Raw genomic sequence first — 576,716 nt, forward strand, 5'->3', positions numbered from 1 at the left:
GGCTCACATATTATCATTTGTCAAAAAGATTCTTTTCCAAACTGGTTTATGGAGGCTCAGAGTTTTAAAAATGGTTTTTTAATTTTATTTTATGTGCATTGGTGTTTTGCTACATGTATGTCAATGTGAGGGTATTGGATCCTCCTGGAAATGGAGTTAGAGACAGTTGTGAGCTGTCATGTGGGTGCTGGGAATTGGGAAGAGTGTCCAGTGCTCAACTGCTAAGCCATCTCTCCAGCCATTGGAAATTCTTTTTTTTTTTTTTTTTACATTGACAAAATAGACACAAATAAGTTTTTTGTTTTGTTTGGTCTTTAAAGGCAGTCTTACTCTGTAGCCAGGCTAGACTAAAATTTACTATGTAGCTACTATTTCACTCAGGTTAGCTTTGAACTCACAGCAATCTTCCTGCCTCAGTCTCTCCATTACTGGATCACACGCATGAGCTTCCAAGTCCAGTGTACAATTAATTTTTAAAAAAAAAACTGTCCTTCAGTATTTTCTTTGATCTTATTCTTGGGTTTATTCATCCAAACTCTCTGAATTATTTAAAGAAATAATCCATCCTCTTATGTAAATTTGGCCCCAACTACACACCACCAGGAATCAATACTGACTGTATCAGTAGTTTGTAGCCACAACCTGTGAGACTAACATGAAATTGTTCTGTGTAAGCAATTCTGATTAAAGTGCATGTCACCTTCTGGGAGGGGAGACAATATACCCTCAGAGGAGGCCAGAACTTCCTTCACACAACTGGAAATACACTCTTACTCACACCCACACAGCTTATAAAAAGATTGAGTTTTTTTCCTTTAAAAAAAAATAAAGTCTAAGTTTCTTAAAGCAGAATCTATTATCTGCACAAAGGCAATCACTCAATTTAATTAGTTTAAGTACCACAACATTCTCAATGAATCAGCAGCAGGCATATTTTGCGCGAGTCAGATGCATTTGGGCAACTGCAGGCAAATGAGGTCAGAACCAGCACAAGGTGTCCCGGTGCAATCAGAGAACCCAGCAAACCGAGCCCACAAAGAAGCGGGTCAACAGCCCAGCAACGCGGGACAGCATACCAGACTTTCCTCAGTTACCTCACAAGCTGCTTAGCTAGTTTCAGTAAATAACAGCTATTTTGTCCCTGGGAAAATGTCCCTTCCATGCCTTAGCTAGCTACCCTGGTTGTACTTTCGTCATATTTCTATTACCTGCACAAACATGAATAACTCAGCAGGGCTAGCTTGATGACTATGAAGATATCACAAAATGTTGTCTTTAAAAGGGAATCGGTATGACTGTGAGAAAGAGAAAAAGGTTTTGATTTTTTTTTAAATAATTCACACTGATTCTAATAATTCCTACACGTGCAGGAGCCAAGCAAGAGACAAAGCAGAATTGGAGCGAACCTTCTTCTTGTGGAAAGAGATTTCTTAACAGTAAGTAGCTACTTGGGGGGTAAGGGTGGGGGTGACTTACCTGTTGTCGTCTCCTTTAACCAAAGGTGTGTTCTTTCTCCGCTGGTTTATCCCTTGAAGAACCCAGTGACTTGTCCCACAGTCCAAGACTGAGTCCTGAAAAACTAGCCAGCCCAAAAGAAGACTGAGGGGAAAAAACGCTTTTCCCACTCTGCTGGGACTAGCCAGTAGCTGAAGTCATACAGGAAACGGACAGAGTAGCTGCAGCTTCTCCTTCAGTCAGGATCAGCAGGGATTGGAAGTCGCCTATCTCCCACCCGGACTTTTGTTTCGAAGTTTTTTCAACTGTTGCTAGGTGTTGTTGGGTTCTGAGATTAGGTTTCTCCTCTGCTGTTCCCCGCACACTGTCAGCGCAGTGACTTTGTTGGGGCGCTGAGCTGTGCGTGCTATATTTAACCAGTGTTCTCAGCGAGGCCAGCCTGTCAACAGCTGAGAAGTTTGCAGCCGGCCCTGCTCAGTTCCTAGGCAGCTGGGTTATCAGTCCCACATCCGCGCTCACCCCGGAAAGATCCCGGGGAAGCCGGCAGACCCTTTTAAGGACCTCTGCTTATTTCACAGAGGTAATTACTGTTTGCAGACTGCGAAGTGGGACTTGGCTTTTTAAATCTGAGAAGAAACAGAGCGGGAGTTGTCTTGGGCAGAGCAATTTCCCAAGGCAATAGTCTTCTCAGACTCTTAGATAAGTGTTTTTTTTTTTTTTTTTAATGCGTTAATAGTGTGCTGCAACGGTTGAGAAAAATCACAGTAAGAGATCATTTCCAAACAGCTTTCATCATTGCAGAGTTATATTTATAGCTTGATCCCTTACTCTTAAAAGATGTGTCCTGCTGCATATATAAGTGTTTTTCAAATAAGGCTACCGTACAGGAATGTCGACAGCGCTAGGAATATGAAAGTCAAGGCAGGAAGGAAACTCTTACTATTTCCACTCAAGCCATTCATTCAAAGCAGCACATGGCAAACACCCCAGAAACACCAGGACTGGAGACCTCTCACTAGTGGTTGACAAGCCTGAGTCACCATTAACCCTCCATCCTCCAAAGCCAGTGAGCAAACACTGCCAACCCGAACTTCAAGTCTCGAGATGTTTCCGCTACTTCATTCTGTAGCATAGAAAAGTACGAGCCTCCCAGGTTTAAGATCTATAAAATATGTGTGCTTAATGCTCTAATTTACTATGTACATACGGGAAATTAATGGTGTTCAGGGCTGCCTCAGAACCTTCCTCGAATATTGCCCTGACAAAGCTCTCAACAATATCCTTTTTAAATTTTACATGGTCAGGCTCAGTTTTTCTAGGTCTGAAGTAACGGTTAAGTAAAGGGGAGGGAGAAGTGGGGGAGGGAGCAAGCACACAGGTGAGATGGCTCAACAGGTAAACCATGAACGAACGCTGGACAGGTAACCACAGAAAGATGGCAGGAATATACAAAGTTGCCCTCTGACCTCTACATGTGTGCCCTGACACACATGCCCACATGGCATATACATACATTGACAATAAATAAATAAAATGTTTAAAGGGAGAAACTGCAGTTAAGCTTTTGTGTGAAAGTAGCTGTCTCTTGTAGAATAATAATCGATACTTCATTCACAGTCCCTACAATGGACTGCCTAGTCACAGTCCCTACAATGGATTGCCTATTCACGGTCCCTAAAACTAAATTCTGATATAGGTGGTAATTATGAGACCAGGCTATAGATGATTCAGAACCATCAGGAGAGCAATGGTTGTTGTTGTTGTTGTTGTGTGCCTATCTGTAAGAGCCTAGAACATTCAGGCAAAAGAATAATGGGGCTATTTCCTCCACAAATATCCATAAAGAGTTTTTGGATTTGTTTTGTTTTGTAGTATGGAAAGCGAATCCCCTGCTGTTATTATTTACCTTAGTTTTTGGATTAACTGACCACTATTGCTATTAGTGTTAAACAATGTGGCAGTAAGCCAAAGCATGCAGGATGTGACTTATAATCAGATACTGTTGCCACCTTCAAACTATGTTCTTTTAGTTTTTTTTCTCCTGAGACAGGCAGGGTCTTTGTAGTGCTGACTGTCCTGGATGTCTAGACCAGGATGGTCTCTGACTCACAGAGCTCTGCCTGCCTCTGCCTCCTGAGCTCCTGTGTGCTGGAGGGAGAAGTGAGCCACAGCACCCAGCTGACTAAACTGTTCTTAATTACACTAGGCACACAAGCATAAGTGATTAGTATTCTACACACAGTACATGCTCACAGGCGCTCTGTGTGTGTGTGTGTGTGTGTGTGTACCATGAATTCATTTTGAAGGCTTTCCCCTCAGGAACAATTATTCAGACTAAAGTATTTCCTACATAACCCACAGAGGGAGCAGTGGCATTAAAAATTACTAGAAATTTGTGATTTGTGCACAGTCGATGAGGACCTGACTTTCGGCACACAGTGCTCATACGTGACTGCTCAGCTGCATCCTTTCCCACAGTCTTAAGTGGGAGCACTCCGGGAACCTCTTGAAGAGTGAGCCTAATTTCCCAACTTCGAGAATGACTCACGAGGAAGACTTTTTTCGCAGATTGCTATCATTTGGAGAAAAGCAAGTGAATGAAGGAGCCGTCAGCAGACTATCTCTAGATCCATTTCTAAGACCTAATCTCCCCCCCTTGTTTATTTTAAAAATCATAGTGACTTAGTGATTTTCAAACATGAAAATGTATTATGTTCTCCAATACACTGGTGACTAACTGATATGTTTCCCTTGACAACCTACAGGACTAGAGAGGTTTCATTCATGTTCAGTTTTCCATACAGATTCTGCCCTGTTGATATTTAGTGCCCAACTCTGAGTTTGCATATCAGTAGCAGAAAATATCTCTTCTTGTTCCTTGCTGAATATCCAATTATATCAGGGAATTCACTTTCTATAATACAAAACAAATCCAAAAACTCGTTATTTGTGGAAGAAATGGCCTTATTATTCTTTGGCTGGAATGTTCTAGGCTCTTACAGGACAGTGGGTTGTTTCTACTCTTCTTTACTGCATTGTGGAGCCCATCCATAAACCAAGTCTACAGAGGTGACATGATACATTCCCAGAGTTCTCTTTGGCAGTTTTCAACTTGGAACTGTTGTGTGTGGTATGGATATTGGGAGTGTGTATATTTTTCAAAGCGATCTCTGCCTTTGTAAAAAAACAAACAAACAAACAAACAAACAAACAAATCAGTGCACTCCTGATGGTTCTGAAAAGATTTTTCAAAGAAAAAGGAAAGTTTAGAGCATATGAAAGTGCTTCCAGGCTCTGTACACACAACCAGATCATCATTAGGCACAGATGTGCATGATGGGAGGAAAGGAAAGTGTTCTGCCACAGGCCTGTCCTTCCAACACTTGGGAGGCTAAGGCAGTGGGATCAGCAATTCAAAACCAACCTTAGTTTGAGGTCAGCCATGGCTACCTGAGACTTGTCTCAAAACAATCACAAAATAATAACAATAGAAATAATAAATAAAATGAAAAAAGAGACTCTCAGATTATGAATTAAACCTTTTTAATGTTACTTAAATTCCCTGCAAAAACAATAGATTTCAGGATTAAAAACAAACAAACAAAACAAGCAAACAAATAAAAACCTTTAAGTCACCACGATGGTCATTTTTAATTGTCAGCATGACCCAGTCTAGAGTCACCTGGAAAGAGAATCACAACGAAAGACTGTCTAGACAAATTTGCCCTGCAAATGTGTATGTGGAGCCGGGCATGGTGGCGCACGCCTTTAATCCCAGCACTCCAGAGGCAGAGGCAGGCGGATTTCTGAGTTCGAGGCCAGCCTGGTCTACAGAGTGACAGCCAGGGCTACATAGAGACACCCTGTCTCGAAAAAACAAACAAACAAAAAACGTGTGTATGCATCTGAGGAAGATGTATAAGAAAGGAAGCCAGTAAACGTATCCCTCCATGGTCTCTGCTTCAGTTCCTGTCTCCAGGTTCCTGCCTTGAGTTCTGTGCTAACTTCATGATACACTATAAGCTACTCGCAGAAATAAACCCTTTCTTCCTCACCTTACCTTTGGTCATGGCGTTTTATCACAGCAATAGAAAGCAAACTAGGACAGCCACAGAAGACGGGGTGGGAAGTACATGAGTGTAGCATGTCTCCCCGCCCCCATGGCTCTCCCCAAGCTGCGGTCTGCCCAGTTTCCTGAGGTTCACAGCTGCCTGTACAACATCTTGCAGTTCCAAGCCATCAGTCTTCATCATCATCTTCATCTTCATCCTGCGGGGTGACTAACCTGCAGAGACTGGCTACCGCTGGCTCTAAACCCCTGGCCCCAAAAAATGAAAACTCCAGAGGTTTGTAAATTATCAGCCAGATTTATAACAGCAAATCCTCAACCTCCAAAATGCCCACACAAAGAACTCTAAACTCAATTTTATTGATACAAACTGCACACCTAGATTGGACAGATGTGCCCTATATTATTCAATCATCTATCTGTGAAATCCCCAATTACGTATGGCTCCTACAACTACATGGTTCCGGCTCATCATCCTCTCCTATAGGTTCCATCTTGTCTCATCTCTGTCTCAGTCTCTGACTCTCTCCTGTTCCCTCTTTAAAACTTTCTGCTCCGCCTTCTTTTTCCACTCCCCAATCATAGACCTTATCTGACTAATTAAGAGTTCACCTGGCCTCACTTACAGACAGCAATCCACACATGAGAGCTGAAAGACTGGTAACAGGCTGTGAAGCACCACTCTATAGTCTTGATACAACCATTGTAATCATTAGTTCCCATGAACTGTAGCTACCTACACTGAGCCCCCACAATGCCAGCCCCACTAACAATCAATCAGTTAAAGACCAGCGAAGGGCTCTTGAACCATAGAATATCTTTGGATTCTGGGAGGCAGAAGAACCCCAGCGTTTAGTTGCCTATCTTCTTCTGAGTTGACCAGGTTTCGATAAATAGCTCTGAAATCCTGGTCACACAGACATATGGGCCTGGTTAATCTTCGTAGATCAAAAATCAGACAGACAGGCATGTGCTTGAGAGAAGGAGAGTAATTCGTGGGCAAGGAAGGGTGAATTGGGGAGTAGGGGAGTAGGAACTGAGAGTGGTCTGAATGCAAAGTGTACTTACGTGAAATTATAAAAATATGCATGTAAAATTAAATGTATATCCTGGAGTTGGGCATGGAGGTATACAACTTTAATCCCAGCGTGTGGAAAGCAGCAGAGGTGTGTGTGTGTGGGGGGGGGGGGGGGTCTCTGTGAGTTTGAGTCCAGCCTGGTCTACATCGTGAGTTCTGTTGAGGACAGGCAAGCTATACTGTGAAAGCCTGTCAAAAAATATATTCTAGGCTGAAGAGGTGGCAGCAGGTATAGATGCTTATCATGGAGACTGACGATCTGTGTTAGGCTCCTGGAACCCACCACATGCTTGAAGGAGAGAACTGACTTTAGTAAGTCATCCTCTGGCTTCTCACCTGTTCTGTGGCATAAATGCACATGCATAGATAAATAAACATAATGTTTTCTTCTTAAAGTCTCGAGGATAGAGATGATTTCAAAGTTAAGAGCACATGCTACTGTTTCAGAGGACCAGAGCCTGGTTCCCAGTATCAGGCATCTCACCTGGAGAACTCTAGCTCCAAGAGATCAAACCCCCCTACTTCTGCCCTCCGAGGGCACACACACATACATATGTGCACGCACATACACACACACACATGCACACACATGTGTACACATAAACATAAGTAAAAGTTTCAAAATCGAGAAAGTTTTCTTTCTAAAAACAAAAAAGAAAGAAGAAAACGATCATCTTTGGAATGCTTGCTGAAGCTGAGCGGCATTCTGAGCACTTGACATGTACTGACTCGCTTAAGTCTTACGGCAATCTTACAATGTAGGAATGATTGCCTGCATGTGGTAGGCAATGAAACCTAGGCACAGGGACACAAAGCAAGGGAGCCAAGGTCACAAACCGGTCATTAAGTAGTAGAACCAGTACTTACATCAGAGAATATGGCTCTGAAAATATGTGTTTTGAACTTCTTGGTTCCCTCCTGTATTCAGTAATTATAGTACTACAGTCATTAAGTACATGATCTCTGACAGCCAAACCCTATGGACTTTACTATCTCTGAATATATATACTTTTAACAACAACAACAACCAAAAAAAAAAAAAAAACTGTTTTGTTTTGTGGTACTGGTGTTTGAATCCAAGGGCACAAGTGTTAAGCAAGTGTTCTATCCTCAGCTATGTCGCAAGCCTTAAAGAAGGACATTCAAAACCCCACCGCTTGGGAGACAGAAATCGAGATAATTTCATTAAAAGCATAGTTTTAAAAAAAATTAAAAGCCTCGCTGTATCCCTAGTCCTGCTGAAGACCAAAGAAGAGAAACTGGACTGAAAAGAAATACTTGCTTTAGTTAAAAAAAAAAAAAAAGTGTACGTATGAGCTATTTATTTAGCACTTTCTCGTAAAAGAGCAATTCTGAATGGCTGGGGGATGAGCCCGTTTACTGCTCAGGGAAATTCTAAAAATGTCTTTTAAAAATTCACTTTGGAGCCGGGTGTGGTGGTGCACGCCTTTAATCCCAGCACTTGGGAGGCAGAGGCAGGTGGATTTCTGAGTTCGAGGCCAGCCTGGTCTACAGAGTGAGTTCCAGGACAGCCAGGACTGCACAGAGAAACTCTGTCTCGAAAAAAAAAATTCACTTTGGGTCTGTGGTTTGATAAAAATTGAAAGCCGTTTGTGAGCTCTGTGTTCATAAGCAAAACCTCACAAAGACACAAACAACAACAACAACAAGAAAAAAAAACAAAGAGGCCTTGGAGAGAAATTAACATTTGGTTATTTGGTGTCAGAACAATGCTGGGTTGTTTTCTTTTGTTTTGTTTTTTTTTTTCCTCCTGGATATAATCAGGTTTTCCATTTTCTGTTAATCTGGTTATCATTCTATTAAGACTTTACAGAACTGGGGGCTGGAGCAATGGCTCAGAGGTTAGGAGCAAGGCTGCTTGTCCAGAGGACCAGGTTTCATGGCAATTATCATCTGTCACTCCAGTTACAGTGAATCTGACTTCCTTTTCTGATTTCTATGGGCACCAGGAACACATGGGGTGCACATACATGCATGCAACCAAAACACTCATACACATAAAAAATAATTAAGATGATTTTTAAAAGAGGTTACAGAGAGATGGCTCAGAGGCAAAGGCACTTGATGTCGAGCCTGGCAACCTGAACTTGATTCCCTAGACTCACATAATGGACAGAAAGAACCAAATAAAACCCTGGTTGCCCTCAAATCCTTTTGTTCTCCTACCTTAGTCTCCCAAGTTTAAAAAAAAAAAATGGGGAAGAGGGCAAGAATACAAGCAAGCAAGAAAGCAGTGCTGGCTGCCCTTGCAGAAGACCCAGGTTCAGTTTCAGCACCACGTGGTAGCTCTCAACTCTCCTTAAGTCCAATTCCAAGATGTCTGATTCCCTCTTCTGTCCTCTGTAGCATGTGGCACGCACACACAGTACACATACATTCAGGCATATATACACTCATATACATACAGCATGTATCATTTAAAAGAAACAAAGATGCACAAGAGCAAGAAAGGAAGGAGCATGAATGCTGTGATAGGATCATAGTCTGCAGTCACAGATGCCAGCATCCCACTGTCAAGGAGCACGGACAACGTTCTCCAACCTATGCTTCTGCTCCCTCTCCTTACACCACAGCCACGCCCCTCTCTTACTCAACACTCTTAACTGTAATGGTTTGCAGTTGCTATTGCTCCCAATTTTCTGAGGCAAGATCTCACTATATATCTCAGACAGGCCTCTGTCCATCCTCTGATCTCCTGAGTGCTAAGACAGCAAGTGAGCACTACCATACCTTATTCAATGTTTTTTGAAAGAAAGTGGAATTTGTAGCCAGACTTTTGCTACTTTGTGAATTCCTCTTTCTTCCACCCTTCTCCACCTTTTTAACTTCCAACACTAGGAGAAAAAAGGGATGGGGTGGGGGGCGAGGGAGAGGGTAACATTATCTTTAGACTACTTGCTGCCGATTAGGGGTCTTAAGTTCCTTGGTGCAAATTTGATCTTTGCAGTCAAACTATCTAACTTATACCTACTTAACAAACCACAATCAACAGCAACCAACCAACAGGAACCAACAACAACCAATTACAAACATCCACTCCCCAAGCCTTCCTGGGTCCTAGCATTTATATGCCCTCTGAAAAGTCCCAAGAATTCCAAATGTCAAACAATCACAGAAACTATCTGCAGCTGACAAAATCACACCCCTACTAAAGCACGAGGCAAATCATAGTCAGCTGCTGCAGACAGTCTGAAGCAGCCCACATCCCACACATGGGATTAAAATGAAAACACATTCTTATAATACGTGTGTGTGTGTGTGTGTGTGTGTGTGTGTTTAAAGAAACCAAAATTATAAAATTGTATGGGCACTCTCTAGAAAACAGAGAAACAAATCTGAAAACTGGGAACTGGGTATACAACTCCACATAATGATCATAATTTTTTCTCCACAGAACACATAGGTTTCTATCAGAATGCTATACAGATACCTAGATAAACTCAAACAAATAAACAAAACAAGTTTTGGCTTGGCTGAAGGTAGAGCCATTAATATTTCTGATTCTGAAGTCAGGCAAAGCTAGCTTGAATGTTCAAACTTCACTACTTGTGGTGTGCATGAATTTAGCAAATCATTTTCTCCTAAGCCTTATTTGCATATTCTATTAGATGAATAAAGAAACTTAAGGTTGTGCACTATGATGCTATCAGGAAGAGGTAGGTTTGGACAGTTGCAAAATTGCGTACTCTGTAGCTTTGAGAATGATATTTATCTACATGGTTACAATAGGCATGTAGATAAAATCTCTCAAACAAAATGTTGTGAAAGAATTCAGACTCAAAAAGTACACTGTGTGACTTCATCCACATCAAGCTCACAGCCAAACCATGAGAATCTGCAGCATGGGAACAAGGATGCATAGGGCCATTGGAAGGTAGAACACTGCTGGAACTGGCCAGGAGGAAGACTCACATGAAAGACTCACTTCTTACATATTGCAACCACTAAGATTAATCAAAATAATTCATGCATTTTTCTGTTTACAGGCTTTAATTCAGTGAAAAAAAAAAACTCAGACACATGAATACCTGTAGATACTTCCCCTCTAAAAAACTCAGAGGAAACAAGATTTTTGTCTGAGATTTGCTTCTGTTTTATTTTGGGAAGAGGAAACAAAATGGCCACAGATGCAGAAGGCAAGAAGCAGCTACCCAAGATGCTGCTCAATGGGCTCTCATGGGAACTTTAGGTTTTCTCTGATATAATGCAACACTGTTGGCACAAAAGTACACAGTCAACAAATGTTACTTAAGTATAACATCATTATGAATATCAGAGCTGGGTGTGGTAGTGTACAACTTTAATCCCTGCACTCGGGAGCTGATGATGGGAAGACCAGGGGGATCATCCAAGGCAATGGAGTATAAAGCCAGTTAGTCTCAAAATAGCTGATAACACATATATGTGTATATATGGGATGGATGGATAGATAGTAGATTAAAAACATTTATGAGCTGAACTCTGTATCTAACAGAATCCTTCCACAGAACACATGTGAAATTTCACTAGTGTCATGAGAACACTAAAAGAGAATTAGATTTATAGTATTAGTAATACACTACTAATAATTGAGATTTAAAAAGAAAGAGAACAAAAAGGGAACTGGAGAGGCCTGCCTGAAACAGTTAGTTTACAAGTTACTGGAAAAGATGCCTTTCCTATTATTACAAAGCTCATGAGCAAATGGTCTGCCTGTTTGAAACTACAAAGAACACTGTCAAGGGACTTAGGAAACGGGGGGGGGGGGGTTGGCCGGGGGGGCAGGGTGTGGGGGGGGGGGGTGCGGTGAGAGCTGCTGCAACCCTGCTTGTGTATCAGCACTGTGGCCACAAGATCAGACATTCAAGTGAAAACAGGGGAGACGCCTTCTGAACATTTGAATCTGGCATTCCTCTTAGAGCTGAGCAAGCCTTCTTGAGCTCAATATTTGCATTTATCTTATTTCCTTTCACCTAAGTTAGGGGTTTACTGCTGTTATCAGATACCATGACCAAGACAAGTCTTACAAAGAACTTGAACTAGCTTACAGATTCAGAGGTTCAGTCCATTATCATCAAGGTGGGAGTATGGCAGCGTCCAGGCAGGCATGGTGCAGGAAGAGCTGAGAGTTCTACATCTTCAGCTGGAGAATGCTAGCAAAATACTGGTTTGCAGGCAGCTAGGAGGAGGGTCTTAAACCCCACACCAACAGTGACACACCTATTCCAACAAGGCCACACCTACTCCAACAGGGCCACACCTTCTAATAGTGCTACTCCCTGGTTCAAGCATATACAAACCATCACACCTTTTTTCTGAAAATGGGGTAGCAAGTCACCTTCTGATGGAAATGAAACCAATAATCAGGAATAGAAGCTTGTTTCTAAATGATCAGAGAACTTTGTAGCTCTGATGTTTTCCTCTTGGTAACCTGTCTTAAGGACTACAAGGCAGTCCACAATGTATTGGAAGAGAAGGTTCTCTTTTTTTTTTTTTTTTTTTTTTTTGGTTTTTTTGAGACAGGGTTTCTCTGTGTAGCCCTGGCTGTCCTGGCACTCACTTTGTAGACCAGGCTGGCCTCAAACTCAGAAATCCGCCTGCCTCTGCCTCCCGAGTGCTGGGATTAAAGGCGTGCGCCACCACGCCCGGCTCGAGAAGGTTCTCTTAAAGCCTTGTGCTAACTAAGTATAATACAAACAGACACATGGACGTTAGAATCACTCAGTAGAGTGAGGCAATAAAAAAGTAAATAAAAACTACAGAACAGTAAACATTTTAAAACAAAGTTGGTCTCTATAATCATGAGTTTCCAGATGCTTCTTAAAAAAAAAAAAACAGTACAGGCTGAGGATGTAGCTTAATGTGCATTCACACACACACACACACACACACACACACACACACACACACACACACCTGTGCTACATACCTTTAATCCTAGCATTTAGGAGGCAGAGATATGTGAAGGTCAACACCATCCTAGGCTAAATAGTGAGTTCCAAGCCAGCCTGGGATACATGAGACCCTATCTCAAAAATATGATTTTTTTAGGCCTGGAGAGATAACTCAAATTGTAAAATGTTTGCTGGGCAAACATGAAGACTTGAGTTTGATACCCAGAATCCACATGGTGCAAAAAGTCAACAGGCTTCTGCAAGTTGTACTCTGAACTCACACACATACACACACTCAAATGTGTGCATGCCCAAATGCACATTTGTGCGTGCATGCATTAACACATACACATAAAATTAAAATAACAATACAGGAGATTATCGAGTTATTTAGTGAATTGGAAAGAACTGCACTGAAAGGTGGGTGAGAGTGGTGGGTAAGAAAACACAATCAAACAGGTGACTGTGGCATCCATGAGGAGTTAGGAACAAACATATATGCCTTTTCTGTGTGTGCACAGTGTTTCTATAGAAATCCCTGAAAGTGCTGGGGTGGGGTGGTATATATCTGAAGTACACGTACCATAACAAGAACAGAAGATGGATATCTCTCCAGGGCTCTCTAAGCTTCTAAACTCCATATATTCACTATACTTCATGATGAGAGAAAAGATCACTTATTTCTCACTGGGGAATTTGTCAGTATTTAACATAAAGGTTCATACTTAGGCCAGGTGTGGCTCTTGTCTGTTATTCCCACACCCAGGAGGCTAAAGCACAATTCCAGCTCCAGGCCAGGCTAAACCACATAAGGTGAACCTGTCTCTAAAAAGCAAGGCCTCACACAACATAGCTTACCTTTCTTGTTACTACTCAGGATTTCAATGAGTTTGCCTCTGAATAATGTAATTAAGAAAATGAATATCAATATTTTTCCCTGGTGTGGGTCTGGATTCAAGTTCACTAACTTATCCCTCTCTTATTGGGTACTTCTGTTGTCTGAGGTAATCTTGCTGTATTCCTCTGGCTAGTCTCTGCCTCCCACGTACAGGAATTATCAGCTGGCACCGAGAAGCCAGGTTTATCCTCCCAACCATTTGCTCGCAGGAAAAAAAAACGAAAAGGTTATCTTACAGTTTTTGAGGTTTTTTTTTTTTTCTTTCAACAAACTAAGCTTCCTTAGATGGCCACAGAGTGTAGGTTTTCTGCTCTTTTATCTCCAATGTCTTAATTCTCACCTCCCCTGTGCATTTCTGCCATGGCTCCTACTGTGACATTTTCTTCTAAGCCATGAGCCATGTATGGGATCTACACAGAAATTGTGCATGGTGTGGGAGGGCATATTTTCTCCTTTGGGGTTTACCTAAGGGAAGGGTGTGGTCATTCTGCTGCAGTTGACCTTAGGAGGATGAGACATTCCTTTTCCTTTTCTTACTAAGAGCTAGAACATGACATCACTATATTAATATGTCATGTGGTTACAAAGACCCCACTAGTGCGATGATATTTCCCCAGATATTTCCCAGAGTTTTACCTCTGGGGCTCTCTCCCCTCCTCTCACAGCCTCTGCTTCTAGTTGTGTTCTTGTGGGTGACAGGACACCAGTGCCCTGAGCTTAAGGAAGCAGCAGGAGAGGGCCACGTGGACAGCGACCTATAGATTCAGGCCAGCCAATTTTCATTACCTAAAATGTGTTACTTGTTATAAACTTTGTTTTTAACATAAACATCTTTGTTTGCAAAGCATGTTTCACTGCTTAGGTCTTTCTACATAATTCTAAACTGTTGAAAACACTGTCAAATACACGAATATAAGAAAGGACAAATGTTTCCTTTTTTTTAAAGTCGCTGACTTAATTATCTGTAGCTTTGCTAAAGAAGAAAAGTATGTTACAGTTTCAGGGCCAAATTTTTCTTGTTTATTCCTCCACCTCCCTCTAAAAAAAAATACTATTTGATTCTTTTGTGTCTCTGAATGCTTGGAAATCCAGTCATCTGTAAAACGAGTGCATCCGAGTGTAAATTGACCCACGACGTGTGTCAGAAAATAAATCTACACATTATGGAAGCGAAGAGGCTTTATCCGCACACCGACACTGTACAGCTTCTGATACTTAAATAAGTGGATGAGAACGAGAGAACCCGCCTTGAGGAGAGGCTCACAGTGAGTGGAGTCAGGAACACAGCTCAACTCAGTGTCAGCCCAGATTCGCTGACAGGACAAATCCAACACCGGATCAGCTTCCGCTAAAACAACGAAAATCCCACATTGTCTTTTTGCGAGATTCAACTAAAATCTGCTTTAGAAATTACGTCATAATAGGTGTGAACACTAACTTAATGCAAGGCTCTCAGATGAAGTGCTTCTGAGTCGAGAGAAACCTCACCATCCAGAAGCTACTTGGCAATGTCCGGAAGCATATTTCACATGGAGGGTTGGGTTGGCATCCAGTGCTAGGACTGCCCCCAGAGAGGAATTACGCTGCCCAAAATATCAGTAGTGCGTGGGCTGATGAACTTTGCACTAGAGGACTAAAGTAGTAATAATAATAATCAGACAAAATGACCAACAAGAGTTTGGAGTCTGACAGCGATAATGAGACAGAGACATTAAAAACCATTAAGAACCACAAGATATACAAATAGGAAGTTGCAGCTAGGACTTGAAGGTAGAGGTCTTACCTGGCATGGATGAAACCCCAGTTTGATCCCTAATACCACCATCAAGGAGGGGAAATGTTAAGCAATATAGAGATTTTAAAATTACTTTTAGCTTTAAGGTTGGGGAATTTTTAAGAAAAAAAAAGTTTACTATCCATCTTAATTTTTGTTTGTTTGTTTTATTTTGTTTTGTTTTGTTTTGTTTTAGTAAACTTAGATGTGAGTGGGGGAGGGTGTTGGGAGTTTTTGTTGGTAGTGGTGATTTCAATGGTGGGTTTGGTTGTTGTTTGTTTGCTTGTTTGAGACAGGGTCTCCCTACATAGCTCTGTCTGGCCTGGAACTTGCTATATAGACCAGACTGGTCTGCCTCTGCTTCCCTGGTGCCAGGATTAAAGGCGTGCACCGCCCGCACCAGGCACAGTTGGGTGGCTTTTTGTGATGGAGTTTTGTTGCTTATCCTCTTTTCTGGAACTCACTATGTAGTCCATGTTTGCCTCAAATTTGCAGTGATCGTCCTGCTTCTGCCCCTAGCTCGTGCAGTCAAACAAGCTAGTGATATCTGTAGTTCTTTTTAACATAAATAAACTAAATAAGTGCAGAAACATTTACTCTGCTCTAAAATAGCACAGGATTCTATGAGAAATAAAGGCCAGCAAATGAAGCCCTGAGTTCTGTTCTAGCAGTACACACTCATACTCACACACTCACACACACACACACACACACACACACACTCATATGCCCAACATGTGTGCACACAAACATAAACACAAGCACTCACACACACACATGCACACTTACACAACACACACATGCATACTTACACACACATGTGCACATACACTCACACATGTGCACATGCACACACATACACACATATGCACACACTCATACACATATACACACATGCACTGACTTACACCCACACCCCACACATATATGTGCACATATACACACACATAAGCACTCACACACACATGCATACTTAAACACACCCACACACAGGTGCACACTCACACACACTCACTAACACACACGTGCACATACACACATGTGCACATACAGTCACACACACATGTACTGACTCACACTCATACTCCTACACACACATGTGCACATAAACTCACTCACACATGCACTGACTTACACTCACACCCCCCACATTTGTGCACATACACACACAGGTGCACACTCACACACACACACACACACACACACTCACTAACACACATGTGCACATACACTCACACACACATGTACTGACTCACACTCATACACACACACCCAAGTACACACACACACACACATAAACACAAGTATTCACACACATGCATACTTACATACACCCACACACATGTGCATACTCACACACACTCACTCACACACATGTGCACACACACACACACACACACACACACAAACAAGATTCGAATCTCAAGCTCAAATCTCTGGATAGCATTGGGATCTTTGTACTAAAGGAAGAATTACAATGATGAAGACAAGAGATCAAGAAGGATGCCTGCCGACCTTGCTTTAGTTTTTATGGGGTGGGTAACACTAGCATCCCTTCTCACAGCCAGATTTCAGCAAGTTTGGTGACCTCATAAGCATCACCATGCTCCCCGTGCAAGACACTGTTGTAGGGAATTCCTCCTTGGTAAGTGGTCAGAACACCTAGTAGAAGACAAAGAAATGTTGGCTTTCGTTTTGGTTTGTTTTTTAAATTTTACTTATTTTTGAGCATTTCATTCTTGTAGAAAGCAAAACACGATCTGTCTACACTCATCTCCTTATCCAGTTTCCCCGCATCATCCCACCTCTCCCCCTCTGCGGTACTGGATTTTTGTCTGTCCGTCTGTCTGCTTTCGAGACAGACTTTGTCAATATCTGGACTCTGGATCCTCCTGAGGTTACTACATCCAGGCAGATGAAAATATCTTTCAGATGCTCAGAACCGTGTAAGAGTTGTGTCTCTTCACGGATGACCCTGGAAGTTGTCCCACCACAGGGCTCCCACCCTCCATCCTTCTGCACTTCCTTGGTGTCTCAGGTCTTTCTGTCCTGAGATTACATTTCCCAGATAACAGCTGATATTAAATAACCATCACTGTCTTGGTTCAGCCCTTGCTCACTAGGGTACCTGAGCACTAGTTGAAGACATCTGCAAGAGAAACTCTACTTTAATTTCTGTCATTCCACAGAAATGGAAAAACGGCTATGCAAATTGCAGATGGACAGAGGAATTCTGGCTGAAGCAATAATCTGCCAATGGGCTGCATCGTGGGAGATCACAGAACCTTCAGGAAACAGCAAAGATGGCAACGGAGTCCGAAGTGCTGGAGAGGTTCGGAAAGCTTGAGCCCAGTGATGCAGAACACTCTTAGACCTTGATCTGACCCACAGCCCTCTGTATTTTGTAAAGTTTCTCTATTTTGGCTGAATTTCGACATTTAGTTGGTTTACACAACGAAAGTAGCTTGTTTGTCTACATGCTTGCCCTCCCCAGCCTCATAGCTGATTCAGACGTAGCCTGACTCATCAGTCACAGGGCTTGAAACGTGACCCTTTGCTGACCCCTAGAGAAAGAGACTCACACATACATTGTACCACATACCTGAACTCCACTCAGAGCCAATGCCATACTGCTGTTCTTTGTCTGTGGTGATTTTACCTCTTCCAGTAAACACCCTATCTCAAGAGACAATTCACCTCTGTTTTTCCCTTGAATCCCAAACTCACAACCTTTCCCAGCAGAACAGCGTCCAGTGGGAATAGAGAACAGGACCAGTGACAGTGTCCAGTGGGAATAGAGAACAGGACGACTGAACTCCGCTAGCAACTGCTCGGTTGCAAGTTCCCCTCCAGAAATTTTGAGAACGCCTGGGTCCTTTTTAATGTGCAGGGATAAGGAGAAATCCAACACAGAACGTTAATCCTTGAGAATACCTCCTGGTCACAATGCATCGTCAAGGTCACTTTGTTACGAATAAAGCCTGGATTGTTTGGGGAGGGTCACCCAGTCTTTCACATACAAAATCAATATGCCTTTCTACAGAGCTGTTTAATACATCTCTTGCTGCTCAGGCCAATGCCCAGACAGGAAATTTTCTAAGCGCCAGAGGAAAGGCAGTGCCCCCTCTTCCCTATGGGAGAGTTCCAGCTTCGAGAAAGTTGCCCAGACTTTCCCTTTGACAAAGAAAATCCACATCAAAGGAGGTGGAAACAATGGTCCTGTTCCCTCAAAGCCAGGCGTTCAATCTTGTTGCCTTGCTAAAGAGACTCATGGTCTTCCTTCCTGTTCTTGGACCATATATCCTTCAAGACTCACTGCAAAAATCTGTTGGGGAATATGGTGCCCATGCCTGTAATCTCAACACTTGAGGTAGGAGGACTGTAGAAATCTGCCGGGCAGCCTTCAAGGAATGTATAAATGAGAAGCAATGTAAAGGAGAGGGATGGAAATAAATCATGTGTTTCTGTTAACATATTAGAAGCTATCCATCCTTACTCATATTCTGTCAACAGGAAAATAATATTCAAAACTAATATTTTTGACAGAGTCTTTTTTGTTGTTTGGTTGGTTTCAGATGCCATCTTACTCTGGCCAAGACAAACCTAGAACTTTTGTTTGGGGATAACCTCAAACTCACAGCAAGTGCTGAGATTTACAGTTATCTACCACCAGGCCCAGCTTCTATGTGGTGTCTTTTAAAAACAGATGTAGTTTTCATGATATTTAAGTATGTGTGTCTGTGGAGAGGTATATGCACAGAGTGCAGGTTCCTCCAGATGCCCAAGGCTGCAAATCCTCCTGGAGCTATCGGTGGTTCTGAACTTCCAACAGGAGTGCTGGCGACCAGACCTGGGTTCTCTGCAAAAGCAGTAAGAGCTCTCAGCCACTGAGCCGGGCGGGTCCTCTGCCCTTCTGTGACCTCATAAACTTGTTGTCCTTAGGGTGAAGTAGCTAGAGATATTTTATAGAACTAGCTGTACTCCTGTGCAATTTCCTTTTGTTAAGTCCCATCGAAGCTGAATGTGTAATAGCAGCTCTATTTCTGGGAATATGCAATTGTGTAACACAAATTCCCCAGAAGCTATCTTGGAAACTCTGGGATTCACGTTTAAAGAGAATAGTTTAATGGATGAATAGAAATGTTTGTAGCATGTTGAACTTAGTCTTTTATTCCTTTCTGAATAACATGGGTACGTGTGTGGGATGGGGTGATGAGATTTGCCCTCTCCATCCACTATGCGATCCTGCTTGTAGATATTTTGTAGTCTTTGAAAGGCAGTTGTCCTCCAATTGTTCATTATGAACATTTCAGAGAAGCTCTGACATTTGCTTTCAGTTTATTAATCATTAAAGTGAAATAAAACCTTTCCTGGGAAACTCCACCTGGCTTTTTCTTGGTATCTGCATGGCCTGAACTCTCTGCATTTGTACGCTTGTTCACTACTGTTTGGAAACTGCACATTGCTGTATAGAAGTTCTGGTTAGACTTACTCAAAAGCAGAGTAACAATATACATTTTGTTGCTATTGCCTAGCACCATTAAATATAATAAATCCAATGGCAAGCCCATTAAAATGCATCAGGAAGTTGACAATCCCTGCTGGCTATTGGAAAAGCATTTCATACCACTCTAAAACATTAAGGACTCACAGTTCAGTTTGAGGAACTCTAAAGAGCAATCAAAGCCCTAAGTGGAAATATGATAGATAATAGTTTTTGGCCTCTCCGTAGTTAAAAAAGAAATCACAGAACCATACAACATTGAGAACAAGGCTTTTAGAGCTGTGGAAGTTGCCTTCAGTTTCTGAAGTCTAACGATTCTGACTGTCTTATGAATGGCAGCTGTTGATTCAGCTTACCAAGAACGTGTAGGTCATATATAGTGAATCAGAAGTTCAAAGTCATCCTTGGCTAGATAAAGAGTTTGATAAAGGCCAGACTGAGCTACATAGACCTTGTCTTTAAAGAAAAAAAGCCACAGAAATAAAAGAATAAATCATTAGTATCATACAGCCCTTGTGCACCATGATCAAGGCTTTTTCTTGGGCATGGGAAGAATTATGTTATGTCTCACTTCTACAAATATCATCTAGTGGATTTCACAAACATAATCAGAATTTAGCCAACTTGTAATCAGAGCAAAATAAAATAATGTAATGATAAAGAGCCAGAAGCACTTGTATTCAATGCAGGAGCTTTTAAGGCAGAGAATCCTTCTCTGAAGGGTCTGGATAAATCAGTGATACAGACAAAGATATATGACATACATAAAATGGAAACTAGCCAGTTTTCAATTATGCACAATTATAACAGAAAATATATAGTGATTAATACACACCAAGAAAATATTCAAATATATATTATACATTAAAATCTCAACCATCCCAAACTTTTATACATCACATATTAACTGAAGACAAAGGACCTAAAACAACATCTTATAAGTCACTTGCCTAAAAATCATTTGGTTGCTCACAAGGTGGTGCCACATACAAACTGTTGTCTAAACAAGAGGGTCTGTCCTCCATCAGAACAGCAAGCCGTGAACCACACATTCCTCTATGGCTGTAGACTGCAGGTCTATCACTAGTATCCCATAACTGATTAAAAATCACAATCCTGAAATACAATTCTAAAGAAAATTAGAGCCAATTACATAAACCAGTTACATAAGATGAGATAGGTAGGTAGATAGATAGATAGATAGATAGATAGATAGATAGATAGATAGATAGACAGATAGATAAATAGATGGACAATAGGCAGATAGTAGATTCATAGGTGAGAGAAGGGAATGAAGACATTACTATGAAAATTGGTCCATAGAATTATAGAAGCAGGGACATCTCTGATTTGCTGACTGAGGTAGAGAACTGGAAAAGATGGGGATGTAATTCAATCCCTAGTTCTAAGAGCTAAATAGTGGGAAAGAAATACTGTAAGCCTGGCCCAGGTCCAAGTTCTGAGAGCTAGGAGCATTTTCTGGAAGGAAAAGATGGACGCTCTAGTTGAGGGGAGGGGCTTCCCCTGAGCTTTGTCTCTACGGGGGCCTCATTATATGAGATGGTGCCCACCCACGCGGGCTGAGGGAGATCTCCTTTACATTTTACTGACTTAAATGCTAATCTCTTCCAGAAACAGCCTCTCAAAGACAATGAGAAATAATGTTTTCCAGATATCTGAATATCCTTTAGCCTTGCAGTTCACATGACTCCTCTCCTGGGAAACGTAAGACCCCCATCAAACCTATAATGTTCTATTGAAGGCCCACATTCTTGAAGATCTTTATTCACCATCTCGTTTACTTAAATATAGGGTGGGCAAGCAGTATCTGATTAAAGTATATATTTAGATAATATATTAGGGTTATAGCTCTAAAAAATAGACTATGTGCATATATTGAAGACCTTCAAACATTGAAGTTTTTGTTCTTGTGTTTCGAGGAAAAATCTTATACCAGCAAGGCTGTCCTGGAACTCACGAAGGTGGCTTCTGATTCCTGATCCTCCTCACCCTTCCTGGCAGGTCAGGTTCTGACTTAATGAGATTACTGTGTTTGGAAGCATGGGACACCCTAAAGTGCCTTCACTCTTGGTGCACCTCTTTTTTTTTCTTTCTTTTTTTTTTTCAATGAAACAACAGAAGCTATTCTGTTGAGTAGAGGAAGGGGGAAATTAGGCAAGCCTCTATCTGAATACTTCCTCTAACCATTTAAACCGTTAAGACATACAAATACACAAAAATATGTGTGGAGTAGTTGCATTTCTTGGCAAGAATGTGGTTGGGTGAGGACGAAAGAGGAGTAGAAGCCTAGAGTCTCCACGAGTACATAAGTAGCTATGGACCTTGACTTTAGTGGGAGGATGCCTGGCAAGGTGACAGGTTCATACTGTCCCTCCTTCTGGAGTAAGATTTATAAGAACCTGATCCAAGCCTGAAGTAGATGCTACAGAACAACATACAACAAAGTGGTTCAGAGTGACTGTTGTTTGCCCAAAGCCTAGCTCAGTTTTGTTACGCATTCTGTTACCTAGCTAACTAATACTCCCCAAATTCATTGCAATTGCACACAGCTCTGTGACTAAGGTCTGTCCTTCTAAAGAGAAGGCTTTTTCTTTTTCTTTTTCTTTTTCTTTTTCTTTTTCTTTCTCTTTCTCTTTTTCTTTTTTTTTTCTTCTTTTTCTCCTTTTTCTTTTTCTTTTTCTCTTTCTCCTTCTCCTCCTCCTCTTTCTCCTTCTTTTGGTTTTTTGAGACAGGGTTTCTCTGTGTAGTCCTGGCTGTCCTGAAACTCACTCTGTAGACCAGGCTGGCCTCGAACTCAGAGATCCACCTGCCTCTAGAAGTCTTGTGTGCCACTCGAGATCTAAGCTCGAGATAACAAGAACAGGTTCCTCTCTGTTCTCTTCTCCTTCCCACTGACTGAATCTTCCATATGGGACATTGTATCTGTCCCAGCAATACACAAGCATTGTCCTGGTAGATGCAGCAAGGTAGACGGAACCCAGGTCTCTGAATCGCCATGTGGAGCTGATCTGCCCTGCAGATCCAGATCATTGTATGCAGACCTTTTATTCTTTCACCACTGTACACAGGGTGTCAGGTACAGTGGCTTAGCCTTAGAATGACAAACCTGGAAGAGGAAACATGTTATGAAGGAAAAGTTATGTGTTTCTTTAAAGTTTTTTTGTTTGTTTGTTTTTTGTTTTGTTTTTTCGAGACAGGGTTTCTCTGTGTAGTCCTGGCTGTCCTGGAACTCACTTTGTAGACCAGGCTGGCCTTGAACTCAGAAATCTGCCTGCCTCTGCCTCCCGAGTGCTGGGATTAAAGGCGTGCGCCACCATGCCCAGCTAAAGTTTGTTTTTTAATGCAGGTTGGTTATCTCTACTCTGAAATGCTGTGACTAAAGATTTCAGGGTTTTCTTTTTTCTTTTTGGAATATTCATATATATGTAATGAGATATTTGGAGGGCAGAACCCAAGCCTACATATAAAATTCATTTGTTTCATGGGCATCTTAGACCTTAGCCTGAAGGTGATTTTATTCAGTGTTTTTTGTTTTTGTTTTTGTTTTTGAATGTCTGTTTTAACTTGCCACATGGGCAGATGTGGTAGCCTGTCAGTCCTCTGGTGTTTGCACATCTGGTCCCAGCTGGTGGTGAAGTCTGGAGAAGTTAAGGAAACTTTAAGAGGTGGTGGAGCCTTCCTGAAGGAAGAATGTGGCTGAGGGTGAACTCAAAGGCTTTAGAGCCCAGCGTACTTGCTTTCCGCTCCGATCCCCATGTTTGGATGCAGGATGCTCAGCCAGCTTCTATGTGCTCAGCCAGCCTCTGATTCCTGCCTTCTCTGCCTGTTGCCAGAATGGACTCCTCTATCCCTGTGGAAGTCAAACCAAGCCTTTTCTCCCCTAAATTGATTCTTCTCAGGATAATCTGAGCATCAGAGGCAGACACTGGAAAAACACAGATCTTAATTTTCCTTAGCTCCTTTATATTCACCGTCCCAGCCACCATTATACTAGCTAATACCATGAGTGGACAAATTTAATTTTCTAAGTTAATTAACTTGACAAGACTTCGAGTCAGAATGAGAAACAATGCCAGTGACTCCTAGAAGTTTCTACGCCCTCCAAAACAAGTGGACATCCCCTCCCCCCAAAAGTAGATGCTTTCCGTTTTCTATGGCGGCAACTCTCTGTCAGTGGCGATACTGGCAGTTTCATAGGAATTTAGACAAAAATGACTGTGTTAGCCTAGATACATTGCACTAAATAAAACTTCTCTGATCACGCTTTTGTTTAGCAGAACTTTTTTTAAGCCTGGAAGGGGGAAAGAGGCATGGTCAGGACATTTGCTAACACGACTTTATTTTACATTGTTTAGTCAGTCAACTCTTGGCCAGGGCTAACTCTGTTGAACAAGCCTACTTAAGATGATCCACATCCCTTCCTCCAGACAGGATCCTGGCTCTATGCACTTCCTGTTGAGATTGTGGAGAGAATAGAACAGGTAACTAACTATACGTGGAGATGTTAGTAATCCATAATAAGGCATTAAGGGCACAGCTTCATATAGGCATTTGAACAAAGAATTTAGACTGGGTCTATGGAAGGCCAAGAATTTTCATTTTAGGATTTTAGTGATTAGTGAGCAAATAAAATTTAAAGAGACTTCTTAAAGAGATAAAGTTACCTATCTTGTGCTTTTTGGTTTTATATTTTTAAAAACACGTATTCTGAGAGGACAGGAAAAATCTTTATCCGTACTGCACTAACAGTTTCATCTATACAACACTTCATATTTTAAGGTAATAACTTGGCTGGGAAAACCCTGTGAACCTGTCACACCTGGGGAATACTCTGTGTTAAGATAATGACCACAGAGCCAGGAGAGCTAGCTCAGTGGTTGAGAATTCCTATTGTCCTTCCAGATGACCCTAGCTCTGTTCCAAGCATCCACACTGTGGCTCAGAACTACCTGTAACTCTAGCACAGGGGACCCAACACCGTCTTCTGACTTCCATGGGTACCAGGTACTCGTGTGATATACATACCTTCAGGCAAAACACACATACACATCAAAAGATGATTTCTTAAACAGCACGAAAGCATGTCAACATCTTAACAGGGTGGGAGACAGCTTTGTGTTTATGCCTTAGCATCTTCTAATAGAATTTAAAGACTATATTCCCAAGAAAACACTCATTGTCACTCACATTCAGCCCTGGAAACTGCATTCCTCCTGAGATCAGCTCAACTGTGTAATGAGATCTTAAGCTTTGGCTGTTTGAGGTAAAGGACGCTCGTGGTCATGTCGGCTTCAGCTGAGTCTGTTGGGCATGGGGAGGCTAACGCCCAATTGTCTTTAGCCGTGTCCTACGTGGTTCCCAGCCTCACTGATGGCAGATTTTTGTAAGGAACACTGCATCACGCTAAATCTGAACATGGATGAAGACCAGAGAGTCAGAGAAGCCGGACATCCGAATGTCTTAAATAGACACACAGTTTAGTTAATATAGTTATAGTCAAATGACCCCTATTTACACAGACTCCTACTAAAACACGGTGTGCAGGTTACACACTCACTCAACTAACAAGCAGAAGTAATGACGCTGGAACACACTCACCTAACTTAAAGTAGTATACATGCAAATTTCACATGATTAAAAGGACCTAGTCAGTCTCCAGAAACACATCATGATTTTCATCTGTCCAATGAGATATATAAAGATACTTAAACTTTAATTAAATAATGAATATTTACATACTAAAAAAGCTTTTGCCTTTAAAATCTGCCTATTTAGCCTCCGTCCCCCATTTAACCTTCTGCAGCATATTCTTATTTTAAATTTTCAAGATTAAGCGCTTTTCCTTGAGGACGACACCTGCCGAGCTGAGCCTTAACACAGGTGCTCATTCTGCTGTGCTGCAGTGACAGCCCGTGAACACATGGGGGAGGGGAGGGCTGAAGTTCTCGGTCTGCTCCGCACATTTGATATTTACAAGCAAATGTTAGGTCCTGCTGGATTTTCAGGGAAAAAAAAATCCAAAATACTCTGAATATTTCTGGAAAATTAAGGTTATAAATCATAGAATAGTAACACAGAATTTTTATATCAACAAAGCTGGCTGACGCACGTGTGTCCCCTCTTCTTCAGCGTGTATGTGAGATACACTATAATAGAGATATAGTTTAATATAAGCAAAAATTATATTTTAATTTTATGCTTTAAAATGATCATCTCAGCTATTTTGTGGTATTATTCATTCAACATAAGTCTAAAAGATTTTAACTGCCTTAATGAAATTGCAAATTTTCCTTCAATGTATGATGAAGCTATCATAAAGTATGTATTAAAGATTAGGGTCTGTGAGTCTGCTTCCTGGGCAAAGGCACCTATGAGCAAACTTGGTGACCTGAGATTGACCTACAGAACCCACACAAAGGAGAGATGGGCTCCACAGGGCTCTCCTCTGAACTCCACCAAGTGTTCTCCTCCCCCCGCCTGTCCCCCCACTCTCCAAATAAAAAATTGTGTGAGAATAAAAGCATAATTTTCTTAGAAAACTGGTGTATTCTCATGTTCACAAATTCTCCATATTTTGCGAGGTTGCTGGCTTCTTTGTTGTTTTCTGATTTTTGTTTGTTTGTTTGTTTGTTTGTTTGTTTTCGGGAGGGGTTGTTTTGTTTTGTTTTGATGCAAGGTTTCACTATGTTGCCCTGTGTAGTCTGGGATTCCTCCTCCTACTGCCTCCTCAGTGCTGGGATGAAGGTTATACCATGTCCAGCTTCAATGGTTACTTTTTCATTACATTATTCTTTTACAGTTATTGTCATTCTTCTATCAAGAAGAGGTTTTTCCTTCCTCCTCTTTCCCTTTCTTTTGCTTTCCTTCATTCTTAAAAACAGGGTCAATTCAAGCTCTCCTCAAATTCCCAACTCTCCGGCCTCAGGCTTCTAAGTACTGAGCTTGCAGGTGGGCCTGTGCCACCTCACCGTGCCTTTCCTTTTGAGTACCACTCTGGTGCCTTTGTGTCTGATGGGCTATGGTTCTTTGGTATTTGTAGGTTTTTGTCCCCTGCCCCTTTTGGAGGTAGGGTCTTGCTCTGTAGCACTGGATGATCTACAACTCAGTACGAATACCAGGCTGGCTTCGGGTTTGTGGCGATCTTCCTGCCTATGCGTCCGGAGACTGGAATTATAGGCAAGAATCACAGCCTAGTTTCCCACACTTTGGAAGAAGCTTGTAAATTAGCCAGCCTCTGTGAAGAAGAAGCCCTCCAGGGACACTTCCAGGGGAGGCGCATCTCAGCCGCACAGCAGTCCTGTCCTCAGTTGCTCTCTGCATGGGGGAGTTCTGACCACTACTGACAGCATTGTTATGTTTTCAAGTATCTAGTCTACCATCGCATAATCCCCTTCCCCATCTCATTTTCTGCCTGAAAGAGGGCAAAAAGCACGACAGACAACTGATGAAATTTTATTTTCCCTTAGATACATTTTAATAATGGATTTTTTTCTATATTCGCGTTCATTCACATATGAGGTTAAAAATTAAGGACTTTTCCAAAAGGAAAAAAAAAAAATAGATGTTTACACCAACACACACTAGTGCTCTAACCTGAATACATTTGTCCATCAGTGGCTGGTGTTTGAGCGCCATCTGGTGGCTACCTTGCTCTCTGCAGCATAGGATTTTATCAGCTATGACAATGGCCCATCAGCCTGACATAACAAATACCCAATAGAACACCTGCTTAGAAGCTATATAGAATGCCAAAACACACAACATGACTACATGCACAACACATGCTTTGAAATACATAGGTGGTTCCTTTCTACTATGCTCAATTACTCTCTAATAATGAAAACATTGAAAGTAAAAAATCCAGGGGCTGGCGAGATGGCTCAGTTGTTAAGAGCACTGGCTGTTCTTCCAGAGGTCCTTGGTTCAGTTCCCAGCACCCTCATGGCAGTCTCACCCAGACATGCAGGCACAACATCAATGCACATAAAAAACAAATAAAACTTTTAAAAAATAACATAATTTTTTTTTTTTTAGAAAATCCAAAATGTGACTATAGCTCAGTTGGTAGCATGCTCGCCTATCATGCATGAAACTCTAGACTTCAATACATAGTAATATCTAAAATGGGACATGGTGGCACACATCAGTAATTCCAGCACTCAAGATTATAAGGATTGTAAATTCAACGTCATGCTGGCTACCTGATGAGTTTGAGGCTGCCCTAGGCAACGTGAGACCTGTCTCAAAAAAGAATCCAGTAATCCTCGACTAATTTTTAAAAGTTAAGACAGAAACAAATTTCTTCATGGCATTTTCATAGAAATTTTGTTCTTATGTGTGCCGGTCCCACTGCTCTTCCCCGCCCCCACCCCACTCCCTCCCTCCTTTCTTTTGCTAATCTCTCTCCTCTACCCACAGTCTCCGTTCTGCTTTCATGCCACATGCATTCTATTATTCTCTCTCTCTCTTTTACCCCCTCTAATCTCCCTTAAGATCTCATCTTCCAGTCGGAGGGCAGCGGGGTTAGAGGGCAGGGGTGTGGCGGGTGCCAGACTGTGGCTGCAGCTCACCTCTAGCTGCTGTGCAAAGGCCTCGTCCTCACCCTCCAGTCCTCACTGTGGCCTACGGGGTCCCGGAGTGGTCCCACTGCTCCAACACCCCAGGCTTAGTGCCCGCAGACAGCGGGAACCTCAGCAAGCACGTGTGGACTTGTTACCAGGACATGTCTAGGCTTGGTGCATGACATTCTGCCCCGAAGTCTGCAGCCTCCTTAACCTAGCAGCCATCTACGCCAACCGTGACAACAGTCAGAGTAACTTTGAAGTCTGTGGCTCTGACTATGACTGCACACTGACGCAATATGCAGATGTGGTTCACCCTGAGGTCGTCAGTGTCTCCCGGAACATCCTGATAGATCCCCAACGAGGATCCGGAAGAATGACAAGGACCCCAGCTTTGCCATCCTTGGCCTTTTCACTTTGACACTTAGAAAAGTTCTCTGATGAAAATTGATGCTTTTCATTATGTACAACTGGAAACAACCTATAGAGACCTCCAGCCTGAGCTGGATGAAGTGACTGACCTTATACGGTGGCACCCAGCATTTGCCACTATAACATATGCGCGGCTTTACAGCAAGGGCCCATCCATCAAGCAATTCATGGACATCTCATTACCAGAGATGCCACTGCTGTCCTGCATGGTAAACTACTTTCTGGGCCACGGCCTGGAGTTTGACCAAATACACCTGCCTCTACAAGAATGTGAGAGATGGTACCCAGAATGTGCAGGGCCTCCTGAACCCACGGATTGAGCGAGGCACGGCAAAGTACATCCTGAGAGGGGATGAAACATTTGCAGTCTTGAGCTGCATGGTAGCCGTGTATAAACAGTTGTTCCTCATCACAAAAAGTCCCTTCAGCTTTGTAGACAAAGGCACACGGTACTTGTTAGGTCCTGATTGGCCCCAACACTTCGATGTAGTCATCATGCAGGCAGACAAGCCCAGCTTTTTCGCTGACTGACAGAATCTTTTTGGAAAGCTTTATGAGAAGGGATCCCTCCCCTGGGACTGTGTCATTTGCCTGGAAAAGGGCAATATCTATCTTTAGGGAAACCTTTTGACTTTCTTTGTCTGACAGAACGGCAAGTGCTGCGTGTGTTCGAGTTTGGTGTCTACCTCTATATTAACATGGCAGATCTCACGCTGCGACCTGGCAGGCACCCAGGAGCCTTCATCTCTGAGATAGATCGTGAGATCTGCATCATCAACACACAACAGTACGTGCACTGGTTGGCCACAGGTGCTCACTGGTGTGTGTGTGTGTGTGTGTGTGTGTGTGTGTGTGTGTGTGTGTGTGTAGCATGAGAACATAGAGAGTGTATGGAAAGGTCAGAGGACAACTTTGTAGAGTCAGTTCTCTCCTTCCCTTTTACATGGGTTCTGGATGGGTCTCTAAGCTTCCCTTTTACATGGTTCTACATGGGTCTCTAAGCTGGGGTGCAAGCCATTTCTCCAGCCCAGACTTCTTAATCCCACGTGTCTTGTTTGTCAGTTCTGGAGAGGGTATTTGTGCTATTGAAGTCCTTTACAGAAAGCCGTTACCTATGCCTATATCTTTTATATTTTACCTGTTTTCTTCTAGCATTTTCATTTTCAACTCTTATTTTAAGGTTTTGGTCCATTTCAAAATGATTTTTATGTGGAATGAGAGGTGGGGTCTAGTGTGATTCTTCTAAGGTGGATGCCCAGCTTCCCCAGAACCATTTGAGGAAGAGGCTCTCTTAGTCCAATATATGGTTTTGCAAAATCTTTCTCCAAAGATTAGGTAGCTGTTATCATGTGGGTTTACTTCTGAGTTCTCTCTTCCACTGGTCTACAGGGTTTGGGGTTTTGTTTTTGTTGTTGTTGTGGTTGTGGTTGGTTGGTTTTTGTTTTATTTTCTTATTTTTATTTTTGTGCTAGCACTATCCAACAGTCGGCTGTAGCAAGATTTTCCCTGTCCAATTAATGTAAATATTATTACAACAAGAAGCCTGTGATTGGACAGGGAAAAGGGAGGCGGAGCTAAGAGTTGCAGAGACGGGAGCGACACAGGAGAAGAAGAGGAAAATGGAGGACGAACAGGACAATTCAGATTCCATGTGGCTTTATTTTTTATCATTTTAGAGAGAATTTTTTGGTTTTTGCTCGCTCGGGTCAACCCCACTCGCTCAGGCCCAAAGATTTATTTATTATACATAAGTACACTGTAGCTGACTTCAGACACACCAGAAGAGGGCATCAGATCTCATTACGGGTGGTTGTGAGCCACCATGCGGTTGCTGAGATCTGAACTCAGGACCTTCGGAAGAGCAGTCAGTACTGTTACCTGCTGAGCCATCTTGCCAGCCCTCCGTGTGGCTTTAAATAGCCACAGGTAGCTGTAATATCATATAGGGATAGAATAATTGAGATAACTTGTCTAATCTAGGTGGGCAGCTTGTATCATTATCAATTGGCTCTGAGATTATTATGTGGGCATTTTGTGAATTGAGAATTTATTGGTATATTAATCTGACTGGTTATATAATTATAAGCTTCAAGAGTTTTGTTTTACAGGGTTACTGGGATTTGGGAGCCCTGACCACAGGGGGTTTATGGCTGAGAAGGGACGGTGGCTAGAAGACAAGCGAACTGGAGCTGGGAAGACCATGACTGGTCGCTGCTGAGGCTAGCCTAGAGGCAGAGGCAGCGGGATGACCTCAGGGACAGAGAGTAGCTGCGTGAAGCATGGGAACTTATGGTTCTTCTTTATTAATTCCCGCAACAGTCTCCTCATAGAAATAATTTGGTATCTCCTTTCCCCATTTCTTTCCTACCTGTGCCTTTTCTATTGATATGGCCTGTGATTATTTCTGCTGTTTATGTGCTAGATTATCCTTGATTTGTTTGTATACGTTGAACCAACACTGGTAGGAGGATTGATGTTAGCTCTTAAAGGTTTAATAGAATTCAGTGCTGAGTCCATTCTGTCCTGAGTTACTGCTCAGGCAATTACACTAGGTTCCTCTCAGGAGCCTAGCAAGTACTTAGGAAATTAATTACTTCCCACAGCCACATGTGCCAGCAGCTGGGTGTGGGGCTGCATATAAAAAGACTACCTCTCTCTCTCTCTCTCTCTCTCTCTCTCTCTCTCTCTCTCTCTCTCTCTCTCTCCCTCCCTCCCTCCCTCCCTCCCTCCCTCCCTTCCTTGCTCGCTCTCCCCCAGTGTTCTCTCTCTGTGCACCCCCCACTGCCCACCTCCCCACCCCACTCCCAACCCCTGTTTCTCTGCCCTCATGACCCCATTCTATCTGCCTCTATCCCTTCTCCAGGTCCTCACTGCCCCTTTATACCAGACCTGTTACATGACACAATTTCTTAGGGGCACACTTTGGCATGGGCCTGCCCAGTACCCCCTCGCTCCACTATATTTCACAACATGCTACATGTGTCTGGGTGACCCCAGAGGCCAGAAGATGGTGTTGGATCCTCTAGAGCTAGACTTATGGGCAGTTTTGAGCCATGTGAGTGGGTACCTGGAACAGAACTCTGGTCCTCTGTAAGAGCAGCAAGCTCTCTTTACTGCTGAGTCATCTCTCCAGCCACCATTCACTCTTTACATGAGTGTGGAAATTTGTTTCTTCTTTGCATAGATGAAGTTTTCCTCAATACTCACTTTGTTTTTTCAATTCCTTTTTATGTCCTCAAATTGATAGGTAAGAAAGTTAAGACAAACATGCAAGAAGGAGACCTTTTTCAATTTGGTTTTCCCAAGTGAAGTACCACATCAATTCCACAAACTCTGTGATCCCAGTGTTATCCAAAGAATGACACTCCGGACTCAAATAATATAAGACACAAAGAGTGTTTATTATGCAGAAGTCCAGTGTGCTGGGGTCTCCTCATTACCAATATAGAGAGACAAGCAGGTGAACTGGAAGGCTCAAAGGCTCAATTTAAAGCACACTGGAATTCTGGGGCTTTACCTAACTCTCTCTAGGCATTCTGAAACCATTATCAAGGTGTGAAGGCTGGACATTGTTGAGGAATTCCAGGGTATTGTCTTGCTCTATCTCTTAAGGACATTCCAGAACTATTACTGGGGTGTGAAGGCTGGAGCCTGGGGTTTTTCCTAGTAGTAACCGACTTTGTCTCCTCAACTGCCAATTTGAAGTCTGTCATGGAATTGGTCTAGCCTTCTCAATAACACTGTGAGCAACACTGGGCAACAGGGCAACATGAGGTTCTGACTCTAAGCAACAAGAGCTAGCAAAGTCCAGATCTACTGATTTCTTTCCACTGAGCATTGGGCTCTGTTCTTCTGTCATTTGGAAATCAGAAATGAACTGGGGCTTTTGGGGCATAGCAACTGCTGTTTCCAAAAGTATACAGTTTCCATTTGTCCATCAAGTGAACAAAATTCCCTATTATTCTAACAGCATGGGGTGCTTTTCTACCCCACTGTCCCCACAGACTCTGAGTCATGTGTGTCACCCACAGCTCAGTTGTTCTTGTCCAGTTCTTCATCACTACCAAAGCCATTCCATCATTGGTTCCCCTATCCAGTTCAATTGGGTAATGAACACAGGAACACACTCACATATTTTCTAGGTAAATAATTTACCACTGATAAGTTCCCAGCCTTTTAAATCTTTTTTGTGTTGAGTCAAGATCTAATGGAAACCACTACAGAAAACCACACTGTTCAGAGTGCATAGATCCATTGATTGTGAGTGCCCAGCCCCAGCAGATACACCTACAACAGAACTCCTGTGCCTAAGGCTGTAGAAAAGGGCAGCAGAAAGATTGTAAGAGGCAGAGGACCAGGAATTCTGCTGTGAGACTGTATGTCCTAGACTACACACATGCTACCTCAACAATATGGCTGCCAGAACAAGACCTAAACAATGCCAATACCAGTAGACATGCTAATGGAAGGAGGAAATCTCAAAGACCTACAAGGAAGTGATGACTGAGAAGAGAGAGAGAGGATTATGTCTTCTGAGGGATGAGCCCCCCTGATTGCTTACTCAATATGTAGTGGTCAGCCTGAAATCGTACACATGCAAGCAACACTAAATGGATTTGGCCGGTTGCATTTATATATGTATGTGCATATTCATATGTAACGATAATAAAGAAAATAAGGCCATCCATTTGAGAGGGAATGAGAAAGTTAGGGAAGGGGAACAAAGGGGAGAAATTATTTAATTACATATTTAAAAAAATAGTAATTTTTGATCCCCTATGTCAGCTTCCTGTAGCAGGGATTACAGGCCTGAGCCTCCTATATGCAAGTTCAAGGCTAGCCTGGGGCACACACACACAACACACAAAAGCTAATGTTTCCAAAACAAAGTTGCTTTGGAAGCATGAGGATCTGAAGTCCATCTCCTGAATTCACATTAAAAAAACAAAGCAAATCACTGAGCAGCTGATGCACACTTATGACCACTGAGCGGCTGATGCACACTTGTGAACACTAAGGGGTCGGTCACAGTGATGCACACATGACCCCTGCACTGGAGAGACAGAGGCAGGTGGATCCCTGGGGCTCACTGTCCAGCTGGCCTACTTTAAATTAGTAAACGCTAAACCAATTAGAAACTCTGTTTCAAAAGTAAGGTGCAGACTGGAGAGATGGGTCAGAGGTTAAGAGCCATTTGCTGCTCTGGTAGACCAAGGTTCAGTTCCCAGCCCCTAAATAATGGCCCACAACTGTCCTTAACTCCAGTTTCAGGGAGCCTGCTGCCCTTAGTCGCCTCTGTAGGTACCAGACACACATGCACTGCACTTACATACATTAAAGCATAAATGTTCATACACATAAAATATAAATAAATTAATTAATTAACATTTAAAAATAAAGCTAATTCGCACCTGAGATTTTCTTCCTGCCTCTACGGCATAGCATGTCCTTATATGTGCATCTGCAGAGCACAAAAACTTAATTATTCTGCTCTTGATGCTGTATTTCCTAGAAACAGATCTTAAATGCAAATATTATAGAATAAAAAATTTCAAACATTATAAAATCGGTTTGGAACTCCTGGGCATGTACCCAGAAGATGCTCCAACATGTAATAAGGACACATGCTCCACTATGTTCATAGCAGCCTTATTTTTTTTTTTTTTTTTTTTTTTTTTTTGGTTTTTTGAGACAGGGTTTCTCTGTGTAGCCCTGGCTGTCCTGGAACTCACTTTGTAGACCAGGCTGGCCTCGAACTCAGAAATCCGCCTGCCTCTGCCTCCCAAGTGCTGGGACTAAAGGCGTGCGCCACCACGCCCGGCTCGCAGCCTTATTTATAATAGCCAGAAGCTGAAAAGAACCCAGATGTCCCTCAACAGAGGAATGGATACAGAAAATGTGGTACGTTTACACAATGGAGTACTACTCAGCAATTAAAAACAATGAATTCATAAAAATTCTTAGGCAAATGGATGGATCTGGAGGACATCATCCTGAGTGAGGTAACCCAATCACAAAAGAACACACATGATATGCACTCAGAATACCCAAGATACAATTCACAGACCACATGAAGCTCAAGAAGAAGGAAGACCAAAGTTTGGATACTTTGGTCCTCCTTAGAAGTGGGAATAAAATACCCATGGGAGAAGATACAGAGACAAAATGTAGAGCAGAGACTGAAGGAAAAACTATCCAGAGACTGCCCCACCTGGGGATCCATCCCATGTACAATCACCAAACCCAGACACTTGTGGATGCCAACAAGAGCTTGCTGACAGGAACCTGATATAGCTGTCTCCTGAGAGGCTCTATCACTGTCTGACAAATACAGAGGTGGATGCTCTCAGCCAACCTTTGGATGGCGCACAGGGTCCCCAATGGAGGAACTAGAGAAAGAAACCAAGGAGCTGAAGGGGTTTGCAGCCCCATAGAAGGAACAACAATATGAGCCAACCAGTACCCTCAGAGCTCCCAGGGACTAAACCACCAACCAAAGAGTACACATGGAGGGACCCATAGCTCCAGCTGCATATGTAGCAGAGGATGGCCTTGTTGGTCATCAATGAGAGGAGAGGCCGTTGGTCCTGTGAAGGCTCTATGCCCCAGTACAGGAAAATGCCAGGACCAGGAAGCAGGAGTGGGTGGGTTAGTAGGCAGGGGGAGGGGAGAGCAGGTTTTTGGAGGAGAAACCAGGAAAGGGGATAACAGTTGAAATGTAAATAAAGAAAATATCTAATAAAAATTGGTTTGCGGGAGATTATAGGTCTACTTAGTAGAATAGCACATAGTTATCAAAATGTTTATGAACACAAAGCTGAGCATAGAGGCCCACAACCATAATATCAGCACCTAGGGTCAGACACAAGAAGATTGTCACAAGTTCAAGGCCAGCCTGGTCTGTAAAGCAAGTTCCAGGCCAGGTAAGGTAGGGAGTAAAAACCAAACACAAGTTATCAGTACACATGGACCAAACCTAAAAAAGAGGTCATGCGTGCAAGAAGAGAAAGGCTGATTTGTGGTGGTACTTGGGGGACATTAAGTTGAAGTTGTTGTTCAACAAAAATGAGGCAGGGTTTCACGAAGCCAGGGCTGACTTCAGACTCATTATGGAGCCGAGGCCGGTCTTGACTCTTTATCCTCTGGCTCTGGCTCAGGAGCACTAGGGTGGCTGGTGTGCTCCACCATGCCTGGCTCCAGGACTCGGTGAGCACCAGCGTTACCGGGTACCAGTTGTGAGGCCTTCCATTCCCCTCTCCTTGCAGGCTGTTCCCTCGGGGTACAATGAGAATAAGCAACTGCTTTCTATGCTGCTGCTGCGGGAAGTGAGCAGAGCATTTGACACGGTGCCTGGTGCTGAAGAACAGCCGAGAACGCATGTAGGATTCCAGATGTTAGTCTCTGTATTTTTAAACCGTTTCTGCCTTGTTAGCACTAATTCTAGCCACATGTTCAGGATGAAGGCATGCAATCTCATGTCATCATCATGATCCCAAAGATCTGAAAAGACATCTCAGTTCTGAGGTGAATGGTTTGAGGAACGATAAGTGCACAGGTTGCATCTCTTCATTTTCTTTTAACCAAGGCATACATCTAACTGCAATACCAAGTAATCGCATTCAAACCTCTGATATCAACTTCCAAATCCCAAACTGAGCTGCATTCACACAATGCACGTGTATCAGGGGTCTCTAATGAACCAACGGCAACAACACGTTAGAGAAGCGATGTGACGTGAAGACGTGGAGACTCACCACAGCCACTGTCACTGCCTTCCAGAAGCTTCTGGGCATTGTAGTTTGCGAAAGACTTCGAAGACGGAAAATTGAAGACGTTGTTTCTCTATTTTCAGGTCTGTGGCTGAAAATTGTTTTCAAACGTTTCTCTTTGGTTAGCTCAGAGGCAAAATAAAAAACGGAAGTGTGCAAACATCTCCCTCACGTTGGCGGTGTCTCATTATACATTAACCCTATCTCAAAATGCCGCTCTAATTATACATCTGTGGGGGAAGGACCGTCATCCAACAAGGCATGCTCTTTATTTGGTCAGACAGGAGATGGGGGGAGGGGTGCTTTGGGAAGGACTAGAAAGACAATTTTTGTTTTCCTAGTAGTGGGAGTCAAGTACGCACTGAGGAAATATTTGTCATGCCTGCCACATTTTTGTCATAGCCTTGTCTAACAGAACCAGGGGCCAGCGTAGATGAGAGAAGAATGGCTGCTGTGTATGGCAGCGGGAAGTCGCCCCTGCTGCCTGACTCTCCTCCTTCAGGACTGCCAGGACAATCTTTGTAAACACAGCTTTGTAATCCTGAGTGTAACTCAGGATTTCTTTTCTGCTTGTTTGCTTGATGTTTATTTTGTTGTTCTTGATTTTCTCTATTTTTGAGACAAGGTCTCTTGAGGTAGCCAAGACTGTCCTCAAACTTAAGAACCTCTTGAGTGCTAGGTATACAAGTGTATGCCACCATACCTAAACTTCACATTTCCTTGAAGTCTTTGTATACGCTTTTCACTCATCCTTTCCAACCAGCCTCCAGGTTTCTCCTCCCCAAAGCTCCTGTCTTAGTTAAGGTTTTGCTGATGTAAATAGACACCATGACCAAGGCATCTCTTATAAGGACAACATTTAATTGGAGCTGGCTTACAGGTTCAGAGATTAAGTCCATTATCATCAAGGTGAGAACATGACAGCATCCAGGCAGGCATGGTGCAGGGAGGGGTGCTGAGGCTTGACATCTTCATCTGAAGTCTGCTAAGAGAAGACTGGCTTCTAGACAAGTTGGACAAGGGTATTAAAGCCCGTGCGCACAGTGACACACCTACTCCAACAAAGCCACACCTCCTAATAGTACCATTCCCTGGGCCTAGCATATGCAAACCATCATATTCTACTCCCTGGCCCCCATAGGCTTGTTCAGACACAAGAGTCTATAGAGGCCAATATATATAGTAAAAAAAAAAAAAAAAAAAAAAAGTACATTTATTCCAACTTCCAAGGACCCCATAGTCTATAGCAGTCTCAACAACATTAAAAGTCCAAAATTCAAAGTCTCTTTTGAGATTCATCCAATCACTTAACTGTATTCCCAAAGCAAGGCAGGAAGCTACAACTAGGCTTCACCAATAGCCTCTCATAGGCTCCCTTCATAGTGCTAAGTCTCAGCTTCTTTACAATGACCCCTTCAGTCCTTGGCCATTAACTGCAACTGAGGCTGCACCTTCACCATGGCCTCTCACAGTGTCAAGCCTCAACTGCTCTCCATGACCCCTTCATACCTTCAAAACCAGTACTACCTGGGTGATTCTTACACATTACCAAGTCCAGCCTCAGCTGTCTCTGGAACACAGCTCCTTTGTGCTCTCAGAAAACACTTCCCAGATTTCATCTCAATAATGCTGGTCTCTCCTTAATCACCACTAATTTTTTAGCTCCAACTAACCAGTATCAGTTGCCCCAATAGTCCCTTCTATTCCTGACTCTTAAAGCCACAGCTACATGGCTGAAGCTGTGGAGTTGTTCTGCTTGCTGGGGTTGGAACATGCTCTCCCCTCTTATTCTATTACCAGCTCTTTGTTTTCCCACTCCCTCACTTCATAAGTTTGGCTGTCCTGTAACTTGCTCTGTACATTATCTTGAACTTAGAGATCTGCATGGCCCTGTCTCCTGGGAGTAAAGGTACGTACCACCATGCCTGGACTTAAGCTTTTCTTCACCTAGAACTTGGCTTTGTCTCCTGGGATGAAAGGTATGTACCACCATGCCTGGATCTAAACTTAGCTGGCTAGGATCTTGCCCCCAAATCACACTCCCTTAACCTGTTAAATCCTATAACATAGGATTCGGCTCCATCCTACTTCCTGGTGCCCTTTATTACTTGGACCATATATTTTATATTTTTCCTTTCTAAGCTTGCTGCATTTGTTCAAATGCTCTTCATAAGACTTAACCAAAGAACAAAGTCTATGATGGACTTTTTTGAGACTTCCTTTATCAATGCAATTAATATAAATCTACTTACCTTAGCCTCAGGTAGACTCTTCAGACAAGGGCAAAAAGCAGCCACATTCTTCATCAAAATACCACAAAAAACAGTCTCTAGGACACATACTGAATTCTTCTCTACTGAAACCTCTTGGGCCTGGTCTCCACAGTTTAAATCACTCTCAAAGAACAAAGTCTTCCATATTCCTAGCATAGCCCATTAAGCCCCACTTAAAGCATTCCCCCACTTTCCAAATCCAAAGTCCCAAACGAAACCATGGTCAGGCCTATCACAGAAAAACCCCTGATACTAACTTCCCACATCTACAGTGACACATCTATTCCAACAAGACCACACCTACTCCAACAGGGCCACACCTCCTAATAGTACCATTCCCTCTGCCAAGCATATACAAATCATCACGGCACCCTAATAACACGGCACCAGATTAGCTCAATCAGACTAGTCCAATCCTGTCACTTTTGTACCTTGGCACTGCTTACAGTTTACCTACATCTTCATTGTCTCTCAGCATACAACATGTGGTCGTCTGAATGAGAATTGTCTCCCATAGGCTCAGGTACTTGAACATTTGGTTCTCGGTTGGTGATGCTGTTTTCTGGAGGAAGTCCATCACTGAATGTGGGATTTGAGATTTGAGAGATCACAGTCTTACTTCAGGTTCACTCTCTGCTTTGTGTCTAGTGTTAAAAATGTGATCTCTGGCTGGGTGTGGTGGTACACGCCTTTAATCCCAGCACTTGGGAGGCAGAGGCAGGTGAATTTCTGAGTTCGAGGCCAGCCTGGTCTACAGAGTGAGTTCCAGGACAGCCAGGGCTACACAGAGAAACCCTGTCTCAAAAAACCAAAAAAAAAAAAAAAAAAAAAAAAAAAAAAAGTGATCTCTGGTCTTTCTGCTTTGGCCCCTGCTACCATGCCTCCCCTGCCTTACTGGACTCTCCCTCTGGAGACAGAAGCCAAAATAAACTGTTTCTCCCAAAAGTTGGTTTTGGTCATAGTGTTTTACTTACATTAAAAAAAAAAAAAAAAGTGATGGGTACACAGCACAAGCAGTTCCTCATTTGTGAAAACTCTTCCAGACATACTTACCATCATCTCTGCATGCACCCAACTCTTGCCTGAACTCTTTAGCTTAGTCAATACTCCTTTGTACTTCTGAAATTTCAAGTCTTAAAGATAAGGATGTAGTCGGTGGTAGAGCACTTGTCTAATATGTCCATTTTGACCAAGCCAGCTCAGTTACTCAACAGATTCTCCAGCACAGGAGCAAGGATTAAAAAGAAAAAGGACAATTAGACAACATTGTAGCATGACTCCAGCCAGTTCTGAGGCTAAGGCGGGTTTATTTTTTCCCAATCTGCTTTTATACCATTTTAATTACATGGAAGTATTAAGGTCAGTTCTAGGTTGAGGAACAAGCAATACATTCGACACAAATAGTCAAGGAACAAGCAAGGCAATAAACAAAGCCCTGTGATCACTCCCACGATCACGGTTTCTAAGGGATTATCAGGATGACCAAGGTATCTGAGCCTACTTCCCTGTCCTAGCCCAAAGTCAAATTCTTTCCCAAAGCCTATTTCTTTGTTTTAGCCTAAAATTAGATTCCTGTCTGAGCTTACTTTCTCGTCATGGCCAATATCAGATTCCTGCCTGAAGCCCATTGCCTTGTCCTGGCCCAATGTCAGATTCCTGCCAAGAGCCCCCAAAAGCTCTCCACAGTCCATGCTCCTGTTTCCACCCTTGTGTGCTATGTCTTTTTCATGCTACATCTCTTCTGGTTGCTAGAGATAGCAGCCATTGTATCATAGGAACAACAATTATGAGTACCATTGTTGTATATTGTTTTAGTATTTGCGATTAGTCATTTCTTCCCCCTAGCAAATATATTTACAAATCCCCATTGACTTTGGTCTTGAATATATTACTTTATACATGGGATATTCACTATGTATCATTTCTAAACAGAAGCTGTTAGACACATACAAAGATTCACAGAGTCCTCTGGTTCCTGTACCCTCTACCATAAGAAAAACATGAAAAGGACCAAGAGTGTAGTTCAATGGCAGAACATTGCTTAGCATGTGCAAGATCCTAGATGTGTTCTTCAATGCTAGAGGGGGAAGGGAAAGAGGAATGAAGAAGGGAACCCCTGAACTGAACCCTGAAATAAAGTCTCACATATAAGCAGTTTAGAATTTCTGATGGGCCTGGAGAGAGGGCTCAGCTGTTAAAGACTCACTGTTCTTCCAGAGGACCTAAACACAGCTTCCAGCATTGTGTCAGGCAGTTCACACCTTCCTGTAACTCCAGCTATGGAGTATCTAAAGCCCTCTTCTGGCCAGCAGCTACCTGCAATCACAGGCACTCATGCCAACTCACAGACACACAGTTATATACATATACAGAAATAAATCTTAAGGAATCCTGGTGAAGTAGTGAGACATGGAATAAGAAAAGCCAATGGGATAATCACTTTCCAACTGGGAAAACAGGCTCAACTGCACTAAGATAACGTCTGGAAAAACCTAAGTAAGATCTTACGAGGCCTAACCCTTTCTCAAATAAAAAGTCATAGTCCTTACAAGCTCTAAACAAAACAATAAACAATGAAAACAAGTAAAAGCAGTGACCTGAAGTCACTGCAAAGTGAGCAGAAAGCATACATACTCTAAACAATTTACGTCTAAAGACCAGAAGAAGGTGAGTTTTTCCCAGCTCTAGGTTTTAGTCTGAAGCTCATGTATAAGCAGCCCCATCCCATTTAACTGAAACTAATGGAACTCAGTTTTTCTGCTTAAGAGAATGAAGTTCAGACCAGCTACAGACCCTGGAAAGCATCTAAAGAGTCAAAGAGGAATCCAGGAAGGGAGATGCCTGAACTGTGTTTATAAATCTACCCAAGTCACTGTCCTGAACAGGAAGAAAGCCAACTAGCATATCTCCCCTAAGGACCAAAAGAATGGATGGGCATCTGAACTGTGGCCAGAGAGAGTTCGCCTAGGCAATGTTCATTTCTCACCTTTAAAAACAAACAAACAACAAACAATCTTTGGAGAAACAGAACGTAGGCTTTTAACTACATAACATTCAACAGCACCCAGGATGCTCCACCTGTGAGAACCCAGAAAATGTGGCAATTTTCAAGAGACAAGACCAGTAGCCAAGACCAACTCTCAAATAATCCAAAAAAAGATATTTGTAGGCATGGATCTATCTATCTATCTATCTATCTATCTATCTATCTATCTATCTTCCACAATTAAAGATCAAACGCAGGGCTTTGCACTTGCTAAACAAGGGCTCTGTTATCAAGTACATACCCAGCAGATATCAATTTTCAAACTCTGCTCGGTATAATAAAAGGAGATATGATTCTATTGATGAAAACATAGAGGAATCTTAGTAAAATATTGAAACCATGAAATCAAGAGAAAGTTTTGGGGGTTTTGTTGAGGCAGGCTTTCACTTTGTAACCAGGGTATCTCAAAATCCACTGTGTAGCCCAGGCTTGCCTCCTGCACACACATCTGCCTTGGCTGCCTAAGTGCTGGAACAGCAGGTGTGAGCTGCACTGTTTGCTTCAAAAAGAAATTCCTAAACGATAACGATTAAAAAAAAAAAAAAGCAAATTTGAAACTAAAACACCTTGTGACTTAACAGCAAATTAGCACTATTTGAAAGAACCCACAAGTTTAAATAATGATAAAAATAAAATGAAAAGACAAACAGGAGTTGATAGAAACTATCTGATCTGGTAGATAGGTTGTTGTTGTTTTGTTTTGTTTAGATTTTGAAATATCATTAAATTGGTGGAAGAATAATAGAGGGTGCTATTCTGCATGTAGTTAGAGTGAGACTAGGGACAAAAATATTTAAGACATCATATCAAAAAATTAAAATTTGAGCCGGGCGTGGTGGCGCATGCCTTTAATCTCAGCACTTGGGAGGCAGAGGCAGGTGAATTTCTGAGTTCGAGGCCAGTCTGGTCTACAGAGTGAGTTCCAGGACAGCCAGGGCTATACAGAGAAACCCTGTCTTGAAAAAAAAAATTAAAATTTAGTGGGAAATAATGTGTAGATAAAGTCAGGATGTTTGAAGATACTTACAAAGGAAGCTACACTTGGATACAAAACATTTCAGCTGATCAAAGTAAGCTCTTAAAAGCATCCAGAGGGCTGTAGAGATGGCTCAGCGGGTAAGAGCACTTACTGTTCTTCTAAAGGTGCTGAGTTCAAATCTCAGCAACTACATGGTGGCTCACCACCATCTGTAATGAGATCTGACACCCTCTTCCAGTGTGTCTGAAGACAGCAACAGTGTACTTATTTATAATGATGAATAAAACTTAAAAAAAAAAAAAAAGAAAAAGCATCCAGAGAAAAATGCTGCATTGTGTGTGTGTTCAGATTCTCACAGATTTCTCATCCAAAACTATGGCCATCGAAGCTAATGAGCTACGAAAATGGGCTGGGGAGATGGCTCGGCACTTAGGAGCCCTTGGTGCTTTTGCAGAGGAGCTGCCTTTGGTTCCAGCACCCAACCTCCTGGAATTTTATCCCCAAGGGATCTGATACCCTTTTTGGCATCTTCAGGCTCATGCACACATATGGATACATTTAAGACCACTCTAGCACATACATATAAAAAGTTAAAAAGTTAATAAATGCATAAATATCTTAAAGAAAAAAATAAATGTATCTCTGTAGTTCTTGGGAGAGAAAGATGTCAACTCAGAATTCTGCATTCAAAGAAAGGATTCTCTCATAAGCCTAGAGTCCCAGAACTTGGAAGCAGTAGAAGGAGAAATAGGAGATTAAGGTCATCTTTGGCTATGGAGCATGTTCTAGGCCAGTCTGGGTTGCATGGGACCCGATCTCAAAACAAACAACAAAAAAATTATGGTATTGCAATCAGGATATTAAAAAACAAACAAACTTAAGTGTCAATCAAACGATCTGAAACTATGGGTGTGATGAAGGGAAGTCTGCAGGTGGACAGGAATAGACCTGGAAACTCAGCTCACCCCAGCTCTTTTGTTACTCATAAAGGAATTTGGTCCCAAAGCTCTGCGTCCGCAAAGATGGAGAGTCTTAATTCTTATTCATTGTCCAGGGCCCTATTGATAGGAAAGAGATTCTGTGTTCTAACGTGTTAGTTAGTTAACAGCTGTTAGACTATCGAGACGGGTCTCAGGTAACAGAAGGTAGGAGTTGTGAAGGCCCGCTGCTGTCTGTCCATGCGTCTCATCTCCGCTGGGTTTGTGTCAGTCTGGTCTTCCTCCCTTCGTCTTTCAAATCCCTTCTATTGGCCTTTGCCATAAAGATCTTTCCCAAAGCAAAGCATACACAGCCTTATGTTTTTAATTGTTCCTTCTCCAGCAAACAGGGAAGCTTTGCTTTTCCTTATGTTTTTTTTTTCCCCATACTTCAACAGAAGTACTGGGCATGACTCTAATCAGTGCAAATGAGATGGTGTGTCCATTGCTAAACCAATTACTTAGGAAATCTAATATTCTGATTTTCCAGTTAAATCATATTCCCATCCTGGAACACAAAGTGAAATCAATATTACTAAGCTCCAGAAACAGACTCTGGTCCCCTGTGCTACAAGTCCTCCTGCCATCGCTGCCCTGCTGCTGCTGTGGCAGGGTAATTCTGTGCATGCTGAGCCTATCCCACTCAGCCACTCTGGGTAGGTGATTCTCATCCCAGGACGCTTCTCTAGCTCTCTGCTTTCTGTCTGCAGACAGGCATGCTTCTGCTCCACCACACCCTTCCATCATGGTGTTCTGCCTCACACAGTCCCAGACCCACAATGAAACCAGCAACTGTGGGCTGACACGGTGAGTGGAAATAAATATTTCTTCCTGTAAACGGCAACCTGCGGTATTTTGTCCGAGGGGAGGAAACTGACTAGAACGCCCAGATAAGCCCTCCTCTGGTTAAAAACATCTCCTATGGAATTAGCATGCTGAGAAAGGGTAAACGATCCAATGGTTTTATATGTACTGCTTTAAAAGGAAGAAGAATCAGGGGCTGGAGAGATGGCTCAGTGGTTAAGGGTGCACACAGCTCTTACAAAAGGACCCAGGGGTTTGGCTCCCCAAACTGGCTTCTGGTTGTTCATAATTGCCTCTAACTCCAGATACAAGGAATCTACCACTCTCTTCTGGACTCCACATGCACTCCATTCATGGTCACAACCCTACCACAGACACAGAGATACACTTAATTACAAATAAAAAAATCTTTTGAAAAAAGTTGATGGTACATGCCTTTCAACCTAGCATTTGGGAGGCATATGCAGATGGATCTTTTTGAGTTTCAGGCCAGGCAGGGATGCATAAGGAGGCCTTTAAAAGAAAAATAAATAAATAAAAAGCACAAAAGAATCAAATCAAGTAGTGATATTCATCATATTCATCTAAATTGAAAAATTAATCTATACAAGAAAAGTTAGTGATTGTACTAAATGTGTTATTTTTACTCAGCTATTTCATTGTCTTCACACTCTGTCAAACAAATGAAACATACCTCCCCCATATGTCCTTGGTATTATTCATACTAAGCAAGCTTTGCTGCACTCCCACAGGCCTGGGAGTGTTAGACAGTAGGTAACACTTATGGGACAAGTGGGTCAATGCACACTTTTGACTCTGATCCACGCATATCTGGCAACTACACTAGCTCAATGGAAGCTGCAATACACCAAACCATTTTTGTGGTATGCTCAGATCTCAAATATGAAAAGACCACAAACAAATTTATAAAACATTTGATGTGTCTATATACTACGTGTGAGCTCATTAGTTAAAGGTGAAAGGGGGACTCTTTCTTGACAGTGACAACTGCTGAATTTATACCTTGTTAGTATAATGAAGACAAAAATATCAAGACCAGTATTGGATTAACAAGCTTCCATAACTTTTGCTAATTCTTCAAATACTAACTTTTGCTAGGTTCACTGCTTGCACTGAGTTGACACTGCTGCTGTCTGTGGGGCTGACCACTGGCAGAGGTAAGTAGACTGAGCCCCTGGTAGGAGTTGCGTTAACAGATGCTTATCCTACTTATTGACTATATCGCCTGGGATGGCCTTGAACTTGCTGTGTAGCTAAAGATGGGGTTAAGCTTCTAATCCTTCTGCTTCCACTCCCAAGTGTTGGAGTTACAGCTATGGAACCTGACTACACCTGATGCTTTTAACTTTCAAAGTCTAAGTTGGCTCTCTTGGTCTTCTTCGAGGGCAGGAGGAGATAGGAGAGCAGTTATCACTGGCCACTTTAAGTGCCCATCCCCACCTGACGCAGCAAAGGCATGGAGCCCTTCAACACTCAGATTAGCTTAAGCTCATCCACTGTGATGATCCCCTTTCTCTCACATCATCAGTCTCCATTCTTAGCTGCCCAAATCTGTCCACCATGCTTCAGGTACAGCTTCTATGCCCACACTTCTTCAGGCATGATCCCCCGACAGCTTGCACTCCAGGAAGCATTTGGCATGCCTTCTACCACTGATGATTCAGCATTTCTGGGCTCTGGGTGTGGGCTGTGGATGTGGGCTGTGGATGTGGGCTGTGGAGAGGCCTGCAGAAACTGCAAGTGCCCAAATCTAATTATTTCTTGGTTTTTGGTTTTTTTGGGGGGGGGGGTGGTTGGTTGTTTTGTTTTTGTTTGTTTGTTTGTTTGTTTGTTTTTTGTTTTGGTTTGGGTTTTTTTTTTTTTTTTTTGAGACAGATTTTCTCTGTATAGCCCTGACTATCCTGGAAGTCACTTTGTAGACCAGGCTGGCCTCGAACTCAGAAATCCGTCTGCCTCTGCCTCCCAAATGCTGGGATTAAAGGCGTGTGCCACCACCGCCCGGCTCTAATTATTTCTGAAAACTTTAATTAATATAACTGAAAGAACAAATCTTGGGATTTTATCTGGGAACCTTCAAGTCTAGTATATAGTAGCCTCAAAGAGATCCTAGTAATTTATCTTTCTGCGTGGTACATGTGTGCATATGGACATCCATGCATGTGACTGAAGGTGTGTGAGCGCCATGTGGTGTGCAGTGGAGTTCAGAAGACAGACTCTCTTTGCTCTTCTGCAGCAGGTTGGATTGTGAACTTCCAGGGATAGTCTTGTGTCTATTCCCCCAGTTCATCACATGAGCACAGAAATTACAGTGTTAGGCCATTGTACTTGGCTTTGCATGGTCCTGGGAACTTGAACTCTGGCCCTAATGCTTGCTCAGAAAGCACTTTACCCACTATGCCATCTCCTTAGCCCAATAATTGTATTTTTCTTTTATTTAGCAAAAGTCAATAGATGTCAGAAAAAGTCTGGGTTCTTGGTTAAGATTGAATAACAGCAGAGCAGGGAGCACAAGAAGCTGCAAGTCGCCGGGCGTGGTGGCGCACGCCTTTAATCCCAGCACTCGGGAGGCAGAGGCAGGCGGATTTCTGAGTTCGAGGCCAGCCTGGTCTACAAAGTGAGTGCCAGGACAGCCAGGGCTACACAGAGAAACCCTGTCTCGAAAAACCAAAAAAAAAAAAAAAAAAAAAAAAAAAAAAAAGAAGCTGCAAGTCAATGCTTGGCTGGATATTTAATCAATGACAGTGAAGTATTTTAAAATAGACACCAAATAACATGACCGTACCAAACCTTCCCCTCTTAGTAAATGAAGAGTGTGGTTTTCTATTTTTAAAAGGACATATAAAATCAATATAAATTACAGAAAACTAGAAAAGGAATATGTAAAAACTTAGAAGCTGGGCATAGTGGCACTCACAGATCTACAATCCCAGCACGAAAGAGGAAGATCAGTTCAAGGTCACCTCTGTTACACAGTGCGTCTGAGCCAGCCTAGGCCACAAGGGCATCACTGGGACGTCTGGATGTTTAGAGTGTGTCTGTCTCCAGGCCCTTCGTCTCCCTCTCACCCTATTCGCACCATCCAGGAGGGGCAGCTTGGCTGGCCACAGCCAGTAGGCCAGCTTTGCTCTGCACTCTGCATTGCAAGGACACACACAGCCAAAATAAAGCACAGACAATGACTCTGGAAAAACAGAGAGCATGAGATAAAGGGAGAAAGTCTGCTCTCCAGGCAGATTGCACAGAATAGAAGGATAAAGGGCTGTCATTATTTTTCAGTGCTGGGGGTTGTGCCCAGGGCTTTGCACATATTATACAAGCTAGGCAAGCACATGCTTTGCCCTTTTGTGTTTTGTTGTTATTGATAGTCTCTTGCTTAGAATAGTCTTGAATTCATGATATAGCTCTGGTCTGTCTTACTTTTGATTCTCTTGTTTTGGCCCCTAAGCTTCGGTTATTAAGCACATTCCTGGATGTAACACTTCATAAGGTAGATGAAGGCCCAAGTCAGCGGGGATGGGGGGTGGGGGGTGGGTAAGTCCATCAAAACTGAGCAGTCTGCCAATGTGTTAAACTATTGTGTGCATTCTTTCCAGATTGGTGTGCCAGAACCAAATCCACTCCCAAAGTTTCGCATCCTAGAATAAACACTTCAGAATTGGTTGCCTTTTATACTCCTGCTCTTCAGAAGTTTGTGATGAAATTCTTAAGCCCTTCATGGTATGTAGTACTACATAAATTCAGACAGTAATTTGACACTAAAGCTCTAGGTTCAGTTATTTGCTTGTTTTACCAAAATATAAGAGATTTACAAAGCTTTAAAGCAATGCAGTTCGCACAGTATTTTTTGACATGGCCTCACCCTGGCTCAGAACTGATGATGTAACAAGGCTATCTCTGTAGTCAGAGAGACCTCCACCTGAGCTTCCCCAGTACTGGGATTAAAGACATGCGCCACGATTCCCAATACACTTCACATAATTTTAATGTTTTCATTATTTTACTGCGTGGGGTCTGGACAGGGGCTTCACATACATGCTGCAGTGAGTATGTGAAGGTCGGGTGGTCACTTTTAGAAAGTGGTTCTCTCTTTCCACAGTGGCTTCCAGGAACTGAACTCTGGTTGTCAGATTTGCTGCAGCAAGCATGGGTTTTTTTTTTTTTTTTTTTTTTGGTTTTGTTTGGTTTGGGTTGTTTTTGGTTTTGTTTGTTTGTTTTAAACTATTGAGCCATCCAATAATTATATATATATATCATATATATAGTTATATAATTACATAGTTAAATAGTTATTTAGTTATTTGGTGTTACATATAGTTATATATATCCAAAAGTATTATATACTTTAAATTTAATTAATTTTATTAAATATGTTACAATCAGTTCATCATTGCTACTTCACAAAAGAATCCATTGATTTTCATCTGCAATACAATAAATGTTGCTCAATAAGACCTTTGTAAACAAGAGCTCTTCAGTTACCCTTCCATGTTTTGGGATGTAGCTGGCTGTGGTGGCACAAGCCTACAATCACCACACCCAGGTGGTGGAGGCAAAGTGCAATGCTGTCCTTACTACATAGGAAGTTTATGCCAGCAGAGGCAATGTGAAACTCTGCTCTAAGGAAAAACCAATATGACCATCTGGATGGTTCATGCAATCACTTTCTAGGCAGAGAGAGACAGGTGCCAGCCTGAGGTAGCATAGTGAATTCCTATTTCAAAAAATATTTTTTTCTAGGCAATAAAGGGGTGCTAAGACCAAAGGACTTGAGAATATCTACAATGCAATAAACTAGTACCTAGCTTCAGCAAATAAATAAACACAACAATTCCACTTCTCTACCACCTATATCCACAGAACAGCCTCACTCACCTACATTATTACTTTTAGTTACTTTTAATTAAAGTAGTCAACATCTGCTTCACGTAGAAGGTAGAGAAGAGAAAAGTGCTTACCAAAGGGCAGACTAGCAAAGCCAACAGGTGCACACTGCATAATCCCTCACAACTATACACATCCCTCTCACATCCTGGAATGGCACAAATATAAATATGATGTAAAATGATCAAGATCACAGCCCTTCTATATCACATGCTAAACATAAGAAGAGCACAGAAATGCAATATTTAGTAATCAAAATCGCAGGATTGATTACTCATATACTAAGTATTAATTAAAGATCTCTGTGTTATGGTTAATATCATCAACTTCATAAGATTTTGAATTGCCATGAACATAAACCTCTAGGCAGCTCTGTGAGGATTATCCAGATCAGATTCACTGACAAGATAATGAAATACTGATTAGACATATACACACAAAACAAAAACAAGAACAAAACCAGAAAATACTTACGGAGGGAAGTGGAAAGATCTCTAAGACTATTAGGTTGGAGGTGTAAGAAGCAGAGATAGCCACATACAGATAAGGCTCAGTGTGCTAGTATAGAACACACATGTGTTGCTGTCCATATGAACAGTCTGTTTTTACATTTTAAAATTCAATTACATTGCTTCTTCAATATTTTTTTTTGGCAGGGTAGGGGACTGGAGAGATGGCTCAGCGGTTAAGAGCACTGACTGCTCTTCCAGAGGTCCTGAGTTCAATTCCCAGCAACCACACAGTGGCTCACAACCATCTGTAATGGGATCTGATGCCCTCTTGTGATATGTCTGAAAACAGCTACAGTGTACTTACATACATAACACAAATAAGTCTTTATGAAAAATATTTTTAATTTTTTTGCTTTTGTATGTTTGAAACAGGGTCTCCTATAGCCCCACTGGTCACAAATGCACTATATCCTGGGATCACAGGTATGTGCCCATATGCCAACATGGGTATCCTGCCCAGGCACCTGGGACCAAGCAACCATGGAGAGAGTTTTCTGAGACCAGGAACAAAGTGAACCTCCTTTGATAGTTCTGGCGGGTATGTGGTCACAGTAACAGAACTAACTGACTCATCTTCCAAGCTGGTGCCAAATACAGTTAACCTGAACATATCAGAGAAAAGAAAATATCCCTTCTGATTGATCTCACAAACATGTTCTCATGTTCTCAAAAGCCTTTAAACAGAAAACAATCCTTAAAACTCAAAATGAAAAACGCTGACACCATTGCATACACTAGCAAGATTTTGCTGAAAGGACCCAGATATAGCTGTCTCTTATGAGACTATGCCGGGGCCTAGCAAACACAGAAGTGGATGCTCACAGTCAGCTATTGGATGGATCACAGGGCTCCCAATGGAGAAGCTAGAGAAAGTACCCAAGGAGTTAAAGGGATCTGCAACCCTATAGGGGGAACAACATGATGAACTAACAAGTACCCCGGAGCTCTTGTCTCTAGCTGCATATGTATCAAAAGATGGCCTAGTCGGCCATCACTGGAAAGAGAGGCCCATTGGACTTGCAAACTTTATATGCCCCAATACAGGGGAATGCCAGGGCCAAAAGAATGGGAATGGGTGGGTAGGGAAGGGGGAGGGGGGTATGGGGGACTTTTGGAATACCATTGGAAATGTAATTGAGGAAAATACGTAATAAAAATATTAAAAAGTAAAAAAAAAAAAGGAAAGATGAAACAGAATGAAACACACACACACACACACACACACACACACACACACACACAAAAAAAAAAAAAAAACTCAAAATGAACGCTACAAGAACTCCTGAATTAACTAAGGTAGTCATTCATGCAGCACAACTCTGACACCTAGTGGTGAAAGTTGGATATACACACTGATGGAACCTGCACTGGGGTCATGTTTCTAGGGCAAGTCTGACAGACACTCACAGCCTCAATCCCTGTGATCTTATCCTTAAAGCCAACCCAGTGACTTAGTGTGAATGTTCAGGCAATTTGACTGGTGAAATTCATCTTTCAGTAAGACTCACTGACTTTCAAAGTAACATCAACCCAAGATTAATCCCAATAGTATATCAAGTAATATCAAGAGTTTCCTTGTTTTTATTTACAATTTTGAGACAGGTTTAATGAACCTCAGGCTAGCCTCAAACTCTATGGAGTGAAGGATAACCTTGAACTTGTCACCCTTCTATCTCTTGCTTCTATATGCTGGAATATGCATGTGAATGACACCACACCTGGCTTACTATCAGGTTTTTTTAAATACCTCAAATGCCCCCCAGTAGGAGTGCTTAGTAAACTATGGAACTTTCCTATAAAGTGCAGTGAGGCGGCTGGAAAACTGTAAGCTCCACCCCAAGGAGAGCAGAGCATCTCACACACAGTGGCTAAATGAATACATTCCAAGAGGAAGGAAGGACAAAGGAGAAGGGGTGGGGACTGTTTCCGTGTTCTCTTTAAGATAAACATTGCTAAACGGAAAAGATACAAAATCCTAGTCCAGTGTGCTGTCTAAAGGTTAGCAGAGCATAATTCTTTGATCTGCACGTGATCTCTGGAAAGTCATGTAAAATCTGATAGCCGTGTCTGCCTGAAGGAGGGAACTTGGGAAGCCAGGCAGAGGAATGTAGCTCTAGCATAATAAACAACATTCGCATTAAGAATGTCGTCCTGACGTTTCTGACTGTGAGGTAAGGAAGGTCGTAAAACCATTTGGGGTGGGAAGCAGAACTTGATGAACCATATCTGTAGTCTTAGCATGTAAAAAGTAAAGGCAAGAGGATTCTGAATTCAAGACTACCAGGGCTTCTTGAGACTGTCTCAACAAAACTGAAGACAGGGAAGGAGACATTCTGGCAGAAGAGGAGGTGTTTTAGTTTTCTTTTTATTACTGTGGGAAAAAACCACTGGCCGAAGTATAGCCAGTGTAGACTTTTGGTCATTTTGTGGGTCCTCTTTTTTCCCCACCCTTCCAATCCCCTTACACTAGATAGGAGGGAAGAAAGGATAGAAGGGAAAGGGGCAGCGTTATCTTTAGACTACTTCCTGCTGATTAAGGGCATCAAGTTCCTTGAGACAAGCTGGATCTTTGCTGTCAACATATTTAATCTCTTTTTATTTCTTCTTTGCATATAACTACGTAATAAACAGCAATTGACCAACAACACACACAGCCTCTCAAGGCCCTGGCAATTATGTATGTTCCCTCTGAAAAGTTCCAGAATTCCAAATATCACACACCTGCCGAAACTATCTGCAGCTAGAGCATGAGGCAAATCATAGTCAGCTGCCGTGGACAGCCTGAACCCTTATCCCACACCTGGATATGTTTTGTTTAAAACAAAAGCATATTCCCATAATATTTTTTAAAGAAACCAAAATTCTCACTACACTAAAGAAATATAGGTGGAAAGGGTTTATTTGACTTATATATCCTGGGTCACAGTCCACTGAGGGACGCCAAAGCAGTGACTCCTTCAGAACAGGATCTGGAAGCGAGAACTGAGCCCATGGAGGGACGCTGCTTACTCACAGATTCATCATGGCTTGCTCAGCCTACTTTATGTCACCCAAGACTGTCCCCAGGTGGCACTGCCCTAGTGACCCTTCCATGTCAACCATTAATCAAGAAACTACAGACTTGCCTACAGGCAACTCCAATGGGAACATTTTCTCAATTGTGGTTCCTCTTTCTGGAGGAATTGTAGCTTACAAAAAACCAACCAGGACAGGAAGCAAATATATAAAAATAAAAAATCAAGATGACTAATTGTAGCCGGGCGGTGGTGGCGCACGCCTTTAATCCCAGCACTTGGGAGGCAGAGGCAGGCGGATTTCTGAGTTCGAGGCCAGCCTGGTCTACAGAGTGAGTTCCAGGACAGCCAGGGCTATACAGAGAAACCCTGTCTCGAAAAACCAAAAAAAAAAAAAAAAAAGATGACTAATTGTACTGGCTAGTTTTGTGTCAACTTGATACAGGCTGGAGTTATCACAGAGAAAGGAGCTTCAGTTGGGGAAATGCCTCCACGAGATCCAGCTGTAAGGCATTTTCTCAATTGGTGATCAAGTGGGGAGATCCCCTTGTGGGTGGTGCCATCTCTGGGCTGGTAGTCTTGGTTCTATAAGAGAGCAGGCTGAGCAAGCCAGGGGAAGCAAGCCTGTAAAGAACATCCTTCCATGGCCTCTGCATCAGCTCCTGCTTTCAGACCTGCTTGAGTTCTAGTCCTGACTTCCTTGGTGATGAACAGCAGTGTGGAAGTGTAAGCTGAATAAACCCTTTCCTCCCCAACTTGCTTCTTGGTCATGATGTTTGTGCAGGAATAGAAATCCTGACTATGCACTAATGATTGTTCATCTTAAATTATTGAGTTAATTTATATCTCAGTCTTGAATTCAACCAAACCTATGAACTAGTATGGAGGTTTAAAACATATTTTCAGACATTTAAGGGCTCTGTATATTAAGTGGTGCTGTGTAATAATTTCTCCTAACACCTAGCATTTTATTTTGTATTTTTTGCAAGTTTGTTTTGTTTTAGCCATAGAATCTTTTAAAAATCATATTGTTTTGTAATGCATGCATATATCCAGGCTATTCCTGGATATCATCTTGACTATATCTGTAATGAACTACAATCCAGAATTGGAGGGCTCATCTTGATCCAGATCCAAGTTTCTGACCTGGATCTTGGCATGGAGATCTTGAGGCATAGTGGCCATGAAAAGCTTAGTCCCAGGCAAGGTAGTCCACACCTTTAATCTCAGGAGACCGAGGCAAGATCTCAGACTTCAAGGTCATCCTGGGACAAAGCAGGTCCCAGAAGCAGGTGTGGTGGTACACACCTTTAACCTGGGCCATACCGTCTGCTGTAGATCTGCATAAGGACATTGGAAGAAGGAAGATTCATTCTTCTTTGCCTGCTTGCATTTTCTTGCCTGCACATCTGTTGGAATCTACTTCTACACAAGACCAGGTGTAACAGCTCTCTTGAAGGAACTGAGCAACTACTGGATTCTTGGACTTCCCATCCACAGCTGCCCATTGTTGGGTTAGTTGGACTACAGACTGTAAGTCATCACAATAAATTGCCTCAATATAGAGAGACATTCCATAAGTTCTGTGACTCCCATGACTAATACAATGGTTTGCTTGTCTGTTTTTATCAAATCCACCCCTCATTTCTTCCCCTCCAATTTCTCCCCGTCATATAGCTGAAGCATCTTATGCTGTAACCCTAACTGGCTTTGGAATTCATCACCCTCATTCCATGATTCTTTGCAGTTGGAGATACAGTTCGATTCCTAGAATGCTTATCTAATATGTACAAGGCCCTGCTATGTGACTGCATGCCTATAATCCCAGCACTCCAGAGGTAGAAGCAAGAGTATCAGGAGTTCAGGGCCATTCCCTACTACAGAGTAAAGGTGGGGGCCATTTAAAAAAGGGGGCTCTAACCATCCTATCTCATAGTTTCACATCAGTAGGAAGTATCAATTTAGGCTGGCAAGATGGCTCAGCGGGTAAGAGCACTGACTGCTCTTCTAAAGGTCCTGAGTCCAGATCCCAGCAACCACGTGGTAGCTCACAACCACCCATAATGAGATCCGACACCCTCTTCTGATGTGTCAGAAGTCAGCTACAATGTACTTATGTATAATAAAAAATTAATCTTTGGGCCGGAGCAAGTGGGGACTGAGCGAGCAGGGCTGACCAGAGTGAGCAGAGGTCCTAAAAATTCAGTCCCCAACAAACGCATGAAGCCTCACAACCATCTGTACAGCTACAGTGTATTCACATCCATAAAATAAATACATACATCTTCTTTTTAAAGGAGTATCAATTTAAGATTTAATGAAAGTATATGTAGAATATTTACATATATAGTAGCATATGTCAGCTAAAGTCCTAGAAGATTTGAACATGTCTTAAGAAAGGAATCTTGGGCCGGGCTTGGTGGCGCACACCTTTAATCCCAGCAGAGGCAGAGGCAGGTGGATTTCTGAGTTCGAGGCCAGCCTGGTCTACAAAGTGAGTTCCAGGGCTATACAGAGAAACCCTGTCTCAAAAAAACAAAAAAAAAAAAAAAAAAAAGAAAGAAAGAAAGGAATCTTGGGTAGAAAAAGTGGCAAAAGAGCAGGCTGATGGTTTTCTTGTAGTTTATGGAACTATTTGATCTTATGAGTTACTATGTATATTGGTGATTTAGTCATTTAAAAAGACTTATTTATTCTTATTCCATATGCTCGAGTCTCCTGCTGGCATGTGTGTGTCTGTGTTCCACTTAAGGACAGTGACTGAGAAAGGCAGAGCAAGGCATCATCCCCTGACACTGGAGTTACAGGTGGTTCTTAGATGCCTGCCGTGTGGGTGCTGGGAACTGAGCCTGGGTCCTCTGCAAGATCAGTAAGTGTTCTTCTGAGACATCTTTCCAACCACTATGATTTAGATTTTCAAAATAATTTTATTTTATTCGTTAAATACAATTTTAGATTCAATTCAATTTTACATTCAACATCAATTAAGTAGAACTAATGTTTTCTGATAATTTTGTTCCATTGTAGAGATTATTGACTTTTCCACCTCCCTCTCTCCCTCCCTCCCTACCTCCCTTTTTTCCTACCTTGCTTTCCTGTTTTCTATCTTTCTTTATTTCTTTCTTTCAACAGAGCCTCATATTGCCCAGGATGGCTTCAAACTATATAGTCTAAAAAGGCATTTAATTAAATGTAATGAAATATGATATCTTATGGAAAATTAACTTTTTTCCTTTTTTTAAAAAATAGGGTCTCACTATGCAGTCATGGTTAGTCTAGTACTTGCTATGCAGACCAGGCTGGTATAACACTTACTAAGATCTGCCTCTCTCTCTCTCAATCTCTGTCTCCCAGGTGCTAAGATTAAAGGTCAGTGCCATCATGCTGAAGCTGGGAAATTATCTTAAGCTACATTATATTATTTGAAGTAAATTCCAAATGTGACATGAAGTAAATCCCAAATTTAACATGATCAACTGTTTCTGGTTTGGAGTTCAGGAGGGACAATGAAGCAGGTTATTCCTTGGGGTAAGAGGCTTTTCTAAGAGTTATTAATTCTGTCATGGTTCAAACAAAATAAAGGAACTTTTAATTCTATTCCTGACTTTTAATTCTATTTGGTGAAGAAGGAGACGTGGATATCCCTCTCACAGCACTTTCCTACTGGACCATGGTAGCATCATCAGGAGGCAGTTTCGGGTAGAAGTTTTTGAGAATACTGCAATATGTCTTTTGGCAGTGTCTTGGGAAAAAAATGGTTAGTCTCTGGGAAACAAGACTGACTAGGCAGTTAAAAAGATAAGGCTTAAAAGTTGAGCCATTTAAGTTAGAGTCCAAGTCCATATATAGGTTCAGTAGAGGAAGTCAGCCAACAGCTACATGGCAAGCAAGCAGCCATGTGGCAGAAAGCAGGGGGACCTCAGAGAATGAGTGAGAAGGCCCAGAGAGAGGGTTAGGGAAAGCATGCAGAATTCACAAGAGAAGGATCATTCCTTAATGGCCTCCAAACCTACTAATATCTGTGTGGCTACCTAACAATTTTCCCTTAGGAATTGGTACCCTAAAATTATTTTGCAAATGGATGGCAAATCATGCTAGCTGCTTCTACCTGAAACCTGGCACAGAACGGTTTCAGATGGTCAATCCAACCAAGGGAGATGGAGTTGGAACATTAGAGGATCATCGGAGCCTAGACCAACTGTAAATGGGATCAGATAAAATTAAGACAGCAGTTGAGCACACAATGTCCTGAGATTAACAGCATGACTACTAAGGTTATAATAGGCACAGTCCATTTTTACTATGAAGGTCTAAAGATCTAATTTCAAACATGTTGAAATGTGTTTGGCATAGTCCCAGTCTTATGTTGACCTTTTAAAGCAAAGGAGGATTATCAGGAATATACAAATAGTATTTTGTTTACAGTAGAAAAAGCATGGGAGTCTAACCTGATCACAGATGGGGAGACTAATTACTCTACTTGATACGCCAATACTCAGGGCTTATGTAATGGAGAAGCCTTCATGGCCTAGGTCAACTGTACTTTTAAAATCTAGTTTAGTTTTGTTGCTGTTTGTCTTATATCATCAATGTTTTAATCTTAGGTTGTACTTCCCTTCTGAGCGTTTACAACCATGTGGGCAAATGGAAGTGCTTCATGAAGTGGTAGCAACCATCACACACACACTGTCTTTAAAAGTGATTATTCTGAGGGGTAGAGAGACAGCTGAGAGGTTAAGAGGACTTGAGTTCAGTTCCAAGCACCCAAATCAGGTGACTCACAATTACATGCAACAACAACTCCAAGGGATTTGATAGTCTTTTCTGTCCTTTGGGGACAACTATACCCATGTTGTTCTCTCTCTCTCTCTCTCTCTCTCTCTCTCTCTCTCTCACACACACACACACACACACACACACACACACACACTTGTAAAATTTTGTATTAAATCTTTAAAAATGTTTAACAATATGAACATAGTTGGCTCAGAGGATTTGCTCTTGTTACTGATACACAAGCCAAGCTTTAAACTCTTTCCTAAGTGAAGGCTCAGTGAGGAAAAAATAACATCTAATAGTTCTTCCCTCGAGTGTTGATCTGTGTGGTGAGGCATTCAGTGTGTCTGTTTCTTTTCAGCTGCTTGGCTGCCAAAGCTGGGAGCAGGGTCAGTCCAACGTCTCTATAAGTACGATGACCAATGTGTAATACATCTGCTTCAGGGAGCTTTGAATGTCACATCTCCTTTTTCTTCATCTTGTAGTTGACACCTTTCACCTGTTTGTGAATGGAAAATCTTTGTTTTCCTCAACTTTTTCCAGGCCTAACAACAAAATGCACAGACTGGGGACTGCCCAGCTCTTCCAGAAATATGCTTCGGGGAGCCAGCTGTCAGAGCTGAGAACAGAACGACTCTGTCTTTGTAGGTTTTTTTATTTGGCCTGGTGCAGTGACAGGTGTGAGCACTGTGACCTCCACATAGCCTGAAGCTGGCTGAACCAGACCTTGACTTTGCTGCCACTAAGGAGATTACCTAGGGTGGAGCCTGTCTCCCTAGATCACTCTATTGTTCAGCCACTGTCCTTGCTGCCTGCTGGGAAACTGCCTAGCTATTCCGGACACTACACCCTATCCTGCATGTGGTCACCTGCAGCTGGGCTCCAAGGATGAATTGGCGGGAATGGGCCTCCCCCCTCCTTTATAAAGCACATCTGCCATTAAACATTTGAACTTTGAACAGACTAGTATGTCTTGGTTCCATTATTTCTCAACCCACCTAGGTTCCCTCTTTTCTTTCTGCTCCAGTTTGCCTCCCAGGCTTGAACCCAGACATGAGAGCCGCAGGCCAGCCCCAACAGAGCACCAGCCTTCTTCCCTCTTTTATAATACATCTAAGGTTGTTCCTGCTGCCTTGGAGGAGGATGCAAGGGGGGGCCTGACTGCAATATCTGTCACCTCATTGATCACCCGGGTTTATTTAGATGTTCTAACTCGATAAGCAGTGACTCGTTCCTCCCTCACACGCTCTTGGCCAAAGAGGATGAAGAGCCCACATAGATGAAGGTCTCAGTCAGTCGTACACAAGTAGCTGTGTATCCCCAGTAGAATCTCCAAACGAGCTCTCATCTCCTTGGATGTAACAGAATCTTCCGTATATTTAGTGTGATTGTTTGAATAAGCAAAGTCCACTCGTGGGCGCATACATTGAAAGATCTGTAGCTTGTGGAGGTTGCGGAACCTTTAAGAGATGGAGGCTTGTTCAAGGAAGTATATCGTGGGGGGAGGAGCACACACTCTGAGAGTGCATAACCTCGCCCCACTTCTGCTTCATGCTCTGCTCTGTTGTTTGCCATTGAAGAAAGGATCTCAGCTTCAATCTCCTAGTCCACAGTGTGCTGCCTTGCCACCATGAGCTCTTCCTGTGGAATCACAGGCCAAAAACCCACTCTTTTCATCAGTTGTTCTTGGTCATGATATTTTATCACAGTAAGAACAAACTAGCAAATACATTTGGACATTGTCTTAATTACTGTTCTATTGCTGTGAGGAGACACCACAATCAAAGCAACACTTACAAGAAAGTATTTAACTGGGGAACAGCTTACAATTTCAGAGTATTAGTCTATGGCCATTGTAGTGTAGCTGGGAACATGGTGAGGTGGCAGACAGTCAGGCACAGTGCTTGAGCAGTACTGACAGCTCCCTCCCCCTCTCCCTCTCTCTCTCTCTCAGATTTATTTATTATATGTGTATAAGTACACTGTTGCTATCTTCAGACACACCAGAAGAGAGCATCAGATCCCATTACAGATGGTTGTCAGCCACCATGTGGTTGCTGGGAATTGAATTCAAGAACTCTGAAAGAACAACCAGTGCTCTTAACAGCAGAGCCATCTCTTTAGTCTAAGAGCTCACTTCTGATCTGCAGAAACAGAGAAGAAGGGAGAGGAGAGGAGAGGAGAGGAGAGGAGAGGAGAGGAGAGGAGAGGAGAGGAGAGGGGAGGGGAGGGGAGGGGAGGGGAGGGGAGGGGAGGGGAGGGGAGGGGAGGGGAGGGGAGGAGAGGGGAGGAGAGGAGAAGAGAGGAGAGGAGAGGAGAGGAGAGGAGAGGAGAGGAGAGGAGAGGAGAGGAGAGGAGAGGAGAGGAGAGGAGAGGAGAGGAGAGGAGAGGAGAGGAGAGGAGGCAAGGTGATAGGAGAGGGGAGAGAGAGGGGGGGAGAGATAGGGGAGGGGGGAGAGAGACAGACTGACTGACTGTCTATCTGGTATGAGCTTTTGAAACCTCAAAGCCTACCCACAGGGACACATTTCCTCTAATAAAGTCACACCTACTCCAAGACCATACTACCTAATCCTTTCGCCAAATGAGATCCAAGTATTCAAACATAGGAACCGATGGGGACCATTTTCATTCACATCACCACAGTCGTATAGAATATTTTCTTCAAATAAAATCTATATAGAGAGACAGAGTATTTGGGGGGAGAGAAAGAGAAAGACAGATACACAAAAGAGGAGAGTGGGAAGAGAGTAGGAGGGAGCATATTTCAGAGACTCCAAATGCTTGAGTGTAGGTCAATGCATTCCCAGACAAGGTTGACCAGGTCTCCCTGACAGCCTGTTTTCATCAAGCCTCAGTAAGTCAGAACTCAAGCAAAAACCACTAACCAGAATAAAAAAACATATATAATATCTAAATGCTGCACTGGAACAATAGAAAACAGTTGTGTGAGCCATCAAATTATAGAGGCTAAGCTACTGGGGCTGGAGTTTGGAACTCTCAGGCCCTATTTAATGATCAATTCACTCTGCCTATTGTTTCTTAAAAATTCAAATGAAGACCTTGAGTGCTTCTATCCTTCCCTCCTTTCCCTTCCTTCCTAGCTTTCAGTATAGTGGGGATTTGGAGGGAATGTAGACTAGGGTACCTGAGTAGGCCAGCTTCTGGGAGGGAGCCTGGAAAAGAAGGGCCAGCCAGGGGAAGTTGATCTGTGGGGCTAGCTGTCCCTGAATGAGAAGAATGCTGAGAGATGACATAAGGAGATTAGGGGTCACTGGGGTGAGAAAACAAGGCAATCAGCTGAAATAATGAGTATTTCAATGGAAGCTGATAAGAAGCAAATGGCTCCCTGCTGGTGAAGACACTCCCATGTACAGAGGGAGAAGCCTGGATATTCTGAATGGGTGGTCAATTCAGAGGCACTGTGTTGGGGTTTCCTTCCACACGGCTGTCCTCAGGCTGTTCTTCTCAGGGAGACAGTTGGTATTTAGGGCAATGGCTACAAATATCTTACAGTACAAGAGGGCTAACTCCCTCCCCTTTGCTCTTAAAGACCACAGAACAGAATACAAAATTGAAAGAGACTTTAAATGAAAAAACTTTTAAGAAGAAAAAAAATCCAAAATGATTCCAATTTGTTCAATGCGTATATAATCATGTGTAGTACTTTTATGTGAGTTCAATATGTAATCATGTCTCAGTATTTCTCTCAGGCTATGGCAAATGTCATCTAAAATAGCCTGATTAATGCAGGGGGAAAAAACACTCAGTGGAAGTTGAAAGCAATATTCTGGCTGGAAGCAAAATTGCACAGCTGGCACCATTTGGGGGAAAAAAGGGAAAATATTTTTAAAGCCCAGTGATATTTTTAGACAGCTTTAAAAATCTAGTTTCTTTCTTTCTTTTTTTTTTTTTTAAATGTTAACTGGAAGCTTTCTTCCACAGGTTGAATAATTTCAATTTTCTAAGGTGAGTCTTACTTTAACTTTAAATAAAATAAAATGCTAACATTCTGCAGTGTATGCAAATAAGAAGAAACAGCAGTGGGGGAAGAAAAGCCAATGAATCAAATATGTTATTTTACAATTATAATCTGGGGATGGAGAGATGGCTCAGCAGTTAAAAAGACTGGCTGCTGTTGCAGAGGACTTGAGTTCAGGCTCTATTCTAAACATCCACAAGGCTCTCTGCCACCATGCTCTCTGCCATGATGATAATGGACCAAGCCTCTGAAACTGTAAGCAACTGTCTAGTTAAATGCTTTGCTCTATAAGACTTGCTGTGGTCACTGGCTTCTGTTCACAGCAATAGAACAGTGACTAATACAATGGCAAAAACCAGGGATGGTGGCTCATCCCTACAATCCCAGCCAGGAGAATCAGGAATTCAAGGTCATCTTCAACTACACTGAGTTTGAGGTTAGCCTGGAAGAGATAGAGGAAGGAAGGAAAGAAGGAGGGAGGCAGGAAGGGAGGCAGACAGGCAGCAACTGGGATATAGAAAAAGCTCAGTTGGTAAAGTATTTGCTATACAAGCTTAAGGACCTGAACTGGATCCTGAAAACTCATGTGAAAAGCTGGGTATGAACTAAATAGAGACACATTGAAACTAGCAGAAGCTATGAAACAAATGGATTTAACAGATACCATTTGCAAAACACATGAAACTCAAGAAGAAGGAAGACCAAAGTGTGGATACTTCGCTCCTTCTTAGAATGGAGAACAAAATACCCATGGAAGGAGTTACACAGACAAAGTTCGGAGCTGAGACAGAAAGAAGGACCATCCAGAGACTGCCCCAGTCGGGGATCCATTCCAGAAACAACCACCAAACCCAGACACTATTGCATATGCCAGCAAGATTTTGCTGACAGGACCCTGATATAGCTGTATCTTGTGAGGCTATGCTAGTGCCTGGTAAATACAGAAGTGGATGCTCACAGTCATTTATTGGATGGAACACAGGGTACCCAGTGAAGGAGATAGAGAAAGTACCCAAGGAGCTAAAGGGGTCTGCAACCCTATAGGAGGAACAACAATATGAACTAACCAGTACCCTCCAGAGCTTGTGTCTCTAGTTGCATATGTAGCAGAGGATGGCCTAGTTGGCCATCAATGGGAGGAGAGGCCCTTGGTCTTGCAAAGATTCTATGCCCCAGAACAGGAGAATGCCAGGGCCAGGAAGCAGGAGTGGCTGGGTTGGGGAGCAGGGCGGGTGGAGGGTATAGGGAACTTTCGGGATAACATTTAAAATGTAAATGAAGAAAATATCTAATTTTTTAAAAAAAGAAAGAAATGGGGAAAACTGCACAGATAGTGTATACCACTTTGCCTGGAGCTAGGCCCACAGCTGGTACCAAGAGTCAGTAATAGCACATGGAATAATAAATAACAAACACCAGCAAAAAAAAAAAAAAGAAGAAGAAGAAGAAGAAAAGAAAGAAAGAAAAAAGCTGGGTATGGTGATGTGAACTTGTAAACCCAGTGCTTGAAAGAGAAGCCAATGGATCCTTAGAACTAGCTTACCAGTCAACCAAAGAGAAAGCCTATCACCCCCCTGTTACAACACTTAAGATTGTTCTCCTTTGCACAGAGAGAGAGAGAGAGAGAGAGAGAGAGAGAGAGAGAGAGAGAGAGAGAGAGAGAGAGAGAGAGAGGGAGAGAGAGAGAGTTCTGGCTGGTTTTCTGCATCAACTTGACACAGCTAGAGTCATCAGAGACTAAAGAACCTCAGTTGAGAAAAATTTTCCATGAGATTCAGCTGTATTTCTCATTACATTTTTCTCATTACATTGAGGCAATTTTTCAATTAGTGATCAATTGGTGATGGTCCAGTCCATGGTGGGTGGTGCCATCCCTGGGTTATATAAGAAACTGGTTGAGCAAGCCATGAGAAGCAAGCCAGTAACCATGGTCTGTCTGTCTGTCTGTCTCTCTCTCTCTCTCTGTCTCTGTCTCTCTCTCTCTCTCTCTCTCTCTCTTACTTAAGCAGTCTTTAATAAAAGTCGTGTATAAAAATGCCTCTACTCCTGTATCTTCTACATCTTGTTTCTTCCTTGTATTTGCCCTTCTCCTTCCTCCTTGTCAGCACTTGGCTTTACTCGCCAGGATCTTCTTGTGGTCCTTGCCCAGCTTTAGCCTGGTGATAACCACCTTGCTGGGGTGGATGTCTGCATAAACAGTTGTGCCATTAGCCTTTTCTCACTGAACTTGCTTGATGTAGATGATGTATTTCTTCCTGAACACTTGGGCCACTTTGCCAATCTGCTGGCCTTTGTAGTGTTCTCGAACAACCTGAACTTCATCATCCTTTCAAATGTGCATAGACCAAACATTCTATTTGTCTCAGCTCTTTGGAAAGAGGGGACAATATGATCTTGTGCTGAATGTGAGAAGGTGCATTGAAATGCTATTTGTGATTCTTGCTTCTGTCAGAAGCCATGAAGGGATTAAATTTCATTTTGGTGGCTGAAATCCCTCCATGGTCTCGGCATCAGGTCCTGCCTCCACATTCCAGCCTTGTTTAAGTTACTGTCCAGACTTCCTCTAGTGATGGACTGTAACACCCCCAGCCTGCAGCAGGCTGATCCAGACCTTGACCTTGCTGCCACTAAGGAGATTACCTAGGGTGGAGCCTTCCTGCCTAGATGACTCTATTATTGTTCAGCCACTGCCGCTGTTCTCCTTCAAGACACTGCTACCTGATGAGAGGCCGCTGAGCTATTCTGGAGACTACACCCTATCCTGCACGTTGTCACCTGCAGCTGGTTCCAGGCTCCAAGAATGGATTAGCGGGGGATGCCCCCACCCCTTTATAAGCACAATTTTCTATTAAACATTCGAGCTTTGATCAGGAACCTTGACTTAGCTCCATTTTTCTCTCAACTGCCTAGCTCCCCTCTCTTTTCAGCCCTGGCTTTCCTCCCAGGTGAAACCTGGTCCATGTGAGCCACGGGCTCTCAACAATGGACTATGTTCTGGTAGTGTAAATCAAATAAATCCTTTCCTTCCCAACTTCCTTTTTGGTTATGTTTTATCATAGCAATAGAAATTGTAAAACAAGTCAGTTTAAATGCTTATCTCACCCTATTGTTTAATGTGCTGGGAACTAAATAAATGCAAAGATGGAGGGCATTCCTGAGAAGGAGTTTTGCTTAATTTGAAGTAGGCAGATCTACATCTAATCTGGACCTTTGAGGTAGGAAGGCATGAAAGAAAATAAAACTTAAGACCTGTATGTCAAATAGCCCAAAGAGTTGTTTGTGAGCTTTGAAACCTGGGGCTAAGAACATAGCAGACCAGGCCAGGACATGCCCAGGCAGGCCTATCTTTACATGTCCTGACTGGCCTAGTGCCTCCCTATCTCCCACCCTTCTGACAGTCTGTTGATGTTTAAATGGACCAATCATGTGAAATCGCGCCAATTCCTCCCCAAGCCCCACCCCTTTTCTATAAAAGCCCCTAGCTTCCAAGCCTCGGGGTCAAATCTACTGTCTCCTGCATGAGATACGTTTCGACCCGGAGCTCCGCCATTATGGCTCCACCATGTGGTCGACACCTCTGTCTCCTGCGGGAGATATGTGTTGGTCTGGAGCTCCGTCATTAAACTACCTCATGCTTTTACATCAAGATGGTCATCTGTTCGTGATTCTTGGGTGCACGACGAACAGAAATTGAGTGAAGGTTTCCCCACTAGGTTCTTTCAGGCACACCTTTAATCTAGGCCACACTTTCTGCTGGAAGCCTTCATTAAGACATTGAAAAAAGAAAGCTTTTGCTTTTTGCCTGCTTGCTCTCACCTTGCTAGCAAATCTATTCCTTCACTGCCGTTAGAGCCTACTTCTTCAGGATTCCAGCCTATACTGAAGACCAGCTAAGACATTCAACCTAATGGACTGAACAACTACTGGATTCTTGCACTTTCTGTTCACTGGCAGCCATTATTGGATTAGCTTGGTTGAAGCCTGTAAATCATTCTAACAAATCACCTTTCTATATAAGAGAGCAATTCATTCTGTAAGTTCTGTTACTATTGAAAATTCTAATACAAAAATAAAAACCAAACATCAAATATTAAGGACTTCTTAGGATTTTAATGTTGTGAAGAGACACCATGACCAAGACAACTCTCATAAAGGCAAACATTTAACTGGGGATGGCTTACAGAGATTCCATCCATTATCATCATGGTGGAAAGTATGGCATCCTGCAGACAGACTTGATGCTGAAGGAGCTAAGAGTTCTACATCTTCATCTGAAGGCAGCCAGGAGAATGGATTTCCATACTGGGTTGAGTTTAAGCATAGGAGACCTCAAAGCCCACTCCCACAACGACACATTTCCTCCAACAAGGCCACACATACTTGAACAAGACCACACCTTGTTCTAATAGTGCCATTCCCTGTGGGCCAAGCATTCAAACACATGAGTCTTTAAGGGCCAAACCTATTCAAACCACCCCAAGGACCTTAAGATATCAAAACCAAAGGATAAATAAAAAGTGAATGCTTGTCCAACATGTGATGAAACTTATTGATTATAACATTGATGGTAGGAGAATATTATACATATGTACCTAGAAAGACAATGATATACAAGAAAGAAATGGTAGGACTCTAATGCTCTAGGTGACAGGCATGGAGCAAAGTGGGATATATGTCATGTAAAACAAGTGAATAATCTTGTTTTTGAGATTCCCCAAAAATATCAGAAAGGAAGGAGGTCCTATCTGAGTTCATATGAATTCTGGTTTTATACATGATTAATGATATCTTTTTTTTTTTTTTCAAAAAAGGGTTTCTCTGTGTAGCCCTGGCTGCTCTGGAACTCACTCTGTAGACCAGGCTGGCCTCGAACTCAGAAAGTTGCCTACCTCTGCCTCCTGAGTACTGGGATTAAAGGTGTGCACCACCACACCCAGGGTTATCTTAACATTTTTAATTGAAAATATTTTCTCTATGTTGGCAACCTTTGTAGTAATTTTAATAGAATTCTTGACTCGGCAGGTAAGAGGCTCCACCAGTTGCTACAGTGATGGTCTCCTTTTCCTTCCACGTCTCCTAAGTTTTATTATCTTTTTAGTTTCCTTCAAATCTACCAACACAGTTCCTGATGCTTTTTATGAAGATTAAGAAACCAGTGAGGAGTCTTGAGAGATTGCTCAGTGGGTAAGAGCACTTGCTGCTCTTGCAGGACCCAGCCTCAGTTTCTAGCACCCACATGGTGGCTCACAACTTCTAACTCTAATTCCAGGGGTCCAATGCCTTCCTCTGGCTGTTTGGGCACCAGGGACACACGTGGTGCACATACATGTATGTAGACAAAACACTCATTTACATTAAATAAATAAATAAATAAATAAGGAAAAAAAATAATGCAGCCACGCAAGCCCTAAGATACCTTCAATCCCAATTCTCAAGAGGTAGAGGCAGTAGGATCTCTGTTTGTTCAGGGCCAGCCAGGGCTACATACTAATACCATCTCAACAAAAGCAGCAGCAGTAATAATAGTAATAAAAAGACACACTAAAGGTGAGGTTACAGTTCAGTGGTAGAAGGAGTGCTTAGGAAACACAAGGCTCTAGTGTTTGGTTTCCAACCTGACAAGGGACTGAGGTTCATATCTTACACACCAAAGCAGACCTGGCTTCCAGGTCTTCCCAGCATCCTTCAGTTCCTACCTTGCATACCCTGCCCCCAACCTTGAACTTTAGTAGCTGGGCTGCTCTTCCCCCAGAGGCTCCTCCCTATACAATCCAGACATTTTGGTCTCCCAGCTCTCTCATTCTCTCTTCTCCTCGTTCTTTCTATCTCTCTTCCCCATCACCTCACTCTCCCTTCCCATGGTGACTCCCCTGGCCTTATGAGGCCAGTGAACATGCTCCAAAGCAGCTTCCCAACAAACCTGCATCTCATCTCATCTCATCTCATCTCATCTCATCTCATCTCATCTCATCTCATCTGGATTGCATTGGCTCATTTCACCCTGGATGGAAAATGACTTATCAATACCCTTGTATGAAAATGTTTTTATGAAGGCTGGAGAGATGGCTCAGGGGTTATGAGCACTGACTGCTCTCTTCCAGAGGTCCTGAGCTCAATTCCCAGCAACCACATGGTGGCTCACAACCATTTGTAATGGGATCCAATGCCCTCTTCTGGTGTGTCTGAAGAGAGTAACAGTGTATTTGTATACATAAAGAAATTGTTCTTATGAAAGCCATCATTATGAACAATGAATACATGCCAATTAAAAGGGTATGGTCAGCTGGGCTCATGGGTAAGGGTTCTTGCCAAGCAAGCCTGTCAACCTGCATTCAATCCCCAGAACCCGGATGGAAAGCTAATGTGGTTCCATATATCTGCAACTCCGGGGATATTCCTTCTCTGAGATGGCAGACAATCACTCTGGAGCACACAGGCCAGCTAGCTTGGAGTACTCTGAATAGCAGAAACAAGAGAAAGTCCACCTCAGCAAGGTGAAAGAGAGAACTGACTCCTGCCCTCTAACAACCATATATTCGCTTTGGCCTTCACACCCTACCTACCTACACACACACATCCCCCATACACAGTAATAATAAAATTTCAAACTTTTAAAAGAAACAGCCAGGTGCAGAGGCCCACACTTGCAGCCCAGCACTAGAGAGACTAAAGCAGGATTACAGAAAATATGAAGCCAGCCTACATAGTGAGACTTTGTCACAAAAAAAAAAAAAAAAAAAAGTCGGATAGATGGCTCAGTGGGTAAAGGAGCTGCTTTCAAACCTGACAACCTGGGTTCTATCCCTAGGACCTCCATGGCATAAAGAGAAATAACCCTCACAAGTTGTCTTCTAACCTCCACATGTAGTATGCACCACCAAATAAATTAAAATTTATTTTTTAAAAGAAAAGGTGAAAAAAAACTATTGGGTATTGATATAAAATTCAGGAGACTGGGGCTGGAGAGATGGCTCAGCAAGCAGTTAAATGTGCTTGTTGCTTTTGCAGAGGACCTACATTTTGAGCATCCACATGGTGGCTCACAATCATAAGTAACTAAAAAGTTCGTGGTGGTTCTGTATCAAACTCCCAACCTCTCCTCATTTAACCTCTGAGGTCTAGGATTACAGACTTCATTCACCATACTGGGTTCTGTTTGACCTTTCTATTAGTTTGTTTTATTGGTTTGTTTTATTTGATTGGCCTTTTGAAATAGTCCTTTAGCTACACTTGATTGAAACCTGCAATCCTTGACACTCTGGATTCTGAGACTAGAGCATTGCCAATTCAAAATCTGCTTGGGCTATGACGAAATGAGTTCAAGGCCAGTACGGGCAACTTAGTGAGAACCTATGTCAATGTAAAATGTCAAAGCCATTCCTGACTGGCAGGCCTATAGTCTGAGCACTCTGGGGGTGTACTGGCTATTTTTGTGTCAACTTGACACAGCTGGAGTTATCACAGAGAAAGGAGCTTCAGTTGAGGAAATGCCTCCATGAGATCCAACTGTAAGGCATTTTCTCAATTAGTGATCAAGGGGGAAAGGCCCCTTGTGGGTGGGACCATCCCTGGGCTGGTAGTCTTGGGTTCTATAAGGGAGTAGGCTGAGCAAGCCAGGGGAGGCAAGCCAGTAAAGAACATCACTCCATGGCCTCTGCATCAGCTCCTGCTCCCTGACCTGTCTGAGTTCCAGTCCTGACTTCCTTTGGTGATGAACAGCAGCATGGAAGTGTAAGCCGAATAAACCCTTTCCTCCCCAACTTGCTTCTTGGTCATGATGTTTGTGCAGGAATAGAAACCCTGACTAAGACAAATTGGTACCAGCAGAGTGGGGTATTCCTGTGACAACCTGACCATGTTTTGGGGAGGACTGTGGAAGGACTTTGGAACTTTGGGCTTGAAGACCCATTCGTTGTTAAGAGCTCTGTCAGATGTTGTGTAGGAGCTTGGAAGATAATGCTGAGAACAGTGCAAAAGATGGAGGCCTGGTTTGTGAAATTTCAGAGGGAAAATTAAAGACTCTTTTCAGGGCCATTGCTGTTTTTATTGTGAAGATTTTGTAGTTCTGGTTAGCTGGGGCTGAAGAATCAGCTGTGATTAACAAGATACCAGAACTACTAAAGCAAAAACTTTGCATTACTGGGACTATTGATGCTGATTAGCTGGAGCTAAGAAATTAGCGGTGATTAAGAAGAGACCAGCATCGTTGAGGTGACATCTTCTGGGAAGTGTTTTCTGAAAGCACAAAGAGGCTGTGTTCCAGAGATAGGCAAGGTTGCACTCCTTCTGCAGTGGGACTTGGTAATGTGTAAGGGTCACCCAGGTGGTACTGGTTTTGAAGGCATGAAGGGGTCACATAGCAGCTCAGGCTCGGCACTGTGAGAGGCCATGGAAGGCCATAGGTGAAGGTGCGGCCCCAGTTGTAATTGAAGGCCCAGGACTGAAGGGGTCACGCAGTGTTTTGGAGATGCCAGTACCATGAGATGACCACCAAGAGCAGCAGCAGCAGTAGAGTACAGGCATCTGGAACCCAGAGGACGACGTGTGTGCTATAAAGGGCATGGCTGGAGAAGTGACCCAAGCCCTTGGAGGAGCCCAGAAGATCGTGAGTTGGATCCCAGACGTTGGACGGTTAGAGATTGATTTTTGCTTTGATTGTGACTGTGCCCTGATATTTTCCCTCTTGAAGGAAGAAACTGTTTTAGTGGAGCCCACAGTTAAGAGACTTTTAATTGTAAAAAGACTTTGGATTTTAAAAGAGATGGATATTTTAAAGAGATTGAAATTTTAAGAATATGTAAATACTGTGGGACTTTTAAAGTTATTTAGATCTTGGGGATGAATAAGAATGTAAGGGTTGAGGCTTACTAGTGATGTGTTTGTGTGTCAAGTTGACAAGGGGTCAATTGTACTGGCTATTTTTGTGTCAACTTGACACAGCTGGAGTTATCACAGAGAAAGGAGCTTCAGTTGAGGAAATGCCTCCATGAGATCCAACTGTAAGGCATTTTCTCAATTAGTGATCAAGGGGGAAAGGCCCCTTGTGGGTGGGACCATCCCTGGGCTGGTAGTCTTGGGTTCTATAAGGGAGTAGACTGAGCAAGCCAGGGGAGGCAAGCCAGTAAAGAACATCACTCCATGGCCTCTGCATCAGCTCCTGCTCCCTGACCTGTCTGAGTTCCAGTCCTGACTTCCTTTGGTGATGAACAGCAGCATGGAAGTGTAAGCCGAATAAACCCTTTCCTCCCCAACTTGCTTTTTGGTCATGATGTTTGTACAGGAATAGAGACCCTGACTAAGACAGGGGGTAAGGGCAGAAGGATCAGGAATTTGAGGGCAGCCTGGGCTACTTGAAACTGGGCCTCTAAAACAAAAGGGGGGCATGACTAAGCACATGGGTCAGTTAGTAAAGTTCTTGTCTTACATGTGTAAAGACCTGAATTCAGATCCTGCTAAGTCACTGTTCTATGTGGTAAAGAGACACCATGACCAAGACAACTCTTTTCATAGAAAGCAATTGATGGGGCTGGTGAGATGGCTCAGTGGGTAAGAGCACCCGACTGCTCTTCCGAAGGTCCAGAGTTCAAATCCCAGCAACCACATGGTGGCTCACAACCATCCGTAACGAGATCTGGCGCCCTCTTCTGGAGTGTCTGAAGACAGCTACAGTGTACTTACATATAATAAATAAATATTAAAAAAAAAAAAAGAAAGCAATTGATTGGGGGTTTACTTATACTTTTAGGTTAATCCATGATTATCATGATAGGAAGCAGACATGGCAGTAAATCAGTAACTGAGAGCTTTTCAACTTAACCCCACCGGTGGTAGATAGACAGGAGGGAGGGAGGGAGGGAGAAAGAGAGACAGACAGACAGGCTGGGCCTTGCTTGGGTTTTTTTTTAAGATATATTTTATTCATTATATGTAAGTACACTGTAGCTGTCTTCAGACACCAGAAGAGGGAATCAGGTCACATTATAGATGGTTGTGAGCCATCATGTGGTTGCTGGGATTTGAACTCAGGACCTCCGGAAGAGCAGTCAGTGCTCTTAACCACTGAGCCATCTCTCCAGCCCCCCTTGCTTGGGTTTTGAGACCTCAAATACCAGCCCTAGCAAGGCCATACCTCCTAATCTTTCCCAAACAGTTCCACTAATTGGAGAACTGGAGATTGGGCATTCTCATTCAAACTATCACAGATTCCCAGAATCAATGTTAAAACAAAACAAAACAAAACAAAACAAAACCAAGAACCCAAGCATGGTACATACCTTTAACCCTAGGGGTGGCAAACTGGAAGGCAGGCAAAATTCCAGGTCAAATAAAGACCCTGTCTCGAATGGTGGAAGGCACCTGATGACCAGTATCTAGGTCCTCTGACCTCCACCATGTGCAGACCTGGAACCATATAAACTTTCTCCCATCCCAGACAGAAGAATAAATACAAATAAAAACAAAGGAGGTATATCTGTGTTGTTAGAGTGTTCATCTAGCAATCAGGAAGCACTGGGTTCCATCTCAAGAACTAATGAGACTCCATCTCCACATATCTGGGCAGGGAGGAGCACACTGGAGCACTGGTAGAGAATGATTAGCAATACAGATCCATATTTATAATAAAATAGCATCCTGGTTTCAGTACATGCGTCTCTTGAGAACACAGTTATCAGTCTTGGTTGTTTGTTTTCGTCTTCTTGAGACAGGCTTTCATTATTAGGATAGCCTGGAGTTCACTATGGAGAACTTCACCAGGAGTGGCCTTGAGCCCCTGGGTGGCTCTCCCGCCTCTCTCTCCCAAGTGCTGGCATTATAGGACTGCCACACCATATCCAGCTTCACGCACATGCTTCAACAATTTACATAGGCTACAAGCTATGCTTGCCACTTGTCTGCAACATTCTGAAGTGTATGCTGTGAGAACTAACAGTAATGCTTTCTGATACAGAGAAATATAATCTAATATTTAATTAATATTAATAGAATATTAATATTAATTAATAGAAATATAATCTAATATTTTATTAATATAATCTAATATAATCTGTGGAGAGTGAGCATCTCTACTTTAAATCAGGATATTAAAACTGGAATGGGTATGTGTACAGGCAGACAATTCTGGTAAATTAAGGGAATGCTCAGTTGTGTTTTATTCTACAGTAAGCATTGAGGACCTCAGCTGGGAATGGTGAGAAAGGCTGAAAAGCACAGACGTTCCACATGGTAGGACTAGAGCCAGGCCTCAGATGGACTACACAATCACCTTATATACGGTTGAGCTCTATCCCCAGCCCCCAACATTTTCTCTAATGGAATAATTTTTGGGGGGAGATTTTTTTCTTTTTTTTTTTTCTTTTTATTAGGTATTTTCCTCAATTACATTTCCAATGCTATCCAAAAAGTCCCCAATACACCCCCCCCAGTCCCCCACCCACCCACCCCCACCCCTTGGCCCTGGCATTCCCCTGTACTGGGGCATATAAAGTTGGCAAGTCCAATGGGCCTCTCTTTCCAGTGATGGCCGACTAGGCCATCTTTTGATACAAATGCAGCTAGAGTCAAGAGTTCTGGGGTACTGGTTAGTTCATAATAATGATCCACCTATGGGGTTGCAGTTCCCTTTAGCTCCTTGGGTACTTTCTCTAGCTCCTCCATTGGGGGCCCTGTGATCCATCCAATAGCTGACTGTGAGCATCCACTTCTGTGTTTGCTAGGCCCCGGCATTGTCTCACAAGAGACAGCTATATCCGGGTCCTTTCAGCAAAATCTTGCTAGTGTATGCAATGGTGTCAGCGTTTGGAAGCTGATTATGGGATGTATCCCTGGATATGGCAGCCTTTAGATGGTCCATCCTTTCTTCACAGCTCCAAACTTTATCTCTGTAACTCTTTCCATGGGTGTTTTGTTCCCAATTCCAAGAAGGGGCACAGTGTCCACACTTTGGTCTTCGTTCTTCTTGAGTTTCATGCGTTTAACAAATTGTATCTTATATCTTGGGTATCCTACGTTTTTGGGCTAATATCCCAAAATAAGTAAAACAAAACATCCCATTATTTAACATCAATTGCCCACTCATATAAGCTAAAACAACCTAACTTTTTTCCTTTTATATTTTATGGTAGTTGGATGGCACCTATTAAATTTAAAAGATAAAAGAATGGTAATAAAATCTTTGTAAATAAATGTATATTTTACTTTAACGTTTATTATTAGTGTGTATTTAGTGTGTGGAGAAGGTCAAAGGGGAACTTTCAGAGATGCTCCCTCCTTCCACTTTGTTGTAGGAGTGATGACATTGCATTTGGGCTTTTAAAAGTATTTCAGGGGCTGGTGAGATGGCTCAGCGGTTAGCAGCACTGACTACTCTTCTGAAGGTCCTGAGTTCAAATCCCACAACCACCCATAATGAGATCTGATGCCCTCTTCTGGAGAGTCTGAAGATAGCTACAGTGTACTTACATATAATAAATAAATAAATCTTTAAAAAGAAATATTTCAGGTACTACCATTTTTCTTTGTGTGTCCATGAAATGAATGTGCATGTGGAAGTCAGAGAACTAACTTGCTGAGTAGGTGTCTCCTTCCCCCTTTACATGGCTGCCTAGGATCAAACTCAGCTCATCAGGCTTGTATAGCACATATCTAGCCATATTCTACCCTTTGAGCTATATCAACAACTCTGTACTGGCTTTTTTATGTGCTCTTCCGGGATTGAATTCTGTTCACCAAGTTTGCAGAGCAAGTGACTTTTCCTGTTGAACAAACTTGCTAGCCCATGGCTAATATTAATCAAAACTGAATAACTAAGATAACTGGTTTTGTTATTAGTCATTAATCCACAAGCTTCAAAATGTATGCTTAAGGAAGGGCTAATTCAGACATAGGGGTACACACCCTATGCCATCCAGCATCAAGGAGGCTGAGACAATAGGAACTTCAACTCTACAGGGAGGCTCTGCTTCAGAAAAGGGGAGAGGGGGCAGGAAGAAGAAGAGGAGGGAGGAGGTCTGCCAACTCAGTATTATGAATATATTGAATATACAATTATAGGAGCATCTTCTAAATATAAAATTTTGTAAGCCCCAAATGCTGGATAAACATGATACTATAGATCTTAGTTGATTGGACTCATTAGGAGTAATGGTGAGTTTAGAGACTATCACTATAATATACCTGAACATGGAAACTGATTTTTCTTCCTTCCTTCCTTCCTTCCTTCCTTCCTTCCTTCCTTCCTTCCTTTCTTTCTTTCTTTCTTTCTTTCTTTCTTTCTTTCTTTCTTTCTTTCTTTCTTTCTTTCTTTCTTTCTTTTCGAGACAGGGTTTCTCTGTGTAGCCCTGGCTGTCCTGGAACTCACTTTGTACACCAGGCTGGCCTCGAACTCAGAAATCTGCCTGCCTCTGCCTCCCGAGTGCTGCGATTAAAGGCATGCGCCAACACGCCCGGCTGGGAAACAGATTTCTAATTGCAGACTTGGTATGAGAATGACTGAACTAGAAAGGAACTTAAGAGACAGTTGAAATCTCATTACCAAAGCCTACAACCAGCAGCAACCATGTCTTGGGAACTTGTTAGGATTGCAGTCTGTCTAGTCTCTCTCTAGAGGCCTTATATCAGGCACGCTGGGTTTGGGTGAACCAGTGTGTTGTAAGGAGCCTTCCGATGATGCTTTGGTCTATACTTCTGCTTTAAGGTTGGAATGATAGTGCTCCACAGACTAGCTGAAATTACTAACATTTAAAAGAAATGCAGGGTGTAGTGGGACACACCTTTAGAAGGTAGAAGCAAGTGGATCTCCGGTTTTTTTGTCTAGCTTGGTCTACATTAAGGAGTTCCAGATCAGAGCAGGGTACACAGAGAGAACCTGTCTTAAAAAAAATAAAAATAAAAATAAAAATGGAAGCAGTAGCCTTTGTCTGAGAAGACCGAGTTCTGTTCTCTTCTTCCCTCCTTCCTCTTCCTCCTCTTCTTCCTTCTCCTTCTTCCTCTCCCCCCTCTCTCCCTCTTCCTCTCCTTTTCCCTTTCATCTCACAGGCCTTGCCTTTAACTCACAGTGATCTGCCTGCCTCTGCTTCCCCAGTGTTAGAATTAAAAGGTGTGCACCACCGCACCTAGCTTAATTGAATTTTCTTAAAACTTCCTAGTTTCCCATGCTATGTATATTAATTTTCTGTTTTTGTTTTGAGGCAAAGTTTTACTGTACAGCTCTAGCTGACCTGGAACTTCTTATGTATACCAGGCTGGTCCTCAAGCTCAGATAAAACTGCCTTCCATGTACCAGGATTACAGGAATGAGTCAACATAGTGGGATAAATTACTATACCACCGAGCTGACAGCTTACCACAAATTTATCATGGCACAGTTCTGTAAGGCCAGAAGCCAACATCTGTCTCACTGAACTAAAAATCAAGGTTCTAAGTTCCTCTTTCTCTAGAATCAGTTTCTTTATCTTTGTCACCCTGAAAGCCCACCTGTATCTCTTGACCCCTAGTGCCTTCCTCCACAAAGCCAGTATGTCTATTTTTAAAACAAGAGGCATACTTTCTTTATATTTTGTGGGTCAGACCAGTCACCACACATCTACCTATTTATCTACATGCCTCAATATTATACTAAGTCATTTGCACAGACTATGTCATTCGTGTCCTTCCCCCAAGCCTTGAGTGGGCTGTATCAGACCTTATTTCTGCCACAGTTGGCTAGCCCACCTAGATAAAGTCTATTGTCTGCCACATCTGCAGCTTCCTGCAAGAAGCCACTACCTGCTGAGCAGCTGAGCTTGCTTCCCTAACAAGATCCTGACAAAGCTATGACATCCTGTCATAGTAGGGGATGGGTTCCCCCCTTTAAAAATCAGACCCTAGAATTAAAGCTGAGCCTTGATCAGAGAACTTTATCTTGGCTCATTATTTCTCTCGCCGTCCTTTCCATTCATCCCCAGCTTTCCTTTCAGGAACCCAGTAACCCATGGCCACTGGTGGCTATAGGTGGCACCCAAATGAGGGACCTGAATATGGAAAGACTGAGGGACACTGTCTTGGTAAAGCCCCACAGAAAACGGTAGAAGTTATGTATTCCACAGGGTGGTAAGCAACATACAGCACTAATGTTAGCACTATAAATTTCATCTTTTGAAGGCTGTTGATTGCAAGGGTGCAAGAAGGATACAGGCTAGATTGAGTCAGTGTTGGGCCAACACCAGTTAGGGTTTGACAGTGGAAAATGGGACTGGAAAATTTTAATCAGGCATTTGTCTGTAATCAAGAACTGCATCAGGAGGCCTAGACATTGCCCAGGAAGGTAGGTTCCAGAATTCCCACTCACTTCGGTTCTCCAGAAGCACAGAGGAGGAGGAAGTGAAGGGGAAGAGGACATTCCAAGAGGAGACACCACTTCACCACACCAGAGAACACACATCCAGCTCTTTGCCAAGGAGCCACCGAGAGCTGAGCCTGGAAGAGGGCTTCATCGATATCCACTGTCATCTGCACATGCTCTACTACAAGCTGCCTTTCAAGGGGACCTTTACAAAGTTCAGAAAGATTTATAGCAGCTCCTTCCCTAAGGAGTTTCAAGGCTGCATCTCTGACTTCTGTGATCCAAGGACACTGACTGATGGCCTATGGGAGGAACTTCTGAAAGAAGATCTGGTTTGGGGGGCTTTTGGCTGTCCCCCTCATTTTGCACGATACTATGAGAGACAAGAAAGAAAGCTTTTGCATGCCTTACGCCACCCCAAGGCTGTGGCATTTGGGGAGATGGGCCTGGACGACTCTCACAAGTGCACCACTCCAGTTCCTGAATAGCACCAGGTGTTTGAGAGGCAGCTGAAGCTGGCTGTGTCTCTGAAGGAGCCCTTGGTCATTCACTGCCGTGAAGCTGATGAAGAATTGTTGAATATCATGAGAAAATTTGTGCCCTCTGACTACAAGATCCATAGGCACTGCTTCACTGGCAGCTACTCAGTCATTGAGCCCTTGTTGAAGTACTTCCCTAACATGTCGGTGGGCTTTACAGCAGTGCTGACCTACTCCTCCGCCTGGGAGGCTCGGGATGCCCTTAGATAGATCCCGTTGGAGAGGATCATTGTGGAAACAGACGCACCCTACTTTCTCCCTCACCAGGTGCCGAGAAGTCTTTGCCAGTATGCTCATCCAGGCTTGGCCTTGCACACAGTTCGAGAGATTGCCAGGGTCAAAGAGGAGTCACTTTCCCACACTCTGTCAGTTCTCTGAGAGAATACCAGTCGCCTCTACAGTCTCTGAGCAGAGAACACGAGCAGTCATCTTCTGGCAAAGGATGACCAGTGGCCTGACGGCTCCGTCTGTCTGTGTCCAAGGTGAAGGATGTGTTGGAGATCCTGTCAAAACTCAGCAAACCAGGATGTTACCTTGGACCCTCATCACAAGACTTCACTTGCTGCTTGCTGGGTGGGTGGGTAGGTACTGTGGAATGGATTTGGGGTGAGGAGTAGTTTTGCCTGCTGGCCACAAGGCCCTAGGGTAATCAGTGAACAACAGAAAAAAAAAAAAAAAAAACATTTATGACACAGTGTACAATGAGATGGCCAGTCTGGATCCCTGCCCTTTTGGCCTGGGTTTCCCAGCAGTCTGAATAAAGTCACCTCTTTATCTGAGCCAAGAAAAAAAAAACAAAAACAAAAACAAAAACAAAAACAAAAACGGCATCAGGTGAGAGAAGTAGGGCTTGAAATAAAATAAAATAAAATAAAATAAAATGAGTAAAAAACAAAAAACAACAACAACTAAAAACAGGAGATGCTAGATATATAAGTAACGAGAGAGAGAGAGAGAGAGAGAGAGAGAGAGAGAGAGAGAGAGAGAGAGAGAGAGAGAATGGATTTCAGAGTTCTCCCAGGGACAGAAGGAAATTGGGAGACACATCCTGCTTCCTCTCTGGCCCCTACAGGAGACATTCTTAGTTCTGGTTACATCAAGTTCTCTACCCTCTCTGTATTGTTTGTGTTTGGTGCACCAATCTCTCCACATGTCAATTTGTGTCTGTTTTTGTTTCGTTGTCTGAATGACTATTCTGTATTTTATGTTGAAAAGAAAAAGTGGTTAAAACTTTATCTGCTGGCTATACATCTCTTGATTCAGTCTCAGTTTGCACAGCAAAGGCTGATTTAAGGTGCCCCATACCCTTAGCCAGGAGTCAAGCACAGCAGTAGAGGCCCTGCTGAAAAGCTGCTTTTAGAGGGGTCAACAGCTTCTTAAATTCTAAGGCAAATAAGCTGACAATTGTTTATTCTTAGAAAAATCTCTGCATTTGTGATTATTGGGTTCAGAAAATGACAAAGTGTTTTTTTCTCTTGAAATTATAGCTAGAAAAAGTAAAAATTCTTTGTTTGGTCTAAATTTATAAGATTTGTGTAGCTACTTCATTTGGTTTCTGACTGGTCTTAAAGGTATAAATATGCTCTGTGGGTCTTGGTCATAGAGTATTGGCTTATAAGTTATTGGGTATGATTAAAAAGGTGTAACATTGGTAACAAGAAAATTAGCTTAAAACTGGTAACTCGGGGTTGGAGTCATTTTAAACAACAACACAAAGCATGAACCAGCCCAGGAAACCAAGCTTCTAAAGATACTTCTAAATTGGGATAATATTTTATGTAATTCTTATTCTAGAAACTAGACTTATAAGGGATAAGATTTAAAACAATGTCTCTTTAATGACACATTAAAAGTTGCACTGTCGGGCTGGTGAGATGGCTCAGTGGGTAAGAGCACCCGACTGCTCTTCCGAAGGTCCAGAGTTCAAATCCCAGCAACCACATGGTGGCTCACAACCATCCGTAACGAGATCTGGCGCCCTCTTCTGGAGTGTCTGAAGACAGCTACAGTGTGCTTATGTATAATAAATAAATAAATCTTAAAAAAAAAAAAAAGTTGCACTGTCATGTATTCATATGTAAGAATTGGCAGCCAAACTTTGTAATGTGAAAGTGATGCTTTTGATACTGATTTTAAAGAGAATGGATTGTTTAAAATTGGGTTTTGCTTCCCAAAAGTTATGGTTATGCTCTAATATTGTAAAAGAAACTTTAAAATTATGGTTAAATTGCTAGTGTCCCGTTGGCTGCAGTTTGCAGTTTGATTGCAAGCTCAGGATTCTTAACTCACCCACATTTTGTAATTTGGATGATTGCAAGAGTAATAAAAGTTAAAAACAGGGCTGGAGAGATGGCTCAGTGGTTAAGAGCACTGACTGCTCTTCCAGAGGTCCTGAGTTCAATTCCCAGCAACCACATGGTGGCTCACAAACATCTGTAATGGGGATCCGATGACCTCTTCTGGTGTGTCTGAAGACAGCGACAGTGTATTCACATACATGGAATAAATAAATAAATAAAATCTTTAAAAAAAAAAATTAAAACAGCTGTGATCAGTGTGGGCCAGCTGCCCCTTTTACACTAGCTTTATTGGATACAGTGGTAGAAGCAAAATTTAACCCTCCAAGATTAGAAAGGAGATTTCAGTGAGAATTTATTTGGTATCAAACAGGCTCCTGATGAACTTTCAGGATTTTGTGGATAAGCTACTAAAAACAGCTAGTAAAATAGGGGTTCCTTTTGTTACACAATTGTCTTATGAGAATGCTAGTACAGCTCTCTGTGACTATCCGGCCATACAAAACAAAGACAGACTTATCTGGATATATTACTCTTTGGGCAGAAATTGGACCTTGTATAAACAGGGTTTGGCTATGGTTGCTGCCTTGCAGGGGACTACAGTATGTACAAGCAATGTTTTTACAACACCAAGGTTATGAGGAATGCTTTAAGTATAAATCATTTTAGGAAAGACTGTCCAAAATTTAGAGGCATAGACAGACAGTAGAATTGCTCCCCTGGAATCTGTCCTCACTGCAGGTGGGATAATCTTTGGACCAGGACTCAGGTAGTATGCTCAGATTAAGAAATATTTACATTTGAGTTAACGCAAAACTCAGAGCAGCCTCAGTGAGCTTGTGTGGCATTTCTTTTGTTTTACAAACCTTGCCTATGGAAGTTTTTGGGGCCTTCCCTCTCCTCTCCTCCAGGAATTATTTTTAAGCCAAAACAGCATTACAGATTTATCCAGGTTGTAGTGGCTACTCCTGGTTGTCAACTTGACTATATCTGGAATGAACTACAATCCAGAATTGGAAGGCTCACTAGTGACCCTAATCTGGAGCCTGGGAGATAGAAGTTTCTGACCTGGATCTTGATATGGAGATCTTGAAGCATAGTGGCTATGGATTTCAGAAGATTAAGACAGGGAGATCTCTGAGTTCAAGGTCATCTGGGATTAAAGGTGTGGTGACACACACTTTTAATCTGGGCTACACCTTCTGCTGGAGACCAAATAAGGACATTAGAAGAAGGAAGGCTTTCTCTCTCCGCCCCTCCTTTTGCCTGCTTGCCCTGTGGGACTGAGCAACTGCTAGATCCTTGGGCTTCCATTCACAGCTGCTACTGACCATTGTTGGGAGTTGGACTGCAGACTGTAAGTCATCAATAAATTCCTTTACTATATAGAGATTATCCATAAATTCTGTGACTCTAGAGAAGCCTAACTAATACACAGGTGTTGTTCAAAATAAAGTTTAAACTTAAGATTTATGAAAGGTCTGGTTGGAGAGATGGCTCAGCAGTTAAGAGCACTGGCTGCTCTTCCAAAGGTCCTGAGTTCAAATCCCAGCAACCACATGCTGGCTCAAAACCATCTGTAATGGGATCTGATGCCCTCTTCTGGTGTGTCTGAAGACAGCTATAGTATACTTACATATAATAAATAAATATTTTTTAAAAGATTTATGAAAGATCAATGAGGCTGTGGAACTTGTAGAGGCATTACAATCTGGCCTGCCTACTCCATATAGAATTATGGTAGTTTTGGAAGGTTGTTTTGTTGTTGTTGTTGTTTGTTTGTTTGTTGTTTTCATTTGTACCCTGATCATTGTAAAGGGTTTGCTTCTAGTGAGTTTATAATCATTGGAAAATCATTGAAAGGTTTTGCCTCTAGGAATGGCTAATTGCCTTACATTATGTGAAACAAACAAACAAACAAACAAACAGACAGACAGACAACAACAAAACTCTGCTTCAGCCGGGCATGGTCTACAAAGTGAGTTCCAGGATAGCCAGGGCTTCAGAGAAACCCTGTCTTGAAAAAAAAAAAAAAACCAACCAAACAACCAAACAAACAAAACCCTCTGCTTCAATACAAGAAGCTAGGACTTTGAATCTTGAATCTTTCACTATATATCATTTATTATATGGAGAGTATTTTATTAGCTGATCTTTCTGATGGCATCTTACTACAAACCTTTGCTCATATACAACAAGCTTTTTAAATTTTGGGGAGTAGTTGCTGCTTCAGAAAAGATTCAGAGGCAATATCTTTTTCAATATTTGGGGCCTCAGTTATATCGCAGAAAAATTGTGGTACAGAAAATTGAAGAAAGAAAAGATGATTTGCTTCAAATTATTTTCAAAAGCTTCCAGGAGATGTTCATTGGCTAAGACCTCACCTTAAGCTCAACACAGGAGGACTTAAGTCTTTGTTGGATGTTATCAAGGAAGATCCAAATTAACTGGTGAGAGACAAATAGCTTTGCAGAAAGTAGAGGAAGCTTCTGTAATCAATTGTTAGCTGTTCATTTTAGTTATTGTTACTCAATGTGCCCAAAGTAATTCTTGGGCAAAAGAAAGCATTAATGTGGATTCATCTTTCTTCATCTCAAAGTAAAGTTATAAAATCCTATTATAAAGCTGTTGTGATATTAATAAAGAATTGTAGGATAGAATCATGAAAGTATTGTGGAAAGAATGTCTTAAAAACCTGATGAGACAATTAATCCCAGCACTCGGAGGCAGAGGCAGGCAGATTTTTTAGTTTGAGGCCAGCCTGATCTACAAAGTGAGTTCCAGGACAGCCGGGGCTATACAGAGAAACCCTGTCTCGAAAAAAACAAAAAACAAAACAAACAAAACAAAAAACAAAAAAACAAAAACAAAAACAAAAAAACAACAATCTGATGAGACATCTATTCCTTGTTTCAAACAGCAATTAAATTGTTTTTTTTTGTTGTTGTTGTTGTTGAATACTGATATTTGGCCTATTGTATAGGAAACTTTTTTTTAAAGATTTATTTATTTATTATATGTAAGTACACTGTAGCTGTCTTCAGACACTCCAGAAGGGGGTGCCAGATCTCGTTACGGATGGTTGTGAGCCACCATGTGGTTGATGGGAATTGAACTCAGGACCTTCGGAAAAGCAGTCAATGCTCTTAACCACTAAGCCATCTCTCCAGCCCCGTATAGCAAGCTTTTTAGGCAAAATTGATAATCATTATCCAAAAGACAAGTTGTTAAAATTTGCTTCTAGGCAGGCTTTTGTATTTCCTGTAAACTTATGTATGCATCCCATAAAGAATGCATTACTGTATTTATAAACAGCCCTTCTATGGGAAGAAAAGTATATGTGATTGGATCACATGTCTAACCTCATGGGTTTCCCTCTATTTCAGCACAAATAATTGTGGCTGTAGCCACTGTTTTTAAAATGTTGAAAAATCAAGCTTTACTTTGTATACTGATAGCCAATATATATCAGGGCTTACAATTCCTTGAAATTGTTCCTTTTTTAGATGCTGCTAATTCTCAAATTTTACAACTATTTATTTATATACAACTCAAATTAAGAGAAAATGCTGTTCCTTTAAAGGACTGTCATTGGACATTTAAAAACTCATCCTGGACTGCCTGGACAAGATTCCTTAAGGCAATGCCACAGCAGATTTGTATCCCAGATAGATTATAGGCCTCACACAAAAACAATCTGCCATATAATCTTATTCTTTACATCATCAAAATAGTAATGGCTTGAGATAATAATTTGGTATCTTTAGAGAATGTGCATGTCAAATTGTAAGACCTGTTCTCAGTGTCCTCACTTTCTACCTGTTCCACATAAAGGTCTTAATTCTAGAGGACTTAATCAATTATTTCAAACGGACACTCATATTTCTGATTTTAGAAAAATAAAATATGTACATGTGACTATTGACACCTTTTCAGGCTTTCTAGTTGTAACTGCTTTAACAGGAGAAGCAACTAAAAATGTAATTAGTCATTGACTGCATTACTATTATTATTATTTTATGGTTGGTGTTACAAATCAGATTAAAACAGATAATGGAACTGATTATTACAGTCAAGCATTTGAGATGTTTTGTCAACAATTTAATGTTACCCATATACTGGGATTTCTTATAATTCTCAAGGACAAGATATTGTGGAACTTTAAAACAGTATCTTTTAAAAAACAAAACAAAACACAACAAACAAAAACAAAGGGGGGAATTATATCCCCGTGCACATTATTTAAATCATGCTTTTCATTTAAAAATTTTTAAATTTGGATGCCAAGGAATTCTTTGCTAAGTGTCTATAGCATCCTACAACTAGGCATATTCATGCCTAGGTGAGATGGAAGGATCCACTCATTGCCGTATGCCATGATCCTGATCAGGTATCTACTATGGGGAAGAGGACATGTTTGTATTTTTCCACAGAGTGCTGCAGAAGCTTGCTAGCTGCCAGAGTGATTAGTGACATGCTGACACAAAAGAATAATGCTGAGTCCCTACTACAGAGATTCTTAAATGTCATGATCAAGTCCAAAAATAGGGAAAGGAATAGAATTTTGCCACAAAATATTTAGATGACAATTTAACTGTGAAGCTACTCTTGTATCTGATATGTGTAAATGACAAATATTTAGGTATCTGTAAATGTATTTGTCCATGACTGATTTCCATGGGTTGTTTGGATGTTTGCATTTGGAAAAGTAGAATCTTAAGCAAGTCTCCATTCAATGACTTTTAAGACTATCATGTGAGCTTGCTGAGTGCCCTGACAATAGTGAAAGGAAAGCTGTATTGGGTGTATGTTCTTGACCCACCTTTGCTTGCTTATGTCCCAGATTAGACAAGCTGCCTTGTTTCAAGCTTTTAGACCTTGTGGGACAGAGAATATAGAGATTATGGAACTCTATAAGAGTTATAATGACTCTTTTCTTTCCTTTAATATGACCAAGTTATTCTGATTCAAATATGGACTGGTCTAGAAGTAAATCCAATATTGGAGGTTCCAATTATGAAGATAGATAAAAATCTTTTTTTTTTTTTTTTTTTTTTTTTTGGTTTTTCGAGACAGGGTTTCTCTGTATAGCCCTGACTGTCCTGGAACTCACTTTGTAGACCAGGCTGGCCTCGAACTCAGAAATCCGCCTGCCTCTGCCTCCCGAGTGCTGGGATTAAAGGTGTGCGCCACCACGCCCGGCAGATAAAAATCTTTATCAGCCAACTTAACTGCCTCTTACCACTTACTACCTGAGAAGTAACAGTTTTTCTGTTGATTCTCAAAGCCACCTCCCAGACATGGAGAGGTCAGGCTTTGTGTCTGATTGTTGCTAATTTACAACTGAATTGAGTGCCTGAGACATCCCCATAGACAGCTTTAATCCCGTTGCTTTTAATCTCTGACTTGTATTTCAAGCAGATCATACCTTCTTACAGGCTCACCTTCAGCAAAGCTCGGTTATGGCAGTTATTCATTGCTATGATGACATGCATTGAGTGCATAATGTGGCTTTGGTCTGAATGGGGAAAAGGCGTGCTATTGAAAAACCCACAAAGTGAGGACTCCCCCACATTCTGACTCAGGAGATGCGACACCCCAAATCACTCATGAGAAATGGTCTTGAAGCAAACTGAAAGAGGACTTTTTATTCCAGGTGCGCTCTGGGGCCCACAGTCGTACACCACGGAGGGGTAGAGAACCGTGGAACCCCAAGTAGTGGGGGAAGGGCATATATAAAGGAAAAAAACACAACTCAAGGGGGTGGGGAGGGCGTTATTGGAAAATACCAAAAATACCAGTTAAGAGTCACGAAGAAGTGGAAGTCACAAGGAATAATGCCTGGTAGTTGTGTGGTTATTTCTCAAGACAGTTTTCTATGAGCCTCTAACAATAGCACATTTGCATAGTGTGTTCCAGCAAGGTCAGGGTGACCCTTTTTTGAACAAACACTCCCTGAACCCAGGAAGCAAGTAGGTGGAGGAATGCCACTATCTGTTTTATGACTAGCATGTCTTGGAGCATTGAGTCACAAAGGTCACATTCTCAAGCCTAGGGCTAAAGGTCTAGTCTTTTTGTTTTTGTTTTGGTTTTTGGAGACAGGGTTTCTTTGTATAGCCCTGGCTGTCCTGGAACTCACCCCGTAGACCAGGCTGGCCTCGAACTCAGAAATCTGCCTGCCTCTGCCTCCCGAGTGCTGGGATTAAAGGCATGTGCCACCACGCCCAGCTTGTCTTTTTGTTTTTATGTTACACTTTTTCACTATGAGGGCTGGCAGTCAAAGGCCACTGATGAGTGTATGACTCTTTTCAACCTAAGACAGAGGTATGTGTTAAAAGACCGTGTTTGTTCATAATAAACACTAAAAGGCTGTGTTTGTGCAAATAGACACAAACAAGCTGCATGTGTTCTCCAGGACGGGTCAGAAAAAGTATAGACATTCAGACCTAAGCCATAATTCCCAGGCAAGACCATGGAGCATAAGTAAATCTTATGTCCCAGTCCAGCTAATTTTTATAAATAAAAAGGGAGGAACTGTGCCCTTCCACCCAGCCTTGAGCAGGCTAAATCACACCTTGTTTTGTCACAGTCGGCTAGCCCCACCTAGGTTGGAGTCTCCTGACCTAGGTGAAGTCTATTGTCCTACTCCATCTGTAGCTTACTGCAAGAAGCCACTACCTGATAAGCAGCTGAGCTTTCTTTCCTGACAAGATCCTGACAAAGTGAGATCCTGTCATAGTGGGGGATGGGTTTCCCCCCTTTAAAAATCAGACCCTAGAATTAAATCTGAGCCTTGATCAGAGAACTTTGTCTTGGCTCTGTTAATTCTCTCCGGGTCTTCTCTAGCTTTCCTTTCAGGAGCCTTCCTTAGGCAATAAAAATACAAATTGTAGCACATTATATTCATTATGTTACTTTTATGAAATCAGAATAGATTACTGGTGTCACTATGGTAAAAGATGTTTGTCTGTCTGTTGTTGTTTTGAGGCAAAGTTTCACTATTTAGGCCTGGCTGGCCTGGAACTAACACTCTTTGTATAACCAGGTTGGACTTGAACTCAGAGATAGCCTTCCTTGGCCTTCTAAACACTAGGATTATAGGTATGAGCCACTACAGTGGGATAAGATACAAAGTTATCAAATTCCTATATGAGTCGTGATTAATAAACAACTGCAGTAGAAGGTAAGTGCTCATGAAAGACCCACAATGTGAGGATTCCCCCACGTTCTGACTCAGGAGAGGCGACACCCCAAATCACTCACAAAAAATGGTCTTGATGCAAACTGCAAGAGGACTTTTATTTCAAGAGCACTCTTGGGCTGACAGTCATACACCACACAGGGGTAGAGGACTGTGGCACTCAGAGTAGCTGGGTAAGGGGGTATTTAAAGGAAGAAACCACAATTCAAGGGGGTGGGGAGGGCGTTGTTGGAAAATACCAAAAATACCAGTTAAGTGGAAAGTCTAAACAGTTTTGTATGCACCTCTAACAATAGCACCTTTGCATAGCAGGTTCCAGCAATGGTCAGGGTGACTTTTTTTGAACAAACACGCCCTGAACCCAGGAAGCAGGTTGGTGGAGGAATGTCACTATCTGTTTTATGATTAGCATACCTTCGAGCATTGAGTCACAAAGGTCACATTCTCAAGCCTGGGCCTAAAGGCCTAGAATTTTTTGTTTTTTTATGTTTCACTTTTTCATTCCCCACTTCTACTTGTTAGTAGTTCTAATCTTAGAACTAGACACTATCTTCTCCCTGATGCACTTGATCCTTTAGGGCATGGTACTGTTGTCTCAAAACTAAAAGCTGCACTGCACTAATTCTTGCTCTCTAACACACATGGACCTATAATTAAAAGGAGAAGCAAAATCAAAAGGGGACCCATAAGAGTGGAAATTAGGGTGGTCAAGAGTACAAGATAAGGGCCTTTCCACCGAGTCTCAAGGTTTTCTGCACGGTGGCGTCTAATGTAAACTGAATCTCTAACTTGGAAGAGATGTGAGGCTTGCAGGTCTCCTCTTGAGTAGGCCTTCTGGAGCTGCTTCCATGCTTGCTGTCTCACCCAGTCGAGCACCTTGAGCCTAGAGAACAAAGGCTGTGAAAGCAGCATGTCAGCACTATGTACAGAGGCAATTTTTACCAGTGGAGGGGGCCCCCCGTAGAGTAGGGGGTCAGTCCAAACTGTCCAGGGGTGTTTCTAACTCTGAAGAGCACAAAGTGTAGGAGAGCTATCCAATCATTAGTGCCAGTCTCCTCTGTCAATTTGGTAAGGGTTTCTTTAATGGTTCTATTCATCCTCTCTATCTGTTCTGAACTTTGGGGCCTGTATGCACAATGTAACTTCTAATCAATCCCCAATATCTTGGCTAGTCCCTGATTTACCTGAGCAACAAACGAAGATCCATTATCAGACCCGATTATCTTGGGTATCCCAAACTTCGGGAAGATTTCTTCTAGGATCTTGTTGGCTACCACATTGGCCGTCTCAGTCCTGGTAGGAAAAGCTTCTACCCAGCTTGAAAATGTGTCTATAAACACTAATAAGTACTTGTTGCCATATCTAGCTGGCTTAGATTCTGTAAAATCTACCTCCCAGTAGGCCGATTCCCCCTGAGCCTCTTCTCGGGAGTATACATGGAGTATCCTGCATTAGTCATAGCACAGGCCTTGCAGCTTTTGACTATTTCTTCTGCCAAGTCAGAGTCCTGTAATATAGTAGTCAGAGGACCTAACTACACTTTTAATTTCTTGGCCCCCAAGTGGGTCAAGTAATGTAACTTTGTAACATACTTGCGTCCTTCTTCCCGTGGTATCCCGAGCTTTTGTCCCCGCTGGCAAGAACACACTCAGGACAACCGGAATCTTCTGCGGCAAAGCTTTATTGCTTACTTCTCAGGAAGATCCCGACTGTGGCCTCCCTTCCCCCAGCCTGGAACCTGCTTGCTCAAGGGTGGAGCTACGGGCTCATTCGTCCTGTCACGCCTACCTACTGCTGGAACCTGCCTTTGCTACCTGGAGGCACACACGTGTTCGTCCTGCTACTGGACCCTGAGTTACTTGGCGGGATATTGGGTTCCCTCCCCCTTCCTTTATAACTGAGTGTCTGGAATTAGTAAAATTGAGCCTTGATCAGAACGTTTGTTGTCTTGGCTCCATTCTTTTCTTCCGCCCCGTCTAGATTCCTCTCTTTTCAGCCTGAACTGCCATTCTCAGTTGAACCGTTCGTGTTGTGGACTGCGGGCAGGCCGCAACAGTTGGCGCCAGAACTGGGACCTGAAGAATGGCAGAGGGATGCTAAGAGAAACGACTGCTGTGTGGAGCTCCACAAGAAAGGAAAGGATCTTCGTATAGGAGGAGCATCGGAGCAACGGACAGGTACACATGCTAGCGCTAGCCTAAAATTTCAGTTTTGTAAAGTGTTGCTGAGGATGCGGTAGGATACAAATCAAGTTTGAAGCAGTGCTGACCCAACACTGTTTCTGCTTGGGGTCAGTAGTTCGTTAATCGGAACTAGATACGGAGACAGGCGGTGTGCCGCAGCTTTTTAGAAAGCTGCTTAGGTGGAAGAAGGAAGGGTTCAAAGTCAGAAATCTTTTAGATAAGATAGATAGCTGTTGTCCATGGTTCAAAGAAGAAGAAACGATAGATTGTGGAACCTGGGAAAAAGTTGGTGAGGCCCTGAAGGGAGTTAGAGTTTGAGATTAAGCTTCAGAGGCTGAGTCTCTTAAGATATTTCCATTTTAGATAATGATTAATGTGGTTCCTATCCTAAATAGTAAAATTTAAGATAAGATATAAAGCAATGCCTCTTTATTAAAGCGTTAAAGCTTGCTTTAATAGGTATTCATAGGTATTAATTGATATCCAAACTTCGTAATATGATAGTAATGCTTCTAATATTGATTTTAACAGTGATAAATTGTTTTAAACATAGGTTTTGCTTTCCCAAAGTTGTAGGTATTATCCTAACCTTGCACAAAAACTTAAAAATTATGGTTAAAACTGCCATTGTTCCATTGACTGCAGCTTGCAGTTTGATTGCAAATTTAAGATTGATGCTCAGATTAAAAAGTATTTTACCTTTGAGTCAATACAGGGCTCTGGGCAGCCCCAGAGCGGCTTGTGGCCTTTTCTTTTGTTTTGCAAACAATGCCTAAAAAAGTTTTTCCCTGTGTTCAAGAAAATTTCTTTTTAACAGTGTTACAGATCTATTCAGATGTTTAAAATAATGCTTAAATTCAAAGATTTTTGCTTCTAGTAAACTGGTAATCACTAGAAAATTTTGCCTCTACGTATGGCTAATATAGCTTTACATTATGTAAGAAAAATGTTTATTTCTGCTTCTTTTTTTTTTTTTATTTCTGCTTCTTTACAAGAAGCCAAAAGTTTTAATCTTTCAGTATATATTGTTTCCTAATCCTAAGTGGAAAGTATTTTATTAACCAATGCTTCTCAAGGGAAGTTTACCTTAAATCCTTGCTTGTCATTTTTCCAGTTTAGACTAGCTTCTAGCCTTTTAACTTTATGGCAATAGTACATCAGAGACTGTATATTCAGACTTAGTAAAATTAGTCATTTAATAGAGTCATAATGATTTTTCACTCTTCTTCAGTGTGACCAGCCATTCTAACTCAATCTTAGACTGGTCTAATATTCAGTTCAATTATTAGAGATTCCTATATTCTAAATTACCTAGCAAAGTTAATTCAGAGCATTTCCCCCAAGGTCACCAAAGGCTCATCTTGCCTTCACCTTATTTGTCCTAAACTTTTTGCAAACTGACATTAAAGGTCAGTCTGCAGCGGAACGCCACTGGCACCCAGTTACTTCTAATTTGGGATTAACTTTAGCTTTACAATTTGCATCTAAATAAAGCACCTTGACTTCTCCAAACAGAAAATTTACATTGCTACACTCTCATTGTTTAGAATTCTTCCTTTTCTCAAGCAGGTCAATCTACATTCTCAGGTTCTCCGCCCCTAAGAGCAAACAGGTGGTACTGCTAATCTCCCTCCAAGGACATCCCAGCATGTGGCTTTTCAGTCTAAGATAAGATTTAGATTTACCAGGAGAGCTAGGGAAGTAGAAATCTCATATATATTTACAGAGATTAGTTCTTATTTTGATAGAGATGGGCTTAGTCCCTTAGCTGGCCTCTGGCTTTCCACCCTTGCTGTTACTGCAAGGTGTCCTTAGTTCCTCAGGCTATTGGAAATAACAGAGATGAAGAGGAAAGACTTTCAGCTCCTATTTTAACCAAAATTAATGGTGTTAATACTGACATAATTCTTGTCTAGGCCTTGCTAAATCTGAGGTTGACAAGTCTCATATAGAGACCGTGCATAAACTCAGAACTGCGCTACTGATTCATAATCATATGAATACAGTATGGGTACCGCTTGGCGCAGGAGATTACTGCGGAGGGAAGGTCCAGCTTGACCGTTTCTGAGTTCCCTGTGCGACACACCTGATTTGAAAGAGGTTGGTATCTGACTCCAGCTAAAAACCAAAAATACTTAAGGCTCTGCCTCCCCTCCCCAAAAGATACCAAGAGCCACAGATGTGAGTTGTTATAATGCTCACGGGAGGAATCAGGTCAATGTCCACCCAAGTCAAGGTTAAAGGCCCACTCATCTATGGATGAAAAGAATCATTTGATCACCTCTGTTAAGCATTGCCTATTTAAACTTAATTAATGGGGGGAGAGAGGTTGGAGACCTTGCTGTCGTAAGGGCAAGCCCTTCACTGCCTCCCACCCAAAAAATAAAAAAGCCAACTGGCCTTGTACTAAGAGCCAGCCAGTCTTACCCCCTTCTCCCTGTTCCCCTGCCTTTCACCCAAAATTGCGGATAATTATCAGCTCAGTGTTATTCTAAAATTGTTTAGTTAAACTCAGCCAGGGTTCCAACGCCCTACTTAAAATGCAAACAGGTAGCTACCTATTCAGCACTAATTAGCATTATAAAGTCAGAGCCTACAGCCCAGCGCTGCTATTCCATCAGTGCTTTAAAGACAGTCTTAGCCAGATACAGTTTACCATTAGAAAAGTTAGGGAATCCCACGGAAACAGGTTTTTTCTTTAGCCCTAAAAAACTCAGGCAGAACTATTGAACATAGATAATTTTTCTGCCTCAGGCCACCCCCTTTTTTATTTTTGTTTTGTTATCTAATGGGAGGAAATGTGGCCTCCCTTCCCCCAGCCTGGAACCTGCTTGCTCTAGGGTGGAGCTACGGGCTCATTCGTCCTGTCACGCCTACCTACTGCTGGAACCTGCCTTTGCTACCTGGAGGCACACACGTGTTCGTCCTGCTACTGGACCCTGAGTTACTTGGCGGGATATTGGGTTCCCTCCCCCTTCCTTTATAACTGAGTGTCTGGAATTAGTAAAATTGAGCCTTGATCAGAACGTTTGTTGTCTTGGCTCCATTCTTTTCTTCCGCCCCGTCTAGATTCCTCTCTTTTCAGCCTGAACTGCCATTCTCAGTTGAACCGTTCGTGTTGTGGACTGCGGGCAGGCCGCAACACCCGACCCCAGAAAATGGAGTCCCTTATATAGCACTCAGCCATGACATTTCAGCACCTGATGTGGCGTGACAGCTCTTGATTCGTTGCTCGCCCATCACACCACTATTACACCCCGAGAATGGGCAGTGACTAGGAGTTCACTCTCGCACTTGCGCACAAGGCTTGTTTACTAGTTAGTCACAGCGGAGGCCAGCACCATCTTATAATGGTGATTGCTCGCGCACGCACACGGCTCTCCACAGCGATTGCTCGCTGCACGGCTTTCCACACTGTGGGAGGACTAGTTTCCCTTTTTCTGTTTCTACTATCCTATACGGGGTTTCCTTTACCAGTTCTAATTTGTCCATAACTTGATAGTCCTCAGGGGTGTATCTAAAGCTGGTCTCTCTGATATCATAATACTCTTTAGGCTCCTTGACTGCCAGGATTATTGTTCCTTGGGCCGACAGTTTGGCAGTTAGATCTGCCATCTGATTATATTGCTCTGTGCAGTGGCAAAAGCATACCTGCTGTCAGTGTAAATGTTGATAGACTTCCCCTTTGCCATTCATAGAGCTTGTATCAAAGCCACAAGTTAGGCTTTCTGGGCTGACGTCCCTTCAGGGAGGCTGCTGGCCCAGATCACTTTCTTCCTGTCCACCACTGATGCTCCCGCCTTCCGCTTATCTTCAAACATGAAGCTACTGCCATCTGTGTACCAGCTCGGACTCCCAGGCCGAGGCTGATCCTTTAGATCATTTCAAGTACTAGTTTCTTCTGCTAGAATGTCAGTGCAGTGATGAGTAGTCACAGGCAGTAGGGTAGCAGGACTGAGGACAGCAGGGGGAGCAAAGGTCACTCATTCAGTCAACAAAAGGCTCTGATAATGTGTCATACAAGCGTTGGTCATCCATCAGTCACGGGGCTGTGGGATAATGCTTTCAAGAGTGTGGGGTGCCACTACAGTTATTTGCTGTCCCAGAGTGAGCTTATCAGCATCCTTGACAAGTAGAGCTACGGCAGCAATAGCTTTTAGGCAAGAAAACCACCTGCTGGTAACAGGGTCTATCCTTCTTGGATAGGTAAGCCACTGGCCTTTTCCAAGGTCCCAAAGTCTGGGTAAGGACTCCTCTGGTGACCCCTGCTCTCTGAACCACATAAAGAGTGAAAGGCTTGGTTAGGTCCGGCAAGGTCAAGGCTGGCCGTCAGTAGGACCTTTTTAACTTCTTCAAAGGCTTTCTGGTGATCTGGGGTCCACACAAACACCTCTCCTTCCTTGGTTAGGGGGTACAACGGGGCAGCTAAGGTTGCAAACCCAGGTATCCAGAGCCTGCAGAAGCCAGTGGTGTCCAAGAATTCTCTTACTTGCTGTACTGGCTAGTTTTGTGTCAACTTGACACAGGTTGGAGTTATCACAGAGAAAGGAGCTTCAGTTGAGGAAATGCCTCCACGAGATCCAGCTGTGAGGCATTTTCTCAATTAGTGATCAAGGGGGAAAGGCCCCTTATGGGTGGGACCATCTCTGGGCTGGTAGTCTTGGCTCTATAAGAGAGCAGGCTGAGCAAGCCAGGGGAAGCAAGCCAGTAAAGAACATCCTTCCATGGCCTCTGCATCAGCTCCTCCTTCCTGACCTGTTTGAGTTCCAGTCCTGACTTCCTTGGTGATAAACAGCAGTATGGAAGTGTAAGCTGAATAAACCCTTTCCTCCCCAACTTCTTCTTGGTCATGATGTTTGTGCAGGAATAGAAACCCTGACTAAGACACTGGCCTTGGTGTAGTTGGGGTGGGGTTCTGAGTTACAGTCTTTTTTTCTGGCTTCCTTTAGCCACTGCTTCCCGTCTCCAAGGGTGTATCCCAAATAAGTAACTTCAGTCTGACACAGCTGAGCCTTTGTAGCTGAGGCTCGGTATCCCAACTCACCTAATTCTGTTCAGCACATTGGTCTTCTGTTGCCCAGGTTCCCTGTCTGTCTAGGTCCTCTCTTTTTTTTATCTCCCACCACTGCAGCCAAGCTTCTAGTCAAATTTCTCTCTTGTCCACGATCCCTCCTGTTCTCTTTCTTCTGCCTCCTGCCTCTCTCTCTCTCTCTCTCTCTCTCTCTCTCTCTCTCTCTCTCTCTCATAATATACCTTCTCTGCCTCTTTCATTAGATCATGTAACTGTCTCCCTCTTGTAATACACCTTCTCTTACCTTAGCCAAATTAGTAGGCCGTTTTGCGGCACCTTGGAGACCAGGGCCTGGCGATAGATTTCAAGCTCTCCCTACCTTTAGCCATGTTGTAGTCCCAACCGAGTCAAAGGGAATCCCATGTTGATCTCATTTTGTAGCTGTGTAGGCTTTCCGTCGGCTCCCAGGATACTTTTTCTAGCCTCTAAGAGAATTCTCTTTCGCTCCTCGGTTGTGAAGAATGTCTACAGCAGCTGTTGACATTCATCCCAAGTACGCTGATGAGAGGACATAAGAGACTCCACCAATCTTGTGGGGCATTAGGGATCCTCTGAGAAAGGGGGGTAGTTAGTTTTTCCAGTTATAAAGATCAGCAGAGGAAAATGGCCAGGACTGAAGGGGTTGAAGTTTGGGTCGGTCCACCAGAGTCTGTCCGAACTCTGTGCTCTCCGGCTCCGTGTATCCTCAGCGGGTCTACCTCCAGCTGCCCTGAGGGGTTTGGGGTTCCCCAGCAGCAGGGGTTGAGGCTGTGGATAAGGGGAAGGTAGTGGACTAGGCCACTCAGGAGGCTTCTCAATCTCGGGGTAGATTTTGGAGGAGCCGATGGATTAGCTGGTGGCTCCGATTCGGGAGAAGCCTTCACTTTCCATTTTTCTTGTAACACCAGAGCACAAACACAATTTTGGGAAGCAAAACTCAATTTTAACACTGTAAACAATCCATTTTCTTTAAAAATCAACACCAAAAACATTACTTGCTACAAAGTTTGGCTGCCTGTTCCTGCACACAAACGCAAGAAGTTGCAGCCCCCAATACCTCAAAAAGACACTGCCCTAAATCCTATCTTTTATAAGTCTGGTTTCTAGGATAAGAATTACATAGAATATTAGGAGTATCTTTAGAGACCTGTTTCCATGGGTTGGTTCATGCCACATGTTCTGAATTACTCTAACCCAGTGTTACCAGTTTTAAGCCAACTTTCTGTTACCAATGTTACAAATTTTTAATCATAACCAATAACTTATGAGGCAATAATCTATAACCAAGACATATAAAACCTATTTATACCTTTAAAACTATTCAGAAACAAATATGAAATGGCTGCATACATTTGCTTATTTAAACCAAACAAAATTCTTAATTTCTCTAGCTGTAATTTCAAGAGAGGAGCCCCTTGTTACCTGATGAATCCAATACTCACACGCACAGAGATTTTTGTAGGAAAAATAGTCATCAGTTCCCTTACCTTAGAACTTGAGAAGCTGCTGGTCCCTTTAAGAGCAGCATTTACAATCAGCTCCTAGCAGGGCTTCTCCAGCCACACTAGACTCCTAACTACAGGTGCAGGGCTCCAAAGGCCAATTGATACTGTATATTTATTTTTTTCTTTTTCTCTTTCACCAAATTATCCCCAGACAGTCAGAGAGTACTGCTTTTCTCAAAACCCATTCTCTCATGTCTTAGGTGTAAACTATCTCTAGTCAGGGTACAAAGCACCTATGAGCATTACCTTCGCTTCTCTAGATTTTCAAATAGCTCTAAACACAAAACCACACAGAACAGAAGCCAACAGATCCAGACACACATGACCCTTTCTTGTCCTCCACAAGCAGGGAAAAGAATTAGACGATTTCGGAGAGGGAAGCTTCCACTTCAACAACAGAACTCGGTCCCTCTGACCGATTTCCGGAGACTACCAGGCGTTCCTGGCTCTCCCCACTTCCCAGGGCATCCCCCAGGGCAGCAGCCTGTGGTCCTCCTAGCACGTCTGCCGATCACAGTCCTCCGGTCCTTACGGCCCGAGAGGACAGTTGCAAATACAAAGTGTGCGTTTCAGAAAACCCCATCGTCTGCTTCCACTGGGACAACCAAAACCAGAGAAACCAAACTTAGGTGGATCCAAACTCAGGCTGGATCAGTATAAACTCAGGCATATTAGAATCCAAAACTCAGGCTGACCAGAATAAACGCAGACAGATCAGCATCCAAAACTCAGGCTGATCAGTGTAAACTCAGACGGATCCAAACTCAGGCTGCTCTGTGCTTCAGAAACAAAGGATGAGACACAAACAAACCAACACAACAAGTGCACGTTCGTTTCAGAAAACAGACACTCAGAACAGAGACACCGGCCGGCACACACACATTCCAGAGGGGATGCCCATACCTCCAAGTCGGTTCAGGGTGTGAGGGGTGGTTGTGATTTCTGGCCAATGCACCAAATGAAAGACCCACAACGTGAGGACTCCCCCACATACGGACTCAGGAGAGATGATACCCCAAATCACTCACGAGAAATGGTCTTGATGCAAACTGCAAGAGGACTTTTATTTCAAGAGCACTCTCGGGCCCACAGTCATACACCATGCAGGGGTAGAGGACTGTGGTGCCCAGAGTAGCTGGGTAAGAGGGTATTTAAAGGAAAAACCAAAACTCAAGGAGGTGGGGAGGGCGTTGTTGGAAAATACCAAAAATACCAGTTAAGTGGAAAGTCAAGACAGTTTTCTAGGAGCCTCTAACAATAGCACCTTTGCATAGTGGGTTCCAGCAATGGTCAGGGTGGGTCAGGGTGACTTTCTTTGAACGAACACTCCCTGAACCCAGGAAGCGGGTTGCTGGAGGAATGCCACTATTTGTTTTATGATTAGCATACCATGGAACATTGAGTCACAAAGGTCACATTCTGAAGCCTGGGTCTAAAGGCCTAGAATTTTTTGTTTTTTATGTTTCACTTTTTCACTCAAAGGGCTGGAGAAATGGGTTCAGCAGTTTGGTTCCAAGCGCCTAGCCTAGCCTGGGTATCCTCTTCTGGCCTCTGAAGTAACTACAAGAAGCAGCTTTTCCACCCTAAATGCAGGCAAAACACCCTCCCCCAAACTCACCCACTTTTTTTTTTTTTTTTTTTTTTAAAGAAAAAATGTAGCCGGGCAGTGGTGGCGTTAGCTCGACTTTAATCCCAGAATTTGGGAGGCAGAGGCAGGTGGGTTTCTGAGTTCCAGGATAGCCAGGGCTACACAGAGGAACCCTGTCTTGAAAAAACCAAAAAGAAAGAAAAGAAAAAAATGTTTATTATCTAAATGACTTGAAATTCTGTAACTCTTTTTTTCATTTTCTGCATTTTCCATGGATTTTGTTGTTGTTGTTGTTTTTGAAGACAGGCTCTTACTTTGTAGACCAGGCTGGCCTCTATCTGACAGAGAGATCCACCTGTCTCTATCCCCTTAGGGACTGGGATTAAAAACCTTCACCACCACATGGGGTTTGTAAGAAAAAAAAGAAAGCCCCTCAAATTATATCATAGTCTGAAACATGGTCTGGTATTGAGTGTGGTGTTTGAAGTATCAAACACAAAAATGACAAAGGTGTTTTCTCTCCCTTTCTCTCTCTCTCTCTCTCTCTCTCTCTCTCTCTCTCTCTCTCACACACACACACACACACACACACACACACACAGTGTCCAGGCTCAATCATATCATAAGCATGGTTTGGAAGATGGATGTGAACACAATTTTACTTTCCAAAGTGGTTGCATTACCTGGCTACATTTTTTTTTTCTTTCTTCCCATGGCACGTTTTAAATTCAGGGTCAGACAAGAACTTGGAGCGTTTCTTTAGAATTTGTGGTGCTACTCGACCAAATAGAATACCTGGCCGGCAGGCTGGCAAGCGCTCGCAGGCCGGCTCTGCCATGGGGTCCTTCCGAGGAAGGGGTTTTTGTTCGTCCCCCGCCAAGGCCGGCCAGACAAGGCCACCCCAGGCCCGCAGGCCGACAGCCCCTAGCTCGGGTTCGGCCGGAGCCGGGAGGGGGGCGAGCAGGGACCCGAAGGGAGAGAGGCTCTGGGGCGGCGGCGGGGCGGGCCCGGAGGCCGGTGGGGGAGGAGCGGCGGCGGGGCTGCTGTGGCGACCGACGCGCGGCGGTGGCGGAGACCCACCCCCGTCCACATGGACAGTCGCCGAGGCCTGGGCTGATGCTCTGACGCCTGGGCGGGGTGGGCGGGCGGCGGCGGCCACTGCTGGAGCAGCGAGGGGTCGCGGGCGCCTCACGGTCGCGGAGCCCTCGCTCGGCTCAAGCCGCTGCGGCCATTTTACGGCCCGGGACGTAGGAGGCGTGTGAGCGTTCGCTCCGTTCTCCATCCTCCGGAGCCAGCGGCGGAGCGGGGCGTAGGGGAGCGGAGGGAGCTCCTCGGAGGCCGGCGCGGCCCGGTGGATGGGGAGTCGTGTGCCGAGGGGAGCCGGGCCCGGGAAGCGCCGCCGCCGCCGCTCACGGTCCCCGGTAGGCGCCTGAGGAGAAGCAGCCCAGGCCGTGGGCCTCGCCGCCTCCCGTCAGGCCCGCTTTTGTGTGGGGGGCCCGGCCGGCGGGGAGCGCCCCTCGCGGACGGTCGAGCCCGAGGCCCGCCACCCTGCGGCTGCTACCCTCCCGACGCGCGGCCCCCATTCCCCGCCAGCACCGCGCCGGTGCGGGCCATGGAGTAAGAAGGAGGCGGCGTGGAAGGAGGAAGATGGCGGCGGGCAAGAGCGGTGGCAGCGCTGGGGCTCTTTTCCTGAAAGGTACGCTCGGGTCTCCCTCGGGGGAGAGTCGGGGGCGAAATTCGCCGACACCGGGGTGTCTCCCACCCCCGGGCCGTGATACTCAGCTCTGTGCTCCGGGTGGGCTTGGGGCCGCGGGGGCCCGGACGGTCGATGGCCGGCAGGGAACGCGCTGCAGGCGCGCCGACTTCGGGTCCGCCCGGGCCAAGGCTCGGGCAGGCCGGCGCGAGGCGGCGCGGTGGTAGCGCAGCGAGCCGAGGCCCAGGGCGGCCTACGAGGGGCGCGCCGAAGGCTTGCGCTCGCTCCCACCTCCATATTCTCGATGGGTGCCTAGTGGGTGAGGAGCAGACTGCGTCCGCGTCTTTCTTAAGCGTTCGTCAAAGTTTTCAGACCGCTGAGCTTGGTTGGAACTGGCCGATCCAAGGAGGCAGGGGGAGAGGTGGTGGTTAACACTGCCCTCTGGTTAAAAGCTCCCAGGCTAGCCGCTGTCCTCCGGGTGCAGGTTAGACCCGGCGGTGCCCCGAACTCCGGTGAGATGTGTTTGGTTATTTATACTTTGTAAAGCAGGTATGGGAGGTGAAAAAAAAAGAGAGAGAATGAGCTTCCAAGTGTCGGTTTGGAGACAGCCGGGGAAGGTAAAAGAGTTAGGGTGTGTTCCCATTTTTAGTCGCTTGTGAAGCAGAGTTAATTATTTCAGTTGGTGGACTAAGCCGGCTTAAAAGGTCTGTTTTGGTTTGGTGTGGTGGTAAATGGATAAGGATACTGGTTTTTTTTTTGCCTATGACTGTAGAGGGACCTCCACAATACAGGTACATTTAGTTGCAGTTGTGGACCGGGAACGTAAACGTTCATTCGACTTTAAATTTCCTGGTAATCGGATTTGTAAATATGTTTAGGAAAATAAGTCAGCGTTCAGTAATTGTTAAGAATAATTACTCTTTGGGGGTAATTTGCAGGGTTTTGTTTTCTAGCTGAAATATATCCAGGCCACACTTTAAGATGTGATTTAGAAATATTACAGAATTAAGAAAATGTAATTTAAAATTAAGAAAGACTTTTAGTGGTGACGGGAGGGAGGCTATGCCTTGTTTACTCCTTGACAGAGTGGGTCGTGAATGGAGACTAAGAGAAGAGGAAAAGTAATTTTCTTTATTCTTTGTACTTGAGAACAGGGAAGTGGGGGTGGGGGAGCAGCTTTCTTTATTTTTGCTGACCGGACTTTATGTAAGACGTGGGGAATGGTTGTCCTCTATGATAAGGAAAGCTAGTATGTTTTCATGACTTCATTTCATATTACCTCCATACTAATTTGACCTATTGGTAGGGAACCCCTGCCAATAGGCGGAGAGAGGAGTAGCTCGCAGGTAGCTGGTGCTTAAGCGCCTGTGTTTTCGTTTGGAAGTTGGAAATTCACCAAATGGTTTTCTGATGTTCATATTTTCTAGGCAGATGATTATACTTGTAGGTTTTTGTAAGTTTGGGGCTTCTATGGGCTTCTAATTGAGTTTAAATTCTGAGTGGATGAAACACAGCATAATACAAGCACAAAGCCATCACAAAGAGAGTTTCATTTGATTTCCATTGCTGTTAGTTTATTCTAATTTACTCCACTGTAAATGTACAGATGTGAAAGTTTGGGTTTCATCTTGTCTCATCCAGTTTTTTTTTTTTTTTTTTTTTTTTTAAAGTGAGACAGGATCACATCATGTAGGCCGGCCTTGAACTTCTGGAAATCCTCCTGCCTCAGCTTCTCAAGGATTACTGATATGAGGGTTTTAGAAATTACTATTTTTAAAACCTTTTTAAGAGCATGCATTTATTTATTTAGTTTAGTTTAGTTTGGATCTTTGCCTGCATGTATGTGCAATGTATACAAGCCTGGTGACCACAAAGTCAAAAGAGGGCACCTGGAACTGGAATTATGGAAGGTTGTGAGCCACTTTGTAGGTACAGGGCCCTGAACTTTGGTCCTCTGCAAGAGCAGCAAGTGGTCTTAGCCTACAAACTATCACTCCAGCCTCTAGGCTTACTTTTTAAAGATCCCTATATTACACTTTGGTTTTCTATGCTAGTTTGGAAAAAATGGAAGTAGGTTTTTTGTTTGTTTGTTTGTCTTGTTTTGTTTTGTTTTTAACTCATCAAATATATTTAATAGTCTAGTCTGCTTGGCTGGAATAAAACAGTGAATGAAATATTTAAAAGTCACTACCTTCATGGAACATTTAGTGAAGGAGACTGTCAACAAGTTAAAAAACCTCAATGCATTTAGAACAGTCCTATCCATGTTTCCAGAACTTCTATCAGTTTACTGAGGTTTGCTCAAACTTGACAACTGTTTATAATGCCCTGGTGCCACCTGTGCTCATGAATCTGCATGCAAGTACATGGAATACTATTTTATTTTTCTTATCAATTCATCAAATGACTCCTTTGTGCTTTTGAGCCCTATGAAAATAGAAGCTCTGTGAAAGCTATCCGGATGCTTGTGGTTTTACTATCATATTCTTATGCCTGGAACAAACTTGCTGTTAATGAATAAACTGGGTCATTACAACGTGCAAAAGGCTATAGAGGAAGCATAGAGAACAATGATGGAAACATTATTTTATGCTTTTCAAGTTAAGAAAAGTGTGACGCATGCTTTTAATCCCCGCACTCTGGAGGCAGAGGCAGGCTGATTTGAGGCTAGCCTGGGCTATAGAGTGAGTTCCAGGGTAGTTAGGGCTACATAGAGAAACCCTGTCTGGAAAACCAAACCAAACCAAACAAGAGAGAGAGAAGTGGGGTGGGGGTGGAGGGAGAGAAGAGAAGAGAGAAAAGAAACAAAAAGAAAGCAAGAAAGGTGTCCTTAAAAACAAAACAAAACAAAAAAAACCCACCTTGGTCTTGAGGCACTACTCAAAGGAGAAGACACAGGTCAGGGATTAGAGCAAACAATGGTGAGAGCAGTAGAAGCTCTGTGGTACAGGATTGTAACTATGTCTCTTTCAAAGCTGTAGGAAGCCTTTGGAGAACTTAGGACAAAAAGTATCCTGATATAATTAACACATACTGTAGTATTCGCTCAGTAGTAGAGTGCTTGCCTAGGTTTCCCAAAGCCTTGGTAATAAAACAGACAGGGTGGTGAATGTCTATGATCCCAGCACTTTTGAGGCGGAAGTAGAAAAGTTCAAGGGCATTCCTATGGGATACGTGATACAGGAGACTTTTTTTTTTAAAGGTCACTTTGGTAGTCCTCTGCAATAAATTAACAAAGGTGCAAGAATTAAAGGTAGGTGAATTCAAAACAAAACACTGTTGCAGTTTTGTTAGAAAGAAGTAAGCCTGGCTTGGAAATTGGAAAAGGAGAGTCAGAAGGCAGAAGATAGTGTGTTATAGAGTTTGTAAGATTTACTCATATATTACTCACTTAAGATGAGAGTAAGGGAAGACTCCAGGTTCATTCTTTGAGGTTGAGCTTGAGGTACTAGGAACTAATGCCATCCATTGATCCTGAGTGGACTGGGAAGGGAAATAATGCTTTTCAGGATCCCAAGTCTCAAGTGGATACCTTTGCTCTAGACTATGTTTTAACTGTAAGGGGAATTCTAAAAGTACACAATTCAAAAGTTGTGTACTTCTGTGACTTCTCTAGAGGAAAGAGGCTACTATTTATTGGATCCTTTGTATTGTCCTTGTGTTGAATTTTCTTTTCCACCTTTGACTGTTTCTTTTACATCTGTTGATATACTGAGGTCATGCAGCCCCTTCTCACTTGTGATAGACAATTTAGACAGGTTTCTCTATTCATTCAGTGTGTTTAGGAATAACAGTTGCTTTATTTACTCACTACACAGAGGCAATTGGTTTTTTGGCTCTCCTAGTAAGGAGACTAAATAATCATAATGACACATAAAATTACAACTGTCAGGTATAAGAAAGGATTTCTTCACAATAAGAATTGTATCTATCAGAGTACTTTAAAGTGTGACTAGGGGAAGGAGTGGAGGAGAGGCAGAGACAGTACAAATAGGAGGACCGTGGATGTTTTAGGGGATGAGAACAGTGCCATCAGGCAGGGGGCTCGAGTGGTGAGGCTGACCATGTCGTCATCAAGTGTGCTTCTAAGACGTGTGACTCCCATGTGGAGACAGCTTTAGTGAACCATCTGGGAGAAGATGAGTACTGTGTTTGGGCAGCTATAGCTTGCTTATTCTGCTTCCCTTCTGACATTCTCTTTCATCTGCGATACCTTCCTCACAAGACTTATATCTAGTTTGCTTTCTCATTAGCTTTTTTCTGCCATCTGAATCGCTCTGCCTATTACTTTCTTCCATTTAGAGAGAGAGAGAGAGAGAGAGAGAGAGAGAGAGAGAGAGAGAGAGAGTGAGTGAGTGTACTGGGCTTCTGCTACATATGCAGCTAGAGACACAAGCCCAGGGGGTACTGGTTAGTTCATATTGCTGTTCCTCCTACAGGGGGTACTGGTTAGTTCATATTGCTGTTCCTCCTATACGGTTACAGACCCCTTCAGCTCCTTGAGTAGAAAGTCTTATTTTAAAAATGTTTATTTTAGGACTGGAGAGATGGTTCAGTGGTTAAGAGCACTGACTGCTCTTCCAGAGGTCCTGAGTTCAATTCCCTACAACAACATAGTGGCTCATAACCACCTGTAGCGAGATCTGATGTACTCTTCTGGTGTGTGTCTGAAGACAGCTACAGTGTACTCATATAAATAAAATAAATACATCTTTAAAAAATGTTTATTTTATTTTATGTGTATGTAGTGTATATGTATATGTATATATATATGTATAGTATATATGTGTACCATATACGCACGGAGCTTGCAGAAGTCAGAAGATATATTGGGTTTCCTGGAATTGGAGTTTCTGAAGGTTTTTAGTCGAGGGAGGGTTGAGACAGGGTTTCTCTGTATAGTCCTGGCTGTCCTGGAACTCACTCTGTAGACCAGGCTGACCTCGAACTCAGAAATCCACCTGCCTCTGCCTCCCAAATGCTGTGATTAAAGGCGTGCACCACCACTGCCTGACTCTGAGGGTTATTAACTGCTATGTGGGTGCTGGAAACTGAACCCAGTGTTCTTAACTGCAGAGCCCTCTCTCTAACCCTTTAGATGTCTGTCTTCCTCCCCTCCTTTTTGTGATGCATGTATATGCTTGTGTTTATGTGTGCAAATATGGCCACATACTTGCCACAGTATACATGTAGAGGTCAGGGACAGCTTTAGGTATCACTCCATGCCTTATACCTTGTTTGAGACATGCTTTCTTTTGTTGTTTGCCAAAGCATAGGCCATGGTAGGTGGCCTGTGAGCTCTGGGAAGTGTCCTGCCTGCCTGCCTGGCTGCTGCCTGCCTGCCCATAGAAGAGCTGGGACAGTACAGCACTGGTATAGTAGACTGGATATATAGTACACTGGATAGTACAGCACTGGTATAGTACACTGGATATATAGTACACTGGATAGTACAGCACTGGTATAGTAGACTGGATATATAGTAGACTGGATATATAGTACACTGGATAGTACAGCACTGGTATAGTACACTGGATATATAGTACACTGGATAGTACAGCACTGGTATAGTAGACTGGATATATAGTACACTGGATATATAGTACACTGGATAGTACAGCACTGGTATAGTACACTGGATATATAGTACACTGGATATATAGTACACTGGATAGTACAGCACTGGATATATAGTACACTGGATAGTACAGCACTGGTATAGTACACTGGATATATAGTACACTGGATATATAGTACACTGGATATATAGTACACTGGATATATAGTACACTGGATAGTACAGCACTGGTATAGTACACTGGATATATAGTACACTGGACAGTACAGCACTGGTATAGTACACTGGATATATAGTACACTGGATATATAGTACACTGGATATATAGTACACTGGATAGTACAGCACTGGTATAGTACACTGGATATATAGTACACTGGATATATAGTACACTGGATAGTACAGCACTGGATATATAGTACACTGGATAGTACGGCACTGGTATAGTACACTGGATATATAGTACACTGGATATATAGTACACTGGATATATAGTACACTGGATATATAGTACACTGGATATATAGTACACTGGATATATAGTACACTGGATAGTACAGCACTGGATATATAGTACACTGGATAGTACAGCACTGGTATAGTACACTGGATATATAGTACACTGGATATATAGTACACTGGATAGTACAGCACTGGTATAGTACACTGGATATATAGTACACTGGACAGTACAGCACTGGTATAGTACACTGGATATATAGTACACTGGATATATAGTACACTGGATATATAGTACACTGGATAGTACAGCACTGGTATAGTACACTGGATATATAGTACACTGGACAGTACAGCACTGGTATAGTACACTGGATATATAGTACACTGGATATATAGTACACTGGATAGTATAGCACTGGTATAGTACACTGGATATATAGTACACTGGATAGTACAGCACTGGTATAGTACACTGGATATATAGTACACTGGATAGTACAGCACTGGTATAGTACACTGGATATATAGTACACTGGATATATAGTACACTGGATAGTACAGCACTGGATATATAGTACACTGGATAGTACAGCACTGGTATAGTACACTGGATATATAGTACACTGGATATATAGTACACTGGATAGTACAGCACTGGATATATAGTACACTGGATATATAGTACACTGGATATATAGTACACTGGATAGTACAGCACTGGTATAGTACACTGGATATATAGTACACTGGATATATAGTACACTGGATAGTACAGCACTGGTATAGTACACTGGATATATAGTACACTGGACAGTACAGCACTGGTATAGTATACTGGATATATAGTACACTGGATATATAGTACACTGGATAGTACAGCACTGGTATAGTACACTGGATATATAGTACACTGGATAGTACAGCACTGGCTTTTTGTGGTGCTGGAAATCGGAATAGTTTCTCATGCTGACCCATGAAGTGCTTTATCCACTGAGCCGTCTCTCCATCCCTCCACCTTATTTATTGATTTTAATGAGCCAAATGTCTTATTTGTTCATTTATTTCATTTAAAGTACACTTTGCTATCTTTAGCCTAGATTCTTTGCTATGGTCCTTAGCCATTGCACAACTGTTTCCAACCATTATCCATTTCTTGTCATCAACCTTAATTAGGTTGGTTTAATTCTTAGCACAAAGTGCTCCCACTAACTTGACATACATAGGCTTATCACAGTTGGATGTCAGTACACAAAGGTAGGCTTGGGGCTTGTCCAAGGCCTTGGCAGCTTCATGAATTCCACATGCTAAGCCATCATGGAAGAGAGAGGTCTTCATAATCTCTTGTAAGGTGGCAGTAATGTTTATTAAGTGCTAGCGGCAGTGCCTTCCTGGACCATACTTAGGAAGCTGTATCTTGGAAAAACTGCATCTAGTTTGTTTGTTTGTAAAATACAGAATCTCTCACTGAACTTGGAGCTTGTGATTCGGCTAGACTGGCTGACTTAGCAAATCCCCTCTGGGATCCTCCTGTTTCTCCCTCCCAGTGATGAGCATATAAGCATGTGCTGTTACACACAGCACTACTGATTTCTAATTTAATTGATTTGTAGCTGTAGAACATCCTTTACATAATTTCAATTAAAACATTCTTGAGACATATTTTATCTCCCATAATATATTCTGTCTTGGAGAATGTATGTACTTGAAAAGAATGCTTTTTTTTTTTCTTTTTCTTCTGTTTGAAATAGGTTTCTTTGCATAATCCTGGCTGTTCTGAAACTAGCTCTGTAGACCAGGCTGGCCTTGTTAGGGCTCAAACCCAGCACTTCCTCCATGCTGACTAAGCACTCTACCAACTGAGCTGTGTCCTGTCCTGCACTTGGCATTTTATGCAGGAGAGACATCTGAACTCTGGGCTTTGTGCTTTTGCTGCAGCACATTACCCAGCCATTTTACCAATTTCTTGAAGTACCATTTCTGCCTTTCATTTCCTTTGGAACTTTCAGCCATCCCCCTGCTGGAGTGTACTGTGTCTAGCTCTCCCTTTCTAGGGTGTGGCAGTGTTCGCACCTTAAGTTCAACACACCTAGGTTGAAACACATGGTGATGAAAGACTGCTCTTATTTTCTGAATGTTTAGTTGCATTGATTTAGTGTATAGTCAGAGGACAGCTTGGTGGGAGGGAGTTGGGTCTGTCCTTACCATGAGGGTCCTGGAGACTGAGCTAAGGTGGTCAGGCTCCCTGCCCTTGTCCCCCTTCCCTCCCCTTGTTGTCTTCTAAACCGGCAGAATGTCTCTCCATTATGCTTAGTCATACATTTATATATGAATTTAGTTTAGAACCCAGGCAATTTTTCAGTTTCACAGAGACAATACATTTTTTATTACTGTCTATTGAACTCACAGTTTTTCCATGGAGTGTGTGTGAGGCCTGTAGCTTTACTCAGAAACAAATCCCATGGTTCTTTGTTTAGTCTCAGTTTTCTTTGTTGTTTGTTTGCTTTCTGTGTTTTGGGGTGGGAGATCTCAGTAAGGAGCCTAGGCTGACATAGAAGTCAGCCCAACCCTTCTTTCTAGAAGGTGGGCATTTTATGTCACCGATCTCAGCCTGTATTGCTGGGATCAAAGGCATGAGCCTGCAAGCCTGGTCAAAGGTTTTCATTGATTTCCTTTTAGGAATTGCATCCTAATGCCTTTATTTATTTATTTTATGTATATGAGTGCTGTATCTGCATGCCTACATGCCAGTAGAGGGCAACAGATCCTAATATAGATGTTTGTGAGCCATCATGTGGTTGCTGGGAATTGAACTCAAGACCTCTGGAAAAGCAGACAGTGCTTTTAATGGCTGACTTCTCTCTCTCCAGCCCCTAAAAAAGATTTTAATTAGAAATGAATTTAGAATATAAACTTGGCAGTCAGAATGCTGGGAACTTACCCATGGCTATATTATTTAACAATTTATCTTGTCTTAGCTTTTTTTTTTTTTTTCTCAGTTGTAAAACAAGGATAACTGTTGTGTTAGTAAGCTAGTGAGCTATCTGCCAGAGCCACAAACTACTATGAAAATCAACTTAAAAAGAGAAAGGTTTGTTTGGGAATTTTGGAGTTTTCAGCACATGGTTAGTTGGTCTGTAGACTAAAATGATTATTAATATGGCGATTATTCCTTAACCAGATTTTTCCCAAATAACCATACAGAGACCTTTTAGTATTTAAAAGCTTAGGCCTTAGCTGGGCAGGCTTTCATCTAAGTTAACTTGACCACCTAGCCCCATCCAGCCATGTGGCTAGCTAGCCATACCTTCCAGGCCTGTGGTCACATGGGTCTCCTCTCATAGCTCCTAGCAAAAAGGCTTTTCTCGTCCTTCCCAGGGTACTTTTCTCCCTCCCAGGAAGTGCCGTCTTCCACTTCCTGCCCAGCTAATTGGCCATCATATTTTCTATTAGCCAACCAAAGCAGGTAAATAAGGAATGACAGACAAAATTGCACATAGCATACACCAACATTGGTCTGTAGTTTTAGGTTTCTGGTGAAGCTGTTTATTGTGATAGGAGCGCTTGGGAAAGAATGCTACTCCATGACTGCTGAGACACGAAAAATGAGGGAAGAGGGAAGTGGTCTGATACCCCCCCCCCCATGGGTTATCACTATGAGGCCTACCTTCTAAAGGTTTTATTACTAGTTGTGGTGATTTTAATGAAAATGAACATCATAGCTCATGTTTGAATATTTGTTCTCCAATTGGTAGAACTGATTGGGAAGGTTTAGGAGGTGTGGCTTTGGGACACAGTTTGAAGTTTCAAAAGACTTAAAGCCATTCACAGTGTGCCCTCTCTGTTTCCTGATTATGGATCAAGATGTGAGCTCTTTTCTCATCTGCCCCCATTCTTTTGCTCTATCATGAACTGTACCCCTCTGAGATTATAAGGTCAATTAAACAGTTTCTTGTATATATTGCCTTGATAATGGTGTTTTGTCATAGCACTGAAAAAGTAACTGAGACTTCAGTCTAGCCATCATACCTTTTACACTTGGGAGGATAGAGGATAGTTACCCACTATAGCAATTACCTCATAAGATTACTGTGAGTAATAGGAATATATATATATATATATATATATACACATGTAAAACAAACTCACTAATTTAATAAGCACCACGTGTTAGTTAATGCTATTTTTTCTTTCTTTCTTTTTTGTTTTTTGTTTTTTTGAGACAGGGTTTCTCTGTGTAGCCCTGGCTGTCCTGGAACTCACTCTGTAGAGCAGGCTGGCTTTGAACTCAGAAATTCGCCTGCCTCTGCCTCCTTGCAGAGATTAAAGGCATGCGCCACTACTGCCCTGCTATTTTCTTAACTAGTAGAAAAAATTCCCATGCTTATCTTTCATCACTCTATCTCATACATTTGGACATTAGGGATTTTTGTTTGTCTTGTTTTTAGTTTTTTAAAAATTTTAGTTGCTGATCTTGACATTATAGATTGATTGGTATAGTGAGAAAGATTAGAAAAGAAAGTTATGATTTCTTTGTGCCTTGTAATCTGTAAATTGATTTTTCTTTTTGCCATTACAAAATACGTTGAACATTTGAGGAACTCCAGATATTCTGGTTCTCTGACTCAGAGCAAGCCATTAGGGAGATTGGAATTGGAGCTTGGGACTTAATTGATTGTCACAGCTTTCTTCAGCACTTTTCTTTTGTCCTCTCTGCATTGTTCCGTATTTTCCCTTTTTTTTTTTTTTCTACAACCCTCCAAAAGGAGGAGGGGTACTATAGAAGAGAAGGAAACAGGGAGTTATAGGCATTGTCCATTGATAAGGCAGTATTGTGGGAGGGCAGAAGGGGAGGCTAAGCTTTGGAAGGACCTAAACTTAAGGACACAAGAGGGACCTCACTCAGTGGTAAGAGTGTCAGGATGCTGCAGCTGTTTGCTTCTACACAACTCTCTCTTTCCCCTAGTAGTTTTTCCAGTTGTCGGACAAAGTCATAGTGCAGTGGTCTCCTCGTATCCACGGTTTCCTTTTCCTTGGTTTCAGTTGCCCATGGTCAATCACAGTCTGAAAAAACATCAAATGGAAAAATCCCAACAATAACCAAGTCATGGTTTTAAATTGCACTCCATTCTCAGTTGTCAGGTATACTCTTGGCAGACACCTTCTCTATCTAGCCTTGTGTTCTCCCCTCCCCAATTGAGATGGAGTCATTCTGTATGTCCCCAAGCCCAGTTGTTCCTGGCTTTTTATTTGACTTTCTTACTAGTCACTTGCCTTGATTATGAGAGTGATTGCTGTGTTTTTAACATTTCTTGTGCAGTTTTATTCAATAATGACCCCAAGGTTCAAGAGTGGTGATGCTGTTGATCTGAGTTTGCTATAATAAGAGAAAAGGTCAGAATTCTTTAGTTATAAAGAGAAAAATAGTCATGTGCCGAGCTTGCCACAATCTATAGTAAGAATCAAAAATCTGAAGACAGATTTGTTGGCAATATAAAACTGTAAATGTTATAGCCACAGTGATACACACACACACATACACACACACACACACATATGAATGATTACATATATTATTATATGTAATCAACTTAGAAAAAGCATTAAATTACAGGGCTATGTCCACTGGCCTCTTGGAACGTTGTGGGTAAGTGAAGACTACTACTTATCTCAAACTTGCTAGGGACATATTTCATGAAATATAAGTTCCCAAATTCAGAACAGTTGATGAAATATAAAAAACAAAAACAAAAACCGGGTTAGGGGTGTAGTTCAGTGATAGAGTGTTTGCCCGCATGCATTTATGAGCGCCTGTGTTCTAGCATAAGCCCTGGGGTCGGTAGAGTAGGTGGGAAGATAAAACAAAGCAGCACATCAAGTCATTAGATTTACTTTGATCAAGAACTGGTAGAGGATTTTCTAAAACCAGGCAAAGAACGTGAACAGTAACTGGGTTATATGAGGGAGAGAATCTTGGGTATTTTGTGGTTATAGAGAAATGTAATTTTAGTTTCATGAATGTGTTCACAGACTAAAGTATTGCTCTATTTTCTTTATCAAAAAATAAACATTTACATAGATCTGGGAATTGAGAACGTTTAGCTGGGTGATATTGGGGGGCGGGGCATGAAACAATTGTGGGCTGATGTGCCCTGGTTTGGGTACTCTGCTCCCAGGTTGGCTTTATTCATGTATCTGTCTGTCTGCCCCCCTCCCTCTCCATGCAGTCTCTAGGCATCTTTGAGTGGTTACTTCTAAAGAGTGGGCTTAGACTTGCATGGGGAGCCAGGAGCTCCACAGAAACTGCCTTTAGGAATCTTGACAGTTCTGAGAAAGAGCAACACAGCGACTCCAGGTCGCCATTATCTGACATTTTCATCACTCCCACCCTAGTCAGGATCTTGCTGTGTGTGTAGTCCTGCCTGGCCAGATACTTTCTGTATAGCTTAGGCTGGTTTTGAACTCATGACAGTTCTCTTGCTTCAGTTTCCTGGCTTCTGGATTACATGTTTGTGTCCTTGAACCTGGTACACATTTCTTTTTTTATGCATCTATCACTGAGCTGTGATTACACACATATATAGATATGCATTCTCATATAAACTATATCTACATGTATGTAACTCTTCTGTTTTCTATTTCTTCTTTTCTGGGTTGTTTGTTTTTTGTTTTGTTTTGTTTGGAGGTGGGGTTTTACTGTATAGCTGTGGCCAGCCTGGAACTCACAGAGATCCACCTGTCTCCACCTCCTCCTGAGTGCTGGGACTGAAAGTGTGTGCTACCATACCTAGAAGCTTATGTGTTTTATAATAAAAAACAAGCTAGGTTCAGTAGCATTAGTTTCCCTCACCTGACCTATTGTATGCTCAGTGGAATGACTAGACCCCATGTGAGCAAATTTAGTTTCACTGTCCAAATTGATATTCAAAATCCTGCCTGCAGGTTTTGTTTTTTTCTAGATATCATCCTCTTATTTGTGCCCTCAGATTGTCACATGTAACTTAAAATTATAGTACTTTATTCCTGAATATTTTTATTGTTGCATAAAAATTGTTTATTCAAAGTTCAAAATTACTTACTGAGTTCTAACCTAGTGCTAGGTGATTGTCATAGTTAGCTCTAGTTTGTATACTTGATATATCTGGGAAAAGGAAACCTTAGATGAAGAATTGTCTCCATTAGATTAGCTTGTGAGGATGTCTTTGGGGCATTTTCTTAATAGCAGGTTGATGGAGGAGAGGCCAACCCATTGTGGGAAGTGCATTGGTAGGTAGGTAGGACTGTATTGTATCAGAGAGCAAGCTGAACAAGCCATGAAGAGCAAGCCAGTATGCAGCATTCCTTCTTGGTTGCTGCTTCAGTTTCCTGCCTCAAATTTCTGCCTTGGCTTTCCTTCAGTGATAAACTATAACCTGTAAGCCATTTCTTTTCCCAATTGCTTTTGGTAATGTTTATCACAGCAACAGAAAGCTAATGAAAACAAGCTGTGTTCTTAAGATTCATCTGTTTAATTTTATTAGTGTAACTGCCTTTGTCTGTCTGTGGTGATGGGTATGGTCACGTGAGTGTAGGAGCTCGTGGAAGCCAGAGGGATTGTGTCCTCTACAGTTGGAGTTCAGGTGCTTGTGAGCTGACCTATGTGGGTTTTGGGAACCAAACCTGCACTTAATCACCCAGCCATTTCTCCAGACCCTTATATCTGTATTCTGTATGCTTATGTATCTGTTATTCTGTATGGATCCTATATTCTGGAGAGTAGCCTTTGGTTGAATTTTGTGTTTTTGTTTGTTTTTTCGAGACAGAGTTTCTCTGTGTAGCCCTGGCTGTCCTGGAACTCACTCTGTAGACCAGGCTGGTCTCAAACTCAGAAACCCTCCTGCCTCTGCCTCCCGAGTGCTGGGATTAAAGGCATGCACTACCACTGCCCGGCCTGTTTGGATTTTTTAGACGGAAGATAACCCATTAAAACAATTAGTTTTAATAAATTTTTTATTTTTTGAGATTATAATATAATCACATCATTTCCCCCTCCAAACTATCCCATATACCTCCCTTGCCCTCTTTCAGATTCAACTAAATGACTTCCTACCTGTCTTAGGGTTTCTGTTGCTGTGCAGGGACACCATGACCAAGGCAACTCTTCTGAAGGACAATTTTTAATTGGGGCTGGCTTACAGTTTCAGTGGTTTAGTCCGTTATCGTCATGGGAGGAAGCATGGCAGCATCCAGGCAAATGTCACGGTGTTGGAGTTGCTGAGTGTTCTGCATCTTGATCAGAAGGCAGCTAGGAGGAGGCTTTCTCTTCAGCCCCCAGCGAAGCTTGATATCAAAACCCACTCCCACTGTGATAGACTTCTTTCAACAAGGCTACACCTTCTAATAGTGCCACTTCCCATGGGCCAAGCATATTCAAACCTCCACACTACCTATCATTAAGATTTTATCTTTTGCTTCTTTAAAAATTTTAAGTGTGTGTGTGTGTGTGTGTGTAACAGAAGAGGAAGTTGGGTCCCCCGAAGTTCCTGGTGGTTATGAGCCAGCTGATGTGGGTGCTAGGAACTAAATTCAAATCCTTTAGAAGAGCAGCCAATAGCAAATATTCTTTAACCATTGAGCAATCTCTCCAGTCCCCCTTTGCTACTTTTGTTGCATCTTTTATCCACTATTATCTCTTCCTTACAGCATTGTCATTTTGGTGGAGAAGATAGACGAAGAAAATGTATGCATTGAGCTGGAGGAATAGCTTAGTGGTAGAATACTTGCCTAGCGTGCATAAGGCATAGGTTTGATTCCCACTACTGGAAGAAACTTTGTTTAATTTCTTAAATAGTTTTGTTTAATGGAAATCTTTCCTTAACCTTTTTAAACCATAATTTCACTGGAGTACAGTGGCTATAATTTTCCACTGATAATTATCAGTGTTTTTTGTTTTTTTTTTTGTTTTTTTGGTTTTTTTTTTTGGTTTTTTGAGACAGGGTTTCTCTGTGTAGCCCTGGATGTCCTGGCACTCTCTTTGTAGACCAGGCTGGCCTCGAACTCAGAAATCCGCCTGCCTCTGCCTCCCGAGTTCTGGGATTAAAGGCGTGCGCCACCACGCCCTCAGTGTTATTTATAACTGTATGTTGACATGTAAATACTCAGGGACTTTTGAGGATTTTAAGTTTCTGCTTAGCATGCAGCAAGCATTGTGTTACATCCTTAGCACCACAGAAGCTGTACACATTGATGCATATCTGTGATTCCAGCACTCTAGAGGTAGAGATGGTATGGTCAGAAAAGTTCAAGATGGTTCACAGCTACCTAGGGAAAGTAGCGTAGGCTACAACTAGACCCTGTCAAAGAAAGAGAGAAGAGTGGGGAGGGGAGGAAAGGGAAGGGAATAGAGAGAAGCACTTTAAAGAAGGCTTTATTTTGCCTTACAGTCTGGGAGGTTTCATCATGTTCAGGAAGCAGTGAGAGCAGGAAGTGGGGCTTGGCTGTGTAACCTCAAGACCTGCCCCAGTGACCCACTTCCTCCAGCAGTATGCTGCCTCCTAATGATTCTTTAACCTTTCCAAACAGGGCCAAAGAGCTAGGAATCAAGTATGCAAACAGATGAACCTATGGGGGACGTTTTCATTCAGATCATAAAAGTTTACCCCAGGCTTCCATAGGCTTATAGCTCTCATGATGTACAGTGCAATGCCCCCATAGCCATTAACAGTTCCCAATACCATAGAATAGTGTATATACTAAGTCTCTTCTGATACTCAGGTAACAAACCCTGTATCTGTGAGCCCCCATATAGTTTTTATTTTAAGTTACATACTTTCAACATAGAATGGCATAGAATAAACCTTCCCATTCCAAAATGGAGATGTGGGTGTATAGCAAGGAAAAGTCAGATTAGAGCAAGACTGAAATCCAGCAGGGTAAACTCCAAATCCTGCAGTTCCATGCCCTGCTTCTATAACTAGTGGTAGAATCAGCTGGCTTCTGAATAGCCCCATCTCCACCTATCTCCTGCACATAACCCCTCTGTATTCCAGCTCTTCTCCTTACCCGCAGCTTTTGGTTAGTGGATTTTGATGGTCCTGACATCTGCAATATTCTTTGGTCTCCACTGCAACCTAGGCATCACTTTCACAGCTTCACCCAGGGGCCAGGTCTCTGATGCTCCCTCACATTGTGTGGGTTTTGTGGCTCTCTGGAACCATGGAGGTAGACTCCATGACCCACTCAATCTTGACTCTTTGAAAGCATGCCTGAAAAACTACTGCGTGAATGGAACATGGACAATGTCAAGTTCTGTTGCCAGCTTCAGATGGCCTCTTGCCCCTTTGGACCACAGTTATGTCAGCCTCTGTATGCTTTCCAGGCTGACTCTAGCAAAACATTTCCCTAGGTGGTAGGCATCCTTTGAGCTGTGCTTTGAGTTCAGGCTATAGGATAAGTTTTGAGATTTTACAATTTACAATGTGGAGACTTTGGTGGCTGAGATATTGTACTTGGGCCTTTCCTGTTGTCTCATGCTGAGCGAGAGGTTTCCTTTGAACACTCACAGCCACCAGTCACCTTTCAGTATTGACTCCATATTTAAACTTACACATATTCCTTTCCTTGACAGACTGACAAAGAGGAAGATAGTGGAGGAGAGAAAGATAGACACAGAAACTGACTGACTGAATACTCAAGATACAATCCACAAACCACATGAAACTCAAGAAGAAGGAAGACCAAATGTGGATACTTTGATCCTTCTTAGAAGGGGAAACAAAATATCCATGGGAGTATTTACAGAGACAAAGTGTAGAGCAGAGACTGAAGGCATGGCCATCCAGAGACTGCCCCACCTGGGGATCCATCCCATATACAATCACCAAACCCAGACACTATTGTGGATGCCAACAAGAGCTTGCTGACAGGAGTCTTATACAGCTGTCTCCTGAGAAGCTCTGCCAGTGCCTGACTAGTACAGAAGGGGATGCTCACAGTCATCCATTGGACTGAGCACAGGGTCTTGATGAAGGAGCTAGAGAAAGGACCCAAGGAGCTGAAGGGGTTTGCAGCTCCATAGGAGGAACAACAATATGAACCAACCAGTACCCCCAGAACTCCCAGGGACTAAACCACCAACCAAAGAGTACACATGGTAGAACTCATGGCTCCAGCTGCATATGTAGCAGAGGATGGCCTAGTCAGATATCAATGGGAGGAGAGGCTCTTGGTCCTGTGAAGGCTCTATGCCATAGTGTAGGGGAGTGCCAGGGCCAGGAAGTGGGAGTGGGTGGGTTGGTAAGCAGGGGAAGATGGGAGGGGATAGAGGAAGGGAGTTTTGGGAGGGGAAACCAGGAAAATGGATAACATTTGAAATGTAAATAAAGAAAATATCCAATTTAGAAAAAAAGAAAAGAAAAAGAAACTGACTGACTGACTCTCCAGGTCTTACTGCATAGCACTGACTTTGTAGACCTGTATGGCCCCAAATTCACAGTGACTGTCCTGCCTCAGCCTGTGTCACTATGTCTACTTACTCAGGTCTCTTGACAGTTTCTTAATCTCTTTTGACAGAAGTTCTAAGTAGGTCTTTTATTGAATGTGTCCTTTGGAGGCTCCTCTGATTGTTCTTGATGGCTAAATTGGCATTAGTAGTTCTAGGGGAGGGCAGCGGAGAACTGTGGAGCTTTTCCTGTCACGGTGGACGAGACACTCTGAAGAAGACATCACTATTGATGATGTAGCCTTTGGCACTGGAGTGCAAGTGTGTGCTGGGTTTCTCCACTGCCTAATTTTTTTTGTTCATTTTGCTTTTCTTTCTTCTCTTTAAATTTGGGTGGGTTGGGGGGGTGAATTAACAAGTCTAGCCTATTCTGAAGAAATTTTTGGTATGTTCATAACATGATTTTGAAAAATTTTCTAAGGAAAATGTGTCCTTTATTTGATAGGTTCTATATAACCAGTTCTGTAGTTTTGTGTTTTTAATTTTTTCTAACTTATGCATTTGTATGTGTGTATTGTGCCTGTACATGGCTCCTGTGTGTGCATTAGTTCTGAAAAAGTTGTTGAAGGTCTTAATCACTGTTCACCAGGTCTCTGCCTGAACCTGGGGTCAGCGTTTTCTCAGCTACTTTAGAAGGCACCGAGCCCCAGCAGCCCTCCTTTTTCTGCCCGCTCATGAGTTTGGGGTTACAGGGATCCAATTCTGTTCCTCATGCTTGACCAGCAAGTCCTTTTAACAACCGAGCGTTCTCTCTCGTCTCTGGGGTTTAAAAACCTGAGCATTTATTGTTGAAGTCTTTACTGGCATTCTCAGCAGTGGCTGAGTGCTGCCGGGCTGCCTTCTTTGGGTGGTCCCTTCATGAAACCGAACGGAAGGAACAGAGGTCCTTGCTGTCCTGTCTGTGTGTCTCATTTCCATGGACTCTACATTAGTTTGGCTTTCAGCCTGGGTGCTAGAGGCACACTTTTCTTCTGTACTTGTTAAGTGTCCCAGCTTAGTTTGCTTGCTGACAAAAGCAGTTTAGGAGAGAAAAGGGGTTAACTTAGCTCACAGTCACAGTCTGGGCGTGCTTGGACAGAAGGTCTAGCAGGCACTTAAAGCACCTGCTCTCATCCAGTTACGGGCAGAGAGAAAATGCTTATGCTCAGTTTGTTTTTTCCATCCTTACATAGTACAGGACTCCAAAACCGGATATGGTGCCCTCTAGAGTGGGTGGGTCCTCTCCACCTCATTTAGCACAATCATGCCATTCTCCCTAGATATTCCCATAGGCCAACTAATCTAGATAACCTCTTATCGAAACTCTTCTCAAGCCGGAAGTGGTGGCGCACGCTCGGGGAGGCAGAGGCAGGTGGGTCTCTGAGTTTGAGGCCAACCTGGTCTACAAAGTGAGTTCCAGGACAGCCAGAGCTATACAGAGAAACCCTGTCTCGAAAAGCCAAAAACAAAAAACAAAAAACAAAACAAAAAAAAGAACCAAAAAAAAAAACCCAAAAAACCAAAAACAAAAAACCTCTTCTCACAATAGTCTAGATTCTATTAGGATGACAACTAAAACTAGTGCTCACAGTAAGTCAGATTTGTGACAGGCCAGCTTCTAAAGAAGGCCGCATACTGGGGGTGTCTAATTTGCAGTGCTTTCAAATACTGATGGCCCTTTGTCACACAAAAGGAAGCTGTTTTAATTATGGACTCCTGTATCCCTTGGATCATGAAAATTCTGCTCTCACCTCTTAGTAGTTGAGGGTTTGTGATTAGTAATGCTCTGCTTGGTCTATTTGGGGTGCTGTATTAAAGTTTCACAGATTACATAGTTTGTCTTTGTTGACTTTTGGGGGTTGGGAGGGCGCTTTACTATGTAGCTAAGACTGGCTCAAACTCTCTCTATCCATAAACTTGGAATTTTTCTGTGTCTCCCAGGTGCTGGGATGACTGGAACGCAACACTGTACCCAACTCTAGATGAGTTTCTCAGTGCTAGAGGCTGAAAGTCAAATCAGACTCTCCAGAATCAATATCTGGAAGCGTCCTGCTTTCTCACAGATAGTAACTTACGTCTGTCCTGGTAAAGGGTAAAACAACATCCCTGGGTCTTTTATAGGATTGATCCCATTGCTATAGATTCTGCCCTGTGTCTCCAAAGTTCCTTCTCTTACCACTAATCGATTGGGAGTGGGATTTTAAAAATCTGAATTTGGGACAGTCCCTACAATCCTTCAGGAGATTCAGCTGGGCCTGCCTTTCTGAGGCTTGACTAGGAAAGTGTAACCTTTTCTTTTCTGTCTCTTTGTTTTGGATGCTGGCCAGAGCTAAGTAGGCTCTTTCTGGGACTTTATACTTTTCTTACTGTTTCTCTTAAGCCTGCCTCCCTGCTACTTAGCTGCTTTTCTGTCCCGTGGCTGACCTACATGCTGACTTAACTCAAACAACATAGCTTTATCCTCCTCCTTGTCTCCGTTTTTTCTTCTCTGGGAAGATGCCAAGATTTACACACAGGTTGCCTGCCTTTTATTTGAACTATGATAATTTATCCTTAAGTTGGAAGGGGGAAAATCTGAATGTTGGAGAGACAAAAACACTTAGATGCATCCTAGCCCTTTGACATTTAACCTGAAATTATTGCCTTTAGAGATCATCCTTAGAACCATGAAATTAAGTTACTTTTTTTTTTTTACAAAAATGATCTCAGGCTGGAGAGATAGCTCAGAGGTTAAGAGCACTGGCTGCTCTTCCAGAGGTCCTGAGTTCAAATCCCAGCAACCACATGGTAGCTCACAACCATTTACAGTGAGGTCTCGTTCCCTCCAATGACTTCAGGCATACATAAAAAAGGAACCCTATATACATGATAAATAAGTCTTTTTTTAAAAAACATCTTAGTGTTTTAAGTAAGTTTACAATTTTTGGCTACATTCATGGTTATCCTGGGCTGTAGCCAGTGGCTGGATACAGCTGGTAGATAGACTTTATTTTTTTACTTTGCCTGTTTGTCTTTAAGGTGCTGGAGATTGAAGCCAGTGTCTGTAGCATAGTGGGTAAGCACTTCCTCGTTTAGCCTCCACTTTCCCACCAGACTTGTAGATAGCTACCCTTTGTCCCCAGTACTCAGCTGACAAGTTTAGATCCAAGGGTAAGCTGTCACAGTTACCCTGTACCTTCTAAAACACTAGTTATAGTGTTCTTTTTCCTGTCCTTTGGGTCAGTCTGACCTCTTGTAACACTAAGACCCTGAACTTAATCTTAGCTCAAGCTCTATGAAATTAGACTTTTGTCATGTGACTCCATTCATTTCTCCCTTCTCTCTTTGTTCTGTATTTCCTAATGAGCATCTTTGGAATCCTGGTTATCAAATTAACTATCTTGCTAACACACAAGGGCTTATTCTTGTTTTTCTTTGGTTAAAACGCAGAGGTTGTTGAGTCTAACAAGTATAGTGATCTGAATATAGTTCTCATGAGAAGGAAAAAAATTAAATTAGAGGGTCTAGTACCTAAAAATCATAGTTCATATATACATGTATGCTCCTTCCCCATTTTATGTTTTAGCAACTTAAGTTTCTGTAGGGGACACACATGTGCATGTGTGCCGGTGCAAACCAGCTTTTAATTTATTTTTTTCTCTTGAAGAAAATAGTTTTTAAAAATAGAAAAGCATCAAATTAAAACAGTTTAGAATAGAGTTTGGGAAATGCTCACATTTCTTATATTTAATAGTTACATTAATGAGTACTTATTTCAGTTTGTTTTATTTCAGCTTTGGCTAGATCAGAATCTAAGAGGGATGGAGGCTTTAAAAATAACTGGAGCTTTGATCATGAAGAAGAAAGTGAAGGAGATGCAGATAAAGAGTAAGGATTTCTTCCTCCGATATTTCCTATGAATGAAACTTTTCACTAGAAAATCAATTCATATTTTGTGGAATTTTAAAATATTATAATATTTTTACAGTAAGAAAAGATGAAGCAATATTTTATTGGTAAATAATTTTGCTTATTTCTCAGTCTTGAAAATGTATGTATGTAATAAATGTTTTCTAATGATTGAAAAATGACTAGACAAGTAACTAAGGTAAAGCTCTTCCACTTTTTAAAAGGCAGCCCTTCCTGGAAACAGTTTGAAAAGCCACAATTTGTCAAGCCTCTGGATTTTGTATGAAAGATGAAGTCTTCTATTTTCTTTGTTTTCTACTTGTGAACCCCATGATCACTGCTTTGACCTTGGATCAGATTTCTACCAGGGAAAGCAGCTCCAGTCTAAATAGCATGAGTAGGCATTGTCCCATGGGGTAGAAGCAGTGTCATACTCGGTTCATGTACTTAAATAGATCCAGTGTGAAATTTCACAACACAGGACTGAGTTTTATTGTGGATTTTTAGAAATACTGTAGGCCAAATTCAGGGCTTTAGCTAGGAAAGTGATCTTCCACAGAATACATCCATTGCCTGTAATAAGAATTACATTACAATAGTACTTTCCTACAATATGATAATCAATATTATTTTTAAGCTCTTAGTTTATTTACTTCTTTTCCTACTGTCCAAAAGAAACAACCTCAGAGACATGTAAATATACAAAATTTTGGCAGGACAATAAATAAATTTTTACTGTGTATTTTTATGTTTTGGTTTTTCAAGACAGGGTTTCTCAGTATAACAACTCTAGCTGTCTTAGAACTTCAGACCAGGCTGGGCTCAAACTCACAAGAGGTCTGTTGACTTCTGCCTGCCAATGACTTCTGCCTGCCAATTGCTAGGATTAAAGGTGTGAGCCACTGCACCTATAAATATATTTTTAGAAGGTTTTTTTTCCTAGTTTTTTGGGAGTCTAACTCTGTGTAGCCCCGGCTAGCCTGGAACTTACTGTATAGCTCAGAGCATCCTGAATTTGTAGCTAAACTCCTTAGCCTCTTTAGTGTTAGACTTGTAGATTTACTTCATCACACCCAGCTTTTTAGAAAGAAATCTTTATACAAGTTATCATTCAAGTATGTTGGGTAAATATTTGAGGTATTTTGCATTCACTATTTTAAGTAATTTTATCTGAAAGAAAAGTTTGAACTGATAAATTTATTTCAATAAGATTAGTGTTTTATGGTCATGTTACCTAACCCTTTTAAAAATTATTTTTTTAAGTTTGGTATTTATATAGTTTTGAAAATGGTACTAAATATGAAATTATGACAAAGATTTTACCTTTCAGACATTTTAATAACATTTTATAAGAATTTTTATATTAATATTATTGGCATATAACATAATAATGAAATAAAACATTACATTTTTATTATAAATAGCTTGTCGTTCATTACAAATGCCTTGCATATAGCGGAATTATCTAAAAGATAAGTTTGATTTCTGTTCTGTAAGGTTTCTATGATTATCTTTTAAATGATCTATAAGGTGCCATCTTGTGCATCTCGTGTACAGACTGCATTTTTCAGTTCAGTTATGGTCCTGTTGAGATGGCCCATGCTGTTACTGTAGTAGCAGCAGCGTGGTGGCTGAGGTTCGGGAGGAGGGTTGATAGCTGCAAGGGTGATGCTGTGACTGTCCTGGTGCAGCAACATCGTGCGCTCAGTTTTCCTTAGCTAACTTTCCTTCTCTTGATGGTGCTCTGCTTCTGTAACTTCTCTGTTCAGCTGTAAAGGACAGCTGAACATACAGACTATGTATAGTCTGTAGCCTGAAAAAGGAGAGCATGTGCTCATTTAAGGTGGGGGTCAGCACACTAGGTTTTTGCCCATTTCCTAGATTTGTTAATGATTGTGTTGGGAAACAGCCACCTGTATAATGTTATGGTTATTTTCCTGCTGTTGTGGCAAGGGTGTTACAGAGAGCATGTATATAGTTACTATATGGGAAGCCTAAATTGTTCGACTGCCTGAGCCTCTGCATCAGAATTTGCTAATTCCCTCAGTTAGATGAGCTGTAAAGATAAAGCAGTTTGGACTGTGATTGTTGCTTAAGTTTTCTTTCTTTATTTTCTGTATAGTGGGGCAAATCTACTCAGTGTAGAAGATGAGGATTCTGAAATCTCAAAAGGAAAAAAGGCAAGTGTTGCTTTAAAAATTAATTTTTCTTTTGTAATACCCAAAAAAAGTTATTTAAAAAAATTGGCTGGGTGTGGTACCTTGTAATCCTGGCATTATTTAAGAGTCAATGGAGGGAGGCTTGCCACAAGTTCAAGGTCACCTTGGTCTATATGGTGAGTTCAAGGCTACAGAGTTGGGGCTGTGTTGTTTTTAAAGGATTTTTATATTTTTTACTGTAAGCATCCTTCACCCCCAGTGCTCCCCTTCCTGACTTCAGACACAAATAGTTAAGATTTTTTTTTTTAAATCTACAAATGTGTCTTAGTTACGCTTCCCATCAGTATAAAAAATCGCTAAATAAGCTTAGTAAAGGAGAAAGATTTATTTTGGCTCGTTTGTTTTTGTGCATGGTTGTCTGGGCCTGTAATGGCATTGTGGAAGCATCTGGCTTATGGAGACTCTCATCCCCTGGCTGCTAGGAAGCAGAAAAGGAGAGGCAGACCTCCCAGTAGTCCTCCAGGCCCTGCTCCCTTCTGTGGTTGGTAGTACACTATACACAGTTTTCTAGTCTTCTTTCACTTGGAGTTTGTAAGGCAACATAGAAAATAGCTCTGGGGATGGGGAGATGTCTTAGTGGGAAGTGTTTGCTCTACAGACATGAGGACCAGAACTGGGGGTCTCCAGGACTTTGTGCATACCAAGCACGTGCTCTACAATCCTAGACTAGAGCCCATAGTAACACCATGATGGTTTGGCTTGGTTTGTTTAGTTGTTTATTTGGATTTTTGAAACAGGGTTTCTCTGTATAGCCCTGGCTGTCCTGGGACTCACTCTGTAGACCAGGCTGGCCTCAAACCCAGATCTGCCAGCCTTTGCCTCCTGAGTGCTGGAGATCAAAGGCATGTGCCATCACTGCTGGGCTAGGAATGTTTTTTAAAGGAGGAAGAGGGAGGAAGATATTAAAATAGATAAGGCCAAGGTAAGATGGGTGTAAACTGCTTGCTATGCCTGTTTGCTGTTTGAAGAAGGGAACTACATACACGAAATTGGTAAATAGATAATATAAACAAAACTAGTAAACTAGATGTGTGTGTGTGTGTGTGTGTGTGTGTGTGTGTGTGTGTGTGTTTGAAGAAATTATCACTTAGAGTTGGGGCTGTGTTGTTATAACTGGAGCTGGAGAGACAGTGTGGTGGTTAAGAGTACTTGCTGTTCTTGTGGAGGACCTGAGTTCAGTCACAAGCACCCACACAATAGCTCATATAACTCACTGTCTATAACTGCAGGTCCATGAGATCCAATGCCTCTTCTAGCCTCAGGTACCAGTTTCCCACACAGTCCACCTAACATGTATTTGGGCAAACACTCAGACCTATTAAAAGAAAAGAACTGAGGACCCTAGTGTTGGAAACTATCTTGTTCAGAGAATGTACCAAAGATAGTGTGGTTAGATGTTAGGGTTCACCAGGCTCTTGTTGTCATGTGGTTATGATGATGTTTGTACCTATGACGGCGCAGACATCACCTCAGTTTGTATTGATGTAGAAACTTGGATGCTGAGGCAAAGACACATATTTTGCAGTACTGTTCTATTGATAGCAGCAAGCCTGTCAAACAGTGGAAATCTTAGTTGTTTTTTTTTTTTATTATTATTGTTTTGTTTTGGTTTTGCTTTGTAGAGAGAAAACTAGTCCAAGACCTATTATCTTAATTTTCTAAGTATTTTGGAGGAGATTCATATGAACAGAAAAATACTATATTCCCTGTTCCTTTCACAACTTCACTGTCTTTAGAAGAAAAAGACCAAACTGTTTCTACTCAGGTTTGTTCTCACCATCCCCTTCCCTGTGTCTCTAGTAGCTGTGTACCAGTTTTCTTTTCCATTCCTTTCCTTCCCTATGCTGCCTTCCCTTCTCTTCTTTCTTCTTCCCATTTCTCTTTTCCTTTCTTTGAGACAGTTTCACTGTAATAGCCTGGCCTGGCCTGGAACTCACTGTATAGACCAGGCTGCTCTTACATTTGTGGCAGTCATCTTGACTTTACTTCCCAGTCTGAAGAGTGCTGAAGTTAGAGACCATTTTCCTCTATTAACATTTAAATTGTTTGATTACATTTGTGTGTGCGTGTGTAGGTTAGAGAAGAACTTGTATTTTAAGCCTTGGGGTCCAAACTCTCATTTGTGGGACTTGGTGGTATCTTTGCCTATCTAGCCATCTAACTGGCTTTTTCAGTGTGTAGCCAGGGCTGGCCTGCCTCCACCTCATGTGCTGTCATAACTGGCTTGTTTTTTAAACTAATGAGTTTGAGAAATTGTTGGTAAATTATCACATGATGGTATATATTGACTCTTTAACATCTGTGGATCTTTTTGCAGTTAAATCGGAGATCTGAAATTGTTGCTACTAGTTCTGGTGATTTCATCTTGAAGACTTATGTAAGGCGGAACAAGACTGACGGCTTTAAAACTTTGAAAGGCAACCCAATTGGACTTAACATGTTAAGCAACAATAAGAAACTGAGGTACATTTAAAAGTTGAATAAAGTCTTTAAAAATAGAAAGATAGATGTGTAGATGCTTCACTATAGAGAAGGTAAAGAGAGTTTAACATTAGAAGCTAAACTACATTTGTGGCCAAATTCAAATTTCTTTCGAATTTGTTGGTGCGTTGCATAGATTCTTTGAATCATAAAATTTTTTTTTGCCAAGCATCTATTTGTGTGTGCGTGTGAGTGTGTCTATATGTGAATGCTGGTTAAAAATAGGCGCTAACATTCCTAGCCTATACCTTAATTTTTTTTGAGACATGGTTTCTCACTGAACCTTCATTTTACAGTTTCAGCAAATCTTTTAACCAGTGAGGCCCTTTGATCTATATGTCCTTACCTTGGCAGTGCTGGGGTCCACACGCAGTTTTGAGTCTGGCTTTTTACAAGAATGCTAGGGATCTGAATTCAAGTTCTCAAGCACTTATTCTCTGAGCCATCTCTTCAGTCCTGAATCAGGATTTTAGTGTGGGACATCTCATGCATTTTCTTTACCATATGTAGAAAATCAGTCACAATTTTAGAAGTCTGAAACCCCATAACGTAGATATTCACACCTCACTTAGCACATCTTAGTTCAGATCATCTCAACAAGGGTCTTGTTTTTCTCTTAAAAGATTTTATTCCTTTTCTTCAGATAAAATGTTCTCTTCCTAGTAGCTATGGTAGTATATCATTGTTATCCTAGGACTAAGCTATTTATTGATATCAGTAACATCCCATAAATGAACTTTAAAATTACTCTTTTGTTTCTTCTTTATTTCTATATAGATAGCTAAGTAAGATATATAAACATCAAGCAACTTTCACTTTAGTAGCAGAATTCAAGTTTTAGACCTTGGACTTCCACTCTGCTATCCCAGTTATTCTTTTCCCTTGAGGAGTTTGGAAATACTTGAAAAGATATCAGAAAGTCTCCTAGGGGACAACTGGAGATGCTTAATTGGGCTTTTTTTTTTTTTTTTTTTAATTTTAGTGTACAATTTGGGTTTGCACTCGGATTTTAGATGATAATTTTGTCAATGTGTATACAATTTTTTGCCTGTTCAAACTGTTGTCTCTCTCTCTTTTTTTACTGTGCAGTGAAAACACACCAGCTACAGCATTATGTTCTGGAACTGTGGTTCATGGGAGGCGCTTCCATCATGCTCACTCGCAGACACCAGGCATCAGAACAGCGGCTCAGAGGTGAGGGCCTCATTGTCTTTGACTGTGTGATTCCCTCTTTTTAAATAGAAGATTTCACACCCCTTTTATGGGTGGAACTTGGCAGTTTCCATTGTCTTGAAGTATATCTTCAAAATAATTCATGAGACCTGTTATATTTTATTTTATACTTGCTTTTTAGAAACTCAAATTTTTGAGGAGAATTTAAAATAAGAGCCATTTGTTGTATTACTTTTTAGATCTAAGAAGATATCTAATAAAGCCAATGTGTAATACTGACCTTACTGTACTGGATTGAACTGTACTTAGTTGGCCTAAGGAGCAAAACTAATTTTTATTATTTTTCTTGTTGTATAAGATTTCAGTGTATCAAGCAAATTCTATTAATTTTAAGTATTTGGTTGCTTTTATACATGTAGGAGTTTTCACTGATGTTGACAATGCTGTTTCATCCTTAAAGTATTGAAAGTAATGTTGGGAAAAGGTTTAAATGATTTTGAACTATTTCAGAATCATTTTTAGAATGTTATCATCTCCTTTCATTTGATTCAAAGTTCTTTGACCCTAGGAGTTAGCCTTTCGCTGTAAATACTGTATTATAACTGATAACATTTATATTTGGTGTACAATTTGGTGACCTTTATTTTAAGCTTGTTATTTATTCAAAAAATAAATAACTTTTTCAAACCTTAGAAACTTGCTATATATGATGATTATGTAGATTTACTAGAATAGATCTTTAACCTAAAATTATTAAATCTTTCTGGTAATTTAAGGTGATTTTCTCCATTTGGTTTTTAAAATGTTTCACTGTAGTTTTCACATAAGATTCTTAAGAAATTAAATACAAAAGAGAGAATTTACTGATCATACCAAAACTTTGCTTTATGTAATGTAGGGTGCACAAACAGTGCAGGCTCCCTGGCCAGCATGGGACTCTAACATAAGGATCAAGGATCAAAAGTAAGATGTGTGGTCACACAGAAAGATCCGAGTCAGAAGGCTGGCTTGTGTTTTGTTTTATCCTAGGTCTTTGCCTGTCTTGTACCTTGTATGTGTAGTGATATTTAGAAGACCTAATGATATTTGAAGACCAATGGTTTTTGGTAACTGGAATTAACTTATTTTTTTTTAAGATTTATTTATTTATTTTATGTATTTTATTTGAGTACACTGTAGCTGTACAGATAGTTGTGAGCCTTCATGTGGTTGCTGGGAATTGAATTTAGGACCTCTGCACGCTATGGTCAGCCCTGTTCTCTCAGTCCCTGCTGGCTCTGGCCCAAAGATTTATTTATTATTATACATAAGTACACTGTAGCTGTCTTCAGACACTCCAGAAGAGGGCATCAGATCTCATTACAGATGGTTGTGAGCCTCCATGTGGTTGCTGGGATTTGAACTCAGGACCTTCAGAAGAGCAGTCAGTGCTCTTACCCACTGAGCTCTCTTCAGCCCCTGGAATTAATTCATATTACAGGAGTGAAAATATGTAACCAGAGTGCTTAGGAGCAGTAAAGAAAACTTTAGAGATTCAGATGAACAGGACCATCTGCTCATGTCTGTCTGTGTAAGAGTAAACACACTTTCTATTCACTTATTTTTTATTTTTTTTTATTTTTTTATTTTTTTATTTTTTTGGTTTTTCGAGACAGGGTTTCTCTGTGTAGCCCTGGCTGTCCTGGAGCTCACTTTGTAGACCAGGCTGGCCTCGAACTCAGAAATCCGCCTGCCTCTGCCTCCCGAGTGCTGGGATTAAAGGCGTGAGCCACCACGCCCGGCTTATTTTTTATTTTTTTATTTTATTTTATTATTTTTATTTTTTTAAATTCTGTGACCTGGCTTTTAAAGGATTTTGAAGTCCAAAGTCTAGTCATTGAAAGTTCCTCTCGGTTTTATTCCTTCAAAAAGCAAAGTGATTTGTATTTTACAACATGGGTATAGATGAAGAACAGTGTATTTGAAAGACTACTATGGCAGAATCCCACCATTTACTAATGACTTTTAAGGACAGGAAGGCGGATAAATGAATCCGTATGTGGTGGGCTCTGCCTGCAGTCTTAGCACTCAGGATCCAGCTGAGGCAGACAGAATGCCATGGATTTGAGGACATCTGGGCTAGTGAGTTTAAGGCTAGTCAGGGTTACTAAGCCCTAGGTTCTATCCCCAGCACCTCTCCACCCCTAGCAAACAGAGGCTTAGGTTTGTTCAGTAGCACAGCTATGTGAACTAAGTGTGAGAATATCCCAGAGTAGAGCTGTGCTGTGCTGTGCTGCACGGACATTTAACTGTGAGTGTGCTTCAGAGGCCCCGAGCACAGTGGCGAGGCCTAAAGAGAAAAGGATTGTCTTTTCTGATTTCTCTTAAATGTTGTTGTTTTCTTAAGTCTTAATTTGAAATCTAAAAAATGTTGCCAGTTTGTTAGTTCACAGAATAGTTTTTGGAGAGTATTGGGGCTTTTATTTTATTTTATTTTATTTTATTTTTTAAGTCAGACCTACATGATCGTAATGAGTAGCTTTTAAGGAAGTTTATTACTTTAAAAAAATCTGAAAAGGGCATGAAGGAGGATTGTTAAATATTACATCAGTTTTATATCATTGGGGCAGATGATTAACTTTCTCATTCTTACTGCTATTCTAAAAGTTCTTTCTGTATTAAAGATAGACTCATGCACTACAGTGCTAAGGAAGGTAGTAGAAAAATGAACTGCAGGTCTTGTGTCTGTTTTCATTGCAGCTTCACTCTACTTTATTTAAGCAGACTTAAAACCTAGCACATTTTATAGTTTTTGTTTTATTTGTAATTTCATTTTCTGATCAAAAATTTTTCTTAGCTTTCTTTAAAGGATTGATTAAAAAAAAAAAAAAAAACCTGCCGGGCAGTGGTGGCGCACGCCTTTAATCCCAGCACTCCGGAGGCAGAGGCAGGCGGATTTCTGAGTTACAGGCCAGCCTGGTCTACAGAGTGAGTTCCAAGACAGCCAGGGATACACAGAGAAACCCTGTCTTAAAAAAATAAACAAACAAACAAAAAAAAACCCAAACCTTGTAAGGGAGAAGTAAATAAATGTCTTTAGAAACACGTTTACTGCAGTGAGGTGTGGCACATGTCTCTAATTTACTGCTTAGAAGCCTAAAGCCCTAGAATCATGAGTTAGAAGCCAGCCTTTTTTGATATCTTTTCTCACAGGCATCCTCCCACCCCACCCCCACACACAAAACAAAACATATAAAACCATACATGAAAAACTGGGTCCTAGAATAAGCAAGATTTCATTTCTAATGGATAGTCCACCTTGGGTGAAGTTTTTTTTTTTTTTTTTTTTTTGGTTTTTCGAGACAGGGTTTCTCTGTGTAGCCCTGGCTGTCCTGGCACTCACTTTGTAGACCAGGCTGGCCTCGAACTCAGAAATCCGCCTGCCTCTGCCTCCCGAGTGCTGGGATTAAAGGCGTGCACCACCACGCCCGGCGTGGGTGAAGTTTTAAAGTCCTAAATCAATACAAAAATATCAGAACTAAACCAGTGTGTTTTTCTTCCCCTTTATTTTGAAGTTTTTATTTTAAGATTTGTTTGTTTTTGTTTTTAATTATGTGTCTGTGTGAGCTATGCATCTACAAGTGCTCAGAGCCAGCAGAGGTACTAGGTCCTCTGGAACCAGAATGGTAGGCAGTTGTGCATCCCTGGCATGGAAACCAGAAGTCAAACTTGGGTTCTCTGTGAGAGCAATATCAGCTCTAACCTCAGAGCCGTTTTTAAGACTACTAGTACAGCCTTAGTTAAAAGAAACTTTTCCTTTCCATTTTGTATGAAGTGGTTCAAAAACCTGACACTTTCAAGTCCTATGTTATTAATAATAACTTCCACGTGTTTTATCTATTTTTATATATACACCCCTTCTAGAGTGAGATTTGATAGTATATACATTGCAGCTTCTTGTGAATACTTGTAAATTAGACAGCATGTGTATGTGTGTGTTGTGTGTGTATATTGTGTGAATCTGTGTGCTGCTGAGGATGGAACATGAGAGTTTTTTACTCCCACTGAGTGAAGTTCTCTGTCTCTAAAATGCAATTTCCTCATGGATAAGAAAACAGAGGTAGTAATAGTTTTCTCTTCCTACATCTCTTGGTTTATCAGGGAGAACCAGTCCTATGTCTTTATCTTTGTTCTAGCCTCTATACTTTCTGGGTTTGGACAGGTGAGTTTTAGAAACAACAGAATTCTAAACTCTGTTTACCTCTTGGGATCTATGTTTTGATGTTAGAAGTATCTCACTTAGGTGCTTAACATTTCCTGGGACTGTAGCTGAGAGAGGGGTCGGGGGAGAGGGAGTGGGAGGGAGAGAGACAGAGACAGAGACTAGTTTGTTTGAACTTGTGTGTTTATATTTCCTTGACTTTAATAGGAATGCGATATTTTCTTGTCACTTGACAGATATATTTTGTAGTGAAGATAAAGTTTCCGATATATTAGTGCAGATATATTGTTTCTTCACTGTGAGAACAGTTTTAATGTGTCTTTTGAGTGCTGCTCTTATGGAATTTACAGTGCTTTTTTTTTCTTAATTTGCTGGATTGTACTGTCAGCTTACTTGTGTGCTCCCAGGAGAGGAATGAGGTCCTGTAGTTTCAAGATTTTGTTATTTATGTCTTACTTAGAGTTTTGAACATCTAAGCCTTTCTATGTTGAGGAACATATTTTCAGAATGGGAGTTTTATTGTAAACTCCAGACTGTAGTGTAACTCTTGTGTATCTCATGGTTTCTGGAGTTTCCATGAGTTGTGTTTCTCCACAAATTTGTGATAAGAATAGGATTATAAGCCTAGGCTTTGTCTTGTGTACTAAATAAAATATAATATTTCTCCTAAGACTGTTGTGTTAAACAAGTTTTAGCCTTAAAAACTTTGTATCTGATATAATAAATTTAAAATTATTGGAATTTTTTAATAACTTCCAGGAAATGTCATTATTTCTTGAAAATTATGTCTATTGACTGTCATAAAAATAATGTTATTAAATGCTTTATAAGTAAAACCCCTTTGAGAATTTTCATGGTTTTGTGCATCCATGTTTTCCTGTTAAATATGTGACTACTTAAATTATTTTATGTTGGTGACAATTAAAAAAAAGCAATCGTTAACATATAGTATATGCAAAATATTGTTAAAACAAATTACTCATATTAATAGTTTTGCCTTGTTAACTGCAATAATTACAACTGCAATGACATATCAACAATGAAGTCTCCTCTCTTACATTTTTTTCTTTTTCATGTTTTAAGCAATCAGGACCGAAAAGAAAGGTAAGCTTAATGAAATTAGAACATGGGTGTAGCAGTAAAATATCAGCTTATTTGCTTTGAATATTACCCTGAATTGGAGTTCATCGCTAAAGCTTACTATTTAATGACAGGAAACCGATTAATAGTACATTGCTATATTTTGGTATGTGGGTGATGTTTCAGTATAATTCTCAGTACATATGTTATTGCATGGATGGTTATATTATATTAATATTATATTATGTTTATACTGATGTCTCACTAGTGTTCTTTAAAAGTAAAATTTTCAGTGCCTTAATAGTAAGGTTACATACAGTTAAATCATCAGAATCTTTGTGCCAGGAGACATGAGTAAACTAAGACACGAGGAGCAGGAGATCAAGGACAGTAGGGGCTAAATATAAAAAGCAAGACGACCTGTCTGTATCCTGGAACTCACTATGTAGACTGGGTTAGATTTGCAGTATAATTTAGCATGCTCTGTAGACTGGACTGGGGGGGAGGGGCAACTTTTTCTTACAGAATAATTCTAGGTGAAGTATGTAAATGTTGCTATCATTTGAGTGTGGACTGAATTTGTTGCCAAGTATATATAGTAAGGGGGAAAATGGTAGCTTTAGAATAGAAAACAGGCAAAGGTTACCTTAGACAGAAGGCCAAGGTAGGCCAGTGTGGTGGTTTACAACCTGTAATCTCAGGACTTGAGAGGGAGGGAGGGAGGGAGGGAGGGAGGCTGAAGCAGTAGGATCCAAGTTGTGCAAGCTCAGTCTGGGCCGTGAGAGGGAGGAGTCACAGGGATAGGTGCTTGCCAATAAGCTTGACAAACTGAGTTTGATCTCTGGGATGCAGATGGAAACATTTTTATGTTAAGCTTGAGGAATATTTTTATGCCTGCTTTTGGGGGGTGGAGCTGGTTTGTTTTTTGTTTTTTTTTTTTTTTTTTTTTGAGACAGGTTTCCCCTGGTTGTCCTGGAACTCACTCTGTAGACCAGGCTGGTCTTGAACTCAGAAATCTGCCTGCCTCTGCCTCCCAAGTGCTGGGATTAAAGATGTGTGCCACCACCACCCAGCCATGGCTTCATTTTAGTATAATTTAAGAGCAGTTTATTTTTCTTGTGTTGAAAAGCATGCAGGAAGATTTGGAAAGAAAACATATATTGTAACATATTTTAGCATTGTGGGTATTACATGATCATCATGTATTCATTCTTATTAGCAGTGCATGGTAGAAAAGAGTGTCAAATAGTAAAGAGCATACATAGCTTACTGTACAGAATATACATTTTATTTTTCAGAGTGCTTATAACTTAATAGTTGTGGACTTCTTTTAACGATATTCAGCATTTCAAAATATTTACTTTGTCTGTTGCCCATATTTTAAAAAATGGGAGACAGAGAATTCCAGTGGCAGTATTGCTATATTTGCTTCTGGCTTCCTTATTGTATCTTTTTTGTATGAAACATGTATATTTTAAGTTTAGTATAGTTAGGAGCCCAGCATACTTTTTAAGGTTGATTTTCATGCTGGCCTTAACCTCACTGTGAAGCTGCAGCTGACTTTGAACTCCTGACCCTTGTGCCTTTCCAGCTGCTGGGATGACAGGCATGAGCCACAGGCATGTGCTGCCATGCTGAGCTAAAAGCTGGGGTTACAGGCATGTGCCACCATGATGAGCTAGATGCTGAAAATGAGGCCTTTAGAAAAATGGATTTTGAACATTTAAAATTGACTCACAATTTTATACACAGTATGAACTGATCTCTACCATTACCTTTTCTTCTTTCCCAGCCTCCTTTTCCTAACAGGGTTCTCCCTACCTCCTCTCTTCTCTCCCCTCCTCCCTCTTCCTCCCTTCCCTCTTCTTCTTCTATTCCCCCCACCCCCACTGACATGCGCAGCCCACTGCATTTAATTAGAATTGCTTGCATGAGCATAGGTGAGGGATTTTTTTATTTCAGCAAGGACAACTCACCACTTGCTACTACACTAAGATACACTGCTGGCCCTTCCCTCAGTAACCATTAACTGCTCCTGGCTCCTCAAGGAAAGAGGGAGCTCCATGAGTTCTTTCCCTCCCTCCCATGGTGGAATGTTGATAGGCCCATGCTTCTGCAGGTCTCATGTAGGGAAACTACACTACTGTGAGCTCATGAGTGCAAACTGCCCTCTTATGCCCAGAAAATAACATTTCACACCACTACTCCCCGTTCTCCAGCTCTTGCATTCTCCTACCACTTTCCCCAGTGTTTCCTAAGCCCGTGTATGTGAGCTAGAGTGAGTGTGCGTGGAGAGTGCTGCATGTTTAGAGCTGAACACTCAGCAGTCACTTATTCTTAACACTTTGGTCATTGGTGAGTCTCTGACGTCACTGTTATCTATTACAAGTAGAAACTTCTCTGGACAAGGCTGGGGCCGCACTGTCCTGTAGGTACATAGTGTGTATAAACATACTGACAAGGCAGGCTGATGGGATGTTTATGTGGCAGACCATCAGCAGTAGGCTACCTACCAGGACCTGTGACCTTCCCAGTCAAGAACTTTGACCCAGTCTATAGTACCAGTGTGAGTTCCCTCCTGTGCAGAGGACCTCAAACCTAACCAGCAAAGAGTTGGGTACCCCAGTAACTTCATCCACTGTTGCGCCAGTGGGTATGTTCTGCACGGCAGATTGGCATTATATATAGCTCATAGGGTTCATAGCAAGTGTCAGTGGTAATTTTCCTTCCTAGTTAGTACTTTCCTGCACGATGACAGCTAACTAGCAAGGCTACTAGCCCTCCTTTTTCTCTGGTACATTGTCTTTATATATCCCAGATTGGCTTAGAATTTTATGTAGTTGAAATGACCTTGACCTTTTTCTATGATTTATGATTATTAATAATTGTATGTATTATGCATTTTCCTCTGGTATGGGCACATGAGCTCAGGTATCTTTGAAGGTTGGAAGTATTGACTCTTCCAATTCTTCCAGTAACTGGAGCTGTAGGTGACTGTGTGCATGAGAACTTCTGCAAGAGAAGTTAAGATTTCATGTAACTGCTGAACCATCTCTAGTCCTAACCTTGAACTTCAACTTCTGGTCTTCCTGTCTCTATCTCTTGAGTGCTACATACATACATACATACATACATACATACATACATAATTACACACACACAAACAAACTATACAGTGCAGAGATCAAACTAAGGACTTTGTGCATGCTAGGCAAACTAGCATCCATCGAGCTAAATCTCCACCTCTCTTTTCTTCATCCCATTGCTACCACTACATGAAAGGCAGGTCTTTTTCCTACCCGTACAGTTTATGTCATCACAGATTTTTAAATCTTGGTAGAGTAAAAATTGTTCACATGTTCCTGATACTGCTCTAGTCATTGTTGCTGACACACTTTGCTGGGATTCAATTCTAAAATTGTCATTTTATAATTGTGGGGCTATGGACCAGCTAATTAATTTTATTGTCCCTCAGCTTTTCATCTATAAAAATGTTGATAATGTATAGCTTGCAAGGTTACCAAGAGAATATGGAGTTAATAGTAAACTTTTGAACATTGGTATGTAGCACATAGCATTCATTGTCTGCTCATTGCTCTTACAGATACCATCTCCTTTTAGTAATATTTTCTTTGTCATTCATATTTTGAGTGTTATGTGGAAATATTAAATCCTTGAAAGTATTCATTTGTGATTTATATAATCAATGAATTACGTTGCTCTTAACTGGATAGAAGCTACTGAACACTAGTGTGAACATTTATAAATAAATAATATAGCTTCTTTAATTTCCTGCTGATGTAAAATAAGTATTTGAATATACTTACCCAGGCTTGGAAAGTATCTGTTAGAACTCCTGAGTTAGTGCTGCTTTTTCTTTCTATGGTGATTTTCTCTCAATACTAGACACAACATGCTTGTTTTTTGTTTTTTTTGTTTGTTTGTTTGTTTTTTCTCAAAATTAGCATTTTAGATTTAAAGAAGTATACTATCTAGGACATTTACTTATTCAAGTTAGGTTTATTATATGGTCTATGTTGAACCAAGGGCAGTGGCTTATAATTGTACTTCCAGCATGAAGGCAGGAGGATTGCATGTTTGAAGGTAGACTGCGCTATATAATGAGACCCCTTCTAAAATAATGATAGCTAACTGTATATTGTTTGACAGAATAGTTTAATATGTTTAGACAAGTGTATAATATCCCATGACAAGATAAGAGCTAGACTTCACTTGTTCTATAATTCATGGATCTGTTTGATACATTTTTGTAATGATAGTCTTCAAGACTAGTTTTATTTAATATTCATTTTTTTGTCAATATTTATTTTATTCATTGATTATTTTTATATCTTTATTTTTATTTATTTATTTATTTATTTTTGGTATTCTGCTGGGTAATTTGTTCAAACTGATAGTATTTTTAATGTGAATGTCATAAATTGGTTAAAAGGCAGTTTCAAGAGAAAAGGTCTAAATTTTACATTGGAGGAATAAATACGTAGCTTCCAAAAAAAAAAACTGGCTAAAGGTAGTGTCTGGAGTACCAGCTACTCGAGGGACACTTGTATTAGGCAGTTTGAGACCATAAATGAGAAAAGTGAGGCACTTATCTAAAAAACAAAAAATTAAAGACTTCCTTGAAAAACCAATAATTTGAATGTATTTTATACAATCAATTTTTAACACGACAAACTATGGTTTCTCTGAATAAATGTATTTTAACTGTTCCTTAGACTTTTCGTTTTGAAAGCTTTATTTTCTATTTAAATGAAATCATAAACATTTCCTCTTGTAGGAAAGAATACCCACCTTATGTCCACAAAGCTGAAAACAGCCCTATAATGTTAAGTCATGGCCAAGGTGGAGGTGAGTATACAATTTTGTTTGTTAACCTATGAAGGGTTTTGAATTACTGCATGAGAAGTACAAAGAGAGAGAATATAGATACTAGCTTCAGAATACTCTGGGACCTACTAGAAATCATGTTGAAAACTGTTACTTTATAACAGATTTCATATTTTTTAAAAATTTTAACTGTGATCATATATTGTCAGGGTGGTTGTACAATTAGGTGAGTAGTTTAAAATCCCTGGATTATGTTATATTTTTGTTAAAGATTGAAGTATTAAATATTAGCTACAGCTGTAAAATAGTTTTATATTTAATAGTATCAGCTTTATATTAATGCACAAATAACATGTATCAAATGTATTTCACCAACAAATTGATTTTTCCTTATATAAAATAGTCATTTTATTTATTTTAATGGGTATATGGAATTGGATGCAATGGGCTCTGTGTGGTGGTCAGAAGACAACATTTTCCTTTCCCTTGTTGAGGTAGTCTGCCCCACTGTGTACTCCAGCGTACAGGCCACTCCCTCCCCTTGTCACCCCACCTTAGGAGTGAGTGCTGGGATTACAGATGCACACACTCCTTAGTTTTTCTTTTATATGCATCCTGGCATATAACTCCAGTGGCTGAGTTTATATGTGTCCTGGCATATAACTCCAGTGGCTGAGTTTATATGTGTCCTGGCATATAACTCCAGAGGCTGAGTTTATATGCGTCCTGGCATATAACTCCAGTGGCTGAGTTTATATGTGTCCTGGCATATAACTCCAGTGGTTGAGTTTGCACTGCAAGTGCTTTTACTCTCTGAGCCATCCAGCCAGCTCAGCATCATTTCTGTTTATTGTTCTGAGATCAAGGTTTCTCTGTTTCAGCTGTCTTTAATCTTTCTCCCTTAATCTCAGGGGTGGAAGAAATTGAAAGGCATATTTTGCTAAGCCCAATCTAGAATGGATTGTTTATTTGTTTATTAGATTGATTTTTGTTAATTTTAACTCTGTGTGTACATGTGTCTGTGTGAGGTGTATGCATTTGTACTGCTGCCCATAGAGGCAGGCAGCTTCATATCTTCCTAGAGCTATAGCTACAATATAAGGAAGTTGTGAGCTGTGTAACATGGGTGCTGGGCACTTAGTCTGGCCATCTGCACAGTCCTTATATAATAGCTTGCTTAACATGTGTCCTACTTGTTTACAGACAAGCCACATCTTGATGATTCTGCATGAGAAGTACATGTTATTTGTGCATTAATATAAAACTGATACTATTAAATATAAAACTATTTTAAAGCTGTAGCTAATCTTTAATTAATATTTCAATCTTTAACAAAAACATGGTGATTCCTAATTCCAAACTTTGGTACACATGCATTGAATATACCACTGTGATAAAAAATTTTCATCCTCAGTTCTAACTCATTATCTTGTATTATTCACTTTAAATTTGAATAATATACTTTGCAGTGCACAGTTACATTAATAAATTGAGTTTAGCAATAGTGACCACCTTCTTCAACATCCATTCTGTTACACATTCATTTTTTAATCGAACACTGACTCCATTCCACTTGCTATGTTAAATACATTATATTTGTTATGTAGTTATGTCCTATTTCTTGTGGAAGATTCCTCTAAGTTTAGATTTTATACCTATATTTTGTACAGAACAGCAAATAGTTCCAGAGAAGCACTGAATTACTTGCCCAGGCTTAACCCGGGTCAAAGTACAAAGTTAGGTTGATCTTCAAAGAAGAATGTGCAATGCTATTCTCATTTGATAAATGCGTTTCCGAGAAGCAGAGTGGACCCATATTGTAGATGCATTTAGCCAGTCTGTTAGAACACCTACAGTTTATTCAACAATATTCAGTAATATCCAACAATATTTATTCAGCTGGGCATTGTAGCACACACCTTATATCCCAGCACTCTGGAGGCAGAGGTAGGTAGATCTCAGTGAGTTTGGGGCCAGTCTGGGCCCCCTAATAAGTTCAGGCTATCCAAAGCTATATAGTAAGACCCTGTCTCAAACAAACAGTCAGACAAACAAAACACCACTGAATACTACTCACTAAGGAATTAGGAATAATCTTTGATTTTGTTTGTTTTTCACTTTGAAATAATTGTAGAGTATAATAATTAAAGTAGCAAAAGGAACACAATGGTTCCTATTTATTCTTCATTCTTGCTATACCTTTTTTATTCAGTACTTGTCAAAATGAAGATTAGTCTAAGGTGTTTGCTTATTTGTTCACTGTGTGTTGTTGTTTGCTTTTTGACACAGTTTCATTACATAGTCTAGGCCAGCATAGCACTCTGTATAGCTCAAGTTAGTTCAAACTATTGATCTTCTCCCTTAGCCTTCTGAATGATGGTATTTTTGGCACATGCCACCACAGGTCTGTCTCATTTTAAGATTATTTGCTAAGCTGTTGACCTTGTTCACAAGTAAACGTTTTTCATTGATGCCTTTTCCACATTGCAATCAGTTGTATTTTAGGTTTCTAGATCATTTCCATGAGTATGGGTGAGTTGCGTTTGTGACGCCCCATGGTTTGGGTTGGGCGGTTTGAAAGCTGAAGCTGCTCCTCTGCTGGTTTCTGACAGCGTTGACAGAAACAATGCGCCTTTCCCAGTGCATCAGATCAGGAATTACAAATGCCATGTGTTTGCTACGGCTGATGTTAGTCACAATCACTTTGTTACAGTCAGAGTAGTCGCTCCAGCCTTCATCACTGTAAAATTAGCATTTCCTTTGGTTCTCAGTAAAGGTCTTTGATAATTCTGAGGTACTGCAGAACTCCTGTTCGGCCTTAACTTTTCTCTCTGGGATTTAGCATCCGTTGGTGAGTGTTGAGGGGAGGGGTGTTGAACTTTTCGGACAGCCTCACATGGCTCAGCCTCAAACTGCCCGTGATCAATTCTGTTTACTCCCCTGGACTGCTGGGATTATAGGATTGCACCATCATCCATAGCTTCATTAGTGGGTCCTGATGAGCCTGTTCCTCATTCATGCAACAGTTGCTGATTTTTGTCTAATGGTAATTTTCTGTTTTTATTTATTTTGCATTATTAGCGGTACTTACAAATTGCAGGAAAATATTTAAATTATAAGCATTTTCGGGAGAGGTGTTTAAGAGTCTCAGATCCTAGAGTGGCTCTTGTCTTCTGTAGTGGTGGGTATCAGACCTAGAGCTTTGTGTATGCCACATAAGCACTCTACCAACTGAACTTCTTCAGCCCAAGCTGTACACATCATGAGAGGAATATAAAAGTTACATTGAGATGCTACCTCTTCTCTTTAGTTATATTAGAGGTAATGGAGCCCTCCATTGTGTTAAGCAGGTAGATCAATGCCTGGTTATAGGATACTAGCAGATTGGATAGAATGCTGCATGAAAATCACATTTAATTTTAGTATTTCCTTTGAAGACTGCAGACATGTTTCTATCATAGTTCCTGGAATATTTTTGCCTTTTAAAAAAAAAATCACTGTGATACTAACAAGGTGAGGGCAGTGGAAAAAAATATTTGAGTACTTATGTTAGACAACCTGAATTTGATCTCTCATATTCTTAAAGGTGGAAGGTGAGACTTCACTACAAGACTGCCCTCCATGTGTGCACCATGGTGTGTACATGCCTGTAGTCAAACATATTATACATGTTACCACCACCACCATCAAATGAATTTAAAATGTAAATAAAAATTAGGTTCCTGACATGTAAGATGATTTAGTTTTACATTTTTTATGTTTATTTATTAGTGTGTGTGTGTGTGTGTGTGTGTGTGTGTGTGTGTGTATAGCCCAAGTATTACATCCCATGTGCAAAGTCTAGAAGATAATCCACTTTGTGGATTGAACTTCTGAGTTCAATCTCATGAACTAAGTTAATGCTCATAAGCTATTAAGTGTAAATATTTTAGGTTTTGTTAATACACATTGGATTTGTTGTTGTTTGTTTTGTTTGGTAATAATTTAATTTTTTCAAGCACATAGAATAGCCCCTATATAATGATACGATAAGCTACCCATACCCCTCTGCTTTTCATTTTGCTCCTTAAGCTTCCTTTTCATTTTGTAATATTTCTCTGAAAGTTTAGAACTAGTTGGCATTATATGCTATTGTTGAATATATACATTTTAATTACATATTTCATACAATTATGTCTTAGGATTGCAATGACAGTCAACTGATAAATCACTGCTTAATTCACATGTACAAGGAAAGTATCCTTGCATATTCACTCAGTCCATTTTATGGTTACTTAAATCCTTAATATCACCTTTCTGTCTGTGTGCAGTGACCCTCCATAACTTTGTTTTTGTTTTGTTTTGGGGGGGGCGGGGGTTGAGACAGGGTTTCTCTATGTAGCCCTGACTGTCCTGGAACTCACTTTGTAGACCAGGCTGGCCTCGAACTCAGAAATCTGCCTGCCTCTGCCTCCCAAGTGCTGGTATTAAAGGCGTGCTCTACCACCGCCTGGCTGAGCTTCCATAACTTTGGAATTCACACCTACAGATTTCAGCCACAATGATCAATTATATTTGAAAAAGGAAAATTTCGTCTGTCAAAATTAGATCAGTCTTGACCATTTACCTTCTTGTTTGTTTTAATTTACTAAATGACACTGTAAAATAGCTACTTACATAGCTTTTATAGTATATTGGACAACATAAGCAATCTAGAAATGATTTAAAATATTGGCAGATGTGCACACAATAGAAGTTTAAGTGCTACATTTCTTACAGGTGACAGGCATTGCAAATTCTAGTCTTCAGGAATCTTGTAATTAGGCCCTTCTCATTCATATACAAAGTAGAAGACAGTATGCTCAATTTAAAATGTTATGCACACTGTTATATTTACTTGTATTTTAAATAGTATTTGTATGTAAGAAGCATTTGGCAGAAAATCTGAGTGGAGTAATACACATTTCCCCTTAAAATCTAGTGAAAATTTGTTTATGAGGAAAGGATTTTTCCTTTATGTGCTTAATTGAGTTTAATTAAAAAAAAAACTGTGTAGAGTCACAAGTCTTTAAACCCAGTACTTGGAGAGCAGAAGCAGATAGATTGCTGTGAGTTCAATGCCAGCCTGGTCTATTTAGTGAGTTCCAGGTCAAACAAGGCTATATAGTGAAACCCTGTCTCAAAATAAAATAAAACAAGTTGGAAGCAGCATGTTGACTAAAGGGACGGAGGGTTTTCTTTATAGCACACTTTGTGTTAGCTAGTCTGGTCTGTCCTGGCCTTTCAAGTACTCAGAATCCATATCCTGTTGAGGGTCGTGGTTTTAGACTATTTTGCTGTAAATTAATTTTACAAGTAAGTTGTTATATTCTAGACACCTGTGTTTATGTACTGTACTGGCTGGTTTTGTATCAAGTTGACACAGGCTGAGTTATCATAGAGAAAGGAGCTTCAGTTGGGGAAATGCCTCCCTGAGATCCAGCTGTGGGGCATTTTCTCAATTAGTGATCAAGAGGGGAGGTCTTCTTGTGGGTGGGACCATCTCTGAGCTGGTAGTCTTGGGTTCTATAAGAGAGCAGGCTGAGCAAGCCAGGGGAAGCAAGCCAGTAAAGAACATCCTTTCATGGCCTCTGCATCAGCTCCTGCTTCCTGACCTATTTGAGTTCCAGCCCTGACTTCCTTGGTGATAAACAGCAGTATGGAAGTGTAAGCTGAATAAACCCTTTCCTCCCCAACTTGCTTCTTGGTCATGATGCTTGTGCAGGAATAGAAACCCTGACCAAGACATGTACTGTCTGACTTTAAAAATGTTCTCTATGTTCTTTTATACAAAGAGTGGGATAGCATAGCTCTTAGTGATCATTTGTTTAGAGATTGCAAAGTAAAGTATCCCTCAAAAATCACTAACATTTGGATGCTGTAGACTGCTATTGTTTCAAGTGTAAAACCTCGATGGTGGTTTTTTGTTTTGTTTTGTTTTGTTTTGTTTGTCTTAAAGTCTTTTATGTCTTTGGCTGTAGGTTATGTCTTCAGGTTCTGAGTTTATTATGTCTATTGTAAAGTATAAGTCATTACAAGTGACTTAGAAATATCACCCCTTCCTCTAAATCCCTCTGCCTCTCTGCTCCTACCGCTACCTCCCGGCATTGGGATTAAAGGCCTGTGCCACATACCTCACTAATTTCATACTTAAATGCATCATACAGTTATGTCTTTGTTCAATAGTGTGATAAATCCTTGTCCAGTTTTGTCTTTTGTAATTTGAGGTGTTAGAAAAATATATGACTAAAACCTGATTTCTTACAGCATATTGGCAACAATAGAAAAATACAAACAAGTATTCTATTTTTAAATGAGTGCTAATAGAAGTACAGTTTGGGTGCCATGGAAACCGGATTGCTTACTTGACCATTCAGTTGGGTGGACTTTGCTTGTACAGAGAGGAGTATATGGAAGAAAATAGAAGAAAATACTCTGGGAAATGAACCTCTGTGGAATGAAATACAGAGTCCTGGCATGTCCAGGGTCCACATGAGGCTTTGCAGTCAGAAGAGCAAAGGAAGGTGGACACAGTGGTGTGTGGTTATGCTAGCATTTGGGATCCAACAGCAGAAGGAAGCCTACACTTTTAAGGCCAACCTGGACTCCATAGTGAGTTCATACCAACATGGTTAACATAGCTGGACTTCATCTCAAAAAATAGGAAAAAAGAGAATAAAATATTCAAGTAGAACTATTTAGCAAAGTTGAGAGTAGGTCAATAGAGCAGTTATGTTAAACATACAGTTATGATTAAAGTAAGTAAGTCTTTAAGTAATAAAGACAAATCTCTTATATTTCTAGGGGAAAAATAGATATCTAGACAACTACTACCACACAGCCCACACGAGCAGCCTAAGAGTTAGTTTAGTTTATTTTCTTCTAACCCTTTGTAAATGTTTGAGTTCCTATATTTTCTTATTTCTAATGTAAGAACAGGGCTAAGTTGGAGGGAAAGAGGCATGTGTGTGGTTTATTACAGTGTTTCTGTTACCTTACTGCTCAAGTAAGTAAAATGTTGCCCTACTAAGGAAGCAGTGGAAAGGCTGCTGAGAAGGGAAAACCAGGTAAGAGTAGCTCGGGCATTATTACTGCCTTCATCTTAAAGGTCTTGTTTTTGTCTTTTTACCTGTATTGCGTGTGTGTGCATGTACCCAAGTGAGCAACTTTCAGGAGATCCCTTCTATCATGTGGATCCTGAGAATCAACTTCATGTTGTCAGTGTTGTGGCAAGGACTTCTGCCTACTAGCCACCTGGTTCTTCTTTATCATACATACTATGCACTATCCCATTTTAACTAAAATTTAAACTTGAAAACATGGAATTTAATTCTTCTATAGCAAAGATCATGAGGAATTTATTAGATTTAAATTGAGTGCTTTTCATCCCCCACTTCCTTTAGACCATATAATGAAGAAAGCGGAAGAGTCAGAATCATATGTAGACCCTGAGATTAAGAGGAAAGTCCAGCAGAAGCGGCACTGTAGCACTTACCAGCTTTCTCCTTTGTCCCCTGCCTCAAAGAAGTGTTTGACCCTTTTAGAGGTAGGTAGAAACGTTGTTGCTCTTACTAATCACTTGGTAGTTCTATTACTGTTTTAACATCCATTTTGTGACTATATATGCATGAGAGTGTGTTCACGTGTCAGGTGGAGGTGTGTGGACAGCCGTTGGGACTTGGTTCCTTTACTCTGGATCCTCAGGAGCAGACTCAGGCCTTCAGGCTTGTAGGCTTTTCTTGCCCAGCCATCTCCCCAGCCATTCACATTGTCTTTACTGCTTATTACATTCATCATAGGACCCAAAGAAATTAAGAAAAGCTATTTAAGTAAATGTTTCTGACTTAAATAAACCATTTTCTACTTGTCCAAACTACAGAGTTTTTTTTTATATACAGAATTTATCAATGCATCCCTATAACAAAATTCAGATAATTGTAATCAGCCAAAAATTAAAGAGACAAAAGGTTGTTTTAAAAAATATGTGGTTTTATTTGGTTTTCTTTTGTTTTGAGTGACAGGTTCTTATTCAATACCAGCTGACCTGAAACTCAGCTAACGTCCAGTTCATGACAGTCCTCTAGCATTAGCTCTCAAGTTGTTGATTACAGGCATGAGGTATCATATGTAGCTATTAATTTTTTAAAAATTAGCATGGGAAAAAGAGAGCCCAGTTAGTACAGGCACTCGCCAAACAAGTCTGAGGAGCTGAACCAATATAGAGCCAAATGTGATAGTCCATATGTGTAATACTGTGGCTCCTAGGGTGAGATGGGAAGCAGAGACAGGAGGGTCTAGTGTCAAAAAGACACTTTGTCTCACAATAGAAGAAAGCAAGGATTGAAACTCAAGGTTGTCTCTGACCTGTTTCTATTCATTTCTCTTATTCTTCTCTTTTCAGGTCTCCTCTTTCTTCCCCCTCTCCCCAATTTCTTCCTCAACTCCTCTCTCTCCCTCGCTCCTGCTTCCCTGTTCCTTTCTTCCATTCATACTAAGTTACACACAAAGAAAAAAGGTTTCTTTTTGGTTTTGTTTTTAATTAAAAAAAAAAAAATCTACCAAAGTAGAGGAAAATCTGGTGTTTCCTTCTGGGCTCTACAGGAAACTACACTGACACATGCACAATACACCTTACAGGAAATACTGATTTTTTTTTTTTAATTTATTTATTATTATACATAAGTCACTGTAGCTGTCTTCAGACACACCAGAAGAGGGCGTCAGATCTCATTACGGGTGGTTGTGAGCCACCATGTGGTTGCTGGGATTTGAACTCAGGACCTTGGGAAGAGCAGTCAGTGCTCTTACCTGCTGAGCCATCTCTCCAGCCCCCAGGAAATACTGATTTTTAAACTTACTTTCTGTTCCACAAAATCCAGTTCTTTTATTTTTCTCCCCTCCTTTTTGTGAACCTAGGACGTTGGTTTGGCATGCCAAGCAGGTCCTGATCACTAAATGCCTTCATTCAGATTTTGTGTGAACAGTATTCATTAGTGGGTGAGGCTTCATTTCAGGGTCATATGTTGCATTTTATTTGCCACAACTCTTTAGACTATTTCCATGTGGAATAATAATAATCCCAGCAATTTCTTTTTTTTTTTGTTTCAAATTAGCTCTGGCTGCCCTGGAACTCACTTTGTAGACAAGGCTGGCCTTGAACTCATAGAGATCCACCTGCTTCTGCCTTCCCAGTGCTGGGATTAAAGGTGTGTGCCATTCCTTCCAGAGATTCCAGTCATTTCTTTCCTTTTTTCCCCTTTAGTTTTATATTACTTTAAAAAGGAAATTGTTTTATTTCTGTGGGTGCTAAGATGTGAATTCTGGGCCAGATAATTGAGTGTCAAGTACTGTCTCTTAGCCCATAGTTAGTTCTTTGCATCAGCATGAGCACATGGATTCTTCTTTTACTTGAGTTAGAGTCTTTAACTTTCATATATTTTGATGTTCAGATGATGCCTACTATTGTTTGCGACCATCTTTTCAAACTGTCCCTGCTGTTTTTCACACATCACCATCATTCTTCCAGGGCTTCATCACTTGGTGTAACAAAGTAATCTACATTTACTGTTTTGTGGGGGATTGGGGATTTTTGTTGTTGTTTCTGTTTTTGTTTTGTGTGTATGGTTTTCTGAGACAGGGTTTCACTGTGTAGCCCTGGCTGTCCTGCAACTCACTCTGTAGACCATGCTGGTCTTGAACTCACGAGATCCACTTGCCTTTGCCTCCTAAGTGCTGAGATTAAAGGTGTATTCCACCACTGCTGGGCATTTTGAGACTTTTAAAAGAAGCTTTTTTATGCTGATGTAAAAATACCAAAGTCTTTTCTTTTGTTCTTTTGGGACATAAGGTTTCTGAACAGCGTGAATATTGCCCAAAATGTGGAAAAGAAAGTCAGACCAAATGCCAAAGTTGTGGTATTGTTTTTCATAATGATTTGCAAAGAAATTGCCGACAAGCCGTAACTTTGAATGAACCTACTGGAGCATTGCTAAGAACATCAATTCATCAGAACTCTGGAGGACAGAAATCACAAAACACAGGACTAACAGCTAAGAAATTTTATGGGAACAGTGTGGATAAGATTCCAGTTGATATTTTGGTCACCTGTGATGATAGCAGACATAATTACATACAGACAAATGGGAAAGTCATTTTACCTGGAGGAAAAATACCTAAACTCACAAACCCAAAAGAGCGAAAGATGATCGTGTCAGATTTAAACGACCCAAGTAAGTATCTTCAAACTCCAAAACCCGTGGGTTCCAGCGGCCTCCTGCCTTTGCTCCCGAGCGTTGCTCAACTAGATTAGTGCTATTAATACTTAATAGCCAATATTTTTGTTGCATAGTTTTTAATGAGTATATATACAGTTTTAAGAGGCGTCTTTTTGTAGCACATACGCTTCATTTGGGGATTAAGTGATTAGAACTTGTGCATTTAGTTACAAAAGCAATAACTGACTTTGTTCCCATTCTGCTCATGTTAAAATAATAAATGAGAAAAACAGTAGCTTGGCCCCAGTCTTTTGCTCAAGTACTAGTTATTGTGGTTTTTTTTTTTTGTTTTGGTTTTGGTTTGGTTTTTGGTTTTTCGAGACAGGGTTTCTCTGTATAGCCTTGGCTGTCCTGGAACTCAACTCACTTTGTAGACCAGGCTGGCCTCGAACTCAGAAATCTGCCTGCATCTGCCTCCCGAGTGTATTGTGTATTTTTGTCTGTATCTCCTATCTAGACTTTGTGTGTGTTCTTGGTGAGTCAGCTAGCCTGGCTGGCCAGGGAGTTCCAGGGGTTATCCTGTCTCTTCCTTCCCTACGCTGGGGTTAGAAACTACCATGCCCAACTTTTTTATGTGGGTTCTGGGGATCAGATTCAGTTCTGGGTACTTTGCCAACCAAGCTGTCTCCTAGACCTTTGTTAGTAATTTGAGGAGATAACACAAATAGTGAATAATTATAGTTAAATACAGTATTTGAGACATAGAAAAAAATCAGTGGAAATTCATGGGCAGTTCAAGCTGTGTCAAAGTACACATCCGATTTAAAAGTTAATATGTACCAATCCCTGTAATAGAGTTTTATATATCCTGCTTTCTTTGCAACAATCCTGTGAAATAGATTTCATTGTAGTCTCTGATTTCATAGAGGAGAGAAATTGAATCAAATAACCAGCTTTGAAAATCATAGCAGGCCAGTATTTGTTGTGAAACTAGATAACAAAATCAGAGATAAGTGGATATTACTATAGTACTGGCCCTCCAGGGCGAGTACACTACTCCCTATTAAGTGAATATGTATGTGTGGGGTACTAGAAAGAAAACTGCTCCTATATGTTTGTGCATTATGCCTTCTTTACCCACCTCCCCTTTCTTAATGTTACTCACAGAAGAAATTCATGGGCACTGCATCACCAGAGTGTTGAGCTGAGAATTTACTCTCATACTGGTGTACTTTAAAGACTATATGTTAGTCCAGGATATTTTTAATGTTTTTTTGTTGTTTTTTTGAATGAAGCACAGTTTGAGGTTCTAGAATATAGCAGTGAGCAAAACATTGTCCCAACTCTTATAGTTGCAAATGACCTTTTACATCAAAGAGTGTTACAACATTGAAATCAATTAGTAACTGACTGTCTCTGTGCTTGCATTAGTTTAGATTGTTCAAGAAGTGATTTTTAAGCCAATACTTTATGACAAAACACAAAGAATATTGAAGGTAGAATAGATGACAGAAATTCTTCCTAGTGTTCCTGGAGTGAGGATTTGTGATTTTACTCAGTGCATTGTGGGCCATTCTAGGATTTGGTACAGGGGGCAATAAGATAGGTGTAGTAATGAGCCCAAGATCTACGATCAAATTGTCTTACAGTTGTCTTCTTCATGTTTATAAAGCAAGATTTTATTGAACATCAGATATTGGTACAGCTTCTTCTTAGGACCAGTTATAATTTCAGTGCTTCCCATTGTAAGGGAAAATTATTTGCCACATATTTTAAATATATGTTATTTTGAACATAAATGGGATATTTTCAAGCCTTAAATATTTTGTAACTCAGAAATAGACTTACAAATATTTCTATGAGTTACTGGTATAGCTGTGTAGATTAGTGGTGATTCTATCTATTGTGTTTTATTTTTTCTTTGGCAGTACTGGAGATTTGAACCCTGGGCCTCATACATGATAGGCAAGTGCTCTACTACTGAGCTGTATCCCCAATCCTGGTAGTGGTGACTGTAAAAGCTCTAAGGCTAAAGAGTTGATTTTATATTTGTTTAATATTTTTGAAAAGAATATGTATCATATGCTTTTTTAATTAAAATCTTATTCTTTTTATGAGATACACTGGATTTTATATATATATATATATATATATATATATATATATATATATATAATTTTTTTTTTTTGTGGAGTCAATTCTTGTATTCCAACTTTACATGGATTTCAGTGGTCTAACTCAGGCCACTGGGCTTGTACAGCAAGCAGTTTTACATGCTGGGCCATCTTATGAGTTCCTCTTTGATTTGCTTTTATTGATCTCATATGAAGAAGATCTAAGACTGTTTTGGTATACTTCCTAGTTAGTATTTTAACTGGCAAAAATGAAATATAAATATAAAATTTTTAGTGTAAATTTTGACTTTTCTGTATGATTTTAGTCATTTTGTCCAGTGATGATGATGACGACGACGACGATAGGACTAAGAGGAGAGAGAGCACATCCCCACAGCCTGCCGACTCAGCATGCTCCTCACCAGCACCATCTACGGGAAAAGTTGAAGCTGCACTAAATGCAGATGCCTGCAGAGCAGAGCAGGAACCCAGAAGCAGTCCAGCAGAGCCTGAGTTAAATACCATTGTCATACCACGAAAAGCAAGAATGAAGGACCAGGTACTTTCAGGTCAAGGTCTTTCCTTTGGGGTAGTACCTCTATTTTGGAAAAGTAATTTGTTAGTGACAGCAGGAGAAGATGGCTTATTTATTAATGCATGCTCAAATACTGTTACAAGGTTGTTCTAGACCATTAAACTATATACAAAAATAAATTACAATTTAACCAGAGGCTTGAGTATAAGAATCCAATAGGAAAAAAAAGCCAGTATTATTCTTAACAAAATGTTAGTACAGGATTTTTTTATCCGAGATGTCTGCAACCAGAAATGTTTTAAATTTTAGGGTTTGTTTGTTTGTTTGTTTTTTAATTTGGAGTGTTTGCATATATACAGTTGGGTATTTGGACCTAGGAACTAAGTATAAAAGGAAATTACTTATATTTGTCACATACAGTCTATGGATTATCTTAAGTTTTGTACAGCTTTTTTGGTTTACTTGCATTTTCATTCTTTTTGTAAAATTTCTTTTTTATATTTATTCATGTGTCTATGTGTGCAAACATGCACATGAGTACAGGTGCCAGCAGAGGCCACAGGCCTCCTTTGGAGTTGGAATTGCAAGCATTTGTGAGCCCTCTGATCTGGGTCCCAAGAACTGAGCTCAGGTCCTCTGGAAGAGCAGAATGTGCCCTTAACCAAGGAGCTGTCTGTTCCATACCTCTCTGGCATCTTTGCACATGTGTGTATATGTGTATATGTATTTCTTAGCAAACCCAGCAGGCTAAAAGTTATTTTAATTTCAGTATATGTGACCATACTATATAGTTATTTATATCTTACCATATTTTATAATTTGCTTTAAAATTTCAAAACATTCAGATGAGCAAAAGATATGTAAATAAAAAGATTCAGAAAGAGAGAGTTATAATAGAAATGACATACAATATTATAATAGATTAAATGTTATCAAAAGTGAGCAAATAGGGCTGGCTGTACAAGTACAGGTGCCTGCTGACAAGCTTAATCATCTAATTCAATATCTAGGACCTACATGATAGAAAGAAATAAAACAACTCTTACACATTGTCCTGTGACCTCCTTGTGCATTGATGTTCATGTGCCCCCCATCCTGCACCCACTAAATAAATGTTTTGAAAAACTAATAACTAAAACTGAGGATAAAAAGAAAAGAATAAAGCACCAGATGGATCTAACCTTTTGATATTGTAAGGTGACAGTCACTATAAAGTGATGACCATCGTAAGATAAACTACAGAGTTCATGCTGGAGACTTAAGCAGTTGAATTGTTGTTTTAAATCTCACTCCTAATTTTAATTTAAAAAAATTTAATTGAAATTTTTTTGTTTGTTTTCTTTTCAGCTTGGTAATTCCATCAGCACACCTTTAAAACGTCGTAAAGTAAACAGTCTTGCAGCTTTTACTCACCCTGTGTCTTTAAGTTGCCAAAACTTTGACAGTGTCATTTTAAACTGCCGAAGTATACGAGTTGGAACACTCTTCCGACTGTTGGTAGAGCCTGTCATTGTAAGTATGTTTTTAAGCTGTTGCTGTATAATAACAAGAATCAGATGCCTCTGACCTGGTTAATCAGTGTATTTTAAGTTTGCTCAATTAAATTACTGAAGTTAATATTTAAAATTTCAGATTGCTTTAAGAGTATATAAATAATAACCCATTAAAAACTGGTGTCTATGTAGATAGAACATAAATTCAAAATTGTATTAGATTTACTGTAGGAAATGCATGTGACTCTTATACTTACAGTTAAGTTCTGTCATTTGGTATTTTACTATACAGTTTGGGTATCCCTTGTCTAAAAATTAGAAATTCTCTGAAGTCTGAAACTTTAGTACTGACAGGAACTTAAACTGCATTGCTGGATATGGTGATATATACTCTGAGCCAGATATGCTGCTGTATACTACCAGCCATTTTGGAGTCTTGATGGCATCAGGATCACCAGGAAGTTGGGTGTGGTGGCATGATTACAAGCAAGCAAACAAAACAAACCAACTTGGATAGTAAATGAATTTGAGGCACATTCCTCAGCCTCAAAAAAAAAAAAGTTGAGTTGGTTTTAGGGGTAGACTACCCTCAGTGATAGACCTCGTGCTTAGTACACTCAGAACCTGTATTCAGTCCTCAGTGTTGGTTGCCAGTGAAGTTTTAGATTTTGGAGAATTTAATTTTTTTTTTTTTTTAGATCAGGGATTTTTAACCACTAAAGTGTAAGAGAATATTCTGCACAAACATTTCTAAAACATGAACCTCCTTTGGTCCTCAACACTTTAGAATTTTGGTTAAGGAACACGTCGGTGTTTGCTTCTCATGTATCTATTTACTGCTGTTAGTACATCTTACTCTTCAATACCTATCAAAACATTTGCCTCCTCTTTTGATTCTCTTAACTTCTCTAAACATCCAAGATTATTTATTTATTAATTAGACTTAATGTTAAGTGCTCTCTACATTGAAATAATTAGAAAATTAAATCATTTTATAACCACCAATAATAATTCAGGTAAAGAGTGTCAGGGGTGCTAAAACCACTGCGTTAAAGATATTCACTGACTTGAAGTATCTTTGCTCAGATTATTTAGTTATAAATGGAGAAATATGGAAGCAGACCAAAAAGCCCAGCAGTCACTGCTGAGGCAGGTGATTAATAACATGAGCAGTGAGACAGCCTGGCACTTGCAGGACCACAGCACGGGGTCTCAGCACGTCACCGATGTGCTGCTCTCCCTTAGAATGGAGGGATTGCACTTGAAAACAAGGAGACCCTCTAGTGATTGTATGCTGTGTGCAACTTAGGTCTCATAAAAGCCATGTCCTGGAGAACAGAGAGGCAAGTCTGTAGTGTGGACACAGTTGGTATTTGCTGTATAATATTGACAGAGTAATGGCTGAGGGAAAGTTAAAACAAGGAATGATGGACACTTAAGTATAAACTGTATATTGAAGAAGTTCATCTTCATCTCTTAGATTTGCTGATGTTTTAGTTGTGTAGCAAATGTGCTCGTATTTAGAGGCTTCATGCCGAAGGATTTAGGGGCGAGGTAATGACTGCTGCCTGCTTTGTGGCTTTTTTTTTTTTTAGTAAAAATATAATTTATAAACAGTAATAGAGTAGATATATGAAAATATTAACAGTTAATGAATCTAGGAAATGAGTGTTCTCTGTAATATTCAAGTTCAAAATAGCAGAAGTTTTTGGTTTTTTTTTTCAGGGGATGGGGATATTTTATCTTAAATTTAAGCACATGGTATATGACTCAGTTTTCCTGCCCTTTGTATACTTATGGACCATATATACCATTTAGAATATGTAGAACAAAAATCTCAATACGTCTATCATCAACACTAATTTGTCCTTTTTTTTCTAAAGTTTTCTTTAGAGTCAATCAAGATACATCTAGATGGTAAGCTGTTTTTATCTGTTCATGCACTAAAGTTTATACTGATCCATTTCATAGTAATATTTGTTTAATTAATTAATACGTTGTATAAAGTGCTTCATGTAATTTTATTTTGCAATGCAATTAAGCCTAATATTTTAGAGTCTCCTTTTTATTTGGAAAAATTATGTTTTATTAATGCAGTTCTTAAGAATAGTATAGAGTATAGTAAATTATTAATTTTAAGCTTATATTTCGTCCATTTTTTTGGTTTGTCACCTTAAAATTTGTTCCTTTTTCATTTTTCTCTGTTTCCCTCTAGGACCAGAAAGTGATCCTGTAGAGATTATTTTAAATACCTCTGATCTAACTAAATGTGAATGGTGTAATGTCCGGAAATTACCAGTAGTGTTTCTCCAGGCAATACCAGCAGTGTACCAGAAGCTGAGCATGCAGCTACAGATGAGTAAAGAAGATAAAGTTTGGAATGATTGTAAAGGAATAAACAGGGTAACAAGTAAGTCTGTAGACAAATTACAGTTAAGATAGGTCTGCTGAATACCAGGAGTGTTGTAGAAAGTGGAATGTTTTATCAGTGCATCGTGGGAAGTAGAAGCGATGATTTTCAGGTCAGTCGGTACTTATTTCATTTGGTAGGAATGTAATCTCCTTACTGTGATGGGTACACCAGCCTCTGAGGAAAGGCCAATAGAGAGTAGAAGGGTTGAAGATAAAACCTGGGTTTGCCCATTTTAAAAGGTTGCAAAGTGGGTTAAAACTCCAAGGATCTGAAGTCTATAGCGCTTACTTATTTACTTAAAATGAATTTAACTGATATGACTGCTGAGTTAAGTTTGTCTAAGGAGCTGGGACTAGAAACTTCTGAAGGACATAGAAGAGGTCTTTATTCCTTAAATAGATGCAGTTCTTTACTTTGTGCTATAACAGCACAGCTGTTCATATACTAAGTACATTTGGGGCTGGGGCGATGCTTCGGTGGTCAGGATCACTTACTGCTCTTGTAGAGGGTATGGATTTGTATCCCAGCATCCATGTGCAGCTCACAGTTATCTGTAGCTTCAGTTCTAAAGGTGGAACACTCCTCTGGACCCTCTGTGGGCACCAGACACACAGTCCTACACAGACATACATGAAGGCAGACACACACAAACAATAAAAGTAATTTATATAAAAAGAAATACGTTTTAGCATTAATTGCAGTTGCAGCTTAGCATCGAGTAGGTGCTAATATAGCTGTCAAAATGTACACATTAGTGAACAACAGCCTCTGCTGGTACAGGTCTATTATGTAGAGATAATACTATGTGTTTGGCTTTTTCCTAACCATCCTTGGTAGAAATGCTGATTGATATATTTTAAGATCATGATTTAGTTTTGATCATTTTGGAATGGTGGTTTTCAACCTTCCTAATGCTGTAACCCTTTAGTACAGTTTCTTATATCATGGTGAACCCCAGCCATTATTGTTGCTACCGTTGTAAGTCATAATGTAAATATCTGATATGCAACCCCTGTGGAGGTTTGGACCCATCAGTTGAGAGTCATGTTTTAGAAGTAGATTGTTTTTAATAGCTTTGTTAATGATCTGGTGCCTTTGGTAATATTTCTGGGTAATACTCCTCATTTTCCAGTATTGTGATTCCCCATGTGCCAAATACTGTTACAGATATATATTCCAGAACTTGTAATAATCTAGGGAATAATTGATTGGTACTGTTATTATCTGCGTGTACAAATGCACGTGTGCGTGTGCATACACAGATATGGACTCCAGAGGTGGTCCAGCTTTTTGAGACAGGGTCTTTTACTGCTCGAGATTTAACATAAAGGCTAGCCTGGCAGGTAGCAAATCAGCAACCTGCCTGTCTCCGTCTCTCTTTATGTGGATTTTGGGAATCAAATAGAGATTCTTTCTCATGCTTTGTAGGCAGACGCTTTACCGAGAATTATCTCCCAAACCTTCTTCTGGCCTTTTTTAAAAAAGCGCGTTTCAGTATTCATCGTGTAGCCCAGGCTTTCCCCAAGCTCTTGGCAATCCTCCTGACCTCATTTGACAAGCGCTGGAATGAAAGGCACAAGTCACCAGACCCAGCACTCGTTCGATGCTTTAGAACTCTCGACTCAGTCTGTTCAGTCTCACAGCTCTATTTATTTCTTTTCAGGTTTAGAAGAACAGTACATTATTTTAATTTTTCAAACTGGCCTTGATCATCAGGCAGAGGTGGTCTTTGAAAGTATCATTACTGACATTGGTATAAGGAATAACGTTCCCAACTTTTTTGCAAAAATTCTTTTTGATGAAGCCAATAGCAGACTTGTTGCCTGTACAAAAAGCTATGAAGAGAGCATCAAAGGAAACTGCGTGCAGAAAGAGAACAAAGTGAAAACTGTAATTATATTTTAAAATCTTACCATAATTTTAATAGTTGGGTAATTGTGTTTGCTTTTGTAAGGGATCAAAACCCTGTTAGCTGGGGATCAAAACCAGGACTTCCACACTTGTTAGGCAGACACCTTGCCATGAGAGCCATACCTTCAATAACAATGAGTAATTTTAAAATGAAATGTTTAAATATTGTTCATTTTAATTTTAGACTTCAGCAATTCATTTTAAAATTAAAGAAATTTAAATTTTAAAACATGTTTTAGATCTCCTTTAGTTCCCTTTCCCACTCTGCTCTTTTCTTTTTCTCCCATCTCTCTCTTCAGACTGCATTCACTGCTCACTCAGATTGCTGCCCTGAGTCCTAGGGCTGAAGTTTAGGTCCCCTGTGTATAGTCCTATTTGTTTACCATAGCTGACAATATTGGACGTAAAGAACACACTCTGACGTTGTTCAAATCTGCATGCAGATAGACAGAAATGCCTCAAAGTTAGGCCACTCTCAAACTTTGTGGTCCGAGGAGCACTGGACCATTTGCACAGCAATTCAGTTTTGCTAGTTTTGAGATTTACTTAGTTTATTTGAAATAGATCTTTCAACCTGGCTACAATGTGGATGGTTCAAGGCATGATTTGAAAGGTTTGTTTGTTTCAGGGTCTTGTTTATAAACAGATGGCAGACTGGCAGTCCTCCCTGTATATCTGAGGTTCTGGAATTACACATGTGTCCCCCACACTCGGCTAACAACTTTGTTTTGGTTTCTGTCTATTTTTATAGCTTTTTTTATTAGATATTTTCTTTATATACATTTCAAATGCTATCCCGAAAGTTCCCTATACCCTCCCTCCGCCCTGTTCCCCCACCCACTCACTCCCGCTTCTTGGCCCTGGCGTTCCCCTGTACTGGGGCATATAAAGTTTGCAATACCAAGGAGCCTCTCTTCCCAGTGATGGCCGACTAGGCCATCTTCTGCTACATATGCAGCTAGAGACATGAGCTCTGAGGGGGTCTTGGTTAATATATTGTTGTTCCACCTATAGGGTTGCAGACCCCTTCAACTCCTTGGGTGCTTTCTCTAGCTCCTCCATTGGGGGCCCTGTGTTCCATCTTATAGATGACTGTGAGCATCCACTTCTGTATTTGCCAGGCACTGGCATAGCCTCATAAGAGACAGCTATATCAGGGTCCCGTCAGCAAAATCTTGCTGGCATATGCAATAGTGTCTGGGTTTGGTGGCTGATTATGGGATGGATCCCCAGGTGGGGTAGTCTATAGCTATTTTTAAGTTGATTCCTACTCTGTAGCTCTATATAGCTTAGGTCTTACTATAGTCTAGGCCAGCCTAAAGCTTTGTAATCTGCCTACTTCCTACCCCCACTTGAAGGGCTGGGATTAAAGGCAGGCATTAACATGCCTGGCAACTTTTTTTCCTCTTTAGTGCTCTCCCAGGTGATTATTTGGTGTGTCCAGTGAGCCGTATATGTGGCCCCAATGCACAGTCTTGATGATTGAATTAGACCCCATACGTGTAGTGGGAGGCAGGAAAGAGGAAGAGAGGAAACCTTCCTCGTTTACAGAGATTTTACAGAAAGCAAGTGCGTGGACTCAGGTTTTCCTACAGTGTTTATTTAGCTCACTGAACTGTGTGTTGTTAGCACCTGTGCCCCAGCTCCCACGACTGCTTAGCCTTTGCACTAAGTTAGGTTTCCACTGCTATCAGAAAAACTAACAAAAGAGGAGCAACTTTGGGATTTGTTTTATTTTAGCAGTTGTTCAAGTCTTGCCACTATGATTCAATATGAGTAGTAGACTTACAGAAACTAGAAAAGGCATTATAATATGCTGTCTGGAAGCTGCTAGTGAAACTAGCCCCATTCCTAGCTTTTTGTTGGTTTGTGTATTTAAGCACTATTCATACTTTTCTAGATTGTTATTTTCAGGCTTGCTTTGTTTGTTTGCTTTTATTTTTGAGGCAGGATCTTGCTATGTATCCCTGGCTACCCTCAAACTCAACTTTGGAGACCAGGCTATCTGAAGCTTCCAGTGAGCCTGCCCACGCCTCCTGAGTGTGCTTAGGTTAGGTTATATATAGGTCTGCATTTTCCATTGAAATGCTTCTTCTGCCTTGTACTTAACTCTTTTTATTAAAAATATTTCCTAGTTAACTTCACAAACTGGTTATTTTTTTCTGCCAGGTGTCATTTGAATCTAAAATACAACTTAGAAGCAAACAAGAATTGCAGTTTTTTGATGATGACGAAGAAGCTGGGGAGAGCCATACAATCTTCATTGGCCCTGTAGAAAAGTGAGCAAATGCTTTTTATGTTTTCAGTGCTTAAAAATGTCTGTTTCTGTGTTAAGTAATGTTTTCTTTTTCTTCTGTTATAGATTGATAGTATACCCACCACCTCCAGCTAAGGGAGGCATTTCGGTTACTAATGAGGACCTGCACTGTCTAAGTGAAGGAGAGTTTTTAAATGATGTTATTATCGACTTTTATTTGAAGTAAGTTAACTGACTTATTAGCAAACCTGACATTCTGCCATTGTATGTCTTTTTAAATCTTTGCTTTCTAAAATCAGACTTTTAATTAGAAATTTTTGTCACTGCCATATACTGTGACACGTGAGAAGACTAATTTTCTAATCGAGTTTCTTTCTCTAATTTTGTTTCGTCATTTTTAAAAATGAGAATAAGCTCTTCCAGAGGTCCTGAGTTCAATTCCCAGCAACCACATGATGGCTCACAACCATTTTAAATGAAATCCGATCTCTTCTTCTGGTGTGTCTGAAGTTAGCGATAGTGAACTCATACACAAGTAAATCTTTTCCGCGGAGAATAAAGGGTTATGAGAGTTGAATGAGGTGCTACATGTGAGACAGTAAGGAAGTGCCAGTACAGTTTTCATAAACACTAACTTACTATGTGTTTACTGTATGTGTAGTGAAAGGGCACATACATGAAACAAAATAAAACTCAGCCTCCTTATATCCAGGTTGGTGTTTTCTAGTTCCTAGATATTTCAGCATCTCTTAACTCAAAGCATGTTTTGAAACCTGAAAATTTAATTTAATAGCCTAGTAGTGGAATTCACTTCACACTTTGAGGGAAAGGACATTTAACTTCTGCTCCAGGGATCTGATATCCTCTTCTGGCTTCCAGTGCCACCAGCACTCAGATGCACACAAAACATAAAGTATGAGAAATGTATTTCTAATGTTGTTTTGGATAGCATTGTAGCTCAGCTTGGCCTGGATAGGAACACTTAGCAAGCATGTGTGAAATCCCTACAGCTTTTATGCCTAATTTTTCTATAAAATTATTAGAAAAGATTGTTAAAAGTCTCTAGCTTGCTGTTTTTTCTTTCTCTTTCTTATTTATTTATTTATTTATTTAAGATTTATGTGTTTATTTTATGTATATGAGGACTCTGTTTCTGTCTTCAGACACACTAGAAGAAGGCGTCAGATCCCATTACAGATGGTTGTGAGCCGCCATGTGGTTGCTGGGATTTGAACTCAGAACTTCTGGAAGAGCTGTCAGTGCTCTTAACCACTGAGCCATCTCTCCAGCCCCCTAGCTTGCTGTTTTTAAAGCCACCTGTATAAGTTCTATTGGTAGGAAAACGTGCTTTTATTCCCTTGGTGAGCTAACCCTTTATCATTATGTGATGCCCTTCCTTATCCCTGATCTTCCTTTTCCTGAGGCTGCTTTGTTGACAGTGTTGATATTTCTTTTCACTTTCATGGCAGGCACTTCATCCTTTTATTTTTAGCCCTTTAAGTCATATGTAATATTTTGGAGTTACTGCTACTGCTGCTCCTGCTTCTTTGGGACAGAAGAATATCCCGTGCTGGCCTTAGTCTTACTGTGTAGTTGAGGATGACCTTGGGCTTGTGGTCTTCCTGCTGTTTAGGATTGTAGGCATATACTACCATCCTTATCTAGGAGCTGGAAACTTGTTTATATGGTGTTTGGAGAGTAACCCAAGACTTCATACATGCTCAGAAAGCACTCTCTCAACCAACTTACCCTTGCTGTTTCTGTTGTTTGTATTTCATACTGAAACAATCTTAATTTTTTATATATCCTAAAATATTTATAATTTATAATCCTGACTTTATTCAGTACTCATATTTATAGTTAAGCTTCCAATTAAATTTTATATAATAAACCTCTGATTTAAAACATGCAGTTAATAAAAGAAATCTAGGAAAATACATCATACTTTTAAATTTTTATTTGTATCTCATATTTTGAGAAGTGAAATAAAAGGATTGTTTTTCTCATTGTTCTGTGAGAGTTTTTGTTTGTTTTAAGATTTAATTTTATTTTTATTTGTGTGTGTAGGCAGATATGTGCACAGGTACCTACTCCTAGAGCTGGAGTTATGGGGCATGTGAACCACCCAAGTAGTTGGTGGGAACTGAACTGGGGTCCTTTGATGGAAGAGCGGGAAGCACCTTCAATTGCAACCCCTTGTTTTACTTGATAGAGAAAGGATTTGGGGAGATGGTTAAGTGGGTAAGGGTACTTGCTCTGTAAGCAAGAGACCTCAGCTTGAATGTTCAACTCTTCTGCATAAGGCACATCTACCTTCATTGTCTGTGACCTCAGGGTGAGCAGAGACAAATGGACACACCAATCTGGCTGTCCAGCCATCAAGGCCATAAGAGAGTTATAGGGGAAGATTAATGTCTTTTAAAACCACAGATTTGGAGGCTGGAAAGATGGCTTAGCAGTTCAGAGCACGTGCTATTTTTGCAGAAGACCCAGGTTCACTTTCTTTTTTTTTTTTTTTTGATTTTTCGATACAGGGTTTCTTTGTGTAGCCCTGGCTGTCTTGGAACTCACTTTGTAGACCAGACTGGCCGCAAACTCAGAAATCCGCCTGCCTCTGCCTCCCAAGTGCTGGGATTAAAGGCATTCGTCACCACACCCGGCTCCAGGTTCACTTTCTAGCACCCACATGGTGGCTTACAACTGTCTCTGACTCTAGTTCAAGGGGATCCAGCATCCTCTTCTGGTCTCCTGGGACCTCAGGCACACACATAGTACACAAATAGGCAAAATACACACATACATAAAATAAAAATAAATCTTTTAAACATATGAATTTGGCTATATACAAAAAGCATGGAGTTTTCGTTTGGCTTTTAGTTATTTGATGGCAGGGGTTTTGTGGGGGTTCTACTGTGTCAGTTTTGGGCATCACACTCAGGTTGTCAGGCTCCATCCATGCCTTTATTTGCTGAGCCATGTTGATAGCCCAGAGCAGGTGGTTTTGTGCATGCATGCTTGTGGTTTTTCTCGTATTTTGGAGACAGGGAGGACCTTGCTGTGTCTACCAAGCTGGTCTCTTATTCACAGCAATCCTCCTGTTTCCGCTCTTCCAAATGTTGGGATTTTAAGTAGGGACTATCACACCTGGTTTGGCAGCTTTCTTAACCCACAAATACCTTATCCTCACCCCTTTTGAGTTGTACCTTTATTTATTTAATTCAAATTTTTGAGTTTTTAAAAGTTTCACTCTGTAGTGTAGCCTGCCTGGCATTGAACTTGGACTATAGCCTAAACAATCCCAGAAATTTCTATTTTCCTATCTGCTCTCGAGCATGAAAAAAATGTAGTCAAGAATAACAATGCCCAACTAAGTTGAAGTTTTCAAAAGTAGCTTTTGGCCAGCAAGAGCAATATGGATTTTCTTTTAGGTATAGCTCCAATCTTCTAACTAGCTTACTATGTGTTCTGTTAGGAATATTATTGCAGAAATCAATAACTGATTCAAACTGTGTGTTGAGGGGATTATCTTTTATAATGCCTTTTGTAGGGCCCCTGAGCTGCCTCAGTATAAGAATTCTTTCTGGTCGTATCCTTTTTATTGAAGCTCAAGCTTTGGGCCAGAGAGAGAGCTCAGTAGGTGATGGTGCTTGGCGTGCTCCATGCCTGCCTGCTGCCCAGAAGCCACAGTGGGAAGAAAGTACTGACTCAGCAAAGCTGTCTCTACTCATATGTTTCGGCATGCACAATAATATCTTTTTAAAACTTGAGTTTTGAAATTATCAAATGGTATAAAGTACAAGGCCTTTGAGGAGAACAGACGTCTAAGCACTTTGTATTTCGGTGTAAGATTTCACAAGACTTTCATACTATCTTATCAAGGGAATATGGCCAAAAACCTGATTCACCTAACTTCTGTGACAAGTTTGAAACATAAACAATTAAATTTATTAAATTATAATTTCCCTGGCAATATAAGGGATCATGGATGTTTGTTTATATAAGTCTCCAGCACAGTAGCAAGAAAAACAAGAATGTTTTTAAAAAAGATTTATTCACTTTACAACCCAATATCAGCCGTACCTTTCTTCCTGGTACCCCCTCATGCAAGTCTTCTCCCCATTCCACTTCCCCTTTCCTTCTGAGAAGGGGAAGCCCCTCTCACGGTGGATTCTTAAGTCTTTTATTTCATGCGTGTGAGTGTTGGCTGGCATGTTTGTATACCGTGTGCACACTGGAAGCTAGAGTTACAGATGGCTGTGTGCACACGTGACCTGACTGCTGAGCCGTCTCTTCAGCTCTGGGACTAGCTTCTTATTCTGCATAATATTCTTAAAATTCTTCTTCCTTGTCCTGTTTATGGCAGCCATTCCTTCTGAGTATCATATCGTATATATTTTATTTTTCCATTCATTAGTAAATTAGCATTTCTGCTAATTTTTTTTTACAGTTTTGAATAATGCTTCTGTGAATCTTTCTAGAAAATATTTCTGTATACTTATTTTTCTGGGTTAGAGTTTGTTTTTAAAACATATCTTTCAAGTCATAGTTTTAATTCTTAAAAAAAAAAAGACCCCTTTTATTGCCTAAGATATTTTGGGGACTAATAACATCTAGTACATTGAGTAGACTTCATTTCTAAGATAGTGGTTATGGTGGCCAAATAAATGACTATTTGTATATTGAATGAACTGTGATCTAGTATATGGTAATTGTGGGGTTTTTTTTCCTTAAAATAGATACTTGGTGCTTGAAAAACTGAAGAAAGAAGACGCTGACCGAATTCATATATTTAGTTCTTTTTTCTATAAACGCCTTAATCAGAGAGAGAGGAGAAATCCCGAGACCACTAATCTCTCGTGAGTCAGATCCTTAGCAACTCCTTTAGTACTTGATGCCTTAGTACCCGTGAGTAGTAGTTGCCCATCTCACACGAGACGCCAGGACAGTCCTGTCCCGTGGGTGAAATGCTGGAGTATTTGGGTTTGACCTGTATGTGTCCTTTCACACACATTGTTTCTAGCTTGCTTGTAATGTGGTATAAAGATTAGATATCTGTGAAGCTGTGTTCTTCAGTGGGAGATGATAAGGAGAATGGTGTGTCTGAGTCTTACATGGCTAGACTTTTCCTCAAAAATATTTTCTCAATATTTGAGTTAATTGATGCAAAATGAAAGGCTTATGGTGATAATTTAAAACAAAGTCCATTCTTGTTTCTTGACTCTCCCACTGGGAACAGCACGCAGCTGAGGTTCATTTATTCTTTATGGATAAATATACTTTTAGCTGCCCTGAAATAATCTTGCACTCGTTTTAAGGGGATAACTTTAAAAAAAGAAAAAATTCAAGCCGGTGGTGGTGGTGGCGCACGCCTTTAATCCCAGCACTTGGGAGGCAGAGGCAGGTAGATTTCTGAGTTCGAGGCCAGCCTGGTCTACAAAGTGAGTTCCAGGACAGCCAGGGCTACACAGAGAAACCCTGTCTCGGGGGAAAAAAAATTTTTTTTTTTTACTTCTATTGAGCAACATCTTTTATTACTGTTTGTCTCAAAATAATATCATTAATTATATCCTGATAATTTCAGGATACCTAGAATTCCAAGGCTGTAGGCCTAATACCTAGAACAGTGGAGCCCAAATAGGACTCCTTTGTATTTCTTCGATGGTGATGAAACCATCACTGTTGTCCTTTGCTCTAAGCGTTCCCTCAGTGATGCTGAGACAGGAAGCTTGAGCCTGTTTTGTTTTCTCCTGTTCTCTTTATGGACTGGGCGCTGAGCCAGAGCTTTGGTTTGTACTAGGCAGAGTAGTGCTCTCTACACTGAGCTGCATCCCAGCCCTTAATCTGTTTTTTTGTTTGTTTGTTTGTTTTGGTCTTGGTTCCCTGCCCCCTTTGAGACAGGGTTTCTCCGTGTAGTTCTGGCTGTCCTGGAACTTACAGAGATCCTCCCTGCTTCTGCCTCCTGAGTGCTGAAATTAAAAGTGTGTGCCACCACTGCCTGATATTTAAGCTGTACTTTTAATAAGCTCTTAGAATGACTGTTTTCTGACAAGTTAAGGAAATTTCTATTCTGCTATCACATCTGAATTTTTTTTTTTTTTTTTTTTTTTTTTTTTATGGTTTTTCGAGACAGGGTTTCTCTGTGTAGCCTTGGCTGTCCTGGAACTCACTCTGTAGACCAGGCTGGCCTCAAACTCAGAAATCTGCCTGCCTCTGCCTCCCGAGTGCTGGGATTAAAGGCATGCGCCACCATGCCCGGCTTTCACATCTGAATTTTTTACAGCTGGCATTCAGGTTTTAATTGATCAAAAGATTCAAGATTGGCACATTATCTTGTAGCAACACTTGAGTTGGGGTTGTTATGCCAGATAAATTATATTTTCTACTATTTAAGAATTTCCTAATCTTTTATCATAGACTTGAAATAGATTTTGACCACAGTTCATAATTTATGGTGTTTCTCTGCTTATTTTCAAATAGTGCATATTTTACTTGATCCCTTCCTTTCAGCTCTCAGTAAATCTTGCTTTGTTAATCATCTCAGCATAGTTCCTAAATAGCAACACTGAACCAGTTAAATGGTAGAAGCAAAAAGAAATCCAGCCAGGAGAAGCATTGAAGCTCTCTAGAATGCTGTGAAATGAACTAAAGATTCCTCCCTGCAGATCAATGATGAGGCTTCATGCCTTCCCTTCCTGACATCATCTAAGATATTCTGCATTCTGCTCATGTGTCTGGAGTGATGGCACAGTAACGAACACTTAACCGCCCTTGCGGAGGGCTAAGGTTTGGTTCCCAGCTTCAGATGGCAGCAAATGGTAACCTGTAACTCCAGTTCTAGGTACCCAATGCCCTCTTCTGACTCGGGCACCAAGCACATGAGATGTACATACATATAGGCAAAGCACTCATACACCTAAAATAATAATAATACGTGTATGTAGTTTAAAAATACTGTGTTCTTTCTTCAGCCTGTTAAAACATCAGGTGAAACTGTGTGAGGTGTTACAGCTGACTCCTCTAATTATAAGCTATAACTGTGATAACACTTGAAGGTGATTGATCTCTTTCTTACAGGATACAACAAAAACGGCATGGGAGAGTAAAAACGTGGACACGGCATGTAGATATTTTTGAGAAGGATTTTATTTTTGTACCTCTTAATGAAGCGTGAGTAAAATTCTATGTTAATGTGATGATACAGTCTTTTTTTGAATGAAGGGTTTGTTTTAAAACATCTTTCTGAAATTTGTTCTATGTATTAAAAATACTTGTGAAAGTAAACACAGTTTTCTGCTGAGTCGTAAGACAGATTTTTACAGAGTATATTGGATAGCTTATTCTAATTATATTTTATTGGTCAAAGTACAAGAAAGTCATTTTTAAAAATGATGATTGTATGATGCAAGATTGTCTGTGGAGATTACCTTGTTTAGTAGGAATCTTCGGTTTAAAATTCACTCGTATTTAACAGTAAAGGAGAAGGTGGCTGGATTTATGGTTTACTCAATTGAAAGCCATGCTATCTGAAGCAGTCTTGTAAGTGCTTGTAGTGATGCTCTGAAACTTCATTACTGTTCTCCAGTGACTCTTGACAGTGTTGATGCATCATACAGCTTTACCATGTGATTAAGACTTGAGAATTTGTGTTTTTTTCTTTCTTTGCTTTTATTTTAAAGAACACATTTGAAAGAATTTGGTCACTGGTTGTGCTCTTGGAAGAGTTTGAGGTAGAGGTGATCTGTGAGAGTGAAAAGTAGCACTCTTGTTTGGCAAAAGAGTTTTTTGTTTTCTGGCATGCACAGTGACATAGTATTGTACTCTCCTTAGACAAATTAAGAAATGCCTTAACTTTGTTCCTTTTTTCTCTCTTTATGACTGTGTGACTGAAACTGGTATAGTGTAGGGCTGTTTCTGTGCAAACATGTACTCATTATCCTATCCGTTCTTCCTTTTCTTTCTGTAAAGCAAATTCACTTTGTAATGTGAGCAAACCTTTTCTTTCTTTTCTTTTTAAATGTTGTAGTTACACGAGGATCACTTCAACACAATTTGAGGTTAATTTGAACAAGTATATTAAGATCCCCTCTTAAAATAGATTGTTTTGGGGATCTCAGTAGCAGGCTGCTTGGCTAAATTTTGGCAGGCCCTCAGTTCTATCCCAGCATTACTATGTGGTGGTGGTGGGGATTTTAATTAGGAGAGCATCTCTCAAGTCAGAGCATCAGTTATAGCTTCAAAGCACAAGTTACTTGACTGAATTTTTTATGCACAGTATAATAAAATTCATAAACAAGTTTAAATTTATTCTGCATAGAATAATGTTTCTTAGATTTATCACATAAAGTCACACAAGCTTCTTAAAAGAAAGAGGAGAGTTGTTTATAGGGTCAGAATAGGAGAGTGTTAGCGTTGGAATATAATGTAGGGCCACTATGATCATTGTCCATATCCGTAGACATCAATATGACATATACGGGCTGGAGAACTAGCAGAGTTGGGGGCCAGTCCAGAATCCTGCACCTATGAGTTGATGGGAAACAGTCTGTGAATTTCTAGTCTTTTTTTTTTTTTTTTAAGAGGTTAAAGCCACACTACTGGATAGGCCACCATTGATGTGTAATCTGCTTCATTTTAATCATGATGTTAATCTTTGGTTTTTTTGAGATAGTGTCTCCACATGCAGCCTGAATGGCCTGGCTTGCTCTCTATAGACCAAGCTCCTTGAACTCAAAAAGATCTACCTCTGCCTTCTGAGTGCTGGGATTGAAAGCATGCACCACCATACCCAGATCAATAGTATTTCTTTTTGAAGATTTATTTTTTATCTTATGAGTGTTTGCCTGCATTTCTGTGCACCACTGGTGCCCTCGGAGGTCAGAAGAGGGCACCAGATCCCCTAGAACTGGACTTTAAAATGTCTGTAAGATGCCATTGGGTGCTGGGAACTGAACCCTGGGGTCTCAGCCAGAGCAGTAAGTGTTCTTAGTCAGTGAGCCATTTCTCTAACTTCATGATGCTGATTTTCTTTAAGCCCTGTATTTTTGAAGTTAGAAGTGATCCTATGCCTCAGTATTGTTCTTTAAGTTAGTAGAAGAAAGGCATTTTGCCTAGTTTTTAAGTGAAGCAGCAGGAAATATATAATTCTCATAGTGGCATTAATAGAGAGTGGTAGAGCTGTGAGACTACACTCACCATGTTGCTTCATATTTCATAAATACTGTTTTTCAAGATTTCATGTAGTCCATGCTGTCCTCACACTTGATAATATAGCCACAGACAACCTTAAACCTTTGGTCCTGCTTTCTCTCAAGTGTTAATTCATGCCTGTGTATAGCATCAGTTTTTGAAACACACTTTTCTACTTTTTATCCTTTTTAAAACTGATGTGGAACTTAGGACTTCCTGTGTTTAGATATTGAAATAAGGACATTGACATAGTGTTTCTTCTGCTGTGGCCTGACCTAAGACCGTTGTATACTAATAACTAATTCTTAAGAATGGGAAAGAAGTTTTCATCCAGATGGCCTTTTGATTTGCTTGGGGGTGGTTTTTTGTTTGTTTGTTTGTTTGTTGTTTGTTTTTGAGACAGAGCTTCACTCTGTAGCTTTGCCTAGAATGTGCTATGTAGACCAGGCTGGTGTCAAACTCATAGAGATCAGCCTGCCTCTGCTGCCTAGTGCATCGCCCCACCTGGCACCCTTTGACCTTTTTAATACTGAGAACAAAGCCAGTATTTATGATCTTTGTAGTGAATGTTTTCAGAAGAAGAGACAATAATGTTCCTAATACTGCCTTGGAATTCATTTAGTACATACAGAAATAAAAATACAAAATTACCTAATGATGTTATGGGGTTCAGGTTAGGGATATAGCCTAACCTGAGGTAGGGTACTTACCTGATGTGACCAAGGCCTTGGGTTTGATCCCTAGTAGTGAAGAAAAATGTTTTCTAATGAGGGAATATTTTCTGGGCACCTTACTACATGACAAATATTGTACTCACCTAATTAGTCCTCTTTCATCTATAGCCTGTTCATTGCATCTATTGTTAGTAAATAAGTTATTAATGAGCGTTAGGCTACATAACTTTCTTTTTCTAGTGAACTATACTGTTGATAGCTGTAATGCCTGAAATAGCAACATGAACTTCCACTTGATAGTTAGAACTTCTTACTAATACTTAAGATTTCATAACAATAACTAGATTAGATAAGCCGTTTCCATTTAATATCCATTTCAATATAGCATAAGAATAAGGATTAGATATATATATATATATATATATATATATATTTTTTTTTTTTAATAATAAGCCTTTCTTTAACAGTCGGAAGAGACATGATAAAAATTTGGATTCTGTAAATGAAAAAATGCAGAAGATTGCGAGAATAAATTTAATACTTGTATAACAATAATTAATTATATTGTAATATAATAATAATAATAATAGGTACTATGATAACAATTAGGTACATAATGTGGCAACAACCCCACACACAAATACACACACACATACACAATTAGTGGACATTGTAGTATGTTAGCCACTGACAATAAGCAATTGAGAATAGATATAAACAATATAAGAATTTTAAAAGATCAGTATTTGTTCACAAACTTGTGGAAACCATTTCAATTGATAGCTTTTAACAACCATAATGAACTTTCCAATGGTATGTTCAGTAGTGTTGTTTGTTTTTACAGTGCACATTGGTTTTTGGCTGTTGTTTGTTTCCCTGGTTTGGAAAAACCAAAATATGAACCTAATCCTCATTACCATGAAAATGCAGTCATGCAAAAAACTCCAAGTGCAGAGGACAGTTGTGTTTCTTCTGCCAGTGAGATGGGTGCTTGTTCACAGAACTCTGCTGCCAAGCCTGTGATCAAGAAGATGTTAAATAGAAAACTTTGCGTAGCTGTGACTGATTCGAGTGCTGCACAGGAAGAAAGTGAGCCTTGTTACCGGAGAAACGCATACAGTGTGAAGTGTAGTATGAAAAAAAAAAATCATGCTATCAGTGAAAATGAAGAACCAAGTAACGGAGAATCTGCGTGTCAGGACATTTGTGATAGAACCCAAAGTGAGAATGGCCTCCGGGATGAATGCTTCAGTTCTGCACATCATCCAGGTACGTACTGATAATATTTTGAAAGGCTAAAGGAATTGAAAGTAGAACTGTTAAGGTTCTGTATTTTCTCTTACCAGACTTACTGAGGTAGAATTTATACACACACACACACAAATATATGCATATTTTGTTGCATGCACAAGTAGAAAAGGCTGACCATACTAAAAAGTACTGTATTGTACACTTGAAATGGGTGAATGTTACATGAATTTTATCACAGCTATTTAAAAACAAGACTAGGGAATAGCTCAGTGAAGAGAACACAGGCCCTGAATTCAGTCATCAGTACCACAGCATTATAAAGTAGTTTCTTTTTGAACAGTAATCTTACACATCTTAATGCGAGATGAAATAAATGAAGTGAATGGTGACTGTATGCATTGGAGCAGAGCTTAGGGCTTTATGTACTGCGCTATAGAGCTTCCAAGTGCCCCTTGCAAGTTGTTTGGTTGAGCAGACAGTTTGTTTGAGGATAGCCTCAAAACCCTAGTGGAAACTGAAGTACAAAATACTGTTTTATGTGGATTTCATAATTAACATGTCTATCTTTTCTTGTCGTTTAAATACTTGTTTTCCTTTCATATGTGTGCCCCTACATTAAGTATATCTTTATAATTAAAGGCAAAGTCTGTGAAGCTAGTATCATAGATTTTATCAGCTTTTTTGAGGAGCTCAAAGGCTCAAAAGTATGCTAAGGGCGCCTTCTAACCTAATTTTCCCATCTCTGAGAGAATGACAGACTGGTCTTATAAATAATTGTATATGAAAGATTAGGAGCTTATGAAAAATTTGTGCCTTGATTACTACCTGACTAGCTCAGTTCTATTTGGAATATAGTTCACAAGAACTATTTTAAATAGTTCACTTAATTTTAACTCTCAAATCCATGTAGTGTTCATTAGTGTTCACTAATAATGTCATATAACCTGCCACAGTAAATAAGTGGGTTTTTCAGCTGGACATGATGTAAAATAATTGACCAGATTGGGGATATGAAGCGCATGTGCACTTAAGATTTACAGTCACACTCAGAGAGACAGTGGGCTGCTGAGATGGCTCATTGGTTAAAAAGTGCCTGCCATTAAGGCTGCTAACTTGAATCCAGTCCCTAGAACCCAGATATTGGAAGGAAAGAACTGACTCCTGAAAATTATGCTTTGATCCACATACATAGTATGTGTATATACATACACAGTATGTGTATATACATACACACAGAGTAAATATATAAATGTTTGCTTCTTAATGGATACTTTTGTTTTTATTTGTTTTAAAATTATTTTTAATTATGTATGGTGTTTCTGGGTATGCGCATGCCAGTGAAAGTGCCCCGGCCCTCTAATGGACCGTCCTTATATGAGTGCTGGGAGCTGAACTGGGGCTCTTGTGAAGAGCGGTGGTATGCCCTTAACCACTGAGCTCTCCAGTCCCACTCCCCACACCCTCTTTCTATTTATTATTTTTTTGAGGCAGGGCCTTGCTGGGCACCCCTGGCCAACCTAGAACTCTCTGCTCAGACCAGTCTGGCCTCAAATTCACAGAGATCCTCCTGCCTCTGCCTCCTCAGTGCTGGGATTAAAGGTGTGCACCATTATACCCAACTAAAAAAAAAAGATACTTTTTAAAATTACTTTCTCCCATCCAAATTCTAATCAAGCTCAAGCCTACTTAACTTCTAAGTTCCAGCGAAAATTGGACACATGCAGAGTGGTATGACCATAAACTATAGTACATTTTAGATAGATTTTGAAATACTTTCATAGGTGCAAGGTAAATATTGTGTACCAATGCTTTCTATAGATATAAATGATTTGCTTCTAAACATAATATGATTGTATTGACTACTTTTTAATTGCCTTGGGATTTATACAGATGCTTTAGATTTAAACAAATATACAACACTTATTTATTTCTGAGACATAAATTGAAGAGGTTTTTGTGTGTATATAACAAGAGGGTTTACTGTTATTATGTATAGTTATTTATTGTAAGTAGTGTCTAATTACAGCATTTTGATTTATATACCTTCTCAAGAATACATTTTGTTTTGCTTCTCCCTCAAGATACCTTATTCATATTAATATTTTTAACACTTTGTAACTTTGTAACCTAGATTAAAGTAAACTTTTCTATCTAATACACCTAAAAGTAATTCTTTATGAATTTTTGAAATGTTGTACACTGTTTTAAACAATATTTGGTATATTGTTGTATTTAATATATTCAGTGTTGTATTGAAGTCTCTGAATGAAGTTTCAGAATGAACTTTTTATTTATTTATTTTATGTATGTGAGTGCACTGTAGTGTACAGATGGCTGTGAGCCTTTATGTGGTTGTTGGGAATTGAGTTTAGAGCCTCTGCTCACTCTGGTCAACCCTGCTTGCTCAGTCCCTGCTCACTCTAGCCCAAAGATTTATTTATTATTATAAATAAGTACACTGTAGCTGTCTTCAGACACTCCAGAAAGAAGCGTCATATCTCATTATGGGTGGTTGTGAGCCACCATGTGGTTGCTGGGATTTGAACTCAGAACCATCAGAAGAGCAGTCAGTGCTCTTAGCCGCGGAGCCATCTCATCGGTCCCAACTTTTTTTTTTTAAGACAGGGTTTCTCCAAGAAGCCTTGACTGTGCTGGAATTCTCTCTTTAGACCAGACTACCCTTGAAATCCTAGAGCCTCTTGTCTCCAGAGTGCTAGGATTAAAGGCACCCTTGGCTTAGAATGAACTTTTAAGAATGTCCATTTCAGTTTTATCCTAGGAATCGTTTTCTTTGGTGGTATTGACACCTACAGTTGTTTTGTGTAGTTTTATTCTGCTGAACATAGTAATATAAAACAAACTTACTCAACCCTTAAACAGTGGGAGTCTTTCTTGTTTATCACGTGACTGCCATATCAGGTTTCCTTTTTCCAATTTGTACAGAAGTAAGTCTATCTGTACTGTTCTTAGTCACCCTGCATTCTTTTCATGGTTTCATAATTTTAGTCTTTATAGTTTTATCTGTGTTCATTTTTCTATGGTTTATAACTTTTGGGAATTTATTGTTTTTTAGACTCTTATACCTTTCTATTTACTATCTAGCACCTACTACAAACATTTGACACACATCCTTATGCACACATACAGGTTTACACACATATTTATATAACTGTTTTTTCCCATAATTTTGGGGCCTGAGTAGTAGAACAGTTCAGTAGTTGACATCAATCCATGTTTTTACTTAGAATAACTCACTTTATACTTGTGTTACATGCTACAGCAGATTTTTTTATTACTAGAATTCATTTGAATATTCTGTCCTACGGGTCATAGGCATGGGAATTTTCTCATACAGTGTTTTCTGTTGTGCAGATGCCTTAAGCAAAATCAGACTAAACTATGGCGATCAGTCAGCAGATGGTGGAAAGCTGCTAGAAGATGAGCTCATTGACTTCTCAGAAGATCAGGATGACCCGGTAAATCAGATGTGTTGTAGGAATTCTTCCTGTTACAGAACCTGAGAACCAGCAATGGAGGCAGTGCTGATTCTGGATTTGGGCTCTATTTCAAAACAAAACCAGTTTTCCAGTTAGAAGTTCCCAGGATACAGTTGTTAGTGTTGGTGTTGAAACGCTGATGTAGACATTGAGTTCTAACAGTACCTGAGGAAGGTTTAATACCGACTTCATTGCTTGCAGTGGGGAATGTGTAGCTCAGAGGTAGAGGGCTTCATTACTTGGCCCTTAGTTCAATGCTCAGCTTTGAGTAAAAGAAAAATTTAATAATGTTTTCTTTCAAAATATTTATGGGCTGTTTTTGACCTTTGGTCTAACATCATCTGAGATGCTGTTAAGCATGTTAAAGTGGTAAAATTTTCAATTATGTAGTATACATAATTGTAGTGTACGTAAGAATGGTAAAATTATATTTTTTTCCACTTTTTCAGTACCTTTTTTCTTACTTACCCAGTGATTATTTTCTTGATTTCCAATTTAATGTACATATATTATAAAAACCAATAATATTTAATTAACATTACCATAGGTTATTATGGTTTTTTGGATTTTATTTGCCCTGATAAATATCATAAACACTTAAATATAAATTATAGTTTTGAAGATAATTTATTTATGAGAAAAGTTTATGAGAAACTTAAATTTTTTTCACTTTTCTTTCTAGAAAGTGTTTTATTTGTTATGTATTTTGTGTACGGGGCAGACTGCATTCCACAGTGTGCTTGTGGGAGTCAGCACAACTGCGGGAGGCCTTTCTTTTCACCATGTGCATCCTCGAGAACAAATTCCCATTTCTGATTTTATTATTTAGACAGAATTTCGGTTGTTCACATAGAACTGAAGATGCTTCATACTTTATGCTGCACAGTGTATTTTGTGTGTTATCCCATAGTTGATAGTGTAAAACTGTAAGACACTCAGATGAACTGCTCTACATAACTACAACAATAACCACAGGAGACTAAGAACTCAGTATGAGCCATGACTGTAAGCCATGGGGCCTCAATAACTCTATCTGAAGATGTAGGCTGAGGTCTGTTTAAAGTTTTGAAGTTTTTTAAGAAGGTTTTTTACATTTAAACTATTTATAGAGACTTTACCTGTTAGCAACATAATACCAATATCAGAATTTTGAAACAAATTTGTGAGCACTGATGTTCACTTTAGATGGGGATGTTCATTTGGTGGAAAAGAAAATAGCATTTTCCAGCTATGTGTTATAAGCCAAGGGATAATCCAAAACTTACTTTTATAAGATTAAGTGGAAAGGAAAAATTACAACAGAAATCCATTTTCACCATATGTAAACACCTGAAAGTTTATCTCAACAACAAAAAGGCCTTTAGATGCCAGGCTGCTGAGATGGCTTAGTGGGCAAAGCATGTGCTGCCCATGCTGACAACCTAAGTTGTATCCAGAACCCACAAAGTTGTTCCTGACCTCCACATGCACACTTAGAGTAACAATAAATAAATGGAGTGGAGTAACAGGCTGAGCTGTCAAGGTCCCCTCCTTGTAAAAGTGTTGCCACTTTGTTGGAAGGAGTTTGTCACCTGCAATGATGTTTTCTTAGATTATTGGTTCTTTTGATAGTAGATGCTTAATAATTAACCACTTGTGTGTATCAATCTTTTATAGGATGATAGCAGTGATGACGGACTCCTTGCTGATGAAAACTACAGTTCAGAAATAGGACAGTGGCATTTAAAGCCTACTGTCTGTAAACAGTAAGCACTGACTGCACCCTGGAACCCTATGATTCTTTTTTTTTTTTTTTTTTTTTTTTAAGAGTCGTAGAATAAAGTGCAACAGAACAATTCTTGCTTAAATACTCACAGGTGCTCTCAGGGTCAGGGAAAAGTGGGTATGCCATCTAGAGATCCAGCAGGGAGGCCATTTCTGTTTTCCACTTCACAGTTTTCCCAATGTGCTCCCACAGATGCATACACACCTTCATAATGAACCATTATAACTTTGTATATTGTGTTTTTGAGGAGAGAGAACCCTGTATATCAGAACAGTAATGTGAAATTGGCAGTTATGCTGTTTCATAGCTACTTTAAGGGGCAGAGGGTGACCAAAGGCACTCTTACCCTGCAGACTCTGTGTCCTACTCATTCAGAGCCCTCATAGTCAGATTTGACAGAATTCTAAGAGAGGACTTTCAGATTTGTACCCTGCCGTGCTTCATGACCTAGAGACTTCCTTATTTATTTGCATTTACAACATTCTTCTTCAGAATTAAAATTCTAAACATTAGCTCTGAGTTTCATATAATGTTTTAAAATAAAATCTTGGCTAAAAACTAATATTATGTCATAAACTAATTCTTGTGGTTACCCGTTTGATTTTCTGTAATAAGCTGTAATGAGGCTATTGGAGGCCAGTGAGATAGGCAGCAGGTAAGGACATTTACTGTCAAGCCTGATGACCTGAGTCTAATGATCCCCAGAACCCATGTAGTGGAAGGCGAGAATCAGCCCCTACAGGTTGTCCCTCCATGTGCATGCCATGGCACATACTGCATACATTTTTATTTTGCTCGAGTTTCATTACTATTCTGTAACAGTGTTTAATGTTACCAGAGATATCTACATTTCTTACGCCTGTAAGGTTTGCTTTCCCAACTTGAGTACTGAAACGAAAAATTTAATCTTATCAAAACACTATTTTTAATTTTCTTATGCACATGTAACATAATTCACATTTAACTTCTGTTATTTTTGTCCTGTAGACCTTGTATCCTCCTTATGGACTCACTCAGAGGCCCTTCTCGGTCAAATGTTGTCAAAATTCTAAGAGAGTAAGTTCAAAATTACACCCTACCTGTTTGATGTCCTTACTGTAGCTGGAATGTGTACTTATGGGTGTGTATACTCTTGGTACTGTTTGTTGTAGGTATTTAGAAGTGGAATGGGAGGTGAAAAAAGGAAGCAAAAGAAGTTTTTCCAAAGATGTTATGAAAGGGTCCAACCCAAAAGTCCCACAACAGAACAACTTCAGTGACTGTGGCGTATATGTGCTGCAGTATGTAGAGAGCTTTTTTGAGGTGAGTTTCATTTAATCATATTTGGTGAAATATGAAATATGCATTTGATTTTTCATGTGATTAAAAACAAGAAAATAATTCATAAAAATGTAAGGAACAAAAATTCCCAAGTTAGAGATCTTTTAAGATATAAAACTACTATAATTATTGCCAACCAGATCCCAGGCTTGTTGATCATCTCTGACCAACCTGTCCTGGTGTACCTCACCTGTGCTTCATGCTGCTTCATCGTCTATACACACACACACTCTCGCTTCTGAAGTCTTAAAAGCTGATATCACCCCTACTTTTACACTGAATTCTCTCTTGACCTACAGCCCTTTCCCACTCTTTCTTTGTCACTCTCTTCCCGAGCCTAGCTCTATACATACATCTTTCTCTTAGGTACTCTTTACATCCTCTTGACTCCTTAATCACTGTTCACTGAATGAACCGCCAAGTCTCTTTTAGCACCTAAAGTCATGTGTGTACATTCCTGTATTCCTGCCGCCACTTTCAAGTCCAGTACTAGTGTCATTCTGAAATGCAATACCAGAGACTCTCATGCCATCTGCTTTTCATATCGGGTTACTCTCATCAGGGTTATATTTAGTGGCTCCCTATTGCTGTTGAGCCAACGACGGAACCCTCCTGGTGGCCCATACATAGCCGAGCATCAGCCAGTTTGAAGTCACTCCATTCCTTATTGTGCCATGTCTCCCTGATGCTTCTGTCATCAGGGAGATGGCTGACTAACGTCTATACACCCTCCAGGTTTGCCGTAAACGTCAGACCCGTGGGGTTTCTTCTCATTACACATCACACTTTCCTGTTAGAATGTTTGCCAAGATCAGCTTTCTTTTTATATAGTATGGTGCTCTCATTCTTTTCTTCAGCAGGGCCTAAAAGTAAATACTTGTGTTTCCGGCTGTGGAGATTCTTATAGTTCTTAGTTCTACTGCTCTACAAACCATTTGTGAATTTGTTTGCTTCTGCTAAAATGAACTTTAATGCAAAAACGGGGTATGGGCAGAACTCTTCCTAATAACTGTAGTTTGGCAGCCTGTAATCTAGGGCAGCGCTCTTTATCTCCAGTGCCTAACTCAGTACCCTGCTCGTGGTGTGTAACAAGTGAATAGATAATGATATTTAATTTTTGACTGTTGTAGCTGAAATGAAAATGTTCCCATTACAATTTTCTAATAACCATATAATCTTTTATTTTCAGAATCCAGTACTAAATTTTGAGCTCCCTATGAATTTGGTGAACTGGTTTCCTCCCCCCAGAATGAAAACAAAAAGAGAAGAAATCCGAAACATAATTTTGAAGCTGCAGGAATCGCAGAGTAAAGACAAGAAGCTGCTGAAGGACTCCTTAGCAGAGACGTCCTTAGGGGAAGGAGCAGAGCAGTACGCCAGCGCCAGCGGTGGCTCAGAGTGACGAGGAGGCTGGGCCTGGAAGGCTCCCCCTTCCCAGTGACAGACACAGCATTTACTCTCGGGAGAGACTGTAAAGAGCTAAAGTGCTCACTACTCAGAGACTCGGGTGATAAAGCCTGTAAAAATGTCATAAGTGAGTTCCAAAGGAGTGTGTATTAAGTAAAAGTCTGTAAATATGTTAATGAGGCCAACTTTTCCAACATTTATAATTATTTTTTTCACTTTTAGGAAGCCTTTGTTATGTATTTTCTGTTAATAGTACTAAAACTGCAACTTCTAAACACAAATAAATAAAATATTTATAGGAGGAAATGATTAATTTGATATTCTTTAGTGAACTTGCATAATTCCTCAGTGTGATTTTATTTCATGGGAATAGAAGTATCTTTTGATTTTTTTTTTAACCTTTGTTCTAAAATACTCCAAAATGTGAAAATATAATTGTCAAAGACATTTTAAACTACAAATGCATCTTTAGATGCTTGCATAGCAAGAAAAATTAATCTTTTCAGTTCATGCTCTTTCATCTGTTCAAAGAACCCCCAAAGTATAACAACTATTCATAATTTTACACAAATAGTTAAACACCATTAAGGGTAATCAAAGACAATGCGCCTTGACTTGTGCTAGGGAGGCGACCCGGCTCCGGCATACCCTCAGCAACTCAGGTGAAGGCTGTCCTGGCAACGGCAGCTTGAATCTCAAATATCCAGCAGGACCTTTGCAGTTCATCTTGCAGTGTGCTGCAGCCTGGATGACAGAACTAGTTAAGGAGCAGTTTTCATCTGTGAACACGGGCTTTCTTTCACATAAGAATTTATTTTCTGTATCTTCTGCTCTTTTTCACTATTTTGTTCTCATTGTTTTGATAAAGTACCAGGATTTTTGCTTGAGTTTTTTCTGAGTAAATTGTTTTAAACTGCGAAGTGTTCTCTTTAATTGCATAGTGCAGCAGAAGCTCTCATTTTCAGTTTTCCTATTTCAGTTGAGAAGCTGTGGGGCTGGGCCTGTAGTTGGGTGATAGAGTGCAGGCCCACGGAGCAAATAAAATGCAACAGTGTGAAGCATCTGATGCTACAATTGTAATTCATGTAGAGTTCTCACTTGTGTGTGTAGAAACTATTACTTTCTCAAATGGTATATATTTCGGGTTAAGTGTAAGACTTAAAATATGTATTTTAAGCCATTTTTGTTAGTGAAGTTTTAAATGCCCATACAACAACAACAAGTTGAGAAAAAAAGGCCATTTTGTCAGCAGATACTTTATTTTGAATGTGGCCCTGTTTGGCACTGTGAGCCACAATTTAGACTGCTAATGGGTTTTAGTAAAGTATTAGGGAAGGGTTTAAGTGAGTGAGAATGTTAACAAAAGCTTGACTCTAGTGACAACTGAATTTAATATAAGGAAAAGTCACTTAGGGCTAGCAATCGTGTGTTTTCTCTTTTTACTTTGACCTATATTTCTTACTTCTGATTATTTCTTTTTAATGAGACTTTTTAGCTGCTAGGCCATATAATTAGCTAAGATATGTTTTCTAATTTAATTTAGTTAGATTCTAATTAAATTTGATTAGAAAAGTTTTCTAATTTTATTTCTAACTGAAAATGCCTACATGCTTTTATTCTCTACTGAAGTTAAGACCAAGAAAAGGGAATTTTTAAAAAACTTAATAGAATAAATAAGATTGGTAAACTTTATCTTTAAAATGGACTTTATTTTGCCAAAATTTTAGGAAACTGGAAAAGCTACTGTAAGGACAAGGTATGCTAGCACACAGCAGTTCATACCAGCTGCTTAGGGGGCTGAGGTGCTTGCCCACTTGAGCCTGGCAGTTAAAGGTCAGTCCGAAATATGGTGAGACACTGTCTCAGACAAAAACAAAGTATTTTCAAATGCTGGTGGTGTTTCTGTTTGGTTCTTGGTAGCTATATTTTATAGTGTTAGATAACTTTTGATAAGGTAAAATTATAAATTGTTCCCTGGGCTAATTCTGGTCAATATTTTTTTTTATTTCAATATGAAAAATAAAGACTGCTGTGTGTCAACTTTCTAGAGGTAGAACACTTAGCTCTTTGGTTTCTGTTCTACCCCTGTAAAGCCTTTTCCTTCTGCTGGTTATGCTAATGCCCTTGCAACATGCACATTAGAATCTTTGGAACTTTGACGACACACTGCAGAACTAGACCAGCTCTTTAGAGAGGTGCATTTGCTTGATACTTGTGTCCTCTGGTTCTTTTATAAATAGTTTAAAGCGAAGATCTCCTGTTAAAATGTGTGATTAGTACAAGCTGTGAGACAGAACTTTGCAGTCAGAAGCCTGTCACTTGACACCACAGCTGCATGAGGCTATCTAGTGACTTCGCTAATTAGATAGAGCTGCTGTATTGGTTTTCTCATTGGATAGAATAACAGTTAATCATTTTTAGAAGAGTTTTAGATTACTTGACATAAAATTTGTATGTACCTGAGCTCCTGGTAGGTTAGGAGCAAAGGAACTGTTAACCAGCCTCATCCCTTTGGTGTCACTGACTTCAGACAGCTGAGAACTGGACTGGGTCAGCTCCGCTTAAACCTGAAACAGTTAGCTTTCCTTTGCATGCTGCTTGTGCTTAATGGAGTCAATTAAATGCAGAAGGTTTTATTTGAAAGCATAAAATGATTTGCGTTGTGTTTTGTTGCTAAAATGAATTCAGTATTTTTCTCCAAGAAACCTATTTGTAGTCCCTGAAGACTGTGAAGATAGAAAGTAAATAGAACACCAGTTCTCTCAAAATTACTCTTAAGACTCAGTTGGCTGAGTCTGTTTTAGTTAGGAGTTGGTGGACTGATCTATAAGAAAGAACTAGCCTTGTAAGTGATGAGGCCGAGTGGCATCTGTCTAGAGCAAAAAGACATTGGAAGTGAGGACAGGAGGTAGGAGGACACTTACCATGACTGGAGCCTGGCAGTTCGTGTCCAGGGTCAGGTGTGCAGAGCAGCTCCAAGTGCCTTAGACAGAGCGCTCCACTGCGCTTCTCAAAGGCTGTCATGTGGTGATTAATATACAGAATTATTAAGTAAAAGCTCACACCACCATAAACTGTTGGGCCATATCTTCTGTTCCCAGATCCACTAGCGTGAACAACTTAAGATGTTTCAAGAACTAACCTTTAAAAGAAGACGATTTTGAAAAGCCGGGCGTGGTGGCGCACGCCTTTAATCCCAGCACTCGGGAGGCAGAGGCAGGAGGATTTCTGAGTTCGAGGGCAGCCTGGTCTACAAAGTGAGTTCCAGGACAGCCAGGGCTACAAAGAGAAACCCTGTCTCGAAAAACCAAAAAAAAAGAAAAAAAAAAAAAAAGAAGACGATTTTGAAACTGGTTTGAGCGTTTAAAACACAATTTTCTCAACAGTCATTTACAATTTTGAAAGTAACATGCATTGGTGACATGACATTTTATGAGAAGCTTTTTAAAAAAAAATGAAAATAACTTTTGCGAGAAACGGTTATAAATTTTTTTCACATTAATGAGTTTATTTAGGGAAAAGAGAATTGATAACTTTTGTAAAGTCAGATCCCAACAAACATCTGAAAGTAGAAATAGTAAAAAATGGAAGAGAGTGGAATGCCTGTCTGGCGGCTGAACCTCTTATTGCTGGGTTGAGCTTCCCCTAACCTCTACTCCATCTTTTACGTAGAACTAAATGGTAGGTGAGCTTCCTAATACCTAACGGCGTGGGCTTTTTTTTTTTAAAAGTCTGCAAATTTTTCTCTTTTGTAAGTGGGAATAGCTTTATGAACATAACTTGAATATTTTAAACTTGCTGAAAGTTGTTCAAATTTATAAAGAGTTATCATAATTAGCTTTATACAGATTTAATTAGATTATAAAATTCATTAAGCATTCAGTATTTTGAGCACCTGCTATGTAGTAGAGGACCAAATAGACACCATGTTCCCACTTGCCAGTGTAGCGGGAAATGCATTAATCAACTTCACAAATGAGTGCCAGCCAAACGGTGTGTATAAAGCTGGCAATCTCCAGTTCTCAGGTTGGAGACTTGCTGAAGGGTGATATTTGAACCATTGGTGTAGTCTAGGAGGAAGAGTCAAGGCTGAAGTAGAAAATCATGCTTTTGCCTAAAATGGTAATTGCTTCATTAATAAAAAAATGTACTAAGTGCTAGACATTGTTTAGAGCATTTAAAATAAACGAATTCACTTCCTTAAAGACCTTAGGAAGTTTGTGTACTGCTAGTACTTACATTTTATGAGGCAGATAGGTCTGAAGAGTTTCCTGAATGCACAGCATTAAAGTCACTAGGTTAACCTGTACTTGGTAAGATTCGGTGAGTAAGATACTGGTGATTTTCTAGAGATGCACTATCGTAGAGTCTTCACCTCTGAAGTGGGGTGTTAGGGGTCGCTCTGAAGTATGCTATTTTTAAACGATGTGTAAACATTTGCATAGTTTCTTAGCCAGCCTTATCCAGCCAAGTTCAGTGAAGTGGAAAGAGAAGAGGCTGGAAGCTGGGCATGCCGGGCCTTGTGGCCATGTGGAAGATGGTGATTACTGCTGTGAAAAGTCACGGAAGCGTCAGAACAGAAGTAACACGATCCGATGTGAATGCAGGGAAGATCATGGATTGATGAAGGGGACCAGGAGGAGTGCATAGTGAAGCCCTTAGGTCCCAAGGTGAGGCGTTGGGTAATTATGCCTGTGTGGTAGGAATGCTGGAAAGACCCGGTGGTCCCATTTGAAATGTTCCTTTTAGGAACTTTCAACAAGAACACAAAAGGCTGTTCTGTAGCCCAGTCAGAGCTTATGTTGTTTCTTAAATGATACAAAGGTAGCTCAAGCATAGACTGCTTACAGTAGAAAAGATGACTAACGTTAGCCCTTACTAACATAAAATAGGTTGTAGAGACCAAATCATTTCTAAAACTCGTGACACTACCAAAGAGATAAAGTGCATTGATTTTTTTTTTTAAACAAAGCTTTCTATTTTTAAATGTAAACTTCATGAAAGGAAGATGTAACATTAAAATAAAATCCCAGAAAAGACTGGATGGGTGTAACCCATTCTTGATCTACTTGTACAAGATGTCCAAGCTTGAAGCTACCCCTGTGTTTGCAGAGTTCCACACTCCACTCCCTGTCCCCTTCTTGTCAGCTGATTGGGCCCAAGTGGAGCAAATGTAGGTAGGTATTGGGAATTCAGGTTGAAAGTAGGTGATAATTTGCATATTGGAAGAAAAGAAACTGTGAAAATGGCAGTCTAATAAATTACCTTATTTTAAAATGAACTTTCTTTTAATCTCTGAAACAAGGCTGTATCTTGTCAAATAAACTTGACTTTGTCTCAAAATTAATGGAAAACATAAATATGAATTGCCAAGCCTGGTCCCCGGTTACCAACTCTGGTGTGCAATGTAGTCCTTAACTTGTCAGCCCTAAAAGTTACAGGCAAGAGCACCCTTGAGAACCACTGATCCGCATGACTTCCTAGTGATGTTCCAGGCAGCTGTGGAAGCCCCCGTGCACCGCGCATCCCTCGCATCCCTCCCCAAACTGCCTTGCTGAAGCACTCTATGAGTCTGTCTCCTATCAGTGTTTTATGCCTTAACTAAGGCATGTAATTAAAGTTGCTATTTTTTTATTATGCTCTGAACTTTTCTCTCCTTTTTTGTGTTTCCCCTATATTCATATTTTCTAGGCATTTATATAATAAATGTATGAAAATACAATTTTTCTTATGACACTAGGATAACTTTTATAAACCCAGAATCTTGTCTCCTCAGTGTTTCACGGAAATTACTTAGCCTTGTCTCACTCTGTTAATCATGCTAGTTTTGCCTGTGCTATGGAAACAGTTACACAACCTCAGCCCTTACTCTTTGCAAGCTGTTTCCTTTCTTTGCTCATGATAACATGTCCAGAGACGCAAAGAAGGAGGAGGGAAGCTCTGTTACTTGTCGCTCACAGACATGGGCTGGTGGATGTAGCTTCTCTGTCTTCAGAGTGGGAAAGAAAGCTGGTGGGTAGCATTGACTTCAAGCTCCCACCCAGCAGAAGCCATGTTGCTGCTATTCAGTCTAAGTCTGCACGTTCTAGCTTCCAACTGACCAGGGAAGCTTGCTTTTACAATTTCTCCAGGAGAGGAAGGATTTTTTGGTTGGTTGGTTGGTTTGTTGGTGGGGTTTTAGTTTTTTGGTTGGTTGGTTTTGTTGTTGTTGTTTTGGTGACTTCTGCAGTAGTGGGCATCTGTTTCTTGTTCTTTATTTCCTTAAAGGTGTTAACAGTTCTTTATCTTGTATGAAAAGCCCTTTGTTGTTACCGTTGCTTTCCCTTGTTGCTGATTTGAATGGTTTCCCCAGGCAATGTGTATTCTTCCCATGAGCATTCTGACCATCTACATTGCCATTTTTGTTGCATATGTATAGGGTCTTGCTCTGGAGTTCAGGGTGTGCTGCCACAGCTTCCCAGGTACTGGCATCCTAAGCTTATATAACCTATACCTGGCTGCAAATGTTTTGATATCTCTTATTTGTACACCTCATGCTGTATTTTCCATAGCAGAATTTTTAATTTTTGTATATTAATTTGTCTTTTCAATCTTGGCTAACTTGAGGGAGTACACATAGGCAAATTTTCACGAGATTTTTAAATTGTTAGTAATGAAACCGGAGTTTATTTCTGTATATGGCAAAAGCTCCAGGTGTTTTGTTTTTTTTTTTCAAGTTCTTCAAGACTATCATTTGTGCCAGCATTGTTTATTAAAAATCCTGTTTTACATGGTCACATTCTCATGCTAAATTACTGAGATTTCTAAAATTCTAATGACTTCATTAAGCCAGGTACATAAAAGGTGATGGGTGTCTATTATTGGTCAAAGAATAAGAATAAGAGTTGTAACCTCATGTTCAAATGGGGCAATCAAATGTATTTTGTTCAAAAAGTAGAAAGAAAAGAACACTGAATCAGTGAAATGAAAGTTATTTTTCCTTGCTACTCATGAGTCTTTATCATTTAAAAAGGATATGTATAAAATAAACCCTTGAGCCTAAGGGGGGGGGATACTTTCAAAGAAAAGAGTCATATCTAAGACACACAAAAGTTTAAAAATGAGGCATCAACTTCTAACACCGTGATCACAATTTGAAAAGCATCAGAACAAATTCAAAAAGTAAGAGTTTGGCTAGAACCTGCGTACTTCAAAGATGCTGACAAAAATGTCAAGAGCCTGTACCAGAAACATGTACCAAGTAGATGGATCCACTTGTTTGAACTTTGGAGGGACATCAAATTGTTCCAGGCCATAAAAGCCCTTGAAAATATTCTAGTTCATTTGTGAAAACCATCAACCTCTAGTACAAAGTTCTAGTGAAGATATCAAAAGTGAGGCAACAGGGTGAGGGTGTCGCTCACATGCCAAACATGAGAACTCTGGGCATGCTTCCAGCACTGGAAGGTGAGAGGGAGAGAAGAGAAAATGAGAAAGTAACAATATAGTAAATTCTAACATACTTAAACTCAGTTAACTTAATCTTAAAAAAAAATTAGGTACAGTCTTTTACAATTGTTCCAAATATATTAAGAAAAAAACTTTTGGGGGAGAAAATGGAGCATTAACATTTGGTATTTATTTTTAGAGCAACAGAACAAGAGCACAATGGTTTGATCCCCAGAACTGACTCCTGTGACCTCTCTGATCTCCCTGTGTATCACCTCATCCCCCACACAAAACTTCTATCAGAAGAAATATATTACCTGTATGAGAAGGTATATTGACAATTATAAGCCATAACTATAAACAATAACCCTACAAAAACAGACAATTTTTAATCAAGAAGGAAACGCTGTAGAAATGCTAACATCCTAGCAGTAAACCTTAGATCACAATTGCATTTAATGATAGTAGTTTGTAGTAGACTTAATTGAAAGTTTATACAGAAAAGACAAATACCAAAGAGGGTCCATAAAAAGAGAGGAGAGGTCAGGTTTGTCACTGAATACCTGTAATTCCAATGCGAAGGGGCCTTAGGAAGATAACAGATAGAGGACAGCCTGGGCCACATGGCAAGGATTCTCTAAAGGAATTAATTAGGTTGGCAAGATGGTTTATAGGCAGGGGCACTTGTTAAGCTGAGTCAGAACCCCTGGACACCATGTGGTGGGAGGAGAAAACAGACTCCCACAAATTGTCCCTTGACCATACATATGCACACCAAGAAACACACAGTAAATAAATGTTAAAAATAATAATGGTTTTAAAAATTAAGCAAAATCCTAAATTAAGCAAAAGAGCTCTTCATGTATGGCAAAGCCACTATGAATGGTCTACGAAATCCAAAGAATATGACATAAAAAAAGGATGTGTTAAAAGGAAGGCTTTGGAGCAGAAGAAACAGACTACACCAAAGAGAGTAATCAACTCTACACAGCTAAGAAGTGAGGCATGGGGTGTGTGTGTGTGTGCATGTGTGCGCGCGTGTGCGTGTGTATGTGTATGTGCGTGTGCGTGTGTGCTGCTTTGGGGAGAGGGGCATATAGCCAAGAATTAGGTAATTGAGGATGGTCTGGTCCATCCTCTTGCCTCCATCCCAGCATGCTGAGATTGCAGATCTGCACTAACATAATCCTTTTGCAGTGCTGGGAATCCACTGGTTCTTCAAGTATGTTCGGCAAAGCACTCTACCAACTGAACTCCATCCTAAAACCCTGGTGTGAGTTTTAGAACAAGTCTTTACTATTATTAGAAGTTCAAATGCTAATTGGTAGGTTATCTTAACAGCTTTTCAGTTTTTATTCCTTAAATATTGACTTGGTTACAAATGGATAACTTCAGAAGAAACTATCTTCTAGATACAACAACTAGTCATAATGTCCAGTTGCTATGTAACCAAGAAAGCCCAGGACAAGACTGAATTCATTAACTGGAGTTTAGTGTAGGCAATAGCTTTAGACTTGAGAGACATTGCTGGTTGACACATTTGCCCTTCTAGAAAATACAGTTCTCAGGTGATGGCAACCCCCTAGGAAGACCAATAGTATCAACTAACCTGGACTCCTGGGAGCTCCCAGAAACTAAGGCACTAACCAAAGAGCATACACAGTCTGGTCCATGTGTTGTCCCCCCCACCCCCCGCCCCCGGCATATATGTAGCAGAAGACTGCCTTGTCTGGCCTCATTGGAAAGGATACGCCTAATCCTTTAGAGCACTCAGGAGACAGAATCAGGAGGATTGCTCCAAGCCCATGGCCAGCCTGGTCTACATGATAAGTTCCAGACCATCCTGGGCTACATAGTAAGACCCTGTCACAAACAAGCCAGCCAACTGACAAACATCCATCACATGATATTACCATGCTCCAAGATTTAAATGTACACAAGAGTACAATTGATACATCCTTGCTACATAAGTTATAAAAGGTATTTCAAGAATTGTCAGTGGGCCAATGAAATGCCTCAGTGGATAAAGGCGCTTGTGGAGTAAGCCTGTAAACTGGCCTCAGATCCCCGGGACCCCCCTGAAGATGGAGAGAGAGAACTGGGTCCATACAGTTGACCTGAGACCTTCACATGTACGCTGAAGCATGCTCACACACACCACAGTAGTAAATACATGAATACATACATGTTTTTTTTTGTTTTTTTTTTAATTCTCAATGCTTAGTTTCAGTAACATAATAGAAGTTTTTGTTCTTGCTTGCTTGTTGTGTTGGTTTGGTTTGGTTTGGTTGAGACAGGGCTGCTCTATAGCCCTGGCTGGCCCAGAAGTCACTTAGGTAGATCAAGCTGGTCTCAAAGCCACAGAGATCCACCTGCCTCTGCCTCACCCGCCAAGTTCTGAAATTAAAGCCGTGCACCACCATCCTCAGCTTAGGAAGATATTTCTGAGCTCTGAGCTGGGCGGGTGGTTTATACTGAGGCAGTGCTCCCTGATTCTCCGAGTAAGTTAAATATTGTTATTGGTATGCTCATTTTTTACTGATTCTTTACTGGGGTTGTGGGGTTTGGATCCAAGGCTTTGTTTACATCAGACAAACACTTTTAACATTAAGTTACACTCCTAGCCCCATGTAAAAATCAGACAGAAAGTTTCAGTATTTCAGTGTTGCCCATTCTGGCTTCTACTCCGGGCTTAGGGGATCTTGCTGCCTCAGGCTCCTGACCAGCTGGGGCAACATCGGCACCACAACACCTTTCCACAGTTAAACACATTTCACTATGGAGAATGGTTTTAAAACATCAATAGACAAACTTCAAAAGTTTATTACACCCAGAAAATACCTTATATATATTTAACCTGAGTTAATTTAATTTGCTTCTCTTAACAAGCAAAAAAGGAGGAGGAAGAGGAGGAGAAGGAGAAGGAAAGAAGAAGAAGAAGAAGAAGAAGAAGAAGAAGAAGAAGAAGAAGAAGAAGAAGAAGAAGAAGAAGAAAAAAAGAAGAAGAAGAAAAGAAGAAGAAAAGAAGAAGAAAGAAAGAAAGAAAGAAAGAAAGAAAGAAAGAAAGAAAGAAAGAAAGAAAGAAAGAAAAAGAAAGAAAGGAAGGAAGGAAGAAAGAAAGGAAGAAAGAAAAGTGAGGCATTAGGCTTAAACCCTGGCTAGGAGCTGGAAGCTTTTGACTGAAGTGTAACATAGTGACACAATAAGGAAGCATATTTAGTAGACTGAGAGATGGCTCAGGGGTTAAGAGCACTTGCTGTTTCTACAGAGGACCCAGGTTCAAGTCCCAGAACCTACATAGTGAGTTAAAACCATCTGTAACTCCAGTTCCAGGGGATCCAACAGACACCCTCTCTGACCTCCAAAAGCTCCCCTTATGCTTACAGTGCATGTGCAAACACTCAGGCAAGACACTCACATACATAAAGTAAATATATATACCATCTGTATATATGTGTATGTAATATATAATTATATCTATAATTATATAATATCGTCTATAATAACATAGAATATATTGTAACATTGTATAATTATAATACATATTATATATATGCATACATACATACATACATACAAGCATGTGTACATAATGGGCTCTGTCCCCAGTTTCTGGCATGGAGAGTCTAGAACATTTCTAACTTTTTTAATGGTGTGACTAAAACAAACATCTTTTATGGTCACAGTTGCCCTTTTTGGTTTCCTCTACTTTGTATTTTAAAAAACGACTCTGTCAATTTATTTGTGGGATGGAAAGAATGTACAGAGATCAGACAAAACTTGCAGGAGTGGCCTTTGGGTCCTGGGACAGACAGAACTCAAATTGTCAGGCTTGCATGGAAGCACCTCTACCCCTGGGCCGTGTCACCAGCCCAGTTTCCTCTACTCCTAATCCGCTAAGGAACAAAAAGGCAGGAAGGAGCCTGTACTCTGGGGGACTAGCCAAGTCTAGCCTGAGAGGCCTGGGTGCCATAGCAACAAGCTGGTACTTTCCTTCCCTGCCTAGCAAATCAAACACAAAAGCATTATGGAAAACAGCTTTGTCTGGGGCCAGGCAGGACAGCACACATCTGTAATGTCAGTCCTGACATGACAATGTCAGTCCTCCTGAGGTGGAGGCAGGATGATCTGAACTTCTGCTTACACAGTCAGGTAAAGTCCAGCCTGGACTCTATGAGCTCTCATCTCGGAACAAATTTCCTAAACTGGTTTTAGTGTCACATGCCTTGAATTCCAGAATTTGTTTTTTTTTTAAATTTTTAATATTTTTTATTACGTATTTTCCTCAATTACATTTCCAATGCTATCCTGAAAGTCCCCCATACCCTCCCCCCCCCCACTTCCCTACCCACCCATTCCCATTTTTTTTGGCCCTGGCGTTCCCCTGTACTGGGGCATATAAAGTTTGTGTGTCCAATGGGCCTCTCTTTCCAGTGATGGCCGACTAGGCCATCTTTTGATACATATGCAGCTAGAGTCAAGAGCTCCGGGGTACTGGTTAGTTCATAATGTTGTTCCACCTATAGGGTTGCAGATCCCTTTAACTCCTTGGGTACTTTCTCTAGCTTCTCCATTGGGGGCCCTGTGATCCATCCACTAGCTGACTGTGATCATCCACTTCTGTGTTTGCTAGGCCCCGGCATAGTCTCACAAGAGACAGCTATATCTGGGTCCTTTCATCAAAATCTTGCTAGTGTATGCAATGGTGTCAGCGTTTGGAAGCTGATTATGGGATGGATCCCTGCATATGGCAATCACAAGATGGTCCATCCTTTCGTCACAGCTCCAAATTTTGTCTCTGTAACTCCTTCATATTTACTTCTTACAGCACCTGTATTCCCACCCCGCCCCCTTTGTTGTTGTTTATCTGGACTCTTGAGAGAAAGTCTCGGTCTGTAACCAGGCGGTCCTGGAACTCATCATGTAGCCTGAGCAAGCCTAAGAATAGTGGCAATCCTTGTGGGCTGGTTTTATAGAACTGAGCCAACTGGCCCGCTTTATCTTTCCGGTTGTTTAATTTTACTGTCCTTATAAGGTCATATGTGGGTCATCTTTTTAAATTAAATATTACATTCCTATGCAAATTTGAGAGCAAATATCTCCTTTACCCGAAAAAGAGGTTAATAGGAAAACAAAATAAGGGGCTGGCAAGATAGTTGAGCCAGTGAGGGTTCTTGCAGCCTAGCATGTTTCAAGGAGAGAAGCAACTCCTCACATTGTACTCTGACCACCGAGCTCTGTCTGGAAGATTCCCAGAGAAGACATGTTTCAGGAATTCAAACTGGACCTGGTGCCTCGTGCTTGTAATTCTAGCTACTCTGGAGGCTGCACGTTCAAGACCAGCGTGGTGAGTTAGTAATATCCTGTTTCAGAGAGAGCTGGGCTATAACTAAGTCCACGGTAGAATACTTGCCTAGCATGAGAGGCCCTGGGTTCAATCCATATCACCACAAAAAAAAAATGGTAAGGGAAGGGTCAGGCATTCAGAGACGACCCAACTTACTTGATGAAAAAGCTGCCTTCCACTGAACACATTTCAAATTTGTAAGACAGTAAGTAAAATTAGGGAAACTAAAAAAGAGGAAGGAAAACCAAGAAAGGAAGTAATTTACAGCAACCACAGAAATGTAGTTCCAAGATTGCCAAAAGAAAAATCTCAACTATATCAAAGATTGTAAAATAAACTAAAACCAGGGGCAGACTTATTTCTCTAACTCCAGTGCTAAGATGAGAGAGGGGGATAGAGGGCAAGCAGAACCTTTGGCTCGCCATTGGCTTACCCTGGCCAGCCATTCTAGCAGAAAGGGTGAGCTCCAGACTCGCTGAGACCCCGCTACAAAAAATAAGAGGATGAAAGACTGAAGAAGATGCTTGTGTTGGTTAGGTTTTTATTCTGTTTTGTTTTGGTCTGTTTTATGTGGGGTTTTTTTGTTTTGTTTTGTTTTGTTTTGGCAAAACTTCATGCAAGTTAGAGTCGCCTGAAAGGACACTTTAATTTTAAAAAATCCCCCATCAAATTAGCCTGTAGGCAAGCCTATGGGACATTTTCTTGGTTGATTGATAGTTGATATGGAAGGACCCAGTACACTGTGAAAAGTGTCATTACTGGGCAGGTGGTCCCAGGGAATATAAGAAAGCAAACTGAACAAGCCAGGATGAATAGGCCAGTAAGTAGGAATTCTCCTTTACCTCGGCAACAGTTCCTGCTTTCAGGTTCCAGTTTTGAGTTCCTGTGATGGATTGAGAGGTGAGATAAACCCTAAACTGGCTTTGGTTGGTGTTATACCATAGTAATACAAAGCAGACTAAGACAATGCCTAACATAGGGCTCCTACCCAAAGATATTGCAGGTACGCAGAAATAATTGGCTTTTTAAAATGAAGATCACGGTGCTGAAGAGATGGCTCAGCAGTTATGAGTACAGAGTAGCTCATAAGAGCTTTTAACTCCAGCTCCAGGGGGGAATCTCATAGGCTTATTCTGGCTTCATCAAGCACTGCATTCCTGCGGTACACAGACATATGTACAAGCACAGCGCCCTACACGTGAAGTAGGTAGAATAATAATAGTAATAGTAATAATTAATAATGATAAATTTCTTTAAAGGAAAAATGAGGATTGCTACATATTTTAATACATACCTTAAGTTTGAATTTGACATAATGATAATCTGTTTGTAAGTCAGTAGAAGGTGTTTTATTTAGAGTTGCTTTTTGTAACTCATGACATCCATGAGTCTTACCCTTTGTCCCTGCTTTAGTCTGTTTCATCTCTTTACTTCTAGCCCCGTATCTCTATGCCCATTTCTTCTTTCTACCTCCTACTGTTATCATTTTCTGGGCCACCATCACTACAGATCTTAGATAATCATAACCACCAGTCCATAGTTAGAAATCCAACAGTGAGTGGTTCTCCACTATCCTCAGTAGAAAGTCCAAACTCCTTAAGATTCCTCTTCCCCTGGACCCTTACACGCTTGGAGACTGGCTCTGTGGGTTGACGAATGCTAGGCAAGCCCAGGAAACTGAGTTACATCAGTCCTAAAACACCCGGTAAGATCCTGAATCTAACCGTCTTTCATGAACTGGATGTTCTTGTTCAATTAGCCTAGTGTTTTATTTCTTCTTTCTATCTTTTTTTTCAGGCTCTTCTCTGGTCATGTGATCCCACAGGTCACCACTGTGTTCAAGCCGACAAGCTGAGCCACCAGGTATCTGTCCTGGGAATCGCTGTCTTCTCCATGCTTAGCTGCCCAATCTCATTTCTACCCACAGCCTTCCTCCATGTCTCGTACTTTACATTCAAGTCATTCTGAAGGGCTTTTGTGTCCCCAAACACACACTCTATGCTATTTACTACACTGGAGCACAGCCAGGCTAAACCCAATTATTCCTTCAAAACAAAGCCTGCTTGTCCTCTCTAAGAATTTTCCCTACCCGCCCTGATGGTAAATCCTAGGCATAATTCAGTTCTGTTCCCATCCTTCACTTAACATCTACTGTACAAATATCTCTTATAATACATATTGTACTCTGGCCACCTATGTGCCCTTTTGTGTATTCTCTAGTTAGCCTGTACACTCGTTGAGGGCACAATAATCCTTTGGATTTCAAGTGTCGAGCACAGTAGCTTTTTCGTTAAGAAGTGCCTACAGGGCCAGAGATATAGCTCAGTGGTAACGTACTTAATGCTAAATAAATAAATAGTGCCTAGCATTGGTGTTATTATTGAATAAAGAGGAAAGGCGGACAGATGATGATTCTGGAAGCTGCATATGCTATCATCAAGCATAATGGAAGTAACTCTGTCTTTGTGACCCAAACCCATTCCATACTTACATGCCCTAAGTCTACAGCTCGATTTGACCCTCCACAGTCCCTCCTCTTTTCTAAAACAGGGTCTCGTATATCACAGGCAGGCCTGGGACGTGCTTATAGCTGAGGATGTTCTTTAACTTTCTTTTTAAAATTTAATTAAGTCTTTGGCAACTTCATACTTGTATTATGTGATTACTCTGGAGACTTTGACATTTCTCCTTCTACCCCTATCTCCTAGACTGTTAGGATCACAGACACTGTGGTTTACACAGTCCTGGGGATGAACCCCAGAGCCTGGTGCCTGCTCTCCTGGGGACGAACCCCAGGGCCTGGTGCCTGCTCTCCTGGGGACGAACCCCAGGGCCTGGTGCCTGTTCTCCTGGGGACGAACCCCAGGGCCTGGTGCCTGTTCTCCTGGGGACGAACCCCAGGGCCTGGTGCCTGTTCTCCTGGGGACGAACCCCAGGGCCTGGTGCCTGTTCTCCTGGGGATGAACCCCAGAGCCTGGTGCCTGTTCGGCAGGCCCTCTACCAACCTCTACCAACTATGATATATCCCAGCATGGATGGCAGAGGCTATCCCAGGAATTCTTTCATTTGTTTTCCTTTTTTTTTTTTATTACTTTTGTTTATTTATTTGCGTGCATGTGCGTGTGTGTGTGTGTGCGCGTGCGTGTGTGTGTATGTGCACTCGCACATGTGAAAGATCAGAGAACAACTTGTGGGAGTTGATTCTCTCTCAGACGCATCTCCCCAGGCTTAATGGCAAGTGCCTTTACCACTAAGCATACTTGGCTCATACCTCAGAAGTTCTCAACCTAAGATCTATAGATATCATACATGGGAATGCCATGAGCCCCCTCCTAACCATATGCAAATTTTTATGAGTTTTGATTTGTGTTTTCAGAAATTCATATTACAGGTTCATGAAGGGTCTGCTTTAAAGGGTCTGTGATACCAACTTCTAAAGTAATGTAGACAGAATCCCTATGGGTGTGATGCAGAAACTCATCTTTCTGTTCAAACTAACTCAACTAATGCTGACAGTCCTGCTGGCTGGCATCACCAGGACCTGTGCCCAGAAGCTGTAGGACACCATCCAGGGCTCCTTCTCTTCTTCTACTTTCAGAGTCACCAGATCCAGCTCATTACATATCCTAAATTATCCCAGAGTTGATACTTCACTGCATCTTAGGATGGCTCATCTTCTTTTATGTGAACTCCGGATGTTGTTTCTGCTCATTCCAGCCCATTCTCTGCTCCATTCCTAGACTTACCTCCTGTCAAATTTGATGATGTCACCCCCTTTACATGTCCCTGAACCTTCAGCAACTTTTTTTTTTTTTTTTTTGCTTGCTTGACCAAACTTGTCTTCGAAAATGCCTCCTACACCCAAATGTGTACTTCCTTGTAAAATAGAGTTTGGGCAAGAACCCTGCCAAGTCCTTTAGCAAAAAGCTCTGCCCTCAGTTTCTCAGCCTCCACCATCCCTCTGCTGAAGTCTGATCACCCGACATGACATGAGCTAACATGTCCTTTCCCCTGATGTCGTCTTTTAGATATTCTCTGTCTACTGACCTTGATCTTGGCTGTAAAATCTCACTTGCGGTGTGTTCAGTGCAGAGCCCAATCTCCCAGTCCGTCTACATAACTCCGTTGCCACTGTCCCTGATCCAGCCACCACCAGCATGAATATCGTCACAGTTATGCTTCAACAAATACCACTGAATATGTTTTTTTTTTTTATTTCAATGCCTTTCAGGTAACTTAAGCTCACTACTGAAAGGCACATGGAACTCTTCACAGTCCTGGATCGACTGCGTTCCTCTGTGTTCCAAAATTCAAAAGCCAGCCATGTTTGTTCAAATTTGGGAGAGTAAGGCAAAGGGGTAGAGGGGATTGCAACAGTTTGGAAGCTAGTCCAGAGCAGCATTGTGAATTACATTGGGCTACATTGTGAGACTCCATCTGACAAAAATCTTTCAGTTTTTAGCAAATGTTATAGCATTTGCTAAAAAAGGGTTTTAATTTTTGTGTACCATTTTCTCCCTTTAATAACAATTCAAAATACTGAATTTGTTTTGTTCATGTAGCACTCTCAAACACAAAGCCTCATGCATACAAAGCACACGGTCTCCTGCTAAGATACTGCACCCAGCCCACAAGCCAGAGCTGTACTTCTGCCACCTGGGCACCGTGGCGTTCACCTGCAGTTCCAGCTGCTTCAGGGCAATTCCAGAGAATCACTAGAGCTCAGAAAGTCCAGGCCAGACTCAGAAACAGAATGAGATGCCTCAAAGCAAAAGACAGAGCAAGGGCCAGAGAGATGGCTCAGTGGGGAAAGAGGCCTATGCCAAATCTAACGGCCTGAATTCTGACTCCAGGTCCTATATGGTAGAGGGAGAAACATTCCACACATAGTCATCTAACTTCCACCCTCACATTTAGCATACTCCATGTGCAAAATGAATACATTGAAAAACATATTTCAAGAAAACAGAACTGTCAGGCATGGTGGTATGTACCTTTAATCCCAGCCCTCGGGCAAGTAAATCTCTATGAGTTTGAGGCCAGCCTGGTGTACAAAGTGAGTTCCAAGACTGCCAGATACCCTGTCTCAAAACACAACAATGAAGAAGAGGAGAAGGAGGAGGAGGAGGAAAAGGAAGAAGAGGAGGAGGAGGAGGGAGAGGAGGAGGAAGAAAGAAAGGAAAAGAAAAGAAAGACAAAAACAGACTACATCCTTTTATGTTCTTGTCCCTGAAGGTTGATGTCGTGCCTGGCTCAACAAATTAATAAAAATAGCAGTGTTAAGTGTAATTTAGCATAATTACTACATGGCAGCACCATGCTAAGCCCTTTGAGAGATGATTACACTCAGGACTACAGTGAGCATTTGCCCACTAGGTCTCTGAACTCTCATCTCAGTTGTGAAGAATCTTTCGTTTTTATGTCTTGGCGGAAGCAAGAGGCCAGCTCACTTGGGAAAGTGATTTGGGCCAAAGTCCTTCTCCCTACCTGTAGCTGGAGCAGTGGCCTGGCATTGGGCCCAACCAACCTATGAGGAAACTTGGGCTAAAGGATACAAAGAGGCAGAGATGGGGACAGATGATTCACAGTAGTGTGGGCAGCTGTGGCAGCTAGCTTTGCTGATGATGGTAACGGTGAGCTCCTGCGGCGGGCCCTCACAGTCGACACGGCCGGATCTCCACTATCCTGAGATAGATAGCGCTGAGAGTTTGCTGGCTACACACTGAAGCTTGCAAGCATGATCATAGGCTACATCTCAGTGAAGCCTAAGTGGATGGGTTCAGGCTATTGCTCTGTGAATTCATTTCCTGCTTTGCTCTTCACGTGTCTGATGATTATTAACCAGAAGGCAATATTTAACTCCAACAGATTCAATTAGGAGCTTCCAGGGCAGTGGTTCCTTGAGACTTCCTTGATCTGTTTCAAGATACTGCTGCTCTTTTATGGCACCTATTTATTCCACATGATGTCGAGTTTCAGAAAGAGAAATTCTTTCAATATGTCATGTACCTTTACGATACTCAGCTAAGCCTCTCTCTCTTTAATTTTTCCTTTTTTCTTCATGGGAATAAGGCTGAGGGCAACAGGGTGGGACACTTGGAGTCCTCCTCCGATCTCCACAAGCACATGAGTCCGTGCACCAACACACATGTACAAGCACACACACATGTGCACCAACACACACAAATGAAAAGCTGAAAATCAATACATAGAGACGGGGAGATGGCTCATCAAGAAAAAGCACTCGCTGCACAAGCCTAACAATGGGAGATAGGACCGAGGTACAAAACTGGGTGCAGCTGCGTGCCTTTGTGATCCCAGCACTCCGGTGACGAGAAGGAAGGCAGAGACAGGAAACTCATGGGATAGCTATTCTGGACTACACTGCAGAGTAAATGAAAAATAGAAAATAAACAAAAAATAACCAAAGAGACTCTACTTCATTCAACAAGGTATAAGGCTAGACTTAATTCTCCATAATTGTCCTCTGACCTCCTTGGTCATGATATGGCACACACAGACCTGTAATAATACAACACATATCTCCCCACCCCACTAAGGAAAATAAACTTTAAGCAAGTAAATAAAACAGACTAGGTTTACAAAAGGCATGTGAAGGGGTTTCTGAACATTGATGGAATGTGAAACGGACTCCATAGGCTAATGGTTTTGAACTTTCTGACCCTCAGCTGGTGACAATTTTGGGGAAGGTTGTGGAAACATTAAGAGGTGGAGACTCGCAGGAGAAGGGCATCCATCACTGGGGACAGGCCCTATGGTTTTCTAGCCTTGCCCCATACAATCCCTGCCTGCAGATGTTATGTGGTCAACTACTTCCTATCCTCTTGTCGTGCCTTCATCGCCCTGATGGACTGCACTTCCTGTCTGCCCTCAAGCTGCTTCTTCTTAGGTATTTTGTCACTTAAACAGGAAAAGTAACTAGGACACTAGTTACTGAGAATGGTCTAATTTTTTTTTAACCTGGCAAGATATTACATGGATGTATCACATTGTGAATTCTCATTGTGATGTACATTCATTCCCCACTCCGTCCATCTGTCTGTCCCTCCCTTTCTCCCTCCCTCCCTCCTTTCTTTCTGTTTGTTCCATGTTGTTTAAACAGGTCTTGCTGTGTAGCCTTACCTGACCTGGAACTCCTAGTGATCTGCCTGCCTCTCTCCTAAGTGCTGATCTCAAAGGTGTGAGCCAGCACACACCTGGCTTCTTTCTGTTCTAAAGACAGGGTTCTGCTCTGCTGTTCAGTATGACCCCACTCCCGGGCCTGAGTGACCCTCCTTCCCTCTTGCCTTCTCAGTGTGGATTCCAACACTTGACCTGACAGAAGACACATTCACACTGGGGTGTGTGCCCTCTGTGACTCATACTTTTTTTTTTCTTCTTCTGCCAACCCAGAAACTTCTGAGCCCTGAAGTTTGGTTGTCTGCGAAGGCTTCATTTCATAGGTACAATTCGGTCAGTCACTAGGCATCAGTGATGACATCAGTCTCCAGCCATTTTCTCCTCTCTGGAGGTCTGGGTTCGAGACATAAATATAAGAGGAAATTCACAGTGAGAGTGACACTGGGAAGCTGGTCTGAGCTCTGGTCACTTTGACCTTCACCACAGGCATCTGGAGGGCTCAGATCACCAAACAGTGTCCAGCTCAAGGTGCCTGCTGGATGCTGTGCCTGCACTGTGGATGCTTGCTAGGTATATAGTTCTGTTTCTTCTGCTGGTCGCTTAGTTCCTAGCACGTGGCTCCTGATTTTACTCAACATTAAGTAAACATTCCCTTCAAAGCAATGTTCGCTGCTTCAGAATAAGGTCTGTTCTGCTTGCTGCCTTTGTGAAACATTGATCTGCACCTATATGAAGTCATGCCTATCGGGTTGTAGTTCCTGTGACTCCCAGGTAGTATTTTTATTGTTGTTGTCTGGTGTGTTCAAGACAGGGTCTTAATACATAGCTCTGACTGTCCTGGAACTCACTGTATAGTTCAAGGCTGGCTTCGAACTCACGGAGACCTGTCTGCCTCTGCTTTACAAATTCTGGAATTCAAGCCCTGAAAATACCAAAAAAAAAAAAAAAAAAAAAAAAAAAAGAAGTAAATATGATATCTGCATGGGAGGCTAGCCAGAGAAGAAAAATTTTTCTTCCGTGGCCCAATCCTCCAAGGGCTGAACAGGAAGTTGACGCAGGCAGGTGAGGAGCACGAGCCTAGATGGGCGGCCGTGCCACCCTTAATCCCCACAAGCGAGTTCCTCTGCAATTCGCCTGTCCCACTCTCAACTTTTCTTCAACTGACTCTTTGCTGTGGACCCTCGCTGTGGCAGTGGAAACAACTACCACTGCGAGGAAGGTAATTTCGTGAGGGGCTACCTGCAGCGAGGCTTGCAGGGATGCAGGGATGCGGTCGGAACCTCTGAGGCCCCGCCCGTCTCTTGCCTCTTGCCATTAGGCCACGCCCCTACCCAGCACTCCTTCTACCAGCCCCTTCCTCGCCGCCTCCTGAGGTCCCGCCCCTCTCAACCCTAGCTCTTGAGGCCTCCCCTTCACAGCCGCCCCGGCGCTCCTTGACTTGAGGCCACGTCCCTCCGCTCCTTCCTTCCCAAGACCCTACGCTTTGCAAGTCCTCCCCGTCCTGCTGCCTAGGACCCCGCCCCTCTCAGCCCTTCTGCCCCAAGACCCCGCCCCTGAGGCTGTCTCCGCCCACTGGCCAATGAAGACCCGCCCTTTCTTTAGCCGCCCCGCCCCACTCCCACAAAGTCCCGCCTTTGGCCCCGCCTCCCGCCCCCTTGGGCGCTCCGTAGCAGTGACGTGCGCAGGCTGGGCACTCTGCAGGGCTCTCTGGCCGGCGGGTGGAGACCGATCCCGGATCTGTCCCAGCAGGAAGCGTATCCCGGCCGCCGTCGTGCTGTCGTCTCCGGTGCTCGCTCTCGGCCGCGGTGTCGCGCTCGCTCTTCGCGCCCGCAGCCCGGCAGCCTTTCCACGGCCGCGACCCCTCGCGCACCTGCCTCGCCGGGTGAGTGTGGGCGCCTGCCCGCCTGCCTGTCCTCACTGCCTTGGCCTCTGCTCTGCCCGGCGCGGACTGGAGCTCCGGCTTCCCCTTCCCGGGCCGGCGGGGCTCCTGTCACCTGAGGAGTCCCACCCGACACTGCTAGATAGTTTTATTTTCTCCTTTGGAAACACAGTGAAAAATCTACACAGTCTAGTTTGTTGTCAGAAGTAAAGATCAATTGATACCATTAATAATTTAGCTGTGTCGAAGACCATGGTAGCATACTACGAAGCTGGAATTTTAGTTCCTAAGCGTTCTAGTATCTTGAGTGTGAGTTTTACGGATGTGTTGCTGAAAATAACTTTGTTATTTAATTCCAAAACGTCTTAAACTAATTAAAACGTGCTAGCTGTGGATTGTATTTTAAAATAGGAAATAATTTGATAAGGTCATTCTTAGATAATCTATGTCAGGAACTTTTACACAGAGATACATTTTATCCGGCATAAAGTATGTAGGGCAGGGCTGTTTAAATCCCAAAGTGGAGATACTGCTGGAGCGCTACACAAACGCTGCTCCGATTTCATATGTGTTGAATAAAACTTTAGTTTGCTCTTGTGTTACAGTTGGAGGATTTTCGAATATAGTTAGTCAGCTTGAGACTTTTAACAGCCTTTGAGGCTCGGCTGTAACACCATAAAATCTGAGTCTTGAGCTTGGTGGTGGTCATGGTCCAAAGGTTGGCTGCGGAACAGCAGCATTTCTGTACAAATTAACTCAACTTCAAGACATCTTGGCTTGTGGTTTTCCAACTGGGAAATGTTTAGTGAAAAAAAATTACCTTAGTGCTCTCTAGCATTAATTTTAGAAATGGCCACAAATGCTACAAGGGGAGCAGAGGAAGCCCAGAAACAATGCAGTTCTTCAGAACAGCTCATTGACTTTTAAATGACTGCTCATTTTCTGTGTTTGCAGTTGCACAGGAGTAAACACGCACAGTGATAAATAGAAGTCATTTTAGTCTGATGCTCATCTGCCTGTAGTGTTTTTATTTCGTGTGTGTGATCTGTTACCCATTTTTTTCCTCTTCCTTTCAAGTTTTGTATTTGTTTTCAAAAGTTACTTGTAAAAGGCAGGGACATAATGCCACCCTTAAGAAAAGACTGTTGTGATTATACAGTTAAAAAACCATGGAGTATAGATTTTTACATATGGTCTTTAGTACCTAGACACATGAGCAAGAAAAAGTGAATAACTATGATTTTTCATAGAGGCTACAACATATTAAAAACAAAGATGCAAATTATAGTCCATGGGACTTATCTGAAAGGGATTTTCCCCTGTTTACACGATCAAGTTTTAAAATAACAGTGGCCAGGAAATCGGAGAGAAGCCGAAGGCTCCTCGCTCATCCTGTTGTGACTTTGCCTGGAGTCTGTGGTGGATCACTTATTGTTTAGACAACTGGTCTGTATCTGGGTTTTGAAAGGCCTTTAGATGGTTTTAAAGATTTCCACCATGCAAGGTCTGAATAAATCCATAAGAACTCCACATAAAAAACCATTCTCTAGTTTTTAACTTTCTCTTAGTATTCAAAACTCCACTTAGGGTACAGGATTGGGAGTGTAACTCAGTGGGTAAAGACCTTGCCTTGTGTGTGTGTGTGTGTGTGTGTGAGGCCCTGGGTACTGGAGTTTCATTTTCTGTATTAGAACATCTTATTTAAACATTGCCATTTGAAAAACACATTGCAATTTGAATAAATCTCACACAGTATAATGGTGATTCCCAGAAAGAGATACTTTGTTAACAGCTTATGAGCTGGCGATTTAGTAGTGATGTGTGTGACACACAAAAAAAAAACCCTAAAGGTTTGATTTACAAAATAATATTCCAGGTTGACAGTCTTTCCTTTTATAGAGGAGAAAACAGAGGCTCAGAGAATGAATACTTGCATGTAGCTTTGGAGGGGCAAAGTCCAGACTCTGAGTACACATGGAAGTCTCTGACGGCAAAGCCTCTCACCTCCTTTCCCCAGCAGTTGTCTTGATTTCGGTTTACTTGGTGAGCTATTGAGAGCCCTTTGAAGGCCTGATCTGGAGATTAGGAGTCGGTACCCTGGGTAAACTGTGACAGGCCATGCATGGAGTCTAGAACGAACTGAGAATTCTGTCTTCTTTCTCAAGGCCTTGAGCAGTGACCCAATGCTATGGCATCACGTCTGGAGTGGTTCCAGCATGTATAAAGTATTACGTGCTTTTCATTTTGATGGGTTTATAGGAATTAACACTGCAATCTAATCCTGGATTGATTTCATTGTAGCTGAGCAGTCTATGATGTTTCTGGTCAGGATGGAACTTCGGTTTTTGTCCTTCATATGAGCTAGACTGTTGCTCCTAAATTACAGTAGCTGTCTTTTAAATGTTATTCAATTAGCTTTAACCGTAGGAGGGAAACATGCTTCGAGATTAAGATATCCAGGCCTGGGAGATGCTTAGCAGGTAAAAACACTTGTCTGGAACCCTGATGACCTTAGTTGGATACTTGGGTCTCAAGGAAACAACTTCTGTGAATTTGTCCTCTGACTACCCCACATAGGTCATGGCATATAGCCATGAACAAATGGTTGTGCTTTAAGAAATAAAAAATAGTGGTGGTGGCGCACGCCTTTAATCCCAGCCCTTGGGAGGCAGAGGCAGGTGGATTTCTGAGTTCGAGGTCAGCCTGGTCTACAAAGTGAGTTCCAGGGCAGCCAGGGCTATACAGAGAAACCCTGTCTCAACCCCCCCCCCCCAAAAAAAAAAAGATTAAGACATCCTCCTACCTCTACCTCTTGAGTGCCAGAGCTTGCAGCTCTGCCCTTCATTATGCAGTACAGGGAATGAAACCTGGTTCTGTGCTAGGTAGGCAGTTCATCAGGGGAACTATATCTTTAGCCTAGGACAGTTTATTTATTTATTTATTTATTTATTTATTTATTTATTGTATATAATTTGTGTGTGACCACGCATGGCATATTTGTGAAAGTCAGAGGACAGTTTTGCGGAGTCAATTTTTGCCAAACTCAGGTCATCCTGTTGGCCTGGCAAGTGATTGTTTTGTTTTGTTTTGTTTTGAATTTGCTGAGCCATCTTGCAACACCCCCCCCCCCCGCCCTGCTTTTTGGGATAGGGTCTCACTATGTAGTACAACCCTGACTGGTCCAGAACTCACAACCTGACTGTCCTCTAACCCACAGGGTTACATTTACTTCTGTCTCTTGAGTGCTGGAATTAAAGGCATATTCTACCACACCCAGCTTATACAGTGTCTTTTAATCAAAATGGTTCATGGCTTCTCAAAGAAAATTTACTTTATTAATTATTTACTTGTGTGTGTGTGTGTGTGTGTGTGTGTGCACATATGCATGCGTGCACATAAATATGAATGCCTGAAGAGGCCAGAAAAGGGTACCACACCCCATTTATTTTGAGCTATGGCTGGTTGTGAGCTGCTTGGCTTGGGTGCTGGGAACCAAACTTGGGTCTTCTAGAAGAACAAGTGCTCTTAACCTGTGAGCTCTCTCTCTCTCTCTCTCCATATATATATTCAAGCTTTATGAGTGTCCCTTGAGCTGTAATTCACCTAATGGAATGAAATGGCAGAGCCCTTTTGGATAGATGTGTAGAAAAGCACAGGGAAGGCTGAGCAGGGCTCACCTGGATAGGGATTTTTCTTATTGGAATTGCTAAGAGTTTGTATCCAAGGCTACTCATATTCTAATGTAAGTGAATAAAAAACCATCCAATGACTTAAATATGAATCATTAGCATTTGACAGTAACATGCTTTATTTTTTTCTTTTGGGAAGAGGTGAGAGTACAGACAATTGACAACTGATCCTAGTTAAATGACCTAAAAGTTCTATTTTTTGAGGCTTTAGGTAATGTTTAGAGGTACCGAGATTTTTTGTGTTTACAGTAATATGCTTTTATTTGTTAGTTTTTTTTTTTAGTGGGCTGATGACCTTAAAGCATAAATATTAGTAAGCAATAACATAAAATTTTGAGAAATCACCACAAATCCACCAAAATTTTCTTTGTGAGTAATGAAGCCTAGGAAATAAAACCCAAAGCACAGCTGGGCGGTGGTAGCACACACCTTTAGTCCTAGCACTTGGGAGGCAGAGGCAGGCGGATTTCTGAGTTCAAGGCCAGCCTGGTCTACAGAGTGAGTTCCAGGACAGCCAGGGCTATACAGAGAAACCCTGTCTCGAAAACAGACAACAACAACAAACCCCAAAGAATCCAACAACAAACAAAACAAAACAAAACAAAACAAAACCCCAAAGCACACCTCTGGCATGTTTAGAAATCTTGCTGGTGTTAAAAAGAGAGGAGATAATTGGCTGTGCAGAAAGCATGCGTCTGGTGAAACCAAAACACCGAAGCACATTCCTTCAGTGTATATTCATGCAGGGCGAACACTAGCACTCATGCTGACTAATGTGACCAGGAAAGCTCCCGGCAAAAACACAGGCATCTTTTGTGTGTGTATGTTACATCACTTGTTATTGTGTTTGAAAGTACCCAGTGGTTGGAGAGATGGTTCATCAGTTAAGGGCACTTGTTCTTCCGGAAGACCAGAATTCCACTACCAGCATCCTTGTCGGGTGGCTTACGACCACCTGCAAATTCATCTCCAGGAGATTTAGTGCCTTCTAACCATTGCAGATATCCATACATGTCTAGCATGTACTCACACAGACACATACAAATAAATAAAAATACACATTTTTATTTTTAAATCAGCTGATTAACCCTTACCAGGTGAGCTCTTTCGTGTGGCAGAGTTTTTGTTATAATGGGGATCTTTGGATCTGGGGATTAGCCAAGATTGTCAGATATATAGGAAGATGGTTTGAAATGGAACATGTAAAATCTACAATGAGGTTCAGTGGCGTGGGATTCAGTGGTATAGTCTTGTAGTTCAAGTACACGGGAGTCTGATGAATCACAACGATTGAACTCAGGCTTTTGCAGCTAATTTGGGAAATAAGACAAGATCCCATCTTAAAAAAAAAAACAAAAACAAAAAACAAATTAAAACCTCAAAAACAAAACAAACAAACAAACAAACAAAAACACCCTCCACCCCCAATGAGGTTTGAAATGTAGCTTAGTTGGCAGAGTACTTGCCTGGGTTGTATACAGTCCTGGATTGGACCAGCACTGTATAAAACTGGGTGTGGTAGCACCTGTCTGTAATCCCAACACTCAGGAGATAGAGGCAGGCAGATCCATTTGAGTCTCAGGCTAGCCTTGGCTATGTGAGATCCTCTCTTATCCCTCTCTCTCATTTCCCAGGTTAAAATCTGAAGGTGTTTATGTCAAAAGTGAATATCTTCCTTTCATATATATGTATATGTACATGTATATGTATATGTATATGCATATATATCTCCAAACAGACTTAAACATTTATAGGGAAATAATTTAAGTGTATTTTCCCCTTAAAACAACTTGATAAAACAGGCAGAGCAAATTTATTCTTGTTTTACAGGTGTGAAAATAAAGATTAAAAAACTTTATCCATTATTACTGGAAGTTAACTAACTTGTTTAAGGTCAGGTAGTCCTTTAGAAGCATTTCTGAGGATGGGTTGTCTCTGTATTCCCAAAGTGGTGGGCTCTCCTTGGCAATATTTCTTTACTTCCTAGTGTTAGGACTAGTCTGTCAACAAATAACTTACATTTTATAATACTTAAAATTCTGAAAAATCATTGTCATTAAACTTTGCTTCTGTTGTTGTTGTTTTAGACAGAGTTTTGACATGTATCTAAGCTGTTCTTCAGCTTGCCACTCTCTTGCCTCAGTCCCTTGTGCTGGGATTACAGGTGTAATAAAACAAAAATTGTATGTTTTTATATTAAAAATAAAGAGAAATGTTCTGGAGAATTTTGAAAATAACATTTATTACTTAGTTTATTGGTGTTTATCTAATGGTTATGACTCTTTTGGTTAGGAAACATTAATGGTGTGTGTGTGTGTGTGTGTGTGTGTATGATGGTTCCCTTATGCCTTAATTCGTTTAAAAAATATGTGAGGGGCTGGAGAGCTGACTGAGCAGTTATGAGTACTCCCTGCATTTGTAGGGGACCTAAGTTCAGTTCCCAGCACCCAGATCAGGCAGCTCCTTATGGACTTGCAGTTCCAGTTCTAGGAAATTCAGGGACCCTGTACACAAATGGCACACACACAGACATACATACAGACACAGACATAGACACACACACAGACAGACACAGACACACACACAGACACACACATACAGACACAGACATAGACACACACACACACACACACACACACACGCCTTAAAACTATTGAGTGTTTACAAGAGATCAGACACTGTTCTTGGTCCTGGGGATACAGTGATTACAGTAAGGCCAAGTCCTTGGGCCGAGTGACATTATATTGTTGTTTTGAATTAAGCTAATTATAGACTTTTCATTCCAGTATGTAATCAACAGGGCTGACTCTGACGTTGAGAAATATAGACAGTTGTCAAAGCAGTGTAATTTGAGGGCAACTGAAAGACTTATTTGCCCTAAAATATTCTCCTTCTGGAGACGCCCAGCCCACCAGGGTATAGCACTGTTTCATCTCTGCTGCTCATAAATACCAGGATGTTTCATTACTCACCACAGTATCAGGACACAAGGCAGAGAAAATTAGCAGAGCCCAGGGCCCATGTGTTGGTGTAAGAGGAGTCGGTGTAATTACATTGTAGCTATTGCTTATTGTCCTTTTGCTGTGTGCCAGATACTATGCCACAAGAGTAATTGAGGCACGTTGGTTAGTCACAGTGTCACTATTGGGGATTGGCATTGTGACTCATTTTACATATTGGGAAACTGAGACAGAGACAAGGAGTTTGCTCAAGCTCCATCTGACGTTTGAATCGGGACAGTTGAATCCCTTGCAGTAGTTAGCGTCTAGTAGGCACAGAGTATGTGGACAGAGTGCTTATACAAATGCACTGCCTTCCATTCTGTGTGTGGCAAAAGGTGGAAAGCAGAAAGCCTTGGTGAAGGAGGAAGGTGGGGAGAGGCCAGAGGGATGGGAATGGGTGGGCAGATAGGAGGGCATTCCTTGATACCTGCTTGCCCCTTAGGGTTATGCCTTCCTGTGAAAACCCCGGGGCTTCCGATTCCGAAGAGCTTTTAAACATTAGTGTTTATGGGTCACCTTCACTGGGAAGAGACCATAGGCCCATCCAAGAGGTCTTGGTGTTTGCTAATCGTTAACTCAGTGGTCAAATTAATTTGTTTAGGTTTCAGTTTTCTCATTGTAAAGTGGAGGCCATGGTGATTGCCTGCTTTTTTTTTTTTTTTTTTTTTTTTAATTGACTTTACTTCTGATTCTTCAGGTGGCAGCAGTCCAGACACAGAATGGTTCAGAATGTCCCCATGTTGATCATTGTCTCTCCTTTCTTTGGTCATGTGTATCCTTTCACCCAACAAACAAACAAATGGAGAGAGAGAGAGAGAGAGAGAGAGAGAGCTAGAGACTTGGGTAGAATCTTGAAGATGGCCCCTGTTCATTTTGAAATTACCCTGGGAGCTAGTAAAAACACAAAGGAGGTGAGCGAGGGCAGGGCCCGATCATCAGCATTTAATAAGCTTGCCTTTGATTTACTGGCATACCAACATTTGAGAAGTGCTGGCTTAAAGCTTTCTTCCTCCTGTTCTTAGGAAGTGCTTCACCAGTGAAAGCAAGTGGTCTGGATTATGCAGGAGAGGTGGGGAAAAAGGAAGTGAAAAATCCCCTACCAGAATCCTTTCACTGATCTTTTCTTTTCTTTTCTTTTCTTTTCTTTTCTTTTCTTTTCTTTTCTTTCTTTTTTTTCTAAAGCTTCCTTAAAGCTTACGGCATTTATATTGAGTCAGGGCAGTGCGGTGTTAAATTTTATAACTAATTAGATTGTAATGACTTAGCTTCGTTTAGAGTGAATTAGTATGTAACATCTAAACTGTTATAAAAATAGGAATGAAATATGCTTTCTAGGTTGTAAGGGGAAAAAAAAGCCTTAATTAGATTTCTTTAGTGTGGACTACCGAGTGAGCAGAGAGAGGTACTAGTCATAACATGAAAGAAGTACTAATAGGAAAGAGGATTTTCCTTCATGATGCAAATAACAGCAGTGCTTGCGGCAGTCAGGGAGCAAACAAGGGTAGCTAAGCATTGAGGAGCTAGCAACAGTGAGAAGACTGCCATTCTCCCGAGATCACCAGGCCTGAGAGCTGCCCTGTGGAGGAGGGCCAGTGGGAGCTGTGGCTTTGAGGCAGAGCAAGAGGAAGGGAGGTTCCCTGGCTTCTGCCTTCAGGCCTTGGCCAGTGATTTCCATTGGCAGAACCCAGCTAGGGAGCTAAGTGATGCTCTCTGCAGGCCCATCCTCCCCAGAAGAGCAGAGGGTGCAGCTGTGGGCGAGCAGATGGAGAAGAGCTAGGAGATTAATTAGAACCTCCGGGACTTTGCAGCATTCTCTCCGGGAACTTTAAATAACTTGTTGCATTGTGATACATCTGTAAGATGCTTGGGACTACTTGTATATGACGTAATGAAGATAGCTTTTTCAGTTATTTAACAAAACATCTATCTATCTATCTATCTATCTATCTATCTGTCTGTCTGTCTGTCTGTCTGTCTGTCTGTTTATCTGTCAATCAATCAATCTATCATCATCAATCTGTATTATCCTAATAAGAAATATAGTCTACATCTTTTAAAATATTTTATTAACATGTCATGGCTTTCTATGTTTGTTACATAATTTTCATTACAGGTAATTTTTCATCATTGGGTATTCTCTGTTTAGTTGAATAAATGGGTTTCAGGAAAGAAAAACACCTTTAGATAACTAAACAACACATTATTTGCAAGCAAAATCCTTTGCAGTCTGAAGCTTGTATTTCTTCTTACCTGGTCAGTGTTTGTTTGCAGCAGGGTTTCCCTGTGGAAAGTGGTCTGTCCCAGAGCTCCTGGAGTTTCTTCCTTTGGGGGGGAGATTACGGGTGGGAGCTGTTGTGCCTGGCTTTACCTGGATTTTTATCTTTGTGTGTCCTGGAGATGAAACCGGGGCCCTCGTTAAGGACACTGTTGCCCCTACTCACTCTTAATTCTAGAAACATTTGTTACTTTGGACGCAAGGATGGAGGCTACTGGAGAACGTGTCTCTCTCTCTCTCTCTCTCTCTCTCTCTCTCTCTCCATACAGAGGCTCTTAGGATACAGGTGATACCTCCTCCAAATAACAGGCGACTTCTCAGGTCCTTCCTTCTCTTGAGGGCTCCTCTGAAACAGAGAAAAGCTCTGTTCAACAGCCTTCAGAAAAGGAAGAGCCACTGCGCTAGGTATTTCTCCTGCCGCTGTGACAGAACACCGGAGAAAAGCAACTTAAGTGGGTTCCTTAGTGGCTCACAGTTTGAGGGAGACATTCCATCGTGGGGAAGACGTGGTGGTGGGGCTTGAGATAGCTGGTCACATTGCTTCTACAGTCAGGAAACAGAGGGCTGAGTGTTGGACCTCATCTGGCCTCTTCCGTTTCCCCTTTAAATTCTGCCTGAGACCCTTGGTGCCCTGTTCAGGGTGGGTTTCCCTCCTCTGGTAAACCTTTTGGAAATGTTTTCACAGACACACTCAGAAATGTGTCTCCTAGGTAATTATCAGTGAATTTGTAAATTAAAAAAAAGCTTTCCTTTCCTTTTATGAGGATGGGTGTGGGTGTCTGCATTTATTTCTGTGTACCACGTTCACTGTGTGCCCTAGAGCCAAACAGTTGTAAGCTACCATGTGGGCGCTGGGAATCGAACCCTTGTTCTTTTGAGAGCAAAACGATTCTTAACCACTGAACCATTTTTCCAACTCCCAATTTAGTCATGTTTAATGAAGGTTAGCCATCATAACCATGTTGCTTAGTATTGAGCAAATTAATCAGACAGCTGGCTATGAGAAATATATATATATAAGTTACAAATTCAAATACGAATACAAATAAAGGATACCTCTGACTGTAATTCCATAGTTTGAGGTTTTAAAAAAAATGGTTTGTTTTTGTTTGCTTATTTGTTTTTCTTTTCCCTACGGACAGTGTGATCAAAATGAGTAGGTTTGGAATCAGTTACATTAGCACTGCTCTTTGGAATTGTATATTGCAATTGTAATTTGTAGATCTGAAAGCTTTTATTTTATTTTGTTATTTTAAAGAGGCAACTGTTTGTAACAACTTCTGAAAGTCTGTTTTATTTAAAATTTTTAAAAAAAAATTGTCCTTATTTTGTTTGTGGGTAGAGTGTGTGCAGGTATTCTAGTCTGTGTATGTATGTGTGGTCATCAGAGGACAACTTATAGGTGGGGCCCTGGGATCAAACTCAGATGGTCAGTCTAAGCCACAGGCACTTTTCCTAGTGAAACAGCCTCATAGATCCATAGTGTTTATCTGAATTAGCATCCCCCAGGAGAGAATTGGTGGTATTGGTTTACAAACAGCTCTTTGAATTTCCCCCATTTAAGGACTGAGTTCAGAAAGAACTTTTCTTCTCTCCCGTTTATTTATTTATTTTTTTTATTAAATCAGACGGAACGTTTGAGTTTTGGTTTGTGGGCACAGTTTGCTGTCTGCTGTCCTTTGGGGCTTCGTATTTGGCAAAGGAACAAAGAGCATGTGTGTGCTGGTGAGGACCCTATGTGCTCCTCTGCTTTTCCTGTTCATATTTGATCTTGGAGGTTAGAAGAACAAGATAATCCAGCTGTCTGTTACGATGGTGTTCTGACTCCAGACAGAACCAGGGCTTGTCTTGGCTACTGAGATGACAGAGGAAACAGATGAGCAAAATGCATAAAGCCCATCACCAGTTATCCAAGTGGCTGATTGAGGAAGCCAATCTTATCTTAAGAGAGATTTTTCTGTTGGGGAGGAAGAATTCGGAGATGTTAAGTGAATGAGTTTGACTAGACACCATACAAATATTTTAAAACAGAGAGAAAATGTTTATTCCAACCAGAATTTGATATTCCATTTGGTAATACATTCTAATCTCCCCCTTCCCTTCCCTTCTCCTCCCCCTCCCTTCCTCCTTCCCTCCCTTCCTCCCTTGCTTCTTTCCTTTTCCCCTCCTCCTTCTGTTTCAGCAGGGAAGGCTACATAGGTTAGGAACTTAGAAATGAGCTGTTTATTTGGCAGTTTTATAATGGGCTGTTAAAAATAGAGGCTGTCCAGTGATGGTATGCACGATGTAGCCTGAGAAAGCAGGCCACTGTTTGCTAAAGGCATGTTTCTGGATCTGATCCAGGATGCATGGACTTCGGTCTTGCTCTTTAAATCTCTCATCTCCTTGGCATAGAATATTGAAATGGATCAACGTGCACTTTTGAAGCAGAAGAACACACCAGCTTTATTACTTACCCAAAGGGCAGACTGTTAAGGCTCCTAGGTCAGCTTCAGGATGTATGGTCAGCATGACTACACACTGCCAAGTGTCTGTCAGTGTGCTCGATGACCGTGATTATGATTCCCATGGCTGCTGCCCACTTTGAGGTCCCAGGCCCCCCTTTGATAGCCATGTTCCTACTGGATCTGGAATTTCCCTCGGGTTTCCATTGCCTCCCAGCTCCAGCCTCCACTGCCAGATGGTGAGATAAGGGAGGCCGGGCCACCCAGCAACGGGGCCATTTCTCTCCAGGCTTGGTTTTATACATGCACTCCAAGCATCTCCTTTAAGCAACTGTTTGAATCTTTCTTGTGTATGAATGAAATGATACATTCATTTATAATATTTGCTACTCTGAGGGACCTCTCACTTATTCCAGGGCCCTGTGGGGCTGACGAGATGGTTCTGCCGAGTAGGGAGAGGTGCTTGCCCTGCAGGCCTGGTGACCTGAGTGCAGGCCCTGGAGCCTGTGTGAGAAGGAAGGAGAGAACTGACTCACGGAGCACCCTCTGACCTGCACATAAGCACCTGGCGCCTGAGCTCATCTCCCTAAATGACACATTTCAAAAGGGAGTGACTTATTTTGTAAGGGGAAGAATCCTTTTGAAAATAAGTCATTGTTTTCTGGACTATACTAATGAAGTCCACTTTTCACACTTCATTTTTGTATAATCATAGTTCTAGCTGTGTATTCATTTGGTTTAAATGTGTCGAAGTGAAATTGGACCTCATTTCACAGTAAAGGATGGTTGCATGATAGTTTTCTTAAATGTTATTTGTTGAAGAGACACTAAAGTGTATCTCAGTAGGCTTATCTATGGTAAGAACACCTCTTTTAAATAATAGTTTGAGTTTCAGTATATAGCACGGTAACAAATTATGTTTGTCTTATAATATTCCTGAGTTTTGGGCCCATAAGATGGCTTAGTGGCGCATGCCTTTAATCTTAGCACTTGGGAGGCAGGGGCAGGTGGATTTCTGAGTTCGAGGCCAGCCTGGTCTACAGGACAGCCAGGGCTACACAGAGGAACCCTGTCTCAAGAAAAAAAAAAAGGAATAGGTTTCTGACCTCCATATGTTTAAGGTGTTATACCCTTACACACACACACACACACACACACACACACACACACACACACACACACACACACAAATATGTTAAATAGGCCAGGCATGGTGATGCTTGCCTGTAATTTCAGCAGTGAGGAGGCAGAGGTAGGTGGATCTCTGGAAGTTCAAGGCCAGCTTCACCTACATAGTGAGTTCTAGGATAGCTGGGATTATATAATAGAGACACCCTGTCTAAATAATAATAATAATAAATAATAATAATAGCGATAATACCAAAATCATTAAGAAACAAAACAAATAATAAGTAAAGCAAAAGTTTTAGAAAAGTCACGATGTGTAGAGTTCTGTTTATGCTAAAGCCATTGTTTCCCATGTCTGAAATGAATTTTTCTGAGAATGGCTAAGTTCCAGAAGATAATTTATTCAAAGTTATTAGGTTGAAAAGCAAATAATCTGTTGTCTGAAACATGCTAACATGTGGTTATGGGTAGAATATGGTCTGTCCCTAATATCATGCTAACGAGGCCTTGATCCCAGATTCTCTGCAGCCTGTATTCTGCCCTGAATACTTGACAATGCCTACTTTGTGAGCTGCTAATTAATAGATCCAGTGGCCCCATTTAGACTATGTTTTCTTCTGCCACTCTTGGCTGTTAGGGTGCCTGCCCCTCCTCCTACCCTCTTGTTGGCTCTAACTTTGCCTGTTGATCCCCCCCCCCCGCCCCCGCAATGCCACTTACTGTCTTGGGAGTCCACACTTGGCACTTGCTTCTCTCACCGTCTTCTCATCGTCCTCACGTCAAAACCATTGTCCAAGCGTCATCTCTAGCTACAATTTTCCAGGATTTAGTTCGGTATCATCGTACCAGTAAGACTGATGAGTTCTTAAAGTTTTCCACAGTCTTTACGGATTTCTCTTCTGTTTCTTTCGTGGCACCACTCCTGTTGCAGATCTCCTGTTCAGAACTTATGGCCACCCTTCCCGGCATCACTTGGTAGATTTCACTGGACACCCAGCACTGCTCTGCCTCTGGAAGACCTCCCTTGGCTTCCACACCTGCTCATCTGAGTGCTGGCATGATGACTTCCCCTGTTGGCTCTGTCTCTGTGTCTTATCCTTAGAGGGTCTACATCTAGGTGGAACTGATGCTAACAGTCGCCTGTCCCATATGGGTCTCCAGTGGCATCTCATCAATATTCTTCACAGTCCAAACTCTGGCTGGACGATTTGCGTTTGGGGGATGGCTAAACTTGGTTGTCAGTTTGACACGTCTGGGAAGAAGGAAACTCAGTTGATTAATTGCCCACATCAGATTGGCCCGTGGTCATTTTCCTGATTGCTAATATATGTAGGAGGACCCAGCCCAGTGTAGGCAGTATCATTCTTGATCATGTGATGAGCTCTGTAAGAAAGGCAGCTGAAGGTGAGCCTGGGAGTAGCTCAGTAAGCAGCGTCCCTCCATGGTTTCTGCTTCAAGCTCCTGGTGGTCTCTGATCCTACGCTAACATGAACACACCGACTTCCCCATGAAAGCCAGTTAGAACAGGTTTCAAATCCTCTTTGTTTCTCTGTGACACCCCTGCCTGTGTGTGTGGTCTAGCCCTATGTCGTGGACCTATTCCCCAGACATGTTATCTCTCCATTCTTACCCTGACTGATCCTTTGTTTGGAATGAGTCAGTCTTATCCATCTTTTAGGATTTGCTTGAATTAACTCTTTCAAAGTAGCCTTTTGAATTAGCTTAGTGGTACAGTGCCTTCCTAGGGTGTGGAAGGCCATGGTTAAATCCCCAGTATTTGAACCCCACCCCAATATCCTTTAAGAGTTTACATTTACATTATAATTATATTATGGCATCAATAACAATTATGTAAGATATGTCTCCAATCACTCACATTCTTCCTAGGAGTTTTTTCCACTCATATAAATTATTGAGACTGTCATAAAGATTGCATCTGTAGTATTCACTATATTGGAAGTTAAAGCTTGAAAATTTAGAATTATTAAATGTGCTGAACTATGGGTAATAGAGTATATTGATGAAAATAGCATTTTATGAAAATGACTTCTAAGACATGGAGGAGGTGACATTGTTTTCATCCTTGGTGAGTCTCTCTACTAGTTTAAGAGAGGCTAGCTAGGTGTCACACATACTCAGACTCCCCATTGGCTACAGCACACTCTTTCAGTTAATGTACATTACAGTGTATGTGCACTGCTGGGAAGGGGAGGGGCAGGAAGGGGAGAAAGGGGAGAGGAGGGGGGAGGAGGGGAGGGAGGAAAAGGGAAGGAAGGGAAGGGAAGAGAAGAGAAGGAAGGAAAAGGGAAGGGAAGGGAGGAAAAGGGAGGAAAAGGGAGAAAAAGGGAGAAAAAGGGAAGGGAAGGGAAGGGAAGGGAAGGGAAGGGAAGGGAAGGGAAGGGAAGGAAGGGTCTTACCTCTTCAGATAATTTTTCTTTTTGATCCTTCATCAAAACCTAGCAAGTGCTAGCTCACATAGAACAGGGCTGCCCATCAGGCTGTTTGGACTCCATATACTCTTCCCATAGGCTGATGCGTTGTGGATGATCATCTGGGAACAGGAGGTTCTACTGCATGATGTAGATCTTCTCAAGCTATGCTGTATGAACAATTGCTGTTCCCCTTCAGGGATACCTGGCTTTCACCAGTGCCGGGAAATACATCGACAAGCTTTACTCAGAACAAAGGGCAGGGAGGTGAAGGAGTTCTGAGGCTGCCAGGTCTCAAGGTTGACTGGGCATTGTAGGTCACTTTAATTTTGTCTAGTCATGAAATCAAGTGCAGTTCCTGATGCACAACACTCAAAACATTTGCACTAGGCCTTTCCTCCAGAGTGCACATGTGCCTCTGTTTCCTTCCCAGTTCACTCCACAGAGTAGTAGACACAGGTCAGGATATGACAACACGAGTTGTCACTGCTTCACCGAGGTCATTCTTACACGGAGTGTACTTGCTTTCTTGTCTCTACATGCCAACCACTGTGGGGGCCACTGCCTTGCCAACAGCTCCAGGAGTTTTAGCCACTGCACCTGCTACACCATTATTTCAGAGGGAACCCCAGGGAAGGAAGTCGGTGTACTAATGGTATTATGAGAATTTACAGTTTGACTTTGCTGACTTGAGGACGCCTCCTCAACAGAATCCCTGCTCTACACCATTAACGGCTTGGATTGTCATTGTGCTCAGAATTCATGAAGACCAGCTGCATAGTCCATAACAGTGGAACTATACCTTGCCCAGAGCTTACTTCAGTTCCTCCTAAGAGGTAGAAGCTGCAAGCTTTGAGTGGATTGATGAGGACCGGCTGCCCAGATGGAGACACACACCACACACAGACACACACACACACACACACACACAAAACCTCAGAGTTCATTTGTTTTCTATAAGAATTGTGCAATTAAAATATTTTGAGGCAAGTAACTGTAATCTCAGTACTTAGGAGGCTGAGGCAGGAGGATTGCTGTGAGTTCAAGAACAGCCTGGGCTACAGAGTCCAGAATCTTATCTCAGAAAACAAAACTAGAAAAAAATTTAGAGGTAAATTCAGACACATTTTTTTTATGAGCTGTAACTAAGACTTCCTTCCTGGACTGTAAGTAGATAGTGTCTAATTCCTTATGGGAAAGGCTTTTGATCTCTCTTATCTAGAACTAGAGGGTCAATGTCTACTTTCTTCCACCTCCATCTAGATGATGTGAATAACTTGCTATCATCAGGTGAAAAGACAGGGAAACTGAGATAATTGGAAGTTTAAGGCATAACCTTTATTTCACAAAACATCAGTGTATACCCTAGTAAAAGCAAGCATCAGCAATTGGGCATTTAAGAGAGAGGCATATGACTATACATAAAAGTGAAAATTATTTTGATGTTGGATATTTAACTCAGCGACTCACCAGGGCTAAGCACTCTATACTCTCTCTTCACTGAGTGTTTTTAAGAAAGAACTTCCTTTTTAAAGATTTATTTTTGTTTATTTATGTATGTGTGTGTGTCAGAGCGAGAGCGAGAGAGAGAGAGAGAGAGAGAGAGAGAGAGAGTGCTCAGAGCTTGTATGCCTATGGAGATCAATCAGAAGAGGCCACAGGTCCCTTGGAGATGGAGTTACAGGCAGTTGTGAGCTGATGTGGGTGCTGGGAATTGTAGAAAATGAGCCCAGCCCCTCCCCCATGGGTGATCCTGTCTTGTGCAGGTCTTTGCAGGTGTCAAGAGCTACTGTGAGTTCAGGGGAACAATCTCCACAGCTCCCTTTTCTTTATAATTATTTTTGTTTCTCATGGATTAATTTGAATGAAATCTTAGATATCATAAAATTTCATCATTCATAAGCATTTTATTTTCTTAGAAGAGGTTATGTAAACTTTTTTCCTCACTCTTCTCTTCCCTTTAAGCTGTCATGTGTTAAAGTTTTACTGCTAGCTGTCAATGCTCTAAGACTTTCAAAATGATTGTTGTAATACTCATTCCATGCTGTTGAAGTTAGTAGTCAGTAAAAGCTGCATGTGTATTTTATGTGTATCTGTACATATATGCACGTATATAATCCTAAAAATTGATGAATTCAAAAGACATTATGAAGTTATACATGATATGTATGCTTGAGTATATGAAGACTCAGGCACACCTGTACTGCAAGGCAGACCAAAATAATCTAATGCTACATATGTTATGTGGAATAATCATAAACACCGCATCTTCCTCATCTTCAAATTAGCAACCTTGAGAAGTGTGTCAAGTTGACCAATCGACCACTGCTTTGTAACATGGCTTTTCCAACATGACAGATACCTTCAGATAAGGTCATATGTCAACTGAAGTTCTCTCTCCACACACGTGGACTGCATTGCTGCAAAAGCAGTGTGCATTAATACAGTATAACACGTGATGAATATACACAGGTAATAGCTGGCATCCAACTGTCCTTGAGTCTGCTTTTCCCTTTCCGTCTATGTATCAAATTGGTATCAGAGCAACTTGAAAGTTTGAGACAAAAAGCAACAAGTTCTGTACGCTCCCCAGCTTGGCATGCATGCTCATTTGTTTTGGCTAAAATATTTATATTGAGGTTTCTTCCTCAGTTCGTTGGGTGCTGTTGTATCGCTTGTACCTCAAGCTAGCCTCGAACTCACTATGTCATTGGAGCTAGCCTTGGATCCTGACCCTTTCCTCCATCTGCCATGCACCACCATACTCAACCGAATATTATATGATCCTTCAAGTGAGACACTGAAGCTTTAATACTGAGTAGAAAAATAAAAAGAAATGAAATAGCCCAGCACTCGGGAGGCAGAGGCAGGCAGATTTCTGAGCTCGAGGCCAGCCTGGTCTACAAAGTGAGTTCCAGGACAGCTGGAGCTATCCAGAGAAACCCTGTCTTGAAAAACAAAACAAAAAACAAAACAAACAAACAAACAAAACAAAAAGAAATAGGAACAACTACTTTTACCAACCCTGATATAGATTAGAAACTATTCATAGTGTATAGTTTGGAGTTGGAGGCGTAGTTCAGTGGTTAAGAGCACTTGCTGTTCTTGCACAGGACCTGGGGCTGATTATGGAACACAACCCACGTGCTAGCCCATAACCATCGCATAGCCCAAGTTCCAGGGATCCACATGCATGCAAGCAAAACATACACACATACATACATACATACATACATACATACATACGTACAAACTAAATTGAATAAGGATGACTTTATCAGTATGTAGTCCATTTTTTATGCATAACCTTTGTTTTAGAAGACCTCAGAGTGCACCCTGGTAAAAATAGGTATCATCTCTTGGGAGATGTAATCATGTCTGAAAGCAAACATTAATTGAAAAGAATAACATGATTTATAAGTCCCATCCCTAAAAAACTGATGGAATCGTTTTTCATCTAAAAAAGTGAATTTACTTGCTCAACCATGCTATTGTCAGCATATATATATGCATATCTGCTACGAAAAAGGCAGGCAGATTGCTGCCTTGTGTGCTTTCTGTTGCTGTTTCCCTTTGAGGCAGGACCATGTTCATTACCCCTGGCTGGGCCTCGAGCTTTCTGTGGAGAACGATTGGCCAGGCCGGAGAGCCAACTGCTCCTGCAGGCTGAGTGCTGGGAATAAGATGTGCACCACCAGGCTTGGCCTTTTAAAAAAATCTTTAGTTTTAGGATATATGATTTCAGTAATCTGGTCTAGTTGGATATGAATTGATTATGAAAATTTCTCTTTATTTTAAAGAGTCTCTTTATAGCTGTATAAATCAATTTTTAGACTGTCAAAAGATTGACATTGGGAATGAGCAAAGGGTAAAAGCAAAGGGTTACTGTACAATATATGAGATACTTTGCAGTAGATCGTCATAAATGCTGTAGAGAGATATATTTGAAGACATAAATAATTTTCTTTTTCGTGTTGATAAAGGTTTATGTATTTTTGTTTGTATGTCATAAGTTATCTTGTAAAGTATCCTTATACCTTGCTTCTTTTGGTTTTTCGAGACAGGGTTTCTCTGTATAGCCCTGGCTGTCTTGGAACTCACTTCTTTTTTTTTTTTTTTTCATTTTTTTATTAGGTATTTACCTCATTTACATTTCCAATGCTATACCAAAAGTTCCCCCATACCCACCCCCCCACTCCCCTACGCACCCACTCCCCCTTTTTGGCCCTGGCGTTCCCCTGTACTGAGGCATATAAAGTTTGCAATTCCAATGGGCCTCTCTTTCAAGTGATGGCCTATTAGGCCATCTTCTTAGAGCAGGCTGGCTTCGAACTCAGAAATCCGCCTGCCTCTGCTTCCTGAGTGCTGGGATTAAAGGTGCGTGCCACCACGCCTCGCTTATCCTTGTGTTTTATAGACGTTTTTTGATAACTGTTGGTAGCATAATCAAAAAATGATTGGTTTCCACGGGTTTAACTTTATTGATTATTTGATGTCAAACTAACAAGTCAGCTGAGTCTTGATGCATGATAGGGGTTTAGTGTTGTTGACAAGATAGCATAGATGGCATCCTTAGGCGATAGGTGGAAGCCAGGCTTGGGGGTGCCGCACAACTGTAATCCCTGCACTTGGGAGCCAGATACAGGCTTATCTCTATGAATTCCAGGGCACCTTGAGCCACACACTTGAGTCTCTGTCTCAGAAAACAAAACAAACCAACAAACAAAAGAAACAAAACAAAACAAAAACCAAACCCCAAATTCAACCCAACCCAATCCAACCCAACCCAAACCAAACAAAATCCTACCAACCCCCCAATACGAAAAACCAAAAACCAAAAATAAAAAAATTCCCCCAAACCCAAAAAAACCTCAAAACAAAAAAAAAAAAACCAACCAATCAAACAAAATGAAGTCAATGTCAATATGAAGTTACAAAGCACATGCATTTAAATTGTAGTGTTTGTCCTTACAGACAGTTCCTTATAGAAGAATTCCTGTAATGGGGCCTACCCTCCTGAGTCCGTCTGGTCTGCTGAGAGTATCATACTGGTATGTGTCTCATCTGTCCGCTCCACTTTCTCGGCAACTTTTAGATAGGTTCAAACAGCTATGGTCTGCTCATTTGAACACATGACGGACACTTTCTCCACATGTTTTGTATCTTTCAACTTAAAGTTAAAAACCCCAAAGCAATGTTTATTGGTTGTTTTCAAAGAAATCATTCCTATATTTTGCATGATTGACATAGTAGCATTTAGCAACATGGCTATTGTGGTTGTTAAGTTTGTCAACTTTGTGGGGGGTGGGGGAGTTGGGGGTGGGGGTGGGAAATCACCATGGAGACAAGCCTCTCGCATGCTCCTGTGGGATTATCTGGATTATATTAATGGGACTGGGAAGCCACACCTTTCCATGAGTGTATGTGTGGGGGTCCATCCTAAATAAAAGGAAAAACAAAACAACAACAACAACAGCAACAACAAAAAAAAACGAGCTGAGGACAAGTGATTATCTTGCTTTGCTTCCTGATTGTGGTTGCTATGCAACCAGCTGCCTCAAGCTCCTGCCTCAGTGAATTCCTCACCTAGATGGACCTGACCCTCAAACTAGATAAGCCCCTTTCCTCCCTCCCTTCCTCCCTCCCTCACTTCCTCCCTCACTCCCTCCCTCCCTCCCTTCCTTCCTTCCTTTTGTCAGGTGTTTTGTCATAGCAACAAAGAAAGTGACCAGTCCAGGCACAATTGAGGTGCAGCTGGCCAGCATGCACTACATTTGCCATTTCAGGTCTGTTTGGTTTTCTTTTTGATAGCAAAATCTCTAATTTGAAATGAAGAGATAAATAAAAGGCTTCTTTGTTGAATCTACTAAAGGGTGTAGTTTCTGATCCAAGAAGTTGATTCTTGAGCAACCAGGGAAGGACAGGGTGTCTTTTAACTTGGGATGTATTCTTCAGAGATGTAAATTCCTCAGAGCTATAAGACCATTCTTTGTCATTAAAATTTAAAGAGAAAATAACATACAAAGATAGATCCTGAACAGTTACAAACGATAACAGATCTGATAGCCTGCTAGCCACACTCATGTGCTTCATATATATAGAGAGATAAGCCTGCACTCATAAATAATAAATAAATCTCGTAAAACAGACTCATCAAGTGTCCACCCTCCTGATCTCCCCATTTTGAATGAGGGAACACAAAGTCTTTACTTTTTCCTCCAATATAAATGAGAATTTGGAGCGACTTTCCAAACACTCACTGTATGGATGTGAGCACAATAGAATTCACACTTCTGCTGTCATAGGGTAGAGGACAGGTGCTGGGTTGCCATGGCTGTACTACACTCAGCCCCAACCATGTTAGCCCTTTCTTAGGTGCCTTGTGTAATGCCAGCATGTGGGGTAGGGTCCCTGCTTCCCTTCCCGTCTTGCTTTCTGCTCTTGCCTTTGCCCTTGGCGCTACCAGGAACCTGTGCATGGCAACAGAGAACTGCGCCACACCACCCAGCTTTCCCCAGTGCTGGTGCTGCCACCAGGATCACGTGTGCCAATCAGTGCTCTACCGTGTACTGTACTCCAAGCTCTTAGAACCGCAAACTTCCTGTCAAGTATAAGCAAAACTATTGGTGACCAGGATGTTTAAAAGATTCAGGTTTTGTAAATAGCTCATATTCCAACCCTTATCAATTATTTCCCCACCTCTGAAATTGTAAATTCAAATGATCCTCTTGGTATAACACTCCTGAGGAATGTAACAAACCTTCAGTAATAACTGGTAATTATCAAAACGTGTTGTCTACTGAAAGAGCTAAAAAATAGACCATATTTCATGTTAGAAATGAAAGGATTATTAACGTTATTCATAAGGTACACTCAGGTCAGAACATTAGAGTAGATGCATACCCTGGCAATGTGGCGAAGAATGGTCTTGAACTCCTGACTCCTTGACTTTTTGCAGTGCTGGGATTATAGCCATGTGCCATTACACCTGATTTCTGCATTTGGAGGCTATGAGACCTGCCTGGCTTAGAACCTGCATTGTGGATCAGGATGGCCTTAAACTCACAGATATGTCTTCCAAATTCTGGGATTAAAGGTGTAAGCCACCATACTTGGATAGCTCTGCTATTGTTTTAAATTTTAAATGTTGTTTTACGTTTTCAGGTTTCTTTATTGGGTTCTAGATGCATAAAGGTTTTGCCTGTATAGATCTCTATCTATCTGTGTGTGCCACATGCTTGACCAGTGCCTGCAGAGGTTAGAGAAGCATGTTGGATTCCCTGTGTGGGTGCTAGGAACTAAGCCCAGGTCCAAGAACATGACATGTTCTTAACTGCTGAGCCACTCCCCTGCTTCTGCTGTTTTTATCTGGAACTCTTGATGTGGTATTTCTGTAACTTTTTTTAAAAAATACTTGTTCATAAAAGTTCTTTATGTCTGACCTGTAGATATGGGCTACAATGGTCACATTGGTGAACATATATAGTCAGACCTGACCTTATATAACCAAATGTATTTTAAATCATTTACACAGATTAAAATTACATTAATTAACTAATTAATGTGCGTGTGTATGTATGTGCGCATGCATGAGTGTCATGGCGCAGGTGTGGAGCTCAGAGGATAATTTTGCAGGATTCCGTTCTCTCACTGTAAATCCTGGGGATTAAACTCAGGTCAGCAGGCGTCACAAAGTGTCTTTACTTACTGGTCTCACATTTTAAAATTCCTGTTCACATATTTGTTGGTGGAAATTATTTTGCTTATATCAGTAACCTTATTTAGATAAAGTCATTATGCAGTTATAAAAACATCTCCATTTTGACTGCTTAGATCTTACTGTAGAGAAACAGTTTGTTTTAAGGTGTTCTGAACCTTACTAATGAGTACTTACTGAGTACTTACTGCTCTGTGAGAAGTGCTGGCCAGGAAGTGGCTAAAACAAGATCACGTGGCAGAGCGCAGCCCTAATCCAGATAGACTGGAACCTGAATCCATACCGTGAGGGAAATCCGTTCTGAAGGAGTTTTGGGGTGCAGTCATCTGTGGATGGGCGGAGTTACCTTTGTCTTTTCAGTAGGAGACAGAAAGAGAATCAAGGGATTTTCTGCTTGATTGCATTGTTTTTTCTACCAAGCAGGCACTAGGACATCATGAATTTTAAAGGGACCAATGATGTATTGGACCTTTAAAGAAATGCTAGAAGCCTGTGTCGTTGTTTTGGCTGGTGCTGTAGCCCAGGACCTTCTGAGTGCTGGTGTATAGCTATCCTACTGAAGTATTCTAGGCCAAAAAAAAGTACTAAAATACTATGAACTATGTTTGTGATGTTGTAATTTAAAGTAACTCTTTCGTCAGATTGGATTTTTAAATAGATTTACTAAATGTTTTAAAGATTTATTTTTCACTCAGTTGTATGTTCAAGTGTCTGTCTGAATCTATGTGCAGAGGCTGGAAGAGGCTGTCACATCCCTCAGAACGGGAGTTTCATGGAGTCATGAGCTGCCATGGGGTGCTGGGGACTTAACGGGTCATCTGCAAAAGCAGTAGATGTTTAATTGCTGAGTCATGTCTCCAGCTTCAGATGATGAGTCTTTAAAATCTTCAACCCCATGAAGTAAGAAGTCCCCTTCTTCTGAGTGGTAAACATTCCAGGATCCCAAAGGGATACCTGAAACTACATAAACAAACTCCATATAACCAAAAAGAAGTGAGTATTTGTGGTCAGTGAGACAGCTCCACAGGTCTTGATGTGTGCTGCCAAGACTGACAACTGAGTTTCATTCTGGGATCTATATGTTGGAAGATGAGAACTGAGTCTCAAGTTATCCTCAAACCTTCATATGCCTGTGGCATGTGTGCCTACACACAAGCATATATCCTGTTCTGGATGGTTTTATGTTAGCATGATACAAGACAGAGTCATTTTGGAAGAGGAAACCCCAGTTGAGAAAGTGCCACCGGATTGTCCTATGGCCCATAATCATGATGGATGTGGGAAGTCTTACCCCTGGGTGCAGTAAGAAAGCAGGCTGAGCAAGCCATGAGGGAGGAACCAGTAAGCCGCAGCACTCCACAGTCTCAGCTTCAGTTTCTGCCACCAGCTTCTTGTATTGAGTTCCTGCCCTGATTTCAACTGAATGATGGACTGTAAGTTGTAAAATGAAACAAATCCTTTCCTCTCTAAGTTGCTTTTGGTCATAGCGTTTTATCACAGCAATAGAAATCCCACCCAAGACATACACACACACACATAGACACACAGACACACACAGACACACACACACACACACACACACACACACACACACAGAGAGAGAGAGAGAGAGAGAGAGAGAGAGAGAGAGAGAGAAAGAGAGAGAAATAAAATAGTATAATAAAAAAGAATATTTAGTAATTTTATGTAGAGATAATTACGGGCTTTTGTGTGGCCTTAAAATGAAATGCATTTTCATCTTTGTACTGGCTGGTTTTGTGTGTCAACTTGACACAGCTGGAGTTATCACAGAGAAAGGAGCTTCAGTTGAGGAAATGCCTCCAAGAGATCCAACTGCAAGGCATTTTTTCAATTAATGATCAAGGGGGAAAGGCCCCTTGTGGGTGGTACCATCTCTGGGCTGGTAGTCTTGGTTCTATAAGAGAGCAGGCTGAGCAAGCCAGTAAGGAATATCCCTCCATGGCTTCTGCATCCTGACCTGTTTGAGTTCCAGTCCTGACTTCCTTGGTGATAAACAACAGTATGGAATTGTAAGCTGAATAAACCCTTTCCTCTCCAACTTGCTTCTTGGTCATGATGTTTGTGCAGGAATAGAAACCCTGACTAAGACAATCTTGTATTATATTTACTCGTATGTAAAGAAGAGATATTGTCTTTAGAATGCTCCTAGAACACCTTCCTACATTTATTCATTACTTAATGAACTGTGTAGTTGAAAATATAGCTGTAGCTCAAAGCAAATATGTTTTTGTTGAGATGTTTATCTCTTATCTCTCACAAGTAATATAAATATTTAATTTTTACATAATAAAAATGGTTATAAATTTTGTTTTTCCATCATTAAACAAATTTGAAAACATAATATTTGCCTCTCAAATAGGTTTAATGGATTTATTAAATCTATTTATTAAATAAATTTATTAAATAGTAGCTCTTTACTAATGTACATAATTTTAATTTTTAATGGACTCCCATAAACAGCAGTGTGAATATCTTTTATTCTTGACATCTCCCCCATGCTTTCTTAAAACCTTTTAAAATGTTTATTTACTTATTTGTCTGTTTATGGAAATGCACATGCAATGTGTGTATGTGGAGTCAAAGGATCATTTGTGGCAGTTGATTCTTTGCTTTCATCATGTGCGTCCTGGGGCTTGACCTTAGCTCATCCGGCCTGGCAGCAAATGTCTTTTCTTGCTGAGCTATCCTCTAGCCTCCACTCCTTTCTTTATTGATAATTTTCTTTGATAATTTTATACACATACACACACACATACACACATACATACACACATACATATATACATACGTGCATACGAACGTACCTACATTCTGGTCATGCTCGCCCCTTGCCTTTCTCCATCCTCTTCCCATCCTGCCGCTTCCCGGCTCTCACCCACCATGCCCCAGACCCTTTTTCAGTTTTTGTTTGTTTGTTTTGTTTTTGCTTTTTGACCCACTGGGTTTTAACCGTACTTAATTGCTTAAGCATAGGCATGAAAGTACAAGAGGCAACTTGTAACTCAAGGCAGTGGGTAATTTCTTCATTCTAGCAGCTCTGCACTGCCCTTTGCTCCTCTGGGCCTCCTCGGGCTCCATGAGCCTCTGCCCGCTGTGACTGAGTATTTACTGGCGTCTTCTTGTGCCACCACAGCTGTTCCAAGGTTATGGATGCCGTGGCAGCGCCCTGTATGGAAGGAAGGCAGCTTTTGCAGCCTTCCTTGTGTTTGGGCTTTTCTGTTCTCTCTGCCCCGACTTCCTTGAACCTTGGAAGGGGGTGATATGGGTGTCCTGTTTAAACTTCAGCACTCAACAGCCACTTCTCTGACACCTTGAGCAGCCAGGAGTCTCTGCATTGCCTCTATAACATTGTGTCAAAATACTGCACTCTTAGCAGGTTGGTATTGTAACATGTAAGACTCAAGCTGGGAGAGACCATTGCAGGCTTCTCTCCCTGAGCTGCCCGTATAGTAGCTTCTATAAACATGGTTAGTCAGCAGGGTGGAAGTTTCTAGCTTAGAATAAGTTACTGCCACTCTTAGTTTCCATTGGACGTCTTCCCTGCTCTGTTAGGGAATGGTTGTAGTGTCTTATGTGACTTTTTAATTTTATTTTATTGAGGGAAAAAAAAAAAAAAGTAGCCCTGGCTAGCCTGGAACTTGCTTTGTAGGCCAGGGTATCCTGGCCTGTATGTATATAAAACAGATCTGCCTGCCTCTGTCTTCTCAATGCTGGGATTACAGCAGTTCAACTGGGCTCTTAAGTAATATTTACAATTTTATGGGGTGTGTGTGTGTGTGTGTGTGTTTTAAAGAGCATTTCCTTAGGAAAACCAAGGAAACAAATTCTTCTAATCTTTTAATCTCTCCCCCCTTTTATGAAATAGTGCCTTAAAAATTTGGGTAGATCAGGTCGTTACTTGTTTCAAATACAAGGTTATACTTGGATAGTATCACTTCCACACAGTGACGAAGGCGCCACTTTTGTATGGCTCAGTCACATCTCAGCAGACCTGCAGAATATGATCCTCTCAGGACTCAAGGCTGCGGGAGCTGCGCTGCCACTGGTAAGGTTAGAGTCTGCTTAGTAACTGGGCCCCGGTTCTTTTGTGTCTAGTAACAGGTGTGGGAGAAAGCACAGGTCACCCCTGGGTCTCCGGAGCACATACACAAGGTGCTGCAGCATTGGCTCCTGTGTGGGGTGCTGGGCTGGCCCTTGTCCCTGGGTGCTTTGTGTGAGGCGAGCTGGCAGATGGCCAGATTGGAAATATACTCTCTCAGGTTTCAAAGGTACCTGGGCTTGTCTGAGGGCGGCGTATGGGATAGCAGCACCCACGGGCTTGCTGGCTGAGAGATTAGTCTCCGTCCCTGAGAGTCTACTGCTTCTCCATTGACAGTCGGTGAGCAGGCTGCCAGAGAAAGGTCCGGATATTTGTAAACCTTCAACAGAATCCTTACCTTTCCCAGTGAGGCCATTCAAATCTTGAGCTTCTCGGCAAGGTTTGATGCCATGTCATTGTTACTAATTTTGGGGCCTAGCCTTTAGTGATGTACTAGAGGAAACATGGCCAAGTCACTGGTCATTATGTCCTTTTAAAGGGGTGACAGGAGATTTTTAGTTGAGCTGGCTAGGAGAAATTAGTTAACATTTATAAAGTATTTTGAATCCTGATATGCAAAACGTTCAGTGTTTTATATTCACAGAGTGTGTAGCCAGTCATACTGTGCTAATCAGTACTTAGTCCAGAGCAAAATTCCTTTGCTATCTGTCCTGGGCCTTGTGCCCCACCCCCACCCCCAGCATGAATACTTTGTATCAGCATTTTAGTTTGTATTTTATTTTATTACTTTATGTTTATGTGTAAGAGTGTTTTGCCTACATGTATGTACGTGCACCATATGTGTGTATGGTGCCCATGGAGATCAGAAGACGGTGTTTGATCCACTGGGCCTGGAGATACAGATGATTGTGAGCTACCAAGTGGGTGCTAGAACTGAACCTGGGTCCTCTGCAAAGCCATGAGTGCCCTTAACTGCTGAGCCACTTTGTCTCTGCATCAGCATTTTAAATACTGCCATGCTTTAAATACTTCCCTGTCAGCAGCTTTTACCTTTGTGCCTTTGGGACCGAGTACTTTTTCTCCCACACCTGTTAGAAAAGATGCTCAGTGACTCAGTGAAATGTCAACTCAGTAGCTCATCTTGCCTGAAGCTCAGTTGTGATTATAGTGTTAGTTTATTTTATAATTGCTTTTTAAAAATGTTTTCTGTGAATATAAATTCTGGGCCAGGCTGGGACAGTTAAAGTAGAGAGCTGTTTAGCTGGATGTAGTCATTGAAGGCTGCTTTCCAGCCCAGATGTAGCACAGTTATTAAAGTCTCCTTTTGGATTGTTTCTGCCTTTTTCTTGTAACGGTGTGCCTTCACCAGCCTGCTGTCCCTAAGAGCAAGAATAACTTAGTGTTCACAGTCATTTGGGTTTTATTACTATGACCGGAGGAAAAAAAATTAATTGTTACAGTGATTTTATATATATATCTATATATCTCTCTCTATATATATCTATATATCTTTCCTAAGGGGAATATCAGAATTTAATAGTAAAGATAGAGAAAGCATAGCTTAGGGGCATATTATTTACACAGACATTTTTCTTTTTTAAACAGACTTTATGCTTCAAGGGTTCAAGATAAAGTTGTTTTTGTGGTGTTTATGAGGAAACACATAGGTCCCTTCCTCCAAGTCATTTTGGTTTAGTTTTAATTAGACTTGTGTAATGAAATTACCTGAATAATGCAGAGCAAAAAAAAAAAAGAGTTCTTTGCTTGTCAGTTTCCAGAATTAGATGATTTGAAGGCTAAGACCTTGGGGGGACACTCTGAAACTTGATAAAACAATTTGTTTAGTGAAATTCGGAACAAAGACACCATATTACAGTTTGGATGCATTAGCTTTTATAGAAGTGCAGGTTTCAAAGCTTTGGGGGAAAACAACAAACAGTGAATTAGATAGAACTCAGGGACATGGGGGAGCATATCTACTTCAGGGTTAAGTGTCGTGCACTTGTGCAGATAGATTGAATCATCTTTATGTTGGTCTGCGTTTATCTTGCTTCCGTCTCACCTCCTACTTCTGCATACAAGGTTACTACTGTATCTTATTGTTGCACCCACAAGGCTTTAATTTTCTCTATAGTTCCTTACTGGTAAAAGTAGAAGAGATGACTGTTCCCTCCCTTGCTGTAGGACTCTACTAGGCCTGCCCCCTTGCCTGCTGTCCTTTGGTGCCTTGCTGTGGGCCTTTGAGCTCTCCTTCCCTGTGGCTGGTCTGGCTGGTTCCCTTTTCATCTCTGTGCAGTATCCCATCCCGAGATTCACATTACTTCCCTCCTCCCCTTTTTCCTTTCAGGCCCTTTCCATCTGTGCTTCTTTCCTTGGCCCTTATCGGTATTTTTTGTGCTTAGAATTTCTTAAGGTGAAAACAAATTCTCTCTGTTTGGCTAAGAATTCTGCCTTCATGGGCTGCTCTGAAAGCCACCCATTGCAAATGCAGATGTTCACCAGAGAGCAAATGCTAGTCTTTGATATCCCCAGCGAGCGAGCTTCTAAACCGCCTTTCTTAAGTTTTCTAGCCTTTCCCTAAGGTTTTCATTTTCTGGTCCTGCTCACTGGCCAGCAGGGCATTGTTTTGGTTTTAGGTAGGAAGCATTACATGAATCACATGGTTGGGCTGCTGAACCAGAAACCCAACCTGTAAAATTAGGACCTAAAAGCCAGCTTGTTAGATGGGAACTTCAGCATTCTCCTGTGTCTGTACTCAGGTGACAGCTCATAGGATGGAATTCTTTATTATAGTCGTGAAATATTTTACAGCGGTAATGGGGAATTCTTATCTCTAACATGAGTATTATTTAAGTATTAACATGAGTATGATTTAAGGAGTCAATCCATTGATTGTTTTGACAATGAAGTCAGGAACTGTCTGCAAACATCCTGTTCATCTCCTGTGATAATTTCTATAGTTATCCAGTGTTTCTGTGATTATTAGATAGTATCACTTAAATAGAAACACAGATACATTAATTTTGCTTTTATTTATGACTCTTGAGCACATCTCCGTAGAGAGGCAAAAATATAGGCTACGTTTTTAGAGATAAGTCTGATTTCTGCCTCACGGTTATGAGACGATTAGAAGGTTGGATATACTATTTGTTAATTATTAAACTTTATGTGTATGGATATTTTGTCTGCCTGCATGCCTGTGCACCATGTATGTGCACTGTCTGAAGAGGCTATAAGAGGATATCAGAGCCCCAGAACTGGAGTTACAGACTGTGTGAGTTACTATAAGGGTGCTGTGAATGGAACTCTTATCTTCTGGAATAGCAGCAAGTGCTCTTGACTGTTGTACCATCTCTCCAGCCTCTATTGATTGTTTTCTCCCTCCCTCCCTCCCTCCCTCCCTCCCTCCCTCCCTCCCTCCCTGTCTCATCTATCTATCTATCTATCTATCTATCTATCTATCTATCTATCTATCTATCCATCCATCCATGAGATCTCACTGTGTTTTCCTGATTGTCTGGAACTCACTATGTAGACCAAGGTAGCTTCAAACTCACTAGGGATTCACCTGCCACCCTTTCTTGAGAGCTGAGATTCTAGGTGTGAGCCGCCACACCTGGCTCTTGTATATACTTATTCCTCAGTTTGTTTTCAAACTATCCATGGAATGGTCTTTTGTGTGATGGCGTGAGAAATGTCAGTTTAAAAAGGCTTTATGAAAAGCACTGAGTGTGGGAAGGGTAGTTTAAAATAACCGGATTTGCACACAAAGCAAGATAAAAGCAGCTTTCTGTTCTGTTGAATGAAACCAGTCAGACTATGGATCGAAGCAGCTGGGTGGTGCAGAGCAGGGAGAGGGGGAAATTTGTTATTTGAGTAAAGGGGAAAGAAGAGCAGAGCACACCACTGGAGAGGGCGGCTGCAGCAGTGGCCAGCTCTGCTGCATGCCAGCAGGAAGTCAGTCTGCAGAGGAAGGTCGGGTACAGGGGGCAAGGGGCCACTTTGTAATTTAGTCATGAAAGTCCCACTGCTATTTGTTTCAACTATATGGGCTTACTCTACTTTTCAGGAAGTGTGTGCAAATTTTCAGCTACTTATCCGACCATTCATTCACTGGATTTTTTTTTTTCTCCCACAAACTCTATGCCTGGTGCTTCTAATTCAGGAACAAGGATTGTTGGAACTAACTCCAGTTGTGTTTCACAAGAGTGAGTGAGTTCAGCGATCTATGCAAGTTGCACTGATTCAGCTGACACTTTCCCCAGGTTAATGTCTTTGAGCACAAAGAAGAAAGCTTTCTCACATTGAAAAGGTTATGTGAGCAAGCCGAGAGGGAGGATCAGTGGGGCTCACAATTCTGCTGAGATGCATTCCAGTGCAGAGAACAGTGCATAAACAAGAACACAGTGCCAGAGTTGTCAGTTTAATGCATTTCCCTTCCCTTCCTTCTCACCATCCCTTCCCCCGGCCCCTCCTATACCTGAGACAACCTTTTACTGCGTAGTCCAGATTAGTTTGGCCCACACAGTCCTCTTGCTTTAGCTGGCTGAGTGCTGGGATTAGACATGTTTTAGTACCTCGCTTGGTTTTTCCTCTCTTCCTCTCTTCCTTTGCTCCCTTTCTCTTGTAAATTGACACATACTTTTAGTTTTTTTTTTTTAAAGGATGATATGACGACTTAACACATGGGCACAGAGTAATTAGCATCTCACCTTCTTAGATACAATTCTGTCTATGCCTAGGGAAACCTTGCGTTCTCTGGTTATGAAATGTATAATCATTGTGGTCTCTAGTTACCCCACTGTGCTGTGGAGTTGTCAGAACTGGTGCCTCCTGTTTTAAGTATCTTTGGGTACTTGTTCAAGCTCTCACTCTGTCCCACCCTCCCTAACATCTAGGTATTAGGAATCTGTTCTTTACTCCTGTGTGCCCAACTTCTCTGTGTAAAGATGAGTGAGAACAGGCACGATCCCACATTGCCATAGTGACAGGTTTTCCTTCTTTCTCCCCTCTGTACACTGCTCCATTGTGTGAATGTGCCACAGAAAACAAAGTTGCATGAGCTGAACAAAGGATGGCGCTTCTTCCTTAGTGATGTTTCCATGCAGGTGCAGACTGTTCCTCAACCACGTTTCCTTCTGTTATCCTTCCTGCCCGACTTTCTCCTGCCACACACCCTTCCCCTCTCCCTCGCTCCATAGACAAGAGAAAACATCAGGCTAGGATTTGTGAGATTGGCTTACTTCATTTGCTATGATAATCTCCAATTATATATATATTTTCCTGCAAATGACATGGTTTCATTTTTTTCCTTGAGGATGATTAAAGCTCATGGGCACCTAGGATACTGTTTAACTTGGCTATTGTGAGTATGGTAGCAGTATATGTGGGAGGGATTGGGTTTCCTTTGCCTATATACCCAGTATCAGAATACTGTGATCATAGAGAAGTTCTGCTTAGACTGGCCTTATTTTTTGAATCTTAACATCAGCATATGTTATTTTATTTTACTATTTATTTTTTACTTTAGCCATTCAAAGTGAGATGAGTGAACTACTACAAGAAAACAGAGAAGCCACTGGTATAGGCATTGGTATATAAACAAAGATTCCTTTGGATAAAATCCTCCCAAAGCAAAGCCAAAGCAGGAAAAACTAAGACCAATGAAATAGCATCAAACCTAGCAGCTTTTCACAGCACACAAGTCAACCACGAGAGTCAAAAGACATCCTAAAGAATGGGAGAAAATACAGCCCAACTATCATTCCTAGGGGACTAATATCCAGAGTAAGGACCTCAAAGATCATCTAGTCAACAGACAAAAAGACCCAAACTGATGCTTCTCCGAAGGACACACATACATGACTATAAGTATATAAAAACACTCAATCCTCTCTTAGAAATAAACATCCAAGAGCTACAGAGGTTTGTGAATTTTCTATCTTTGTATCTAGTGTTGCTTTAGAGCCTATTTTAATTTCTCTAGTTTGAAGTCATACGTGTAATGTGGATTTATGGAAGATTTATTATCTTTTTTTCCTTGTAAATCATCTATGTAACTGCTGGATGCAGTTATATGAAGTGTGGCTCAAACTTGTGTTTCTACTAAATACATATCCAGTTTTCTAGGCAGCATTTGATGGCAAATTTATCTTTCCTCATTATTGTGTATTGCTTGTTTTTCTTTTAAGGAGTCAGATATTCTTCATGTGAATCCTATTTTATTGGTCTGTCTATCGTACATCACCAGCACTGACTTATTCTTTACAGTGTACAATTACAACTTAGATTTCTGTCAAGTTATCCTGTAAGAATATCTTGGCAATTTGTTGACCTTGTATTCTGCATACATTTTTGAATTTTTCTGTTTTAAAAAAAAGATCGGTTGGAATTTCAGTGGAATTGCTTTGAAGCTAAGAATCACTTTGGAGGACGTGGATATATGTTTAAAACTTAAAATGATAATTTAAAAACACTTAAAGCATTTGAGAGATCCTCCTGCCTCAACCTCCAAAATAACTGAGAGCACAGCTACTTGCCACTGTGCTTTAATAAGCTAGTTTAAGAGATTATAAGCTGTGTGTTTGTAATTGAGACATTTTACTTTGTGGGCTGTGGCCTCCAAAATGAAGCAAAAATAACAAAATTAAGCAAGAGCGGGATTTCAGTCACGGGTTGGATGTGACATATTCAGAATTATGGACAGCCATGGTTCTGACAGTTCTGTGTGCTTCCATTTTTCCCTTAACATACTTTTTCATTGTTGAGGTCTTTGAGCATCTCAGTTAATCCTTTTGTGACGCTCATTTTTATCCCAAGAATCTGAGAGGAAAGAGCAAGACTGGCACATCTTCACGGTGGGGAGCCTCTCTGTACAGTGTGGCTGGCCCTGACCAGTTACCCACGCACAAAGTCATTCAGCTGCTTTGTGTTGTTGTTGTTGTTGTTGTTGTTGTTGTTGTTTTGTTATTGTTGTTTTGGTTTGTATTGTTGTTTGTTTGTTGTTAGTGAGCAGGCTGAGTATGGAAAGCTATGCGTGCTAAGGGGTTGCCTTTCTAGCAAGGATAGTTGACAGGCAGTAGTAACAGACAAGCAGGAGCCAGCAGATCAGGGATGGAAATTCAAAGTCTGACCACAGAAATGAAATCAAAGATTAGAAAGCCAAGTGGAGGACATTGCCAGGATGGTTAGAATAAAGAGAGAAACTGGATAGTAGAAAAGAGAGAGAGAGAAAAAAAAACGAGCATTAAGTCATACACATATACCACTGACATTGAGCTATCAAACGTTTGGAGAGAACAGAAGATATAAAAGGAAAGAAAGAAGTAATATCAAGACACTGCTCAGCAGACCTGAGGCTAGCCTGGGTTATGTATAGTGGATCTGTCTTAAAGATCCAAGGGAAACAAACTGAGCTGTGTATTACAATGAAGTGAAGAAAGGACTGCTGAGCTATGTAACCATAGAAGCTGTGAACACACAGGATGAAGACTGGACCCTTCAAGATCCTTCAGGCTTCTTAGTCTCAGGGTGAAGACAGAGGCTGCGCAAAGGATGGAACCTACAGGCACAGTAATTCAATGTACCACAAATACTTGAGTGCGTCCTCAAAATTCCATAGAAAAATATCTTTCAGCCCAGAGTAAATTGCATATATTTAATAAATGTGCGTATCTGTGTTCAGTCTGTCAGCTAAGTATGAAGTAGGATAAGGATTCTTTTGGCCATGCAGGGACTTAAATATGTACTTTGTAGAGAGCAAGCAGTGCAGGCAGGTCCCTGCAGCTCCACAGACCGTCCAGGAAAGGAGGATCTCTGGTTAGACAAGCTTTAACAAAGGCTATCCTTGGAATTAAAAAAAAAAAAAAGTATGTCTTTTTATTAACTAATACAAAACTAGTGTACTAATGAGGACTTAAAAGACTCCATCAGCACACGTAGTTCTGGGAAGGGGGCTGTTGCTGGGAACAGTACTTTAATGTGAGTAATTTAATTGCAGAAACAAAGCAGGCTCTAGCATTGGATGAAAAAAAAGTCCTCCTTTAGAAAGAGTTACTTAGTAGTTGTAACAGGCTCTTCCAGGATGCTAACTCCTGTGACTTGAGGCCAAACTGTAGCTGAGTTGAATTTTAATTATTAAGTAATCATTGTGTAAATAAGTCTAAGAATGGAGGAGATGTGAAACTGTAACTGAGCCGCGAAGCTGCTCCGATTCAGCCTTTGAGTTTAGCCTACCTCAGTAGCCAAGAGTTTTAAGTAAGGTTGGTAAGGTAAGGTTGGACTTTGGAGCTAGTGAGAGGGAAGTTGTGTGCAGCCGTGTTGGCAGCTAGAAATAAAGACGAAGTGGCCACAGCACAGCTAGGAAGTTTCACTGAGTCTGTGCCCAAGAAAAAGCAAGGAGGCCCCTTGCTTTTGACAGTGTGTGGGAACTTAAGCCCTTTAATCCTCAATACAGCTCTCCATTTAGCTATCACCGTGCGCCGGGGGCTAGGAAGGCAGAAGCAGCCTTGTATCACACAGTCAGATTGGATATTGTATTGTGATGCTTTCTGTTTCCGAGAAATTACCATCTCAACAGCCTTGTGATTTGATGAAACCATGGTGGTTTCCTAAGAGCTGTTATGGAGGATCGTAATGATACACACATCGTGTTCGTGTCAAGCTTTGTTCTAAATAAGTCAGGAGTCCAGGTGGCTCGCGCCACTCCTGGAACCTGGAAATACCTATTGAAGTGCTTGCTTCTTCACCTGGCTTACAAGTGGAGGTTTATGTAAGTCACTGGAAAATAAAGCAAAACCTACCACCTCACCTAATGCTGGCTCCAACTTTGTATTTTATCTGATTTAGAATCTGTTGTTGTATTTATTCCATAAGTGTTTCAATCCAGCACACTAATATGAAGTGCGATGTTGAATAACAAGCAATGTGTCTGATTTGAAGGATATTTAACTTTTAGCTCATTTTAAAATTGTGTGGGTGTGGCGGTGGGGTGGGGTGTATGTGTCTGGGGATGGGTATGTACATGTGACTGTGGGTGTCCTCTGAGGCCAGCGGCTTCAGATCCTCCTGAAACCGGAAGTACAGTACAGGTGAGTTGCCCATTTGAGTCCTCTGAAAGAGTGGTAGGATCTGAGCTCTCTCTCCATACCCTTTGAAGGAATGTCCTAATCCATTAGCTGACACCAGGCTTCAGAGGGGCTCTAGGTCCCATGTCCTGAGGGGCTCTAGGTCCCATGTCCTGGAATAGAGAACTGAGCACAGACACAGTTGCAACAGAAGCAATGACAGTTGATTAGGAAAATAACACTCTTCGGAGGGAGCAAGCCAGAAAGGCGGAAGGTTAGCTATGCAGGGCCCTCTACAAAGGAATGGTGATTCTAGACTCAGTTTGCTCAGTGTGGGTGTTAGGTGAGACTTTTCCTGGGGAGACAGGACACTCACACTCACCCATCCCTGCACACACACCCCTACTAATCCCAAAAGGGAACTCATACCAGACAAAAATAGCCATTCTGCCCACATCTAACCTCATGAACCAATGAGGTTTTATTTGTTTTAGTTTCAGGCACATATATGAGGGGTTACTTACAGTAGCCTGGACAACTCAGCATGCAGCTACATCACCAGAGACCGCTCCTCAGCATGAGTGACCAATCACAAAAGCTGCAACCCAGGGGTGGGGGTGGGGGGTCGGGGTCTCTGCATGACTTGCTGGCAGCAGGACAGCTCTGAGCCTCTCCTCCCAGGCTCCCTCCCCAGCAGCTCTCTGCTGCTTCCATAACCCCTGGGAGAGGCCTTTGTGGATTTGGTTAAGTTCCAGCTCTCCCAGATCCATGAAGTTTGTTCACTTCCTGACTTCATGAAGCTCCTCCATCATTGTTGGAGGGGATGGTGCTCTACAACAATGGAGCCTCTTACATGTAGTCCTACATACGATGTCATGTGCCACATGCGGGATCTCCATCCATACGCCGCTGTGCGTTTTTGGGATTGTGATGAGCGGCAGGCGCAGGTGGTCCTAGTGGGTTGCAGCCAATCTTGGTGTGGATTCCCAGCTGTCATCTTCACTCCTTTTGCCATGCTTTCTGTGAGTCTTCACCCCGCCCCCAATACACTTGACTCAATCCTTCAGGCTCTTTGTGGAGCTGAGAGGTGATGATCGTCTTCTGTAATCACTTTAATGCTGAAGAAGAGCTCAGCCGCCCTCTAAGGAGGCGCCTCCTGACATGTCTAGTGGCTGGAAAGGCCGATTGATCGGTTTCCTTAAAAGAAACTGACTGGAATCACCGTAGCACAAAGAGCTTGTTTCCAGATTTCATCTGATTGTGTTGACCCGCCCCAAACATCATTTCCCTGTGAGCTCTAGGCATGTCGCCTGGCATTGCTCTTATCACGTCCAGCACCATCAGGTCTTGGGCTATAGCTCCCCTCATCACTTTAGGTTGGAGTTTAAGAGTGAGATCCTTTGCCCTATTACAAAGAATACTGATGGTGCGATATTGAGAGAGTGGCAAAACCACCAAAGAACAAGTCCAAAAGGAATTAATGAGAAACTGGACTAAACACAGTTTGAGGTTGTTATAATTGAGCATATGTTATACCAACAGTGCCGAAGAATAAAAACCTTAAGTCCTTCCAAGGTTATAAATAGGACTTGTCTTTATATTTAAGAACTTAAATTATCTTGTTTAAAGATTTTGAAAAAAAATGTGTATGTGCATGCCAAATGCATGTAGGTGCCAAGGGAGGCCAGAACGGGACATGAGAGTCCCTGGAACCAGAGTGACAGGTGGCTGGTTTTGAGCCGTTGCTACAGGTGCTGGGAACTGAACTCAGGAACTCCTCTGCAGGAGCAGCACATGCTTTTAGTGACAGAGTCATCTCTCCAGCTCCTCCCAGGCCTTTTCACGCTTGCAGCTAACGAACAGCCTTGTCTCTAAGATGTTCTTGTGGTTGTGGCAGAGCTCTTAATCTAGGGTATATCCTCTGGGTTCTTTCTAGCTGGGTGAGATTGCCCTTTATATACCTTTAAGAAATGTCAGCAAACATAGCCAAGTGAAGTCTGCCTTTTTCTCCAATCGTGCCTGACTTCTACTCTAGGTTATGGAGAGTTGGTGGCTGAGTTCTACCCCCTGAATCATCATGGAGAGAGAATAGGCCTCAGCACCTCTTGAGTTGTGGCACTTTCCTTTTTTTCTTTTTAAATTTGTTAAGGTATAAGTGACTAAAACTAAACAGTTAATGTCTGTCTTTTGCAGAGCCGTGAGTCATGAAGTCCTTTAACATTATTTTTGAGGACCTGTTTTGTACAACAATGCCTCAGCTCCTGTGTACCAGGCATTTTCCATCAGTCTATACCTCCGTGGGTGGCCTGCTCCTGCGGAAGGGGCTTATGTTTAACTGTGGGCCCACTCGGCACAGCCACTTTCAGAGTTATGGGTGGGACAACCCTTGTTTAGGTGGATTTCCTCTTTGCAGAAGTCATAAAGCCCTGTTCTTACCAAACTCCACTGAGGGCAGCTCTTGACAAGTGCCCCGATTCCCCGAAGCTATGGCTGGTGTCACTCTTTAGACTCCTCGTCTTGTCTCCCTGGTTTCTCTCAGGTGGCAGGTCAAGTATTATCTCTCAGGGTGAAGGCTGTCAGGTGGCATTCATTTATTCATTCATTCATTATAATAACTTTTCCCCTTGGCCTTTTGGTCTGTATTTTATCTTTGATTTTGGAAGAGGTAAACTTAAAGTTCACTTGGAATTTCTGGATTCCACTTCTTTCTTTTATTTGGAGCATTCTGAGTAATTAGGTATCTAGCAGTATCTAACCACAGGATTTAAAAGATAACTTTCAATTACAATACACTTAATCATACACACGTGCGCACACACATGAATACACACGCTCACCTCCCCCATACTACATAACATACACATGCACCATCTTTTAAAAAGTTTCATTTTTTTTATAAACCTTATTTTATTATGACTTAAACCTGTGATATATTAATACTTTCTGATTTTGTCTTCACGTCTTTCTATTTCCATTTTGGAGCAATCTCTTACCCTTGGATAAAGATAATTTATCATCTAAGTTTATTACCTGAAAAGCATTTTCTTGTCTCTTTTAACCTTTCTAAAAATCAATATATTTTGTATATATAAGTCCTAAAAAGGAACTGTATCTGAAACACAAGCAAAACATATCAGTAACTGTCATGGTATTTCTACTTGTTCTTCAAACAAGGTAGGCTTTCAAAGGTAGGCTGAAAGCCTGGTGCCCTGCCATTGTTTTATGTTCATCTCCTTTGCTTTAGTTACAAAACCCTAGTTTCATTTTTGTTGCTGTGATGAGAGACCCTGGCCAAAAGCAACTCTGGGAAGAAAGGATTTACTGGGCTCCCAATTCCAATCCATTATTTTGGGAAAGTCAAGGCAGGAACTTGAAGTGCCACATGGCACCCATGGTCAGGAACATGTGATCACATACTTCTCAGCTGGGTTTTCACTCCTCTGCAGTTCAGAGCACACACAGTCCATGGAGCCACCCACATTCCTGCTGCGTCTTTCCACTTAAATTACCAATCAAGATGATCTCCTGCGGACATGCCCACAGGCTAAAATGGTATAGGTAATTCTTCATTAAGACTGTGTTTCCAGGTGATTCTGGGCTGTGTCAAGTTGACAGTTAAAATCAGCTATCATACAGAAAAAACACAGATAAGTTTCTGTCTTAAGTGGATTGTAAAAGAAACTGGAATCTAAATTATGTGTATGATAGAGTAAAACATATTAGCACCTACCCTTGTGTGATGTATTTTCTATGTGTGTTGATCTGGAAGCAAGGACATGTCTCTAAAATGACCACGTATTGATTCTATTGTCCCTTTTTTTTTTTAAAGTTATATTTTAGGTGTTTGCATCTTAGTTAGACACAGCTAAGATAAAGACCTTGAAAACGTGTTTGAAGAGGTAGTGGGGTGTGTATGCATGTGGGTGCAGCTGAGGTCATGGGCAGAAAGGCAATAGCTTCTTTATGTAATGCTACCACCGTGCGTTACAACTCACCCTAAAGATGTTTACGTCCACACACACAAGACACTAGTGTAAATTAAGCGTGCCAAGAATAGTAACTTAGCTTGCAAAATTTAAAAGTGAGGTAAGGACCCAGAGAATGTGCTGCCCCATTATTTTTAGAAGTTCTGAGGGTGGTTTGAGTTTTGCCCATGCTGTTTTAGAGACAGACAATATGACACAATAACAGAAACACAAAAGCAATTATCGTGAACACATATTATACAATTACATTGAGTGTCCTCAGTGGAAACAAAGGTATGAACCTCACATGTGTATACCTTTGAGATCTAAGAAAGGCCCAGGGAAGTGAAATGGACAGGAGATGAAGTTTGTTCTGTTTCTTTCCCTGTTGGAGATACGTAACAGAAGGCAGCTAGCCTGCCTAGGTCAGCTTCGCCTTCCTGAGGCTTCAACTAGCCTGCTGAAAACAGGGCAGAATTTTCCTTTCTTCCTTGAGTAACTGCTTTGATCTTATCATCACAGGTTCCTTTCTTTTGTAAATATTTAATTACATTTATTTATTATTTGTGTGAGGGGATGGGGAGGGGGGCATGTGTCATGGTACACGTGTGGAAGTCAGAGACAGCTTTCTGGGGATATTGTCTCCTACAATGTGGTTCTCAGGGATTGAACTCAGGTTATCAGGCTTGGCAGCAAATGCCTCTACTGCCAATGCAAGTCTTCATTGTTTTCAGCATGCTCACTAGCTCTGGCCTACATCTGTGGGTCTCTGCTGAAGCATTATAATCCTTTGCAAAGAGCTGGAGAAGAGAAGAGAGCAAGCTATGTTGGGACATATGGCATAGATCACCTTTCATGGCAGAGCTCTGGAATGGATGCACTTCTGTGTGCTTAGGGAGCAGCAATGAGCATCATGGGTAAAAAGCCCAGAAGGAGTAGGAGCAGTGAATATCAGAGCGGCTAGAAACAAGTGAGATCACATGGGGGAGGTCTGTCAGCCTCTGCCAAGCAAGGCTTTTATGTGAGTAGCACTATGGATGCTGTAAACTCTAGATGTGACATCACTCAGGTGATGAAGGAGTCAAATTGACTGATGTCCTTAGAGCCGATGTGAATAGGAAGGGGAGGAAGCAGGAAAACCATGAGAACCATTCTTATAATCTTGTTGAGGCTCTATGGACCAGGGCCTGGTAGGACTCAGTTACAAAGATTAAGTCAGGTTCTGGATCACATTGGAAGATAGAGGCAACATGGTTTGTTCAAGGACTGGTTATCGACGGTGCAGGTGGAAGTCAAAGATGACTGCAGCATTTCTGGTATGTGCCACTCACTGTGAGGCTGAAGCTGTCATTTTATGAGAAGAGGAGGACTGGGAGGAGAACAGAGTCAAAGGAAGATAGAAGTCAGGGTGTAGTAGGGTGACTTAGAGACAGCTGCTCTAGGAAGTCAGGCTGTAGTGGGGATAAGTTAGAGATGACTGTTCTAGGAAGTCAGGGTGTAGTAGGGGTGAGTTAGTGATGGCAGTTTTCTAGTATTGATGTAGAGCAGTCTGTGCACTGTAGTTCATAGGCGATGAGTCTTTTGGCTAGAAACTTGGGCATTAGTAACGTGTTAAAGTGATTTTTTATTTTATTCATGTATGTGCGTACGTAAGTTTATGTGTGTGTACTAACTATAAGTATTAGTACGCAGAGGTCAAGAAGGATTCCCTGGATCTTGGGTTTAGGGCTGGAAATGGAACCTGTGTCTTCTGCAAGAGCAGCAAGTCCTCTTAACTGCTGAGCCATCTCCCCAGCACCATTATTAGATTGCCATTATTGGTCAGAAATTTCAACATTTTAAGAGTAGGTGAGATGTTTAAAGCAAGAAAATGAGAATGGATGGAGAAAAAGTCCCAAGATTTCAATCCTAATGATTTCTGACTCGAGCAGGTCAGGATAACCAGGAACAGAGGAACAAATAAGGAATGAAGAAATATTTTGGCCAAAGGAGACCAATAGGAGCTGAAGTAGAGTAAAATCCACACAGTCAGATGAGTGACAACTGCTTCAAGGAGCAGAGGATTCAGTTTGTTAGATAATGCTTCATATTCATAAACTTGAAGATCGAAACTTGACCATGAGATTTAGCCATGGTCACTAGTTGTCTCGAGGCGCTGAAAATGTACACCAGACAGGAATGGGTTTACGAGAAGTTGAGCAGTGAGAAAATAGGGGCAGTGGCCTAGAAGGTTACGGAATAGCCCGATAGTAATGGGGGGGGGGAATTGACCATCTGGTGCTGGGCAAGAGGAAAGGAGGAGACAAAAGGGAGAAGGAGGAGGGAGAGAGTGAGATTGCGTAAGGTTGACTGGTATTGATGGGGTTCCCTTTGTGAGTGGGAGGGGGTAGGATAAATGGAGTGAATGAAGAGACGGGGTCTTAGAATGACCTCTTAGGATGGATGATTTGTAGTAAAAGAGAAGTTGGAATATGTGGGCCTACATCCACATTAATGAGTATACAGAGTTATGAGAGCTCGAGGATTATTTAACTATGTTTCAAATAGAAAATTTACATTTTTAGGACTGGCTTCATAGGTATCATTTCAATACATGTTACATAATGGAGTTACAGATAATTCAAATGGCCTCTAAATAGAAATTTGAAAAGGTAGTTTAGTTTTTCCTTTTGTACAGCATCTGAACATATTTGTGATGTGGTGACATTACACACACACATATGATACACATTAATGTTACACACACATAAACACATAAATGTTCCTTGTCTTTTGGATTTTATGGAGGCAATAGGAGCTAGAGTTTCTCTCCTCTAAGGCAGGTAGTAGAGTCTCTGGTCTTCCCCTGTCTTTTGCCTTAGATCTGAGTAAACAGAGTTTCTCTGGCTTACTCTGCTGTACAGCGGTAAGATGCTCCTCACCCCAGGGTATTCGGCCCTCTACACTGCTAGGAGGATCGTTGCACAAGAGGCCAGGGTGAATGCTGTAGCAAGCTGGCTGAGTTTCTCCAGTTAGTCTGTTAGCTTTGGGTCACATCCTTTAGTCTAATCATGTTTTGACTGATGGTCTTGCTGCAGTGATGCTGACATTAGGTCTCCATAAGAGCTCACCTGGTGTGCCATTTTATCTGAATCCCCCACTCTCTGCCTATGTGACTGTTGTATGTGTGTGTATTTATGTGGTGATCAGAGGTCAACATCAGATGTCTTTCTCTATTTTGCTTTTCCTTTATTTTAATTAATTAACTAGTTAATTAATCAGTTAGTGACAGAATTTGTTATTGTGCCTGGGACTCTTCAGTTTGGCAAGGCTGACCTGCCAGTGAGCTCCAGAGATCTGCCTGCTTCCCCCATCCCCTAACTGAGAGCTGGGGTTACACACGTGCACCTCCAGGCCAAGCTTTTCTATGGATCCTGGGCATCCAGACTCAGTTCATCCTCGAGCAGCAGCTCTCCACCCTCTGAGCTATGTCCTCAGACCCTTTTAATATGTTCTATAAGCCGTCAGTGTATAAATCAGTGCTCCCCTAGGTCATGTGAGCTGCTTAAGCAGATAATTGAACATGAGGGTGCTTTGGGGAATGCCGATTTACAGCCAGAATGTTGGGAACACCGTCTAAACAATCTAGGACAAATGGCATCTAAAGTGTCCATGCTGTGCCGTGTGACTCTAGGCAGGCAGGGTCAGAACCCGTGGGTACCCAGCTGGTGTCCAGTGCCACAGAATCGATAGCCCCACTGGCTAGTGGTGTGAAGTCTCTGCACCTTTTTTAGGTCATTGGAGCCTTTTGTGTGATGTAAGAAAAGAGGAGAAAAACAAGTGTAACCATTGCCACCCGATGGAGTCAGTGAATCCAAAGGCAGAGTGACTGGGAAAGAAAGAGCTTTATTGACAACAAGCTGCCTGTTGGAAGATAGCAGGCTCTTGTCTTCCAGGGACCATCTTACCCTTTGCCCCAAGGGAGAATGTTTTATAGGGACTTGCAGGGGTTTGGGTTCCCGACAGATGGGCTGCCTCAGTTGTCCATTGTCCCTAAACAAGGTCTCTGGAGTGTGGGCTGCACACATCCCCTCTTGCTCACTTAGGTCAGTGAGTGCTGTTGTCTATAGCATCCAAACAAGACACACACACACACACACACACACACACACACACACACACACACACAGCTTCTGTGTTGGCAGCAGAAACTTGTGCCTGGTTGTGCTGGTGTTTCTGGCAGAACACTCCCCAGGGGTGACCTTCTCCCATAGTTTGCAACCAGGTTCTGCTCAGAAAGAGAAAGTCTGTGCTCTTGTTAACGTGGCTGTACAGTTAATCAGTAATAGACAGACTTTAGCAAGCATTCATCCTCCAGAGGGAGAGTAGGCAGAGCCAAGAGAGACTCATGAGGACTGGAACTTGACTGAAGTGCCTTCCCGTGCTTTCTAAGGCAGTTTACAGTTTTCTGACATAGCACTTGTGGTGTATTTTTAACTGTTATGACATTAAACCAGGGAACAGTGTTGTATTACATAAACAAATCTTTTTCTTTTTCTTTCTTTTCTTTTTTTTGTTTTTTGTTTTTTGGAGACAGGGTTTCTCTGGCTGTCCTGGAACTCACTTTGTAGACCAGGCTGGCCTCGAACTCAGAAATCCACCTGCCTCTGCCTCCCGAGTGCTGGGATTAAAGGCGTTTGCTATCGCCACCATGCCCTGCCAAATCTTTTTCAAGATCGTGACATTAACCATTGACCCAGACAAAAAAACTCCCTGAAGTGAAGCCATGGAATGCAGTGATTAAGAGTCATATTTGGGGAGCTGGAGAGATGGCTCAGTGGTTAAGAGCACTGACTGCTCTTCTGAAGGTCCTGAGTTCAAATCCCAGCAACCACATGGTGGCTCACAACCATCTGTAATGAGATCTGAGCCCTCTTCTGGTGTGTCTGAAGATAGCTTCAGTGTATCCATATAAATAAAATAAATAAACTAAAAAAAAAAAAAGAGTCAGATTTGGGTCACTGTCAGCTGTCATCTTGACAAACCTAGAGTCACTTTAGAAGAGGGACCCCCAGCTGAAGAATTGACTCAATCAGGATGCCCAGGGGCAAGTCTGTGAGGCGTTTTTTCTTTTCTTTTAAATTTGTTTATTTGTTTACTTTACATCCCCATATCAGCACCTCCTTTCCTTCCAGTACTCCCCAAATGCAGATACTCCCTCCCCAACCCCAATACCCTACACCCTGGCATATCACATCCCTGCAGTATGAGGTACGTGTAAGCCATTTTAATTGCTAACTGATTTCGGAGGGACTCAGAGCACTGTGGTCAGTGCCACCCCTTTGCAGGTTATCTAAGGATGCTGACTGAGAACTAACCAGCCAGCAAGCAACATTTTTCCATGGCTCTTGCCTCGGTTCCTGCTTGAATTCCTGTTTCGATTCGCTCAGTGATGGATTGTGACCTGGCAGTGTAAGTCAGATAAACCCTGTACTCACAAGCTGCTTTTGGTCAGAGTGTATAATCACAGCAACAGAAAGCAAACGAGGGCAATCACTCCTCAATCAGTGGCCCTTTCTGCATATTGTTCTTAATTATCTCTCTTTGGACAAGTGAGCTAAACCTTCAAACCTCAATTTCTTATAAAGAGGGACAATAGCCATCTGGCAGAGATTTAATAGTTAAGTGAGATAAAACATTCACTTTTCTCGTACTGACATGCAGTCATAGTTTTAGAAGTTTCTTTGCATGCTACAAGAGAAAAATGGTAATTGTGGCTTATCATCCAGTTACAAACCCTGTGACCTACAACAGTGAGCCTTCAAGATCTACTGGAGCAGTAGTGGCACTCATGTTACAGGAATGACCAACCACCTTTAGATTGGACCTAAGATGCAGTCTACAAGATGAGTCCATATCTGACACTGCTAAAGTGATCAAGCAAGCTGGAGTAGAGAGGTCCCAGGCCTAGGGGAAAACCTAGTATGATTATTCTGCTAAAGGAACATAGCAATAAAATGACTCCAAATGAACACTGCTATGCACATAGATCAGTGCTCAACCCTCATTAAGGAAACTTGTGGTAAATGGGAATTAATAGAGAGACCCACAGTTGGATAATGTGCAGAGACGGAGAGACTTTGCATAACTCAGCCATAAAGAGAATGTTTTCATCCCTCAAAGCTCAGAGATCTATTCAGAAGGGGAGGCAGAAGCATTGTATGAGTCAGAGGTGCTGGACAACTCCAAGGAAATAGTGTCTTCCAGGTACAAAAGGACTCATGCACTTATACAAAGACTGCTGCAGCACCCACAAGACCTGTACAGGTTCCACACAGACAGAATTCTAGCACTGAAAGGGAGTAGTGGAAAGTCCCACCCCTAACCAAGGAGTTATTGGCAATTGATACTTGCTAGGAAAAGAAAAATAAGTTTTTTTCCAATGGAGTATCACTGGGCATGTCAGTCCTACTCCAAAGCAGGCCCCACCCATGCTCTGGAGTAGTTGTTGGCCAATACAAAACCTCCCTTTCCTCTGTCTATACATGTGCACTTGAGTGTGAGCACTCGCGCACACACACATACACACCCCACAGGCACACACACATATACATACATGTTTATATGTATTTATACTGCATGTATACTTTTTGTTTGTTTTGATTTTCATTTTTTGATTTTGGTTTTTGTTTCATTGAGTGAGGGTGAGAGTGACTGACAGTGACAGAGAGCAAGAGATAGAGCATGAAGAGGGAAATGGAGAGGGTCTGAGAGGAACTGAGGAGACGAAGAGAATGACAAGATGTGTTATATGAAAGAGTTAAAAGAATGTTCTGAGCATCTTAATGTAATGTCTAGGATGCAGTGAAGGGTTTGGAGTGAGTATGACTGGTTTGCTGTAATTGGGTGAACGCCAGTTGTAAGGAGAAAGCGGTTTTACTTTCTGGCTCTCTCTGATGTATATGTGAATACCCATCCTCACACCCAAGTCAGTAGGGTTTAAAAATGTCTTAGTCTTATGAGTTAGGAGAGAACTTTATTGTGTATCTGTTTTCAAGCCTGTTTTGTGATAGCAATTCATACAGGAATTTATGTCTAGAATACGATTTGTGATCTTGTCTTTGAAAACCTGTAAGAAAAGGCATATAACCAATCTTAACAATTCAGTTTGTGTAGTATTTGTAGTGATTTTTTTAATAGTGTCTGTTAGTCTTGGTCACTAGTTCTGTGCATGGTGTGGTCATGGGCTTCAGGCTCTCAGTGGTCAGCCATCAGGACCAGCACACACTGCTTGTCTGCCAGACCTGCAAGAAGGTGTGGTAGATCTCTTTTTTATGTCTCACACTGAAAAACAGTTGACCTCCATATTTTCCCATTATAATCTAAACCTATAACAGTGGCTCACACATAGTAGGTATTCAATAAATATGAATAAATGAATATAAATTCAAATTCTTTATTCAACTAATTTTCAGCTTGTTAATCTTGAGATGTCTTATTTCTTTGTCCTTATTTGGACTTAGTAGTATTTTCTTTCTATAATTAGCATATATTTTTTAGAAAACCACTGGGTTCATGGTAAATGTCAATGTTAATGTTTAATTAATGCATGAAACTATATAATAATAAAACAATACCCATATTTTCCATAACTATCTGAAAAAGAATAACCTGAAGTATTTTTTTAGGCAAGCATTTTCAGAGGTAGTTTAATATAATAATAAAGTGAATTGCTGGTGGAAGATAGGTGCATGCAACAGGCTCCAGCCACGGCCAACTGTCACCAGTGCCCAGTTTTCTCACAGTGTCTGGGTACCAGGAAGCTAATAGCCCTGGGGTACACTGATACAGGTGAGAGAAGCTGCCAGTGGCAAGCTGTGTGCCAAAGGAGCATGCCAGGGGCTGCCAGATAAAGAAGTAATCTCTTCAAATGGTAAATTTGATACATCTGTCTTCCCTTCACATCCCCTCGTAAGGTCTGCTACCACAGGGGTTGTCTCCCCTTTACCCCTTTTTCCCACTGATTATCTTCCTGTCAGACAGCAAGTCCCGGAGACCACCATTCTCTCTGTTCACTATTCTATTCTGAGTGCCCAGTTATTTATGACACATAGTAGGTGCTTAAAGAACCAGAGAAACATGTCAGTGTAAGCAGAGCTAGGAATTTCTGCTTGTTCTATGTAATGCTTCTTTCTTCCTTTTCAGTTACTCGGCTCTTTGAACCTCAAAATCCTTGTAGCTGCTGCTGCTAAATGTGTAATGTCTAGCTGAGAAAGCACGAGGCACTCTTAGACCTCACAACTCGATGCTTAGGGAGCCTTTGGAAAGTACTGGTGACATGGCTCACACTTTGTAGAATGAACCTGCACACTCTGCACACAGCACATGGACACTGTTGGTACCCTCACTGCTTCAGAGGAAAAATGTGGAAGGGATCGTGTTTATCACTCCTAACCTCCAGTAAGCCTGCCTCCTGGCTGATGCCATTGTTACCTTTCAACCCCAGGTGAAGGCCCGCCTGTTGGGAAGGTCAGGAGTGCCTCTTGCAGATTATTCAGTGCTTCTGTAGATTGCTCCTACTAGCTCTGGGAGTACTTAGTCACCAAAATGCAGCTCAGCCTGGGGCACAGCTCAGGGTTAGGACATTCACCTAGTGTGTGGCCCTGGGCTTGATCCCAGCATGGTCTACATAAATAAGCTATCAGTTGTCAGATGAGCAGTAAAAATGAGGTCGTTTTTGGTTAATGATGGTGTCTGCCAGCAGTGACTTTGGGAATGTTGCCGACCAAACTTCCATAAGGGATTCCAGCAAAGCTAACTGACTTCCTTTCCACTCTGTATTTCTGCAGCCTGTCTTCTACGGAGCTTAAGGTATCTAGGGCGGTAGTACTGGAAATCAAGGCTGTCCTGTAATGGGTCACTTTATAGAGACTTTTGTTTGTTTATTTTTTATTTTATTGAGAAAGGTCTCAGTATGTAGCCAAGGCTGGACTTGAGTTTGTGGTGATTGCCATGCCTCAGCCCCTGAGTGCTGCAATTGTAGTGATGAGCTACTGTGTCTGCTTTACAATGCTGTAAGGTGCTCTGCATATGTAAACATGCTTAGTGAGAGTGAGGGTTGGCACGAAGGGGCTCTCTCTCTTTGTGTGTGTGTGTGTGTGTGTGTGTGTGTGTGTGTGTGTGTGTGTGTGTAGGTTAGAGGACAGTTTTCAGAAACTCAGGTCTCACCTTCTTTCACCATGTGGGTTCTGGGAGTTGAACGAACTCTGATTGTCAGGTTGGGTAGCCAACACTTTTATTTACTGAGTTGTCTCAGCAGCCCTGAGAGATTTTTCTAGGAATCACTTCCCTGTAGGTTTAGGGCTGTGATGAAGGAGCAAGGTTAAATATGTGCCTTGAACTCAGAATTCCATCTTCACTTCAAAGTGGTAGCACGGTTTAAATTGAGAAAGTGAGCTGAATCGTTCAATTCACCATTCCATTTTTGGATGGGGGGGGGAGGGGTTCCTTTGTGGTGTGACTTTGTTGCTTTTCCAAATTTTTTAAAAGGATAATTAGTCCTAAATGATCACTAGTGTCCATTGTGCCATTTGTCTATGTGTATAGAACATTGCCTTCAAATTATTAGTGGTTCCCAATGAGAGAGAGGCTGTGGGGAGGGGTGGGAGGTGTGATTATCATCTATTAGAACGGTGATCTCAATTTTATGTCACTTGATCCCCTCAGCAATTCTGTAAGGTAAGCGACACTATCCCACCACAGAGATAAGGGTAAAGACAAGATCAGGGATGCAACCTGCTTAGAGGAGTCTGAGTTTCAGGCCTTGGTTTTTAAGAGAATTCAACTCTTTCTAGACTCCCGTCTCCTCTTACTCTCCTGGATGGTGTGAGCAGTTCATTCATGCACCAGTGACTGTCAAGTTGTGTATGTCATGCTGGGCCTTAGGAGCAAGCAGTCAATGGTCTGTGCCCTGATGGAATTACAGTGGCACAATGAGATGGGTGCTTCAGCAGGATTAGTCCTGACCCGAGGATTGCCAAGAGTAGAAGCAGGTATAAAGGTACACTGTAGAAGCCTTGGTAAAAGCGCTGCTAGTTTGCAGAAGAGTGGGTGGATCTGAGATGCCTGTGAGACAGAGCGTTGGTATAATCAAGGGTGATAAGAGTTTGGAAGGTGCCAGAAGATTTGAGGATGACTTCAGGTGTGATTTGCATGTTTCTGCCTTTACTAATTTGTGGAAGAACAAGGCAGGATGCAGACCAGAATAATGGTAACAATAATGTATGTGTTAGTTTTGTTTGGTTCCACTAGGCTGGTAAACACCTGAGAATCCCATGGGGACTGTAAGGCAATGTTGAGTATCGCTCACATATAAATGGTGTATGAAGCCACAGGGTGCTTCCTTCATCTAGGGAAAGCAGACACGTTTATAGGCAAGCCAAAGGCACTGTTACAGACTCACCTTCTACAGAGAATCTTCATCTTAGTTAAGTTAGATTTGAGCCCTTTCTATGTTGGGAAAGTAGCTCATTCTATAGCCTAGCATAGGAAATATTAACCACAATGCACCCTGCAAGATGACAACACCTTAGCAGCTTTCAACTGGACTACGTGTCTCTAAGAGACTCTTAGGGACTACAGCTAAGAGTCCACGTGGGGATCTTCAGTGGAGCTCCCAGGCCCACAAATAGATCAGTGTGGCACATGACCATCTGCTCTTTAGATCCAGGTGACTAGTGAAAGAATTAGGTTCCCATTGAGATACTGAAAGTAGAACATCTCTGTTTGACTTGCAAATGGAATCACACATTATTCTTATAGACAGTCCTTAAAACAAAGCATTCTGGATAGCTTGTGCCCTTTGGGCTACTCAGTAGACAGAATTATAAATGTTAGCATCTCAGGATGCCAAGAGCAAAGGAAGCCTCCTAGGAATAGTTGAAAATGGGACGTCCCCAGTGGGCGCTACCTGGAAACCATTCAAATGCAAGACAGCAGGTAAACAGTGCCTGGCCCAGTAGACCCACACAGCAGTACAGTTGGCTGTGCTGAATATAAAATGCTTTTTAAATGAAAGAAGCCAGACACCAAAGAACGCAGACTGTATGATCTCATTTATATAAAGTTCAACAGAAAAAAATCTGAGGACTGTGGGGATGATGCCCGGGCAAAGGGAGGTGTGGGAATAGCAGGGGCACTGAGATGCTCTGTGAACCGAGGACGGTGCTTCGTAGACAGTGCATTCATCTGTCCCAGCTCATTAACTTGTATAGTTAGATTTGCTCACTTCACTTCAAATCAGCAGCAAAAGTAAGAAAATGAAAACATACGCTGAGCAGTTGTGTGGGAATAAGCCTGGGGAGTAGTCCATGCCTGCCGTCTCAGGCTTGGGGAACTCATAGGAAGCCTCCAGCCCCAGACTCAGGGAACTCACAGGAAGCCTCCTGCCCCGCCTCATCGCTTCAGAATGAATCCTTTTTTTACATGCTGCGATCTGTGCGCCATAAATATCTATTCCAACAAGACTACTGAGTAACTCAGATCGCTTGCAGTGGTATTCTAAATTCCCTTCGGAGAACAGGTGGAAGCCGTGAGGGTTTCCATTCCCACACTCTGTACACTCAAGGCTAAAGCAGGGAGCTCACAGGACTTACTTGAGGGTGGAGCAGCCTCTGCCTGCCTTCTCTAAGGAGGCTTAGAGGAGCAAGAGGTAGGGAGCGCAATTGGGGGCGGGGGGGGGGGGCGGGGCGCGAGGAGGAGAAGGCTGAGGTCACCCGCAGGAGGTGTTTTTATAACTTGAGATTTATATGTGCACGTGTAAAGGAGATAGAATTTGAAACCATTTCCACCATTATTCATGTTGTTTTATTTGTTTTTTTGAACAGGAGATAGTGGATAATCTCCTTCAAAATGGAAGATGGAAAGCCCGTTTGGGCACCCCACCCCACAGATGGATTTCAGATGGGCAATATTGTGGATATTGGCCCTGACAGCTTAACAATTGAACCTTTGAACCAAAAAGGCAAGGTGAGTTTCTCAGAGAGATCTCGAAATGGGATCTCTTTTAAACACACACACACACACACACACACACACACACACTTTCCCCAAGAAAGGTAAAAATGAAAAAATATTCTTGCCATAGTGGAGGAGACAGATGTCTGGTAATGTAAATGAAGTTTTGAGATGACTTCCTTGATTAAATGGGACCTGTGTACTATGATGAAATAGGAGCCCGTGATAATCAGAAACCTAGCATTCTAAGTTGGGTGATAAAATACAGTCAGTGGCAGCAGTTTTATTCCATATGCTACACTATTAGAATCACCTGCTTAGCTGTAATGTTGTCAGTGTGTTACAAAGTAAACATGCGATTGCTGCTGTGATGTCAAGTTCTTCCAGGGGGCTTCATTTCTCCTTTTCTTCTCTTTTTCTTTCTCTTTCTGTCTGTCTGTCTTTCTTCCTTTTTTTGTTTACTTAAACTTACTTATTTACTTAAACTTATATACTGTGGGATTGGGGTAAACAACTTTTTGTTGTTTCTGTGCTTTGTGTTTTATTTTTAAATTTTTATTCTATATGTGTTAGTGTTTTGACTGCATGGATGTCTGTGTGAAGGTGTCAGATCTCCGAGATACAGACAGTTGTGAGCTGCCACTCGGGTACTGGGATTTGAACCTGGGTCCTCTGGAAGAGCAATCAGTGCTCTTAACAGCTGAGCCATCTCTCCAGCCCCAGATATTTGAGTCTTAAATCTCCCCCATATTTTTTTATGATAATAATATAAACATGCTTTAATTCTACACATTTAATATTTCATCTTTTTAAAAAACTCTTAGACATAGAGTAAGTGGAATCTGGGGAAACTGACCAGGAGTTGTTACAACCAGGGCCTCCAGTGTAGACGTGCATCTCTCTTCCACTCTTCACAAGGTTGGGTCTTTTTGGTACTGCAACCTCACAGTTTTAAGCTTAACAAATAACCCTATTAGACATTTCTTCTGACTAAATGTACGGATGTAATTTCTGTTTACTTCAGACTCTGCAAATCTCCATGAATAATTTATATTCTACTGATACGTGTTTAACTCAGGCCATATGACTGCCATCCTTCTGGGACCCTTAGAAAAACAAGATGGATCTCTCATGAGATTCTTTTCAGAGAGAACACTGTTCTGTTACTGTAAACAACCCAGGAACCGGAATGCGTAATATATACTGGGCCATGTTAGTGGAGACCAATTAAAGATGCCTTCAGGAAAGGAAAAGACAGTGTTCTTGCCTTCCCTCGTTAGCAGTGCCTGCATGTGCTCACAGTGCACTGCATAGCTAACAAATGAGTTTTTAAGAGTTCACACACAATACATTTTGAAAGCTTTCCCTTTTGCTTTAACATGTTTTATAAGCACAGTGAGCTAAAAGGCAGGAGTGAATCAAGGGCTGTACCTCCTGAGTACTTCTGTTCTCTTGTGGTCTGTCACATCTGTAGGTGACAGAATAATTCAGCTCAAGAATAAACTAAACTCAATTTGAGGGGATGTGCTTTTGTAAAGTATTTACCTATTTCAGTGTGTTCTGATCTATGTCATATTACTGTTAATCGGGCACAGATGGAGAACTGTAGAAGTGTAGTTTAATTAAATTATTTTTGGGTATTTAAGAGACTTGGTTGCCCCTCCTCTGCAGCATTTGTTCCTCATCTGAAGTTTTTCTCAGTGGCTCTAGCTCCTGCCAGGCCAGGACCAAGCCCTCCCTCTGTTGCTATGGCTGTGACAATGTTTATAGAGTTCTATGGCGTTAGCAGCTATTGCAGAATGGATTTTTCTATGGAATCATTGCTATGAATTGATATTTTCTTCTACATAATGTTCCCTCTCTGGTTCATGGTGAGCCAAGTTCACTTTTGAAACAGGGGTCTCTCTTCCAAACCAAACATGACACTGAGAACATATGCTTTAGGTTGCAAAGAATTAGCTTTCAGAGTGTTGGGTTCAACAGTCTTCCAAGTCAGGTGTGACTTTGCTGTTATTCTTTTGTAGTACCAGAAACTCCATCCAGGGCCTCACAGTTTTTACATCAGCGCTTTACCGCTGGGCTCTACCCCCAGACCACTAAACTGGTCATAACTTTGAATTGGAATGGCCTTTGAAGCCTGGGTTTTACTTCATAAACTATGATAACCATATTGTATACAGTATTCTTGCACATGTAGAGTTACAAATATTGTTTTTTCTTTTACTGGGGATCAGACCAGGGTCTTGCACATACTGAGCAGAAACGCTACCACGGAGTGAAACCCTGCATGTGTTATTGTAAAGGAACCAAACCATCTTTCCTTAAGAGTTTCATTTGATACAGTTGGAAATGTCAGCCAGAAGAGCTAATTGTAATTATTTAGAGGTATAAATTTATAAATAACTGTTAAGATAGCACGGATTAAAATTTAATTCTCTTTAGATGTAATTTGAGATCATTTGCTCTCTGTTACAAGATGCTATCTTAATTCTGCAGTGTCTCTCGGAGCATCTTAAGTGATAAATGGATGCAACTTTCTTTATGGGTTATTATTATTATTATTATTTTGAAAGAGGGTCTTATGTAGCTTTGCCAGGCCTCAACTCATTATATAGTCAAACATGACCTTGAATTCCTGATCTTCCTGGTTGCAGCCTCAAGTGCTAGGATTACAGGCATGTACCACCACACCCTGCTATTTGTGGCTTCTTTGAATTACATGGAGTAGATATTTTTATATTTTTGACATATTTTTGTATAAGAATTAACGTCATATATATTTCTCAAATAACATTAATCCTTTGTTATATGTAACTGATTGTAAATGTTTTTGTTTTTAAGACAATAAAATTGTTTATATGTAAATCTAAAATGCTTTTAGTTTTTTGGTAATTGGCATGCCCCTAAGTAGAAATTCAGGATTATTGTGTTTGTTATTTTGTTAGGATAAGTGTGTTTGTTACTTTGTTAGGATAAGTGTGTTTGTTACTTTGGCCTGCTGAGGCTGTGAGAACTTGGGTCGCTTTCTTTTTAATTGCGGTCATTGATTGATGTCTACAGTAGTAGAGGACACAGGACAGTGTTTGCTAAGAGTTGTCTTCTGAGTGAGAGCTTCGTTAAGTAGTAGAATCTGTGTTATACTCCAATAGAGAAGTCTTGTTGTGGTCATTACAGTATATGCAATCAGTTGAACTCCTTGTTTTGTTTTGTTTTGTTTTGTTTCACTATCTAAAAGTGCCAGCTGCTCAAACCTTTGTTTGCTTGTTTGTTTGTTAGACATTTTTGGCTCTCATAAACCAAGTATTCCCTGCAGAAGAGGACAGCAAAAAAGATGTGGAAGATAACTGTAAGTATTAAGTTCAAAGTTATTTCTCCCACAAAACTGTCTGCTCTTTCAGAAAGCAAGTTAGTGATTCTGTTAGTAGTCCAGAAGACTAGGTCAGAACACACAGGCTTGAAAAGAGCTTCCAGGAGCTTGGGGGGCCTGAGTTTGTTACTGCATCCCATGTGTGTTTCCCTGAAAGGCTCTGAGTGTCTCCTACTGTTATTTTACGTGTGTGTGTGCGCCGGGTGCTGATTTACTGGAAGCTTCAACTAAGTCTCTTCTTAGTAGTGTTGAAAGTCATTTCAAACCTCACAGTGGGAGGGAGTTCATACTAATTTGGAAGCTGACAGAAAGAGTCATTTAATGCCACTCTTTGGATAAGGCAAACCAATAGTAGACAAAACAAAACAACACTGCAGAATAATTTATAATTGAAAAGCTTATTTCAGAGTGTTATATGAAAACATAGTATCAATTTGACTTGTCAACACCTTAAAAATATTCTTTCAACAGGCTGTATTTATTTTTACATTTTCAATATTCAAAAGTATTTCGGTTATTTGGGGCTTTCCATCACTGTAATAGTTGATGTAATTAATTTATATCCATTAATTTACTTTAAATTAATTTAAAAAGGGGGAAGGTTTGTTTTGGTTTGTAGATTGGGAGATTTCAGTCCATGGTCATTTGCCCACACTGTGTTTGTGCCTTTGGTGAGAAGCAGTGTATCCAGGCAGAGACAAATGGTAGAGGAAGATGCTGACTTCACCGAAGCCAGGATGCAAAGAGAGAGTTAAAACAAGCCCGTGGCCTGCATCATCCCTTTAAGGCATACCCCAGTGGCTTGCCTATGGTCTTCCTCTAGGGGCCACCTCTTAAAGGTCCCCTCATCTTCTAACAGTTCCAACTGAGGTACCAGGCCTTAACAGTAAGGCCTTTGGAGAACATTCTAGATCCGCTAAACTGTAGTGGGTTAGGTGTGGTATTTGAGGATCATTTCTAGCGACCATGGATTTCCTTAGAAGTATCTAACTGTAAATACTCCACAGAAAAGAAGATAAAAAAAAAAGGTGTAGGTTTATTCTTACTGCTGTTCACCGGAGCTTATAATTAAGCCTGAACTAGTGGTGGTTCAGGGGCACTGTGGGCTGAGGGCAAGACAGTCGTGGGTCCTGATTCTGGCTTCAGTTTGGAAGCTAATGTTTCTGTAGGCCACACTGCACCTCTTTTGGGAAGCTTGTCTGCGAACTGGGAGTAATTATGCCTGGAGCTTAGAGGTGATGCATTAGCAAAATACCTGCCTCAGTAAACAGCGGCTGTTATTGTCAGGTGCAAGGATCGAGAAGTATTTTATTCTTTCCCAAATTAATAGAGAGTTTGATGAAACAATGCAGTTTTGAGCAATAATCAAGGCAAAATAGACAGGAAACATGATAGACACATATCATGTTGAAAACAGTAGAAAGTGTCTCTCTGTTAACGATTTCTCGGGGACCAGTGAGATGACTTAGTGGGTACTGGCAACTTGGCACAGGCTCAAAGACCTGAATTTGAAATCCAGGATCCACCCAGTGGAAAACCAGAACTGACTCCTGCATGCACCCTGTCTTGTCACTCTCCCAACATGTGTAAACATATCAGAAGTGTGCTTGGGTATCCGATGTAACAGCTTATCCTCTTCATGTATTAACATGTTTTGCTTAGAGACACATTCATATGTAGCTAAGCACCCTAGATCTGAGCTTCCCATTTGTCTTTTTGAATGAACATTTTGAACACTCCTGCTTCCTTTGCCATGACTCGTGCTTCCACTGTCGACCTTCCTTGGCCCCAGTGGAGTTCACTGCCCTTGTCAGGTGCTCTCACTGATGATTGCAAGTGGTGGCCATGGTTACCATGCTGAGGCTAACCGTCCTCATCATGCAGTAGCCTGTCCCAGCTTGAAGTTCCCTCTCTGAAGCCCTTGTCACTTAAGCAGCTTTGGATGTTGAGTTTAGAATGTAGTTTTCAGCTGAAGTTGTTCCTTAGTCTTTGGTCTGAGGCTTGCCATGATCCCATCTGCCTTTCCAAATGCAGCCTTTCTTTTGTGTCCTATCATCCCTTTATTCTGTATCACAGGGATAATGTAGGGACTAAATGACCGATATGTGCACTGTGTTATGAACCACATGGAAAAGGGTCAGGGGAGGCAGAGGGGTAGGGTAGGCCATGGTGGTGCACACCTGCAGGGCCAGCACATAAGAGGCTGAGGCAGAACTTGAGGACTTCCAGTTCATAAGCTGTGTAGCAGGGCCTGGCCTCAAAACCACCCACCCACCCAACCAACAAACAAGCCTATACCCAGAGGTTTTTGCAAAATATATCTTTTAAAGCATCCCCCATCGTGCATGCATGTGTACACAAACAAAAAATATATCATAATGTTCTGCCAGGTGTGCTGGTGCTCATGTTTAATCCCAGCACTTGGGAAGGGAAGGAGAGGCACATATATCTCTCTGAGTTCAAGGTTATCCTGGTCTCCATAGTGAGTTTCAGGCTAACCAGAGCTGCCTGATGAGACCCTGTCTCAAAAATACTGTTAACTCAACTATAGTCAAATCTAGAAATACTTAGAAAAGGTAAACAGTCTACATGAATAGCCCGACCAGGTAACCCTAGGGCTGGGTGCTAGAATGGGGTGGGGTGAAATGAGGTGGGGCAGGAAGTTGTTTCTGTGCCCCTTGTGGACATTCCTGGATCAAAACACCAGGAAAGGGGTTGAGACTTAACATTTCCGCTAACAAACAGCAGATTTCCCCCACCCCATGATAGTGGAATGGCCTGAGCAGGGTGACTGGAGGATCTCCTGCCATTGATGGGTTTTTGCCATTAGGGGTTTATTTGGTTGGGTGAACAGATGTCCTTGAGAAGGCAGGTGGGGAGTAAGGGCTGGGGTGAAGGAGTAGAGTTAGCAGCCACCCCCATGGCAGTGTAGGGTTACACAGCCAGCCGGCTCAGTGCATGTGCGCTGTGCTATCAGCAATTTTCTCTCAGAGGAAGCAGCTGCTAGCACGTAGGCAGGTGTTTCAGAGGGAAGTGAGATGTGGAGAGAGACTCAGCAGCATGCTGTGGATAAAGAAACACAACGTGTAGATGAGGCTTCCAGGGAATGAGAGTGGAAGAAGGTTAGGACTCTAGAATGAAGGGGACTAGATCCACAATCCATATAGTTGCACCTCTGCTGCTCAGTCCTTCCAAATCTGCTATCGGTTCAGAGAAAAGATTCAGCCCAACTGTCAAGAGCCCAAACTTAACTTACTCCTTACTCTTATTCTGCTTCCAGTGGCCTCAGAAAGCAACAGGGCCCTTGGAAAGAGAACTGACTGCATTGTCTGTGTGCAGAAACAGCACATTTCTTTGCCAAGATAGACCAGCAAGAGGCCCTTGTAGGCACTGTTGACATGTGTACTAGAGATGCAGTCACTGACGACATAGATGCTCAGTGGGGGGCCATGTGGAACAACTGAACTATGCAGCATCTTGCCCTCAAATATTTGTTTAGTAGCTAAAACCAGAAGTGTAAACTTGCTATCCTAATCCTGACAGACATGGAAAGTATCAGATAGAAGTGACAGAGAAGAGACTAGCTTTGGAAGAGGGGAGATTGGAGAAGTATCATTTTTGAGATTGGTTTGTATCCATCTCAAGCTATCATGTTGACAAAGTGACTTGAAAAGATATATATATATATATATATATATATATATATGGAAAGGATGCTGTAAACAGAGACAACACACGAGTGTGTTGTGGGTATGATAAATAGATCAGTTTGTCTACAGGTTAGATATTCGTACACGACACAGAACATTGTAAAAGTGTCCATTTGAATATATGTTTACTGAGAGTCTTGAGTAGATTTTTAAGGTGAATGTTTCTAGGTGATTGAGCCCCAGGGGTATACTTTTGAAGTGGAAAGAGATTTAGGTAAGTGCTCTGGTTTAGTCAATCTATTCTGCAGTCAGGATTGGAGCGAATAGTGATTAAAGCAATAGACAAGTAAGAGGTCACCATAACCACAAAAGAGATCCTGTGACCTCCCTCCAGTCCTGCAGCAGTGGAACTGTAGACAAGGAGGGAAACACATGCCAGGGATTCAGATTGGGTTAACATTAGTGAATTAACCATGAACCTAGCAATAGGCTATATCATTTTAGTGTTAGTCGAAGAACATTTTAGTGTTATTGGAAACTTCAAGTGGGAGACAAGAGGAGATTGCTCTGATGTTGACTACTGTTTTTAAGTTGGATAACTGATAAAATTGTGGTCCCAATGCCAACAAAGTCAGTAAGAGGAATGTTACTGTCTGCTCTAGTGTGCAGTAGAAATGAAGCACAGGAGATGGGAGTGTGCAGGGACTAAATAGAGAAGGCCCTAGATGGACCATACAGAACAGAAAAACAAGTCTAGCCGGATTCTGAACTTAACCAGTAAATTTGCTGGGTTAAGATGGCCATCATATCTCCTGGCCTGACTTCCCCTTATCAGTCACTGTGAGAACTACCCAAATGATCTGAAGTTCCCTTGCCATTCTAAAACCATATCCTTTTTTATTTTATCTGTGAGCTTCTGGATTCACATCTCACTTTGTTGGATCATAACCACCCAGTAGTTCTTTACAGTTGGTTGATGGTTGGTAACTAACCCTGCCTTCAGCAGAGTATACACTCACTGGTACTCGCTAGGTATAGCTCTCCTAGCTGGAAATGTATCATCTAAAGTTCTCACAGACATAGGCAATTAGGATTTCTTCTAGTTAAGTGTTCTACCAATTCAGTGTACCCCAAGTGGATTTGTCTTATACTAGCCCATGGGGTTTATGTGTCCTTGTATTCTAAAAGCATGGGATTAAATCGGCCCTAGTAAAGTGACTTTTAAACTGGGACCAAAGTGATTATCATTAGCATAAAGTATTTTATTTTGCCTTTTGTTTTTTAACTCTCTAATCCAAACCTCTGTCGTAGGTTCACTGATGTACTTAAATGAAGCCACACTCCTCCACAATGTCAAAGTTCGGTACAGTAAAGACAGAATCTATGTAAGTATTTGACCAGTGTCTTCAGTTTCTGTGGCTAATTGTCTCACATGTCACAGGTGCTTTTGCCCTGCTTGGTCTGCGTGTGATAAGCATGAGAGTTCTGATGTGTGCTTGCCATGTGGTGTGCCCCACGAGCCTGATACACAGTGGGCACTTAATAAAATCTGCAGAATGAGATAATGAAATCCGAGAACCAGTTAACCTACTTCAGGCTTACAAAGGTCTAATTAGAGTGTTTAAAAAACTATTTTGGAGTTTGATTTTTTTTTGGTATATTTCTATATAACTGTTTAATTTCACTCTCACACTGTGCAGAGAATTTCAGGCAGCCAATATGTATTGAAGTAAAATAAAGCCAAACTAAATGAGGAAAAATACATAAACTAAAATGGAAGGCAGTAGCTGAGAAGGTATCAGATATACAAGAAGTCTGATCACGGAGCCTAAATAATCATAGGACTTCATTAGCTCTTAGATGCTGGCCCTAAATGTCCAGATCATTAAGTACGAAGAAAGACAATGCTTTTGGTGTAAGGAGTTTGTATCAGATCATTCAGATGGATATTAGCTCCCGTGGTTTAATTATAATTATTCATTGGGCACACATGAATGAGATTTTATTCTGCTATGACCTGGTTGTAGATTCCTTTGTCAGCTGGAGATAGATTACCACACTCTGGTATCCTGTTATAAAGATGGGGCTTCATTATTTTTGAACGAAGGACGCACATGGCTTCTTTGACACTTACAAGATCAAATGACAGTCTTAATCTTTTATATCACTATCAATTTGCCTAATTGTACTTACTTAATTCTGACTAAATTACATCTAGTCTTTGCCATCTGTCCAAGTAGTGACAGCTGGGAAATAGAACTAATGTAGTCTGTTCCCAAAAGAACATACTTGTCTCCAAGCATGGGACTAGACTTCACTCTCCTGTATTTTACCCCTTAAATTCAACTAAGTAAAGGATATATTTAGGTGTGAACGTAAGTATTCTTGGGTGGAAATATTTTCAGAGGCAACGTTTATTCAGTCGATAGCTTGCAGTTGACTGTTCACTCCAGTGTTCACCAGGTGCTGTTTGAGGCACTGAAGTAATAAAGTTTTAGAACTATTAGAGAGTTTAACCAGTGGCAAGCCGGTGAAAATTAATTTGGCTATAACCAGGAGGCTACTTCTCCTGAGTAGATCTCAAGTCAAGTGTTGTCAGGGTCGCCTGAAGTCATGAGCGGTGTGTTCTTTTCTCTTAGCCAGGTTATAAAGTCATTAAATGTGGGCAATCTATAATTGCATCTGTTATTACTATAAAAGTAAATAAAGGTGTTAATTGCTATCCTGTATACATGCATGGTTACGTGAAAGAAACAATTTAGAGTAATAGTTTAAATATACTTAATCAGAAATACTATCCTCCTTCATATTTGAGTAAAACAGCAGGAAGACCTTAATCCTCCTCCTCCTCCTCCTTCTTTCTTCTTCTTTCTTCTTCTTCTTTTTTTAAGATTTATTTATTTTTATTTTATGTGTATGTGTGTTTTGCCTGCATGTATGTTTGTGTACCATGTATGTAACCAGTGCGTGTGAAGGTCAGAAGAGGGTGTCAAATCCCTTGTTAGAATTATTGATGGTGATGAGCCACCATGCTGGCATAAGGACCAAACCTGGGTCTTGTGTTTGAATAGACATTGCTGAGCCAAGTCTGCATGTAGCCCTTCTTTCTTCATTAGTCACTCTTCTACAGGAGATGTGCTTCAGGGCACTATGTGCATTCAGCAGTTTGAGAGGTCAGGATTTTACACTTCTCTTAAACAGTTGGAAAGAAAAGACTATGGTCTTGTATGCTCCACTTTTGTCAGTTTCACTAAACTACAACTCTACCTGAGTAGGAGTTTTATAAGCTCTCCTAGTACATTTCTATGGTCTTAAAAAAAATCCAATTTCAAATTTCAAATTAAAAGAAATTTAAGTTGTTCATGAAACAGTTAATCCTAGTTGTTGGCATGTGGTACTTTGCAGGACTCCCATGACTAAGTAGTTCTCTCAGCGCTAAGTCCCTCCTGAGCATTCACTGACAGGGAAGGCTCAGAAGGAGCTGAAGATCCCAAAATGCTTTGGGATCAGGTGGAGTGGTCTGAGGATGCCTGTGATCTGAATTGCTCTGTAGGACCCAGCTTGGGCTCCCTAAGTGAACTCAGCAGCAGAAGCCACCACAGGAGATTTAGACACTCAGCTCTTGGTGGTGATTTGGTGAAGCCACTTACCAGGAAGAACTATGGGAGGGAACCTTTTTTTTTTTTATTGACAAAGGGAAGTAGGAAGATATAATCTTGACTTTGAAGGTGTTGACCTTGAGATAACTGTGGAATGACAGCACAAAAACACTTATTTGAAAATCAGTATTTCTTTGGAATTTTAGAAATGGTTAGGTTCTTTAAAATCAGAAAATATTTAATATAGAGCCAGAAAGGTGGATTTCGGAGTCCTGTTTGTACGAGAATCAAAGGGCTCTGTCTGTTGAATATTTCTCCTCTTTTCCTTGTTTAGTTTTGAAGCAAAGGGAATAACTGCCAGTTTCATTTTTCTGCCTTTCCTACTTAGACATATGTGGCCAACATTCTGATTGCAGTGAATCCATACTTTGATATACCTAAGATATATTCTTCAGATACAATAAAGTCATATCAAGGAAAATCTCTTGGGACGATGCCACCCCATGTCTTTGCCATTGGTAAGTTGCAGTTTAATTCTTGTCTTGTCTTACATCATACAAATTTACTAGATTGTTAAATTTTTTTTTGAGTCTTTTAAAGGATTTAATTGTATATATTCATTGTACATGGTACTGTGTTACATAAGGATGCTTTCATGCAAGTGGGTACTGTTCATCTTCCATATGCACCCTCCCCTGTACTATTCCTCACACCCTGTATTCTCCTCTTCTTCACCCTCTTCCTCTTGTTAGTCCACTTTGTTTCCTAGACAGTTTCATCTCTACATTGATGTAATATTTACATTATGTGATTTCATGTGTCTATATGAAATCTAGGAACTGCACAGGACAGACAGGAGACTGGCACAGCTTGTTTATTTTGATATTCTCCAGTTACATCTGTTTTCCTGTAAATGATGCAATTTTGATTGTCTTTATGGCTGAAAAAATTTCCATACTACATTTTTCTTATCAATTCCTGTGTTGTTGGACACCTAGGTTGGTCCCCGAACTTAAGTATTGTGAATTGTGCTGGGATAAATATTGGTGTGCAATGACCTGTGTGGTCCCTTGACTTGGAGTCCCTTGGGTAAACACCCAGGAACAAAAATTATTGGTTTTAATTATAAAAGAGCATGCGTGCATGTGTGTGTGTGTTGGCACATGTGTCAAGGCACATTTGTGGAGGTTAAAGGACAACTTGGAGTAGGTGTGTGTGTGGAGGTCAATCTGGTTTTCTCTTTTCACCTTTAAATGTGTTCTGGTGATCAAACTCAGGTTGCTGAACTTGAATGGCAAACACTTTTTACCAGCTATCTCAACAGCTAGCTTGCTTGCTTCCTTCCTTCCTTTCATCCTTCCTATTTATTTATTTAATCTTTTGAGGAGCCATTCTATTGATTTTCCCAGAGGCTGTACTAGTTTACATCACCACCAGCAGTGTATAAGGGTTTTCTTTTTGTTTGCATATATTAATTATATATAATTTTTATTAGGGCATTTTCATATATGTGTATACTGTATTTTGATTACCCTCTTTGGTATCCCTACCATACCCACTAATCCTTGCCTGTTCTAACCACAGCCTTTGGACTTTAAGTCTTGTGTGTGTGTGTGTGTGTGTGTGTGTGTGTGTGTGATTCAAAGGGTTGAATTAGTTTTGTTTACAGGAGTGTGGGCACCTTATCATAGCTATATTTATTACTGGAGAATATGTCTCTGTCTTCCTCATCAACCATTAACTATGCATAAATCCTTAGGAAGCAGTGGGGATCTGTGAGCCCTCCTTGCTCCCTGACAGGGTTTTGACAGAGTCCGTGTTGAGCAGATAATCATAACTGCTCTGAGTTCAGGATTGGGAGAGTCATGTCATTCCTGGCAGTCAGCATTTCATTTCTCTCCTCCATCCCTTTCTGAGGCTCTGATATTCTTTCTGAACACCCCTGTGAATTATTTTTATATTCTAGGTATCAATTATTTGTTAGATATCTAGCTGGAAAAGATTTTCTTACACTCTGAAGACTGTCTCATCACCTAACATTTCCTTTGCTACTCAAAGATTATTAATTTCATGAGATCATATTTGTCAGTTATTGACATGGTTTCCTGAGCAACTGGAGACCTCTTTAAGCCCATTCACAAAGTCTTTGTCTATGTGTCTATCTTGTATTTGACCTACTTTTTCTCTAACAGTTTCAGAGTTTTAGGTCTCACACTAAGGTTTCTCATACATAAAGAGTTGATGTTTGAATGGGGCGAGGAATAAGGGTTTAGCTTCATCCTTTTACATGTGAATGAAGGGCGGCCTTTTCTCCAGTGTATATCTTTGGCACCTGCGTTAAAAAAAAAAGAACCTGGTGGTTTGTATCTGGGCACTGCGTTCTATCCTATTGACTTGCATGTCTATTTTTGTGCCTGCACTATGCTGTTACTATTATTATTTATTATTATTGTTGTTATTATTATACTGCAATACAACTTGAAATCAGGTCTCTACTATTCTTGGTTGAAATTGTTTTAGATATCTGGGATCTTTTGTTTTCCCATATGAATTTTAATAGTTTTTCCTACCTATGTGAGGAATGACATTTTGGTGGTAACTGCATTAAGTCTGTAGATTGCTTTTGGCTGTATAACCATTTTCATAATACTGGATTACTTCCACCTATGAGCATGGGAGGTCTTTCTCCTTTTCTAGTATCCTTTTCTATTTCTTCTCAGTATTTGAAAGTTTTTATTGTAGCACCTTTCACTCCCCTAGTTAGATGTTTTTCAGGGCATTTTATTTTATTTTTTTGATACAAATAGAATCATTTCCTTGGTTTCGTTCTCAACTTGTTTGTCTTTGGTGTTTACTGGTGTATATTGGTGTATGTTGGTGTAACTACTGATCCTTGTTTACTTTGTATCCCGTCAACATTTCTGAAAGTGTACCTTAGCTCTTGGAGTTTTCTGTTGCATACTTTGGGGTCTCTTATGTCAACTCACATCATCATTGTACTGGCTAATTTTGTGTCAACTTGACACAAGCTGGAGTTATCACAGAGAAAGGAGCTTCAGTTGAGGAAATTCCTCCACAAGATCCAGCTGTAAGGCATTTTCTCAATTAGTGATCAAGGAGGGAGGTCTCCTTGTGGGTGGTACCATCTCTGGGCTGGTAGTCTTGGTTCTTTCTATAAGAGAGCAGGCTGAGCAAGGCAGTAAAGAACATCCCTTCATGGCCTCTGCATCAGCTCCTGCTTCCTGACCTGTTTGAGTTCCAGTCCTGACTTCCTTTGGTGATGAACAGCAATGTGGAAGAGTAAGCTGAATAAGCCCTTTCCTCCCCAACTTGCTTTTTGGTCATGATGTTTGTGCAGGAATAGACACCCTGACTATGACAATCATTAATCTGTTAATGAGGATATACTGACTAATGCTTCTATTTGTGGCTCTTTTATTTCCTTTTCTTGTATTACTTCTATAGTCAAGGCTTGAAGCACTGTGTAGATGAGAGTGGGGAAAGTTGAAACTGTTGCCTTGGTCTTGGTTTTAGTAGGAATGCTTCCAATATTTCCTCCTAGTACAGTGTTGGCTTAGCTGTGTCACAAACAGCCATTGTTATTTTGAGAATGCTCCTTCTATGCCTCATCTATTCAGGGATCTTAACATGGAGAGATGCTGGACTTTGTCTAAAGCCTTTCTGCATCTATTGAAACGTACATGTGATTTCTGTGTTAGAGTCCATCTCAGTGATGAATTATGTTTCTCAGTTTGCATAAGTCAAATAATCCCTGGACCATGCAATGAAGCCACATTGATGGTGGTAAAGGCTCTTCTGGATATATCCTTAAATTCAATTTTCAAGCATTTTATTTATAAGTTTTCATCAGTATCCACCAGGGGCATTGGTATGTCATTTTGTTTTTTGTTGTTATGTCCATTTTGTTTGGGCTTCAGGGTGATACTAGCTTCCTACTAATAATTTAGAAGCATTTCTTCCTTTTCTGTTTTGGGTTGGTTTGTGAAACATTGATGCTACGTTTTAAGTCTGATAGAATTGTACAGTGAATCAGTATGGGCCTGGACTGTTTTTAAGTATAGAACTTTTAAAAATTATTATTTTAATCTTGATATGGACTTATTTAAATAGTTTATCTTATCTTGGCTTAATTTGGCAGTTTATCTTATATTTTAGAAATTCTTCCTTTTTTGATAAAAATATTTTAATTAATTTATTTTTTTGTTTTTTTGAGACAGAGTTTTAATTTAATACATTCCTTTTTTATTAGATATTTTCTTTATTTATATTTCAAATGTTATCCCCTTTCTTAGTTTCCCCTCCTAAAACCCCCTATCTCCTCCTCCCTCTCCCTGTTCACCAACCCACCCACTCCTGCTTCCTGTCCCAGGCATTCCCCTACACTGGGGCATAGAACCTTCACAGGACCAAGGGCCTCTCCTCCCACTGATGACTGACTAGGCCACCCTCTGCTACATATGCAGCTAGAGCCATGAGTCCCACCAGGTGTTTTCTTTGGTTGATGGTTTAGTCCCAGGGATCTCTGTGGGTACTGGTTGGTTCATATTACTGTTCCTCCTATGGGGCTGCAAACCCCTTCAGCTCCTTGGGTACTTTCTCTAGCTCCTTTATTGGGGACCCAATACTCAGTCCAATGGAGGGCTGTGAACATCCAATCCACTTCTGTATTTGTCAGGCACTGGCAGAGCCTCTCAGGAGACAGCTATATCAGGTTCCTGTCAGCAAGCTCTTGTTGGCATCCGCAATAGTGTCTGGGTTTGGTGCTTGTTTATGGGATGGATCCCCAGGTGGGACAGTCTCTGAATGGTCATTCCTTCAGTCTCTGATTTAATACATTCATACAACATATTATGATCATTATTTATCCAATTGTCCGTCTTACCCCTTTCTACATCTCTCTCCTCTCAAACTAATTCCCACCTTATTTTCATGTTTTAGTTTTTTTGTGAAGGCCAAGGCCATGTATATACAGGTTCTCATAGCTTCTGGGTGTTCATGATGACATCGTGTCACCCAGAAACAGCATTTCCTTGACTTCTCCATCTTCAAGTTCTTACAAGATTTTTTTGTCCCCTTTACTGTGACGCTCTCTGGAGCAGGTGTCACAGATGCCTTGTTTAGAGCTGAGCACTCCACAGCCACTTACTTTTAGCCTTTTGACAGGCGTGAGCTGTTACTCCCAAAAGTTCTTCTCTGGCCAATGCAGATTGTAGCAGTAGTATAAGGTATAAATATAAATATTTAAACAGCAGTTTGACTACATGTCCGTTTAGCTTAATATCAGTGTCAGGTTTCCTCATAGGATGCCATGGGCTTTTGCCCAGGTTTACTGTACCAGATATGTGTTTCTTTCCAAGGACTGAGATATGATTACCAACCATCTCCCCCATAGTTGTACCACTATTGCACCAGTGAGAACATCTTGCCTGGCAGGTTGGTATTATGGTACTCAGCATCTCCAGCCCAGTAAGGCCTTTGATGCTTTACCCCGAAGCAGCCTACACAGCACCTTCTAGCACTAAGAACTTAGTGGCCGTGACACTTCAAGCTTAGGTCGTCCAGCTCAGTTTATTTGTGCATTGCATTTCATGTGTGTGGTGTCTTTAGCAATAGAGCCTTTCTGTCTAGTTCTTGTGGGTGACCAAAAGAAATGGCAATCATTCCCATTGTCTTGGGAACCTCTTTAGTCTCCCTGGACAATAGCTCACAAGGCTCTGGGACTTGGGTTTAAAGGCTAGTAGCTTCTGGTCTGGGAGCAGCATGACTAATTCATGCAGAGTACCCTTCAGTCAAGCTTTAAAATGTCTTTTCGTTGCCTTGTGACTTACTGGGTTTTTTGTTCCCTATTCACCAAGTGTCTGTTGAGCTGACAAGCCCATTTTGTTTTCTTCATCATTTCTACTCCATTCCACTTAAACCTTCCTAGCTCTATTTTCCTATCACATTTGCTTTACTATCTCCATCTAACTGTGTGTATCATCTCGTCATCCCTCCCCCTGCCCCCACCCTTACACACACACAGTACCCAGTATACACTTCTTACGTACGGCCCTTTACTTATTCCCCGGCTTCCACAGAAGCTACTTCAATTTAAACTTAGAAATATAAAAAATTGAAGCCAGGATCTCCATAAGAGAGAACATGGAGCATTTCCATTGAGGTTTCCCATCTTAGTGGTCTATAGGTCTGAGAGTTTCCCTAGTCTCTGTTGTAATGTCTCCATTTCCATCTCAACTGTTATGAATTTTAGCCCTTTCTTTTCCTTCCTTCCTTCCGTCTGTTCTTTCTTTCTTTCTTGTTTGTTTTTTTTTTGTATTTGGTTTTTGAGACAGGGCTTCTCTGTATAGCCCTGGCTGTCCTGGAACTCACTCTGTAGACCAGGCTGTCCTCGAACTCAGAAATCCGCCAGCCTCTGCCTCCCAAGTGCTGGGATTAAAGGTGTGCGCCACCACTGCCCTGCCCCTTTTCTTCCTTTAGTTAGCTTAGCTAAGGGTTTGTCAGTCATGTTTGTTTTTTTCCAAAGGACCAATGCAAAGAATCATGTGTCAGTGGTTCTTTGTTTCTTTCTTTTCCTTACCGTTTTATTAATTTCTACCTGATCTTAACTATTTCTTTCTCTTGACGGAATTTCAGTTTAGCTTGTTTTGTTCTTTCACAGCCCCAAGATGAATTGTTATGTGTTTCTTTGCGATCTCCTTGATTAGCAGTTTTTAAAATATAAGCTCTTGAAACCATAAATTTCTATTTTAGAACTTCTTCATCATATCCCATACGTTTGAGTATGCTGTTGGGTTAGTAATTTTGGAGGTGTCAAATTGCCATTTTTTTTTTCCATTTTTGCGTTGGAGTTTTGAACATCTGGGGTTAGGTTAGGTTTATGGGGTTTATGGGGTTTGTTTGTTTATTATCTTAAACTTACCTTTTAGTGGAAATGTTTACACTGTGCTGGAGACACTAGGCTGCAGTAGGATGATGTGCCATTTTTCTTACCTAGCCTGGTATTTGGAACCAGGTGCTGTTTCCAGTAGTCCCCTAAAGTGGAATATAACCCATAGAATCAGTCACCGTAGAAGTGTAGGCTCACCATGGATGCGCAGTAATAATTAACAGTTGCCACTTAGATGCAAAGTGCATTCTAAATTAATAACCATGGTAGATAAGAGGGGAAGGAAAAGGTTCACTAGTCACTGTACACTAGTGATTAGTACCAGGCTGATAGAGAAGCGAGAGGAGGGGAAAATAAACAAGAGACGGAACAGTATAGACAAGGTGAGGGAGGTTAGGACAGCCTTGGCTACAGGGGCTGAAAAGAGGGAGGGGAGCATACCAGTCAAATAACCTAAGGGTTCCCGTCCTCAGGGGGCTGAGGTGTGCAGACCCATGCACTAGGCTAGCCCGTGCTCTGTGGGAAAGCCAGTCAGAAGGAAAACAAAAGAGGGAAAGGACAGATCATCTAAAATAAGAGAAGAGAAGGGGATAGGAGGAGGAAGGAGATGGGGAAGGAAAGACAAGAGCACAGAGAAGGCTTGCTAGAGTGACAGAGGATATTAACTAGAGAAAAGGACACATGTAAAGGGGACAGAGCTGGCTGGGGCAGAGTTTGAGTGCACACTCTCTAGTGTTGATGGCAGAGATTCTTCAGGCTCTCAGATGCCTGGCACACCTCTGGGCAGTCCTTCACGGGTCAGGTCACAAATGTCAGCCACATGCCTGGCCAGTCCTTCAGGTACAAGGTTGCAAATGCTGTCCTCTTAGTTTATTTATTTAATAAAAGACACCATGTGTTGAATACATATTTTGCAAGGCCTGTATGCCTCTTGGGTGTATTAGTGTTGTTAGGAGCATGTATCCTACGTAGGGAGGGCCTGAATACTTTGTAGCCAACTCATGGGGTCAGTCATGCATCCTTATTTATCAAATTCCTGTGCTCTCTGAGGTGTGCCTGCTCCATTGAAAGGACAACTTAAGAGTACCTTTTTGAGAGAGAGAGAGAGAAAGAGAGAGAGAGAGAGAGAGAGAGAGAGAGAGAGAGAGAGAGAGAGAGAGAGAAACAGAGATAGAGAGAGATAGAGACAGAGACAAAGACTTAATATACCAGACAACTTTTGAGTACAATAGATAGTTGAGTATGGCTTTGAACTCCTGCTTCTCTTCCTGCTTCTATGTTCTGAACATTGGGATTGACAGAATGTCACCATGTCTGGCTCTACTGGTATTTTCAGTCCTTATGATCGCTCCCATCTCAAAGGCAGTCTCTTTTACAACTCAGGGATAGGGCCACCTCACTCTTACCTTAGATATCACTTGTAAATATGTTACACGTGTAGGACTGGAACTGTTTTGTTTGTTTTATTTTGGCTTGCTTTTCTTTTTTTCCCTAAGGAAGTATTCCTCTTTGGCTGTCTTGGAACTCTCACTCTGTTAGACCAGGCTGGCCTCAAACTCAGAGATCCACCTGCCTTTGCTTCCTGAGTGCTGGCATTAAAGGTGTATATCACCACTACCCAGCAAGACTTGAATAGCAGGCTTTCTCTTTGTATTAACTTGCACCATAGCTTTATAAAATTACAGTCTTTCAAGCAATAGATGCTTCATATCATTGAAGAACCTAAGTGGGAAGACAGTGGCGTCTCTCTTGACTTTTTTAGCCTGTCATCCCGAAGAACTCAGTTCTGAGGCACTGAGGGATGAAGGAAGCAATCAGAATTGGACCTTTCATTCTACATGTATCCCTACAAAGTTGGATGTGTTGGCCAAGCCTTTGTACTTAGACATGGCTGGCAGCTGGGCATCTTTGCTGCTCTTTCTCCTTAGACTTTCCCCTTGTGCTTTTATTTTGGTGTAACTAGGCTTCACTTCTAGAGTTGATCATTGTGTACAAGCAGAATCAGCATGCTAGCTGGAAGGAGTGCAGTACCCATCTGACTCATAGTTCTCAGATGCTCTGATGCAAATCACTATATTCACTTATCAGCCTTCACGGGGCACTGTCATTAGAATCGGAATATGATGAAGTTCATCACTGGAGAAAAGTTAACAGCCTTTACCACTTACAGGGTCTGTAGAATGGCAATGTGAAGGGAGGTGTAGGAGACCTTTGTAGATTGGACAGTGGGAAGCTGCTTAGGGTGCTATTTGTCAGCCTGTGTCACCACTGAAACACCTCTTCGTGAAGAAGCAGGTTATTAGCGCACAGTCTGGGAGGTTCATAAACCATAGCAAGGCACAGACTGCAGTGTGGAGCATCTCTTGGTTGCATCCCTTCATGGCATAGAGTGATAGCTACAGGAACACATAGTTAACCTCCAGCCAGCAGTAGAGGCCCAGAGATCATTGTGGAAGAGGGGGCAGAAAGACTCTCACAGTAGAGGTGGAGGCTGACTATAAGGATGTAGTGTTTTCTGGATACAGTCAGAGATTCCAGGCTTGTTCTTTTTATATCAACCCTCTTTTGTGAGAACCCAAGGTGTCAGGTGAGAAACCACCCTCTCAGAGTATGTCTCCAGGACCTCTTAGTGGGTCCTCCTTCCCAAAGGTTCCCCTCACAGCAGCATCACAGTGCAGACAGATGCTTCAATCACTGTGGACTGATGGGAAAACCCATGCAATCCTGCTTGGAGCTTGCTCTGAGGAGGAAAACTATTTGTAAAGCTATTTTTGTTCGTGTGGGTGGCACATGTTTGGGATGAAAAATAATTGTCTTCTTGAGCCAAATTACTTTGGAATTATTTTTTTAAATGTTTGTTTTGAAAAAATGAGTTCATGATGATATTTTCAGAGGAAGTTGTGTCATGTATTTTTCTCATAGTCTCTTCTTTGTCCTCTGTGGTTCCTCTCTCCTCTCTTGCTGGTCCCCCTCTTCATAAGTTAGTCTCCCTCCTGCTTTCAAGTCACAAGAGAGAAAACACGTGATATTTATCTTTCTGAGTGTAGCTAATTTTGCGCAGTGTGAAGATCTCTGGGGGGAATGAATTTCAACTTTGTTTTAAGTTTAGTCACATTAACAGAATTAATTGTGCTGATTTTGTGTTGCCTGACTATTTATGACACATTACAGCTTCAATTATTATAGTGTAAAAAAATTGCTGAAAAATTCTATATAAGTAATGCTAAGTTGGGGAGATTTAAACCAGTTTAACTTTGTCTGTTTTAAAAATGTTGACAGGTTTATATGATTTTTTAAATTTAATGATATAGAGAGCAGAATTCCACATGATTTACTTTTTAAGTGTTTGTGTTAATGCTGGGAAATTTTATACATTGTATTTTGCTCAGATTCCTTACCCTCAGCCATCTCCTCCCAGATCAACTCCCTATGCCATCCCCACCCTTCTTTGTGTCTTCATTCTTTTCTTTGTAAGACTGCACTGAGTCCTGTTAGTGCTGCCTATACACTCATAGGTAGGCATGGGGTCATCTGCTGGAGCATGTCAGACCTACAAGGGCCACAAAAGCCAACTCTGTCTCTTCTGGCTGCCACTAACTACCTCAGCTAGGAGTGGAACTTCATGCCCGCCTCCCACCCCCAATTCCATGCTGGGTTTTGAACACTCTGAGCTTGTACAGGTCTTGCTCATGCTGCTACAACCTCTGTGAGTTTATATATGCAACCATCCTCTTGTATCAAAGCCACCTTGTCTTTATAATCACCCACCACCTTTGCTGTTACAATCTTTCTGCCCCCTCTTCTGTAGTGATCCCTGAGCCTTGGGAGGAGGAAGTTATGATATAGTTGGACTGAGTCTTATATAGGACTGAGCATTCCACAATCAATTATTTTCTGAACCTTGACCAATTGCGGGAATCTGTGCTAATCACCATCAAATGCCAAAAAAAAAAAAAAAAAAAAAAAAAAGATGTCTTGGGATGGAGAGATAAGTCAGTAGTTAAGAGCTTTGCTGACCCATGTTTGGTTCCAAGTACCCTTATGATAGCTCACAGCCTCCTGTAAACTATGATTCTAGAGAGATTTGATGCTCTTTTCTGGTCTCTGTGGGCACTGTACATATGTAGTATACTTAGTATATATTCACACAAAACATCAATACATATAAAACAAAAATAAATAGGTATTTAAAAAAGAACCTTTTCTGATGAGATTTGAGAGATGCAGTAATCTGTGGGTGTAATGAGAAGTAGTTAAGAGTTGGCTTAATATTATAGCTTATTAGCTATAATATTATTAATAGGATGTCCTATGATTTGGATAGCCACTGGTTCTTGCTCCTGATGACTGTGCCATCCATGGTTTTCACCTTGTGCAGAGGACCTTAAATCCAAACAGAAAGTGGTTGGTTACTCCTATGGCATCCATGCCACTGTTGCACCAGTGACCATATCTTACCAGGCACATTACATGGTCATTGAAGTTTGCAGGGTTCACATTTAGATAAGATTGGATTGCTAGTCTCCTCTAGTAGCATGCATAGCACCCTCCCTGCATTAGGAATGCTAGTCAGTGGGGATGAGGCTTTCCTCCAGGTCAGTACCAGCTTTATTTCTCCATGTTTTTTGACTCAAGTATATGATGCCTGTAGCTATAGGGGTCTTACTGTCAGATTTTGGAGGGTGAGCAAGAGCATTTACAACCAGCAGGTAATATTTGGGGTTTCCGGGACCTCATTGGCTAACAACTTCAATAGAGGTAACATATTTCAATACTGGGCCTTTTATTTGTTAGCTGTCGAATCTAGTAGAGGCATTGTTGTCCCATTAGACAGTGACTTCATTTAAGTTCTTTTTATACATGTCTGTTTATATCTTAGGAAGTGTCTGCAGTAGTAGGTTTTCATGACTGTTTTTAGAAAGTCTTTAGTGTGAATTATCTCTCCCCACATTCCCTCTTTTACCCCCAGCCCTCCCATTCCAGACCCCATTTAACCTTTCTTATTCCATAATCCTCCCTTTATGTCACGGCATCTTATATTCCCTTCCCTGAAAGCCCCACTTCCCGGTGGCCCCTTACTAATTTCCCGATCTCTGTGGTCATTCCAAAGGAGACATACACAGCTGAAGATTCAGTGCTAACATTTATCTGTTTATCTTTCTGGGTCAGTATTTTCTTACTCAGCTGTTAATACAATGAAACCATAAAATTTACAGGTATGTGGTTGGAGCTGGAAATAATTATTCTGTAGATTTATTTTGAGTTGTTTTTCTCTTTCACAATGGCTTTAGTTGCCAGATTTCTAATTGGAAGCTCATTCCCTCTTGCTTTTCCCTGGGGACCTCATTAGTTATGCAGACTCAGCATTTCCTGTCCCTCTGCAGAACTGCTCTGGCATTTGGGCAAGCTGAGCCAAAGCTCAGCGTGGAGACAATCTAGCTCAGTCTTGAGATGTTTGAGTTTCCTGGTACTTCTCTGTTAGGAACACAGCAAGTAAACGCTTACAGGAACCCTTTGAATAACTTTATCATTCACGGCATCTTTAGAAGTAAGGGCCCCTACAGTAAATTCTTGTTAATAACTTTGCTCACTCTGTTACTGTGTTACTTTGTCCCCAGCTGATAAAGCTTTCCGAGACATGAAGGTGCTCAAGATGAGCCAGTCTATCATCGTATCTGGAGAATCAGGAGCTGGCAAGACAGAAAATACAAAGTTTGTTCTAAGGTGAGTGTTTAGCTAGTCTGAGATGTTTTGAACAACCAGACATTATTTTCACAGTTCAAAAATACGTAACACTGAGTTTGTTGACTTACCCATTTTTGAAGTTCAGTAGTAAGTACATTCACATTGTCACATTCATGCCATTGTGTAGTCTATATTCTTCATATCACAAGACCAACAACCTCCCTGTTACTCCCCCAGATGCTGTTAACCACGGTTCTCCATTGGGTTTCTGTGATTTTCTCTAAGTACCTTGTTTAAGTGGCATTGTTTTGTATTAATATTTCCATGACTTCCTTATTTCATTTAAGCTCAATAAGTGTTCATTCATATTTGAGCTGGTTAGAGTGAATGTGGCTATGTGCGTGTGCAGCCTACACACACACACACACACACACATACACACACACACAGATTCTTGGAAGACTGAGGCAGGAAGATCACTTTAGTCTCAAGGGAATTGGAATGGAGAGAACTGAGTAAAACCCTGCCTCTTAAAAAACATACTCGCACATGTATGTTCTAGTTTGCATTAGAGTTTCCTTCCTGAAATTTAGGGCTGAATATATTTTATTGCATGGATTTATTACATTTGCTGTATATGTTCATGAGTTACATGAGTTGATAGGCACTAGGGTTTTTCCTGCCTCTTGGGTATTATGAGTATAGTGCAGTTTTGAGAGTGTGATGACAGAGTATTTAAGTAAATTGACTTTTAATATCATTAAATATCATTAATATCATTGCATACCTCATGGTATCATTTGGAAGAAACCAACAGCTCATGTGATAGCTGATCTCTACACTGTAGAAAGCTGGCTCTGATGGCTTGTTTCTCAGAGGGTTCCACAGGAGGTTAGTGCTGGCTTCAAATTCACACGGGCTTTCTATTCTCAATGTTGGTGATATGAAAGATTCTCATAATTACTCTTTATTTAGACTTCCTCATCTCTCATAAGATCCCCTTTTCTACCGTCAAATTAAACTCTCAACACTTGGTGTGCAATCATGACCTTTAAAAAGCCAAGGAGCATCCTTTCGTCTTAGTTCCAAACTTTGTCTCTGTAACTCCTTCCATGGGTATTTTGTTCCCTATTCTAAGGAGGAATGAAGTATCCACACATTGGTCTTCCTTCTTGATTTTCTTGTTTTTTTGCAAATTGTATCTTGGGTATTCTAAGTTTCTGGGCTAATATCCACTTATCAGTGAGGGCATATCAAGTGACCATCCAGAGACTACCCCACCCGGGGAACCATCTTATAATCAGCCACCAAATCCAGACACTATTACATATGCCAGCAAGATTTTGCTGAAAGGACCCTGATATAGCTGTCTCTTGTGAGGCTATGCCAGTGCCTGGCAAATACAGAAGTGGATGCTCACAGTCATCTATTGGATGGAACACAGGGCCCCCAGTGGAGGAGCTAGAGAAAGTACCCAAGGAACTGAAGTCTGCAGCCCTATAGGTGGAACAACAATATGAACTAACCAGTACTCCCAGAGCTCATGGCTCTAGCTGCATATGTAGCAGAAGATGGCCTAGTCAGCCATCCATCATTGGGAAGAAAGGCCCCTTGGTCTTGCAAACTTTGTATGCCCCAGTACAGGGGAATGCCAGGGGCAAGAAGTGGGAGTGGCTGGGTAGGGGAGCAGGGAGGGGGTGGGTATAGGGAACTTTTGGGATAGCATTTGAAATGTAAATAAAGAAAATATCTAATAAAAAATAAAAGCCAAGGAGCCTTACCATTATAGGACTGTAGTTTCATCCTGTTAATCTAAATACTGTAAATAGTGGCATTGCTGTGACAAAATGTCAGACAAGAAGTAATTAAGAGAGAAAGGGTGCAAGGGTAAAATTTCACAGTGGTGGAGAAGGCTTGTTGGCCAAGGCTGGGCATACTGCATCCACAGTCAGGAAGCAGAGGAGAGCAGGGAAGTGTTTGTGTTTGGCCTTAGCTCTTCTCTATGTGGTCCAGGACTCCAGTGAAGGAGTCTGGTTACTCACAGTCAGGGCGGGTCTTCCCACTTCAATTAACCTATTCTATACCAGTCCCTCACAGACATGGCCATGGACCTGTCTTCTAGATGATTCTGGGACCCATTGTGTTGATGATCAGTGTGAACCATTGAACATACCCAGTTTAATCTAGTGGTGAAGATATGCTAAGACCAGCACATTCTGAACTATTCTCAGAATTGTTCTTAATCTATTGTACTTCCTAGGTTTTTGGATTTTTGTTTGTTTTTCAAGTCATGGTTTCTCTGTATAACACTCTGGCTGCCCTGGAGCTCACTCCAAGACCAGGCTGGCCTTGAACTCACAGAGGTCTGCCTGCTTTTGCCTTCTGAGTGTTGGGATTAAAGGCGTGTGCCACATTGCCCAGCTCAGTTCTTAGGTTTTTCATGGTAGAGTCCTTTATGAAAGTTATCTATTTGTTATGTAAATGTATATAGTTATTAAGTTGGTTATTAAGAGATACTTACATAAATCTACTTAAAGAATCTGTTAAAATAAGAAAACAGCTTGCAAATGTAATTCCATGACATGCACATACAGAAACATAAATAAAAAAATAAAACTTTAAGAACATTACCAGTTACATTGATGATCCATGTTTGATTAGTTTGAAATGTATTAAATAATAAACATAAACTTATTGTATTCAATGTTATTGTTATTCAAGGATTTTTTTTTGTCTTGTATTTTAAATAGATACCTGACAGAATCTTATGGAACAGGTCAAGATATTGATGATAGAATTGTTGAAGGTATTGTTAATTTTTATTTATTATTGTTGGATATATTTGAAGTTGACTTTAGAAGGATCTTGTTTGTGGTCTACATTATAATGCTTTCCTCTTAGCAATGTGAGAGACCTACCTGTCTCCCCTAAACCTTTTGCTCAGATACTTCCTTCATGGTGATCTATGAACCTAATGTCTTTCTCTGCCCCGAGGCTTGTCCCCTATATGACCCTAGATCCTGTCCACTTGTCAATCAAAAGTAAAACCATTACAGTGTCTAAACATTTAATTCTTGAGGAATTTGATATTACTTGAGAATTTTTCTGTATTAATATTTCTAAAAGCGTTTATTCTAGTGTTTTTCCAAATGTTCCTCCTTGCAGAGATGTAATATGTATATTGCTTTATAATTTTTCTTCATGCCTTTCTTGTGACTTTTTTTGATGAAGTATTTTCATTTTTTTTTCATTAGCTAATCCACTTTTAGAAGCATTTGGAAATGCAAAGACTGTTCGCAACAATAATAGCAGTCGATTTGGAAAATTTGTAGAAATTCATTTCAATGAAAAGGTAAATGGAAGCTGCTTTTATGATGTATTTGGGAAGTGTTTGTGGTCTTATTAGAATTAGAATTTGTGCAGTTCTTTCTAAGATTATTATTATTGTTGTAACTATTATTGTATGTTTGTATGTATTTCCAGTGAGTATCCGGAACTTCTCTTCAGCTTAAAATTAAAATATTGGATATGGATGCATTACCAATCATAGATTTATAGTTATTTTTTTACTCATACTTGATTCTTTTGTTGTCTTGATAACATTCCATAATGTACGTGACCACCAGACACAGCATGATATATAGCTATACGTTATCTGTTGATCTATGTAGTCTGTAATGATCACATGAGGGCACTTCGTGTCTTAACAGCAGATTTTCATGGTGGTGAGCTGAGAGCTCTTTAGCAGTAGTCTGTGGGCTGCTGTAGACACGGTGTGTACTGCTAAGTCAGTTCTGGTTCTGGAGAGGCTCAGGGTGGAGATTGGATAACAGTGTTTAAGATGAAGGAGAAATACCCAAAGCTTACATTGTAGGTGTCTTTGTCTAGTATTTAGATAAATATTTTAACTTCTTTGACAAGCGAATATTTATTAGAAAAGATTAGTTTAGCATTAAGTTATATTTCAGTCCCACGGATATAAAATGTATTTTCTGTTTTGTCTTTTAGAGTTCGGTTGTTGGAGGATTTGTTTCCCATTACCTTCTAGAGAAGTCTAGGATCTGTGTTCAAGGCAAAGAGGAGCGGAATTACCACATTTTTTACAGGCTGTGTGCTGGGGCTTCAGAAGACATTAGGGAGAAGCTTCACTTGAGTTCCCCAGATAATTTTCGGGTAGGTTGGAGGAAAATAAATTTTATACCAGGTTTGCAAATCATTCTTAGTCCTAAAACTTACTGGTTTTGGAGTCCTACTTGTTTTTGTACATAACTTATGTTAAATCAAGCACAGTGGGCTTTCTGGACTTGCAGAGTTTCATCTCAAGATTAACTATGAATTGCAAATAATGGGAATGATAAAGAGAGAACCTCTGCAGGAGGACACAACATCTACCCCAACACCAGAAGTAACTGGGACCAGTGGGACCTAGGAACTCTGTCTGACCAGTGGCATGGGTTCCTTCCTGTCTGAGCCGGTGCCCTGAGCAGACCTTGGGTGCAAACTCCATAGCCAGTCCCACAACACCCAGAGGAAGCTCTACTCCCAGGCACTCTAACACACCCAGGTCCTCAGGATCCCAGGATCCCAAGAGCTTTGTCACACCAGGATCTCAGGGTTCCAGAGGCAGCTTGACTCCCAGGACCTCTGAAATACCCAGGATCTCAGGCTCATAGGATCACAGAATCACAGGATCACAGAGACAGCTGAACTTTGAGGAGTTCTGACACAACCAGTATCACAGGAAGGACAGGCTCCAGTCAGATATAGCCAGGGCAAGTAGCACTAGAGATAATCAGATGGTGGAAGGCAAATGTAAGAACATAAGCAACAGAAACCAAGGTTACTTGGCATCATCAGAACCCAATTCTCCCAACCATAGTAAGTCCTGGATATACCATCTTACTGGAAAAGCAAGATTCAGATTTAAAATCACTTCTCATGTTGGTGATAGAGGACTTTAAGAAGGACATAAATAACTCCCTTAGAGAAATGCAGGAGAACACAGGGAAGCAGCTAGAAGCCTTAAAGAGGAAACACAAAAATCCCTTAAAGAATTATAGGAAAACACAATCAAATAGGCAAAGGAAATGAACAAAACCATCCAAGATCTAAAAATGAAAATAGAAACAACAAAGAAATCACAAAGGAAGATAACCCTGGAGTTAGGAAACCTAGGAAAGAGATCAGGAGTCATAGATATAAGCATCACCAACAGAATAGATCCTAACTCAAAGCATCCAGGAAATCCAGGACACAATGAGAAGACTAAACCTATAGGTATAGATGAGAATGAAGATTTTTAACTTAAAAGGCCAGTAAATATCTTCAACAAAATTATAGAAGAAAACTTCCTTAACCTAAAGAAAGAGATGCCCATGAACATACAAGAAGCCTACAGAACTCTAAATAGACTAGACCAGAAAAGAAATTCTTCCCGTCACATAATAATCAAAACACCAAATGCACTAAACAAAGAAAGAATATTAAAAGCAGTAAGGGAAAAAGGTCAAGTAACATATAAAGGCAGACCTATCAGCATTACACCAGACTTCTCACCAGAGACCATGAAAGCTAGAAGATCCTGGGGGGATCCCATACAGACACTAAGAGAACATAAATGCCAGCCCACACTATTATACCCAGCAAAATTCTCAATTACCATAGACAGAGAAACCAAGATATTCCATGACATAACCAAATTTACACAACGCCTTTCCACAAATCCCGCCCTACAAAGAATAATAGATAGAAAACATCAACACAAGGAAGGAAACTACACCCTAGAAAAAGTTAGAAAATAATCTTTCAACAAACCTAAAAGAAGATAGCCACACAAACATAATTCTACCTCTAACAATAAAAATAATAGTACGTAATAATCACTTTTCCTTAATATCTCTTAAAATCAACAGACTCAATTCCCCCAAAAAGATAGACTAATGGACTAGATATAAAAACAGGACCCAGCATTTTGCTGCATACAGGAAATGCACCTCAGTAACAAAGGCAGACGCTACCTGAGAGTGAAAGGTTGGAAAACAATTCTCCAAGCAAATGGCCCCAAGAAACCAGCTGAAGTAGCCATTCTAATATCAAATAAAATCAACTTTCAACCAAAACTTATAAAAAGATAAGGAAGAACACTTTATACTGGTCAAAGGAAAAAAATCAATCAACATGAACTCTCAATTCTGAACATCTATGCTCCAAATGCAAGGGCACCCACATTCATAAAAGAAACTAAAGTTCAAAGCACACATCACACCTCATACAATAATAGTGGGAGACTTCAACATCCCACTCTTATCAATGGACAGATAATGGAAACAGAAACTAAACAGAGACACAGTGAAACTAACAGAAGTTCTGAACCAAATGGATCTAACATATTTATAGAATATTTCATCCTAAAGCAAAAGAATATACCTTCTTCTCAGCATCTCACGATACCTTTTCCAAATTTGATCATATAATTGGCCACAAAACAGGCCTCAACAGGTACAGGAAGATTGAAATAATCCCATGCACTTTATCAGATCATCACGGTCTTTATGGTGTGGACCACCAGGACAGATTTCATTTCCTCCAGGGCGGTCCCAGCGGTGGCAGGAGTAAGCTGGGGGTCTACATATGCCATAATTGATATTCCTTTTATGTAACATACAGCCACATTTCTATCATGTTCCCCAAATAATTCACTATAAATGGCCAGAAAGCATTCTGATAATTTCATTAGGTAGTTTGTTTGTTACTTTGTCCTTCTAATTTACTGATTGGTTGTTAACACAAAGCAGAGCTGGAGTAGCATGCATGCTTTTACAGTGGCTGAACTTTATTTTGGCATTACTTTATCCAAACTGATTTATAATTTAGAGATTTACTGCTCTAGCATATTTGCAGCAACCACTGGTATCTTGCAAAATAAAAAGCTGAAAATGCTCGACATTATCAATTTAAAAATATTTGTACACATTTTGTGGAAGCATTTGGTATAGTCAGGCAAAAAATTGTGGAGTATGACGAAAACATACAGCGTGACAATGGATGGCCAGAACAGGTACAGCCTTTTTACCACAGCAAAGTCGGAGGAAATAGCATCTTTCCGAAACCTTTAACGGTTTTCAGTTCTTGGGATTAACCCCAGGGCCTTGTGTGTGCCAGGCTGATCCTGGGTCACGGTTTTCACCCTCGGCTCTCTGGTTTTTGTTTCCTTGTTTGTTTGCTTAAGGCAGAGCATCTTTATGCAGCCCAGGCTGAACTTGAGCTCACTTTGTCGTTGTGATCTTTCCCCTTGCATCCTATGGTAATTGTACCTTTAATTCTTTGTCTCAGTATTTAAACCGGGGCTGCACTAGATTCTTCGCTAACAAAGAAACGGACAAACAGATTTTACAGAACCGAAAAAGTCCTGAGGTACAGTAGATTATATTTTGAATGAAAATCTTTACTGTAAAAAATATTGCTGAAGGATTTGTCTTTGTTTTGGAACTTGTTGCTTCCAGGTATATGTCTTAAAACTACACTATAACCCCCATTTCTCTTGTAGTGTGACACTCTAGACCTCTGTTGTATGTAGAGCAGCGGGGCTCTGGTTCTTCTTGGGCCCAAACTCACTGATTCTTCATCTTCCCTTTTGGATTCCTATGCTATGGACTTGCTTATGAGTCATCATAATTCAGGAGCATACTCAGATATTACTATTTGTAGTTAAGTATTAATAAGCTTTCCGCAGCTCTGACAAAACACACGAGCAAATCACCCGGAAGTATGGGAGATTTGTTTTTGCCCAGTTTTCTATTTCAGTTCATGGTTAGTCGTTTCTGTTTCTGGGCTGTGGTGAGGAGGAATCCACAGTAGAGAGCACATGGCTAGGGGAAGCTGCTTGCCATGGTGGCCGGAAGTGAGTGAGAGGTGAGACAGAAGAAAGGAAGGGGAGAGGATGTGTGTCAGAGACAAGATAAAGACCACAAGATAAAGACCGAACTAGATGGCTAGTTCGGTCAACCAAGTTTCCATACCTCCTAATAGCCCATCAGTGATTAATCTATTGGTAAGATCAGAGTGGGCCTGACCCAGCCACTTCCCGAAAGCCATTCCTCTGGATATTGCTGCGCAGAGAACCAAGTCCTCCACACAGGGGCCTTTGAGGACCATCCAAGGAGAAAGCATAAAGTGTGCCTTTTAATTTATTGTCTACTGAAGTAAGATTTGACATAGACTGTAAATACCTTAAGCATTCTCGTGAAAGACTGTTTACATATAATTTTGCTGTATCAACAATATATCTGAAATATATTATGAGGTTTCACATATGGTTGTCTTACTAAATAATCTAAGAATCATGTAATTATTATTTAAAACGTATTAAATGTTTAAGAATTTTAAACTTTTATAAATTTTAACCTACAGAATTCTAGTATTTTATTGTATCTAAACAACACATTTCAGTTAATAAAACTAAATCATGATTAGTTATTGGTACTAGTTAATCTTGACTTATTTTTTAAAAAGATATTTATGTCAGTTGAATAACTTTTGCTGTTAGCAGTTCTTAATGGTTCTGCACTTGCCAATCAGATGTTTTGATTTTAGTCAGATTACGTAAGATAAATTATATGTAAAATACGTTAATATAAATGAATAGAAAAAAAATGAAATTCTCATTTCATTCATGAGCACATGAGACATAGATATCTGAGTTATGCATAAATTTTATGTTACAGCCACAGCTGAGACTTTTGGAAGCAACATCAACATTTATTATAATATTTACTACATCTTGAAAGACTATGTTCTTATAAGATACCATCAAAATATATAAGTTGTAGTCTTTCCACTAAGATAATCAAAAGCCATACAAAATAACTGCAGCAGTCCTGTAGGGAAAACACACACAAAAAATGTAAAAGCAAAGAAAAGGCTGTGGGGAGACAGGAAAACATACTTAAGTCTCCAAAGAGCAGCGTGCACATGAGCGTGTGCGGCGCCGGCCAGGAAAGTACCTTCCTTCCATATTTTAGAGTGAAATGCTTTATCAGAAGTCTTATGTCACAGAGAGAATGTGCATGCGTGTGATATGTACAGGTGAACCGTGGATTAATATATTTAAATTACTTTTATCTCTTCTTTGTCAGGAGGACGAGGTGATCATTTTGACTAATTAAGCCCTTTGCTTCATTCTGTTTGGGTGTCTTTCTGCTGTGTGCAAATTTTAGGAGAATGCAGTATTTTCAGTCTGCTGTGAAGCAAATAGTTCATGAGGACTTGTTAGAAAACAGAAATTAAAATGCTGCCGACGCTCAGCTGCGAGACTAAAAATCCTGCATGACAGTGTTTCTTTCAACTTTGCATGTGGTTGTTGCCTTCTTCTCTTTTAAAGAACAGAATAGAATTTCATTTTCTAGACATTTTCCGGAAACCTGGCACATAATCAGACATTTAAAGCATCTTGTGACTAGCAGGCCACAGTTGCATGCTGGGAGAAGAAAACATTGCCCGGAAGCGGCAGACATCTCTGATGCTCGATAATTCTGATGTTGAGGTTTTTATTTTAACTTTAGCTTTAGTGCTCAAGTTCTGGAAAATTTCTAGGTGGGTTTTTCTGTGTCTAGTAACTTCTCTTTCTGTTTCTTCTCTTAGCTTTGCAGGCCTAACTTTCTTCCCCCTCCGTCTGAGTTTGCTAGATCCTAACATATGCATACCTAAGATGCAAATTCTTCTAGTAGAGAAACAGAATTTCTGTTCATGTTTTCTTTTTTTTTTCCAGAAAGCCCTTGCATGGATTCCTGGAGTTAGCCTATTGTGTAATAATTCACCTCACCTCATACATACAACATAGAGACGTTACAGGACTATTTGTCAGGCCATGAAGGCACAGTAACCTAATCTGGATTGTTTGTTAACACGGATGTAATTTGTCAGCCATTAACCTAGTTCCATGCCTATTGGAACATTAAATTCCCTATTACAATTCTTTTCACTTGTCCTGTGTTTTGCATATTTATTTTTAATTGAGAAAAAAATACATATATTTGTAACCTACCTGGGTTATTGTGGAACATTTCTTACCTTAATGACAAAATCAGATGAACACCCATTCCTACCTGATTGCTTCTTGATCAGAGGCTGTCACTTCATCTCAGCCATTCCTTCCCTTTTCACTAATTTATTCTTTCTTAACATCTTAGACTTACAGTACATTAGAGGTAGCATCATGATTTAACTACAGAACATCTTACTCCATTGTCTTAGTTGAAGTTTTTATTGAAAGGATTATAGACTCACTTGAAGTTTTAAGAAATAACACAGAGCACTCTTGCAAACACTTTCTATACCATTCTGTTTTTAAACGTGTTCAAATTTCTGTTGACAATTTTATTTTTGCATGTCATACATTGCATTAATAGACCTGCTGTTGTAGTTTTTAGTTTATTTGAACGACATAAAGACCAGTAAGTTGACACTTCTTGTTTTATAGTATGTTAAGGCAGGTTCCTTGAAGGATCCTCTATTAGATGACCATGGAGATTTTATCAGGATGTGCACAGCCATGAAAAAAATTGGTTTGGATGATGAAGAAAAACTTGATCTGTTTCGAGTTGTAGCTGGTGTCCTGCACCTTGGAAATATTGATTTTGAGGAAGCCGGAAGCACTTCAGGTTATTTCTTTAATATTTTCATTAAAGGATAATGTTTGTCCTCTGCTAGCTGTATGAGTATTCAGTGACTTGTTTATATGTTTGTCGAAATTACAACAAATTTCTGTGATGTCTTCTGATATATGGTAACTTTGACAATGAATGCTACATGGTCATGAACAAATTACTAGCTACTATGAAGTTCATATTTTAAAAAAATTTACTAGTTAATAGAGTAATTCTCTTATCCATTAATATACACTTTTAACTTTTTCTGTTTCATAGATCTAAACTTGAATCAGTTAATTGGGGTGATTTAATATAAGCAGTACATCCTTCTTTAGTGAGAGATAAAAATGTTTCTTTCTTAATGATGTTCAAAAGTATTTAAGTGCTATCAAGATAGTGCCTTTTCACTCTTAATGGTTCCATTTCTGTATAAGCTATAAGACTTTTTTCAAAATTGCAGATTTGATAACTGAGTATGAAATTGACAAGCCTCGTTCATTACCTGCTTTTATAATACAGTATTAGAGGAATATGGTACACCTATTGTCTGTGTATTGTTTATGCCAGTGTGTATGCTACAGTGGCAAAGGTGTGGTCAGTTGAGACCATGTCCCATCAAACCAAATATATTTACTACCTGCCCCTTTAGAATATAACATTTTCCAGTTTTGCGTTAATACATTTTCCTAGAAAGTGCGAGTTAAGAGTCTGCAGCACCACTTAATACAGCGGCCAATACTATGGGTTTGACTCAGATCCCACAGGTGCGTTCATTTGCAAAGTGAAATAATACATGAGTGCCTTTAAGAAGTACAATTCCTAGTAGTGGCATATGTATAGGGAAGGGACTTCCAGAGAAAGAGGGGAAGGCCACTTAAGAAACAATGGGTTGGGCTTGAGATTGTCACAGTGTGGAGAACTTCTCCTCCTCTCTCCATCTCTCTCTCTGCTCCCATCTTTCCTTTTTAAAATTTGAAGGTTTCTGTTTTTCATTTTTATTTGTATGAGTATATGCAGACTCCATGTCTTCCTGGTGCCATAGAAACCATAAGGGCGTAAGATTCTGTGGAACAGGAATTACAGGCAGTTGTGAGCTACCTTGTGGGTGCTGGAAACTGAACCTGTGTTCTCTGAAAGAACAGAACATGCTCTTAATCACTCAGCCATCTTCCCTGGTTGGAGACAGGTCTCATGTAGCCTAGACTGGCCTCAAAGTGAGCTTCTAGTCTCCCAGGCGCTGGGATTACAGATATGTTCCATGGGACCCAGCTCTGCTTAGCATTTTGAGGCCATAAGTTTGATCCCAAGCACTGGGAGAAAAATGTCTTCTATGCATTAAGATCCTTCATAGTCCTAATTGAAACATAGAGAATGATGAGGTTGGAGATGCCTCCATTTTTGCAGACATGGAACTGCATAATAGTGCTGAGCTTAGCTACCAATAAAGTGATAGACAGGAGGCCCTGATTCTACTCATGCCTGACTAGCTCAGACAATTGTCATAACTGTCTCTCATTACCTTCAGGCCACTGAGCCTTGTCATCCATGAGTGAACAGACTAAGATAGACAGTCTTCAGTGACTTTCAGGTCTACTGTCCAATGATCCCATCAATAATGTTAGATATAACATAGCGTACTGGATGATCACATGGCCATCAGTCAAATTGCTTCATCATGTGCTATCTCTTTGTATGACCTTGTCCCTCCTGTGTCTTAGTTATCTCACTATGGAGAGATAATAGTCTTCAACTTGAGTTGTGAAGAGAAGTTAATGAGTTAAGTATTTACAAAGTGTTCTGAACACTGGTGTTTGGCAGATAGTAAGTAAATAAATCAAATGAAACACAGACCGCTCTTCATTTTCTTTGACGTGAAAATGCATTGAAACAAAATTAGGTACCTGGAATATGCCTTAATAATCAGAGACTTCTAAAAAGAGGATTTGAAAAATTTCCTTTGTAAATATATCGAGACATGCATTTCATTTGTACTTTAGCATCACTACAGGAAGGGAGCTTGTGGGAGAGGCTAAGTAATGCAAAAAATAATTATAAGTATAGAATAGTGATGTACATAGGAATGTTAGAAATGGCAAGTGGTTGGAAGTGGTATGAGAGTTTCCTGTCTCTCATTACTGCCCTGAGGAAGGACATGAAGCTGTATAGAGCACCAGAAATAGCATGTGATCAGCTGAAAGGTGCCGAGAGATCAATAGGGTCATGTGACCAGCTGACGGGTGCGAGTGATCAATAGGGGCATGGCATGTACTTACTTTCTCTCTTAAAAAAAAATCCTTTCTATTGTGTGAGAAATAGAAGGCATACAGGGAGACTGAGGTGAGATAAACATTAGATAGTTTTATTATTGTTATTATTATTGTTGTTTTAATAGCTAAACTTTCTATATTAATCTTCATTCTTTTCTGTGTCCTTCCATGGATATGAAACATGTCTTGCTAACTAAAAATGAGGTGCTTGTTTTTTTTTCTTCTTCCTATAACTTCCTATAGCTTCCTATAACTTCCTTGGGTGACTTGTGCAGAAAAACTCCTTTTCTGATGCATGTTTGTAAGGCTCCCCGATGTCATAAAACTTGTTTTATTTAGTGGAAGTGTAGAGAGTACCTGTTAAGACTACCTATGTTTTAAAAATCCCATGCAACAACCTCGCATGCCATAACAGTAACAATATCACAATAAACAACATAACAGTAATAAATATGCTTAGAGAACATCTTTAAGGAGTGAGTGACATTAATGTAATATAGATATTATCTTACAGTTTTTGCCTTTTCAAGATTAAAAACTTTTTTTAAATATTGATCTGCATTATTCTTGTAAGAAATGCTGCAGTACAGTAAAAAAAAAAGAAAATGAAGAAATATTTAAGTAAACAGATGGGTTCCTGTTTTTCCCACTTGTGTATAATTTTAATGTAGATTTGTCAGACAAAGTGATTATAGTCCTGGCGGGAGTGGCAGGCAGTTCTGTCACAGAGCTCAGAAGTGAAAACTTAAGAATTATTTATTTCTGGAATTTTCCACAATAGTTCTGCATCTAGTTGGCAGTAGGTAATGGAAACTGTGGAATGTGAATCTGCTGTTGGGAAGGGTCTCTTTCCCTGTGGCTCTGTCCCAGGTTAGGGTTCCCTGTTGAACTTGTTGTAGGGGTGTCCAACAAGGACAGGGAAAAAAGTGAGCTGGGTTTGAAAGTTAAAAGCAAGCGTCATCTATCCCATCATGTTACATAAGTAAATGCTAAGAAACAACCCTAGAAGACGTCATTTACCTAGTGCTTATTAACTTCACACGGCAACATCCTCCTTAGGTGGCTGCAATCTGAAGAACAAATCTGCCCCATCCCTGGAATACTGTGCTGAGCTGCTGGGTTTGGACCAAGATGATCTTCGAGTCAGTTTAACCACTCGAGTCATGCTCACCACAGCAGGGGGCACCAAAGGAACCGTTATAAAGTAAGCTCTACCTCATTGCTCCGCACAAGTTCTGCCTTGTGGGCTGTCACGGAAAAACATTTAGATTCTGAAAACCCTGAGATTTAAGGTCAGGGTTTATGCATCATTCATTCTTTCTTGCCATTTGAATGCTCAAGCTGTGCCGGAGAGTTCAGGATTCTGGGCTTCCAACAGCTGTAGTTGATCACATAAATAAATGGGGATTCACACAGCTTGGAGTTATTTCTTGGACATATTCTCCATGACACAAGTTTGGAATTTATTAAACAGGCGAGATATGCTTTTGCACAGCTATAAAAATGTAAGTGGCTTAAGTGTCTGACTGTTTAGGCGACAGAGTCCTTTCCTTCAAAAGTTCTTTTCCATATAAATGGTGTGCACTAAAACTCTTACTAGGGAACTTCTTGTTGCTATTTTTTTTTTCATTTAGAGAAAATCACAAGTGATAGAAAATAAGGCCATAGCCACATCTTTTTATTTCTTGTCCCCTTGGAAGTATTTATTCACTTGTCTTTTGTGTGGGCACGTGTGTGATCATGATGTTTGTACATGTCAGTGGGGCAGTGTGATGTGTGTATGCACTCGGGTGCCTGTGTACTTGTGTGTGTGGAGGTTGGAGGCTGGTGTGAGTATCCTCCCCAACCATTCTCCCCCTCATCTTCCGAGACAGGGTTTCTCACGGAGCCGCCCAGAGCTCATCCACTTTGCTGGCCTGACTGCCCAGGGAGTCCTAGAGATTCCCTCCTCACAGTTAGGTTCCAGATGGAGTCTCTACACTTGCTTTCACATGGGCATAATCCCAATGTATGTCCTCATGTTTCTGTGACAGGCACTTCACCATGTGAGCCATTTCCCAAACGCCTAAGCCTTTTAAAATCAGTAACCAAGAGCTTCAGATTGTGCCAGATTGCATCGTATCGGCTTAATAGCATATATTTTACGAATTTTGGTTTTAGATACAGTAGCATGAAATTGGTTCTTAGGGTCACCATTCACAAGTACTGCAATGCAAAGTCTTTACTTTAAAGGAAAAAGTCTATTCTCCATCCCTTTCTAAGTCCCATCCTATTTGAAATATGGTAGCAACAAACACAAGTGACCTACTCAGAAAAGTATTTGGCAACTGTAACAAAGCCAGGTGTGGTGGCACAAGCCTGTAATCCTGGCGTTTGGCAGGTTGAGGCAGAAAGGTGACGAGGCCTGCCCAAGATACACAGAAAGACCTTGTCTCACAAACAAGAAAATTGCCACACATTTTTTCCTAGTGATACAGTATTTTAAGTTAATGAACTAGCCAATTAATTATTTTTCTTCAGTACCACTCATGCTGAACAAAGAGCACCCCCATTTCTATACTGCCTTATAATAGCTCTTTCATGTTTTCTGTATTGTATACACACAAACTTATAGGGAATTCTCATATAGAGTTTATTTGAGAAAGTCTTTATTTTATTTATTTATGTATTATTTATTTTTGAGGCAGGGTTTGGCTATGTAGCTGAAGCTAGCCTTAGGCTCACAGTCCTCCTGCCTCAGCTTTCTGAGTGCTGGAATTGTATGTATGTTGTACCATATCAAGCATGCTTGAATAGTTTTCTGTTGACTTTTCAACAGGGTTTCTGTGTAGGTCTGGATATCCTAGAACTCACTCTGTTGGCCCCAAACTCACAGAAATCTACCCACTTCTGCTTCCCAAGTGTTGGGATTAAAAGCGCTCTACCATTGCCCAGTCCATGCTTGAATAATTTAAAAGTCACTCAACAATGGACACTTTCTGTATTTTCCCATTACGCTCAGTACTTAAGATCTGGCCTGGCATTTGGAAAGCCCCCCTCTATGATATGCTCTTTTTTATTAGACTCTAATTTTTATGGAGGAAAACAGCTTGCATTTGTGTCTGCAATATCGAATACCATCATCCCATATAGTCACTACATACAAGAGTTGGAAAGGCAAAAAAAAAAAAAGATTTTTTTGTACAGTAGTATATTTTAATCTAATTTTAGTTCATTGTTACAGTATGTCTCTTGTAATTTTCTCCTTAATTTTCTCTGCCTACTCACCTGAAACTTGGTAACTAATTATTCAGTATAGGCAATATGTTCAGATACACTTTGACTTTATGTACGCAATAATATTTTCAGTCTGTCCCTTTAAGGACCTTTCCTTGGACTCTTGTTTTCCTAGGGTCCCCCTGAAAGTGGAGCAGGCAAACAATGCTCGTGATGCTCTGGCAAAGACTGTCTATAGCCATCTCTTTGACCACGTGGTGAACAGGGTAAATCAGTGCTTTCCTTTTGAAACATCTTCTTATTTTATTGGAGTCCTGGATATTGCTGGTTTCGGTAAGCATTGTTTCTTTTGTTAATTTGTTTTTGATTTTTAAAAAACAAACAAACAAACAAATACAACAATGTTTTCTCTAAAGCTGTTGTGGTAACCTTTCTCATTGCTATGACCAAATACTAGAGAGAAGCAAAAGAAGGCAGTGTTTACCCTGCCTTGAGGTTTCAGAGTTTTCAGCCTTATCATGGTGGAGCAGAGCTGCTCACATCCTGAAGGGCAAGAGGGGAGAGGGCGGGGGGCGGGAGAGGATATGACTATTTATGGTAGCTTTTTGATCCCCCTCTTGTTGCCTCTGGACCCCCAGCCTCTGAGATGGTACTTCTCACATTCAGGGTAGGACTTTCTATTTGGTAGCAATCTCTAGAAAGACCCTCACAACACCAGAGGTGTGCTTTAACAGTGTTCTTGGTATTTACTTCTCAGTTGAATCAAGTTGAAAATCAACGTGAAGCATCAGAAACCTTTTCTTCTCGTGATTCACTTGACATAACTTCTTTATAAGTTCATGTCTGCATTGAATTATGCAGCAGTCAGAGAAAGTACTAAAATTAAAACATTTTCATCTAAACTATTGCAGAAGTCTCCATACTCTGTACAGCTGAAGGAGAGAGAAACCCCGTAAACACGGCTGCTAAAAATAATAAAGTTGGAATATAGTTTTGGAACACATAAACTCCCATCATTGATGAGATTTCATCATCTTTAGACACTTGTTAGCATGATACACATATTCAGAGTGTGAAATTGTAGAACCTCATGGGTCTTAGACATAATTCAACCCTTAACTTTAGAATGAAGCACTATCATAGAATTCTTGGTAACAGATTAAACAGGAAGAAAATCTCCTACAGTACATAAATTTTAAATAATGTTTGTACTCTAGGTTGCGTTAGTACCAGTGTTTTAGAAACTTATGTTAGAAAGAGCTTACGGGGTTTGAGAGATGGCTCAGAGTGTAAGAGCACTGACTGCTCTTCCTAAGGTTCTGACTTCAAATCCCAGCAACCACATGGTGGTTCACAACCACCCATAATAAGATCTGATGCTCTCTTCTGGTGCATCTGAAGAAAGCTACAGTGTACTCACACATGATAAATAAATATATATTTAAGAAAAAAAAGAACTTACTAATAATTTTTTGATTTTCAAACCATAGAACATTTGCGTGTTTGGACAAGGTATTTCTGATACCTAATTTTAGTGCCTGACAGTATAAGTTTTGAGTTTAGAACATTTTGGGGACATAGAACAAACAATTTATGTGTTTTGTAAGCCCAGACAATTGTCGATGGTGACAGCTCTACTCTGGCTTTCTGTTTGCAGAGTACTTTGAGCACAACAGCTTCGAGCAATTTTGTATCAACTATTGCAATGAGAAACTCCAACAGTTTTTTAATGAAAGGATCCTGAAGGAGGTGAGTAATGATATTTAAATTTAAGGTTCACATTAAGCTGTTTACATTTCAAGGAAGAAACTCACGTTGCAATTACCCTGACTGAGGGAGCCTGACATGAGGTGGCCAGGTGGTCCAGCAAGTGCTCCCAGTTCAGCAGTTTAGCTGGAGTTTGTGGCTCCTGTAAGAGGTAATAGGCTGCTTTGCAGGAGGGAGGCCTGTGATTGCTCACCGGTGACTTTCATTAGTCTGCTCAGCTTCTGTGCTGATTTGGTTGTTTCTATTTCTGCCACTGTTAAACAGCTTCCCACTCTCATCCTTGGCCTTAACCTCTCTTGTCCTTCTCAGTGTCTGTTTCTGCTTGCTCTGTCTGCCACATTTTGTTGCCTCCCCTCCCTATGTGCATGAGCAAAGGCGCCAGTCAGGAGATTTTGAGCAGCCACTGCCCAGGAGTACCCGGGGCTAGCACTGTGCCTACTGTGCCATCTTGTATGCTACAAGCTGCTTTTGAGTGACCTGTCATTGGCCACCATTTCCTCTTCAGGAAGGAACTTCCTTCCTCTGCTCTCAGTGTGTAACTGTGGGCATGCCTGACACTCAGCATACCAAGATAGACTAGGAAAAGGTATTTAATGATTCTTTAGAGTTCAGTCAAAGCAAAGATAGCTTTGGATAATTGACTTGTTCCAAGGCTCATTATTTTCTCCCCTAAAACCTCCAGTATTTCCCATGAGTACCTTTGTTTCCTTCCTCTGTGCTGTCTGCGGTAGGTTTTGCTGACTGAAGATGCTCTAGTAGAGGAACTGGAAAGTTTTTCCAGCGCAGCCTATCCTTGTTCAGATGAAGAAGGCAGGTCTGCGGGCATCCCACGGCTTCCCTAGGCTTGACTCTTCTTTCCTGGCTGTAGGTCCACACCCTGTACTTCCTCTCTTTCATCATCAGGGTTGCCATTCCTGAGCTTTTGAGCTGTAGGTTTTTTTCTTTATTTCCATCTCATCTATTCCCCGCCCCCCTCCTCTATATTTTGTTTTTATTTTTGTCTTTGTAAGGTTTCTGGAATATCATTGCATTTGTTGATTTTTTGAATAGGCTGCAGGTAATCAGTTGTAGCATAAACAAATGAGTAAAGCAAGTGTTCTCCTGTAAGACAGTGTCTCTGTTCTGTCCAGCTGTGCTGTTAGTCCTTCCTTTGCTGTGCCACATGCATGCTTTGCCTGTAACGTGCTATAATCCGCCCTTTTCACACCAGCTGAGTCACACTCCACATAGAAAGAAGAGCCACATCAGGAGGGTGCACTGTCTTATGTGTGCTTTTATCACAGTCCTTTAAATCTGTATATGAATTTCCAGTTTCAGATTGTGTTCAAGTTGACTGTGCCTTGTAGAATGTTCAGGAACTTTCCTGGCATAGGTCATGAGAAGAAATATTTAACCATGGTGAGGGGAAATGGTAGAACACATTTAAGTTCAATGTATAGGTTACCCATATGATAAAAAATGGTTTCAAAATTATTTTAAGAAGATACTGATTTACATATAGAGAATATGTTTTTGTGGAGATATTATTGATATATCATTCTTTCTAATTATATGTATTATGTTGCTATGGATTCTTTGTACCCATAGTTGGCAGCAAGGGTCTAAACTTAGTTTCATCTTCAGGAAACCGTTTAGGGCTATACCTGTTGGTAAAAATCTTTATAGTTTAACCAGTAACTGAAATGACACCAAAGTCTGGTGGCATTTTACATTGCATGGCATTTCCATGTTGATGACTATCATGTTTGATTTACAGGAACAAGAACTGTATCAGAAAGAGGGCCTGGGTGTTAATGAAGTCCATTACGTGGACAATCAGGACTGCATAGGTATGGGTACTGGTGTTCTGCCTTTGGGAAATATGGGGGAGATGATGGACGCATTTGCTGGGAACACCACTGTGTTCAGTGGTTTAGACAGTTATTGGACTTGGGACTGTGGCGTTGGAGATGGGGTCTTTTGTAGTACGCCCTGCCAGTTATTTGTCCTCACAAGGCATCCTTCTCAGCTAGGTTGAAAGGTTTTCTAAAAGCTCTGATTATTATGATACATATTTTACTACTCTGAAGGCTATTTGGTGACCCAGGTAAAGGGGAAGCACCATGATTCAGGGAATAAGCAGATAGCTGTGTTGTCTGTTAGGACAAAGTGCACAGTTTGGTGAGGTTTGCCAGGGCCTCTTGGTTCTGTTCTCTTCTGTGGATGGCAATATCTGTCACTGACTGCAAGTTGACTTTAGAAGTTTCATGTTAAAGCTAGATAATACCATGAAACTGCAGAACAGGGCCTCTGCTTTTCTTTGAGTTTATCAATAAAAAGAAATGCCGTCCATTGCCCTCCAGCTCACTCTTTGTCTAATTAACTAATTAATCAATCAATTAATTTGTATGGATGTTTTACCTGCATGTGTGTCTCTGAACCACATTTATGCCTGGTGTCCACAGAAGTCAGAAGAAAGCATCTGATCTGGGACTGGAATTACAGACAGTTGTAAGCTGCTGTGTGGGTGCTGGGAATCGAACCCCAGTCCTTTTAGCTATCAAGCCATCTCTCCATCTCCCACCTCTCTCTTTCTTTTCTTGCCCATCCCATCTCTAAAGTTAAGTGTTGGTAAGTCTGGGAATTGAAAGTTCAATTGATAATCCAGCCACAATAACCATATTGTCTAGATTTTGACTGCAGTGTAGTGTAGCAGCCTGTGTCAGTGTAGCAGCCTGTGTCAGTGTAGCCTTTCTAAGTCTTCCCTGTTCTACCCTGCTCTGCTCAGCATCCTTTTAGCCACTGCATCTCTTCTCACCTCTGTGCTTTGGCTGTGGGGTTGTCAATCTGCCAGGAACTTCACCCCTTCTGTTGATCCATTTTCCCATTTCTGTCTTATGCTAGTTCAGCATGTTCATTGTCATTCATCACCAATGTTCAGAGAAGTGTCACATTCTGATTTATGCAGTGGGAACTTTGGCTTCTTGTTCTGTGTTCTAGAACTCTATTCTAGCTCATATAATCTATATCCATATCTGTATGTATGTATGTATGTATGTATCAAATTGATATAACTTGCTGAGCCCATTTCATTACTTGTATGTATATGGTTTCAAGGCTGACTACTTTGCAGAGGAAAACATAAGGGGCTTATGCCTAAGAGAGGCTAATCCTCTGTCTTCCAAAACTCACTAGTTGCCTATGGTTCTTTATCTAGGTGTGGGACCACATGAAATTTCCCTCGTCCACATTGATATGTCTATTGATGTTGCCATTGTTCTGGTCTTTTTATACATCCATTTATAGGAGAGACAGTTTCACAGCCAGCTTCCTGGTGTTCTGGGTCTTACACTCTGTCATGTCCTTTTGTGATGTTCCTGGGGCCACGAATGCAGGGGCTGATGAGTCACTTTCTTTGTTTCCCCCTAACCTGTATTAAAACTATGATGTTACCTTTAAATAGATACCATATTTGAAAGAAAAATTCTCCTATTTCTAGATGGCTTTCTACTGCATATGCTCATGATTATCTCTTATAATCCAAATACTTTTTGAAGCCAAAAAGTAAATATTCCTTAAAGTATTGTTTCATCACTATGAATGTTTTGATATCTTAAAATAGATTTAATCGAAGTGAAATTAGTGGGAATCCTGGATATTCTGGATGAAGAAAATCGTCTTCCCCAGCCAAGTGACCAGCACTTCACATCTGTGGTTCACCAGAAGCACAAAGACCACTTCCGGCTCACCGTGAGTCTGCCTTTCTAAAATGGGGCTTCTACAGGCAAGAGAAATCTCTAGGCTGGCAGCTGCACTAGGTTTCAGATGTTGTTAACCGCTAGAGTCATCGTTATCCAAAGACGAGAGCAATTAGATTATAGCCAGCAAACATTGTCTCTAGATGGTTATAACATTATGTGTGTGAGAGTATGTGTATGTATGTGTTTATGTGCCTTTCTCTATGCATACATATTTGGTGATAAAGTTTTAGTTGAGTGCAGCAGCTCATGCAGCCAGAGAGGGAAGTGGACACCCAACTGGTGGGAAGATTAGGTAGCATAAAGGAAGAGGAGACAAGGTGAGCGATAGAAATAGGGTGAGAGCATGCCTTTACAGAAGCCCAGGTTGCTCAGCTGCTGTTGGCTCTTGGTCCTGGTGGCAGCGGAAGTGGAGTGGTTCTCAGGGAACCTGGTGTCTGTGGCTGTGTAAACGGTTTCCTGTGTTCCTCCAACCCTGTGCCTGCACTCAGCCATTGTCTCCTGAGATAGCACACAGCTTCACCCCTGAGTGCAATAGGAGCCCGAGCAGCACAGAAACGCTGACTTCAGTTTCAGTCACAAAGGTAGATGCTGCCTCATGACGGAGAGACTAGCAGTGGGACTCTCCTCACATCCCTCAAAAAAAAAAAAAAAAAAAAAAAAAAAAAAAAAAAAAAGACACAAAAAGAAACTAGAGACACTACTTAGAATCGCTTAGTGGGAATAGGGTACCAGTTGGCAAATGCCTCCATTAACTGTGTATGTGTGAAGTTGTAAAATAGTGTACCAGTCATTGCTTTGATAGGTCAAGTTTCTTAAATGAATGGTAACAAATATGCTCACTTCTATTTATTATTAACAAAATAACAGTGCGCGCACACACACATACACACACACACACACACACACACACACACACCGGATGTTACTAGAGACCCTATTAATATGTTAAAAAAGAGGCAAGGATAATTTAAAATTTAATTTAAAAAGTTGGCAAAACATCATAGATTCCGTGGCTGAAAACCTCGTGTCTGGACCTCAGAACTTCTTATTCCATTGTCTTACAGTCTTACAAAGCCCTGATAATTATCCTAACGCACAGTACTTTGGTGGAAAGAAACGAGACAATATGTATTCTCGACAAAATGTTTGCTAATTTTAAAGCTGTGTACCTAGTGTTGCTCGTTCAATATGTGCTTGGTCATGCATGGTTGCCTTCACCAGATCAGTAAACAGAATTGTAACCAGAATAATCCCAGAGACTTGTACCTTAAAGGCAGCAAGAGAACGAGGTCTGACTGTTTTGCTCAGGGAGAACAAGCAAGAACAAAGCAATAATCCCAATTTCCATCTGCCATTAGTTTAGCTGTATGTTTTTGCAACTGAATGTGATGGCTGTTCATGGAGCACTTGGTATTGTCTGAGTGCTTTTACTTGAATGACTTTATTTAATCCTATTAGTATCCTCAAGTTACAGATGAAGGATGGACCAGGGTAGGTAAGGGACATGCCTGAGTGGCATTTGAGGACGGTGGGTTAGGGTGCAGGCGAGGTGGTGTGGCAGAAGAGCCCCCGTTCTGGCTCCTGGGTGATGGCCCTTTCTCTATTCTAAGAGCTCAGACCTGGGCTCCCATGGCTTAGTCTTTCCAGTTTAAATAATACTCTCTCTTTTACCCTGGGTTATTTTTAGAGACAGATGTGATCACACATGTGAAGGTATTTTAGAAAGTTTAAATAATTCAAATATGAGATACTATAATTAAATGTTAAGTTTTAAGGAAACGGTGTAGTTTCCTTGAAGTGGTTTCAGTCTTATTGTGTAAAATGTCAGGATGGTTGGTTTGAGACACCGGAAGTGTTTGGTGCTGATCTCATGGTGTTTTACTTGATATACTTTGGAATCATTCTCTATGAACACTGTGGGGCGAGGGAAGTTTAAAACTCCCTCCTGAGTGATTCTAGTGAGCATGAAGATTGAGCTGTAGAAATAGGTGGTTAATTACACAACAATTTTAATGTTTTATGTTCACTTTCAAATGAAGTTTTATTAAAAAAAAGATTTTATTTTTATGTGTCCATGTATGGATATGTGCACCTCATGGCAGTGCCTGCGGAGTTCAGAGAGCAGTGGTTTGGAGCTAACAGACATGGGTCCTGGAAACCAAGCTCAAGTCCCCCCCCAAAGAGCCCCACCCTCACAAATCCCTCCCCTCACTACCCTTCCCCTTTTCCTCAGAGGAGAAAGGGAAGCCCCCTTTGGGTACCACCTCACTTTGGGACATCAAATTACAGCAAGGCTAAGCATCTCCTCTTCCACTAAGGCTCAACCAGGCAGTCCAAGAAGGGGAAGGGGATCCAATGGCAAGGCAACAGAGTCAGAGACAGCCCCCAACTCCAATTGTTAGGGGACCCACATGAAGGCCAGGCTGCCCATCTGCCACAAATGTGTAGGGTGGCCTAGGTTCACCTCCTGCATGCTCTTTGGTTAGTGGTTCAGTCTCTGTGAGTCTGCACAAGCCCAGGTTAGGTGACCCTGTAGGTCTTCTTGTGGTGTCCTTGACCCCTCCAGCTTGCTCAGTCCTATCCCCCATTCTTTCACATGACTCCCTGATCTCCGCCTGATGTTTGGCTCTGGGTCTCTGCATCAGTTTCCATCCGCTGCTGGATAAAGGCTCTCAGGAGACAGTTATGCTAGGCTCCTGTCTCCAAGCATAGCAGAGTATCATTAATAGTGTCAGGGGTTGGCTGTCTCCCATGGGATGGGTCTCAAGTTGAGCCCGCTATTGGTTGTCTGTTTTCTCAATCTCTGCTCCATCTTTATCCCCGTGCATCTTGTAGGCAGGACAAATGTGTGGTTGCAAGTTTTGTGGGTGGGTTATGTCCCCCTCCCTCCTCTGGAAGACCCACATGGCTCATGTGTATATATTTTGTGCATGGTTTTCATGTATGTGTATATGTTTTGTGTGTGACATTCACACATGTGTATATGTTTTGTGTGTGGTATTCATATATATTTTGTGTGTGACAGGCATACATTGTATATATATTTTATGTGTAGTAGGCATATGTGTGTATGTTTTAAGTGTGGCAGGTATGTTTGTGTGTATGTTTTGTGTGAAGCAGGCATATATGTGTGTATGTTTCTTGTGTGGTAGGTGTGCACATGTGTATATTTTGGTCTTACACCAATTTTTTTTTCCACTAAGATACAACCAAATTTTAATTATATTCCGCAAATACTTTAAGGTGTTTTGATATTTAAAAGTATTATGATTGTGAAAAATGTGAAAGTCCCCTTATGAGTTTCGGTACTTTGCATCTGTAATTGTCTAAGGAGTCACTGACAGTCTTCTTGATAACATAGTAACTTATATGTGTACTTTCCCCTCAGATTCCCAGGAAATCTAAGCTGGCAGTCCACAGGAACCTCAGAGACGATGAAGGCTTTATCATCAGGCACTTTGCAGGGGCCGTGTGCTATGAGACAGTGAGTAAAGCATTGCGTAGGCGAAGGCGGTTGGTGTGAAGCCACCCTCTGCAGTATGGGAGTGTCTGGGTAGTTAGGCTTGAGTAGCCGTAAAAATCCAGTTCCTTGGTACTAATCACCCTTAAAGTGCTGACTACCCATGCCCTGCTGCCTTGGACAGTGTGGGCATGGAGCGTTTGTGTTTTCTCAGAAAACTGCATGGGGCAGAGTTCAGGTAGGGTATTTTTATCACAATGCAGATAGAAACATTTTATTTGATTTTTTTTTTCAGACCCAGTTTGTGGAGAAAAATAATGATGCACTACATATGTCTCTTGAATCCTTGATATGTGAGTCCAGGGATAAGTTTATAAGGGCATTATTTGAGTCATCTACAAATAACAACAAAGATACAAAACAGAAGGCTGGAAAACTTAGCTTCATCAGCGTGGGAAACAAGTTCAAGGTATTTGTGCTAAATATCTTAATTGCTGGGCTTTTTTTTTTTTTTTTTTTTTTGCCTGTATTTAAGATTAAAAAAAAAACCCACTCATTGTTTTATATTGTAAGGTAGATCACAGAAGTGCCACAGGTGTGTCTCAAGAGATGACCCTGCATTATTGATGCTTGTATGTAAGATCTAACTGTCGTCCTAGTACCTGACTGTACAGTACAGAAATGCTTATATTTTCAGGCCGTGCTCCTATACTGCATATCTGATTAATTCTCCTGATGTTCTTGCTTCCACATACTGGCCGCCTTCAAGTCTCCTCTTTCCCACCGTGTGTTTTCTGCTTCCTTCCCTGTTCAGCAGTTCTGTTTAGCTGCGGTAGTTGAGCTCGGGATGGCTAGAGAGGACTAGTTGAGCAGTGAGGAAGAGCAGGCACAGCCAGGGGCTTCAGGTAAATGCGCATCTTCCCAGACTCCATTCACAGCATGGCTGCTATGCTAAAGAACCCATCTCAGAGGACTGGTCCAGTTTGTAACTCAGAGCCTCGCGCTTCCTCTCATGGCACTGTGGGCATGCGAATGACAATAAAACTTGATTGACGCTTTGATAACATATAAAAGAGATGTGCTTTCTCTGGTGAACTTCAATTTGCTGATATAACTTTAAGGAATAATTTGTTTTTTTTTATCAGTTTTTGAATCAAAATTAATTCTTTGAAGTCTAATAAGGATTGTTTTAAAAGAAGGTGTGTTTTAGTGATAGAATGCTATTAATTGCTCATATAAAATTTAAACCTTAATAAATAATTACAATGTATAGACTAAAGAAATGTAACTAAATTCTCTCTTAATTTCCAGAAAGTATCACTGTATTTCCTATACAACTGCCATTTGAAATGTATACTTAAATATTTAAGATGATGCAATTAGAAAGTATATTTATATTTATTTAGAGCAGTGCTTTTCATTCTTCCACAATCCTTTAATACAGTTCCTCTTGTTGTGGTGATCCCACCCATAAAATTATTTCCATTGCTACTTCATAACCATAATTTTGATATTTTTATGAATTGTAATGTAAATATCTGATATGCAGGATATCTGATACATTATTTCTAAGAGAATCACAACCCACACTTTGAGAGCCACCAGTGTAAAGAGATCTGTGGTGCTTACTTTGAGAAGCAGAAAGCTTCTCAAATCCCTTTCCCATTGAAATGGGTCCTGAACTGGGCTTGGTGACACAGGCCTGTAATCCCAGCTCAGGGGATGGAGAGCTAGGAGGAGGATTTAGATTTCAAGGCCAGACTCTGGTACCTGAATCAAGATCAGCCAGAACTATGTGAGACCCTGTCTCAAAGCCAACAACCAAACAAGACAAACAAAAAGAAAACAGAAAGAATTGACATGATCCTAAATATCAAATTTGATACTAATATTTCTAAAAGCTAAGCTTTTTAAAGCGTTTTAAATGTAAATATAGAAGTCATAAAACACTTTTAGATAGCTGAATTTGTTTAAAGATGTATTAATTATGGGTTCTTACATACTCAGTGAGCAATATTTTCTATATAGTATTTTTCCATTCCAGATTAAACACTTGAAAAAAGGTTGGTTTGAAAGTAGCATGTTGGCAAGATGTGGTGTCATGGCCCCTGAGGTCCCAGGTGACTCAGGAGGCAAACGAAGGAGCATCATTTGAGCCCAGGCATTCAGGGCCAGGCTGGGTAGCATAACCACTAGATCATCCTCAGAGAGCAAAACCACATTATCTCATGTGAATGTAGTGCTAGTGTTAGTAAGAATGTACTTAAAATGATAGATAGGATAAACAACCTTTTATTTGGAGGCTTTAAATGCATTGTAACTGTTCATCTATATAACTGTTAGCTACATTTTGCACTGACTGCTGAAAATTCTCAGTGAGTGATATGAACAATACATTCCACATACATTTTTCTCTGGTTTGCTTTAAGATGAAGTCTTTTTTTATTTTTATTTTGAAACAGGGTCTCATTATGTAACCCCTGATGATCTGAAACTCACAATATAGACCAGGCTGGCCTTGAACTCTCAGAAATCCACCTGCCATTGCCTCCTGAGTGCTGGGATTAAAGGCATGTGCTACCATGCTGGAGTGGTATGGAGTCATAATAGGACTCCTCACTTTAAACATACTTCAGTAGCTCATTGAATTAAATTTGAACTGTGTAAGACAAACAGAAAGCAGACTCCTTTCCAGTCGTTTCCCACCAAGTGAAAATTTAAGGGGTTAGAGTGATGGCTTAGAGGCTGAGTGTGTACAGCTCTTGCAGGAGACCCAAGTTCTGTCCTAAGCACTCGCATCAGCATCAGGTGGGTCACATGCACCTGTAACTAGCTCCGGAGAACCCAAAGCTTCTGGTCGCTGAGGGCAAATCTAAAGATAATTAAATAAATTATGCAAACAAGGCCTGATTTGCCGAGAGCACTCCCTTCTTCTGGGTTGTGGCTTCGTGCTAATGAGCATTCTCTTCTGTCCTCTCAGCTGTTGCGCCTTACTTTTTGCTTCCACTGTTCTGACTTTATCCCCCATTTTGAGGGGAGCAAAATATCACACTTGTTTGTGGATTAAAAGAGAGTGGATTTGTAACCATTGTTTTCTTTCCAAAGAGGTTCTTGACTTGCTTTTCAGTTGTTTGAGGTACAGACTGATGTTGGCTTCTGTCAACCAGCTTTGTGCGTGTGACTGTATTCTTCAGTCCCATGACAAATCCATTTTATTCTAATATCAAGCAGCTTTGTAGTAAGAGAAGGAACTTGGATGCCTGGGCTTTGCCATTGCTATCTCCATGCTCTTAGACATATTGTTTCTCTCCCTAGATCTTAATACCTGTATAATAAGCCCAGTAATCTACTCTTAATTAGGTTCATTGTATTGCACTCTTCATCAGATTAAATCTGACAATACTCAGGAAAAGCTTTCTTAGAGCAGTGCTCCTTCACTCACAGAAAAGCATTCAGCAATGTCTACACATTACTATTAATTACAGCTGTGCTCAACACAATATGTTAATTTAAGAATTAGCATCTTAATTTGTATTTTCCAAGTAGCATAATAAGCATTTCAGCATAAAATTACTTTGTAGAATAGCAAAACAAACATGATTTAAGTGCACTGAACCAGGGCAAATTATAATCAGTGTTCTGAAACTAGAAAGCATAGTGACTGTATTCATTGGGGAACATTTTTAAAGAAAATTGTTCAAGATTTAAAAGCACTTGAAATATATAGCATTTTTAAGTAGGGAAGGGGATCTCTGAAACCAGATTAGGACAGCTGTTTTGCCGTGGTGCAGGGGCCCATCCCGATGTACAAATGGAGCTCCTTTTAAACATCTCAGGCTTCATAGCATGCGGCACGATGGCGCCTTGTTTGTCGCACACCTGGATCCTGCACTGCAGCTTTTACGCTGTGCACCTCAGGATCTGCACGGGCTTCCACCCATCGCCTGCAGAGTTGCCTTATTCATCCCATTTGTTAATGTGTCATAATTTTCAGCCCTCATTACACAAGTGTCTGTTAATAATGTAAGGTTTTGTCCTTGACATTTCATTAGCCATTTTGCATGATGCTGCCTGTTCCAGAGTTTGTGTGCAGGGAAGTTGTTATAATATGTTACATGTGGTTGTTTTTGCATGTTACTTTAGTCTAATATTGGACCGTTAATATTAATTCATCTCCACTATATGTTTTGACTTTCTGAAATAATTGTATTTTCTTTCTTTTCTAGACACAATTAAATTTGCTTCTGGATAAACTTCGAAGTACCGTGAGTATACTTAATAAGAAAGAAGGTTTTTTTCCCATCTTCAGCCTTCTGGCTCAGTCTACCTGACAGACAGTCTGTGAAGCAGGAATTATGAAGGACTTGCTTGCTTTGTCTTAGCAGAGCTTGGTAGTAGCCTTCCCTCAGTCTGTCTGTCCTTTGTGAACAGCATTTTGTCTATAGTTGAAGTATGGCTAACTCTCTACCCGGGGGCAGCTTGCCACGTTGAGGTGAACTGCAGATGCAGATTCTTGGTGCATATTATCATCTTTGAAATGGAATGGGGTGCTTCCAGGAGCAGACATGTCTTAATGTCAGAAAGGCCTTAACTTAATAAAGACATCTTTAAATGGTAAAAAAAAGAGAGAAAGAAAACAGTTTTTTTTCAAATGGTCTTTTGAAACTATTATTAGTGGTTATCCAAGGAAACATGATAACCCTGGAATAGTGGGAAGTACATTTTAAACTGCATTTCCTTTCAATGAGAAGCCAGTTTTTAGAGGACTAGAATTATTCTCAGTGCTAGATGTTTACCTGGTAAGCACGAGGTTCAGGATGTCAGTCCCAGTGCAACCCAACCCCTTTCAACCACGTATTCAGCCACACAAACAGGTAAAAGCAATTATTATAGTAACATTCTTCAGTGTGCTGCAGACAAAAATGAACTTAATATTTTTCTGTCCTTTATAAATGCCAAGTTTATCACAAGTTCATCTTTTAACAGTGTTTTATTGATTCACTCTGGTATTTGTTGTTGTTGTTGTTGTTTTTTGGTGGTGTTGGCATTGAACCCAGGATCTTGTTCATGCTATGCAAATACTCTACCACTTAGCTATACATTTGGCCCTTGATTTTTTTTTTTCTTATATTTTTGGACAGGGTCTCGTCATAGAGCTCAGGGTGGCCTCGATCTTGCTATGGAGCTCCGGGTGTTCCTGAGCTTGCAGTCATCCTGTTGTTGCCCCAGTGTTCTGGGGAGTACAGGTGTGACTCACTGTACTCTTGAGTTTTGTTTTTTTTTTTTTTTTAAGGGAGGAAAAAAAGCATTGTTTTAATTCAGGATGTTCAAAGTACATCAATCATAACAAAAGAGACAGGAGGAGATTCAAGTAGCTTTCCCCATCTTCATCCACATTCAGGAGAAATGATGAATGCATGCTGCAGCCCTGTTCAGTGTCTCCACTTCTACACTCCTTTCCCGGCTAGGGAATGGCACCGCCCACAGTGAACAGGTCTTTCTACACTAACTAATATAATCAGTTTAATTCCCCATGAGCATTTCTGGAGGCCTATCTCCCAGGTAATGTCTCCACATAATGTCAAACTGATAACATCAACCTCACAAGAGGAAAAAAAAGGGTAATGAGGAAGCAAATATGGTCAACATGTATTATATACATGTGTAAGACTATCAAAGACGAAATGAACATTTGCGAAATAAAAAGTAAATCAAGTGTTTAAAAAATTGCAACAAAAGAAGACATCTGATATCAACCTCTGACCTCCACAGATGTATATATGGGCACAAATAGCTACACACAGATACGTAACATACACACACACACACACACACACACACACGATTATTCAGCATCTCAATGCTCTTTCATATTACCTAATCTTTTTTTTTTTAATTAGGTATTTTCCTCATTTACATTTCCAATGCTATCCAAAAAGTCCCCAATATATTCCCCCTGCACTCCCCTACCCACCCACTCCCACTTTTTGGCCCTGGTGTTCCCCTGTATTGGGGCATATAAAGTTGGCAAGTCCAATGGGCCTCTCTTTCCAGTGATGGCCGACTAGGCCATCTTTTGATACATGTGCAGCTAGAGTCAAGAGCTCCGGGGTACTGGTTAGTTCATAATGTTGTTCCACCTATAGGGTTGCAGTTCCCTTTAGCTCCTTGGGTACTTTCTCTAGCTCCTCCACTGGGGGCCCTGTGATCCATCCACTAGCTGACTGTGAGCATCCACTTCTGTGTTTGCTAGGCCCCGGCATTGTCTCACAAGAGACAGCTATATCTGGGTCCTTTCAGAAAAATCTTGCTAGTGTATGCAATGGTGTCAGCATTTAGTTTTGACTGGAAAACAAACCCATGTAGAGAGAAACCCTGATCCCGGAGTCAGGCGGCACAGACCTGGCAACCCCAGCAGTTGGCAGTGTGAAGTAGGAGGATCATAAGTTTGGGGCCAGCCTGGCCTTGCATAGTGAGAGCCTGCGTTTAAAAGGCAAAATGAAAACCACGAGGAATATGTGAGTTATAGAAAAATTGTAATACCAAGGAAGGCTTATTATTTTTTTTACACAAACCACAGAGGTCAGCTTGACCCTCTTCCTTTGGAAGCATCAGCTGTCTTCAGTAGCCCGTGCTGATCCTGTTTTGCTTACTGATGAAGTCATCCTTTGGAGCCTTCCAGAAAAATCATGAATGTTCTGAGTCTCTAAAATATTTTGATCTTAAGAGCATCTTGTAAAAAAAATAGTATTGTTTTCTTTGAGAATTTCATACATGTATACAATGTATTTGATCACATTCACCCGGCCCCCTTCCTCAGGAGCCAGGCATCTGTAAACATCAGGTCTGATGAGGAGACTGTTTTATTTAATTTCCCCACGAATGCGCTGATCTAAAACGATGAGGTGGTTTGTGATTTATAGAAACATGTTATCCAAGTGTCTGTGGTGAGCATCATTACTGAAATACGTATTCAGTGTTGTAAGGTGGCTACTCTGAGGAAAAGCAGCTGTTCGGATGTCTGCTACATTATCTCCAGCCGTTTCATTGTGGTGCAAACAGTATTCTTTCTGCTTTATTCAGCAAAATATGATCACTACAGGGAAGCCTTTAAGTTTTAAAAAAAATATTGCTAAACAAGCAAAACTTTAAAAAATGCATAGTGAAGCAGTTTGGGACCTGTTTATTTTTAAAGTCGAATGAAAATACTGATTTATGTGTGAGTGTGTTGTTTGCTTACATTTTGGCCTAAATTTTAAATAGTGTTATTTTTTATTTCCCTTCCCAGCTTCTGTAGAGACTGGGGATTGAGCTCAGTGGTAGAATGTTTTCCTGAGTGTGCAAGGCCTGGCCCTGGGAAACAAAAATCCAAAGCCTCTGTGAGAAGATAGGGCTAAACATGCAGAGTGCTCTGTTTAAATGTGATGAAATAATTTGCAGGGGAAGACTTTTTTTTCTATGATTTCTGACATTCAATACTAAAATGTCATCATGCTGATATCTATTCATAATACAGACATTAATTTCAAGGGTCAAATTATAGAAGTATGACAATAAAATATTTAAGCTCCTTTATTTGTGTCATTTAACATTAGTGTGCTGTGAAAGTTGGTGGTATTCCTAGACATAGAAACATAAAGATGCTATATGTACCATCTTAAAAAGTATTTCCTATTCTTCCAGGGAGCCAGCTTCATCCGCTGCATCAAACCCAACTTAAAGATGACAAGTCATCACTTTGAAGGCGCCCAGATTCTGTCTCAACTTCAGTGTTCAGGTATCTGCATATTTTCACAGTCTGTCACAACGTGTTTAGACAAACTCACCAGTACCTTCCTCATCTTCAAGTTCAACAAGATTCTTATGTTTCCCTTAGTGTTGAATAAAGCACAGGGGCCAGGTGACCTGAGAAACACTGACTTCTAGTCTCTGTCAAGTAACATCATGGAAGGACACTCAGCTACGAACATGTTCCTGGTGAATCTGAATCTCCCTACACAGGCTGCTTCTGGCAGCTGCAGTCTGCAATAGTCCTCATTTCCCACACATCTGGGCTAGGCTGGGGGTAGTGTCCCTGATTTCTGTCCACTATTTATTGGGGGGAGAATGAAAGCAGGATGAATCCCTGGGGCTCTTTCATGAATTTAGTTAACCTGACCCATCCATCCCCAGCCCGGCTTCGATCAGTCACAGAACCCCAGGCATTGACACTCAATGCAGCTATAGCTAATGCCTCGCTCTTTCTGCCCTCTTGGTTTGGTCCAGCTCGGGCCCTGCTGCCTTTCAAACCCTGATGCTCATTCTCTGACACCCAATTCTGGTCCTCTCAGAGGTCAATTTACAGTGAGACTGAGGTCTCTTTAACTGAACTCTTTTCAGAGCGCTGTACTTGATTTTGTATTAAAGAGTCCTTCCCAGATGGGGCAAGCTTCAGATCCTGACATCTGAATCTTCTTCTAACTCTTCTCGCTGAACTTCAGCTGTTAAGAGCGTAATCCGGCGCTTTCTCCCCATCTGTACAGGGCTGGTAGGTCAGCCAGGTTGGCACTGTTTAAATTCATGGCCACTGACCTCTCAAGGCTCTCAAATCTCTTCTGCCAGGTTTCGCTGCTCAGCAGTGCTGTTTCTCTGCAGAGCCAGTCAGACCCCTCCCCCAGGCTCCCTTGCTCTCTTTAGAGCTTCTGCCAGCAGATGGCCTCTTCTCTTACCAAAGCCTTGGAGTTCCACCAGGATGCTGCCCGGTGCTTCATCCTGCCTGCATCCCCTTCGGGCCAGTCCCTGGTATAGCACCTTCCTGCCTCTCATGAGTCAGCAGTGCTGATTAAGAACTGGGCCACGGGATGGAGCACCTTTCTTTGCACTGAGACACACTAGACTCTCAGCTGTCACTCACAGCGACTTCCAGATCCTCCTGTCTTCCACTGTTCTCTCTACTTCCTTTTCTGTTTGCCACTTTGCTTTTGCCCTCCTGTTACTTCTGTAACCCTTCGAGTTACCCAGTATGGTAACCAGGAGATTGACGCTATGAGCTCTTTCTTAAGCATTTGAAATGTGGCTGGTGGGACTTCGGTAGGGGTGATTTTAAATTTTATTTAACACTAAAATATGAAACAGCTGTGTGTGCCTAGTGCAGCCAAGGACCTATGATTGCTGTGTTGGATAGTGAGGCTCATATTCTGTCTCTTTCCCGAGCCCTGTGACCTCCCACTCCGTGAGTAGTGTTGCTTCCCAGCCCAAGCTGAGCCTTCTCTCACTGGCTGTCCTGCTGCAGTCACCCTTGTGCCCTCCTGGCCCCTGCTCAGTACAATGCAGACATGTGTAGCATTATCTCTTCACAGTTCAGCTCTGACCATGTCTTTGTACTGCATACAGCCTCTGATGGCCCCTCCTGAGCTTCAGAGAGAAGAGTGGCATCCTGGCGCTATCTCTCCCTCTGGCCCCTGTGTTCCTAGTCTTTGCACACTTCTGTCTGTGCTACAGCCACACAGCCGTGCACTCATTGCTCCACCTCCCCTCCCACTGCAGGGTCTATGTTCACTCTGCTTCTTGCTGGGACATCTTTCCTTCATCTTTCCTATGCCAGCTAGGAACAGCTTCCTAGGGAAGCCAGCCTTGCTCCTGGCTCTGGCTCGGGTTCTGTCCATGGCACTGAGGTGTGGCACTTTGATTTCACAGCGACAGCTATAGATTTTATGTATACTTATATAAAATATGACACGAATGTGCTGCCTACTGTGCTAAAGACATGCCTGCTACTATAACTATTTAAAGTTTCCCTCAAGCAACTGCCTTTTGGTTCCCTCAAAATCCTGTTTTTTTTTTTTTTTGTTTTTTTGTTTTTTTTTTAGTGTGTATTAGATTAATTCATGATTGAAAAGAATGTATAGTCTATCAGATACAAAAATTTATATTTGATTGATTTAAAACAAGTACTGCAAAGTCACATAATGCATGCTCGAGGTATTTCTGCATAGAATAATGAGGGAATCTTTTTGCACAGTTAGCTACATTTATTTGAAAATCCTTTGCATATACATTACAGAGGGGTTCAATTGCTAGCATGTTCTTAGTCAGGTGTTACTTAATAACAGAGATATAGTCTGAAAGACACAGTAGTTGCATCGTATGCTGTCTTTAAGATGAGTTTTGTTACTTTGAGTGCGGCCTTTCCCTTTTAGGATTTTTTTACTGTAATATGCTGATCTCCGCAATGAGCATCTAGTGTTTATTTGCCAAGCGTGTGCAGCTGCAGTTGTGTGTGTTTAGATTGGCAGAGCATGGGCTTACTGGTGTGTTACAGGAGTCCTGCTTCATGAAGAGTGTATGTTAGCACGGTCAGCTAAGTTGTAGCTTAACAGGTGACACCATTTCATTGTCAAAAATTGTGACAGTGCCAACCAAACCTTACCTTTTTTCCCCTATGAGCAGACCTGAGAACTAAATCTTTTTCTGGTCATTCATGAGTTCAAAGCCAGCCTGAACTATGTAACCATGGGCTAGGGCTGTAGCTTAGTCCAGTGGTAGAATACTTGTTTAAGCACGTGCAAGGCCCTGGGTTCAGTCCTTGGTACTGCAAAGAAAACAGCGATGGTCTCTGTGTGTTTCTTTAATCAGCATACATTATGGGATAGATATATTTTTATGCCGGATAGATTAAATTTCAGCTCCCTAATCAATGTATTACATTCTATTTTATGGGTGTAATACAATTTAATGAATAGGCTTTTAAGTTACTTCTGTTATTGTTTTTTTCTGTTGTAAGCAGTGACTTAGTGGATATCTGGCATATGTCTTTGTCCATAAGTGAGAAAACTTTAATTTAGATTCATAAAAGTAGAGATGATACGAAAGGTGAGTCTTTTCAAGTTGCCATCTAGAAGTGCTGCCTTGGTGTCCATACCCCTCACAGAGCCCACTGAGATTCATTCTTTTGTTCAGTCAAATAGACTAGTATTCAGTCTGTATAGAGCATTGGTTTCCTAAGATTGTTTTAAAATTAAGAATTCATGTATTAAAAATTATATTCTCTTTTATAAATTTTAATTTGACTAACTGGAATTCATTTTGGCATAAGGAATAGAGTAAGGATATATTGTTATTGTTTTTGTTTTCCACATATGCTACTCATATTTTCATATTTCATATTTTGAACACTTTTAATTTCTTTAATATTGATTTAATAACCACCTCTTTATAATTAAAAAGCAGTTGCTCTTATAGCTACATAAACTCTCATGGTAATGTAGTTACTATGGTAACGTACCTGTGATGCCCATCATAGCAGGTTTTACTTAGACTTTGTTTTTGCAGTGTTAGAAATTGAAACCAGTATCCCCTGAGCATGAGAAGTGTGCCCTCCCACTGGGTCACACCCTGGCTCCCAACATAGTATTTTGTTGAATATTTCCCTCAGTGCCAGTTGACTTGTGTGCTCCTGTGTGTCAACACCAAGTCTGAGTGTGGAAGCTGTTGGGCCTTTTCTCTCTGTGATATTTAAGATGCAGATTCTAGTTTGGCCTTTCCATTTAGACTTTTTTTTTTCTGCATTAAAGACAATCATTTTAAGATACCAGTCTAGTTTGCTATGGTTAAGACCCAGACCAAAAGCAATTGGAAGAAGGAAAGTGTTTCCTTCACCTTACAACTCCGTCACTGAACTGAGAGAAGTCAGGGCTGGAACTCAAGGTGGAAACTCGGAGACAGGAATTGAAGCATAGACCATGGAGGAACACACTGTTTACTGGCTTGCAAACAAGCCTCACACAACCCAGGACTCCAAAACCGCGTATCCAATGGCAGCGCCACACACTATGGGCTGGACCCTCCCATATCAATCAATAATCAAGAAAATGCCCCATAGATTTCCCTACAGGCCAATAGAGGCATGGTGCTCTCCCTTGCCAGATGACTTCAGTTTGTGTCAAGTTGACTAACCAGGACAGATACCTTCTATTAAAATTACTATCTGGAAAGTATCAGGACAAAGTGAGGGAGGATGAGAGAGGCAGGCATTCATCTTTTGTAACTTGTGTTGCCTGCCTGTTAATGCTGACCAGAAAAGTTCATGTTGACTTGAGGCTCAGACTGACCATTTATTAGAGTTAAATTAATAGTTCATATTTATCCTGTAGACTCAGATTCTCAACCAGAGATAAGTCTTTTTTTTTCTGAGACCTTAGTAGAAGAGGTCTTATTTTGAAGCTGGGGCTAGAACCTAGGTCCTTGGGCATGCAAGGCTAGTGTGCTACTTGGTAGCAGTAGTCCCAACCCAGTAAAAGTGTGTGTGTGTGTGTGTGTATGCGCATGTGTGTTTGCGCATGTGTGTTGTGTGCACATGTGTGTATGTGTGGTATGTGTATGTGGTGTATGTATATGTGTGTATGTGGTATGTGTGGTATATGTATATCTGTGTGTGTGTCATGTGTATATATGTGGTGTGTGTATATGTGTGTGTGTGTGCATGTATGTGTATATTACACATAATATTTAAATAATAAATTTTCTTTTGCTTCATATTAGTTCTTGGAAAAATGTAGAAATGGAGACTTTTTTAGAAATTTTATTCCAAAATTAACTTTAGGACTTAAGGTGGTCAAATGCAGGACTTTGCTTTATGTACTTTTATGAAATTTAGAAAGATACAAGTCATACTGGAGCCTTCTGGATGGGCTGCCTCTGGGAAATGGTCAGCTGTGTGGATTTCACATGGGGTTTCCTTGTGACTTCTTTACATGATAAATAAGCTGGGACTTAAATAAGCACTGGCTGGAGGTGTGATTTCCTGTGTTTCCTCACTGCTGATACTCCATCTCTATAAGCTGTCTTTTCATAAATTTTCACTTGTAAAATTGATGGGTTTCTCACATGTCACCCTGGACTTCCGTACTGTGACTGGAAATTATTTGTGCTCATGCCTGTAGGTATGGTGTCTGTGTTGGACCTAATGCAAGGGGGTTTCCCTTCAAGAGCCTCGTTCCATGAACTCTATAACATGTACAAGAAGTACATGCCAGAAAAACTTGCAAGATTGGATCCGAGGTTATTTTGTAAGGTATAAGTGCTGCTTCAGTAGAAATTTCTTAACAACAAATCTTTTCTATTAATTTGTAGTCGAAACTCAACTTTTGAAACTTGTTTTTCAGGCTCTTTTTAAAGCTTTGGGATTAAATGAAGTTGACTACAAGTTTGGGCTGACAAAAGTATTTTTCAGACCTGGCAAGGTAAATATATATGACAGACTTCGTATTTATTTTCTTAATTATTAGCAATTTATATTTTTACAACATTATGTGAAACAGTATGAGATTATGTTTCTACTCACACAGGTTTCCTGTTTGGGGCTGTTTCATATTCTAGTTTAAATTACAGTTTTAATCAGTATTGGAATCAGAGGATTGTTTAATTTTTTCTTAAATAAGGACTAACCAAAATTTTCTAAAATTTTAAGTAAGTTGAAATTTTTTTCTAGAATATTTTAATAATGGGACAGTTAGACAGCTCAGCATGTAACCCAAGTGGTCACAGAATTCTGTATCTAAATTGGCTCAGACTCCTAAATACCAGGCCTATAAGCTAGTTTGGTGAGTTGTCATAATATGTTGGAGTTTTCAGTGTGGAAAAGTTTCACTCGAGTGTGGTAATATAAAGCATATGAAACTTGATTGGAGTTTTTTACTGCCTGTTGCCAGATTTTACCATGTAGGAATGTATAAACACTACATGCATTAGGTTGTTTTTTAGGCTAACATAATACTGCAGTTGTGCTAGCCACTGACTATAGAAAATTTCATAGCTAACTGTATTGTGTACACAAACACTTAAGTCTGTTCACAAGTGTTAGTAATACCAATCCCATGTTCCTAACATTTGAAACACTGACATAATGATTACATCCTTATAACTGTAAATATAATTGTTATTGCAGCTTACTAGTTGCACTAGTCAACTATCTCTAGTGTCTCAAGAATAAGGTAATTATAATAAACCTAATTTCATATTTTTTGAGCACAAGATGAAAATACACAATTGCATTACTAGTCTGTGGTGTCTATCACAGAGCCTACACCATTTCCTGTGGAAAATGAAGAGAAAAAGGAAACATAGGTGCTCATAGCTGGCTTCACATTACTTTGTGTTATTTATCATAAATTTAACATATCTCTTGTTTCAGAGCTATAGTAACTAATTAATAGCTGGATAAAGAAAGAACTTGGGTTATTCACCTCTTGAAAGATGCAAAAGAGTTGTTGAAAGCTTAAAGCAAGCAGATTCAGAGATGCATAGTCTTGTTATACTATCTTTAAGATTTTTATGGTTGAAAACTTGTTTTGTTGATTGGCATATGGCACGTTTAACACTGCAGTGTGATATTTGGTGAAGAATGGAAATAATTCTGGAATTTGATGGTAAATAGAAGAAGTATTGCATTTGCGTGGTCTATCTCTTAGTAGTAATTTCCTGTTTTTGTCTAAAGTGAGTGTTGGGAGAGACAGTACTTTTAGTGGCTCTCCTGCTTTAAATGACCTTAACTTGTTGAGCATGGACATTTGAGAAAGTGGATGAACTGGTTCAGACATGTTGGCTCCATTTAACATTTTCCCTCAAATATTTCTGCCAATTTCCTGTAATTAGTCATTTAAGAGGTTTTTTTTTTTTAATACCTATTTTTGCTGCTACTTTGGAGTAAATAAGTATTCCTTCCTATCTTCCAAAATATTGATGAGGGGAAGCCGGAAGGAAAGGACCATGACATGTAGTCAAATGTGTTTAAGTTTTTTGTATACCCTGCTAAGATATCCCTGGAATTAGCTTTTAATCATTCTCAGAAAGTTATGTTTGGGATGTGAAATCCATGTAGTTATTTTCTCTGGACTTGAACACATTTTCCCTTTAATGCTGAGATGAAGTTATCTTACTCCTAGTTTGCAGAATTTGATCAGATTATGAAGTCTGACCCTGATCACTTAGCAGAGTTGGTGAAAAGAGTCAACCTGTGGCTAGTCTGTAGTCGCTGGAAGAAAGTTCAGTGGTGTTCGCTGTCAGTCATCAAACGTAAGTATTTATTCCAGTGCTTGGGAGGCTGGGGTAGAAGAATCAAGAGTTCAAGGTCTTGGGGTTGGAGAGATGGCTCAGTGGTTACTCTTTCAGAGGACCTAGGTTTGATTCCCATCACCCACAGCCATGTGTAACTCAGTCCTAGGGAATTCAGTGACTTCTTCTGGCTTCTGCAGGCATTGCATGTATCAGGTGCTCAGGCAGGCAAAACATCCATACACATAAATGAAAAATAAAGAACAAGTTCAAGGCCTTCCTTAAATCAAGACTTTGTCTCTGTGACAACAACACCAACAACAACAACGACAACGACAACAACAACAACAACAACAACTCACCAAACTGCTTTATTTCACACCAAGATTCGTTATTTTGGAAGTGAGATAGTTTGAGGGATGTCATGGGACTGTCTCATAGATGCTAATGGGTAGCTTTGGTTCCTGCTGTGTCTGATGGAATGGTCCCTAATACCTAACGTAATATTTGTAGGCTTATTTTTAGATTTTGAAGATCTGATGACATTTACTGTCTGAGCTATGTTCTAGGGCTGTTAGTTTTACCATGCCCTAAGCAAACAGAATTTATTCTCTCCCTTTCCCTCCCGTTCTTTCCTTGATGCCCTGCACCGCCCTATTTTCTCAGATTTTAAATGAAACTATTCTCTCTCTGCCTAAATGGTATCTACCTTAGCCATGCTCAGCAGATGATCTGTTCTATCTCTGTCTCTGACCCCTCTTACCCCCAATCTATTTTATTTGAAGTGCTATGTATTGAACTCTGGGCCTTCCAGATGCTAAGCGGGATGTTGTCTCTCTTTTCAAGCCTCAATAGTTATGAAATGATGTGGGTCTCACCTTCTGATTGTAAAATCCTTTATACTCGTTGGCAGTACCTTAGTGAGGCCTCTTTCGTCACTTACATTAAAACTTTATTAGCTCCTGAAAATGTTAGCCAGCTTTCCACCCTCTTACCTTTTCTAAACCAAAAGGATTTCCTAGTTTTCCTTCAAAAGCTGGCAGAGTTTGAACTCTCAGACTGTCTTTCTGGACCGTACTGGGATTTCAGTTTATATTTGCAGCCTTTCCTGCTCCTCTGCTCTTCAGCACACTGGAGTGAGCTGAGTTTGAGTATATTTCTGACAGATTGTGACAGCTGCTTATATCTGGTCTAAAACATGAGTGAGTGCGAAATATTTTGGATTTCTTTTTCTTTTTTTTTTTTTTTTGGTTTTTTTTCGAGACAGAGTTTCTCTGTATAGCCTTGGCTGTCCTGGAACTCACTTTTGTAGACCAGGCTGGCCTTGAACTCAGAAATTCGCCTGCCTCTGCCTCCTGAGTGCTGGGATTAACGGCGTGCGCCACCACACCTGGCTATTTTGGATTTCTTGAAGGTCAGTGGTGCAAGTTTAGTGGTTGGGAGCTATGTGGGACTCAGTCACCGTGCCCCTCATCCAGACTACCTGAAATACTTTTGTGCATTAGGGAGGATTCAGAAGATGAATCTTTACTAACAGAAGAGTAAAGGAACAAAGGAACTAGGCACATTATTATTAATATCTTTTATTAGACAATAGTACATATTTATAAAAATACTCTAATAAAGAAAAAATACAAGAGAGCTGCATTATCCATCATTTTCCAAGTAAAATATGGTTTTTATTTTTTTAACCAAGCCAGCTCAGTCAGTCAACAGGTTCTCCAGAAAGGGAGCAAAGATTACGAAGAACAAGACAATTAGACAACACTGTAGCATGACCCCAGCCTGTTCTTAGGCTGAAGTGGGTTTATCTATTTATTTTTTCAGTCTGCTCTAGGTACATACAAAGAATATGGTCAGTCCTAAGTCATAAACAAAGTAGTTAAGGAATAAACAAAGCATAGGCAGGGTAGGTAAGGAGCAAACAAAGTATAGCTGGAAGGTCCCATGATTTCTGTATTCAGGATCTTAACAAGACCCATCAAGATACAAAGAACTCATTCTTCAGCTGTGTTCATCTTGAGTCTACTTCCTCGTCCTAGCCCAAAGTCACATTTCTGCCTGAGCCTATTTCTTTGTTCTAGCCCAAAGTCAGATTCCTGCCTGAGCTTACTTCTGTGACCTGGCCCAATGTCAAATTCCTGCCAAGTTTCTAGAAGTGGCCCCAAAAGTTCTCTAAAGTTTTTCATGGGATTGGTGCTTTCAACTTTATATATATATGTAGTGCATTTTAGAGGAAAGTGTATGTTAGCATTCTATTTCTGCCACACCTCCCACTTGTGGACTGTGTTTTAACAACAAACCACGCTCACTTATCAAACAGGATCTCTGTTTAATGTTAATTGAGAAGTTCTAAAAAAAAAAAAAAAAAAAACCCAAAACAACAAAACAGCAACTAAGGTCCAATCGTACTAGGAAATTCTAGGCCACTTGCAGTTGAAAAATTCCTTTACTGTAGGTCTCTTAGACACTGCACCCAGAATGTTCACCGTGAATTTATAGAAGGAAGCAAACTGTGTTTCATAAAATCATTTGGCAGGCTAATTTTTTAAAAAAAGACATAGCATTTAACACAATGGTTCGCCACCTAGGGGTGGAGTGACCCTTTCACAGGGGTCACCCAAGACCATCAGAAAACACAAGAGATTTACATCGCAGTTCACAACTAGCAAAATTAAAGTTACCAGGTAACAATAAAAATAATTTTATGGTCTGAGGTCACCACAACCTGAGGAGCTGTAATAAAAGGTCACAGCATTGGAAGATTGAGAGCCACTGGAACATTTAGTAGACATGTGGCCCAGGACAGTTGGGTAACAGCAGTGCTGCATATTGCAGAATACATTTGACATATAATGCTAGCCACATCAATCATTTTTTTACTTTTAAGAAATTGAAGAAATGGTAGATTTCCCAATTTTGATGGCTGGAATAATATATTCATCAAGATCTTATGAGAATTGCTTTGTGGAAATGAATGGGGTTTTAGTTAATGTCCTGTTTAAACCATTTTTTTCCTGTCATTTTATTTTACCCTTACACATAGTGAAAAACAAAATAAAATATCGAGCTGAAGCATGCATTAAAATGCAGAAAACCATCCGAATGTGGCTTTGCAAAAGGAGGCACAAACCACGGTAAGAGGAACAGTGACTAAACACCTGCACAGTGTCACAGTGTTGGCTGGCAGTGACGTCATAAAATCATCCTGTTTTATATATCATTTCACTGTATATATTGCATTTTCCATCTTATTTAGACTTTGTATTATCAGGTTACTTTTTAAGCTTTGGAAGCTTGACTAGATATTGACACCACACCTTTCAAAGAGATGTGGGATCATTTGAGTTTTATAAGTTGAATCCCATTTTTCGTTGTAATTGTAGCTGGCCTCCATCTTATTGGCAGTCATCAATGCTATTCATATGTGTATTTGATTCTTTTTATACTTAATGAGAGAGCTCTACAGAATAGTAGCTGATACTGAAGTCAGAAGTGGCCTGCCCTGTTCAGGCACAGTGTTTGCTTTCTACTGATGAGCATCCTTGCGAGGACATTAGCTTGTGAGGTAAATGTCTGATGGAGCCCTACCGTTGCAGCATTGACGGCCTGGTTAAGGTGGGCACACTCAAGAAACGACTTGATAAGTTCAATGAAGTCGTAAGTGCGCTGAAAGATGGAAAGCCGGAGGTGAACAGACAGATCAAAAATCTTGAAATTTCTATTGATGCTCTAATGGCCAAAATTAAGGTGGGTAATTTTAATCCAGCTTACTTGAACTTTTTATATAATTTGCCTTTTTTTTTGTTATTGGTGTTGAAATTGTATAGGAAAATATCCTTATTCAAAATATAAAACATTACCAAGTGGCTACTCACATTAATCTTTTGAATATTTGAAAAAATCATAGTAAAAAGATAAATAAAAATGTGATTTTCTAATCTGTTGTTAGGCAAAATCTTACCCTCCAGAGAATAACTAAAATATTGAACGTTGGCAAGCTTTTGCAATCATGATTCAGAGAAGGTTAATGCAGGCTCGTTTTTTGGGGTGCTTTTTCTTCTTTCTGAAGCCATTTTTTATTCTGTAAAATTTGTTTTTCTTTCTGGTGGTGCAGGGGATTGCACACAGTGCACTCAGCGTGCCCAGCGGTTGCCCTTCTACTGAGCCACATCCTTATCCCCCAGAAATGGAACTGCTAACTTATAAAAGTGTCATCATTGAAAACAGAAAGACTCACCCCAAACTCCGTGATAGTGCCACAATAAGCGCCCAGCTAGCATTCTCTGTATTTCCTCCATGGTTCCACTTTGTGTGTGTATGCTTTGTATAGCTCTCTGTCGTGACCATGCATTTCATGGGGTCCCCGCTGGTATGTTACTTGATTCTTTGTGGTAAATACATTACCCCCGTTAATTACTTAGCTGTTTTAAAAGAAGCAATTCATTTTGTTCATTTTTAAAGAAAACATGGGGCTATTTTGGTTTCGACTTTCAATTGCTTGATAATTAATGTGACTGAACACATGAAATTGTCTGTAGTACTTGTTTGTTATCATAGTTCATCTTTTTCAGTGTCTTCAATTAAGTGTTAGGGTTTCATGGGGTTTTCTCAGGTAGCATTCAGAAGTCAGTGTATGGGAGTTAGCCTTTTGTAGTTCCCGTGGATGGGGTAAATATTAGAGGTAGGAAGACAAAAGCAATCAAGAAAAGGATGAACATGCCAAGGTGGGTTCAGCTGACTTTACAGATCAAGGGTGAAATGAGTTTGTGAGGTTACTGCCGTCAATCAAAATTACCCCAGGAAAATCACCCAGAGAAGCTTAGATGTCATTTCCCAGCTGCTCCTTAGGTACTAATTGAGTGCTATAAAGAAAGAAAGCGAACTTTGGCTAAACAAGATAGTTATTCCTTAAAAGTCTTTTAAAGCTGTGTGTACAGCTTTGTCCACAGTGTTCTACAGATATTGATGGCTTGTTTGATAAACACAGAATCTAATATTTATGTGTAGAGATAGCGTTTGCAGACTATGTGAGGTAGTGTATACCTGTAATCCTGATGTTTGTGAGGTCCCTCACCTCCACAGCTAGTTCAAGGTTACCCCAGGCATGAATATATGTTTCAAAAAAGATACGAATATGATTTTGTTGGTCAATTTTGCTAGTTGTTTCTCTATATCTTACAGTGTTTTTTTTTTTTAAACTATGAAAACCCACAAATTGTTGAGTTTCTCATTGTAACTGCTTTACAGTGTACAGTTAAGCATGTCCGTACAGTGCACAGGGGGTAACTGCATAATGTTTGTGATTTGTCTTCTTAAGTCCACCATGATGACGAGAGAGCAGATACAGAAAGAGTATGATGCACTTGTTAAAAGCTCGGAAGATCTCCTCAGTGCACTGCAGAAAAAGAAACAGCAAGAGGAGGAGGCAGAGAGGCTGAGGCGCATCCAGGAGGAGATGGAGAAAGAAAGGAAGAGGCGTGAAGAAGATGAGGAACGTCGGCGGAAGGAGGAAGAGGAGAGGCGGATGTAAGGCATTTGCTTTGTTTTCACTAGAAGCCTGCAGGATGAAGGATGGTGGATGTCCTCAAACTCTCTTTCTACTTTAACCAGATGCTCATGCTTCATTCATTCATTCATTCGTTCATTCTTAATTTTTTTGTGACAGAGTTTCAGAGTGGAGCCCAGGCTGGCTGGAACGCTCATCCTCCTGCTACTGTCTTCTGAGTGAGGGTTAAACTTAAACACCAACATGCCTGGTACAAATCAACCAATTTTAGAATAAGGTCGAAAAAATTAAATGTCCATTTTCTATAGTTATATGGAATGGTTAAATATAGGTTGAATGTTCTTAATCTGAAAATCTAAAAACTAAAAATTCAAAGTCTGAAATTTTTTATTACATTTATTTGTGTGTGTGTGTGTGTGTTACTTCTTTGTCATGGTGTTATGTGGAAGTCAGATAGCAACTTGTGGGAGTTGGTTCTTTCCTACTGTGTACGTTTATGGGACTGAGAGTATCAGGCCTGGTGGCAAGTACCCTTACCCTCCTAGCCATCTAGTTGGCCCTAAAGTCTGAAACTTTCAAAGTGAGCACCCACAAACTTGATTCAGTCAATCTTGCTTTTCTTTGGTGTTTAGAGACGGCCTTGTAGCCCCGACTGATCTAGATTTTGTTATGTAAGCATACATACATGCATGCATACATACATAAGCATACATGCATGTATACATACATGCATACATACATACATGCATGCATGCATACATACCTACATATATAAGCATACGTAAGCTGAAGCTGCTGCCTCCCACTTTGTGGCAGTCCCCTCTCCACTGCCTCTCCGCACTGTGTTTACAAGCATCAGCTACCTGCCTGGACAATTCCCTTTTGCTCTAAGACATATTAATTGTGCATGTTACTAGCTAACATACATGTGTAGTTGAGGTACCTATCCATTTTTTCTCTTCACCCTATCTTTTCACCTGGCAAAGCACTATTCAGCGCCCCTGGAATCACTATTGTGTTTTCAGGTAGACTTCTCTTTTCCTCAGGTTTCACGTAAGAGAGGACACATGATTCTTGTGTTTCTTCTGAGTCTGACTCATTTCACTTAACACAGTGCCCTCAACTTCTACCTACTTCGCTGCAGACAGCAGGACTTTGTTCTTCGTCCATGGCTGAGCTCCGAGGCTGATTCTGTAGCCTAGTTAGTGTGAATAAGTTTGTCTGTAAACACGGCTATGCAGGCTGCCCTTTTATACACCAACGGCATTTCCTTGGACTGTGAACTCATCGTTACCAAGTTAGTCTCACAGGGCTCAGTGCTACAGAAGATGGTTGTATTTGCTTTATTGTGTAGGGGAGTTGAACTTTATGTCATTTGAACCAAATCGATAGTGTGTGTGGTCCAAGGCTAACATGGGTTCAGCCTGCTGTTCTCCGATGCTTGTTTACTTATGGCTTGTCTATCTTCTGAAAAATTTCATAGTCTGTTAAAACTCTGAAGAGTTCTCTCCTCTGTTCTTAGGAAACTTGAGATGGAAGCGAAGAGAAAACAAGAAGAGGAAGAAAGGAAGAAGCGGGAAGATGATGAAAAGCGAATCCAGGTGTGTGTTTATTGGGCTGCATTTCTCTCAAATAGAATCCCCTAAGCGATGAAAGAAGTGAATCAAAACCCTGGTTTGCCAGCTTAGATATCACTGATTTACCCGGGGGTTAAAGGGAGTGTGAGACGGGACATTGGTGCTGGGGAAGCTATGCTAGGCTCCTGTCTGCAAGCACATCATAGCATCAGTTACAGTGTCAGGCCTTGGTGTCCCCCCAAACCCCCAATGAGATGGATCTCAAGTTGGGCTGGTACTGCCTTTCCTTCAGTCTTGTCTCCAGTTTTTTCCCTGAAGTTCTTTTTAGACAGGAACAATTCTGGGTCAGAAATTTTGACTCTGGGTTGGCAACCCCATTACTCCACTTGAGACCCTTTCTTTGTACTGGAGGTGGACTCTACAGTTCCCTCTCTTCACTGATGGGCTTTCATCTAAGGCTACTCTCATGGAGTCCTGGGAGTCTCTGACATCCCAGGTCTCTGTGAATTTCCAGAGGGCCCCCATCTCCACCTCCTACAGCTGCATATTTTCATTAATTCTTCTGGCCCTCAGGGCTTCTTTCCTGTCTTCCCCCCATACCTGATCCTGTTCCCCTTTTCTCTAACCCCTCCCCTCTTCCACCCAGGTTCCTCCCTCCCTCTGCCTCCCATGATTATTTCCTTCCCTCTTCTAACTGGGATTGAAGCTCCCTCACTTGGGCCTTTCCGTTTGTTACACTTCTTATGGTCTGTGGGTTTTATCCTAGGTTTTCTGTACTTTTTGGCCAGTATCCACTTACCAGTGAGAACATACCATGCATGTCCTCTGGGGTCTGGATTACCTCACTGAGGATATTTTCTAGTGCCATCCATTTGCCTTCAAAATTCATGATGCGTATATATTTAATATCTGAATAGTAATCCATTGTGCAACTGAACTACATTTTCTTTATTTATTCTTTGGTTGATGGACATCTGGGTTGCTTCCAGTTTCTGGCTATTATGAAAAAGGCTGTTATGAGCATAGTGGAACACGTGACCTTGTAATATGGTGGGTATGTGCCCAAGAGTGGTATAGCTGGGTCGTCAGGTAGAACTATTTTCAATGTTTTGAGGAACCATCAGATTGATTTCTAGAGTGGTTGTACCAGTTTGCAATGCAGGGATGTTCCTCTTTCTCTGCATCCTCTCCAGCATGTTCTGTCACCTGAGTTTTTTATCTTAGCCATTCTGATTGGTGTGAAGTGGAATCCCAGGGTCATTTTGATTTGCATTTCCCTGATGACTAAGGACTTTGAACATTTCTTTAGGTGCTTCTCGGCCATTCAAGATTCCTCTGTTGTAAATTCTCTGTTTAGCTCTAGGCCACATTTTTTAATAGGGTATTTTGGTTCTTTGGAGTCTAACTTCTTGAGCTCTTTGTATATTTTGGATATTATCTCTTTGTTGGATGTAGGATTAGTAAAGATTTTTTCCCAATCTGTAGGTTGCCGATTTTCCCAATTGTCAGTGTCTTTTGCCTTATAGAAGCTTTTCAATTTCATGAGGTCCCTTTTATCAATTGTTCATCTTAGAGCCTGAGCCATTGAAGTTCTGTTCCAGAAATTTCCCCCGTGCCAATGGGTTTGAGGCTTTCCCACTTTCTCGTCTATTTGATTCAGTGTATCTGGTTTTATGTTAAGGTACTTGATCCACTTAGACTTAAGCTTTGTGCAAGGTGATAAATGTGGACCTATTTTCATTTTTCTATAAACAGACCACCAGTTAGACCACCCATTTATTGAAGATGCTTTCTTTTTCCCACTGTATGTTTTTGGCTTCTTTTGTCAAAGACTTGTTCATAAGTATGTGGCTTTATTTCTGGGTTTTCAGTTCTATTCCATTGATCGACCTGTATGCCTCTCTACCAATACCGTGTGGTTTTTATCACTATTGCTCTACAGTGTTGCTTGAGGTCAGGGATGGTGATTCCCCCAGAGGCTTTTTTTTATAGAGTTGTTTTCGCTACATAAAAAACAACACAAAAAAATTAATCATCTCACAACAAACCCAAAAGAAGATAATCACACATGCATAATAGCACCTCCAACAACAAAAATCAGTGGTCCTTAATCTCTCTCAACATCAATAGTCTCAAGTCTCCAGTAAACAGACCTAGGCTAACACACTGCATATACAAGGAGGATCCAGCATTTTTCTACATACAAGAAACACACCTCAGTGACAAAGACAGATACTACCCTAAGTCAGAGTAAAAGGCTGGAAAAACGTTTTACATGCAAATGGTCCCAAGAAACAAGCTGGAGTAGCCATTCTAATATACAATATAATAGCCTTTCAATCAAAAGTTATCAAAAGAGCTGAGGTAATAATTTTAAGGACAAAGAGCTCTGGCTAGTTGTGGCTTTCTGTGCTGCAGGCTGAGGTGGAGGCACAGCTGGCAAGACAGCGGGAGGAGGAGTCCCAACAGCAGGCGGTCCTGGCCCAGGAGTGCAGGGACAGGGAGTTGGCCCTGCGCATTGCCCAGAACGAGTCGGAGCTCATCAGTGATGAGGCACAGGCTGACATGGCACTCCGAAGGTACTGGGTTCTGGGTTGAAACCTGTCCTGGGCTTTCTTAAGCATCCTGCTTGTTGTTTCTATGTGAAAAGGACTAGGAGAGAGTCTTACTTTTTAGGTTTTGACATATTTGATGTAAAACCATTTAAGTTAGTTGGACTTACTTTTGTACTTAGTTGAATAAAACAAACGATTTTCCATTTAGTTTGTAAACTGTTATAACATAAACCCCATATTTTCAGTAATGGTTGGTCTAGTAAGAGTAAAAATCAGCTTTATTTCTGAAATTGCTTAATGGCATTGAATAATGGGTAGAAATTTCGTTTCTAAATTCTTGTTAAACACTGACAGAAGTTAGTGATACAGGAGGCTGTATTTTTCTAATGTAAGTTTTAAGCAACACACCATATGCTTAAGACAGCGAGATGCAGTTCATCTGCCCGTGCCCCAGAGTACGAATGATTCCTTTTCAAGAAGGAAAGCCTGTTTTGGTTCCTTAGATTTTTGAATTATGTCTAGATAGTATGCTAGAGTTTGGAGGAGCCTGGAAGTTCTTAATATTTTGTATCAAGATTTGGAAAAGTCAATATTTATCATCTAAGAATTTTTAGAATATATAAACAATTATCTTGATTATTCATTTAAAAAGGCAAAACAAATTTGTGAGAGGTATATGCTTTCTGTATAAGGAGAGGTGAGCATAGGCAATGTAATGTTGGTTTTTAGAAGTGTCCAGAGTACATTAAATTATAGCCACTAGATGGTGCTGTTTGCTTATAAATGGCAGCAGCAATAACATTCTGGGGTTAGAGTTTTAGCTGCAAAGACGGTTTTGTTCATTTGTCATCATAAGTTTTTCCAGGATGTGATTATTTTGAAAAGCTCTGGAGTCTGCACTGTGTATGAAAGTATATATACTGCAAATGATCTGGCTAGGACTGGATGTACAAAGTGGCTATAATAATTACATAAATGATGTATGTGATAAATACATGGCTCTGGTGTACTAAACATCTCTGAGTTACTTTTTCAGCTTGAGTTCCTGTCCAGCAACTTCTAAGTAAGACTTTTTTTTTGCAGACCTGTAGTATGTTTTCAAATATCATCTTAATCTGTTACACTTATGATTCTTGATGCAAACTGGTAACTTCAAATTGCATGAAATTATAGGGACATTAAATTTCTGTTAACACCAAATCTCACAGCATATGAATGTCTGGATTTTCTAATCTTAATATATTTTCTCTTTAATTTTTCTTAATTCTCTTAATTTATTATTTTGCAATCCTTCCAATGAATTAAAAAACACATTACAGTATTAATGATCTTATGTTGATTTCAGATAACTTGTATTTTTAAATCAACAAGTAATTAGAACAGAAATTCACACTATTGAGATTTTGACAATTAAGAGCTGGTGGTGATATTAACCAAAAAAATATTCTTTCCACAGAACTAATGGAACAAGACCCCAAATGACACCGTATGTCATTTCTCTTTGTCTCTTTAAAGATTGGTTTTATTTTTGAAAAGTACTTCCTGAATTGGAGTAAAGTTTACATTGCTTCGCTTTGCCAAAAGATAATGAAATTACTGTTTTCCCACCTTTTTTTCTTGCCTTAGGGAAGTGTTTGGTGCTCAGCCGTAGCAGCCATGACTTGCTCTGCTTTTTTGTGTTGTTGTTTCACCTTTAGTAGCGACTTGTTTTATGCATTTTAAATTCACATCTTCGTAGCAGGAGTGGGAGAGTAGATAAACACATAAGTGGAGTGCTTAGTTTCCAGTGTGTGTGATGGGAGGTGAAGTGGGTCTCCACCTAAAGGTTACATGCGATGCCTCTTTCATTGTAAGTCTCTCCACAGAGAGGAGTTTAGTAACCCTGGGAAAATAAGAGAACACATTATATACATGTATGAAATATTTAGAGATGTTTATATAGCCTGAATTTCACCTGCATTAAGCTAGTTTTTGACTGTATTAGACTTCAGCATCAAGAGCTGTTGTTTCATAAACAAGGTGGACAGTCACAATGAAGCATTAATTGTGCTGCTTGTAGTTGCTGTAGAAGACATGACCCAGGAACTGGATGTTTCTGCTTACATAGAGAATCACCATGAACACCATAGCTAGAGATGCAAACTGATCAGAGAATGTTGTCTCATGAGCTGTAATACCACAGCATCACCCACAGTTGATTCTTAAGAGTTTCAGACAAAACAAAGTGTCTCTTCTCAATTGCACAATGTTTGCATCTGCATAAAGATTATGTATTAGAAAAGAAAAAAATTGTCCATTAAAACTATGCAAAATGTGTTATTAACATGTAAAATGATTTACATGAAGAAATGTATTTGGGTGTTTGCTTTACTTGGTGTGTCTGGCAAACATGTTGATCTTATGTGTGTCAGAGGAGAGCTCCCAAGGGCAGTTCCTGTTCAGGTCAGGTGTGGTGTCCAACACCTCAACAGGCACAAGCAATGGAAGCTCACAGAATTAGTACCCCAACCCCAACCAGAGCGGGCCCTCTCTCCTGTCCCTCCATTATTAGAGCAACTACTTCAGAGTTGTCATTTGTAAGGAGTTTGTTAAACAAATACTGCCACTAATGTGTAAGGTGAAAGTGCAGGCATTGCAGGTAGCTCAGCAGAAGCAGAGATGAAAGCACATAGGTGCAGGGACCAGATGGGCTCAGTGAGTGATCTGCTGCAGTGCTGGTGAGGGTCAGGGTGGAGAGTCACTTGGTAGAGGTCGTCTCCTGGTGCTGAGGCATTTGAAGACATCTCTGTACAGTCAACAGACCAAATGATCAACAGCCTTGGAAAGCCATTTGACTCACTGGGAACCTGCTGTGAGTAGATAGATGGAGGACACTTCAGGAGAAAAGGGATGTTAATAACAGACAGGAACTTTGAGGCTGGGTGACAATTTAAATTTTTAAAATTTATTTTAAAATTTAATGTAGTATAACTTAAAACTTGTACCATTAGAAAGTTACAAAATTCCAATAAACAGATAGTATTAGGAGAGATTGACAGTGTTTTGCTGAAAAGACAATCTTATTAGATTATATTTGCATAGTTTATCCTGTGGATTTCATCTTCACGGATGAGATTCTACAAGGTAGTTTATATATATATACATATACATATACACACACACACAAATATATATATATATCCATTACATATTTAAATGCAAACCCTGCCCCTTAGTCAGAGTTCCAGCTCTTTGCAGGCACTCAGGAGACTGTATCCACAGCCAATAACTTTTTAACTCTTTTTAACTCTTGATTTGTTTTTAAAAACCTGACTGGTAGGGTTTGTGGTTGCGAGCATTGAATGAACAGAACATATATGAACGTGATTAATTATGAAGGGGAAAAAGAGCAAAGGACAGGGATGAAATGAAATAAAAAGGTGTTGATTTCTTGAGCCCAGTGAAACTGTCTTTCCGCTTCACGGAGGCTGAGATATGACAGTCTCTGGAGTAATTATGTTCTGATACTTGCACAGTCAGATTACATCAGACATTTCATATAACAAGTACTTGTGCTAATTTTTCTTCTTTTATTTTTAAAATATATGCTTTGGGTTGGAACCGAGGATCTTGAGAATGTTATCTGAGCATATCAGCTTGGTGTACCACCGTGAAGCTTCATCTAACTAATGTGCTAAGCATCTTTGGAGCAAAAATCCTTGTACAGCATCTATATCCTGCCAAGTTTCCTGCGTGCATTTAAAGCATGCTATTTATATTCTGCACATAAAAAATACCACTGAAGCATGGCCTTCATGAAATTTTATCTGAGGGTTTTTACCCAGTGATAGAGATGTGTTCAGATAACTTGAAACTCAAAGACCTCACCATGTTTTATGGATAGTTACTGAAACTGTGTCACTAATGGGTCCTTCACTAAGTAAAATGATTTTTAATAGGTAAAATATTGATAATATTGAGATTAATTATATTTTCATATCTTTTAAGCAATTTGTGTGATATGCCTTATATGTAATTGTGTTGTATTATCATTTTTTTTCTTGTAGGGAACAAATGGCCAAAGAAATGTCAGAAATTTTGAGTAGGTTAGTGCAGTGCGTTTGCAGAAATAAGTATCTATTACAAAACTAATCCTGTTTTAAAATCCCTTCTGATGATTTGGACTAGAACCTGCTGTATGAATGGCTCCCTCTCTTTTCATGTAACCTTTCTGTATGAGGAATGCCAGACCAGCACAGAAAGAAGCCATGCTCTCTAATCCCCGTTTCTCACTGAGGACACAGCTGGCGTTTTGGATGGGGCAGCTCTGCACTGGTGCTGGGCTGTGCTCTTCAGTCTCATCCTGATGGGATGAGGACATTGAAACTCTTCTGGAGATGGGGGTGCTACCTCTAGTTTGGGGGCCACTGTGCCTAGCTGAGGGGGAAGCATAGTAAGATGGGATCTTAAGCATGAACATGAGTTTAAAATCCACTGGTGCAAATGACTCTCCAGAAACACAGAGTGGCTGAGCTGTGTCTCCAGCCTTAGTCCATAATTTTTAGAAGTAGCTTTGAACCAATAATACTTTGACAATTTTAAAGTTACAACATTCATAAAAAGTGCTATTAATGTGTGGTAAAAGTCAAGTCATTTCTATTACTATTTTAATGTATTGTTTGTATGATTGTATGGTAAGGTTAATCAGTAGATTATTTTATTTTATTGTATTACTTTATCTTACTATTTTAATTATACAGAGATGGGGAGGGGAGCACTCACCTACATTGAGTTCATTTACTACTTCTAACTCCAAATACATTTTTTTAGCAAGCTTATGAAATGAAATATGAATGAAAAGATAGTGTTGTTACATTCACATTTTATTCAAGAATTCTTTGAATTCAGTTTTATCTTTAGACCTTATCAAAGCATCGCACACAGACATACATACATACATGCATACATACATACACACACACACACACACTCTACAGATGTCTTTCATATATTTGACTATCTAACTATATATTATATAAATTGGTTTCCTTTTTCAAAACAGAACAGTTTAACTCATAATAAAGAGTGATTTCTTTCCAGCTCCTTTATTGAATGGCAGTTTAGAGATGTAGAAAAGAGCATTTCCATATGTATTAAAAATAATGTAGACATTGTAGACACATATCTGACTCCGTGAGCAGATTTTACTGTACATACTCACTGTACATGTGTGTGTTCCATATGGACATTTCATACAACTATCTATTGAGAATATTTCTGCCACATCTTATACATCTTACCCACACTTTTATTTGATTTTCTCTCCTATTAATCCTTGTTCCCCCTAGACAGTTAAACTACTACTTTCATTTCATAGATACATACATGACTTTATATATCTATATAGATTCTAGAAGTCAAAACTCAGAGACAATGTGATACTGGTCTTTCTGAGACTGACTTAATTTTATTAATATGGCTATTTACAGTTATATGCATTTTCCTGCCAGTGCTGACTAACTCGGTTCTACTGATGGATGCCTGAGTTTGCTCTACAGTTTATAGTCGACTCTTTGAGCTAAGCAGTTAGGAATGAGAAGCTGTATGCAAATCCACCAGTTACGCAACTCGGTGTAAATGCAGCTTCTGCCGTATAGCTGATGTTAACCATAAGATGCAGAAAGGAATAAGTAGTTAGTTATCCTCCAGCCAGTATATTATGGTCACCATGTCAAAAGAGTTTTAAGTATGTAGTATGAAATATACCATTTTAAACTCACAATACACTCATAGGCCTTTAAAAGAGGCAAAGATACCTTATTTACTTCATTTTAGGTTTAATATTAAAAATGTAATTTCTATCACCTCAGGAAAAGGTGATGCATTTTCTTTTCTTAAAATGTCTTTCTTACATTGAAAATAAATTTTTTCCCAAGTAACATATCCTGATTATGATTTTCTGTTCTACTTCTCCCAGTTCCTCCCATCTGGTCCTCTCTGTCTCTCATTAGAAAGCAAACAGGTTTCTAAGGGATAGTAGTAAAATAAGATATAATGTAATATAATAAGATATATATATATAAGATAAAAACAAATATAATAAATAGGATAAAACAAATAATCAGAAGGAAAAGAACCCAAGAAAAGGCACATGAAGGGTGATGTAGTTTTAAAGATGCTTTTTCAATAATGTTAGTCATATAAAGTGTCTCTAGCTGGCCATTTGCTGGGTCTGCTAGTCTTTCAAAATGTAGGATGGTAAGAGGCTACACACTCATTCTTAGGTAGCATGCCTTCATTGCCCCTTTTAAAAGAAAGGTTTTCCAGGTAGAAAGTGGTAGAGGTGGGGTCGGGGTTTACTTCTTTGATACCCAAGAGGCAGGATTTTAGACCCTCAGTGTTTATTTACCACATCTGTGTTCCTTTTTTCCCCATATTTTGAAATCTGACGCATCTAACCTCTTTCTTTGTCATGTCGGGATTAGAATAAATCATGAGACTTGATTCTGAGTCCCTGTCTCGTGATCTGTATATTTCTTATTTGAATATGTGAAATTTTTGATTACAGAGGTCCTGCGGTGCAAGCTACCAAGGCTGCTGCTGGTACCAAGAAACATGATCTCAGTAAATGGAAATACGCAGAACTACGCGATACAATCAATACTTCCTGTGGTAAGTGCATGGAGAAGATGAAGGAGAGGACGAGGCTGTACCAACAGCCATTAAGATACCTAGATTGGGGTGGTATGTGTGCATGCGCATGTGTGTGTGTATATATGTATGTGTGTATATGTGTATATGTGTATGTGTACATAGTACCTAAACCAGTGTATTTGTTATTCTTTGTTCCCTTGAAAAATGAAGACATGATTTAGTCACAAACTCAAAAGGAAGACCTGTACTCCAGTTTCTTTTCTGTTGCTGTGATAAAATACCCTGACAAAACAGATGTTAGTGGAGAAAGGGTTTATTGTAACTCCTAAGTCAAGGTTACAGTCTATCATAATGGAAGACAAGGAGTGTAATGTGGTTGGTCATATCACATCTGCCATCAAGAGCCGAAAAAAAAAATGCATGCACTGTACTTACCTTGCATTTTCACTCTTACACACTCCTAGTCCAAACCCACAGTGCCTGGGCCTTCTCACCCCAATTAATACAGTCCAGTCAACCTCCCACAGATATGTCTGCAGACAGTCTAGCTTGGTGTAGACACTGCCTCTCTGAGGCTCTTTCCAGGTGACCCTAGGTTGCCTCCGGTTGACAATTAGAACTAACCACCACAATGCTGTTACTGAATGAAATGTATTGTGCCCACTTTTTACCCAGGTCACAGAAAAGGACCAAATACAAAGTATAACTTGGGTTGTTTTAATGACTGGCTCTTCTAATGCTAATCAAAATGGTTAACTACTTGACTATCTGAATCTTTTCTTCTGTGAATTCAGAGTAATAAATAACAATATAACCAAATTTTAAATTGTTTCCTCCACAGCAGAACAGTTGTATGAGGCACAATATCCAGAGTCTCACGCATAGTTATAGTCTTGTGTAAAAAACACAATGTTCAGGACACTGTCTAATAATGGAAGCATCCTAGTTGGACAGAGCTCTTGCTATGTTCTTCCTCACTGCATCCAGTGTATTATAAATGTGAAAATGTGGTCCATTTTCCCTTGCTTGTGCTTGAGCACATTAACTGTCTTATTTTTTAAAAACCTTTCTGATTCAATTTCTTCATATATAAAATACCTATGTAGTCTAGAGTTCTTGAGTAACCAACGCTCTAGGGTAGTGATCTGTGAGTGGGAAAGACCATGAAGTGCTCATGTTATCTTACTTCTTACTTTGTCCTATAAACTAAAACCCAACAACCCTTTATGCACACCGTGTTTATGCCATTGACTAATGATGTCAGATGAATGATTTAGAATGTGAATTTGTCTTTCTCTGTAATCAATAGACATTGAGCTCCTGGCAGCTTGCAGAGAAGAGTTTCACAGGAGACTGAAAGTGTATCATGCTTGGAAATCCAAGAACAAGAAAAGAAACACTGAGACCGAGCAGCGGGCTCCCAAGTCGGTTACTGATTATGGTAAAAACAAATCTGTGCTTTTCACTGTTCTAAGTATAGTACGTATGAATGCATATAGCTATACATCATGTTTTTTTTAGTAAAATAGTCAACATAAAGTTCTCTTATTGTGATCTAGTGAACATGATACAATCATCATTATCTGTCACATATAGCATTTCCTCTGGAGTAGACCTTTAAAGTCATATGTATCAAGATACATTGAATTTACTTGTTATAACAAAGTCTAAAGGTAAGACTCTTTTTGTGTATGTTGACAAAGTTGTACAATACTGAGCACATAATTACACACACACACACACACACACACACACACACACTCACACATTATATGAGGATGGCTGGCCTATATTGAGCCCAAATGCTTGCCTGGAACGTGCTTTTTTTCAGAATTGCAAAAAGTCCAAACACAAACAAAAAAGGTTCCACGTAAAAATATAAAGGTTACTATGATCGCTCTGTATGCTCACGAGCTTACATAGGAACAGTAGTATTTTTATATAGCTAAAAAGGATCTTACTTTTATTTTCTAAAATTTTCCTTATTTTGAAATTTAATCTAGCTCAGTTTTTAGAGTAGTTCCCCAAAGAAGCCAATATACTTATATTTTTAATATGGCGGTGCATTCTGGAATGGGATCATAGCCTAGAAAAAGAAAGGATTTGGTTCTGTGTCCTCCATCACCATGTCAGTTGTCCTATTTAAAAAAGTTTCACTGCAAATTTTACTTTATAATACTGTGATTTTGCCTAGATGCAGAAACCACGTGAACCAGGAAGTGGGACAGGGCAGACTCATTGGATCTGGGCAGACTGTCACATTGGCTCAGATGGTGTGCAATATGAGCTAGACTTTCAGTCCTTTGAAAAGATTTATTTTTAACTTGTGTATGGGTATTTTGCTTGGATGTATCTCTGCACTATACGTGTGCAGGCCAGAGGAAGGCATTGGATCCCCAGGAACTGGAGTTACAGACAGCTGTTAGCGTTCTGTGTGGGCTGGGCATTGAACCTGGGTCTGTTGAAAGATCAGCTGGTGCTCATAACCACTGAGCAATCTCTTCAGATCCAGCTTTTTAAAATTTAAAGCAGCAAGTGGAGTTTCATTGGATTCCCTGGTACTTTTATACCATCATAATTTTTCTTAATTCAGATTAGCATCAAGGTGACAGTAGGTTCCATATGTTCTCAACACGTGGGCCTGTGGTTTACCAATGCATCGAGTTTGAGTTCTTGGATGTAGTTTTAAATTCTCACTACTTCCCAAGGAAATAAGAGCAATATTTGATGAAATTCAGTTAAATGATAGGGCCTCAGCATTTCTCAGTTGTTGCAAGGAGTTGATAGCAGTAAGGAAGATAGTGATAGTGATTGGGGTTGAGTTTAGGCAAACTCTAATATGATATGGGACTGGGGTCATCTATAGCCGAGAGATAGTAGGTTTTGAAAGGTAGAAGCCCCAACCTTTTTTCTGTGTACTGAAAATGGCAGTAAGGTTCACTGTTTAGGTATTGAGTTTTTGCCCGAAACCGTGTTTGTTTTGTATATAAACAAACTATAAAAGACATACAAGGAGAACAGTGGGCTCTTCCTTTTAGCTGTAAATGTTCTGTGATTACCTCTACCATGACAGGTCTTCATTGAGTTGTACAGTTTACACCGCTAAATAAGCACACCATAAATGGAGGGGGCTTACAAATATCTCATGCAGTTTTCATTCAAATTTTGTTACTTTAAAAAAAAAATCTACTTTTGTCCCCAAATGAAGCAAATAACAACTTGCTGCTGTTAAGTACAGTATTATGTCAGGGAAATTTGCTAAGAGTTCTATCCAGGAGTAAAAAAAAAAAAAAAAAAAAAAAAAAAAAAATCAGAATTTTTATGCAAATACAATCAGATAATTTTTTATTTTGTCAACCTTCAGATAATTTGATTATGAGACATTTTTGTGATAAAAATCTACTTCTGCCCGTGAAGTAGTTATTCTGCTTTTCTCTGTGTTTTTTCCTCCTATAAAATTTGGTCTGACTCAGGAATGTGCTTGAGAGGAGTGGGCAAGGGCATCTGAAAGCTTCCTAGGTCAATGGTGGCAAGTTTGTGCTTTGTCGTTGTTATATTTAGAATAATTGGGATTCGTTTGAAACCATGAAATGAGGACACTCTGTGATTCACAAAAATAAAACCTGATGTCACTGAGTGCAAGAGTAATACTCTGATAAACTATGGTAAATTTCCATAGTGATGAAGAATCCCCCCCCCCCTTGAAAGTAAGAATAGGCCCCTTCCTGGCCTGGGACACGGAGCCTGCTCTCCCCTGGTTTATCATACCATTTCCATAAATGATTTTGGACAGTTGTCAATTACCCAGTGAATATTTATAATTGTTTCAAATTATGATTTTGGAAATAACTTCATTCAAATTCTTTAAAAAATGGCACAAGTTTAAGATTTAAGAAATTTGAAGCAATTAGAATATATCAACTGTGTAAAGCGTACTGTTTATTATCATTAGATAACTTTTTATGTCCCCAAATTATAAATGAAGCAGCTCCCCCTTCCTTTCTTCATTTCTCTCTTTCTTTCTTCTATGCTTTCTAAGCAACCATTTTTAAAATCAGAGCACCATTTACTATAGACAAGTCTTTGAGCTCTTTGGTATAGATAGAGTGTTTGCATGTTGTCACCACCTCAATTGATGGGATATATTAATTAGGAGAATGCTCATTTAACAGCTTTGGCATTTTTATATTTTCTTCAACATACAATATTTGTTCACAGATTTTGCACCATTTTTGAACAGTTCACGTAAGTCAATGGGTGGTAACTCATGCGCTAACTGGAAGAGGGGTTAAAATACGTCCTGCAGTACTAACTTTCTATCAAACACTGTTTTGCTACGTTGTAAGTGGACTTGGAGAACATTAAAGATGCCTGTCTGTATTAAAATATATTTTATCTTGAGATATGATACATTTTCTCAGATCAATTTTTAAAAAATATGCACACCAAAGATTGACCACACAATGGCGTCACCTGTCAGATTTCACTCATTTAAAACTGGCTGTACGCACCTCTTACAGTAGCAAAATGCTGTCTTCATTTCACAGCTGATCTAGAAGAAAGTCTAACTCTTAGGTGCTGATTGCAGAGGCTGCATTGAGATGATGCCCGTGTTTCTGTCCATGGAGATTCGAGTGCACTGTAGCAATGTGCACACATTTAATAATGACCCCTGCTAGCGGGAAGAGGGTGATAACATCTTGTGATGTACAGTCCTTCCATATCTTAGAAATTTTAGGTCACTTTTCCCTGTTCCTAAGTTCCTAGAATGAGTAGAGTGGTTTGCCAGCTGGGGTTTTGTTGAAAAGAGCTAAGAACTTCAGTTAATTTTGCCCACTTGTTGGGCCTGAGTTTTCCAAGTGCTTCTTATAATTTCTATTTTGTTCTGTAGTCTGAGGCATCGCCTCATGGGGTAGCTATCCCAGACTGGCCTCCCAGTCTCAGTGCTCTGGCCTCAGCCTTCCAAGTGCTAGGGTTTGTTTCTGGATCCCTGACTTTTAAAGGGGACGTGATTGGGTGAAAGCAGATTTTTAATCAATATTTTAATGTCTACTTAAAAAAAGTTAACTGAAGTTCTTAGCTCTTTTCAAGAAAATCCCAGTTGTCTTATTACTAGAAAAGGCTATCAAAAAGTTCGGTTTCTAAATTTTAATCAATGTGTTAACTCCAGGAGGCAGATACCTTACAAAATAAATTAGTGAATAGAAACTGTCAGGTGCCCTTGTAAATTTCCAATCACTCATTCACCACCCAGAAGGGTTGGTATTTTTAAAATATTTATCTATCCACTCATCCATCTATCTATCCATCCATCCATCCATCCATCCATCCATCCATCCGGAGGCAGAGCCTCACTCCTGGCTGGCCTGGAATTCACTTTGTAAATCAGCTGTTTTAAACTTCAAGTATGATCACTGAGTACAGTGCAGCCAAGTACAGTGGAGGGAACAGGAACAAGAGAACAGACCTACCTCTGTTTCTATGCTAAAGGCCATGCAGCTCCTAACCTCACTAACAAGGCTGGCCCTTCTTTCATAGGCTTGGGTGGTTTCTCCTTAAGTGCTTATTGCTTTCTCTGATTTGCGAATAAATAAATCTAACCTTTCAGGAGCTGTTGATGTTTCTTGAGGGTGAAACTAGAGCAGGGATATTTTCATCCTTTTGGTGTTTCTGAAAGTTCCTAGGCAAGCCACCTGCTGCGCGTGGTTTTGTTTATCAGATGCGCTTTCATCGATGTGCTTTGATTTTTCATGTCGAGGTTCTTGGAACTGCAGTAAATTGTTGTTCGACTTTCAAAGCTAGGAATATAAAGTGCACAAACAGCCTCACCTGCTCGGGGTATAAAGTCATTACTCCAGGGATGTGCTCACAAATTTGCACATAAAATAAAAGTCCAGTTATTCAGTACTGAATCGAGCAAGGTTTAGGACTAACAGAAAAGGAAGAATCATTTCTTTCCATTGGTAAGGAAGCCCATATATCCTTTGCCACTTATTTCAGTGGGTTTTCTGTCAAGAGAAATTTCATTTTGCATTAATTAATATTTTTGAGGAAAGGGTCATACTTACTATTATATGTAGGGGTTTTTTTGGGGGGGGCAACTTTCTCTAAATGTATCTGTGCTATTTTGGCCTTTAAAAAAAAAACCCAAAGTTGGTAAAAGAGGAAAATGTTGAATGGACTTCTCTTTTGGTGTAAAATATAATTAAATGGATAAATCTTTCTAACTTGAAAATTACTATTTATTTAGTTTTAGGTAGTCATATGTAAGTTATTCTCAACTTTTACCTGAAATCCTTGTAGGAAAAATAATACTAGACTACTTGCCTGCTATGTGGATTAATTTGGGGTTACTGAGAAGTCATTTGTGGGAATCTGGTAAAGGTTTTGTTGCCAGTGGTGGTGGTGGTGGTGGTGGTGATGGTGGTGGCGGCGGCAGTGGGGGCACCCATGTGTGTACCATATTTCTGTATATACACAAAGTTTTAGCATGTGTACTGTGCCTGTGCACAGTGCTTGTGCATACAGTAAGTGCACAATGCTTGAGTATGCGTATGTATACTATGCATGTGAGTACTGTGTGTGCACAATGCTTGATTGTGTTTGTATGTGTCTATTCATGTATGTATTATATATGTGTGTGTATGTGTGTGACCATGTGTGTGCACAATACTTGAGAGTGTGTTTACTGTGCATGTACCCGTGCCTGTCTATGTGTGATTTTATTCCATGTGTGTGTATGAGCACAATAACTGTGTGTGTGTGTGCATTATGCATGTGCACAGCATTTGAATGTGTATGTGCATGCACATGCACAGAGCCAAGAAACATCTTTTGTCAAGGACCGTTCTAAGAAATCCCACTCTGAATTGGATTCATTAACAGGCAAACTAATACTAACATTTTAAATTTACTAGTAGGAGCCTCTGTTCTCCCCCTCCCCTCTTTAAAATTCTTGGCGTATTTTAGGAATGATGTCTGTTTTCTTTTCCTGTGGGTGGCTGGTGTAACATTGCCTGTTCTGTGTAACAGCTCAGCAGAACCCTGCAGCTCAGCTCCCTGCCAGGCAGCAGGAGATTGAGATGAACCGACAGCAGCGTTTCTTCCGCATCCCCTTCATCCGCCCTGCGGACCAGTACAAAGACCCTCAGAACAAGAAAAAGGGCTGGTGGTATGCCCATTTTGACGGACCCTGGATTGCTCGGCAGATGGAGCTGCACCCTGACAAGCCACCCATCCTTCTTGTAGCTGGTGTGTATAATTCACAGGTGGGGAGGGACCAAACAAAAAAGGATTGGAAATCCCTAGATGAAACAGTCTGATATGTAATCAGTCAGTCATTGCATTGCAGAATTGAATGGCAGAGCTTTGCAGTTCAGTCTCATCTCCAGTTAAAGGAAGATTAACTGATTTACAGTGCAAAATCATTTTTATGCCTGTTTAGATTTTTATGTCCTAAGAAACTTGTCTTTGGTGTTAAGTGCTAAGTTTTGTATTAGCTTTGAGGGCACACAGAATTCGTATTAACCCAGATGATTTCTTCAGGGGTGGGGCTTATACATTATAAGAGTTCTTTGTGGGGGCAAGCTTAAGTGATTTCTGAAGAACTTAAGCAGATTTCGGTCTTGCAGAAATAGTTATGAGTTCTCAAATCCATGAGAATTGTTGGGTGTTCGGGAATAACACTCATAAAAATGCTGGGCAAAGATATGGTAATGTTGTGGTGTCTCCCGTCTGCAGGCAAGGATGACATGGAGATGTGTGAGCTGAATCTCGAGGAGACTGGTCTGACTCGCAAGCGTGGTGCTGAGATCTTGCCCAGACAGTTTGAAGAGATCTGGGAGCGTTGTGGAGGCATCCAGTACCTTCAGAGCGCCATTGAGAGCAGGCAGGCCCGGCCCACCTATGCTACGGCCATGCTGCAGAACCTGCTCAAGTAGACGGCAGGGTTCCAGCCCAGCCCAGACCCTCCCAGGCGGGGAGGTGACCCGAAGGTTCACCACTTCCTTGCTCCTGGTAGAAATGCCTTATGCAAAGCGAACAGATTTTATTAATCATGGATTTTGTTAATTTGTTCAAGGTTAATTAAGGTTGAGGTACTGGATTCAGGGCCTACAGAAAGAAAAGCCCTGATTCCAGCAGTGCCCCTCCCCTGCCTGCTCTGTGGTGGGGCTTTCTGCACCCAGACAGTTGCTGATACTTCTTGCTCCGCACACTGAGTATTGTCAAGGACAAGACTTTTTTTTTTTTTTTTTAAATTCAAAACATTTGACTTTTTAAAGGAAAGGATGTCACAGTGCCTTTATAACTGAGATAATGAAATCTTAGCTTAATTTTGTGCAAGAATTAAGGTACTTGAATTGATTAAGGCACAGATGTGTTTGGTCTAAAAAGCTGTATTTTGTCTGCTTTTTCACAAATCTATGGAAATTGATTTCCCCATCTTGCAGTGTGCTTAGCACCCACGATCCCCAAGTTCTAGAATTCTGGAAAGAGCCTTCATGTATGGAATGTCTTCTGTGCAGAGGAGGTGCTCAGTGTAGGCGGCTCAGACACGGGGTGCTTCTCTACAAGGCTCTGTGTTACCCTTTGGACCCCCTCTTCCTAATCCATGTTTGAGTAAAGGACGTTTGGATTCCTTGGATGACTGGAGTTTTTGATACAGCTTTGTTTCATTTTGGAAGGGATGCAGGGTTGAGGTGGTGTTCTGTGACTCTATTGGACTGAATTCCAATGTTTTTTCCACTTCATCTCAACTGCAGTCTCTCAGTTTGAACCTTGTCCAAGTTATTTCATGTCACTTAAGCTGGTGTACTGCTTTGGACAGCTCTCTTGCCCCTTTCCCTCTTCCGGGCATCTATTTTGGCCTTGGAGACATGGTAGAGCTGCTTTGTAAACTTTGTAATTCCAGAGCCCTTGTACTTAGACACAGTTGGTTTCACACTGCAGGAAACCTTTAAAACACTCCCTTTGTGTGCTGTTTACTCCTGATCAGATGTCAGCAGCTGGGCTAATATTTACAACTTTAATATTAGGAATTTAGAGACAAAAATACATCAAGGAGTTATGTTGACACCCAAAGGAGTCTTTGTATTTTAGAATACAAGTAGGAAGTAAAGCTATTCTTCACACTCCCCTTTGTTTTTAAATACCCTGATCTTTGAAATTGCAGGATTTTTTCCCCCTTAGATTCATGCTCAGAAGCCTCGGGTACTATTGTCAGAATTGCTCCTTTCAAAGTGTCATAGTACTGAAGTACTTATTTATTATGATGACATTGTGGAAATGATTGTTTTGTGTTAAGGAAATTAAGTGGCCTTGTCTCTACTAATAATTGAAAATGTGAATGAGGTTTTCTTATGGAGGCTGTCTTACTGCTTAGACTTACCCTCTGTTGGTCCTGTGATTGATTGCAGAGGTGTAGTTACTGAAATAAACAACCCGTTCTTCCTCTTTCATCGCTCACTTTTGATTGGTGTCTTTATTTGTGCAGGATACTGAGTAAGTTTTATTTCCTATGCAAAATGAATATAGTCCTTGGGAGGTGGATCTAGTGGCCTAATGCATTCTTAGTGATGTGTCCGCTTAGCACTGTTCTCTGAAGCACTTGTATACATCCTCTGGATCTGTGAATAAGCACTAGATGAAAAATCAGTCCAAAAGTGGGAATTATGATAATGACATCTTAATATTTTAAAGAATTTATAGGGAATGAACGACAGCAAAGCATTGTTGAACGTGTGGGTTTTGACTGATAACGCTGTCATCTCCAACCGTTTCCTTCCTCATTATGTCACCGTGCTGGCCTACAGTGTAGACTTTCAGATCATCTCCTGAGTTAATTTTGCCAAGCAGGAGACCTGTCCTCATTCAGGCAGGCTTGAGCTTCTGCATGTCATAGCACCCAGATCCTCCCAGGGAAACTTTAGAGCATCATTTTTGGGGACACAGCAGAAATGATGTTCCACAAGACCTTGATCCAGCTTCTCTACCCTGTTTCATGGGTTCAGGTCCACAAGGGCTATGCAAAAATTTGAGGCATCCCAGTCAATTAACTCTTCTTTTAGTCAGCCATTTAAAATTTAAGTTTAAACCAGTGTCTTGTACACAAAGAACTAATTTCTCTAATGTTTGTCAGCTCCAGTCTCTTCCACCACAGTGAGTGTACATTTAAATAGAACACAATAACAACAGCAGCAGCAGCAGCAGCAAAATGATGACCAGTGTTTCCATGTTAAATTCAGTTGTGACACAGTACACAATGCCAGCCGCACAGTTAGTGGGAAGATATGCTCTCAGCGAGTACAGGGAGTTTCTAAAGGCCTGGTATGTTCCAAAAGATTGAGCCCCTTCACTGTCACGGAGACCACCTGTGCACAGGTGTGTGAGAAGAAGCAAAATAAATGAGCACTAGTGTGCCCTAAAAGGTGACCAGGGAGTCAGGGTCTCACCCTGGCCTGTAAAAAGCCTTAGCAGGCCAGTGATCCCTTTGGTTTCACAAGCAACTAGGAAAACTGCTTAAGGCAAAACTAGGAGTTGCTTGTGAGATTTAGATAATAGAAACCACAGGCAAAATAATAATAGGAGATGTTTATTACATGTGATCTTTATTAATTGGTTTTTTTTTTTTTCATGCTCTGGATTGAACCCAGGGCTTCATACAGGTGAGGCTCTACCACAGAAGCACCTCCCTGGACTTTAGTTGGATATTTTTGGAAGACAGTTTCACTCACAGGTTACTAATGTGGTTCTCAGGGGACTCCCATATGTAGACCTTTGGTTTTTTTTTTTTTTTTTTTTTTTTTAAATAGCTTTAAAATACATGGTCCAGCAGAATAGTTATTGGACTAACCAGTCAGTTAATACTAAGTTAATGATAATTTTATTTCTTTATATGAAAAAAGTTGTAGCAAGCCAGGAAGGTCATATAGTTTTTGATACTAGACCATGAAAAAGATGTAAATGCCTTTGCTCTAGCTGTGGAGCGAAAACAGTGTTTGTCTGCTCAGCTGATCCCTGGAGACTTACAAAGGGATGTTCCTGTACCTTACTGTTTGTCCTCAATACCGGTAAATAAATATTGAGTTTTAATTGCTTCCAGAAGACACGCTAACAGTGGAGGGGAGGAGAGGGCAGAGGACATTTAACAACGAGGATAAGGATGGGCTGTGGGGACAGTGATAAGCACAAGGGCAGAGGAGAGCATTCATGGAAGAGAAGGGAAATCTGCATCTCCTGAAGACTGCATGTCAGTGGGGAAACACTCAGACACCCTCGACAACCAACACTCTTGGGTCCTTGCTGAGTTTTAAGATGTATTTGCTACAGCTTAGAAGCAGAGATTAAGGTTGGTAAACTTGGATCGTGAGTCACCTGGCATGTAGATCTTAGCATTTAAGAATGGTGCCGGTGAACTGGAAAAGACCAGGAAAGAACTTGGCATCTTTTATACAATCCGAGTGCAAGGGCCTGCTATGTCTTCTGACAATTTGGTCCAATTCAAATCAGTGTCTTGTTTCCCCAGCACTAACCTGTGTATGAAATAACTTTGATTCTTAGATGTATTCTAGGAGATAGTTAGGAAAAATTAATGCACATTGAAAACTGCATAATCTTTAATCTTAATTTTCATCAATATAGAAACTCAAAGTCAAACTACAAACAGGCATATTAATCGGCCATCTTTCCTTTCACTTCTGGAAGTTTGTCTATCTGTAATTGATAATTTTTATTCATTTCATGAAAAGTGTGTGTCTAATACTTTCCTAAAACACTGATGTACTGGAAATTCAAATAAATTGCCTTATGTGTAGAACATCCTCGTGTATTGTGTGCTTTTAATACAGGGTGCAAATTGTCACACTGTTGGTAGATTTCAGGTGGGGCATGTTGGGGATAAACCATGTGCTAGGTGACTACGTGGAGAGACAGGCACTCCAGGGGACTGAAAAGTCCTGAATCCCGACCAAAACTTTGTATGTAATCTTCATACAGGGAATAAACAGGGCTGTGTGTGAGCCACTAAACCCATTTAGACTGGAAGCAAACTGATCTTGGATATCTCAGCCCAGACTCTGACTAATCTGTGAGAAGAGAAAGCTCATAAACCTGGTGACCCAAAGAAGACTCTTCCCTAAGGTTTGAACACCAGTCTGGATAGCTTGCTTTATGAAGAGTTTTGAATCTTCCACATTCCTGGTGGGCCTCTGAGAGTGGAAGGAAGCTAGTATCTTTCTGTACTACTTTTCTTTGGATGCCAAACCGTGGATGATCCAAAGAATTAGAAGCATTTAACCTACACTGGGACCCCCCCTCCTCACTTTATATAGAATGTTTTACCAACTTAGCTTCTCTATAGAAACCTGTCCCTTAGCATTGGACTAAAATGTGGATGAGTGACCCGGAATGGGAAGGAAGGGGTAGACAGTTCTCTCTCCTTATGTAAGCATTTCACTTGCTTGTGATTGGCCTGCCGTGCTTTTACCAATTGTGCCTCCATACGGGATGTTCCAGGGATACAGGATCGGGTTGGTCAGTCTATCTTTGCTACTGTTCTCCAGTTTTTGACCTTGCCACTATAACCAGTGACATTCTTACTCCAGATAGAGAGCTTCCTCGGTGGGGAGTCTGGAGGAGGAGTAAGGATGCAAGCTCCCCATTTGAGAGACCAACAGGAAGGAATTTAAAGTCTTGTATCTCTTTTTCATGTGAGAATACCACTTTTCAAATCATCATATTCATTATGAGGAAATATTTTGATTTTGGTTTTGTAGCTTCCTTGTTAAATATTGTTACCAATATTTACTATTTCACTGTCATAGCAGTATTACAATAACCCATTTCATTTGCTCATCAAATCCATGGAGTCACTAGTAAAATATAGGTATACTTTATTATAAATCTATGAATATAGTACTTAAATTTTTAAACTTATGATATATTTTGCCCCAAATACATTTGATAATTGGATTTGGAAGAGATGCAGGGATAGGAATTTCCCATCAAGTAGCATATTAAATGCTGAAAGTATTTCATTGGTACCAATACAGATACATACAGGAGAGTGTGAAGACCTTGTTCATCATGTCATGTTGTACAGCCTCACCTCTTCAGCTTCTCAGTGACATAGTGTTTTCCTTCAGACTCTTTCTTTAGGGTGGTGAGAATCATAAGATTTTCCTGTAATGTCTATATGTGAGCCTCAGTGTCTCTCTGTCTGTCTGTCTGTCTGTCTGTCTGTCTGTCTCTCTAAAGAGCAATTCAGAAATTGTGGGCAACAAAATAATCTACTGTGTAAGCCAAGATCTGCTTGTATAAAACCAGAATGCCTAAAAACTGGAGAGAGTTGAGGGTGAGGAGGGAGAGGGAAGACACACACCTGCACACACACACACATACAAATGGGGGGGGGTGGAGGGAGGGAGAGAGAGAGAGAGAGAGAGAGAGAGAGAGAGAGAGAGAGAGAGAGGAGACTATAGAATGGAGCATACATATACTCATCACAGTGCTTGGTACTACATTCATACATAAGAGACCTGACCCTCACACAGTGATCATCCTTAAAACTAAAATATTTTCAAAATTAAGATTTAAAATTTTTTTGTGTGTCTGAGTGTTTTGCCTGCCCGAATGCATATGCACCACATGGCTGCCTGGTATTGGCAGTATCAGTTAGAAGAGGGTGCTGGATCCCCTTGAACTGGAATTATGAATAGTTGGGAAACTGCCTTGTAGGTTCTGGGAACTGAACCTGGGTCCCCTGGAAGAACAACAACTGCTCTTAACCACGGAGTCATCTCTCCAGCCTGCTTTTCCACCCCTAATTAAAAAATCAATTACTTTAAAAAATTTCGTGGGTGTGTCTGTGTGTGGTTGTGTGCCCGTGGGTACCAAGGCCAGAGGAGGGTGTTTGTTCTCTGGAGCTGGACTTACAGATGTATGTGAGCCAGTCAATGCGGCTGTTGGGATGTAAACCCAGGGCTTCTGGAAGAGCCACTTAGCTGTCTCTCTGGCCCAAATGATAATCTTTTAACTGTATATTCCAATATATAAAAGAATCAGATCCTCAATATTGTACAACCCACAAAACAAGTTGTATTTATTTGAAATAAGCTTTATGTAATAATTTAAAGAAAAAAAAAGCTAACCTTATCTTTTCTACTTGAGTACTGTCCAAAAATAGTCAAATGGGTTCCAATGATTGATTTGAGTTTTGACTAAAAATATGTGCCCCGCCCCCCCAACCAGGCTTAACTGTCATCAAATACACGACTCTGCTCTTGTTCAAGCATGCTGAGTCTCAAAGTTGATTACGTGCCTGTATTCCAATGACCACTGAATCTCTCTCTCTGTTTTTCAGAAGTTAACAGAACAGATACACCTTTTTTAAAGAAATAAAGTTTCCTTTCAACAGAGTTTGCAACATAATGCATATGATTCCAGCTTTTAATTTCCCTCCCAGTCCTGGTCTTCAAATTCTTCAAATCCTATAGCTGATAGTTCAGAATTTCTTTTCTTGACTATCTGGAAGACAAAGAGTTTTATTGTAAGAGCTCCTTTAAAGTCAAATCAACAAGTACCTCTGGTCCAACTACCCTTGGTAGAGTGGGCCTGCCATTTAGGAAACCTTTGAAAGGTCAGAATGGATTCCATTTATTCTTAACTTTATAACCCACTGGGACTGCATCCTTTCCTTTCTTAAACCTAATACGTTTCCAGGCTGATCATCTTCTGGAGGAAATCGTCTGTGCATGAATTTCACCATGTTTCTTCCCAGTTAGAGTGGACAGCATTAATCTACATTTGTTGTTGTTACTCGTAGTCTCTCTCTCTCTCTCTCTCTCTCTCTCTCTCTCTCTCTCTCTCTCTCTCTCACACACACACACACACACACATCATGAAAAGACAAGCCTCTGATATTTCAAGGTTTAATTGCTGCTTGCTTCATCCTGGATGAAACGACTTGTCTCTTAGTGTTAGCTCTATGCTCAGGAGGTTGACAGTTGAATACAGTTTTCCTTAGGAAAGTAAATCGCCTTTCAAAATAACATCAAATTTTATCAATATCAGACCCTACATCCTGTCATCACTTCGTGGCCCGTATCTCAACTTGTTCTGTTTCTTCAGTTTTTCCTGGTTTCAAAAATTCAGATGGCACAACTCATTCCCAGTGTGCAGCTTAGTAAGGATTATTCCTCCGAGTCTCATGTTTACTGTGTCCTTGATGGGATGCCAGCAGGTAACCACCCCAGGTGCAGGCCTGCGGAATTTGTTTTATTGATTATCTCTACCATGGGCAATGTTGCTTCTACCACTTGTTACTATCCAAGGCTTCTTATAATTAAAAACAAAAGATGTAATTTGGGAATAAAAAAGTCCAATCTTTTCCCACAAAGTTATTTTTTTAAAAACTAAAAGCTCTGACTATAGATATGCCCTGACTATAGAACACTTATTTCTTTTTTTTATAAAATAATCTTGTTAAAGTAATTTGTTTTATAAAAGACTTTAACTTTGAAGACTTTCTGAAGTTGTTCATGTTTCAAAAATACTGCTACTTCCACATTTTTAAAATTGTGGGTGATTGTTATTTGAAATTAACAAGAAAATTAAGCCAGGTGTGGTGACTGGTACCTGCCACCACGACAGCACTGCAGAGGCCAAGGCAGGAGGCTGTAAAGCTTGTGACCAACCTGGGCTCTATAGCCTATTTCCAAAAAGACAAAGAATGTAAGCATAACTTACATGAAATTACTCAGTTCCACAAACATTATTACTTTGGAATTTTCAGTTCTGTAAAATCACATTTGATTACTCACAATTTTTTAAAGAAAAGATTGAGAATATTATAAAACATTTAGTCTATTTCCACGACTTAATTATTTTAGGGACATATTTCAGTTGCTGGGTATTTTTCAGTCTCCATCCTTGCATCAGGGAATACCTCTTCCCACTCCCATTCAGCTCTAAAGTGTACCAAATAAAGAACAGGTGCTTTATGTAGCCCCATTAAAAAAATGTTAAAAAGCGCAGGTGTTGAACTTGTTCTATTTTTTTTTCCTCCAAAATCCAACCTACTTCAACTAACAAAGAAAGTTCAATTTTACCTTATTTTGCTGACGTAGCTTTTTAACACTAGGTTCCTGAGCTTGGTTTGTAGAGTGATCTGGTGGCCTGCAAGAAAAAAAAACAATCAGTATTATCTTCTGTTCCACTGTAGGAGTAGCCAGGCTGCTGCTCTCTTGGAGGTGAAAGCACTTAGCACAGCACCGAAGGCTCAGCCAGTGCACTTTCTCCTCTCAGATGGCTTACTTCATGGGCATGGGTCTCAGAAGGGTAGACAGAAACGCATGGTAAGGATGGGAGGGTGAGCTTGTCATGCAAAAGGGTGGTGATTGTTCAAGCCAAGCACTGAGTTGCTCTCAGAATGCTCTCAGAGCATTTTGTTCACAGTGCTATTCAAGTAAGGGTTAGTCTTAATGGCTGTTATATTATATACTTTCTCTTCATAAGATACATGTCTTCACTTTATATTTTTCATCATAAAATGGGCATAATACCTAGAGGATTTTTTCCTACTCAGGTTTCCTTATAAGTAAACATTTATTTCTCTCAATCTTTTAAAATGTGTATATGCATTTCTTTATTTATCAAGTTCTGTGACAATCAATAGTTTTGCATAGCAGATGTTAGTAACTTTCACCCACCATTCTCCTATCTTCCACCTCTTGCTTCTTTCCCCTCTGAACACTCTGAACCCTTCCATCTCTGAACAACACTATATTTCCTCACCCTCAGTGAGAAACAATCACATTTTGAGAGTTTCTCTTCAATTGTAGTCCCAGTGTATCCGGGTATGGAAAATAGAGAGTCTGACCTGGCCTAAATTTGTTTTGGGTGCACATGGGTAAGATGGGACTGTGTCCTCTGCCACATTCTTAGGGACAATCCTCTCATTGCCATGTTATGTCGTGCACAATTAGATATGCATATAGTCAAAATCAAATTCACTAGGGGATGAGACATACATGGTAGGAAAAGTAAATTATACAACCCAACCTATCAATCAAGATAGAAAAGCATCCAAACCATGCTTCTTAGCAGCCAGCTCTTCCTTTTTGTAGCTGCTATAAAATAAAGGCTCCAGGCTACAGTCAGTGAGCCTTGAGTACTCTCAGTTGTGTGACTCACTGTCAGTCTCTAATAGTTCATCCTTCTGAAATCCACTCTGTCCAGTTTACCTAGCTGCTTCTGTAATTCCAGGTGAGCGCTCATTTTCAACTCTTTTGGTAAGAGGCCAAGAACCTAGAAGTACCTGGTCCAGAGCAGTGAATAGTTATAACTATAAAAATTATTTAAAAGTAGAGTATTTGAGCCACATTTATTTTCTAGAGATGCTGAAAAACATCTTGAAAGAGAACAATTCTTACATACAGATTCACCAGCAGCGATGATTACAAGTGGTGTGGCTTTGGATGAAACATTATCTGTAGTTGGTATTATTAACCTTCTAGCCAAACTCATGAGCAACACATAGGATCCCAACTGTACTTGGACATTCCTGTCTACAGCGAGACTGAGGATCCTCTACATTCATCGGTCTTTGGAATTCTTCTGTGAGTATCACCTCTGTATTCATTGCTCGCTTTATCTTTTACTGACCACCTTCTTCCTTTATTCTTCTTCCATCATCATCATCATCATCACCACCACCACCACCATCATCAGTAGCTTGTCTACAGTATAGGCTATATTTTTCTTTAATCTTATTTATTTATTAGCCTTCTTGCCTGTGTCTGCCAGGGAAATAGTAATGTCTTCAGGGGGTGGTGTCTCATTAGGGTTGGCCTTTTTAGATTATAAAAATTTTGTTTTGTTTTATGGATAGGGAGTCTGGAGACTGGAACTGGCCAGTTTTGAACTTGCAGCTGTCCTCCTGCCTCCGTCTCTGAAGAGCTGGGCCACCATACCCGGTTCAAAAGTGATTTCTTCAGGCTTAGGCAGCTCTGCTTTTGTAAATGAGAGGCAGCTGTACTCCCCTGAGTGGCTAGTCAATCCCTCTCTTGTTGACCTGCCCTGCTTTGTCAAAGGAACTCCCTGGTGGAGAAGGGTCTCTTTTGAAGGTGGCCTTTGTTCTGCTTATCACCTCTCTGGGTGTCACAAATATTATTTCCTGTCAGTTGGCTCTCTTACTGAGAAGCCACACACCTCTGTACTTTATCATCTGTCTTCTCTTACACTTTCTAATTTCCAAAGGAACTTGATAAGCAGAATTTCAGACCCATGTGAAACCGTGTTCATGCCGTAAGTGGAACAGACATAGAGATAGCCCATGTACAATCATCAGCTTCACTTCCTGGATGCCCTGCACTGCATGTTCTTAAGAATGTAATTTGTAATGACATTTCATGGCCTCAGTAAGCTCATGGTGGACTCTTGCAGTCTTATCCAATAAGGAAACTAACTACATCTTAGAGAAGGAATATATGCATGGCCATTTCTTGACCATGTCTAACTTGATTACCAAACTGCCCTTTAAAACCATAATCTGACCCCAGAACATTGCTTCCTAGTCATGGTCAGGTAGTTATTTTAAAAGTGTTGATGCCGTAATACTCACAGCATGACTATTGTAACGAAGAGAAGAAATCTCTCTATTTTCTTGCAGATGGAGTCTTGTGAGGTAGATGGCCATGTGGTGTGACATTGGGGAGTGTGGCCATTTGAGTGAGCAAAAGGAGGATGAGGACATTAGAACTGCCTGCCAGCCATCTCACACACCAAGGCATACACCAAGCAAGCATTTGGTTGTTTGCCTGAAGGCTGTGATTGAGAAAGGCTGGCCATGCTCTTGAAAATGGCCTCACATGGGTCTCTGTGGAAGCCCTTGAGAGCAGAGGTTGCAAACCTTTTCTGTGTTTACCACAGTCTGAGGATAACCCTGTGCTTTCTGCTCTCTCCTAAGCACACATTCATGTCTGATCACATCTCCATTCCTTTCCATGCCCACTGAAGAGCTTCCCTCATTCATTTTGATTCCAGTAGAAATCAATTTAGGACACTTATAAAGAATGAACCATTCTAATCATAAAAACTCTTCTCAAGGATAAAAGAACCTCTGGTGGAATCACCATGCCTGACCTAAAGCTGTACTACAGAGCAATTGTGATAAAAACTGCATGGTACTGGTATAGTGACAGACAAATAGACCAATGGAACAGAATTGAAGACCCTGAGATGAACCCACACACCTATGGTCACTTGATCTTTGACAAGGGAGCTAAAACCATCCAGTGGAAAAAAGACAGCATTTTCAACAAATGGTGCTGGCACAACTGGAGGTTATCATGTAGAAGAATGCGAATTGATCCATTCCTATCTCCTTGTACTAAGGTCAAATCTAAGTGGATTAAGGAACTCCACATAAAACCAGAGACACTGAAACTTATAGAGGATAAAGTAGGGAAAAGCCTTGAAGATATGGGTACAGGGGAAAAATTCCTGAATAGAACAGCAAAGGCTTGTGCTGTAAGATCGAGAATCGATAAATGGGACCTCATAAAGTTGCAAAGCTTCTACAAGGCAAAAGACACCGTCAATAAGACAAAAAGACCACCAACAGATTGGGAAAGAATCTTTACCTATCCTAAATCAGATAGGGGACTAGTATCCAATATATATAAAGAACTCAAGAATGTGGAGTCCAGAAAATCAAATAACCCCATTAAAAATGGGGCTCAGAACTGAACAAAGAATTCTCACCTGAGGAATACAGAATGGCAGAGAAGTACCTGAAAAAATGTTCAACATCCTTAATCATCAGGGAAATGCAACTCAAAACAACCCTGAGATTCCACCTCACACCAGTCAGAATGGCTAAGATCAAAAATTCAGGTGACAGCAGATGCTGGCGAGGATGTGGAGAAAGAGGAACACTCCTCCATTGTTGGTGGGATTGCAAGCTTGTACAACCACTCTGGAAATCAGTCTGGCGGTTCCTTAGAAAATTGGACATAGTACTACCAGAGGATCCAGCAATACCTCTCCTGGGCATATATCCAGAAGATGTCCCAATCGGTAAGAAGGACACATGCTCCACTATATTCATAGCAGCCTTATTTATAATAGCCAGAAGCTGGAAAGAACCCAGATGCCCCTCAACAGAGGAATGGATACAAAAAAATGTGGTACATTTACACAATGGAGTACTACTCAGCTATTAAAAGGAATGAATTTATGAAATTCCTAGGCAAATGGATGGACCTGGAGGGCATCATCCTGAGTGAGGTAACACAATCACAAAGGAACTCACACAATATGTACTCACTGATAAGTGGATATTATCCCAGAAACTTAGGATACCCAAGATATAAGATACAATTTGTTAAACGCATGAAACTCAAGAAGAACGAAGACCAAAGTGTAGACACTGTGCCCCTTCTTAGTATTGGGAACAAAACACTCATGGAAAGAGTTACAGAGATAAAGTTTGGAGCTGTGACGAAAGAATGGAGCATCTAAAGACTGCCATATCCAGGGATCCATCCCATAATCAGCTTTCAAACGCTGACACCATTGCATACACTAGCAAGATTTTGCTGAAAGGACCCAGATATAGCTGTCTCTTGCGAGACAATGCCGGGGCCTAGCAAACACAGAAGTGGATGCTCACAGTCAGCTATTGGATGGATCACAGGGCCCCCAATGGAGGAGCTAGAGAAAGCACCCAAGGAGCTAAAGGGAACTGCAACCGTATAGATGGAACAACATTATGAACTAACCAGTACCCGAGAGCTCTTGACTCTAGCTGCATATGTATCAAAAGATGGCCTAGTCAGCCATCACTGGAAAGAGAGGCCCATAGGACTTGCAAACTTTATATGCCCCAGTACAGGGGAATGCCAGGGCCAAGGTATGGGAGTGGGTGGGTAGGGGAGTGGGGGGGAGTGTATTGGGGACTTTTTGGATAGCATTGGAAATGTAAATGAGGAAAATACCTAATAAAAAGATTAATTAAAAAATGTTACTATACAAAATACTTCATGACAGGAGGAAATGTTCAGGGTTTAAAAACCAAGCCGACGGGCTGTGCAGATGGTTCACAGGACAAAGCTCTTGCCATGCCAGTAGGAGGACTTGAGTTTAGGTTGCCAGAAACTCCAGAAGGCCTGGCAGGTAATGAGGTCTTTAATACCAGAGATTCTCTGATGACATGTGTCTTAGCGTTTTACTGCTGTGAACAGACACCATGACCAAGGCAAGTCTTATAAAAAAACAACATTTAATTTGGGCTAGCTTACAGGTTCAGAAGTTCAGTCCATTATCATCAAGGTGGGAGCATGGCAGCATCCAGGCTGTCATGGTGCAGGCAGAGCTGAGAGTCCTATGTCTTCATCCAAAGGCTGCTAGTGGAAGACTGACTTCTAGGCAACTGGGGTGAGAGTCTTAAGCCCACACCCACAGTGACACACCTATTCCAACTAGGTCACACCTGTTCCAACAAGGCCACACCTTCAAATAGTGCCACTCCCTGGTCCAAGAATATACAAACCATCATAACATTGGAAAATGAAATGGATGCCGTGGAAGCTTGTGTCAAGCTAGGCTGGCATAGGCAACAGTAAATAAGAGATCCTGTCTCAAGGACAGAGGTAAGGAATGACAACACCTAAGGTTGACCTCTGACCTTTAAACACATTTGATGATACAATACCTACCTACCTACCTACACACACACACACACACACAAACACAGAGAGAGAGAGAGAGAGAGAGAGAGAGAGAGAGAGAGAGACAGAGAGAGACAGAGAGAGACAGAGAGACAGAAAGACAGAGACAGAGGAGCAGAGAGGCAGAGACAGTCAGAGACAGAGACGGTCAGAGACAGAGAGAGAAAGAGTGTAAGAGAGTGAGCTGTCTATAAAACAAGTCTGCCAAGTTTCATGTTTTGTTAGAAAATTCTTACAAATTAATTCTACATAAATATGGACACTGAGAGAACAGGCGATGGGATGAGTTACAAATCGTCTAACTTTCTCTGTTAGTTTTCTTATGAGGAATGATGCGGTTGTGCTTATAAACAGAATGCTCCACATTTTACACACACACACACACATGAGAGAGAGAGAGAGAGAGAGAGAGAGAGAGAGAGAGAGAGAGAGAGAGAGAGAGAGAGAGAGAGAGAGAGAACAGGATTCCTGAGTGACCCTTGCCCCTTGCATTGCTGCTCCAGCTGTACTTGAGCCCTGATCTCACCTCTGGTTAGAAGCAGGACAGAGAAAGGTAAGAGATGTATGTTTTCATGAGGCTCCCAGAGATTTGGCTGCCTGCTGAACTTGGAGAACCCAGCTCTATAGTAACGTACGATTTCTTTCACCTACAAAAGTGGTTCCTTCTTTTTTTTTTTTTTTCATACTCACTAATAACATGCACAACACTGTGATTGTATCATTCCCAACTTCGCAAATATCACTTGGGTGCATTACAATGTATTTACCCTTAATGGTGAGGGCACCTTGAAGAAGCTCTCAACAAGCAGGATCCTGTATCAACATATCCCCCTGTTGTTTTATACACAACTTATAATATCCCAAATAAAACTTTTGTCTAGAGGAGCACATGAATTTATCCACATGGTGGCTTTCTCAGAGTGTGAGCAATGGATTTTTCTGGGTCTGCAATCTACATACTTGACCTACCTGCATGGAGTTGCTTGTCCTCGGCCGGCCACACAAGTCTTTCCAGGGGGACAGAGGTTCAGGGTCTGGTAGTCCAGGGTCCCATGGCTCTCATGTCCCTGTCTGCAGCGACACTCTGCTTCCTCTGTCCACTCATTCTTTACACACTGGGCAAATTTGCCACAGTCTAGGAGTTTGCAGGGATCCGCCTGATCAACTGCAAGAGACAGGACCGATGCTGATGAATGCATGGGCGTCTACACAGTGCGACTAGCCGCAGTCAAAATTGAGAGAGAAATGTATTTGCCATCGCCCCATTTTTGGAGTGGGCTATGCTGGACTGATTAAGCTGGAGAAAAATGAGAAACACACTTCGTATCTTTGATAAACAAATCTAGACCAGGGCGGTAATATATTTAGCTCCAACTGTAATTATGCACAGACTTCGGAGCACAGCAAAGTCATCTGGAGGTCTTGCTTAAACCGATTCCTTCAGGAAGGGAATTGTAAATCTAGAGTATCTTAGGATGCTTCAGTCTGGGAGCACACTGGCCTCATCAACCTGTGCTTGCTTGTACAGAACTGATACTGAGCCAACACCAAAGCATCAAGTGTGTAGCCATTGGATTACTGTCCTTTCTGCATTGAAAAGGTCTTCTTTTTACTCATATTACAGGGTCCATTACGTACTTAGGCCAAGAGTAGGCAGTCATGTGTCAAAACACTCTTTCTTGAAGTCCCAGAAAGTAATTTACATGGTTAATTCTATATATGGGATCCAATTTGTAGAACACTATGAGTTTGAAATAAAGAAGAATTTGGAGCCAAGTCAATCTGGTTTTGAACTGAGGTTTTAAAATGAGGGCCAGTGAGGTGACTCAGCAAGTCAAGGTACCTGCCATGAAGCCTGACTGCCCAAGATCGAGTCCCTGGATCCACATAATAGGAGGGGAGAACTGACTTTCATAGGTTGTCAGTTCTGACCTCTGCACATGCCCCAGCATACACACCCACACATGTAGAATATCCATATATGTATATATATATATATGTATACACATATATACATATATATGTGTGTGTGTGTGTATAAAATGTTATTAAAAATTAAACTAGCTTCTCTTGCATGGTTTTACACTGGGACAGATGTTTCATCAGGGATAGCAGCAGGGGCAGAGGCATAGAGGGGAAAAGAGAAAACAGGAAAGATCCAGTTAGCAAGGAACAGAGGCATGCAAATGGAAAAGATCAGAGTTGAGACAGTTAAGGCATGTTACCATCATTTGTGAATGCCATGCTAAGATATTTAGACTTAAGACAACAACAACAGCAGCAACCACCAGACACCACTTTCTCACTGCCACCTCAGTAACCACAGGGATTAGCATGGTTCAAGCAATAGGATCCACAGAGGATTTTTTTCCCAAGGAAAGACTATGATCAGAAATGTGCTTCAGAATATGTGGAATTAGAACTTGTATGTATTTAAGTATTATGATGATTTCAGAAACCCTCTGGGCCAATAGTCCCCTAGTGGGAACATTTATAGAACTCTGATTCAGCAGGATTTGCTAGGCTTTATATTAAAAAAGAGATGTGCTGGCTAAATAAGTTTAAAGAATGCTATGTGACTATTGATGAGAATGTAAATTTGTGCAGTCATTATGGAAAACAGAATGTTGGCAGTCTCCAATTAAAAATAGAACCACCCATGATCCAGCAATACCACTATTGTGTATGTACCTGTGGTGGTTTGAATAAGAACGGTCCCCACAGGCTCATATATTAAAATGGTTAGTCACTAGGGAGTTGATATATTTGAAAGGATTAGAAGGATTAGGAGGTGTGGCCTTGTTAGAGTAGGTGTAGCCTTGTTGGAGGAATCATGTCACCAGAGTGGGTTTTGAAGTTTCAAAAAAGCCCATACCAGGCCAAGTGTCTCTCTCTTTCTGCCTGCTGCCTACAGATCACAATGTGAAGAATGTTTCAACTACTTTCTCCAGCACTATACTTGCCTACATGTTGCCATATTCTCTGCCATGATGAGATTGGACTAACCCTCTGAAACTCTAAGCAAGACCTCAATTAAATGCTTACTTTTTATAAGATTTGCCTTGGTCCTAGTGTCTCTTCACTAAGACATTACTCAAAGAAAATAAAATCAGTTCATTGCAGAGACAACTGCACTTCCACATTTACTGAAGCACTATTCACCATGAAAACAACCTAACTGACCACTAACTGATGGGTAAAATAGATCACACACACACACACACACACACACACACACACTACTATTCAGATGTAGAACCAAGAAATTTGGAGAGATGATTCAGTGCATAAGAGCATGTATTACTTTGCAGAAGATCTGATATCATTTTCCATTGCCTGCACTGGGTGGGTCATAACCATCTGTAACTATAGCTCCAGGAGATCCTTTCTGGGTCTGTGGGCTTTCTGTGCTTTCTGCTCTGTCTTATAATATCCTCTTTCTCTCTCTCTCTCTCTCTCTCTCTCTCTCTCTCTCTCTCTCTCTCTCTCACACACACACACACACACACACACACACAGAGAGAGAGAGAGAGAGAGAGAGAGAGAGAGAGAGAGAGAGAGAGAGAATCGCTCTCTAAGAAAAAGTAAAAATTTAAAAGAACACACAAATTAACGAAATCCTTTCATTTGTAACACATGACTTGGAAACATCATGGAGGCACAGAAGGACAAGCTTGCATGATCCCAGTCACACACAGGTTTAAAACAATTGCTCTTGAGAGCAGAACAATGATTTCCAGATTCTGGGAATACTGAGCTGGAAATTGGTTCACAGGTGCTAAGCTCTGGTCAGGTGAGAGGAGAAAATTCTGTGTCCTAATACACACTTCTGTCATACTGATTAATAATAATGCATTTTGTCTCTCAAAGCAGCTAGAAGAGAATTATTTGGAATATTTTCATCATAAATAATAAATGTTTAAGATATATTAAATTGTTATCTGTAAATAATTGAGAACAAAATGTATATATATGCTGAACATTGTATCTAATAAATATGTACAATTATTGTATGTCAACCAAAAATAAAACAGGGATACAGTGGCATGTGTCTGTACTTCCAACCACTTGTGAGGTTTGCTCAAACTATGACTTTAGAGACCAGTTTGGGCAACACAATAGAACCCCCATCTTAAAAGTCAAAAGATAATAAAACAGAAATTAGATAGCATAATCCTACAAAATAAACATAATAGGTTCTCTGTTTTCTTTCTCTGTTCTCTTTTACCCTTCAGTACCACCTCTTTCTACTTTTACTTCTAAATCTTGTAGGCTCAATACTAGGATGTTCTGACCAGCCAGAAGAGCTAGGAAGCTGTGCAGATGGGAAGAAAATGGGTACCCTCTATTCTCCTCATTCCTGTCGGGCACCCTCTTGTTGTGGGAGGCTCTGAGACAGGGAGATGAGTGTGACTAACCTACGTGTTTGTTTGAAGCAATATCCTTAAAAAGATATTTTGGGTGTCCCAGCAAAGGTTGCTAAAGTCTTTGTGCGAGGTTGAATTTCTTGTAGCTTTCCCATCTCACGTTGGCAAGGCTAGCATGTTAAGGAATTGTGTCAAATTCCCACTGACAACCCAGATGATTTTACAACTAGGACCCACTTTAGTAAATCACAAATGCCAGCAACTACTGTGTGCTTGAAAATAAAAGTGGGATGTGTGTGTGTGTGTGGGGGTAAGGATTGCAGGCTCCACTTTCCTCTCAGCCATAGATGTTTAACTTGAAAAACTGACCAAAACAGACAAGCAAAATGCTTCCCCTCTGAGGCCAATAGCAAAACTATATTTAAAAATAATAAAACAAATATTCATATTTTATATTATTAAAATAAATAATATACTAAAATAAAAAGTATATTTAAAATAATCGAAGAGTGTGCCTATAAAATAAGTGTTTCTATTTTTACCATAATTTCCTTTTGTCTTGCCAGGTGTAGCTTATGTATTATTAAAGTTGTGCAATGCACAGGCAGGATTTGGGGCCTTTAGCCAAAGGGTGGGGGTTGGGGGGAGGTCCTGAATCAGATATGAGGGATGAAAGAAACCATTTCATAAATTAGTTGGTAATCTCATGTTGTTTATTCAGGACCAGTCAACAGAGAAAGAAAGAAACTTTAAGTCACCAAGCTTAGGTTTTGTTTGCAGTATACCCCATCCTAGATACTAAGAGAGCATCCATTTATTCGACAAATATCAGCATGGCCTTTCAAAACTTTCAGTACTAAGCATGACTAACTGATATCTATGCTGTGTGGTTTTAGGTCAACCTGACACAAGCTAGAGTCATCTGTGAGGAGGGAACCTCAGTTAAGAAATCCCTCCAAGAGATCCAGCTGTAGGTCATGTTTAAATTAGTGATTAATGTGGGTGGACTTAGTGGTGCCATCCCTGGGCTGGTGGTCCTGGGTTTTATAAAAAAGCAAGCTGAAAAAGCCATGAGGAACAAGCCAGTGCGTAGCACCCCTCTACAGTCTCTTCATCACCTGTTGCTTCTAGGTTCCTGCCCTTTGTGAATTCCTGTTCTGACTTCTTTCAGTGATGAACGGTGCTGTGGATGTGAAAGTCAAACAAACCCTTTCCTCCCCAACTTGCTTTGATCATGATGTTTTATTACAGCAATAGAAACCCTAAGAAAGTATACATTTAAGAAAATTTCACTCATATAAAACATTTACATCTCAGAATTTTGAAGACAGAGATTATCTTAGAGACCTTCCAAACCATCTTGGTCTCTTAGGGAATGAAGAAGCCATGATGTCGGGTGTTCCTAAGAGCATGTCTGTTTACACCCAGCTCCTCTAACAGGTTCTCAATTCTATCACCTTGTGGACTGTGTGACAAGATCCAGGGAAGTCACCGCCCCAAGGCAGAGCTGTTGGGATGTTTGCTAATACGGCAGATGCTGGCAATCACAGTTAATTAGTCTCACAACCGAAGAGGCCAAGACTAATTTAAGAAGCAGTCCCACAGCCCCCTTCCATTGCATTATCTTCAAAGCATTACTCCTCAGGGCTGGGGAGATGTCTCTGGCTAAGAGTGAATACTTCTCTTTCAGAAGACCAGATTTGATTCCCAGAACCACTTTGTTGTTGTTGTTGGTGGTGGTGGTGGGGTCCATATTACTTCGAATTTTAGCTCTAAAGGATCGGGCGTCTTCTGGGCTCTGAGGGTACTGTACAAACCCATACGTACACATATATGCACACATAATTAAAGTAAAAATAAAATCTTTAAAAATATTTTTTTCTGGGCATTGTAAAAGATGGTCTTATTCATAGACACATGCAAGTACATCTGCAACTTTCAAAGACTGTCAATCAGGGTGATTCTAGGGAGGAAATGCCACAGAAAAGGTAGAAAAGATTAGCTTCTTGACAAATGAAAATTTAGAACTTACTTTGTTCTTAATTGTGTGTGTGTCATTGTCCTTCTTTGTTTTATCCCTGAGACATTTCTCTTTAGAATGACGGATTCATTCCTAATTCATAGCCAAGTCATGCAACGGTTTGTCTCTTTCTTTCTTTTTTTTTTTTTTTTTTTTCGAGACAGGGTTTCTCTGTATAGTCCTGGCTGTCCTGGAACTCACTTTGTAGACCAGGCTGGCCTCGAACTCAGAAATCCTCCTGCCTCTGCCTCCCGAGTGCTGGGATTAAAGGCGTGCGCCACCACGCCCGGCGGTTTGTCTCTTTCTTAACTGTGGACATTTGCAGACAAAAATTGGTATGGATGTATGTTTTACTCTTTGCTACCAATCTAGCTGATGATAATTATCTATACATGTGGTATAGCAACAACCTAAAATTTATTGCCTTAATATTGTCCCCATGGCTCTAAAAGAGGACAAGGAGGCCTGAGGTCAACAGCAGGCTACAAAGATAAAAGAGATGCTATTTTACAGGGAAATGTCTTTAAGTCATAATTAAATTGTATGTAGAGTTGAGGGAGTGAAGTTCTCACAAGTTGGTTTGTAGACTGATTGCTCCATAATTATTTTAGCTTTTTATATTTCCCTAAATCTCTTTTAGATAGATTTTTTCTTTCTTTTTGAGAAAGGCCTCACAGTGTAGAGGGGCTGCTCCAGAGCTTACTGTGTAACCTAGATTGGCCTCACACTTGTTATATAGTCCCTTGCTTCAGACCCTGAGTACCACCAAGCCTGGTTACTCAGATTCCTTTCCTGTTGTCTCTAGAAAGGAGTTTGACAAGAAAGGCCACCACAGTCAACAGATGCTTAAGCAGCATAGTTCTGGCTCTTCTCTGGGACTTAGTGTAATTCCTCGCTAGTGGAATGACTTAATATTCTGTCTTTACCCAGTGTAGATGGCTCTCTCCCGGGGCGCACATATGATAATCTCTCAGCCCATGATACCTGGCATTAGTGATATGAGACTGTCAGTTATAAGTTAGCAGCAACTGATGGGGAGGTTCAGATTTATCAATGTACCTGGGGGATTTGAGCTAATGTTTGATATCCCATGTGGATTCTCTCCATAGGCAGAGGACACTCATGCCATTGTATAACAACACATTCTTGAAATGTCCCCAAGGATATCTAGCTATCTCAGGAGCAGAAACTCACATTGTCAAGGGCATATATATACATATACGTATATGTATATATATGTGAACCACTATGCCTGGTCCCTGTACTATTATAATTCAGTTATCAAGTAAACCCAAGGTCAACACTCATTTCTACTTATAACGTTTAGATTTCTACATCCATTAGACTACATTCTGTGGTTAGACTACAGGGTTTCTGTAGCACAAGCTTCAAGACCCTACGGAGTTGAGAGAAGCTGAGAGTGGCTAGGAGCCCACCCCGCTCCACATCAGCACCTCCTCTTACCAGCTGATTCAGGCTTTCATAAATATGTCTGTTGAATAAAGGTTCCCCCAACTAAGCAGAAGCTCAAAACGCTACCATGCTCTGCCATGAGGCAGAACATTTCTCATAGGAAGCATGGAAGCTCTATTTTCTTTTCATCTGTTCAACACGACAGCAATGAACACAGCTTGAGACGGGTGCACTGCTGTGTGTATCTTGTGAGCTTTTTGGTGTAAGCGTGCCTTCTGTATCTTGCTTATATATATTCCTGAATTGCTTATATAATGTATTTTGTATGCATTCAAAGGTCCTGAAAAGCTTTCCCAACCTGCTTGCTGAGGAAGGTACCTCCTAGCTTTCCATCATGCAGGCAAAACCACCTGAATGTCCCCTGATGCCTTGAACACTTTGAAACATTTTCTAGTTCAAGATAAAAAGATTAAGGTTCTTGGGGCTAGAGAGATGGGTCAGCTGTTAAAAGCACTTGCTGTTCTTCCAGAGGTCCTGGGTTCAGTTCCCAGGACCTTGTGGCTCACAGCATCCATTATTCCAGTTTCAGGAGGTCAAATGCTTTCTTCTGACTTCCATGGGCACTAGGGATGCCACATGCTACACGCACATATAATCCAAGCAAACATTCACATACATAAAATAAATAAACCTAAAAAAGCTTTCAGATTTTAAAAAGCATAGGGAATTTGTGTCTTCATGAAGGTTACAGGTTCTTGGTCGGCCAATACTCTCTTTTTCAAGTCTTTTTTTTTCTGGTCTCAAGTGAGTTTTTCTGCCTCCCCTGGCCTCTGAGTATCTGTCACCACCCACACCTGCAATGGTCTTCCACTGCATCCCATCACCTCCAGGACATCCTCATTGCTTCTTTAGTAGGCTGGACATTGGCTTTCTCTCTTTCTCTCCCCAGCATTTGTAACACCAGCACCTTGCCCTGAGTAGAGAGGAAAGCATCTCTTTTGGGGCCAGAGCCAATGGAGGATGTGTTTAAGCTTGTATTCCATTATGCTCTTCTTTGGGGAAATGGACAAAACGCTGGACCTTTGAAATGCTTACAGAATACACTATATAAGCAAGCCCAGGAAACTGATACAGAAAATATGCTTACACCAGAGGAGAGGGATTTTGACTGGGGGGTGGGAGAGAGGCTAATACAGAAGGAAAGGGAGGGAAGAGGAGAAAATTACACTAACGATGTCCTATATCACACAGCACACACACACACACACACACACACACACACACACACACACACACACACACACACAATTTAAGTGAAGTTCCCTTTCTCGGGCTTACAATGTTTCCTCCAAGAGCCATAGGCTATCTAATAAAAACCCCAACACTAAGCATGCGAAACTCCTTTTCTGGTTGTTGGCCTGGAGAGTTCAAGAGACTCCCTAAACAATATGGACTGTTGTGGATGCTCTTGCTTGCCTCCCAGAAGTTGAAGGCCATCCCTGTTGCTGAAGACACCACACATTTGGAGGATCCAAACTGGATCTGATCTGAAAACTTCCTCCCTATGCTTTTATAGTACCGGAAGGGTCTGTGTAAGCTTCCACGGAGAAAAGCAATCAGTAGTTCCACCCAAACCAACACACAACAACTCGTGTGGCAGGATACCCATAAGGGCGCAAAAGCAGCATTAATATCTTGGTGGTAACCAACAGCTCTCTAACTGGACTTAAAGGCTGCTTACATGGAGAAACTGCCTTGTACTAGAAACCTAGCCAAGTACACATGACCAGCGAGCCCGTGGGTCTTAGAGGAGATCCTACCACCACTGCTTTACTAAATCAGTATAATTCCCAAGTGCATCCAAAATATCTATCTTTAGATATATAGATAAGTGTATAAAGATACACTTATTTTTAGCTCTCACCCTTCATTAAAGAAAATCTCCTCAGACAGACAGAGACCATCGCAGAAATCCACAACTGATCAAAATTCAGTGAACTACTGAATTTTGTAGACAGCCTAGCCCTTAATGGAGACATCTACTGCACCATTCCTGCACTCAAGGTCCAGCAAACACCTTAGAAGAGAGGGCCGTAAGATTGTAGGAGCCAGAGACCAGGAAATCTGCTGTGAAGTTGTGTCTCCTAGAAATGACAGGAAAGCTACCCCCGTGATACTTCAACAATACCAACAATATGGCTGTTCAACAAGACAAGATCAACACCAGTTGACATGCTAATGTAGAAGGAGAAAGTCTCATGGGGGGCTCCAAGCTTAGAAAGAAAACACAAGCAACTAAGGATTTCAGAAAGTGGAGGAAAAACTGTTTCTTAAGGATGAACCCCTAATTGGTCGTCCAGTACTCAACGGTCAGACCTGAAATCATATACATACAAATTATACTAAACGGACTGAAAAAGCTGTACTTAAGCGTGCACACATGTACACCAATGACAAAGAAAAAGAGGCCATTATTTTAAAAGGAAGCAAGTGGGCACGTGGAAGGTGTTGGAAAGACGCAGGGAGGAGATGGAATTGTATTTTAATTAAAAAAATTAAAAACAGCAGCAGCAGCAACAACAACAACAAAGGAAAAAAATTAGGCTTCACCTGGGGCTGTTCAGAGCCATTTTTCCCCCTCAAAGCTATGAAGTATAGTGCCCACAAGATGGCGCTCAATAGCAAAAGAAGCTGAGAAGTAGAGCTAGAGAAACTGAAGCTCCCAAACTGAGGCGCGATGGGGAGCAGTGGAGAGATGCAGGGTCCCCAGGAGCACGCGCTGGCGCACTGGCTCCGGAATTTCAGCGGAGACAGGCTCGGGAATGCGGTGCACACCCTGGGCCATCTTTTCCTTTGCAGGTCCGCTGCAGGTGCGGTCTACCCATGGCGGCAGCTCTCGGTACTTTCGGGACTTTTCGAAGATAATTGTCTTTAAATTTAGAATACTTAAATTAGTAGACTCAAGCCGGATGATATTGGGTTCCGGATCCATACGTTTTTACAAGTATTTCTAATAGTTCTTATAATTAGTGTTAATAATTACGAAGCCTAAAGGATCATGAATCCAGGAAACCCTAATGAGTCCTGGTACTCTGTCCCCTGTCAAAGCTCAGCCGTTAGTAATGTGGATAAGTCTCTCAAGGAAAAACTGAGATGTACAGCAGTGTTCCCACCTCCTCACACAGGCCTCTTGAGGCCACCGTGCAACCTTACTGGATTGCAGTGGGAGACCCTGGAAGCAGGAGAGGCTGGGAGAACCTAGGAGGCAGGGGAGGCAGGGAGAGCCCATTTTCAGGCTTGACCAACCTTCTAAGACTTTCTTGCTTCAGGGGATGGGGAAAGGAATGTTTTTAGGAAGCACCTTGAGTTGATTGGTGTGTGGAAAGGAAGGCACAGATTGAAACTGAGGTGGGCTGATGTAAACGTAGCAGCGCAGACAGTTGGCCCAACAGGAAAGGGTTAAGTGGAAAATTATCTCAGGAGGCAAGGGACCCATGATATGACCCTATGAGACAGGGTCACGGGCACAGGAGGCAAGTCCCCTTGTAGTAGGATATATTAGGTGACATTGGGAAGTTTGGGAGTTTGGTTCCTGAGAGCAAACACTTTTTTTTCCATTCTACAATTATGGCACAATACTATAGGACATTTCATTTGGAGAAATGCAGACTTTAGTAGAATTCACTCAGGATGCAATCTGGTCAGTAGAAGGCCTTACAAGGGTCCATTCCATAGAGCAGGGAATATAGCAAACAGATCTGAATTCCGCTACTACAGTAATTGGCCATTTTGTGGCAGGTTCTTATTATGTTTCCTCCACATATTTTCTCCAATAATATAATGGGTGTGGGATTTTGCCTACTTTGTAGATTTATTAAGATGAAAAAATAGCGTCAATTAGTACTTGTGACTATGACTGGTTTTATTGTTTGTATTGGGACGAGTGACATCTGCCTCCTTTCTCAGTGGTGACTACTAAGCAGGGATCTGGCAAGCACTGCACTGTACTGTGAGAGTGAGTTTGTTGATCCACGTTTTAGCTGAAAGCCTCTTGGACGGCAGCCTGTCATTAATTCCGACATTTGCCATTTGCCAGCCTCGGGCTTTGCCTGTGTCTGAGGAGGCTTCTTAGGAATTCAAGGGGAGAAGTTATATGTGGTTTTGCCTTCTTGAGATCTTCAACCTCTGACGTATGTAAAAGCCCTCCATGCTTCTGAGGTGTCTTCATAGCCCACGGAATGAAAGACAACCCGTGCTGCTGGAGATGCGGGCAGAATACGGAGCAAACTGTGATTTATTCTGCTTTTCAGTTTATAAATCACAGAAACTTCTAACATTGGTTTGTACTTTTATATCACAGATCCATTTGTTCAGGGAGCTCTCAGAAGGGAAACAGCAAGCCAAACACCGTCATAATACTATTAGCCGTGGATTTGGTACTGCTGGAGGTCACGGGAGATCAGTTGCCGATTTGAATATGGAGTAGTATGCCCTTGGAAGGCATGTGAGAATCTTTAGGTTGGTATTGCCTCCCTTAACTTAGGCTGGCCTCACACTCACTGTGGGAAGATGCGCCAGCCACTTCAGAGGGAGAGAGAACAGCGTGGCTCCCATGACTTCAGTTGCTCCCATCCACAGCATCTCCTGCTACCATCTTCCTACCTTCCTCTCCCCGTTTGGAAGTGCTGGATTTGAGCCAGGGGCTGCGCCTCATGCTTTCGCTTTGCTGACTAGGGTTTCTCAGAGCTCTGTTTCTGGTTTTCTTGTCCTCTTGCCCTGGTCCACCTTAAGCTGCTTCTGGGTTCTGCTTCCCACATCTTGACTGCCAGGCTGGACTTCTTCCCTGACCTCTAGACAACACTCATAGGGAGTGGTCAGTTCACCTAATTGCTGTCTCATTAGCACTGGAAACACTCCCCCTCCATTAAAACAAACAAACAAACAAGCAAACCCCTTTCCTTCCTTACTCTCACAGGGTCTTATTAAATTTGTCCATTTTATATTTAAATTAAAAAGCATGTAGATGCTGCTCTTTGTTGCTATACATTTTAATCAAATATTTTACCAAAAAAATGCAACGTTTTGTGAATGAGAAGCTGCCTTTAGCACATTCAAAAAACTGTTTAGTATCAACTCTACAGACATTTTGAGTTTTCCAAAATGTGTTGAAGTTTAAATGACTCTATGTACTGGGGGAGTGTGGGCAAGAAAAAAGTAGGATATTAACATGTCCTCCAGTGGATCTGACAGGGCTGTGAGGTGACCTGGCTTCTCGCACTTTCTGCTCCCTTGAGCCAGAGCCCCCTTCTCCCTGCTCTGCACCACAGCTGCCACCACATTGGAAGAGCATCAGGACCCTGAGTCTACCAGACATGGCTGCAGTTTCCTCCCTCCCTCCTCTGTGTGGCTTGGCCACATATCAGGCCCCAGCCCCCTTTTACTCTGTCTCTCTTTGTCCCTCTGTGTCTCAAGTCTCTCTCTGTGTCTGTGTCAGCGTCCATCTATTCTGTCTGTCTGTCCCCCCTTTATATTCCCACTGTTAATATCCACATTACGCTTCCTGACAGGTTCTGGTTCTCTTGCTAGGTACTTAGCTTTTTGAGGGAAGGGTTAGCGTTAATTCCTTGTCACGTCCTGGTCTCCATAAGACTGTCTGGCTCCTGACAGACTATCCACAGTTGTTTCTGACTGTGTGGACAGCAAGGAACCCATGTCATGGTTACATTATCATTTACTTTTCTATAATAGGAAAGAAAAGGGCCGGAGGGAGGAAGAGGTTGCATAACTGCTGATAGTTTTAGAAAAATCATCCAATATTTGGGAATAGAGAGATAACTGACTGTGTGACGTTCAGAACTGTCACAACAGTGGTGGAGGCGACCAGTGCCCATCCCACTAGCTGCCTGCCCGTGTACAACTTGAAAGCCAGGAATGCTTATGTCTCTGAACCTTTCTAAATGGTTAGATTCTAAATAGTTATGTAAGTACTTACATAATATTTTCAATTTTTACTTTTTGGCTTGCAAAGCTTAAAATATTTACTATCTGGCTCCTGTAGAAAAACTTGGCTGTTGCGTGGAAGCCAGTCAAGTTGTTTGACTCGCTACTGGCTACATGACTCTGGCTTAGGCATTTTACAGCTCTGTAAAGTTCGAAGTTCAACAGACAGAGAACCATCAAGCTACAGCGTTTGCGCTTTCTGGCTTAGAGTTATACTCCTATTTTCATGTTGTCTTTTGTTCTGTTTCTATATCGTTTTTCCACAAGCTGTGCCGGCCTAATGATTGCTTAGAGGTTAAATGAAACTTTAAAGCACACACTCCCTACCTGTTCACATGGCAATTATGGATTTTATGTTTCGAGGAAGAGACTCTCCGTGCAGGTGGGAGAGGCAGGGGGCATAGGTCAGATGGTTTCGGAAGCCGGGAGGATCTCCGCAGGGTGGGAAAGCATGCCTGTGTATAGTGCTGGCTTAGGTATGACTTTTCTCAACAGGATGGTGAGGGAAGGAAAAAGGGTAGAGAGACCCAGAAGTTCACTGTTGCTACAGTGTGTATCGCTGCCCTGCTGGGAACAGGCTAGACTCATGGGATACCTTTTGTACTTTCCATGGATAAGCTCTTGATATTCTTTTCTATAGATAAAGCTAAGTTTCTATTTTCAATGTATAATGCTTCCAATGGCTCTCCCCCCACCCCCCGCTCTGAGTTTCCCCCTTAATTCTCTTTAAGAGTCTTCCCTCAGACAGAGTGTACCAGTCTCGCTGATTCCCACTGAATGCTCAGACAATCAAGACTAGAAGCAGAGGGGTGTCCTTTATTTGCCACAAATGACCTGGAATTTCAAGGGTCTTTGCTCAATGAGCACCCGCAGGCCTCTCTCACTTCACGTACTTGGACTGACACTCTCATATGTCAGCCCTGGCTTTGGATACCTGAACAGACCACACCAGCAGCTCAGCCAGGTGAATGGGAATTCAAGTCCCGTTTACAGTTGTCTTCATCCAGGGTCCAGGGACCCAAGAAGCAGCACCATCTGCTTGGTAGCAGCAGTTGGGTCTAAGAGGAGGACATTGTAATTCGCTTGCCTGTCAGTCAGCAGGAAAGCCACTACTCAAATACATCATGGAAAGGAGAAACGTGGCTTAGTCAGTCATTCTATAAAACCAGGGACAAAAGAACTGTCATATGGCTGGATCAAAAGGAAAATGATGGAGGAATCTCCTGTAGACTTTCTTTACTGCTGCAAAATGGAGACATTTATTTCTTCCTTAATCAAAAGGAGAGGGTCTGGGGATGTAGCATTGCATAGCACCTATGGGACTTCTATTTCCAGCACTACATATAATAATAAAAACAGTTGTTTATTTCCCCAAACAGGAGTTCTGATATGAAACTTCACTATAACACAACAGGACATTTTTTTTTTAAAGGAACAATGTTTTAGATTTTATGTGTTCAACATGTTTTATAAGACATAGAAATTCGTAGAACTAAGAAATGAATGCCTTTTATTTTTTATTTTTTCAAGCAACAGAGTTGAGCTTTGAGGTTTGTGGAAATCCATGTCTTTGTTCTATATTGAAATAAGGCTTCACACAGGGCGGCAGAGGTGGGTCACATGTGAATAAGGATGGTGTCTATGTGTCTGTCAATGTTTTTGTACCTGATTCCTACTTGCTCTTTCCCAATGGCCACCACTTCCGGCGACAGTCCGTACTTCTGTGTCATCTATAGTGCGAGCCTTCACAGCTCTGGCCCTCTGCAGCTCTTGCCAGCTACTCAGTTTTGGCCATCAGCCCACTCATTGGCCAGTTCATCAATGAAGAGGGGTCAGAGGTCTTTGGAGTATGTCTAGTCCTACACTCCCCTGCTCAGGTGGCCGGGTCTCAGTATGCTGAGATTTAAAGAGAATCACAGTCCTCTCCCTCTGGCACTGATCCAAGCCCACAGGAATTTTCTTGAAGTTTGCTACATAAGAAAATGACCATTAAAAGATATGTTTGAACTAAAAAGACATATTTTTGATGTCAGTGCAGTTTAAAGATGTCCTTTCTCTACAGTTCCTTTGGCCAGGGACTGTCACACATGGGCAGGCCATGCGGGGGTGTAGAGACACTTATGAGATCAGAGATGATGTTTAAGGCCTGGTGAGCCACTCTAAGGTGTGCTTGCTGGTTCCCTGTGTGCATCTGCCCTTTGTCTGTAGTGAGACTGCCCAGGATCTACAGCTGTGAGCAAGGAAGCTCACTGGCTCAGACCTGGTCCCCTCCCACCCTCCACCCCCCACCCCCCACCCCAGCTCCTCCTGTCTTCTGCAGTATTGTTGATGAGAAGGAAAACTTTTAAGTGTAGTTCAGAGCCAGGGCTTCTCCCTGCACACAAAGCAATTGGAATCTCTTGTACATGAGGAGTGCATGCACACTTTGATTTACCTAGCAGAAACCACGCTCATTTTAAAAACATTTATAAAGCAGTCTTTATGTTTTTAATCTTCCTGTTTTCAGAGCTTTTGTCTGGAGCACTGCTAATGTTTTAGCAGGCTCACCATAGCTCTTTCCTAAGCAGTTTTTAATATTAATTAATTTTTTTGTTCTTCGGTCATTATTTTATTATTTTGTGTGTGTGTTAGAAATAGGTTTTCCATCTCCAGGTAAAGAACAGAGTATGGAGAATCATTTCACCCCAAAGCTCAATGGAACAGTGCAGAAACTTCTGCAAAATCTCTCCCTGTGGACGTTCTGAGTGGTCATTCATTCAGTCGATTCAACGGTTTTCATCCACGTGTCTTGATGGACCCACTTAGTATGTCTAATTCTCTGAGGATTTCTGAGCTGCTCCTACTTAGGGCTAGAGAAAGCAGACAGATCACTTCCAGGTTTTTCTTCTCTGTTCTTCCCCAGTTGTTCCATCTCTCAAGTTGGGTTTGTACCCCACAGCACACTGGGAAGCCTGGAGGCATGTTTCTTTTAGGTAGCAGAGCATACGTTTTGGCTCTAGCGGGAACTGCAGCTGATGTTAGGACCATCACACCCCTCAGCTGCCTAGAGGAAGGGCTACACAGCACGCCAGCTTACAGGCTACCACTGAAGACAACCTCAGCTCCAATTACTTCACAAATCCCACACCTTGCTGATTTCTATCACTCTTTGTGGTACCTTGTGGAGGTCATAAATTAATAGTTAAGTTCATGATGACAATGTTGTGATCCTGACTATTAACATTTATTAGGCGACTATAATGTGTCAAACACCACGCTAAAGTCTAAAAATACCCTTTTTATCGAATCTCGTGTTCGTAGCACCACCCCTGCCCACATTGGGATACATGACGCAGTCCTTCATACCAAACTAGCATCATCTCTATGAGTTTGGCTGTGCCTGTTTGAAAATGATAAGACAGTTGGACTTGTTGGCTGTTGATGGTTCCCCACAGAAGGAAGGGTGGGAAGGGTCATGGGAGGACTGACACCTCAGTGTCAAGTCATCCCTACCAACCAGCGGCATGAAGTTCTTCGCTAATTGCATGTGACCTCAGGTAGGAGGGCCTAGAGTAGATAGGTTGGGAAAGACTTGGGAGAGGGCTCCATCTACTTGGCCATAGGGGAGTCATCATGCATTCTGGGCACAGATCTTGCACTGTGGCTGCTTTAATGACACTCATGACCCCACCCATAACCTTTACCTATTGCTCTGTAAGTGAGCCTGACAAACTCAATGGTTCGAATGCTGGTGGGTGAGACCCTCAGTTTGGTTTCGGGGCCTTAGGAGAAGGAGTTTTTTTTTTTTTGCTACATGTTTAATAAAAATATTGTAAGCATCTCGAGAAGAAAGATGGTTACCTCTGAAGAACATCTACTAAGACACCAAACACAGCCGTTAAATCAATAGGTATGCCGGACTATGAACTGTTGCTCATTAAAAAGGGGAGCCTTTTTAAGCCTTTACAACTTTAAACAAAAAAAATTTTTTTTTTGGGGGGGGAGGAAAAGATTTATTCAGCTTACACTTCCATACTGCTGTTCATCACCAAAGGAAGTCAGGACTAGAACTCGAACAAGTCAGGAAGCAGGAGCTGATGCAGAGGCCATGGAGGAATGTTCTTTACTGACTTGCGGAGAAGGAGTTTTAACAACAACATTTCACTATGGAAACTGAGCGCGTAGGATGCACATTCAGGATCGGATGGTCCAGGCCGGGGCTAAGTTGTATTTCTTTCAAACATCAGTAGCGGCTCTGGCATAGTCACGGCATGGCACTTTTCGAAGGCACTCATCGAGTGGTTACTAACGCTGAAACTCCTGTCCTCAGAGGCATACACCTAGGCTCTCTCCAGCCGGCACATTCCATGGACAGCCTTTATATTAAGTGGGCTTCTAAGGACTACCGGCTGACTGAGGGATGGAGGAAGGAAGGGGTCTGGGCTCCCGCGTCTCCCGTGCTCACTAGTTCTCCCGTCTCTTCCCTGTTAGTTTTATCATCTGACTGCAAAGAGCAGCCTCACCTGGGTACTTTCTGTGGAGGGAGGCGGTCAGTCTTTCCCAGCCATTTAGGTTCTCTTTGCTTGCTCTGGGAGCGGGGGGCGTCTAAAAGTCTTCCTTAGGCTGGTCCTGTTTGGAGGTGACTATTTCTCTGCTCGGTGCCCAAGGCTGTGCTGTCCTTTTTAATGATGCTGTTTCCCAAGGTACTGAGGCAATTTTTGTAGGATTGCTCCAATGCTTGCTCTGTCAAAGATAAATGTTTCCTACTGAGCATTTTTTTTTTTTTACTTGTATTTTTGCCCAAGGCCTTTTCCCTCTGTCTTGGTAGTTAGTCCACAGAGAGCCAGAGAGAGCTTTAAAAGATCTCCTTCACTAATTCATAGCCAATTAGGAAAACTTTGGTTTGAATCTGACTGGAAGGTTGCGTTGGCCGTGGGACAGAACCCTTCTGTCTTGCACTCCAGGGGATTAAAAACCTTCCTGCAGTTCGTTAGGAAACAGTTTTGTAGTGCCTGGTTGAAACAGTCCCCAGTTCAGCCTTGGCCCATGACAGTGGTATACTGCTTTGTTGCTGGAGCAATACTGCTTTCTGGCTCTCTCTTTGTTTCATACACATGGATGATATGCTAGGGTGTACAACTGAGAACCAACAGTATTTTCTTTGGTGATTTCTTCATGTTTGAATTTTCAATTTTTTCTTTTTTCTTTTCTCTCTTTTCTTTTTTCTTTTTTCCTCCCCCTCCCCCTTCCCTTCCCCTTTCTTCTTCTTTTCCCTCCTCAGGGTTTGGTCTCAGTGTCATCCTGAATTTTGTTAGGAAAAGACTATTCTGATAGTTTACTGCAACCACGGGCTTCTGGGAGAGGAAGACTAGATCGCTGCAGCTTCTTTTAGAAAGTGCCTTTGAATTTTAGCAGAATGTAAACTAGCTTGGTTTGGGGCTATATTTTAAAAAAAAAATTAGGACAGCAAAAGTTTAGTCTTGAGAAAACTGAGGTACTCCGATTGTGTGGTTAGAGGTGCGAGGCGCCCTTACTGTTTGCTTTTCAATGTCGGAAAACTTGAGCCTGCAGTTTGAAGACCCTCCTTCCTTAATCAGGAAGTTTGTAGCTTCTAAAAGGTTGCCTTGTTAAGTCCAATTTAATTTCAGTGTTTGACAGTTGGAAACGGAAGAGCTTGAAAACAGAACAGAAAGAACCAAAAGTTCCCCAGCTTTCTTGGCTGGCTTCACCTACCTGGTTCAATGTCGAGGGAGTAGCTTTCGATTTCCAGACTGAGCTCTTGAGCCACGGTGGACCGAAGATCCTCCAAGACCCCGCGCACAGCCTGCGTGAGGTTGTAGGGCACCGCCTTTGCAAACCGCACTTTGCTGTTCACGATCACACTTCCGTTTCTGAAGCTGAGTATTTCCAGTTGCTTAAATCCCGTAAGATTCGATCGTAGATAGGGAACAAGCTGCGAAAGAATAAAATGGTTTATTCCTAGCTTGGCCACTGCTGGACCTCTTTATGCTTCCTTTTCATGATGTGTGACCTACTTCACTTCTCCATGGGTTGTTTTTGTTGTTGGATGTTAGACCAGCACACCACAACCTAGTGATCTATTTAAAGTAATGATGTTCCTATTTCTACATTTATGCCTGCATTGAGATAGATGGACAGGGACTTTCTTCACGCCTTTTGAGAACAGATGCTAAAACAAAACAAAAAAAGAAACAAAAAAGTAAACCAATGCTATCAGCCAAATAGTGCCAGGTTACTAATTTTTTTTTTTTAAGTGACTACTCCAAATTGAGCCTAGGAGCCAAGCAACCTATGTCTTTGTAAACGGAAGTAGTCAATTTGAAATGACCCACTGAGATAAAAAACCATGAGAACCCACGGTGTCTTTCTGTCACTGCAGTAAATCTTCATAGCATGCAGGAGGGAGGGAAGTGAAAATCAGAACATTTGGGTGGGGGTTGCTGAAGCTGGTTCCACCTAGCTGGACAGCCTTCACTGAGCGATACAGTAGCTGCGTCGGACCTCATGCTTGCCTGAGCTGAGTGAGAGATAGTAAGCACAGGTGACTTCCTGGGGGTTCTTTTTTCAAACGTGATTTAATAATCTCAAAAGCGTTCTCAGGGCTTCTCGTGTATACAAGTGTGTCTTCTGTGAGCCACAGCCATTTTGAAGGTCAGTTTCCCGAACTCTTGAAACCTCATTTTCTGACTCTAGAAGTGTTCCTGAATGGCAGCTGTGTAAGTACAGCAGGCAGGAAGGTTCAAGCATCGAGTTTCCAGACCTATCTCAGTGCCACACACTCTTTCTGTCTCTGCCTCACTAGAATTTTGATTCTGTTCTTGCTTCACGAGGTACGCTGGCTAGTCACGTGAATTGGGTAAAAGCTAGACTTTCCTGGAATAGGGAATCCTCAATTGAGAAATTACCCTAATTGAGAATTAGGATGGGTCTGTGGAGCTGTCTGTATCACTCATTTCAACTAATGAGTGATGTGGCAGGGCCTAGCCCACTGTGGGTTTTACCACCTCTGGGAAGGTGGTCCTAGGTTATACAAGAAAGCAGGCTGAATAAGTCACAAGGAGCAATCCTGTAAGCCACATTTTCTAGTGGCTTCTGCATCAAACTCCTGTCTTAAGTTCCTGCCTTGGAGAGAGATTAGAACCTGCAAGGTGAACCGGTTCCATTCCGAGTTGACTTTGGCAATGGTATTTATTATAACAGAGAAGCAAAGTAGAATGGCATTATCTTGAAAACAGAATGAAACTTTATACCAGGGTTGGGAATCTGTTTCCTGTGTTCGGTCTGGATTTGTTCTACTGCTCCGCTGACCTCGTTCTTAAGCTAGCACTGCTTTAGCCTTGGGTAGGAGATTTTGGTTTTCACCCTGTGTACCTACAATTAGCAGCCTTGTCTCCAAAATTAATTCCCAGAATGCAATGGATTCATTAGTGATGATATTTTTTTCCAGTCTTCACGAAGCCAAGCCTGGTCATGTGGCCAGCTCCATCACTGCTAAGTGTGCAGGGATTGCTGCTCCTTTGCCGTGTGTTGACCATCTGCTCTCCCTGGCTTGTTCTCTTCTCTCATCTCACCAGTGAAAACAGAATGTATCAACCACTCAGCCTTTGTCTTGCAGAGGAGGAAACCTTCTTAGGGTGGCACATCCTATGTTATTCCACCTGTGGAATAAATGTGGGTCTCCAGGAGGCCATGAGAACACAGGCTTCCCACCTATCAAGAAGAAATAAACTTGACTCTATTGTCACTGTTTTTAATGCCCTTGTTATGGCAGCATGTGACAAACCCTAAGGAAGCCACCAGGGTGAGGCTTACTGTGACACTATTCCCTAAGATGGTCTCAATCCTCACCCCATGGAGTGTGTGTGTGTTTGCAAAGGAAAGAGTTTTATTTGAAAAAATGTTCAAGCCATATGATATTTTAACTTACACAAAACATATAGATTTTCTGATATTGTCAGGAATCGTGTGTAAGATATACATTGTGCATTTTATTTAATCAGGCATGATTGTTAAAGCCATCACAGGGTTCAATCTTTATTATCACACATGTATTTCTTATTATACATGTAGGAACAAAATTAAGATATGAGTTTGGGGATGCCTGCTATCAAAATGCATCCACCATGAACATCTTCTCACTCTTTATTCCAAGGATCAGAGATGCTATATAGCCATTTACAGCAACCTAAAAGAGCCTTTATTTCTGAACTCTCCTCCTCCTTCATGCTGGACAGCTTGGCTCTGTGCACTCTCTTATGCTACTGTTAGACTCCAAGCTCAGGGTTTCTGACTTGGACTATAGTGCTTCTGTATCAAATTTGGAAAAAAAAATTAGGGAGAATCAACCCTAGTGGGTAGAATTTAAGGGTAAATTTGTCACTGCAGGATTATACACATCCCCTCCCCCTGCGGCCAGACAAGGTAGCCCAGTTAGGAGGAAGAGGATCCACAGGCAGGCAACAGAATTGGGGTGGATCCCCTCTGCAGTTGGGGTGGAGGGGATGTGCATACACCAGGGGTAGGTTGTTGGAGGGGCTTTCCCTTCACAGAGGAGAAGCGAAGAGAGGAGAGAGGAAAGACTGTGAAAAGGAGAACTGGGGGGGGGGGCGGGGGGGTTGGATCTGCGGTTGGGATGTAAAGTGAATAAAAAATGAAAGTAAATAAATGAAAAAAAAATAAATGAAAAAAAAAAAGAGGACAAACTTGTTCCTCTGACTGCCCATCTTAGAATTCATTTCCTTGGTTGGAATCAGATCACCTGTGAGCTCTAAAAATGCCTTCAGCAACAGCTTCAAATGCTCATCTCCTCCTACCCTGCGTTGCTCAGGATGAGCAACGATCCTAATGTAGCCCTAAAGTGACAGCAAAAGGAACAAGGAGGCCCAGCAAGTGGAGAGAGCCAAGCCATGGCCACTCACCAGGTCTGTGAATCGTTGTTCCAGGGCTTGATACTCCAGAGAACTCTTGTTGAACAGGTCATAGGAGAACGGCATGTTAGCAACACGCAGGCTGAAGAATACCACTAGCTCCTGGCCCTTGGTGGCAATGGTCTCGGAGCTGGTGGTGATGAACTGTACTGTTGGGATGGGTGTGGTCATCTCCATGAACTGACCCGAGGCAGAATCGTATCCACTCAGTTCTGATATTTCTGACAAGGCTGGCGTGTCAGACACATCCATGTCATCTAGGTCTCGGATTGTGTCGTGGCTGCTTGTGATCAGCTCTCTGTCGCTGGAGGATGCAGGCCAATGTGACGTTCCCAGAGGCAATTGGCGGATGGTAGAATAACCGATAGTGGGGAGAGTGAGCTTGGGGATGAGTGCTGTTGGGCCAGTGGTCGTCAAGGGAGGGGGGCTTTGAGCATCTAGAGAGAAGATGCTAGGTGTAAACGAAGGTAGATTTTCGGATAGGGAAATTGAGGCTGATACAGGTGGAGACCAAGAACTGTCTTTGGAGGACATTCCTGATGCCAATTTATGTCCAATTATTTCCACCCAAAAGAGAAAACGAAAACACAAAGTTAATTAAACTTAAGGAAAGATACCACATTTACATTGAAAAATTCAATCTTTTTTTTTTGACTCAGCTTAATAGATACCCTTAATAGATACCGTTTTTATTACTAGTAGGCCAACAAAAATACAGGCTAGGGTAGTTAACATAGATGAAAAGGAATTTTTTATTAGATATTTTCTTTATTTACATTTCAAATGCTATCCCAAAAGTTCCCTATACCCTCCCCCCGCCCTGCTCCCCTACCCACCCACTCCCACCCCTTTAGCTTCTTGGGTACTTTCTCTAGCTCCTCCATTGGGGGCCCTGTGTTCCATCCAATAGATGACTGTGAGCATCCACTTCTGTATTTGCCAGGCATTGGCATAGCCTCACATGAGACAGCTATATCAGGGTCTTTTCAGCAAAGTCTTGCTGGCATATGCAATAGTGTCTGCGTTTGGTGGCTGATTATGGGGTGGATCTCCGGGTGGTAAGATTGCAAGCTTGTATAACCACTCTGGAAGTCAGTCTGGCGGTTCCTCAGAAAATTGGACATAGTACTACCGGGAGATCCAGCAATACCTCTCCTGAGCATATACCCAGAAGACGTTCCAACTTGTAATAAGGACACATGCTCCACTATGTTCATAGCACCCTTATTTATAATAGTCAGAAGCTGGAAAGAACCCAGATATCCCTCAACAGAGGAATGGATACAAAAAATGTGGTACATTTACACAATGGAGTACTCCTCAGATATTAAAAACAATGAATTTATGAAATTCTTGGGCAAATGGATGTATCTGGAGGATATCATCCTGAGTGAGGTAACCCAATCACAAAAGAAGTCACTTGATATGCGCTCACTGATAAGTGGATATTAGCCCAGAAACTTAGAATACCCAAGATACAATTTGAAAAACACAAGAAAATGAAGAAGAAGGAAGACCAAAGTGTGGATACTTCATTTCTCCTTAGACTAGGGAACAAATTACCCATGGGAGGAGTAACAGAGACAAAGTTTGGAGCTAAGATGAAAGGATGGACCAGCAATCATTTTTTAAAAGGGAGATTGGTATAGAAAGGGCAGGCTGTGCTGTATTCAAACCCAGGGAGACAAAGCATGGGACCCCGGACTCACTTTATCCAGACCTGAGATTCTACATGTATGAGATGAGAAGAGCATCAGCCAATTCGACTTTCTAGAATTACTGTCCAGGTAGACTTAGCATACCTGCAGACCAGATTAAAGAGTTACTAAGCACTAGAGTAGACTTGGACTAAACCACAGATGGCACTGGCATAGGTTTAGAGCCACACCCTCACCTGGAATTTCCAGATAACTTTCTGCAGCTTTGGTTCAGAGATTTTTATTTACTTTCTAATATTGCAAACCTGAATTTTGCACAACTGAACTTTTTTTTTTGGGTTCAATGATCACATTTTGGTAGCCTTATGACCTAAACTTCTACTAATCTATCTATCTATCTATCTATCTATCTATCTATCTATCTATCTATCTATCTATCTATATTTTTTTTTCAGAACTGGCTATTCAGATTGAATATGTTGACTGTTTGCAGACTGGTGCTGAGGATATAAAGGTACGGGTGATGTATATGTGGACTTTATATTGAACGTGCAACTTGGTAAGTATGTGATAATATTTCAAGCCTTTTCATCACTTTCACATAGGACTGCTGAAGTCCGTTCCATTTTTGGTACAAAATTAAAAACAGTAAGTATTTATGAACCAAGAAAGTAGCTATATGAACCCTTCAGATAGAGAGATTGATGGATTATTAAGGTAGTCCAAGAAACCTAATTCTGGAGCCACTGATTGCACTTAGGGGACTCAGTGAACAAAGCAGGCAATTTTCTATGATTACTTCCAGTGGCATTTTGGCAAATCCGTGGGAAAGTTCTGCTGAAACCTGCATGCTAAGTATGATGAATGGTCTGTCTGAACGTTGATAGCATCTTTGGACTTGCACTCAAATAATTTACCACAGTGCAATCACCAAAACTGAAACTCCAAGTTCTAAACAGCTCTGAGAGGCAGAATCATATCAGCTTCATTACTTTCTTAAAAATAAAACCTTGCTATTGGTTGAGTTATGCTTCCATTTCAGGGGCGGACCCTCGTCGACCCCAGCACAAAGTTCCTAGATGTGTCTAATCATAATTCAGTCAACTGCCAGAAATAATATTTGCTGACGTCTATGCTCTCTGTGCATATAAACTGAGATTTTTTAAATCCAAATCTTCATTTCCTATGAGCTGAATGCTTCTATACCTCCCAAATTCATGTGGAGAACTCTTATCCCACAATATAATAACATTTGGAGATGAGGCCATAGGGAGATAGGCATGTTGTGAGAGGAGAGCCCTTGATGGATGATACTGGTATTAGTACCCTCATCTGAACAGATATGAGAGACTCTAGAAGGCATCCATGAGCAACCCAGGAGAAGCACCATCACCAGGGATCCAGTCTGTCAATAGGAGCTTGATTTTGGAATTCTTTTGTTTTAACTTTTAAAAATTATTCTTCTTTCATATATTACAACCTGACCACAGTTTTTCCTCCCCCCCTCTCTTCCCAGTCCCTCTCTGAAGCCCTATCCACTCCCCGTCCTCCGTTTCTCTTCAAAAAAGGGCAAGCCACCCATGAACATCAACTACACACGGCATATCAAGACACACATGGCAGTGAGACTAGGCACATCTCCTTGTAGTAAGACTGGACAGGGCAACCCAGTATGAGGAAAACGGGCTCAAAAGCAGGCAAGGGAGTCAGAGACAGCTTCTGATTGCAGTTAGGAGTCTGTAAGAAGACCAAGCTACACAACTGTAACATATGTGTAGAGGGTCTAGGTCAGCTCCATGCAGGCTCTCTGATAGTTCAGTCTCTGAGTCCCTGTAGACCCAGGTTAGTTGATACTGTGGGTATTCTTGTAGTGTCCTCCCCACCCCACCTCTTCCTTGGGATTCCCTAAACTCCGCCTAGTGTTTGGTTGTGGGTCTCTGCATCTATTTCCATCAGTTGCTGGGTGAAGCCTCCCTGATGATGATTAGGCTAGGCACCAATCTAGATTTTGGACTTCCTTAACAGTAGAACTGTAGAAGTACACTTCTGTCACTTAATTCACTCAACACACAATGTTTTGACATAGCTTGTGCTAAGCTATCTGCGCAAGGCACCAGAACGGGTACATTGACAGTGTCTCAGTGCTAGCCAAGATTTGGTCTGACTTCCTTGTGCGTGCATTTGAGTCTGTGCTTCTGGGATATGCACTCTGTGCTCCTACAGATGATAGAGGCTGGGAAATGAGAGGCGTGGAGGCCCATGACGGATGTCTTGAGTGTGCTTCTCCGGGGCCAGCATCTCACCACTTGCTCCTTTCTTACTTCAGCTTAAGATCGGCTGTGCTTCATGTCCTTAGTCAGGGACTTTGTACTTTTCTCCTTCTGTGTCATCTTAAGACTAACTCTTTACATCCACAGTGAACCTACCTGAGCCATCTCAGTGGCATAACAAATAGGCATTGAAATGTAGGGCTGCTTGATAAAATATAAAGCACCAATTCAAACACTTGTCGGCTAAAAAAAAAATTACTCTTGTGTTTATGGAAAATTCAGTCTTGTCTACAATCTTTTATTTTTCTTTGCCAAATCTAGGAACCTTAATTGTGCTTTGCATTTTCTCTTAATCTCAAAAAGAAAAGAAAAAAATTAAAAATTCTTCTATTCTTTCTTTTAATAGCTCAAGACTGAATCTACTGAGGCAATAGTCAGCTCCTCTGGGGGGGGGGCGGATATTCAAATCTTGCCATGACTTCTAATGTAAGTAATTATGCCTTTACCTTATTCTTATGTAAATATGAGACATGGCAATGACACAGGTTATTCTATTATTGAGTTTGAAATGCTGCGATAGGAAGTCAAGAGCTACAACCAAGGCCACTTATTTCACTGTGAAATATGAAAAATAAAAGACTCAGACTAACTATGTTAGAGAGAGAGTGTATGGGTCCTACAAAGGGGTCAAGTGTTTGTGCATGGTGAGGCTCTAGCATAAAGCCCAGCTACAGAGAGAGGGGATGGTTATTTCCATCCCTCTCTAGGAAGGGGGATCTGTTCAAAGTCAAGGCCACAGTTAAAATGGGCCAACTCAAAGCAGATGAGCACGGGACAGCTGATACCCAAAGAGAGAGAGGCCAACAGCTGAAGGTAAGATTGTGGGAGGGTTGGGGGCGATAGGGAGTGGGGAGGGTGGGAGGTGGGCAGTCATACTGGTAGCCAGAAGAAGACAAAGGAAAAGAGAGCAGACAGAATGAGATCACATCCAACCTGTCGGGCATACACCTCAAGCATTTGCCCATTTCATGTTGAAATAGTCTAAGAAGATATTCTGTGAAATTCTTTAGATCTTCAGTTGGCACAGCCAGCACGTTCTTAGTTTTATATGAAACACTACTTTTTAAATTACAACCCCTTTCATTTTATAGAACTAGGAAATGTGTCTCTTATTAATTCATTTTAATGACTGAATAGATATGGAGAGCTTCTCTTTTGCTGGTCCTGCTGCTCAGACACATCAATGAACAAAACAGCTGTCAGTCTCCGAGAGCTCACTGCATAGTGGTGGGAGCCAGATAGACAACCCTCCAAGTAACACATCAGAAGATTCAGAATGTCGTGAATCTGAATGTGTGTGTGTGTGTGTGTGTGTGTGTGTGTGTAAGTGCTCTGGAAATAAACCCAGTGGGAGAGGAGGCAAAGGAATCAGTTGCACAGCAAATACAAAGGAGAAGGGTGTAGGAGGAAGAGCATCATGTTCAGGGGACCCCTGGCTTGGGGGGCAGTGAGACCCCATTGAATGGTCCAGTATCTGCCAATGGTCATGGTAGCTGAAGAGGGAATTCTCCTAGACATCCTTTCTTAGGATTGTTCAGTTAAAATGAGGAAGCAATCCAAGAAAGTGGGAGAAATGGTTATTAAAACAAAACAAACAAACAAAGAAAACCACCAGGGACAGCTTTTGGAAAATGGAGAGGGTACATCTAAGGAGACTCAAGACTGAATGTGGGCAGTGGCTTGCAGATGTTCACTGCTGAGCCTGTCTGCTTTTCTGAATTATAACTGAAAAAAGTGTATTTTTTTTCCTTTTCTCCCTTTCTGTCTGTTCTTTGGAAACAGGCTAAAATTCTAAGCATGATCACGCTGACACTCTAAAAATTATTACTCTGAAGAATACTCTCCTTCAGCTGCCTGCTACCCCATGGTTTCTCTTCTAATCACCAATAAAATGAACCTCAAGCTTAAAAAGAAAAAAAAAAAGGATTAGTTTTCTCTAGTACTACAGGAAGCACAGATGTCATTAAGTCCTATGACAGTGTGAAGATTTTTTACAAAATAATTTTACACCTTCATTCGTGGATAACTGGCAAGTGAAAAAAAATATCTGCCTTTACCTCTTATTTATAATGGCAAGCATTGCTGAAGAATGTATTCCAAGGCACAAGAGGAAACCTGGGGCAGAGGGATCAGAGAACTCACTGGGGGAAAGACCTGGGAAATTCTGAAGAAGTTCCGGTGAGTGCACTGCACAAGGCTGAGAGAGTAGTGTTTCCTCAGAAAGGAAAGAGTCTCTGAAACTTGAAACTGAGGTTTCAAGGCATCACCAGGTGTCTATTGATGCTACACTGGAAATTGTAGTGAGATGCTCAGGGGAACTAGCAATACATACATAGAAGGCTAACCTGAGGAGACCACGCTTCAAAGTCATGGAAATCAGAAAGTAAAGAGCAAACAGTACACTGGTGGATATAATCTGAATGCTAACGATGGATTTAATGATAGTTGTATTATTTACCGAAGGGTTGCTAGGGGAGGCTGAAGGGATCACACTGAAAGAAACTGAGATGAAAGGATGGACCATTTAGAGACTGCCGTATCCAGGGATCCATCCCATAATCAGCTTCTAAACGCTGACACCATTGCATACACTAGCAAGATTTTGCTGAAAGGACCCAAATATAGCTGTCTCTTGTGAGACGATGCCGGGGCCTAGCAAACACAGGAGTGGATGTTCACAGTCAGCTATTGGATGTATCACAGGGCTCCCAATGGAGAAGCTAGAGAAAGTACCCAAGGAGCTAAAGGGATCTGCAACCCTATTGTTGGAACAACATGATGTACTAACCAGAACCCCGGAGCTCTTGTCTCTAGCTGCATATGTATCGAAAGATGGTCTAGTCGGCCATCAATGGAAAGAGAGGCCCATTGGACTTGCAAACTTTATATGCCCCAATATAGGGGAATGCCAGGGCCAAAAGAATGGGAATGGGTGGGTAGGGAAGTGGGGGGCGCTATGGGGGGCTTTTGGGATAGCATTGGAAATGTAATTGAGGAAAATATGTAATAAAAATATTAAAAATCAAAAAAAAAAAGAAACTGAAACCATCATCTCCACTAATAGAAAGTCAACAAATGATAAATGATTTCTTTTTAAAAATGCGAGGAAGAGTGAGTGCCAAGAAGATAGCTTGAGTTCAAAGGCAACATTTTAAGGTAAGGGACCTCACAGAAAGCAGGCGTGAGATATCACACTTCCCTATGGCTTAACTTCAGAAGAGATCGCTCTTTTGGTGTGGAGGTGGTTGGAGATTTCAAGTGTGGTTCTAGAACAGAGGAGTGGCATCAGGGAGAGCCACGGATCAAGAACCCCCATCGGTCTGCTCCTTCAGGACAGTGACACAAGACTGGTGGGCTGTCAGAACGATTTTTTCTCAAAACGCTGGAAAATTGTCTAGTAATGCTTAGCAATCACCGGGCTGCTTAATTACGAAAACCTGGCGGGATCCCAGTGCTCACAGTGAACCGCGAGGCAGTTTTTACTTTTTCTGTTTCCCTGGGCTCTGAGGCTCAGCGGTAGCCTGGGAAACAGCAGCCCCGATCCTCGTACCAGGACTTAGCAAGCAGAATGGACATACTGAAGAAAAAGGAGTAATTATTTGTTTTGACCTGTCTTTTGACTCCCTGGAAGCGGGACTCAAAAGGCCTGCCTTTCTCCCTGCTAAGCAGGACTCTCCTGAGGCTGAAGTGGCTGCCTGCGGGGTGCCTGTTGAAACCACAAGGCACAAATACTAATTGCCTCTGTGTGAAGCCTTGGCAGCTGCAGGGCACAACAGCTCCCAGCCAAAACCATCGGGAGGAAAAGGCAGAGGAACAGTTGCTCTGTGGAACAGCTCTGTCCCGGTGGAGAAGAAGTTGGCTCACAGGTTTAGCGTGTCTACTCTGAGAGGACGGAATTCCACATGGGCTTCAAGGCCAAGCTTCTCGAACACAGAAACTCCAGCAACTATTTTTTTTTCCATTTATGCATTTTTTTTTCATTTAAACAATCTACATAAATGGAAAAATTCAGTGTGGTGATAACATTTTTCTGAAAAGTATCTTTTGACCCCAAAGGAAGAGTATTTTTCCCTGACCTTACAGCTAAGCTAATAAAATGCGTGAGGTTACTTGAGGCTACTTAGCCCGCAGTCCTGTGTACTTAGCTTGTATAAGTTCAATGTACCTTTAAGAGAACAATGTAACTAACTTTATTACGTCTTGGATTTCTCATGCAATCAGAGTTTGCAACTTCAGCTAAGTATATAATTGTTACATACATAGGTTACATACTTTTTCATGTGCTCCCTCACTCAAAAGAATAGTGTTTGTATGTGTTGTGGTTGAAAACAACGTATGGGCATAGGCTTATGGCGTGTGTGTGTGTGTGTGTGTGTGTGTGTGTGTGTGTGTAGTTTTGAGTCCTATTCTAGGTTCAATAAAGTAACTCCTTCCCTTGAAAAACCCCGTTAAAGATCTCTAAAAATGATCTTCAAACCTTTTCTGTATCACACTTTCTGTGCTGTTCAAAGAACACAGGACAAAGCCCGTTGTTACAGGTGGGCACACTCACAGCCCAAACACAGGCAGCAAGGACATCACACATGTATGACGGACTGCAGATAATCTAGTAGCCACAACAGATAGAAGACACAGGGAGAGGCAGAGAATTCGAATTTGAGCTTGGTCTTGGCCAAACTAATACAGCAGGCAGGTCCTGTCTTCAATATTGAACAGGGCAGAGACGCACCTTGCCTCTTCTGAGGTTTCTTTAAGGCTTCAATTAGCTCAGTTTTCAGTATTTGAAATGTGGGAGTTGGGTTTTCTCACTCACCGTACTTCAGGAGAGTCATCTTAGTTGTTATCACTAATTTGTTCTTTCATACATGGTTTGGGCAAACCAGGAATGGCTTAAGCCTGCACCCGCTGAAGGAGCTGTGGCGTTTGAACTGAAGGCAGTCCTTCTATTTCAGCCTCCCAAGTGCTGGGATTACAGATGCCCACCGCACTCCGGGCTTGCCTCCGTTTAAATGTTCAATGTCCTATCTGTGTAGATTGGGCACGATGTGGAATGATACCTAGCATTTACGATTTCTGAGTAGGAACATTTTACTTCATATTTGAATTCCTCCATTATTTGAATTTCCTCCGAATCAGTTCTGCGTGTACCACCACTTGTTTTGAACATAGTAGCAGTTTAAAAAGTTTTCAGTTATTCAACCTGTGAAGATTTTCTCGTATATATCATCGAGCTCTTTGTTAGGGTCGGCACCTCCGCGTTTACTGAAGCCAAGCTATGGAAGTAGCCTCAATGCCCATCAAAAGTCACACTGATAAATAAAGTGTGCTCTGTGCACACTTTAAAAAGTTCTGTTTTAAACTTTAAGACAGAAAATTTGCTACTGTGGTTACAGATGTGTTCCATGAAGTAAGCCAGGAACACGAAGAGTCACCTCACGATCTCACTTATATGTAGAATCTTATAGAGTCAAAGCCGTGCAAGGACAGAGAGGGAAGGTGTTATGTAGGGTTTGGGAACTGTGACATGACAGTCATTTGTCAAAGGACACGACGTTTCAGTTAGGTAAGAGGGACGTTCAGATCCAACCATGGCGACTCTAGTTAAGATTACATTTGGATATTTACCGAAAGAGTTCATTTTAAGTGTTTCAGTGACAAAATGGTAATGCATATATTAATTATTTCAACTGAACTGTTGACATGTGTGTGTATGAATATACTTAGATGTCATACTATACATGTTAGATGTATGCAGTCCTATTTGTTAATAAAACTTCTGAGCTGAGCGCCCCCATGTTCACCACAGAACGGAAATATCCTAAAATCAACTTAATAAGCTCGGGCTTTTATTCCTAAATCCTGGGGTACCCCATCCATACTTCCCTACCACGTTAGTCCCATGTCTGTAGCTAAAGGCCTGGGTGGAGGGTGCGGTGGGAGGAAATATCTATTTGACTCCTGCTATGCTGTAAATGTTCTACAAATGACTTTGGATTGCTGTCTTCACTTGTCCTCAGACATCTTATAAACTCCAAACTGATGCTATTCTCTGTACTTCTTGATGATATGAATGACTGAGTACTTGAAGTATCCGTCTAGTTATGTGTTTTTCAAGTGATCACATTTGCAGTTAGAAGATCCAGCCCCAAGGCTCCAAGGGCCAGCACCTCTGACCAGTGTTGATCAGGACAATGAGATATGCACATACGCTTTCTTTCCTTCCTTTTAAAAAAAACACGCTGAATTCTCTCTTCTAAACCATCAATCAAAAGTTAGCATTTACCCATCCCTCTCACTAAATAGAAAGGCTGGAGCTTTGGGATATTGTTAAAAACCACCGCGGCTGAGCCCAGAGCCACAGAACACCTTCTTTTCTATCTTCATTCTGACAACCATGAACTCTACTTATATTCAATTTAGAATCAGCCCCCCTGTAAGGAAACTGTGTGCATTTGGCAAAAGAGCCAACCTATGTTTTTCCTTGATTTGTTGGTGAACTGCTAATACTTTGTTTCTTCCTTGAAGAAATGAATATTTAGGGACAAATGAAGACATTGTACCATAGAATTGATCTTCGGTGAAGTCATTTTAAAGAACACAGTCATGGTTCAATTTTCTTTTTTAGTTCTAATTTTCTTTCTTTTAAGAAATATTTAAGTATTTATTTTAATTTTCTATGCATATGACTGCTTGTCTGTATGTATGTTTTTGAGCCACCTACATGCCTGGTGCCCAAGGAAGTTAGGAGAAGGGTGTTGAATTTCATGAGACTGCTGTTATCGATGTTTGTGAACCACCATGTGGGTACTGGGAATCAAACCCAAGTCCTTGTCAAGAACAGCAAATGCTCTTAACCACAGAACCATTTCTTCAGTCCCCTCTGGCTCTAATTTCCAAAGTGAAATGATCAAATATTTTTCTCTTTATTGATAAGTCCATATGCACCTAAGAACACAATGAAGATTAATAATAAACAAAATTTGAATTTAGTATCGTGAAGAACATGCAAATACAATATGGTAGTAGTCAGCTTCCAAGATGGCTACTGGCAGTCCTTTTCCAAGTGGGCCATGCCCCTCATGTCCTTCCATATTCATCGACTTCTAAAAAATCCTATGAGATGACATATGGTTCTGAGACTCAGGCATTGCAATAGATTAAATTTATCCTTGATGTAAACTAATAACCAACAGAAACAACTCCTGAGAGGAATTGTTTGTTTTGTCTTGTGGTTTCTGAGAGGTCAGTCTGTGTCACTTGGCTGCATATCTCTGAGCCAGTTGTTAAGTAGAATGCCATGGTGGCAAGAGTGTGTAACTGTGAGGGAGACAGCAGAGAACAGGGCAATGCCAGAACCCTGCTTGCTCCCCTGTGTTCCTTTATACTCCAGTTGGGTCTCTAGCCCAAGCATTGAAGGTGGCCCTTCTCCTGTCAGTTAATCCTTTCTGAACTGCCCTCACAGATTGCCAGAGATGTGCCTCAGTCTGCTTGGTGAGTCACAAGCAAGTTAAGGAAAAAATTAATTACCAGTCCTGGAGAGATGGCTCAGGGGTTAAGAGCACTGACTGCTCTTCCAGAGGTCCTGAGTTTGAGTCCCAGAAACCATCTGTAATGGGATCCAATGCCCTCTTCCGATGTGCCTGAAGACAGCTACATTGTATGCACATAAATAAAATTAATTTATTAACTAATTACTATAGGTGTAGAAGGTATCATTCTTCCATCCCTTCCTCCTGGATCAATTGTTCTGGATAAAGAGAGTTGCCATGACATGGGAACACCAAGCTGCCTGGTGGGAGGCCGTGTGACTGACTGCATCTCAGGAAGTGATTCCAGCAGTGACATCATCAGTCCATCAGTGACATGACCAGTGCACAGATATTAAGTTGTAAAAGGTGTGTTGACATCAAACCTATGGGAGGCTCCTAGATTTCCATAGTTCCAGGAAGAGATAATTTGATTCCTCTGCCGCCTTAAGCTGTAAAATCCAGAAGCATTTTATATGCAGCAGGGAGACCATTCCACACAGATGTCATTAAACCCAATGCGACAGGACTTTGTCTTGCCAGATTTCATCTCTGGCTTTTATTAAAGTAAGGAAAGAATTTGGATATAGGTTTAGAATAGTTACTTTGAAACATGCTTACACGATAGGAATGGGTTAGAATTTACGTACAATATGTTAAAATGGACAGTCCCAGCATTCTGATATCCAGTGGGGATATTATTGATCAGTTTCCTGTTTGCAGGGATGTGTTTGGAACAGGATATATGTTTACATTTATTGCTCCTGCAGGAAGGAGTATTACTCCCAGCATGGGGCATTGATCTAATCTGCATTCCAGAATTTTCCATCCCAATTAATCAGTATTTTAATCAAAATATTTTGCAATATTTTATTTACTATAGTGAAATGAGCATAAACAAGAATATGACCCAATCATACCCATGTTCTTTTCTTTTTCTTTTTTACTGAAGTATAGTATTTTATTATTTTTTTAAAAAATTTTATTCGATATCTTCTTCATTTACATTTCAAATGCTATCCCGAAAGTCCACCCCCCCACTCCCACTTCTTGGCCCTGGCATTCCCCTGTACTGGGGCATATAAAGTTTGCAAGACCAAGCGACCTCTCTTCCCAATGATGGCCGACTAGGCCATCTTCTGCTACATATGCAGCTAGAGACATGATCTCTGGGGGTACTGGTTAGTTCATATTGTTGTTCCACCTATAGGGTTGCAGACCACTTCAGCTCCTTGGGTACTTTCTCTAGCTCCTCCATTTGGGGGCCCTGTGTTCCATACCCATCTTCAAAATGGGTAATGTAGTGATACCACATGAGGAACAAAGGAAATTCACTCTGTAGCCCAGGCTGACCTTGAACATGCTATGTTGCCTAGGTTAGCCTCAAGCATTTTGTCTTAGAAGTCTGCAGTACAGGTGTGAGCCACTACTCTTCTCTCACATTTATATTTATGTGTAAATATTTTCAATATCATTGTAGATTCCAAAGCTATGAAGCATCCTGTTTCAGATGACACAATGCCACAGAAATATCTTGTCTTCACCAATGCAAGAGAAGTCAATGGTTTTCTGAAATGTTGACTTTTACAAAAATTTAAACAAAACAAAACATAATTTGTCTTTAATTTACCAATTTGCTGTATTGCTAGAAAATTCAGAGTTGATTAGGACGTTGTAACACATACTTTGAAAACTATGCTTAAGTTAAAAGTGAGCATTGAGAAAATGTGAATGCCTTAGGTGTCTAGTCTGTATTCTCTAGTGCATCTTCAAGGTTTTCTGATTGACAGGTCCAGTGCTTTCTATTGGCTTTGAAGGTATCAGAGAGAATACCTGAATAAACACATATTATTTTTGTTCATATAATACAGAGGATTTTTATCACAGGGAATATAAATCATTATTTCTCTGTAGATTTGAAAATGTTTATACATTTATTTCCACATTGATAACCGTGCATTGTTTAAATTCTCTTTTGAACTGTTCATAACATTTGTTTCCTTATTAATTCATATGTTAAATGTAACTCCCAGACCATTAATTTTCTTATTACATAAGAATGGCTTTTATTTTTTAATTATCTAATAAGTTTCTACTTTAAGGTAAGTCTAGGTGTGGGCACATGTAGTTTTTATTATCATATATATGAATGTCTGCCAAGCTATTATAAAGCAAATGAGACTAACAGATACATAGATAACAGATACGCTTCATCCAGCGGCATTAGGATACAAATTCCTCTCAGTAACATATGGAATGCCCTCCAGGACAGAGTTAAATGATAGGCCACAAATTAAGACTCAGTGAAGTAAAAATAATTAAAGTAATATATATATCTTCAGACCACTACAGAACAAAACTAAAATCATAGGAGAACAACATAAAGTTCAGGCAACATACTTTCAATTTAGCAATGGTTAGTCAAAGAAAGTAGAATGGGAAGCCACATAGATCTTGGAACAAACGAAAATGAAAATACAACGTATGAAAATCTGTGCGATATAGAAAAGACATCCTGACAGGGGAAGTTGTAGTAACATGTCTGCCGGGTAACCTGTCTGCTGTCAAAAACTAGAAAATAATAACAAGGCTAATAAGGCAAACATAAACCAAAACCAAAATTAGAGGAAAAAGCATGATGACCAGAACAGAAATTTAAACCAAGTTACTTTTTAAAAAGATAAACAAAATTTACAATCCTTTTGCTACACTAGCCACATTTTATTTCCTTCTGTTTGAGCTCTTGCCAGCATACTTCTACCATATGTATAACACGCATATGTAGTACCCCTGCAGGCCAAAAGAGCGCGACAGATCCTGTGAAACAAGAGTTGCACATAGAGGGCAGTCACAGCGTGGATGCTGGGAATTAAACACATCGAGATCCCTTGCAAGCGCTTAAACACTTTTAATCTTTGCCCCCCCTCAACCTACATTTTAAACTTATTTAAACCAATCATTTTCCAAACATGTATTGACTACTTACTACATGTCTGAATAAAATTTCAATCAACTATAAGAGCTACATTTAGAATTATTGTTTAGATTCCTAGACATAAAGTAAGGCCAAGGACTGAGTTGAAAACCTAATGAGGCCACATTTACAAAGTTTGGCAGATTTTGAGACTGATGCGCTAACTGATGTACTGCGCTAACAAAGCACCCAGTCAGGACTCCTAGTGGAGGGATAAGGACACCAATCCACCCAGAAACCTTCAACCAAAAATTTGTCCTGTGTATAGTAAGTGCAGAAACAAAGATGGAGCAGAGACGGAGGGACTGGCGCAACTTGAGATCCACACCACGGGCAAGAACCAGTCCCTGTCCCTGATACTCCATTATGCTTGCAGACAGGAGCCTAGCATAACTGCCCTCTAAGAGGCTCCACCCATAAGTTGACTGAAACAGAGGCAGACACCCACAGTCAATCATTGGATGCGGTGCTCTGGGAGTTCTGTGGAGGAGTTTCAGGAAGGATTGAGGGATTTGGAGGGGATTGGAACTACACAGGAAGACCAAGAGAGTCAGCTAACCTGGACCCTTGTGGGTTCCCAGAGACTAAACCACCAACCAAAGATTGTGCGTGGGCTAGACCTCGCCCTCCCCTATGCCCCACCCCTGTGCACATATGTAGCAGACATGCAGCTTGGTCTTCGTGCAAGTCCCCCAACAACTGTAGTGGGGGCTACCCCTTATTCTGCTGCCTGCATATGGATGGATCTTGTTCCCCTAATTGGGCTGCCTTGTCTGGCCTCAGTGGGAGATGTGCCTGATCCTGCAGTGAGTTGGTGTGCCAAGGTGGGTTGGTACCCAGTGGGGCTTCCTCCTTGTTGGAGGAGAGAGGAAGGGTCTACGAGGAAACGGGGTGCTGCAATTGGGATGTAAAGTAAATAAATAAATAAATACAAAAAAAAAAAAGAAACTTGGTAGACTACTGTTTTTATTCGTCTTTCTAAATTCAAGCTTTCTGTACATTCAAGAGACCATTAAAGAGAAAACAAAACACACTTGCGATGGAATCTCTGACCCATTTCTGCCTTGACTTCACGCAGTCATTCATTTATTGATTTAACAAACATATATTGCCTAGTGACCTTGTGTCCATAACTGTACTAGAGTGTCATAATGGCTCCCATTTTCTTTTAAGTATTTGGAACATGCCAGGCACGGTTATAAGCACTGCATATATTTAAGCAGTCTTCCGAAGAGCTCTATGATCATTTCGAAGATGGGATGCTGAAGCATAGAGAGAAGTTAGTTACAGGCCTAGGTTGCAGGTTTGAGTTTGAACGCCACCTCTCTGCACTGGGGAGGCTCCAGCGGTTTATATAACAGATGTTCCGTTTGTCTTCAGGAAACCTTCAGCTTCAAGTATTACTCACCTCATAGCAAGTCTATGAGGTTCTGCAAGAGGGAGTATGTAGGAGCTTTGGTATGTGTAAAGGAAGGTCTCTGTGATTGTGAAATGAAGTTCCCTGTTTGCTTTAGAGCATTATAAACAAAGCTGGGTGTGAGAGAAGAATTCAAGAATGCTAGTAAGTACAACCAATTGCATTTTGAAGAAAACACAAGCTGTGATCATTTGTAAAAACTGAAGCCTCTGTGCTGGAGATGCCCTCCTGGCTTCTCGAGAGAGCCTCTTCAGAAAACAGCCATGAACAGGTTGAACTTCACAGAGCTGTTTTTAAGAAAATGCAAACATTTTCTACAACTTGCAGAATTGTTTACTTCACAGAATATTTTCATAAAATCATCATGGAAAATGTTGAAGGTGTGTTTAGTGAGAGTTTTCTTAATTGCAACAATAATAGTTTACATGGACATAAGGTTGTCTCTCCAGCTCTTCAGAGGATAGCTAGTGATTTGATATTTGTGCAGTTTTTTTCTTAATTAATAGTAAATGAAAAAAAAACCCTAGCAAAAGTAAACATTTTGGAGAGACTGAAATGTATAGTTTTGGGAAGTCAGGAAGCTGTAAAGTCAGAAATGAATCAGATTTCTATGAAACCTCTTTATTAGATGTGCCTTGTGTCAAGATTATGTGCTTTCCCCGGAGCAGAGCCTGGATAGTTCGTGGGCACAGCGTTGCACTGCTGTGCAATGCGTCCACTAATGGTGGCGCTGGGCTACAAAAGAGCAGCTCATGATTAGGAACTATGGATCAGTTAGTACTGTCGCAGCCAGTTACCCGGTATGTGCCAAGGTCCTACAGCAAGCTGAGGAGAAACAGATAGGGGCCTGGCCCCATCCCAAGTGTAGTTAGAATGACATGAACTCTGATTTGAATCTGTCTCTGAAATCCTGAAAAAGTTAAAGAAAAAAAAAGTTCATGTCAGAAAAAAATTGGGAAAAAAATCATATGACTTTAAAAGGTTAGTGCCTTTTCAGTGAATGGCTGAGCATCACCTGGCAGCTTGCTGGGGACCATCTAACGTTAGAGGATGCTGTACTTTTCATGGATGCTGACAGAGCCATTTTGTGTGTCCATAATCTTAGTCTGTAGAAAACTAAAGATGATGCAAATGATTCTAGTCCATAGAGATGTGAGCAAACTTTCTCTGATGAAGATGACTTTCTGTTCCCCTGAGAAGCAGTGGTTCAAATGCTGTATTTTATTGCAGATTTTTATCGGTTTTGCACTAATTTGAATTTTTTTTTTGCCAGCATTCCTGATTGCCTCATGGATTTAGCAAACAATTTTTAAAGTGGTCCAACTAGCAAATATTCTAGTCAAAACAGGCCTTATGGTCTCTAGAACCACAAACATGCTGCTGTGATCTAACGTAGTAAAGAGAGTGTACATCGGAGGGCATAAATGACATTCATTTCTGCACAACACAAATATTTTACCTTTAAAAACCTTTTCCAATCATGTATAAATATAAAAATATGCCTAGTTTGCAGAATATACAAAGCCAGGTGGTAGTCAGAGTGTGAACATAGGGAATAGTTCACCAACTCCTTCACTTATATTTGGTCTGTTCTGCAGATTCTCCTTGAACCAAAAGTAGTATCTTATTATTCAATGAGGCAAATAAAATATCCAGCATGAATTCTTTTTGCATTTCAATGCATCATGACCATGTCTCCTTTTTGCTATGGGAGTACATCATGGTAGAGCGCTAGCCTAGCATACATGAAGTCCAGTGTTTGATTCTTAGCATCAATAAAAAAAAAAAAAAAACCTTAACACTTCCCAGAGTCAACAAACAAAATCTGCTTTGGATATTTAGAGATGATGGACCAAAAGACGGGACTTCTCTGCTCTGGGATGACACTAGAATTCTGTGACATCTTCATGAGACCATCTGTGAAGGAACTGAAGTTGCTTGCCTGGAAAGGAACCTCATATGGGCATATCTGAAAAGGTTTTCAGGTGATTCTAAGATATTGGGACTCTGAGCCTGAGTGGTTCTAACTTGTTTTTTGGTGTATCAAAGTAACTTGCTATTAAACATATAAAACATGTCTTCTGAGAGGCTCTGCCAGAACCCGACAAATACAGAGGCAGATGCTCACAGCTAACCATTAGACTGAGCACGGGGACCCCAATGGAGGAGTTAGGGAAAAGGACTGAAGGAGCTGAAGGTGTTTGCAACCCCATAGGAAGAACAACAATATCAACCAACCATACCCCCCAGAGCTCCCAGGGACTAAACCATCAACCAAAGAGTACACATGGAGAGAACCATGGCTCCAGCTGCATATGTAGTAGAAGATGGCCTTATCTGGTGTCAGTGGAAGGAGAGGCCCTTGGTCCTATGAAGGTTTGATGCCCCAGTGTAGGGGAATGCCAGGAAGAGGGAGTGAGTGGGTGGGAGAGTGCACAGGGAGAGGAAGGATAGGGGATTTGTGGAGGGTTAACCTAGAAAGGGGATAACCTTTAAAATATAAATAAATAAAGTATCCAATTAAAAAAACCATTATGACATGGAGAGAACTGACATATTACGGGTAATGTGTCTGATAATCTTAGTACAAGCCAGTAGGTGAATGATGATCTAAACAGATTTAATCATGCTTTTACAATTTTTCTTATTGGTTGGTATTTGGCTTTAAGGATATTGCTTGAAAATTAAGTATACATTTGATTTATTTAAATCTTTCAAAAAAATCCATCTAGAGACTGCCATATCCAGGGATCCATCCCATAATCAGCTTCCAAACGCTGACACCATTGCATACACTAGCAAGATTTTGCTGAAAGGACCGTGATATAGCTGTCTCTTGTGAGACTATGCCGGGGCCTAGCAAACACAGAAGTGGATGCTCACAGTCAGCTATTGGATGGATCACAGGGCTCCCAATGGAGAAGCTAGAGAAAGTACCCAAGGAGCTAAACGGAACTGCAACCCTATAGGGGGAACAACATGATGAACTAACCAGTACCCCGGAGCTCTTGTCTCTAGCTGCATATGTATGGAAAGATGGCCTAGTCAGCCATCACTGGAAAGAGAGGCCCATTGGACTTGCAAACTTTATATGCCCCAATACAGGGGAATGCCAGGGCCAAAAGAATGGGAATGGGTGGGTAGGGAAGTGGGGGGCGGTATAGGGGACTTTTGGGATAGCATTGGAAATGTAATTGAGGAAAATACGTAATAAAAAAATCTTTCTTCACTATACAAATTCTTTGAGGTGGATTAAAGACATAGTAGCAATGCTAACGACAACCTGAAGGGTTTTGATTTCCTGCTTCTTCAGAACATTCTAGAGTTTTGGATGTAAGGAATTGGAAGCGGCAGTTTACCAATCAGGCCTTTCCTTCCCTTGATTTAGTTAGGGAGGCCATGGAAGCTGAGTTTTGAGCACCTACCAGGCCAAGCATCCCGGGGAATCCCTTCTTTGCCTGATGAAAATACCAGCTGAATTTGCTTCAAGTTATGGAAAATTATAAATCAGATGCAGTTTAACACCAGTGAGTCCGTCAATTTATCAAGTGCCTACTTTATGTCCCTCATAACATTTCATAATAAAAGAGTAATTGTATTTACTAGCAATAAACTTTATTCAGTAGGTCAGCTCACCCTGTTAGACCTTACATCTTGATGAGGCCAGTGCTGAAGTTAATGAGCCCAGTGGAGAAACTGAAGTCAAAGAACTTGAATATGGAAGAGCAGGTTAAATCAATAAGAAAACCGGGTCTCTGATCCCACTCACTACACTAGGAGATTGGAAACTTGGATCCTATCTGAACAGCAGCTCTCCCAACTGTACCTACCTTGCCTCAGACACAATCACACTCAGGGAACGGGAAGGGCTTACAAAGGAGTGTCCCAAAATAATGGACATTTGAAGGAGAAGTTGGATTTGTGAATTCTAAAAGGCGCAGGGGAGAAAACCAATTCTAGCTGACTATAAATTAAATTCTAGGAAATATTTTCCTAGAAAAAGTTAATCCCAAGAATGGGGGGAACATTGGAGAAAGTGGGTGGGTGGAGAGGCACACAGAGTGGAAAGAGCCTGTCCCTATAATATGAGGTAAAGCTAGTGACACCTGGAGGCAAGCAGTGTGAGGGAGTCCTGGCCAGTGTAGGTTCCTGTTGTGGTGGCCGTAGTCATGGAAATAGGTTATATACAATGAAATCCCATAATGTTTCTCATAAATACTCTGCAGTGGGAAGAAGAATAGTTATCTTTTGCATCTTGGTTTGGAAATAGATTAATTACATAAAGTTAACAGAGAAGCTTTGAACCATCAAAGCTCAAATATACAAAGTATTACCAGGAAGCCATAATTCTTCAAGTTCTACCTCTCCTGAAAACAGATTCCTGTAGTGTCAGACATGTATTCCACTCTAGGTCTACAGATTCCAGGATGTTTCATGAGGCTCTCCAGAAGAAATCCTGATTCATAGAAAAGTGTGGGACTAAGGGGGAGGAGAGGGGTCCTTTCATCTACAATGGGAAACGTTAGTGACTGAAGCTCTGTGCTCAGGCCAGCCCCAGTCTGACCCCATGGAAGATGGACACACTTTTCTTTTGCCTACAGGTCTCTTGGTTCCTACTTCATGCACAGGTATCTCTTCATTATATTAAACTGGTAAAGACTTGGACCAGTAAGAGCTATCCAAATATTTATGTTTAATACAAAAAACAAAACACACAACACAAAACAAAACAGTGAAGCCCACAAAGGGGAAACTTTGCTCTAGAGGCAAGTCAGTTAAAAAAAAATGAATTTGAGCAGTAGCTTTGTACTTTGATGACCAAGAAATCCTAATGTGATCACAGTGAAGATTCTCTAGATACGTTCTTCCATTTGACATTTAAAATGCTTTTTATATTGGTGGATGTAATTAGAAAAAAAATAAATGACATTCTCTGCTGTGTAGCTAAAGAACTCATTAAGAAAAATGAATGTTGAAAAGAAAGTTTGACTTTTTTGGGTGTTGTCATTCTTACCTGGCAAATGTCCATCATTAATTGCATCTCTCTGGACCATAAGAATATAAGTCTCTCTTAGGAAGAAGGGTGGTATGGTAAGGTTTTAGTGGCTTTTGCCAAATTATATTTGTGAAAGATATTCATATTTCAGTCACTTAAAATTACTTTCTGCCTCAAAGAATTCTCTATCATCTTCATCAGCACCATCTATGACTAATCTATATATTCATATATCTATATATGTATATATCAATTCTAAGTTATACTATAAATCTTATAAACACATAGTATGAAGGTGTTAATATAGCATATCACATTCTAGTTGGCAGGAGCCATTGTGTGCAAAGAAAAGAAGAATGTAAGATATTGGTTTTAAAATGTTTTTAAAAGATAGTTTCAAAGCACGAACTTTTTGGGCTAGATACGGCAATAGTTATAATTGGAGCTATTTCAAACTCCGATTTCTAAGCTCTGCCCATCTCCAAGTAGTTGGCAAACGGTTTTGAATTGCCTTCAGAACACTGGATGCTTGATTAACTTCATGCATTTGATACTGGTTAACTATCCATAAAATATGATATTTCATCTGTTTTATTTTATTGAATATTTCAAAGAGTCTGCAAGATTTATTGAGGAAAATGAACTATGAAAGAATCAAAGACTAATCATGTATTAGGTCATAAAAATTTAACTCCATAGGACATATGAAAGGGTGATGGTGTTTGGTGTTTGTGTTTGTGTGTGTGTGTGTGTGTGTGTGTGTTGTGTGCATATTTCAAAAGCTGAATGCAAAAGCAATGTAAACATTTTCACCGAGGAGAAAATGTGAATGATGTAGGCAACAGCTTATTGCTGACCACACTGGAAAGAAGTTGCATCTAAACACTTGTCCTCACCTATGATGGAGAATACCTCAGTGATGGCTATCTTTCTCATCAAATCAAATGCTTCAAGTATGGTTTTAAGATAAGCTATGACACCGAGCATGGCCCCATTTTGCGTCATGAGCACTTTGTATTCTCCTCCACCATGAAAGGCACATCAGAAAGATCTCCACTGTGGACATAATTATGACACGTGGCAGCCATCTCTCTGCTGTCACCCATGCCTCCATCCATTTCACCACTCATTTACTTATTCATCCATGCGGTGGATGTCCTTGGAGCAGAGGAAAGCAAGAAAATGATGGGAATTAGTGTAAAGAGATAGAGTAAAATTGCCTCAATTCAAGGGCAGGTAAAATGGATAATCACATCAAGAAGTCGCCGGGGCTAACTGGGAACTATCTCAGTTGATTAAGCTATTTATTACTTCATCGAAACAGAGAGATTTGGCACACAGGAGATATTTCCCAGTGGGAAGAAGCAATTTTTTAGCTACTTTAGATGCATAATGGAGACAGAACACTCCTTGTTCTTTTTAAAGTTAAGCACATTTAATAAAGCGTCAGTTTGGAAGTATGATGATTTTGTGGTTTGCTGCCTCCACAATACTGGAAATGCTGTGACAGAGTCCTAAGAGCCCAGTCTACTGAAGCACCCAGAGTCAGCACATGACGCAATTCCTTATGTGGGAACTGATCTGCTCCTGACCTTAGATTTCCTCTGAGTTATTCCAGTACTTCCTCTGCCCTGCTCTTTTCTCGGGTAGGGATGTACAGACCTTTGTATTTTTTATTTTAAAACTTCTGTATAACCTGGTTCTGGGTGGGTTTGGCCAGTGTGGCTGGGGCACTGGTTGGGTAGATGCGTGCTAAGTAATTATTTTCAGAAAAGTCTATTTTCTCTAGGGTTCTCATACTGGCTAATGGTTTCAGGTATGCAGCTTCCTTCAGTGAGCTGGCCCTGGACTTTGACACTGTTCTATCATCCCTACATCTCCCTGCTTTATGTGTAGCAAAAGTGTCTCCCTCTTGTTGTCTCTGGGTAGCCCTCTGCCCCTCTTGGGTTTTTAATCCTTCTGTATCTAAGACCCCTATTTCATATGCTTATGTCTCTTTCTTGTAAATAATTTTTGAAACATTTGAAGTTGCCGATACTTGATGGCTTCAGTTTAGAAATATGCCAATCTAATGTGTGAAAAAATTTTGTTCTTCTGGTTATTTATATTTTGACTGTTATAGGTCAACTAGGAAAGGGAGCTGACATACTAGAAAGGGACTTTCAATTGCTGGTCCAGATACAGGAGTGATGGTGGGTCTAGGGTCCAGAGCTGGGCTGGTGAGGGAGCTGTGAGGTACAGTCAGGACCACATGGCAATGTAGGCTGTGTGTCAGGAAGCCAGAATTTTCCAGGTGGGATAAGATCAAACTATAACCTTAAAATAGTCTGATTGAAGTCATTAGAGAAAAGAAAATAGAACATCATGGAAACCTATTTATATCTCAGTGACTACATAAAAAGTTAATACATTTCTCACCTAAAATAATGCATTAGTGAATTATAGTGATGACTTTGCTGTCTTCGTGAATACTACTTACACTGTCATCTGGGCCAGCTTACCTTATTAACCCATTACAAAGCATCAGGAGAGACAAGTCTTCACTTCGAGAGGACAGATTTAGGGATCATGACTCAGTTCCGTTTCTATGGAGCCAGAATATATCCCAGAGCTACACGGGAAATGCGTGCTCCTGTAGGCACTCCACAAAATATCTTTCCACATTTTGAACCCAAAATAAAAAGCTAATAAAATCTGCACGATAAGAAAATGATTATATTTGAAGCCCCATGGTGCCCAATCTGTTTGCTTTCATGTCAACCCTCATGAACCTGCCTGCAGTGCCTTACGGGCCAGGAGCTGTGGGCAGATTGGAAATGAATGTTGTCATTACAGCAGGACTGTGAAGCAAACAACAGGCTATCTGTACCTAAAATATGGATAGTTTTGCAACATAATTTTTTTGCACCGATTTTATATATTTTTGAAACACTTCAAGTACAGGGGAATTATGCCATCATGCAACCTGTCCTTACCCAGTGGAGGAGTTACCAGAAACCAGGGCTGAAACATACCATTACAAGTTCATGGCTGTAAAAGGCACAAAATGTCAAATTGGGTATCTTGCCTAGACTGCGCCTCAGAAGAGCAAGTAGGAAAAGTTAACAGTGAACACAAAATAAGACTTCCCAGAGGGAAATATAATGCTTTACATATAAAGGCTACAAACCTAAAAATCCAACAAGCAGCTAAGGGAAATATGAGACACATTTTTATGTGTAACAAAATAACAGGAGATATATGTATATCCAGTAATTGTGGCTATTGAAGTAGCCATTTCTCATTGTGCCAGTAAAGATGGAGGGTCTGGTGCAGCACTGCCTTTCAGTTTCCTTTGGTTAGTCCTAATGTCCTCTTTGCCTAGCAAGGAAATGATGCCATTAGAGATGGCCTTATAGGACCAGAATCACCAAGATGAAATACAGCCAAGCCCTCATCTGATCCTTATTCCCTCTGCCATCTCCTGGGAAGATGGTGAGGGCCTTTGGACTTCAGCCTGACACTCAAGTCTGGTTGCTTAACTATACTCTTTCTCATTTCCTTGGGAAACTTACTTATACTGGATGGCTTCTTAGAGAAACTCTGGAATCATGAGAAAAAAAATCAGTAAGTTAGGGTATACAGAGTAGCAATAGGTTTGTCCAGTGTGCAAAGTGAAGGCACTGACTCTAATGAATTCCGCCTTTCCTCTATGACTGAGTGTAGGCTCTTCCATACTCTAGCTTCCAGATGAAACATTCTTTAAAAGTGGTTCTCTCGGGGTGATGCTCAAGTCACAGACAAGCCGTAGCAGCTTCCCTTCTAGGAATCATCCCCAGCATGGATGTCTCCACCATCTTGGATGCCCTGCCCCGCAATACTCACTGTTAGCCCATTTCCAGGTCACCTAGTCATGTGAAGTTTCTCTTTTGCTGTCTCCCACACCTTTGTTTCTAACATATATCCTACCATATAAAGGTCTTTGGTTATTCTTTTTTGTTAATTTTATTTTTGCTAGCTTACAATCCTTCTTTCTTCTTCCATTCACTACCTACTCTCTTAGGCATTGAACACCCGCCCCCACTTCTCCAGGATATTTTGACCATGAGAGGAATCATGCACATTACCTCTACCTAAATTTAGTACACACTAAGATGCTGAAAGCAAAATAAGGCGCAAGACATTTGCTGAGTTTCTTTCTGTTGTGCATCTGCCCTTCAAGCCCAATGGCTATCAGGATCATAAGAGCAGCTGCGATTACCCAGAGGAGACCCTTATAAGATGGGGTTGGTTCACATTGTTTCCTCAGAAGAGGGTGGGAAGAGTCATTAGATTTTTTCAGCTAAAATTTTAGTCATTTCTTACCATACCTTCCTCTAAGCGTTATGTCGGTGGTTCTCAGCCTGTGGGTTTAGACCACCTTGGGGTCCAATGACAGGGACCACCTAAGACCATCAGAAAGCACAGATTGTATGTGATGATTCAGAACAGTATCAGAATTACAGTTATGAAGTAGCAGCAAAAATGATTTTATGGTCGGGGGGTCACCACAACATGACGAGCTGTAGTAAAGGGTTACAAGCACGAGAAAGACAGAAAACCACTTCTCTACATAATTCTACCTCAGTTGCCTCAGCAGCTGCTATTATACAAAGATGGTGTCTTAGTCAGGGTTTCTATTCCTGCATAAACACCATGACCGAGAAGGAAAGGGAAAGGGTTTATTCAGCTTCCACTTCCACATTGCTGTTCATCACCAAGGAAGTCAGGATAGGAACTCACACTGGGTAGGAACTTGGAGACAGGAGTGGATGCAGAAGCCATGGAGGAATGCTGCTTTCTGGCTTGCTTCCCCTGACTTGCTCAGCTTGCCCAGGGGTGGCACGATCCACAGTGGGCTAGGGCCTCCCCCATTTATCACTAATTGAGAAAACAAATGCCTTACAGCTGGATCTCATAAGGACATTTCTTTAAGGGAGGCTCCTTTCTCTGTGATAACTCCAGCTTGTCTCAAATTGACAAACAAAACCAGTCAGTACAGATGGGACAGTTTAAGTGACGGGTGGACTTGATGCCATCTGTGACTGTTTGGAAGTCATCATCCTTGACAGGCTGAAGCTTTCTGGTGATGTTATGTTTTGTTTTGTGGGGGCAAGGTTGTAGGGTTGGGGTGTGTGTCAGTGGTCATTCACACTCCAGAGAGTAAGATTTTACCTTTACTCTAAGTAAGCAAATAAATTCATTGGTTCCTTGAGATGGACTCTGGTGGAATGGTTACTTGGTGTCTTCTTGATGCACCATCTAGGATAACTAGGTGGTTATTGAAGACTCATGAAAAACTAGTGCAACATTTTGAGATAGGATTGCTTTAAAAAATGGAAAAAATTTACAAAAAAATCATATAAAAATGTGACAAATATACAACCTTTCAACTTTTCACAGAAAGCCAACAGATCAGTGGAAAATGTGCCATCCTGTGGAATGATTGATTCAAGAAGCTAAAGAGCTGAATTTTCTTAAATCACAAGCATAGGCAGATCTTGGGTGCTTAGCACACACACACACACACACACACACACACACACACACACACACACACACTAACACAGTAAGAGGTGAAATGTTAGTTAGCTTGCTTATAATAATCATCTGACTATACATACATATGTTAATAATTATGTTTTGTGCCTTAGATATAGGAATATTTATTAAAACACCCTCTGACTCCAAACTCTGCTTATTCCAAATAACTTAACTTGTAGAGACAGATGACAATATTTGTTTTTCTCTTTATAGATACTTTTATTTGTTCTTATCCTATGAATGAAGTTTGGAGAGTTTTGGGAATGCTGACTTTGGCTGATATTTACTAAGCGCTTCATTGAAGTCCCGTGGATTAGTCCTTGTTTGAACATTTTGAAGGGATAAAGCCAATAAGTGTACAGTGGATTCTGATTGACCTGGCAATTCTGAGGACTTGCCAGCTAGCAATGGACAGCTGGTCCTTTTCTCTCCCAGTCACACCAAGTGAGAGAAGGAGGCAGATGAAATCTCATTCCCTCTTACTGTTGGCCTGACTCAGTGGTCACTGTGTGCTAAATTACCTCTGATTGGTGAGATCCACTTAAAGACAAAGATTTCATTTTCCTGACATTTACATTTTGAAAGCTGGTGGATGATGTGACCCGTGGCTTTGGGCAGAAGCACATGGCATTTGCAGGAGGTTGCTCAGTTGCCCATGTATATTCTTTCTAAAACTGACAACTGAGTTGTAATCTGTAGATACACAGGAATGAGTTTTGCCTTCTTAAAACTCCAAAAAGAAAGAAAACCATTCATGGGATTTTTGTCCATATCCTGCAACTTGCTTACAATGCTCGTGTTCTTCCCACTGTAGGATTGTTAAGAGGTCATTTTCCCCCATGGCAGTGCTGTATCTTTGATTAAAGTCAACCACATTATACATGTCTTCATGTAATCCTTCATAACAGGCCCCAAGGCAACTTCCCTTTTTCTCATGTCCTCACACAGACCTGGCCAGCTCTGGTTTAAATTTATTTTAAGCACATGTCTGGTTCTTCCTCTCCTGAAAAGAAATGGGTAAAAGAAATGCTTGCTTTCTTATCTAACCCTGATGGCATATTTTGTGCAGCTCAAGCTAAGAGATACGGGGCAGTAGTCCTTGTAGCTATGAATGTACAATGGCAGTCACTTGAGAATGGACAGATGGGGAGCAGAGGGCTACCTATGAAGTGCCATCTTTGTGGCTTGGCTTTCCTGTGGACAACTGTCTATCTCCTCGTCCCCACTGATGAGGAGGTAGTTTCCATCTTCTCTAAGCAAATGGGGTCTTTTCCAATCTGGCAAGTGCTGACCACTAACCACCATTAACGAAAAAACACCATTATCTATGACTAAGGGTGTCCCCTCAAGCAAACCTACTTGTTCCTTTCATTACATGAATTGATGAATTGTTACCTGAGTTTTGTTGTTGTTGTTCTGGTCATAGGTTTGCATATTTTCTGCTGTTGTGATGTACAAACCACCTTCCGAGTCTTACTGGCTACACTGAGCTCATTCAAGACATAATGTACAGATGGATTTTATGTATCATCTTGACTAGGCCGCAGTATATTGGACACACATATATTTGGACAAATATTCTAGATGGTTCTGTGAAGATGAGATTAGGATTTAAATTGGTGGACTTTGAGGAAAGAAGATTCCTTTCTAATTGGTTGAATCAATAAAATAGAGACTGGTGTTCTTGGAGGAGAAAGGAATTCTGCCATTAATGGGCAGCGAAGGAAGCCCATGCCTAGGTTTCCAGCCTGTCAGAGTATTATTTTTCACCGTGTTCCATTCCGTTTTACCCTCAGGGTGGGAAGAAATATGTTGTCTCACGTTTTTTTTTTTTTTTTTTTTTTTTTTTTTTGTAGGGGACCAGACTCTGACTCTCCCTTTTCTGTCCACTATTATTCAGACTTGCCTTTAGTTTATTTGAGCGCATTTAAAAATCAAATGTCTTACATCTTTCCTGTCCCAGCTTCCACCCTGCTCTGTGTTATGGTTTCAAGACAAGTCTGGGGACAAGCCCTTCTACTCTGTGTTATTTACCCACCAGGTAGTTGTCATCCTAGCTTCCCCCGGCCCTGCTGTTATCACTCCCTACTTCCTCAAAACCCAAAGCAAACTCCACTTTCTGCTTTTTAAGGTCATGCTCCATGTGAATTCTTCCTCACATGATTCTATTCTCTGCATTCTTCCCTGAAACTCCCACAGTGCTTTGTGTCTTTGCTCTTGAGACTGGTTCTACCTAGAGTCTCCTCTCCCTCTTATCAACAATGTTACCCCCCTTTCAGCCCACTTCTGTGTATCCCTCCTTGGTGTCTCTCTTTGTCACCAATTTTCCTCTCCTCTCACCTAAAGTACTATCAACATAGGCTCAGCCTATATACAGCCCTTTATGTTGTTATCACATTTCATGGGTAAAAAATCAGAATGTTTTTCACTATTTTCTGCATGTCAGCCTCCAATGAAGGCAATGGGTGGGGAATGCACTGTATCTGGTGTGAATACAATCTTCCCTTTAGCCTTTCTCTGTGCCCAGTGAACAACCAGGCTACAACATTATTATAACAAAGAGTTCTGCAGTATGAAGTTTTAGCTGGTGCCCAAATTGGGACTTTACAAACCTTTCAGACATATGCAACAGTATAATCTACTCTCTATATGGGACTGCATCTTTGATAGATGGCCTGATAGTATACATGTCTACTTGGCAACATAATGGAAATGTATTTCCTATAACATCAGAGGCCATAAACTTATGACATGGGGGTGTGGACTGTAATCAGTGTCCAATAACATCCTGATTTGCAAAGAGAAAGAGGAAGGCAGACAAGCAGGCAGGGAGGGAGGGAGGAATGGAAAGAGAGAGAAAGAGATAGAGATAGATAGATAGATAGATAGATAGATAGATAGATAGATAGAGACAGAAAGAAGTTGGGGCATGTGGAGAGAGACTGTTGATATGCCTTTATAACCTGATTATACCTGGTAGTATGAATATTCCCCGGGACATGAACAAGCATGTACTCATTTTAGATAAAGCACTCAAATCTAGCTTGCTGATCCAATGAATTCAGTTATGGTTACTTACAGGAACTTGCATGTTGGAAAAGAAATAATCCATCTCACCCCTACAACTGTTAACAACTTATATATTTTCAGGAAAGGATGAACCCCCTTCCTCTAGCATTCATTAACTGACAATATGTCCTTGAGGAAAGAGGAATCTTGGGAGCCTCCCAACTCCCACTCCATAGACCCATCCTATACAGGTCTCCTGTGGGTAATCATAGCTACCGAGAGATCAAGAAATCAATGGTTAGATCATACCCAGAAGAAAGGGTACTACACTCCCAAAGGACTCTAGTTCCAAGTTGTCACCAATGAAGTTTAATCTTCCAAGTATATATTTTGGTTGTCTGCAGATGTTCAGGCTATAGCAAAAGTGACACATTTCCTACAATATTTTCTCCCATGCAACATTGTGACACTATTTCTTCCTGAAGTTGTATGGTAAACTTTTTTTTTTCTTTAAAAAATCTCAATTTTTCAACGTGAAGTAATTGAGTAACATGTTTAATTAAGATTTCTGTTGAAATTGTCATATGGCTTAGTTCCCGCTATGCATAGATGCATGTCAGAGTTTACTTATGCAGTTACTCCCCTTAGTCATCAGCCTGTTTACCATCAAGGGATGATGCGGGGAGCATCTCAGCAGGGTTAGTCTAATTGTTTCAGTATCTCTAAGTAGGAAGGAAACAGAGGCTCCAGGGAGCTGCAGAGCTTAGTAAGGCAGAGTACAGCACTGGCTTCATGTGTGGAGAGGCTAATAAGGTGGCACATGCCTCCTGCCTCTCGTGTGAAAAGCTTGGTAAGATTGGCAATGCCTCTTGTCCAGTGTGTGCTGGGATGCTACGTGCTGAGTGTGTACGCTGACAGGGCCCTGGCTGCTAGCTAGTGTCAGATTCAAATAGGACTCCTGCAGCAAGGCTGTCCCTGAATCTGCTTCCTGTCAATGGATCCCATTCCTCTAACTGGGCCACCTTGTCTGGCCTCAGTGGGAGACCGATGCACCTAGACTTGCAGTGACCTGATGTGCCAGGGTAGGTGATACCCAGGGGAGAGATGCCTCTTCTGAGGAGAAGGGGAGAGGGAATAGAGGGAGGAGTTGTATGAGGGGGGAAGGCGGATGGGGGCAGATATTGGGATATAAAGTGAATAAATAAATAAATAAATAAATAAATAAATAAATAAATAAAAGACTCCTACAGCATATCAGCAGTTACTCCAGGAAACTGGTAGGATAGATTGCAGAAGCTAAACTAAAGGTTAAGAAGATGACAGACCTGTAACATTGAAATGGAAGCAACAAAACCAAGCTCCCTGGATTGGTGCTCAGAAGGACTAAATTAGGGTACATAGGACAGAGGCAACCCTACATATCTATAGATTTACAATAATGTCATAATAGCATTGTAAAGGTTGTTAAGAGACAGCCTGATCTCCAGGACTTTTTCTGTTCACCCATTCTACTTCCAATTAACGACTTCTTTTTCATCTTGGTCAAATAAAGGTTAAATCCATCAAAAGAATTTCTCAGAAGGGCTCCTTATCAGTCTTTCTCTTTATGTGAAAGCGAATCAGTAAGCTGGGCATGGAGGTGCTTACCTATAAATCCAGCAGCACTCAGGAAGTGGAGTCCAGAGAGTGAATAGAGAGGTCGATTGGGGACTCATAGTGAGACCCTGTCTTTAGCTCCTCCTCCAGTAAACACACACACACACACACACACACACACACACACACACACACACACACACCAAGTGAACTTCCACTGACAAAATTGAGTGGTGGTGATGCAAATGATCTTATTAGATATCTGGGAAGCAGTAAAGGCTGGAGTCTCCTAGGATGTATTTGATTGGCAGACTCCAAGGAGGCACTCTGTGTGCATGTCCATAGTGTCCAGGCAATAGCATTTGCTGGAGCTGAGCAGTAACTGCTGTTATAGGCTCTTATTTCCCACTCATGAGCCCAGAATGGAAATCCATTGAGCTAGCCTTGCTGAGTCCATTCAAGGTTCAGAATTCTCATAATGGCTTTATCTCTCAAACACCAGTCAAATCCACCTGCTTTTCTCTCCTGCCTTCTGAGCAAGTCTTTGCCACCAAGATTTTCTCCCTGGATGACTGTTAGGACTTTTTCCAATTGACTGTCTGCATTTGCCTACCTCTAACTAGTTCTCCACACACAGTCATGAGGTATTTCAATGCAAACACAATGTGCCAGCTCGTTGTGTAAAACCCTTTGATGACTCTGGACAGGGCTTGCAGGGCTCTGTGTTTCTAGAGCTTTGTCACTGTCTCACTACTTCTTCCTGACTCTTCTGGCTCACTTAGGTCTCTTTACTCTTTTCAATAGAACCCATGCTTCCTCCTTCTAGGTCCCAGTACCCCAAATGCTGTCCTCTACCCCTTGGCTCAGGTTTACCCTCTGCCTTTCTGTTATTTAAGTCAAATTTAAGCATTACTTCCTTAGCAATCAGTTAGTTATTGAGGTTGTTAATAGGGAATGTGATAGATTTTATTATTTGTCAATCATGTGCTACCTTTTATCATCAATTTTTTTTTCTTTAGAGACAGTATCTCACTATGCAATATAAGCCAGCCTGGAACTGGCCATCCTCCTGTCTCAGCCTTCAGTGCGTCAGCATCATAGTCACAGGTCACCACGCCTTCCTCCAGAAGAACTTTTATAATTAATTGTTTTATACTTGTATCTCACTTTTTGTCGTTGAGACTGTTATGTTTTATAAGTATACCACTGTTCAGTTCCAGTGATCCTGGATAACTTTTTGTCTTGGTTTCTTTTATTCTCTGATTTGCTTCCCCACTTCCTAAGTTTCTTGTGAGCATCTCTAAGATAAAGTCCTTACTATGCAATTCTTGTCCCAGGGTCTGTTTTAGGGAAACAGAACCATAAGCTATGGGGGTGTATCTGCATTGTTCAATCTTCTATGTTTGTGCTTTCTGGTATTTGAATGAGTAAATAAACACAGCACCCCTGAGAGCTGCTACTAACTAAGAGAAATCATAAAGGTCTCCTTTGTTCTGTTTTTGTATTTGTGGCTTACAGAGCCCCTGTAAAGGACTAGTCTCCCAACCTACATGGGGGAGAAAGAGACTGCCCTACAAAATGAAGGAGAAATGGCTGCATCAACAAGAGATGAAGTGTCTGAGAATTCTGTTTGATGTGTAGAACCATCTGAATTGGAGTGTGAGTGGCTCTGTCCACAGCAAGACTGTCACAGTGAGACAGTCACAGTGGAAGGCAGAGAATTCCTAAAGCCAGTGGTCTCTAGCAGCCTTTGTCCCTGAGGAAGCAGCAGAATTCTATCCTAGAAATGTGGTCTCTGTTTAGTAAAAGGTTGGAAGGAGATTAAACAGATAGCAATTCTGCTGAACAACAGGTTACAGCCTGGAAAATAAATTGGGGTTGATCATAAGCAGACTCTTAAGGAGCCTGGGCTTGGACTCGTGGGGCAGCAAGGGGTGGCCAAGGTAGTTTGATCAGAAGAAATTTATACAAGAGCATGGCTCATCCATTGGTCTACCTAGGGTGACTTCCTCCCTTTCTTATCATGTCCACCCGCAGAGAGACAAACCTCCCCACAGAAACATCTTATATGAAAGATGGTGAGGGATGATCAGGGAACCCCAGACCACTGACCTTCCCCATGGGGGTGCACATTGACAGGAGAGCAGGGTCAGAGAGGGAGATGCATCAGAGGGAGATGCTCTCAGCAGAGAGCAGAAAGTCAGAATAAGAATTTGTGTGGAAAATGCCAAATTTAGGGAAGACCACTACGTTTTGCCCTGATCTCTCCATATCTAGGTCAAATCTAGAAGTTTGGTGTTTGGGCGTACCCCAATAAGGGTACACATGATCTTATCTGAGGATGGAGCGTAATTGCACTTCTGTGCTGAATGGCTTCCCTTTCTTCCTTCAGAAGGTATTTTGCTCACAGTCTCTATGAGTAAGATTGGTTGATTTATTTATTTTTTAGTGCTTTAGATCATGTCATAGCCCTGTGTGCCCTAAGTATTCATTCTACCATTGAATTACAGCCTAGCTCCATATATAAAATTTGTTAGTCTACTTGTTTGAGAAGACTGTGTTCTCTGATACAGAAAAGCAAAAGCAACACACACACACACACACACACACACACACACACACACACACACACACAAATACACACATGCCTCAGTGTCTTAAAGTTCAGCTGAGTCTTCTTATGAATTTTTTCAAATCTCCCTATTATCCTTTCATTTTAAAATAGAGCATGTCAAACAACATCCTTGCCTGGCCTTCCTTATGGGATATTTGGATATGTGAATATATTTTTGACTGGCTTATTTTAAGTTTCATTCATTTCATGCTTTCCATTTACACTCATCAGCGTGGATGTTGTTAAATCATATGAGATGGAGCTGATTAGAATTCTTCAACATTCTTATCTTGACAAAAAGTATTTAGCAGTAAGGAATGTTGTTCAATATGTGAGAAGGTCTGTGGCCCCGCAAGCAGCCTGGCACAGAGAAGGACTGTGGTCTGGGAGGTGACTGAGTCTAGTGCTGACAGGTCCAATGAGGACAGCAATGACAAGGAATCACAAGCCACAGTCATACACCAGATACTTCTTTGCACAGGACTCTGTAAAGAAGGAACGAGAACACTTCCTTTCACTCTGTGCAACAGATCCCAGGCACACCCGGTCACTTCAACACTGTGTGGTAAATGTGGTAGGGATGTACATGTGACATTTTCTTGAGGGACCAGGGAACAGATGGTTTCTATGAACACCATCCAGGAAACAGCTGAAGACAGCTCATCAGAGGAGCTTTGGGTTAACAAAACCTTACAGGATTGGATAGCAGGTTGTTGGCTAGAAGGGTAGTCATGACAATGGATGACGTGGTGATGGGAAGAGGTATGATCAGAACTGGGGACAGAGCACCGTTTCTCAGCCAGTGATTTTGCATTGAGCATCTTGGTAGCCATGATTATTTGATGAGGGGCGGGGGACTTGCGTGCTTTCGTTCTCAGCATTCTGTTTTTTTTTCCCCCTCACTTCTGTGTCTTTCTGTGAATAAACAGGCTGGGTGTCTTTTTTTCCCTTCAGGAAGGTTTCCAAGTTAGGGTTTCCATCTCTCCTTAAGTGTTGTCATTCCTATTCCCAGCGTGGCTGGTGACAAATGCATGTGGTTTTATCCTTAATCGACAACATAGGATATTTTGCACACTGGCCCCATGGCAGCAGTACAACTCTTCTTGCTGAATATTAATAAAAAGCTCTGTTGTGAGATACAATTTTTACCTACTGATCATTGGCTGAAAGCCAGGCAGTACACACACTCTGCTCATTCTCCTGAAATCAGCCACTGCATTACACAGACTGACAGAACCTTTCCCTCCTAACTGCTGTCACGAAGTAGACTTTGGCAGTCATTGCAGCCAGCCAGCCCAGGCCATGGGGGAAAACACCTGAGGCTGGCTTCACATGCTGTGGAAGTTGATGAAAACAGGCCATGGTTCATCAGATCCAGACTGCATCCTTGATGAAGACTCACAGGAGAAGGCTGTTCCCATGCTGAAAGTGTGCAGATCTGAAGGACGGGATGGATTATATTTTCCTTCCTGCACAGCTTGCTCAGAAGCTTGGAGTCAAATCCACAATCTACCTCAGGCAAATTCAGGGAACTTTATGATCTCCATTTCCCCCTTTATTGGAAACAGAGCTTCATATAGCCCAAATTGGCCTGAGCTCCCTCTGTAGCTTTCATATCTAGTTACATTATATGCTGGGTAGCAGACCCAGGGCTTTGAGTATGCTAGACAAGGACTCTACCAACTGAGACATATTTTAGCAAACGTGATTTCCATTTCAATATGATTTTGTCTGCAGAGTCATCTGACTTCTTTAAGAAGTTATTGAGATGAAGCTCAATATAAAATCAACATAAAAATCAAGCATTTTAACGTGAATACTTAGTGGTGTGTAACATATGCACAGCGTACACTTAGTTTCAATACAGTATCACCTCAATAAAACTGTTGTCTTTTCCATTGTTTGTTTTGACTCTTGAAAACAATGCCTTATTTTTGTGAAGTAGGATTTTAACAAACGGAAAAGAACATAAAGCAAGTCTAAGTCCAAGAGATCAGGAAAACGTAGTTACAGGACACAAGAATAAATGCCAGGAGCTTGAAGACACACATGGACTATGAGAGCCAAGACATGTGTGGTCTATGAGAGCCCTGGCTAAAAACATCAAATAAAGTAGAGATGGAGAGGAATCTGTACACCAGTTAGGAAATCACCCATGACACATGGAATTGTGTTTGTTTCTATAACATGTGGTTATGGATAACCCCAGCACTATCCTAATAGAGATGCAGAGGCCTTGATTATTTATAAAGATGTACAGCATAGTGAAATAAAAAACACTTACAACTTTAGGGCAAAATAAGTTTAAAGATGATTTTTGGAAGGTATTTGTTTTAGAATCAATGAAGCACAAGTTGATTATTTGAAAATATAAGAATGGCAAACTCTTGACCAGAAAGACAGAAGAAAATAAAATTAGAGATGAAAGGAGAATATTAATATATATAGTATATAATGTAGACACTAATGGATTTCATAAAATCATCAGCTCTTAATTGAAAACATATATTCCATGTAACTGGAAAATCTAAAAGAAATATATGAATTTCTAGATACATATGACCTATCCAAATTAAACCAAATGAAACAGATCTATAACAACCAGTAATAATCTTCTAGTCGAGAAATGTCTCAGGGTTAAGAGCATGTGTTGCTCTTGTGGAGAACCAAGTCGGATCCCTAGGGCCCCTGTGGGGTTCTTCACAAATACCTGTAATTCCAGCTCCAGAAGGATTCAACTCTGCCAGCTCAAACATGTACACACATGCACACATACTCAATTTAACACACACACACACACACACACACACACACACACACACACACACACACACTCTTAAAAATGTGCCTGAGACAACCAACAGATTGGGAAAAGATCTTTACCAATCCTACATCCAATAGAGAGCTAATATCCAATATATACAAAGAACTCAAGAAGTTAAGACTCCAGAGAACCAAATAACCCTTTTTTAAAAACGGGGTGCAGAGCTAAACAAAGAATTCTCAACTGAGAAATACTGAATGGCTGAGAAGCACCTAAAGAAATGTTCAGCATCCTTAGTCATCAGGGAAACGCAAATCAAAACAACCCTGAGATTCTACCTCATACTGGTCAGGATGGCTAAGATAAAAAACTCAGGTGACAGCAGATGTTGGAGAGGACGTAGAGAAAGAGGAACACTCCTTCACTGCTGGTGGAATTGCAAGCTGGTACAACCACTCTGGAAATCAGTCTGGTGGTTCCTCAGAAAACTGGATGTAGTACTACTGGAGGACCCAGCAATACCACTCCTGGGCATATACCCAGAAGCTCAGAGAACATCACAGAAGATAGAAAGGAAGAAAGAAAGAGCAGGATGCTGGGGAAGAGTTCAGGGAAATGCTGTCTGGTAGACATGACTTGGCCATTGAGATAATGGACTCACTGTAGCTATGATGTCCTGTATAAGACCTGCAGAGGATTAAGCCAGCAGAATCAGCCAACATTTTAGCAGTTAGCATTAACTGTAATCAGTAGGGTATATAAAATAAAAAAAATAGAGGACATGAAGGTAGTAGGAGGATGTGTTGTAAAATGTTCATGGGAGTGGATGGGGGCACTTGGAAATGTGTGGGATCAAGATACCATATGTGTGTATATGTGTGTATATGTGTGTGTATGTGTATATATATATATATATATACACATATATATGTATATGTCTATATATAGACATATACATATATATGTGTGTGTGTGTATGAAATTATAAGATGATAAAGATGTTCTAAAAATTATTATTTTTACCTTATGTTCTATTTGCAGGTCTGGGTGTGGCACAGACTCTGGAGGTCAAGAGTTCATGTTTTGGAGTTAGTTCTGGTTCTTTCCTTCTGTCTTGTTGAGTCAGGGCTTCTCTTGTTACTGTCTCTCTTCACATCCCACACTAGATGGCTTGTGAGCTTCAGTGTGATTTTCTTGTCTATACCTTGCATCTCAGGCAGGAGTGCTGGGATTACACATATGAACCACTGTATCCAGCTTTTTTGTGTTTCTTTTTAGAGATTGAAATCAGGTTGGTAAGTTAGTATAGCCAGTGTTTTTCCTGCTGAGCTGTCTGATCAGACTGAAGATAATTTTTTTTTTAAATGATAAGTCTACTCAAGCCAAATACAGTGTAACCTGGAGAAGGCTTGAATGACAGTCCTGATCCTGACCTTGTGCATATCATTTCCTGTCGCTAGCTTTGCTTTTCTCATTTCAGAAGCACAGAGGCTTAACTGGATTATCTCTGGAATTCTTTTTAGCTTTAGTGTTCTGTGGTGTATTCTTGTATGGAAATAGCTAAGCAATTTGAAAGTGTAATAATGCATTTCTCATAGATACATCATAATTTTTATTTGTCTACCTGAAATGTCAATTTTATTAGAGTTCCTGATTTATAATGAGAGAAAAGAATACAGGGACGGCATTAACCATTTCACTAAAAGGTATACAACCAACTCTCAGATGAGTTTTAGGGCCAAAATGGTGGTTGATTATAAATGTCTCAATATTCCTCAGAACTTCTTCCATTGGCAGTTAAGGCTTATGCTTTTTTCTGTTTGAGTCTCTGTAACTGCCTAGATACCACAAGGAGAGAAACGATGGTGTTTCTGGGCCCACAACATGGCTACATAGTGTGAGAAAGCCCAAGCATCCTCAGGGAGAGGCTCACATGCAAAAGAGTGGGGACTCTAGCCAACAACTCTCACTAAGCAATCATTTCTCAACAATGTGCACAAGTCCATGAGAAAAATGTATCTTCAATGCCAGATGAACTCTGCTGGCTAACACACATAGAGGAGAGCTGTTCTCACCAACCACTGCTCAAAGGTTAGATGTACAGGGGAAAAGTGGCTGTGTTTAGCCCCTACCTTTAGTTTGCAACACATAACTGGTATGAAATGGGCACTTCCTTGGCAGCAATCACGTAAACTAAGTTCAGTGTGTAGAAAGCTCCGCTACAATCATGACATACATGTATTCCACAAAATCAGATTTTGTGATTATTTTCCTACCAGTTGCATACAGTTTATGAGGAAATTAGCAAGGAGGAAATATTTTATAAGGAATCCCAACTCAAACATCAACAAAACCCTTGGAAAATGCAGCCATAACACAGCTCCAGAGGCATTCACTTCTAGAACTACAGTGTGAGCTGATGAACCTCAGATCTCCAGACTTTGTGTTTCCTAAAGGATGTTTTCACCAGACAACCAATAGAGTAGAAAGGAGGATTGCCACATGTTGGAGGCTAGCCACTACATATTGCTAGCTAGGTTATATAGTAAGAACTTGTCTCTAAGAAAACAACAACAACAACAACTACAACAACAACAACAAGGTAAAGGTTAAAAATAAATATAAAAGAAGAAAAAAAGTGTCAATCAATAGTATTTCAATGTTTCATGATGTCCTTATGTGTATTTCACACTGAAAACCTCTTTTGAGTAGGTGAGGTAACCCAAGTCTGAAATCTCAGCATTTAGAAGACTGAGGCAGAAAGATTGGGCCAGCCTGAGTTACATAGGAAAATTCAGTCTCTAAAACAAATTGTAAGAAGACATTTAAAAGAGAGCCTGTTAATGACATGCAGGAATGCTATACTGAAGTACTGGTGGGTTCAGTCCTCTGTTGCCATAACCCTGGGTCATGAACTTGGATCTCATGACCTCCTCTGTCCCAATGCACCCAGTTTCCACCCCTGGAACAGATTAGCTAATGCAACTCTGGCTTTAGTGTCTTTCACCACACCCAAGAGGGGCTGCTAGGATTCCTGGGGGATTGGTAATTAGGATTGAGAGAAGGATGCTGGATTGGAGGGGATCCTGTTCCTCAGAAGGGGGGAGGGGGCTATGCAGTGGATGCTCTTCTGGTGCTGATGCTGGAGAGACAAACCTTCCCAGGGTAGAGATGACTTTGTCAGGGATTTGAGGAAGAACATTGATGAATCCTCAGAACATTGTCATCAAACATTGACTGTACGGGAGGAAACTCACCAGGCAGCTCAGATCCTTCTCTGTCCACTGCCTCAAGCCTAGGCTCAACGAAAGGAAGTTCTGGACTCAAAGTGGCATCCTGAGGAGTTAATATGGAAAGACAGATGTTGAGAATGGATGTTTCTCTGTGCATGGGAAGGGTTATGCCTGTATTTGTAGTATGCTACTTAAATTTAAGCGAAGGATTTTGTTGTTAGCATGACTTTTCTATGGAGGAAGAGCCTGGAACTATATCCTGAAAGGACCACATGGCCTGGCTTGGCAATCTAGTTCCTGATCTCTTGTTTCTCAGATGACTGGTCTTGCTGGACAAGACTAATTGATGACTGAAATACTTTGAATTGTGACAGTCATGGTTTAACTTACAATTATATCATTTCGAGCAGGCATGGAGCTTACTCAGAATTCCTATTTATGTACACTTCAGTGAAAACTTGTAGAGCCCAGACAGTGACTTAGCTTTAAGTTGAATACCAAACTTACTACTGCTTACTACTACCTTTAGTTTCTCAGACACTAATATGTGTTTATCACCTCCTCCCATAAATAAAAATTTAGGTAAGCTCTTAGGAATTAAAAATAAATTTAAAAGGACATTTCTGAGAAGCAAAGTTAAGTGTTATATTTTACTTTAATTATTCATTTTAGTTCATAATAAATGTGTTTTATCTGGCTGGATAAAGGCCCTGGCCTGTTTTTATCAGCAGGAAAAGGCACTGGCCACCAAGTCTGGTGATCTGAGTGCAATTACTGGGACTCACAGAATGAAAAGAGAGAACCAACTTCTGCAAATTGGCCCCTGACCTCCACATGTATTCTGTACCATGCCTGTGTCTCTTGTTCCTCTTCAAATAAAATTTAAAATGTGTGTTATTAAACACAGAGCACAAGCTGACTCAAAATGGAGCACATCTAACTAAATCTAAAGGAACCAAATTTTAGAATATTTGAAATGCAATTTGAATTAATTTTTATTAACACTGTTATTGGAAGAGGACTCTCAATCACAGCCTTTATACAGAAGTGGATGCTCACAGTCATCTATTGGATGGAACACAGGTCCCCCAATAAAGGAGCTAGAGAAAGTACCCAAGGAGCTGAAGGGGTCTGCAGCCCTATAGGAGGAACAACAATATGAACTAACCAGTACCCTCAGAGCTTGTGTCTCTAGTTGCATAGGTAGCAGAGGATGGCCTGATTGGCCATCAATGGGAGGAGAGGCCCTTGGTCTTGCGAAGATCATATGCCCCAGTATAGGGGAATGCCAGGGGCAGGAAGTGGGTGGGTTGGGGAGAAGGGTGAGAGGAGAGGGTATAGGGGATTTTCAGAGAGGAAACTAGGAAAGGGGATAGCATTTGAAATGTAAATGAAGAAAACATCTAAGACACACAAACACAAAAAACCCATAAAAGAATTAATATTTAACATTACAGAGAGTATGTTCTTCTACTCAGTGTATAAAACTTATTATTTGATGGAAGGGTCTTAAACAGAAGGACACAAAACTGACCTCTGTGACATCAGCAAGGGACTTGGGCAGCTCTGGTTCAGTGACAGGTCTGAAGAGTGGCCCAGCAACTTCTGCGGTGAAAAAAAAAATCACAAGGCTAAAATATTCTTTTTTTCTTTTATGATTTAGGTAACAAAACAGTTAAGGTTCTAAAATGTGGTAATAGTGAATTCCTATGGAGTAGTGTTTCAAATCACTAAGATATTGGAGTTCCAGATAATGGTTACTAATCTGAGTAATGCACTGGAGGAAGATTGTAGGGTTGCATCTTGTATGCTTATGTGATGGGAATTACTAAGAACAGGATGAAGTGGCAGGGGAGGTTGCTAATGAGGACAACAAACAGAGTAAGTAGACAGAAGGAATAAATACTAGAATTATGTTGCTCAGTGGGGTGATTATAGTTAATGATAATGCATTGTCTATTTCATAATTGCTATAAGAGAAATTTTGAATGGTCTCATCGTAAAGAAACAATAGTGAATAAGGCGATAGAAACAATAATTACACTGTTGATATTATGTGATGTACAAGTATCCAATCATAACATTGTATCTCATAAATATGCATAAGTATTATATGGCAATTAAATAATAAGAACAATTACAAAGGAATACAGTCTACAGATTTGGATCAAGTAGTGAGGCTGGTTGGCTAGGTCAGTGGGGAATAAAAATATGGCTTAGCTTGCAAAGAAAGAAAGAAATGGTTAATATTAACACTGTAATGTATAAGTATCTGTGGATACTTAGTACTACATCCTGGTTCTCAGAACACCCCAGAAAGCTTAGCAAAGACATAAACCTAAGTAAGCAGTAAATAATCTCAGAGAGGAGTCTGCAGTTGTTCACTTGTTGCTCCAGAGGCTCCATAACCCTCTTACCCCAATTTCCAGAGATGATGCTTTGCTGATCTACATCCGATAACAGAACTGCTAGAGAATGATAATTTCATGCTATCTAGTGCTGAAATGGCATTTCTACTGGTTATTAGCCTATCAGCTGTGCTTGTGAATTCCAGGCTCCAGGGCCCCTTAAGGCATCCTCTAGAGGTCCTGAGCACATCAGATTATCTAGTTTACTTCTTTGGATCCCTTTGAAGATTAACTTAGACAGATTGTACCTTTGACTCTTAGCCCTCCTCTCTAGGGTGTGTTGTACTCATGGGCAACCCTCCGGCCTAGAGGTAGCAGTGAGGTCACACTGCTTCTAGCCTTATGAGGTTGTTCTATGCCTTTGAGTAAGGGAAAACTTTCATGGACAGTCTCTTGCTCTATCAGCTCTTTTTAAATTAGCCTCATTTGAATATGCCATCTGTTTCCTTATAAAGGCTGACCTGTTTACTGGATGAAAAGATATTTGTAAGCTATGCCAGGCTAATGGGACTGTCCAGAGTTCTTCTGTCTGTCTAAGCCCTACTGGCTGAACATGGGTTGGCCTGACTGCACTGAAACTACTGGATTCTTCCAGACTTATCTTTGGTGCAAAATGATTACCAAGGTCTGATGAAGTGCAATGCAACAGGGTGTGAGGAGAGCCAGAAGTAGTATCCTACATAATGTGCTGGTCATAGTAATGGTCACTTTACAAGACTAAACTTATAATGACAATCCATCGTAAAATCATACTTAATAGCTTCTCTGTCAGAATTAGGTTAAACTCAGAACTATGGCATCAGCAACTGACCATCACTGAATGGAATTTTCCCTTCTACCAAGGACTGGTCTCCATCTAGTAGTTGTATGATAAGTTTTTTGAGGTCTGTAGCTGTGAGGTAGGTTTCTGGTTGCTTGTCTTCTATGGCTCCATGATGGATTCTTTCACTTTCAATTTTGTTGGAATCCAGAGACAGTAGATGACTATCAGGGCTTTTTGCTTCTGCATGGTCCCTCTTAAAGATGGCCATAAGCTGTATTTCTGTGGAGCTTGAACTGTGGAGAGAAGAGGACATGTTTTATCCAAAGCAATCATAAGAGACTAGAGAGTTTCTGTGTTGCTATAAGTCTTCAGGATAATTTATCTTCTTTTCTGATAGGCTCTTATAGAATTTCCAACTTAGTGGGTAGAGAGATGACTCAGTGGTTAAGAGCCTTGACTGCTCTTCTGAAGGTCCTGAGTTCAAATCCTAGCAACCACATGGTGGCTCACAACCATCTGTAATGAGATCTGATGCCCTCTTCTGGTATGTCTGAAGACAGCTACACTGTACTACATATAGTATTAAATAAATCTTTGGGCCAGAGTGAGCAGGGCCAGAGTGAGCAGGGCCAGAGTGAGCAGGGCCAGAGTGAGCAGAGGTCCTGAGTTCAATTCCCAGCGACCACATGATGGCTCACAACCATTTGTACAGCTACAGTGTACTCATATACATAAAAATAAATAAATCAATCTTTGAAAAAAATATCCAACTTAGTAACAATATTTGTCAGAAATTTAATATATGGAAAATATTAACAAATAATTTGTTTTAAAGTAGAATGTCAGCCTGGGTATTAAGTCTAGTTTGAGAGGTATGGTGAACAGGGCCCATACATACTTCCATTTAAAAAGGTATTATTAATTGTTAATTGAACAATGTTTTGGGGAGTCTTAAAAGTCATGCAGTGTCAGTCAGAAAGAGCTGTGAACTGGCACTTTTCTACAAGATACCTTCTTTAAGGTCTATGGACTAGCATGCAGGATGTAATAGTGGTACAACAGGCTATGTATGCCATAAGCAAGCGACACTTCACTTCTTAAGGCCCCTTTTCTTCCATTCTTTTCCATGAAGTATTGTTAAAATTAAAAACCTTTAAATGAAATAGAGCAAGGGAATAAAATAACAGAAGGCCTGAAAAATGGAAAGGAAGGCAGCGCACAGTCCATGAATAACTGTATTTGCCGCTCTAGTTATTAATGCAATCTCTTTCAGCATGCGGATCTCCAACAGATTCTGTACAGCTCTGTCCTTGAGAATCCAAGTGTTTCCTTTTGTTTCCTGCCATAAATCTACACAGGGAGAAGCAGAAATGTTTTTAAAGGCCTCAGGAACTGATAATGTGTATTCTTGGCAGTTCTTCAGACCACATAATCAGTCAGAGACTCCAGTTCATTATTTCACTAGTCAATTGCGGGAGCCAAAGGCAGATAGATTCTCATTACAGAGCTCTCCCAGGTACAGTGGGTCCTTTTCCCACCTCAAACTGACCTTGGGGCTGAGGAGCACATTAGTTTCTCTCCCTCAATCTAGACCTCAGTTGGATGCACTCAGGAGTCTGTGGCCAGCCAGCCCATCTCCCATTGTAAACATATGAGACATAGTTAAATCATGCTGCATACATAACACATTTGTAGTCTCCCCCGCTTTTTTTTTCTCTAATGAGAGCTTCAGGTTTTTATGGAAGGCTTTTCAGATGGTCAAGTCAATGCTTACCCACTAATATTACGTGGTGATTTGGCTAGAGATACTTTCTAAATTACTAAATGAAAATTAATTCCATTAAAAAGTACCCCAAATCACTGGCTTATTCAAGACATTACATGTAAAATTATTTTCAGAAAGCCCATTTAGACATTAGCAGAGGGAAGCATACTGTATTCCGAAAAATAAAAATTAATCAACATTACCCATCCTCTTCTTTCTTTGGTCTTCATTTCACCACATAATCATGAAAACATGCAAGGGAGAAAGAATTTTGATGAGATTTATTTAATCTCTTGGTGGATTATTTTATACACAAAAATGTTTTTACATTGTCCTTCATGTTTGTCCAAAGCTTCGGAGAAACATACAAATGGACATCAGAAATTTGGATGGCCCCTTTAAAAATCATGAGTCTCAAGAATTTGAGCCATAGTTCAAAGCTGTATGCATTTATTGTCTTCTTCTGAAGCCCGATTTCCTCAAAGAGACTGCAATTATATCCTATGCATCTTATATTTGGATGACTATTGCCAGGATATTTTTAAAAAGTACTTTGCAAACAGATTCTGTTTCTCCTGAATGTCATTAAGGGATTCGTTTATCCTCAGAGGTAACATCTCTGAGGCTGACCCCCTAGAACCAGTGTTTTGCCAATTTCTCTTTGCATTGCTTTAATCAAGTGAGGGATTGGCTCCATTCACAATGAAAACTTGCAAGAAAAACACCTACTTATTAAGTGGGTGATATGTACCCAGCAGTTTATGTGTATTTTCATTTAATGTTTAGAACAACAGAATCCTCGTTTTACAGGAAAACAAAGGCATACACAGAGGGAGACAGACTCAGTTGGGACCAGCAGAGGTAAGATTTGAACTTCGGGTTCTCTCTCCTCAACCTTGGTTTTATTTTGTTACTCTAGTCAGTGGTGTGTGCCTGAGAAAGACACTTTGATTATCAAAATTATAGACACATTTAAGAAATTAGTTTAGAATCTATATTTGGTATTCTCTCCTTATATTTCAAATGACAGTTGCTGATGAAGACAGTCTATATATGTGATGGGATTAGCATCATTAGTATTTCTGCTTAGATTACAAATTTATTTCACTTTTATGCCCTGATAAAACACTGGTTCTAGGGGGTCAGCCTCAGAGATGTTACCTCTGAGGATAAACGAATCCCTTAATGACATTCAGGAGAAACAGAACATGGACCCAATGGACATGCTACAGACTTGTTCCCCTGTTTCTGCTGTGGAGACAGAGAACCTGCTGTCTTTCTCACTGGCCCTGCTTTGTGAGAAGAGAGCTTCCCTACCAGACATTCATTCAGGGCCTGCCTTTTGCTTCTTTGTAGTTTGTAACCCATGAAGCCAAGGAGAGCGACCAGGCTTCCTGGACCAAAACCTTCTTCTTGCCAAATAAAGATTGTTTTGTTGACACTGCTTTCATAAGCAAATGGAAATCTTAAAGAAGAATTATTTATTACCACAATCAAGATATGGAGCATATTCACTGGCATAAAAGATTTATCCTGCCTCTTTGTGATCCCTCCCTTTCACACTCTGCTCCACGATCTCCGAGAAATGACTGATATGTTTTCTGTCACTGTAGATGAGTTTGTGTTTTCTGGAATTCAATATAAATAGAACAAATGCACTCTTGTCTGCTCTGTCACTCAGCACAGTTATTTTGAGGTACATTCCTGTTGTCACATATGTCAAAAGTGTTATTTCTTTGTCAAGAAAAGTGTCTATATTGAGAACATTCCAGGATTATCTATGGTTCTGTTGATGGGCAGTTAGTTTGTTTCCATGCTTTGGCTATTAAAGATAAAGATGCTATGGACATTTATGCTGCAGGCTGCAGAAATACAGTCCACCACTAGATTGAGGAATTATTAATAGTTTCCACACTTGCCCTAAAGAATGAAGTAATATTTAAAGTGGTGCTTTCATTGTTAATCCTTAAAATTGTACTAGTAGTGGAGTCCTAATTAATTTTCAGTTTGTGTTGAGAGAATCAGATGAACCTGTTCATATCAAGCAATTTATGAAGTTAGAAATAAGCTTTTCTACAAATGAGAAAAAGCAATGGCGATGGGTCTGACTGATAGGGGATGGATCATCTGTGGGCATCTGGACCCACCACAAAAGTAATGTCCTTCATAGTAAGTTTATTTCAGAACATCTCCAGCATTGGTATCAATGACGGCATATTTGTGGGCTTACAAGCATATGGCTTTTTGAATTCCTTGGCCCACATACTTTCCAGTGGACTGAAGTTCTTTATGACCAGAGGAAAATCATTGGCAAAATGTGACTGAACTTATTTTATAAGCATAGTGGGCAGAAATAGGAATAAATCCTCACTGAGACAAACAGGTGGGAAAGATTCAGTTTCCAGCCATGCCTCTATAAAAGTTTTACCTTGGAAAATTTCACCGCCCTAACATTGCGATTCTCCTCTCAAGTCGATTTTCTTACAATTAGATTTTCATTTGTCGCAGGGAGGCGATAACACGCATTTAATCACTCACCAGGAGAAGCCATTCCATCATTTCCTGAAGCTGTAGATTAAAAATGTGCTCTTTAACTGTAGCACTTTATTTATCCAGAAGACTTTGCCATCTATGCAAACGATGTGCCTATCACCTCTGATTATCCTCTCATCCGTCTGTCTTCGAGTCGAATACCGCAGTGTGGCTTCTTGACACAAAGCAGAGTGAGTTTGCTTTGGTAAATATTAGAGTTTCCATCTTTTGTCACTTTCCTTTCAATGTATTTTCCTCCTCTGGAGAGGCCTGACAGCCGGGGAGACACAGCTGGTCACGCCTCCTAAGGCCTTCCTTCCAGGCATAAGCTGCTCTTCTTCCCAAGCTCTCTTCCTGCTCGAATACCAGGTGCTATCAGGGCCGGGAAGACCCAGACAAGACTTGTGCTTCCCAAGTCATTTCCTACCTCCCCAGGCATGGTAATTTGTCCTGCTTCCACCAGGGGCGCCATGTATCCCACAGCACTGAGTACCATTTAACCATCCGAGCTTGCCGGGGAGATGCTTGAAATAAGGACAACATTGACAATGAAGCAAAAATTTATGTATTAGGGTGCTGTGGGCGAGGTGGCTACAGACAGGCTGGAGTGTGATCACACCCTGTTTTGCTACGGCATTACTAATCAAGTCTCTACTTTTTCAGTAATACAGCACTACTTTAGTCCGTATAGTAGATAAAACAAGAAAATGTGGATTTTTGCCCCTGTGGATTCCATTCCTTGCTTTTGCCCCTGTGGATTCCATTCCTTCAGTCCCTCCATTCGTGAATCAGGTCCACCTGTGTCTCTTAGCTAATGTGATTTATGCCAACGGGGATGAGATTTAGCCTTGGAGAGAATAGGAGGCGACCCCATACCAAGGCAGTTAATTGCTACTGCTTCTTGATATGTCTTTACTCTAGTGTTTTCCAGAAATTTGCTAATGACATAGCCAAGGACGACTGGCAGATGCTCTGTAGAGGGCGATATTTCCAATTCTTTGAGCAGCATTGCAGATCGGGGCTGCAGTTTCTCAGACAGAGTTAAACAACAGAGTGAGAAGGGATTTTCTAATCCTCTAGATAACGCTTTTAAAGGAGGCTACGGAAAGTGATTTTCAAATTTGTTGTTTTAAATTTAAAGTTGAGAACCTTGTGATTCTCTTACTTACCTAAATCCTAACACACGGATTTCTCCGAATCCTGGAAGTTTCTTAAATATCTTCTGCAACTGCAGAGAGAAAGAAATGTATGAAATATTCTTTGGTCCTACTGACTCAGATCTCACCAAATAACAAACAAAATCTCCAAACACTTTTGGTGAGTCAGTTAGGAGACAGTTGAAACAGAAACCTGGAACAACAAAACAAGTCAAAGTCCCTCTGTTCACAGATATTTCTGAAGCCTAGAGAGTATTTTATCAAAGCCGTATGTGAATACTTCTGAGACGCTTTAAAAGTTATGTTATACTAAATATGAAATACTTTAAGATAGTTTTTGGTGGGAACCTTTTTAAAATCTTTTTCCCCCCATTAATTAATTTATTTCACTCCACATCCCAATCGAGGCCCCCTCTCTGGTCTGTCCCTCACACAGTCCCTCCCCTTATTCTCCCTTTCCTTTCTCCTAGAAAGCTCTAGAGGAATAGGATCCACAGACAGGTCAAACAGATTCAGGGACAGGACCTATCACTATAATATACCTGAATATGGAAACTGATTTCTTTCTTTCTTTCTTTCTTCCTTTTGAAAGAGTTAATTACTGGACACCTGAACTCTCCATGAACTCTTCAGCTCAGAGTTCTCTTACCCCTCCCATCCAGAGATAGTTCCCGGAGCACTCCTGAACTTTTTACCCCAAGGTACCCCCTCCCAATTGGAAACTGCTCCAGGAACATTTTTTAGATAAGGGGTCTCCTAGAAAAAACCTAGTCCTACCCCTCCCAACTGAAGACTATGCCAAAAACATTTTTGAGATAGGGGCCTCCTGGTACTGTCCCAGAATGTTCCAATAGATCGAGTACATTGCCAAAATATAGGACACGACCCCTTGGTTATGTAAAGCCCCTTGGCAGAACACCTTGGTGACGTAAAACTTGTACTTTTTACCTGGCTATTTCCTATAAAAGCTTGTGAAAAGTTTGGGCTAATTGCCGAATCTCCTCTGCGAGTTTCGACCCCAGATATCTGGTATATGTGCTTTTTATGTTCTTTCTTGTCATTGCTGTATTAAATCTTACTCCTATACATCTTAAGTTCGGTCTCAGTGTCTTCTTGGGTGCGCGGCTGACCCGAGGCTTGAGTAAGTGCCTCCCTTTGGGAGTTTTGGAGTCTTTCATTTGGTGCATTGGCCGGGAATCAGCGCGTTTACCCAGAAGTCCTGGACCCACTCAGAAGTAAGATTTACTGTTCTGCTTTGGTCTAGTGTCTGTGTTCTGTTTACTGTGGGCCTGGGAGAGGCCATCTGAATCTGTATCTGGTGCGATCGCTGTTTTGGGTTTGCGTGACGCTCTGTGCTCAGTACGAGCACCAGAGACCGTGCTCCGGGACTGTGGGCCTGGGAGAGGCCATCTGACTGGAGACCAAGCAGGTCTCAATAGAGAGCACGGGGTGAGTAGAGACAGACGTGTCTGGTGCTCACCGTCCGATCGCCCTGGGGGACGCCCCAGGAAGACAAGGGGAGGGTCAAGGACGCTTGGCGGACCCCTCTGAAGGCCGAGAGACCATCACTTAGGTGGAAGGTCTAAGCTGGCCGGCCTTGGAAAGGCCATCTGAATCTGTGAGTTGCCTGTGGGCGACGGGAAGTCGCCGCTGTTTTTGGTTTCTTTTGTCTAAGTCTTGTGTCTGCTTTTGTCGTGTCTGCTATTATTCTAGAAATGGGACAATCTGCTGGGTGTGTAAGTGTGGAACTGCTGCATTTGTGTATTCTGAGATTGTGGGTTTAAGGGAGACCCTGGAAGGAGTGCCCAGGGTACAGAACAGTTAAAAAGACCTGGCTGTTGCCTGGCAGAGTGAAAGAGAGAGAGAGTTCTCTCTGCCAGAGCGGGAGTGGATGTGGAATCCCACCCCTATCAGGAAAAGGAGTCAATGTAGAATCCGACCCCGTCAGAAAAAAGTGTTTGGCTGGTTGTGTAAGTCCAGGCGTGGACGAGTGTGCTTGTTTGTGGCCACATGACAAGACTGTGTGTGTGTGTGTGTGTTAACCCTTTGTCGACTGTAGACTTGGACTGACGTCAGGACAGAATTTGTCAGCAATGGTTTTAAAAAGGAAAGAAAACCACCAGGCAGGTCCTCCCCAGGCTGCTCAAAAGAGCTCTGAGATTGCAGAGCTGGGCTAAGAATTTCCGGCTTTGGCAGCGCGGGTAGGGCTTTGATAGCAGCAGTGGCGCTGAGGTTCTGGCTTCTGCAGGCACGGCAGAAGCAGAGGCTGTCTGTGCCCCGAGTTGTGAGATGCTGGTAATGAGTGCAGCGGCCTGCCGGCCCCCGCCTGCCAGCCCCGGAATAGCCGTGAAGCCTGCCACAGCTGGGGAGGGGCCAACTGTGGCCGCCGTCCCTCCTTTGGCTTCCCCCTGGAGTCTGCCCGCACTCCCTTGTGTCTGCGCGCCCGCCGCGGGGCGCACAGAGAAGTTCCCCCGCCCTGCTGCGCGGGTGCCTTGCGTTTCCAAAGCTCGAGAGGCCGCCGTTGCCTCCGGCCAAGAGAGCTCCGTGGATGCCTGGGGCTCAAGCCATGCCGGAAAACAAGTAGTTAAATTGATCCTCATTTGGCTCCTCCCGGGGTCTGCGCACAGGTGCCCGCCCACACTCCCTCCCTTGTGTCCGACGCCCGCGCCGCCGCTGCTGCCCGCCCCGACCGGCGGCGGGGCCGTTTCGCAGGAGGAGGCTGCTGTCTGCGCTCCGCCAGGCCCGCCGCCGCCTCCGGGCCATGCGGGAGGACAGTACAGAGAGTAACAAGTGGTTAAGTTCCCCCTCCCTGCCAGTGTTTGTTTGCCACTCCCACATTTCCGCCGCGGCGCGCGGCGGAGACGACTCGGCGCTTGGCCCTTCCCTGTCCATTCGCCGTTACTGAGAAAATCCTGGTTAGTTTCTTTCCCTCCGCTGACTAGTATGCTCGAGTTCAGCGGGTTGCTGCGTCTGATCTGAGGACGCCACAAGGTTCCCTGGTTGCTTCTCATTTCCCTGTCCCCTGTATCCTGTCTCTTGTTAACTGTTAACAGAAAAAATTGTGTTCATTTTGAAATATCAGTGGTCTGATGTGAAAACTGCACTCCCTTCTCTGCCCCATGTGTTTTCTCTTCTCAGGCACTGCCCTGAGTTGCTGGCAGTGAATCTGTTTTAAGCTCCGGTGAGGGAGACATACAAGGTAAGGAGCACCTGACTGCCAGGCTCTGTTGAGGGTCTCGTCTCTGTGGGACTAGTGCCCCGACAATCTGACCTAACAGTAAAAAGAGGTAAACTATGAAAAAAGTTAAGTGACAGAATATAGATGTAATAATTAGATCCATTGCAGTTAAGAAACAGGAGCAAAGAGAGATAAATGACAAAGACTAGAACCTAGCAAAGTGACACTTGCTAATAATACTAGCACTTAGAGATGATCTGTAAGAAATAGGGAGCCAGAAAATTTTCAAAAAAGATAAGAGAAATGAATTGCTGGTCACAAGAATTAGGGAAGCAAGAAAACTTAGTACCTGGCAACAAAAAAAGAAAGCTTTTGGCTAAAGATCAGAGTGTTTGCTGTTGAAAAAGAAGAACACTGGGTGAGAGACTGTCCTAACAAAAAGAAGAGGAGCCCCCCTCATGATCAAACCCTTTACCTGTTCGTGGCTAAAAATAAAGAGATAGCAGAAAGGGTGCTAACACAGAAGCTGAGTCCTTAAAAGAGACCGGTGGTCTACCTGTTAAAAGCAGCTAAAAAGAGACTGTGTTTTCATATTCCTCCACTAACCAATGCAAAGCAAGTCTAAAAGGTTCCTGGACACTATAGGTCCTTGCAAACTGTGGATCCCAGGTTTTGCTGCATTAAAAAGATAAACAGCCCTTCGTATAAGAAATAAAGAACAACCTTGGATGGCCTTAGATGCTATTGAGACTGCCCTAATGTTGTCCCTAACTTTGGGACTCCTAGATGTGACTGAGAACAAAAGTATTGCCAAAGAGGTTCTTACTCAGAGATTGGGACCCTGAAAAAGACCGGTGGCATACTTGTGAAAATTAGACCTGGTGACTGTAAGATGACCTGCTTGTCTGCACATAGTGGCTTCTTGTCAAGGACGCAGATAAACTGACTCTGAGACAAAACTTGGCACATGCCCTAAAAGTGTGGTTCAGCCCCCTGACCGATGGCTGACTAATGCTCTGGAAAACATGAACTCTTGGCGCTAACCCAAGCCCTGCGGTTGGCTAAAGGCAGAGACCGAGGTGCCGAGAAGACGAAAAGCGGTGGCTCACCGAGGCCAGAAAAATACTGTGATGCTGATCCCAACCCCCACCACCCCGCGCCACGTGAGTTTCTGGGGACGGCGGGCTTTTGCAGAAAGAAAAAGTCCCATTCACCTGGACTGAGGAACACCAAAAAGCCTTTGACAGCATAAAGGCAGCCTTGCTTGCAGCCCCCGCTCTGGCTTTGCCAGATCTGACTAAGCCTTTTACCCTACACGGATGGCAGTAGCCTCATGGTTAAAGGTAAGCGGAAGGCGGGGACAGCAGTGCAGCAGTGGACAAAAAGCAGGTGATCTAGGACTTCAGCCCAAAAAGCTGATACAAGCTTTATAAATGACACTGACAGCGGGTATGCTTTTGCCACTGTATGGAACAATATGCAGACAAAGAAAGCTGTTGACATCTGCAGAAAAAGACGTTCTCAATATGGATAAATGATACTGCTCACATAGTCATCAAGAAGACTATTAAAGAAAATTTTTCCAAGGTTCAGAGTGCCAAAAGCAATAGTTGCCCAGGTAAGTCAGGGTGTGGCCAAGCATTTAGAGGTCAAATAAAAATTACATTGTGTGTATAGACCTCAGAGCTCAGGATAGATAAAAATTAGTTTAAAACTCTAAGACGGACCTTGACAAAATTAATCGTGGAGACTGGCATGGACTTGGTGTTCCTTCCCTATGTCCTATATCTTGATTCAGTTTTACTCTGTTTAAGATCCTTTATGAAACTCCTATGCCCATCATAGTCTCAAATGATGTGTTTAAACCTATGTTGTTAATAATGCTCTGTATGCTAAGTTAAAAGGGCTTGCAGGTGATACAGAAAAAAGTCTGGTCACAACTGGTTACAGTGAACGAGCTGGATATCCCAAGGACATCTCACCAGTTCCAGCCAGAGATCTGATCTACGTGCACCTGCGTCATGCCCAGACCCTAACTAAATTAGTTATTAAGACTGGCGGTAAAGACTGGGTGACCCTCCTTCCCTTTGTGCTTCTCAGAGTCCGAAACACACCTGGACGTTTTACTTCTTTGACTGAGTCTAGCAGGATATTGGATCCCTGTGTTGACTCTTTCTCACCCTCTGCTCTGTTTACCCATTTAAAGGCCTTGGAGGTTGTCAGAACAGACTACAGCAGTTCGGTCCTTGTCAGATGACATCGCACCGGCACTCTTGAGCCTCGGTGGAAAGGACCATATCTGATACTGTTAACAACTCCACGCCTCCCACGTCAAGAAGGCTCCTAGCCAGGGTAGAGGCAACCATGAAGACAACTGGACGGTGGCAACTACTGACAATCCTCTTAAACTTCGCTTGTGTCGTGGGGGCCACCCTAAGCCTAGGGAACGACAACCCTCTTGCCCCGATTCAACAGTCATGGGAAGTGCTTAATGGGGAGGGAAACATTGTATGGGCAATCACTGCAGCACATCCCCCTTGGACTTGGTGGCCTGATCTCACACCTGACATTTGTAAGTTAGTAGCAGGATCTCCCAATTGGGACCTCCCTGACCATACTGATCTTAGTAACCCACCCCCTGAACAGCGGTGTGTTTCAGGTGGAATAGGGAACATGTATGGGTGTTCAGGGCAGTTCTACCGAGCTAATCTTAGAGCTCTGCACAGTTTTATGTTTGCCCTGGTCAGGGTCAAAACAAAGAGCTTCAACAAAAATGTGGGGGGGCATCAGATTACTTCTGTGGCAAATGGACATGTGAAACGACAGGGGATGCCTACTGGAAGCCTTCCTCTGACTGGGATCTAATCACGGTAAAACGAGGTAGTGGTTATGATAAGCCATATCAAGGAGAAAGAGATCCCCATAAATATCCAAACTATGGCAACCTCCATCCAAATGAGGCCGCCATAGGAGCTTATGGGTGTGCTACTGAAAACAGCCCCCCAGGACCATGCAAAGGTAAATACTGCAACCCCCTACTTATAAAATTCACTGAAAAAGGAAAACAAAATCGTTTAAGTTGGCTTAAAGGAAATAAGTGGGGTTGGCGTGTATCCAGTCCACCGAGAGACCCTGGGTTCATTTTTACAATCAGGCTGACTGTGACAGAACAGGGTCCCCCAATAGTACCAGCTCCCCCACAAGTCCCGACTGTACCAGCTCCACCAACTCCACAGCCCAGAACAGTGAGACCTTCCCTATCGACCTTAGTTTCCCCACCGCCCCTAGATACAAAAAGCCGTCTGGTCAGTCTAGTTCAAGGAGCTTTTTTGGCGTTGAATAGGACTAATCCTAATATGACTCAATCATGTTGGTTATGCTATGACTCTAGGCCCCCTTATTATAAAGGAATTGCTCAGATCAGGACTTATAATACTACTTCAGATCATTCTCAATGCCTTTGGGGAAAAAACAGAAAGCTGACTCTGGAAGCAGTTTCAGGAAGTGGACTCTGTTTAGGCCAGGCACCTCAGGATAAACGGCACCTTTGTAATCAGACCCAGAACATCCAGCCTAGCAAAAGTGGTCAGTATCTGGTGCCTCCCATAGACACAGTATGGGCTTGCAATACCGGTCTCACTCCTTGTGTATCTCTATCTGTTTTTAATAGTTCCAAAGACTTCTGCATTTTAGTTCAGCTTATTCCTAGACTCCTGTATCATGATGATAGCTCCTTTTTAGATAAGTTTAATCATCGGGTCCGTTGGAAAAGAGAGCCCATTACCTTAACCCTGGCAGTACTTTTGGGATTGGGAGTAGCAGCGGGAGTAGGTACAGGAACCGCTGCCTTAATTCAGACCCCCCAATACTATGAAGAATTACGTACAGCTATGGACATTGATATTAGAACTATAGAACAGTCTATAACTAAATTAGAAAAATCTTTAACTTCCCTGTCTGAAGTAGTGCTGCAAAATAGGAGGGGATTAGACTTATTGTTCCTTAAAGAAGGAGGACTTTGTGCTGCCCTAAAAGAAGAATGTTGTTTTTATGTTGATCATTCAGGAGTAATCAAAGACTCTATGGCCAGACTTAGAGAACGCCTAGATATGCGTAAAAGAGAGAGAGAAAGCCAACAAGGATGGTTCGAAAGCTGGTTTAATAAGTCCCCTTGGCTTACCACTCTCCTCTCCTCCATAGCAGGACCCTTAATTATACTTATGCTTTTGCTCACTCTCGGCCCCTGCATTCTTAATAAGTTAGTGGCTTTTGTCAGAGAAAGAATAAATGCAGTGCAGGTTATGATATTAAGGCAACAATATCGGGTCTTTCAGGAAGCCGGTACCCAGCTCTAAGATTAGAGCTTGTCCCTAAAAGAAGGGGGGAATGAAAGAGTTAATTACTGGACACCTGAACTCTCCATGAACTCTTCAGCTCAGAGTTCTCTTACCCCTCCCATCCAGAGATAGTTCCCGGAGCACTCCTGAACTTTTTACCCCAAGGTACCCCCTCCCAATTGGAAACTGCTCCAGGAACATTTTTTAGATAAGGGGTCTCCTAGAAAAAACCTAGTCCTACCCCTCCCAACTGAAGACTATGCCAAAAACATTTTTGAGATAGGGGCCTCCTGGTACTGTCCCAGAATGTTCCAATAGATCGAGTACATTGCCAAAATATAGGACACGACCCCTTGGTTATGTAAAGCCCCTTGGCAGAACACCTTGGTGACGTAAAACTTGTACTTTTTACCTGGCTATTTCCTATAAAAGCTTGTGAAAAGTTTGGGCTAATTGCCGAATCTCCTCTGCGAGTTTCGACCCCAGATATCTGGTATATGTGCTTTTTATGTTCTTTCTTGTCATTGCTGTATTAAATCTTACTCCTATACATCTTAAGTTCGGTCTCAGTGTCTTCTTGGGTGCGCGGCTGACCCGAGGCTTGAGTAAGTGCCTCCCTTTGGGAGTTTTGGAGTCTTTCACTTTCTTTCTTTCTTTCTTTCTTTCTTTCTTTCTTTCTTTCTTTCTTTCTTTCTTTCTTTCTTTCTTTCTTTCTTTTTTTTCTGACACAGGGTTTCTCTGTATAGCCTTGGCTGTCCTGGAACTCATTTTGTAGACCAGGCTGGCCTCAAACTCAGAAATTCGCCTGCCTCTGCCTCCCAAGTGCTGGGATTAAAGGCGTGTGCCACCGTGCCCGGCGACAGGAGCTTTTTAAACCACAGCATTTTTATTTACATAAAATAAGTACACACTTTTTCTCTATATATCTAGTAGTAAGTTAATGATCTCTGAACTGAATTAAAGGATTTGGAAAATAAAGCGCTAAAGGTATTTTTAGATGCGAAATGGCTGATCAATTAGATTGGTTCTTAGACTTGCATAGATCTCCCAAGTTTTCTTAATTTGCACTTGTTAATGAGGCTTGCTAAGAGGATCATTTTCCTGGCTTCTTCCAGCCTCACAGCCCCATTTTTGCCCCCTGTCGTTCCGCGGGAGTGATTCTCTCCAAATCGTCCTTCATGCCAGGAGCTTTGGCTTACTTCCTCTTTTTCTTTGACCAATTAGTTTTCTTTGCTCCACCAAGTTCTTGTTTTTAGCCTTTAATTGTAAAGACCTTGAAAAATACACACCCCCAGCCTTCTCCCCTTGCTTTTTTTTTGGGGGGGGGGTTCTCTGTATAGTTCTGGCTGTCCTGGAACTCACTCTGTAGACCAGGTTGGCCTTGAACTCAGAAATCCGCCAGTTTCTGCCTCCCAAGTTCTGGGATTAAAGGCGTGCGCCACCACACCCGGCTCTTTCCTTCTTATTCTATAACCTGTCCAAACTAGCTTTCCTTCAAGACAAGCAAGTCTGAGAGGGAGGCAAAGCTGATTGGTAGAGGAGCTTGAGTAGAACAACAGGGCAACAAGCGAGGCCAGCCATGTCCTCCTTCCGGCCTCTGTGATCCTCATCCTCCTGGTAGGGAAACCTGATTTCCTCCCCTGGCTTCCGTGGTCCCCCACCCAGTCTTGAGTTCTCCACACAAGCATCGTTTTCTCCCTCAAATCTGCATTATTTCCTGACTTCTATATGCCAGGCAAGGTAATGCCAGAAATCCTAGGATACCCAGACACCTCCTCTCTTCGGCTTTCATCAGTGGTTACTAACTTCTGCTCAAATCCCACGATGCCACAGTGCCATTCCATTAGCAGCCCTACCAACCTCCTTTGCTGCACCGTTGAATTGAGTCAGTGCCCATCCCCCGATGTGGGGTGTGGTTGTGTGTGTGTGTGTGTTTGTGTGTGTTGCGCGCGCACGCGTTGGGGTGCAGATGGAGAACAGGAGTTCCCTCCCCTGTTCCTTCACCTCCTCTTCTTGGCATGTGTGTCATAAATTATTTTTTCCAAGTTCCATATTGTTGCTTTTCATCCAAAAATCCTCAGACTGGCCACACTGCCTGTGGAGTAAGGTCCAGTTCTTCAGGAAGTCTCTTAACACTCTCTCGACTCTGCACCATGCCTTACTATTCATACTTTGGTGGGTGGAATGAGAATGGCCCCCACAGGCTCATGGATTAGAATGCTTACTCTCCTGCTGATGGACTGCTTAGGAAGGATTAGGGGGTATGGCTTTGTTAGAGGAAATGTGACTTTTTTTTCTAGGAGTTATTTCTCTGGAGGTGGGCTTTGAGGTTTCAAAAGCTTGCACATCTCTGTCTCTGTCTCTCTCTGTCTCTCTGTCTCTGTCTCTATCTCCATCTCTATCTCCCTCTGCTTGCCACCAGTGAATAAGATGAAAGCTCTCAACTATTGCCTCAGCGCCATGCTGCCACGCTCCCCAGCGTCATCTTGCTGCACACCACACCATGATGGTCACGGAATCCTCCGAAAGTGTAAGCAAGTCTGTAATAAAATGTTTTCTTTCATAAGTTGCCTTTGTCATGATGTCTCTTCACAGAAATAGAAAAGTCAGATGCACTTCTTTCTGCCATTTTCCCACTGGTAGTCGGCCTCCCAGTGAACCCAAGCTGACCTCTGTCCTTCCATTAATAATATGCATCTCTTTTTCTCCAGAGCCCCCTGGATTATTTTCCCTTGGCCCACAACACAGTATCCCCCATCTTCTGCTCAGTGACTGCTTCCACTGAGCCTTTCCTTTTTTCTTTCCTTTTTTTCCTTACTGTTCTTAATTGCATTTATTATTTTTACTTATTTATTTTTTATTGTATATTTTCTTAATTTACATTTCAAATGTTATCCCCTTTCCAGGTTTTCCCCCTGGAAACACCCTATGCTATTCCCCTTCCCCCTGCTTCTATGAGGGTGCTCCCCCACCCACCCACCCACTCTTGCCTCCCCGCCCTAACAGTCTCCTACACTGGGGCATGGAGCCTTCGCAGGACCAAGGGTGAGAGCACTCCAGTCTCAGCTTCAGATTGGAGTTTCTTCTCTCTGCCAGGGCACATCTCTTAAGTGAGTCACCCAAGCTCTAGGAGATGCTTGCCCTTTGGCCTAGGGATGGAGTCTTCTTTATTCATCTTTATCTCCTTTGCTTTAGAATCTACCATATTGTCACCCACACAGAAGGAACTAAGACAAAATATTACTTGATGAGTTGAGTTCATCTTTTCATTCTCTGAGTTCATCGCCACTGAATCTAAAAAACACTGCCACTTTGTATCTCTAGCGTCAAGCACTGTACCTGTGATGCATAGACAGATAATTCCCAACCTCTTCTGGGGCTTTGGGCTGCATCATAGAAAAAATTTTTTTCCAGCAGACTGATTTACCTTTTAATTATATTTTCTTGTGCCAATATTAAAAATAGTTTTCATTTCCTGAACCTATAGGAACTCTGGTGATAAAAGTAGCTTAGTCTGGGTGGTAAGGAGATACTGTGCAGGGCTGGATTTAAATATCGGTGCTATTACTTTCTAGCTTCAAACTCCTGGGTTTTATTGCTTAGTCTCTGAGTCATGGTCTCTTGATCAAAACAGGACACTGATGTTCATGCCACAGGGTACCAGTGAGGAATGACAGACAAGTGGCATGTGCCTGGCAGACAGCCAGGGACTTTTATTATCTATCTATCTATCTATCTATCTATCTATCTATCTATCTATCTATCTATCTATCTATCTATCTATCTATTTTTTCTACTTTTCCATTGGGTGACTAGCTCCCGAGAGTCCCAATTTCCCCCACAGCATGGATTCTCCAAGGACAGACCCAACCTTTTGATAGTTTTTAAAGCAACTTAGGTGGGGAGGGCAGAATGAGGGTCCCCACTGTGATTTGGGGGTGGAGGGTGGGGATGGGGAGGAGGCCCAGGGGAATAAATTTGTGTGCCTGTAATGAGCTTAACAGAGAAGAACCAGGGGAAAGGTAGGCCAGGTTCTACAGAGCTGGACTTTATTTGGGGAGGCAACAGTTAAGGTCCTTGTACACAGGTCAGAGCTGCTGTGGTGCCCTGCGGGAACAGCTGTGGAACCCCAGTGGATTTCGGATGTGAAGGCTCAAGGGTGTGCTGCAGTATGTGTAGCAGGTTATAATGATCTGAAGTAGTCTCCTTTCAGAGACCCTAGCCTCCTGTGCAAGCAGCCAGTGAAGCATGGGAGCACTTCCATGGGAGGTGCCCCTGCTGTGCCTGGGAGGGCCTTCCTCCTCCTCTCCAGGACTATGTCACAGCAAGGCTTTAATGCAGGGGTTCTTTTTGTTGTTTGTTTCCATCCATGCCCTCTTTGTGAACCCGAGTTTGATTAAGAATCAGCTTTGCACCAGAGGGTGTATATGGTGTCTAGGGACACGATGACAAAACCCTTCAGTTAATTCCGCTAAGTAATCTACTGGGGACCTTCCAATCATGAGCCACTAGCCACTAAATTGCTAATTAAGTGCCCACTTAACCTTATTAATAATACCAAACGCACAGGGGTCTCCCTGATTCTGCCAGAATGTATGTTAACGGGGCTATAAAAAGCAGCTACAGCTGAGTTTTCCTGAATGTTTGCATAGGAGAAAGCATTCAGACAACAACCAAGTGATTCCTTTTGACATTTGTATTAAATTGCTCATTAGGTTTATTGTGGAGCTTAAGTGACTGCAAAGCACTGTCCATTAATTCCTGATGAGGCCCAAAATGACTGGGCTAATACACGCGATGGGTGGGGCACACTGATTGTGTTTCTAATGCAGGCCTTGGAGTGGTCCTGCTTAGGAGCTGGCGAGCAGGCAGGTGCCACAGAGGACTGGGCTTGAAGCAGTGGTAGACTGAAGAGCAAGCCTGCAGGCTGATGCTCTTTGGAGCAAAGTTGGACAAGACATAGACTTCTTTGCTTAGTTAGCTTTTCAGGAACTAGAGGGCGATTTGGTGATACAATCACCCCTTTTCCATAAACATTAACTTAGGAAAAATAGGAAGCATTGGGTAGTGAGTGATAAAGGAGCAAGGTTCGACTACCTGGGTTGGGACCATCTCTTTGCTGGGTAATGGCTGTGTCATTTGGGGATGTTAATTTTCCCCTTGCACTTCAATTTCCTCACTAATGAAGGAATGATACTTTACTGACTAGTTTTATGTTAACTTGATACAAACTAGAGTCTTCAGAGAGGAAGGAGCCTCAGTGGAGAAAATGCCTCCATAAGATTGAGCTGTAGGTAAACTTGTGGGTCATTTCTTAATTAGTAATTGATGGGAGAGAGTTTAGCTCCTTGTGCACTGCTGGTCCTGGGATCTATAAAAGTAGGGTGAGCAAGCCATAAGGAACAAGACAGTATGCAGCATCCTTCTATGGCTTCTGCATCAGCTCCTGCCTCCAGATTCCTGCTCTGCTTGAGTTCCTGTCCTGGCTTCCTTCAGTGATGAACAGTGAGTTGAGATTATTGTTAGGGTTAAGGTTAGGATTGGGGTTACAGTTAGATGGAGCCTAATACTGTTTGCTATTATGATGTTTTATTTACTCATAGAATTACCAAGTTAGGGAAGAGCCTATAGCCACGTGGCAAAGGATCCTTGCTTCTCACAGTTTGCGAATTTCTAGGGAGGAAATGTAGACACAAAGCCTTCCTGACCTTCCACCCATCTCATCATCATCTGAAAGTCAAGCAATTACAAAGTATCCCTTATATTAGCTTGAAAGGGAAGGATTCTGCAGTGTTCATGAACCATATACAAGCACTAAAACATGGATTGTAAAGCAGAATAAACTAATGAAGTGTTTGTTACTTGTTCCATTTGGTATTTAAAACACTCTTTAGCAAATCCTTGAAACAAGGTGATTTTAGAACATCTGGGCACCATGATAAGACCTGGCCTTCCTTTTTAGCTTTGTCTCATATCCACTCATTGCCATCTCTCTCTTTTTCACTCTAATTGACAGAATTGCAAGCTATTTGGAATTCCCCCTCACTTTTGGTGTTCACTCATGCTGTCTTCTTGGTCTTGATGACTTAACACATGCACATTTGTTTACTCCATGTATGAAACTCACAGCAGACCCAAGGAATGGTTTTAACCAAATCCAACTTAGTGAACCAATGCTTTTTGTTTTTCCTCTTAATTGGGGTTACATACAGGAGTATATGTGAAGGGTAATTTATAGGACTAGAAGCACCTCAAGTGCAGCTGCGTCACCAAAAAGCATACTCCAACAGTGGTGATGGTTCAGGAGAGCTGAGTCCCTGGAGCTCTTGGCAGGACTTGCAAGTCGCTTTTGCAAGACTGGGAATCATCTCTTTACTCCACTCTAGAGGCCACCAATAAGCTTGGTGTCTCTGTGATGGACTCACTATACCTGGTAAACATTTTGTCAAAACCCTGGTTATGTCTATAATCCTTTCTCTCTCTTTTCCCACTCTCAACTGCTACTCTCAGCATCCACCGGCCACACTCAACAACATAGTTGGAGTTATCTTGCAGAGAGTTAAAAAATATTTCAATTCAACCAAAGACAAAGAGGTGTGATAATGCTGAAAGATGGAAAAGATACCCTGGCTTACTTCGTGCTCTACTAATTGATGAATATTCACTTAAATTATATCCACTTAATGTCATGTATTTAAACTGTATCAAATTGCAAAGGTAGCATTGGTGGTATAGTGGTAAATATAGATGCCTTTCAAGTTGTAGAAGTAGAAATATTAGTAGGGATATAGAATTATGAATTGAAAATTCATATTTCAATCAATGAGATTCTCTAGTTGGTGCCTAGATGGTCATTTTATGTCAATCTTCTAAAAATTTAATCAATTTTACTGATATATAATTGACATACAAAAAGATGAATGCATTAATGTACACCTTAATGGATTTTTGGAAAAGTGTTTACTTATGAATCATTACCGTAATGGCAATTTACATATGTAGAATATTTGTGGCTTTTAGTTAAGAGAACTTAAAATTTATTAAAAATTAAAGATAATTTAAGCATAAATAACATTGATCAATAGAAAAGCTAGAAAGGATAATTTGCCCCAATATTTTGGAACTTTATGTAGTATTAGTTTTCTTTTTAGTGGTTAGCAATGGAGGCCTGACCACAAGAAGTTTAAGCTAATAGCCAAAAGACACATAATACTCTGCTGGCTCCCAGATGGTGCCATGACTTGAGATGTGGGTATGCAGGCTGGCCCACTCACCTGCAGTTGGGACTGTCCCACCAGTTCCTGGTAGTATGGCGACCTGGAGTTGGTGAGCTCTGCCTTGAACCTGTGGTTTGGCAGAGAGATGCTGAACTCCACCTTCTCCTCTGATGAGAATTCAGACACGTGAATAGGTTCTGTTTTACTTTCCTGGGTTAAAAACAACAAAAACAATGAAAGGGGCACTATTAATGTAAACTACACGATCAGCAATATTATAAACTATATGTTGCCATTGTATCACAAATTGCACTGTGAAGGTCCGAGTGGTTTTGGAATAGAAGTCCTGAGACTTATGAGTTGCCCCTAAATTGTAGTAAGAGACACAGTAAGGCAAAGTACTGGAGTTTCATTGGGTTGGTTATTTCTTTACTTACTTGAGTCAGAGTCTCACTTTGTAGCTCAGGGTAGCCTTGGACTTGAGGCACTCCTCAGGTTGTATTTACTTCTTTATTTGAGGTAGAGTCTCATTGTCCCCTGAACTATTCTGAAACTTGCTATATAGTTAAGTCTGACCTTGAACTCTTGGCCTTGGACTCGAGGCAGTCCTCAAGTTACATTTCTTTACTTATTTGAGGCAGAGTCTCATAGTTGCCCAAGCTATTTTCAAACTTGCTATATAGTTAAGTCTGGCTTTGAACTCTTGGTTCAACCTCTGCCCTTCAAGTGCTGGAATTGCAAGCAGACACCTCATTATCCAGCTTCAACATAATTTAAAATAACAAATAATAATTGTCTACACTTATAGGGTACAATGGGTTTTGATATATGTTTATAGTCTGGAGAGATTGTGTTAGGTTTATTAATATATCCTGGACCTCAAATTCAAAAACTTCTTGTGTGTGTGAAACATTAAAAATCTATTCTCCTAGCAGCTTTGAAGTATATGATGTGGTTTTACTTATTAATATCAGCATTCTGAATAACAGCTCACTAAAGACTATTCTTTAGATATGACTGGAATCTGTGTCCTTTGGTTCAGTGCTCACATTCTCCTCCTCTGGACTCTGGGGGTGGAGTGGGAATTGTTCTATTTATAGTCCACATCTAAAAGACAGATTTTAAAATTCTTCTCACCTAGTACCTCCAGAGACTCCCTATTACTTGTAGTTAAAACCTGGAGTCCTTTTCTGTACCTTTAATGTTCTCTATGGTCTTATTCCAGTCTGCTTGAATAATTTTAGCTTTATTCTGTGGCCATGACTGCTAGATTAATCAGGCACTACATTGTCTACTTTTCTCCTCCTGGAGAGTCTATTTAACATGCTCCCACTTCCAGCAACAGTTCTCTCTCTCTCTCTCTCTCTCTCTCTCTCTCTCTCTCCTCTCTCTCTCTCCCTCATACATTTTACTCACTCTATATTTTGTCTGAACTATTTTTTCTTTACTTGGAGTACAGAACTCTGCCTCTGCCTCCCTTGATATGCATTTCAACTTCTTGTTCAGCACCTGCTTCTACACTAGCCTGTTGTCCTCGCTCTACCTGCAGGTCTTGTTGGTCCACACAATTCTCTACTGTACATAATCCCTAAGAGCAAAACCAAAGGGGTATTTACGCATAAAACTCACTGAGTATGCAAGTCTAAGGAGTGTACCCCTACAATCTGTCCTGAATTATCATTTTGTCTCAGTAATTTGTCCTGCCATCTTTAATCATAGCACTCAAGATACTCTGTCATGTGTAACTGCATGTATGTTCCTTGGTGCAGGAGCTATCTTGCTGATCTTTGGATATTTGTTGTTCATGTCTAGTCTTGGCACATCAGTGGACATTAGTAAAAAATATTTGCTGAGCAAAAGAATGGGTCATAGTTACAGATGGTAGAGGATGCTCTTCAACGGATATGGCAGATGCCAGATGAAAAATGTGGGGATATTTACACTGAGGGAGGTACCTACATTGGATATTGAAGACTAGGACACAGACAATGTGAAGAAAGGGAGAAGAAAGACTAGTCATCTTACAAATTTTATGTTAAATATTTTGAATTACAAAATACTTTTTTTCCGATAGCACTTTCCCCATTGGTGAGGCAGGTTTTTTTCCCCCACAAAAACCACATTAATTTTCTTTCTTGTTCACAGAAGTAGTAGTTCAGCTGTACTGCTGCCATCTTGTCTGAAGGGCACATAGAGTGGCCAGCAGGTTGCTTGTCAGGATTTCTCAAGCAGAGCTGGTAAGTTGGAATTTTTTCCCCATTTCCTTGCCCTGTGCCTTGGAGGGAAGTTGAAAGGATGGGGACAGAGGAAATGAGCATCCTCCCGTAGATTCCAGGGAGAGCAGGTGTGTGTGCAGCAACAGTGGAAGGATGGGACATTCTGGCTTGTCATTCTTTGGGTTGCCAGCTATACTTCTCATGAGTAACAAGGGCCATGTTTCTCTGCTTCAGCACTGCCTAGATTTAGTTTTTTGGTTTTTTGGGTGGTGGGGTGGGGAGGATAAACACTTCCTATTTTGATATTCTAAATATCTCTTATAGCTGCACCAGTCTACATGGTGACCTCTTACATACACAGCCTCTTAGCCTTAGGTCACTATTTCTATTTTTCTCTGGCTTGATGTGAAGAATTTTGAAACATAGTTGATATACTTATGCTGCACATGATAGACACTAACACTAGTATGACATTATAGAAACTAATATAGCTTTCAACAAGGCTTATGTTTTGGTATAGAGTGAGTAAATTGTGATTGATTGATTGATTAATTTTAATGCTTTGAGAGCACCTATTGCACATGTGTATCTGTAAGGTACAGGGGAGAAGGGTTCCTGCTTGCTTTTTGTAATTCTCCCTGTCTTCTCCTAATTTTCAACCTATTTATTTCCTCAGTCCTTCCTTAGGATGATATAAGAATAGTGAATAGGATAAAGACACTGAGATAATCTGAGTGATGAAAATAGAGTGTTAAAAATATTGAGTATCTGATCCTTCCACCCTTTCCCTTAGTTTACTGAAGAAAACAAATCAAGGCTCGAGACCTGACTCAGTTTGCTAGGGCTTGCTGTGTAAGCATGAAGACTGAGGCTCTTGGTTTCCAGAATCCCAGAAAAAGCCAAGGGCACATGTCAGCCTGCCTGTAATCCTTGCACTCCTGTGACACATGCGGGTGAATATGCATACATGCATATGTGTGCACATCACATACACATAGATATGAGGAAAAAGATAACATAAAAAGAAAAGACCAGACATTTGCATAAAAAACCGCCAACTCAGATCTTACTGTTGTGGGCTTTTGAATGTCCTTGAGGGTGACACTGAGAATCTCCTTGAGGTCTGTGTCATCAGAAGGAAGTGGGAAAGGCCCCAGTGACATCCTGGAAACATCTGGAGAAATTACAGGGATTTCAGGCAAAAAATAAGATGAGAAGAATTTAAATTAGAGCAATGTCAAGATTCTATAATTCCATATGTCTTTTCTGTCACCCTAGATTAGTACATTCTAAACTCAATTTTTTTCAGAGATTCCATGAATATGTTTTTGAAAAAAAAAACTATTAAGTCACACTTTCAATACCCATTAAGTTATTTCTCATGGGGCCAAAACTTGAGGTTATACTACACGTGGTACAGTTAAGTGATTTGTCTAGCGAGAGTTGATTAATGTTTCTCTTTGTGACTCTTTAAAGGGTGTGAAGACAAGTATTTATATTGAATTTGTTCTGAATATTATCTTAGAATATTACTCAAGTCTTTAAAGTCCATATGGCTTTAATAATTGGTACATCTTAATTATTAAAATTTACATCAAGGACTCCAAGAGATGAAAAAACAGTAAGATACTATCAATTGCTCCTTTACTTTTCTATTTTTGGATTTATTTATTTATTTATTAATTATGAGTATTTTGACTGCATATGCTATGTGCATGATCAGTGTGCCTTTTGCTCACAGCCATCAGAAGAGAGCTGATGAATCCTCCGGCACTGGAGTTATAGTGAGTTATGGGCTACCAATGTTAGAGCAAAGTGTTCTTAACCATGGAGCTCCTCATGATGACACTCTTTAAAACACTCCTCTACAGATCAGCAAAAACAGGTTCAGATCCCTGGAACACATTTAGAGACAGTTACTGATACCAAGAAAGAGGCTTTCTGGTTCAAGGGATAACTCATTTTAATCTATGTGTATTGCTATTTTATCCTAAGTTTTATTAGAAATGTTCAAGGAAAATAGTGTTGTATTCAGTTAGTTTATACTTAGTCAAAAATAGCTTTTTTTTTTTTTAATTAGACATCCTTTTGGGTTTTAAGCAGGAGTTGTCAGAAAAGTTACCACAGAGATATCTGGCTTGTGGCAGCCAAGTGCGTTCAAGAACGTTCATAGAGACCTTGCTTTTTGATCCTTCGATGTTGACTCTTCCTATCATTGTGAAGCAGAATTTATCAAGCTTGGATTGTTCACCCACTAATAGGGAATGTGAGCTGGGTTTAGACCGTCATGAGACAGGGTTCCCAGACAGCCCTTTGGGAATCAAATGGGAGGCCGGAACCAAAGTCTTTTCAATAAAGAACCAAGACTACATACCAGCCCATTTGAATGGAGTGACTGCTCTCCTTTCCAAGGCATGGCTCATCCCCAGCATGGAAAGATAGTCCTTCCACCCTCCTTCCCTCCCTCTCTTCTTCTCTCCCTCTCTTTTGACCCATTTCCCCTTTTCCACTGTACACCCAATAAAATAAATAAATGAATGAAAAAATAGACAAAAATATAGAATGTATTGGTTAGTTTTAAGCCTTAGAAAATAAAAAATATTGTTCTTCATACTCCAAGTCTTTTTAAGTGTTCCTTAGCTCTACAAGGTTCTATGATGCTATTGCACTGAGTGTGGAACTGCAGTTTTTAATGGGAACATTTGACTTAGCTGGAGAAATGACTTAAAGCATATTCACATATTAATTATTTTAGATTCATCTCTTTTTTATTTTATGTGTATAGATGTTTTGCCTGTATGTACATCTATACACCTTGTGTGTGACTGGTGTCTGCAGAGGTTAGAAGGGTGTATTGAATCCCCTAGGACTGGAGTTAGAGATGGTTGTGGGCTGCCATGTAGGTGCTGAGAATCAAACCCAGATCCTCTACAAGAGCAACAAATTCTCTTACTGTGAGAGGAACATAATTCAATGGACATGTAATATTATACATGTTCATGGTATATCAAACATGTGCATTGTGGAATGTCTAAATTGGAGTCACTACATCTACTTCTTTAAACATTTATATTTCTTTGTGAAAATTAAAACCATTTTTTTCTTCTTAAATACATAGTAAACTATGAAACTATTATTACTTATATATATATGATTACTATGTGACAGGGCATTGGATAAGGTGATACTTCTGGGTAAAATAGTACATGCCATTTGGTTGGATGTTTTGGTTAGTTCAGTGGTCATTCTTGTTAGCCAATGCAATGAAATAAAGAAATGTGTATACAATGAACATATTTTTTGAATGAACAAAAACATAGTTTTTATTGATCTCTTATTTTGTTCGTTTTGTCAGATAGCATAGTTTATTATGCTTGTTATGAAATATGTCATTGTCTGAATGCTATAAATCATAATCATCAGTCCTCAGATGGGATCTGTTTTAGAGAAAGTTTCATGGGCTGCTTAGATATGTTTCTATTCTGCACTGTTTGGATAAAACTCCCTCAAACGATTGTAAGTCCTTCTGAACTATAATGTTCTTTAATTCTAATGTTGCTTTTTTTTGAGTCTTTTGTCTTTGTAACTTGTTTCTTGGTGAGGGGTGGATATTGAAGTCATACACTGCAACTGTGTTGAGGTAAATCTGTACATTAATATCCAGTAATATTTGTTTTATAAAAATTAGGTATTGGATGCTTGATGAATATATGTTTGGGATGGTAATATCCTCTTGATGGTAATATCCTCAATCAGTATGAAGTGGCTTCCTTTATTTCTTCTGACTGCCTTTGGTTTGATGTCTATGTCATTAGACATTCATATATTTATATCTGTTGGCTCTCTAGTTTGATTTGCCTGGAATACCTTTTCCCATCTTTCTACCCTAAGTCTGTGTTTGTCTTTGTGTTTATTACAGAAACTAGAGAGACCTTGCTTTTAAATCCAGTCTGTTAGTATATGTCTTTTGATTGAGAAATAAAGCTATTAACAAAATATTATTAATTCTTGCTATTTTGCTGTTTTGTAATATAAGAAATCTTCTAGTCCTTCTTCACTTATTGCTATTACAGTGTGGTTTATTTTTTCCTATGGCTTCATAGATCTATTTAGCTCAGGGTGTATTAGTCCAGTAATGCTTCACTCAGTGACCTTTAGTTTCTTTAGTTTGTATTTATTATGGAATATTTTAGTTTTCTTTTCACTTATGAAAGACAGTTTTGTTAGATATGGTAACCTGAATGGGCAGCTATTGTCTTTCCGAGCTTGGGACACATCACTCCATGCCCTTCTTGCTTTTAATGTTTCTGTCACTTTCCTCAGTGAGCTTTTCTGTGTAACTTGTTATTCCTCTCTTGAAGCTTGCTTCCTCCCTCCCTCCCTCCCTCTCCGCACTCTCTGCATAATTAATATTTTAACTCTATAGTTGACATAAGGAGGCTCTTTTCTGGTCTTGTCTCTTTGTCATTTTAATGCATTCTGTATCTGGATGGTCATTTCTTTCTGTAGTTTTGGGAAATCATCTCCTGTAATCTAATTGGCTATATTTCCTGTGCTTTTACACAGCATGCGTGCGCGCACGTGCACACACACACATACACACACACTCACTCACATGTACTCATGCATGCATGTACATGCTCTTTCTACTTCTTTTTCTTCTATGTTCAGGATTTATAAATTTAATCTTTTAGTGGTGTCTCATAGTTCTCATATGTTTTATTTGTACTCTTTCATTACAATATCTGTCATTGTCTGAATGTTATAATTCATAATTATGCCTTCAAGCCTTGATATTTTGTCTCCAACTTTATCAACTGATCAGTGTGTCTTTCCATTGAAATTTTACTTGACCTATTGAAATTCCTATGTTTATAGTTTCAATTTAATTATTTTTAGCCTTTCTATTTCTTTAGTGAATTCCTCGTTCTAGTAACTATTTTTTTTTTTAATTCTTTGAGTTTCATTTCACTTACTCTTAATAGAATACATTACGCTGGATTTGGTAATTTTTTGGAGAAGTTGCAGTGCCTTTGCTAATTTTAATTTTATGTTTCATATGGTTCTGCAGTGGTACATGCATGTGGATCTGTCTTTAGGTTATTGACTGAACTTTCTGATCATCGATAGTGTACAGTTTTGAGGTCCTTGGAATGTTCAATTGGCATTAGTTATAGCAGAGTTGAGTTGTGTAGTTCAATAGATAAACAGCCATTATCCTTGAGGCACTGGGTACAAACACCAGCAATAATCTGAGGGTAGGTTACTATCTACAGAAGCAACCAAAAGAAATGAATAGTCCCACTATCAAAACCCACTATCAAAAATTGCCCCTTTGATTGTCCTCAGTTTTTCTATATTAGCGAAGTGGCTGTCAGTGAGGACGGGGTGAAGACCGAAGTCCCAGTCAAGCCCATGTGGTTGCCGAAGTAGTCTGAATAGTGCTGGAGTTCTTCTACAAGCCCTGAGCCACCCCAAGGCAGTAAGAGAGTTTCTATTTAGTTTTTATTCTAGTATCTTTAATTTTATTATGAAGGTTCTTGACAGATAAGACATACTACCTTCCATTTTTAAAACAGAAAAACAACTTATACTTGTATTGTACTATATTAAAAAAGCTGCCAGAATTTTTTTTAACAAATGCTTTCTGTAAAAAATACTTTTATAAATAAGTCTTGATATTAAGAATCACAGATCAAACTTCACCCATTTATACGGGGAATTAACAACTATTCAACTTTTTGTTAAAGGATGTTTTTCACTTTTTGTAATTGAACTCGAACCAGTCTTGTTGCATTAATATCTAGAAGTAAGTCTAGAAATGGTAAACTATTTTAACTTAGAAGAAATATAAAAATGAAGTCACAGCAGATTTCTCTAATACCAGTAAATAGATATACAAACTCTACTTTCATTGTCTAAAAGCCTCTAAATTTTAATGCATAGATTTAAAGGAACATCTTTCCCCTCTTTTTTTTTAAATTACAGGTCTCATATATCAAACTCATTATGGCTTCAAACTTGCTAATGTTGCTCAAGATGATATGAAGCTCTGACCCTCCTGCCTCCCTTTCCCAAGTGCTAGGCTTATAGGCACAGAGTACCATATCCAGTGATGCTGTGGGTCGGACCTGCAGATTTAGCTATCCAGGAGAGCACTCTAGTGACTTCCATCCTTCCAACTCCAAAAATGTGCTTTCTTAAAAATATTACTAACATTACTTAAAAAGCCCATTTCCCAGAAGTTTAACAGTTTTATATACTTGAAAGTATATGTAGAATGGGACAAGAGAGCTAGCTTAGTGGTTAAGAGCATTTGATGCTCTTGTAGAGGACCCGAGTTTGGTTCCCAGTCCCCACATGGTGGCTCACAGTTGTATCTACAGTCCCAGGTGACTGGACACCTTCTTCTAGCCTCTTGCCAGTACTGTACACATGTGGTGCATGTACGTACAGCCTGGCAAAATACTCCCTATGACATGTATTTTGTACTTAACACACTGTATTGCCATGTAATTCAGTCTAATCTTGAACTCACTATATAGCCCAGGTTGGCTTCAAACTCATGATCTTTTCATCCTCAGTCTCGCGAGTAATGGGATTATAGGCATGTATCATCGGTCGTACTCACTAAAGCATTATTAAATTATAAGGGAACATGCTAAGAATGCCATACTAAAATACACAAAAAGCAAATTTTAAGTGTCTAGTAAACATAACATTATCTCTCTTTTTGAGTAAACATTAAAAATGTATATTTAGGGCTGGCAAGTGACTTAGCAACTAAAGATGCTTGGTTTACAAACCTGATTACCTGAGTGTAACCATGTGAAGGTAGAGGAGAGAACCCATGCCACAGAGTCAGCCTCTGATCACCACGTGTGCCAGCCTGCACTCAGACATATACGCCATACACACTCATGCAATAAAAAGGTTAAAAAAAAACCTTAGGGGTTTTTATACTTAAGGGGGTTTATACTCAGCATTGCCAAATGTGCACCGAGATAGGAGCTTACCAATTTGATAGATGATTTATTATTTAAATTAAAATAAAATTTCTGGAAAATACTTGGCAAAATCCATGAAAATAGAACTTTAGCATTATTCTCTCTGTGGTACAGGGATTGAACTCAGGGAGTCAAGCTAGGCAAACACTCTCAACTGTGCTATATTACTAGCCCCAGAAATTATTGAGAAATTAGCGATTTGAAAGGTATTTATGTTTAAATATACTGATCAAACCGTGTTTGTTATGTGTATGGACATTCAGCAATAGAATCCAAAGTTCTAGAAATGAGAAGGTGCGTTATAATTTTTACCAGCTTTTGTTAAGGAGTGCTGTGCGTACCTTTTCCATGATAGTTTGAAGGAGATGAAAAGAGATCCAAACTTACCTGTGGGTACCACAGGGGCTTCAGTAGGTGCTCCCAGTGTCTCCATGGAGGCTGTCTCATCTTTCCTGTTAGCACAAAAGAAGAGAAAGAAGGGGTTTATTCAGAGGAACGTGATGGTAGGGGGCCTACATTTGAGTTTGCCTATACTATATATATAGACTAAGTATTAGGGGACAAGCATACTGTAATCTAGATTTATCTATTCTTTATTAATTAAGTTATTTTTTAAATATATATTTGTATATTGAATAGTTGAAGATTTGTACATTGTATACAATATTTATATTTGTATATTTGTATATTAAATACTTGAAATTTATATATTGCACATAATATTTGTATTTGTATATTAAATAATTGAAGAAAATTTCAAACAACCTCTTTGAATGGTTATGTCTGACTCCCCTCAGCATCTTGGCTTTGTGTGATCTCGGGGGCAGGGCATTTCTACAATAGGCAGAATTGAAATTCACTCATGTTCCAATGTTTTACTGTCCCATTGCACATACAGTGTTCTTGGTATGGAAAGTAATAGGTGATATAATTGATCACTGGGATATTCTCTCCAAATCTCAGACTCCTTTGCATGTGCTTATCCAATAAAGAACTGTTGCAGTTAAAGGAATGGGAGGGAATTGGGGTTTGGATGGTACAGGTTTATATCTGTATTCTTTCCACAACAGTGGTGCACAGTGATAACCAGCCAGGAAGTTGGGGGTCAGACTTCAGATCCATGGATGGCAATGTGGGAGATATTCTAGGGTCAAACCCAAGGTCTCAGTGGCAGAATTGTCTGCCTATACAGCATGAGCCCATTACTAATAGGCAATAGTGGAAAGGAATCGTGGTGCTGTTAGCCTTTGGGTCTCACTGAAACATTTCTTCTCTAATCTGTTAGGTCCCAATTGATAGTGTCTTTTCTAGTATGATATATAATTTGTGTGTGTGTGTGTGTGTGTGTGTGTGTGTGTGTGTGTGTGTACTTCATGAAAGAAGATGGAAAGCAATGTCTGGTGTTTGGTTCCTACAGAGCCATCTAGACTGGACAGAGCCAACACTACCACCTGTGCATCTCTGTTATGCCAACACTTCCTAAAATGCCAGGAAGAGTAATGTTTAAAATATTGCCATATCTGCTGTCATAAACTCTGACCAATAAAGATGGATGTTTGAGCCTGGGAGATGGGTAAGTGGGCAAAGTACTTAGTGTGAAAGCATGAAGATCTGAAATTGGATTCCCCGAAATTCATATAGGATGTGGGCACAGAGATATGGGTCTGTAATCCCAGCACTGGGAATTGGAGACAGGTGGATCTAGCAGGTTCAGTAGCCAGCCAGCATAATTGAAACAGAGAGCTCAGTTTTTAGTAAGAGACTATGTTTCAAAAGTAAGAAAAGTAGAGAGTGACTGTGAAGATGACATTGACCTCTAACCTCCACATAGATAGCACAGGTGAGCACAATCACACAAACATGAACATACATTTATATCACACACACACACACACACACACACACACACACACACACACACACACTTCCCACATATAAAAACAAAACAATGGATGTTTGTTGTATATTTGGGAGGACCAGAGGGAGGGAGAGCAGGTGTGACATGGTAATAGTCAACGTATATTTTATACATATACACATATTATACACACACATATATGTATATATGTATGTATATGAAAATTAAACTATTACATATGATTAATATATGCTAATAAAATTGGTGTAAACAGGAAGATAGGTGTCAGTTTTAGCAGTGGATGAGCATATTGGCAGATACAGGACAATATAAACTTAAATTCTACTGGAATTTGAAATCAGCCGTTCTTACTATTTTTCTGGTATTATGATATATGCTTAACAAATAGCTTTTATGGAGATGGTATTTAAATGTCAAACACTGTGGCATTTATGATTTGGACAAATTTTCTTTCCTTTTAATTTTACAGACTTTGTTTTTATGCTGAGGTCTCAGAACCCCTGGACTCTCCTCAGTCCACATTGCTGATGTGATGGTAACCATGGTCACTGCTGAGTTACAGAGTAGCATCCCAGTGTGTGCTGCTCTCTTGGATGGTGTCCTTATCCTTTGCTATTGAGTGTGATCCTTCCTCTAAGCTGGCAATTTGTACTACCCGACAGAAGCTGTGGATGGAAATCTGGGATACCTGGTTCTTGTGCTGGCTTTTAGTTAAAAGCCATTTGAAATTGGCAGAATTATGGACTAGTGAGGAGAGAGATATTTTTCTTTTCTTCTTGGAATGGTTTTATGTGGAAGAGAAATTTTCCCTTCACCTGACTACGTGTCTGAAGCTACTGTGAGTGCGAATCTCTTACTCCACTTTCATAATGCTATGGGCTCAGGCAGGAACAGAATTTCTTTCTCTGTCTGGGAGAGGTGAACCTTTCATAATTTTTCATGTTTCTCTATCAAGAATTAAAATGTTTTGTGGACATCATTTCATGTGTGTGACCTCTTCTTAGCATCTAAGGCTTTTTTGAAAGTAGGAGTCTGTCCAATATTTAAACTGGCTGAGAATATTTCTGTGAATTCTATATACAATATTCTTGTGAACAAAGGCAGTAGTGTAGGTCAAAGCCTTTCCTGGGTCATGCACTCCCTCCGGACAATACCTTGTTGAAGTGAGTGAGAGTAGCTCAGCACTCATATGTGATTAAGAAAATGGGAGACAGCCCTGCTCTCTTGTAGAAAATGTGTAGACTATCACATGAGTCCTTCTGCCAAGGACTTTGTACTTTCACAGGAAAGTAGGAGAGGGAAGAAAATGTTCAGCAAGAAGGTGGTGCTAAGCAGAGCAGAAGGTTCAAGAAAGGTTTCAGCCTTAGATGGGCTGTGAAGATACTGTGGGGAGTTGGGAGTCTACCTGGAGTGTGGTGGTTTGAATGAACATGGCCCTCATAGGCTCACGTATTTGAATGCTTGGTCTGCAGTTGATAGAGCTGTTTGGGAAGGATCAGGAGGCGTGTCCTTATTGGAGGAAGTGTGTTCCTAGGAGTGGGCTTTGAGGATTCAAAGACTCAGGTCATTGCCAGTTAGTTCACTTTCTCTTTCTCTCCCTTCCTTCCCCTCCCCTCCACTTCCCCGCCCCCTCCCCTCTCCCCTTTCATCTCCTTTTCATTGTCCCTTTCCCTCTCTCTGTTTTGTGGTTGTTGCCTCAAGCTGTAAGTGAACTCCCAGCTGCTGTTCTAGTGCTATGCCTGCCTTCTACATGATGGTCACGGACTTATCCTCTGAAACTGTAAGCCCATTTAGATATATTTTTCAATAAATTGTCTTGTTCATGGTGCTCTGTCACAGCAGTATAAAGGTAAGTCATGGATCTTGGAAGAGAAGAGAATTTGAATAGATTGTGCGGAGGAGGTAAGTTCTTTCATGAAAGAGAGGAAACCGTTAGGTCAGAGCCCAGGGTGAGCAGGGCATGCCATGAGAATGTGGCAGCAGTGGGATCATAGGTAATGTGAGGCAAACTGGAGAGCTCAGTGGACAAGGGGCATGATTTAGTTTTCCCCCTGCTTCACTAAAGGGCCTGGGAAGAAACAAGCAACACCAACAGGAAGGTAATTTAAGCAAGAGCTAACACAGTGATTATTTATTAAGTTGTGGAAAAAAATAGGGAGATAAAAATATACTACCATGTTGTTTCTAACAGTGGTGTGCACAGAAACCAGAATATTAAATTGTGAAAGGAGCTGCTGGACAGAGGTGATGGTGTGTGTGTGTGTGTAAGAGAGAGAGAGAGAGAGAGAGAGAGAGAGAGAGAGAGAGAGAGAGAGAGAGAGAGAGAGAGAGAGAGAGAATGAGAGAGGGATTCAATGACCTTATTCTACTCTCTTCCTTGGCTGGTTCTACCCAAAGGCCAGAGGCCAAGAGATGCCATGAATGTAGTCCTTAACATGCAGCTTCCTATACACAGACTTGGGTTAGAGAGAGAGAGAGAGCAAGTCAGATATTCTAAAGGCAATGGGGGACAATAGGGGAATATTTTGATTGACATCAAATAGGACTAACATATAAAAGGAATATTCTAGATTTACTAATCCAGAAGTAGGAATCTTAAGGAAGAAAAAAAGGTGAAGGGCAGGACATCCTACTGGGGGATATCAGATTTCAGATTTTTTCCCCTACAGATAAGCTTACAGAGCTATGGAACAGGTTGTTGGCAGAGATTGGAAACAAAGCAACCAATGTGAAAGAGATTTTGAAGTATTTCCTGGATCTCATACGTCTACGTGTGTGTGATTTTAACATGTCATCAACTGAGTGTGCTTTGTGAGTTCTGAGTTTGGTAACAGCATCTCTCTTCTTTAATCATTTTAGCTAATGCCCTCTTTCTCTCTCCCGCACTCTCCCTGTAACTCAATTTTCTTATTTGATATTCAGTTCTTGTTGAGGATGTAGCTCAGTGCTTCGGTAATTTAGTTTGAGAAATAATAACGCTTTACAGAATACCAAATGAGAACTCAAAATTCAGGTTACACTCTTACCGTGGTAAGGATTTTCCTGATGTAACTAATAGTTTGCCTCAAGTCCTAAAAATTAAACTTTTAATTGCTCTAGATCCTTTAAGTGAAAATACACATTAGATACGTATCACAAAGTGAGCAATTCCATTTTCTTACACACATCGATCTCTGTCTGTCAGGTCTATCCACTTTCAGTCTCTGCACTTGTTTATCTTCAGGGCAATATATGCATACACATTGTCTATCAGAATAATCTAAACAGATCTTGGTGGCTGACAAATCGTCAAGGTACAATAGCTTACTTGCACTCCATTATATGATCTTTTGAAAGTCAAGAGTATCCAGAATTCTATTTTGGGTACTTACCTCCCAGGGAAGCTTCTCTGTTTTATTCTCTGGAAAAAAGAAAAGAAGAAGAAGAGAAAAAGTAATTTTACCCAGAGATAATGTCAACTGAGGAGCTAAAGTCTATTTTCATTCTTTCTGCCTTCAACTACACATCAACCTGCCCGTGCAATATTATTTTGCAGGAATAAGATACCTGTCTGTCTTATCAGCTATCTCTAAGTATTTTGTCAAGTAACTCTTATGCCTTAGTAACCATTTCAAAGGGGCAGGGGCTGGGGCCCTGCTGCTCCTAGGATATTGAATAGATTTACCTGCTGAAGAAGATCTAGGTGCTCCTGGGAGTTGCTGAAGTTTTTTCCAATGTCAAAGAGGCAGAAGGTTTCTTTCTGGCAGAGGCTGACCCAGTCTTGATATTCCTCTGTGTCAGGAATTCGGTCCAGAAAGATACGATATGCTTCCCACACTACTTCTTGACATACTGTAACACAAAACAGTTAAAGTTAGCCATGCAGAATGGAAATCCCCGTTCCCTAAAGCACACAGTGTCACAATACAGAAAGTGTTTTCCAGCTTATGTTCACATACTAATTTACAAATGTGCTAGCCTGTGTTAACTGTCAATGGACACAATGCAGAATCAGAGAGCATCAAGAAGGGATTGTCTGTCTACACTGGGTTGACTTGTGGGCATATCTGTGTGGGGGGAGCTATTTTATCTTGATTGCATAATTGAGGTATGAACATTTCTCCCCTCTCAACCTATGGACATTTAATCATCTAAAATGTTCCAGCACCTACTATGTGCTAAGAGAAAGATAATGGGGCATGAGGTATGGATGGATGGCCCTTATAGTCATGTGGAAACCTGTAATGGGGCAGGGGTGAGATACCTTGCCAAAGCATAAACTTAAATTACATAGAAATGAGACTCAGAGGGACATGCAAAGGAAATATGGGTATGTGTGGTAGAGAAGGAGATGTGATGTTTTCTTGAACTGAGGTCATTGGCCATGATTCACGGACTCGACTCCTTGACTCCACTCCATAGCTCAGATTTTGTTTTATTATGAAAACTCTGTGTCACTGTTTCTAGTTTTCATCCCTCCCTGCAGTGATGGCCATTGATGGTCACCATCAGAGAGGTGCTTAACTACTGACTCACATCTCCAGCAACGCCTTCCCTGAAGGACAGCTTGTTAATCTGTTTGTTAAAAGAATTTGATGGCTCAATAGTCATGGGGCACAGGAGACTCACTCTGAACCACAAGAATGACCTGAGTCTTGTTTTATCTTAAGTACCAATATTTACAGCCAACAGAAAGCAACATTCCTATTAATTATTTAAGCTCATGATGGAAAACTGGAGATGCCAATGGAAAGATGTGCTGTAGCAGTACACAGGTTAAAAAGTTAGTATTGGGGGTTAATAAGATATGTTAGAAGATTCCATAATCAATAATGTTTGTGTGTTATTTATTTATGTATGTTTTATTCCTACAGTCTGAGAAGGAGTTAGAACTTTTGGGGGAGAGATGAACACCCTCTGACTTTCTAATGAAAACTGGTCGTGGGAGGCACAAGATGAGGGAAAACCAGTTTGGAATCTTACTCCTGCGTCCTGTGTCCCACCTTCTCACCCACATCATGGTTTCTTTTCTTTGTGCTTTCTGTTTTGGAGGCGAAAAGGATTTCAGATCAATAAAAGGCCACCTCATTTGCCAGCAGCATCTGGCCAGAATCGTCAGGGCAACCAATCTTTCCACAGTAATTCACAGAGGTAATGGGGATAACTGTCCTACTGCTCAAAAGTCTAGTCTCTCACCTTGAATGAAAACACAGGCAAGCAGTGCAGAGCCCCATATAGAAAATGTGCTTTTCAGTGTGACCTCTCAGCTGCCTGCAAAGATGACAGTGCCCATCCTGACAGCAGCAGCATGGAGCACATGGCCCAGCGCTCAGGAAGCACACTTGGAAATTTGCAGACTTGTCCAAACTCTAATAGTTGTGCATCCAGCATTTGCATGCCCCCTGCCCTTGCTGTCCTCCTAGCCTACATGCTCCTTCTGTCTTTGGGAATATGATTTTCACCTTTGCCTTTCCCCATGAATGTACCTTCTAGTTTAGTTCAATCCCTACCCAACTGCCAGAGATACAACAATACATAAAAGAAACGGTCACTGCCTTTGAGGCTTAGTGTTAGTATCTTTCATGGAAAATATCCATAAACATCAGGGAGGATATGATTCAATATTCCCTTCTTGTTACCTGGGAGGTAAAACCCTGGGTGCGTTGCTTTAGGACACAGAGAGTTTTCATTTTATTTCAGTCCATCTTCATGCTTGGACTAATTTTATTCAGAGTTAATCTTATTAGCTATCCTCAGTTAAGCCTAAATTCAAATTTGTAGGCTTCGTAGACATGTGTGTGACATTAGAAATGTGTGCATTACATGTATGTATGTATGTGTGCATTATACCTATGCAAACATATGTTTTTCTGTGTATATGTATTCTCTCTCTCTCCCTCTCTCTCTCTCTCTCTCTCTCTCTCTCTCTCTCTCTCTCTCTGTATGTGTGTGTGAGTACACATGTGTTCAGTTTTCTCACTGCTTGGAGCCTGAGGACATATCAAGACAGACCTCTGCAGGTAGTGCCCTCAGGGAAACTGAGGCTGAATTTTCCTCCTTCTACCCTTGTTGGACTTTCCTCCATAGACATCTATACTTGCCTTAGATAAAGACACTGAGAAGAAAATAATTTACCTTTGAAGCACAGGGAGGTTGCTTAACGATTTATCTGCCAGGGGCATTGCATTGTATATGGAGCTTCGTATTACAGATGTAGCTCCTGATGCTTAATCATGATGATCACCTTGACAGGTTTTCACCATGGGAGCCTACCTGTAGGCATGTCTGTGAGGGTTTCTCAACTTGACCGAGGTAGAAGACTTTCCCTAAATGTGGGAAAGGAGAAGGGGAGCAGAGTGTGCTGTTCTCTCTGCTTCCTGAATGGAAGAGCAATAGGATCAGGCACCCCCTGCTCCTGCTGCAATGTCTTCCCTTCGGCAATGAATGGTATCTTCCAGAGTCAATCACCCTTTCTTCCCTTAAGTCATCAGGTATTTTTATCACAGTGACAAGAAAAGCAACCCATCAAAACAAGAACCATTCTTTCTGAGAAGTGTGTGTGTGTGTGTGTGTGTGCGCACATGTGTGGAAGTCAGAGGACAATTGGTGGCAGTTAGATCCATTCTCTCCTACCTTGTGGGTTTGGGGAACTCAAATCATATCCTCAGGGTTAGTGACAAGTCCTTTTTCCTGCTGAGCTATCTCAAAAACCTAAAAGGTGGCTTGATATTTGGACTGAGAAAGAGCAAAGAGAAGGAGAGCCTTGGGCTACAGCATGGTGGGGTACTGGAGTCTGGGTATCTTTGAGGAAGCTCCACTGGAGACTGTGAGAAACCAGCTCACAGTGCTTACATTTGTGCTCCGGGACAGCATTGTTATGATTCCACACAAGGCTTCACACATTTCATTTGTGGTGCTTTAAGCTTGGGGGTTGAGGGAAGAAGAAATAGTTCGCTATTTCTATTTGATGTCCTAATGGGGAGCTTTTTCCCCTGAGTCTGTTGGAGGATGTCAGCAGATCATTTTGTAAAGGCAGTGATGAGACCAGTAAGTGGGTCAGTCCATCAAAGGAGCCCAGCTTTGTGGCTAGCTCTTATTTCTTGTTTCTTTGAGAACCAATATTTTAGACTTAAGAAACACACACTGATGAATAGTAAAATTTCACATCACCCAAAAGTAACCATAAAGATAATGGACTGTCATTTGCTGAGGGGAGAAAAACAGTGTTTTGTTCTGTTCAGGGAAACATGAATGAATGAGGCAAGTCTGATCAACAATAAAGAACTTTGAAGTAAAATTCAGGACTCAAAATTTGGTCGTGTGATAGCATATTCCAAATACCTCTGGTGAATTATATATGTCAGTGTTGTAAAGAATAAGATTTTACATTAAAAAAGTAAGCAGTAATGTATGTGTGTGTTTGTGTGAGTGTGCATACATGCACTCACAAGCACACTTCTGTTCATTATCAAACTTTATAGAACTTGCTGGCATTGTTATCTGATCAATGTGTAGGCACACTCAGAATAAATAATTCACACATCTCTGTCTTTTCCTTCCATTTCTGATGAATGGGATCCTTGCTTTTCATATCCCTCAACGAGTATTTTACTGAAAAACTTCTGTGGAGAATGTGCTAGGGCCTCAGAGTGTTTATACAGAGTACTTCATTTCTACGATTAGGGTTTTCCTTTTGAGTGCAATACAGTATAATTTCCATTTACCTACGACTAAGACTTTTGTAAGGAAGTACAGAGATCTTTCCTTTCACATACAATTAGACATCTAAAAACCCAATGAGAACTCTTAAGATGATTCTAACCCCTGCGCCCCCTACGGATAGATATAGGTATCAAAGAGGATCTCTGGATGTCAGGATCACAGATGTGTTCTCAGCTGTAACAAGGCACACCTCATCACAGGCTGGCACTGAACCAGTTGCTCCTGTAAACCAACTTTCAACAGAGCGGGAGGATACATATTTTGGCATGGACACTAACAACATCTGGTGTCATAAAGGTGGGAAACCCCAGTCCTCTCCACTTTCACATGCAAGATGAGCTTAGCCCAGAGAGACAAGATGCTTGTCATCCTCTGGAACTATTTAGAGGACAGAAGATCAGGGACACATACAGTTTCTTTTCTTTTAAAGGAATTTTCTTTTAAAGTCATGTGGACTCTTAGTCTATGCTAAGTAAACAAAATGAGCAGGACATCTGCTGGCAGCTGTGGTTGATTTAATTCCTTAATGATTTCCAAGAATGTAAGACATTTGGTAAAAATTTTGATGTGCCTCAGCCCAAAGGTATAGTAGGTAGCACCCTGCATACTCTGGAATCCATTTGTAATCTGTGTCTCCTCTGTACTTCAACTTGCCCCTAGGTTTCCAAACTTCCAGAATTTTATTTTTTTTGAATCAGCAATAGATACAATTATTTATTTGTATTGTAATGTTGCTAGGTTGTAATGTTGCTTTTGAAAAAAAAATCCTAAGTCATAAATCAGCTTGTTAAGTTTCCTAATGTGGCTACTATCCTAACAATGTTAAAATTCAATAGTAGACTTTGGAATAAACAAATCAAGTAAAACCTGTATATCAAACATTTTTTTGATTGTTTTGCTGGACCCTAATGGTTCCATGTAGCACAAAAAATTATTTTTTTAAAGATTATATATTTAATTATTGTAAGTATACTGTAGCTGTCTTCAGACACCTCCAGGGGGTCAGATCTTACTATGGGTGGTTGTGAGCCACCATGTGGTTGCTGGGATTTGAACTCAGGATCTTCAGAAGAGCAGTCAGTGCTCTTAACTGCTGAGCCATCTCTCCAGCCCCCAACAAATTACTATAAATCACAAGAGCTCAGGAACGACACTGTTCTGTGTGTTTGTGGCCGTGATGCCATTGGATCAGAGGACTGATATCTATAGCACCCATGGGGGAGTGAGAGACCATGAATGTAATGTTTAGGGCTGAAGATCATCTGTGGGTGTGTAGGTTAGAGAGGATAAAGAGAACAAAGGGCTCAGCTCCCATTGCTATCCTTACCTCTCAGTCTATAATATTCTTGAAGACTTGCTAAAATCTGTCTCAAGGATTCCTGTGGACAGATGTTAGCAGCTGGGAAAAGTGCTGATCTTTTGGTTCGAAGCTTTGGCAAATCGAATATTCGTTTCATGGTTGACACTTTGTGCACTGTTGAAGCACTTTCAATTGTTTCGATTCTTGGGGTTTTGTCTATGTTTTTAATTTCAGAACTGTATATTTTAATAGAGGTATCTGTAAGAGAAAAATTGATTTCATGGTGAATATATATAAATATATACTCAAGTGCACATGTGCCTTATGTGGATAGTGAAATAAACAAGCCCTCTAGTTTACAACATTTCTATTTTGGTACAGTTGACAACTGTAATCCCGAAAAATGACAAAGCAGTTTCAGAAACAAGAGAAGAAAATAATGAACTGGTAGAACATTGTTATATATATATCCAAATTACCTCACCTTAGGAACTGCCAAATATCAAGACCACTTCCCACATATATCTTTGAAAATCCCTCCCCACTCATCATTCATCCTGTCAAGAGATACTATAATCAACGTGGGGGATGATAAAGCACTGTGGTACCCAGAGGTGTAGTCCCAGTGAGGAAGCAGAGTGCTTCTAAAAACCACAGAGCAAACCACAGGGGCAAAACCTTCCCGCCTTTACTTGGCAGCTCTAGGATTTCGGGACTTCAGGGTTCAGAAGGGAATAATCTGGCTGAGAGTGTGCTGGGGGCATCAGTGGACTTGGATGGTGTTTGCACAGGAGGAAGCCTGGCATTCTGTGAGCAGCAGTAGAGGGGGGCCTGAGGGAAGGGCAGGGAGGGGAGTGGCTGAGAGGATACAAGTGCAGAAGCCTGTCATTGTGGGGGCAGCAGCTGTGCATGCATCTTTGCTCTCTCCACATTCATCTCTTTTCTTTTTTTTAGTAATTTGCACTTGTCTTTTTTCCCGTCTTATTTTCATAAAACCTTTTCAGTGTAGATGTTATGAAATTTTAGAAACTTTCTAGAAGTTTAGAAAAATTCATGTCATTTTTCTCAGTTTATCATTCAAGAGGATTCTGAGGCACACAAGTAGCAGTGTCTTCTGTCCCACATTGCTTTGCCTCCTGCTTTTCACTCACACTACCAACGAGGAAGAAGGAAGTGTGGCATTTGCTGCTGGTGGGTACACAGGATGCCACTTCATGTGGGAAAGTATTCACATGAAGATTTCCAGAGGAATGCCCATTTTAAAAAAAAATCAGTAACATTGGGCTTATTTCATGTGCTCCTCAACTGTTAATGAAAGAGGCAAATTTTGATGCACTCATAACATGGAAAACAGGTCATTATTAAGATGAAGAAACTACTAAAAACCATAAATCACCAGCCAAAATAATTCAGACACACCAGAAGAACACAGTGTACTCTTTCCAGTCCCGAGGAACTCTCTCAATTTAAACAGTGGCCAAGACCACTGGATACCTGGGTCAGAGGCAAGAATAAAGGATTGACTGGTAGAGTCATATATGAGTATTTGGGGGTGGGGAGCCAAGAGTGCACACTTGAGAAAATTTATTAAAATGTACAATTAGTGGAGCATATCTTACTTTTTTTTAAAAAAAAAAAAACTTGTTTCTCATGGCTCAGCAGTCAGGAGCATTTGTTGTTCTTAGAGAAGACTCAGGTTCTAGCACACACATGGTTGCTCGCAACTGCCTCTAACTCCAGTTCTACACTACCCAATGCCCTCTTTTGACCTTCAGTGGCAACAGGCTTACATGGTGCACCTATATATGTTCACACAAAATGCTCAAACACATAAAATAAAAATGAAGATATCTTTAAAAAATTGTACCTCCATTATAAAAAAGAACAAGAAAGGAAGGATTTATGGAAAGTTAGCCACTCTCACGTGAGCTGCTCACTCTCTGAGGCTCCTGATGAGACTTACAGAGACAACTGGTTGTATTAAGGGAACACTCATAGCTGACATCTTTTAAAACAGGTTACAGAGGAGACAAACCAGCAGAAGGTCAAGCCAAACAGTGAAGAACAGTTCAAATGTCACAGAGTTTAAGTACTTCCTTCATAACTGGGATGAACCCCATGAACTCCGAGGAGTCTCACAGAGGGGCTCTCTGACAGCAGTTTTTAGGAAAGACTCTCGGGGAAGGAAGGCATGTGAACATTGATTGGCTCATGCAACCACACACTAGAATCGGTATGCCTGAGAAGCACATAGTATCTGCGATCCCTGAAAATCCCCAGGGGATTCCAACTTCCACTGTTTCAGGATCTATAAGTGCGCTGCCATCTGGAGTGAGGATAATCATGTAGAACTGGTGTCCACAAGCAGGAGGTTAACAGTACACCCAGGGGAAGCTGCTCCTGATTAAAATGGAGCTCTGGCTGGGACTCTGAGTAGTGCACTCACCTTGTGAACTCCCCCACAAGCCAGATCCCAGCAGTCTCTCTGATGGTTACTAGCAGCAACCGGAATAGTATTCTCCCCTTTGTGCTGAACGTTAGCTTTCCTCTTAATGGAGTCTGAGGTAGGCTGTCTTTCTAGATCAAGACTAGTTGTTGAGGGATGTGCTATTGATTGTTGCTAAGGAATCATAGGGGAGGAGCCTGGGACTACCTGGATTGGCTCAGTATTTCCGTGGCAGTGGAGTCAGCCTGAGTCAAACTGGTAGCATGGTGAAGTGGAAGGGCATCAATCCATGCTCATGCAAAGCTAAGCATTCTCCATCTTCCTCCGGTTTCTTAGATCCCATGATCATTGGATACCCCAACTGATCTGATCTCTCTTTTGCTTAAAAAGAGCCAAAGTGCTCTTCTTGTATTAGTATTATAGTTAATGTTTAGTTCACAATGCTTCATCTGTGTTTCCTCCCCAATCAATGTGCAAGAGGGCTGATACTAGGGAGTTTGGACTCCAACCTAGGGATATTTGTGGGGCAGTCAACATTGACAAAAACCTGTTCATTCCCTTTCTAAGGATTTTGAGTTGCTTAAAATAAACAACAAAAGGAAGGATATAAGAATGAGAAACGGAAATGTTACATATTTGAGTGAAGTAAAACAAAACAAAACAAAAACAAACAAACAAAAACCCAAACCAATCCAAACCAAACCAAACCAAACCAAAAACCCCAAAAGGACAGCCTAAGAGATGATGAAGTTGCTCTCTGGTGAGGTCACGAGGTCAGTAGAATTACGGTTGTCATTGTCTCATGAGAGATAATGTAGATACTGAGCTTATAAAGATTATTTGGGTACACATTCATGACTTTGATATTTTTAGTTTTACATATTTGGAAACATAGATAAAAGTTTAATGAGAATCAATTGTTACCTGAAGACTAAGAAAGGGAGCCTATTTTATAAAGACTGGGATGCACTAGTTGCAGAGGGCTTTTCTTTTCTCCAGTCACTCTGCCTGTTAACCAGATTAATCGTTAGTTGGATTCTCCAAACCAATGTGACTATAGCATACTTTGAAGACTGCAAATATATAAAAAGATAATCAATGGATGTAGTGACTTTAAACGTTACCTTATTGTAGGGACTTTGAATCTTTTGTTTCTTTTTTAAAATTTGGTTTGAGTTGCAGAAGAATGTCTACTCGCTAATGTAAAGGAAACCCTACAACTAAGGGAATCTTTTTCTAGGCAGAATTAAAGTGGATGCCATGTGGTCTCAAGGTTCATTAGTATCCATGGAGCCCATGATAGCCTGTAGAATAGCTTCATCCTTGATTATGTATGTTCAAAGGCATTTCATAGTGCATAGTGATTGTGAGAAGTATTGTTTTTCCTATCCAGATGAATTGCACAAGGATGTGTACTAGCTGATATGAAGGCCTGTGCACCACTCCTTACCAAACTTTCTTTTAGAGGCATGTTTTTAGCATCTCACTCTTCTAGGCTTCTACAAAGGCTTGCTTTACACTTACACTGACAGCAGCAGACACAGGAATAGTGGAGCGGGCCTTTCTTTGCAGCCACTTTGCAATGAAAACAGCAGCCATTTGCACTTAGCAAATCCATTATGTTTTCCTTGGGGAAAAGCCTCAGTGTCTTAATGAATAAACTAATGGGAGCTGAGATAAAATTTACTGGAATTTATACAGAACACAGTCTCCATTTGAAGAATATAACTGTATAGGGACAAAGTGGCTGGCATTTCAGGCCTAAACCACCAATGGGAAGTTTTTAGAAAGAATGCCACTAACAGGAGTCAGGGGCTTCAGTATTTATGAAAATTCTAGAGTTGTCTGTAGTCCATTTTATCCAGGTCATCTTCCTAAATTAGTAGACTCTCAATTACATAATTGAACTTCCAGAGAGCAGAGGCAGTTAAATAGATGCCATGTTCAATGCACCTGAATATGTATCATCAAATTAGTCAGGTTTCTCAACACTTTCTTTGTTGCTATTTGTGAAAAGCATGCATGTTAAACGATGTTTTCTGGATGCTCATGTGGAGAACGCAGGCATCTACAACTTACAGTGTCCTCTGTTCACCCACATCCGTTTTCCAATACCCCTACACAATGCCAGTCCTGTTCTGTGACCTGAATGTCAAAATATATTGGAACCAATGATGTAATGAAAGGATGTAGAAGTTAAGGAAGCACCTAGTTATTCCCTTGAATGAATTATGCTGTGACTAAGCATTTACACTTGTCAGCATGCGGGCGGATTATCAACGATGCATGGCGTAGATGCCTTAGTGCCTTCTCTAACTTGGGCAAATGTCACGGCAACCTTTCTCACTATTAAAACTGTCACTTCCCACTGACTCTCCTCCAAAGAATTAGAGGGATTGTATCATCTTCTCCTTATCATAGCATTTGGTTTATCTATTATTAACTTGCTATGTCAGAAGAGAAGGGGTCAAGATCTCAGAAGACAATGATTTTCTATCTGTCCATGTCCATGTCTCAGGCCTCTATTTTACCCCCCTGCACTTGAACACGGAGAAACAATTCTATAAGTGAGATGCTGGGAATTCTGAGGTGATGAGTCAAGGATCCTGAAATCATACCATGTTGCTAAGCAAGAACAGAACTGAAGTCAGAGCAAGCAATCGGTAGAAAAAAAGAAAGGTGGTTTTCTTTTTGTGTCTAAAAGTGGTGAAACTTTGTTTGAATCAAATCATCAGTGGTTTGTGTGATTCATGCCTAGAAATCTAGTAGAGAAAGTTTCAAATGTATGTTACAAATGTACTGAGAAGAGAATGTGTGACAACTCCCAAGCCCCTCAGTAGGGCAAGAAGGCTAAGTGTATAGAGAAGGGGAGGGGTGTTATCAAAGTTAATAGACTCCTCTAAGCCCTGAAAAGGGATTAAAATTACACTGGAGCCATTTGTTTTAGAGGGTGGTGACAGGGCGAGCCACATAGCCGGCTTCCTCAGAGATCTTGGATAGTGTGACCTTTGGCTGAGGTCTCCATACACCCAGCTTCCAGCTCAAGGAACTGGAACACACTTCTAGGAACTAAGAATGCCCTTGCCTCTTCAGCAAGGGCACATACATTCTAAAAGAAGGCAGTTCTGTTCTAAAAGTGGGAAAGAAAAACAACCCCATATTTTCATCATGTTGTTTCTTCAGAGAGTGGGTGTTAAATTTACTCAAGTGTTTTAGCAAACATTCTAAGATACTAGGGCTTATAATAGATTTTTCATATGAATACTTGAGCAAACTCAGAAATATCTTTTCCCTTTACATATGAGCCAGTATGGAAGGCTAAAGAGATGGATATCATAAACTACAGTTAATTGTAAATACTTTATTTTGAAAAGTGGTGAAAGGAGTTGGTTTTAATGCTGGGCCTGAGCGGAAGTAAGCAGAGAGGTCAAACTAAGGATAGGAATGTGGTAAAATGGCTAGCTAGCTGAGGAAACACCTCACACATGACTGCCTATTTTTCAGGAACTGACTGTAGGAATTCAGGGCTTCTTGTAGCAGCTAGACTTTTAACATTCTTCAAACTCCATCTAAGATGTATGGAATATACATCTTCTTATATAGACAAAAGGGATTCCATCAGTGAACTTATAATAATATCAAAGATGAGCAGTCTGGGCCGACAGTGGCTGCAGGTAGCAAGAAGGAAACCCAGCAAATGGGATGGGAGTAACAGAGAGAAAGGTGGAATTTCTGTCTTTGTTCACAATTATTTCTATTAAGCATGACAAGTAGTCTAAGTAGCTAATTATTCACACACACACACACACACACACACACACACACACACACACACACACACACACACACGTAGATATTTATAATTCTTCTGTACCATCTCTTTAGCCTTCTAATCTAAGACATCTATTAGAGTGTTTCTAGGACGTGACTAAGGGTTTGAGTGTCACCTGATTAATTTAAAAGATCACTTCCAATTAATTCTCCTCGAGAATCTCATGCCTTTTTGGAGATGGAGAAGTCAAGAACATCACAAGCCCCTATTTTGGAGAAATATTTGTCATCAAGCTTTCTGACATCGCCAGAAGAGGAAACACTTGAGAGAAATTGGAGAAGGGGAAACCATGATTAAAATAAAGTGCTTGAATTTTTTTTTCTGAATAAAAAAAAATGAAAGGCAGAATATAGATATGCATGGTGTCATCAGCTGGACTCAGTTTGATTTTTCTCAAAGGATATAAAAAAAGGCATTGCAGCCAATGGGAGGTGGGCTCATTCTTGTTCTGTCTCTGCTCTTTCATCCCCAGGCGGGAAAAGTAGATGCTGAGTGGGGGAAGCTGTCAGAAGTCTTGGTAGTGAGACAGGCTTGGAGAGAATCAATGAGAGGAAGAGACTGTCAGAGTGTTCAGCAAAGCTATGCTTGTCATCAAAGTTCTCACCAGGCCGTTCCCTATGTCTTCCTGAAGGTGACATGTAAAGTGACTACCGTGGCTTGGATGGTGTGCTCTTTGTTCTCAAGACCAGTATTTATAGAGACTCAAGTCTTCAGTCTCCCATTATAATTGAGAGAGAGAGAGAGAGAGAGAGAGAGAGAGAGAGAGAGAGAGAGAGAGAGAGAGAGAGAGAGAGAATTCAATGTTGTGACAGGGGCACTTCTCCGAATTGCCATTTTCAATAGCATGTAAGGAATTTAAAAAGCTAAACCATTATTATTTCATTGTAGTGTATAAAAGGGATGTTTAAAAAGAAAAAAACCAAAATCCTGTGTATTATTATCAACTATTTATGAAGTCATACTCCAATGCAGATCATTCTCCAATTATGATGGAAGGCATATTTTATACCTAATTCCTGAGGGACTCATTTGCAGACATAGTCATAACTTCATGGAATCATCAAACAGACTGCTTTTTAGTAAATGAGAAGAAGCAATACATCTGTCCTTTAACTTCAAAAACTGGTTCTAACTCTTGCTATTATTGTTCAAGAAAATATTCTTAATCATACTAAAATACTTCCTTTTTAAAGATAGGTTTGTATGCATCACAGCTGTGCACCATCCCAAGGAGGTCAGGAAAGGACATTGGCTCCACTGAAACTGGCATTATAGGTGGCTGTGAACTTCCCAGCATAAGTGCTAGGAACTGAACCTGGGTCTTCTGTTAGAGCAATATAGGCTTTAGCCACTGGACCATCTCTCCATCTCTACAAAATGCTTGTAGCAGAGAATAAGGATACCTTGTCATAAAACCTGTACATTGAAGTTGAAGCAATGTCTAAAGTTATCATAGAGATGTCTATTTAAGAACTGCAGTTAAGAGTCACTTCAATACTTCTATAGAAAGAAAGCAAAGTAGAAAAATGTGCCCCGTTGAATGTCTATACATGAGTTATAAGTTTGTGTGAGCTACAGCCATATGGTTTTGGACTGGAGAAATAACCTGCAGTGGATGGCTTAAGCACACACATGAAGAGGAGGCAAAGAGCAGAGGGGAGTGGAGAAACTTCCCAATATGTGAGGCTAAAACAAATGATTACAAACAGCAAAGCTGATGCTAGGCTTTATATAAGTTCTGGACACACACACACACACAGAAACACACACACAGAGGTAGGGGGGACAGAGAGAAAGAGAGAGGGAGGGAGGGAGGGATGGAGGGAAGGAGGGAGAGAGAGAGAGAGAGAGAGAGAGAGAGAGAGAGAGGAGAGAGGATAGGAGAGATGGGGGTAGGGACAGGGGGGAGAGGAAGAGGGAGAGAAGCACTGTCTTAAAAACCTGAAAGACAAACTATACACGTGTTTGCCCTGTGTGTATGTCTGTATGTCTGTGCACCACTGATGTACCAGCAGGTTGCCCCTGGAGGTTGGAAGAGGGTGTCAGATCCCTTGGGACTAGTATTGGTGATAGTGTGATCCATCATGCGAGTTCTGGGAATTAAATCAGGTCCTCCAGAGTCGTCAGTACTGTTATGAGAGTAAGAATAAATGCTACAAACTGAGATACTATGTAAGATAAATGGCTGCAAAGGAATTTAAAAAGAACTCCTCAGTAAGAAAAGACCAACAGGCTGGAGGGATGGCTCCACTTGGTGCTCTTGCAGGGGATCTGAATTCAATTCCCAGCACCCACATGGTGGCTCACAATGGTCTGTAACTCTAGCTTTAGGGGATCCAGTGCCCTCTTCAGGTCTCCAGTTACAAATGTAGTGTCCTCATGAACATGCAGGCAAAACAGCCATACGCATAAAATAAAGCCAAAGAAGCCTTTAAAAAACAATAACCCAAACATTTGAGTTAAAAATGGGAAGGTACTATCTCAGAGAGGACACACAGATCCAGTCCACGGGGACGTGCTGAACCTCCCCAGGAACCAGAAAATCAAAAGATTGAAGACCTAGAAGAGCATCATTTATACTGCACTGTTCTATCCCCTTAGTGTCAAAAAATAAGACATTTTATTTTAGACAAACTTCAAAATACATCAGGCAGTACCAAATGTGGACAGGAAATTGGGACAAAAGAGCTCTTATCATGGAGCTGGGTGTATAGAAATTACACACTCAGCAAAACAGTTTGGCTTTTACCATACAGTTGGAAGTGTGCATCTCTATGTCCCTGTAGCTCTTCTCCCAAGGACACATTGCAGGGACACTCCTGCTAGTGGAAGGGAACACAGACAAGGTGTTTGTGTCAGTGCTGTGTGTGACAGTGAAGCTCATCGACAGGAGAATGAACATGTAGTATATTCATACCAGACAATATTATGTCTAGTACCTCTCTTAAAACCACCTTTATTGTACATTTCTTATTGTTGTGTATATTAATATTATTTAGATCATTCATATTTATTGATCATTGTTGATTTTTTCTAGTCACTATAAATGATTAAGATTTAAAATATAAATGTTTTAAACACACACATATATGTTTATATAGTGAAATTATATATTATATATTTTATATATGTGAGTACACTGTTGATATATATATATATCAATGATTATTATAGTCAAGAAAAAGAAAAATGCCCATTTTTACCACAGTTAATTAACAAAAATTTTTGCTTTGTGTTAAGAATATCTGAAAACTATCCCTTAACCAAGTTTTATATATTATTAATTTATCATATTGTTTGTAAGACCTCTGGTCCAATTTATATCATAGAATAGGAATTTTATATGTTTTGACCACTCTCATCCCTCCCTGACTCTAGAAACCACCACTCTATTCTGTTTCTGTGTATTTAGCTTTTAAATAATGTAAGTAAGCTCATACAATATTTTTTCTGCATCTGACATATATTCTTTCTTTTTTAAAAGATTTACTTATTTCATATATGTGAGTATACTGTTGATATCGTCAGACGCACCAGAAGAGGTCATTGAATCCCATTACAGGTGCTTGTGAGCCATTATGTGGTTGCTGGGAATTGAACTCAGGACCTCTAGAAGATCAGTCAGTGCTCTTAACCATTGAGCCATCTCTCTAGTCCCGATATATATACTCACTGTTTCTAAGTTCATTCATGCTGTAATTGGTAAGTTCTCATTGTGAAGTCTTTGTATGTATATGCATACACATTTATATAAGACTGTGACAGAATGTGAGCCCATCTTCCACATTTGCTTTACTGATTCCCTTGTTTACTCATCTGTGGATGGACTTGCCTTGTGTCCACACTTTGCTAAGGATGATGTGGCAATAGACATGGGAAATGCAGGTATCCGTATGAAGTGCTGACTTAAGCTTGTGTAGGTAAAAGGATAACCAGAAGGATAACTGTATTACAGCAATTCTGTTTAGTCACTGGCTGACTGCCGTATTGTTTTTCTAATGGCTGGTACCAGTTTGCCTCTCTGCCACAAGTGTACCAGGGGCTCTTTCCTCTACATCCTCACCAGCACTTGCTTTATCTTGACTTTTTGAGAGTCATGTGGCTTGTGTGATGTTTTCATCTCTGTCACCTGTGTTCTTATCTCCCTCCAGGTGGATCATATTGGGCTCTTTCTCCTGATGGTCACTCCAATGACTCTGGAAACATTTGCATTGAGGAATTTTCTTATTTCTAAAATTAGACTGTGTTGTTTTCATTTTTTATTTTTTTTGCTAAAGTCTTGTGTAATTTCCTTAACAATTTTAGATATTTAGCCATTTCTGTGCATATGGTTTGCTAATATTTTCCTTTAGTTCATAGGCTACTGTTTTTTCATTCCTTTTGTTAATCCAGTTTGTCTGCTTTTATTTGTTTTCTGAGTGAATGTTGATGTATGCCCCTTCTAAGTCAGAATCATTGCTAAGACAAAGTAAAGGACTCTTCTCCTATGCTTTCTTCCAATAATTTCATACTTCAAATCTTTTAAGGTTTTAGTGCCTTTGAGATGACTTTTGTGTGTGCTATGAGATGAATGTTGGATACCTCTTATGTACAATCTCAGCCTTATTTCTCTTGGAACTAGCATTTCATAGACTTTGATCCCTATAGGAGACACAAATCCATGACTCCTTTTACCTCACTTATTGTATCTACTTTCTATTGTCTTAGAATGTTCTTTTGGTGCTAAGGACTTACATTATTCATGGATAAGCGCACTGGAAATGCAAGGTAAACTATTAGTGTTCTTGAAGAAAACCTTTGAGGAGATGGCTTAGACTTCACCTCTGTCAGTCCTTGGCCTCATGGAGAGTCCTGTAATTCTCTCGTTCTGTTCTGTGCTCTCAGGGGATGATTGTGTGAGATTAGCACTCACTGGAACTTTTTGAAAGGCATCTTCTTTACTTTGCTGCTTCATTTACTACTTTCTTTTGTTTCTGGTTCCCTGAAAATACGCTTTCCATGGAAGAACTTGAACCTACCACAGAGACTTTTATGGATGACGTGTGAAATGTTTTATATAGTCTTAGTAGAAGCTTTCCAAATAAGACCTACATAAAATGACTGTAGCAGGACCTTGAACTGTCTCTGTAAAGCCAGAGGAAGGAGCCCCAACATAAAGAGTTCAGATGATATTTTGGGGCTTTACTTTATAAATTACATCATGTTATTATTTTTTATACTGAGAGCTAAGACTTTTTTTGTCAAGTACAATGTGGTATTTTGATAGGTATATGTTGTGGAATGACTAAATATTGGTAACTAAAGTTTATAATTATATAGTTCTCATTTATACCTACCTATAGAATTTTTCAGAAATATGGCATTTTGTGAACTTAAGTCACATTATATATTATGACTCCCAAATACATTCCTCCTATCTAATAGGAAATTTATGTTCTATCCTTGAACATTATCTTTCCATACTTTGATCTCTCCAAGTGTCCTAGCCTTTGGTAACTGTCACTTTGCAGTCTACCTCTGGGTTCTGCACAGACCACTGAGCATATGCACTTCAGTGCTTGGCTTGTTTCACTTAACGCACTGTTTTCCAGATTTATCTACATAGTTGCAAATGTCATTGTTTCCCTTTTTATCCCTGACATGTAAATATACCACATTTATACATCTGTTCATCTGCTGATGGAGGTGTTGGTTGGTTTCATTTCTTAACTACAAGAGATATTACTGAGAAAACAAGAAAATTAACAAGGAATGTAGATACCTTTTATGATATAGTCATTTCAACTTCTTTCTATAGCATCCATTCTGTATACATTGGGAAGGCTTTGGAAATTCTATTTTTCCTTTTTTCTTTTTTTTTAATTTGAAGCTGGAATAGGTAGCGGGCCATGAACAGTAAAACTATAGTATACAATTACTAAAAAGAAAAGCAGATTGAGAATAATCCCCTGAAGGTCCACAATATGGTGACCTAAATCTCAGCTTTCCAGAAAACCAAAGTTATGCTTAAACTTGGCTGTGTGGGTGAACCACTAGATAGTTTGAACAATTATTGCATCTTAGATCCTCAAAATCTTCAAAACTTGAGTCTAGAGTTTTCTTTCCCACTACTGGAAACCATTACATGAACACCTTTAGCATGGGGGAGGGGACTGGCAGGCCAAGGTCTTATGGGAACTGGAGTTATATATCACAGGGAGTAGGTGAGAATAACATTAGCAAAAGCTGAAAATTACTGAATTCCCTCCAAAACAAAAGAAAATGAGAGGCATTAGGATAGATTCAGAGGCACTCTGAAGTAGGAAGAGACAAGTCAAATGACTTGAGTTTTCTTATCAGGTAGGAGGGGTGATGATGTAAAGGGGGTTAGTCATCAAAGCGGTTTTGGGAATCGGCCTTCAGTGTGTGTTTCTGTAGCAGATGCCACACTAAATGCTTTAGCACTATGAAGCAGACCCTGCAATCATTGTTCCCATTTTAGAGATGAGGAAACTGTAAAATTGCTCATTGAGCAATTTGCTTGGGTCATGTAGTGAGCAACAGGGTTGTTCTGTAAGGAGTCAGGCTCTGCTGTTAACTGATCTGTGGTCTCAGCTTCTAAGAAAGAAGGCCAGCAGGCTGTAGGCTCAGGGTGAGAGGGGTCAGTGAGCATAATTGGACTAGAGCAGTGGTTCTCAACCTTCCTAATGCTGCAACCCTTTAATAACAGTTCCTCGTATTGAGGTGACCCTCAGCCATAAAATTATTTTCATTGTTACTCCATAACTGTAATTTTGCTATTAGAAATTATAATGTAAATGTCTGTTTTCTGATCATCTTAGATGACCCCTGTAAAAGTATTGTTTGACCCTAAAAGGGTCATGACCCATAGGTTGAGATCCAGTGGGCGAGGCACTCTCCAGGAAGATGGAGTAGCTTATTGGGTCCAGATAGGGCAACAGTTCATGCACAGTTCATGGGCATCCTGTGCTTTGTGGGGTTTTGCAGTACCAACTGTCAGCTCAAGAATGAGAGTGCATTTTCTCAGCTGAGCTAGCAAACTAAGTGTTATCTAGCTAGAAGGTCAGAGTACATTTCCCTTTTGTGAACAAGAAGGCTGTTGATAAGGATTCAAGAGATGACTAGCGACTGTTAGGTTCATGTGGAGCACCTTGATGAACTCCAGCAGGGAGAAGAAAGAAAAATGACAAAACAAAACAAACAAACAGACAGACAAAAGGTACAAAAATTTCAAATTTCCACAATTAAAACTGCACTGCAAAACTGGAGGAGAGGTTTTAGGGTGATGGAGGGATAGTGTTATTTTGGGTTTTAAAGAACATTTCCACTGTGTTAATATCCACTAGGCAAGTGACTGACTTTATATAATGTAACCGTCTAAATAAGTCACTTAGCACTGAGACTTTATTGTAAGTGCTTAAGATAGCACTATAAATTGTTCTTTGAGGATTCAAGACATCGTTACTCTTTTAAAAGAATACTAGGAATCCCAAGACAGAATCTTCCATGTTCAGGGACCTGAAGGATATTACTGTCAGGGTCAACTTGACCGGAAGGATGTGACCATCAGGGTGGGCCTGAAGGGTGTGACTGCCAATTCTGAGATTAGTTCAGACAACAGATGATAGAAATGGCCCAGAAACATCTGCTCTATTAAACAGAAAACTCAGCTTTGGAGTGAAAAAAACAAGTACTATACTAGTTCTGTACTTATGTTTCGTTGAGGCTATTATTGAACTAAATAGATACAAGAGAGTCCTCTTTCCCACATCAAATGAATTTAGGAATATTACTTAACAGTCTGTCTTAGGTTCCCAACCACAATTGAGTACATTGTCTGTTAGCCACTGAACTCCTAAGAAGTAAGACTATTTAAGGTCACTGTGAGCTCTTAGTGGATGATCCCACAAAGCTAAGTAACAGCTAACATTTATTAACTTGGTTACGATCAGCAAAGCATTTTGATCTGAGAGTCTGATTAGTTAATCACAGTGCCAGTTTGTTTTGCCTTTCAGCTTTACTGAATACAAATTGTTTATCAACAAAGCAGGGTAAACTTCAAAGCACACACTAGCCCAACACACGCTATTTTCTGCTTGATGTTAAAGCTCTTCTAAAGTGGAAACTTTTTATGAATTTCGAGGTCCTGACTTCTTTTTACAAAATTCCTTTTCTTTTAGCTTCCCTTAATTCTTCTGGGGGCAATTAGGGAAAAGTGTGGCTATGGTGATGAGACTGAAGATGGATACATAAAACCTCATGGGAATGAACCAAGACAGATTTGCAAAGGCATGAAAAAAGATGCTATTCCCTCAAAACCTGTTTACTGTAAATGGGGAGATACCTATACGCAAACGCAAGCACAAAGCCAAGCTTAGAAGCAGCCTTACTGTTCTTAGCTCCTTCATATTCTGCTTCTATTTGCTATGCTTGGAAATACAGACGTAAGGGCGTTCTCAGTAAAAGATGATGGTGTATGCTGCAGTTCTAAGCTCCATAGCAGTTTTCCAGATGTGATTTTCCTTACCGTGGCTGCACCAGCACCCTTGCCAACTCACTGTGACATTGCTGTGTGTGCGGGTTGCCCAGGCCTATCACCAAGATCATGCCATCTTATCTTTTCCATACGGTTCCACCTGACTGGCGACTCCTGTTTTGAGAGTCCTAATCTTGGATGGGCTCCTAGTTTTGGGTGAACTGATCTTTGCTTGGCAGCTGAGGCTCTGTGGTGTGTTGCTGAGGCTGTCCACTCTGGGAAGTTCAACCTCACAGTCTGGTTGGAAGATTTTCCTCCTTTCAAAAATCTGATTAGTATTCATTCTTGCAAGGGTTTGAAAACTCAGTTCCCTTCCCACAACTGCACAAGTGTCTGTCCTATCCTTAAGCAAGAAGAGACAGTGTGGGTGGCGACCTGTCACTCAGGAGTCTTACCAGTACAGCAGTGAGGTCAGCCTTTTTTTTATGCTTATTGCCAACACAGGTGCTGAAGTATAACGGAAACCTAGAAACTGTTCTAAAAATAAAACAAAACAAAACTTTGTTTCTGACATGAATTATTTGACAGTAGCATAAAACTTGCAGAAATAATCATGGCAGTAAGGTTGATAGGATCAGAATTTCCAGGAATGCTTGGCATGCAAGCAGAACGGATGGTTCTTGGCCCCGAAGTGGCAGGTGGCATAGGCTCAAACTAGCTTCCAAATACAATGGTTCTCTAGTGTGAGCAGCTGTGCAAGCAAAAGGGCCACACAGCAGCAATTGTTTGTTTTTTTTATTTTTAAAGCAAACATATAATCTTGTAAATACTTTCTGACTTGTCACTTTGTTGGTTCATTTACCGTAAGTACCTTCAATTTACACAGCCTTGATAGTAGGGTATTCTGCAGATATATTAGTATGACATTTAAACAAGTCTGCCTTGAAACTTTTGAGTTCCACTGTCCAGACACGAACACAAAATACAGTAGCTGTAGTTAATGTGACTGCCGTTGGGCAGCCATCTCCTGAGTACAAACGATGCTATGTTCTCCGTTAATTGAGTTCCGAAAAGGCAAAAAGACCTTCCCGGATAATTTCATGAAATGAGAATGTCCCCAGTAGTGTAGGATTATCAAGAAGTGGAGTGTCTTCAAATGCAAATTTCCTGACATTTCCAGCTACTAGAATAATTACCCTACCTTGGTGGACTAATAATAACTTAGTTAAAGGTTTCATTTAAAGTAGTCAAATGTAATGTACAAGGCATGTGCTACGATAAACACCATTTCCATTCTAGAACTTGCCAAGGGAAGCTTCTCTCTCCCCTTCCTCCCACACCCTGAATGTCACAGGCAATGAATTGAAATTATTTCTGTGAAATGGAGAGGTGAGTGTACAATGTGTGCTTTGAGTACTTCAGATGAACCTGCACCCCTGCCTCTTCCCAGGGCTCACACCATGTTGAGGAGGCTGGAGCCTTGCCAGAAGGCCTCAGTGGGAGAGGATGCGCCTAATCCTGTAGAGACTTGATGCTGCAGGGACAGAGGAGATACCCTGGGTGGATAGTACCCTCTCAGAGGTGAAGGGGATGGGGAAGAACTCTGTGAAGAGGATCCAGGAGGGGGGCAACATTTGGGATATTAACAACAACAACAATAATAATAATATTAGAAGTAACTAGTCTTTGAAATTTTCAATGGTCTTTTGCGCTAAAACAATTTCAATTAATGAACATTTTGAAATCCAAACCTTTCCTTCCTTCCTTTCTTCCTTCCTTCCTTCCTTCCTTCCTTCCTTCCTTCCTTCCTTCCTTCCTTCCTCCCTCCCTCCCTCCCTCCCTCCCTCCCTCCCTCCCTCCCTCCCTCTCTCTCTCTCTCTCTCTCTCTCTCTCTCTCTCTTTCTTTCTTTCTTTCTTTCTTTCTTTCTTTCTTTCTTTCTTTCTTTCTTTCTCTCATTCCTGTCTCCTCTTTCTTTCTTCCTTCCTTCCTTCCTTCCTTCCTTCCTTCCTTCCTTTCTTTCTTTCTTTCTTTCTTTCTTTCTTTCTTTCTTCCTTCCTTTCTTTCTTTCTTTCTCTCATTCCTGTCTCCTCTTCCTTCCTTCCTTCCTTCCTTCCTTCCTTCCTTCCTTCCTTCCTTCCTTCCTTCCTTTCTTTCTTTCTTTCTTTCTTTCTCTCATTCCTGTCTCCTCTTCCTTCCTTCCTTTCTTTCTTTCTTTCTTTCTTTCTTTCTTTCTTTCTTTCTTTCTTTCTTTCTTTCTTTCTTTCTTCCTTTCTTTCTTTCAAAATTCCTATGGAAAAACTACATACAAATTTGCAAAGCTTACAAGGAATCCTTTTGAACTATGAGCATACTTCTGAGTTTTTTGTGTCTACCCCACCTTTGGCTACACAGTGAACACACTGTGGAATCAAATTGTAAAGAGTCACTCAAGGGCATAGAAAACTCTTTAGAAGCAATTTGTTAATAGGAATCAGATGCTATAGACTGTTCATATTTCATTGAGCCAATATTATTTAGTGAACTTGTGCTGTCTCAAATGAATGACTTACACTCAGATGTACTTACTGCAGTTCTGTGTGTAATAAAATAATTGGAAAAGCTTAGTTCACCTTTGTTAGGTATTCAGGAAATCAAACCTTGATGTATATATTAAAACATTATGTAGACATTTAAACAAAGCTGTCCAAACCTAGATAGCAATATAGAAATTCATATGCTTTGATAAAGCTGCCAAAAGTCTGGTATAAAATTGCTTGTAGTGGAAGAATAAACCTGTAAAAACTAAATAAACACACTGAGAAAATACATAAAGGTCACCACGGAGGCTGTGTTTTGATGGATATACATGGGATAATTAAAAATATCTACTTATTTTGTGAGTGATTATCAACCAGAGATAGCTTCTGGATTAGGGATGGGGCTTGTCCTTAGGATACAAACCATTTGTAAGGACAGTCCCTATACCTGGCAGTAGATGAGTGACACAAACAAAACTCAATGTCTCATAATGCTTGGCCAGGCAGACATTATTTATTTATTTGCCTTCTAGTTCCTTTGCACATATGTCATGGTTTCATGTTTTTGTGGGATTCCTGTGTGTGTGTGTGAACGTGCATGTCTCTCATGTGTTTTTCATGTTTTATTCTGTGGCTCCTTTTTTCCTGTTTGTTTTGTTCTATTTTGCTTTTTGTTTTATTATTTTGCTTTTGTCTTTATCCTATTCTTTTTATTATTAGCCTTTAGATGCTTGTTTATTTTTCTAACCAGAGACAGAAAGGTGTGGATTTTGATGGGCGAGAAGGTAGGGAGAATCTGGGAGAAGTTGGGGAATGGGAAGCCATAATTGGAACTGTATGAAAAATCCTTTTTTTAATAAAAGAAAAATAGGATTTTTAAAATCGCTATGTCATCTTCATAAATAGAGTGTGGATTTAGTGTAGCATCCAGATGCTTAGTTTCATAGGTCCTTGTACCAAATGGACTCCTTGCCTTTTCCTCTGAAGCTAGCACTAGGTACATACCCTCAAAGTCACTAAGGGTTTACAAATAGAGAACCAGACTGGCTGAAGACATAACCTCCAGTCAAGACACACTTACTGAAAGATATGCAATCCTTGTGGAATAAAAAGTCCAAAACTAGAAGTATGCCTTTTGAAATTTCTCATGTAATTTGAGCATACTATTCCATAGATGTAGGCCTAGACCAAATTGTAGGTTTGAGGTGAGCTTATTTCATTTAACTTACTGTATATAATTATATTATTTGTAATTGTGTGTAACATCTGATGTATCATGAAATAAGAAAGATAGTTCAATTAATAAATGTAGCTAATTAAATAAATAAGATCAGAGCTGATGAGCCTGGCCAGAATTATCAAACAGATAACTCAGTGTGTTTTCACCAGATAAAGCTCAGACTATCTTTGAACAGTAACACTTGCTTTTAATCACAATTTTCAAAATACAGTTAAATATTTATACATAGCTGATTCTGCAAGAAAAATTAAAAAACACTCCTCTTTTCACCTCGAGTAGTCAAACATGAAGGAAACTTGGATACAAATTTTGCCCAGATTTTTTTTTAATCTCCACTGAAAGTCACATATTTGTCAGTAACATATAGGATCACAGACCCTTTATGTCTTACACATGTAACTATTTATGCCTTCATTTCCTAGACACTTTAAAACCAGATTTCAATGAAAAGGTTTACTATCCCAACATTTTAATGTTCTCCTTAAAGACAAAAAGCAAATACAACTTTTAAAAATGGAGTATTCATGATTAGCCTTTTCCTTAGGACAGAGTCAAACTTTCTCCTGTGGGTTTTGAAAAAGAAAAAAGAGTGTTATTTTCCCCAAGTAAGCCTATTTGTTGCTTGCTTTAGTTTAGACTCACTTGAAGGATTGCTATAAGGACAGACACGGCCTAGAACTTTCGCTTGCACTACTTCCAAACCAGCCAAACACCTAGGCTGATGGCTTTGTGCACTGAAGGTGAACAGCACCCGATACTTTCCAGGGCAGGCGACTATAGTTTAATTGTGTGTAGGTAATGAAGACCAAAGTGTGGACACTGTGCACCTTCTTAGAATTGGGAACAAAACATCCAGGGAAGGAGTTACAGAGACAAAGTTCGTAGCTGTGATGAAAGGATGGACCATTTAGAGACTGCTGTATCCAGGGATCCGTCCCATAATCAGCTTCTAAACGCTGACACCATTGCATACACTAGCAAGATTTTGCTGAAAGGACCCAAATATAGCTGTCTCTTGTGAGATGATGCCGGGGCCTAGCAAACACAGGAGTGGATGTTCACAGTCAGCTATTGGATGTATCACAGGGCCAATGGAGAAGCTAGAGAAAGTACCCAAGGAGCTAAAGGGATCTGCAACCCTATTGTTGGAACAACATAATGTACTAACCAGAACCCCGGAGCTCTTGTCTCTAGCTGCATATGTATCGAAAGATGGCCTAGTCGGCCATCACTGGAAAGAGAGGCCCATTGGACTTGCAAACTTTATATGCCCCAATATAGGGGAATGCCAGGGCCAAAAGAATGGAAATGGGTGGGTAGGGAAGTGGGGGGCGCTATGGGGGACTTTTGGGATAGTATTGGAAATGTAATTGAGGAAAATATGTAATAAAAAAAATAAATAAATATATTTAAAAAAAAAAGAAGTGCATTTGATCTTATCACAATCCCCTTGAATATTAATTTCAATTTTAGATTCTATTTCCTGAGATTGTATTTGAGGAGTCGGTTCCATGTACCTACTGCGATCAATACTAGTGATGAGAGTTGTCATTAAATGTCTTATAACCACAAACAAGATGCATTATCTCTCCTATTCTGTTACTATAAATTGCATTTAAAACTGTTTAATAACATGAAAGTTAGTAGACTATCATTTCTGATAATCATCTATTCAATCAAATCATCAATCATCAAGCATTTTTCAATACTAAAATTAGGCAGTATGAGTTATTTTTAATCATTATATGACTTTGCACTTCCTATATAAATGCCCTACAACTCATTCATTTACGTTTTCTCCTGAGATAGGGTCTCCCTAAGTTACCCTGGCTGGTCTCAAAGTTTTGATTCTTCTGCCTCAGTCTTCTGAGGTGCTAGGATTACAGGGACATACTACTAAGCCTGGATTTAGAAAAGAAAATTAAAAACTAAGCAAACATTTAAATAACTTACCTTTGATTCCTTGAACTTGGAGAAAAATCCAAAAAACAAAGATAGCATGTTTAATTTGCAAATTCATTCTGGTTCTGTATATTGGTAATTCTGAAAAATCACAGAACAATACCAAGTCACATTTAAAAAAATAAGGTGACTGAAATATGAAAAATAATCAAATCCAGGTGCCGGCTGAGTACAGAGGACCTCCCTGGTTTACCCTATGAAGGTGCTAATTCGTGACGATCCGGAAGCAGGTCAGTTTCTGGAATAATCTGCTTATCTTCCCCTCGGGAGTAATCTCTGTTTAGGGGCCAGCTGGAGCAACCCTTATCTTATTAACCTCTGGAGGAACATTTGTCAGCCTGCTCCAGGACCCTGAAAGCCAGTGTTCTCAGACAGACTCCCTTCTCACTTACAGGTTACAGTGACACGGAGCACTGGTGCAAGTCTTTCCAGAGGCAGGAGAGGCTGACAGTCGAGGTTTTACAAGGACCTGTTTTAGGAACACCCACTGAGGGCTTCGTTGCTATTCCTGGAGTGTAAGGAATACACTGTTCTCCACAGGTAGCAGAGCTATCTGTCTCTATTCTCTCCTAGAACTGCCTTCTAGAGAGTTTTCTATCTGGTGTTACATATAGGTGACATTTTCATTTAATTTTAAACCTGTTATGCACTGAATTGAAGAAGTCATCACAATCCTGGAAAGGCTGTGAGGAGTGACCACCTGACTCATACTGATTCCATTCAAAGAACAACTACTTTAAGAAACATTTAATTTAGATATATGTGTGAGGCAGGGGTATGTGCAGATGGATGCAAGTGCCTGTGGGATTTAGAAGAGAATATCAGATTCCCGAAACAGGAATGGGTGCTCGTTGTAATGGGTGCTGCCTGATATGGGAACTTGTGTCCTCTGGAAGAGCAGCAAGTACTATTAACCACTGAGCCATCTCTATAGTCTGAAAAACAGTCTTTCAACTAAAACTAATTCTTCAAGTGTGGCCCTCCATGCTTCTTTCTCACCCCTCCTCCCAGTCCCAGGATTGAGCTTAGGGCTTCTATCATGCCAGACAAGTGCTCCTCTGCTGAGCTTCAGCCCCAGCCCTCCGATTTGTACTTTGAAATAGTCTAATTCTATAACTAATCTGAAGTTTTCACTCTAGGGTGTTATTAAATAACAGATATTGAGAATCTGTCCTCTTCTGCCCCAAACCTTTCTGCTTGAAAAGCATGCCTCAGTCGCGTGTATTTTTAGTTTATTAAACATTTAGTTTTATGCTCTTGTGACTATATGCATGGTTGCACCTTGAAGCTGTAGGGGGTGGTATGTATGATTCTCTTATATTAGTCATGTCCACGGATTATTTCTGTTCCAAAGTGCAGCATTATAAGGCAAGCACTGCTATTAATATGTTTACAGAGGAGAGTTTGGGCTCAAAGAATCTGGTCCAAAAGCTTATAGTTAAAAATGTTATAAGGTGGTATGTGATAATTGTATTTTGGGACACAGGACAGTATTTTAATACTTGTTTACAATATAATGATCACATCAGGGTAATTGACATATTAATCACCTTGGACATTTTATCATCTCTTTGTGTTGGAAGGAATCAAAATTGTCTCTTTTGAGATTATGTATTTAATTATTGTCTGCCAGTTACCCTACTGGAGTATAGGACATTAGCTTCTTTGTACCCTGGATTCCCAACCATCTCTCTTAGAATCCTCCCACTGCTGTCTCTAAAACTAGTCTACTAGCAGCTTTTATGATCATTCTTTATTTTTTGCTCCTGCAGGCAGGTGATAACACAGTATTTGCCTTTCTGCCTGACTTATTTCACTAACTTAATGTCTGTCAAGCACAGCCAAGTTTCTTCAGATGATAAGATTTCACTTGTTTTAATATAAAGGGTGTATGCCCTAACCTTTACCCACACTGTTATATAGCACTCTCTCTCTCTCTCTCTCTCTCTCTCTCTCTCTCTCTCTCTCTCTCTCTCTCTCTCTCTCTCTCTCTGTCATGTTTATTTTCTGGAGAGTTATTTCAGTGGTTAAGAGCACATCCTGTTTTTTTCAAGGAATCCAAATTTGGTGCCCCGCACTAAAGTTGGTTAAACAACTGTCTATGACTCTAACTCCATGGAATGCAATGTCTCTGACCTCTGAGGGCATCCATACCCATGAACAAATGCAAGTGCACACATTTAAAAATTAGTAATTTTTAAGTTATGTGTTTTATATACAAAAAGAATAAATTATCTTCCATGTACTCAAGATATGCAAATTTTCCCACACATAGCCCAATGCTTCAGATAACTGTCTTGCCTGGCTTTCCAAGGCCCTGTGATCTGAATGTCTAATGTTTTATCATTATTCCTAGTTGCTCATATCTGAGGTCCTCCGTGGGTGCTCATCCTGAGATGTCTTTCTGCCTCTCTCCTGTGTTGGGTCCCTTGTCTTCTATATTTGTATTACTTTTGCTGTCGTTAATTTAAACCCTTTCTTAAGATCATGGTCCTTTGGAACTGGAAGCTCATGCAGGAGAAATTTAATATTTTGCACACTTAAATCATTCCTACCTACCCTTGAATTCAAAGTGTGGATTGATATAAAGCTCTGGGTTGGAGATAGCATTCACTTAGAATGTTGAAGACATCTATTATAGTCATTCTAAAATGCTCTTGCCTCCTTGCCGCATTGTCTTCTGGGTCTCCATACTTAACACAAACCCCTTCCACATACTTTCCTTGCAAGTATCCAGAGGTAATCAAGCATAGTGGGTATTTAGTTCTCTTTAACTTCGAATTATTTTGGTGCTCTTTAAAGGAAACTATTATCCAATTTGTGAAGAATGATGCACATTGCAGTGTTTCTGGAAAGGAGGAATGAACAGGGATAGAAAGGAAGTTTGCTGTTCAACACCCATGTCTAGGAAAAAAAAAGAAAGGGGACACAAAACAGTAGTACATCGGCCTATACAAATGTCTCTAATGTGTATTCATGGCCTGGAGATCTAGTAGGAGCTAATGAAACTTGTCTTTCTTTACTGAAGAGCTCTGTTATGCTCCTGGTTCCTAGTCTGTTGTAAAACATTGTATTCTATCTTTTATTTATTTTTTTGAAAAACAGTTAATAATTTAAAATTATGAAAACAATTTCCACAAAATGGACTTTTTAATGAAACATATTACCTGAAGGAAAATATGGTTTAGGTTGATGTTTCTGTGAGTGTTTCTTAGGTCACATGTCATGGATATGAATATACAGATGGTTATTTTAAAATGAAAGATGTTTAGAAATTTCTCTTGATTTCAGTACTTTCAAATTTTTTTCTCCATGCTAAAGTTAAGAATTTAGTAACTAGTGTCGACAGATGCCACTTAGGAAGCAAACAAGAGCGATAAACACCCATAATCCTCGAACCAATGCTTTTTGGATGTATCTGTTCCTCCTCTAAATGCTGTGGATTTAATTATGGGTCACGGCAATTAATCCAGAGGTGCTTCTTCAAGATGTCAGACTGTCAACTGTAATTACACATTCTTAAAGAGGTAAGCTTTCTCCTCTCACTTTAGCAGAATTTCACTGGTGCATTTAAAATGTAAAAGGTAAGGTGGAAAGGCCAAATGTATCCTTCATCAGCAATCAGTAGACACACGTAAGGTGTGATTACCACCAGGAATCAGTAAAGCATCATAAAAGAGTGATTTGTTAACCAAAATAGGATTATTGAGTTGCTACTGACAAGCAAAATCAGTTATTTAGGTAACTATGTATGTGGTATGGTATTTTGCCAGTACCCTCGTGAGTAAACTTCTTGTTTTATTTCCATATTACAGAATTGGAAACAGAGGACCAGCAATGATGAGTGGATTATTCAAATATGGAGCGAGTAAATGGTAAGCAGAGCCTGTAAATGAGATCTGAGTGGGAAGCTCACATTCTCTGCTGTTCCTCAGTCTGCTCCTGCTATAGGGAAAGCTTGCTGAGAAAACAACTGATTACACACTGGACAAACGAGCAAAATGGAGTAAGATTGGAGTCATTCAGAATTCAGGGTCACACCTGACATTCCCTGTTGGTATTGCTTGTTCCTTCACATTGCATTGATCATAGGCAGGGTAGCTCTGTAAGAATCTGTGACGTTTCTGTTTCTGAAACCGTGCTGTTTTCTCTTAGGTAGAATGACAACTACTCTGAATGGCCCAAGTTCCTCTTTGTCTACATTGTTGACTATTTCTTTGTTTTTCTATTTCAGAAAGGTAGAAGGGATTCTTAAAGTTTCTATGATCAGAAAAATGTGTGATCAATCAGGAGTAGGGAAAGTTCCTAGAAGGAACTGTTTCTCAGAGACAGGTTGTCTGTGCCCTGAGATTACATGTGTCATCTGCAATGAACATGATCTCTGACAATTCCAATGCCATGAACTGTACTTTTGGACCGAATTCTTGCTGTCTTTGCTAATATGACATTTACTCTGCCTAGCTCAGAGGGCTTCCTTTGCATTATTACCCAGGTCTCTGGGAGGGGAGAGATATTATACAGAAAGAAATACACACAGGCTGGCCTGTTTGGAATGTCAGCAGGGAGCTTCTAGTTTCTGAGTGTCCCATCTGAATCCATCCATTCAAGCTGTCAGATGAAAAATTAAATAGGAAGAGATATTTCAAGTATGAAGAGAGGAAAGGTGAAAGATAGACTCTGCCAAACTTGGACTGTATTAGGGCAATAGTAGGGAAGGTGACTGTAGGGCTGTAATAAATCAGCTTTGGTGGTCGTAATGTGCTGATGATATGAGTCCATCATCTTCCACCCTTTACATTCTCAGAAAAGTCTTGTTTACCCTGTGTGGGACTTCTTAATGATCCTTCTTACTGTGGAGGCAAAAAGGCCACTCTTCCTTACGGGGCTGTGAGCATTAAGGCTTTTCCCCATCTTGCTTCCCATTCCTTTTCAAGCCTTTGGTAAGACATATGACTTGAGTACAAAGAGAGCTATTTTCTCTGGGTAAAACAGATCTGAGCATTAGAAAGATGGACAAACAAGTTTAAAAAAAGTGCTAAGGAGATCTATAAGATCTTATAAGGTTACCTATGATGCTTTCCATATGTGATTCAAAAGGTCATGATAAATAATGCATATTCTAGGCACCACAGGTTTCATCCATAACTTGAATTTTATTGACATTAAATCTCAGTTGTAATGATGCAATGAATTGTCAGCGTAGTGAAGGGCTATGGAGAGAAGGTAAGTACTTGGCTGGGTATGACTCAGTAGCAGAACACTTGCCTAGCATGGATGGGGTCCTGGTTTTGATCTCCCACCTGCCCCATCACCCCGAGTCCCCCCTGCTCCCCCACAAATGAGGAATACTCTTGGATTTGTGACAGAGAAGAAATCAGGTCTTTCAGAGACCATTTCAGTAGCATGGAACAATAGAACTGTTTACAGTAGATTGCAGAATAATTTGGTAGTGAAAAAGGGGTGGTAAATAAAATTAAAAAAACCAAAACGAATTTCTGAGTTCGAGGCCAGCCTGGTCTTCACAGTGAGTTCCAGGACAGTCAGGGCTATACAGAGAAACCCTGTCTCAACCACCCCCCCCCCCAAAAAAAAAAAAAACTAAACAAACCAAAAGTCTGGGAGTGATATGAGAGAGAGAGACAGAGAGACAGAGAGAGACAGAGAGAGACAGAGAGATCTTGCTAAAATATTTAGGGAAAAGTGTAAGACCCCCTTTTGGGGACCCCCACTCTAGTCTCAGGAAAGAGAGCACACCCAAAGAAACACGAGAATCCTTCTTGCTGCAAACACACGAGGCAGTTTAATGGCAGAGCTCGGGTCGAAACAGGAGACAGTGGATTCGACCCCAGGCTTGAAAGCTAGGGGTTTTTATGGGGTAAAGGGCTTAGGGATTGGGAATTCAGCATAGCGACATCAGCAAAAGAATACGTGCAGGTCAGGATGTCAGAGTTCTGTGAGTTGGATGTTTATCAATGCTAGCAGAGTATCTGGTCAATTTATGACTTTAAACTGCATCAAAGGGCAATGGGCAGAGGGAGGTGCCTGGCCAGATGGTTGTTGACTCAGTTCAGATAGCCCTGTTATGTTCTCACATTCCTCTTTATCTTTATGGTCAAGCTGTTCCCAGGAATGCTTTAACAACAGGGCATGCCCGGGTTTGTTCTTCTTTGTTCTCAGCCCCAGGCAGCCTCTAGGTTCACAAATAACCAGCAATTTCTGAGTACTTTATATGACTTACAGGTCTTGAAATTTCAACTTTCTTTCAAAAGCACATTTCTTGTTAAGAGTGTTCAAGTCACCCGGCGTGGTGACGCATGCCTTTAATTCCAGCACTCGGGAGGCAGAGGCAGGCAGATTTCTGAGTTGGAGGCCAGCCTGGTCTACAGAGTGAGTTTCAGGACAGCCAGGGCTATAGAGAGAAACCCTGTCTCAAAAAACCAACCAACCAAACAAACAAACAAAAAAAAAAAGTGTTCAAGTTGGGCAGTGGTGGCACACGCCTTTGATCCCAGCCCTTGGGTGGCAGAGGCAGGCGGATTTCTGAGTTCGAGGCCAGCCTGGTCTACAGAGTGAGTTCCAGGACAGCCAGGGCTATACAGAGAAACCCTGTCTCGAAAATAAATAAATAAAAAAACAACAAAACAAACAAACAAAAACAAAAACAGAGTGTTCAGAGGCAGAGCAGGGGGCATGGGTGAGATGTGTGTTTGTGGCAGGTCTAAAGGAACAGTAAGAAGGAGTGGGAGAATAGAGAGGCAGGATGCAGGAGTAGAGGAGAGAGTGAAGGGAAGAAGAGAAGTACTGAGAGGAGAGAGAGAGAAAAAGAGGAGAGAGAGACAGACACAGAGAGTGAGACAGAGAGACAGAGACAGAGAATAACAGCACAAGATTTAAACTGTCAGGAAATTTTCGCTTCATTTGTATGTGACCTAGTACTATAAGGCTGGATACTTATCCCAGTAGTATACAATCTAAAACTGACAATGCACACAGAGATAAGGAGTAACATTACAACTCACATAATTTAAATTGATACTGGCCAACAGATGTTAGCTAGATATTTTGCATTAGAGTTTCTTTGCTGTGAAGAGACACCATGACCAAGGCCACTTTTATAAAGGATATTTAATTGGGGCTGGGTTACTAGTTCAGAGTTTCAGTCCATTATCATCATGGATAGATGAATGACAGCATCCTGGCAGATATGGTGCTGGAGAAGGATCTGAGAGTTCTACTTCTTGATCCAAAGGAAGGCAAAAGGAAGCTACTGTGTTTATAGAAGAAGCTAGGAGGAGGGTCTCCTCTGCAAAGGGCAGAGCTTGACCTAGGAAACCTCAAGCCCACCTATACATTGACACACTTCCTCTAACTTGGCCACATCTATTCTAGCAAGGCCACACTTTCTAATAGTGTCACTTCCCATGAAATCCCTCTCTCTCTCTCTCTGTCTCTGTCTCTCACTCTCTCTCTCTTCCCACAAACATACTGTATACAATTTTATGTTTAAACACCATATAAAAAGAAAACACTGATGTTTGACTTTCTAAGCTTGACTTACTTGACTAACAAAAGGACCTCCAGTTGTATCTTTCCCCCTCAAATGTCATTATTTAATTTTTCTTTACGGCTTCATGAAATTCCATCATAAATATTTACCACATTTTGGAAATCTAGTTGTCAGTTGATGAACATCTAGGTAGTGCATTTCCTGGGTGTTTGGATCATGCACCTGTAAGCATGGATATGCAGTAGTCTCTGTGTTGACTTAGAATACTTTTAGTAGGTGCAGGTGGTTCAGTTGAGTCATATGGTAGTTCTGTTTAGTACTTTGGTGATATCCACTCCAATTTCCACAGCGACTGTACGAGTTCATCTTCCTACAGTGAATGTGGACTTTTCTTTCTCCATATCTTCACTGCGAACACTTTTAGTTCTCTTCATAGCAGCTCCTCTAGGGTGAGACGGAATCTCAGAACAGTTTTTTTTTTTTTTTGGTTTTTCGAGACAGGGTTTCTCTGTGTAGCCCTGGCTGTCCTGGAACTCACTTTGTAGACCAGGCTGGCCTCGAACTCAGAAATCCGCCTGCCTCTGCCTCCCGAGTGCTGGGATTAAAGGTGTGCGCCACCACGCCCGGCTTCTCAGAACAGTTTTAGTGCACATTTTCTTGACGACTAAGCTTGTTGATCACTTTTCAAGTACTTATTGACCATTTGTATCCCTTCATTTGAGAACTTTCTGTTCTATCATTAGCGCATATATTGATCGGATGATTTGGTGTTTTGATGTTTGATTTTTCCAGTACTTTATAGATCATCAATATTAATCTACTACCTGATGTGTAGCTGGTAAAAATTTCCTCCTATGCTATAGAGTGTCTTTGTTTTGGTATTTTTTGTTTCATTGATTTTTTTTTATTGTTTGTTTTTCTTTGAGAAGGGGGAGAGAGAGGATCTTGCTAGAATTGGATGGGAGAGAATCAAAATATATTTTATAAAAAGTTCTTTTTTGAATAAAATATTTTCGAAAGGAAATAAAATTACTTCACTTCTCTACCTTCCCTCAGTTTTTCAAAATTGGGTCATTTGTTTTCTTGAGTTTGTTGTCTGAATTCTTTTTATATTCTGGATATAAATAACATGTCAGATGTATGGCTGAGAATGGGAAAGATTATTTCCCATTCTTTGCATTTCTGTTTTTCACTGAACTGAACGTTTCCTTAGCTAAACAGAAATGTTTTAGTTTTATGAATTCCCAGTTGTGAATTGTTCACCTTAATTCCTGGGCATATGGAGTTCTGTTCAGAAAACCCTTTCTAAAACCTATATTATGTTGAATATTGCTTATGCTTTCGTCTAGTAATTTTAGTGTTTTGAGTTTCAAATGGAGGTTTTTGATCAATTTAGGTGTAATTTTTTTTTTACAAGGTGAAAGGTATGGGTCTAATTTCATTTTTCCTATTCTGTTCTTTTATATAAACACCCATGACTAAGTATACACCTTCCTTTTTAAACTGCCTTAGCTTTACCACAGATATTCTGATAAGTTATACTTTTATTTATATATGATTCTAGGAACTTAAAATTGGATCATTGGTAATTCAAAGTGTACCCTTTGGTATTCATATATTTATGTAGTTTCTGAGACAACAACAGAAGATTAGATCTGGGTATTATTCCATTCTGACATTCCCTGCTCCTTTATAGATGAGTTTAGGCCATTTATATTTAAGGTTATTAAGAAATGTTTACTAATTTCTGTTCCTTGTTGCTTTTTCTGTTTGGTTAGATTATTTGTCTTTCAATTCTTGCCTTGTTAGCTCTGCATTGTTTAACAATTTCTTTCTTGAAATTCTTTCTTGAGTTCCCCTAATTAAGGCATTTTCCCCCTTCTGTACATAGTATTTCTTTATGTATCTTTTGTAGTGCTAGCTTGGTGGTCATGGAATAACTTACTGTTGATTTTTTTTTTTTATCATTTTGAAATGTTCTTGTTTTCTTTTCGATTTAAAAAGATATTTTTACTGTACTTAGCTACCTTGGACAGCAGTTATTTCTTTTCAGGGGTAGACTATTATTCAATGCTTTCCAGCTTTGAGGTTGCTGATGAGAGATCTGACGCTACTGTAACATCTTGCCTTTGTAGATGAGTTGGTGCTCTTTCTCCTTTGCAGCTTCTCACATGGTTTCTGTGATTTGTATTTTTGTCATCCTGACTGTAATATGTAGAAGTTCTTCTCTAGACATGTCTATTTTGGGAAAAATTTGACATAATTTTGAATAGACTTTTGTATGCCTTTATTTATTTACTTCAGTTCCCCCAATCATATAGATTGTTAAATTTGACCTCTTGATTCTCAGTTGATGAGATGTGTTCCTTGTCTTCACGAGTGGAGGTCACTCTCCTTATGTGCCTCCCAGTCTGAACCAGCCTCCTGATGCACATACCCATTGACTTGCCATTTCACTGTCTAGTTCTCTTAAACTCCAGGTGCCTCTCTAGTCTTCCTTCACCCAGAGGCAGTGGCAGATCCTACCAAAGCTCCCTGGCCTGTGCTTGTTTTCTGATATCAAGGCCCTTGCTTTGGTAGCTCAACTTTTAGCTGTATTGGTATTATATTAATCTGATCGATACTTCCTGGCATTTGTTTCTCACTAACTACCCATCAAAATGTTCTGGATTCTCAAATGAAATGCACACAAGTGCATTATCATCTGAAAACCATCCTTTCAGTTCTACATTATCTTCCTACCACCACATTTAACAATAAATTCTTCTTTCAGTAGTACCTGATAGCTCTTCTCTAAGTCAAATATCTCTGTGGCTGACCTATGCACCAGAGGAAGCACTGTCATACCAAAACTTAAAATTGGATTTGAGGCTTGTCAGCATTGTATCCTTGTCTGAGGGTTCAACTGCCTGGTTTTCACCTGGCTTGCTTTTAGGCTCTCCTGTTCTGTGCAGCAGAGGTTATGTTCACTTGGCTTTCTGAATTGTACATTGGCAATTTCCCACTATTCTTTCACTTCTTTGTGGATTTCCAGAGCTTTCTCTCTATTTCTATTTTAGGAGAACATGTATTTTTCTCCTGAATCTTTCCTCTGCTTGATTGATAGTCAGTCACCTTGCCTAAAAGTCCAAGTGTCTTGGTAATTACTTAATGTAATCAATTAGATTAGTGGTAAATAATACATTTAATTTGTTAAAATATCTTAGAAACACTGTCTTAGCATGAGTCCATTGTGTTAGCCCTGGCTTTTAGGATGTAGTTGGATGTTTGATGCCTCATTGGGCATTTCTTTGGAGGATTTTTGGTTGCCTCATAAAGGTTATTTGGAGGTTAAAATACCATTGATGCAGAGTGTGACTGGAGAGATTTCAGTATTCTTTAAGAGAAAAAGGAACTTACAGAATTGACCATGTGACCTATTTGTAAGTCATTTTTACTGACATATACTAATTTTAGCTTGTGTGTCTGAAAAAAAATATGAGTTTTTTTGTTTTGTTAATAACTGATAATAAGGCTGGGTGCCTATAGTAATTTACTAAAATACATTTATTTATATTTAACTCAGATTTTTAGATCACCTGGGAACATAGCTTTGTGATTTTTCTCTGTACATTCAGTTTACGTTCTTTCAAAGATTTGCTTCTCTTAGAAATTATTCTTTTTTCTTAGTACTTTCAGCTTGGAGTGCCTTTTCAGTTTTTGCCTGTCTTCTCTTTTACTTTACTGAGTAAGCAGGTTAAGTTGGACATATTTTCAGATTAATTTATTTTCTATCATGAATCTTCAGACATCAATCATGAACCAGAATTTGGTGTTTATTTAGTAAATGCATGCTTTAACATACCACTGTACAAATGTACATCCACAAGGATGATATTGCAGACCCTCTGGATCCCTTTGTCTGCGTGGAACGGGTCTCTGGGGCAGGTGGGCAAAGCGTCGGATGAAATGACAGACAGATGCACACAGGAGAGGTTGTGTAGAATCTGAATGTAATTTGTCAAATCGAGCATCAAACTTTTTATACAGACGAAAATAGGGAAGTTGGGTGACACACCAGCAAGGTACAAAGAGGTTATTGGATTCTTACACAAAACAGAGGAATACAAACACAGAAGGTCTAACAGGAACCACCTGGGATAGAATTCATTGTTAACAACTGGGATCAAAAAGAGTACCACCTAAGATTCACTTAATCTTAGAAGCCAGGGTCAAGGGCTTCGTGTCCTTGCCATAGTTCCTATTTTAGTCTATTGTATAGTCCACCTTCCCCCTAGGCCATTGTAAATACGTGTGTATGGGTGTAACTCAGCTATCTATAGTTCTAAGTACCTACTCTGGTTCCTCCTTAGGTCTCAAACTTCCTTCTTCCTAGATGATGGTAAATTCTTGTGTAGGGCAGTGACTTAGATTTTATTCAAAGTGATAGTGTAATACCAGAGGCAATTCTGAATGTCACTGAATAGGCAACATTCTTACTGAATTCCAAGCCCATGGTCTACTCAAGGACTTTCTAGGACGTTGGAACATTGATGAAGGCTTAGCTATATCAGAATTCAATCTTAAAAGGCACTTATAATAAGATAATACTAAAAGAGAGAGCATGTGGATCCATACACCAGACTAACGTGGGAATAGAATATGAGTATATGGGTTAAAGAGAATGCCAGACTCCAGGAGGTCAGTTTCTGTGAAACTCTCTGCCTCATTAGTGGCTTCCAGGCCTCTCAGCCTGTCAAGCTGACTCGACCGGAGTGCGTGGCAAATGAATTATTTTTTTCAAGTGTGCAAACATATAAATGATATATTATACATATCATTTTGAAACTTGTATCCTTGGCCGACATTATGTTTTTGGGATTCAGCTACGAATTTATATTAATACTAGAATCTGTGTAGTATTATTAACGATTGTTGGCTTTATTCTCTTTTGGTGGATTTATCCTAATTTCTGTCCTCACTAATCATAAATGAACAGTTTATATTTTTCATACTACTGACACACTTGAATTGTTATGCTTTTTGGATTTGTCAAAGTAATGATTTTGAAATGACATTTCATTGTGGCTTTGAGTTTTCATTTCCATATTGCTGGTAAAACAGAACACATTTTCATATGTTTATTAGCTATCAATTTGCTTCTTTCCAAATTGCTTACTTTTGTATTTTGCTCTGTTCTTTTAACATTTTGAATGAATGCCCTTCCCCCATTCTCAGATTCCTTTGTTGGGCCACTGCTATGTTATATTGTTTCCTGTTCTGTGTTAGTTCATTGGTTTGAAGGTTGATTTATAAATTATACATTTTGAACATGTGATATTATATCCTAGTTTTGTAAAGATTAATGTCTAGTAGAAAATAAAGTTTCATACTCTAGTTTTAATAAATTTTGCTATCTAGTAGGGAAAGTATCTCAGTATGTTTTGCAAAGTATCTGTAGAAACATTTAGCTCATTGCACTGTCATAAGCCAGTCATGAAAACTCTGAGAATTTGTCATTAGATTTGGTTTGAATTATGGACCAAGTTAGATAGAATTAATTATTAAAAATCTTGTCACTTTTCCTTAAATATAACATGTGTATAAATTTCTTTGTAGCTCTGTTTCATTGGAGGGTCTTTCCCCACTCCTCTATTGACCCTGGTTTATGTGACATCATCATGATAAGCTCTATTTTATCAAATCAATGACCAATTCCCAGATTTCACTCTTCTGGAATCTGAAGCCCTGTGTAATAGTTTAGAATTCCCTTAGTATGACTTCATATGCCACACCCTTAGAAAGTTTAAGACATGATTAAAACAGCCATATGGTGACTTTCTTCACAGCCCTTTGTTTGAATTCTGCATAGCCCTCACCTCTATCACTTCTCTTAAAGATGTTCTGTGGAACTTTTGTCATTGTCTCAGTCCTTTCTAAACTATTACCTCTAGAGAGGACATCTCTGATGACCCATCTGAAGTTACTCTCTACTTATCTTCATACCATCTCACTGTGCTTTCTTGAAGGCTCAGTTTCTGGTTGGAAAGAATCCTATTTATATGCTTATGACTTAGCCCATTGTTATTCTCCTTTCAACTACTTGCTTTTACATACATGACAAGAGGGTAGTAACCTCTTTTAAACCTACTAATTTAGTGCTCAATAAATATTTGGTGAATAAAATGAGCTACTCAAAGAATTAGGTCTAGTGACATTTACAGATTTAAGAATGAATGCGAGCGTGCTACTTGAGAACCGACAGGAAGAGAGAATGAAAATTCTAGCAGAATAATTAGAGTTGACGAATGGGCTTGATAAATCAACAGGCCATTTCATATAGTTAGCATTTGGATCATTCTAATAAACATCATACAATTTAAAATGGAATAATATGGAAATGTCTATACATATAGAGACAAGATTTATATTCACTACTTTAAAAGCTAGCAAGGAAATTAGAGAGGAATTAAATTAAGATAAGTTGAATTAATTAAAATTAGCATTCCCAAATCAAAATTCTACGACAGCAATGTTGCAGGATATTTTATCACACTGTGAACCCTGATATTATTATTATTTTTAAACTAAAAACACCTGTTTCTAGTTGTGGTGTGGCTCAGCACTTAGCACATACCTTTAACCCCTCTGGCTGTAATTAAGACATGACCTTAGTACACCTCTTTAATCTCAATGAAGGTAAAGTTAGTTGAAGAAAGAAGCACCCATGTTTGAAATTGAATTGAGTGGAAGACAAAGTGACAAATCAGACAAAGATTTAGCAGAATAGGATATTCCCAACTCTCACAAGAACAGAGAGGAAAGAGAGGTGACTTAAGAGAGAGCAGTGCAGAGGAGAGGGACAGTTTTACTGAGACAGTTGCACAGAGAGACAGAGTGTAGAGGGAAAACAAGCTAGACACAGGTGAAGACAGAATGAGCCAGAGTATGAGAAGGAGCCAGAAGATTAGAACATATTGCCAAAAGTAATATGAAGCCAAGCAGAGTAATTCATAGAGGATCTGAAAGAAGCTAGATTGAATCAGTCAGTTTGGAGTCTGAGCCAGAAGAGCTGAGCTGACAGGCTAGCCAGAGATCAGAAAGAAGTAAGAAAGGATGAACTTTTTCAGCAGTAAATCTCAGAGGCTGAAAAAATTTTAGGCCTAGATAAGATTGTACAAAGGTAAGAAGTGTCCAGGACTAGGCCTAAGTTAACAGATGATGACAACATTTATATTAGGCGATAATTGTTACTTTTACATAGCAATTGAAAAATTCAAAGAAGTTAAAGAATCCTCTCTCTATAAGTGGGATTTATGAGCAATTCTGTGAATAGGGTTGTTCAATAGATAAAGTAAAACAGTGAGTAGTCATGGGAGGCCTAAGTATTTTCGGGAGCTGAGACCAAACATTCTTATACCATGGGTTGAAATAATATTATATGCATCAATAGTATTTGAACACCTACTGTATACTGTTTTCCCCTAAGATTGAAATTTCCACCCTGTAGGGAAGCTCCTTAAGCAGGAAGGAAGGTAAACAGCTCAAAATAGTTTCAAGAAGTCCCTGAAACTGAGCAGATTCACCAGGCCCCTCCCTGCCAGAATAATGAGTTAAGTGAACTTTAAAAACGACTCTGAGACAAGTGAGCTGCCTGGAAGAGGTTTAGATTAGTTGAGGCATCTGAGAAGGACACTTTGCAGCATGTTGAACTTCCTGCAGGCTGTGTAGTGTGCTCCAGGTTCCCAGCTTTGTGAGCTGTCACCCCTGCTGGGGTGGACTTTGGTGATAGAGCTCTCTTGGAGCTATTACTGCTGTGGTAAGCAATCCCTCATTCATACTTGTATAAGTAACCCCCATAAAACCCATTAGTTCACCAAATTGGACTTTGGTGGTATGTGTATTGGTCTCTTGTAGGCTCCTTACCTGGGGCGAGTAGATGTGTGTGTTGTGCCTCCCTAGGAAAAGTTTGTCACACAACAACTAATAAAATATGGGATTGCATGAAGCTTTTACTCATAATGTTCTTCATTGTATGTGTAGGTCATAATTCTCCAGGGCAGGAGAGTAGATCACTAATGTGAAATCAAACGTTACATGGTTAGCACTTCAGTGGTCTGGCTGAGCAGTCTCACAGGAAGGGTAAGTGGAGAATTCAGATGACCCTAAGTGTTATTTCCATAAATAATTATGAACCATGTATGGGCCAGAAGAAAATCTGAATTCATATTTCTTGCCAAGTGGCTAGAATGCAGGTGTTTATGTTGTTATAGAAGAACAACTAATATACAGTAACATTTGGCTGATCTGGGAATAAGGTGAGAATTCTCTAGTAAAAATAGAGCATCTAATGAAGACAGATACCTGAGCAGATAGCTGCTTTTAGCAATGGAAATGCCAGAGTTCCTCTTAAAAAGGAACCCTGAATTGGTTCTGTCACAGGAATGAATAGGTAGCAGTGTTGAGTTCTGCCCCACAAAACACACTTATATGTCCATAATCTTATGTCCTGTATAAAGGGAGCCTGAAGCTAAGTTACAGGTTACATCTGTCTCTGCAGATTCAGATTTAACTAGCTTAAAAGACCTTGGGTCTGATTGGGCCCACAGTTAACCTACTTCCTGCACATTCAGAACTCTTTTCTCCTCTTCAAAGAGTTGAACACAACTTACGCCTTCTCTGGATGTTAATGTGTAACATTGTTTTGCTCATTCATGCAAAAAATTATATCATACTTGTCAGAATATAGAACTATCTTACTTTTCAATTGCTGTGACAAAAGAAAACAAAATAACAATAAAACAAACCCCCCAAAAAACCAACCAACCAAACAACCATACAAAATACCCAACCCATCCCAACCCAACCCAACCCAACCCAACCCAACCCAAACCAAAACATGATCAAGGTAACTTATAAAAGAGAACAAGTAATTTGGGCTCATTGTTCCAGAGGGTTACAGTCCATTACCATGGAGAGCATGACAGCAAGCAGGTAGGCAGGCAGGCAGGCAGGCAGGCATTGTTCTGGAGCAGTATCTGAGAATTCACTAACTGAAAATAGTGTGAGCTTTTTGAAACCCCAAGGCCTATCTCCAGTGAATTACCTTCTCCAACAAGGCCTCAATGCCTTATGCTTTCTAAACAGTTCCACCAACTAGAGATCAAGCAAACATATGAGCCTATGGGAGACTATATTTAGGGACACTAGATGGATGTGTTAGTTTTGAGATTTTCATTAGACAGGTAAATTTGATGGTTTTATAAGGATAGTAAAGTCTTATGCTGTTCTGGGACAAGGGTGTCAGTGCCCAGTACTCCAAAATGACTAAGAATCAGGCACATTAGTCTTCTGTGTTGGAGCAACTGCGGGCCTGAAAGTCTCTCTCTCTCTCTCTCTCTCTCTCTCTCTCTCTCTCTCTCTCTCTCTCTCTCCACCCTTCTCTCTTCTTGTTTCTTGCTGAAAATACTTGAGAAGACATGCTGAGATCAGACAAAATCAAGACTTTAAAGCTCTTGAGACCCTAGTGCCAATCTATCTTACTACGTGCACCTTCCTTGAGTTGCCTGCAGAGTGATTCTCTGTGATCAATTACCAACTGGGACTTTAAGATCTCATTAGGGGGGAAAAAAGCTCATTAAGTAGCCATTATGGGCTGAGGTTATCCTCACAAGTTTTTTTTTCTTTTAACTGGTCTTCATATTTAATGAAAGATGGAAGACTACCCACTTGTTAATTGTCTTATTATTTACTAGTAATGAGAGAAGCGCCCGCTCTTCAAGGCAAGGAGTTCTGGATGACCACTGCTCTAGTTTTTCTCTCTCCTGGGCCCCAAGGCCAAAGACAGCAGCTTTTGACCTTCTGTTACCAAGTAGAGTATGAGAATACACTAGTGTAGATATGTTCAGAAGCAAAGAATTAGCAGAAACCGTTATAATGTGAGCATCGACTATGTGGTAGATGCTATCTTATGTACGTCCTCTGTCTCTAAACTCAGTGGCCCTTGCTGAGGCTGTTTTTAACTCATTTGGGGACATGGTGGACCTTTGGAGAGGTGTCTTTGGTGTGACAGTGATTTGAGAGTGGGTGAACTCATACATGATAGATCTCCTGCAAGATGAGGAATAGCTTGTTTGCTCTTACCAACCTAACACAAACTAGCATCTCCTGGAAGGCGGGAGCCTCAAGTGACAGGTTCACTCTATAGAATCAACTCTCATGAGGGAAGCTTCTTCTTGTAGTAGATGGGAATTAACAAGAGGATCCCGTACACCCATATCAGTGCCATATTCAGCCATCATCAGAGAGGCAGCAGATGGGAACAACTATAGAGATCCACAGCCAGACATCACATACAGAGCACTTGGACACACAGTGCTAAATGAGCTATCTCCATCAAATCCTGTGGTTCCGGGTTGTGCCTCTCCTCCTAGGGTGCCCGAATACCTCTGGTTTTCTGGCTTGGAGAGGACAGGGCTAAGTCTGGAGCAGGTGGGACCTGAAGTTTGCCTCTTCCCTCTGGGGATGTCATATGCGTCTGTCCATTACCCACCAGGCCAGGAGGGATAAAGCTGAATCTGGGATGAATGGAGTTTGCAGAACTCTGGTCCAGCCGGGTATGCTGAAACAGTGTATGGTCTTAGAAAAGGAGTAAAGAGGTTTGGGGTCCCATGGTGGCTGTGGCTGCAGCATTAATGTCGCCCAAGCTCTGATTAGAGCCCCTGCGAGTGTTGGGAGCCAGGCTAGGCAGGCAGGTCCAATGATGAGTGCTTCAGGAGAAAGTCTTCCCCACCCCCACGTGTTACACCTTAGTACAAACAGTCACTCTTAGACTCTTCTTTGTGAAATAACTTGTGTGCTTTATCCCATGTGGACAGAGACTATATGGACCTTGTGGGGTAGGATGGGATTTAGGGGGGAGGGGTAAATGTATTCTATTGGCTGAGGTTAAGATGCTGGTGTTGCTCTATTTGCATGGGGAAAAATCCAGGTACTATGTTACATGACTGACTACTTATGACTACTTGGATAGGGCTCTCCAGCTTACATGCTCCCAGACAGGCACAGAAACAGGAAGGGAGCTAGTTCCACCCCTGCTGCTCTCAGGTTTTGAGATTTCTGTGGTTTGAACATCGTCTACCTTGCAAGTTGCACCCCAGTTCCTCTGTTGGCACAGTCCACGTGCTCCACAAAATCCCGCCCCTCGGAGCTCTGGGAACCCCACAGAAGAGGAGGCAGAAGGGGTAGGGGGAGACAGAAGGGATGGAAGACACCAGAAGAATGATGCCCTCTAAAACAACTGAGCAGAGCTCCTATGAACTCAGAGACTGATGCAGCAATCACAGGGCCTACAAGGGTCTGCACCAACTCCTCTGCACAGATACCATAGCTTTCAGTTTAGTACATTATATAGACAACTGAATTTGTGAATAAGTCCTATTTTTTGATTCTTGTGCCTGCTCTTGAGGAATATTTTATTTTTCTGTTGGATTGTATTGTCCAAATTCAATACGATGATTTTTGTTTTATCTTACTACATTTTATTTATTTTTTTGTTTTGTTTTGTTTTGCTGTTGTTTCTTAGAAGCTGTTCTTTTCTAATGAGAGACAGAAATAGGGTGGATCTGGTTGAGAAAGGACATGGAGGGATACTGGGAGGAGCAGAGGGAGAGGAAACTGTATTCAGATTATACTGTATGAGAAAAGAATCTACACTTAATAAGAAGGGTGATTGGTGAGATAGTCACAACTGGACAGTGTGCAGAGAGTGGGAGACTATGGAGTTCTTAGTCCTAAATGGGATGACTTCGTCAAAGCACCTCCCTTCAAGGCTTGGGGACCTACGTGGAAGAGGAAGCAGAGAGATTGTAAAAAGCAGAGGTGATGGATGTCTCCTAGGAAACAGCATTCTTCAGACACAACAGGACCAATGCACAGATCAACTCAAAGAGTCTGGGAGCATGTGTAAGATCTGCAAAGATTTATGCCGACAAGGTCCCAGTTCTGATAAGGCAGAAGTGTACATGGGCCCCCACCCCTAACCAAGAAGCTATTTGCAATTGATATCCATTGGCAAAAGGATAATTGATTCATTTCTAATGGAATGTCATTGAGTTTATTAGCCATATGTCAGTAACCACACTGCAGGGCAAGAGAATTGGACAACAACGTAAAACAAATTCTTTATTTTTTGCTTGTTTGTTTGCTTGTCAATTTTGTGAGATTTTGTTTTATTTTGGCATTTTTTGTTTTATTATTTTTTTGTTTGTTATGTTTTCATTTGGTGATTGAGAGAGAGGGAGAGAGAAGGAAAGACACACACACACACACACACACACACACAGAGAGAGAGAGAGAGAGAGAGAGAGAGAGAGAGAGAGAGAGAGAGAGAGAGAGAGAGAGAGAGAGAAAACATGAAGTTTGGTGGACTCTGGGAGGAGTTTGGAGAAGGGAAAACATGATCAAAATATATTTCATGAATTTTCGTTTAGTGTTGATACTGTAAGTTAATTACAGCATTTCTCTCTTCCCTTTCTAACTATCAAGCCCTTCCATATACCTCTCCCTATTCTCTTTCAAATTCATGATATCTCTTTTTGTGAATTGTTATTGCATGCATATAGGTATATGTATGTATATATATATTCTAAAATATAACCCGTGAGTCCATATAATGTTGCTTGTATGTATGTTTTCAGGGATGACCATTTGGCAATGGACAAACAATTGGTGTGTTCTTCCCTGGGGACTGCTCCCAACTTTCCTCAGTTGCCTGAAGTTCCTTGTGTAGGGTTGAGGCCTCATAGCCTTTCCCCCATAGAGTTTGGTGTCTGTTGGTTGGTGTCTCCCTTATTCTGCGCATGTTTGGTCAATCATGTCGTTTACTGTTTACAGTTGTAGCTCGTGTTACTAGGAGACACAGTCCCACAGCAAAGCCCTTGATCATCTGGCTCATACAATCTCTCTGATTTCTGACCCCCTCTTCCCCAGTCTTCCCTCAGACTTAGTGGTGGGAATATTTTTTCGATGTGTCCACTGGACTGGGCGCCTCTCTGAAGGAGGAGGGAAAATAGGAAGACAAAAATTTTTATCAAAGCCCTGAGCTCAATGGCACCAGGAAAGCAAGCAAGCAAACAAACAAAAACACCCCCCCCCAAATAAATATCAGTAGCATAAATAAAGGATGCATGAAATCAAACTTTAGCTTTCCTGGAACTGCTGCCTACCCACATTACAGAGTAGCCTTCTGATACTCCGGTTGAGTGAAAAGATTGAGTTTCATGAACTATTACTGAGAATTCTCTTAGGGTTCTATGGACTGCCGACTCACCTTGAAACTGGTACTTTTGCATTCAATGATCACTCCCGTTATGCTCCTTGTGGAATCTATGGTACTGTTCAACTCGTCCTAAGTTTGTAGCCTGGGGCTCTGTTATAGATGCTGGAGAAGTCAAAAAAGCATTTTGACCAAATTAACTCTATTGTCTCAAGCCTACATTGAAATATCAGACCAGCCAGCAGTCTTGAGCAATAGATTTCTAAAAATATATTAATATTAAAAGGCTGCTTGTCTTCTTGGTATATTAAACATTTCTCTTTTCTCTCTACCACCCCTCAGAAGTGTAGATTGTACTCAGGGCCTGATAAATACTTAGTTGAGCTATATTCCCAGCCACCAAATTTGTCTTAAACATGGTTTACTAGATCTTAAAACATTAAGGAGATAGTCCTCCATATGAACACATACATTTTCAACAACTTTTTTTTTTTAAAGTGGGTAAAAATTTGTGGTGTAGCCTTTGCGAGTAATGATTAAAAGAGACAGATGAGAAAAATCTGCCAGAGTGGATTTATTTCATGTGGGCTTCAATCACCACACTTAACTTTCCATTTTCCCATGGGATGCAATGGTGATGAGTGCAGCCCTAATGAGCTGGAACCTTCCTCCTGAGCTACTTTGTGGCAGGTTGTTTTGCATCTAGCTTGGGGAGATTCTAAATGAGATTAAATGAAAGAGACACGCCACCGAGAGAAAATCTTAGATTAGTATATTAAAATGTACCTGCCTCTTCTGTTTTAAAATAACCACCCATGGCAATTCTTAGCCTATCTGTTGACAAATTGTTCCAAAGTGATTTAGACAGAAGTCAGCAGCCCGCACACTTTAATTGGCTACTCTTGCTCCAAAGATACATTACCAAAACCTTTTCCATGGCTCATTACCATGAACCCAACATTGCCGTAGCTTTCTTCTTAACGCATTTGACTTTGTATGCCTATAAAAGCCATGAGATGCATATGTATGCCAAATGAAAAACATCTTTGCTATTTCTGGATTTAAAAAGAAAGACAAAATAAAATAGGATTTAAAATTGAGGCAGTGTAATGAATGACTTTATTTAAGGCCTTTTTGCCCATAGGAAGTGTGTATGTGGCAGATACTCCGTTCCTTATTTATAATGTATTAGTCCAGGACTGTGCCCTACCTAGTGTCAGTTGAAAGGCTGGTGAAGGTCATTAGTTTTTATGCCCCAGTGACAACCATTTGTCCAACTTTAAAAATGGAAGTGCTAAAAACCTCTTGAAACCTGTTACCAAGTTACAGATGGTTTGTATTTTCTCTAATGATTCTCTGAAAATTAGGTATTTGGAACTTGGGAATCAGTTTTTAATATTGCACGTTTTTTCCTGCATCTAGAAACATCTATAATACACACTAGAGGTTGATTTTTTTTCTGTAAATGGCTAGATGGCTATATAGTAAACATTTTAGGCTTTGCATACTGTACTCTGTCACAATTATTGACATTGCCATAAGCAATACAGAAATGGATGAACTCAACAGCAACACAACAAATAAACAAACCAAAACAGTAGGAAGAGTATATTTGATCTCTAGCCAGTAGTTTGCAAATTCCTGTATGTGCACATGTTGAAATATTTGAGATGAGAATTCTAAGTGGGAGTGGGTGGGTTGGGGAGCAGGGAGGGGAATATAGGGGACTTTCAGAGAGGAGACTGGGAAAGGGGATAGCATTTGAAATGTAAATGAAGAAAATACTTAATAAAAAAAGCATTTTCTATCCACTTGAAAATTTCAGGAACATATTTGCTGTCAACTGATCTCCACCATGTTGACACTACACAGTGAACTGGTTCCCATCTGTAAGAGCCATTTGTATTTTGATGTAGATCACCCTACATTTAGATTCAGGAGGAGGGTTACAGGGACAGCAAGACATACCAGGTTGTATGCATACAGAAGCACCGAATAGCAAGTACCATGAATGCTACTTGACATTCTATTAGGTTTTTCTTTTTCTCTTTTCATTTTCTTTTGGTGGCCAAATCATTTATTAACAATAATACAGTAAATTATTTATACAGTTGCCTTTCCCAAATGGGATTAATAGTAATTCCTTCTATGTTTTATAGTGTTGCTATGAGGGCATGCAGAAGATAGCTCTTGAGTCACTTCAAACCACAGAATGTACATCATTGTCCAGAAAATAATGCATAAGTTATGTATGTCACACTTCCACCCATCTTTCTAACAGTGCTTCACCTCAAACTATAGCTATCTCTTGATCTTCATCCTGTGATTTCAGCAATACCATCACATTGGATGTCTTTCAGCCAAACCTTGATCAGTGGAAGCCAGAACTGATGTATATATGCTCCTTACTCCTCTCAGGGATGACAGTTTTGAAACACACTCCTTTTGGACAATATAAATAGGTGAACCCAAAAATGCTACCAGAGAACTCCTACAATGGACACACACCTTCAGCGAAATGGTTGGATACAAAATTAATTAAAAGAAATATAAGTGACAAATGGGCTGAATAAGAAATTAGGGAAGCAACAGCCTTCACAATAGCCACAAATAATATAAAATATCTTGGTGTAACTCTAACCAAGCAAGAGAAAGACCTATATGACAAGAATCTCAAGTCTTTGAAGAAAGAAATTGAAGAAGATGGAAAGATCGCCTATGTTCTTGGATTGGTAGGATTAACATAGCAAAACTAGCCATTATACTAAAAGCAATCTACATGTTCAACACAATTCCCATCAAGATTCCAATCCAATTCTTTACAGACCTTGAAAGAACAATTCTCATCTTCACATGACAAAACAAAAAACCCAGGGCAGCTAAAACAATCCTGTACAATGAAAGAACTTCTGGAGGTATCGCCATCCCTGACCTCAAGCTGTGCTACTGAGCAATAGTGACTGCATGATGTTCTCATAAAAAACAGACAGGTTGGTCAATGGAATGGAACTGAAGACACAGAGGTAAACACATACTTGTGGACCCTTGGTTTTAGACAAAGAAGCAAATACTATACAATGGAACAAAGAAAGCATTTTCAAAAATGATGCTGGTCTAACTGGATGCCTGCATGTAAAAGAATGCAAATAGATCCATATCTATCATTCTCAAAACTCAAATCCAAGTGGATCAAGGACTTCAACATAAAACAGGATAGAAGAAAAACTGGGATTTTTTTTTTTTTAGTAGAATCATCTCTTAATGTCAAAACCCATAATGTAAGAGTACTATGATAATGATATCAGCCCCTGGGAGTCAGCTGCTCCCTTAAGTACCACTGCTGCATTCCCAGGCTGTGCTTTTCATGGCCTCTCCATGAGCAGAGTGGAGGATGCAGGATTCCTTGCCTTTCTCTTCAAGGTCTCTACTGAAACCCTATTGAGGTTTATGTACTATTTTAAATATCTTTATAAGCTGGAAAGAGACAGCAAAGTAAACAAGAGGCTGCCATTAACATTTGTCAGGTTCTAAATTTTAATATATTTTATTTAATTACTATCCCTTAGAAACCATTTTGTTTTCTAATGAGAGACAAAAAGAAATGGATTCAGATGGGATGGGCATGTGGGTAGAACTGAGAGGTGTACGAGAAGGAAGAAGAAACCATAATCAGGATATACTAATAAGAGAAAAAATCTATTTCAATAAAAAAGGGAAATGCATTAAAAACTCCAGATCATGATGAAATTGAGTCTATGAAAAATTTCAAATGGCCTCTCCTGACAAAACTCTCATCTGGGGCCTTCTACATCAAGGGAGCACTGCCCTTCCAAGCTATATTCCCAACCCTCCTTTCTTTTATTTTTATTTATTTATTTTCTGGTATGAATTCTCTTTTCTTTATTAGATATTTTCTTTATTTACATTTCAAATGCTATCCTGAAAGTTCCCTATACCCCCCTCCGCCCTCCTCACCTACCCACTCACTCCCACTTCTTGGCCCTGGCGTTCCCCTGTACTGGGGTATATACAGTTTGCAAGACCAAGGGGCCTCTCTTCCCAAATGATGGCCGACTAGGCCATCTTCTGCTACATATGCAGCTAGAGACATGATCTCTGGGGGTACTGGTTAGTTCATATTGTTGTTCCACCTATAGGGTTGCAGACCCCTTCATCCCCTTGGGTACTTTCTCTAGCTCCTCCATTGGGGGATCTGTGTTCCATCTTATAGATGACTGTGAGCATCTTCTGTATTTGCCAGGCACTGGCATAGCCTCACCTGAGAGAGCTATATCAGGGTCCTTTCAGCAAAATCTTGCTGGCATATGCTATAGTGTCTGCGTTTGGTGGCTGATTATGGGATGGATCCCCAGGTGGGGTAGTCTCTGGATGGTCCATCCTTTCGTCTTAGTTCCAACTTTGTCTCTGTAACTCCTTCCATGGGTGCTTTGTTCCATATTCTAAGGAGGAATGAAGTATCCACACTTTGGTCTTTGTTCTTCTTGATTTTCTTGTGTTTTGCAAATTGTATCATGGGTATTCTAAGTTTCTGGGCTAATATCCACTTATCAGTGAGTGCATATCAAGTGACTTCTTTTGTGATTGGGTTATCTCACTCAGGATGATATCCTCCAGATACATCCATTTGCCTAATAATTTCATAAATTCATTGTTTTTAATAGCTGAGTAGTACTCCATTGTGTAAATGTACCACATTTTCTGTATCCATTCCTCTGTTGAGGGGCATCTGGGTTCTTTCCAGCTTCTGGCTATTATAAATAAGGCTGCTATGAACATAGTGGAACATGTGTCCTTATTACCGGTTGGAACATTTTCTGGGTATATGCCCAGGAGAGGTATTGCTGGATCTTCCGGTAGTACTATGTCCAAATTTCTGAGGAACTATCAGACTGATTTCCAGAGTGGTTGTACAAGCTTGCAATCCCACCAGCAATGGAGGAGGGTTCCTCTTTCTCCACATCCTTGCTAGCATCTACTGTCACTTGAATTTTTGATCTAAGCCATTCTGACTGGAGTGAGGTGGAATGTCAAGGTTGTTTTGATTTGCATTTCCCTGATAATTAAGGATATTGAACATTTTTTCAGGTGCTTCTCAGCCCTTTGGTATTCCTCACTTGAGAATTCTTAGTCTATGTCTTTTTATTGGGGAATTGAATCCATTGATGTTAAGAGAAATTAAAGAAAAGTAATTGTTGTTTCCTGTTATTTTTGTTGTTAAAGTTGGAATTCTGTTCTTGTGGCTGTCTTCTTTTAGGTTTATTGAAGGATTACTTACTTGCTTTTCCTCGGGTCTAGTTTTCGTCCTTGTGTTGGTGTTTTCCAGTTATAATCCTTTGGAGGGCTGGATTCGTGGAAAGATAATGTGTGAATTTGGTTTTGTCATGGAATACTTTGGTTTCTCCATCTATGGTAATTGAGAGTTTGGCCGGGTATAGTAACCTGGGCTGGCATTTGTGTTCTCTTAGTGTCTATATAACATCTGTCCAGGATCTTCTGGCTTTCATAGTCTTTGGTGAGAAGTCTGGTGTAATTCTAATAGCCCTGCCTTTATATGTTATTTGACCTTTCTCCTTTACTGCTTTTAATATCCTATCTTTATTTAGTGCATTTGTTGTTCTGATTATTATGTGTTGGGAGGAATTTCTTTTCTGGTCCAGTCTATTTGGAGTTCTGTAGGTGTCTTGTCTGTTCATGGGCATCTCTTTCTTTAGGTTTGGGAAGTTTTCTTCTATAGTTTTGTTGAAGATATTTGCTGGCCCTTTAAGTTGAAAGTCTTCATTTTCATCTACTCCTATTATCCATAGGTTTGGTCTTCTCATTGTGTCCTGGATTTTCTGGATGTTTTGAGTTAGGATCTTTTTGCATTTTGCATTTTCTTTGATTGTTGTGCCCATGTTCTCTATAGAATCTTCTGCACCCGTGATTCTTTCTTCCATCTCTTGTATTCTGTTGCTGATGCTTGCATCTATGGTTCCTGATTTCTTTCCTAGAGTTTCTATCTCCAGAGTTGTCTCACTTTGGGTTTTCTTTATTGTTTCTACTTCCCTTTGTAGAAGGTCTTGTACGGCTTTGTTCAATTCCATCACCTGTTTCGTTGTATTTTCCTGTAATTCTTTAAGAGATTTTTTTGTGTTTCCTCTTTAAAGACTTCTACCTGTTTAGCAGTATTCTCCTGTATTTCTTTAAGTGAGTTACTAATGCCCTTCCTAAGGTCCTCTACCAGCATCATGAGATATGATTTTGAATCCGAATCTTGCTTTTCGGGTGTGTTGGGGTATCCAGGATTGGCTGAGGTGAGAGTGCTGCGTTCTGATGATGGTGAGTGGTCTTGGTTTCTGTTGGTAAGATTCTTACGTTTGCCTTTCTCCATCTGGTAATTTTGGTGTTAGTTGTTATAGTTGTCTCTGGCTGGAGCCTGTTCCTCCTGTGATTCTGTTAGCCTCTGTCAGCTGTCCTGGGAGTCCAGCTCTCTTCTGAGTCTCAGTGGTCAAAGTACTCTCTTCAGGCAAGCTCTACTCTTGCAGGGAAGGTGCATAGAGGTCTGGCGTTCAAGCCTGCCTCCTGGCTGAAGATGAAGGCCTAAAGCAGGGCCTGTCCCAGAAGATGCTGTGCCTCTGCAGTCTGCATGCTCACCTGTACATACTGGTCTCTGTGGGACCCAAGATGCAAGATGGTTCCGTCACCTACTCTGGAGGTCAGAGCCCTCCCAGGTGGTCTCCTCTCCTCTGGTGGGGAAGGTGCCCGGATGTCTGGAGTCTGAAACAGGGGTCTATCCTAGAGCAGTGTCACTTCTGCAGTCTGCTCGCCCACCCTCAGCAGTCTGCGAGCTGATCTGTGCAGACTGGTCTCAGAGGGACCTGGGAGACAAGATGGCTCCCTTAACTGCGCTGGGAGTCAGAGCTCTCCTGGGTATCCACCTCTTCTCTGGAGCAGAAGGTGCCTGGATGTCTGGTGCCCCAAACAGGGCCTGTCCCAGAAGCTGTGTCATTTCTGCAGTCTGCACTCTCAGCTGCACAGACTGGTCTCAGAGGGACCCGGGAGACAAGATGACTCTCTCACCTGCTCTGGGGTTCAGAGCCCTCCAGGGCAGCTACCTTTTCTCTGGCAGGGAAGGTGCCCAGATGTCTGCAGCCCAAAAGAGGGCCTGTCCCAGAAGCTGTGTCACTTCTGCCTGTCCCAGAAGCTGTGTTGCTTTTCCCAACCCTCCTTTCTAGTCACTTAAAATGCATTTAAATTGTTTCATCTTTTGCAGTATAACATTAATTAGAATGCTAACAGACTGTGGACTTTTATTCCTTTTTTAAAAAAACAAACAAACAAAAAAACTCCACAACTATATTTTCATGATCTTGTGATTGTGAGGTATGTAAAAATATTTAAGAGAAAGAATAGAATTCATGACCTGTCTTGTTTCATTTATATACCTACTTATTGAAGGGAATAAGTTCTATATATATTTCCAAGCAAATCATACATTTTTCCTAACTATAAATATTTAGCTTCTATTTATAGGCAACAAAGTTATCAAAAATAACAATTCCAATATCACATCAATACATTAATGATAATTCTTTAATATTATCAATTATTCAGCTCCTGTTTATACTTCTATTATGTTCTATGAGACCCATCCTTTGCAATGATTAATAAGCCTTTTAGATTTTATTTTCCCTGATTTTACTTCACAGTCTCTCTACCTTCTCTTTCTCTCATACAGTTTACTAAATGAACACTTTTTACTAAATGAAAGTTTTGCTGGTTCATCTCTAGTGTAGGAAAACTTTCCTTTATTTTTTAATATAACATGTAGAAATATTTTCTTAATAATGCCTCAAAAGTTTAGAAAATTAGAAAGGACTTTTTGAGTTGGGTTACAAATGCCCGACTTCTTGAATGGTTAGACCAGTGGTTTGCTACTCTTATGAATTGTAATGTAAATATATGTGTCTTCTAGTGGTCTTTGGTGACCCTTGTGAAAAGGTCGGTTGACTTTCCCCACATGTTGAGAACCACTGGCTTAGGCTGATGTTCCTGGAGTCTTTCAGGAACAAGGCTGTGTCCCTCTGGTACTCACCCCTACTTTCCCTCCTCTTTCCTTCTTTATTCATTAAACAAGTTCTTAGCACAGCTTTGAAAAGCCTGTGAAAGCCGGGTGTGGTGGCGCACGCCTTTAATCCCAGCACTTGGGAGGCAGAGGCAGGTGGATTTCTGAGTTCGAGGCCAGCCTGGTCTACAAAGTGAGTTCCAGGACAGCCAGAGCTATACAGAGAAACCCTGTCTTGAAAAAAACCAAAAAAAAAAAAAAAAAAAAAAAAAAAAGAGTTGAAAGGCCTGTGAAGGGGAAGACAAAAGAAAGAAGTAAGAGCCTTCAGCAAATAGAGCATATTTGCGTTGAGGAAAAAAATCCCTGTGGGATGTGGCTCTCCAGTTTCACTTACAGAGTAGGGACATCAAATTCAAGGGGCAAATTCCATGCAAATTGCTTTTTTTTCAGAGACTAGGTTAGGTAGGTGGGTGGGGGAGTATGAGGTAAATGAATTCTGACTTTCCCTAGAGCTTAGTATTTGCTGAGTGATTTGAATATTGCAGGGCCTAGTCATGGGCCACACCCCTTAGAGTAGGTACATGTAGTAGAGAATCATTTAAATGGGTTCTTACATTATTTAAATGACAAATGGGGTCCCCAATGTCTTGGGGAAGAGAGGCAAAGAAAATTGCTGCCAGGATATTTTCTAAATCATATTTAGTATCAAATTAGGCATAGGATCACTGTGTTAAATAAGACCAGTGTCTTCAGCAACAGAGGCTTATTTAATGATAGATTGAGTGGTTTGAATTCTAATCTGGACATTAGTATACCAGGCTTGGCATGAAAGAGACTGTTACAGGCCTTCTGAAGGTTCCTTTGAAAAGCAAAGACTCAAGACTGTAGAATTCCTTCATTATCAGGGACTTTGGGGAAACATAGTATATATGGATGAGTTGAATTTCATAGGTAAAGAAGTGAACCAAATATTTGCATGTCTCTTCTGTGTAAGGGAGTTCTGAGTCCAGCTGCTTCTAGAGTCCAGTCCACTTAACACGACAGGTATTGACAGGACAAAATTGATCATGGGAGTTGCCAAATCTTCCCACACCACTCTCAGAAAGTCATCTACTATTCTTAGGATACCCTTGGTGAATATCTAGTCTGATACTCTCTGACCCATTCTAGAATGAAAAGAGGATGCTTGGAACAGACATTTTAATATAAGTTAACAAAATTCACATTGCACACAGAATAGCTCTGACCTTTCAAGCAACAAATATGAGCCATCATGAAACCAAATATGAGTGACCATCACCAGAAACATAGATTCAGTTTTACCCAAGACCATGTATCCGATGTGGTTAACAGTTCAGTTCTAATTAGACTTTTGATCACTGTAAAGAGCCAGCATCTTCAGCAGCACAGGATTTCCAGGTGCTCCTTTGGAAGGCAAGGACTCAGGATTGGAGAAGTTAGTTTTATAGTTCCAGAACAAAGACATAAAATCAGACCCTTTCCAAATGCATCAGTGAGTACACTGAGCATGTAGGTTACAGGAAAGCAGGGGAATCTCAGCTATAGGCCTCAGATGGTAGCTGGCTGCGCCCTTAGACTGTTGGTTGGTGTCGATCTGAGTTTTGGTTGTGTATTCCAAAAGAGTTTGTCAGAACGATATTTGACCATATAGAGGGGGGAGGTTATAAAAGAATATAAAAGAAGGTTACTGATGGCCCAAGATAGTTTGCAATGTTCTAGGTTTCTCTGTATCACTGAAGTTCTTATCAGTCAACTAGTTTTTGTAGTCATAGTTTCTTTCCAGAAATTCTCATTCACGACATCAGACAATTAACCATACATACCTTTGCAAAGAGTTAAATATGGTAACAGATCCGTGCCGATGCCTCCCGTAGTAGAAGTGTGACTTAGAAACAGTTCCAGGCATCACCTTTGCCAAGGTCTTTTTCAGTCTTCTTTGGTCTTTGTTCCTTGTCAGTGTTGTTCCCGAGTCTAGGAGCCCTCCAGCCTTGTCTGAATGACATTTCCTTTCGCTTCCTTGTGTTCAACCAGAGTCTTATTTCACATAGTTCAGGCTTTCACCACTGGTTCTTTAGTGTTGGTTACTGTCAAGACTGGTGTAAAGGAAAGCCTTAGGGGGCTTGCTCCCTCTGTCCTTTCTGCTGTTTCCCTTGCAGTGCCTTCAAGGGTCAATGAATCTGACAATACCTTGGTCAGCTTTGGTCTGGCCATGTATAACAACAAGAGTAAAATGACAGGTGTGTACATGTTTAATTCTCAACTCTAACGAGGGCAGCATATTAATAAGCATTGCAGGTACAATGGAAAGAAACTGAGGCACTGTATGCACTACGTCCTTCCCTGTTGGGTGTTTGCCTTTGCAGGTATACCTCTTTATTCCCACAAAATATCATGAGGGAAAACATTAATTCCCTTTTAAAAAGAAGAACGCAAATCAGCATGGTTATGTGGCTGTAATTCATTTAAAAATATGTTTAGCTTCCCTCCTCATTCATCAGCATCTCCTGTCAACCCACCTTTGCAACAGTGCTCCCGTTATCCCTTCAGTTCTATTCCTGCCTCAGCCATCCTGGGTTGCACCTCATTAACTTTCACCTGGGGAACTTCAGCAGCTTCTCCACCCAATTTTTTTCTCTGCCCCATCTTCCTAGTCATTTTACCTTATATCCCGAGGTATTTCTTCACACATACAAAAGCTCATTTTGTCACTTTAGAGCCCTTCTCTCACTCTGTCTCATGTCCTTCTTGACAACAGAATAAAGTTTCAGAAACTTCCGCTTGTGAGAAGCTGTTGCCAATATTTTTTCCTTCCTTCCTTCCTTCCTTCCTTCCTTCCTTCCTTCCTTCCTTCCTTCCTTCCTTCCCTCCTTCCCCCCTCCCCCTCCCCCTCCCCGTCCCCCTCCCCCTCCCTCTCCCTCTCCCCCCTTTCTCTCTCTCTCTCTGTCTCTTTCTTTCCCTCCTTCCTTCCCTTCTGTTTTATCATATCTCCGGCATTTTACACCACAGACAAACCATGTTCTGTCCTGCCTAGAGCAGCCCTATGCTGTCCAGCCCCTGTATCCAGCAGCAGGTTCCCTCTGTACTCTTTCTTACGGTCTCTGCTTTCATAGATGGGGTCAACCTCTCAGGGTTACCTGCAATCTTGAGACCATGTGGCCTCTCACTCAGGAAGTCCTCAATCCCTTCCCAGCCTCTCAGTGTTTATACTTGCACAACTTTCCTCCATAGCATGCCTTTTATTACAGTCACTTGTGAGCTTCCTGGCCCCTTATTAGAATATTAATAGAAACCCAGCTCTCAGAGTAAGACATAATGCCTTATACATTTAAACTCAGTGCATTGTCGGTCAGTTCTCTGCCTATGTTGTCTATCAACTGTGTTGAGTTTACATCAAGTTCATCTGAAATGAATCATATTTAGAAAGGGTTAGAGAAAATCCTATGAAGATTCATACCTATTTTTAGTGGTCTACACTTAGGGTTTTCCATAGATTTGTAAAGATGATACAAGCAATCCTTGAGCCATTTTTAGTAGTATGCCGTGCAATAAAATTCATGTCCTGAGGATGGGAAGCCAACTAAAATGTTAACCTTATTTTTGTGCGTAGTTATATTGCCTCTGTAACAACAAGTTTAACTTCTTAGCCTGGGATCTGTTGACATCAAGTAACAGAATATACTCAAGTGAGTTTGGGAAGAGGAAGACATTTGCTATAATTGTATATGAATTCTTATACAAGCCCAAAGTAGAAAGGGTAGATTGGCCACTGAAGGCTGAGGAAGGTATTTTTGATAGCTTTCTCTCTGGAACATCTGATGTCCCCATTCTGCTTCTCTGTGTGCATCTGTGTAAACACACACATGTAGGCATGAAGGTGTATATGTACAAAGGTATATATATATTATAACTGCAGGGATGTATATTCAGATCTGAAATACTCAGTGATGCCCTCTTTCTAGGGGCAGGGATTAATTGGCACTACACATTTGCTTGTCAACATTTGAAAGGACTTAAGAAGAAATCCTGTATTTTGGTGTTTGCTGCCTCAAGTCAGCTGTAGATAGTTAGAAAATCAGCACAGTGGACAATAGGACTCCTCTTGTTGGTAAAGTGTGTTATATTTAGGATGTGAGACTGTTTAGAAATTCATACACAACTCCTCTTAACAAAAGGTCTCTGCATAGCTTATCAAGGGCACTGTGTCACAGAGTCCAGTTTTGTTTTGTGTATAGATTCTGTCATCCAGTTGTGTGCAGAAATTTAGCTGAGCATTGAGGTTGACCTACCAGTGTCTCTGTGTGCCATGAAAGGACCTTTGTGTTTGCTAGCAAAGTTATCTTTCATCTAAAATGATTGTATTCCTAAAAAACTCTTGCAGACAACAAAATTAACCATTTGCTTGGAATTACTTTTTCTTGGTATAGTTTTATTAGTTAGTTGGGTGACTTCGCTCCTGGAATTGGGAATGCTAGTTAAAAGTGGGTGGCACCTCATGGAAGGTGGGGACATGAATCTTTTTACTGGGCTAAGGGTCTCTGGTGGGCAAAACCAGAGGAGGATGGGTAGGTAAGGAAAGGAAGAAGCAGGACTCAGCTGACAGGCAGACTCTTCATATTTCTATCTAAGGGCACCTCTGCCTGCTTACAATGCAAACAACAAACAATACTCAGTTAAAATGTTTTCCCTCCACCGAGAATAACTCTGACACGGAGTGTGATTCTAGCAAGGCCATGGAGCAGAGCAAGTGGTGCAGAGTTCATAGTGACTAGTTGAACAAGGCTGTTTCTATGGGCTGTCTGCTGGGATGTATACAGCTTATTACTCAGAATCCTTGTTTAGGCAGCATCTGTGAAGATGGGGTTGCTAAGCAGATTAATAGAAAAATGTTCTGATGATTGACCCTGAAGGCCTTCTGCAGAAACAAGTGTGTTCACACAATGGATGTGCGGGTTGTAAGCACAGAGGGAGTCGGTGTGTTCTCACAGCTTGCCTTCCTGTGACTGTGGTTTCAAGGCTCTTCCTGGGTGGTTGAAAGCTGGAGGTTTTAGGAAATAATATTTACACTGGACATTTTTATTAGATGACAATAACCTTTTTTCCCCTCCTGATAATGATGAGTTAAAGAGATTTTGCTACCTAAGTCCCAGTGTCAACAAGTTTCAGAGACTGTATATAGCGGCTGGAGGGACCTTTAGGAAGGAAAGCAGAAGAAACTTTGTAAAGGCCGTGGAAAAGGTTAAAAACAGTCAGGAGGAGAGAGGACAGAGAGGGGAGTCAGTGATAGAAATTTAGAAATCAGGATAAAGAGAGGCAAGGGAAAAGGACTTAGCGAGAACCTAAGAAGCAGAAAACAGAAGGGTAGTCCCAGAAAAAGGTGAACCTTATGTAGGGTATTATGGGCGTCTGCTGAAAATAGTCAAGTGAGCTATGAATTAACTACGTGGTGATTAAGCAAATGTGGAATAAACAGAGAGCCCATGGAGAAAACATCCCTTCAAACTTGGTTTTGTCTTTCTTTGTGTGAGGCAGGAGAACAGTTCTGGAAGAGGGGTTGTACATCTGTGTTTTGCTCCAGCTTCCCTACCCTGTTCCTCTTCCTCAGCAGCTTCGATGTTTCTCTGATATTCATCTTTGTTTCATCAATGCCTGTCTCTGTCTTCATCTCTGTTCCTGTCCCCCATTCCCTTTCCCATTTTCCCCTTCCTATTTTTCTCACCACCCACTCTGTCTCACACACGTACATGCACATGGACATGCGCCATTGAGTGCATGTGCCTGTGCTCATGTGTATGTGACACACACACACACACACACACACACACACACACACACACACACACGATGTAGAGAGAACACAGCTATAGTGGTGGAGAGAGATGTGCTTGGTGGGTCACATAGTTCTACAACTTGTATGCATGTATGTATTGTGGAAAAGCTTCCTTTTATAGTCATCTGGGGACAAAGGATATTCCCCAACCTTCATCCTGTCTGATAGCTGTGACATAAACAGCAGATGCTATTTTCTTCTTAAAGTAGCTGTGGTTAGAGAGTCAAATGCAGTTTATGACCTATTATCCACCCTGGAACCAAAGTTGAGGACAAGGCAGAGAACAGGTTCTTTTTATCCATTAAGATTGATTTCCTGGTCACAAGTTTTCCAGGGACACTTCTGCATTTACTTGGAAACAGGAAATAATGGCAAGCTCTCTGGTTTTCTTGGCAGCTCTGAACACCTAGACATGTTGGCGGGTCAGGGTTCTGTGAGAGGCTCCTTTTAAGACTACTCTACATTCTGCGTTCATTCGTTGCATCTTACCTGGACTGTGGGAGCCATTATGCTAATGCTGCTTATTTTCTCACCTCGCTTCCCTGTCAAAGATTTTTCCCTGAAGCTGATTTCATTATAATTTTAAAAATACCATCTGTCTGTCTAAGAGTTTTTCATCTCTCTTTCATACAGATTTATATCTGATTTCTTTCATGTGGTTCTATTGAACTTCTCCAGGTGCAAAGTAGCCACTCTAAGGATTCTAGCCAGAGTTGTCTTAGAAAAAACACTGCTGTGCTGCTGTTGGAAGAGTTTATCAGTATCAACCTTGGGCTTTTGTTGCAGTGATTAAACTGTTGTTGGTTTATTCTGCACAATATGTGCATGATTTAAGGCACATCTTCATAGATGCACAGCTCATTGCTTCCACCTTGTATCTGCAGTACAGCTATGAGAAGTTATCAGCTCTCAAAGCATTTCACAGTGGTGTCCTTGGGCCTTTGTGTTGTGCACCTGTGTGTTTTTCAGTTGTTGCTATTGCTGATGTGCGTGTTATGGTCACACCAATGACCTGTGTATTATTTCGTTGGTTCTAGCCAATGCTCACAATGGCTCCAGATGTATTATTGATTGTCTCTTCAGCTAGTAACAGCTTTGGTCACAGAATCACAGGAATAAGATGCCAGAAAAATGCGGTCATTTTCTAGTCTGGCTTTCTTTGTTTATGTCCCCAGAAGATTTTCTTCTGACTAGTTCTTTAAATTTTTTGGTGTAATTTGCTTCCTCTTAATAATTTTCATCACAGGATTATTATTTATTCCTCATTATTTTTGTTCTTTTCTACCTCATATAAATTGTGTTGTTAAGAGACTAGAAAAATTAAAAGTACACGTTAATGTTCATTTTGCATTTCTGTTTCATCTATCCATTACTTGATTTCAGGACTCAGAATGTTTGTAGTCCAGTGAATACAGACACATCTTTTCTCTCCCCACAGAGGTTTATTGATACATTATGATACACAAGTAAAAGAATCATTTGTTTCTATGATTTAAATGAAGTCAAATCAGTGTACTGCTGCTTGTAGATGTTGCAGAGGTCATAATATACAGTGCACAGAATCATCAATTCACCTGCTAAGATGTTTTGGAGTACTCTGTGTGCCTATTGCATAGAAATTAAAAGCCACACAATTTATGAAAAAGGGTCCATGTTCCTATCTGCACTGTGGAAAGGACAAGCGACAAGAGAAACTTGATAACTCAACACACTTAGTGAATGTGAAGAAGTCACAGGCTGGCTCTGGTACCTGAGTGTAGTCAAGTCTTGAAAGATGAACAAAGAAGGGTGAAACTCTGTGACACTTAAGTTGGGAAGATGGAAGATAAGGTGGGCTTTCTTCCCATCCATCCCCATCCTTTAGAAAAGCTACTTGAAAACATCCTTGTCAGTACTATGAAAGGTCTCACAATACACGGTGGATACCTATCACTATGGAGGAATTGTAGCACTTGTAAATGGGGTAAGATGTCATGCAGCATTTATTCATTGGCTGACTTCATTAGCAGAGGACTTTACTTGATTATAGAAATACCTGTGTTGGTCATGGATGGCTGGTTTCTCTTTATCCTGAGCTTAGGCGCTAGGTGTTTGGTGGCTTTCATTCAGGAGCCTTTTTCAGGAGTTTAACCTCAAGGAATTAAATCTAGAACTAGGAAAGAAAAGTACCTCACTCTCATGCTTTTGAAATGATAAATAAAATCTTAGATATAATTATTAGACTCATTGCTAAATCCAGAGAACCTTACTCAGCTTCTTTTTTCTTATTAAATGTCTTGTGGAGGCCTGCTGGTATGGATTGTTGGGGAGTTTTCCTTTCGTGGATTCTTAATATCTTTCCATCTACTTTCTATGCTTGTTTCCTTTTTATTTGGTTGTCTTAAGATTAGAGTACTAGGTGATGATCTTTGTTATGACATTTTATGCATACATTGTTTCTATTGATGCTCCTGTCACATGCCTTTCTGTGTCCCCTAGCCTTTCCTCTGCCCAGAGCTCACTTTTCTACTTTTATGTCATCTATAGTCTACTTCCCTTCCTTCCTTCTCTAATGTCTTCTCTTAATTTTTTTATGGTCCTCTTTCTAGTTTCATACTCTCTATCCCTCCCTGCACATGCATAAGTATAAAAATTAAAAGCTAGGATCCTCTTGTGATAGAGAACATGTGGTATTTGTCTTTCAGAACCTGGGTTAACTCAGTCATTTCAATTTTCAGATTAATGCATTTTCCCCTCACATTTTGTGATTTTGTATTTCTTAATAGCCAGGCAAAATTCCATTTTGTAAATATATGACATTTTTATTACCCACTCATCTATTGATGGAAAACTCAGATGCTTACATTTCCTGTTTTTTTGTGAATAGAACAGGAATAAACATCCTGAGTGGTATAACTGGGCCACCTGCTCATGTATTTAGGGACTACCTGGCTGGTTGGATTTCTTGCCTAATGTGAGTCGGGCAGCAATAAACTTGGATGTAGAAGTATCTCTGTGATATGTTTACTCAGAATCTTTTGGATATATATCGCTGAGAATGGTATAGCTAGGTTTTCTTTCATTTTACTCTAGTAGCTTCAGAGTTTGAGGTCATAATTATGATACTTGATTATTTTCATGCAGGGGATGAGATGGAATTGCTCTACATATGAAAATCAGCTTTCCCAGCACCATTTGTAAAGAGGGTAGCTTTTCTACAACGTATGGTTTTGACCTCTCTGTAAAAAAATTAGGTGGTTATACCTGTGTGATCTTATTTCTAGGTCTTCTTTCTCTATCCCATAAGTCTACACATCCATCCATTCCCATGGATGTTGCTGCTCATATTCTATGACTGTGTGATATAGTTTGCTATCAGGTATTTTGATTAGCATCACTCTTTCTGCCAAATATTGCTTTAGATATTTGGAACTCTTGTGCTTCCATATGGATTTTTTTTTCTGTTGATGTGAAGAATGACATTGGTATTTTGATGAGGATTTTATTGAACCTGCAGATTGTTTTAGTGGTAAAACCATCGTCACAATATTAATTCTGCCTATCTTTGAGTGAGGGAGGTCTTTCCATCTTCACCATCCTCTTAAATGTCTTAAAGTTTTCATAACAGAAGTCTCTCAGACCTGGTTAGATTCATCTATAGGTATTTTTTTCTTCTAAAGCTATTTTGAATGAAGTTTCCTACCTGATTTCTTTCTCAGTGAGTTAGTGTCATCTGAAAAGCTACTGAATTTTGTGTGTTGATTTTATATCCTGCTACTTTGCGGAAGCGTATTTTAGGGCTATGGATTTTCTGGTGAAGCCTTTAAGGTCTTTTATATATAGGGTCAAATAATCTACAAATTGGGATAGTTTAATTTCTTTAGCTATTTGTACCTCTTATACTTTTTCTTTTATCATATTACCCTAAATAAGATTTTGAGGACTCTGTTAAATAAGCAGGGACGGAGTGGTACATTCCACTCATACTGGGCTCTCACTTTCCCCCACGTAGTGAAATGATGGTTTAGTTTTGTCATGTATATCTTTCATTATGGTGGCAAATGTTCTTTTATAGTTTTGTTTCTTTAGGGATTTCATCATAGAAAGATAATGGACTTTGTCAAAGTCATTTGATAAAGATCAAATGGTTTTTGCCCTTAATTCTATTTATATGCTGAATTCAATGTACTGATTTGAAAATGTTGACCAAATTTTGCATTACTAGAAGAAAGCCAACTTGGTCAAGTTCTATTGTCTTCTTAGTGTGCTGTGAGTTTTATTTATAAGGATTTTATTGTGAATTTTTGAGTCAATGTTCATCAGAAATATGTCTATGACTTTCTACCTTTGCTGTAATGATGTCCAGTTTTGGTACCAAAGTATCCCTTACTTATTAGAGTGAGATTGCTGTTACTCTTTGCCTTCCTATTCTATGGAGAATGTGAGGAACATCAGTGTTAACATCTTGGTGATTTTTGGTTTGGTTTCTTTGAGACAGAGTCTCATTCATGTGTAGACCAGCTCTTCTCACAAGAAGAGATCTGTCGGCCTTTGGCTCACAAGTCCTGGCATTATGGAAATGTGCCACAATGCCCTACAGTGTTATTTTTAAAGATTTGACAAAATTCAGCAATGAATCCACTTGGTCCTGGACTTTTCTTTGTTGGTGAGGGTTTTGTGTCATCTTCAATCTCCTTAATTGTTACGGATCTGTTTTAGTTGTTTATATAGTGCAGATTTAATTTTCCAGATCATATGTGTCTAGGATTTTGTAATTTCTTTTAGATCAGGCATGTCAAACTGTGGCCTCAGGATAGCTATGACTGTGGCATTATTCTTAAACTTACTTAAAATGCTATGGTTTTGTTTTTCCAATTTGTTTTTTGGCAACTCAGTTACATGGGTCTTGAGTATGAAATTTATAGATGAAATCATTTTACTGCAATGTCAGAAGGTTGAGCATCCTTGCTCCAACTTTCCCAGGACTTTTAGCATATGGCTTTTTAAAATTACTCCCTAGTAGGTCTCTATATCTCATGCGAGTCTGCAATATTTTCCTATTTTCTGTTTCATTTCATTATTTTTGAAATTTTTCTTCCCTTTGGATAGTTATTGTTCTTATTTGGTTTTTTTTGAAAGACTCTATTCTGTCTGACAGATTATGTGTATTGGCCCATTAGTCTCAATTTCATTAATTTCTGCTAAAATCTTTGTTTCTTAACATCTACTGCTTTAGAGTCTGTATTGTGCTTGTGCTAGGACATAGTAGTGCATTGTTAAACCATTTGAGACCATTTTTTAAAAAATGTAGGCACCCATAGCTATGAATCTTCCTCTGAGAACTGCCTTAGCTGTATCTCAAGGGTTCGGGTAAGTTATGCCTTCATTTTTGTTTGATGTTTGCAGGTTTAGATTTTTCAAAACCTTTTGATATGGGTCTTCAAACACTTTGATCCCCCTTATAGCCCACTGTCTAAATGAAGGGGTGAAAAGATGGTAAATAGGAGAGGGTGCTCTCTATTTAGAAGTAGTGCTTTGGGATGATTCCAATCTCCGATCGCCGGGTTATCAGCAGTCCAGTTCAGTAGTGTTACCAAACATGAATTAGCAATTGCAGTATGATCCAGTCAGTGGGAATAACCAGGCCCAGCCAGAATGTAAGGAATTCTCTGCTGTTCCATTCTCAATGAAGTGAAGATCAGTGATAATCAGTAAGACCAATGAAGAGTTGCACAGCTAGCTCTGCAAGCATTCTGTCACTGTCTGTTGAGTCCTTCTTATATTCTCTCCAAACACCATGTGTCCTCTCATGGGATTTGCCTCAGCAAAACATCATGTGAGTCTGCTTCAGCATAACATCATGTGAGACTGCATCGCATTATACACCAGAAATTTCCACTTCAGACTCTAGCAACATTTTAATTGCTACATAGATTACTTAAGACATCATTGCTCAGCAACCATATATTGGTATATTTCTTGCTATTGCTTTCTAGTTTTTTTGTACTATCATCTGAAGCTGCTGATAATACACAGTCTGTTTCAACTGAGAAGAGAAATCTGATGAGTTAATTTGATATATGGTATAGTTTAACTCTGAATTTGTTGATTTTTAGCTGAGATGGCTTACTAGAGATTAGAAAGGATTTGTTGAAATCACTATTGTTTTATAAGGACTTCTCTGGCCTTTTATGTCCATTAGTGTGTTTTTATAGAGTTGGAATACACAATGGTTTAATGTATATATACTTATAATTATGTATTCTCATGAATTGTTCTTTTTATTGATATGCAGTGGCTTTCTAGATGTCTTCTGATGATTTTGGTTTACAGTATACCTTTTCAGACATCACAATAGGTATGACAACTTGTTTTCAGTTTCCATTTAATTGATAGATTTTTGCCAGCCTTTGTCTTTCAGTATATGGGTATCTGTGCCAATTAGTTTTGTCAGTTTGACACAACCTTAATTGAGTAAATGCCCTTAGCAAATTAGCCTGTAGGCAAGCCTCTGAGATAATTTTCTTGATTGTTAGTGGAATGAAGAATGGCTCATGCCATTTTGGGTGGTGGCATGCCTAGGCAAGTATTCCTGAGCAAAGTAAGAAAGTAAAGTGAGCAAGCCAAGATAAATAAGCCAGTAAGTAAGCAATACTTATCCATGGCTCTAGTTTCTGTCACCAAGATCCTGTGTGAGTTCCTACCTCAGTTTCCCTCAATCATGGGCTATGACTATGATTTATATGCTGAAATAAACCCTTTTCTCCACAAACTCTTGTCATGGTGTTCATCATAGCAGTAGAAAGCAAGCTAAGACTCTTAGTTATTAGTAAGAGGCATTTCTGGGAGACCATAGAAAGTCTGATCTAGGTTTTTAACCCAGCCAGACTGTGTGTCTTTGATGATGAGGCTTTTTATACTTAAGGTTATCATTTAACAATGCTTTTATAAATAAAAATAAACTCAACAATAAATGAAATCAAGAAACTGTGATTATTTCTTGACCAATTCCTTCATTTCCTTGAACTGCGGCAATTCTTCAGTCTATTTCTTTGCTTAATTTTCCCTCCATGTTTCTGAATTTCTCTTCTGAGATTCTGACTGTTTTGTACTCTTTGATTACTTTATTCTCTAGGTCATGATTTGATTTTCTTACTTTGATCATTTGCTTATTTGAGTCCTCTCTATAGTTATTAACCTTTCAACAACAGGACTTTGCAATCTCGCTTTGGCTTTCCAGCTGTTTCATGGGACATGGTGGTTGTCAGATTCCTTCAAAGTTATTGCTTAGCTGCTTCTTCAAACATTGGAGAGAATTAGATTCTTAAATACTCAAGCAAATAACGTGGATTTATTTTGCCATGAGGCATGAGTCTAATACTCCTTGGTGTATTTTCCTTGAAGGAATTTGGACCTACCTATATTCAAAGAGACTTATTGTTGATAGGGCATAAAGAAGAAGTAAAGGAAGGTAATAAGTCTTTCTTGCTGCCTGCCTCCGTTTGCAGGTATATTCTAGCTGATTGTGGATACAAGCTGCCCAGAAGTTGATCATGCTAATAGGGCCAGTGCCATTACTCTCCAGCACATCTTTGGACTGACTGCTCCTATGGAAGATTTTCATGAGAATGGTTGCTGTTCTCTGGGCTATCCTGCAGTGACCTCTGGGATTTTTCTCTCTTCTCCTTCTGCCCCTTTACTTCTAAAAATGGCCCTGCAGATGAATCTCTAGCTGCATCTTATTTATTTATTTATTTATTTATTTTTTACAGTTCCCTGGACTGGTCCTTTATGCCTATCTGGTGAGGGTTCTTTTTTTCTATTGGACTACCTCTATACTGGCTCCTCTCATCATGAATCATCTATAGCAGTCACCACCCCTACCCCAACAGTAGCTGGCATCAATCTCTGAGAGGAAGGAAGGAAGAGGGATTAGAGGGACATAAGTAGGCATCGAAAGTGAAGGCAGGTTCCCAGAGATGGTAGCTTCTTGTTCCCAGAAGTCTCCGTGAATAACAGGAAGGGATAGCAGTAAGTATCTATAAAGGACAAAATGGGGAAAAAGGAGAACCCAGGGGACCCTACACAATACTCAAGCCAGTGTCTGTTTAATGGACTTCCCAACATAGGCCCCTGAAATCCTGAATGTGTAAAGCTGTAATGTTCCTTTTCTCTGCTGCTTGGTGTTCTGCCAAGCAACACATTGAGCAATCTCCTAGGCAATGACCATCACTCCAGTCATACTCTGGTAGATCATAACACTCACACACTTACCCTAGTTTAGCCTATTCTCTTTGCAAACCTACTTCAGTCTCTTATTCAGCAGAGTAGACTGTCTTCCCTAGTTCAGGTGTTGCTGTTGTAAGAGTACTTTGCTGGCTGCTATACCTTGTATAGATAGGAGGGCTACTTTATTCTCCTGCCCATCATCCCCTAAGCCTCAGAGATTTTTCCCCTGAATGCACCCGGTCTTTCTTGCTTCACCCTTCCTACTCCCACATACTCTGAGCTCCACACTTGAAGGCTACACAGTTCTAGATCTCTTGTTTGGAAAAAAAAAAAACTTCTTTATTCTCCATGGAAACACATTGTTTGTGTAGGAAAATAAGGAGAACAGCATGATCTAACAATCCCATTATGTTCTCTCTGATTACTTAAGACATTTTCTTGCGGACGTTTTGAGAGTTTACTTATTTCAGAGACTAGAAGTATAGACTATGAATAAATTTACAGAAAGTTTGGACAGGTTGCAAGATAGTTGTGATGATTTTACCTTTGTCTTTATTTTGAATCTTTTAAGGTTGACATTAATTGACTCATCTCTCTGTCATTTTATTTGATTTATTGTAATTTCCCACAAAAACCTACTGAATGAGGACTCTCTACCTATATGAACTATGTGATCAGACAGGGGGATTGGATTTAACATGAGGGCTAAGTAGAGAATGGAAATGCAGATGGTATTATGTGCAAAATTTATTTTAATATTTATTAAATAGCAGACCCAATAGCAGAACATTTACCTAAGTACTGATCTCTTCTAAGTGCAGACATGTATGTAAGACTGCATCGGTGGTACAACATAAGGTAAACCTTCCCTTAGACCTGCAGATATTTCTTAGTTCTTTTATTTACTGTTTTTACTTTCTCACAGTTAGAGACTCCAATTCAATGGATATATTAAGATTTTATAAAATGTGTTAGTTATTTTCCCTTCATAGTGGTTGGCATACCTAATGTAAGCAACTTACAGGAGAAAATATTTTATGTTGGCACATGGTTCCAGAGGCTTCAGGTCAATGGTTAGTCATGAGACTCTATGTTCTAAGTCCTGTAGCAAGGCAGAGAGAGCATCATGGAGGTATAATGTTTGTATACCAAGGGGAATTGTTACATTGTAGTAGATAGGAAGCAGAAAGAGACAGGAAGGGACCAGACCTTGATACATGCAAGGGCATACCCTCAGTGACCAGGTTCCTTAAGTTAAACTACTCTATCTCTTAAAGTTGTCAGAATTTCTCAAAATGGCACATCCAGCTGAGGAGAAAATGTTTAACCCATGAATCTGGAGGGCACCTTTCATATATAATCCGAAATGAGTTTCTGTAACACAATAGCTTTGTTCTACTGAACCTCCTTATGGTAGGAAAATTGAATTCATCATTTTTTTTCATTTACTTCTTTTGAGAGTTTCTTCTCATTTCCAGCTTTATTAGTTTTTATAGAATTGACAAATAAAATTATATTTATTTATGGTATACAATGTAACATTTAATATATGCAAAATGATTCTCAAAAGCAAGCCAATTAGCATCTGTATCAGTCCATTATGATGAAAGTTTTTAATCTCTACTTTCTTAGAAAATGTCAAGAATATGAAAGGACCATTGTCAACTATAGTCACCAAACATTAGATTTCCATGGCTAATTAATTCTGCCTAGCTGAGGCTTTATATCCTTGTGTTGGTTTGAATAAGAGTAGTCTTCATAGACTTCATATTTGAATGCTTAGTCACCAGGGAGTGGAACTGTTTGAAAAGATTATAAGGATTAGGAGGTGTGGCCTTGTTGGGGGAAGTGTGTCATTGTGGTTAGGCTTTGACATTTTAAAAGCCCATGCTAGGACCAGTCTCTCTTTGCTTACAGATGAAGTTGTAGCTCAGCTACTGTTCCAGCATCATGCATGCTGTCACGCTTTCTGCCATAATGATAATGGGCTAAACCTCTGAAACTCTAAGAGATCTCTTAATTACATTATTTCTTTTATAAGAGTTGTCTTGCACATAGTATCTCTTCACAGCAATAGAACACCGACCAAGGCAGTCCCTTAGCAATGTCTACTGATATGAACACATAGTACTCTCTAGATGATTGCGAGACATCAAAGCCTTAGCAGGAAGAGATCAAGTTAACTATATCTTTGAAACTTGAATAGCCCATGCAAGGTAAAATAGGTATTTATCAACAAATAACAACTTGTCTTTCTAATCTTTTGTGTGTGTACTAGGGATGTCTGGTGGAAATCATCTGGGGACTATGAGGGGCTATCGAAATCCTAATCTGGGATTAGGTCCAGAAGGAAAAGCAGTATACTCAAAACTTTCCAGTAAGCACTACTAGAGCAATAGTTGGGAATTTTAGTCAGGTGTTGGAGGTCTGGGGTGAATAAGATCAGCTAAGTTGGCATATGGGAGGTACTGTTAAGAAGAGATGTAGGAATCAGGAATGAAGATCAAGTCTCAGATGATCTATCATTCCAAGTGGTCATGGAAGAATAGGTAGGAGGTTTTCTGAAAACAAAATGCTATTTCTCCTTGCATACCAACTTTTATGGTTACTGTTATTGCCACATCTCTGATCTTACCAGTATTTTATACCTAGCTGTCATATTTATGTGCTATCACTCTCGAAGTTTACATGTTAGAAGTTAAATTTATACCAATGTTGAGAGGTAGAATCTCTGGAAGATGATTGTATCATTCATCAATATGACTATCAGATGACTGTGTCAGTTATCTGAAATTGGTTATTCATAGAGGAAGGCTGACTTCTCCCATCCCTTTAGCATATTGCTTCTTATCATTCTTCTTTTTAGTATGGGGTGATATAGCAAAACTGTCTTCCTAACACAGGTTTTCCAAGTTTGGACTTTGCACATCAAAAATTCAAGAAACTGGTCCCCATTCTGTATTAATCACAGGGTCTTATTGTGATGGTTAGTCACAATAGCACAGCCTGGACTTCAACAGTTTTCATAGTTTTTCATCAGACTGGGGCTTCATAGCACCTGCACAAGCTGTTATAAATGTGCTTTGTTTTATTCTGTTTTGTCCACCCAAGGCTGAGTACCAGATGTGATTATCTGCTCTTGTCTGAACATGGGGTTATTGTTTACTCTCTCTTAAAAATTTGTTATTTAAAATATTCCCAATGATTTATTAGTCAGGATGATCCACTTATGCATCCCATTTACTGAGCCTATGGCAGAATGTTCTTGAATTTATGTCCTCTACCCTTCTTTTCTGAGAGGCTATTTTCCAAGATCCCTGTACTAAAGTAGTGACCGTGCAAACTTTGTCAGCAGGAATAGAAATTGCAGAGTTTCATGGGAGATTTAGATGCCTTTGTTTCTGTTCTTTCACCACACAGAAAACTTAGGGGAGCCACTGAACAAATTAACTCTCCAGGACAGCTGTTAGACTAGCCTCAAAAATGGTTCTGAATCAATTGGAACAATGTTGTTATCTTATTTCCAGAACAGTTCAGAACCTCCTTGGGTGATTTGTACTTTTGAAATTCATGGTTATTGACTGGGGCCAATTATACTAAGTGCCTGGTATCACATTCAGAGAAAGGAATAATTGTAGATTTTTTTTTGTCTGAGAAGGGATCTATAATTCACTCTCTTAGGACTGATGCTGGAAAACATCCAGTATCCTCTAATACTTTTAAAAAGAGGGTTACAATCATTGGAACCTTCTATTGTATTGACCCAATTTTAGAATAAACTTGAGAAAACTTACTTTTCTCTACCCAAGGAAAAGGCAGAAAATTTCCATTATACTTTGACATAGACTACACGCTTTCATTTATATAACCTCTTCCCTGCTTAGTTTATTCTATTTTATTTTATCCTTTCAAGCACAATGAGATCTTCTAGAAGGGATAACAATTTTGGTGTTGTTTTATTACTGTATCTCTAGCATCTAGCAAAGTCCTTATAATAATATAGTCAAGAAATAATTATTGAATAAATTAATGAATTAGGCAACCTATTAGTTTTTTAGATTTACACTAGCTGGGATATATCTAGAGGGAAAAGGGCAGGTTCACTGTGTTCACTGAAGGGAAGGATTAAAAAAATCTCTTTGGAGGGATCAGAGACAAGGAAAGAAAAATTAATTGACAGTTTGTAGTAGTTAATTTTCTGTTCGCCAACAGTAAAACCCCAGACTGGATAAAAAGAAGTTCATTTTGGTTTGTGGCTCTGGAGCTCCAGGTTGGGGGTGATGACCACCTTCCTACCAGCCTCTAGAGTAGATGTAAGCCATCACATGGCAAGAGACAAGAGCACCTGTGTGAATATATGTCTCTTCTTGTTTCCCTTCTTTCTTATAGTCATTAGGAGTTAATCTTGGGGGCTCTGACCAAACTGTCTTATAATCACCTCCCCAGAGTCCTTACTCATAAAAACCTTACCTGGACTAAATTTCTATTTTCTTATTCTTCACAGTGGGGCTAGACTTAAACCTCTGAAGCCTCAGAAGACATTAAAATGACAGCCAACTATAGTCAGGTTTGACTTTGATAAAATGAAAGTGGGCTAACATCTTAAAGGAGGAAGAACTTTGTGGATGGCAAATGATATGCTTCAGAGTGTGCCCTATGTAGGTTTTGAGCTAATGCTCTGTGGTGATCATGAATTCTAAGTGTGAACTAAATGGAAATCAATGATTTATCAGCTGCACTGATGCCACTAGTATTTACAATGAGAGAGAAGGGAGCACTGCTGCCTCTGCAGGGATGGCAGATTGCACCAATGTGATGGCAGTGAGAAGTTCTGGAGGTGGGCAGCATCTGCAATGTTGTGCCCACCTCGTCCGGCAAGGAAAAACGCAACACGGTCGGATTCTTCTCAACAGTTTTATTCCAGGAACACCTCGATGCTAGGGAACCCCGGGAACCCAGGGAGGACTCCTTATATACACCCCAGCACTGGGGAGGGCTATGTGTCCTCCTGGGATTGGTCAGTCTGCTGGTACCTTAATTTGCATGCACCCGCTAGGGAGGGGTTGGCGCCAGATTCGGGCTAGTGCCTGCGCAGTGGTGTTGGCGGAGACTGGCGCAGGCTGCCTACACTGCAAGACTGTTGTTGCAATGACTCTGGGGAGCTGGCACTCACACTTACTTCAAAGATACAACTGTGATGCACAACACAAGTTATCATGGGAGGGAAGACACATGGGAGGGAAGCTGGGATGATGTCTTGCCAGTTGCCACGAAGCACCTACCTGATGTTATTGCAGATGCTTAGAAATGTCTGTGGAAGACTGAACAGAGAATATGTTTTGTAGAGCATCTGCAGAGTGAGAAAGGGGAAACTCTTCATTGGATTTGGGTTTCCTCTTGCACTTTTGCCCTTTCCAGTGGATTGGCGAACATGAGTTGATAAAGAGATGTCTATTAGGGCTGACATTCTCTCCACTTGTAGAGTTAGCTTTGAAGTGATGGGAACCACTGCAGTTTGAGGCTTGACATCCTGGTTTGCTCCTTTATTTTTCTGAACAACAACAACAACAACATTTCTCTGTTGACCTCAGGTAAGAAAAGAATCTTCCTGAAGCACTTTGCCTTGCTTATCTAGAGAAATACTGAACTGCCTTTTTGGTTGGATGCAAAACATATACATATGAAATATTGCCACCTAAGGTAACCATGTGACTAGGGACTTCCACACTCTTATCAGCAAATCATTTGCTCTAAACAATCTCTCCAGAGTTTTAATTTCCTCCCATCTTTTCTGCTTGAATTTATTGAGGATCCAATCCAGTGACTTCCCTGACCTCTGCCACACTACCTGATTTTTACTTAAATGTGATTCCCAGGTGAGGTTTCCTCTCCTATCCCCTGTACCAGGTGTTGTAGGACACACACAGCCAATTTCCTTCTCATCAGCTTTAGTTTACCCTCAGCCTGTTGACCTCCAGTCTTCTCACAGCAGCCATTTCCTTGGCTATGTTAGCTGAGAATGTCTAAATTCTTCCATCCTGCAAAATTGCCCAACTGTTCTGTCTTCCCCAGGCTTATCAAGCCCCATCAGAGCTAGAGAACCAGAAACTAGACACAATGAACTTTAAGTTCCAAAAGGCACATATGTTGTGCATCCCCTGTTCCTGTCAGCTCTGAATGTATCTGAAAACAAAAGAACCTTATCTTGAAATTTGGCTAGTGAGGAAGTGGACATATTGGTGCTCACCTGAAGTTTCTCTCTCTCTTGCTAGTGAAGGTTTTCATGTTCTGCCTACTGATGATCAAAATTTCAAGCAATTACCTTTTATTCAAGGTCTTAATTTTTTTCCCTTTTGATCATTTCTTCGGCTCCACCCAGCAGTTACCTAGCAACAGTCAGGTATGAGCCTAGTGCACATGCTCACTAATCAGAAGACTATTCAGCTTTCTCTGGTCTCTCTCTGTCTCTGTGTCTCAGTGTCTCTTCGTTTCTGTCTGTCTTTCTCTCTCTCTCCACATGGCCTCTTTTCTTCTTTCTCTCTCCCCTCTCTTTCTGCCCTTCTTTGTCCCCCTTCTTTCTTTGTCTTTACTCCCCCTTCCCCAAACCCTCTTCCAATGAACCAAATAAACTTCATTTTGTACTAGAACCGTCATACTGGGGTGGAGGTGGGGAGATGCCTCAGCACAGGCCCACTAAGGCACCTGTCCTGCCACATCATGCCTCCATATTACAAAACATATCAGATGTAAAACCAATGATTCAGGCTTCCCTCTTGTCTGTCAGTCATTGTTATGTCAAAATGCTACATATCATGTAAAAGCAATGGCTACCCCTCTGATCCCATACCATTATCAGTGACCTTTCTAAGTCTGATGGTATTGAATTAGAACTCTGCTGTAAGATGTCCTGGAAGCTCTGACAGAAAGCAGAAGTATTTTGTTTTGTTAGTATCAGCCATGGCTTCAGGAATAGACTACCATTTCTTATGACTGGCTTCTGTGTGATACTGCTTAGACTTGAAATTCATCTGAAAAACATGAAGCACAACTTGCTATTAAAAAGCTGTCTGTATATGTATATGTATATGTATATGTATATGAGCATGATATCACATCTGATTCTTGATTCCTAGCAAGAATTAGAGGAATTTCAAAAATAAAAATAGGGACAAAGTACTCAGATGCCTGGTCGATTTGGACTGTTAAAGCCAAGTCAGGTGTATACTTAGAACACGCCAACATGCCAAAGAAGGCTTGTTCCCTCAGATTAGGCTCTGGATTAAAGAATGAGTCAAAGAAAGACACTTGAAAAATGGCAAGAGTATCCTTACAGCAATTTCAGATGAATCTATGGCCCTGTTACTCAAGGGAAAATATTTACTAAACCCATGTATGTTTTATACATCACAGAGGAAAGGGCAGGGGCCTGGAAAGTAGCCAAGAAGTCAAAGTTCTGAGGAGCCATGGAAGCCTGTGGGTTTGACAGTTTCTAAAACTTCGAAGGTTCCTTCTGATCATATATTCCAGGCATGTGCATGGGGTAGTAAGTTAGCTACTTGACAACTTCCAAAAGCATAAACTCAACCATGCTTGGAGATTATTGCTTCTTCCCATGGGGCTGATCCTTACCTACAAGTTGTTCTGTTACGACCAGTGGCTTGGTGACTTAAGGACTTTCTAGTGATAGTGCCCAAGTAAGAGGAAGGGTTTATACACAGTACACAGGAAAGTCTACAGCTAATGTTCAACCTTACTTGTGTATGAAAACAACAAACATCCTCAACTTAAAATGTAAACAGCATGCTTGTATAAGGACACTTTATAAGATAGCTAGGTGCTCTTTTTCTCACCAAGAGCTTGAATTCTTGCATATTAGTTATTCTAACTTCTTCTTCATAATAGACTCCACAGGTGAATAAAAAGTATATCCTGGGGTTGGGGATTTAGCTCAGTGGTAGAGCGCTTGCCTAGCAAGCACAAGGCCCTGGGTTCGGTCCTCAGCTCTGGAAAAAAAAAAGTATATCCTTTCTTGTGTTCAAATATGCTAAGTGACTATTCCAAAATTATATATGCATCAGGATTCAAAGTAGCTCCTCAACTCCACAAGAACTTTTGTGAATTTGATGTCAGTTTATTATTTATCTTCTTGCCTAAGGAATAGGCATGATTTAGGCTTAGCTGCTCCATAACTGATCATAGTTTTAGTGTTCTGTTCTCCCTCCATAAGAATAATCAGACTTTTATAGCTTTATTATATTTCAGGATATTTACTTTTATAGACAAAAAAGTGTTTCCTGATCTCTATGTCTATCAAAGTTTTTTTTGCTATTGTTGTTGTTTTTTTTAGTTTTAGAGAATCTTTTTTTTAATTTTTAATATTTTTATTACATATTTTCCTCAATTACATTTCCAATGCTATCCCAAAAGTCCCCCATAGCGCCCCCCACTTCCCTACCCACCCATTCCCATTCTTTTGGCCCTGGCATTCCCCTATATTGGGGCATATAAAGTTTGCAAGTCCAATGGGTCTCTCTTTCCATTGATGGCCGACTAGGCCATCTTTCGATACATATGCAGCTAGAGACAAGAGCTCCGGGGTTCTGGTTAGTACATCATGTTGTTCCAACAATAGGGTTGCAGATCCCTTTAGCTCCTTGGGTACTTTCTCTAGCTTCTCCATTGGGAGCCCTGTGATACATCCAATAGCTGACTGTGAACATCCACTCCTGTGTTTGCTAGGCCCCGGCATCGTCTCACAAGAGACAGCTATATTTGGGTCCTTTCAGCAAAATCTTGCTAGTGTATGCAATGGTGTCAGCGATTAGAAGCTGATTATGGGATGGATCCCTGGATACGGCAGTCTCTAAATGGTCCATTCTTTCATCACAGCTACGAACTTTGTCTCTGTAACTCCTTCCCTGGGTGTTTTGTTCCCAATTCTAAGAAGGTGCACAGTGTCCACACTTTGGTCTTCATTCTTCTTGAGTTTCATGCGTTTAGCAAATTGTATCTTATATCTTGGGTATCCTAAGTTTTGGGCTAATATCCACTTATCAGTGAATACATATTGTGTGAGTTCTTTTGTGATTGTGTTACTTCACTCAAGATGATGCCCTCCAGGTCCATCCATTTGGCTAGGAATTTCATAAATTCATTCTTTTTAATAGCTGAGTAGTACTCCATTGTGTAAATGTACCATAATTTCTGTATCCATTCCTCTGTTGAGGGACATCTGGGTTCTTTCCAGCTTCTGGCTATTATAAATAGGGCTGCTATGAACATAGTGGAGCATGTGTCCTTTTTACCGGTTGGGACATCTTCTGGATATATGCCCAGGAGAGGTATTGCTGGATCCTCCGGTAGTACTATGTCCAATTTTCTGAGGAACCGCCAGACTGATTTCCAGAGTGGTTGTACAAGCTTGCAATCCCACCAACAATGGAGGAGTGTTCCTCTTTCTCCACATCCTCGCCAGCATCTGCTGTCACCTGAATTTTTGATCTTAGCCATTCTGACTGGTGTGAGGTGGAATCTCAGGGTTGTTTTGATTTGCATTTCCCTGATGATTAAGGATGTTGAACATTTTTTCAGGTGTTTCTCTGCCATTCGGTATTCCTCAGGTGAGAATTCTTTGTTCAGTTCTGAGCCCCATTTTTTAATGGGGTTATTTGACTTTCTGGAGTCCACCTTCTTGAGTTCTTTATATATATTGGATATTAGTCCCTTATCTGATTTAGGATAGGTGAAGGTCCTTTCCCAATCTGTTGGTGGTTTTTTTGTCTTATTGATGGTGTCTTTAGCCTTGCAGAAGCTTTGTAGTTTCATGAGGTTCCACTTGTCAATTCTCGATCTTACAGCACAAGCCATTACTGTTCTATTCAGGAATTTTTCCCCTGTGCCCATATCTTCAAGGCTTTTCCCCACTTTCTCCTCTATAAGTTTCAGTGTCTCTGGTTTTATGTGAAGTTCCTTGATCCACTTAGACTTGACCTTAGTACAAGGAGATAGGAATGGATCGATTCGCATTCTTCTACATGTTAACAACCAGTTGTGCCAGCACCATTTGTTGAAAATGCTGTCTTTCTTCCACTGGATGGTTTTAGCTCCCTTGTCGAAGATCAAGTGACCGTAGGTGTGTGGGTTCATTTCTGGGTCTTCAATTCTATTCCATTGGTCTATTTGTCTGTCACTATACCAGTACCATGCAGTTTTTATCACAATTGCTCTGTAGTAGAGCTTTAGGTCCGGCATGGTGATTCCACCAGAGGTTCTTTTATCCTTGAGAAGAGTTTTTGCTATCCTAGGTTTTTTGTTATTCCAGATGAATTTGCAGATTGCACTTTCTAATTCGTTGAAGAATTGATTTGGAATTTTGATGGGGATTGCATTGAATCTGTAGATTGCTTTTGGCAAGATAGCCATTTTTACAATGTTGATCCTGCCAATCCATGAGCATGGGAGATCTTTCCATCTTCTGAGATCTTCTATAATTTCTTTCTTCAGAGACTTGAAGTTTTTATTATACAGATCTTTCACTTCCTTAGTTAGAGTCACGCCAAGATATTTTATATTATTTGTGACTATTGAGAAGGGTGTTGTTTCCCTAATTTCTTTCTCAGCCTGTTTATTCTTTGTGTAGAGAAAGGCCATTGATTTGTTTGAGTTAATTTTATATCCAGCTACTTCACCGAAGCTGTTTATCAGGCTTAGGAGTTCTCTGGTGGAATTTTTAGGGTCACTTATATATACTATCATATCATCTGCAAAGAGTGATATTTTGACTTCATCTTTTCCAATTTGTATCCCTTTGATCTCCTTTTGTTGTCGAATTGCTCTGGCTAGGACTTCAAGTACAATGTTGAATAGGTATGGAGAAAGTGGACAGCCTTGTCTAGTCCCTGATTTTAGAGGGATTGCTTCAAGCTTCTCACCATTTACTTTGATGTTGGCTACTGGTTTGCTGTAGATTGCTTTTTAGAGTCAATTTATGCAAAAATAGCCCCTGCTAAGGAAATTCCTTAGTTTTAATATAGTAAACTAGGCTGTTTAATGTCTTGCTGCCAACAGGAGTGAGGGTTCCTGAGCTGCTGTCACTGTTTGCTTTCACTCTGCAGCTCTGCCCTCAGGGGCCAGTCAGATAATCTAAATAATCTAAACATTAGTTATCTTAAAACCCAGAGCTACATTTTGCCTTGACCCAGAGATTTGCAGCTTGTTAACATCTGCGATTCAACACTGTACACAATTTGTCTGTCTGCCAAACTTTCACAATTGGAAAGATGATAATTTCAGTTTCTGAAATCCTCTAGATTACTGCTTTTTTGATTCGTGTTAATAGAATGGTAGTTAGGTAAATATTTGAATGGCATTGGAACATGGAAAGACTTGTGTCCAGTTGAGGGTACCCTTTTATAAATCTGCAGTTAATCAATCAAGATTATATGGCCTAGTGGATGATCCCATACCCATGCAATGGGCAGCACTAGTTTGTCTCAAGCTGAAGAGAGACATATTGGAGGATAAAGGGAATTAAGGGAGGGAGTTGGGGTGGATATGATTAGTATGCATTGTATGCATCTAAACAATTTTTTAAAGAATAAAAGAAATAGATTACACACCAGATGGCTAGGAGTGCATGGAAAACATGATTTTTGATAAGTACATCCAGGCTTTCTAAAGGCAAGGCTTGTTCTTGAGCCGACATTCCAGAAAACTGACTTTCAAGGGTCATTAGTTTCCTTAAGTGAAGTCTCTACTATTAACCTTTTCCAAAAGCCAGCTGGGGAAATCAGTTGTTGGGAGGAATAGAGGCAAATAAATGAAGCAGCCACATGGAAGCCTCCTTGAACTTTAGCATTAATGGAATTATTGGGATATCACATTCGTGGGTTTTATTACCAGGCCCCACCCTTATTTCAGTTTCATTTATAAGCTTTAATTTTCCATCTGTAGCTTTCAAGAAATAGCGATATGGGAAAGTCTTTTAATACAGGACTTTTGTTCCCCCTTTCTTTCTAGTTTTTATTTTTGGGATTATAATCTAACTACAACATTTCTCCCTTTCCTTTCTTTCTTTCAAAGTCTTCCATAAAACCACCCAACACATTGTCCTACCTCCAGGTTTCCTCCCATGCAGTCTCTTCTGCATCACTGCCTCCCCTTCTCCTCTGAGAGGGTAGAGCTCTACCCCCATAACCCCCACCTTTGCCCTCTCACCAGCACACGAAGTCTCTGCAGGACTAGGCACATCATCTCCTACTGAGGCCAGACAAGGCAGCTCAGTTAGGGGAACATATTCCACAGACAGGCAACAGCTTTATGGATAGCCCTGCTCCAGTTATTAGGGGACCAACATGAAGACCTAGCTGCACATCTGCTAAATATGTGCAGAGAGACTAGGTCCAGTCCCTGCATGCTCTTCTGTTGGTGGGTCATTCTCTGAGAGCCCCAAGGGTCCAGGTTAATTGTCTCTCATGGTCTTCTTGTGGAGTTCCTATCGCTTCAATCTTTCTCCAATTCTTCTATAAAAGTCCCTTGAGGTCTATTCAATGTTTGTCTGTGGGTCTCTGCATCTTTTTCAGTCAGCTGCTGGATGGAGCCTCTCAGAGGACAGTTATATTAGGCTCCTGTCATGCATGTCCTTTTGGGTCAGGGTTACCTCACTCAGGATGATATTCTCAAGTTCCATCCACTTGCCTGCAAAATTCATGATATCTTTGTTTTTAATAGCCAAATAGTTATTTCCATTGTTTAGATGTACCTCATTTTCTTTATCCATTCTTTAGTTGAGGGGCATCTAGGTTGTTTCCAGTTTCTGGCTGTTACAAATAAGACTGCTCTGAACATAGTTAAGCAAGTTCCCTATAGTATAGTGGAGAACTTTTAGGTAAAAGTCCAGGAGTGCTATATAAAATGACTTAGAAAACATGTCTATATGGATGCTCCTGTTTTCCAATCCAGGTACCCTATGGCAAAGCTTTCCTAGGTAGATAAATAACTAGTCACATCTCTATGAAACTATGTTGATATTAAACTCAATTTTATAAAATCCTTTCTTTGGCTCCCAGGAAGTTCAGTTTTAGACATTCTTTCATGATTACCTTAAAGTTTTCATATTGTCTCTGTCTTCTTACATTATCCTATTTCTTTATTTTCTATTTTTATGTTTATGCTATTTATTAATTGAATTGTTGAATTTAGTAATTTCTACTTTAATGGTATTTATTATTCATTATTTCAACAAATGCTCTGTGAGGCCCCAGCTCCTCTTTTCCAGCTAAGTTTACTGAGTGGTGGGACTTAGACAAAGAACAAGATGTTCCCAGGTTTCGTGTATGTATGAAGACTTGCAATTCCCTATTGTGAGTCTTACAATCTTTGTCATAGGATTCCTGGATTAAAATGTAAGTCCAAACTCACTTTATCTAGTATTATGACCCTTCTAGCACTGAATTTCCCTGCTAACATTCCCTTGCTGTATCTCAGAGCTTGCAGGGCATGTGTGACCCCAGCTGATATGAGTTTTCAGGGATTTTTCTCTGTTGCCGCCAGGAGCCATTTTATTAGCCTTCTTTCCACTGGTCAGCTTATCAACTAGTATGCTGATGTTTTCTGTCAGAGTTACTGAAGCTATGAAACAGAATTACTGTGAATGGTTTAGTAGAAGAATTAACTGGTCAAAGTGCTGAGTCTTGTGTGCTCAGCCCTAACCAGAATATCCATGTTAGTTCCTTCAAGGGTCAGGGAGCATTTCTGTAGACTGGTATATTAATGTTCTATAATAGTGATAAAGCACAGTGACCAAAGCAACTTATTTTAAAAAAATGTTTACCAGAGCTTCTGATTTCTTAGGATTAGAATGCATGGTATTAGGGGCACTGCTGCAGCATGGCCAGTATCAGCAGCGGCTGAGGCTGAGAGCTCACAGCTCAATTCAGAACCAGGAGGCAGGGGAGCACTGGGGATAGTAAAAGCTTTTGGCTGCCCAAAGTGCCCCCTCATTGACATCCCCAAAAAGGTCACACCTTTTAATCCTTCCCCAAACAATTTCCTTACCTGTGGACCACATATTAAAAAAAAAAGAGAGAGAGAGCCCATGGTGACATTCTAGTTCAGTCAACCAGAAGTGGGTTGTAAGAGCTAAGAGATGGGGAGGACTATTGTAAAATGCTGTCCATTGGACATGATGAAGCTGTTGTACTTCGGAAATCACAGTGGTTACATGCATAAGACTCTCACAAGATTCGGTCCATTAACATCTCATCATAGATGGAGCCCTCCACACCCCTTTTGACAATCTATTAGCAATGCGTGGTTTCTGGGCAGAGTGATTTTTAGCTTGTAGTTAGCTGCATAAGCGCCACTAAAGAAGTTCCTACCCATGTTCATGTTAGGAACATTAGCTAAACATACACATAAAACAGAAATGGAAATAAGAGAGGAACTTGCAGAGAAGTGGTTCATTGGCAACAGGAGTGGGCATAGAAAAGATAGTAGGGAACAAATAAGGCCAAAATGTATTCTGTACACATCTGAAGTTGTCAAAGAATAAATACAAAACTGAAGAGTGTAGAAGCATTATTCCCTTCCTGTGTTTTGAATAATATTTTTTAAAAAATTCAGCTTTTCTTCATGAGTTGTTTTTTTTCTGAAGCTATGTTATACTTTCTGGTAATTATCATGACAGCGTAAGAAAAAGTAGCTAATACTCTGTGTTTCCAATACACAGTCAATAAAATGATTAATTACCTGCATTGAAATTGAGAAGACTTGTCATGTTAGGATTTTAGTGCAGGGAGTTGTGCATCTCACCAGGGAAAGAAAAGAAAAATCAGCTAGCATAGGCCAGGATGGGAAGGAAACTGTTTTACAGGAGAAAGAAGCATTTCAAACCACTTTTTGGTTCTTTTTGGCCATTCACTTGGTGTGGCTTTGAGACTTTCTGGAAGCTTTTTATTTTTATTTTTCTGAATTATTCATTAATTTAATGTCAGAAGTACAACCAGGTTTTGAGTTTTGTAGCCAGATCAGAGTACTATGCTGACAGTTTAGAAGAGAAATAGGCTTAGAAATGTCTTAGATGGGAGATAAATTACCATGAAATATGTTTAAAAAATGATTTAGTACCTCAGGTAGCTGTCTTCTCTAGAGTTCTCAAAGACAGCCTATTTTTAGAAACACAGGAGGGGGGGTTACTTTTCTAAGTCAGGGTAGTAGGGTCATATTCAGTTCATCAGATAAGGAATTTCTTGATAGAAACTTGACTGTATTTAGCGGTTGGGGATTGGAAGTGGATGATGATAGTGGATGATGAGGATGTGGTGGAATTACTGGGCAGTTTGCCTTAGCTGTCAAAGTTGGAGCTTGCAGGGACCTCTGTTAAGATGAACACATGCAGCTGATGAAGACGACCTTGAAGGCACAGCTGAGGGAGTGGTCTGTAGGAAGGAGCAGTTCTCTATAAACACTGACTTAACTAGCCAAACCTCAGGTGACCCTAGAGTCAATGACAGAGCAGACAAGCTCAGTAGAGTAAGGAACAGTTGAAACCTGTTAATGCTGACATCATCTTACCAAAACGACATCTGAAAACAAGATTGTTGCTTCACACATGCCTTGCAACCACACGCAAGTCCCCTTTGTCAAACATTAACTCAGATATATACATAGAATGGAACCTTGGGAGGTGTAGTTCAAAGCTCACTCAAGTGGACACAGTGGGGTTCAATACATCATTTCAGTTGTGAGAGATGTTCAGGGAGACTGAACCCTGAGGATCATGAGTTTGAGCCAGCCTGGGCTCAGCTATAGTGTGGTTTGTGAATTTAAGATTAACCTAGGCTGTCAAAAATAAATTTTAAAGGAAAGAAAACCTGCCCCCTGAGAGGATGGCATGTGATGGAGAGAATTTCAGTATCTTTTTCCACTATAATGTTCACAAGGCCATGACTATATATTTTTATAGTTGCATCATGAAATGAAGAATTATCCTAATGCCTATCTGACAGTTATGAGATAAACATGTGCTAAATGAAAATTGAGTAAATTTTAATAAGATTTATATTATTTTTAAATTATGTGCATATGTGTGTATCTCTGTGCTTGTTACATGTGTGGAGGAAGAAGAGTGTGTCAGATCACCTGATGGGGCTATGTAGCTTGATGTTCTTGTGGAATACCTAACAGTGTGTGTGTGTGTGTGTGTGTGTGTGTGTGTGTGTGTGTGTGTGTGTGCGCTGTGCTCTCTCTTGCTCTCTTGCCTACTTTTGGGACTCTTTTCCTCCCACTAGGTTGCCTCATCCAGCCTTAATATGAGGAGATGTTCCTAGTCTTATTGCAACCTGATGCGCAATGTTTGGCTGTTTGGTTGCTATCCCTGGGAGGTCTGCCCTTTTCTGAAGGGAAACTGGGGAGGAGTGAATCTGAGAGAGAGAGAGAGACAGAGAGAGAGAGAGAGAGGAGCTGGAGGGGAGGGCGGAGAGGAGGTGAGACTGCAGAATCTTATGGAAGACCAGGTGCAGCATCCAGGAGGGTCAAAGGTACAAAAAGAGAGGATAACCAAAATGGTTGGATTATATAGGGAAGAACAGCCCAGTCCCTCAGCCTCTGGGCTGGGGAGTTCAGAGTAAGGGGTGGGGTCTGCCATCCAGGAGGACCTTGTATCTGGTAGAGATTAAGGGATATAGGGACAACCTGGTAGTCAGGTCAGCTTTGCTATGTTAAATAGGCAGCTTAGCCATTTGTTCCTTATTGAAACCTGACTGTTACTACCAAAGCACGTGTGCCACAATTGCACCCTTAGGGTAGTTGTGCCATGCCAGTCATTGATGTGATTCATAAACATCATAGCTGGGTTGGACTGTGGGTTGCTTCCTTCTTTTGGAAACTTGCAAGGTGCCTTATGGTACCATATAAACTAGTCCTCAGTGAGGAGACATTGAGTTAGTTCCAGCTCAGCGGCCTCTGGGCCCTATGTTTAAAGTGCTTTTTTATCCTCAACAATAGGGACTTAGTCTCCATTTCTGAGGAGCAATGAAGGGCGACAGTGCTAGTGTTTTGGAAGTCTCTGAGTCTTGGCCTAACAATTCAGAAGGAAGCTTCTTGTTCCTGATGCTTTTTGTTTGTTTGTTTGCTTTGTTCTGTCTTGTTTGGATAGTTTCGAATCCTTAACCATATTCTAAACATTTGTCTTTATTACCACAGATACATATAGTCATTACCCCTCACTTTTTCTTTGCAACAGACAGAGACCATGACAGAAAATCACAACCAACAAAAATGGAGAGTTGTGGAACCCAGTCCTCATGGACGCATCTATGAGACAAATCCTGTACTTGAGGCTCAGAGAACATTGCAGAAGACAGGGAGCTAGAGGATCAGGGACTTTCTTATGAGACTGTCTTCTAGTAATGTTAGAAACTATACCCACAAAATTTCACCAACACGACTACCTAACCATAAACTAAGCAAGGAGAACAAAGATAAACATATAAAAATGGGCAAAGGAAAGACCAGAGGCTTCAGTGCTACACAGAGAATTACAAGCAACTAAGGACTGCTGAGAGATGGAGAAATAGTCTTCCTAGGGAAGAACACACCAATTAGCTATCCAATGCCAAATGGCCATCCCTGAAAACATATAGGTAACATTGTTGAGACTCAGAAGAATATATATCTATCTACATATACATATATGCATATAATGATAATTAATGAAAATATTGGCCATGAATTTGAAGGAATATATATGCTAGTGATTTAACATAGTTGGTACAGTACTTGCCAGACATGCACGAAGCTCCAAGTTCCTGAACTATATAAATAGGACATGGTGGTGCATGTCTGTAACTCCAGAAATTAAGAGATAGATGCAAGGAGGATCAGAAATTCAAACTCATTTTTGGCTACAAAGAGAGTTCAGGCCAGCCTGGGATGCATCTGACCCTATCTCAAAAACAGACAAAATAGTAAATGCTCAACGTAGTTCAATTAAATCCATAGACTCAGCCGGGCGTGGTGGTGCACGCCTTTAATCCCAGCACTTGGGAGGCAGAGGCAGGTGGATTTCTGAGTTCAAGGCCAGCCTGGTCTACAGAGTGAGTTCCAGGACAGCCAGGGCTACACAGAGAAACCCTGTCTTGGAAAACCAAACAAAAACAAAAACAAAACCAAAAACAAACAAACAAACAAACAAATCCAACAAAACCAAAACCAACCAACCAAACAAACAAAAACAAAACAAAACAAAACAAAAAAACCCCAAAGAATCATAAAAAGAAAAGAATGAAGTAGCTTAATTTTAGTGCTCAAATCTGACTGTGTTCATACCTTGTTGTCAGCTCTTGTTTTCTAGGCTTTGTTTAGTGAAAGCATTCATGCAAATAAAACTTTAACTGTCTTACTTGATTCTTAATCTGGTAGCATATAAAAAAATCTCTTTATTTTAAACATTTAAAAGTAAATAAATAATTCAAGAAGAGTTAAACATGCTTAAGGACTAAGCTCTTGACTAGCTTGTACTTTTAACCACTCATTTAACTAATGGTTAAAAAAATTAACAAGGTTGAAATTTAAGCATTAGATGCTGATGTTAGTAGTGATGGTTAGTGCTGCCCTCCTTAGGAATGGGAAGAAGGCCAAGAGAGGACAATGAGGGGGTGAATATGAACTAGGTATAATGACATATATGAAAATGTAATGGTAAGACATTATTTGCAGGCATAGTGTTTTTGTGCTTTCTGCAAATGTTATTCTTATGTTATTCAAATGCTGATTTATCTGCCCTCAGATCTTGTTTCAATCTGGATGGTTATGTCAAGAATCTTCTGTCTCAAGTAGGTGCAAACAAGTCTTACCATGTATTTTCTGCCTTCTCAATAAAAGCCAATCACCTAATGACTGGGCAGAAGAGAGAATAGGGCAGGACTTCTGCCAGCCAGTGGAAAGAGAGGGAGAGAGGGAGAGGAGATTGAGCCATAAGGAGGATGAAAGGAGTTCATAAGAGCTCAGCTGAAGCATGGAAGACTCTAAATGGAAGTATTATAGGGATTTTGGCTGGTGGATAGCCAGATTAGTTTAGGGGATTAAGATAGACCAGTTGACTGCCCAGGTATTGAGGTAAAGCTTGAAAATAAATCTTGGTCTTTCTCTGTTGTTTTGGGGGAACTAGATAAAGAAAATCAGCCACTGTATTAAGTTCCTACATACTGATATGTTTTGTAATGCAGCAGCAGGATGCAGCAGGAGAGAGTATTTTAGAGGGCCTATGCTGAGGCATCCCCTGCCTCCCCAGGTACCAGTTATACAACAGGTATAATATATGATGAAGTTTATTTTGGGGATAGGAAGGGTGGTGAGCAGGGAGTGGAGGCCAAAGAAAGGGGCCAGAGAAGAATAGAAAGAGAGAGGAAAGAGAAAGAAGGGAAGAGCCCAGTTGAGAGGGAGGAGGACAGTGAGAGGGGGCGAGGGAGGGAGGGAAGGAGAGGGGGCAGGCTCATACTTGGCTGTTGCTAGGTAACTGTTGGGTAGAGCCTAGAAGAAATGCTAACACATACATTTATACTAAAATAAACATTTACATTTTATATACCACCACCAACCACCAATTCATCAAAACTAGCCTTTCTCCCAGTATAAATAAGAAGCAGCTGGCAGGCTGCCTTTCTCAGCCCTTGCTCTGTTTCAGGAAGAACTCACTACACTTGGGTGATAGAGTCTTAGCAGTGGAGGCTAGGTGGATGGGAGGCTTCTTTTGCTCCATTGGGTTTGCATTTGTTGTCTTTCCTGTCTGGAGCTAGAGATGATGGGAACATCGGAGGTTGGAAAGTGCCTCAATCCCTGGATCCACATAGGAGGAGAGCTTTAGGCATCTAGCACAACATAACGCACTACATTTGCATTACTAAGAGATACATGTATTTTGTGTCAACTCACAGAGGTTGGTATTCTTCTAATTACATATCCAAATCCACATTCTTTTCTTCCATATTTGACTCTCTTATACACGTTGATCTTTATATTTTCTTTATAAGTATTCTTTGAGATTCCTAAAAAAATCTTTTAAAAGGTTTATTTTATGTGAATTGGTGTTTTGCCTACATATATGTTTGTGTGAGAGTGTTGATCTTGGAATTACAGACAGTTGTAAGTTACCCTGTCGGTGCTAGGATTTGAACCCTGGTCTTCTGGCAGAACAGTCAATGTCCTTAAACACTGAGCCATCTCTTCAGCCCCTCTTTGAGATTTTTTTTTTTTTTTTTTTTTTTGGTTTTTCGAGACAGGGTTTCTCTGTATAGCCCTGGCTGTCCTGGAGCTCACTTTGTAGACCAGGCTGGCCTCGAACTCAGAAATCCGCCTGCCTCTGCCTCCCGAGTGCTGGGATTAAAGGCGTGCGCCACCACGCCCGGCGAGATTTTTAACATGTATACAATGAAATACATCCATCTCTCCCTCCCAGTTTCATGTCTTCTTCATTTTTAATAACCCTCTAAGTGATGCCTGTATGTGGGCCCATTCACTGGAGCATGGGTAACCCACCACTGGCCATTCAACTCTGCTGAAAAATGATTCTACCTTTCCTAGAGTCTGTGAAGTGTGACTAGATCTTCATTTAGGTGTGAGACCGTGAGAGTTCCTTCCCCATCCATGCTTGAATCATGCCGGGCTTGATCTAGTAAAAATAGCTTGAGCTGCTATGAGTTTGTGTTCCTTCCCCATCCATGCTTGAATCATGCCTGGGCTTGATCTAGTAAAAATAGCTTGAGCTGCTATGAGTTTGTGAGAGAGGTAGCCATGTCACATCAGATGGCAACAGCAGTTCACAGCACTCCCACCCATCCTTTAGCTCTTACATGCTGTCTGCCTCATCTTTTCTAGGGCTTTGTGGGAGAGGAGATGAGGGGACATTCTTCCTGAAATAGAGTAAATATCTCATTTAGGGCTGATTCCTCGGTGGCTTATTTTCAGCATCAGTCTCTTCATTAACCGTTGCCTGATGCCATAGAAGCTCCTCTGATCAAAGTTGAGACAAGGGTAGGTATATAGTTATTAACATTTAGAAAGCAGTTTGGCATAATGGCCATTTAAAACAAAATAACAACAGTACGTTCTTCTACTCAAGAAACAATTATGTTTCCAGTAACAGACTTTTGAAAGTTTAGAGCATCAGGGATGAATTACCTCTTGTGGAGTAGACTTCAAATCCAGTCAGAAAGCTCTTGGTTACCCCATAACAGTCATGCCAATATTGCATCAGTATGTGCTTCTTGACCAGTAGGTCAGTGTTATAAGATGCAGGGTTTAGCACTAGGTAGGGACATTTATGTCTTTTTTTCCTATAGCAGTGGGCATAACAGTCTGGCTTTATGAAAGCTAACTAGCAAGAGGAAGGCTCCTAGTCAGTTTGAGATTTATTACTCTATGCCCTACAGCCAACGTGTGTAGCATCTTCAGTAATTGGCTACCCTTGTGTTGTTATGTTGGGTAATTGCTTCTTTATGTTTTCCATTGCTCTTACTACATAATGACATATCCTTAGACAGCATTGAATTAGAGTTAATTAAAGGTAAGTATTATTCTTGGTCTAAGCTTGAAATGTGTTTATAAACTTTCAAGATAGCATATGGAAAAAATGGAATAGTCTTATGGTATAGTGAAACCCAAGTAGAAGATAATTTTATTCTAAGTAGAAAAAGATGATTATAAAAATGAGCAAATTTCTATTTCTAAGAAGCACCTAAAAATAGAAAATAGAGAAAGGTGATATTTTGTTAGTGGTAGACTAGGTCTCAAAACTGAGGTCATCTCTGATTCTCAACTACTGACCTATTTCTTTCATGCATATCTCCAAATTTATTATGCTTTTAAAAGTATGACCAAAAAGCTATCTTCAATTAACTCCAGTGCACATGACAGATTTCTTTTTGATGTGGGGTTGGTTCTACATTTCATAGGTAAGTGGTAGTAGTAAATATTTTAAGCCTGGGGAAGCAGGTGCCATGCCTGGACTAAGGTGGAGGCATCTTTCATTTGGTGAGCTAGATGGCACCTGTATCACCACATCAGAAAGCATCTTCCATATGAATATGCAAAGATTGCACTCTCTGATGAAAAGATCCTGTTTATCAAGATTATATCTCAAATTTCAGACTAGAGCTCCCTGCAGAATTGATCCCAATCTAAAACTGACCCTCAACAACAGCAGAGGCTGTGCATTCTGTTACACATTTAAAAATAAGGCCCAACAGCTTTTCATTCTCATATTTGATATTTGTTTAAAATGTTTAATTTTTCTGGCTGCAAAAACTTTCAACAACACAGCTAGAACAGTTAAAAGTATTTGCTGCCCTTGCCGAGAATCTACATTCCTTTCCTAGAGCATACATGGCACCTTACAACCATTTGTAACTTCAGTCAGAGGGGATCTAGTGTGTCTTCTGACCTCTTTGGGCTCTAGCATGTATACAGTGGAGATACACTCAGGCATACACATAGAAAATAAAATTAATAAATATTACAAAATTCCAAGTAGGTGCCCAATTAGATCAATGACATAGACTTGATAAGCATAGATTGGGCAGGAGTCATGGAGCCCCACTCTTACCTGAGGAGCTTTGATAGTTGATGGATGTTGGGGTAAGGAGATTAAGTTCTCTTTAGGGAAGTGGTCCCCATTGGATTGCCAATGCCCTAGGTGACGACACTACTCCCGTGCATGTATTGATAGCATAGATTGTTGGGCTTTAGGAAGTGACCATGGTGGAGGCAGGCCTGGGAAGAATTGGAAAGTGAGTTGATACAGGTATGTATTTCTCAAAGAAGAAAATTTTAAAAAGAAATATAAGTGTTGCTAGAAAATTTCTGTTTGTATTTATGTGTAGTCACTGTACAAAATGATAGGTTTCATTACAGCATTTCATATTTTCTGATCTTATCTACCCCCATTGCCTCTTGTCTTCCTCTTTCCAAATAGTTTTCATTCTGCTTTCATGCCTTGTCCTGTTTTGTAAGATGACATGTGATGTTTTGCTGGAAGCAGACACTTGACAGAGCATGCAATGTTTAGAAAGAATATACATGGAATCCCATAGACAGCTAGAGGACACTCTTGCATTGCTATGCCATTCCATGCCACGCTTCGCTGGTCTTCTTCGCTGGTCTTCTTCGCTGGTCTTCACTGGTCTTCACTTTGTAGAGAGAAACATGCCAAAGAACTTCTCGAGCTATTTTGGCTGATTCTGGATGCTTCCACTGACTCGTGCTGATTTGGAGGAGGCTTGCTGATTGGGGGAGCCATGCTGATCCAGAGGAGCCTTGCTATTTCTGCTGGATTCTGCCACTGTTACTGAATTGTGTTTGGTGTTTGCTATTGAACTGAACTGCTGGTATCCTGGAAATGAAGAGTGGAATCAACCCCAAGGAACTTCTTCTGAACAGATCCACGACACCCTTTTCCTATTAACCTTTATCCTACTTTTGATTGGTGGGTTAGGAGGGAGAAGCGTTTAAGAACAGTAAATAAAATAGGTTTTGATAACAAATGAAGTCTACAGAATGTCTTTGAGAGATAAGAGTATTGAACATTTTTTCATGTATTTACAGATTGTATCTCTGCTGAGAAATCTGTTATATTCTCTTTGCTCATTCATTTATTGGATTATTTATGGGGCTTTTTTGAGTTCATATTTTGAGTTATTTGTGTGTTTTTTTTTTTTACTGTCTAATCAAAGCTGCCAAAGATTTTCTCCCATTTTGTACACTGTTTTCACTCTGATAATTGCTTCCCTTATTGTACAGAAATTTTTATCTTCTGCAATCCAATTAAAACTCTTCTTTTATTTTTATGTATAGAGGGGTTTTGTCTCCATGTATGTCTGTGCATCACATGTGTGCCTGTGCCTGATTCTCTGGAACTGGAGTTACAGACAGTTGTAAAGCACCATGTGGGGACTGGGAATTGAACCAAGGTCCTCTAGAAGATCTGGAAATGCTCTTAAGAGCTGAGCCAACTCTCCAGCCCACAAACCCAGTTTTTAATTATTAGTTTTATTTATTGGGATATTATAGTCCTTTTCATAAATGTCTTGCCTATGCCTATATCTTGGAGTAGGAAACATAAAGTAAATTTCCGTGACTCAATACAACATTTTAAGAAGTGATTAACATGATAAATAACATGTCTATAATAATGAAATTTTATTTCCCAGATGATGTCAGAACGTTTACTGGTCCAGTAAAATTCTATAGCATAAAGTCTTTGGAAATCAGGACAGCCAATTTTGTATTCTCTGAAAACTATAGTTTTCCTTTATGTCTTTGCCCATCTCATGGTGTAGCTATAGTGAAGGAAATGTTAAGTTTCCTTCACCAGGTGGATAGTCTCAGTCAGAAAGACAAAGGCTTGCTTCTGTGTTTGTTTGTTTGTTTTGTTGTTTCTTTGTTTGATGTGTGTGTGTGTGTGTGTGTGTGTGTGTGTGATGAACAACTATTGGTCCAGGAAGGCAAATGAAAAAAATAATAGGTCTAATAGCCTCACAACAATTGATCTTCAGCAGGCATGGTAGCGTGCATTTCTATATCTTTCAGGGTGTCAATCAAGCCTTCTGATACTCTCAACTCAGGGGCTTAGATGCAAACCTAAAAAATAATAATGATGTGCTAGAGTGGCTGTTAATTAAAGAGCTCAGACTCAAGAATCCTGAGCTTTAAGTTATTACAGTTTTATTCTTTGCACACAGTCTCTCATTTATTCATCTTTTGTTATTCTTGTTACTTAACCAACATATATGGGGGATGTACCACATCTTAGAGACATGTGAGATACTAGATACAGCAAGGTGGTCCAGTAATTTTTGGTGCTTAGATAGCATCTAAACCGAGGGTCAAGCTTCAAGACAAGTGATAAAAAGCGTGGAAATAAATACAACAGGATGGAGTCTGACTCCAGGAACACTGGGAGGATTCATCATCAATGCGTTCTTTTAGGATGGATATTTGAACTGAGTCTGAAACAGTGAGTAAGTCTACAAATGTACAGGAATTAGCATGTCTTATTAAGATAGATTCAGGTAAAAAAGCTGTGGATGGCATATGGGAAGAGGAAGCCATTATATAGAGGAAAGGGGACAGAACTACAGCAAGACCTCCCTTGGGTTGCAGAGGGATACAGATTGCCAAGTGTGTTTTGTGTCATGATAAAGGGACTGAACTTTGATCCAAAGATCAAAGTTGAAATATTTAAAAATTAACATGCAGAGTGACAAGAAATTTACAAATTGCTTAGTTTGGTAAGACTTTATTTTAATTCATAGAGTATAAGAAGTGTTAGTCACTTCTAAGGCTCCTGTCAACAGCATGTGGCAAAAGGTCAACTGTGACAATCCACTGGAAGCTCATGCTGACTACTACTTAACTTCCTCAAATACTTTATGAGGACTAAGCAAAAACTTCTGGGCTTAGTTCCATCAAAACCAAAACCGAAAGCAGAGTAATAAAAGTAATATATGTCACAAACTTTCCATTTCTTGGTTTCCATTTTTCAGCAGTATGTTGAAATTTGATTATCTTTGTTTTTCAGAGTCTGTTGAAGTTTTTCCAGAGATGTCATAGTAATAGAGATAACAATTGCTTGCTTTGCCACTTTTCTGCATTCAAAAGCAATATACCCACTATACATGCTTTGAAATTTTTCATAAGGTTTTGAAACAGGAGCTGTTTAATAGAGGTTACAGATTTGCATACAACAGTGTAAAACAAACTTTTGATGGAGAGAAATGGACTGAACATGAAAGGCTGGTAAAGGGCGGGCTGCACTGCTTCATCTGCAGACCTCACTGAATAAGAATCTTCTCCGAGGCATGAATAATCATGCAGATCATTTATCTCAGCAATGCTATAAGGGAAACCAAAGAAACAACAACAGAGCATTTTGATATCTGACAGGAGTTAGTCATTGCTTTTGGAGACGGAGCATTGGTGCAAACGCATGTCCGGCACCATGTCCAAAGTGCATCAAAACACAACAGGATGCAAACTTGCTGGCTTTATTAAGAGCTGATTTTTTTAAGGTTAACAAATACATGATGCTTGGTGTTTTATTCCTACTTTGAGTGTTAATTACAGGCAACAGAGTGTGACACTGTTTAATAGATTTTAGAACAAGACCTGGCAATTTTTCTTCACCGTATACAGGAGTATCTAGGAAAATAAAGTCAAATGATCTCAAGTTCAAAGGCTTAATTTGAATGTATTCATTCATTCACTGAAAGGTTTTTGTTTGTTTGTTTTGTTTTGTTTTGTTTTTGAGACAGAGTTTCTCTGTGTAAACTGCCCTGGCTCTTCTGGAACTTACTTTGTAGACCAGGCAGTCCTCCAATTCACAAAGATCTGCCTGTCTCTGCCTCACAAGTACTTAAAGGTATGCTCCATCATGCCTGGATATATTCATTCATTTAAATATAAAATTTATTTTATGAATATCTATTATGTGGTACCATGTATTATTTTGACTACAAAAATAAAAATGGTGGATGCATAGGCCAATGGGACAGAACAGAGATTCCAGATGTAAACTACATCAGCAGCCAGTTGATATTTGACAAAGTTGTTATGAGTATCCATTGGAAAATGAGTCTTCCAATAGTTGTTACTGAGAGGTTTGCATCTCCAGATACTGATGATTGGAACCAGGTCCTTACCTTTTGCTGTTTATAACAATTGACTCAAAATTGATTGAAGACCTACATGTAAAATTTGAAATTATAAAATTTCTCGATCTTACAGCACAAGCCATTGCTGTTCTATTCAGGGATCTGCAACCCTATAGGTGAACAACAATATGAACTAACCAGTACCCCCCGGAGCTTGTGTCTCTAGCTGCATATGTATCAGGAGATGGCCTGGTTGGCCATCAGTGGAAAGAGAGGCCCATTGGTCATGCAAACTTTATATGCCTCAGTACAGGGGAATGCCAGGGCCAAGAAGTGGGAGTGGGAGGGTGGGGGAGTGGGTGGGGGAGCGTGTGGGGGACTTTTGGGATAGCATTGGAAATGTAACTGAAATAAATACCTAATAAAAAATTATAAAATTTACAATAAGGACACCTAAAGACTCCAGGACATTAGATAGAAAACATAATTGAACACTAACAAACGGGACTTCGAGGGATTATCTACCTTCTGCACATAAAGGAAATTATAATAGAGGGAGGAGACGACCCACAGGTTAGAAGAACACCCTTTTCAAGCAAACATCCGACAAGGGACTGGCATTGAAACTATATGGAGAATTCCAACAACTGAACAACAAATTAGGATACAATCTCATTAAAAGTGGGCACCAGACCCAAAGAGAAAAATTTTAAGGAAAATATCCATGTGGCCAGCTAGTTCTCAGGACCACTCATCATCAGGGAAACTCAGATCAAAGTCACCCACAATGGGCTATGCCTAGTAAAGACAGCTGCTATATGAAAGGCTGAGGTAGTACGCATTGGTGAGCATGTGGAGGAACGACACACTACTGTACATTGGTGGGAATGTAAATTAGTATAGCTATAATGCCAGACATTATAGCTCACAAAACTAAAGTTGAGGTGTCAATGGCCCTGTAATTCTTCTATTATATGTGTCTGAAGGAAAAGAAGCCAGTATACTGAAGAGTCATCTCCAGGTCAAGTTCAATGCAGTACAAGTGACAATGGCCAAGAATGAAAAGAACCTAAGTGTCTATCAACTGACAAATAGTTAAAAAAAAAAAATCAAAGTACTATCTATATTCAAGAGGATAGTTTTCACCTTGAGAAAGGATGTGAGCTTGTCCCTATGACACAGTGGCTTAAAGTAGAGGCCATTGTGTTACCATGAGCCAGACACCAGTACCACATGATATCACTCAAATGTAGAATTTAAAAATATTGATCTCATTGCAGTTGAGAGTGGAATGTAGGTTATCAGATCCTGGGAGGAGTGTGGTAGGAGATCAATGGGGTTAGTCAGTGAATAACATGTTATAGTTAGAAGTAAATAATATTCTGGAGTGCTATGCATAGTATATTAAATATGGATAATTATAATGTATGTTTTATCAAAAAACCAGAAAAAGGGATTTTGAAGGTTTGACTATACTGAGGTGATAAATATTTGAGGAGATATGTAGGTGTTCCATGATTTTAATATTACTAAATATATATGTGAAACAAAATAATCATATTGTAGTCCTATATTTTTAGGAATTATTTAAACTAACAATGAAAAAAGTAAATGTTAATTTAAAACAATGAAAATGATTTGTTTTTTATTTTGGAGATCATGATTGTTTTCATGGTGTGCAGATGTTGATAGGAAAGGGTTCTGTAGAAAGGATATAATACAGATGAAGAAAAGTTTATTTTTTTGTGAGGCAGTATAGAAGTATGAAGTTTATTGGATAATGGCTGACAGAAAATCAAATAGATTTTTTTTTTTTTGTCAGTGAGATAGAAACCATGATCAATATCACACAAAACTTCTCTTCATAAAATATCAGAAAAAGTCTTTGGAAAACACAGTTTCTTCCCATCTTCCCTCTATGTCTCCTGCAGTTCTGACTATTTTCTGGTTGCATTTTCTGATCTCTTCTGTAGGAAGCCAACACAAGATAACTAACTTGAAAATAGGACTTTGAAACTCATGTTGTTTGGAAAATGTGTGTTTGCAGGTCAAGAGTTACAGAAGAAACCATTGCAAAATTTTGTTTGTGGCTCAGTTTAGTTTTATGAAGATGAATAAAAACCATTGCAATATAAGATAAGAAAATAGTTTGATTTAGAATAGGTGAAGAAGAAAGAACCTGGCTTTAAAAAATAGAATCTTGCCTAGACAGAGGGCAACAGAGGCAGCTTTTCTAATTTATATGAAAATGTGAGGTGTCTTAGTGGCCATATGGGTTAGCATTCAAATCACTTTTGCACAGTGATAACCCATTCATTTAAATTATGTTCAGAACGGCAGCCTGATGATAAGAGGTGCTTTGGGAACTGCATAAAGTTCTGGAAAAAACTTCAAAATGTTGCTTTTGTGCCTGTGGATGAGTTGATGTGATGTCTGAAATAAGGGGAGGGAATGGACACATGCCTATTTTCCTGGTTTTTGGACTATTGCTTCAGTGTCTGAGCTATGAGCTGAGTATGTCATAGGGTGTGCTTGTTTGCTTTTTTTTTTTTTTTTTTTTTTTGAGATATTCCTATACTGAACTCTCATGTGCCAAGAAGTTCTCTGTAACCCATCCCAGAACCCAGCTGGTGCCTATCATGGCTGGTCTGAGCTCTGACCAGAAGCTAGGAAAGGTCTCCATTTTACCTCATTGTGTGCAGTTATACTGGGTGGAACGTTTTATACTGGGAATTTTAGGGGACAATAGAAAAGTATGGCTGAACACTTTTGTTTATGCTAACTGAATACCTATGCTTATGTGATTAACCCAGGTTCCATGTCCTCGTTCCTAAAGAAACCAATCAAACCGACCCAAAACAGGATCCCAGAAACACTCTCAGTCAGTTGTTCATGCTGTGCCTTATTCTTTTCTTCTTACACTACCAAGGAATTTTAAATACTTTAATGTGTCATGTTGTTTCCACTTAGCTGTTCTGAGCTAAGTTTCCATTTCCTTAATCAAATGATATTATATTAGTTGGCCAGAACTGCCATAACCTGCCAAAGTGGCTTCCAGAAATTTCTTTTTCCATAGAACTCTAGTCATGATAGGTTAAAAATGCATCCTGAGAACAATGTAACCTTAAGTATATTTTTTCAAAACTTTATTTCCACATGCAGCCACATTCTGAGGTATTGTGGTTAGCATGTCAACATTCAAATTTAAGTCAGTCAATAATGTGATGGGTTTAACTGTTGCCTTTTCACATTTGCTCCTTTCTCCTTCCCTTAATGGTATCTCCCGCAGTCTCCACTTCTGTTTCCATTCCTTTCTCTTGCTTTTCCTTCCACCTCTTGTAAGATTTCTTCTTATTCTCTCATCTCCTTTTAACTTATGTATAAATTTAAATCCAGTGCCAACCAATGAGAGAAAATGCAATATTTGTAGTATTTGTTTGAGTCTTGATTATTTTGTTTAACACAGTCATCTCTAGACATATTGATTTTCCTATAACTGCCGTGATATCATTTTCCTTTAAGGTTTTATAACATTCCATTGAGAATGTACCATGTTGTCTTTATCCATCTGTCTGGCAGTGAGCTTTAAGGTTCTATTTCCTGGTTGTTTAGAACAATGGAGCTACACCACACACACACACATACACACACACACACACACACACACACACACACAAGTCTATGCTATGTTGACTTTGATATCTTTGGGTATGTACTTGAGTTTTATAGCTGGACAATATGGTAATTCTATGATTTTCCTTTAAAAGAAACTATACACTAATTTCCACAGTAGCTGTACAGGTTTAATTCTCCTTTGGTAGTAAATAAGGATTCCTCTTTCCCTACATCTTTGTCCATATTTATTGTCATCTGTTTCCTTAGTAGGCCTTCTGGCTGGGTTGATAGACTCTTAAAGCAGGCTGCATTTGTATGTCTCTAATTACTAATGATCTCACAATCAACAAACACATTTTTACACATTTTCAGGAGTCAAAATTCATCTATGAAAGACACCCTTACATCAACATGGGACAAAACATTCAGTATTTCATGTGAAATTATTCCCAGCTTATTATACCGAATCTCCATGTGTGGTATGTGAAAGGCAGCTAGTTATGAAGTGTCTGCTCTTAATTACTAATGGCCTTTACTCATTTTTTAGTAGAAATACATATTTAAAACATTTTACAATGTGCATCAACCAAGGGCACACATTTTATATTGTGATCTATTATAGTGTGATCTATGTGAGTCCATAACAATCTTTTTTTGTGTGATTTTTTGAATTAGGTATTTTTTTTTTAATTTACACTTCAAATGTTATCCCCTTTCCTTGTTTCCCCTCCAAAACCACCCTATCCCATCCCCTTCCCTATCCTTATGATGCATAATGTGTTTTTAAAAAATTTATTTAATTATTTATTTTTATTTCCTATTCTAGACTTATTTGTTTTGTCAAAAGCATAGTTTGGGAGAAGACCTACATTCTTTTATCCTTGATCCCTTTGTATCAGCTGCCAACACCCTGAGGTACTCTCTCCCTGGAAATCCATTAGCCATACTAGCCAGAGAATCAGGTAGGTGATCTTCACTCTCCTTCCCATCCTCATCCCATTTTTAACTACCTAGTCTTATTTCAAGATTAATAGTAGGTCGGCTACCGTGGCCTCTCAATCTCTATGGACCATACAGATCCATCTGGGAGATTAAGCTTTCCTTCCTCCTGGGAGTCCTCTCCATTTTCCCACACGTATGCCACCTCAAGTCATTTTTGTAGGCTCAAAATATCTAGAAACATATTCTACCAAGGCTCCCAATGACCCTACCTGGCTGGGACTCAGAAGTACTCTCTCTACCAGGGAACCAACAGGTACCACTTCCTGAGATCCAGAGGGAAAAACAGAAACCAAGGAATGTAAAACCCATCAGACAATGAAAAACTAGGATTAACACCTATAATTACAACCATCCTAAATGCAGCTACTTAGAAACCAGGATAAAAAACACAATCAATCAAAGCCAGGACAATATGACTCCAGTAGAGCTGAGCAACCCTACCATAGCAGGCTTTAAGAAATGCAATATAGATGAAAGCACAGGGCAGGGACTTTAAGGTAGCTATCATTGACTATGCTCAAGGGTCTTAAATAGGATGTGAATAAATCCATTAATGAAATCTATGAAAACACAAACTGTGGAATGAAATGAAGGAAACAATTCAAGCCATGAGGTTGAAATGGAATCTCTAAAGCAAACCTAAACTGAGGGAAACTAGTATTGAAATATTTAGGAACTCAAAAAGAAACCTCAGAGGCAAACCTCACTAACAGAGTACAAGAGATGGAAGAGAGAATCTCAGGCACTAAAGACAGGGTAAGAAATGAATACCTCAAAGAAAATCTTAATTCTAAAAACATCCAGGCACGAGACATCCAGGAAATCTGGGATGCTATGGAAAGACCAAATCTACAAATAATAGGCCTAGAGGACAGAGAGGAAACCCAAGTTAAAGGCACAGAAAATATTCTCAACAAACTCATAAAGGAAGATTTCCATTAGGATGTACAAATGAACGATTAATTTTCTCCAGTTGAGTTTTACTTTGTGTATAAGCCACTTGTAATGCCCAGCAGGAGATCTCCAACACAAAATGAACCCAATGGCATTTTGGAGGTTTTTTGATTGTCATTGCTTTGTCGGGTTTTTTTTTTTTCCCTTACAGGACCTTTGTGTATGGATTATGCTCTCCAGTTTTGTATTTTTATAGGATTTCTGCATGTAGAGAGAGATAGAAATGGATAAAAATACATTATACATTTGTCTGAAGTTGCTTGGGAATTTTCTTTTTCATGGGAAGATTTGTTAATTAATGGAATGGTAAAGGTTTTTCAGTGTAAGTTACAGTATTTTGCTATAATTCAGCAGTCATGAATAAGAAAACTTAAGCATATGCTCAACTTACCATAACTAGGCTGAGCTTCACTTTACAATGAAGGTTTATGATCAATATAATTATATTTCAAAGCCTATATTTCAGAGAGCTCCTATTTTAACAAAAGTGAGGTCAGTTACATGTTAAACTAGCATTGTGTTGATTAAAAATATTAGCTAAAGAATACAAGGTGGTTCAAAACTTCAGGTAAAAAAGAATTCTCTTAAATTATAAGATACCAAATATATATCTTATCCACTGTCATTATTATTGTAATAGTCATAGAAAATAGAGTTGGAATAATAAAAAAAATTTCTCATGGAAATTCAAGCAGAATGGTTGTTGATCAAAGCTTTCTGAATATGGGCTATCTGCTATGAGGCTTAATTTCAATATATGAAGAAGCAAATGTGACCAAGCCAGCTCAGTCTGTCAGCAGGGTCTTGAGGGAGGGAGGGAGGATCAAAGAAAGAAAAGACAATTAGACAACATTATAGTATAACTCCAGCAAGTGCTGAAGCAAGTTTATTTTTCCCTGTCTGCTTTTATATCATTCTAGGCACATGTAAAGAATAGAATCAGTTCTAAGGCATAAAGAAAGTAGTCAAGGAACAAACAAGGCATAAACAAAGGTCCTGTGGTCACTGTATTCAGGGACTTATCAAGATGATCAAGATAGAAGGAACACATTTCTCAGCTGTATTTATCTTGAGCCTAGCCCAGTGGCAAATTCTTGCTTGAGCCGACTTCCTAGTCCTAGCTCAATGTAAATATTCTTGCTGATATCCTTGAAGCAGCACCAAGAACTCTCCACACAAATGGAGGTAAGAATTGTTGGGATAAGTCAACAGGCTTTGTGGGAACCAGTGACCATAAGAAAGAGTTCGCTCAGAGTCTGTTCTACTCTTCTTAGAAAGTGATCCTATAATATTTTATGAAGAAATGCTAAAAATCAACAAATTTACTTTTTTCTTTCCACTCAAGTTCAAAGACTAGTTTAACAGAAACATTTGTATTTTCACTACACAAAACTTTAGTGATCTTTTTTATTATTAATGAAAGTGGGTGAATGGAGGGCTCATGTCATTTAAGCTTATCAACCAGATATTTATATTTATCTTGATGATGCATATCACAAATCTTCCTCTTGAGTAGAAAAAATTCAAGATTATAACACTGTACCATCTATTCATAGCTTATATCTTCAGAAGGGAGAGTGTTTGAAGGTTGTCAGAGATTTCTTTTTCCAGGAGCACTAAAGAGTTTCATTGAAATGCATCTCAAGGTTCTGTGGAGGAACAGTATGAAGGCTACACCCTCACCTCTAGCTGTAATATTAAGCAGACACTAAACCATCCTAAGATTCTGTGATTCTGCTAAACAATTTTTAGATATATCACTGTGCCTTGGGGCCACCTTTTAAATAGGGACTTGAGATAAAAAAGCTGCTTGCTTGCACATAAACATCAATAATGGCTGATATGACTGTGATACCAACTTAAAATGCTGACTGTGGAGAGAGTGTGGAGAGGTCCCTTGGCTGAGTGACAGACCTTAGGCTAATGTGAGTATTGGGTGTTTGCACCAGCCCACAGACCTCATTAAGAACAAATGCAAACTGGGAAGGTCTCCAGTTTATGATTCCCCAAACAGGAAGAAGCCAGCATGACCAATGGCATTGTGCAGTTTATAACCACCCGAGTACAGCAGCAGCTGTTCGAGAGACACAATTGGGATTGAAAAATGAACAGATACTCAACACCCAGCAGTTTGCAAGAGGCCACTTCACTTTTCACCAGTGTTCTCACTGAGTTGATACAGTGCCTGCCATTAGCTCGGCACACCAAGGAGGAGAGAGAGAAAAACAGTTATATTAGAGGCATCACAGTAGTTACATTAGAGCATTAGAAAAAGAGCAAAAACACTTTCAACATTTCTCCCTTAGTTCCTAAGACAACATCTTACAGCCTGTATCTACCTATCTATATACATACCGTAAGCTTCTAGAATATTTTTCTGGAGGGGAAAAAGAAAGCGACACTAGTCAGTTTGGTCTTCAGATATTTAGGAAAGGAAACAGGGAAGATGTTCTCTGAACAAATTAGCTTCCTCTCCTCAGCAGGTTCTTAATATCCTTTGTCCATCTGTCTTGTCTTCATTGCCATATATACTCCTTCTGTACTTCAGCCTCCTGCCCCCCCACCCGCCACCCCCACCCCCCTGCACACACCCTAGAGTTTTCCATGTTAGCTTCCAAGCCTGGGTTCCTGTCTCTTCCGCCGTTTTACTGAAGATATTGTCTGAGGCTGCCTTCATTGCGCACTTCTTCCTTATGCCCTTGTCTCTTAGCTGCTTTAAGACCTCTGCTTTCAGTCCATCTCTGCTGTAGAAATTACACATGTAACTCTTCTCTGCGTAGAAAACTGTCTTTTGATCCAGGTTTCCTAAGCATTCATATTCCTGCAGCCCTATATTACCTGGGCTCTGGCGAGCAACAGCTCAGTTTTCACCTAGGTGAGGAGTTTTGGCTAGAAGTTTTGGGGGAGAAGGCTGTGGTTGATAGGTGAGCAGGCTGTTACCCTGAGGGGTTGGCAAAATCTCTGTCTGTCTGCCTATCTGTCTGTCTGTCTCTCTCCCTCCTCTCTCTCTCTCTCTTTCTCTCTCTACTCTCTCTTCTGAGATGCCAAAGCTTTTAAATTCAGACTCCATTTTAGAGAACCTGACCTAAGTCTGAACTCAGGTGGACTAACAGGCAGGTATCTAGCTTTAGTTTCCAAGTTGCTCCTCAACAAAACCTGAGCCCAGCTCCAGTCTCTAGGCTAATCCCCAACAAGACCAGTGTCTCCAGGTTACACCTCCAGCAAACCTGCACCCCAGGTTACAAGTCCACCCCTTGCCTAATGATCACCAATGCAGAGGAGAGCAGAAGTTAAGTTTATGATATGACTCCCAGAACCAGCCAATTATGTTAAAGGCCACAGGGGCTTTCCAATTAGATGTCTGCACACATATTCCCTGCTTGCTGATTACTATAAAGCTTTGCCCTGATAAGATATTCAGGGCTCCCCCACCACCAAAACTGTCCTTCATGATGGTAGTACATTGAGGGGACCTGAGCTAACTTGGATAGAATAAAGACCCTGCTGTGAGTTGCTTCAGATTGACTCCTGTGTGTGTTTTGGGGGATCACTAACTTTTCTCTGGCACAACACTTTCTTCCTTTAATTTTCTTTTGCAGGGAAAGTTACAGGGCGGGGGTGGACATGGAAGAAGTGGAGTGGGATTGGGGTACATAATGTGAAATTCCCGAAGCATCAGTAAAAATATTATGTCAAGAAAAAACAAAACAAAACCTAAAAAAAAAACCCAAAAACCCAAAAAAAACCCAAAAACCAAAACCCCAAAACCTTCCATTTGAGGAGACTCAGCACTTCTATAGCTTCTAATTTTTTTCCCAGTCTCCATGCTAAGTGCCATTTTTGGAAGGGAAAGGAAGCAATCTGGAATGGATTCTTTTGAAAGGGGGCCTAGAATTAGCTCAAAAGACTGTCCTGAGGCATGCCTTCTTATTGACAGTGGCCACCACACATTGTGTGGGGAGGCTTGCTCTGTCTAGTTTCCTGCTCACTCTAACCAGCAACTGCTTTCACAGAGCATAATATGTCTACCCACAGTTGTTAACCAAAGAATAGGTAAGTAAGACATAACTTTACTGAATAAACTTTAAAACTGTACTTAGTAAAGTATGGGATTCTATACTTACTTTCAAGTCTGATGAAACATCATTAGTTTTTTTCTCATACTTTGGAAACAGCAGTGAAAACTATTATTCATGCTGACATTTTATCTTGTTCCCTACCTAATTTCTAAAGTTTTTTTTTAAAGAGTAAATGCATATTCACACTTTAAATGTACTTATATCCTAAAGTCTGCTCAGGAACTGAAGTATGACAAAATTGGTGCTAGTTGAAATCTTAAGGGGAAATTATATATAATAGAGAATGCTTCTAAATCATTAAACATTTAAGTTGGTGTCTTAGTTGGGAGGTGGTCAAGAACAGGTGAGCATCACTCTAGAGGACAGTCTATCTATGCTAGAGGCTGTGTGGGCCATGCTTGGAAGAGCCAGGGCACAGCAAATGTGACCTAGGGACTGACAAAGCGAACCCAACCTGAGTCTTGGGGCTTTCAGGAAGCTGGGGACCCAGGTAAGATATAAGAGGTGAATGGAGATGCATTGCCATGTGCATCCTGGGTGTAGGGAGGGCCACGATGGGCCTTATGTGCAACACTGAGAATGTAGAACGTCTCCCACACTTGGATGGGTCTGAGAAATGGCTAAATTGTCCCATAGGAAGATTTCTTTCCACCTGGCAGGCGTGATGATGATTACAGACTCTTACCAATGCCTATTATGTGCCAGATGGTATTATTTTGCATAACTATTAAGACACTATGTGTTGTTTTCCAGCCCACAAAACAGACACTGAATTAACGTACTTATCTGTGGCAAGGTATATAAATCAGAGTATTCAAGCCTGAATGTAGAGCGTCATGTCACTGAGTATAATTTCATCTTCCTAAACTCTGTGCAGTTCCCTTCCAGATATACAGAGGCATCTAAAATTCAAGACAGAAATAAGTGACTTCAGGTAATTTTTTTTAAAAAAAAAGTAGTCTTGATTGATTATATTCAGTAATTCTAGAATACAAGAGAAAACTCAAAATGTATTGAGAAGCAGGATCACATTGTAACGAGGAAGCATCAACACGCAGGAAGAACTGGAACATGGTGGGGGAAAGAGTGGGAGGACTGTGTGAACCAGAAAGGGCTTTTGTTTTCTAATTGGTGGCACAAGGATAATAGCTATCTTTTACAATTAGATAGATTAGAAGAGATAGTGCATATATAAAAAACCAAAAACCAATGCCATAGGGTTCAGGTAGGCCAATTATTAACAGTGATCATGAATGTTAATTTGGAAATAATGGATGCCTTTAGAAAGTGCCCTGGCAGCTTTCGAGAATCACTGCTACTCAATATACCCATTCTTAATTTTTTAAGCCTGATGATAATGCAGATGTGATCTTTTTACCCAGTGGTACAGAGGTTAATAGGGGCCAAAATATAACTTTTTGCTTTATTGTGTTTATAGAAACTAAGGTATTTATTCATCATTTTTCAATCACAGGGAAAGCCTCATGAGAGGTTGTCCAGAAGAGTGAGAATGATGTACAAGAGATTAATTCTTACTAAGTAATTATGATCTTAAAATTAGTAGAACCACTTGGAAGAATGTTGAACACTTAAAAATTGACAAGTGCAGCAGAAGTCATGGAAAGAACTTAGGAATGTGGTCAGATATAATCTGCAGTCAATGCTCAATTTCTGTATGTGTGCAGGCCTATTGCATAGGGTGTTGGTTAAAAATGCAACCCATAAGCCTGGTCTAGAAAAAGGTTGTACTAGTCTCTTTGTGGTAGTAATTTTGTATAGGGACATTTTGTTTCATTACTTTGACTAAAATTGCTTTTGTAGTGGTGGAGATCAGAGTTGTTATATTCAAATCAAGCCATATTCAAATTCATTCCAAGCACTATGCTACAATTTCTTTGTGAGGAACCAAAAGGACCCAGATCAGAAGAGGTGGGTGGGTGAAGTGCTATGGGGCAATCTGAGAGTGAGGCTGAAGTTGAGGCTCTCACCCAGACTGATGCTACAAAGGACTCTCAGTGATGGTGAACGATGAGTGACATGTTGCAGTCAGCAGGTGAACCTTACAGCTGGAGATTCATTTGTAGGCTTTTCAGTTTTTTAAAGCATTGATTATTGCTTTTTGATATCAAGATGGGTAAACAAAAGGCTTCTATTTTATCTTCAAATCTCAGATTTTGTATTTTAAAATGTTACATTTTAAAAAATCAACATTTATACATAATTTTAGAGTAGATCATGATAGTTTGACATGAATATATCATGTTTAAAGATCAGATCAAGATAATTAGCATTGCCCCCAAACACTGATCAATTCTATATATTGAAATCTTTGACTGAATTACTTTGTTGACATCATAAATTATAACTGTAGTTACTCCATGATGCTACAGAACACTGTAGTTAGTTCTTGTTTAAATGTGTTGGTATCTGATGATAACCTCTATTTTTTTCTCTTTCTCCTTCCTGATCTTCACTAACCACTGTTAACTTCCTTCTTACAGAATTGGATTTTTTAAGTTTCTGAAAATAAGTGAGAACAGGCAGCATTTGTCTGTGTGTGATATCTTCTGCTTCAATCTATGTTGCTCTCCAAAGAACTGTATTCCCTTGTTTTTATAGTGCTATAACATTTCATTATATTTATATGTCATCCTTCCTTATTCATTTATATATTGATGGACATATTGGCTAATATCAGCTCTTGCTGTTGTGATAGTTTAAGGATGGATAAGGGAGTAAAGGCACCTCTATTCTTTTTATTATTATTTTTGAGTATTCTTGAACATATATTTGTGGATCATAAAGTACCTCCATTTTTAGTTTTATTGAGGAGCCTCCATACTATTTTCTATGCTAGATGCACTAAAATATCCTCACCAGCAATTGTCTGGTAATTCACTTTTCTTCTGAGTTTCAATAGCTTTTTAATTTTTTTTTTTTTTGTCTTTTTGGTAAGAGTTGTTATACTTGTATCAGATGATATTTCACTCTGACTTGAGTTGTAATTTCCTGATAATTACTGATATTAAGCATTTTTAATACTCACCTTGGCTGTTGGTGTGTCCCTTTTAAAAAATGTCTATTTTAAAATGACATCCTTACTGCTGACATCTTTACTGCTTTAGAGTTCTCTGAATTTTCTAGCCGTGACTCCCTAGACGGATGACAAGTTTATGGGCATCGTTTTTGTGTCTTCACTGCATTGTCTATTTCCTTTGTTGTGTGGCTTTTTAGTTTGCTCTTCTACCATTCATTTACTTTTGCTTTTTTTCCAGAGCTTTGGAGGCTTTGCCCTCTAAATCTCTGCTTCGTTATCGTTGAGGCATTCACATATTTTCTTCAGGTTCTTCTTTGCTTTCAGGTTTTACATACACACATAAGTCTCTGATCTATGTAGATTGATGGTGTGGCAGTTTCTGCTTTTAGCTGCAGCGTTTGCTAGTGTGCATGTTTGCACACTGTTCTCCAGTGTGTGTTCTTGCACATGCCTGTGAAGTACCCTGTTCTCACGTCTCTCAATCTAGTCCAAGTACAGGTTCCATTAATTCAAACAAGTGACATGTTATTAATTTGTAGTCTATCCAGTGCTGATTCATTCATTTCTAGTTTATGAAACATTGCTGGACTATTATGTTTGCTTTTCTTATATTGCAAAACCATGAATTCTCCAGGACAAAAAAGCAGCTTCTAGAGTTAAGGTCTATAGTTATATATCTTTTTAATTAATAAAAATTTCAATTTTAAAACTGAAATTTGATTTTGTAGTTTAGCAAATAAAAACCACGTATATTTTTATTTTATGAAATACATGTCATTTTGTAGTGACTAAATTGAGTTAATTAATATTTGTATTACTTCTTATTAGCTTTCTTTGTTCTTTTGTTGAGAAGAGAATGCTTAATTTAAAATTATAAATCACTTAGAAGCTGTTGTAAAGACCAGGAAGTACCAATTGACCAAGATGAGATGGATCTGTGTCTGTGTGCCCTCTAATGACTATTGCTAGTCAGAACTATTGGTAAGTATTTTTCAATAATATATTCATTGCTTCCTAATTATAGACACTACTTTGTGCATAATTTTTGATTATTAATAATGAAGGTGTCTACAACTCAAAGATTTTCAAACAAATCAAATTCCAAATCAATAAATACTTGATATAATGCTCAATGTAAATTCTCAGTTATATTCCTTAAGGGGATTTGAGAATTCCATACTCACTTATCATCATCTTAAACAACAACAACAACAACAACAACAACAACAACAACATGTTACCTGCAAACTGCTATCATAGTGAATTGTTCCCAAACAGGATTCTTGGTGTTTGTTTGTTTGTTTGTTTGTTTTTTAGTACCCAGCAGATTATGCAAACTCTTACTAGGTCTTTCTTTTATAATCAGTCTTAGTTTGATGTCTTTAGTGGTTGAGTACGTTTTTAACTTTTTCTGATTGAAATAATTTAAAAGAGCATCTTGATAAGTTCTATATAATGCTAGTACAGCTATAAGGAGGTATTGGAATAAGTTCTAGAAACTTACCCTAAATGCAGAAACCAGTACTATAGACTGACATCATTTTTACTGTTTCAATAATTCATTTCTGCTTTTACGTTGGATAAGCATCTGAGGTTTTCCCCACAGCAGTGCCCACAATTCGACTACCACCTCTTGGTGAATCATCACTGCCTGGTCTTTGCAACAGCTTCTTGCCCCTCATCTGTCCTTCTTCCATCTTACACATTAGGGTATGGTCTTGGAAGACCTAAAAGGACAGGAGAGTTTATGATAAAATATACTCTCTGAAATTATCAAGGAACAAATACATTAAAAAAAAGAGAAAACAAAACAAAAAACCCAAACTACAGCTTCATTTTTTTTTTTTTTGGTTTTATGAGACAGGGTTTTTCTGTATAGCCCTGGCTGTCCTGGAACTCACTTTGTAGACCAGGCTGGCCTCGAACTCAGAAATCTGCCTGCCTCTGCTTCCTGAGTGCTGAGATTAAAGGCATGCACCACCACACCAGGCCAGCTTCATTGTTTTGACTGCTTAAAAAAAAAAAGAAATAAATACATTCTTTAAAAGTCAGCTGGCCTTTCTAAGGGGCTCAGTATGGCATAATTATTTTAATTTTCTTCTTTTCTTGTACTAGCATGGCCAGTCTGCCCTGCCCTGGACTTTGTGCACTGAGCTCTCTAATCCTAACCTCCCCCTTGATCCTGAGCTGCTTCCATACTCAACCACAGCAGCCTGTCCTGTGTTGCGATGCTTTAGGCATTCTACTCCTGGATCCTTCTCTTCCCATTGAATTTATTTCCAGACAGAGTTTAAATGTGCAAGTTGAATCTCAAGACAGCCTTTCCTTAAATAAAAATACTGACAAAGTTGTAGTTCTGAAGCCTTTATGACATCCATAGACAAATAAAGTTTTCCTCTTATTTTAAAACTCATTGTCAGGGGCTGAGGAAATGGCTCAGCCTGTTATTCAAGCCTGAGGATTTGAGGCAAGGATACTCAGGGCACATGTTAAAAAGTATAAAGTTCCCTTCCGGTCCACCTGAGCACCGGGGTGCCTTGCCAGTGGAGTCTCCAGACACAAACAAGGACCCACACAGGATTCCCCATGGGATCCTAAGACTTCTGGTGAGTGGAACACAACTTCTGCCAGGAGGCAGGTTTGAACACAAGATATCTGGGCACCTTCCCTGCAAGAAGAGAGCTTGCCTGCAGAGAAAACTCTGACCACTGAAACTAAGGAGAGATCTAGCATCCCAGGTCTACTGATGGAGGCTAACAGAGTCACCTGAGGAACAAGCTCTAACCAGAGTCAACTATAACAGCTAGCTTCAGAGATTACCAGATGGCAAAAGGCAAAAGTAAGCATCCTACTAACAGAAATCAAGACCACTCACCATCATCAGAACGCAGCACTCCCACCCCACCTAGTCCTGGGCACCCGAACACAGGCGGAAATCTAGACCCAGATTTAAAAGCATATCTCATGATGATGGTAGAGGACATCAAGAAGGACTTTAATAACTCACTTAAAGAAATACAGGAGAGCTCTGCTAAAGAGTTACAGGTCCTTAAAGAAAAACAGGAAAACATAACCAAACAGGTAGAAGTCCTTAAAGAAAATCCGGAAAACACATCCAAACAGGTGATGGAAATGAACAAAACTATACTAGACCTAAAAAGGGAAGTAGACACAATAAAGAAAACCCAAAGTGAGGCAACACTAGAGATAGAAACCCGAGCACCGGGGCAGCTGGGGCGCAGGGTCGGCTGACACTCGCCAGCTACCCACAACACCCACCCGCCACAGGATCTTAAGACTTCTGGTGAGTGGAGCACAGCTTCTGCTCCAATCCAATTGCGCAGGACCTGAGACTGCATTAGTTAGGGAAGCAGAAACCGGCCTGAGTAGGGCCACAGGCCTCATCCGGCCGGATCAGCGCCGGGGTAGCAGGAGAGCAGGGTTGCCTGACACCCGCCAGCTACCCACGACCCCCGCCGCAGGATTTTGGGACTGCTGATGAGTGGAACACAGCTTCTGCTCCAATCTTTAAACAGTGACAACAACAACAACTAACCCCAGAGATTACCAGATGGCGAAAGGTAAACGTAATAATCTTACTAACAGAAACCAAGACCACTCACCATCATCAGAACCCAGCACCCCCACTTCGCCCAGTCCAGGGCACCCCAACACACCGGAAAAGCTAGACACGGATTTAAAAGCATATCTCCTGATGATGATAGAGGACTTCAAGAAGGACTTTAATAACACACTTAAAGAAATGCAGGAGAACACTGCTAAACAGGCAGAAGACAATAAAGAGGAAGCACAAAAATCCCTTAAAGAATTGCAGGAGAACACTGCTAAAGAGTTACAAATCCTTAAAGAAAAACAGGATAACATAATCAAACAGGTAGAAGTCCTTACAGAAAAACAGGAAAACACATCCAAACAGATGATGGAAATGAACAAAACCATACTAGACCTAAAAAGGGAAGTAGACACAATAAAGAAAACCCAAAATGAGGCAACACTGGAGATAGAAACCCTAGGAAAGAAATCTGGAACCATAGATACGAGCATCAGCAACAGAATACAAGAGATGGAAGAGAGAATCTCAGGTGCAGAAGATTCCATAGAGAACATCGGCACAACAATCAAGGAAAATGTAAAATGCAAAAAGATCCTAACTCAAAACATCCAAGAAATACAGGACACAATGAGAAGACCAAACCTACGGATAATAGGAGTGGATGAGAATGAAGATTTTCAACTCAAAGGACCAGCAAACATCTTCAACAAAATTATAGAAGAAAACTTCCCAAATCTAAAGAAAGAGACGCCCATGAACATACAAGAAGCCTACAGAACTCCAAATAGACTGGACCAGAAAAGAAATACCTCCCGACACATTATAATCAGAACAACAAATGCTCTAAATAAAGATAGAATACTAAAAGCAGTAAGAGAAAAAGGCCAAGTAACATATAAAGGCAAGCCTATCAGAATTACACCAGATTTTTCACCAGAGACTATGAAAGCCAGAAGATCCTGGACGGATGTTATACAGACACTAAAAGAACACAAATTCCAGCCCAGGCTACTATACCCAGCCAAACTCTCAATTAACATAGATGGAGAAACCAAAGTATTCCACGACAAAACCAAATTCACACATTATCTCTCCACGAATCCAGCCCTTCAAAGGATAATAACAGAAAAAAACCAATACAAGGACAGGAACCACGCCCTAGAAACAACAAGAAGGTAATCCCTCAACAAACCTAAAAGAAGACAGCCACAAGAACAAAATGCCAACTTTAACAACAAAAATAACAGGAAACAACAATTACTTTTCCTTAATATCTCTTAATATCAATGGACTCAACTCCCCGATAAAAAGACATAGACTAACAAACTGGCTACACAAACAAGACCCAACATTTTGCTGCTTACAGGAAACTCATCTCAGAGAAAAGGATAGACACTACCTCAGAATGAAAGGCTGGAAAACAATTTTCCAAGCAAATGGCATGAAGAAACAAGCTGGAGTAGCCATTCTAATATCTGATAAGATTGACTTCCAACCCAAAGTCATTAAAAAAGACAGGGAGGGACACTTCATACTCATCAAAGGTAAAATCCTCCAAGAGGAACTATCAATCCTGAATATCTATGCTCCAAATACAAAGGCAGCCACATTCATTAAAGAAACTTTAGTAAATCTCAAAGCACACATTGCACCTCATACAATAATAGTGGGAGACTTCAACACACCACTTTCACCAATGGACAGATCATGGAAACAGAAACTAAACAGGGACACAGTGAAACTAAGAGAAATTATGAATCAAATGGATCTGGCAGATATCTACAGAACATTCTATCCTAAAACAAAAGGATATACCTTCTTCTCAGCACCTCATGGTACCTTCTCCAAAATTGACCACATAATTGGTCACAAAGCAGGCCTCAACAGATACAAAAATATTGAAATTGTCCCATGCATCCTATCAGATCACCATGGACTAAGGCTGATCTTCAATAACAAAATAAATAATAGAAAGCCAACCTTCACGTGGAAACTGAACAACACTCTTCTCAATGATACCTTGGTCAGGGAAGGAATAAAGAAAGAAATTAAGGACTTTTTAGAGTTCAATGAAAATGAAGCCACAACATACCCAAACTTATGGGACGCAATGAAAGCATTTCTAAGAGGAAAACTCATAGCTCTGAGTGCCTCCAAAAGGAAACTAGAGAGAGCACACATTAGCAGCTTGACAACATACCTAAAAGCACTAGAACAAAAGGAAGCAAATTCACCCAAGAGGAGTAGACGGCAGGAAATAATCAAACTCAGGGGTGAAATCAACCAAGTGGAAACAAGAAAAACTATTCAAAGAATCAACCAATCAAGGAGCTGGTTCTTTGAGAAAATCAACAAGATAGATAAACCCTTAGCCAGACTCACTAGAGGGCACAGGGAAAGCATTCTAATTAACAAAATCAGAAATGAAAAAGGAGACATAACAACAGATCCTGAAGACATCCAAAACACCATCAGATCCTTCTACCAAAGGCTATACTCAACAAAACTGGAGAACCTGGATGAAATGGAGAAGTTCCTAGACAGATACCAGGTACCAAAGTTGAATCAAGATCAGGTTAATGATCTAAACAGCCCTATATCCCCCAAAGAAATAGAAGCAGTCATTAATAGTCTCCCAACTAAAAAAAGCCCAGGACCAGATGGGTTTAGTGCAGAGTTCTATCAGACCTTCAAAGAAGATCTAATCCCAGTTCTTCACAAACTATTCCACAAAATAGAAACAGAAGGTACTCTACCCAACTCATTCTATGAAGCCACAATTACTCTGATACCTAAACCACAAAAAGACCCAACAAAGATAGAAAATTTCAGACCAATATCCCTTATGAATATTGATGCAAAAATCCTCAATAAAGTTCTTGCTAACCGAATCCAAAACACATCAAAACAATCATCCATCCTGACCAAGTAGGTTTCATCCCAGGGATGCAGGGATGGTTCAATATACGGAAATCCATCAACGTAATCCAGTATATAAACAAACTCAAAGACAAAAACCACATGGTCATCTCCTTAGATGCGGAAAAAGCATTTGACAAGATCCAACACCCATTCATGATAAAAGTCTTGGAAAGATCAGGAATTCAAGGCCCATACCTAAACATGATAAAAGCAATCTACAGCAAACCAGTAGCCAACATCAAAGTAAATGGTGAGAAGCTTGAAGCAATCCCTCTAAAATCAGGGACTAGAAAAGGCTGTCCACTTTCTCCATACCTATTCAACATTGTACTTGAAGTCCTAGCCAGAGCAATTCGACAACAAAAGGAGATCAAAGGGATACAAATTGGAAAAGATGAAGTCAAAATATCACTTTTTGCAGATGATATGATAGTATATATAAGTGACCCTAAAAATTCCACCAGAGAACTCCTAAGCCTGATAAACAGCTTCGGTGAAGTAGCTGTATATAAAATTAACTCAAACAAATCAATGGCCTTTCTCTACACAAAGAATAAACAGGCTGAGAAAGAAATCAGGGAAACAACACCCTTCTCAATAGTCACAAATAATATAAAATATCTTGGCGTGACTCTAACTAAGGAAGTGAAAGATCTGTATAATAAAAACTTCAAGTCTCTGAAGAAAGAAATTATAGAAGATCTCAGAAGATGGAAAGATCTCCCATGCTCATGGATTGGCAGGATCAACATTGTAAAAATGGCTATCTTGCCAAAAGCAATCTACAGATTCAATGCAATCCCCATCAAAATTCCAAATCAATTCTTCAACGAATTAGAAAGTGCAATCTGCAAATTCATCTGGAATAACAAAAAACCTAGGATAGCAAAAACTCTTCTCAAAGATAAAAGAACCTCTGGTAGAATCACCATGCCGGACCTAAAGCTCTACTACAGAGCAATTGTGATAAAAACTGCATGGTACTGGTATAGTGACAGACAAATAGACCAATGGAATAGAATTGAAGACCCAGAAATGAACCCACATACCTATGGTCACTTGATCTTCGACAAGGGAGCTAAAAACATCCAGTGTAAGAAAGACAGCATTCTCAACAAATGGTGCTGGCACAACTGGTTGTTAATATGTAGAAGAATGCGAATCGATCCATTCCTATCTCCTTGCACTAAGGTCAAGTCTAAGTGGATCAAGGAACTTCACATAAAACCAGAGACACTGAAACTTATAGAGGAGAAAGTGGGGAAAAGCCTTGAAGATATGGGCACAGGGGAAAAATTCCTGAATAGAACAGTAATGGCTTGTGCTGTAAGATTGAGAATTGACAAGTGGGACCTCATGAAACTACAAAGCTTCTGCAAGGCTAAAGACACCATCAATAAGACAAAAAAACCACCAACAGATTGGGAAAGGATCTTCACCTATCCTAAATCAGATAAGGGACTAATATCCAATATATATAAAGAACTCAAGAAGGTGGACTCCAGAAAGTCAAATAACCCCATTAAAAAATGGGGCTCAGAACTGAACAAAGAATTCTCACCTGAGGAATACCGAATGGCAGAGAAACACCTGAAAAAATGTTCAACATCCTTAATCATCAGGGAAATGCAAATCAAAACAACCCTGAGATTCCACCTCACACCAGTCAGAATGGCTAAGATCAAAAATTCAGGTGACAGCAGATGCTGACGAGGATGTGGAGAAAGAGGAACACTCCTCCATTGTTGGTGGGATTGCAAGCTTGTACAACCACTCTGGAAATCAGTCTGGCGGTTCCTCAGAAAATTGGACATAGTACTACGGGAGGATCCAGCAATACCTCTCCTGGGCATATATCCAGAAGATGTCCCAACCGGTAAAAAGGACACATGCTCCACTATGTTCATAGCAGCCCTATTTATAATAGCCAGAAGCTGGAAAGAACCCAGATGTCCCTCAACAGAGGAATGGATACAGAAATTATGGTACATTTACACAATGGAGTACTACTCAGCTATTAAAAAGAATGAATTTATGAAATTCCTAGCCAAATGGATGGACCTGGAGGGCATCATCTTGAGTGAAGTAACACAATCACAAAAGAACTCACACAATATGTATTCATTGATAAGTGGATATTAGCCCAAAACTTAGGATACCCAAGGTATAAGATACAATTTGATAAACGTATGAAACTCAAGAAGAATGAAGACCAAAGTGTGGACCTTGTGCACCTTCTTAGAATTGGGAACAAAACACCCAGGGAAGGAGTTACAGAGACAAAGTTCGTAGCTGTGATGAAAGGATGGACCATTTAGAGACTGCCGTATCCAGGGATCCATCCCATAATCAGCTTCTAAACGCTGACACCATTGCATACACTAGCAAGATTTTGCTGAAAGGACCCAAATATAGCTGTCTCTTGTGAGACGATGCCGGGGCCTAGCAAACACAGGAGTGGATGTTCACAGTCAGCTATTGGATGTATCACAGGGCTCCCAATGGAGAAGCTAGAGAAAGTACCCAAGGAGCTAAAGGGATCTGCAACCCTATTGTTGGAACAACATGATGTACTAACCAGAACCCCGGAGCTCTTGTCTCTAGCTGCATATGTATCGAAAGATGGCCTAGTCGGCCATCAATGGAAAGAGAGGCCCATTGGACTTGCAAACTTTATATGCCCCAATATAGGGGAATGCCAGGGCCAAAAGAATGGGAATGGGTGGGTAGGGAAGTGGGGGGCGCTATGGGGGACTTTTGGGATATCATTGGAAATGTAATTGAGGAAAATATGTAATAAAAATATTAAAAATCAAAAAAAAAAAAAAAGAGAAACCCTAGGAAAGAAATCTGGAACCATAGATGCAAACATCAGTAACAGAATACAAGAGATGGAAGAGAGAATCTCAGGTGCAGAAGATTCCATAGAGAACATCCACACAACAATCAAAGAAAATACAAAATGCAAAAGGATCCTAACTCAAAACATCCAGGAAATACAGGACACAATGAGAAGACCAAACCTACAGATAATAGGAGTTGATGAGAATGAAGATTTTCAACATAAAGGGCCAGCAAATATCTTCAACAAAATAATAGAAGAAAACTTCCCAAATCTAAAGAAAGAGATGCCCATGATCATACAAGAAGTCTACAGAACACCAAATAGACTGGACCAGAAAAGAAATTCCTCCCAACACATAATAATCAGAACAACAAATGCACTAAATAAAGATAGAATATTAAAAGCAGTAAGGGAGAAAGGTCAAATAACATATAAGGTCAGGCCTATCAGAATTACACCAGACTTTTCACCAGAGACTATGAAAGCCAGAAGATCCTGGACAGATGTTATACAGACACTAAGAGAACACAAATGCCAGCCCAGGCTACTATACCCAGCCAAACTCTCAATTACCATAGATGGAGAAACCAAAGTATTCCACGACAAAACCAAATTCACACATTATCTTTCCACGAATCCAGCCCTTCAAAGAATAATAACAGAAAAAAAAAAAAAAACAATACAAGGACAGAAATCACGCCCTAGAAAAAGCAAGAAAGTTATCCCTCAACAAACCAAAAAGAAGACTGCCACAAGAACAGAATGCCAACTCTAACAACAAAAATAAAAGGGAGCAACAATTACTTTTCCTTAATATCTCTTAATATCAACGGACTCAATTCGCAAATAAAAAGACATAGACTAACAGACTGGCTACACAAACAGGACCCAACATTCTGCTGCTTACAGGAAACCCATCTCAGGGAAAAGACTGACACTACCTCAGAGTGAAAGGCTGGAAAACAATTTTCCAAGCAAATGGTCTGAAGGAACAAGCTGGAGTGGCCATTCTGATATCGAATAAAATTGAATTCCAACCCAAAGTTATCAGAAAAGACAAGGAGGGACACTTCATACTCATCAAAGGTAAAATCCTCCAAGAGGAACTCTCAATTCTGAATATCTATGCTCCAAATGCAAGGGCAGCCACACTCATTAAAGACACATTAGTAAAGCTCAAAGCACACATTGCTTCTCACACAATAAAAGTGAGAGACTTCAACACACCACTTTCATCAATGGACAGATCATGGAAACAGAAACTAAACAGGGACACAGTGAAACTAACAGAAATTATGAATCAAATGGATCTGGCAGATATCTACAGAACATTTTATCCTAACAGAAAAGGATATACCTTCTTCTCAGCACCTCACGGGACCTTCTCCAAAATTGACCATATAATTGGTCACAAAACAGGCCTCAACAGATACAAAAATATTGAAATTGTCCCATGCATCCTATCAGACCACCATGGACTAAGGCTGATCTTCAATAACAACATAAATAATGGAAAGCCAACATGCACGTGGAAACTGAATAACACTCTTCTCAATGATACCTTGGTCAAGGAAGAAACAAAGAAAGAAATCAAAGACTTTTTACAGTTTAATGAAAATGAAGCCACAACATACCCAATCCTATGGGACACAATGAAAGCATTTCTAAGAGGGAAACTCATAGCTCTGAGTGCCTCCAAAAAGAAACTAGAGAGAAACACACTAGCAGCTTGACAACACATCTAAAAGCTCTAGAAAAAAGGAAGAAAATTCACCCAAGAGGAGTAGACGGCAGGAAATAATCAAACTCAGGGGTGAAATCAACCAAGTGGAAACAAAGAAGAACTATTCAAAGAATTAACCAAATGGGAAGTTGTTTCTTTGAGAAAATCAACAAGATAGATAAACCCTTAGCTAGACTCACTAGAGGGCACAGGGACAACATCCTAATTAACAAAATCAGAAATGAAAAGGGAGACATAGCAACAGATCCTGAAGAAATCCAAAACACCATCAGATCCTTCTACAAAAGGCTATACTCAACAAAACGGGAAAACCTGGATGACATGAACAAATTTCTTTTTTTTTTTTAATATTTTTTTATTGTGTATTTTCCTCAATTACATTTCCAATGCTATCCCAAAAGTCCCCCATACCCCCTCCCCACCACTTCCCTACCCACCCATTCCCATTCCTTTGGCCCTGGCATTCCCCTGTATTGGGGCATATAAAGTTTGCAAGTCCAATGGGCCTCTCTTTCCAGTGATAGAAACTTATAGAGGATAAAGTGGGGAAAAGCCTTGAAGATATGGGCACAGGGGAAAAATTCCTGAATAGAACAGCAATGGCTTGTGCTGTAAGATCGAGAATTGACAAATGGGACTTCATGAAACTGCAAAGCTTCTGCAAGACAAAAGACACCATCAATAAGACAAAAAGACCACCAACAGATTGGGAAAGTATCTTTATCTATCCTAAATCAGATAGGGGACTAATATCCAATATATATAAAGAACTCAAGAAGGTGGACTCCAGAAAATCAAATAACCCCATTAAAAAATGGGGCTCAGAACTGAACAAAGAATTCTCACCTGAGGAATACCGAATGGCAGAGAAGCACCTGAAAAAATGTTCAACATCCTTAATCACCAGCGAAATGCAAATCAAAACAACCCTGAGATTCCACCTCACACCAGTCAGAATGGCTAAGATCAAAAATTCAGGTGACAGCAGATACTGGCGAGGATGTGGAGAAAGAGGAATACTCCTCATTGTTGGTGGGATTGCAAGCTTGTACAACCACTCTGGAAATCAGTCTGGTGGTTCCTTAGAAAATTGGACATAGTACTACTGGAGGATCCAGCAATACCTCTCCTGGGCATATATATCCAGAAGATGTCCCAACCGGTAAGAAGGACACATGCTCCACTATGTTCAGAGCAGCCTTATTTATAATAACCAGAAGCTGGAAAGAACCCAGATGCCCCTCAACAGAGGAATGGATACAGAAATTATGGTACATTTACACAATGGAGTACTACTCAGCTATTAAAAAGAATGAATTTATGAAATTCCTAGGCAAATGGATGGACCTGGAGTGCATCATCCTGAGTGAAGTAACCCAATCACAAAGGAAGTCACACAATATGTACTCACTGATAAGTGGATATTTGCCCAAAACTTAGGATATCCAAGATATAAGATACAATTTGCTAAACGCATAAAACTCAAGAAGAACGAAGACTGAAGTGTGGACACTATGCCCCTCCTTTTAATTGGGAACAAAACACCCATGGAAGGAGTTACAGAGACAAAGTTTGGAGCTGAGACAAAAGGATGGACCATCTAGAGACTGCCATATCTAGGGATCCACCCCATAAGCAGCTTCCAAATGTTGACACCATTGCATACACTGGCAAGATTTTGCTGAAAAGATCCAGATATAGCTGTCTCTTGTGAGACTATGCTGGGGCCTAGCAAACACAGAAATGGATTCTCACAGTCAGCTAGTGGATGGATCACAGGGCTCCCAATGGAGGAGCTAGAGAAAGTACCCAAGGAGCTAAAGGGATCTGCAACCCTATAGGTGGAACAACATTATGAACTAACCAGTACCCTGGAGTTCTTGACTCTAGCTGCATATGTATCAAAAATGGCCTAGTTGGCCACCACTGGAAAGAGAGGCCCATTGGACACACAAACTTTATATGCCCCAGTACAGGGGAATGCCAGGGCCAAAAAAATGGGAATGGGTGGGTAGGGAAGTGGGGGGGGGAGAGTATGGGGGACTTTTGGGATAGCATTGGAAATTGAGGAAACTATGTAATAAAAAAAAAATATATATATAAAAGCATATTGTTACCGGGTGTGGTGACGCAGGTCTTTAATCCTAGCACTTGGGAGTCAGAGGCAGGAGGATTTCTGAGTTGGAGGCCAGCCTGGTCTCCAAAGTGAGTTCCAGGACAGCCAGGGATACACAGAGAAACCCTGTCTCAGAAAAACCAAACCAAACCAAACCAAACCAAACCAAACCAAACCAAACCAAACCAAACCAAACAAAAACAAAACAAAACAAAAAAAACCCCAAAAAACCAACCAACAAAAAATGCATAAAATTACAGTTGCTTATATTTATCATGTATGGAATTATCCTATACACAAATACATACATACATATATATATATATATATATATATATATATATATATATACATACATACATGATGTATATTCATACATATAAATACATATACTTCCATAAATATGTGTGTCTAATATATGCACATATATATTAGACACACACACATATGATAAATTTCCAGATAATATCAGGTAAGACACAAGCTTGTGGCTCAGGAAAATTATTGAAAGGCACTGGTCTCCATCACAACATATAAGATCAATATTTGTTTAAGTTTCTAGCTACCATATATTTTTTTGTTAGAGAAATCACCTTGTTCTATATAAGCCTGGTGTGTTACTCTAGGCAAACACAATTTGCAACCTAAACGTATGCTTGAAGAGTAGAAAAATGAACCAGCATCATTCATAATTTGGCTGCTTGGTTCAGAACAATTTTCAAAGCATAATTATCCTTCATGAATATTTTAATAGGCCATAAATCATCATTTAAATGATAAGAATACTAATTGACTTTTCCCCTCTCCTGCCACAAAACATTAGGGATAGCACTGAGGAAAGGGGTCAGTTACTGCTCTGATCATCGGCTATGTGGAAATGAAATGAGGAAGATTTTCTGCGCACCACCCAGTGTTACAGATTTTTTCTTCCTCCCAAATTTATTTTTTTAAACACATCTGGAAATTGTATACTGATAGAATTCCTAACATTGCATCCATATGCAGCTACAAGCCATGCGAACACACCATTCCCTTCATATAATAAATGATTCATTGACTATGATTTTCCTAATACATTTTACATGAAGAAAATAGTTAGATTGGAAGAGGAATGGTCAGGCTAGCTTCAGAATGGACCCCAAGGACACAGTTTTACAGGGACTTCCTCTGGTTAGGGGTCCTCTCTTTCCAACGCCAATATTTTTAGAATAATATTTTAATTAATTATTTGAGAATTTCATGCCCCGCTTCCTATCTATTCTCTCTGCTATTGCCTACTTGCTCAACTTTCAATTTTCTATTTTTCCCCCAAGCAAGTGCAGTTTGTATTGCCTAACTACTCTTGAGAGTACGACCTGCTCTTGTGTGTGGTCAGCCTATCTGTTTTCAAGAGAAAGGAGATAGACATGGTGGTTAAAGGGAATAATGGAACAGAAAAGGTTAAATGAGATGGGTGGATGGGAGGACAGTTTACAGAAGGGATATGAGATAACTCTGCAGCTTTCAAAATCTCGCTGTTTGAATTATTTTATTTCTAATATTTTATTACATTGGCTTACCAGTTTCAATTACTGCATTGAAGATGATTCATTTCAGAGATGTTTGATAGTAGAATTTCAGCTAGTGTTTCCCTAAATTAATTAATTCTAAGTGTATAAGAAAGTGGTAAGAGACTACAGAGCTCACATTTATTTCACCGCTGGTGTCCCCTACTGGGAAATTCTCCTAGCCAGGTCACCTTAGTGTAGTGCATTGTTTCTAACCAGTGAATCAACACTGTATTGTTACTGGCTATTGTAATCCATACTTATTTACATTTCTTAGTTTTTTAATCTTTCTTTATATACCTGGATTTCATTCAGTACTCTATATCATACTTAGATATTGTGTGTCCTTGGGTATATCTTGGTTTTCATGATTTCTAAGATGGTTATATTAATATAATGGTTTTGAGAAGTAGTGATCAGTTGTTTTGTAGAAGATGATTATTAGCAACACAACTCATTAGAGAAAAGAGAATACAAAATGTTGTTTGGTCTTTAGATTAAAGGTCACGTAAGTCTTGGTTCTTCCAGAAGAACACACAATACATATTTCATGTATGTAACTTAATGGGTGTGTATGTGTAAAACTATCACCACAGTAAATTACACAGGTTTTTCTGTAAAACTTTCCTCCCTCCTACTTTTCCGTTCTTGCATGGTTGTTGTTGTTGTTGTTGCTGTTTTGTTCAGTCAGACCAGCTCTGAATCTCTGGCTGCTCTCATGTTTACCCTCATCCCATTTCAAACAAACATGGCTGGCATTACAGGTGGGCACTGACACATTTCTTCTTCTGCATGATTTTTATCAATTTCTATCTGATGTGTTTCTCATGATTCAACAGGCTATGGAATTTTATGAGGAAAGTACCAGAGATAGAGTGTTGCTACCAGACCCTGGGATGGATGTAGACTGTCCACATGGCACACATTTGGTGATGTTTATCTGAGTAAGTGGCCGAGGTAGTGTTTCTCACCGTTATCTGGTGTACTTGGCTTCCTCCTTTCCATACCATATTCCTTGCAAGGAAGGGAGTCAGTATGCTGAACACACACTTAAAGAGAGAGGGTCTGTACTTCATTACCACAAAAGAGGAGACTTTACATAAATTATTTAAAATTCTACAGAGGATGTCTATTTTTAATTCTATGAATTTATTTGTTGCTTAATTTATGTCAGTATGGGCTTATACATATGGTTTGTGTTATCTGCTGCTACTTTGTCTAAGTGGTTTCTTAGACTGACACAGCTTTGGCCTGTGAGAGCTCTTATATTTGGTTGCTGTGTCTCTTTGAAGAAATGCCAGGTTTGCTCATATTTTGAAAAATTCATTTCTTTATGTTACCTACTTATATTCATGTCTTGAGCTAAGCATGGTCCCAACACTATTCAGCACCATGTGGATCATTCTAGCTTTTCCTTGTGCTTGTTTCTATTTAAAAAACTCATTTCTATTTAATACTTTTATTTAAAATAGATTTGTTCATTCTTATGTGCTCGAATGTTTTGCCTACATGTATCCCCAGTGCCTACAGAGTTCAGAAGAGGACTTTGGATCCCTGGAACAGGAGGTTGGACAGTTTGAGCTGCCATGTGAGTGTTGAGTACCAAGCCTGGCCATCTTCAAGAGCAGCCTTAACTGCAGCATTATCTCTTGAGCCTCATTGTGCTATTTGACTCCAACAGTGAAAAACCTGGTTCTATCATCCACCATCTATTGGTGTAAATGTTAGTTCTTGTCAAAAGACTCTTTACGCCTTCATTCTTTTTTTTTTCCAATTTTTATTCGATATTTTCTTCATTTACATTTCAAATGCTATCCCGAAAGTCCCCTATGCCCTCCCCCTCCCCCGCCCTGCTTCCCTACTCATCCACTCCCACTTCTTGGCCCTGGCTTTTCCCTGTACTGGGGCATATAAAGTTTGCTCTTCATGTTTAAATTTAGACTAAAGTCTTTATAAAAAGTTTCTACCAAATTTTCAGGGC

The 576,716-nt window shown here is 40.7% G+C and overlaps 4 protein-coding genes and 3 pseudogenes across 12 annotated transcripts in view; 4 read left to right on the forward strand and 3 right to left on the reverse strand.

Annotated features, from left to right (window-relative positions):
- Filip1 (filamin A interacting protein 1) overlaps positions 1–28,451 on the reverse strand; it is a 196,404-nt gene extending 167,953 nt beyond the window's left edge. For 2 of the 3 annotated variants that reach the window (XM_029481660.2, XM_021172493.3), the window contains exon 1: positions 1,477–1,851. The gene's annotated coding sequence lies outside the window, so the exon portion shown is untranslated. Of the gene's footprint in view, positions 1–1,476; positions 1,852–28,263 lie in introns of those variants that run through there. The other variant, XM_021172494.3, reaches the window with a different exon arrangement.
- Positions 24,976–30,904, forward strand: LOC110302378 (5'-nucleotidase domain-containing protein 2 pseudogene; annotated as a pseudogene).
- A 32,828-nt stretch (positions 30,905–63,732) lies between these two features.
- On the reverse strand, positions 63,733–64,197 carry LOC110302380 (large ribosomal subunit protein uL24 pseudogene; annotated as a pseudogene).
- Positions 64,198–76,719: 12,522 nt separating this feature from the next.
- LOC110302381 (3'-5' RNA nuclease TATDN2-like) lies at positions 76,720–78,137 on the forward strand (annotated as a pseudogene).
- Positions 78,138–98,445: 20,308 nt separating this feature from the next.
- On the forward strand, positions 98,446–179,872 carry Senp6 (SUMO specific peptidase 6). 3 transcript variants are annotated; one of them, XM_021172244.3, is made up of 24 exons: positions 98,446–99,098; positions 120,364–120,457; positions 122,601–122,658; positions 125,015–125,160; positions 126,268–126,372; positions 131,636–131,656; positions 136,431–136,501; positions 143,902–144,044; positions 146,346–146,727; positions 149,153–149,385; positions 150,709–150,873; positions 152,738–152,771; positions 153,070–153,264; positions 154,931–155,157; positions 157,348–157,457; positions 157,541–157,657; positions 162,172–162,291; positions 164,510–164,602; positions 168,140–168,564; positions 171,919–172,022; positions 173,700–173,788; positions 174,796–174,864; positions 174,960–175,110; positions 176,318–179,872. In XM_021172244.3, the coding sequence occupies exons 1-24, from the start codon at positions 99,050–99,052 to the stop codon at positions 176,528–176,530; spliced, it is 3,414 nt and encodes a 1,137-aa protein (XP_021027903.1). In that variant the 5' UTR covers positions 98,446–99,049; the 3' UTR covers positions 176,531–179,872. The 3 variants fall into 3 exon arrangements, with proteins under 3 accessions (XP_021027903.1, XP_021027904.1, XP_029337040.1); XM_021172245.3 differs by lacking the exon at positions 131,636–131,656; XM_029481180.2 differs by lacking the exons at positions 120,364–120,457; positions 122,601–122,658 and having other exon boundaries at positions 98,447–99,098.
- An 18,236-nt stretch (positions 179,873–198,108) lies between these two features.
- Myo6 (myosin VI) lies at positions 198,109–340,334 on the forward strand. Of its 5 annotated transcripts, XM_029482050.2 has the most exons (37): positions 198,133–198,332; positions 218,271–218,347; positions 249,968–250,109; positions 253,374–253,443; positions 258,426–258,499; positions 261,102–261,231; positions 273,239–273,344; positions 276,056–276,111; positions 276,560–276,657; positions 277,314–277,478; positions 280,638–280,718; positions 283,783–283,963; positions 287,278–287,422; positions 289,610–289,767; positions 291,092–291,183; positions 292,958–293,030; positions 294,803–294,930; positions 298,330–298,425; positions 298,697–298,870; positions 302,628–302,666; positions 306,085–306,178; positions 311,322–311,452; positions 311,544–311,621; positions 313,323–313,452; positions 316,478–316,568; positions 317,031–317,181; positions 318,752–318,960; positions 320,463–320,541; positions 322,936–323,096; positions 324,109–324,135; positions 324,529–324,558; positions 327,119–327,157; positions 329,620–329,723; positions 331,015–331,146; positions 333,924–333,950; positions 336,738–336,956; positions 337,446–340,334. In XM_029482050.2, the coding sequence occupies exons 3-37, from the start codon at positions 249,993–249,995 to the stop codon at positions 337,643–337,645; spliced, it is 3,885 nt and encodes a 1,294-aa protein (XP_029337910.1). In that variant the 5' UTR covers positions 198,133–198,332; positions 218,271–218,347; positions 249,968–249,992; the 3' UTR covers positions 337,646–340,334. The 5 variants fall into 5 exon arrangements, with proteins under 5 accessions (XP_029337909.1, XP_029337911.1, XP_021027058.1 ...); XM_029482049.2 differs by lacking the exon at positions 218,271–218,347 and having other exon boundaries at positions 198,109–198,332; XM_029482051.2 differs by lacking the exons at positions 218,271–218,347; positions 333,924–333,950 and having other exon boundaries at positions 198,109–198,332.
- Positions 340,335–344,150: 3,816 nt separating this feature from the next.
- Positions 344,151–457,552, reverse strand: Impg1 (interphotoreceptor matrix proteoglycan 1). The gene is made up of 16 exons (XM_021172849.2): positions 457,327–457,552; positions 451,963–452,129; positions 451,670–451,698; positions 446,807–446,871; positions 440,483–440,586; positions 437,254–437,406; positions 422,477–422,535; positions 418,979–418,999; positions 417,059–417,303; positions 415,374–415,444; positions 413,864–413,942; positions 374,152–374,696; positions 370,946–371,165; positions 352,403–352,598; positions 345,812–345,878; positions 344,151–344,228 (listed from the first exon to the last, which is right to left on the reverse strand). The coding sequence occupies exons 1-16, from the start codon at positions 457,454–457,456 to the stop codon at positions 344,151–344,153; spliced, it is 2,229 nt and encodes a 742-aa protein (XP_021028508.2). The 5' UTR covers positions 457,457–457,552.
- Positions 457,553–576,716: the final 119,164 nt, after the last annotated feature.

Source organism: Mus caroli, unplaced genomic scaffold, assembly GCF_978045245.1.
Source record: "Mus caroli unplaced genomic scaffold, Mus_caroli_1 scaffold_11, whole genome shotgun sequence".
Taxonomy (NCBI): domain Eukaryota; kingdom Metazoa; phylum Chordata; class Mammalia; order Rodentia; family Muridae; genus Mus; species Mus caroli.

Excerpts from the sequence above, each read along its gene's own strand:
- Senp6 (XM_021172244.3), top strand. The coding sequence starts at position 99,050 with ATGGCGGCGGGCAAGAGCGGTGGCAGCGCTGGGGCTCTTTTCCTGAAA. Across the intron at positions 155,158-157,347 it reads AAGAGAACAAAGTGAAAACT|GTGTCATTTGAATCTAAAAT; the intron begins GTAATTATATTT and ends TTTTTCTGCCAG. Across the intron at positions 172,023-173,699 it reads CAGAAGATCAGGATGACCCG|GATGATAGCAGTGATGACGG; the intron begins GTAAATCAGATG and ends AATCTTTTATAG.
- Myo6 (XM_029482049.2), top strand. The coding sequence starts at position 249,993 with ATGGAAGATGGAAAGCCCGTTTGGGCACCCCACCCCACAGATGGATTT. Across the intron at positions 258,500-261,101 it reads ACAGTAAAGACAGAATCTAT|ACATATGTGGCCAACATTCT; the intron begins GTAAGTATTTGA and ends TTTCCTACTTAG. Across the intron at positions 311,622-313,322 it reads TATTTTTCAGACCTGGCAAG|TTTGCAGAATTTGATCAGAT; the intron begins GTAAATATATAT and ends TCTTACTCCTAG.
- Impg1 (XM_021172849.2), bottom strand. The coding sequence starts at position 457,456 with ATGAAACGAATATTCGATTTGCCAAAGCTTCGAACCAAAAGATCAGCA. Across the intron at positions 451,699-451,962 it reads ACCTAGATCTTCTTCAGCAG|AGAATAAAACAGAGAAGCTT; the intron begins GTAAATCTATTC and ends TCTTTTTTCCAG. Across the intron at positions 422,536-437,253 it reads TGGGACAGTCCCAACTGCAG|TTGCAGAAGATATTTAAGAA; the intron begins GTGAGTGGGCCA and ends TTCTCTCTGCAG.